A 419,114-nucleotide genomic window follows, 5' to 3' on the forward strand; every position below is an offset into this window, starting at 1 on the left:
CCTCACATTTTCATCATTTTTATATTCCTTTATAATATATTTGCTTCTGTGTTGCTTTTGGTACCTGGATATTTTGGTGAACTTAGGTATGACCCATCTTAACGTGCAATGGATGGATTTCCACATAAGTGCTGTCACATCACTAAGAGTAAAGCATGACTTTTTTTTCTTAGAAACCCCGATATTTCCAAATATGATAACACTCATCGAATTTCCTCAAATTGTTTGTTTTTATTAGCATCCTGATATGCAAAAACTGGAAAGTATAAAAGATAAAACATATTCCAGAAAATTTGTTTTTGAAAAGTTAAGTGTGGAAGAAACATGAGGAGCTGGCAAAACGTGATAAAGCAGTTCTACACTTGGTATTTTCATTCAGCAATTTTAAGTGTGTGTGCATTTTTTTAAGTTTGATATTTTAGTTATGAACTAGTCGTGGGAACATAAAAGTCTCAAAAATTCCTAAAATGTTACCCAAAAGCTTTTTATATTTTTTGGAGATGAATTGACTCAACATTTTGCAAAATGTGGTGTGTGTACCTCTACTGATTCTCAACTTGATTTTTAAGGGAAAAACATTAACTTCAGTGGCTGATGCTCAGTAGCGTCAGTCTTTAGGAGATACCCTGCCCTGCCTGGTGTAGGAGTGTGCTTTCTCTGCTACCCATCACGGTGCCCCAGCATGCCCTGCTGGGACTCCTTCCCAGCCCCTCCCATCTCTAGGTTCACACCTTGGCAGCCCCTCCCACCTTTCCCTTCATCCTCTCAGGGTCCCCTCAACCCCACCCCACACTCCCTTTCCCCTTTTACTTTTAGGTTGTTATTAAGATAAAAAGATTTCATGTATGTACAGCACTTAAAATGGTGCCTGGCACATGGTAGGCACAGTGTGGGTGCTTGATAAATAAATACATAAATTAACTGAGCACAGAGAATTCCCTGGCGGTCCAGTGGTTAGGACTGCGAGCTTCCACTGCAGGCGCCCGGGTTTGATACCTGGTTGGAGAACTAAGATCCTACAAGCTGCGAGGACTTTAAAAAAAAAAAGGAAAGCATAGGTTTCTCCCTCTGACACTGTGATCTTTCATATCTTTTATGTCTGACTTCTTTTCCTTTATATGCCTGTTTCCTTTTTTTTTAAATTGAAGTATAGTTGATTTACAATGTTGTGTTAGTTTTCTGGTATACAGCAAAGTGATTCAGTTATATATGTACTCTTTTTCAGGTTCTTTTCCACTATAGGTTATTACAAGGTGTTGAATATAGTTACCCATTTCCTTTTTTTAAAAAAAAATAAGTTTATTTTATTTACTTATTTTTGGCTGTGTTGGGTCTTCGTTGCTGTGCGCGGGCTTCTTATTATGCTGGCTTCTCTTGTTGTGGAGCACAGGCTCTAGGCATGCGGGCTTCAGTAGTTGTAGCATGCAGGCTCAGTAGGTGTGGCTCACAGGCTCTAGAGCGCAGGCTCAGTAGTTGTGGTACATGGGCTTAGCTGCTCCGTGGCATGTGGGATCTTCCCAGACCAGGGCTCGAACCCATGTCCCCTGCATTGGCAGGCAGATTCTCAACCACTGTGCCACCAGGGAAGCCCCTCCATTTCCTTTTAAAATAAATTTATCAAATTAAAAAACAGTCAACTCAAATAAAAATAATAAATAATAATGTGTCATTGGGTAGAGCAAAATCATGACGGTGGTATGCAAATGACTAAAGTTGGCATATAGTGCAGTTACTGAGAGTGATGACCCGAGGCTCCTGGATTAGATCTGCATTTAACCAGCTGTGTACATTTGAGAAAGGAATCCAGTGTGTTTGGGCTTTGGTTTCCTCATCTGTATGGTACAGGGTTGGGTTGGATGATCATCTCTGCACCCTCTAAACCAGTGGTTCTCAACTGGGGGTGATTTTGCCCCAGTTGGGCAATATTTGGAGACATTTTTGGTTTTCACATCTGGGGATGGGGGTCGCTATTGGAATCTAGTGGGTGGAGGCCAGAGATGCTGCTAAACACTCTGCAATCCATAAGACAGCACCCCCAACAAGAAGAATTATCTGCCCCTAAATGCCAGTAGCACCGAGGTTGAGAAATCCTGACCTAAAACAACAGGCTTCTACAATCTGATCATGGGATTTGTTGCCTGAGAAAAATATAAATGGGTTATACACAAGAGAGGCTGTGATGTGAGCCCAAGGGTGCCTTTGGTTGCTCTTAAGAATTTGCATCTGGAAACCAGCTCATAATAGAGCCATACCACTTAGGCAAACAAACAAATAAACAACAAACAACAAAACCCTTCTGTTTTGGGCTGAATCGCTCCCAACATTGACTAAATTTCTCCCTACATTCCCTCTCTCTTCAAGTGATTTGGCGGTCGCCACTGCTCAAACTCATCAGAAAACAACTGCTTTATGCTCAAGGGTTGGGTATTTTTGGGTCTTCCAATGCCCCAATATAGGAAGATTTGTGATTTAATTTTCTGTGTTCACATTTTCCTACTTCTTTTCAATGATCTTGGCCCTAAACACACTACTGATGTGTTTTGTATATATATCATTCATCTGAAGCTATTTTTAGACACTTCCTAGTTTTATTTCATTTCCAGAATTTGCCAAATATTTGTTATGTCTTATTCTCTCTGCATCACATTCTGATTTAATCTGTTGGCTGGCAAGTTATTTATACCTATTGATACTGCCCATAATGACACTGTTTCTTAAGTGAATTCCCCTCCCCACCATTTTCTCTTTATTTTTCTTTGTCATTTTCAGAGTAAACTGATTGTAGAAGTAGTATATCATCCAGTTGCCAGGACAACTGAAGCCTTTTGCTGGTGGATAGGCAAAATGCCTTTAATCTATTTTTCATAATTTGTGTTATCACTGCTACTACTACCCTTCTTGCTCTTAGTAAAAAGCCTAGATAGGCTTCTTGGTGCCTTTCTGTGATAAGAGGAATCATCATTATCTGAAGAGTCAAGGTTCAATGGGCTGTTCTGCAGAATGTAGTTTTGTTTGTATCTATATGTAGGCAAGTTAAGTGTTCTGGGAAGACAGTTGGAATAATACACCAGTTAATATTGGTAATTTAATTTATAGTTGACAGTCACTGGCAGAAATAAGCTTTTATTGGGGATTAATTTTTTATGGTGAATTTTGAAATTCCCAAGTCATGAAGAAGTCCACTGGATTATATAGTTATCAAGGTAGTTGGCCAGTAAGTATTTATTAAGTAACCATCAGAAGTTGGTGTGGGTTTGGTATTAACATTATAAAAGCCCTTTAGGATTTATGAAAATAGAAATCCCTATCCTCGAGAATGATTCCATCATTGCTTGTGTAAGAGAGTGTGCTCAAACTGGGCAGTCACCAGTCTCCTATGGCTTCTCTATAGCTCACACCAGAGGAAATATAATATAGTGGTTAAGAACATGGTTGCTAGGGTAAGACCCAGTTTCCAACTGAGGCTCCCCCAATTACTAGCTGAATAACCCTGGGTAAGTTAGTCAACCTCTCTGACCACCAGGCATTGTGTAAGTAAACAATTTTGTTCACTAATGTCTTCTTAAGGCCTAGCACAGTGCTTAGGATAGAGTAGGAACTTGATACATTTTTATAATGAATGATGTATGTAAAGCACTTAGCACATTGCCTAGCACAGAGTCAGTGCTCACACAATAAGACATTAAAAAAAGCCACCTTGGGAATTCCCTGGCTGTCCAGTGGTTAGGACTCCACACTTTCACAGCCAAGGGCGCGGGTTTGAGCCCTGGCAGGGGAACTAAGATCCCACAAGCCATTCAGTGCAGCCAAAAAAAGCCACCTTGATCTCAGAATGCCAGATGTGTGACATATTAACTTGGTCTGTATGGTTGGTATTAACCTCTTCATTTATCCAGAACATTTATTGCATAGAAGCTGTTATGTAGGAGAAACAAGGATGTATATGTTATGATACTTGCCCTCAAAAAGTTTACAGTTTAATAATGGATAGAAAACGTGAATAGAAATAACTATAATAATAACCAGTATTGAATTATATTAAACAGTATATCAAATACCTTATAAATGATGCTTTGCATTTTTTGGAATTCAGAGAAGGGAGATATTATTAGATACAGTAGCATAAAATTAAAAGTCTGTGTGCTTTTTATTATCACTATGAGCTGGCAATTCTAAACAATGTCAGTGGCAACACACTGTTACCTCCCCCCTTGGCATGCCACTGACAATATTTGACAAAATTGATCAAGGAACACTTCATGACTGTGGCCCTTAAAGGACATAGGGAATTCTATGGGCAAAGATGGAAGGCAAGGCAAGTAGAGAGAACAGCTTCTCCAAAGACCCCGGGGCAGGAAGTTGTGTTTGGAGAACAGCCAAGGGAGAAGAATAAAGTTGTAAAGGTAAAGATAGGTTGGCATTGGCTGCCAGAAGAAGGAAAGATGCCATTTATTGAGTGCCAACTACCGGTGGCCAAAGGATTGGCTTACATTGTCTTGCTTAAAACTTACAATAATCTTTCCACTTGGGTATTATTACCCCCATTTTATAGACGTGGAAACAGGTTCTGAGAGTGTCAAGGTCTTGCCCCAAATCCTGCAACTAGTGAAGGGCAGAGCTGGTATTAGAACAGAGATCAAATTGCTTATAAAACCTGTGGTCTTTCCACCTATGTAGCTTTGAACGCTGAGCTGAAGACAATGGGGGGCCACTGGAGATTTTAAAATCGTGAAGTGATCTGAATAAAGCTGTAGTTCAGGGAGGAGAATCATCTGGCACTGGTGTTAAGGATGAGCTCACAGTGGGAGTTGGGAATCAGGGAGGCCAGTTATGATGCTGCTGGAAGAGTCTAGATGAAAGGGATGATGGAAATGGAGAAAAGATGTCAGAGAGGCTGAAAAGAAAGAATTGCTAGGATTTGGAGACTGACTGGAGATTAGGGAGTGGAAATGAGGAAAAAGAAGGATGCAGAGATGCCTCTGAGGTTCTAACCTGGGAAACAGAATGATGGTGCTATTGCCAGAAACAAGAAAGCCAGAAAAAGGAGGGAGAATCACACAATCATGCCCTTCGATTTGGCTATGGCCGAGGACATCTGGCCTGTCCAGGGAAATAAGACAAGCATATAATCAGTATAAACATAGCAATTCTAAGAGTGAGTTGTTGATGAGATGTTGGTCAGGAATTACATCAATGGGCTTGAAAATGAAAAGAGTTTCCTCATCTGGAAGAAACCTTCTTAAAGGAAGCTACACTGGATGGAAGAGAAGGGCTAGAATACTTGACAGGAGGAGAAAGATTATTCTCTGTAGTTGGAAAAGCATTAGTCAAGGCCTGGCGAGAGGAAATAGCTCACCATGGCTCCATGCCTGTGAGAATGGAAGTGCCTCTCTTTTACTGGGCCAGGGTGACTACAGGTGGAGTGACCATTTCCCCCATCTTCCCCAGTTCCCATCTGTAAGCAAAGAGCATTGGACTTCTCTTCCTGACAGCTCACTCCACCCATCCACCCCCAATCTAATAAAGGAAAGGATTAGGAAGAGAAGCAGGCCTCCTTGATGGGTTTAGAAAATAATTGCATAGAAAAAAGCTGGATGCATGTTCTATTATACATTTGCATTTACAAAAATCAAGAATTTGCAAAGGCTTATATTCAAGAAGGCAAATGAAATCACCCAATTAAAAGAAAAGAAGATGGCAAGGACTCAAAAACTGGTTACAGAATGTAATTTAATTGAAGAAAAACCAAGTATGGCAAAGGTATAATCTGCATTTCCCCTGGGTCTCAATTGAGTGATTCAGCTTTTTTTAGTAAGTGGGTCAGAAAACTGTTAATCCTATAATGATTTTGTTCAACTGCATTCAGCTGGTACATTTGTTTCTTGCAGATTTTAAAAAGCAAGTATGTTAAGCCTGTCAAAGTTGTTGTTAACCCAATATCACATTGCTTTGTTTATCACCCATGAATAATGTATTTATTTTCTTGATTGAAGTCTGTCCTCTTAATTGGCAAGTAGTGACAATATTGTTGGCGGTTTTACTTAGAAATTTTGTGTTTTGTGTTGCGCAGCTCTATGGTATAGCTGATACAGTGATACCATATAATAGGGAGTCTCGAACAGAAATTTAACAGGACAAACCATTGCACTACATGAGGACAAATATAGGAGCTGATATCTTGGTTTTGTGGAGGCAGAGCTCAGGTTTAAAAACATAAGCCATGAGTCACCATGGAAGAGCTATATTTTTTCAGTCAGTCCCTGGATGTAGTAATCTTAATTAACATGAGTCCTATTCTAAAATGTGGACCTGCTCTTGATGTGCTGGCAAATAAAAGATTTCAAAGCCTTTTAGACAATAGACCAGGGCCAGGTCATAGATGTCTCTGAAGCTCAGTTTTCTTAGCTGAAAATGGAGTTAAAAAATAGTGCTTACCCTAGGGCTTCCCTGGTGGCACAATGGTTAAGAATCCACCTGCCAATGCAGGGGACACAGGTTCGAGCCCTGGTCCAGGAAGATCCCACATGCCACGGAGCAACTAAGCCCACATGCCACAACTACTGAGCCTGTGCTCTAGAGCCCGTGAGCCACAACTACTGAGCCTGCACACCACAACTACTGAGCCTGTGCTCTGGAGCCCACGAGCCACAGCTACCGAGCCCACGTGTCACAACTACTGAAGCCCATGCACCTAGAGCCCGTGCTCCACAACAAGAGAAGCCACCACAATGAGAAGCCCTCACACAGCAATGAAGAGTAGCCCCTACTTGCCGCAACTGGAGAAAGCCTGTGTGCAGCAATGAAGATCCAACGCAGCCAAAAATAAATAAATTAAATAAAGAAAATTTTTAAATTTCTTTATTTTTAATAAATTTTTAAATTTATTAAATTTAAAATTTAATAAAATTTTAAATTTTATTAAAATTTAATTAAAATTAAATTTTAAATTAATTTAAATTTAATTTAAATTAAATTTAAATTAAATTTTAAATTAAATTTAAAATTTATTAAATTTTAAATTTAAAAATTTTTTTTAAATTTTTTAAATTTTTTTTTTAAAAAAAAAGTGCTTACCCAATAGGCCAAGACATGGAAACAACCTAAATGTCCATCAACAGATGAATGGATAAAGAAGATGTGGTACATATATACAATGGAATACTACTCAGCGGTAAAGAAGAATGAAATAATGCCATTTGCAACAACATGGATGGACCTAGAAATTATCATAATAAGTGAAGTAAGTCACAAAGAGAAAGACATACCATATGATATCACTTATACGTAGAATCTAAAATATGGCACAAATGAACCTATCTACAAAACAGAAACAGACTCAGACATAGAGAACAGACTGGTGGATGCCAAGGGGGAGAGGCGGTGGGGGAGGATGGAGTGGGAGTTTGGGGTTAGCAGATGCAAACTAATTTATATAAAATGGGTAAACAACAAGGTTCCATCCTATAGTGGAAAAGAATATTGAAAAGAATGTATATATGTATAACTGAATCACTTTGCTGTACGGAAGAAATTAACACAACATTGTAAATCAACTATACTTCCAGGACTTCCCTGGTTTCTAGTGGTTAAGACTCTGCACTCCCAATGCAGGGGGCCCGGGTTTGATCCCTGGTCAGGGAACTAGATCCCACATGCCGCAACTAAGAACTGGTGCAGCCAAAATAAATAAATAAATAAATAGATATTTTTTAAAAAATCAACTGTACTTTCATTAAAACAATAATGCTTCTACTATATTTTAAAAAGATAACCAACATGGACCTACTGTGGAGCACAGGGAAAATTCTGCTCAATGTTATGCGGCAGCCTGGATGGGAGGGGAGTCTGGGGGAGAATGGATACATGTATATGTATGGTTGAGTCACTTTGCTGTGCACCTGAGACTATCACATTGTTAATAGTCTATACTCCAATATAAAATAAAAAGTTTAAAAAAACAGTGCTTACCTTATGGAGTTGTTGTAATGATTAAATAAATAAACACATGTAAAGCGTTGAGAACAGTGCCTCGCACATAATAAACACTATATAAATGTTGATCTTGTTATTGATGGGAAATTCTCCAAGGCATTACTACCATATGAACTTTGTTGGTAGACAAAGTCTGACCTCACGGAACACATTTACTTCTTTTCTGTTGGAATCTGCATAACTCTTATTCTCAAAGCACAAGCAAAGTTGTGAGGCATTTACCTTGCTTGTCTATTCTTACCTCTTCATTTAGTGCCCCTCCCTCAGCTTCCAGGCACCCCACACCCTCAGGATTTTGTGCTCTGGCAAGACAAAGCCAACACCCCACAGGCAGTACCCCAAGCTCTCGTCTTCACATAACCCAACTTGCAAGTTCCTAAGAACTGGTCACTGTAGCCAGTATGAGAAATTGACTGATGCCAATGAAAGTCATGACTGATAATGACAATGGATTACACACAGGTATGTTTTAACCTTCCTGGCAGTTTACTGCCAACATCCAAAGGAACACTCTCAAATTGTAGAATTTAATTGACTGAGATTGGCCAATATGGAAAAAACTCTAGGGTCATATGAGGCCCATTGGTGCCACCTCTCAAGTCTATAGTTTTCTCTACTGTCCCTTGAAAGAATTCTGGGCCATTACAGAAAGAGAACTTTTGCTCTTGTTGTGAATTCAAGGGGTTTTATGAGATTTGCAGGACTTTGGGTGAGACTAGAGAAATTCTTGGGCTAAATTAGGGGTTTCCAGGTGTGGGCAAGCTGCTGAATAGTAAGTATAAGGTAGTTGGGGGGGGGGCAGGTGCAGAAGAGTAACAATGAAATATTTGGAGCTGGTCTGAGCCTAAGACAGACATTGTTTCTTTTGGAGCAAACTAGGCTTGGTCCAGGGGACCTAAAGCAAAGAGATGGACTTTGCTACTTTCTAATTGTGAGTCAGTATATGTTGCCAAAACTAGCAGATGGTTCAGAGAATCACAAAATATGATTAAACAATTGGTAAATAGAACTTACAAAGAAAATGTGAATGTTATTTTACTGAAGATTGGTTGTATCAGTTCTCCTGGAAAACTGAACCAATAGGAGATATATCTATATCTATATCTATCTATCTATCTAGAGAGATTTATGATAGAAATTAGCTCACGTGATTATGGAGGCTGAGAAGTCCCACCATCTACCCACATGTCTTCTGGAGAAGCAGGACAGCTGGTGGTGCAATTGAGTCCAAGGCCAAAAGCTCAAGACAATAACTGGGGGGCTGCTGTTGTAAGTCTCATTCCTAGTTCAAAGGCCTGAGAACTAGAAGAGAAACTGTCCAACAGCAGAAGATGAAAGTCCCAGCTCAAGCAAAAAAAAAAGCAAATAGAGCTTTGCTCTGCTTTTTTGTTTTGTTCAGGCCCTCAACGGATTGGAGAGGGTGAACTTCTTTGTCAGTCAACCGATTCAAATGCTAATCTCTTCCAGAAACACCCTCACAGACGCACCCAGAAATAATGTTTCACCAGCTATCTGGGCATCACAGCCCAGTCAAGATGACTCATAAAATTAACCATCACAGTGGTGATCAATTGTTCGCTAATTGCACTGAGGGTTTTAATTAAACATCAAAGAAAACTTTCAGAAAATGCTGGTTGCCTGACTCTGGGATCATTTACTGAGTTTACAGTAAAGGTGGGCTAGGACGGCTTGGATGTGGCCATGGTGAACATCTAAATATGAATGAATGATACACAAATGCCTTATCTCTATTATAACTAACCATGAAAACAGAAGTTAGTGTGTGTTGACATAAGCTCACCCACTATATTGGTCACATATGTCAGCATGTAGTGACAACATTTCCAGAAAGTTCTTGCCCTTAATTTAACACTTAGGTCATTATGGTAACTAGCCTTTGCAATGCCTGCAAACAGATCAGGATGATTTGTGTCAGCTGTGGAAAGTTTTGACAATGAAAAGTGAAGGATACAATTTTATATCAAAGACAGCTGTGACTTCCATGATAAAAATTTCTTTTCATACAAATGGACTTTGTCTTTAAAGCTAAGATTAAATCTTCAGGACATAAGTTGGGTTATGGAAGCTCATTAGATTCTTGAGTAATAGATATTGTGAATTAGGTATTACCACAAACTGTTACTCTTAAGAAATGAATTCATGACCATTTCCTAGGGATGGGAAAGCTTTCTATGTCAAAGCCACCTAGAGAAGAGTGAAAAATCCATTGTTCACACAGGTTTGGGCCACTTACCTTCCATTCATTTTTTCCTTGAAGTTTTGAGTAAGTGGGACCCCCTTTGGGGCAGGTGCAAATATAGGAGAGAGAGGAAGAGGCCAGAGGAGAAAGAGTGGAAAAATTAAGCGAGGAAATTGTTTGATCAGGGTGTCAGATCAGAGCCAGCTGTCTCAGTAAGCTAGCAAGGGAAAGGGGGTTTGAAATTTGTCCATGTTTTGGTCAATTAAAGGGGGAACTATGGAGAAAGTCAGAGATGTGCTGGTGATTCTTGTTTTGTTTTTTGCCAATTTCTTTTTCTCCTTGAAATGAACACCAGGGAAGTCATTTAAGGTATAGAATCATTGTACAAAACTGAGCAAATATACAGTACCACATGCAATTGCTCTCATAAAAATGGGAATGTCCCAAGAGGATAATTTACCAATTTTAGTTATGCCGCAGCTCACTAAAAATTGAACGCTAACAATGTAACTTTTAGGGTTGATTAGTCTTTTCAGAACACATTCTTGGGAGTGTGAAGCATAGTCATCTGGTATTATTTCAAATGATGATTAAAAGTGAGTCTTTTGTGGTAAGGATTTCTGTTATTTTATTATGTATTTATTTTAAGCCTCCTTGCCAACCACTGTGGTACAGTTCTGCTTATTTTAGGAAGCATGCATACAATTTGCCATTATTGTATTCAGTATCAATTATCCACTTGCTCTGTGTGGGTGAGTTGCAGAGTTGAGAATTTCCTTAAGAAAATGAGTTCTGATTTTTAAGTTTACTTTTATCACTTTCTTATTTCAGCTGGCTACCTGGGGTGAAGAAAAGCTCAAAAGACATCTGATGCTGCTTTTAACTTTTGGCTTGAGTCATACAGATTGGATTTAACTTTAATGAAAACAGAGGAAATAAACTCTGAATGTATGTTTGTCCAAATTAATAGGTCTTGGACAAGAAGCCTGAGTCGTTTTTAAAAATTCATAAAGAATGCACTTTTCATTTTTGCTGTTTGAAATCTCAGGTATTGCTTAGCCTAAAACAATCAGGCCAACAAAATGATGTACTATGAGATTCTTGGCAAAAATATTTTAAACTCCACCCAACCTCCCCTCCCAGGGTCTACCTCTCCCTTGTCAGCCCCTGCTTTCCCCACATCCACACAAAGACACCCTCATCAGCTTCAGCATGGTAATGAGCTGGGCCCCTGCCTGCCTTATTTTCTTTCATCATAGAGACTGTTTCTCAAAGTCCTGTTTGTGATTAACTAACCTTGGTGGTTACGATAACAAAAGGTGAAACAGTTCAAGCAGCATGTGGGAAATTTCCTTTACAGATGGTTTCTTTCCCTTTGGTGGAAAAAACAGAAACTACTGGATGGCATATACTGGCTCATAATTAATCATAAGCCAGGTTTGATATCCATCAAGCTGACTCTCCCAGAGTGTTCTGATTTATAGGATTGCCTCCTTAACAAGAAGGTAGGTGGTTCATCCTCGCCTCTGTCTGGGTCTAGAAGGAGTTAAACCAATGAAAGATTAAAAACGTCTTGGACAAAAACATCTAGATCTGGCTTTTTATCCGAAAGAATTTAAAGCAGGGTCTTGAAGAGATATCTGTATATCCTGTCCACAGCAGCATTATTTCTTTTTTTTTCTTTTTCTTTTTTTTGTTTTTTTGCGGTACGTGGGCCTCTCACTGTTGTGGCCTCTCCCGTTGCGGAGCGCAGGCTCCGGACGCGCAGGCTCAGCGGCCATGGCTTACGGGTCCAGCCGCTCCGCGGCATATGGGATCTTCCCGGAGCGGGGCACGAACCAGTGTCCCCTGCATCAGCAGGCAGACTCTCAACCACTGCGCCACCAGGGAAGCCCCACAGCAGCATTATTCACAATAGCCAAAAAAGTGGAAGCAACCCAAGTATCTACTGACGGATGAATGGATAAACCAAATGTGGTATAAACACCCAATGGAGTATTATTCAGCCTTACCAAGGAAGGAAATTTTGATATGTGCTTCAACATGGTTGAATCTTGAGGACATTATGCTAAGTGAAATAGGACAGTCTCAAAAAGACACTTATATAAGGTACCTAAAATGGTCACATTTCTAGAGACAGAAAGCCAGATGGTGGTTGCCAGGGTCTGGGGAGAAGGAAGAATGAGGAGTTATTTAATGGCTGGCTATTGAGTTTGCCTTGCAAAATGAAAACGTTCCAGGGATTGGTTGCACAATGCAGTGAATGTACTTAACAATACTGAACTATGCACTTAAAAATGGTTAAGATGGTAAATTTTCTGTTACGTGTATTTTACTACCATAACAATACCTGGAAAGAGGAGTCAGTGAGAAACACTGACTGATGCCAAGTTTGAGACTGCGACAGGGAGAGGCAAGTGTTGGGTTCTGGACACAGATGGGGCTGTTGTGGTTGGCACCAGCCATCCCCCTTCGGGACTGAAGGGCACTTGTCACAGCTGACACCCCCCCGTCACCAGCCCTCAGCTGTCAGCCTTGTGTGGGAATCGCCCTCGGCAGAAGAAAGCCATCCTACCCAGTGTCACAGCTACTTCCCCAGGGCAGCTCGCATCCAATGAGAGGTCAAGGCAGGGGCAGAAAAGGCCCAGTCCTCTTGGCCCCAGATGCGGACAGCTCTGAAGGGTAAGCCCAGCTTCAGAGCTCCCTGAGGGGTCAGCTGGAATCTCGCTGTGACTATGTCACAACGTCTCTCTCTCGGTCGCATCTTGCTTCCTTCACTTGCCCCGCAGGTGTCACGCTGAGAGCCTTCTCTAATAAACTTCCTGCCTGCTAAGCTCAGCGATAAGGGTCTGATAAGGGTCTGAGTCACATCACCAGCTAAGACACCAAAGCCAGCAGTGGTGGTAGCTGAGATGGAGGTGAATCCAGACTGGGTAGTGAAGGAGGAAGAGAATGGAGACCAGCTCAAGAAGAGAGACCCACGGGGCCATGGAGGAGCCGGTCCACGGAGGAGAGTACATGGAGACGGGGTCCAAGCAGAGCAAGAGGTGGTGGACTCTGGTACACACAGAGATGTCCCATTCAGACCCCTCTTCAAGGAGGGACTTGCTGCCCAGCTGTGAGGAGTGCGGTCAGCAGGTGGCCTCCAGCTGTCAGCTCCTTCAGGGTCAGCCTCTCCTGAGATCATGCCCCTCCCAGGGCAGCCTGCCTCAGGGCTAAAAGGATGAGGACATATAAAGGAAAGGCTGTTTTGTGCTATGAGTTTCCTGCTGGGTTGACCCAATGTTTGTGTCCCCGTAAAACTTGTCTGTTGAAACCTAATCCCCAAGGTGATAGTATTTGGAGGTAGGGCGTTTGGGGGATGGTTAGTGCCCTGACAAAAGAGACCCCAGAGAACTTCCCTGTCCCTTCTGCCAGGTGAGGTTATAGCAAGAAAACAGCTGTGTGACCTAGGGCTCTCATCAGACAGAATCTGCCAGCACCTTGATCTTGGACTTTCTAGCCTCCAGAATGGTGAGAAAAATGCCTGCTGTTTATAAGCCACGCAGTCTATGGTATTGTGTTTTAGCAGCCCAAGCGGCCTAAGTCATGGGTTGACCAAGGCTCTGTCAAGCTTGCATTTGCACTTTGCCTTCTGCCTCTTCCCAACGTTTACATATCCTGCACCCCCCAAAACTCCACCTTGGTGTTTGCTTCCATATAATCCAACACAACATAAGCACCGATACTTTTAGCAGATATTTTTAACTTATTTCATTGTCTACCACATTGTAGGTCCTCACTAAATGTTTGTTGAATAAATAAATCAAATTAAACAATATTAACTACTATGTAAAAAGCATTATTATGCTGGTTATACAAAAAAGCATAAGAAATTCTGTCTTCATTGGGGCTTGTTGTCCAATGCCCTCCTAGCTTGCATAATGGGCCCATGAACAAAGTGACTGGGGTGGCAGAGGTGGAGACCGTGCCTTTCTCACAATTATACCCAATGATTCTGTGCTTCTCACCCCTGTAAACTTGGGCTCTCTAGGGTAAGCGTTTCTAATTTTTGGAGGAGCACTTAGGCTGGGGGACACAGGGAGGGTTCCACTGAATTGCACATTGTGACAACACTTAGTCACTTTGGGCTCCTCATGTCATTGAACCAACAGACAGAGAAGGGAGTTACTGCACTACCTGGGTTAATGGGTTCTGATTGCCGGGGGAATTACTAGGGCTGCTGCTATAGTTGGCCTTTGAACAACATGAGTTTGAAGTGCAAGGATCCACTCATACTTGGATATTTTTCAATAGTAAATACTACAGTACTACAAGATCTGGTCTACAGTTGGTTGAATCCATGGTTGCTGAGGAACCATGGATACAGACAGCCAACTATAAATTGTATGCGGATTCACCCCCTTGTAGTTCAAGGTTCAACTGTACTTAACGGGGGCAGGATAGAGAATGTCTGGAACCCAGAGGGTTCACTAGTGTTATCACTTGATACTTCTATGCTTGGCATGACTGTTAGCGGGGAGTTACAATGACTGCGACCCGACAAGGGCACCTAATCATTCGCACCCTTTGGGGATGAACGTCTGGGTATTCCATCAGGCAAGTCACCTTGACCAACAAAAATACTAGCCGAAGATGAGGGAAATCCAGGTGGGTAGTGGAGGAAGGAGATGATAAATGAATTATGGCCCTAGGACTTGCTATAGCAGTAGAGACTGTGTATTAGTTTCCTATTGCTGCTGTAACAAATTACCACAAACTTTGTGGCTTGGAAAAACACAAATTTATTTTCTTACAGTTGTTTAAGTCAGAAGTCTAAGATGGGTCTCATTGAGCTAAAATCAAGTGTCATCAGGGCTGTCTTCCTTTCTGAGGCTCTAGGAGAAAATCTGCTTCCTTGCCTTTTCCAATTTTGAGAGGCTGCCCACATTCCTTGGCTAGTGGCCCCCTTTCTCCACTGCAAAGCTAGTAAGGTAGCATTACTCAGATCCTTCTTATGTTGTCCTGTTTCTCTTTAACCACAGCTGGGAAAAGTTCTCTTATGTTAAGGATTCATGTGATTAGATTGGGCCCACCTGGATAATCCAGGCTACAGTCCCCTTCACCCAAGTCCTTAACTTTATCGTATATGCATTTTGCCATGTAAAATAACATATTGATAGGTTCCAGGGATTAGGAATATGGATATCTTTTGGGGATGGGGCATTATTCTTTCTACCACAGACTGTAACTTGTGTCACTAATCCTCTTGTCTCAGCCTTCCTGGAGTTTGTGACTGCCACGTTCCTGAGACAAACTCTGTAACTGACTCAACTTGTTTCTCTCCTCTTTGGGAAACAGTAAGGGCAATGTGGTTCTTACAAACACAAGGTGGCCCAATACTATCCTATGGAAGGGCATGAGTGGACCTGAGTCATGCAGGGGAATTGCACTTTATAAACCTTTCCAGATTTCTCGACTACCATCTTCTTTCTTCTTTCCTGATCAGCTTCCTACCCACACTGAGTTATGCTTCTACTTCTGGGCTTGATGCAATGCCATGCATGGGAATTTTCCAGCCTGGGTGGCTGCAAGGTGTCAGGTTACACAACCAGGAAGTGTAGGGAAGTTAGTTTCCCAAGCAATGAGTCTTGACCACTGGGAAGTGGGAAATGGGAGAGAGCTGAGCAGATACGTTCCCTCTCCTTCCTCCCCTTCACAGATCCGCTCTTAGCTGTGGTTTCTCCTGTGGCCCCTCTGGAAAAATCTGTCTGCCAAGCAAACAAGCTACAGCTTCCTGCTATCAGTGGCCAGCATGGAAATGCATCACGTTGCTTTGCATCTTTTCTCACCTCTTTTCTCTTTTTTTCCCACATCCTCACCTCCATAGGATTTTACCTCCTAAATAAAGTGTCAGCACATTAATCTTTGTCTCAGTCTCTGTTTTCTAGATGAACCAGGCTAAGTAAGTAGAACCAAGGAAAGGAAACTTTATGATTGGGGAAGGTCTATAGTGCCAGGCCTCTGGGTGTTTATGAAGAAGGTTGTAAGATTGTAGAAAAAAACGAAAAAGGAAGGCCCTAAAGGCGTGTTTCCCTGACTTAACACTTCTACTGAGGCAAGCCTCTACAATTGGAGATAAAAAAGGGAATGTGGCCTATTCAAATGTCACAGTGACACAGAGAATGTCAAGACAGAAGGAATTCAGAACTTAAGGGGAGAAATTCCATAAAGTCTTCTTTCCTATAAGCTACAGTCCAGTTTTTCATCCATCCACCCATCCATCCATCCATCCATCATCTACTGAGAACCTCCTATGTGTCGGGTACCACACTAGGTGCTAGGAAATAGTAGTGGAGAGAGATAATGATTCTGGTCCTCATGGAGCCCACATTTAGCAGGGAAGACAGAAAGGACACATATAAATGAAAAGTGCAGGATTAAAGGGGAGAATTTTTTTTAGGAGCTTTTGGTGTCAAGAACCAGATGGTCTCCTATTACTACAAGCATATGAATGGAAATGAGCAAGGCAGAAATCTCAAAAGGCTGCCAGGCCTCATGGGAATCCAGATAAAAGCATACAATTCAGCTTCCCTGCATGTGTGGAAACTGGATCTTGTTGGGTTTCTGAATGACTAGATTGTAGGCAGGAACTGTAAGGCCCTTCAGATCCAGTGAAGTGATCGCAGCTCTATTCTTTCCATGAATAAGCTACTATAACAAACAGACCCCCAAATACAGGAATTAATCAAGTTAGACATTTCCTCCTTTCTCACATTCTTGCCCATAGGTAGGAGTTGGTCCAAGGCGATGAGGCAGCTCTGCTCCAGGAAGCTGAATGGGGACCCAGGTTCCTTCTGTGTTGTTGCTCTGCCATACCGGGGTGGGTACTGTCTGTATCTACACAGTCCAAGCTGGCTCTCCAGCACTGCATCATCATTTGATCCTGTGAGAAGGGGGGGAATGGAGGAATTGAGTGGGCAAGTTGCTGAAGTGACACACTTCACTTCCACTTGTTCTATTGACAAGAACTAGTCACATGACCACTCCTACTGCCAGGGAGGCATGGAAACAGTCTCTAGTTGGGCTGAAACTCCTATTACTAAAAGGAAGAAAGGAAGAATAGGTACTGGATAAGATGGCCAGAATTAGCACATAATAATCCCAGTTAACAGTGAATTTCAGATAAACAACAATTTTTAGTATAAGTATGTCCCATTTAGACATATTCATTGTTTATCTGAAAATTATTTGTCGGGTATCCTCAATTCAAAGCTAACCGTGTGTCCTATATTTTCTGTGTCAACCCTAATAATGGGGCACAAAGAGCACTGTCACTTTTGTCACTGGTATTGTCTTTTTGCATTGGTTACAAGTGAGCCATTAAGGCACCCAGGTTCAAGGGGAGGGATCAGAACACCTCTCGATGAGGAGAGAGTGACAAGGTCACACTGCAGAAGAGTGTGTGGGATGGGAGTTATGGTTGTGGCCATCTTTGGAAAACACAATTCGCCTTACATGTTTTATCTCATTTGAACAAATCAAATGTCACCCCTCTTAAACACTAGTTTCATCTTTCTCTTGCACCAAGTCTGTTCAAGGGCACCTGACCCACCCTGGGCTCTCTCCCAGGAATTTGAAATTGGAAATAGAAAGGAAGGAAGTGGGAGGAGACCTGGAACAAAGTGGTGTGCTCTTTAATGGCAGTGCTCTGGAGAAAAAGTTCATGAGCTGCCATTGAATTCTCAAAACTCACCCTTGGTTTCTTCCTTTTATAAATTTTAATTGTTCATCTCTTCCTTTGATGCCACAAAATACCTCTAGCATCCTTTCATTAACTTCCTCTTCTCTCATTGGACACTTGTGTTAATTGCAATCAAAATTTTGCAAGCAAGACACTGCACACAGACAAATTTAACCTTGAAAGAGGTATGAAAGATGGACACTCTTTGGGGAATATTTGTCATTTCTCCTGAGGCATCTATAAAAGACATCACTTTTGTCAGCAACAGGACTGAATATGCCACCATGGTTTATATTTTACTGCTGTTGTCATTGCTGTTTAAAGAAACTACCCACCGTCTGTGTTATCAATAAATAAGAGGTATAGATTTATGGTGACAGCTATCACTCCAGGATTAGAAAGGTAGAATTTGAATACATTTCCACTATTAGACTGGCCAAGAAAAAACTGACCAGTGGAAACTTTATTTACTTTTCTCACCAATCTGATAAAGAGGGGGCAAAAAAAGGCAGTGGGGAGCAAGAAAAACAGAGAGAGGATAAACAGTCCAGGCAGCCTACAAACTGAAGAATCATATTGGGACATAGAAGCATCAAAAATGAGAAAATGCTAAGGAGATATTTCCAGGTAGAGGGTCCTGATATTCAGGCTTAGCTGGGAGGTTTAAAAGATAAACTAATAGGAGAAGTTTTGATAAGAATGTCTTAGAGGAACACTTCTTGATACCTGAGAGGTATGATTCAGTGCAATGAGAAAAACAAGAGTGGTTGCTGAGCGTCATCTCTGGGGGAGTTGTAAGAAAAGAACAAATTACTTGTATTCATTTGGGATGGGCCATGTGAGCTCATCAGATCCTTCAGAGTCCTATGAATCATCCTTGGGGTTTCTTAAGGTTTTACACCCCTAATCATTTAAGCTGCTCTTTTCATGTGTGTCATAACCAGCACAGTGCCTGCTCTCTGTGATCTTCCTTCTCTGCTCCCCTCCAGCTCCCTGGAGGGGATGGCTGCTGGAAACCATTATAATGACTTACAATGTTCTTGAATCACAGACCACAAGCTTCTGGATGCCGGGCGTCCTTCAGAAAAACTATTAAAGAATCACAACATGCTCAGAAGTGTGACGGACTTAACAATCTGTCACCCCAAACGTGCTAATCATGTGGAACAGTAGCAATCAGATTCATGGCTAACTCTTGTGAAATAGAAACGTGACACTTCAGTGGCTGCCAGGTGGTGCTTAAATAAACTGGGACACTTCACCTTGAAAGCTTTCAGTAAGTGCTGGGAAGCTGTGTCCTGTAAAAACAGAAATAAATGATTTTTAAAGCCCTGGCCTCGACATAAGAGTAGTTTGGTCCCATGTTATACAATGTCAGTCTAGTGCTGTTGAGCACTTGCATTGAGGCTAGTGTGATGGAGGAACTGAAGTTGTAATTTTAATTAAATTTTATTCGTTTCAATTTTTTAAATCAAGGTGAAATTCACCTAACATAAAATTAAACATTTAAAAATGAACAATTCCATGGCATTTGGTACATTCACAACGCTGTGCAACCACCACCTCTACTCAGTTCCAGAACATTTTTATCACCCCAGAAAAGACCCCAAACCCATTAAGCAATTACTCCTCACTCTCCCCTTCCCCCAGCCCCTGGCAACCACCAATCTATGTTCTGTCTCTATAGATTTACCTATTGTGGACATTTCATATAAACAGAATCATAAAATATGTGACCTTTTGTGTCTGGCTTCTCTTACTTAGCATAATGTCATTAATTTCCATGTTAAATTTTAAAACTGATACTTGATTCCATTATTGGAAAACCTTTTAAGTATTTTTGGAATTCCCTGGGTATGTGAATCTACTTTTTCAAGTCTAAATTTTTGAAATCTAAATACAAAGCAATAATTTCCAATCAAATTTATCATCTCGGGAGTTCCCTGGTAGTCCAGTGGTTAGGACTTGGCACTTTCACTGATGGGAAAGTTCAATCTTTGGTTGGGGAACCAAGATGCCACAAGCCGCACGGCATGGACAACAAATTTATCATCTCAATTGAGATATGCTGTAAGTATAAAATAAGAAAGAATGTAAAAGATCTAATTTATCTTTTTAAATATTTATTTATTTATTTATTTATTGGCTGCATTGGGTCTATGTTGCTGCACGTGGGCTTTCTCTAGTTGCAGCGAGTGGAGGCTACTCTTCATTGCAGTGTACGGGCTTCTCATTGCGGTGTCTTGTCTTTGTTGCGGAGCACGGGCTCTGGGTGCCTGGGCCTCAGTGGTTGTAGCATGTGGGCCCAGCAGCTATGGCTCGTGGGCTCCAGAGCACAGGCTCAGCAGCTGTGGCACACAGGCCCAGTTGCTCTGCAGCATGTGGGATCCTCCCGGACCAGGGATTGAACCCGTGTCCCCTGCATTGGCAGGCGGATTCTTAACCACTGCACCACCAGGGAAGCCCTCTTTTTAAAAAATATTGATTACACGTTGAAATGATACTATTTTGGAAAATTAAGTTTAATGAAATGTATTACTAAAAGTAATTTCAACAGTTTCTTTTTATTCTTTTCATTGTGGTTACTAGAAAATGTAAAATTATGTGTGTGGGGAAAAAAATTATGCATGTGACTCCCATTATATTTCTATTGGACAGTGTTGGTCTAGTCAAAAGATCTAACTCAAACTAGATACTAATTCAAAAAAAGTTTTGAGCACCTACTGTGAACTTTTTTTTTTTTGGCCATGCCACAAGGCATGCAGGATCCTAGTTCTCTGATCAGGGATTGAACCTATGCCCCCTGCAGTGGAAGCACAGAGTCCCAACCACTGGACCACTAGGGAATTCCCTACCATGAACTTTTTTTTTTTTTTTTTTTTTTTGCTATCATGTGAGAGAGTTGGTTAGAAATAATGTTTGCCAATTTTATTGACCTTTCCTTAGACTTTACCCCGGACCAGAAATTGATTATGGGTTAAGCTGGGGAGTTTGATGAAGCTTTCCTCCTCTCCTGCCAGTTACTGATGTTCATACAGATCAGAATCACTAGGAAATGTTTTATGATACAATCATTAAAATATTTTAAATGAGGGAAAATAAGGGATGTTTGCTGGCCTCCCTGCTTTTTAACTCATACTTAATGATATACTCTCAGTTTTGGATGAACCAAAAGTATGTACCTTTCTGCTATTGAGAACAGAAAATAAGCCCTTGTTTATGTACATTCACTCATCAACATATTGGATGGATATTGTGTGCACTATGATTGGTGTTGAGTATTTAGGAGCAAAAAACCAAACAAGGTACCTGTCCTCAGGAAGCTTACATTCCAGTGAAAGGAGACAGAAAACCAATGAATAAGATAATCACAGATTCTGACAAGTTCTATGGAAAAAAATTAATATAATGATTTGGTAAAGAGTAACTTTATCAAATGGTGGGGAGCGTGTGTGTGTGTGTGTCTCTAATTTAGGTCAGGTAACTGGGCAATCTCTTTGAGAAGATGACATTTGAGCTGACACTTGAAAAACAAGGAGTCAGCCATAGGAAGAGCCATGGGAAGGGCAGTCCAGGCAGAAGGCACAACAGACGCAAAGGCCTTGAGTTGGGGGAGAGTTTGATGTGTTTGAAGAACAGAAAGGAAGTCATAAGACTAGGATGTGGTGAGCAAAAGGGAAAGGGATAGGAGATGGGATCGGCAAGCAGGAGCCAACAGCAGCCAGTAGGTCATGTTAAGAAGGCTAAATTTTATTTTAAGGGTAATGGGGAGCCACTGAAGGTTTTAGAGCACAAGAAGCTACAGTAGTAGCGTCAACGGACAGCTGACCCCATTCTATAATTGCCAGAAAGAACTAATAAGAACTGATTGGTTTGGGTAGATGCCCTCCAATATTCAATAGTATTTTAGTTAATCATTCCATATACCAAGACACCTTGCATGTACCCTGTTTGCACCAGGGGCCCAAGACCTCCCAGGAGATAACTCATCAAAAGGAAAGACAGGTCAGTCAAATAAGTCAGACTCAAAATAAGGTTAATATTTGGCTAGAGTTTGGATGGGTGATTTCTGAGGAGTGCAGTGTACCTGTCACTCAGATTGTTCTCACGACCAGTCCTTATGGACTTTACCATGCCTGAGTATTATGTGGCTATGGCTGTAAGTAAAAACTAAGGGGGTTGTTTAATGAAAGCCTCTTCTTGGTCCCCAAAGAAATGTTGGTCTGGTATCTCATCCACACGGTGGAACACAGCGTGGCTGGGAGGCGTTCCCCTCGACTGAACATCAAACTGCTTTGGCACCTGGCACCTTGTGTTAGTTAGTACCTGATAGGAGGCAGCAGTGCCTGGTAGGAAAGGTGATACCTAGTGATACAAAGTGGAGATGACTCTTGGATAAAGTGGAAATCAGTCAAGGTGGTCATAAGCAGCAGAAATAGCAGCATGCCTGGTTGATACGGGGGTGTCCAGAATAGGAGAAAAAGAGAAACAATCCACAAACATCGTAGCTGACTAGACTTGTTTCTGAGCATATGTGACTCCCTTCTGGGCACCCCCAGAAATCCTGACAGGGAGTGAACTTTGCAGGAGCCTGGAGTTCTACAATAAATAGCAGATGAGGGTATGGTGAGGTGTTTTGGGCTGGGTTCCCCAAGAAGCTCATTCTGAGACAAGGATTCAAGGGCAGGTAGTTTATTTGGGTGACGATCCCAGGAAACAACAGGATGGGGAGAGGGAAAGGGTGACACAGAGAGGAAGACAACCAATAAAGGGCATGTGGCAAGCAAGTGACTGTTACAGGCAGGTGGAGCTCAGCATCCCCAGAGGGCACTGGGAGACTGCAGAGAACAGGCCTCACATTATCTCAGTGTTAGGAGAGGAAGCTGGGAGATTTCCTCTACCAACACCCATCCATCACTGGGTGGGGCTGTTTCTAGGACACAAACTCTTTGGAACTTGCAGGCCATCCTGCTTGCTGCCAGGTGTGCTTCCACAGCCAGAACAAAGCGCTCACTCAGAGTCACAAGTGTAGCAATGAGCATCCTTTGGTGTATAGAGAGGAGTGTTGAGGGACTCTGGGCAGGGCCCCAGCTGCATCGACTACACAAGAGACTATACCAGGCTACATGCAAAGAGGAATTTATCATATAGTCTCATTTCTGGCCCAATTTCAGTCCTCATTCCTATTTTGTTTTTCTTTTTCCCCCTTCTCTCCTACTTATAATTTATGCAATCTGGCTGTTTTATGTATCCTTGTAAGCTGCCTTAAATCTCTTTTTGGAACACAGCAGCACATAAATAAATAAACACTATCAAGGTTTAACATTTTCCCTTTATTTATTGACCATTTTTCCCTTCTCTGAACTTCTTGGACCAGAGTCTCATTTACCTGCATCTAGCTCTGTGCTGGGCACATCAGAGGCCTTTTATCATTGTTCTGGAGACCGGCACAAAGATATGCAGTCGGTTTATAAACTGACTCTGTGACCAGAAGGAGATACAGAGGCACAGGACTCTCTGGCCCCTTCTTTCTTGAACCCAGTGCTTAGAACAGTGCCTGCACATAGCAGGTGCTCAGTAAATATTTGTTAAATAAAAGAATGAGACTTGGAGGACCTATATCCGTAAAGGCTCCCATAAATCGCCATTTAGAAATCCATCAACATACTGGAATTGTGTGCTTTGTAAGGTCAAAGTTGCCCTGGAAACCACTATCATGTGGATGTACTCATTTTCATGAGCACAAGCTGGAAGGCAGGGACTAAAGATAGATCTAGAGATGGTGTTTTAAAGTGTATACCCAGCAGGCTCCGTGCATCTCAGAACACCCGTGCTAACTCAAATGCAGTCTGTTTATGAATGTAATCTTTGCTTGTAGGTGTCCTGGCAAACTGTTCTCAAATAACACCCCTATTGAGAAACTGGGTTCCTCGGGAATCTCAGATGCTAGAAATTGAGTGACTGCTTTACATCCCATGAATCAGAAAGAAATTGTTGTTTAAGTGGTGGGTCACATGCATGTAGGTATCTGGGTTTTTTGTTTTGTTTTGTTTTGTTTTTTGCTGTAATATTTTTTCCCTTAAGAGGCAAGCACAGTAGTTTCATTTAATAAAACACTAACTAGAAATTTTTTTTTTTTTGGCTGCATTGCACAGCGTATGGGATATTAATTCCATGACCAGGGACTGAACTCAGGCTCTCAGCAGTGAGAGCATGGCATCCTAACCACTGGACCACCAGAGAATTCCATAAAACACTAACTAGAAATTAAATAGTTTAGCCTTTGAAAAAGAAATTTTTCCATTTAATAAATCAGCATTACCCATAAGTAGGTTACTTCTAGGAAGCTCCATTTCAATGTAGATCTTAGCAAAGAAGGAGAGAGAAATAGTTTGGCACTTCTGTTATTTGTGTTTAAATTAAGATAAAATTTACATAATATAAAATTCATCCTTTTAAAGTGAACAATTCAGTGGTTTTTAGTATATTCACTATGTTATACAAACAACACCACTATCTAATTCCAGAACTGTTTCATCACCCCCCAAAGAACCCTATTCCCATTAGCGGTCATTTCCTATCCCCCCCTCTTCCCAGCTCCTGGCAACCACTAGTCTATGTGGATTTGCCTATTCTAGATATTTCATATAAATTGAATCATACCATGTGTGACCTTTCCTATCTGGCTTCTTTCACTTACCAGGATGATTTTAAGTTTCATCCATCCTGTAGCATGTATCAGTACTTTCTTTTTTATGGCTGAAGAATATTCCATTGGTGTATGGATACACCATACTTTGCTTATCCATTCATCCATGGACAGACACTTGGCTGTTTCTACTTTTTGGCTATTGTGAATAAGGTTGCAGTGAATGCTGGCATACAAGTATCTGTCCTTGCTTTCAATTCCTCTGGGTGTCTACCTAGGGGTGGAATTGCTAGGTCATATGAGAATCACCTGTTTTCCAAAGTGGTTACACCATTTTACGTTCACACCAGCAATGTATGAGAATTCCAATTTCTCCACATCCTCACTAACATTTGTTATTCTGTGTGCGTGTTCAAAGTATAGCCAACCTGGGACCTCCCTGGTGGTCCAGTGGGTACGACTCCATGCTCCCAATGCAGGAGACCTGGGTTTGATCCCTGGTAGGGGAACTAGATCTCGCATGCATGCTGCAACTAAGATCCCACATGCCGCAACTAAAAAAAAGATCCCACGTGCCACAACTAAGGCCTGGCACAGCCAAAAAGTAAAAATAAAAATAAAATAAAGTATAACCATCCTTATGGGTATGAAGTGGTATCTTGTGGGTTACCTCTGTTATTTTTTTGAAAATTTAAGTTTCCCCCTGTCCTGGAAAAAACATCCATTTTTCCCCCATCTTTCCTCTTTCATACACTTTTGTTTTGTTTTGCTTTTAGAACAGTTTTAGGTTTACAGAAAATTGAGCGGACAGTATAGAGAGTTGCCATATACCTCTTCTCCCTTCCTCTCACGGTTTCTCCGTAGTGACATCATACATTAGTGTGATATATTTGTTACAATTGTTGAACCAATATTGATACATTAGTATTAACTAAAGTGCCTAGTTTACATGAGGGCCCTTCTTTGTGCTGTACATTGGTATGGGTTTTGACAAACACGTAATGTTATATATCTGTTATTGTAGTATCACACAAAGTAGTTTCATTACCCTGAAGATTCTCTGTGCTCTACTTATTCATTCCTCCCTCCCTCCCCCAAAGTGCTGGCAACCATTGATCTCTCTTCCTGTCTCTTTTTACTGGAATCCTTTTTACTTTTGACTGTAGTTTTGTCTTTTCCAGAGTGTAATGTAGTTGGAATCATATAGAGTTTAGCCTTTTCAGACTGACTGCTTTCACTTGTTTGTTGACCTTTTTTTTTTTTTGCGGTACGCGGGCCTCTCACTGCTGTGGTCTCTCCCATCGCAGAGCACAGGCTCCAGACGCGCTGGCTCAGCGGCCATGGCTCACGGGCCCAGCCGCTCCGCGGCATGTGGGATCCTCCCGAACAGGGGCACGAACCCGTGTCCCCTGCATCGCAGGCGGACTCTCAACCACTGCGCCACCAGGGAAGCCCCGTTTGTTGACCTTTTGAAGGACATCTTGGTTGCTTTCAGATTTGGGCAATTATAAATAAAGGTGCTATAGGCATTCTCAGATTGAGTGATGACCTGGAGAAGCCAATGCCATTGAACGACTGTTTATTACTTACCTTCCTGAGAGAAGGGGACATGCCATGCCACTCAGGGCCACAGGGAAGGCATCAGGTTTTGATCAGGAGGCAGAAACAGGAATAAGGGAAAAGCCTAAGCCAGAGCCTTTATTGGAGTTTCTGCAGAAAAGGAGAGACAGTTAAACAGTTTAGGATGGGCTCCTTTGAATAATTCCAGTGGGCTCTAGGGCATAGGAGCTGTCTTCAGTTGTCTGGGACCTGATTCTGGGATGATTAAGACAGAGGAAATATTGGGTTGGTATGTGAGTTACATAAGCAGGTGGGTGGGGACGTGGTGCTGGGTCAGGTGGTCTGCGCATGACCAGACATATTCCAGGCAAGCAGTCCACCTCCCCTAGGACTTAGCTAGCTAGCCCTGTAAGGGCAGTCTCCTCTCAAGTCTGAAAGGTCCCCCAGGATGTCAAAACATCATAAGATACAGAAAATAAAAAACATGATGAATACACTGAGTCTCCCTCGAGGGATGGTTTGGGGATAGGTTCTCTAGAAGCAGATGCTTACATGGGGTTTGGGAAACAAAATGCTTATTAAGGATCAGCCCCTCTGAAAGGAAAGGAAAAGTCTAGTAGCAATACCAGCTTGCCAAAGGCTTGGCCAACCCAGAGGGAAGCTCTGGAGCAAGGACTGCCCATCAGACTGTCCCACATCTGGAGGAAATGGGCAGCCGTTATAGCCTGGCCCTGCTTGGTCAGCAGTGCAGGCTGCTCTGGGAAGGACGTGACCTTGAACGAGGCAGCTCTCTGCCCCTAAGGCAGACCCTGAAGGAGCAGACAGCTGGGGGCCATCTGCTGACCCCACTCCCTGCATGTGGACAGCAAGTCCTTCCTGGTGGGGGAATGTGGGCAGCACATCTGTGACCACCTCAGGGATCCTGTTCCAGTTGGCCTCAGCAGTTGCTGGCTTGAGGACACACTCTTATTGGCTACCTTTCTTTCCCTGCCTCACTTCCCCACTCTCCTTTACCTCCCTAATAAACTACTCTCACCGAAATCTTTATCTTAGAGTCTGCTTTTGGGGGAACTGAAACCAAGACACATCCACTCGCCTTTAGAGTGATATTCCTTGGGGCAGTTCTGGCAGTTTCCAGTTATATAAATGTACTTTTCTTGCATTACATATACTTAGGGTGATTCCAGTCCTGGTTTGTTCAACATAATTCTTGTTTAATATGTTGTCCTGATGTTCCATTCCATTGATGCCCCATTTTATCTTAAAACTATCCTGGTTTGGATGATACATTTTATGATCAACCTACAGCTCTTTAAAGTGAGTGATCCTTAATAAGATCCATGGACAGGAAATAGTGGTTTCTTTTGATATTGAATGCCATCAACTCATAGTTTATTTTGGGTGAATCATCCAATTTTAGAGCTGGAAGTAACTCTATGGTTGGCTTATCCATTGACTCAGCCTTTGGCTTATCCATTGACTCAACCTTTCTTTTTTTTTTTTTTTTTAACTATTGGAATACACATGGTAGGACATTCACATGTATTACACTCCCATGGGAATTCCCAATATGCCAGCTGTAACTCCACTTCTTTTCTCCTACCAGGAAAGCATACTGAATGCTGGCAAGAATTAAGTTGTTACAGGGATAATGTATTATCTTTAAAAAGATGAATCATTCTCAAGTCCTGGTACTTTAACCATTAGCATCAAATCAGTCATGACACAGTTGGTGACTGATTGAATTTGAGAACTGCTGATCTCATTCTAAATCCCTGCATTACATAAAGAAGTCATTTAGCCACATGGTGGCTCCATCTTCTCACCTGGAAATGGGGATGCTAAAATCTCCTTCCCTGTCTGGCTGAGTTACGGTGGAAGGCAAATGAGATAATGAATGTAAAAGCTTTGGGAAAGGGACTTCCCTGGTGGCGCAGTGGTTAAGAATCCGCCTGCCAATGCAGGGGACACGGCTTTGAGCCTTGGTCTGGGAGGATCCCACATGCCGTGGAGCAACTAAGCCCGTGCACCACAACTACTGAGCCTGCACTCTAGAGCCCGCGAGCCACAACTACTGAGCCCGTGTGCCACAACTACTGAAACCTGTGCACCTAGAGCCCGTGCTCCGCAACAAGAGAAGCCACAGCAATGAGAAGCCCGCGCACTGCAACGAAGAGTAGCCCCTGCTCGCCGCAGCTAAAGTCCATGTGCAGCAATGAAGACCCAACGTAGCCAAAAATAAAGTTAAATAAACTTATATTTTAAAAAAGCTTTGGGAAGTATAAATCCTTTGAACCAATGGAAGCCATTGTGGTGGTATCTGTAGACGGGAAGAAGCAGCCATATTTGCTAAGCATTTTCTAGAGCCGCACCAGAATTTACAAAATAGCTTAATTTGAACCCATCTGGTTTGCAGAGGACATTTCTGAGTGAAAATTTTACCAGTGCTCCTGGTCATTATGTGAATTCTCTTTATAACTTTGCTAAGATGTCTCAGTCAAAACCCAGTGGTTGCAAGAGACAAAACTCCAACATGAATTAGCTTGAATAAATTGGTTCACATAATGAAAACATGGGAACGTCCTGGTTGGAGGTGGCCACAGGGATGGCTGGAGCCCGAGACTGGAACATCGCAAGGATTCTTTGTGTCTCTCACCCATGCTGTTCTCTATATATTGGCTTCGTTTTCTCAGAACAGCTTCTTCAGTAGGTGCAGGCATGGCTATAGAACGCTGGGCTCCCATCTTTACCTCTTTGTGATCATAGAGGAGAGTTACCCTTTTCCCCTCCCTGCCCCCTTAGATTAGTTAGAAGAACTCTAGAGAGGTACTCTGATTGGCTCACCCTTGGACCAATCACTGCATTCCAGGAAATAACCTGTAAATTAAGCCCGTTAAGCCAGATGTCCACACCTCAGATCAATTACTCAAGGGCTTCTCATGTACACAGTTGCTTCCGGGATTTTTGGGAGCTGGCAACCATCAGATCTGTGTCTATCATTCAGTGAAAATAAAGTCTTATAGATTGTCAAACCTTTATTCCTAATGAATCTTTTATATCCTGGAGCTATAAATAGTAAATCCTTTCCCTTTCCTTCCAAATGCAAATATTTTGAATATTTTAATGATTGCTTTCCAAAGCCTACTTTCAGAATCACTCTTCAAAAGGTTTGTGCCAACGTATACTCCCACAAACAGATGGTGGTAGGCATTCTTGAATTGTAAACTGCCATTGATCTATGCTGGTGGTTCTCCATTGAGGGTGATTGTGACTTCCCGGGGTATAATGGCAATGTCTGGAGACATTTTTGATTGTCACAACTGGAGTGATGCTACTGGCTTCTAGTGGGTAGGAGGACAGGATACTGCTAGACATCCTGCAATGCACAGATAGCAGCTCCCCACAACGAAGTATTATCTGGTCCAAAATCTCAATAGTGCTGAAGTTGAGAATTTCTGATCTATGCAAACAGACATGGTCTTTATTTTTGTATATACAGAAGTCTCAACAAGAAGACTTGCCTCAACAGAAAAACTTTGGCAGCACACTCTATGGCTGGTCTTGGCATAGGGAGGTACACTTCAAGTCCTATTTCCCCAATTTGGGAGGAGGGCATTGAACATGGCAGGTGAAAGTTTTCAAAGTGCCCAGCTAAACTGCTTGGAAAACTCACTCTCCCAAGCTCTGCTGGATTCTGTTTTAAGGATAGTATTTAAAACACTTTAGCAAAAAGAGGGGTAGCTCAGTATACAATTGAATGTGAGAATTACCCAGGCTTGGTTTATCTCTACTCTGATCCTTGGAAAATAATAGTCATATACTATCATTAAGGAAATTTAATGCAGGACAAAATAGAATGTAAGAAAACCCCCACTAACAGGGTCTGGTCTCAGCAAATTATACAACAGGAAATAATTTATCTGTAACTTTCAGCTTCCTGATTTTGTATCTTTCTCCAGGTCACTCACTGCCTCTCTCTACCCATTGACCCCAACTAATGGTACCACTGGCTTCTTCTTTTCAGAAGTAGTAAAATGAAGCAGTAAAGAGTAAAGACTCTGGCATTGGCCCACCTTAATTCAAACCCTGACTCTGCTAATTACTATTGGTGCAACTTTGGGCAAATTACTTAACTAAGTTTCCTCATCTGTAAAGTAGAGATGATAATAGTGCCTCCTCATAGGGTTGTTGTGAGGGTTAAATAGTTAATATACACAAAGAACTTAGAGCAGTGCCTGGAACATAACAAGCACTATGTAAGTGTTAGTAATATTATTTTCAATTCTCTACCACTTTATCAAAACCTGATGTTAGACCAATACCCAATATGAAGGCTTAAATGAATGGGAACAACTGAGTATGGAGTGATGGTGATAGCCTTTGGGTTTAAAAACCTGAAATCTCAGGAGTTCCCTGGTGGCCCAGCGGTTAAGACTCTGCACTCCCAATGCAGGGGGCACGGGTTCCATCCTTGGTCAGGGAATTAGAGCCCACCTGCTGCAACCAGAGATCCTGCATGCTGCAACACAAAGTCTGCGTGCTGCAGCTAAGACCCAGCACAGCCAAATAAATAAATATTTTTAAAAAATTTTTAAAAAGAACCTGAAATCTCAACTGGACAGTACCCCACATACAACCCAGCCAACACATTCTCTACATACTTAAAGCTCATCCAGTAATAGAAATAACTAGAGCAGGGGTGGGCAGACGATAGTCTGAAGGCCAAATCCAGCAAGCCTTTTGTTTTTGTAAGTAAAGTTTTTCAGAACGCAGCCACACCCATTTTTTAATGTATTATCTAAGGTTGCCGTTGTGCTATAATGGCAGAACTGAGAATTCAGTTGAACTGAAATGACAGAGTTGAGTAGTCACAGCAGAGACTACAACTTGCAAATCCTCAAATATTTCATCCACCACAGAACAAGCTTGCTGGCCTCTGCTCTAGACCCTTGCGACTCAAAGTAGCAGTCTGTGTACCTACAGCATCAGCATCACCTGGGGGCTGGTTAGAAATGCAGAGTCTCAGGCCCCATCCCAGACCAAGTGCATCAGAAGCTGCATCCCCAGGGAGTTTGTGTGCACAGTGAGACTGGAGGACACTACATAGAGGACACTTGCTTTGCAAGGAAGAGTAATTTATGTGACTTTCAGGGTTCCTTCTAATGCTGAGCTTCAAGTGAAGAACTTAGTTGATTCCTTTTTACTTTTTGTTTAAAATTAGTTTACTTTATTTATTTTTGGCTGTGTTGGGTCTTTGTTGCGGCACATGGGCTTTCTCTAGCTGCGGTGAGCAGGGGCTGCTCTTCGTTGTGGTGCGCGTGCTTCTCATTGCGGTGGCTTCTGTTAGTGTAGAGCACGGGCTCTAGGGCACTTGGGCTCAGTAGTTGTGGCGCATGGGCTTAGTTGCTCCGCAGCATGTGGGATCTTCCTGGAGCAGGGATCAAACCTGTGTCCCCCTGCACTGTCAGGCAGATTCTTAACCACTGTGCCACCAGGGAAGTCCCCTTTTTATTATTTTTTAAAAATTTACTTTTAATTGAGATAAAATTGACATATAAAATTATATTACTTTTAGGTGTACAACAGAATGATTTGATATATGTATACATTGTGAAATGATTACCAGAATAAGTTTAGTTAACCTCTATCACCTCACATAAGTTTTTTTTTCTTGTGATGAGAAATCTTAGCAACTTTCAATTGTACAATACAGTATTGGTATCTTAGTTGATTCTTATTTGTCTCTCACTGATCTGAAATCTTAAAATTTGGGGTATTACTTGAAATTAATAAATTTTGAGGTAGAAAAAAACTTTAGAGATGCCATTTCTTTCTTCTCCTTCTTCTTGGTCCATTTTCCTTTTCTTTGTCACTTTTCAGGGTTTATTTGCCTTCAGTGCTGGAGAACTTAGGTTTTGTTGGTGTTTTTTTTTTTTTGCCTTCTACCCAGAATAAAACTAAAGAAGTAATATCAATTTGGTTGTAGCCAGCGAACTAGGAGTCAGATAACGTGGGTTCCAGCCTCATCTGAACTCTGCTCTTTCCCAGTGGCAAGGGCCTGTGCAGGCTGGGTCTCAGTTTCTTCACCTGCAAAATGGGAATAATTTTACATGCTCAGGGCCTCCCTTACAGGATTGCTATGAGGACAAGTTGCAATACTGTATGTGAAAATGCTCCATCATTGGTAAAGGAGCATAAAAATGTAGGGAATTATTTATAGATTGCCTGGCATAGAGCCTTGAATACAGTAGGTGCTGCATAACTGTTGGGTATAATTTTTTTTTTCTTGTGGGAACCGCTCCAATAACAGCCAGCAGATGGCAGCAAAAAGCAAGCTTCCCCTCAGAGGCTCCCTCTGGTCCGCTCCTGGGGTTTTACAGGAGTAACGCAACTGAAGGTTCTCCCTGATTTCTAACAAGTTCATAGCCCTTCACTCACTTTCTGCCCACATTTTTGAGGGCACTGGGGACTGGGCCTGCTGGGGCCGATGGAGAAGTTGGCCCTGAGTGAACTCATCCATTTCCATTTCTCCGACTATTGCCTTTGTTCCAATGACACTCAGGTCTCCATCACCAGTCCCATCATCTTTCTTTTTTTGTGTGTGTGGTACGCGGGCCTCTCACTGTTGTGGCCTCTCCCGTTGCAGAGCACAGGCTCCAGATGCACAGGCTCAGTGGCCATGGCTCACGGGCCCAGCCGCTCCACAGCATGCGGGATCCTCCCGGACTGGGGCACGAACCCGTGTCCCCTGCATCGGCAGGAGGACTCCCAACCACTGCGCCACCAGGGAAGCCCCCCCATCATATTTTCTTGATGGCAGAGCTGACCATCTAGTCACTCAACAGTATCCACATAATGCATCTGGTCCAAAACTGAACACATTGCTTTTCTCTCCAAATCTGATTTTGCTCCTATATCCTTATTTGCACCACCATCCAACAAGTCATGAATGGAGAAACCTCAGGATCATCTATGACTCTTTCCTCTCCTTCATTCTCCACATCTAATCAATCACCAAATCCTGCCAACACCACCGCTTGAAAAACACTAGGGAAAAACACAACTCCAAAGCAGATACAGACTCGTTTTTAAAACATTCACAGAAAAAACACTGAAAAACACACATCGAACTGTTTCACTGTCTGGAAGACTGGTGTTTTCTTTGTGCTTTTCTGCTTTTGTTTTCTAAAATCTCTGCACTGAGCTTATGATTCTTCTGAAATTAGAAAAATTTAAAACCTACGATAAATGTTATTTTTCTCCCGAAAGTATATGTACACACAATTGCTAGGACGTCACACATAGCTCTAGTGTACTAACATGCAAAAATAATTTGGCCGTGAGTACAATATTTTGCCAGGTATCTGTGGTGAGGCTGCACAGTGGATCAGCTGAAACAGTGACCCTGTAAGCCCTTCGTTAAAAACGGCACTTCCTCCACACATGGCTCCCAGAAGCACTTCATTTTTGGATCCGTTTATTTAATGTGGAAAAGAAATTCATTGTCATCTCAAGTTTATAGAGAAGATATTTTCTTCTCATGGAGTAGAGTGCCAATATCTCTGAAGGGAAGCAGAGCCCTGCCCGAGTCATTCTTTCAACAAACATCTATAGGGCGCTGACTTAATGCCCTGGGCATTGTTTTAGGAGTCTGGGTTCCAGGGGTTAAGGAGACATTCAAGGTCCCTGCTCTTAAGAAGATGACATCATATAGCTGGTAAACAGGTGAACAAGATGGTTACAAAGAGTAATAATGCCAGGGTGGTGAGGGAGAAAAACTAAATCAGTAGGGGTGGCTAATTTGGGGTTGTGTGATCACCCCATAGGAGGGCACATCTGAACCAAGAAAAAAACTACAAGACGGAGCTAGCCATCTGCAGAGCTGCTGATAGAGCACAGCCAGAGGGAATGGCAAGTAGAAAGGCCCTGGGGCAGGAACAAACTTGGCTTATTTGAGGAAGAAAAAGGCCAGTGTGGTTTTCGAGAGGTAAGTCAGTGAGGAGCAATGGGGCAGATGAGGGGGAGAAGGTGGACAGAGTTCAAGCAGGGTCTTGTAGTTTATTGATAGAGGCTGGATTTTATTCCAAGTTAAAAACCAACAATAGTACAATAGCTTACATGTATGTAATATGTACCTACTATGTGCAGGTACTGTTCTAAGCATTTTACAAGTATTGTTTCATTTAATCATTACAACAACCCTGTGAAGCAGGGATTGTTGTAATCCTATTTTTCCCGAGAAGAAAACAGAGTCATAGAGACTTAAATAACTTCAGGTTACACAGGTAAGAAGTAGCTGAGCTGGGCTTTGAACTCTGGATGGAGTTCTACTTCTGTACACTGTCCAGTGAGCCAGGCATATGAACTCTACATCTAATGTGACCAGAAACAAAAAGCTTGTTCCAAACCAATTCCATCTTTGCCACTGTGAGATCATCACAATGATTTGTATAAATAGTTGGAAAAGTCACTTGCTTAACAAAAACATATCAAATACCTTCAGTGTGCCAAGTATTGTGTGGATTGTGTTTTTTATACATTTCTATCATTTTGTCTCCTCAAAGCCAGCATCTTAAAAAAGTCTGATAAATGACTTCCTGCTTCAGAACTCCACACCATCTTGCCACCATTGTCAGCCATCGCTTAATAATGGTGGTAATGAGCAAAACAGCCAGGGAGCCAGCCCTTTTATTCCAAGGGTAGAAATAATAGAAATAATCTCTTAAATTGCGATAGCTTTTAACTGTTCTCCAAAGGCTTCCCTACCTGCTATTTAACTTGATCCTCTCAACAATCCCTATTCTTTTCCAGTTGGATGTGCCCGTGTGACTTGCTTTCGACAACGAATTGTGAGCAGAAATGACAGCACAGCCTGGTGGGGCTTTGAAGAGCCAGTTCGTGATTCACCACAGCTTTTCCCTTGGTCATGACCACCAATGGCTTTCAAGATGATGGCGGCTCCATCAGCCTGAATCCCAGGGTGACTATGATGAACACAGCCTCTTGTCAACAGAAGATGGGCATTTAGTGTGAGCAGGAAATAAACCTTTGCTGTATTAAGCCACTGAGATTTTGAGTTTGTTGCCTTGGTATAACCTAGGCTAGTGGTTCTCAAATTTGAGCCTGCATCAGAATCAACAAAAGACCTTGTTAAAACACAAAATGCTGGTCCCTCCCTTAGGTTTTCTGATTCAGCACATCTGGGGTGGAGCCCGATAATTTGCATTCCTAACAAGTTCCTCAGGGCTGCTGCTGCTGCTGCAGGGACCACACTTTGGGAATTATTACCTCGCCTCTCTTTACCAATTCAACATTATCCCAAGGAAATATTACTCAGCCATAAAAAAGAATGAAATAATGCCATTTGCAGCAACATGGATGGACGTAGAGATTATCATACTAAGTGAAGTAAGTCGGAAAGAGAAAGACAAATACCATATGATATTACTTATATGTGGAATCTAAAATATGATACAAATGAACTTATCTATGAAACAGAAACAGAGTCACAGATATAGGGAATGGACTTGTGGTTGCCAAGGGGGAGGTGGGGGGGAGGGAAGGATTGGGAGTTTGGGATTAGCAGGTGTAAACTATTATATATAAGATGGATCAACAACAAGGTCCTACTGTATAGCACAGGAAACTATACTCAATATCCTGTGATAAACCATAATGGAAAAGAATATGAAAAAGAATATATATATATATATATATATATATATATAACTGAATCACTTTGCTGTACAGCAGATAATACAACACTGTAAATCAACTACATTTCAATAAAATTTTAAAAATATATATTATCCTAAGGAAATCAAAGCTCAGGAAAAGCTTGTTCATTCCTTCATGTATTTACTAAGCCAGCTATGTGCCAGGCACTAACCTAAGTTCTGCATAATCAGTGACAAATAAAGCAGACACAATCCTTGCCCTCTTGTCTCATAACCTAGTGATTTGCTCAAGTGTACACAGCTAGTGGTGGAGCTAGCAGTTGAACCTGTAAGACGTCTTCTTACTCAAAATCCAGTATGTATTCCATTATGCAATAAGCAACACTGACAAACACCTCCTTGGTTGCTATTTATTACCCCCTTCAGTATCTTCTAATAAGGAGGTAACTCTTAGTTCGGGGTAATTCTCAGACCCTTTGTTTGTGGATGGGTTTGCATTTGCAAGTTTGGAGAAGGAAGCTTCAGTGGAGGTGAGGAATGTGAGGGGTCCTCAGCCCTGTGAGGAGACAGGAGAAGAAGGGAATCCTCCCTGATGGCAGCTGCAGAAAGAGAGAAGTGAGTAAGAAGTGCTGTAGGTACTGTGATGCGCTGTCCAGATTCCCCTTCAAGGATGAAGGACTTACTCTCTCAGCTGCTGGGTGTATTGCTGGCTGGCAGTCCTCAGCTCTCAGCTCACTATGAGGACTACCTTTCCTAAAGAGAGCCACTTCACCCAAGGTCACACCCCATTCCTATAACCAATAATTGATGGGGGACCAAAAAGCTCTGAAAGGCCAACCCAGATCCAGAGCTCTTCACAGGGCCAGCTTTCGGGCTGACTGCACCACAGCTCAACTTTTCACAGTCCTGCTTTCCTTCCGTCCCTTCCCAAAGGTTGGGGTCCCAAGAGCACTCTTTAATAAACACCTTTCGGGCTTCCCTGGTGGCGCAGTGGTTGAGAGTCCGCTTGCCGATGCAGGGTATACGGGTTCGTGCCCTGGTTCGGAAGGATCTCACATGCTGCGGAGCGGCTGGGCCCGTGAGCCATGGCCGCTGAGCCTGCGCGTCCGGAGCCTGTGCTCCACAATGGGGGAGGCCACAGCAGTGAGAGTCCCGCGTACCGCAAAAAAAAAAAAAAAACCCAAACACCTTTCATGCTAATCTTCATCTCAGAGTCTACTTTCCAGCAACCCAACCTGTGACAGGGGATTTCAAGGTATCTGCTTTGGGGTACCTTGAATCTAAACCTTCTCCTGGTCCCCTTCAAAAGCTTTGGTGAAATTGGCATTTCTCACTCATGCTTTTGTGAGACAGCATTATAGTGGATAAAATGGTGTCCTCCCCAACCAAAAGAATTTTTTTTCATGCCTACATGGAACCTAAGAATGTGACCTTATTTGGAAGTAGAGTCTGCAGATGTAACTAGTTAAGGATCTCAAGATGAAATCATTCTGGATTTAGTCTGGGCCCTAAATCCAAGGACTGGCATCTTTATAATATGAGGAGAGGATGCAGGGAGGCCCACATGCAGAAGAAGGCCACGTGAAGACAGAGGCTGAGATTGGGGTGATGTGGCCACAGGACAAGGAACACCTGGCACCACCAAAGGCTGGAAGAGGCAGGAAAGATTCTTCCCTGGAGTCTCCAGAGAGAACATGGCTCTTCAGACACCTTTATTTGGGACTTCTAGCCTCCAAAACTGTGACAATTAAATTCCATTGTTTTAACTCTTCAGTTTGTGGTACTCTGTTATGGCAGCCTTAGGAAACTAACACAGTATTCTATTGATGAGGAAAATGAGGTGACAGCTGACCATCGTATGAATGGAAATGAAATGTTCAGTGCTGGGCATGGAGTAGGCATTCAGTAAATGCTTGTTGAACTAAACTGAACAAAATGCTCATAAAGGAGAAGAATGTGTTTCTTAGGAAAACTTCTTGATTTATTTTCTTTAGACTCTGGGCATGTGGGCATCTGCTAATATGCAAAGTTGCTCATGGTATTTGAGTCTATCCATGGAACTGTGGAAGGGTCAGTATTCATTTTTTGGACAATTCTAATAACTCCTTAAAAGTTAGTCACTAATGAGGTCCCTGCAGGGACCTAGATTTATAATTTTAAAATGTCCCTGGCCTTTTCTTTCTTCCTTCCTTCCTTCCCTCCCTCCCTCCCTCCTTTTTTTTTTTTTTTTTTGGTCCTCCCGGACCCTCAGGAGAACTCCAGTTCTATTTTTAGGCATCTAGGCAGGTGGATAACATGCAATTTATATACAAAGGTTATTTAAGAGCTCTGCACAGCATTAAATGTGAGCACCCTTGCTAGTGCTTATCTTGTTAAGCCATAGCTGAGTCAATCACCACCACATGCCTCAGTTGGCCTTACCTGTAAAATGGAGCTCACACTTCCTTTTCATAAGTTAGCAGCAGTAAGAGAATAAAGTGAATTACCTGATCAACTCTCATAAGCTCAGCTGCTCCTCTGATCACTTTTGCAAGTCCCAAATAATTTCTGAATCCTGCAGGTTGAGTCTTTGGATCAACACCACACAGAGGAGAGTTGTGTTTATCAATGGCCAGAGATGCAAAATAAATGATTTTCTGAGCTTTATGTGGGTTGTAAGAGCCCAGAATTAGCCCCAAGACACTAGCTCTGTTTGTTCTTGCCTACTTCTTCACACTTAGGACTATAGGAACGATTTTCAAAGACTAACTAAAATCACAATGAAAATTTCCGGTCAATCATAAATTGATTTTCTTGCTTAGGTAGGACACTCTAAAAGATTCCATTGGAGGATGCAGACATAGGGTTTCTATAACTGAAGGGGCTCAAGGAGGATCTGTGAATACCCCTTAAAGTGCCAAGAGAGCCTGCAGAGATTGCTTTGGGAGGTGGATCCTCTTCAGTGACACATGGCCTGATGTTCCTCCATCTCTTACCCCCTAAGAAGTAGCAGGTTATTCTTACAAGAGATAGTTGTCAGTGAGGGTGCTTTTGATTGCAGCCTAACTCCAGATGGCTTAAAATAACAGGCAATTTATTATCTATTTGCTCACATAACTCAACGTCTATACATAGGGCTCCCTTCAGGTAAGGCTTGATCCAGTGGCTTACAGAATGTCACCAGGCATGTCTTTCTTTCTGCCTCTCCATTCTAACCCCTATAGTATTGGCATCATCTCCACAGTCTACCCAGTGGTCCTATGGCTGTTCTGGATTCTGCTACTTTTAGAACATCTCATATCTTCATGCCATACCATTTAGGAGAGGAAAAAATAGATCTTCTGGTATCTCTCTTTTTTTTTTTCTTTGTCTTTTTTTCTGGTATCTCTTACATGAGTCTTGGTGTAGGGCTAGCCAACTGGAGGATGAGAGGTCATGTGGAGGAGAACTGAGGCTCCTCAGATGACAGTCAGCCCCCACTACCAAATATTGAGTGAGACCATCTTGATCTTGTAGCCCAGCCCAGCCAAACTTCTAGCAACCCAGGAGTATTGCTTGCTGGTCCCACCAATATGCAGAAAGACAGCATCTCTGGTGCAACTTACACTTACATTAAAGAAGGTTGGCCATTGTGTTTATACTTGGAAAATAACAACTAGTAACTCATATAGAACATTTTTAATGTACCAGGCACTATGCTGCCTTTACATAGCATTTCTCCTTACAACAGTCCTGTGACATGGGTACTGTATATTAGCTCCCTTTTATACATGATGAAACTGAGGCACTGAGAGATGAACTGACTTGTTCAGAGTCATACAGCTTGTAAGAGCCCCCGTTGCACAACCCTGGGGAAATGGAAGGGAAATCATTCACGTGGACTGTGGCGCTGGAATTTTCCTTCAGGGGGCACAATTCACATTGCATTCTATGTGTACATGCTGTCCAACCTTGTGCTTTTTTACTCATTATTCTGTACTGCACTGACTCCAACTGCTCGTTCTGGATGCACAGATTAGGCCAACAGAACCTTTGAGAGATAGATGAAGGATACAAAATAGTGTGACATTAGCCATCAGTGCCGTGCTGGGGATCTGGAGTCTTGGAAGTCGTCCACAGCCAGGGAACTTAGCAAGGGGGTGGGAACCAGTTGGCCAGCATTAGATAGAACCCTGAAGCTGCAGCTGGGGACCCAGGTAAGACTATGTGTCAATCCAGGCTGGTATGCAGAGACTAGAAAGCCAGAAACTTTAGAAGGCAAAAAGAAGGGAAGTGGTCAAGACTGGGTGGCTGGTTGGAAGCTAGAAAATACGCTGATAGAGGCAGACAGCAAAAGTCCCTGTGCCTTTGCTGCAAACTCGGGCACTCTCTCTCCCAGACTGGTTTGGTGGGTGCCAGTCCCAGGAGTATCCATCATTGGGAGCAACAAAGAGGGTGAACTTGAGAGGTACCACTGACATAAAGAAAGCAAATACCCAAAGCCAGGAAATGTATACCTATAGCTAGGTATGAAAATGTGCTTCCCCCCCACCCCTTTCTCTGTCTCTCTGTCAGTTTCTTAGTCCAGGCCCTGAACCTTGGCAATAATAGGAATCCATATTTGCACCTCATTGGAGGAACATGCCAGAGACTTGAATGCCTTCCATCCAAGTTACTAGTCCACAGGACCAGCACGATCTCAGGAACTTGAACCACAGGGCAAGTCTGAACAGGGGTCTACTCTTTATAAAGCTGTTTGGGAGGCTTATCAGCATGTTTGAGGTTCTGCCAAAGGTTTGTAATAAAAACACAATGGAAGGACACAAGAAGTTTTAGGGAGATTATCATCTATAACAAAACATTCTTCTAAACAGACCCCACTGGTTTATATTCCATTCTAGGACTTGATTCCCTTTTGCGAGTGCAAAGGTCTCTACGCCATGTTCTACTGAGTCAGGTAAGAAAATAACTCCACATTCTTAGGTGCAGGTAACTTAGATTTTTTTTTTTTTTGCTGACAACTCGAATAATGCATGCTCATTATTATTATTATTATTTTTTGCGTTACGCGGGCCTCTCACGTTGCGGAGCACAGGCTCCGGACGCGCAGGCTCAGCGGCCCTGGCTCACGGGCCCAGCCGCTCCGCGGCATGTGGGATCCTCCCGGACTGGGGCACGAACCTGTGTCTCCTGCATCGGCAGGCGGACTCTCAACCACTGCGCCACCAGGGAAGCCCCACAGTAATTCCCGTTAAACATCTATGTTCCACCGGAATTTCCTAAGTATCAGCCTCCTGGTACTTCCTTGGTGGTCCGGTGAGCAAGACTCCAAGCTGTGGTGCTCCAAGGACAAAGGAAGACCCTGCCTGAAAAGGTTTCAGCGTCACATTCCCTACTGGACTCTTAATCACCCTCCCTACCATGTTGCGATGGTTACAAAATTCCTGAGCCCACCTGGGCGATGGGACCTGTCCCAAATAAGGAAAGGCATCTGTCCTGTCCCAATCCCACTCCATAGAAGGAAGGTATATGTGTCTCGACCAATCAGTAAATGAAATTTTCACTTCGGACCATTCCTTTGTTCTCTGGCTATAAAAACTGACTAATAGCACATGTTTGGAATAGGAAGTCAGCCCACTGTTCCGGCAGCGACCCTTCCCTCTAATAAATTCTATCTTTACATTCTGCTTTGTGTCTGGAAATTCTTTTCCAACCCGCATTTGGACCACGACACGTGCTCCCAATGCAGGGGGCCCGGGTTCGATCCCTGGTCAGGGAACTAGATCCCACACGTGTGCCGCAACTAAGTCCACATGCCACAACTAAGAAGCCCGCGTGCCGCAACTAAAGATGCCACATGCCGCAACTAAGACCTGGCGCAGCCAAAAAAAAAAAAAAAATCAGCCTCCTGTCCCCCATCCCCTTCTCCTTCTCTGTGTCTGTCTTTGCTCCCCATCAAAACATAAATTCCCCTCAATGGTCTGGAAGAACGCAGTTCTGGTTCTCAATTTGCCTATCCCACTCAAAAAGAGAAAAACTCGGTAGATGGCTGATTGTATTCTGACCCTTTTGAAAAAGAAAGCAACTCAATATCCAATTATCTGTCAAGAATGGCTGGGAGTGAGCACAGGAGCTAGCTTTCTCAGGCTTGAGAGACCTAATTGCGTGTTTTTCTTCTCAGTTGCACATTCAATGAAATCATGGTGGCAGCTTGAAACGGGCTGTGGTTGTAGCATTTACAGTACAGAAATTGGCAAACACTGTAAAGCACCACCTCCCCCTCCACCCCAGAAGCTAGTTTAAGCATTTACCAGCACACAGCTGGACCCACCCTACAAGATACATCTAAAAGTTTTTCCCAAACAAAATTAGGTCTTGTTCTGTGGAAGGCAGTGTCAGGGGGTGGGGTTAGGGTGGAAGATAATTTTTGACGTCAAGAAAATAAAAGATTTCTCCATATAGTGACATGTATAATATATATTGTTAAAGAGAAAAACCACTGGCCCCAAATGGCATCACTTGTGCTAGTTCCCATGGTACCAGACCTAGATTTCATACCTAATCTAATTGCAGTTGTGACCTTCACCAGAAATGCAATCTTAATTAACCAGCTTGGAATTTTCTGGTCAGCACCAATGTGGTAATCTGTCACATGGATCCTCTCCATTCTCCCCCCGCCCCCCCCCCCACTCCTGCACCAGTGGATGGGGAGGAAATCTGCATGATAATATCCTTACCTGTTACCTCTCTCCAAAAAGATATCCTGGACTGAAAATAATCCTTATTTTCTTCTGCTAAGAGCTCCCCTGCCCCATCCTTCTTCCTATAAAAACATTCCATTTTGTACAACCCCTAGGAGTGCGCTTCTAGTTGCTAGATAAAATGCTGCCTGATTCCTGAATTGTTGAAACCAGCCAACTAGATCTTCAAATTTACTAGGTTGAATTTTAGTTTTTCAACAATATAGAAAGTTTAACTGCCATTTCTTTCCCCTCTCACAGCATGCATTCTCTCCAGATAACCACTGTTAAGTTTTGTATATACTTTCCTCATTTTTTTTCCCAAGCATCCAAAATATTCTTGTAATTTGTATGGGATTATGCTATACATCCTGTTGCTGTCTTACCTTTTTTTTTTTTTTTTAATCGAACAAGGTATCTTGGACATTTTTCTTTGTGCACATACAGTCAGTTTTTAAAAGTGGATGCATAGTGTTCAGTTGTGTGGCTCTAGATATGGAAAGTAATGGGAAGGGCGTTTGAAGGGGAAATTAAGCAGCTGGTCTTGGCCCAGTTTACAGCTGAGAATTATCCACTGCATGGGCTCTCCCTGTGCGCGGCCTTTAAGGGAGGGTTTCTCAGCTTTGGCACTACTGACATTTGGGCCAGTTAATTCTCTATGATGGGGGTCCTGGCCTGTGCAACAGCAGGAGTTAGTACCACCCTCAGCTCCAAAGGTGCAAGCCCGGGCTCCAGTTATTACTACAGCACAACACACAACTCCAAAACTGCGTGCCTGTCAACAGCTACAGCAATGAATTTACTCATGAATCTGCAGTATGGGGACAGGATGGCTTGTTTGTGCCACTGAGGTGGGTCTCAGGCGGGGGGCTGGAATCACCTGAAGGCTCGCTCACACCTGCATGGGGGCAGAAGGGAGCTGAGCTCCCTGAGCCTCTCTCTGTGTCTCTGTGGTTTCCCACCTGGTCTCTCCAGTATGGCAGCTTCCGGGTAGCTGGACTTCTTACCTGGTGGCTCAGGGCTGCAAAGGTGTGTGTTCTGAGGGGAGAGGGCCAGGCGGGAGCTGATCACCTTGTCTGTCCTCTTCTCGGGACTCAGCACTGCTTCCACCTGCATTGTAATTATTATTAGAAGTGAGATGTTTCCAGGGGTGAAGGATTAGACTCTTCCTTTTGTGGCAGGAGTGTCAAAAACTTGCAGACTTGTTTTAAAACCATCTCAGGGAAGGAGTAATTACCAGAACCCAGACATGGTTGCTATGTAGAGAGGGCTACCTGACCAAAGCTGTGGCCCTCGGGAGAGGAATATCCCTCAGTCTTCTGCTGAGAGGGAGGTGGGGAATTAGTAAGCAGGCCCCCTTCCCACCACCTGCTAGTGTCCCAGTTGGCTAAGCCCGACTGAGCCAGAGGGCAAAGGAGCTGGTGGATGCAGCCCATGAAGGCTCCTGGGCACATGGGAGGGGTGGGGAGTGCTTCTGAAGGGGTCAGCAGAAGACGCCCAGCACAGAATACACCCTCGCGGTCAGTTTTCTTAGCACTGTTTTCATCCCTTCTGTAGCTCCTTCAGGCTGGACAATGTGCTATTCCATTGGGAAACGGCCGAGGTGCTTGCGGTCCTTGACTGGGAACTCGCTACCTCAGGTGACCCCCTTGCCGATGTGGCCTACAGCTGACTGGCTCACTACCGGCCATCCAGCTTTCCCATTCAGCCAGGTAGGAACTGCTGCTGGGGGAGTAAGGGATGGAGCCAGAGCTATTCTCAAAGCATAGGACAAACTCCACTAAGCCATTATTTCCCCATTTTTGTTATGGTTTTGCAATAAAAGATAACCAAGAACATTTAAGTAAACAGAATGGCTGCTAAGTCCAAATGGTGATGAAGGGGTCTGATTGCCTGTAGACCTTTTCTAGTGGGCCGCTGAGTTCTCACTGCCTTCTCCTCCAGTGCCTGGGAATAGCTGGATTGATTCTGCCATTAAGAATTATCCATGCTAGGGACTCCCCTTGTGGTCCAGCAGTAAGAATCCACCTTACAAGGCAGGGGACACAGGTTCGATCCCTGGTCAGGGGACTAAAATCCCACATGCCGTGGGGCAACTAAGCCCACCTGCCACAACTACTGAGCTCATGCGCCTCAACTAGAGAGCCTGTGTGCCGCAAATTACAGAGCTCACATGCTCTGGAAACTGCATGCCACAACTACAGAGCCCATGCGCCCTGGAGCCCGCGTGCCACAACTAGAGACGAGAAAACCCGCATGCCACAACTAGATAGAGGCCCACGTGCCGCAACGACAGATCCCACGTGCCTCAACAAAGATCCTGTGTGCTGCAACTAAGACCCGATGCAGCCAAAAATAAAAACAAACAAACAAATAAATAACAAATAAATCTTTAAAAAAAATTATCCATTCTATGGATAAAGAAGATGTGGTACATATATACAATGGAATACTACTCAGCCATAAAAAAGAATGAAATAATGCCATTTGCAGCAACATGGATGAACCTAGAGATTACCATACTAAGTGAAGTAAGTCAGAAAGAGAAAGACAAACATGATATGACATCACGTATATGTGGAATCTAAAATATGACACAAACGAACTTATTGATTAAACAGAAACACGGGCTTCCCTGGTGGCGCAGTGGTTGAGAGTCCGCCTGCCGATGCAGGGGACACGGGTTCGTGCCCCGGTCCGGGAGGATCCCACATGCCACGGAGCGGCTGGGCCCGTGAGCCATGGCCGCTGGGCCTGCGCGTCCGGAGCCTGTGCTCCGCGACGGGAGAGGCCACAACAGTGAGAGGCCCGTGTACCGCAAAAAAAAAAAAAAAAAAAAAAAAAAAAATGGTCCACAGCCAAAAAGAATCTTAAAAAAAAATCAGAATAAAGACTTACATAAGGGCTTCCCTGGTGGCGCAGTGGTTGAGAATCCGCCTGCGGATGCAGGGGACACGGGTTCGTGCCCCGGTCCGGGAAGATCCTACATGCCGCGGAGCAGCTGGGCCCGTGAGCCATGGCCGCTGAGCCTGCGCGTCCGGAGCCCGTGCTCCGCAAAGGGAGAGGCCACGACAGTGAGAGGCACTCATACCACCAAAAAAAAAAAAAAAAAAAAAAAAGACTTACATAAGAGCACGAAAACAGATTGAAAGAAAGATGGAAGAAAGAACAGAGCCAACACAGACTGTCAGGGAGAAATCTAGGTTGAGAGTTGAATTGTACTTAATGCTTTGGTCAGACTGAGCCAAATGGAGCCACAAATATATCAGGGTTTCAGTACATGAAGTTAATCGTAGGCGGCAGTGTTTGGTTGACCTTGAACTGAAAATTGTGTGAAAGCAGCTAAAGGAGGCTAGTGTGGTTACAGAAGTCTTCCCCAGAAGACGGGATTTGAGTTGAATCTTGATAGGTGGTAAGATTTCCTTAAGCAGAGAGGGTAGGATGGGCCCCCAAAACTAGGGGACCAGGGGTGAGAAAGCTGTTGGTGGGGTATGGTGAGCACCACAGACGAACAAACCAGAATAAATGAACCTGTGAACCAATGTGTGCTAACTGATACACACAACTATGCACACCAGTGGGGACCCAAGCATGTTGCCGCACGCCATCTCAGCATAAATGAATGTCTATATGTTAATGCATTTCTTCTTCCTGTCCCCACAACCAAATTTACTGTTTTTCCTGGCTTCCACTTCTCAGTGACCAGCAGAAGGTAGAAATCTCAGCACCATCTTCCACTCCTCCCTCACCCTCATCTCTACCCAGTGACTTGCCAATTCTACCTCCACACCCTCCCTCCTAACCATCCCTGTTGCTTCTAACCAGGCCCTCATCATTTCCCATGTCAGCTCTCTGCTTCCAGGCTGTCTCTTCTTTACAACTGATTTTCCATGCTGTCTCCGGAGGGATCCCTCAAAAGCGCATATGCAAACTCATCACTTCCAGGCTTAAAAATCTTGGTCAAGAGAAATGTTAGTACGAGAGATTAAGACTTACAAGAAAGCTGTAGTGGTCACAACAGCATCATACTGGCATGTGAATAGGCAGATCCATGCAACAGAATATAGTTCAGAAATACTCAACTACTCAAGGGCATTTAGTACAAAAAGATGGCTTTTCATATGGGTGGGGAAAAGATTAATTATTGAATAAATGGTTTTAGGAACTCCAAGTAACATCAAAAAAAATAAAAAAGAAAAAGAACTGGATCTCTAAATCTTTTCTTGTACCAAAATTAATTAAAAAAATCAAATTTTTGAGTGTAACACATGAACAATAAAAGTACTAGAAAATAAAGAAATACTCAATAAGTGGTGTTGGGAAAGCAGAAGAATGAATCTGGACCCCGATCTTACATCACTCACAAGAATTAACTCGAATTAACTGGAATAAAGACTTAAGCATGAAACTCCTGGAAAAAACAAAACAAAACATGAAAAAAGCTCCTTGACATTGGTCTTGGCAATAATTTTTTGGATATGACACCAAAAGCACAAGCAACAAAAGCAAAAATTAATAAGCGGGACTACATCAAACTAAAAAGCTTTTGCAGAGCAAAAGTAACAACAAAATGAAAAGGCAACCTTCAGAAGGGGAAAAATATTTGCAAATCATATATCTGATAAGGGGTTAATATACAAAATATATAAAAAACTCATACAACCCAATAGCAGAAAAACAAATAACCTGAATAAAACATGGGCAGAGAAACCAATAGACATCGCTCCAAAGAAGACATACAAATGGCCAACAGTTCCATGAAAAGAGACTTGCCTCACTAATCATCAGAGAAATGCAAGTCAAAACCACAACGAGATATCACCTCACACATGTTAGAATGGCTATCAACAAAAAGTCAATGATAGCAAGTGCTGGTGAGGATGGGGAGAAAAGGGAACCCTTACATACTACTGGTGCGAATGTAAATTGGTACAGCTACTATGGAAAACAGTATGGAGGACTACCTTATGATCTCTCCATCCTACTTCTGAGTCCAAAGATACGAAAATAACCATCCCAAAGAGATATCTGAACTCTCATGTTCATTGCAGCACTATTCACAATAGCCAAGATACAGAAATAACCACTGACAGATGAATGGATAAAGAAGATGGAATATTATTCAACCATGAGAAAAAAATCCTGCCATTTCAACAACATGGATGGACCATGAGGGCTTTATGCTAAGTGAGATAAGTCAGAGACAGAATGACAAATACTGTATGACTGTAGTTGTATTGGAATCTGCAAAAGGTAAACCCATAGAAACAGAGTAGAATGGTTATGGTGGTTATGAGGGGCTGGGGATTGGAGAAATGAGTAGATATTGGTCAACGGGTACAGACTTTCAGTTATAAGGTGAAAAAATTCTGGAGATCTAATATACAGCATGGTATTATAGTTAACTATGTTGGTAATATAGTTAACAATATTATATACACGAAAGTTGCTAAGAGAGTAGATCTTAAATGTTCTCACCACAAAAAAGAAATGATATTTAGGTGATGTGATGGGGGTACTAGTTAATATATCAAATCAACATGCTGTATATCTTAAACTTATACAATGTTTTATGTCAATTAGATCTCAACAAAGTTGAAAAAAAAGTACTTGAAAAAATATAGGAGAAATAAAAAAATAATAATCTCAGAGTGAAAAAGGCTTTCTAGACATACTATAAAAGCCAGAAGGCACAAAAGAAAGCATTGGCCAGGGCTTCCCTGGTGGTGCAGTGGTTGAGAGTCCGCCTACTGATGCAGGGGACACGGGTTCGTGCCCCAGTCTGGGAAGATCCCACACGCCACGGAGTGGCTGGGCCCGTGAGCCATGGCCGCTGAGCCTGTGCGTCCGGAGCCTGTGCTCCGCACCAGGAGAGGCCACAACAGTAAGAGGCCCGCGTACCGCCAAAAAAAATAAAAAGCAAGCATTGGCCAAAAAACCCCACCAAAACCAAACACAAAAATCTCTAAAACAAAAATAAAAACAAGTTATAGACTAAAGATAAATGAGGACTGACAGAAAGTATTTGCATTACATATGACAGAGCAAAGGTTAATTGCTTTGATATAAGTGAAGCCCCTACAAATCAATTTTAAAGAAACCAACAACCAATCCAATAGAAAAATGAGCAAGGGACATGAACAGTTAGTTTGTAGCAGATGAAGAATATGTGACTTTACACAGGCAGACACTCAAGCTCATTCCTAAGAAGAGAAATTCAAATTAATGCTATTTTTCATCTACCAGATTAGCAAAGCTAAAAAAAAATAATCTGATAAACTGTATTTGTGAGGGTGTGAGGAAACTCATACATGATGGGGGTGGGGCATAAATTGATCAAACCTGTATGGAGGATAATATAGCAATAGCTATATTTAAATTGTAAATATCCTTCAGCTTAGTAGTTCCATTTCTATGAATTTCTCAAGCAAGTCAAGGATATACATTGCAGCATTGTTTGTAATGACAAAAGATCAGAAACAACCTAAATGGCCATTCAAGAGCACTTTCCTTGGGTGCTGTTCCAGAAGATCTCCCACACACATTACTAAGTGAAAAAAGCAAGATGTTTTGGGGAAGGAGAACAGGAAGTGGGGTCTGGGTGCTGCATTCAGAGAAGAGAGGGAGACTCACTTTGCAGTTTATCTCTGCAGCTGATCTCCAAACTTATTCCCCCTTCTCCCCGGGAACATAGCCTGTTTCCTAGACTCCTCTACATGGAGGAATGACCACATGACTGAATTCTAGCCAATGAAACAGGCTCAACCCAGAAAAACCTCCTTGTGCCATCCTTAATGCTTTTTTCTCTTTCAGTTGTCTGGAATGGTGCTGAGATGTAGGGCAACTTCGGGAATCACGTTTTGACCTCAGAGTCACCTGGAGGGGAACTCCTACTGTGTGAGACTCATGTGGGCAGGGACTTTATTGTGTTTAGCCACCAGAATTTTGTGGCATATCTATTTTAGCAGCTTTGTTAACTATTACGATATACTTTTGACATCATATTAGCTCTTCAAAACAAAGCAAAACTCTCTCTGCTGGTCTCCTTCAGACGTCGGATCAGCGTCTTTGCCTGGTACTTCATACTTGGGCCTTGTTCAACCTCTTTGGCCTCAGCTCCAATGGCTGGAGTCTTAAACAGCTCCCCAGACACATGCCATCTAGATGTGCCCCTTTCCTCTCCTTCTCTGCTGCCAAAACACTTATCTCTGACCAGCTCAGCTCCTCCTGCCAGGTTTCTTCACTCCTTCCTGGACGTTTGCTGATATTTACCTAGCTGAAATGCACACATTTGACCTAGTATCCAACTGCCTTCCTATCCTATGTCCTCTCATTGCTCCCCGTGTCCCCAGTGCCCAGCTCTGGGATGTCTATGGAATAAAAGTTTGCAAGATCCTTACTTCGAGCCTTGTCCTCCTGTAGTCCATTTTCCAAAGAAGGAGAAACCAGTTAGTTTAAGATGCAAATCAAGCAAGTCATCCTGAGGTAGGAGATAGATGGGCCCCTGGGCCAGACAGCTGGTGTTTGTCAAGTGGAGTGAAACTGAAGCTCTGTCCACTCCAAGGACAAAGCTAGTGGCAGAAGCTGAGCTCTGCTGAAGTAAAGAGATAAGATAACCACTCCTGAGGTCAAGGAAAACTTCCCTGTCTGCACATCTGCAGAAAGGCTCCTTAGGGTTCAAAAAGGGAGGGGGTGCCACCCCATAATACGTGTGGACATACCCCCACAGGCCTCTGCGGTGGAATCTATTTTAGCAAAAAGATGTGCACGCATGTTGGGGATGTCCTAGGACTGGTCAGGTGTGAAAAAAGAAACAAGATAATTGGCCAAGGGACTTCCCTGGTGGCACAGTGGTTAAGAATCCGCCTTATAATGCAGAGGAAACAGGTTCGAGCCCTGGTCTGGGAAGATCCCACATGCCTTGGAGCAATTAAGCCCGTGAGCCACAACTACTGAGCCTGCATGCCACAACTACTGAAGCCCGCGCGCCTAGAGCCCATGCTCCACAACAAGAGAAGCCACCGCAATGAGAAGCCCATGCACCACAACGAAGAGTAGCCCCGGCTCACCACAACTAGAGAAAGCCCATGAGCAGCAGCGAAGACCCAATCCAGCCAAAAATAAATTAATTAAAAAAATATATAATTGGCCAAATGGAAACAAAGACCTGGAAGAACTGTCCTGTATGAGAGATTTAAATCACCTCTTTATTGCACTACTCATTAGAGAGGACGCCCATACCCTTTCTCTCTGGCTGTGTATTTCTGCCTAACTTCTGACTTACATAAATAAACTGCTTCTCTGTGTGTTCTCCCATACAGTTGTGCTGTGTCTCTAATAATAAACTTTGTACCTAATTTTACAGTTTTTGCCTGTTTGAACCATTTTTGCTTTCAAATGGGGGAAGGAGACAGGGCCACTTTGCTTCTAGCCTCTAGCCCCTGGTGGTCTAGCGGCTAGGATTTCTGGTTTTCATCTAGGCTACCCAGGTTCAATTCCTGGGCAGGGAACTAAAAATCTCTGCTCAGGAGCACTCACTGCCATCTCTCCGAGATCTATCCTTCCCTTCCAAACCCCTCACCACTGCCTCTAAAATCCTTCCACCTCTGGCCCTGCCCACCTCTCTCACCTCACCTCCCAACCCTCTCCCCCTTGTTCACTGGCCTCCAGTTTTTCCCTTTCTGCAACATAAGTCAGGTGTCCCATCTCAAGGCCTTGCCCTTGCTGTTCCTCCCCCTGCAATGCTTCCCTTAGTCACAGGACATTAACAATTCAGGTCTCACGCGTCAATTCCTGACCAAGGGATTTAAAAGCAGTGCCCTCTGCCCCAACTACCTCTTCACCCTATTCATTTCCTTCACATCCCTTATCACAATCTGAAATTACCTCGTGTTTGGTTTAAGGATGGCCTCTCCCACTAGGGTGTAAGCCCCCTGAAGTCAGGGCCAGGGTCGCTTCGGTTCTTGCCTGTACACATTAAGGGTTCAGGCACACAGTAGGGGTTCAGCCAACGTGCGGTGAACTCGCCAGATCCTGACACTCTACACCCGCGGCGCGCCATGCGCGGGTCAGTGCCGAGCCCGCAGGAGGATCAACCTTGATCCCCAACCGCCCCTCCACGGGCGCGCGCGCGTATTGGAGGCGAGCGGCCGAGGGGCAGCTCCGCCTGGGGCGTGGGGAAGGCGCGGGTACGCCCCCGGGCCCCGCCCCGCGCCTGCCCATTGGCGGCCGCGTCGGGGGCCAGGAGAGATCGCGCAAGCAGTTGCCCGGCGGCAGTCCTTCCAGTTCAAGCCGCCAGGGCTCCGCTCGGCACACCAGCGCTATCCTCGGCATGTTGCGCGCAGTTGTGCTCGCCGCCGCCCGGCCCTGCCAGGGCCGCCGGCTGCTGTCGGCTGCTGCCACCCCGGCCGTGCCGACCCCCAACCAGCAGCCCGAGGTCTTCTACAACAAGGTGAGGCCGCCCCATAGCTTTGTTCTCTGGGGACGGAGGCCGCCGGGTGGGAAGGGACTGGATCTCTTCGGGCCTCAGTTTATCCAGCTGGGACTCGAGGGGTTTGCTGCAGTTGCTGTTTCCGCACACCTTCCCTTCCCTGCCTGCGAGCAGTTTGGCCCCTTCGCCGCCCCTGACACCTCGGTTCCATTACCTAGCTGTGACTTTGACCACTTATTTGTCTTGTCTGGCCGCTGCCCGTTTTCCGGGTTTCATCCCCCGCCCCCTCCCCCACCTCCAGTCGTCCTCGGCTTTCGGGGCCTTAGTTGTCCTGTGCCTGCGCAGTCTTCACGACAACACCCACCCAGACGACATGTCCATTTAAGACCCTCTTTGCAGGAACAGTTTTCTCTTTTCATAGTCTTTTATCCCTTGACTTATGCCCTCCTCCAAGAACGTCCAAAAGGGAAAACAAAAAGGAGTCCTTTTCGGCTAAGGTTCACCGGTTCGCCAAGGGAGAGGCCAAGGCCACGGCCACGGCCCCGGCCTATCGGCTTCCTGGCACTTCCACTGCTGGAAACTGGGAAAGGGTGGAGACCTTCGCTACAACAGCGCAATCCCCCAAATGGTGTCTGTGCCTTCCAGGGCTCTTTCTTTGGTCAAAGAAAGGAGGGACTTTCCAGGATAACACTGACTCCCAGTAGCTGATTTCTTGCTCAACCAGGACTTGGGAATATTTTCTCTTTTGATCTTTGAGTTTGAGTAAAGTGCTGAAAGTCACAGAGAAGGAAATTGGTTATGAGAGTTCATTTTGTTTGTGCAAAAAGTGTAGTTGCTGCCCTTCTCTGAGCTTCAACTTCTATAAAGTGGGAAGGGGTCAGAGGGTGAGCACAGGGGTTCATACACCACGTGGGCACTTAACAGGAGTAACAGCTCATATTCTCTGTGTACCTCCTTTGCACCTGGCACCAGTCTAAGCATTTACCTGTTGTGCCGTTTAATCCTTTAACAGCCCGGTGAGGTAGGTACTGTGATTATCTCCATTTTACAGATGAAGAGACTGAGTTACAAAGAGGTTTAGTGAGTTACCCAAAGACTCAAGTGAGCGGCAGAGTAGGGGTTCACATCTAGGCTCCCAAGAGTAAGGCGATAACCAAAACCTTCCATGGTACTATTGCAACTCTGGGTGGGAAGAAAGGGGTCACTGCTGACTTAGGATGCTGTAGAGACGGCCCCTGGCTGGCTGCTTTCAACAGTGGACCTGCTTGTCTGGTCAGGAGCTCGGCTGCAAATCTGCACAGACAGTGGGTAAAGGCACATCTGTGTGATTTAAAGGGTGTTACAAATGGTCATTTGCAAGGGAATAAAAACAAAAGATAAAATAAGATGCCCTTTGCATAACACAAGCCAAAAAGGCAGCGGCTTCTGCTCCTTAGGCCGCTTAAGGAGTTCATGCTTGAAAGACTTGAACATCAAGCAGAAATATCCTCAAGGGAAAGGCAGCAGCATCCCAAGCCTTTGTGGCCACAGGATCTAATGAAGATCATCCTCCTTTGTGCTCCTGTGGAGGTGAGGAAACAGGGTCCAAACGTGCACACAGCTCTGGTCGATAGCACAAGTCCTGTTCTCTAGATTTAGTTCATAAGGTAAGTTGGAGCAGAGTGAAATCTTCCTGCAGCTGCTTTTCTTTACCAGATTTTTTTGAGATCCTAAAAGTAACCCTTGGACTTACCTGGTGGTCCAGTGGTTAAGACTCCATGCTTCCACTGCAGGGCGCCCCTGTTTCCGAACAAAGATCCCATAGGCCACGCGGTGCAAGAGAAAAAAAAAAGAATACTATTAAAAAAACAAAGGAACCCTTGCTCACTGTATACAAATGCAGAAGTAAGTAAAACTTCCTGCATACCCCATTGCACTCCCTTCAAGAGCACTGTTAGCTGGTAGGTCTGTGATATTGCAGACTTCTTCTTTGCATCTGTGTGTGTGTGAGAGAGCATGGGCAAGTGAGCGTGCACCAGGTTTTTTTGTTTTTACTTAAATGAGATCCTTGCACTTACTGTTCTGAAGCTGTCTCATTGAACAATGTATCTGGATTGTTTTGCTAAACCAATACATTCAGATCTTATTTATTCTTCCCAGGGGTTGCAAAGCAGTCCGCATGAGCAATCCACACTCTGCTGGAACAGGCCCCTTTTAAAGCTTCTTGGGCCATTTTCAGTGTTGAGTTGTTGAAATCCCTGATGGCAAGAATGCCAAGGTCTAGTCCTAACATTTTAAGTCTCTTACCAGGGGCTCTAGGTACAAACGAGATCATATGCCTGGACATTTCCCTGGGGATTATTGATTCCTTGATGTTCAGTGAACTGTTCTGGAGTCTGGAGTTTCCCCAGAAGGAGCTGTTCCAGGCTTTGAAGTTGCTTCTATAGGCGCTGGATTTTCTCACCCAAGGGTATGTGGGGGGATGTTGCGTTTCAAGCTTGTTGGGTCTCTCCTTGAAGAGGGGGTGGCACAGGCAATAGGTCTTTTCCTTCCCACCTCTATTTCATAACCAGAAGAGTCTATAGAGTGGGGTGGTTTGTTCAACCTTCCTGGAGTCCTCTTGCCTCTACTTCTCCTGGGTGGAGCTACAGGGTTGGGGGAACTTCTTTGTTGGGTTAGGGAGATTACAGGACAAGTTCCTCCCCCACTCACAGCAGGGACCTGTATGGGAAGCTGATGATGGCCAGGTTTCATGAAGATCAACATTTCTCATCCTTGGTGGGTTTCAGGGACACAGCTCTGTCAAGGAAACTGATTTTCATTTTTCAATCCTTTTTTCTTCCCTGACTTGGAGAGTAATTGAGATCTGGAAAGACAACTCAAAGGAAAACTCAAGGGAGTGTGGTTTCAGCAGAGTAATTCCTCTGGATGAGGTGTGACTAATACTTTTCATCTTCAACATCACCAGTTCATGTTGGTTGATAATAATAATGAAGATGAGAAATATCACTGGACACTATTTCACTCTTTGGACTCAGGCTGCCTATCACTCAGTAACATCAATCCGGGCAGGTTCACTCATTCAAAAGACACCTCAGCACCCCCAATTCCAACCAACAAAACAGGCTAGAATCCCTGATCATGGGAAGCTTGCATCCTGGAAGACAAGCGAAATGCATAGTATGGAGCAAACTGATCGCTTGGCGCTATGGAGAAAAATAAGGCAAGGAAAGAGGGATATGGAGGGTGGTACAGTTACTTAACTCTGTACCTTAGCTGCTACATCTGTAAAATGGGGTAAAAATCCCATGTACATCATATGGTTGCTGTCGGGATAAAAGGGAGGCATCCTTGCACAGCCCTTAGGAAGTGCCTGGCTCATGGCTTCTTGCACCTCCGTATTTACTGCAGCCTTAAATAGGAGATAACAGTGATGCTGTTGAGCTTACAATATAATGGTGATATAACTCCATTTTATGCGGGCACTGTTGTAGTTGTAATTTGTTTCCTGGAGGGCTGTGCTAGGTTGTGGTAAAGTTGACTGGGAGTTTGGGGTGAATTAAATTTGTGTCTTGGGAATTCCCTGGCAATCCAGTGGTTAGTTCTCTGCACTTTCACTGCGAGGGTTCAATCCCTGATTGGGGAACTAAGATCCTACAAGCTGTGCCTTGTGACAAGGGGGGGAAAAGTGTGTCTCTATTCTTAACCTCTTAACCACAATATTCATGAACTAAAGAGAAAACTGACAAAAAGAGAATTAAAAAAGGGTCTCCTTATATAGAATTTTCTGATTCCAATAGTAATACATCCTCAGTACAAAAAGTCAAGCAACACAGAAGTATGTGAGGTGGAAACTCACTGGACGTATACATAGGCACATATAGATGTTCATTGCTGCATATTAGCAAAAACCAAGAAATAAGCCAGCCTGCCTTCCATGGGGAAACAGATGAACAACATATGTTACAGCTATAGGAAAGAATAATTCTGTGCACGCAGTAGTTAAAGGAATTAGCTGCAGCTGTATGAATAATGGATCTCAAGAGCAGTGTTTCAAGAGGGGAAAATGTCTAGCACTCTGAGTGATCTGAAACTAATTAAAATGATCAAAACAGACTTCCTATCAAATGTGGATAAACATAGGTCCATATAAATGGCTAAAAATGTCCTGGAAGGAAAACGCTCCTTGGCGTGAGGGCAGGGCTGCATAGGGAATCTGCTTGTGGGCAGTGATTCAAGGAGACTTTAAATGTTTTATTTCTTTAAAAATAAGTGGCCTATAAGCTAATATAAAAACGAAAAAGAAAAGAAAAACAGTCCTCTGATATCCCACTGCTGCAGATAATCACGGCTAACAGGTAGTATATACAGAATAGAAGTTTGATTTATCTTGTTTTCCTTGAGGATTCTTACGGAATGAGCCAAAACCTGTGTTGGGCTAAGCAGTGGTTTGGAATGGCTGTGTGCTGAATGAGTCAAGTGACATATCTCCACACCGATCACGTTGCTTTTATTGCTTGTTTAGGAGTTTTAAGATCCTTTGTAGAAATAATAGAAAGTCCAGGAATGTGAGACCAAAGGCCCTGGGGGATGAGGAAAGAATGTTCAGGGGGACATTCTGGGGGAGCTGGCTGCCCTTGGCCTTAACCCCAAACTAACTCCGAGGTACCTAAATGATTGTGTGGATAAGTGTGAACGTGGGTGGCATTCCATGTTTATGTTTCTCTCCTTATGATCTGTTTTCTCTTAGACATAAATTACCCAACTGCCGCTGAAAAAGCAGTTGCCAGCAGGATTCACCCCAGGATAGAAAGCCACAGAATTTCCTCACTCCTTCTTAGGGAAAATAACATATTCCAGGGGTGTAGATTTCCGAGGTGACAGATCCCTAATTCTTTCATGCATCGAAGCTTGAAAATAAAGTCTTTCTAGAATGGGTCCTGCGTCTGTAAATTGGAGCTGCTGAATGGCATTTAACCTTTTTTGGCGACCTTGGGCAGATTATGACTGTCCATTGCCATGGGGTGGAGGTGGCACTAGAATATCACTCTGTCCTCGCTTTGGTTAAGACTCCTCTCCAGGGTCCTGCAGTCCTGCTCCCAGCTCTACTGTCCCTGCCCCAGCTTCTCACCCCTCCCCACAAGTTTCTGTTTGCAGTTCCTAATCCACAGGGGCCTGGAATAGAAGATATCCAAGGAAGCCAAAGATCATGTTATCCTCCAACTCAGTAATTCTAAATACGGTAACCTGCCCCAGCTTTGCAAAGATGCATGTCTAAGGATGTTTGCTGCAGCAGCACTGTTGGGAATACAGGCAGACCTCATTTTATTGTGCTGTGCTTTATTGCACTTTGTAGATACTGCGTTTTTTACAAATTGAAGGTTTGTGGCAACCCTGCATTGGGCAAGTCTATTCGCGCCATTTTCCCAACAGCATTTGCTCACTTCCTGTCTCTGTCACATTTTGGTAATTCTCACCATATTTCAAATCCTCCACCAGCAAAAAGATTATGACTTGCTGAAGGCTTGGAGGATGATTGGCACTTTTTAGCAATAAAGTTTTTTTTTTTAAATTTTATTTATTTATTTATCTATTTTTGGCTTCATTGGGTCTTCGTTGCTGCGTGCGGGCTTTCTCTAGTTGCGGCGAGCTGGGACTACTCTTTGTTGGGGTGCGCGGGCTTCTCATTGCAGGGGCTTCTCTTGTTGTGGAGCACAGGCTCTAGGTGTGTGGGCTTCAGTAGTTGTAGCACATAGGCTCAGTAGTTGTGGCTCACAGGCTCTAGGCGCAGGCTCAGTAGTTGGGGTGCACGGGCTTAGGTGCTCCGTGGCATGTGGGATCTTCCTGGACCAGGGCTTGAACCCATGTCCCCTGCATTTGCACTGTGCCACCAGGGAAGCCCCAGCAATAAAGTATTTTTAAATTAAGGTATGCACATTGATTTTTTTAGATATAATGCTATTGCACCCTTAATAGACTGTGGTATAATGTAAATATAGCTTTCATATGCACTGGGAAACCAAAAGATTCATGTGACTCCCTTTATTGCAATACTTTATTGCGATGGTCTGGACTGAACCCAAAATATCTCTGAGGTCTGCTTGCAGTGAAAACTTGTCCTAAAAGTGCATTTGTAGGACATGATTAAATAAATTGTGGTCCATTCGTTTTGAAGATTGCTATGTTGCTTAAAATAATGAGGCAGATATGCCTGTGGAATAACGTCCAAGATAAACTTACTCATAAAAGCAAGTTACAGAATAAAAGTGCATGATTGGACTTCCCTGGTGGCACAGTGGTTAAGAATCCAGTGCAGGGGACACAGGTTCAATCCCTGGTCTGGGAATATCCCACATGCGTGGAGCAACTAAGCCCGCATTCCACAACTACTGAGCCTGCGCTCTACAGCCCGTGAGCCACAACTACTGAGCCCGCGTGCTGCAACTACTGAAGCCCGAGCTCCTAGAGCCTGTGCTCTGCAACAAGAGAAGCCACCCCAGTGAGAAGCCCACGCACCGCAACGGAGAGTAGCCCTCACTCACTGCAACTAGAGAAAGCCAGTGCGCAGCAATGAAGACCCTACGCAGGCAAAAGTAAATAAAATAAAATAAATAAATTTATTTTTTTAAAAAAAGTCCATGATCCCCACTGAGAATGGACACTCTCCACATCTGTCCCGTTCCCTCCAGGACCCCAGCACCAGTGCAGGTCCTGGCACACAGCAGGTGTGGAACCCAGAGCCCCCTCTGCTCTCCCCCACCCTCACTCTGCAGCCACGGGGCCCTTTTGGTTCCTCGTGTCCCCAAGCCCCTGCCTCAGGTACCCCCTCTGGTCCTGACTGTTGCCTGTTTGTTTCTGCTTCTCTCTTCATTTGCTTGTTGATCATGTCTCTCCTCCTGGGACTTTGGTTCAATGAGCCAGGACTTGGCTGTTTCACTCAGTGCCCAGCATGGCAATGGCACTTGGTTAACACTTAACCACTGCATGGATGAGTGAATCCAACTTTTATAAAATGCAGTGAGATGTATTTATTAAAATGTAGAGAAAATAGAGCATTTTGATGGAAAAGCTCTATGAGTTTTGCTGGCAGTCCAGATTGAAAGTGTCAACTTCTGATGCCATGAGGCTGTCTGTCTCTCTGCTTCTAGAAACTATAATGGGGAAGTGTGAGCCCGGTAGGACCCCCTCCCAGGGTAAGTGAGTTAACATGTTATGTAAGTTAGGCGTTGGGTTTCTGGCCAAGAGGTTATGAAGCATTCGGCCTAGAGTCCACTCTTGTGTTTATTCAAGATAAGTCACTATGAAACTCTCACTTGAAGCAGAACTTTGGCAGAGGCTCAGTATGAGAACGGTTCTCACCCTAGGTCCCCCGCCCCCACCACCAAGGAGGGTACCACTGAAGTCTGGCTCTAGGAGAGGGCAAGTGGGAACTCTAAACAGAAGGAAGATTCCAGGTTCCTGCAAACCCCAGCTTATCCTATTAGTTAGAAGGGAGGATGGACTGTTGAAAATTCAATAGTGGAGAGTGACTCAACAAATCCAGGGCATTGAGAGGCAGACAGGGGCCAGGGAGTGCTCTTTTCAGGGTCCTAGACAAGATCAGGGGATGGTATGGGCCCCGCCCAGGGAGGAAGGGGTGAGGACCTGGGAAGTTTAACCAGACTGGCCCACTCTCCGCTTCATACTTGCTGATCTTTGCAAAATAACAACGAAAACTTTTTCAGGATAAACTAATTTAGTATGCTGCTGTGCAGGTATCTGGAGTAATGTACTGACTGTGGTGGTGAGACACACTGTGTGTGCGGTCCTGGCTTACACCCCTCGTTGAATTTAGTCCTCACATTTAAGCCCCCAGATGTGTCATCCCCAGAGACTGATGAAGCATCTGGAAATGAAGGGATTGGCCCGAAGGTCACAGCTTGTGAGGGGTAGAGCCAAGATTTGAACACATGTCTGTCTGGCCTAGAGGCTGGTGCTTTTTATAGCACCCATAATAAAAACTCAAAATCAAACTTGCAGCAGGGCAGTTAAGTAAACCATAAAGATGGAGATGAGGAAACAAGAGTTCTGACCTCCTTGAAGGCAGACATGGGCTCTGACTGGAGTATGGAGTTGGGGGGAAGAACTGGGCAAAGAGCACAGGCCTTGGAGTTCTGAAGACCTGGGTTCAAATCCAGTCTCTGCTCTCACTGCTGTGTGACTTTGAGCAGGTGGCTTGACTTCTCTGTGCCTCAATGTCCCCCAACTGTAGGGAGGATGCAGCTCACCTAGGTTTGCTATGAGGTTTAAATGGAAATGATCCAGTAATGGAAAGCTTCTGGTACAGGGGCTGCCACATAATGAGTAGCCAGGAACAGTCAATAGCCATTTCCATGACATGCAGGTGATGGGTAGAACATTCACATGGTACCAGGTGCTGACATCTTGGTCAACAGAAGGGAACAGTACAAAGCCAGCCAGGCTCACCCCCACCCACTGCGGCCTGCCTCTCTATGTAGCTGACCTCCTCCTTAAAGTGCTTCAGTGAATCGGTGGGTGTGAGGCTGTGAAACCTGAGCCTGCACTCAGGGTGGCAATGGGAACAGATGTTTGGAGCGGTCACAGGCTGTTTGCCAGGCTTTCCTCCTTCCTCCACGGGTGTTATCTCTGCTCCTCCTCATGGGCTTCGCTCTCCTCCAAGTTCACCAGGAAGCGAGGCCGATTCTCAGAGAGGGGAGGGTGTGGCCCAGTCCAGCTTGAACCCGGGTCCACCTGGCTTCCAGCCTGAACTCTTTTCTGCTACACCTGTTCCCTCCACTGGAGACTACCTGTTGCCTGCTTCCCAGTTCTCTTGCAGGAAGAAACAGAGGTGTCTTTTCCCTCCAGATTGATGATCAGCCACCTAATGTGAACCCACACACATTTCCAAAGAACCTGGCTGAGTGACTGCAGACAACTTCCCAGGTCCTAAGCCGGGGCCAGGCCATGGTGGGATGCTGGGGTCCAGGAGAGCCCTTGGGGAAGGAAGGCAGAGTGGCCTTGGACGGGTGTCCTTGCCTTCACCCCACCTGTGACCTTTGCCCCAGCCTTGGTTAAAGTGACTGAAGTGATCTCAGCCCCCTTCTGGAAAGACCAGTTTCCCCAGCCTCAGGGGACAGCTTGCAGGGAGATTTCTGCTCTGTGCTCCCCTGAGGGTTTCACAGGATCTGCACTCCTCTGTGACCCCATCTCCTAGCATTCCTTCCTGGTTCACCAGTAACTCTGGCCACCTTTGTTTTTTCTCAAACACACCAGACTTATTCCTGCCCCAGGGCCTTTGCACTTGCTGTTCCTGCTGCCTGGATTGCTCATCCTCCCATTCTTCCCATGGCTGCCTCCTTTTCATCAGTCAGGGCTCAAGTCAAATGTCTGCTCTTCAGAGAAACCCTCTCTGGCCGTCCCAGCTAGAGCTCTCTATCTTCCTCCACTTTAGTACTTTCTATGGATCCTGTTTTTCTCCTTTGCACTTTTGACTGCAGTCTGAGACTGCCTCGTATATTTGATTGCTTCTTTATTTTCTGTGCCTACCAGAACGCTAGCTCCATGAGAGAAAAGTTCCTGAGTTTGGTTCCCACAGTGTCCTCAGCCCTAGAACCATGCCTGGCCCATTGCAGGTGTTCACTAAATATTTACTGAATGGATGAAAGAATAATCTAAATTGGTTCTCATAACAACCCTACTACAGTAGTATGGTAGAGGAACAGTGGTTGCTAATTCTTCGTTACTCCTCCCAGGAAGAGGTGGAGGTTCTCCTCCCTCCCTGTGAATCTGGACTGGGCCTGTGTCTCATGCTGACCAATGGAATTTGGTGGCAGAAATAAGGCCATGTGACTTCTGAAGCTAGATCTTAAGAAGCCTTTCAGCTTCTGCCTGGTGTCTTGGAACACTCTCTAGGGAAGCCAGCTGTCATGTGAGAGGTCTGACTAGCCTGAGTCTGCCATACAGTCAGGAAGCCCAAGCAACCATGTGGTGCCAGACATGAGTGAAGAAAGCATCTCGCACCTGCAGCCCCAGGTGCCCTCACTCTGCAACCACATGCCCAAGCCCTGCCCAGCTGAGCCTAATCAATGGACACAACTGTGAGAAATAATAATAAATCATTTTAAGCTACCAAATGTTGAGGTGATGTTACACAGCAGTAGATACAGATTACTGATAAGAAAGGAACATAGTCTTCATTTTTCAGGTCAAAGAAACCAGGACATTGAAAGGTCAAATGACTTACCCACAGTACTTGGCAGAGTGGGTGCTCCAGCTTGGATTGTCTCCAAGGCCTGTGCTTTTAACTTCTAGGCCACATCTCTCTGAAGCTAATTCCTATTTGTTCTTTCTGATTTTTTTTTTTTTAAACATGGCTGGTGGTCAGTATCAGGTTGAGAGCTGGTCCTGAGGACTTTCTTCCTTCTCATTGTAGATCTTCATAAACAATGAGTGGCATGATTCTGTCAGCAAGAGAACTTTCCCCACCATCAATCCATCCACTGGGGATGTCATCTGTCATGTAGCTGAAGGGGACAAGGTGAGATATGGTTGGTAAATTAACCTCAGGGCAGGGCTGAGTGGGTTGGGGGTGCACAAGGATGGTTTCATTCTCTAACATGTTTTTTTATGGTTGAAACTTTGTGTGTATTACTTTCATAACTAAAAATGCCAGTTAAACTTTTTGAGTTAAGTGAAACCACAGAAACTCTTCCTTGCAGGTAAAAGTGCTAGATTGTACCCGGGTTCAAGAATTCATACAGTTGTGCAAAGATGTGGCACATAAATACAATGGAATATTACTCCGCCATAAAAAGAAACGAAGTTGAGTTATTTCTAGTGAGGTGGATGGACCTAGAGTCTGTCATACAGAGTGAAGTGAGAGAAGAACAAATACCATATGCTAACGCATGTATATGGAATGTAAAAAAAAAAAAAAAAGGTACTGATGAACCTAGCGGCTGGGCAGGAATAAAGACATAGACAGACATAGAGAATGGACTTGAGGACACGGTGGGGAGGGGGAAGCTGGGGCAAAGTAAGAGTAGCATCGACATATATACACTACCAAATGTAAAATAGACAGCTAGTGGAAAGCAGCAGCATAGCACAGGGAGATCAGCTCTGTGCTTTGGGAAAACCTATAGGGGTAGGATAGGGAGGGTGGGAGGGAGGCTCGAGAGGGAGGGGATATGGGGATGTATGTGTGTGTGTGGCTGATTTACTTTGTTGTGCCACAGAGGCTAGCACAGTATTGTGAAGCAGTTTTATGCCAATAAAGATATATTAAAAATAAAATATAAAAAAATTCATACAGTTGCAGAATTGTAGATTTCGAATTTAATTTGAGAACATCTAATCCAATCTCTCCATTTCAGACCTGGAAGTTGAAGGTCAGAGAAGGGAAGTACACAGCTAGATGGAAATCTTCTTCAGCAGAATTCAGGTCTCCTGAGATCTAGCTATGGTGTCTGTAGTATATTTTGATTTAATTATATATACCCATAGTAATGAAAAAACAGTAATACTAATTTTAAAGTTAAAAATTAGACTTTCAGTAAAAAACATTTCATTTATTACAATAGAAAAAGCGTTAAAAATAATTCAAGAATGCCTCCTGTACTCTTCTTTAAAACAGTCTTCTATATGCACATTTAAGACCTTTCTCCCTTTGCTAAAAGAAAGTGTGAATACTTTTCTGGCTCATAGGGTAGTCTAATGGTAAATGTATTTAATATTAATGAAAACCATGCCCCCTACCTCCTGATACACATCTCCCTATTTGGAAAATGCTAGCTGTGTTGACTTTATTGCTTTCCCAAGGAGAGGGAAGCTGGTTAAACCTGCATTAGTTGGAGACTGCCAGTTGTCTCAGAAGGAATGGTTAATTTCACGGGGCTTGTTTTGAAAGGAAGAGGGGAAAGATGGCCAATTTCTAAGTGCTGATCCCTGAGTGCCTCTCCCTATGTTAGCTCTTTGGGGGATTTTGAAATGGAAATCCAGAAATGGAAACCATCAGGATCCTCATTCCCACCATGACTGCTGGGAAGGAGAGAAGCCCAGTCACTTAATTCTGAGGCTGGTCAAACAGAGCCCTTTTGAGGCAGGGAGGAACTGTTTGGGGCAGTTTCCACACAGGCATTGACTGAAGCTCCTGTGGGCACGTTCAGCAGCGGGGCAGGAGGCATTGGGAGGTGGTTATTGCTGAGAAGGCCTGAAGTACCTCGGTTGGTGTTTTCCAGGAAGACGTGGACAGGGCAGTGAAGGCTGCCCGGGCCGCATTCCAGCTGGGCTCGCCCTGGCGCCGCATGGATGCGTCCAAAAGGGGCTGGCTGCTGAACCGCCTGGCTGATCTGATTGAGCGGGACCGGACCTACCTGGCAGTAAGTTCTCCGCCCCCTCCCCTCTCATCCCAAATGGCGAATGGATATCCCACGGATAGCCAGGAAAGGGTTGCCTTGCTGACAAGTAACTGGCCAGAATGGCGTAGGCTGGACACCTTTGAGGTACCTTCCTGTACCAACCTGGGAAGCCTCTTAGTGTTTCCTTTGATGCAGTGGGTTTGGCTAAGAAAGGAGGAGACTTGGGTGGGGAGGGGGCTATGATGGGGAAGGCTTCCTGGAGAGAGACCCCCCAGAGGGATGGACACCTCTCCCAGACCCTCTCTGTGTGGTGGGCCTCCTCCCTGTCTGCAAGAGGCAGAAGAAACCAGGAGGCAATACCCTCTCCTCCCCCAGTCCATACTGCACATAGCAGCCAGAGTGAAGCTTCTAGAAGGCAAATTATACCATGGCACTCTGCTCTTAAGCCTTCCATTGCATTCTGTGTCCTTAGGATAAAGCCCTGTTCCCTCAACATGATCTACTAGGCCTTCCCTGATCTGGCTCTATCTCCCAACTGTGGCCCACACATACACAGCTCAACTCACCAGCTTTCCCTCAGCTTCACTGCCAAGCTTTGGGCCTTTGCACATGCTGTTTCCTCTGGCCAGGCCACTCTTTCCTTTGTCGCCATTCATACCTTCCCCTTTGCCTTGTTCCTCCTACGTATCCTTCAGGTTTTAGCCTAAAGGGTGCTTCTCAGGCTGGAGTTGCTCCAACTGGGTTGGGCACTTCCTAACACTCTTAACACTTGTGACTAATTCATGTCATTATTTGCTGGCTTTTTGCTCTTTTTTTTTTTTTGAACATCTTTATTGGAGTATAATTGCTTTACAAAGGCTTTTTGTTCTATAAGCTCCATGATTGCCTCTGTATTCCTAGCACCTGGATCCGCCATAGAGTAGAAGCTTGAAAAAAATATGTTAGTGAAATGATTGAATGTGAAGTTGGTGCATCCTTCCTCCCATCCCCCTCCTCTTGCTCCCTGCCATTGAAGAGGCCCAGAAATGCCTCAAAATTTGGCACAAAGGGGCCACCATCCCTTCTCAGACCATGATGAGCCTGAGTGCTGTTCGTCACCCGATTTGCTGATTCCTTCCTGTGCCCGCCTGCCCGTGTTGATCTTGTTCTCTTTGCTCAGGCCTTGGAGACCCTGGACAACGGCAAGCCCTATGTCATTTCCTACCTGGTAGATTTGGACATGGTTCTCAGATGTCTCCGGTATGGGCTCAGGCTTCCTGTTCTTTGTTCTGGCCATGCCAGAGGGGAGGGAGTGTTGCTGGAGGGGTGGAAACAGAATAATGTAAAAGGATCACAGGAGTTGGAGAAACGTATTCTAGTTAGACTCCATCTCATGGGACTCATCCCTCAATACCCAAACTGTAATTGAGTCATACATGTTTTCTCTTTCAGTTTTGGTAATTTATATATTAGTTGGAATTTGTCCATTTCTTCTAGGTTATCTAATTTGTTGACTACAGTTGCACATAGTATTCTCTTATAATCATTTTTATCTTGTTTTTATAATTATAATGTCCCCACTTCCATTTCTGATTTTAGTTATTTGTGCTTCTCCCTTTTTTCCTTAGTCTGGCTAAAGGTTTGTCAATTTAGTGAATGTTTTCAAAGAACCAGCTTGTGGATTTGTTGATCCTCTCTGTTGTTCTTCTGTTTTTCATTTCACCTATCTCTGCTCTGATCTTCATTATTTGCTTCCTCTTGCTAGCTTTGGGCTTAGTTTAATCATAAACACTTTAGTAACCAAGAAATACAAGATGAGGAATAAGAGCTTTGTCAGAGCCCTTGGGTCATAGGTAACAGGAACTCACTCAGCCTAACTTGGGCAACTGTGGAGAGTGAGGGGTCTGAAATCCAGAAGGCCATTTAGTCTAACTGCTGCCTACTTGCTTCCGTCTTCTCTCGACTACACTGGCCTCTCCTGGGGCCAGTCTGCATGTTGGAACCCAGTTGCTCACACCTGGGCTGGCTGCTGTGTGAGTGATTCCAGCCAGACTAAGCTGCAGTCCCTTAGTCCTCGTGCCAAATTCCTGGAAGGGGGGGCCCTGATTGGCTGGCCTTGAGTCTGACGAGATGTGGTTCAGGTGGACAGATCATTGTTCAAATAATGGCCGTTCCTCCGTGACCATGTGGACAGAGGTGGAGGGGAAGAAGCAGTGCCAGAAAAGTATGGGTTGGACAACAAAACAGTAGTTACCCCCATAACAGGGTTTCTCAACCAGGGCAAGTGCGTCTCCCAGGGGACAGTGGCTAATGTCTGGAGACATTTTTGATTGTCACACCTGCGAGGGAGGGGTGCTACTGGCATCTAGTGCATAGAGGCCAGGGATGCTTTAAAAATCCTGCAGTGCACAGGACAGCCCCCCACAGCAAAGAATTTTCCAGCCCCAAATGGCAGCAGTGCCAAGATTGAGAATGCTCTGCAAGGACGCCCCAGAGGGACGTCTGCCTGGTGAACAGCAGGCAGAGCCCCAGGCCTTCCTGAGTTTTAGCAGAGTGCCTCTGCTCATTAAATACCTGTTCTGAGGCATGCAAACACACGTAATACAGAGCTGGGAAGAAGGGAGTAGCGATGCCTTAATTTGTACAGATTGGCAACTCCGTGGCTCCTTTTCTCTCCCTGGCGTCACAAACCTATGTTCACACCCAAGTCAAGTCTGGTCTCAGGCTAACCTCAGCAGACACATTCATTTCAGAAATCTCTCTTTAACACTGCATGTTGCATCTCTCCCCCATCTTTCATTCTTCCTACTTCCCTGAAAATCATCACATACTACAAACACAGGACTCTTCTTTTCCCCCCAGCTCTAATTTGCTGTGTTTTTGCCATTTGTGTCCCTGTGTATCTGGTTGGTAAGCTTTACAGGGTTAGGACCCAGTCATTGATTTGTTTCTGGTCACTGTTCACTCGGTCTTAGTACGATGCTCTGCACACAGCAAGTGCCAGCTGTTAGATGGGTTTGCGCTTTCCCACTACAGTCAATCTATGGTTCTCAGATGCTAATCTGTGGTGCTGGGCTGGTGTGACAGTCACAGTTTAATAAATCTGAATGTTTTTTAAAAATACTGATTCCTGGGCATCAGCCCCAGAGAGTCAGTTGAGTAGGTCAGAAGTGGGTACCTGGAATTTGGTGTTTTTTATGAGCACCCCAGGTGATTCTGAGGCTTAGAGGTTAGTTACTGAGAATGAATTATTGTGACCCTAGCAGTTAGTTAAGTCTTTCTGGAAATAAGCCCAGAGCCACCGCAATTATCAGAAAGACCCAGTTGGACCAGTTTGAGTCTTCTCTTTCTGCCAGAGTTTACAGGGGTCCCTGATGGTCACTGATTGAGTTTGGATTTTTTTTTTTTTTTTTTTAAGTTACTATGCCGGCTGGGCTGATAAGTACCACGGGAAAACCATTCCCATCGATGGGGACTACTTCAGCTACACCCGCCATGAACCTGTGGGAGTGTGCGGGCAGATCATCCCGGTGAGTGTTAGACTCATAATAAACAAATGAAGGTTTATCAGGAGTGCTGTGAGAGGCAGCAATCTTGGGCAGGTTCATTGCCAAGGTGGGAGGGTCTGGGGGGTGATGTTGGAAGGCGGCCTGGGAAGTGGCTGAGAACATGGTCTTTAACAAAGCCAACCAGCGCTGCCATGGGTGAACTCTGTGACCTTGGGCAAGTCACTTATCCCCCTAGGACTTGGTTTCCTTATCTGAAAAGTGGAAGTGATAGTAGCTGTCTTAGGACAGTAGGGAGGATTGAATGCGATGATGTAGCACGGTGCCTAGTACGGAAAAGCATGAATGCGAGTCACTAATATTATCATCCGCCACCTGCCTTGTTCACCTGTCTTAAATCTACAGTTGAGCTGTGAGGGGGACGCGAGAGGTTCAGAGAAGCTGGTGTTGCTTCTTCTCTCTGGCTGCCACTTTCTGCTGCCAGAGCAGCTCTCAGCTGAGATTTCGGGGTGGCTGTTTTTGATTGCAGTGGAACTTCCCGCTCTTGATGCAAGCATGGAAACTGGGCCCAGCCTTGGCGACTGGAAACGTGGTTGTGATGAAGGTGGCTGAGCAGACTCCACTCACTGCCCTCTATGTGGCCAACTTGATTAAGGAGGTGCGTGGCTTGCATCCATCTTGACCTCTATGTGCCTTTGTAGAGGCTTGCTCTATAGGAGTGCTGATGAGGGGCTCCCGTAGTGGGGGCAGGTATTTGTAGAGAAGGGACTGAACCCCCCTCATCCCTGCTCATCACACTTCAGCCGAAGTGACCCGCACCACCTCTCTTCTACATTGGGTTTCATTGCAAGACCCCTCTGAAGAATGAACACCATTCTAAGTGAGTGCCATGGGGGCAGGGGCAAAGGGCACAGGGAATCCCACAAAGCAGGATCCTTGCTGCACCATTTAGAATTCCTGAGTAGTACCGGGTAAGACTGCTCACCTGTGTGCTGGGCAGACTGCCTCAGCTTCTGGGAGGGGATGTGTATTCCTCTGTCCAGACCCTTTGGAGCAGGAGAATGACTCCCAGTGTCCCTTGTGTTTGCCTACAGGCCGGCTTTCCTCCTGGCGTGGTCAATATCATACCTGGATTTGGCCCCACGGCTGGGGCTGCCATTGCCTCCCATGAGGATGTGGACAAAGTGGCCTTCACAGGCTCCACTGAGGTAAGGCATCCTAGGATCTCAAGCTTGTGGTATGTTTGGCTCAAACGCCCCCAGTCCTCAAAGGATGATGCGTTCAAGACTAGCCTCTGGGCGACTTTCCTGGCGGTCCAGTGGTTAGGACTCGGCGCTTTCACCGCTGTGGCCCAGGTTCAGCCCCTGGTTGGGGAACTAAGATCCCGCAAGTCGTGCAGCGCAGCTAAAATAAAGTAAAATAAGATTAGCCTCTGGGTACTGCATGGGGGTCTGCCCCAGGACTGCCTTTGAGTAGCTCAAGTGAGGGGCCCCATGTGTGCCAGCAGGGACCATCAGGGTGGAGCCCCTTGTGGATTGGTTGACACTCCAGCTGCTGTAGGGGGGTGGCCTGGCATCCCATGTGGGATAAAGAGGCCAGGACTGTCTAGACTTCATAAAGCCCAGAGCTGACTGCCTGCCCAAGGTCAAAGCACCTCGGCTGTGTCAGACTCCTTGACTGGCACTGCCCTGGTGATTAAAGAAGAGTGGGCTTCAGGGAGACATGAGTTCACATCCCAGACTTGTCATTATGACATGAGGCAATTCACTGAGTGTCTTTGGGGGCTCCATTCATTGTGTTTAAAAAGAGGATGGCAGTTATCTATGCAGTACAGACAGTGGGTGTGGTGTAGTGGGGAAGATAATACGCTCTGGAGTCAAACTAACTGTTTCAGCAGCACTTACTTAGCTATGCGACCTTAGGCAAGTCAGCCTCCTGAAGCCTCCTTTTCCCCACCTGTAAAATGGGGATAATAACTGTGCCCACCTCCCGGGGTTGGCCTGAGTGAGAAAAAGCTTATGATGTATTCAGCAAAAGTCTAGCCCAGAGTAAGTGCTCAGTGAGTGCATGAATGAATGAATGAGTGAGTTCTGCTCTGTGCCAGGCCCCAGGGAGACAAAGACATATTAGATGCCTGGGGATTTCTTAAACATAATCACCTTGAAATCAGTGACAAAATTCCTTTTTCCTATCCTTGAATTCTTGGAAGGCTTCATTGCATGACTTTAGAGAAGGCATGCTGAATAGTATAATAAAGGTAATCTTTAAAATGATCCCCGAGGTAAAGATACCTTCAGACATTCAGTCTGTACGCAGAGATGGCGGTTGCGGGAGGGCAGAACTGTGGCCTAGATGATACAGTCCAGGCTCTTTCTTGGCTTAGTCACCACCTAAATTAATGCCTCAAGGGGATGTTGAGAATCTTGCAGATGGGATGGTTTCTTTCTTTTTTTTTTTTTAAATTAATTAATTAATTTATTTTTGGCTGTGTTGGGTCTTCGTTGCTGTGCGCGGGCTTTCTCTAGTTGCAGCGAGCAGGGGCTACTCTTAGTTGCAGTGCGCGGGCTTCTTATTGCGGTGGCTTCTCTTGTTGTGGAGCACGGGCTCTAGGTGTGGGCTTCAGTAGTTGTGGCACATGGGCTTAGTTGCTCTGCGGCATGTGGGATCTTCCTGGACCAGGGCTCATACCCGTGTCCCCTGCATGGGCAGACAGATTTTTTTTTTTTTTTTTTTTTTTTTTTTTTCAGTATGCTTGCCTCTCACTGTTGTGGGCTCTCCCACAACCTGTCTGGAGCACAGGCTCCGGACACGCAGGCTCAGCGGCCATGGCTCACGGGCCCAGCCGCTCCGCGGCATGTGGGATCTTCCCGGACCAGGGCACGAACCCGTGTCCCTTGCATCGGCAAGCGGACTCTCAACCACTGCGCCACCAGGGAAGCCCTGGCAGACAGATTCTTAACCACTGCGCCATGAGGGAAGTCAGACGGGATGGTTTCTTGACTGTGGTATGTGTGTTCATTCAACAGATAAGCACAGGGGTGTCTTTGTGCCAGTCTCCTGGAATATGGAGGTGAGAAGCACCCCATCCTTGCCCTGTGCTAGGAGATACCATTTAAAACACTGTGAGAATGAGGCAGGATAGCAGGTCTGAACTGGTGCTGGATGCAGTTTGCCCAAATGTGAATTCTGATTCCACATTTACTGTGTGACTTTGGGCAAGTGACTTGACCACTCTGAGCTATAGCTTCCACATTTCTATATCAAGGGAAAGAGTCGGCCTTACCTCTGAGGTTGTTGTGAGGGTTGAACTTAATGCACACAAAACAATTAGCACAGTGTCTGGTATGTAGGTGGTGCTGGCTGTGTAGAAGCCACACAGCAATGACCCTGCTCGTGTCGTTACTGTCATTGTCATCCTAGGAGCTCAGAGGATGGGGCAGTGATGGTAAGTGAATGGCCAGATTTGGTGAAATTCTCCAGGTCTCTTGTAGTACAGCTACTCCCTCAGGTTGTGGGGGCTTCTGTTCTGTGTGTCTCAGAACATTTGGTTTTGTTTTCCTCCACTGAGTTTGTCTCTGTTCCTGCTTCCCTATAGGTTGGCCACCTAATCCAGACTGCTGCAGGGAACAGTAACCTCAAGAGAGTGACCCTGGAGCTAGGAGGAAAGAGTCCCAATATCATAATGTCAGATGCTGACAGTAAGTTTTCGGGGGAGGTCTGATATCAACCTGCCACTAGCTCTGTATTCTGTGGTCCCACTCAGTTCCGCAATCCTCAGCATCCCTTCGGATTGGTTTCTGCCCCCAGGGCCTCAGGATGAAAGTAAGACCCCTCAGCATGGCTCTCTGGCCTACACCATGTGGCCTCTCCCCCAGCCTTTCTCCTCTCTGCTCCCTATAATCCAGCCAGGCTGAGCTACTCACTTGCACAAGCATGCAGCATGCTTTCAGATTAGACTGCTTTCCCTCCATCACATCCTTTTTCCTGGTCCTGCCGAGGTGCTCCCAGATTCGTCCTCCTTGAGGGAGTCTTCCCTGATGGCCATAGGCCAGCTGGTTTGGTGCTCCAGCCGCCCTTGGCTCCATTACCACAGTGGGTGATGACCACTCTCCCTCGTGTCTATCTGCCACTTGGTCTCCACACTCAGAGAAGGGAGCGATCGGCCCTGCCTTGTTCCACACAGAGTCTGGCACCCAGCAGGCACGAACGCTGTTGGTAGTGTTTACGGGTTAAGGGTAGCAGCCAGTGGGGCCAGGCTCCTCCTTATCCTCTTCTCATGGTTGCCTTCTGCCTCCGCAGTGGACTGGGCTGTGGAGCAGGCCCACTTCGCCCTGTTCTTCAACCAGGGCCAGTGCTGCTGTGCAGGCTCCCGGACCTTTGTGCAGGAGGACATTTACGCCAATTTTGTGGAGCGGAGTGTTGCCCGGGCCAGGTCTCGTGTGGTCGGGAACCCCTTTGACAGCCGGACTGAGCAGGGGCCGCAGGTAAGCCCAGTGGTTGCATGCAGGTCTCGGTGTCCGGAGCCACCATGGAGAAGTGGAAAGGGCCTTGGACTCTGCATCCGGCAGGCCTGGCTTCAAGTCTCAGCTCTGCCAGGTACCAGCTGTGTGCCCTTGGGAAGCCACATGCTCTCCCTGAGCCACCACTGTCTCATCCATAAAGCCTGCCCTTCATAACTCACAGAGTGGCCGTGAAGTGGAAATTAATAATGGAAAGCCCTTTGTAAATTACATACATATAATAAATATGAGAAATGGCTGTGAGAAAGGGAATGCATGTTTCCTGGACCTTGGCCATCCATACAAATGCATCTACCAGAAAGACACACACATACCTGTTAATCGCAGTTACGTCTGGGAGGAGGGCGGAGGGCCGTTGTAGCAGAGGGACTTCATTTCACTTTATATTCTTCTGAGCTGTTTGATTTAAAATATAAAAAATTTTTTTTTGTTTTCTTACAATGAGCATGTATTCATTTTAACTAATAAAAATATAGTCAATAACAATTATAACAAAAGGAAACAAAGTGCCTCACCCCACCACTTCCTCTCACATCCTGATCCTTTTTCCAGCATTGGCCTTAGACCCAGCCTGTCTTGGGCTCACTCTGCAAAGGGCCCTGTGCTGGCCTCCTCCAGCCTCCTCTCAGGGATGAGGAATCCACTGGGTCAGCGATGCTTTCTCCCACAAATCCTTTGCATGCGGCCCTGAGCCCACTTCTGGGGCCAACGGGGGCCTCTCTGCAGGCTTCATTGTCCTGGGGATGTCTGCATTCCTTGTGTCTACTCCCCAGGCTCCAGTGCTGGCCAAGGCAGCCTTTTTTAAAAAAAATTAATAGATTCTATTCTTTTAGAAAAATGAGCAGAAAGTACAGAGTTCACATACATCCCGTAACCTCCCCATCCCCTAGTTTCTCCTATTATTAATATCTTGCAGTGGTGTGATACATTTGTTATAATTTGATGAGCCAATATTGATATATTATTATTAAATGAAGTCCATAGTTTACATTAGAGTTCACTCCTGGTGTTGTACATTCTGTGGGTTTTGACAATGAATCAAGACATGTACCCATGATTATGGTATCACACAGAATAGTTTCAGTGCCCTAAAAATCTCCTGTGTGCCACCAGTTCGTTCCTCCCACCCCCTAACCCTTGCAACCACTGATCTTTTTACTGTCTCTATAGTTTTGTCTTTTCCAAAATGTCATGTAGTTGGAATCGTATAGTCTGTAGCCTTTTCAGATTAGGCTTCTTCCTCTTTTTCTTTTTTTTCCCCCCAGATTGCCTTCTTTTACTTAGCAATGTACATTTAAGTTTCCTCTATGTCTTTTCGTGACTTGATGGCTCATTACTTTTCATGGCTGAATAATATGCTACTGAATGGATGGGCCATATTTTCTTTATCCATTCATCTGTTGATAGACCCTGGGGTTGTTTGTACTTTTTAGCTGTTGTGAATAGTGCTGCTGTGAATCCCAACGTCTTTTTTTCTCTCATTTTTCTTTGTGGTTTGTGGCTATATAATTATTAAGGTAATACAAAATTGTATTAAAAACTTCATAAAAAAGAGTTTAAAGTAAAAAATAAGATCCCCTTGTCCCCTTCATGTCCGTTCCTCATAGGTAACCACATACACACACAGTTATATTTTGGCATGTTTGTTTTAGCAAAAGTAGGGTCATATAATACATTATCATCCTACAAGCTTCCCCCCTCTTTACAGAACATCTTAGGCTGTCGTTCTGTGTCTGTCAGTGGACAGGTCTGTTGTTAATGATGCCAATATATGGGTGTGCCATTTTAACCAGCTCCTCTACTGATGCATACTTGGGATTGTTTCCACTTTTTGCTTCTGTAAGATGTTCCCCAGTGACTATCCTTGTTCAGGTCCCTTTGTCACATGTAGAATAAATTCCTAGAAGTTAAATAGCTGGGTCAGAGGATATGAACATCTAATTTTTTGTCCGGTATTTAATAAGCCATTTGCTCGAAGAGCTGCACCAGCTTACAGTCCTTTCTCTTTTTAAAAAAATTGAGGTGTAATTGATCTATAATGTTGTATCAGTCCTTCTAATAATGTATGAATATTACAGAGTATGCAACATACCCTTGGCATCAATATGTTTTCTTACTATTTAAAATTTTTAGTAATCTCATACTTGAAAAACAAAAACAGTGGGCTTGATACTCATTTTGATATTCATTTCTTTGAGGGCTAATGAGTTTGATGGAATCTATTCTTATGTTTTTGGCCTTGCTTATTCATGATCTGGCCCATTTCCCAGTTGTCTTCTTGCCTGTGTGGTTCTAAGCCTGAAGCTGGGCGAGGTATGGCTGTAGCATCTCTGTAACTCTGCGCTCCTTCTCCCTCAGGTGGATGAAACTCAGTTTAAGAAGGTCCTTGGCTACATCAAATCTGGGAAGGAGGAGGGGGCGAAGCTGCTGTGTGGTGGAGGGGTGGCTGCTGACCGTGGCTACTTCATCCAGCCCACCGTGTTTGGAGACGTGCAGGATGGCATGACCATCGCAAAGGAGGAGGTTAGCATGGGTCCAGCGCTCGAGGGAATGTTCCTAGGAGGAGAAGCGGACAGTTCAGTCCAGCATCTTGACCCAGGACCCATCCACTGGCCTTGGGCCAAATCCTGGCTCTATGTATAAGACAAATGATTCGCAGTTCACTTCTGATCTTGTGCCTCTCCTCTTCAGCCTCTTATGGCTGCCAATGGTTGGGGAGAACGTCTGAATTCACCAGCAGAGCCTACAGGTCCTGTGTGTTCTGGTCCCTGCGAGCTGTGAGTCAAGGAATGACTCTTCCCGGCCCTTCTCATGGCCTTCATGTAAGCAGACACTGGACTAGATCAAAGGGCTGACTTCCGCACATGGCGAGTCCCTTGATCTTCTCTCCCCCTTGGCACTGATTACGAACGTAGGGCAGCAGCTCCATCTCATTCATTCGTTCATTTCACAAAATTTTTTTTTAACATCTTTATTAGAGTATAATTGCTTTTCAATGGTGTGTTAGTTTCTGCTTTATAACAAAGTGAATCAGCTATACATATACATATATCCCCATATCCCTTCCCACAAATAATTTTTGAATTCCTACTATGTGCAAGGTGCTCTACAGACACTGGAGATCCAGGGGTATCCAACATGTGTACTCTGCCCTTGTGGATTTCAGACTCACTCCACTTCCCCCAGCAGGATGAAGCCCTTTAGCGGCGCTATGCAGGGAAAACATTTATACTGCCACCCCCTTCCACGGATAATTCAAAATAAAATATTAAAATGCAAAGTCAGGGTAAGAGAGTACAACAGAGTTCTGCCTCTTTTCCCATCATGACTACTTTGATGTTTTTTTTTTTTTAATCTTGATGGAAATGGAAAATATCCATTTTCTAGAAGGGCAGGGGCTGCCTTTGCTCTGCTAGTGCCCAAAGTGCAAGATGCCCCCGTCTCGCAGTCCTTGCTCCAACCATGATGGGCTCCTGGCAGTCTTTTCACACCTCCGTCTTGACACTCTCCACCCAGTCCTAGAATCAGTCATTTCTTCAAGAAGTCCTGGTTCCTTTTAGTGGAGAATGGGATTTTGTGAGAATGGGTGCTGCATATGCTGGTGCCTGGAACTCCATTTCCCTCCTCCCTGCTCCTCACCCTCACTCTGATTTGGCCAGTTTCTGCTCGTGTGGTGTCACAGCTTGACTATCACCTCTCGAGGCCTTCCCTGATCCCCTGCCTCCCACCACTCAGGCCAGGTAGCTCCTCTGGGCTCCCACCACTTGTCACGGTCACATGCCACTCACTTGATTACATCAGGATCTGTTCCCCGGGGTCTCTCCCCTGATAGGGCTGAGAGCAGCCACACCCCAACCGCAACAAGCACACCTAGCTCCCATGTTTTGGTTTCTAAAGCCCACTAAAAGGAACCAGGATGCCTTGAAGAAATGGCTCAGAACAGGGAAAGTATAAGATAAACTCAGAACATTTTGAGATCAGAGACCCTATCTTGTTCATAGCTTTTTCTTCAGCATCTAGTGTGTGCCTTGCTGAATGACTGACTGACTGACATTCTTTGAAACTAAATCTCCATGTGACCTGTCAGTGCAAGCCCCTACCTCACAGGACTGTTTAGAAATAAGGTATGTAAGGTGGCACACAGAAGGTAACCAGTCCCCTTAGCTTCCTTCCCTTTGTATTCCAGTGAGTGTGGGAGCTGGCTTCTCCCTCTGGAACAGTTAGGGTGTGTCTGGGGGCTTGTTACCACATCTGGGATCATCTGCTTAGTGCTATGGAAAGCTGGGTAACAGGTGGTTCCGTGTCTGCCCCACCCACCCATTGTGTTCTCTAACCCCAGATCTTTGGGCCAGTGATGCAGATTCTGAAGTTCAAGACCATAGAGGAAGTCGTTGAGAGAGCCAACAATTCCAAGTACGGGCTGGCCGCAGCTGTCTTCACAAAAGACTTGGACAAGGCCAATTATCTGTCCCAAGCCCTCCAGGCTGGCACCGTTTGGTAAGTGCCTCCCAGCAGCCTCTCGCAACCCAGGTAGAGATCCCCAAGCCAGGGTCTTCTGGCATCCACTACTCACATCCCAGAATTGGGGTGCCGGGCTTAGTTCTTCCTGGGGCAGGGTGTGGTATAGCAGATAGGGATGTCCTTCCCCCTCTCCTCCAGATTAAACTTCCCTCCAGTGCATATGCCCGTGCAGCTGTTCTTGGGCAAGCAGATGGATGACTGGGGCTCCTTACCAAGCTGTAACAAGAGCAGGAGACCAGAGCTGAGGGCCCACATCTATGTAAACACTGGCCTTAAAAGCTTAGCACCTATGGCACATCCACTAGGATGGCTGTAATTTATTTATTTTTAATTTTTAAAAAAAATTTATTTTATTTTATTTTGTTTTTGGCTGTGTTGGGTCTTTGTTGCTGCAACGTGGGCTTTTCTATGGCTGCGGCGAGTGGGGGCTACTCTTTGTTGTGGTGCGTGGGCTTCTCATTGCGGTGGCTTCTCGTTGTGAAGCTTGGGCTGTAGGCATGCGGTGTTCAGTAGTTGTGGCTCGCGGGCTCTAGAGCGCAGGCTCAGTAGTTGTGGCGCACGGGCTTAGTTGCTCCGCGGCATGTGGGATCTTCCCAGATCAGGGCTTGAACCCATGTTTCCTGCACTGGCAGGCGGATTCTTAACCACTGCGACACCAGGGAAGCCCCGATGGCTGTAATTTAAAAAACAGAAAATACCAAGTGTTGGTTAGGATGTGGAGAAACTGGAACCCTTACACGTTGCTGGTGGGAATGTAAAATGTTGCAGCCACTAGAAAAGTCTGGCAGTTCTCAATAAGTTAAACATAGAATTATCATAGGACCCAGCAATTCCACTCCTGGGTACATACCCAAGAGAAAAAAAACATACATCCACACAAAAAGTGTATCTGAATGTTCACAGATTATTCACAATAGTCAAAACGTGGAAACACCTAAATGTCCATCAACTCATGAATGGATACACAAAATGTGGTTTATCTGTGCAATGGAATATTCAGCCATAAAAAGGAATGAAGTACTGATAACCTGCTACAACATGGAAAACATAATACTAAGTGAAATAAGCCAGACACAGAAGGTCACATATTATATGATTCCATTATATGACATGTCCAGAATAGGCAAATCCATAGAGAGAGAAAGTAGATTTTGGGGCTGCCAGAGGCTGGAGGAGGGGGGGGATGGGGAGTAACTGCTTATTGGGTATAGGGTTTCTTTCTGGGGTGATAAATGTTCTGGAATTATATAGAGGTAATGGTTGCACAACATTGTGAATATATTATAAAGCACTGAATATACTACAAAGCACCTTTAAAGTGGTGAGTTTTAAATTCAGTTAAAATTTAGTAATTAAAAAAAGTTGCCCCCAAAAGCTTAATACCCAATTAGCAAAAATGATTCATTAAAATGGGAAGCTAGCATGTGGTGCACCCCGTTATTGACATCCATGTGTGACCACATCATGAAGGATGAGATGACTTACGGCTTTATTTCATGTGGCCTGCTTTTGACTTCTATATAGCCAGCTATTAGTAGGGTTCTACCCATCCATTTCTCTCAGTAAAATTTTAGAACAATACAGGAGGTCCGAGGGGTATGATGCTTATCCCCCACCCCAAGAGTTACTTCTGAAATCTCATCTTAAATTATAGGGTCAACTGCTATGATGTGTTTGGGGCCCAGTCACCGTTTGGTGGCTACAAGCTGTCTGGGAGCGGCCGGGAGCTGGGAGAGTATGGGCTGCAGGCATACACTGAAGTGAAAACTGTGAGTATGGGCACCTTCTCAGCCCTCTCCCTCGTGCTGGGGTCCATCAGTATTGACTGCTAGTTTCTTGTTTTAAGCCATGGAAGCTACCAAAGAGGGTAAAGACCCAGTCTCTGCTGCTGTGTCTCATGAGGAATAAGTAGGGACTTGACCACCACTATGCCTACACAGTCCTTTTCCAGGCTTTGTTATACACTGAGTTCTGTAAAACCTGAGAGGAGGCAAAGATCACAGTGGGCTGAAGCAGCGAGGAAAAACTTCTAATAAGAATCAAGCTACGAGGCATCAGATATCAAGGGGCATATCCTTTGCTTCTGCAATCCTGAAGAACTAATCAGAAATAGAAAGAAAGCTTTATTTCCATAAATAGCCATGGATTCTCCAACAGGGAAAAATCAGATGTAACCTAAATGCCCAATAAATTATGGAATATTAAGTAGCTGTTAAAGTATTTTTGTAGAATATTTGATATGAAAAATGCTTATCCTTTAAAGTAAAAAAGCAGGATACAAAGTGATACATGCAGTATAAGCCCAACTTTAAAACTGTATATGCTTATATACAGATACTCAGATATCTTTATCAATGTGAAAAAAGACAGGAAAGAAAGATACTAAAGTAAAAGTGATTTTCTCTCTACAATAAATACTAATTATAATTTAACCAGGAAACATACTCACAAATGATATTTTAAGAAAAGAGAAATGGGCACAGGGCAAGCAAACCCGCCTGGGGCTGGGGGGCGGCGATGGGAGCAGGGTGAGAAAGGGGGAACAGAGCAAGAAAAGGTAAACAGTGGTCTTCATTCAGTACTACAGTGGAAGCCTGAGAATAACTCTGTATAGTATGAAATTCTAATAAGATACAACCTAAGTTCTCAAGAAGATCACTGGAATAAAGTAAACATGTTTACTTGTTTATTGAAATGTTTCCATTATATACAAGAGGTGAGACCCAGATTTGATATTGACATTGAGATGTCATTAGCCTGTAACTGTTCATCAAAACAACAGTTATGGAGGAGATTATTTAGGTATGGAGTGAGGGGGGAGGGAGGCCTAGGACTGAGCCCCAAGGAACTGCAGTACTTAAGAACTGACTGGAGGGCAGTGGAAGAGCCTGAAAAGGAGAGGCTTGAGTTGAGGTGATTTGGGGAGGAATCCAAGCATAAGCTGCGAATGCTGGAGCCCTCAGGAAATGAGATGTTGGGGAGAACTCGAGAAGGCTTTTGAAGAAATGGCAGGACTTGATGGCTTAGGAGGGTTAGAGGATGTGGGTGAAGGGGGCAAAGTGGATTCAGCCCAGCATCCACACTGCTTGGTGCTCATGATAAAAGAGTCCTGTAAAAAAAAAAAAAAAAAAAAAAAAAAAAAAGTCCTGTATTTTGAACTTTAGGAACTCGAATGATAACACTAACAAAAATGGGGATTTTTCAGAAGAGACGTTTGCAAGGGGGACTGATGAGGAAATTTCTTCTTTTTATTTTTACTGAAAGTTTACTTTGTGCCAGAATCTGTGCTAGACTGTCTTATGTATGTTACATCATATAACGCTCACAGCAACCCCATGCAGGAGATACTGCTGTTATCCCATTTTACAGATGCGGGAATGAGTCACACACAGGTGAAGCCCAGTAGTGGGGAAAGATGGGATTCAACCCCATATCCATCTGAATCTGGAACCTTCCCACTAACACACTGAGACACCTGTGAGCTTGAGCACATTATCTTTTCCTGGCTCTGATTCTTTTGGAGGAACACTGGATCTTGGTCAGGGTCTCTCAGCCTTGGAACTGTGGACACTTGGGGTTGGATAATTCTTTGTGGTGGGGCTGTCATGTGCAGCGTAGGATGTTGAGCAGCATCCCTGACTTTTGTCCATTAGATGCCTGTAGCAACCCTCCCCCCAACTGTGACAATCAAAAATGTCTCCAGACATTGCCCACTGTCTTCTGGGGGGCACAGTTGCCCCTGGTTGAGAATGACTAGGTCAAGGGGAGGCAGAATGTGATCTCATGCAGAACACAGCCCTAGTGGTTGCTGGGATTGGCCATTGGCCATCGAGATGTTAGAAGTCAGGAAAGCCCTTCTGTTTATAGCTCAGGCAGCACCCAGCTGAGGGGGCCTGCAGACAAAAGGTAAGCATGAAGATTTAACAACTTCTCTGCACCCCTCTTACAGGTCACAGTTAAAGTTCCTCAGAAGAACTCATAAAGAACCATGCTGGCTTTCTTACTCATCCAGTGATGGAAAGTTCAAGGAGATAAGCAACAAAACCAAGAAAAATGACCGTTGCATGCTAAAGGTCTCAAAAGAGAAATTCCGCCAGAAAAATCTCTTGGATCAAGAAAGTTCCAGAATTTGAATCAATAAATAGGGTGGGTGTGGTAAATAGGGTGGGTGTGGGGCAAAGGGTATATGGAAAGCCTTTTAAACTGCAACAATACTACTAGCTTTCAGGGTGATTTTTCAAAGATACATTCAAATATCTCATCCTGTCCATCTGAAACACTTCCGTAACTTGCCTTAATGGGGGAAGAAAAAGCCATTGTTTACCACTGTTCCATCTTTGAAGTAGCAACTAGCACCTTGCTTTGTATTCTGGACTAGAACTTATTAAAAACAGTGCTGCTCTTCACTTTTTAGGTAACTCTTCCTCCATCTCAACCCAAGGAGATGCTGTCACATAGATATGTTGTCCCCTCTGTGTGTACATCACATTGTAAACAACTGTCACCCATCCCCTACTGTGGATGAATAGCCTTTGTTTCCTGCACGTAGTTAACAGATGTCTCCGGCCTGCCCATGTGTGGTGGGCCCTGTACAACACACTGAGGATGACACCTACACAAGACTCCCAGCCCCTGCCCTCAGAGAGAGGGAGCTAAACCAGGAAACACACACTTGACACCCAAGGTTGGTTCTCAGTGTTTTAAGTTCAAAAACTTGGTCAGAACAAATGAGACAGATTCCTGCTGGACCAGTTTCATAAGATTAATTTGAAAACCAGATGTCAATTTACTCACTTTAAGTGAGGTCTGTGTTTCCAGTAGCCGGACCTTTTGAATCTTGTATCAAGAAAACTGCCTTACTATAGTCAAGGGATCTGGCAAATTAGTAATCAGTATTATTAGTAAATTAGGAATCAGAAGATTCCTCAGTGAGCAATGGAATTGGAGCAAAAAGAAATGAATCACAGTAGTAGTTTGTGAGTGATCCCATTTGGGTCACAGATTCCTTTAAGAATTTGAGGGAAAGTTTGATCCTTTCCTGAGAAAAAACACCTGTATAATATTTGCAGACAGTGTCAGGGAGTGATGGAGCTCATTGGTTGACCCCTGGCTTTATTTCACTGAGGCTAAGCCACATCTTGATAGGCGATCCCTATTCCACTAGAGACTAATTGGACTTCTTTGAATAGCACTTCACAATTTTTGTCATATATGCATATACCTGTACTATCATTTACTTTTTTCTTTAAATTGACTCTTATTTAGATAGAAATTTTGAAAAATACCTTATTGCAGTACCTAAAAAAGAATGGCATTTAACTGCCATAAACAGAAGACATTATAAAAAGATGAAACAATGTTACTAAATTTAAAATAATGAAATACAAGTAAAGCTAATCTTTTAGATTCTCTCTCTCTATATGTATACAAATTAATCATTCTATAGCTGAAATAAGTGTACCTCATTGAGGAGACGAGGATTTTATGAGCAGCCAGCAGTAATGGGATATTCCAGTTGACGTTGCTTCAAGAAATGATTCTGTATTTTAGCTTTGATGATGAGCAGCAGCAACAGTGCCGTTACACGTAAACCGGGCAGCAAAGGGCAAAGCTTTGGGCTCACCCCCGTTCTCCCATCTTCTCTGCAGCTTCTCAGGCTTAAGGTGGTGTGTGGTGGCACCAGGTCAGCTGAAACGTCTGTCCCTGTCCTCATGGCACTTGCATCTACCTGGGGAGAGAGGCATTAAACATAGGGATATAACAGGAAGAGGGTGTTCTGAGAGTACAAAAGGGGACGCCTGGCCTAAGCTGGGCCTGATGGAAGAAAAGGTCATGCCCCTCACACATGCGTCCATCATAAACACTTACTGAGAGGTTACTGAGCGCTAGGTACTGGCGATGCAAAGACGAATAAGACTTGTGAGACAATCTAGAAGCTCAGGATCTGGTGAGGGGAACAGACTCTCAAAAGTGATGATTATAATATAGATGCCAGATACAATGAGAGCGATCAGGTAATGACATCATGGAAGGATAAGAAGGGCCCCTGCTGACTGCAGGCAGGGAAGAATGCTCCCTAGACAGTACTCATGTATTTTACTTGCTTTCCAGTCTTCTTGCCAGAAGTTAAATTCTTGAAGGTTTGAGCCTGGGTTATTTGCCTATAATTTATGCCCTTTATGTAAATGGGAGTACCACTATTATGTGCTAAATATTTACCCTAAGCAATAATAAATGCATGTCAAAGTCTGATTTTCAGAAGTTAAAAACATGACTCCTATGTGAATATAAGATGAACACAGGTCAAAGATTTTACTCATTAATTAATAAGACGATGAAGCAGATAAACAACAAAGTCCTACTGTATAGCACAAAGAACTATATTCAATATCTTGTAATAAACCGTAATGGAAAATAATATGAAAAAGAATATATAACTGAATCACTTTGCTGAACACCAGAAACTAACACAACATTGTAAATCAACTATACTTCAATTAAAAAGAAAAGATGATGAAGCAAGTTCAAAAATCACTGAGGAACTGGCCATTTGTGGGCATTTTTTTTTTTTTTTTTTTTTTTTTTTTTGGTTTTTTTTTTTGTGTGTGTGTGTGGTACACGGGCCTCTCACCGTTGTGGCCTCTCCTGTTGCAGAGCACAGGCTCCGGATGCGCAGGCCCAGTGGCCATGGCTCACGGGCCCAGCCGCTCCGCGGCATGTGGGATCTTCCTGGACCGGGGCACGAACCTGTGTCCCCTGCATCGGCAGGCGGACTCTCAACCACTGCGCCACCAGGGAAGCCCTGTGGGCATTTTAATAAAGGTTTTCACAGCAACGAAGACCCAATGCAGGCAAAAATAACAATAAATTAATTTTTTTAAAAAGATTGCTAGGTTAGATACAAAACTGGTTAATGTCCTATAAAGCAAGAAACAGTAACTAACCATGAGCATTTTGTTTTTACCAGATAGAAATCAGTTGCAGCTGTACTGGTCATAAATCTATATATAAATTATAGGTCACATCACAGAGTGAGCTCTTAATTAGTTAACAGCTAATTCAAACAATGCTATACGATCTCCTAGGGCAGAGTTGACAAGCTTTTTCTGTGAAAGGCCAAGGTGATAAACATGTTAGGCTTTTCAGGCTACATAACATCTCTGTCACATATTCTTTTTTCTTTTTTGGTTTTTAGTCCTTTAAAAATGGGTAAAAAACCAACATTCTTAGCTTGAGGGCCGTACAAAAATCGGCCACGGACTGGATTTGGTTTCCTGGCCATAGCTTGCTGACCCTTGTCCTAGAGAATGAGAAAATCATTAGGTGGGCCTGTGAAATGGGGTTAGGCATGACTTTGAAAGGACATGCATTTATCTTCTTGGCCATATTCGTTAAGTTTTGGATAATTTACAAATATGTAATCATTAAGACAAAAGTTTGCCTTTGTACCACCTGAAATCATCTCAGTAACACCACTGGTGGGCAAAGCTTACTTTGGGAAACAGGATTCCTTGTACATCCCAGCGCCAAGAGTCTCCCTCCAGCAGTTCAGACTGAACAAATTCATAGCCTTCGGTTCACTGCTTCTCTGACAAGATTTGGGAACTGCCCAAGCCAACTTGGAGGAGATAAATGGGGGGACCTGAGATTACCATCCCCTTGAAGCAATGAGTTAACAAATCATTCTAGCAATTTTTTTAGATTTTAAAAATTTTACCTTTTTCCCATTCATTTATCTATTCCTTGTTTCAGGAAGTCTTAAGTAGCACTTATCATAGGCTAGGTACTGTGCTAGGTAACTGCTTCCTTAGGGAGTAATGCTGGTGACATTACTGGCTCCCAATGCTTAGTCTAGCTGTGGAGATAATGAAACAAGCAATTGCACTAAAATGAAGTGTCACAATAAAATGACTAGGCACTCTCAGATTGTGGGATTACAGTGTTGGGGGCTTTGTCACCCTCCATGCACTAAACACATTTTTTAAATGTAATATTTATTTTGTTAATCATAATAAACACACTTTTGTTTTGTTTTACTGGTTACAAGGAACAGTGAATTAGAACTGTAGAGGCAAAGCTAGCATTATATTACCTAGTTTGGTGTCTCTTTCACTGAGTTACAAGGTTCTGACTCTTCCACTCCTTGATTTTGTTCCCAGTCCACGTTTCTCAGGCAAAAGTAACAACTAAAATAAGGATAAAAGTTTATTTCTCTCTCAAGTAAAAGAAGTCCAAAGTTGGGCAGTTAAGGGCTATTAATGTGATTCCACAAAGTCTTTAAGCAACCTGGGATCCTACTATTTCAATGTTCCATTATCCCTAGAGTATGACCCACATCCTTAAGGTTTAATATGGCTGCTAACATTCCAGCCATCACATCAACATTCCAGGGAGCAGGATGGTAAAAAGGACAAAGAAAGGTGGGACACTCTTCTCTATAAGGCAGCTTCCCAGAGGTTGCCCACAAAACTTCCATTTTATGTCTTTGGACAAAATTAAGATACATGGCCACATCTAGCTGCAAAGAAGGATAAGGAATATTGTCTTTTTAGCCAGGGATCAGCATGCCTAGCTAAAACTGAAGTTCTTAATTCTAAAGAAGAAAAGGAAAATGGATTTGGGGAGGCAAATAGCAATCCCTACCATGATGTGAAACAGTACCCTCAAAATTTAGGGTGATGCCTCTCCTATGCCACCCACCAACTTAATCCAAATCTCATGATGTAGGGTGAGAGTACTGGGAAGATTTTCTAAACAGACTGTATTACTTTATTTTAGTTGCAAGTGTCAGAAAACCAAATTCAAACTAGTGTAAAAAAAATGGTTCCTATATTCCAAAATCCTGACATCTCAGCTTTGGCCATGGCTTGATTCAGAAGTTCAAAAAGTTTCCCATCTCTTGGCTCCACCTCTGCCAGGTGGGCTTCATTTTTAGACCATACCCATTTTGGTTCTGGTGGGTCTGATCCTTAGAAGAGCCAACTGACCTCAACAGCTCTCACCTCACACCCAGCCAGACTCAAGACCACTGGCGAGGAGAAAGTCCCTTTTTGCTAGCCCCAGCAAAGAGGTTCATGCTAATTGGTCCAGCTGATGTGACATCCTGCCCCTCCCTCAACCAGTCACTGTGACCAGACGGTTGAGATGTGATGATTCACTTAGGCCTGAGTCATAATGGTCCACCCTTGTGGCCAGGACTGGAGTCCCCTCTAGTCCATCTGGGCTGAAAATGAGGGAGGGATGGATCCCCCAAAGAATATTGGTGCTCTTATCTGAAGGAGAAGACATAGAGATTGGAGAGTTTCCCGAGTTACTGCCAACTTTTTAATATTTCAGTGTTGCCAAAACCCATTGGGGTGAACTGGAGAAAACAGAGGAATGTAATGTTTCTTGGCCCCAGTCCCTGTGAATTAGACTCATTGTAAGAGAATCTGTTTTTAAACTGACAAATAACAAAGGAAATGCTAGCTATTAAGAAATGTCTATAATGTTGATTCTGACATCCTAGACACATTAATCTCCTTGTGCTTTTAGTGACAGAAACCAGTTAGAACACTAGCTGTCTAAGCAAAAAGTTCTCAGGTTATAACCTAATCTCTCTGGGTATTTGGATATGGGTCAGTCACAGGAGTATTGGGTGTAAAGCTGCTGTTTCTGCCTTTAGCCTTGCCCAGTGCCCAAGAGGAAATGGCTGAATAAAGGACACAAGGAACTACGCAGCTCCGAGAACCGAGCTGATGAGGCGTTTTCTAAGTCTGGGCGCCACCTCGTGGTCAATAAGTACAACTACAGTGTTATCCTCTCCGAGAGTTGATAGGCTAGACCTACCAGGCTGGTGTCTTTCAAAGATGGTGTTACACGAATTTATTTACAAAACAGAAAAAGACTCACAAACTTATGGTTACTAAAGAGTATAGTGGGGGGCGGGGAGATAAATTAGGAGTTTGGGATTAACATATACACACTACTATATATAAAATAGATAAGCAAGGACCTACTGTATAGCACAGGGAACTATATTCAAAACCTTGTAATAACCTCTAATGGAAATGAATCTGAAAAAGAATATATATATAATATATATGTATATAACTGAATCACTTTTCTGTATACCTGGAACTAACACAACATTGTAAACTATACTTCAATTTTAAAAATGGTTAAAACAAGCAAAACAAAACAAAACATGGTGTTACATACAACACGACTGTACATGGGCAATACCTAGCAGGCAAATGTAATGAGAGAATCAAGAGGCCAGCGTCACATACCCAGAGTAACTGAAAACAGGGACTCCAACAAAAACTTGTTCACGAATGTTCACAGCAGTACTATTCACAGTAGCCAAAAGGTGGAAACAACCCAAATGTCTATCAACAGATGAACGGATAAACAAAATGTGGTCCACTCACATAATGAAATATTATTCAACCATAAAGAAGTAATGAAGCACTGATACATGCTATAATGAAACCTCAAAAACATGATGCTAAGTGAAAGAAGCTGAACATAAAATGCCACATTGTCTGATTCCATGTTTATGAAATGTTCAGAAAAGGTAAATCCATAGAGACAGAAAGTAGATTGGTAGTTGCCAGGGGCTGGGGAAAGGAGGAAAGGGGATGGATAATAGATATGGGTTTCCTTTGGCGATGATGAAAATGTTTTCAAACTAGATAGAGGTGATAGTTGCACAACACTGAATGTCACTGAATTGTTTACTTTAAAATGGTCGGGCTTCCCTGGTGGCGCAGTGGTTGAGAATCCGCCTGCCGATGCAGGGGTCACGGGTTCGTGCCCTGGTCCGGGAAGTTCCCACGTGCCGCGGAGCGACTAGGCCCGTGAGCCATGGCCGCTGGGCCTGCGCGTCCGGAGCCTGTGCTCCGCAACGGGAGAGGCCACAGCAGTGAGAGGCCCGCATACCACAAAAAAAAAAAAAAAAAAAAAAAGGTCAATTTTATGTAAGTTTTACCTTAATTAAAAAAAATTAGCCTCATTACCTCTGGACCTCCATTTCCTCACGATCCCTACAGTAACATCCAGTTCTCACTCAGCTCTTTTGTGAAGAATAAAAGGGAACTGATATTCATTTACATTGATTTTATTAAACCTTTTCTGAAAAGGAAATAAACAAACACGGTAAAAAAATGTTCAGTGAAATATACCCCTGGCTCCCGACCTGGTGGCCCCAGGAAGAAGTACTTACTGTGTATCTACTAAGTGCCAGGTGATGATGATGCCGCTGGTCTGGCGGCCACACTTTGAGAACCACCGCCTGAGGAAAAAATGTATCAAGTCGTTCTTTGACCCTTCCATACAGAAACCCTCATTTCCTTAATATGAAAGGGATCTGAACTTCCTTCAGAAAGGCTTGTTTGATCTTTTTTTTGAAATTATTTCAAGCTTAGAGTTTTGAGAAAAGAACACTCATCTCTCATATACTCTACCCAAATTCATCAATTTTTAGCATTTTCTCCCATTTGCTCTATCCCTTCTTACCCCCCTTCCCAACTCCCATTATATATTTTCTTTTTTTTCTGGACCATCTATGAGTAAGCTGCAGGCATCATGCCCATATACTTCTTAATACTTTAATGTGTTTGAATTTTTATCTTGGATACTCCCTTACGTTACCACAGTTCAGTTACCTAATATAGGGAATTTCATTTGATACACACTGACCAATACTTGTGGGAGCTTTTGAAACACTAGGAACATCTGAGGAACAGGATTATCCTGGGGGAAGCTGGTGATATTTCCTGGTCCTTCTCTGCCTCCTTGGAGACTCATATGCCAGCTATGATCCAGGAAGATGGCCCTCACCCAAACCATGTTGGCACTCTGGCCTCAAGACTTCTATCCTCCAGAACTGTGAGAAATACATTCCTGTTGCTTCTAAGCCATCCAGTTTGTGGCATTTTGTTGGAGCAGCTCGAATAGACTAAGATAGCACCTGCCCTTCACTCATTTCTGACTCCTACTCATTCCTCTCTTCAATCCCATTGCAAAGGGTGGAGATAAGGATATCAGTTCAGTATATTACCTGGCAATAACAACAATAAAAACCATCATCACCATAATCATCTGAGCATTTAATGGTTTATTTTTAAAGCTATATCAAAATGTCATGTTCCTGTGTCTCCTTTGAGGTAATCTCTGTGTCTTGTTTCTCAGCTGAAAAGTGGGAATCACAGTCGTCAAATGAGATATTGTAACTCTTTGGAAATTGTGCCTTTTCAGAATCTTACTTTCCCCTTGGGGCTTCAAAAGGCTACCAAGTGAAGTGGTTGTTTAATGGGTATAGAGTTTCACTTTTGCAAGATGAAAAAGTTCTGTGAATATACTTAAAACTACTAATTTATACACTTAGAAATAATTAAGATGGTAAATTTGATGGTTTACAGTTTTTACCAAAATAATACTTAAAAAAAAAAAAACTACCAAGTGAGACATCTGAGGAGCTGTCCCAGAAGAGGGATGATGTTTCTGTGGTTCCCAAAGGAGAGACCCGAGCCAGTCAGTGAACAGTGAGGGAAGGAAGCAGGAAATCTTTGGCAATGGGCAGAAAAAGCTGCATGTGGGAAGGTTCAAGCCAGGTCAAGGGAAGTGCTCCAGCAGGGTCTGAGGAGCCGCAGAAATGCAGAGCTGCACTGTGGGCACAGGGTTGGACTTGATGATTGCTAGGGTCCCTTCCAACTCTTGAGAGGCTGAAGGATTTGAACTGAGTCAAGTTCAGCAAATGCTAGAACTTTCCATTCACAGACTGTCAAATTTTATTATGCTATATTTGAGGAACAGAAATTTAGGTAAAAAACCAGTGCATGCTCTCACACTACAGGAGAAGAACATAACTTGGTATGACTTGTCTGGTAAGAATCGACTGCTAAAAATTTATCCAAGATAACAAATGGACAAAATATGTTTATTTCCTAAGTGCTCTTTCCAAGCACTATTTGTGACAGCAGAAAACTTCAAACAAGTTAAATGTCCATTAAGTGACCACTCGGTGACACTCAGAGGGTCGAGACGTCAATCTAAGTATCAAGCAGAAGGGAGATGTTTGGGGCAAGATGAGGGACAGTAAGTACCAAGAGAGACTGGGTGCTGCTCCTCTTTGCTTCTCTCCACAGCCTTCCTTTCTCTGCAGATTGCCTTTCACTGCTTTAATATTCGTGCAGCAGACGACGACTGCCTCAGCCTGGACAACACGACTCACGGCTGGCTTAATGTTCCAGTCTCAGTTCCCAGGAGCTTCTGATAGGTCCAGCTTGGCCCAGAAGTCCATTCCTGAGCCAGTCAGCTGTGGCTGCAGGATGGGGCCACATGGTACTCACTAGATGTTAAGCCCATCCCCTAAGCAGGGGCTGTTGGGTGATGGGCACCCTGGAGGTGTCTACACTCACTCATCAGTGTGGTCCAGGATCTATAGCACCAGGCAGCTTCTTAGCAATGCAGATTCCCAGGTCCCACCCCACACCTAATGAATCAAAATCTTCATTTTAATAAGGTCCTCAGGGGTCAACCTGTGCATTAAAGTTTGAGGGACACTGATTTATCACAAGAAAGGCTGGTTCCTTCCCATTTTCTTCCTTCCTTCCTTCTTCCCCCACCCCCTTTCCTCATTAAAATGCCTTTACTGAGGTATAATTCACATACCATACAATTCACCCATTTATTTAAAGAGTACAATTCACCCATTTATTTAAAGAGTACAATTGAATTTTTTTTAGTATGTTCACAGAATTATACATCTATCACCATAATAGATTTTACAACATTTTGACTGCTCTAAAAAGAAACCTGTACTCCTTGGCTGTCATCCCCTAATTCCCCCCACTTCCCCCACCTCAGCCCCTGGCAATCACTAATCTACTTTGTCTCTAGGGATTTGCCTACTCTGGATATTTCACGTAAGTGGTGTCATACAGTATGTGACCTTTTGTGTCTGTCTGCTTTCACTTTTGTTTTTGGCTGTGCCTTGCAGCTTGCAGGATCCTAGTTCCTGCACCAGGAATCAAACCTGGGCCCCCTCCAGTGGAAGCACAGAGTTCTAACCACTGGACTGCCAGGGAAGTCCCTGTTGGGAGTTTTAAACAATTACTGATTCAATTTCACTACTGGTAATTGGTCTCTTTATATTTTCCATTTCTTCCTGCCTCAGTCTTGGTAGATTGTACATTTCTAGCAACATATCAGTTTCTTCTAGGTTGTCCATTTTATTGACATATAATTGTTTATAGTAACCTCTTATGATCCTTTGTATTTCTGTGGTGTTGGTTGTAACTTCCCTTTCATTTTAAATTATTTATTGGAGCCATTTTTCTTTTTTTCTTGATGAGTCTAAATTTTCTCTTTTCAAAGAAACACCTCTTAGTTTCATTGACGTTTTTGTTGCCTTTTTAATCGCTATTGCACTTATTTCTGCTCTGATCTTTTATTTTTTTGTGGTACGCGGCCTCCCACTGTTGTGGCCTCTCCCGTTGTGGAGCACAGGCTCTGGAAGCACAGGCTCAGCGGCCATGGCTCACAGCGCAGGTGCTCTGCAGCATGTGGGATCTTCCCGGACCAGGGCACGAACCCATGTCCCCTGCATCAGCAGGTGGACCCGCAACCACTGCGCCACTAGGGAAGCCCCTCTGCTCTGATCTTTAGGATTTCTTAATTTTGGGTTTTGTTTGCTCTTCTTTTTCTAGTTCCTTTAGGTGTAAAGTTTGGTTGTTTGAGATTTTTTTTCTTGTTTCTGAGGTAGGCTTGTATCACTATAAACTCTCCTCTTAGAACTGCTTTTGCCACATCCCATAGATTTTGGATCACTGTGTTTCCATTTTCATTTGTCTCCAGGTATTTTTTTATTTCCTCTTTGATTTCTTTGGTGAACAATTGGTTGTTTCGTAGCATACTATTTAGTCTCCACCTATTTGTATTTTTTGCCATTTTTTTTCCTTGTAGTTGACTTCTAGTCTCCTATCACTGTGGCTAGAAAAGATGCTTGATATAATTTCAGTTCTCTTAAATTTATTGAGACTCGTGATCTTTTCCATGTGCCCTTGAAAAGAATTTTCAGTCTGCAGCTTTTGGATAAAAAGTTCTATTTACATCTATTAAGTCCATCTGGTCTAATGTGTCACTTAAGGCCAGTGTCTCCTTATTGATTTTCCATCTGGATGATCTGTCCATTGATGTAAATATGACATTAAAGTCCCCTACAATGATATGTTACTGTCAACTTCTCCCTTTATGTTTGTTAATATTTGCCTTATGTATTTAGATGCTCCTGTGTTGGGTACATATATAATTGTTGTTATCTTCTTATTGGCTAGATTCCTTTATCATTATGTAATGTCCTTCTTTGTCTCATTACGGTCTTTGTTTTAAAGTCTGTTTTGTCTGATTTTGTCTGGTTTTGTCTGATTTTGTCTGAAGTATTGCTATCTCAACCTTTTTATTTCCATTTGCATGGAATACCTTTTCCCATCCCCTCACTTTCAATCTGTTTGTCTTTAGATCTGAAGTGAATCTTTTGTAGGCACCATATATATGGGTCTTGTTTTTCTTTAACCATTCAGCCACTCTAAATCTTTTAATTGGAGCATTTAATCCATTTACATTTAAAGTAATTATTGATAGATATGTATTTGTTGCCATTGTGTTAACTGTTTTCTGGTTGTTTTTTTAATTCTCTTTTGTTCGTTTCTTCTTCTTTTGCTTTCTTCCTCTGTGATTTGATGGCTATCCTTAGTGTTATGTTTGGATTCTTTTGTCTTTCTCGTGTGTGTATCTATCATAGCTTTTTGGGTTGTGGTTACTATGAGGTTTATATATAACAATCATATATACATATGTGATTATTTTAAGTTGATCTCTTAAGTTTGAACACATTCTAACCACCCTGCATATTTACTCACCACTGCCTTTAATATTTATTGTTTTTGAAACCGTATTTTATGTCTTTTTGTTTTGCATAGCCCTTAACTACTGATTATGGATATAGATAATTTTACTACTTTTGTCTTTTAACCTTTCTACTAGCCTTATAAGTGGTTGACCTAATACCTTTACTGTATATTTGCCTTTACATTTTTCCTTTTGTAATTTTTATATTTCTAGTTGTGGTCTTTTCTCTCTTTTAAAGATTTATCATTTATTTATTTATTTATTTTGGGCTGCATCGGGTCTTAGTTGCGGCATGCAGGATCTTTCCATTGTGGTGCACAGGCTTCTCTCTAGTTGTGGTGTGTGGGTTTTCTCTTTTCTAGTTGTGGCACACAGGCTGCAGGGCATGTGGGCTCTGTAGTTGTGGTGCGTGGGCTCCACTTGAGGCACATGAGCTCAGTAGTTGTGGTACGTGGGCTTAGTTGCCCCGTGGCATGTGGGATCTTAGTTCCCTGACCAGGGATTGAACCCACGTCCCCTGCATTGTAAGGCAGATTCTTTACCACTGGACCATCAGGGAAGTCCTGTGGTCTTTTCCTTTTAACTCAGAGAAGTCCCTTTCACATTTCTTGTTAAGCTGGCTTATTGGTACTGAACTCTTTTAGCTTTTGCTTGTCTGTAAAACTCTTTGTCTTTCCTTCAAATCTGAATTATAACCTTGCTCGGTAGAATATTCTTGGTTGTAGGTTTTTTCATTTCATCACTTTAAATATATTGTGCCATTTCCTTCTGGCCTGCGAAGTTTCTCCTGAAAAGTCAGCTGACAGTCTTACAGGAGTTCCCTTGTATGTAACTAGTTTCTTTTCCCTTGCTGCTTTTAATGTTCTCTCTTTAATTTTTTTTTCTATTTTAATTACAATGTGTCTTGGTGTGGACCTCTTTGTGATGATCTTGTTTAGGACTCTCTGTGCTTCCTGGTCCTGGTTGTCTGCTTCCTTTCCTTGGATAGGGAAGTTTTCAGCTATTATGTCTTCAAGTAAGTTCTCTGCCCCTTTCTGTCTCTCTTCTCCTTCTGGGACCCTATGTGAACTTCAGTATGCTTGATGTTGTCCCAGAGGTACCTTAAACTATTCTTATTTTTCTAAATTCTTTTTCTTTTTGTGTTCAGTTTGGGTGATTTCCACTACTGTCTTCCAGTTTGCTGATCTGTTCTTCTGTATAATCTATTCTATTGTTGATTCCTTCTTGTGTATTTTTTATTTCCACTATTGTATTCTTCAGCTGTTTGGTTCTTCTTTATATTTTGTTAAGCTTCTGTGTTCATCCATTCTTCTCCTGAGTTCATTGAACATCTTTATAATCATTACCTTGAATTCTTTTTTTTTTTTTTTTGCGATACGCGGGCCTCTCACTGTTGTGGCCTCTCCCGTGGCGGAGCACAGGCTCCGGACGCGCAGGCTCAGCGGCCATGGCTCACGGGCCCAGCCGCTCCGCGGCATGTGGGATCTTCCCGGACCGGGGCACGAACCCGTGTCTCCTGCATCGGCAGGCGGACTCTCAACCACTGCGCCACCAGGGAAGCCCACCTTGAATTCTTTAATGGTTAGATTACTTATCTCCACTTTGCTTAGTCTTTTTTCTGGGGTTTTACCTTGTTTCTTTGTTGGAACATATTCCTCTATTGCTTCATTTTGCCTAATTCTGTTTTTATTTCTATGTATTAGGTAGATTGGATACAATTCTCAATCTTGGAGAAGTGGCCTTATATAAGAGATGTCCTATGGGGCTTAGCAGCACCTTCTCCTCTGGTTACCAGAGCTATACGCTCTAGGAGGTGCCCCCATGTGGGTTGCATGGGTCCTTCTGTTGTCATGGGGCTGACTACTTTGAGCACACTGGTAGGCAGGGCTGGCCTCCATCCCAGTTGGCTGCCAGGCCCTGTCTTGTGTGGAGGCTGCTGGCCCACTGGTGGTCGGGGCAGATCCCTGCATGGCTGGCTGTTCAGCTTGGGGATCCTGGGATCCCCAGCTGGCTGGTGGCGGTAAGGCCCTGGTACTAATAATAGGCTAGTAGGAGGACTCCAAAATGGCACTTGGCAGAACCAATGTCATGGTAGAATGAGCTCCTAAAAATGGCTGCTGCCAGAGTCTGTGTCCCCATGGGGAGTCCCAGTTGCCTCCTGCCTCTCCTGGAGGCTCTCCAAGGATCAGCAAGTGGGTCTGACCCAGGCTCCTTTCAAATTACTGCCTCTGTACTAGGTCTCTGAGCATGTGAGATTTTGCATATGTCCTTTAAGAGCCAAGTCTGTTTCCTATAGCCCTCTGGTTCTCCCATACAGAAGCCCCTCTCATCTTCAAAGCCAGATGTTTTGGGGCTGGACTCTTCTGGATAGCCTACCCTGAAGGTGTGGGTCTTAACTATACTATATCTCTGCCCCTCCTATCTGCCTGGTTGTGGTTCCCTTTTTTTTTTTTGGCCACACTGCACAACTTGTGGGATATTAGTTCCCTGACCTGGGATTGAACCCAGGCCCTTGGCAGTGAAAAGAGTCTTAACTATTGGATCTCCAGGGAATTCCCTGTAGTTCCTTCTTTCCATTTTTAGTTGTGGAAAATCTGCTAGTCTTCAGGTCATTCTCATCAATAGTTGCTCTGTAAATAGTTATAATTTTGGGGGCTTCCCTGGTGGCGCAGTGGTTGAGAGTCCGCCTGCCGATGCAGGGGACACGGGTTCGTGCCCCGGTCTGGGAAGATCCTACATGCCGTGGAGTGGCTGGGCCCGTGAGCCATGGCCGCTAAGCCTGCGCATCCGGAGCCTGTGCTCCGCGACGGGAGAGGCCATAGCGGTGAGAGGCCTGCGTAGTGCAAAAAAAAGAAAAAAAAAAAGTTGTAATTTTGGTGTGCCGATGGTTGGAAGTGAGCTCAGGGTCTTCCCACTCCATCATCTGGGCCACACCCATAAATGTCTAATTCAAAGACACCCAGTCCACAGTATTTCGTTATAGCAGCCCAAGCTACAACAGATTTTGGTACTGAGAAGTGGGGTGCTGCTGTAACAATTACCTAAAAATGTGGAAGCAGCTTTTGAACTGGGGAAAAGGTGGAGGTTGGAAGAATTTGCAAGTACATGCTAGAAAGATAGATGTTTCTGGTGAAGGCTCAGAAAGAAAAGAGGAGAGCTGGAGAGAAAGCTTCCATTGTCTTAGCAAACACATAAATAATCATGAATAGAGTGTTGGCAGAAATATGGATGGGAAGGTCCACTTTGTTGAGGTCTTAGAGGGAAATGAGGAACATGCTGTTGGACAATGGAGAACAGACGATCCTTGTTATAAAGTGGCAAAGAACTTGTCTGAACTGTGTCCTAGTGTTTCTGCAAGGTACAGCTGGAGAGCAATGAAAATGAATATTCAATAACTGGATTATTTTGCTGTACACTTGAAAGTAACACAATATTGTAAGTCAACTATACTCCAATAAAATTTAATAAAAAAGAAAAAATCCTGCTGCAAGTAAAAGATCAAAGTTAAATATTTAAGTCATATTTGTGAAAAAAGAAAATGAATATTCAGTGAAGAGATTTACAAATAAAGTGTTTGAAGAGTAGCTTGCTTCCTCCTGACTGCTTACAATAACATGTGAAAGGAAGGAGATGACTTGAAGAAGGAATTGTTAAGCAAAGGGAACCAGAATTAATGCTTTGGAAAATTCTCAGCCTGTCCATATCCCAAAAAATGAGCAAATGTGTTTGGAAGAGAACACTGAAGGGTGTGGCTGGACTATCAAATGATAGAGACTATTGGATTATAGGAACAGAAACACTGCCTGTTTGTACTGAAGGGGACTGAGATGGGAAGAAATGAAGGAAGGCTTTCAGATGTTGATTCTACAGGACAGGATGATAAAGCTACTTGACTATGAATGTGCACTATTCAAGAAAGGGGAAGAATGATCCCAAAAGCAATTCAGAAATCATCAGGGCCATCACCTTGGTTTCAACAGGACAGACAGGCTTCAACTGAAGTCATGGGGGCAGGACCCTTGCCTGGGCAGAGCTGCAAAGGTAGGACCATAACCCAGTGGATCCAGAGGGCAGAACATCAAACCAAAGAGGATTATTCTCAGGCTTAAGATCTAAAGGTATTTGCCTTGCTAGAATTGGACTTGCTTGGGACCCATCACTCCTTTTTTCCTTCTGATTACTCGTTTCTTTCTTCTGATTACTCCTTTTTGGAATGAGAATGTTTACACTATGCCTATCCCACCACTGTATTTTGGAAGTAGATAACTTATCTGGTTTCACAGGTTCACAGCTAGAGAGGAATTTTGTTTCAAGATGAATCATACCTAGAGTGTCACCTATATCTGATTTAGATAGTATTTAGATACTTTATTTTTTTAAGGAAAGCTTTATTCTTTTTTTGACCGTACCACACAGTATGTGGGATCTTAGTTCCCTGACCAGGGATCGAACCCATGACCCCTGCAATTGAAGCATGGTGTCTTAACCACTGGACCACCAGGGAAGTCCAATAGTATCTAGATACTTTAGACATTAGAGTTGATTCTGAAGAGTTAAGACTTTGGAGCTGTTGGAATGAAGTGACTATATTTTGCATGTGAGAAGGACATGCATCTGCAGGGCCACATATTTTGTAATAGCAGCCTGAGCTGACAAAGACAGATCATGTTTTCCTTAAAGGACCCTGAATTTGATTTTGCTTGAAAGCTACAGCTTAATTTTAGCCCTGGTTGCCATCTAGAGAGACTAAAAAATTTCAAAATCATCAAGTCCTGACTCTTTATTGTTCAATAATTTATCTCTCTTCTCCCATTTTACTACAAGAAGCAAGACGAAACCAGGCAGCACCTTCTGCTTGGTAACTGCTTTAGTTAGATCACCCAGTTCACTAGGAACATTTTCTCTTTCCACATACTTGCAGACGATACTGTTGCCAAACCTTCTGCCACTTCATAACAAGGATCCTCTTTCCTTCAGTTTCCAATAACATGTTCCTTACTTCCTTTTGAGGTCTCATTGGCAGCATCATCAAAGTTCAGATTCCTACTAAGTTTGTTCAAGATAATTTAGGCTGTCTCTAACACACTCCTCAAAATCTTTCCTGCTTCTGTCCACTGCCTGGTTCCAAACCACTCCCACATTTTAGGTAGTTGTTATGACAGCACCCCATTTCCAAGCACCAAAATCTGTATTAGTTACCTATGCTGCATGACAAATTGCCCCTAAATTTAGTGCTTTAAAAACAGTTATTATCTCACAGTTTCTGTGGGTCAGGAATTTGGACACAGCTTAGCTGGGTGCCCCTGGTACAGAAGGTTGCAATCAAGTTGTTGGCCAAGGCTGCAATCATCTCAGTGTTCAACTAGGTGAGGGTCCATTCTAAGCTCACTTATGTGACCACTGGCCAGGCCTCAGGTTCTCACTGACAGTTGGCGAGACATTAGTTCCTTGACACATGGAGCCCTCTATTGGGCAACTAAAGTGGGCTGACTAGTATCCCCTCCCCCATTCATGTTCACATGGAACCTCAGAATGTGGAAATAGGGTCTCTGCAGATGTAATTAGTTAGGTTAAGATAAGATCATACTAAATTTGGGTGGGTCCTAAATCCAATGACTGGTGTCCTCATAAGAAGAGAGAACATAGAGGCACACAGAAAAGGTCATGTGGAGATTGAGGCAGAGATTAGAATAATGTATCTATAAGCCAAGGGATGCCAAGGACTGCTGGAAGACTCTACTCTTCCCTAGAGTCTTCAGAGGGAGCATGGCCCTTATGACACCTGGATTTCAGACTTTTGGCCTCCAGAACTGTAGAGAATTTCTGTTGTTTTAAGCCACCCAGTTTGTGGTAGTTTGTTATGGCAGCCCCAGGAAACTAATAAAGCAGCTCACATTTTTGACCTGGCTTTCCTCAGAGCAAATAAGCAAGAGAACAGGAGAGAAAGAGAGGGGTACCCAAGATGAAAGCCACAGACTTTTTGCTACCTAATCTCACATGCCATCCCATCATTAGAAGCAAGTCAATAGATCAGTGCACGAGCAGGGTGAGGGGATTAAACAAGATCATGAATACCAAGAGGTGGGCATCATTGAAGGCTATCTTAGGATGGCTACTACCTCCCCAGCAAAAAAAACAGAAAAAATGGAGGAAACCTCTCCTTCCTCAGGGATCTGCCTTCTCCATTCCTTGATTCCTTCAACAAATATTTATTAAACATCTACAGTGGGCCAGGTGTTGGGGATGTGACCAATAATACAGACAAGATTCTTTCCCTTTTTGAGAGTATTTAGTCTAGTGTGGGAGAGAACACTAAAGAAAAAAAGCAAGTGGATATATAAATTAAAATTGTGATAAGTACAAGGAAGTAAATTATGAGGTAATAGGAATATCTGATTTAGATTGAACCAAGGGTCAGGCCTACTCTTTCTGATAAAATAGTATTTCAAATGTGGTTGAAGACTGTGTAGAAATTGATGTGTGTGTGTGTGTGTGTGTGTGTGTGTGTGTGTGTGTGTGTGTGTGTGTGTTGGGTGGGGAGAGTAAGTCTCTAGATAGAGGGATAGTATGTGCAGATAACAGCCAATAAGTTTAACTGCCAGACTCAGAACATTTAAGGCAGGGATTTCATCTCTGCAACTCTACTATGTAGCACAGTGCCTGGCAGAGAGGCACTTGATAAATTCTTACTGAATGAATGAATGAATCCAAGGTACCTTCTATTTCCTAACTGTTATAGGTGATGTCAATTCAAGTCATTTCAAAATTTTCTCCCAAAGTTCACTGCTGGATCACTGTTCTTATTTGTATTAGGTAGCATAAGCAAAGCTGCTATAATAAAAAGACGTAAATAGATAAAAGCTCAACACAAGAGGTTTTTGTTTTTTTCCTCATATAACAATGCTGAGTGGATGTTTAGGTCAACAGGGCAGAGCTCTCCTCCACCCAGGTATCTTCCATCTTGAAGCCTTGCCTTCTCCAGAACCTGGTCATCATCTTCCAGCTGGCAGAGTAAGCAATAGCATCTGTTGACAGATTTTCTGGGCCAGGCCTGGATATGTGCACATCTCTTCTGCTCACTTTCCATTGGGGGAGAGCATAGGCATATGGCCACTTTAAGGGGGTTGAGGAATGTACTGTAGGTATATGACCAACAAAGAGGACAACTAAATAAGTCAAATACTTGACTTATTCTCTGGTATGTTACTCAAGAACCTCAAATTAATCAGATAAAAAAGAACTCTGGATTCCCTGCCTTCACTCTCATCTGAGTCTTTCATTCACTGAATGGCACCACCATCCATGCAAGTTGCTTAAGGCAGTCTCCTGGAAGTTATTCTTGATTTGTTTTTGTTTTTTTGGCCGTGCTACGTGGGATGTGGGAAATTAGTTCCCCACCAGGGATCGAACCTGTGACCCCTGCAGTGGAAGTGCAGAGTCTTAACCACTGACCGCCAAGAAAGTCCCCTTGATTTGTTTCTTATTTTCATCTTCTACGTGGAGTCCTTCAGGAAGTCCTTTCAACTCTACCTCCAAAACATATCATAAACCCATCTATTCTATCTTTACTGCCACTTTCTTAGTTCAAGCTTCATAATAATCTGGGTTATTCCAAAAGCATTTTAATAACTCTCCATGTCTCCAATTTCACTTGCCCATATTTCATTCTCCATACAGCAGTCTTATCTTTTAAAACATAAATTTGATCATATCACTCTTTAGTTTAAAACCTTCCAGTGGCTTAGAATAAAACCCAAAGTTCTCACCATGACCCCTAAGGGTGTATATGATACAACCCCTGCCCACCTCTCCAACCTCATCCTTTATCACTCTCTGCTACTCACCCTGCTCCAGCTACAATGATCTTGCTGCTCCTTGACCACATTTACCTTACTTCCACTTTAACACTTCTGCACTTGCTGTTCCATCTGCTCAGAAATCCCCTTGGATTTCCAATAGACAGTTCCTTCTCATTAGAGGTCTCAGCTTCAAGGTTACGGCCTGGGAGGCCTTCCCTGATCATCTACTTGGAAAAAGCCCCCACACCCAGTTATTCTCTTACCTCAGCATTCTGTTTACTTTCTTTTTAGTATCCACAAACTCTGTTTTTCCCTCTATTTTCTGCTTCCCTTTCCTGAAAATAAGATCCATGAGCAGGTACCGTGTCTTTTCTCTACGGTTCCCCCAGGGTCGAGTAGACGTGGCACACAGCTGTGCTGAGTAAATAAGTGAATGAATGAAGAGGCATCAAGAGGTGATTAACCAAAAGCTCCTGCAAGGTTCTCTGACAGATTGTTGGTGTCGAGTAAGGAGCACAAACCTGGGTTCCGGTTCGGACTTGCCCACTTCTCAGCTGTGCGCAAATGAGTGTCAGTCTCTGAGAGCCTCAGTTACCGCATCCGTTAACAGGTAATAAGCACATACTTACCTGAAAAGGCCAAATGCCTACTTTATAAAGGAGAAAGGAACTAAGAGAAGAAAAGAGCTTCACGTAAAATAAACGCTCGTATATATAACTATTATTATATATAATTGTTGTTACCGCAGGACCCGCCTGTGGCCTCAGTTTCCTCTTCTCTATTACGAGTTGATATCCCCGGCTCCTTCCGCAGAGTGTTTCTGGCGCCACAAATTTCGTCCGCGGCGATGGGAGAAAAGAGAGACGCTCGCGAAGCCACTAGAGTCCGGTGGTGAGGTCCAATAGCCCCGCCCCGCGAACCTGAGCATTTTACGTCATCAACTCGGCGCCAGCGCTGCGGAGGGCCCCGGGGCCTATCCTGGGTGTGGCGCCACCTTGGGGAGACCTTGGCGGACGCCTGCAAGTCAACTCCTTGGTTCGCGGGCGGCTCCGAAACCGCAGCGGACCGTGACGAGGGGCGCGTGGAGCCGTGGGGACACGAAGTCGGGCGGCAGGAGGGGCGGCCCGGATCTCAGGCGGGGCACAGCGCCGGCAAGCGGGCGGCTGGCGGGGCTGCCCGGCGCGGGTGTCCCGGCGATGTGTGGCGCTGAAGCAGCAGCGGGAGCAGCGGCGGCGGCGGCGGTGGGCTCGGCTTCGGCTTCGCGGCGGTGCCGGCGGCGGAGGCGGAGGCGCAGGCTCCTCCTTAGGACCTGGCGACCCCGGGCCTAAGCGGCGGCCCCGCAAGGCCCCAGCATATCGCCCCGAATCGGGGCCTTCCCCGCCTCGCCCTGCCCCGGGAGCCTGCCTCCCCGGCCGGGGATGAGGCCGGGAGGTGGCCGCGCGGGGCCCAGCACAAAGGCTTGTTCCCGGGGGCCGCTGCCGCCGCCGCCCCCAGCCTAGAGCCGCCCGCCGAGGCCGAGCCGGCGCCGGGGCCCTCATCCCCGCAGGTTCCCGAGGGCGGCTGCTGCCCGTCTCCCCGAGACCCAGGGCCCCGAGCGCTGAGCCCCGTGTTCCTTCGGCTGCGGCGGGATCCGGCAGCTGCGCAGCCTCCGCTGCTCCCGGCCGTTCGGGCCCCGCGGAGTATGTGGGAGGAGAGCGACATGGAGAAAGCCATCAAGGTAAGGGGGAGATGCCCCCTTCCTCCCCGCTTTGTCTCTGTGACATTCCTCTCGGCTCCAACCTCAGAAAGCGGAGAGAACTTGGAGCAACTCCCGGGTTTCGGTTTTCACTGGGTTCCGTGGACTGCGTTTTACAGCACTGGGGCGAAGGGTTTGTTTGTGTAGGGAGGGACATCCGACTCTCTCCGACTTAACCTGCTTAAAGCGGGGATATCATTCCCCGCTTCGCTAGAATGGGAGGTGAGTGGCGTGGAGATACTTGATGTGAGTAGGACGGAGGGGGCCCCACTACTGTTTTCGATCATTCCCCAAGTGCCTTCAGAATTTGCTTTCAGATGATCTGCTGCAACACTACTTGGAGAGCTGGACCTTACCCATCGCTCCAGATTTGTTTGAAATCTGCTGTTGCAGAAGGAGGTGATCGCCTTCTTACAAGACCTGTCCTGTGGCAAATAAGTTGTTCTCACTTTTCCGTGTGGTCCCTCCCCTATTCCTGTTTCCTGTTTCCTTTTCCTTCTCCTCCTAGGTAGCACTAAGTTTATTTAGAAGGAGCTAATGGTGTCCTGTAACTTACTGCTGTTAACCAAAAGAAAAGCAAATATGTGTGTTCCAAAGTGACCCAAATAAAATGACACATTTTTTAAAACCTGCTTTTTACTCTTTTTTTTTTTAAAAAACAGGCAGACATTGAGGCATTCAGTCAAAGGAGTCAGAAAGTTATTATTTAGCTGTACTTAGGAAATTAGGTTCTTATGTGAATTGAACACTGAAGCTTAAAGTTTGATATGTATTATTTACTTATTTTACAGTATTAAGTCAACTCTGTGCATTTAAGAATTTCATTTTCCCTTGAGGGACAGGCAACTTGGGGTTATTTTCCCTATCAAGATACAATCACTACAGTCAATAACTAATTAAGAACTTACACATTTAGGGCTTCCCTGGTGGCGCAGCAGTTGAGAGTCCGCCTGCCAATGCAGGGGGCGTGGGTTCATGCCCCGGTCTGGGAAGATCCCACATGCCACGGAGTGGCTAGGCCCGTGAGCCATGGCCGCTGAGCCTGCGCGTCCGGAGCCTGTGCTCCGCAGCGGGAGAGGCCACAACAATGAGAGGCCCGCGTACCGCAAAAAATAAATAAATAAAAAAGAACTTATACGTCTAACAATTTTGGGGGTGGTAAAGTTTATAGAAGTCATCAGTCACTTCAAAGAAAATTCACCATTTAAACGAGGCATCAAAACAGAACATACACATTAAGGAAGATCAAATTTTAAATAATGGAAATAAAGGTTCTAAAAGACTACTTTGATAGATACATTTTTTTTCTTTTGGTTTGGATTTTATTGGTACAGCGTTGTGAATTGCCTAATGTTATATGATTGGGTTGTGAATCAAAATATATTTGGAAGATTTTTAAATTCAAGAAGTGGGGGCTTCCCTGGTGGCACAGTGATTTAGAATCCACCTGCCGATGCAGGGGACACGGGTTCGTGCCCCGGTCCGGGAAGATCCCACATGCCGCGGAGCGGCTGGGCCCGTGGGCCATGGCCGCTGAGCCTGCGCGTCCGGAGCTTGTGCTCCGCAACGGGAGAGGCCACAACAGTGAGAGGCCCGCGTACCACACACACACACACACACACACAAAAACCAAAACCAAATAAATTCAAGAAGTATTATCTGCTTTGTGCCAGGTGCTGTCTTAGGCGCTTGTGGTGCAAAGCCAGACTCCTAGATGTCCCTCTTTCATAGAGCTTCTATTTAGATGGTGGAGTTAGGTAATAAACATTGCCAAGTGATATAATTAAGTATTAAAAAGGGGGGAGTACTATTGTAGGAAGGGTAGGCAGGGAAGGCTTTCCTGAGGAGGTGACATTTGCATAGAGCTTTGAAGGGAATGAGGGAACAAACCTCCACTGTCTTGGGGAAGAATATTATAGGCAGTGGGAACAGCAGGTACAAAGGCCCTGAGGTAGGTGCTGGTCTTGTGTGACTCAGGAACAACAAGGTGGCTGGAATGCAGTGGGTCAGTATAGATTATGTTAGAGATAGGTGATGGGAAGCCACAGTATACATAGGACCTTGTAGGCCATTGAAGGAACTTTGGCTTTGACCCTGAGTAGGAGGGGAAATCTCAGAGAGTTTTGAGCAGAACAGAGACATAGTTCTAGTGGGCAAATGTATAAACGGGGAAGCAGTGTTACTTAGTGGTTGTTACAGTTTCTCCAGGTTGACTCATGAGTTGAAATTCGGCCTGGCCATTCATTTAACTGTGTCCTTAAATAAGTCACTTTACTTCTTTGTCACTTAGTTTCCAGAATCTCCTCAGCTTAGGGTTTTTTTTGAGAATTTAATAAGCACATGTATCTAAATGTGCTTACACTACCTAACATTTAGTAAGAACTCAATGGATATTAGCTCATAGCAACCTAAGAATGGTTTAGAAAGAGTTGGGGTTTTCTTCAGTTGGTCACTATTGTTCAACCTAATTTTCTTAAAACTTTTTAGCTTTTTTTCATGTACTTATTAACAGGTCATTGGTGAATCTTCCTACTAATTTGGGTGTGTCCAACCAATACAAATTAGTGGAGTTGAAAATATCTGATCTAACAACCAGTACTGATGAGGATATATTCCCTTGGCAGCAAGCCAGCATCACATCAAATAAAACTTTTGGTCTGTGGCATTGTGTTGTATTCATTGTTTTGCCTTTTTGAGGCTGTCCGTCATTTGGTAAGAACTGAGACCTCTGGAGTTCAGCTGGAAAAGCTATTTCCTTGGGTTCTCACCACAACATTTAAACTTCTGCTGCCTGATTACCTGAGAGTGGGCGGATTGGACTTTAAGATCTCATCCTGTTTCTCTTCAAGGTATTAGGATAAGGCCAACTGACTATAACCATAGGCTCTGTCTTCTCATTTCTGTCTCTTCTACCATAGGCCATGACTTCACTTATTCCCAAGTCACTTAGCTAAACCTGGATAATGAGCATTCTGGGATTAGAGATTGCCTTACATATTTGTTTTCTCTTGTATATGGCAGAGTTTTTAATACTTTATGAACTTAATGAAAATTCATTTCCTTAGTTTTAAAAACATTTTAAAAATTGCAGTTATAATTCACATACCATAAAATTCACCCAAGGTAAGTGTATAATTCAGTAATTTTTAGTAAATTTATAGAGCTGTGCATCTGTCCTCACAATCCAGTTTTAGAATTTTTCTATCTTGCCTTGCTCTCCCCCACCCCACCCTCATCCCTGGAAAGTTCCTTCTTCCTCATTGTAGTCAGCCTCTACTGTGACTCCCCACCCCAGACAACTACTGATCTGCTTTCTGTCACTATTCTTTTGTCTTCTCTAGAAATTCCAAATAATCAAAATTATATAATATGTAGTCTTATGTGTTTGGCTTCTTTTATTTATACTTTTGAGGTTCATCCATGTTAGTGCATGCATCAGTAGTTCACTCCTTGTTATTGTTGAGGAATCTTTTTATTGTTTATCCCCTGTTGATGGACATTTAGATTGTTTCCAGTTTTTAGCTATTGTGAATAAAATGATAAATAAAACTTGTCCATACAAGGTTTTGTGTGAACATATGTTTCATTTTCTTCTGGGTAAATACCTAGGTGAGGAATTACTGGGTAGTACAGTAAGTTTATGCTTAACTTTTTAAGAAACGGCAAAACTTTTCCAAAATGGGATTGTTCCAAGACCATTTGTTCAAAACATTGTCTTTTGCTTGTTGAATTACCTTTGTTGAAAATCAGTTGATCATAAATGTATAAGTTTATTTTTGGATTCTCTTTTTCTTTTCCTTTTTTTAATTTTCTTTTTTTGTTTTTGTTTGTTTGTTTGATTCTCTTTTCTGTTTCATTGATCCATATGACTATCCTTATGCCAGTGCCACACTGATTTGATTACTGAAGCTTTATGGTAAGTTTTCAAATTGGGTAGCATGAGAACCAACTTGGTTTTTCTTTTTCAAAATTAAGCTGGCAGGACTTCCCTGGTGGTCCAGCGGTAGAGAATCCACCTTACAATGCAGGGGACACTGGTTCCAGCCCTGGTCAGGGAACTAAGATCCCACATGCCATGGGGCAACTAAGCCCGCACGCCACAACTACTGAGCTCACATGCCTTAACTAGAGAGCCTGCGTGCCACAGACTACAGAGCCCACACACTCTGGAATCCGTGTGCCACAACTACAGAGCCCATGTGCCCTGGAGCCTATGCGCCACAACTAGAGAAGAGAAAACCTGCCCGCCGTAACTAGAGAGAAGCCCGTGAGCCGTAACAAAAGATCCCACGTGCCGCAACTAAGACCCGACGCAGCCAAAGATAAATAAAATAAATAAATAAAAAATAAATCTCAAAAAAACCCCTCAAAAACCTAGGAAATTGAAGGTTTCTATATATATTAAAAAATTAAGTTGGTTATTTCAGTTCTTTGTATTTCCAAATAAATTTTAGAATCAGCTTGTCAATTTCTACCAAGAAAAGTGTGCTGGGATTTTGACAGGAATTCCATAGAATCTGTTGGTCAGTTTGAGGACAGTTGCCATCTTAACAATATTGTCTTCTAGGCCAAGAACATAGTATAACTCCATTTTTTTCCGGGCTTTCCCCTATTTATCAGTGTGCTTGAGTCTTTAGTGTATAGATCTTATTTTGATAAATTTATTCCTAAATATTCTTTATGATGCTATTAAGAGTGGAATTGCTTTTTATAAAAATAAATTTATTTATTTATGGATGCATTGGGTCTTTGTTGCTGTGTGTGGGCTTTTCTCTAGTTGCGGCGGGGCTTTTCATTGCAGTGGCTTCTCCTGTTGCAGAGCATGGGCTCTAGGTGCATGGGCTTCAGTAGTTGTGGCGCACAGGCTCAGTAGTTGTGGCTTGCAGGCTCAGGAGTTGTGGCACACAGGCTTAGTTGCCCCCCAGCATGTGGGATCTTCCCGGACCAGGGCTCAAACCTGTGTCCCCTGCATTGGCAGGCGGGTTCTTAACCACTGTGCCATCAGGGGAGCCCCCATTTCTAATGTTAATAATTTGTGTTTTTTTCTTTCTCAGTCAGTCTAGCTAAAGGTTTGTTAATTTTGTTGACCTTTCAAAGAATCAGCTTTTGGTTTTCATTGATTTTTCTCTGTTTTCTGTTTTCTACTTTATTGATTTCTGCTCTACTTTTTAATATTTCTGCTTGCTTTGGGTATAGTTTGTTCTTTAGTTTTTCAAGGTAGAAGCTTAGATTATTGATTTGTGATCTTCCTTTGTTATAGAGGTATTGATAGCTAAAGCAGTGTTTAGTGTTTTCATCTAAATGCTACTTTAGCTGTAGCTCATACATTTTAGCTTATTGTGTTTTCATTTTCCTTCAGATCAAAACATTTTCTAATTTCCCTTATTATTTCTTCTTCATTGGTTATTTAGAAGCATGTTACTTAGTTTCTATATATTTTTAAATTGCCCAAAGTTTCTGGTTTTTTTTTAAAATTTATTTATTTTTGGCTGCGTTGGGTCTTCGTTGCTGCACGCGGGCTCTCTAGCTGCGGTGAGAGGGGGCTACTCTTCGTTGCGATGCGTGGGCTTCTCATTGTGGTGGCTTCTCTTGTTGCGGAGCACGGGCTCTAGGCACGTGGGCTTCAGTAGTTGTGGCTCGTGGGCTCAGTAGTTGTGGCTCACGGGCTCTAGAGTGCAGGCTTAGCTGTGGCGCACGGGCTTAGTTGCTCTGCGGCATGTGGGATCCTCCTGGACCAGGGCTCGAACCCATGTCCCCTGAATTGGCAGGCGGATTCTTAACCACTGCGCCACCAGGGACGTCCCTCTTCTGTTGATTTATACCTTAATTCCATTATTGTTGGAGAACTTTACATAATTTTAATTTTCAGAAGTTTATTGAGACTTATGACCTAGCATGTGGTTTATCCTTGAGGATATTCTATGTGCACTTAGGAAGAATATATATTCCCCTGTTGTCGAATGGAGTGCTTTATAGATGTCAGGTCAGGTTCATTGATAGTGTTGTTTTCTACATTCTTGCTGATTTTCTGTCTAGTTTATCTATTATTGAGAGTGGAGGTTTTGAAATCACCAACTATTATTTTTGTTTTTCTTTTCAATAATTATTTATTTATTTGGTTGCACCAGGTCTTAAGTTGCAGCAGGCAGGCTCCTTTAGTTGTGGCACTTGCGCTCCTTAGTTGTGGCATGCCTGTGGGATCTAGTTACCTGACCAGGGATTGAACCCGGGCCCACTGCATTGGGAGTGCAGAGTCTTAACCACTGCACCACCAGGGAAGTCCTTGAATTGACCTTCTTATCATTATAAAAAGTTCCTCTCTTTCTCTATTAACATCTTCTGTTTTAAAGTCTGTTTTATCTGTTGTCAGGTATAGCTACTCCAGCTTTCTTTCGGTTACTTGTGGTGTATTTTTTTCCATTCTTTTTTTTTTTTCATTTTTTTAGTAAAGTATACATAGCATGAAATTTACCATCTTAACCATTTTTACCTGTATAGTTCAGTGGTATTAAATATACTCATAATGTTGGGCAACCATTACCACCATTCAACTCCATAACTCTTTTCATCTTATAAAACTGAAACTCTACCCATTAAGCAGTAATTCCCCATTGCCTCCTTTCCCCCAGCCCCTAGCAACTGCCATTCTACTTTCTGTCTATGATTTTGACTAGTCTAAATACTTCATATAAGTAGAAGCATACAGAATTTGTCTTTTTGTGAATGGCTTATTTCACTTAGCATAATGTCCTCAAGGTTCATCTGTGTTGTGGCATATTGCAGAATTTCCTTCCTTTTCAAGGATGAATAATATTCCATTGTATGTATAGCCCACATTTTGCTTATCCATTCATCCATCAGTGGGCACTCAGGTTGCTTGCATGTATTAGCTATTGTAAATAATGCTAGTTTGAACATGGACATACAAATATCTTCTTCAGGATCCTGCTTTCAATTCTTTTGGGTTTATACGCAGAAGTAGAATTACTGGATCATATAGTCATTCTATTTTTAAGTTTCTGAGGAACCGCCATACCATATTCCACAGCAGCTGTTCTATTTTACATTCCCACCAATAGTGCACAGGGGTTCCAGTTTTCTCCACATTCTCTCCAACACTTGTTCTTTTCTGTTTTGTTTTTTTCTTTGTTGTTTTTAATAGTGGCCATCCTAATGGGTTTGAGGTAGTATCTCATTGTAGTTTTGATTTGCATTCCCCTAATGATTAGTGACATTGAGCATTTTTTCATGTGCTCTAGGCCATTCATGTATCTTCTTTGGAGAAATGTCTGTTTGAGTCCTTTGCCCATTTTTTGAATTGGGTTGTCTGGGGGGGGTTGTTGTGTTTTAGGAGTTCTCTACATATTCTGGATATTAATCCCTTATCAGATATATGATTTGCAAATATTTTCTCCAATTTTGAGGGTTGCCTTTGTTATACTGTTAATAGTGTTTTTTGATGCACAGAATTTAAAATTTTCATAACATCCATTTTGTCTATTCTTTTGTGCCTGTTCCTCTGGGTTTTTTTTTTTTTTTTGAATTTTATTTTATTTTTTTATACAGCAGGTTCTTATGAGTCATCCATTTAATACATATTGGTGTATACATGTCAATCCCAATCTCCCAATTCATTCCACCCCCACCCCCACCCCCCACTTTCCTCTCTTGGTGTCCATATGTTTGTTCTCTACATCTGGGCCTCTATTTCTGCCTTGCAAACTGGTTCATCTGTACCATTTTTCTAAATTCAACATATATGCGTTAATATACGATATTTGTTTTTCTTTCTGACTTACTTCACTCTGTATGATAGGCTCTAGGTCCATCCACCTCACTACAAATAACTCAATTTCGTTTCTTTTTATGGCTGAGTAATATTCCATTGTATATATGTGCCACATCTTCTTTATCCATTCATCTCTTGATGGACACCTAGGTTGCTTCCATGTCCTGGCTATTGTAAATAGTGCTGCAGTGAACATTGTGATACATGAGTCTTTTCGAATTATGGTATTCTCAGGGTATATGCCCAGTAGTGGGATTGCTGGGTCATATTGTAGTTCTTAACTTCTCTTTCTGATTTTTCGTTGTTGGTGTATCAGAATGCCAGAGATTTCTGTGCATTAATTTTTTTATGCTGCAACCTTACCAAATTCATTGATTAGTTCTAGTAGTTTTCTGGTGGCATCTGTAGGAATTTTCTATGTATAGTATGTCATCCGCAGACAGTAACAGTTTTACTTCTTTTCCAATTTGTATTCCTTTTATTTCTTTTTCTTCTCTGATTGCCATGGCCAGGACTTCCAAAACTATGTTGAATAAGAGTGGCAAGAGTGGACATCCTTGTCTTGTTCCTGATCTTCGTGGAAATGCTTTCAGTTTTTCACCATTGAGTAGGATGCTTGCTGTGGGTTTGTCGTGTACGGCCTTTATTATGTTGAGGTAGGTTCCCTCTGTGCCCATTTTCTGGAGAGTTTTTATCATAAATGGGTATTGAATTTTGTCAAAAGCTTTTTCTGCATCTATTGATATGATCATATGGTTTTTATTCTTTAATTTGTTAATGTGGTGTATCACATTGATTGATTTGCTTATATTGAAGAATCCTTGCATCCCTGGGATAAATCCCACTTGATCACCGTGTATGATCCTTTTAATATGTTGTTGGATTCTGTTTGCTAGTATTTTGTTCAGGATTTTTGCATCTATGTTCATCAGTGATATTGGCCCATAATTTTCTTGTTTTGTGTGATATCTTTTTCTGGTTTTGGTATCAGGGTGATGGTGGCTTCGTCAAATGAATTTGGGAGTGTTTCTCCCTCTGTAATTTTTTGGAAGAGGTTTTTTTTGTGTGTGTGTGGTACGCGGGCCTCTCACTGTTGTGGCCTCTCCCATTGCAGAGCACAGGCTCCGGACATACAGGCTCAGTGGCCATGGCTCACCGGCCCAGCCGCTCTGCAGCATGTGGGATCTTCCCAGACCGGGGCACGAACCCGTGTCCCCTGCATTGGCAGGCGGACTCTCAACCACTGCGCCACCAGGGAAGCCCGGAAGAGTTTGAGAAGGATTGGTGGTAGCTCTTCTCTAAATGTTTGATAGAATTCACCTGTGAAGCCATCTGGTCCTGGACTTCTGTTTGCTGCAAGATTTTTAATTACGGTTTCAATTTCATTACTTGTGATAAGTCTGTTTATATTTTCTAATTCTTCCTGGTTCTGTCTTGGAACATTGTACCTCTCCAAGAATTTTTCTGTTTCTTCGTGGTTATCCATTTTATTGGCATATTGTTGTTTGTAGTAGTCTCTTATAATCCTTTGTATTTCTGCTGTGTCAGTTGTGATTTCTCCTTTTTCATTTCTAATTTTATTGATTTGCATCCTCCCCCTTTTTTTCTTGATGAGTCTAAGAGTTTATCAATTTTGTTTATCTTCTCAAAGAGCCAGCTTTTAGTTTTATTGATCTTTGCTGTTATTTTCTTCGTTTCTATTTCATTTATTTCTGCTCTGATTTTTATGATTTCTTTCCTTCTACTGACTTTGGGTTTTCTTTGTTCTTCTTTCTCTAGTTGTTTTAAGTGTAGGATTAGATTGTTTATTTGAGATAGTTCTTGTTTCTTGAGGTGAGATTGAATTGCTATAAGCTTCCCTCTTAGAACCACTTTTGCTGAGTCCCATAGGTTCTGGGTCATTGTGTTTTCGTTGTCATTTGTTTCTATGTATTTTTAAATTTCTTCTTTGATTTCTTCAGTGATCTCTTAGTTATTTAGTAGTGCACTGTTTAGCTTCCGTGTATTTGTGTTTTTTATAGTTTTTTTTTCCTGTAATTGATTTCCAGTCTCATAGCGTTGTGGTCAGAAAAGATGCTTGATACGATTTCAATTTTCTTAAATTTTCTGAGGCTTGGTTTGTGACCCAAGATGTGATCTATCCTGGAGAATGTTCTGTGTGCACTTGAGAAGGAAGTGTATCTGCGACTTTTGGGTGGAATGTTCTGTAACTATCAGTTAGATCTGTCTGATCTATCATGTCATTTAAAGTTTGTGTTTCCTTATTTATTTTCTGTTTGGATGGTCTGTCCACTGCTGTAAGTGGGGTGTTAAAGTCCCCTACTATTATTGTGTTACTGTTGATTTCTCCTTTCATGGTTGTTAGCATTTGCCTTATATATTGAGGTGCTCCAATGATGGGTGCATAAACATTTATAATTGTTATAGCTTCTTCTTGGATTGATCCTTTGATCATTATGTAGTGTCCCTCCATATGTCTCATAACAGTCTTTATTAAAGTCTGTTTTATCGGATACGAGTATTGCTACTCCAGGTTTCTTTTGATTTCCATTTGCATGGAATATCTTTTTTCATCCCTTCACTTTCATTCTGTATACGTCCCTAGGTGTGAAGTGGGTCTCTTGTAGACAGCATATATATAGGTCTTGTTTTTGTATCCATTCAGCCAGTCTGTGTCTTTTGGTTGGGGCATTTAATCCATTTACATTCAAGGTTATTATCAATAAGTATGTTCCTATTACCATTTTCTTAATTGTTTTGGGTTTGTTTTTGTGGGTCTTTTTCTTCTCTCGTGTTTCCTGCCTGGAGAAATTTCTTTAGCATTTGTTGTAAAGCTGGTTTGGTGGTGCTGAATTCTCTTAGCTTTTGCTTGTCTGTAAAGCTTTTGATTTGTCTGTGGAATCTGCATAAGATCCTTGCTGGGTAGAGTAATCTTGGTTGTAGGTTTTTCTGTTTCATCACTTTAAGTATATGCTGCCACTCCCTTCTGGCCTGCAGAGTTTCTGCTGAGAAATCAGCTCATAACCTTATCAGAATTCCTTTATATGTTATTTTCTGTTTTTCCCTTGCTGCTTTTAATACTTTTTCTTTGAATTTAATTTTTGTTAGTTTGATTAATATGTGTCTTGGTGTGTTTTTCCTAGGGTTTATCCTGTATGGGACTCTCTGTGCTTCCTGGACCTGGGTGACTATTTCCTTTCCCATGTTAGGGAAGTTTTTGACTATAATCTCTTCAAATATTTTCTCAGACCCTTTGTTTTTCTCTTCTTCTTCTGGGAACCCTACAATTCGAATGTTGGTGCGTTTAGTGTTGTCCCAGAGGTCTCTGAGATTGTCTTCAATTGTTTTCATTCTTTTTTCTTTATTCTGCTCTTTGGCAGTTATTTCCACCATTTTGTCTTCCAGCTGACTTATTCGTTCTTCTGCCTCAGTTATTCTGTTATTGATTCCTTCTAGTGTATTTTTCATTTCAGTTATTGTGTTGTTCATCTTTGTTTTTTAGTTCTTCTAGATCTTTGTTAAACATTTATTTTCTCAGTCCGTGCCTCCATTCTATTTCTGAGATTCTGGATCATCTTTACTTTCATTACTCTGAATTCTTTTTCAGGTAGATTGCCCATTTCCTCTTCATTCATTTGGTCTTGTAGGTTTTTACCTTGCTTCTTCATCTGTAACATATTTTTTTGCCATCTCATTTTTTTTTTTTTTCTAATAAGTGGGTTTGTGTTCCTCTCTTACTGGTTGTTTGGCCTGAGGCTTCGAACACTGGAGTTTGTAGGCTGTTGGGTGGAGCTGGGTCTTGGTGCTGAGATGAGGACCTCCGTGAGGCCTCACTCCGATAAATATTCCCTGGGATCTGAGGTTCTCTGTTAGTCCAGTCGTTCTGACATGGAGCTCCCACTGCAGGAGCTTTGGCCTGACTCCTAGCTTGTGAACCAAGATCCCACAAGCCCCATGGGGTGGCAAAAAAGAAAGAGAACAATAACAAAGTAAAAAATAAAATTAGACTAGGAAACTAACAGATACGTTAGAAAGAATATAAAAATAAAAATATAGATGAATCAACAACCGGAAGGTACAACAGTACCACAATAGTAAAAAAGAGGAGGAGAGAAAAGAGAAAAAAAAAAAAAGGGGAAAAGGCCTTCCTGTGGAGGGAGGGGCCTCCACAAGGGTGAGATTTGAGCAGTGGGCAGGGCCTATGCTTAGGACCCACAAGGCTGGAAATGGCCATGGGCACTGTTGTGGGTGGGGCTTAGGCTCAAGGAATAGAAGGGGCCCAGGCATGCCGCCCACCCCTGGTCTCAGAGGGTGGGGTTCCTCACCTGGGAGCCCAGCAGGCTTCCTGGGCTCTAGTGGGCGAGGCAAATGCCCTCCTCTCCTCCTCTCCTCTCCTCTCCTGTTCTTCTGGCTCTTACTGTCCCAAAGAGCCCCTCCCACCTGCCTCTCTGGTTATCCTCTTGGCCTTCCTGTGCACCAGGACCAATGCGGCCAGGGGACCTTGGAGGGCAGGGGACCAGCCTGGGAGCTCAACAGTCTCCCCGGGCCAAGTGGTTGGGGCAAACGCCCTCCACTCCTCTCCTGTTCTCCCAGATGGCTCCTCCCACCTGCCTCTCTTGATCTCTCCAGTCTCCCTCCTGTGCTCCCAAGGACCCATGTGGCCTAGAGGGGGCTTTGGAGGGTAGGGGACCACCCTGGAAGCTCAACAGGCTCCCTGGCCGAGTGGGCCAGGCGGTCACCCTCTGTTCCTCTCCCGCTCCTCCCAGAGGGCCCCTCCCACCTACCTCTCCTGATCTCACCTTCCTCAGGGGCGCCGATCCTTTCTGGCTTCCACTTCTCCTCCCACCTCTGTCCCCTCATGTCCTACTGGTTCACTTGGGGGTTCCTACCATCTCCTTGGGCGTCAGGGTCCCCCACCAGCAGCCGGCAGGCACCCTAGTTGTGAGGAGATGCTAACTCAGTGTCTTCCCACACCACCGTCTTGGCTCCGTCCTCTGTTTTTATATCCAAGAAATTATTGCCACATCCAGTGTTATGAAACTGTTGCCCTATATTGTCTTCTAAGAGTTTTATTGTTTTAGATCTGACATTTAGGTCTTTGATCCATTTTGAGTTAATTTTTTGTACTTTTAAAAAATATATTTATTTTTGCCTTTGGGGTCTTAGTTGCCGCACGCGGGAACTTTTGTTGCAGTGCGCAGGCTTCTCTCCAGTTGTAGCCTGTGGGCTTCTCTTTAGCTGTGGCGCATGGGCTCCAGAGCGCATGGGCTGTGTAGTTGTGGTGCAAGGGCTCAGAAGTTACAGTGCACAGGCTTAGATACACTGCGGGGTGGGGGACTTTAGTTCCTTAACCAGGGATAGAACCCGTGTCCCCTTCATTGGAAGGCGGATTCTTAACCGGTGGACCACCAGGGAAGTCTCTAGGTGTATGGTTTTATATAAGGTTCAACCTCATTCTTTTGTGTGTGGATCTCCAGTTTTCCCAGCACCATTTGTTGAAACCTTTTTTTGTGTGTGTGTGTGTGTGGTACGCGGGCCTCTCACTGCTGTGGCCTCTCGCGTTGCGCAGCACAGGCTCCCGATGCGCAGGCTCAGCGGCCATGGCTCATGGGCCCAGCCGCTCCACGGCATGTGGGATCTTCCCGGACCCGGGCATGAACCCGTGTCTCCTGCATTGTCAGGCAGATTCTCAACCACTGCGCCACCAGGGAAGCCGAAAATCATTTTTTTTAACCTGTTTGCATCTTTGACTCCAAAGCATATCTCTTATAGACAGCATATAGTTGGATCTTTTTTTAATCCAATAAATATCATTTTTTCTGTATTATTTTTATTTTTATATTAGTTAGAAATATATTTATTATTTAACTTTATTATTACTTATTATTCTTTAAATATTAGTATTTACAAAAACTGCAATAGATAGATTTGCATGTGGGTTGTAATTTGTTGACTCTTGGTCTAGAAGAATTCTCAAGAATTATAGTTAACCCTTGAGCAATATAGATTTGAACTGTGTGGGCCCACTTATGTATGGGTTTTTTTTCAGTAAAGATGGATTACAGTACTAAGTGATCTGTGGTTTGAAACCATGGATGCAGAACTCCTGATATGAAGTCTGACTCTAAAGTTATACGTGGATTTTTGACCGTGCCAGTGCCAGCACCCCTAACCCCCTATCTTGTTCAAGGGTCAACTGTACTTCATTCCATGAGTCTGTATCCTTATTTAAGACAGTGTATAGATTTTTCTAAAAAAAATATTTATTTATTTATTTGGTTGTGCTGTGTCTTAGTTGTGCCAGGCGGGCTCCTTAATTGTGGCTTGAGGGCTCCTTAGTTGCAGCTCACCTGCTCCTTAGTTGCAGCACGTGGGCTCCTTAGTTATGGCATGTGAACTCTTAGTTGTGGCATGCATGTGGGATCTAGTTCCCTGACCAGGGATAGAACCCAGGCGCCCTGCATTGGGAGCACAGAGTCTTAACCACTGTGCCACCGGGGAAGTCCCAGTGTATAGATTTCTTTAGCAGAACCCAGTCTATGTATTTGTCATTGATACATTTGAGGTAGTCCATAATTTTCTTCAATAAAGTGTCTTAATTGATCCATGCCTTTTTACCTTCTCTTTGCCATTAAAATATGTGAGAAAATATGCCACCTACACATAGACTGGTCGGCTGATGTGAGAATTACTTCTTTAGCCCAGCTAGGCTTAGTGAAGTCTTAGAACTTGTTAGACATAAGAAAAATAGGGTTCAGAGATCAGGGCTGTAGAGAGACCTGGTAGTGCTTCTCTTACCTTCTGCAAGGCCAAGTGTCAAAACTTCAGTCAGAGCCTCTATAATTTGAATTTTCTTGACTGTCCATTAGGTAGAGTACCATCTTAATAAGCACCAGTGCAGTGAAGAATTTGGTCTAATATTATTTTTACATCTCAGGAACTGGACATATGAATAGTCCTTTGATCTGACTGTAACAAATAATTCCATAGAATGAATCTCTTTTCTATTGAGTCTCCAATGAGTGTATGTCTTCATTAGAGGCCTGGAAAATTTTACTCTACCATGAGGCATAGACTATGCTCCAGTTCTCTCTTTCCCAATTCTGTCTTCCTCTCTGTTTTCTCAAATACTTCTGAATCTGGCAGGATAGGCAGTGGAAACATGAAGGAGGTAGACAGGTTAAGTGGGTAGGTTTGAATTCTGTTTAGGAGATGGTGAGTGGAGACCTGGGACTTCCCTAATTGGGCAGGATTCATTCCTAATCCTCATGTGGGGGCCTGGGCAGTTACCCCTGACAGCTGGGGATGATGCCAAAGATGAATGATGCTGGGGAAGAGGCCAAAGCCATAGATTCTAGTCTTATCAGTACCTATAACACTGTGTGACTTTGACAGGCTCCTTAACCCTGATATACAGTTTTTCAGAAGACAGTTTGTGTAATGATTTTGCTAGTCCCTCGCAAATCAATGCCCTTCTATCACCTGGTTTTAGTCCACCTTTCTAGTCAATCATTCCATAGTTATTGAGCATTTACTGTATGATGGGAACCTTTATCAAGAACTGGCAGCAGGAAGGTGTGGAGATGAAGGCTATTCTAAGCTTGTTTTATACACTTACATATTCATTGGACAGAAGCTCTGTTTTCATCTCTGAACTTATCCTGGTGTCTGGCACTTACTAACTGCTCAATGAGTTTGTGTTACATGGACAAATATCCTGTTCCTATACCTGGGAATCAGGATTCTGTTGTTAATTATAATCTATCAGATTTTCATTGCAACAAAACAATTTGATAGTCTCATGAGTTTTGGCCTAATTTCTCTAGGTCTGTAGTTGGTTTTCTGTTCTACCCGTGGAACCCTGAAAAATGAATTTCAGCCTACCACAGTTTAAGTGTACGGCTTTCTTGCCTAAAAACATATGGCAGCAGAAGCTCAATATTTAGTGACTACACAGTAATTCCATAAAAACTTTAATTAAACTGTAGAGGCTCTATCTGGAACTATTGAAAGCTATTGGAATTTATTAAAACTGTGAAGAATATAGTTACACAATGAACGTGACAGAATATCTTTGTACTCAAAATAATGCTTGAAAACTAGATAAATGTACTACGATATTTATAACTATTTTATTTGAACTTTTAAGTTTTAATTTATTCAGTTATTCCAATTTGATCAACTTGTTCAAGGATATAGACCTCTATATCATAGCAGCATATATCAGACCAGTCTTTCTAGAATCTCAAAATATACTTGACCTTTTGGCAAATAAGTACTTAGTAGTGAAACATTTTGAAAGAATATCTTCTTCCCACACTCAAGAAAAAAAACAAAAAAACACAACGATTATTTACTCACATGGACCTTGCAGATGAGCTGAAGAATTTCTTTTTATCCTAAAGTTTGCCTTCTCTTGTTGAAAAACAATGCCTAGAATAGTCCTGTAGGCGAAATGTGTAGTTATAAAGCCCTACACAAAGCTCTACTTATCAGCTTCTTTCAGAAGCTGAGATGTTGAGCATTAAGGTTTTCTGTTGTCCCACCTCTGCTTAACTATTCAGCTTTTTAACTGGAGAGTCATTCTCTGCCTCCTCCATTTTTATTTTAATAGGAAACCTCCATTTTAGAGGAATACAATATCAATTGGACTCAGAAGCTGGGAGCTGGAATTAGTGGTCCAGTTAGGTAAGAGACCCATGTGCAAACTATGACACAATTGTTCTAAAGAGGACCTGTTCAAAATACATCTTAAGTTAGACGCATTAGGTTTAACAGATTTGTGAAACAGCCTTAATTTAACAAGCAGAGGTATTTATGATAGGCTTTTTCTCATCCATTTAGGAATATATTTAAGTGACGAAGTCACATGATCTGTAACAGAATCGTTTAAGATGTTGATAACATGGAGCCACTGTATGAGTCACTTGTAGCCAGCAGAGGCCATTTTGTCTCTCTTGGCCAGCATCAAGTTGATTTCACATGTCTAAGGCCTGTGAAGGGTGGGCGAGATGTCTTTCTGCCTTTCCATCTGCTAGACCTGGGGGCAAGTTTGTTCTGATGTGCCTGGATATATTTTTGATTAGAAGCACAGTTCTCAAAGAACAGCTTGTTAAATTAGTTTTCACTGTAACTTAGATGATTTCTGATTGAACTTTTTTCTCCAAATCTAGAGTCTGTGTGAAGAAATCTACCCAAGAACGGTTTGCACTGAAAATTCTTTTTGATCGTCCAAAAGCTAGAAATGAGGTATGGTCCTTTATTGCCTTGATTTGCCTAAATATTTGAGGTACCTAAGAATTATTCTTTTTACAAGTAAGGCAGCTTCCTGGAGAGAATACAGAGATGCACAAAGAATTTTATGTTCATACTTACTCTGTTTATATTCATACTTTTTGCTTTTCCATGTTATCATTATAAAGCAGTTCTTCATCCATCAATACCAAAAGCTGTTAGTAAAGTCTTGCTTCCTTTCAAACCACCTTTTGTTCTTTTTCAATTAATGTGATTCTTATACCCCAAAATACTCAGGTTTACTTCAGCTTTTGCTTATTAGAAAAGGTCTTTAAAGAGTGGAGATAAAATAGTATGAGGAAGGTTCTAGTGAATAGTGTATTGAAAAGTTGTTGCAGGAGAACTCTGAGAATGTATTTCTAGTTAATAGGCATTTGTTTAAAATTATTCGGATGTGGTGATGACATGTTAATAACATGCAATGAAGGACTTATTCTTTTGCTTAGAGATATATGAATAATTTCTGAAATGAGATGTATTATTTACCAAATTTTTCATTTGCTAATAGGACAGTAGAAGTAAATAAAACTGTTGGTGAGGTTTTTTTCATGGAAAGAGCATTAAGGAGGTAATCTGTGTATGAAAACACTTTTTTTACATCATTACAGGTGATAAGGTTTTTTACTGTAATAGGCTCATCCCCTGGCCTAGTGTGGTCAGTTTTGGGGAGAAAGTTTGGAGAGAAAATGTTGGCATCCCCTATGTACAGAAACATTGCCTCTGTTCTTCTTTAAGGTACGCCTGCACATGATGTGTGCCACACACCCAAATATAGTTCAAATCATTGAAGTGTTTGCTAACAGTGTACAGTTTCCTCATGAGTCCAGCCCCAGGTAAGACTACACAGGGTCATTATCACATGACCGCCTCTCCATATGTAAGCCAAGGTGTAGTGGGGTCTTTTCTTTTGTGCCTTCTTTTTCTCCCCTCCCTTCCCTCCCTCCCTGCCTGCCTCCCTCCCTGCCTGCCTCCCTCCCTTCCTCTTTCTTTTTCTTCTCTCCTTTACTTTTTAATTTGGAAATTTTCAAACATTTGTAAAAGAATCATGTAATGAATCCTTAAGTACCCATCACCCAACCTCAACAGTTATCAACTCATTGCCAGCCTTGCTTCATCTATACCCTACCCACTCTCCTGGCACCCCTGAGTAATGTGGAATTAAAACAGATTCTATTGCAAATTGGCAAAAGGAGACCAAATATTATTCTAGGCAATGTCTTAGAAGTTGATATGGCAAAAAGCCCTTATTGCTGAATCTGACATTCCTTTTAAAGGAAGAAATCAACATCATTCTTTTAGCCTCCAATTGTTTGGCGAGCTCATTGGGTGTCATTCTAAATCTTTTCCAGGGAATTCAAAGTTAAATAAGGTATGGTTTCCATTGAAGGGACTGAGATGTAAACCTATTATTCTAGCAGTGTGATAGGTACCAAGGAGAGTTATGCATAAAATATTTTGAGCTTACAAAGGAGGAGAGCTGCCCTCTGTAGGCTGGGGAGGCAAGGTGTCTCAGAGAGGCTACGTGGGGGCGAGGACTTGAAGGGGGTGAGTAGGAGTTTTCCAGATGGAAAAAGATGAATTTGTAAAGAAAAATGGGAAATCAAATGATTATTTCTTAAAATTGTGCTCTGTTGGTGAAAGCATTTGGATGGAAGCTGTAAGCATTTATATCAAAGAGTGGTAACCAAAATTCGGATTTTTTTTTTTTTTGACAACATGAGAATTTTTGCTTTTATTTAGTATCTGTGTAACCCTATCTGTCTATCTTGCTGGGCATGTTGTGGGTCATATGGAAAACTAGTGGAGTGGGGGCAGGGAGTAAAGAGGGGGAGACACACACACACACACACACACACACACACACACACACACACACACACACACACACACACACACACACACACACGAGTGAATAACCAAGACAGCCCCAACTGAATGACTTGATATTCATGTCCTATACAAAGTCTTATTCTGTTTTCGATACACTTTCAGTGTAGCTTCCCTAAAATGTATATACAAGTTAAGTACAGAATCTTCAAAAGGATCATTGTCTTCAAAACTAATTCTTCTGTTTTCTTTTAGCTTCTTAGAAACCTTTAGGTCAGGGATAGTCCTTATTCATAGTGTCCAGCTGGTAGTGACAAGGGATCCAACTCAAAGGGGCTTGCTTGGTAGGACTAGATTTAGGAAGTAGTAACACTTTGTAGATGAGGTATCTAGGTTAGCTACTTGATGTTTCAGTTTTGTTTTGTTTTGTTTTGTTTTTTAACTTAACAAAATCAAATGCTTTCAAACAGGGCTCGACTCTTAATTGTAATGGAGATGATGGAAGGGGGAGAGCTATTTCACAGAATCAGCCAGCACCGGCACTTTACAGAGAAGCAAGCCAGCCAAGTAACAAAGCAGGCAAGTTAACCCCGGGTACCAATCAAACTGCCAACAGTGTTGGTTAACAAGCACAATTTCATTGGGGGGAATAAAAGAAAGCTTGAAGAAAAGCTCTATTTGATCTCTCATTGCCTGCTTTGTTATGTAATTAGAAAACATGCCTTGACAGGAGGAATGTGACCCCCTTTCATGCTTTGGTGGGGGGGACCTGTATTCTTAAGTGCTTTTCAATTGTTTGCCTATGATAAGATTTAAATAAACTCTGGAAGGAAGGTAATCTTAACTCCTTTTTAGATTGTAGATAATCTTTAGACGTATAGCTTCCAAGCACTGTTATTGGACTTTGAGATAAAATGCTAGTGATACTACCTGAAAGACTGTATCGTGTAAAACTATGTTCTAAGGCAATTACATATAAGATACTTTTTGCTTATGAGTCACCCTTCTCTCATCAGATTTTTAATAGTAGTCTAAGGTCTTTGTAATTCTGGGTTATTCCTGGTTTTATGTTCTCTCTATTTTGACATCACATTTTATTGCTAGAGGAATGATGTACGTCACAAACAATACTAGGAATCCAACTGGAAATAACCTCATGAGGAGATGAAAAAGCTCAACCCTCAAGGTTTCTCTTCAGGCCAAGCAAGCAAAGCAGAGAGAAGCAGGACACACAGCCCAACTGGTTCTTAATGAAAAAATTCTTCCAAATTTTCTGTGAGCCTACAGCATTTTTTGACGCCTCCTTTCTGGTAGGGAGGAACCGATATTTGGAATGCCAAGGCAATTCCATACAGAGTGTTAAAGAACAGATAAAATCTGTTCTATTTGATTTTAAAAATTATAGCCTGTATTTTTCAAATATTAGGACTAAAGGATGAGCTCTGATAATCTTCTGTAAAACCAAACTCCTTTAAATCCACCTAAACAGGCAACATTTTCAACCAGTGGGACGAGCAGATTAGAACATCAGGTGGAAAAATCCGTTCAGCTGCTTTCTATTGTTCTTGAAAGCAGAACTTCAAGTTGGGCTCCCTGAAGAGTGCAGGTTTCCTTTGAGTCAGGCATTAGCGCTGCTGCCCTGCTAGGGGGAAGCCAGGCCCTCTGCAGACTGCCTGGCCCAGTGTTTGCTTTGCAGTACTTGGTCACATCTCAGATTAATGGAAGTGCAAGTATTTTATTTTTCCCATTTCATACAGGATTTAACCATCAGTTTATTATGACAAAGAACTGTTTTACTGTTGTATTTTTTCTTTTTGTTGAACAAAATACAGCTTAATTCATTTCTATTTCTTGATATCTGAAGTCTTACTTAATTTCTGCTTTAAAATTGAAAACTGACCACAGTCTTAATTGACTTAGTAAGGATGATTTTTTAACAACCTGAGTTCTCTAAACCAAGGGAATTAAAGAGCTATCTTTTCTAAGATATGGTTGCTCCATTATGTCCTTTCCAGATAGCTTTGGCTCTACAGCACTGTCACTTGTTAAACATCGCACACAGAGACCTCAAGCCTGAAAATCTGCTCTTCAAGGATAACTCTTTGGTGAGATGACTTGCTCTTCTGTATTTTAGTGCTGCTACTCTCAATATAGTTCAGGAACAGTGTGTAGGTGTGTATGTGTTTGGAGTGCTCTGAATCCATGGTGAAGGGGCTTTAGGCCTAAGTGCTTCAAGCAGCTTACTTTTCCCATTTCTGTTCCCTTGCTAGAGGCTCAGAGAAATTGTACCATACCCCTGGCATCGATCATTTTGGATGACACTGATGTGTGTTTGTCCATAAGAACTTTAGATTTTGGACATTATTTGGAAGGACTTTGGGAAGGGGCAGGAATCTATATGCTGTTATGTGTTACCTTGGAACTTAATGGTTGTGTTTAGTGTTAACCCTCATAAGGTGTGTTTTCCTCTCCAGCCCCAATCCATGCCCCGTGCACTGTGTCCCACCAGATAACTTACTCTGGCTATCATGAAGCTGATGTTGAGGGTGAAGCAGCACCCTAGATTGATGAGAGATAATGGGCCAATAGAGTCAGGAAGCATCTTGATTTTAGTGCTGCCTTTACAAGTTATAAAACAGGGATAACTGTGAGTGGGTAGAAATTCCTTACTTCTTTATTACTAAGAACAGTTTCTAAGTACGAATCATTGTCTCCAGAGCTGAGGACATGCTACTTATAGGTTTCAGGTCTCAGCTAGAAACTCCTGAGAGCTTAAGGTAACATGTCTTGCACCTGCATTCCTTTAACATTTTCCGAGAACTCTGGAGCAGTGATTCCCATTTGTTTTATTTCAGGATGCCCCAGTGAAGTTGTGTGACTTTGGATTTGCCAAAATTGACCAAGGTGACTTGATGACACCTCAGTTCACCCCATATTATGTAGCACCTCAGGTAAGCATGTACTGTTTCTTCCGTAGGATGTGTCACCAAGCTGCCTGTAGACTCACGTTTCTTCCATTCCACAGCATGAGTGGATGTATATTACAAATGGAAGAAGGAGGACTCAGCTTCATAAACCTATAGGCTGCTTAATTTGGTGCAGGCATTTTATTCTTTTAAAAGCAGCCTTATTGAGGTATGATTAATATACAATAAAATACTTCTACATTAAGTGTAGTTTGATGAGTTTGGACAAATGGATACTCCTGCGTGAACATCACCCAAGTCAAGATACAAAACATTTCCATCACTTCAAAAACTGTCTTGTGTGCCTTTGCAGTCATTCTGCTCCCAACTTAATCCCCTTAATTAAAACCACTGATCTACTTTCTGTCATTATTGGTTAGTTTTGCCTGTTGTAGAATTTCATAAAAATGGAATTCTGTACCTTTTGTGTTTCACTTCTTTGGCTCAGCATGTTTTTGAGATTCATCCATGTTGCTGTATGTATCAGTAATTAGTTCCTTTTTATTGCTAAGTAGTATTCCATCCTATGACCAAGCCACATTTGTTTATCCATTCACTGACTGATGGCCATTTGGGGTTGTTTCCTATTTTTCACCATTAGGAATAAAGCTGCTAAGAACATTCATTTACGAGTTTTGGGGGACATACTCCTCCCCTTTAGGTAAAATCTTTTTCCAAAATGGTTTTTTGCACCACTAATGTAATGTAAATGTTCCAGTGTCTTCACATTCTTATCACCAACTTATGTTTGTTAGTGTTTATAATCTTGGTCATTCTGGTAGGTATGTTCGTGTTATTTCGTTATGGATTTAATTATAGCATTTTCCTGATGGCTACTGTTGTTGAATATTTTTTCATGTGTCTACTGGCTGTTCTGTTGTGAAATATGGGTACAACATTCTGTTGTGTAGAATGGGTACAAATCTTTTGCGCTTTTTGTGTTGTTTTATAAATGAGATATAAGAATTTTTTTTATTATATTCTGGATACAAGTTCTTTGTCATATGTATTAATATTTTACTGCTGCTGTAACAAATTGCCACAAACTTAGTAACTTAAAACAGCACACATTTATTACCTTACAGTTTTGGAGGTCAGAAGTCTGAAATGGTTTGAGGATGTCAGCAGGACTGTGTTCATTTTGGAGGCTCTAGGGGCGAATCCATTGCCTTGCCTTTTCAGCTTCTGAGGCCACCTGCGTCCTTTGGCTTGTGGCCTCTTCCTCCATATTTTCAAAGACAGCAGTGTAGATAGCATCTTCCAGTTTCTCTGACTCTGACCGGGTCCAATTACATTGGACCTACCTGGGTAATCCAGGATAATCCCCCAGCTCAAGATCCTTAATTTAATCAAATCTTAGAAGTCCCTTTTGCTATGTAAGGTAACATATTCATAGGTTCCAGGGATTAGGACAGGACTTCTTTGGGAGGCCATTATTCTGCCTACAACATATGTATTATGAATATTTCTCTCAGTCTGTGGCTTGCATTTCAGTTTTCTTTTTTTTTTTTTTGGCCGTGCCACAAGGCATGTGGGATCTTAGTTCCCTGATCAGGGATCGAACCCATGCCCCCTGCATTGGAAGCACAGAGTCTTAGCCACTGGACCGCCAGGGAAGTCCCTATCAGTTTTCTTAATGATCTTTTGAATAGTAGAAGTTTTAAATATTGATCAAGTCCAATTCACCAATTTTTTTTTCAATGGTTAGTGCTTTTTGTTCCTAAGAAGTCTTTCCATATCCATGGAGATGAAGATTTTCTCATGTTTTCTTATTAAAGGTTATAGTTTTAGCTTTTACATTTTAGACTATGATCCATTTGAGGTGTGTGTGTGTGTGTGTATGTGTGTGTATGTGTATAAAGGGTCAAGCTTCTTTTTTTCCCTTATGGATGTCGTTGTTTCCATATCACTTGTTGAAAAGACTATCCTTGCCTCATTGAATTACCTTACAGTTTTGTCGAATTGAATTATTTTGCAGTTTTGTCAAAAATCAATTGACCATATATGTGTTGGTCTATTCTAGGCTCTATTCTGTTTATTTGATACATACGTCTATATATCATCTGGATCACTGTAGCTTTATATTAAGTCTTGACCTCAGATAGTGCAATAAGTCCTTCAAATGTATTCTTTTTCAAAATTGTTTTCACTATTCTGGATCCTTTGCGTTTCTCTGTAAATTTTAGAATTCAATTCTCTATGACAGAAAAGCCTCCTGGGATTTGATTTGAATTGTATTTAATCTATAGATGAGTTTGGAGAGAATTGACATCTTAACAATATAAAGTCTTCTACTCAATGAACATGGTGTATCTTTCCATTTATTTAGGTCTTTAATTTTTCTCAGAAACATTTATATTTCTTAGTGTATATGTTTTATACCTATTTTCTTATATTTTTCCCTATATTTTATGTTTTTGGAAATTATTGGAAATGATATTGTTAAAAATTTCATTTTCCAATTGTTTGTTTATAGTTTGTAGAGAAATAAATGATTTTTTTATCCCTTGAATCCTGGGATCTTGCCTAAATCGCTTATTAATTCTAGTACATTTTTTGTATAGATTTGTTAAGATTTTCTACATACAAAGTCATGTCATCTGTGAATAAAGATAGTTTTACTTTGTTCTTTCCAGTATGTTTGCCTTTTATTTCTTTTCCTTCCCTTATTGTGTTGGCTAGGACTACCAGTTGAATGTAAGTGATGAGAGCAGACGTCCTTGCCTTGTTCCTAATCTTACAGAAAAAAATGTTCAGTCTTTCACCATTAAGTATGATATTAACTGTTATGTTTTTTGTAGATGTCCTTTATCAGGTTGAGGAAGTTTCCTTCTGTTCCTAGTTTACTGAAAGGGAATGTGTTAAATTTTACCCAGTGCTTTTTCTGCATCTATTGAACTTATATTTTTTCTTCTTTATTTTATTAATATGATGAATTAATTGATTTTCAGGCATTATACCAATCTTACATTCCTAAGATAAAACTCACTTAGTCATGATGATTGATTTGTTTTGCTAATATTTTGTTAAGGATTTTGTGTTTTTTAACAAAAGGGATTTTGGTCCATAATCTTTTCTCATAATGTCTTTCCCTTGTTTCAAGGTATCAGGGTAATAATGCTGACATCATACTATTACTTGGGAAATGTGTCTTCCTCCTTTATTTTCTGAAACAGTTTGTGTAAGATTGGTATTGTGGATTTTTAATGATGTAATCAATTTTAAAATAGGTATAGATCTATTGAATTTTTATATTTCTTCTTGAGCCAGTTTTAGTAATTTGTGTCTTTCAAGAAATTTGACTATTTTTTTAAAAATTTATTTGCATAAAATTATGATAATCCCTTATTAACCTTTTAAATCTTTGTAGGATCTGTAGAGATGGAGGTGGAAGTCTGGAAGTTGGCTTGCTCCTTCTGCAGTTAGTCCTTTAGTATGGGGGAAGGGAATTGAGTCAGTCTACTTAGGAGTTGAGCTTAGTTTGAGCGCTGTTGCTATTGTTATTTTTACTGTGCCACTGGCTTGAGATTCCTCTCTTGTTACCTTGTGCTTAGGGTGGGGTTTGGGCTGCCACAGGTTTGTGGGGTTTTTTTAAGTGTTTCTTCTCCATCTTCATCTTTGGCATTGGCTGTGTGCCTCTGCCTCAGAGGGGCTTTCGCTTCACAGTCTTTTTCTGCCACTAACAATGGACTGCTGTTACTTATTACTTGGTGCTTGCTAGCCTGATGGAGGGTGATGGCAACAATGGGTGGAGAGGTATCTCTTTTCTGAACCAGCCTCAGTCTTGGTCAGGTCTTGTTTTCTTGAGTCTCAAGAGCATAAGAGCCTACGAGTGGGTGTGAATGCCCCTTGTTTCCCATGGCTCTGAAGGGGTCTGCTAGCCCCAACTTTGCCTTTAGCAATTTGTTAAAAATTTAGCCAAATTCTTTTTATGCTTATGGCATGCTATAGAGCTTTCTCCTGGGATCTGTCACAGATGAGCCAGTCTTTCTGTGTTGTCTCTTCTTGGAAGGGACAAAAATACTTTGTTGCTTTGAGACCTCTGATGAGTTCAAGAAAAGTGATGATTTTATAGTTTATGATTTTATAGTTTACCTGGTTTTTCCTTGCTGTTAGGGTGAGAGTGACACCCTTTCCAGCTCTCTACATCCTAGACAGAAACAGCAGTCCCAGCCATTTGATTATAGTATGGGTGTTTGTTTTTCCTGCTAGGGGTTTATTGAACTCCTTGGATCTGTCAGTTTATGGTGTTTACCAATTTAGGAAAATTTTCAGACATTTATTCAAATATTTTTGTGCTTGTCCTCTCTGTGCCATTTTAATGAGATTCCAGTTATATGTATGTTAGATCACACATTGAGCACTGAGGTTTTGATCTTTTTTTTTTTTTTCTATCTGTGCTCCACTTTGGCTAGATTCTATTGCTACATCTTCAATTTCATGACTCTTCTGCATTGTCTAATCTGTGAATTTCCTCACTTCAGATTTATATAATCTGTTTCTCTTCTCATTTTGTTAATGTTTCCCTTTAAGTACGTCAGTGTATTTAATAACTTATTTAAATCTTGTCTGCTGATTGCATCATCTGTCATTTCTGAGTCTGCTTCTGTTGATTGATTTTTTCCTTCCTGGCTGTAGATCCCATTTCCTGGTTCTGGATAACATTTTTCTGCTTCCTTGCATGTCTAATAAATTTTGATTGGATTCTGGATCTTATAATATTGTTGGTAAATGTCTGGATTTTGTTGTCATTGAAGAGTATTAAAGATTGTTTTGGCGAGTGGTTAAGTTACTTGTGGATTAGCTTGATCGTTTTGAAACTCATTTTTAAGTTCTGTCAGGGCAGTCTAGAACAGGATTTATTCTAGGGCTACTTCATCCCTACTCCCCAGATGAATCACTTCTGGGTGCTCTATTGATGCTCCACATGTTCAGTGAGGTCTCTTTACTCTGGCTAGTTGGAGCTCAGATACCTCCTAGACTTGTGTGACATCTGGAAATTATTTAGCTTACAGCTCCAGTAGTCATTCCAGTACCTGGTTGCTTCCCTGGCTTCATGGAGTCTTGCTCTACTATGTGCAGCTTACTATTTAGCTAGACTCAAAGGGATCCTTATGCAGATTTTTGTGTACCTTCCCCACAGTTAATACTCTGCTCCATTAATTTCAGCTACACTGCTGAACTCTGTGAAGTCTCTGTGCCTTGCTTAGATTCTCTTTCCCTGAACTGCATTCCACAGAGTGCCTTTTGGTAGGTAGTTCATTGGACTTAACCACATTTGCTTGCTCTCTCTCAGGGTTCACTGACCTGTATTGCCTATTCAGTGGCAGAAAAGGTATTTTTTATTTTGTCCAATATTCTAGTTGTGTATGGTGGAAATGCAAGTTTTACTGGTTAATCCATCATGGCCAGCATATCATTTATATATATATATATATATATATATATATATATATATATATATATACACACACATATATACGTGTGTGTGTATATATATATATACATATATATACACATATATATAGCTGGTACTTATTCTTTTTGAGATTTGTTTTATATAAGAAGCCCTCTTTAAAAAATTTTTTTATTGAGATGTAATTGATACATGATAAACTATACATATTTAAATTGCACAACTTATAAGTTTTCACACGCACACACACACACACACACACACACACACACACACTCATTAAACCATCACCACGAATAAACCTACCTAAGGAGACAAAAGACTTGTATGCAGAAAACTATAAGACACTGATGAAAGAAATTAAAGATGATACAAATAGGTGGAGAGATATACCATGTTCTTGGATTGGAAGAATCAACATTGTGAAAATGACTCTATTACCCAAAGCAATCTACAGATTCAATGCAATCCCTATCAAATTACCACTGGCATTTTTCACAGAACTAGAACAAAAAATTTCACAATTTGTATGGAAACACAAAAGACCCCGAATAGCCAAAGCAATATTGAGAACGAAAAATGGAGCTGGAGGAATCAGGCTCCCTGACTTCAGACTATACTACAAGGCCACAGTAATCAAGACAGTATGGTACTGGCACAAAAACAGAAATATAGATCAATGGAACAGGGTAGAAAGCCCAGAGATAAACCCATACACATATGGTCACCTTATCTTTGATAAAGGAGGGAAGGATATACAGTGGAGAAAAGACAGCCTCTTCAATAAGTGGTGCTGGGAAAACTGGACAGCTACCTGTAAAAGTATGAAATTAGAACAATCCCTAACACCACACACAAAAATAAACTCAAAATGGGTTAAAGACCTAAATGTAAGGCCAGACACTATCAGACTCTTAGAGGAAAACATAGGCAGAACACTCTATGACATAAATCACAGCAAGATCCTTTTTGACCCACCTCCTAGAGAAATGGAAATAAAAACAAAAATAAACAAAGGGGACCTAATGAAACTTAAAAGCTTTTGCACAGAAAAGGATACCATAAACAAGACCAAAAGACAACCCTCAGAATGGGAGAAAATATTTGCAAATGAAGCAACTGACAAAGGATTAATATCCAAAATTTATAAGCAACTCAGGCAGCTCAATAACAAAAAAACAAACAACCCAATCCAAAAATGGGCAGAAGAACTAGATAGACATTTCTCCAAAGAAGATATACAGATTGCCAACAAACACATGAAAGAATGATCAACATCATTAATCATTAGAGAAATGCAAATCAAAACTACAATGAGATATCATCTCACACCGGTCAGATTGGCCATCATCAAAAACTCTAGAAACAATAAATGCTGGAGAGGGTGTGGAGAAAAGGGAACACTCTTGCACTGCTGGTGGGAATGTAAATTGATACAGCCACTATGGAGAACAGTATGGAGGTTCCTTAAAAAACTACAAATAGAACTACCATATGACCCCACAATCCCACTACTAGGCATATACCCTGAGAAAACCATAATTCAAAAAGAGTCATGTACCAAAATGTTTATTGCAGCTCTATTTACGATAGCCAGGACATGGAAGCAACCTAAATGTCCATCAACAGATGAATGGATAAAGAAGATGTGGCACATATATACAATGGAATATTACTCAGCCATAAAAAGAAATGAAACTGAGTTATTTGTAATGAGGTGGATAGACCTGGAGTCTGTCATACAGAGTGAAGTAAGTCAGAAGGAGAAAAACAAATACCATATGCTAACACATATATATGGAATCTAAGAAAAAAAAAATCATGAAGAGATTAGTGGTAGGACAGGAATAAAACACAGACCTACTAGAGCATGGACTTGGGGATATGGGGAGGGGGAAGGGTAAGCGGTGACGATGTGAGAGAGTGGCAGGGACATATACACACTACCAAATGTAAATTAGATAGCTAGTGGGAAGCTGCCGCATAGCACAGGGAGTTCACCTCTGTGCTTTGTGACCACCTAGAGGGGTGGGATAGGGAGGGTGGGCAGGAGGGTAACGCAAGAGGGAAGAGATATGGGAACATATGTATATGTATAACTGATTCACTTTGTTGTAAAGGAGAAACTAACACACTATTGTAAAACAGTTATACTCAAATAAAGATGTTAAAAAATAATAATAAATAAATAAAAAACCCATCACCACAGTCAGGTAGTGAACATATTTGTCACCACCCCAAAATTTTATTGTGCCCCTTGATAACCCTTCCCTGCCTCTCTATTTTTCCCTTCATTGCCAGGCAGCAGTTGATCTGCTTTCTGTCATTATAGATTAGTTTGCATTTTCTGTAGATTTATATATAAAGTAGCATATCGTATGGTATTTTCTTTTGAGGCGGTTTTCTTTCACTCAGCAAAATTATGTTTAAGATTTATCCATGGGCTTCCCTGGTGGCGCAGTGGTTGAGAGTCCGCCTGCCGATGCAGGGGACATGGGTTCGTGCCCCAGTCTGGGAGGATTCCACATGCCGCGGAGCGGCTGGGCCCACGAACCATGGCCGCTGAGCCTGCGCGTCCGGAGCCTGTGCTCTGCAACGGGAGAGGCCACACAGTGAGAGGTCTGCGTACCACAAAAAAAAAAAAAAAAAAAGATTTATCCATGTTATTGCATGTATCAATAGTTCTTTCATTTTTACTGCTGGGAAGTATTCCACTATGTGGATATACCATGGTTTGTTTATCCACTCATCTATTGATGGACATCTGGGTTGTTTTCAATTTTTGGCTGTTAAAAATAAACCTGTTATAAACATTTTTGCACAAGTTTTTGGATGGACATTTATTTCCTTTTCTCTTTGGTAAATACCTAGAGTGGAATGGCTAGATCATGTGGTAGATGTATTTAACTTATTTAGAAACTGCCAAATTGTTTTCCAAAGTGGTGTTCAATTTTACATTCCTAGCAGCAGTGTATGAAAGTTTCAGGTCCTCCACATTCTTACTAGCATTTGGTGTGGACAGTCTTTTTATTTATTTATGTATTTTAATTTTTTAAAATATTTATTTATTTGGTTGCGCTGAGACTTAGTTGTGGCAGTAGGCTTCTTAGTTGTGGCTCACGGGCTCGTTAGTTGAGGCTCGCCAGCTCCTTAGTTGTGGCTCGAGGGATCCTTAGTTGCGGCTTGCTGGCTCTTTAGTTGCAGCACATGGGCTCCTTAGTTGTGGCATTCATGTGGGATCTAGTTCCCTAACCAGGGATCAAACCCAGGCCCCCTGCATTGGGAGCATGGAGGCTTAACCACTGTGCCACCAGGGAAGTCCCCTGGACAGTCTTTTTAATTTTAGCCATTTTAGTGACTATGTAGCAGTATTTCATTGTGGTTTCAATTTGCATTTCCCTAATAACTAATGATATTGAGCATCCATGGTGCTTCTTTGCTGTCTGTATATTTTCTTTGGTGAAGTATTGGATCAGATCTTTTCCCCATATTTTAAATTGGATTGTTTATTTTCTTATTGCTGAATTTTAGAGTTTTTAAACATATTTTGGATATAAGTCGTTTATCAGATATATGCTTTGGAAAGATTTTCTTCCAGTCTGTGGCTTATCTTTTCATCCTCTTAACAGTGTCTTTTTTTTTCTTTTTTAAAAAATTGAAGCATAGTTGATTTATGGTGTTTCAGGTGTACAGCAAAGTGATTCAGTTACACACACGCACACACACACACACATATATATACTTTTTCAGATTCTTTTCCATTATAGGTTATTTCAAGACATTGAATATAGTTCCCTGTGCTATACAATAGGTCCTTGTTGTTAATCTATTTTATATATAGTAGTGGGTATCTGTTAATCCCAAATTCCCAATTTATCCCTCCCCCACTTTCCCCTTTGATAACCATAAGTTTGTTTTCTAAGTCTGTGAGTCTATTTCTGTTTTGTGAATGAGTTCATTTGTATCACTTTTTTAGATTCCACATGTAAGTGATATCACATGATATTTGTCTTTGTCTGACTTACTTCACTTACTATGATAATATCTAGGTCCATCCGTGTTGCTGCAAATGGCATTATTTCATTCTTCTTTATGGCTGAGTAATATTCTGTGTGTGTGTGTGTGTGTGTGTGTGTGTGTGTGTGTGTGTGTGTGTATCACATCATCTTTATCCATTCCTCTATCAATGGACATTTAAGTTGTTTCCACGTCTTGCCTATTGTAAATAGTGCTACTGTGAACACTGGGTGGCATATATCTTTTCAAATTAGTGTTTTCATCTTTTCCGGATATACGTCCAGGAGTGGGATCACTGGATCATATGGTAACTCTATTTTTAGTTTTTTAAGGAGCCTACATACTATTTTCCATAGTGGCTGCACCAGTTTACATTCCCACCAACAGTGTAGGAGGGTTTCCCTTGCTCCGCACCCTCTCCAGCATTTATTATTTGTAGATTTTTAAGAAATATTTATTTATTTGGTTGTGTTGGGTCTTAGTTGCAGCTTGCAGGCTCCTTAGTTGCAGCACTTGGGCTTTTTAGTTGCAGCAGGTGGGCTCCTTAGTTGTGGCATACGAACTCTTAGTTGCGGCATGCAAATGGGATCTAGTTCCCTGAGCAGAGATCGAACCCGGGCCCCCTGCATTGGGAGTGTGGAAACTTAACCACAGTGCCACCAGGGAAGTCCCTATTTGTAGACTTTTTGATGATGGCCATTCTGGCTGGTGTGAGGTGGTAACAACATCTTCTGAAGAGCAAAAGATTTTAATTTTGGTGTGAAGACCAATTTTTCAATTAAAAAAAAATTTTACAGATTCTGCTTTTGGTTTTTTATCAAAGAAATCTAACTCAAGATCACAACGATTTTCTGCTACAAGTTTTATAATTTTAGGCTTTACATTTAGGTCTGTGGATCCATTTTGAGTTAATTTTTGTATAATGTGTGAGGTATGGATCCAAGTTCATTTTTTAGCATTTGGATATCTAGTTGTTCCAGTACCATTTGTTGAAAAGCTATCTTTTCTCTACTGCATTGCTCTGAGCCTTTGTCAAAAATCAGTTGAATGTATATGTGTGGGTTTATTTTTGGATTTTCCACTCTGTTCCATTGATCTCTTTGTCTGTCTTTACACTAATACCATACTGTTTTGATTATTGACACTTTTTAATAATTTTTGAGATAAGGTAGTTTTAGCCCTCCAAGTTTGTTCTTCTTTTTCATAGTTGTTTTGGCTATTCAAATTTCTTTGCATTTCCATATGAACTTTAGAATTGGCTGTTTACTTACACCATCCGGATATCACATTCGTAGCATGCGGGTACTTTCCTCCTCAGCTCTGCATTCGCAGCCAGCTTCAAGGTGTTCCTTTTGTGAATAGACTCTCGTGGAGATGCCGCTGGAGACGGCCTCTGCTTCTCTGCTCTTTGAGAAGGCTGCTTTGAGGAACCTCTTACCGTAGCCTCTGCCAAGTACAGCCTTCTGCCTCTCTCAAATACTTACTTGCCTGGGACAGCTTGTCTTTCCTTTTGAGAAACATAGAGCCCCTTTTCCTACAAAAAAGCATGCTGGGATTTTGACGGGTTTTTATTTTTTTTTCGGTATGCAGGCCTCACACTGTTGTGGCCTCTCCCGTTGCGGAGCGCAGGCTCCGGAAGCACAGGTTCAGCGGCCATGGCTCACGGGCCCAGCCGCTCCGCGGCACGTGGGATCCTCGCGGACCGGGGCACGAACCCGTGTCCCCTGCATTGGCAGGCGGATTCTCAACCACTGCGCCACCAGGGAAGCCCTGACGGGTTGTTTTAAACATATAGTTCAGTATGGGAGCAGTGACTTCATAACAATATTGAGCCCTCTGACCCATAAGCCAGCTGTATTATTCCATTTATTTATTTATTTACTTATTTATTCCATTTATTTTTGTCTTTGGTTTTGCTCAACAATATTTGTATAGTTTTCAGTGTACAGGTCTTTCACATCTCTTTTTAGATTTATTCTTAATTTTTTTATGCTCTCATAAGTGGTATTTTCTTTTTCAGGTTTAATTAATTCACCTTATTATTCTTGTGTGAAAACACGAGCCTTGTGCAACACAAGATGGTCAATGAATTGCTGATAGGGAGGCTTGGTGAGCACAGTCCCCTTTGAGAGGTCAGGCGTAAGATAGCTGTAGGTCTTAGAGGTGGCATCGAAGGTGGCCTTGGTAAAGTTGCCCAAGGAGGCAGTGCAGCTGCTAACCAAGGTGTAACAGTTTTCAGTACCTGCTGTCAGCAGCAGCTTTGTGGCCACGAAAGCCAAGACAATAGCAGTGGAGCTGGGTGCAAGGATGAAGCATACCAGCAGAGAGCTGTAGTATCCTGTCACCTTCAAGGAACTGTATGGGGTTTGCCAATCTTGTGTTCCCAGGAGTCCCATTACCCATGACAGCAGAGAGGTTGGCCAGGAGGATGGACCTGTGGATGGCAGTGGTTACCTCCTTGGAGCACTTAACACCCAGACCCATGTGACTATTACAGTCCCTCATGGCAACAAATACCTCGAACCTGAACTGCTGGCCAGCACCATTCTGCTTTCACTGCTTTCAAAGGCATAAGGGACTCCCCTAGGAAAAAGTAACCTCAGATCGAGAGGAAGAAGAGAGAAATCTCCTTCAGGGACTTAATCTTCATGTCCTTGACCGAGGCAAACACTGATAAATTGCTGATTGCAAGAGAGAAAAAGGTTTTTGAAAGTATTTATGTAGAGTTTGTTTCAGCTGTTGATTGTTGACTGCCAGGGACTACCCTCTTCAGCCTTCCAGCAGTCTGTCTCAAGCTGCAGGTCGCTGGTGTGACTTTCAGTAAACTGTCCCCTTTGGTATAACTCTGACAGGTACTGGAGGCACAGAGAAGGCATCAGAAGGAGAAATCTGGCATCATACCTACCTCGCCAACACCCTACACTTATAACAAGGTAGGAGAGGAGATACTAATCTTTACCCCTTGGGTGTAGCTCCTATGAGGTGTTTGTGGCCCTCTGGGAAGGTGGCAAATTCCATTCTTATCCCTTAATATTGCTGCCCAAGAGGCTGAAAGCAGCCACATATGCAGAAGAGTGGAATTCAAGTATTTGATGAAATAAGATTCATACCAGTTTAGGTTTTGCAGCAGGAACCAAAGGCTATAGTCACCTGGAGGTTATTTATTTGGCTAGCTGTACAGTCCACTGATCACATTTAAAAGATATGTTTGTCTTGCTTTTTTGAGGTGGAGGCCATTTCAGAGAATATTATTTGTCCATTTATGGTGCCATTCATTCTAACCCCATAAAATGCCCGACTTAGAACAGTGTCTATTACACATAGCAAGTGCTCCCAAGTGTTACCTGGTACTTCATAGTTCTTAATCAGTAGCCTACACATCAAGCTTCTCTGTCCTAAAGTATGAGAGGTTTAAGGCCTCTTGAAACAGGTCCTAGAGGTCCTGGAGTCACTGAGTAGATCAGAAAAAAATGATCCTGCTTGGGGACTCCAGGTGATATAGATGGTAGAGAGGGAGCTGAGGATGGCAGAAAGGCAGGCCAGCTCCTCCTGGTCCCACATCTTTAGAGGGCCCCACATATTCCTAATGCATGTGCGTGTACACGTGCAGGCATACATATCGAAGAACACACAGGCTTCTGTGGCACTCAGGACCCTCCACTTGCATTGGCACTGGCACAGCATGAGCAGAACTCTAAACAACTACTTTCACGATTAACACGTGTTAATCATCCCCAAGTAAGAACTGCTCCACACCATCCTGATCTACTTGCAAAACTGTAGGCAGCTGTGCCCTTATATAGTGAAGGTTGGAAGTGAGGGCTGTGCTGATTATAGTCAGTCAGAAACTGCTTCCTGCAGGCAGGAATTGAGTGGTAGAAGCACTTAGCTAACAGAGATATTAATTTACTTGATACGGTCTTCTCATCATGAATACAATGGATCCTTGTGTGATATATTATTTCCCAGTACTATTTTTTTCTCCTCTTCCTGTTCCATTATGTGAATCTAGTGGTGTTTGTGAATTAGCATGGCATTCATAAAATTTACACTCCACAGATGAGTAATATATTGAAATAAGTTCATATTACTTTTGAATGTATATATATGTTGGTCTAGTTATAATCTTTATATTGGCAACTAAGTGAACACTGACTGCTACATTTGCAAATAATTTTTTAAATAAAAATAATGTAAAAAGATGTAGTTAAATTTTCAAAAGTTAAATAAATACATCAACCTTAATTAAAAAGAAAATGAGGCAGTAGGCCAGGTGACTTGCTGTGACTCTACCACCATTCAGCTGTATGATGTTGGTTGGTGCACTTAGTTTCACTCTTGACAAATGACCTTAGAGATGACAAGATCTCTGTAGTATCAGTTTCCTCATGTGAACTATTTTTTAAGATTTCTCTTCACCTCTATAATTTTATAAGTATGTTCTACAGCATGGGTCATGTCATCTATAAATGTCTACTAGTATGATGCCAAGACGTGGCTGAGAGTACCTGAGACACCTCATTTTCCAGGCTTCACTCAGAGCAGCGCACAGCTGTGGTGTGAGGAGCATGTGGCCACAGTGGCAGGTTCCCTGGGCTGCCTTTCTCAGGTGGACACTGCTTTTGTCCTGCAATTCAGGAGGGGCTTGGGTTGAAGCCTCTGAGGACCCGGTTTCCGAGGCAGGTAGAGCTACATTTAATTAATATAGGAGTCCTTTATTAATAAGCATGCTGTGACTACAGGCCATGAAATCACCTTAATATCTACAGACATGGTAGTTGGTGGCAGTTTTGTTTCGTTCAGAATATCTTCCCCAAGAATGGTCTTGCAAATGGGCACAGTGAGTCCTTCATGGCCAAAGGATTGCTTTTAGCCTCCTGTTTTTCCCTGCAGTGCCTATCCCTAATCTTTGTCAGACTGCTTTGGGCCTTTATAAAATGACTTGTGCTGTTTTATAGAGTCAGCCCACCTGTGTCCTAGCTGCTTTGTCCCTGCACCCTCAGCCCTGCCCAGGCGGACAGAGTAAATGTTTCACAACCAGCTGGCTTATATCTATCACTTTTCTGGCTGGGGACAAAGTATCCTACATCTGTACCCAATAATCAGATAGCAGCTTGGGCCTAAGCAATGAGAATAAAAGTCACTATTTTACCCCAGACTGGCCTTGTATAAATGGTGTGCATATGTGTAGTGTTGATAGCACGTAACAAATAAGGAGAGAATGGTTAATTCTCTTAAGACTTCCTGAAGCTTTTACAGTCTCTGTGAAGTGATTCTTGGAGATATCAGCCTGTGTATATCAGGGGCTGTTTCTGGGTCAGTCCTAGGGACTTTATTTTAGAGCTGTGCCTCTGCTGTGAGTGACCATGTTCTTTTTGCTTTCAGAGCTGTGACTTGTGGTCCCTAGGGGTGATTATCTACGTGATGTTGTGCGGATACCCTCCTTTTTACTCCAGACACCACAGCCGGACTATCCCAAAGGATATGCGGAGAAAGATCATGACAGGCAGTTTTGAGTTCCCAGAGGAAGAGTGGAGCCAGATCTCAGAGATGGCCAAAGATGTTGTGAGGAAGTGAGTCCCCAGGCCACTGCGGGGGGAGGCCAGGGAGGCCTTAAAAGTGGTGGAACACAAAGGAATGTTGGGTAAAGGAAAGTCATTTGTTTCCCAGGCATGCTCCTTCTCATTTTAGCACACAGAAAATTTTCCCTGGAGCCTGAGATGAGAATTCTCAGTGTCCCCACCTTGGTGAAACTGGAGCTTTGCTCCCTCCTGCTGCACTCCTAGAATTTGTCCTTAGGGTCGAATCCAGGTCCCTTGGCGGCCATTGTATCTGTGAGCATTAATTTAGGACCTTAAATGATAACCCCCCTGGTGTACCCTTCCTGCACGGAGGCCGGTCATTTGGGACAGACATGATTCCAGGAACTGAACTGGAGTGCTAAAATGACCATGATGCTTTTGGCTTTTCATTCCTTAGCTGCTGTGGGAGCGTGTGATTGGTTGTGCAGGGCCTAGACCCCACCTCCTGCCCTTCCTACTGCTAGTTGGTTGCTCTGGTGTCTATTAAGATGGAAAGATTTAGAAGAATTAGGGCTAGTGAATGGATGATGGAGACTTGACATTCAGAGTCCTTTGGAGAAATTAGCTAGAGCACTAAGAAAGAATCAGACCTAAATATGAGGTGTCTTCACTTTTTCTACCCACCTGTGTCAGGGGCTTAGCTGACTGGGACTTGGACGCTGTTCTGGTATTCCTACTGCTTGTTCTTCACTGAGTAATTTCTCCTCTTTTGGTTTCAGTTTCTTCATCTGTAATGGGATAAAGATAAGCATTAAAGGGGCAGTACCTGGGAACTGTCTCCTAATGGTACAGCTGTTTCTCTATGGAGATTACTCTCTTTTAGAATTGAGCTTGTTCTGTTGGTTAGGTATTTATGTATTCAAAAAGGGACTAGTTTCTAAAATATACAAGTGAAAGTTTTTTAGGAGGGTGGAGGCAATGTTTAAATCATCGTTTGTCTTCCTATGCTCTTTCCCTGCTGTATTCTCAGTTACTTAACCAAAATATCAGTATCCTCTAATTGGTCCTTTGCAGTTCTGTAGAATGTATTTCCTGTCCCTAGAACAACACTGATTATCTTCTTTCAGCATTGAGATTCTTTTCTAAATAATCCTTTCTTTAGAATCTGAAGCTGTTTGTTCACAATGATCCAGAAAGTTACAGAGAACATGAAAGAGCAAGTAGGCATGTTGTCCTGACTCTGGTGTTTGGAATGGGAGGCTATGTATTTGGAAGAAGGTGCTGTAAGAGGCCCAGGGAATATGCTGGGGTGAGCTAGGAATTGCATCAGGATAAATGTACAAGATGTAAAGAACTATGGTCAAAAAGCCGATGGTACAGAACAATACATTAGGCTTAGAAGGAAATGCCATCCCCTTCTCAGAGATTAGATTTTTAGCTTTTGAATGTCTTTGGAATAAAGGGTTCATGTCCTGCCAGATGGTGACATGTAAGAGTTTTATCACAAGTAGCAACCTGGATTTTCAGAACTGTATGACCCCTCGACTAATTTTACAGTCACTGTTAGCCAAAAGAGCACTTTGAGTCCCGTTTGGGAAATTACAGCCCACTGTCCTAGAAACATTAGTCTGGGGATTCAGTGTCTCAGGAACTGTAAGCCATATGTAAGATTACTTTACTGAACCTAGAACTCAGTCTGAGGTATCACTGGACTAAGCCTTTTCCTACCATTCTTATCTCAATTTATTTAGTATAGAAAGAACTGCCTAAGGACAGAGTGCCCTCACAACTAATGGTTAGGGACGAGAGCCTCACCTCTGTCCTGCAGATAGAAAGCCTAGGCTTGTAAGAGTTGGTGGAAAGTCAGAAGCTGGAGCTGGTTAGAGCCAGACCCAGGAACTTCCCGGCCTCTGGAAGCAACTGCATGGCAGCCCTGTTGGCATTTTCTCCACAGGCTCTTGAAGGTCAAACCAGAGGAAAGACTTACCATCGAGGGAGTGTTGGATCACCCCTGGCTCAACTCAACTGAGGCCCTGGATAATGTGCTACCCTCTGCTCAACTGATGATGGATAAGGTTTGAATGATGCTTATTTATTGGCCCAAAAGGCTGTGTTGGGAAGGAATGCTGAGGCTTGACTCAATGAGGGGTTAAAGGCAAAACAATGCAGAGCACACAGTCTTTTTCCAGAGAAACATCTCTGGTCTTCCAAAGATCAGGATTGGAAAGAAAGAGATTATTTCCATAAAAGACCAGATCAAGGCCTGGTAAATACACTAAGGCAACACTCAAAGGACTATCCTCCATATTTGTGCTATGGGGTTGGGGGCACAGAGCAGTATCAGACAGCATTCTTTTGCCCAAGGAGTTTAAACAAGACTGGTTGGAAAGACCAATAAACACAAAACAAAGAGGGAACATTTTCAGACATCAGAGCTTTTGCATGCTAAATTTTCTGTGAATGCTATGGAAATTCAGAAAAAGAGAACATCTTTGAAGGGCTGTAATTAGGGAAGGGTTCCCAAAGAGAAGGCAAAAACCATCACAATTATTAACTATTGTGTGGCATTTTTTAACCCCTTTACATGTTTAACCCCTTTACATGTAATGAAGCCTGACTTCATTGATGGGAAGCTGGTAAAATGGGTGTGGCAGGCCTGGCTTTGAAAGTAGACAGAGGGGTTTAAGTCTTAGTAGGACATAATTGAGAGGCTATTGTAGATTTTTGAGAAGAGATTTGCCACAGGGAAGGTATTTAGGGATGGTTAGTCAGACCTGCAGACTTGCCAACCTAATACTTCTACAATAATCTAGAAGCTGAGAAGCTGCTCTAGGAGCAGAGAAGTAGAGGTGAATGAATAGGTTCAATATTTTTGAAGACAAATTTCTACAATTTTTGGTGACTGACTAGATATAAGGGGACAGTGGGTGGCATATCTGGTGACACCATTGACAGAGGGAAATCAGGAATGAGGCTGGTTTTGGGTGAAGGGAAGTGTCTTAGGTTTTAGATATTGTTTAATGTGGTAGATAGATGTGTGGTGTGGAATCAGAGTGTGGCTGAGAGGGAAAGGCAGTGACACAGACTTGAGTGTTACTGACTTAGAAGGGACGGAGTTGAAATGTAAGCGAATGGGAAAAAAGAATGCTAAGACCTCCTTTATTTTAGTTGGAGTATGAGAGAGAAAGGAGAGCTAGAAGGAACAGAGTTTTCTGCTATCTCTGATTTGTGTGCAGTTGTCTTCCTGGTTTAAATGTGCCCAGTAGTCAAGAAATGGTTTGTTTGGTCAGTCCAAAATACAAAAGGATTACTTATACCCTCTGCTTGTCAGCAATTGAGTGTTACAGTGTGACTTTCCTCAAGATCTTGAAATAAAGAAATAAGATTGCCTTCTGGAGTTACTTTAAGATTAGTGTATAATGAAGCCAAGTATGGCTATGCAAAATCTTCTTAATGAGGAAGAGTAGCTCCTGGGCCTATAAGATGGAACTGCAATGTGACAGTGTATTCCCATTTTTAAAGAAATGATGTGGTCAAGATGCAGGCTGGTCAACTTTGGAAGTGTAGAAAAAATGTCCACATGTGCAGAAGCTGAATAGTGTCCATCTAAGCTGTGCCGAAGAGATGGAGCCTGAGCTCACAACCTTGAGGTGTTCCCATCTTTTTGATTGGGCTATCACGGATAAGAAGGAAATAGATTCAAGGGTCTGGGGGCGTGTAGCCAGGCCAGTTAGCATAGTTCTCTTAAATGAGTTCAAACTCTTCCTGATCTAATTGCATGCTTACCAAGGAACTATTTTGTAAATTGTCAAATTTTGTTGTTGAAATTCAAACAACACAGAGGTATATGAAATAAAAAGCAAAAGTTCCCTTTCATTACCCTGCCCCAGTCTCACCCCTCAGAGGTGAGGTGACCTATGGCTTGATGTATTCTTCCTGATCTTTTTCTGGGGAGACACACACACACTCACAGAGTTTGTCTTTTTTTTTTTTTAATGCAAAAGTGGGATCGTCTCATTCTTACAAAGCTTTTTCTGATTATTTGCCTTCCCTTATTGGTCTGTCCATAGTGAGAGAACACACTGGTCATAAAGACAGACTTGAAGAGTGCTAGACCTTATGACAGTTATTTCTCATTGTAAATTAATTGACTGGCTTATAGATCAGTTTGTGAGGGTCTACTGTGCTCACCAGGTGAAATGCTTGGGGTTCTGAGCCATCAGGGCTAAGGTGACTGTCTACACCATGGGGGCAGTGAGTAAATGCCAGTCAGGGAGGCTTCTCAGGCAGCAGCCTGCTAGCTTTTCCCCTGCTGTACATGTATGACTCTCTTTACACTTGCCCTTGCCAATGACTATAAGCATGAGCCTTGTTAGTATTTCTTACTCGCATTTCTGTCCGCCCACAGGAAAGAAGGGCTAGCTGTTGGCCTGGTATTCCCTGGGCCCTGCTGATCCATGGAGAAGAGTCCCCTGCCTTATCAGAATTTGTATACTGCCAGCATAGAATGAAATTGCCTTCTTAGTTCTTTGAGATTCTCCTTCCCACTGTCTTAGACTGGCTTTTTAGGTGCCCAGAAATGAATGTGAAAAACTGATGACAGTGTTTGCATTCAGGCGGTGGTTGCAGGAATCCAACAGGCCCATGCGGAACAGTTGGCCAACATGCGAATCCAGGACTTGAAAGTCAGCCTCAAACCCCTGCACTCTGTGAACAACCCCATTCTAAGGAAGAGGAAATTACTCGGGTAACTGAGCTTATTTCTTCAATTCTCCCTCATGGCTGGTGTGGTTGAGTACAGGGTTCTGAAAGGTCAGCCAGGGGTCTGCCCCTTTTTGTCTCTTAAGAGAGTGGAAAGGATATGTTCTTTAAATAGCATCAGAAGTTGGAGATACTCTATAGTTAATTATTTATCTGAAAAATCTATTACTTATGTTTAGCGTTAACATCTGTTAAGAGTTGGGTTTGGGGGTCTCACCTTGTTATTACCTCTCTCCCAAACTTCTAAAGCACCAAGCCAAAGGATGGTGTTTATATCCACGACCGTGAGAATGGAGCCGAGGATTCAAATGTTGCCTTGGAAAAGCTCCGCGATGTGATTGCTCAGTGTATTCTCCCCCAGGCTGGTAAAGGTCACACCACTTATGAATGCTCTGTGCGTGTCTGTGTGTGTGCACGTGCACATGACTAAAGGAGTGGTTTCATTTGAAGTTGTCTGTTTCATCTTTGTGTTATAAGAAAATAAGTACATTATATAATTTGTGCCCACTGAAAAGAATGGACGGTGGGAACTCAGGAATGTGAGGCTCTGGCCCACCTTTGGTATCCTGTAAAATTTCTAGTTTCAGTTTAATTGCCAGTGTCAGACACAGCACGTAATTCTTTATTTTCCTAGTTTGTTAATGAGATTACAGGATAGAGGATGGAAAATGGAAAATGTGAACAGGGTCAGGATTAGGTTGGGAAGGTCAGGAAGGTTGGGAAACACCATATCCAGAGCCCTTAGAGTACAAGGCTGTCATTAACTTGTGAATATAAAGAGACGATCTCCCAAGTTCAGAAGTGGCCCTGGCTGCTACTTGTATCATGGGCAGGGTGGGACTTAAACAGAAGTCCTTTCAAGTGAGAGCTCTCTTTCAGTGTGTTCTCTTTCCGCCTAATGGGGTATGATGGGCTTTTCTCAGCAGATGAATGAGATGCTTCAAGTAGTAGGCCAGGAAACTGTTGAGTTGACCAGTCTTCCTAGATTCCTTGAGTTTTAAGGGAACTCACTAGTGTGCCTCGGGTAGCCTTCCAAAGTAAGAAATGAGCTTAGGAGAAAGAAGGTAGCCCACTCAGCCTTATTCTCCCTCCCTCTCATGGTCTCTTAAGTTAACCAGGTGCTTTTGCTCAGCAATAGTCTGACATCTTATGGGATGCCTATTTCCCATCCCCCAGTGCTAAGACTCTGGGGGCATCAGGGAATTTGTGTGAGGTGGTCAGAGCAGGAAGAGTTGAGAAACCAGAAGCAGTCTACATCAGTGGTCCTCAACCTTTTTGGCACCAGGGACTGGTTTCGTGGAAGACAATTTTTCCATGGACCGGGGGTGGGGGTGGGGGGGATGGTTTCAGGATGATTCAAGTGCATTACGTTTATTGTGCGCTTTATTTTTATTATTATTACATTGTAATATATAATGAAATAATTATACAACTCACCATAATGCTGACAGGAGGCAGAGCTCAGGTGGTAATGTGAGCGATGGGGAGTGGCTGTAAATACAGATGAAGCTTCCCTCACTTGCCCACCGCTCACCTCCTGCTGTGCGGCCCGGTGGTTGGGACCCCTGGTCTACATGTAATGTAGGGACTAGAAGTAATGATAGTCTGGTAAAGCTTGCACCTTTAATCATCACTTCTCAATAAGTTGGACATCATGTCCTTCCATCTCTGACACTAAAATCCCATGATGCCTCAGGAAAATGCAACTTCTTCTCCATCTTTATCAATAGGAGAGAATGAAGACGAAAAGCTGAATGAAGTAGTTCAGGAAGCTTGGAAGTATAACCGGGAATGCAAACTCCTAAGAGATACTCTGCAAAGCTTCAGCTGGAATGGTAGGAGCCTTAATTATGCCTTTCCCCAGGAATGCAGAGAAGTAATTGTGTTTAGAATATGTAGGATCTCTGGGGGCTGAGCTGGGACTGTTTTCAGGTAAAGTAGGGCTGGCGAGTGAGTGGAATACTGTGGGACAGGGGGTTAGCCCTACAGTAACTGCCCAGGCGTATCTGGACATCTGGCCCTTTCGCTTGTTTTCCAGAGTTCAAATGAATTATGTGTTGCAGATTCATTGCTGCAGAGCCCCTGTCACATACCACTTGGGCAAAAAAACAGATCTCAGAACTCCTTCCAGATACCTGAGCTGTTCACTGGGTCATTAAGGAGCAGTATACTCTCAAGGGGAGAAAGAGGGCAAAGTACCACAGAGTCCGCCCTGCTGATCTGCTTAGCTTAGAGAAGACCTGTTTCACTGAAGAGTAGAGAGTGCCAAATCTGCCGCTCTTTGAATTTTTTTCCCCACAGGCAAACAAGGTACAGGTGTGTTTTTTGAGCTGCTTTTGTATTGTCTTGCTACTTTAGCAGACTAAACTAGACTTAAGGTCTAGGATGCTCAGGGAAGGGAGCAAACTCATTGCCTAGCTTGATTCTTGGACATGAGAAATCCAAAGTGCTAGCCTGGCCATTCCCATACTTGGAGGAGATTAGCTTCCCTAGGATTTTTATTTTTATTTTTTTTAAGATTTTGAAATATCAATACAGAAAAGTGATCACATTTGAGGTATGCACATCTGATGAATTTTCACAAAGTGAACACCCTGTGTAACAAGCACCTAGAACATGTAGTGAAGCACGTGCCCTCTTTTAACTGCTACCTCCCTCCTCACAAGGGTAATTATGATCCCAGTTTCTAGCAGTATATATTAGTTTTGCCTGGTTTTATATTTTATATAAATGGAGTCAGAGAAGTCTATGTTCTTTTGTGTCTGGCTTCTTTTAGTCAAGACTGTATTTGTGAGATTTAACCATATTGTGTGTAGCAGCAACTCATTCTCATACAAATGTATGTAAATATATATATATTCTCTCCATATATATTTTTCTCCATATATATACACATATATATTTTTTGTATTTATATTTATCCATTCTACTGTTGAATGGACACATGGATTGTTTCCAGGTTTTGGTAATTAAGGAAAGCACTGCTACAAACACTCTTGTGTACATCTTTTATGAATATTTTAATGAACTCATTTCTCTTATGTATCTAGGATTGGAGTTGCTGGTTCATGGGGATATTCATCTGTTTGACTTCAGTAGGTACTGCCACCAGTTTGCCAAAGTGGTTGTACCAATTTACACTTCCACTAGCAGTGTTTGAGGGTTCTAGTTATTCTATGTCCACACCAACACTTGCTATTGTCTTTTTCATTTTAGTCATTCTGATTAATAAGTACTACTGGTATTGTGTGTCATTTTACTTTGCCCTTCCCTGATGACTATGAGCTTAAGCACGTTTTAATGTTTATTGGCCATTTAGATTTTGTTAAGTGCCTATTCATTTGCCCATTTTTCTATTGAGTTGTCTCTCTCTTATAGATGTGTAGGAGTTCTTTATATAGTCTGGATATGAGTTCTGTTGTAGACATACATATCACAAAGAACTTCTCCCTCTTTGTGGTTTCTCGCTGTGCTGTTGTACTGAACATTGGATTTTTATGGCCAGGTTAATAAGCTGCTCAGTTCTACTTGAAAAATGGGGGAGTTGAACTGCTTTTGATCAGTGTTGGTGATGGTTCCTCCACGGTGAGGGTGAATTTGACACTGGTGAGATGTACCTTATTGGGTCCCTGTCAAGAATCTTATCACCTCCCGAACAGTTTGGAGACTGACCTTTTTCTTTTTTGGGTTTCAGGTCGTGGATTCACAGATAAAGTAGATCGACTAAAACTGGCAGAAATTGTGAAGCAAGTGATAGAAGAGCAAACCACATCCCACGAATCCCAATAATGACAGCTTCAGACTTTGTTTTTTAACAAGTTGAAAATTTATTCATTAATGTATAAAGTAATTTGTATGTAAATTAATAAATCATAATTTCATTTCCACATTGCTTAAAGATGCTGTATAAATTTAGATACAGGATTTACTAATAGTATAGTTCATTTGTTTTTAAGAAAAGCTCAATTCCTAATATATTATTACTTTAGGATTGTTTAGTCATATGTGGTAAAGCTGACAGATGGTATTGTCAAGCAAAATTGTTTTATTTGTAATAAAGTATACAAAAACCATTTGCCAGTGGTAGGCAAAGGACCAACTATACTGACCTTTCTGCTTAGTAAACAGTTGAATCAAGTACTGTGGAATCTGGTTTCAATTGCCCTGTATATTTACTTTCTGCACTATCAATCAGTGGATTAGCTCTGGTTCCAAGAAATTTTTGTGGATCCATGTTGCAGACTGCCTGTTACAGGGTGCCACCTCCCATGATGGAAGAGGCAGGGAGTTGAGCCCTCATTTCTCTTATCCCTAATTCCCTAGAGAAGAGTGGTAATATCTCTTTTTTGTCATATTTTTTAAAAGGTATTGGTGCATTTCATAAATCTAATGGGATTCTCTATTGAGTTTATTCTTTTCATGTTTAACCAGAGCTTCAGCCCTCCCACCTCCTTTGAGATTCTACTTTGTCTTCTCCCTCTCCTGCAGCCCTCACCAGGCTCCATTGCTTCTTATCTCCTTTTCCCTGTTCTTCTGGGCCCTTTTATGGGATGATTTTTCTGAAAAAGTTACATATCATAAAAACTGGACTATTGGGTTAGCATCTAAAGATGGTCCAAGTTTTTTCTCTTAAAGCTACCCTTTTTCTCTAACGTTTCTGTTTGGATTTCATGGTGGCATCCCCTGGGCTGCATGTATTTTATTTAGCACCCTTCATTTTCAGGAAGCATGGTTCTGGCCCAGAGATCAGATACTTGAATAGAAAACAAGGTTGGGTGCTTTTCTGCTTTGCTGTTGTACATATGGGCTTCCATAACAAACCATTTTTATTTATTTTTTTAGCAGTTCTTGATTGGTGGTTCTTTGTTGGTAAATGGGAGAGCTAGTAGGCCAACTCCAATTCACAGAGGAGAAGAAAAGGATCAGTTGGCTCAGTTATTCAGTTTCATCCCATCAAATTCTCTTCAATCAAAATCAACCCCACAGAGCTCACTTATTTTCTAACTCTTCCACTTTGCTGAGTTATGTCTTCAGGGTGACATTTGGTTACTATGTCCCATATGTGTGTGAATGACTGTAGGAATATATGATAAAAACATTAAGTATCTCTTAGAAATTACCTTATACATTGGATCCCTTTTACTTTGGAGAGTTTTAAATTCAAGGCATTTTTTGAGGTAAGGCTCACTAATCTTCGGTGATTGATAACTGCTACAAATGGATACCCTGTAAGGAGAATTCAGTACTTTTAAACATGGCAAAATCTAACAGGCAGCAGAAAAAAACAAAATTTTTCTTATTTACTAACCAGAAAACTTAGCCGAGAGTTGAATTAAGGGTTGAATTATTCTGTTTTTCAGTGAAATGCAGTCTTACAAATCAAAATCACTTCTTACAATCAGGAAAAACTCTGCACTTGTTTCTGGAACAACTGAATACCTGTTATTTTTCTTATCTTAGGGCAGAGGTTCAGTGTTAGCTTGGGAGAGGAAGGCAGTAATTAACTTTGTTACTCTTCTTTTTCTTCAGAAGAATCTTCTAGCACACCCAGTCTACCATTAACTTCTCAAATTTGTTATCTGGGTGTCTTCTAGAGGCTCAAGATGATTTCCTTCACTGTGTGGTGAATTTTAGGCATGATCTAAAAGGGTATCCAAAAGATTCCTCCTTTCACTCTGAGCAGCAGTTGCCCATGTTTCTTTAGTCTGAATTAAACTGGCCGTGAACATGAGTGCTGTGTCCAGACAGGTCCATGCTGAACGTTTGTGAATACCATGGAGGATGCTCTAGCTGTTGTAACTCAAAAGTGGGCCCTATCCTACAGAGAGCTCCTTGACAAAACAACAGCTTCCAAAAGACTCAGCACTGTTTGGTCTTTAAAGTGGAGTTTTGTTTATGGAATTTGTTTGTAGGCCAGTAGCAAATTCTGCTTTAACTTTACCAGTCAGGTTTACTAATAAAACATTCGCATGTACTGGAAGTGAAACAAAATCATCCTTGTCTCTTTTGGCCAGTCTAATGCCTGTACCTGCAGAAAGTTCACACTGTAAGAACACTTCTCGTAGGCAGGAGGTTAGCGTCTTCAGTTTTCCTACATGATTTGCTAACCCTCTGCTTACTATAAAACCATTACTTATCACTCACCTTTAGACTTTACCATAGTTATTAATCTGCTTGATGCGAAACAACTTTTGTATTTTTCTGGCTAATGTATTGTATAAGCTATAGGAGAACACCCGTCAGAAATTTGTTGTCTGAAACCTAGATAGGAGGAACTGCTTTTTAAAAAGAGTTTTGGTTTTGTATTCATTTGAGATAGAACAAGTTGAAGGAATTATTGGTTGAAGAAGAAGTCAAATGATTTAAATCACATCTTGTGTGTGAATGCTTGCGTGCGTGTGTATTTATTGAAGAAAATGTGTCTCAATTTGAGAACTGGAAAATTGGATATTTGATTTTAATTATATTTTTATTTATTTAAAAAAGTAGAAGTGGTCTTTCATTATTGATTTTTTTGTCCCACAGAATGACTTAAATTTTCCCTGCCTGTTTGGTTAAGACACAGGGGAACATCTTAAATCTGTGATAATTGCCAAGTTACATAAGTTTAAGAGGCTTTCCTCTTACACAGAACACAAGGAGAAAAGAAATCCAGCTGGAAATCATTTCACCATTATTTTATTGCTGTAAATTTTTTAATGTGTTTGTGATACGATGGTATTGATTTTATTGCTAGATGCGGATGATTAATTTTTTCATCTGTATTAGGAATTAAATATTATTAATTGGGGATAATGAATTGATCTACTCTCATGCTTACATCTGAGATCTTGTAGCACTATTCCATTCTTTTTTGAATTATATAGGGCATTTCTCCATTTTTGTGTGATACTTATAGCCATAACCCTTATTTTGAAGGTTTTATATTGTAGATATTTGACTTAATATAAAATTATTTTTATGCAAAAGATGTAGAGTCTTTAGTTCATCTTAGGATGCATAGGAGAATAACTGGGCAAGGAATGTGGTTAAATAGGGCTTTTTTCCTTTTAAATTTATACTGCTAAATACACCAGGAGATCAACATCAAAATCAAATCCAGGGCTTCCCTGGTGGCGCAGTGGTTCAGAGTCCGCCTGCGGAGGCAGGGGATATGGGTTCGTGCCCCGGTCCGGGAAGATCCCACATGCCGCGAAGCGGCTGGGCCCGTGAGCCATGGCCGCTGAGCCCGCGCGTCCGGAGCCTGTGCTCCGCAACGGGAGAGGCCGCAACAGTGAGGGGCCCGCGTACCGCCAACAAACAAACAAACAAAAAAATCAAATCCAAGGGCTTCCATAGACATTACAGTTCAATTTTAGTTACAAAAGCAAAGAAGTCTTTAAAAAGTTCTTATACAGTCCATTTTTATTTTCTTGATGAAATGGTAACTAGATACCTGGTTAATCAGAGTTTAGTTTTATTCCAGACTTCTTTTTTATGTTGGGAGGAATTGAACTTTGATCTTAGTCACTTGTAAGTCTCCATAGTGAAACTGAACTCCTTTCATTTAACACTTAGTATGTTTGTGCATTAGGAAAACTTATTAGAGGAAAATTATGTTTATAAGCAGACACAAAGCAGCTAAACTCATCTGTTATGAACAAAAGTTAATGAGGGAGAATTTGTGTATCCACATACAAGTTTTCTTGAATTAAGGGAGAAAAACCAGACCCTGACAAAGAAGGGCTGGACTGAAAAGCAGTACCCTCAATACTACAGAAATGAGGAAAAGAGGTAATGTGCAACAGAGAACTTTGTCCTGCTCTGAGATCCCCGAAGAATCCCCATCCCCTCCCCCCTGACCTCCTGCCAGAATGTTGGGTTTCAAAGAATGTGCAGATTAACGGATATCAGGAGTAGTGTGGCCCTGGGCTGAGGATAAGGATAATTTACCTGAGTAACAGTCCTGGCTGAATCATTACAGGCCTTCTACTTGGTATATCTCTGTGTAAGCGTAAAGGGAACTTAGCCAAGGAGCATTAAAACCATTGCTGTTGGAAGGAAGTCATATAGTAACGAAACTGCTGAAGGCCAAGAGAGAAAAGCAAGAACGGAAACAGCCCCAAGGTCTGTAAGACTCAGAGTTGGGCAGTACCCACCCTTTATGAAGCCAGCATAGATCTGAAGTGAATACCTGTGACGGAGGGTCTGCGTGTCAGGGAAAGCTGCTGCTGCTGGACACAGGCCCTGCATCATCAACTGATTTACTAGGGCCATGACAGTGGCAGCGTCTGTGACACACTCTGCCTCTATACTGCCTTCTCTATGGAAAAACCAAGTGGCCTTGAAGGAGGGTAAGATAAAGTTTCAGACTTGGGCTCAGCAGAAGAGGGACATGAGGCTGGGGCCAGTGCCAGGATCTTCATGTTTCAGTTTGAGGATTGTGTTGCTGTTGGTGATTTCTCTGCCAAGCTTGTACTGTGACCTGGGATCAGTACATTACTCTTTCTATGAAACAGTCACCCCCAAGAGTCTGACAGTGGAAGGAAGGGAAGACCAAGTGGAAAAGCTCTCCTATGTGCTATTTATGCAGGGCCAGAAGCAGCTGATTCACCTAAAGGTGAAGAGAGACTATTTTGTGAATAACTTTCCAGTCTTCAGCTACCACAATGGCATCCTGGGGCGAGAAATGCCTTTCATCTCACATGACTGTCATTATGAAGGCTACATAGAAGGAGTCCCAGGTTCTTTTGTTTCTGTCAACACCTGTTCAGGCCTCAGGGGCGTCCTGATTAAGGAGGAAAAATCCTATGGCATTGAGCCCATTCACTCTTCAAAACGGTTTGAACATGTGCTGTACACCATGGCCCATGAAGCTCCAGTCTCCTGTAGTGTCACTTCCAATGACAGCCAAGTGGCATTCACCAGCCGGCAACAAGAGAGCAGCAAGCCTCGCAGTCGGCAGGTGCCATCCTACTTGTGGTCACACACCAAGTACGTGGAGATGTTTGTCGTGGTCGACAACCAGCGGTTCCAAATGTGGGGCAGTGACGTCAATGAGACAGTCCAGAGAGTAATGGACATCATTGCCCTGGCCAACAGCTTCACCAGGGGAATAAACACAGAGGTGGTGCTGGCTGGAATGGAGATTTGGACTGAGGGGGACCTCACAGAGGTCCCAGTGGACCTGCAAGCTGCGCTCAGGAATTTCAATAGCTGGAGACAAGAGAGGCTCTTCCATCGTGTGAAGCATGATGTTGCCCACATGATCGTTGGACACCATCCTAAAGAGGATACGGGGCAGGCATTTCTCAGCGGTGCCTGTTCAAGTGATTTTGCAGCAGCCGTTGAGTCCTTCCATCATGAGGATGTCCTCCTGTTTGCAGCACTCATGGTCCACGAGCTTGGGCACAACTTCGGTATTCCGCATGACCATTCGGCCTGCGTTTGTAAAGATAAACCCTTTGGCCTCATGCGTGAAAATATCACTAAAGAAAGTGGCTTCAGCGACTGCAGCTCTGACTTCTTCTACCAGTTCCTCTGGGAACACAAAGGGGCCTGCCTATTTGACAAGCCTGGGCACAAAGGCCGCTTACGGAGGGAGTCCCGCTGTGGAAATGGTGTTGTAGAAGAGGAGGAGCAGTGTGACTGTGGTTCTGACTGTGACAGTCACCCGTGCTGTGACCAAACATGTAGGCTGAAGGAGAATGCAGAGTGTAGTGATGGACTCTGCTGCGTTAAATGCCAACTGAAATATAAGGGATTCATGTGCCGTCCTGCTTTGGGGGAGTGTGACCTCCCAGAGTATTGTGATGGTTCCTCTGGAGAATGCCCCATAGACAGCTATAAGATAGATGGTACAATGTGTGACAGAATTCACTATTGCGCTGGAGGTCGCTGTAAGAACCCTGATAATCAATGCATGGATATATATGGATTCTCTGCAAGGTCTGCCCCAGAAAACTGTTACATTTCAATGAACAGAAGAGGGGACCAGTTTGGAAACTGTGGTATTACCAACTCACCTAGGTTAAGATATTTGAAGTGTGTAGATGATAATATATTTTGTGGGAAACTTGTATGTACAAATGTTAGACAGGTACCACAAATCAAACCAAATCATACACTGATCCAGGTCGCTCATGAAGATGACTGGTGCTGGAGCATGGATGCCTATAACACTACTGATATCCCTGATGATGGAGATGTGCACACTGGCACTCTTTGTGCTCCAAACAAAGTCTGTGTAAATTACTCTTGTACTGATTACGCGGTGCTCAAGTATGACTGCAAACCCGCAGAAATGTGTAATGGGAAAGGAGTTTGCAACAATTTTAGGCACTGCCATTGTGAGGCTGGCTACGCTCCCCCTGACTGCAGAGGTCCAGGAGACGGTGGTAGTGTAGACAGTGGTCCACCTGGCAAACCAATTGAAATGCAAAGTGGAGGTGTAGGTGGCAGTTCTTTTCATCGTAGCATTGAGTTTAGAAATGTTGGCAAGCTAATTTTCATACTCCCTTCATTTCTTTTAATATTGTTGTTGGTTTTAATATTTTTCATTACCTTCAGGGCTGTAACTGAGTCAGTAGAGACCCTAGGGTGGACCTCGGAGGACAGTTCAGAGGAAACCACTAGTGAGGGATTCTTAACGGAGTTTCTACCAGTGGGGCTACGGGAGGAGGAGTCAGAAGAGAAGGACCAAGAAGAGGAGGCCCCCCCACCGGAGGAGGCCCCCTTGCCGCCGCTGGAGGCTCCCCTGCCACTGGAGGCAATGCCGCTGCCGCCGGAGGCCCCACCACCAGGAGAGCCAGCACCATAAGAGCAGGTGAAGGAAAAGGATAACCAAAGGCAGAAGTGTATTGGTGGAAGAATCCAAAAATATCGAATATCTCAAGCACTGAGTGGGAAAGAGGGGCTCAGAGAAGCAACGGTGAAGTGAGAATTGATGGCTCCTGTAGCTCTGACCAGGAATATATAGTCTACAGAAACATACTAACATGGGAACAGAGACGCCCCTGCTTTCAGTACTCATTTTAGTAATTTGGTTATGTATTCATATAAACTCATGTAAAATATTCTATATTTTTGCTTTTTTCCCATTTCATGAAACAATTTTATTTAAGCTCTTCTCATGAATCATACCTATCAATATCATCTTTCATTTGGGCCAATTTCTGATCTGAAATTACTTTTCAGGGCCTACCATCTTCCATCTACATTGTTTGATACACAGTATTACCTCTACCTATGACTATCACAGGGTCATTAATCCCACTCATAACCATTATCTTAAAAATATTATCTGCTGAGTAATCTAATTTGCCCCAAAAGTTGCTATTCACGAATAAAAGGTAATTTTAAATAAATAAAAAGCTATTTTAAGATGAAGTATCACTTCAGACTCCATACAGCCGAGTCCTTGAGGATTCTTTATTTTGGGGCTCTCTTGGAAGGGGCTACATCTGATCCAGGGTGGTCCGATCCCCCTGGGTCTGGACGCATGGGGGAAGGGGAGCAGCCTAGGCAAGAGACAACCTTGTCTAGAATGGAGTTCAATTGGAAGTATTAATTGTTCCTTCTTTTCTGTTTTTCTACTTCACTTATTATATTTATTTCTCATTTCCTTTTTAAGTTAACATATTGTTGACTGACAGTCCAAAGGAACAGAGCTTTGGAGGGTAGTCAATTGTCTGTAAAGAGAGCACAAAGCACATACAATATAACATTATGCATTCTGTGCAAGACACTGTGCTACTTTACATTTGTTGTCTTAATTTAATCCTCCCATCCACCCTATGAGACCTCCATCTTGTACATAAAGAAACAGAGACCAAAGACTTTTGCTCTAGAGCTGGTAAGGGGTGGAAGCTGCATACCGCCCCAGGTATGACTGAATCTACATTCGCCACTGCCTCGTGAGCCTGTTCCTTTAGTTAAAAAAAGTGAGCAGGAAGACAACTGACATGTCCTTAATTGCCCAGAACGTGGCTTCTCCCTCAGTGACTCTAATGAAACAGAAGCCTTACAAATGGATGTTGATCTCTATCATGAACCTACCACACTGTGTAGTCATGATCGATGAAAGAGTCTTTCCCCCGATTACATCCTGACATCATGGAGTGGCAGGTTTATATCCTATTCAGCTCTGAGGGCCCAGATCACCATAGGTGCTCAGTAAATGTTGACCAAGTGAATGACTTAACCAGGGCCAACCTTAAAATAGGAGGGTAACTTGTATGGATGCCCTTGCTAGTCCCTAGGCATGGCACAACCGAAACCTTGTTCAGGTGCAGTGCTGCTACAGGTTGAGTGTTTTGAGTCTTGGGGAAATTCCTGAGCATCAGTCCCTGATGGTACATTTGCTGAATCCCTCTTCTAACTGCCCAATCCTATGTGAGCAGAAAAGAGCAAACAAAAGGAGGACAAGACCTAGCCTCTGCTTTCAAGAAGCTTATGTTAATTACTTTTGGTGGAACAAAACTGAACTTCAGAGCAAAATCTAAAATCAAGCCTTCAGTTATGTAAGTTTCCAGGCCACGAGATTTGCTGGTAATCAAATCTCAGGACATTGTATGCCAGAAGGTCAAGATTCATGGTGAAAGCACACTATTAGTTGGTAGTCACCTGAGAGCTTTGAGAACGAGAGTGAAACTGGGTAAATGAAGGCCTCCAAGGGTAAACCTGTCATTAGAGACTTCTGAAAAAGATGTGGAGGATTTCTGCTGAGAAGCACTTCAGTGGAAAACAGAAGCGGCACCCTTCCTAAGTGCACATGCTAATGATGACTATAATAAAAGCTAGTAAGCATCAGTCTTTTTAAAAAAATCCTGAAGAAATAGAAGGGAATCATGATCTAGATATGGGGTAAATATGCTTAGCTAACTCAAAGGTGTTCTTTAAAAACCAAAAGTCAGGTAGATAATTGGGAATCAATCAGTAAAACCTATTTAGGATTTCACAATATTTGACAACAAAGTTTACAAAAATTTAGCAAATATGGAAGTTGTATAGACTATTTAAAATGTTTAGTTGCTGTCTTTATGACCGACTGACAAGACCAGGTTAAAGGCAGGAAACAAAGGTAGGACAGCTATTTGAATGAACTTCCTCTGAAAGAGTGATCAAAAAATGAACATAATTATAAATTCTCAGGTGAATCTTAAAATGTGTGGAAACCCCAGAGTCTGGGGATTGAAGGCTGAAGCTCTTTAGGATAGACTATAGCAGGGAAGTGACCAGTTTTAACATGGTCAGGAAAGAGAAGGTAGGGTAACTCGGGTCTGAAATCTCCAGGTTCAAGGTTCAGTGTTCTGCAATTTGAGTGACTGCCTCTGCAAAGTGCACTCTTTCGCTTGATTCCTCTCCCCGTTATGTTTGGGGGATTCTGAGGAATGCTTGCTTACACTTTCCAATAATCTGTGTTGGTAGCCACGCATGACCCAGCCAGTTGCTGGCCCAGCAGATTCTGACAGTGACTTCTTGCCATCCTTTACCTGCCTTCCCTGGGTGGCTGTTGTCCTCTCTGTGCTCCCTGTGGCCAGCGGAGACTGAGGCCCTTCCCTTAGTTTCCCAAAGCACAGCCACGTTCAAGCTCTGGATTTTTATCCAGACTTAGGGGGTGGGGGCAGGGGAAGGGACCTTACAGTGTGGAAAAGAACACATTTGTTTGTTTGTTTGTTTTGCGGTATGCGGGCCTCTCACTGTTGTGGCCTCTCCCGTTGCGGAGCACAGGCTCCGGCACACGCAGGCTCAGCGGCCATGGCTCGCGGGCCCAGCCGCTCCGCAGCATGTGGGATCTTCCCGGACTGGGGCACGAACCCGTGTCCCCTGCATTGGCAGGCGGACTCTCAACCACTGCGCCACCAGGGAAGCCCAAGAACACATTTGGATGTAGCCAATATTAATGTTCCTGGAGTCCAGAGGTCATGCCCCTCCCTGGGAGACTTGGATAGGTCCTCTCTCTTTGGATGTCCCCAGCCTGACCTCTCTTCTTGTCCATAAGAGTGCTTTTGGGAATGCCCTCACAACTTAAAGTCGAACTCCACTCTCTTCTCTGGGTCCAGTTGAAGGAAAAAATAAGACTTACGTTAAACACAGGTGACACGATTCTGCACTAAACAAAGTTTTATATTAGTTTGCAAAATTTTTTGAAAATGTATTTAAAATTTTTTAAAAACTTCTTGTGTTTACTAACTTAACTTCAGAATACAATTCTGGTGTTTCCTTTGGGCAAATACGCTCACCAAAAAGTTTTCACGAAACGAAGAGCAGGCTTCCTTCAAGAATGATTACAAAAGGCTGACTCTTTAAAATTAATATTCCCCCTGCTTCTGGACATTAAGCTTTAAATTTTTTTGAACTAGAGAAGACTAGGAAAGAAGAATCCAATACCACTTTTGTTATTCAATAAAATTATGGAAGTCTTACATGAGGAGGTTATGCCAGAATGAAATGCACGAGGGCAATAAATGTGTTGGATCAATTTGTGAATGACAAAACCATGGTGACTCTTCTCACAGGTAGAAAATATTTTTTAAAAAAGAAAACATCAGAGGTGGAATCATGACTGACCAAGTGTTTACAACCTCATGCCTGTTTCATTGCTGTAATCTATCTCCCTGGCCAATCTAACGTCCGTCCTAAGATTCTCCAGACACTGATTTTATTGCCAGTCTGGAGTTTAGGAACTTCCATTGCCCCTCTCACACATCCAGAATGTGACCCCTTACTGCCACCCCCAACTCTCCAGTGCACTGCAAGTCACCATCAACTCCCTCCCTCCTAGACAACTGCAGAAGTTTTTAACTGGCCTCTCTGCTTCCACCCTGGCTCCCACAATAGCCTATTTCCCACCCAGCAGGCAGAGTGATTCTTTTAAAAGGTTAAGTCAGACATGCCCATTATCTTTTAAATGTTGCTGGTAGGTCCCTAGCGTGAGAGCCCAGTGTTGATCATTTGATTTGACAATGGAGGGTTATTTATCCACTGACATCCTGGAGCACAGCAGTTTGGATGATGGATGGATGAGGATGAAAGTTTATTCTAGTGGAGTCAAAATACAAAGGATGGGTCCAAAACTATTTGTGAAGGTGTTCAACCTCTTTAGTATTCAGAGTAATGCCACAGAGAGCTATCACTATACACCCACAAGACAGACTACAGAAGACTGAAGATTCTAAGCATTACTGTGGAACAGTGGAACCTCTCAAAAACTGCTTTGGAAATGTAAACTGGCATGCCACTTTGAAATAGCATATTTTAAATACCCTAGATATTTCTGCTTATTTGCATCCTCTTACTAGATAATAATGGACACAGAAGCACTCTTCACAGTATTCCAAAAGAAAAGAACCCCACGTTCACAGCTAATACAATGGATGCTAAATTGTGACAGACCCACACAGAGAAATACAAGAGTAGAGCAATGGAAAGAAATGAACCATAGTGGCACACAAAAATACTAAGTAAACTTAAATACTACCGTGGAACAAAGGAGAGCTTTATATAAACACTGCATTCATATGGCTTCATATGAAGTTAGGAGGGAAAATGGAAAGCACTTCCAAAATGTCAAAATAAGGTTCTACAGAAGCCCCCTCAGTGATAACACTGGCAAGAATAGTCAAAATCAACTTTTTTGGAAGTGTGGAAAGTAGTCTAAGTCATAGAACAACAACAACAAAAACAAAAACACAGCTGAATCTTGGTAAGAGCAGTGAGCTATGTGAAGTTTGTTTGTTTGTTTGTTTGTTTTCAGGGTTCATTCATGTTGTAGCATGTATCACTACTTCATTTTTAAAAATTTAATTTTATTTATTTTTTTATACAGCAGGTTCTTGTTAGTCATCAATTTTATACACATCAGTGTATACATGGCGGTCCCAATCGCCCAATTCATCACACCACCACCCCCAACTCCCACCACTTCCCCTCCTTGGTGTCCATACGTTTATTCTCTACATCTGTGTCTCTATTTCTGCCCTGCAAACCAGTTCATCTGTACCATTGTTCTAGGTTCCACATATATGCGTTAATATACGATATTTGTTTTTCTCTTTCTGACTTACTTCACTCTGTATGACAGTCTCTAGATCCATCCACATCTCTACAAATGACCCACTTTTGTTCTTTTTTATGGCTGAGTAATATCTCATTGTATATATGTACCACATCTTCTTTATCCATTCATCTGTCGATGGGCATTTAGGTTGCTTCCATGTCCTGGCTATTGTAAATAGTGCTGCAATGAACATTGGGATGCATGTGTCTTTCTGAATTATGGTTTTATCTGGGTATATGCCCAGTAGTGGGATTGCTGGGTCATATGGTAGTTCTATTTTTAGTTTTTTAAGGAACCTCCATACTCTTCTCCATAATGGCTGTATCAATTTACATTCCCACCAACAGTGCAAGAGGGTTCCTTTTTCTCCTCCACACCCTCTCCAGCTTTTGTTGTTTGTAGATTTTCTGATGATGCTCATTCTAACTGGTGTGAGGTGATATCTCATTGTAGTTTTGATTCGCATTTCTCTAATAATTAGTGATGTTGAGCAGCTTTTCATGTGCTTCTTGACCATCTGTATGTCTTCTTTGGAGAAATGTCTGTTTAGGTCTTCTGCCCATTTTTGGACTGGGTTGTTTGTTTTTTTGATACTGAGCTGCATGAGCTGTTTATATATTTTGGAGATTAATCCTTTGTCCACTGACTCATTTGCAAATATTTTCTCCCACTCTGAGGGTTGTCTTGTCTTCTTTGTAGTTTCCTTTGCTGTGCAAAAGCTTTTAAGTTTCATCAGGTCCCATTTGTTTATTTTTGTTTTTATTTCCATTACTCTAGGAGGTGGATCAAAAAAGATCTTGCTGTGATTTATGTCAAAGAGCGTTCTTCCTATGTTTTCCTCTCAGAGTTTTATAGTGTCCAATATTACATTTAGGTCTCTAATCCACTTTGAGTTTATTTTTGTGTATGGTGTTAGGGAGTGTTCTAATTTCATTCTTTTACATGTAGCTGTCCAGTTTTCCCAGCACCATTTATTGAAGAAACTGTCTTTTCTCCATTGTATATCTTTGCCTCCTTTGTCTATCCTTGCCTCCTTTGTCATAGATTAGTTGACCACAGGTGCATGGGTTTATCTCTGGGCTTTCTATCATGTTTCATTGATCAATATTTCTGTTTTTGTGCCAGTACCATACTGCCTTGGTTACTGTAGCTTTGTAGTATAGTCTGAAGTCAGGGAGTCTGATTCCTCCAACTCCGTTTTTTTCCCTCAAGGCCACTTTGGCTATTCAGAGCCTTTTGTGTCTCCATACAAATTTTAAGATGATTTATTCTAGTCCCATAAAAAATGCCATTGGTAATTTGATAGGGATTGCATTGAATCTGTAGATTGCTTTGGGTAGTATAGTCATTTTCACAATGTTGATTCTTCCAATCCAAGAACATGGTATATCTCTTCATCTGTTGGTATCATCTTTAATTTCTTTCATCAGTGTCTTATAGTTTTCTGCATACAGATCTTTTGTCTCCCTAGGTAGGTTTATTCCTAGGTATTTTATTCTTTTTGTTGCAATGGTAAATGGGAGTGTTTCCTTAATTTCTCTTTCAGATTTTTCATTGTTAGTATATAGGAATGCAAGAGATTTCTGTGCATTAATTTTGTATCCTTCAACTTTACCAGATTCATTGTTTACCTCTAGTAGTTTTCTGGTGGCATCTTTAGGATTCTCTATGTATAGTATCACGTCATCTGCAAACAGTGACAGTTTTACTTGTTCTTTTCCAATTTGTATTCCTTTTATTTCTTTTTCTTCTCTGATTGCCATTGCTAGGACTTCCAAAACTATGTTGAATAATAGTGGTGACAGTAGACATCCTTGTCTTGTTCTTGATCTTAGAGGAAATGCTTTCACCATTGAGAATGATGTTTGCTGTGGTTTATCTTATATGGCCTTTATTACGTTGAGGTAGGTTCCCTCTATGCCCACTTTCTAGAGAGTTTTTATCATAAATGGTTTTATCATAAATGGTTTTTATCATAAAAGCTTTTGTCAAAAGCTTTTTCTGCATCTATTGAGATGATCATATGGTTTTTCTTCTTCAATTTGTTAATATGGTGTACCACATTGATTGATTTGCATATATTGAAGAATCCTTGCATCCCTGGGATAAATCCCACTTGATCATAGTGTATGATCCTTTTAATGTGTTGTTGGATTCTGTTTGCTGGTATTTTGTTGAGGATTTTTGCATCTATATTCATGAGTGATATTGGTCTGTAATTTTCTTTTTTTGTAGTATCTTTGTCTGGTTTTGGTTATCAGGGTGATGGTGACCTCGTAAAATGAGTTTGGGAGTGCTCCTTCCTCTGAAATTTTTTGGAAGAGTTTGAGAAGGATGGGTGTTAGCTCTTCTCTAAATATTTGATAGAATTCACCTGTGAAGCCATCTGGTCCTGGACTTTTGTTTGTAGGAAGATTTTTAATCACAGTTTCAGTTTCATTATTTGTGACTGGTCTGTTCATATTTTCTGTTTCTTCCTGGTTCAGTCTTGGAAGGCTATACCTTTCTAAGAATTTGTCCATTTTTTCCAGGTTGTCCATTTTATCGGCATAGAGTTGCTTGTAGTAGTCTCTTAGGATGCTTTGTTATTTCTGCGGTGTCTGTTGTAACTTCTCCTTTTTCATTTCTAATTTTATTGATTTGAGTCCTCTCCCTCTTTTCTTGATGAGTCTGGCTAATGGTTTATCAATTTTATTTATCTTCTCAAAGAACCTGCTTTTAGTTTTATTGATATTTGCTATTGTTTTGTTTCTGTTTCATTTATTTGTGCTCTGATCTTTTTTTTTTTTTTTTTTTGCGGTATGCGGGCCTCTCACTGCTGTGGCCTCTCCCGTTGCGGAGCACAGGCTCCGGACGCACAGGCCTAGCGGCCATGGCTCACGGGCTTAGTTGCTCCGCAGCATGTGGGATCTTCCCGGACCAGGGCACGAACCCGTGTCTCCTGCATTGGCAGGCGGATTCTCAACCACTGCGCCACCAGGGAAGCCCTGTGCTCTGATCTTTATGATTTCTTTCCTTCTACTAACTTTGGGTTTTGTTTGTTTTTCTTTCTCTAGTTCATTTAGGTGTAAGGTTAGATTGTTTATTTGAGATTTTTGTTTCTTGAGGTAGGATTGTATTGCTATAAACTTACCTCTTAGAACCACTTTTGCTGCACCCCATAGGTTTTGGATCATCGTGTTTTCATTGTTATTTGTCTCTAGGTATTTTTTGATTTCCTCTTTGATTTCTTCAGTGATCTCTTGGTTATTTAGTAACATGTTGTTTAGCCTCCATGTGTTTGTGTTTTTTACGTTTTTTTCCCTGTAACTGATTTCTAATCTCATAGCACTGTGGTCAGAAAAGATGCTTGATACGATTTCAATTTTCTTAAATTTACTGAGGCTTGATTTGTGACCCAAGATGTGATCTATCCTGGAGAATGTTCCATGAGCACTTGAGAAGAAAGTGTAATCTGCTGTTTTTGGATGGAATGTCCTACAAATATTAATTAAATCTATCTGGTCTATTGTGTCATTTAAAGCTTGTGTTTCCTTATTTTTTTTTTTTTTTTTTTTTTTTTTTTTTTTTTTGCGGTACGCGGGCCTCTCACCGCTGTGGCCTCTCCCGCTGCGGAGCGCAGGCTCCGGACGCGCAGCCTCAGCGGCCACGGCTCACGGGCCCAGCCGCTCCGCGGCATGTGGGATCTTCCCGGACCGGGGCACGGAACCCGCGTCCCCTGCATCGGCAGGCGGACTCTCAACCACTGTGCCACCAGGGAAGCCCTTGTGTTTCCTTATTAATTTTCTGTTTGGATGATCTGTCCATTGGTGTAAGTGAGGTGTTAAGGTCCCCCACTATTATTGTGTTACTGTCGATTTCCTCTTTTTTTTTTTGCAGTACACGGGCCTCTCACTGTTGTGGCCTTTCCCGTTGCGGAGCACAGGCTCCAGATGCGCAGGCTCAGTGGCCATGGCTCACGGGCCCAGCCGCTCTGTGGCATGTGGGATCTTCCCGGACTGGGGCACGAACCCGTGTCCCCTGCATTGGCAGGCAGACTCTCAACCACTGCGCCACCAGGCAAGCCCCGATTTCCTCTTTTATAGCTGTTAGCAGTTGCCTTATGTATCGAGGTGCTCCTATGTTGGGTGCATATATATTTATAATATATCTTCTTCTTGGATTGATCCCTTGAGCATTATGTAGTGTGCTTCCTTGTCTCTTGTAACATTCTTTATTTTAAAGTCTATTTTGTCTGATATGAGTACTACTATTCCAGCTTTCTTTTGATTTCCATTTGCATGGAATATCTTTTTCCATTGCCTCACTTTCAGTCTGTATGTGTCCCTAGGTCTGAACTGGGTCTCTTGTAGACCGCATATATATGGGTCTTGTTTTTGTATCCATTCAGCAAGCCTGTGTCTTTTGGTTGGATCATTTAATCCATTCATGTTTAAGGTAAATATCAATATGTATGTTCCTATGACCATATTCTTAATTGTTTTGGGTTTGTTTTTGTAGGTCCTTTTCTTCTCTTCAGTTTCGCACTTAAAGAAGTTCCTTTAGCATTGGTTGTAGAGCTGGTTTGGTGGTGCTGAATCTCTTAGCTTTTGCTTATCTGTAAAGCTTTTGATTTCTCCATCGAATCTGAATGAGATCCTTGCCGGGTACAGTAATCTTGGTTGTAGGTTCTTCCCTTTCATCACTTTAAGTATGTCATGCCACTCCCTTCTGGTTTGTAGAGTTTCTGCTGAGAAATCAGCTGTTAACATTATGGGAGTTCCCTTGTATGTTATTTTTTGTTTTTCCCTTGCTGCTTTCAATAATTTTTCTTTGTCCTTAATTTTTGCCAATTTGATTAGTATGTGTCTCAGCATTTTTCTCCTTGGGTTTCTCCTGTATGGGACTCTCTGCGCTTCCTGGACTTGGGTGGCTATTTACTGTCCCATGTTAGGGAAGTTTTCGACTATAATCTCTTCAAATATTTTCTCAGGTACTTTCTCTCTCTCTTCTCCTTCTGGGACCCCTATAATGCAAATGTTGTTGCTTTTAATGTTGTCCCAGAGGTCTCTTAGGCTGCCTTCATTTCTTTTCATTCTTTTTTCTTTAGTCTGTTCCACAGCAGTGAATTCCACCATTCAGTCTTCCAGGTCACTTATCCGTTCTTCTGCCTCAGTTATTCTGCTATGGATTCCGTCTAGTATAGTTTTCATTTCAGTTATTCTATTATTCATCTCTGTTTGTTTGTTCTTTCATTCTTCTAGGTCTTTGTTAAACATTTCTTGCATCTTCTCGATCTTAGCCTCCATTCTTTTTCCGAGGTCCTGGATCATCTTCACTATCATTATTCTGAATTCTTTTTCTGGAAGGTTGCCTATCTCCACTTCATTTAGTTGTTTTTCTGGGGTTTTATCTTGTTCCTTCATCTGGTACATAGCCCTCTGTCTTTTCATCTTGTCTATCTTTCCGTGAATGTGGTTTTTGTTCCACAAGCTGCAGGAATGTATTTCTTCTTGCTTCTGCTGTCTGCCCTTTCTATGTGAAGTTTTAACTGTCCTATTCCCATAGCTGTCTCCTCAGGTCCCCACGAGTCATCTCAACTACAACTCAACTGCATCATCTCAACTACAATGGCTGTGAAAACAGGCAGCCTAGCACACAGTGGAATGGGCAGAACACTTTGGAGCTCCCTCAAAAGCCCCTTCCCCATAGCACTGTTACTCATTTGCATGTCTTTCAGGTCCCTGGAAAATCCCCATTCACAAGACTTGTCTTGCTATAAAACTCAGAAGAAAGCATAAGGCAAAAGTTTCATGGCATTGGATTTGGCAAAGGTTTCTAGGATATGACACCAAAGGCACAGGCAAGAAAAGAAAAAACAGACAAAATGGACTTTATGAAAATTTAAAAATTTTGTGCATCAAAAATTACTATTAACAGAGTGAAAAGGCAACCCACAGAATGAGAGAAAATATTTGCAACTCATATATCTGATAAGGGATTAATATCCAGAATATATAGAGAACTCCTAAAACTCAACAACAACAACAAAATGGCCTGATTCAAAACACGAGCAAAGGACTCAAATGGACATTTCTCCAGAGAAGATACATGAATGGCCTACTGCACATGAAAAGATGCTCAATGTCACTAATCCTTAGGGAAATGCAAATCTAAACTACAATGAGATACCACCTCGTATCCATTAGGATGGCCACTATAAAAACAAAAAGAAACAGAAAAGAACAAGTGTTGGAGAGGAGGTGGAGAAAACTGGAACCCCTGTGCACTGTTGGTGGGAATGTAAAATGGTACAGATGCTGTGGAATGGTATGACAGTTTCTCAAAAAATTAAAAATAGAAGACTGTATGATCCAGCAACTCCACTTCTGGTTATAATCCCAAAATAATTGAATGCAGGATCCTGAAGAGATATTTGTATGTCCATGTTCAAAGCAGCATTAATTCATAATAGCTAAAATACAGAAGCAACCCAAGTGCCCATAGAGGGGTGAATGGATAAGCAGAATGTGGGATATACACACAATGTAATATTACTCACCCATAAAAAGAAAGGAAATTCTGCAATATGTCACAACATGGATGGACCTTTAGGACATTATGCTAAGTGAAGTAAGCCAGTCACAAAAAGGCAAATACTGTATGATTCCACTTAAATGAGGTACTTGAGTAGTAAAATCAAAGAGACAGAAAATCGGATGGTGGTTGCTAGGGGCTGGGGATTTACAGTTTAATGAGTATAGAGTTTCAGTTTCACACAATGAAAAGAGTTCTGGAGATGGACAGTAGTAATGGCAACACAATCTATAACAGTACTTAATACCACTGAAGTGTATACGTAAAAATGGTTAAGATGGTAAATTTTATGTTCTGAATGTTTTAACAGAATTTTAAAAGTCAGAAGAAAAAGATGAAATACTTTTCCACTCTAAGAGACACCATAAAGAAAGTGAAAAGACAGCGCACAGCATGGGAGAAAATATTTGCAAATTACATACTTGATGGAGACTGGTACCCAAGAAATATTAATAACTCTTACAACTCAACAATAAAAATACACCCCATTTTAAAAGGGCAAAAGATGTGAATAGATGCCTCTCCATAGAGTATATAAATGAGCAAAAAGAATATGAAAAGCTGTGCAACATCACTAATTATTAGGGAAGTGCAAATCAGAACTGCACTGAGATACCCCTTACATCCACTAGGATGGCTATAATCCAAAAGACAGACAATAACACATGTCAGTGAAGATGTGGAAAAATTGGAGTCCCCATTCACTGCTGGCAGGAGCGTAAAATTGTGCAGCTGCTTTGGAAAACAGTTGGGCAGTTCCTCAAAGGCTAAACATAATTATCACATGACCAAGCAATTCTACGTATCCACCCAAGGGATATGAAAACATATTTCTTTACAAAACCTTGTATTGAAATGTCCATAGCACTATTATTTGTAATAGTCAAACAGTGGAAACAACCAGGATGTTTATTAACTGGTGAATCAAAAAATATGGTATATCCATATGAAAAGAATGTTATTTGGCCAAAGGAAATGAAGTACTGATACCTGCTACAACATGGCTAATCTTTGAACGCATTATGCTAGGTGAAATAAGCCAGTCAAAGAAGACTACAACATGTAGGATTCCACTGCTATGAATTGTCCAGAATAGACAAAACCATAGAGATAGAAAGTCGAGTACTGATAACCAGGGGCTGGAAGGAGCTGAGAATGGAGAGCAACTGCTAATGGACACGGGAGTTTTGTTTTGGAGTGAGGAAAATGTTCTAAAATTGTTTGTGGTGATGACTGTATAACTTTCTGAACATACTACAAATCACTGAATTGTACACTTTGAAGGATGAATATTCTGGCATGTGACTTTATATCTCAATAAAGCTGTTATTAAAAGACAAGTAAGGGCTTCCCTGGTGGCGCAGCGGTTGAGAGTCCGCCTGCCAATGGAGGGGACACGGGTTCATGCCCCGGTCCGGGAAGATCCCACATGCCGCGGAGCGGCTGGGCCCGTGAGCCATGGCTGCTGAGCCTGCGCGTCTGGAGCCTGTGCTCCGCAACGGGAGAGGCCACAGCAGTGACAGGCCCGCGCACCGCAAAACAAACAAACAAAAAAGACAAGTAAAATAAAATGACATAATTCTGGGATGCGTATTTAGGAAGCAAAATAATAAAGAAGGTGATTAGTAGTTACCATAAAAGACAAGATCATGATGTCTCTGAAGCAGGAGGATATGTGATTGTCAGGGGCACATAGGTGACTTCTATGAAGTTGAAACTGTTGATTACCTCATTAGGGTTGTACTTTCATAGCTTTCTCACTCTCTCTCCCTCCCTCCCTCTCTCTTTCTCGGTAAAATATACTTAACATTAAGTTAATCATCTTAACCATTTTTTAAGTGTACAGTTCATTGGCATTAAGTACATTCATATTGTTGCGCAACCATCATCAACACCAATTTCCAGAACTTTTCATCATCCCAAACTGAAAGTCTGCATGCATTAGACAAGAACTCCCCATTACTCTATTCCCCCACCCCTGGTAAACTATTCTACTTTCTGCCTCTGCAAACTTGACTATTTGTGGAACCTCATACACGTGAGATTATATGGTATTTGCCCTTTTGTGTCTGGCTTAGCTGTTCTCATTTTACTAATTTACTGAAAAATACACTTATGTTTTACGCACATTTTGTGACTGAGCTATGAGTCAAAATAAAAAATTTCAGAAAAGAAAAAAAGGAGTGATGCAAATTGGAACAGAATGTCTCTCTATACTCTTTCAAAGGATTTCATTATAAAACAGGATGAGAAACTGGACAGTGACTGGAGGGTGATGTGGGCTGAGACGGATGGTTTTCTAAAGGTGAGAAATTACAGCAAATAATAAGATTGGATCCAGTGGACAAACAGATGTTTAAGATGTAAAAGAGAGAAGGGAGAAATGGAAGAGTGAAGTCCATGAGAAACTGAAAGGGAAGGACACCCCCCCACACAAGCAAAAGGATTGGTCTTGTATTGGAGCATGGACAATTTATCCACTATAGGGGGGGGAACATTTAGATACAGGTGAACTCATCCAGTGTCTACATGTGGAGGTATTCTTTTGATTGCTTCTATTTTTTCTCAGTGAAACATGAGGCAAGAAGAAATTTGGAGAGTGAACCAAACAGCAAAATGCAGTAAGAAGTACAATATATTTTGAGATCATGACTGTGCCATTAGTCAGCATGGTTATTGTGGGTTTTTCTGAAGACATTTTCAGATGTTCAGGGCAGGCATGAAGCAAGTACAAACCCATAAGATACATCAGATGAGACACCACAGCAACCATACCTGGGAGCTATTTATTCATTCAATAAATAATTCTTGTTCATCTACTCTTGGACAAGCACTCTTCTAGACCTAGGGGAGTGTATAAGGATGAACAAACAAAGTGGGCACTGAACACATGGAGGTCATATACTAACACAGGGTAGATTTTTAGGATACGTAGTCTTCAACAGGCATAATCTTAAGATACTGCTAGCTATGTCAGGACCAGCCCAAGAATGGTAATAGGCCTGGAGATAGCAACCAATGTGCCCATGATAATTGCACAAAGGAGAGACTGCTCTGTTGGCATCTCCCATACACACTTTTGGACAGTGTTATAAACAGAACTTGAGAAACTGAATTCTGATGATGTTAAAAAAAAATAGGAATTGTCGCTTGTTCCACAGGTGACCAGCACACTCAGGTTTAACTTGGGGCATGGGGCAGCCACCCCACTGGCCTCATCTAACAGACTGGTCTGTGAGATGTGCATAGCACTATAATGCCTCACTGTGGGATAAAGAACACCACAGTTATAATGTCCATGTGGTACAGAGCAAGAGCTTTAGAAGAGGGGAAATGGGCAATGGAGTGTGTCCACCGAACACCTCCAAGCGTCCTGGTCTGGAACTTTTGGAGTCAGGTGAGCAACGGAGGATAGGACGAATGGGGGAGGGGTGTTCCGTGTGGCACAGCTGAGGAAGGCATAGAGGTTTTGTTTTCTTTCTCAAGGTACAGTCTTGCATTTTAGGGTTTGCAGTCCCTCTTCATGATTACATCACTTCCTAACAACAAAAGGACCTTCACCAAGGAGCAATGAGGTTGATGGTGTGGAAGGAAGTCACAAAGAAATGACAACCTGAAGCATAACAGATCGGAAAGATGAGAAAGGACACAGCCAGAGGCTGTACCTCTGAGAGGTAGGCAGTACCCACCCTTTATGCAGCCAGCATAGATCTGAAGTGAATACCTGTGACGGAGGGTCTGCGTGTCAGGGAAAGCTGCTGCTGCTGGACACAGGCCCTGCATCATCAACTGATTTACTAGGGCCATGTCAGTGGCAGCGTCTGTGACACACTCTGCCTCTATACTGCCTTCTCTATGGAAAAACCAAGTGGCCTTGAAGGAGGGTAAGATAAAGTTTCAGACTTGGGCTCAGCAGAAGAGGGACATGAGGCTGGGGCCAGTGCCAGGATCTTCATGTTTCAGTTTGAGGATTGTGTTGCTGTTGGTGATTTCTCTGCCAAGCTTGTACTGTGACCTGGGATCAGTATATTACTCTTTCTATGAAACAGTCACCCCCAAGAGTCTGACAGTGGAAGGAAGGGAAGACCAAGTGGAAAAGCTCTCCTATGTGCTATTTATGCAGGGCCAGAAGCAGCTGATTCACCTAAAGGTGAAGAGAGACTATTTTGTGAATAACTTTCCAGTCTTCAGCTACCACAATGGCATCCTGGGGCGAGAAATGCCTTTCATCTCACATGACTGTCATTATGAAGGCTACATAGAAGGAGTCCCAGGTTCTTTTGTTTCTGTCAACACCTGTTCAGGCCTCAGGGGCGTCCTGATTAAGGAGGAAAAATCCTATGGCATTGAGCCCATTCACTCTTCAAAACGGTTTGAACATGTGCTGTACACCATGGCCCATGAAGCTCCAGTCTCCTGTAGTGTCACTTCCAATGACAGCCAAGTGGCATTCACCAGCCGGCAACAAGAGAGCAGCAAGCCTCGCAGTCGGCAGGTGCCATCCTACTTGTGGTCACACACCAAGTACGTGGAGATGTTTGTCGTGGTCGACAACCAGCGGTTCCAAATGTGGGGCAGTGACGTCAATGAGACAGTCCAGAGAGTAATGGACATCATTGCCCTGGCCAACAGCTTCACCAGGGGAATAAACACAGAGGTGGTGCTGGCTGGAATGGAGATTTGGACTGAGGGGGACCTCACAGAGGTCCCAGTGGACCTGCAAGCTGCGCTCAGGAATTTCAATAGCTGGAGACAAGAGAGGCTCTTCCATCGTGTGAAGCATGATGTTGCCCACATGATCGTTGGACACCATCCTAAAGAGGATACGGGGCAGGCATTTCTCAGCGGTGCCTGTTCAAGTGATTTTGCAGCAGCCGTTGAGTCCTTCCATCATGAGGATGTCCTCCTGTTTGCAGCACTCATGGTCCACGAGCTTGGGCACAACTTCGGTATTCCGCATGACCATTCGGCCTGCGTTTGTAAAGATAAACCCTTTGGCCTCATGCGTGAAAATATCACTAAAGAAAGTGGCTTCAGCGACTGCAGCTCTGACTTCTTCTACCAGTTCCTCTGGGAACACAAAGGGGCCTGCCTATTTGACAAGCCTGGGCACAAAGGCCGCTTACGGAGGGAGTCCCGCTGTGGAAATGGTGTTGTAGAAGAGGAGGAGCAGTGTGACTGTGGTTCTGACTGTGACAGTCACCCGTGCTGTGACCAAACATGTAGGCTGAAGGCTCATGCATTGTGTAATCCTGGACCCAGCTGCTTGTGCTGGTTCTGAGAGACAGTAACTCCACAGCTAGAATTCATTATTTTAGCAGGGGATAAGGCTGAGGTGATTTATGGGAGCCTGCCCCTCTCCTCTAAGGCCTTGCAGAGGTAGCTTCAGAGGACATCTCTCTAAGAAAAAAAATTAACAAATTTTCCCAGACACCACATTAAGGGTTTAGGAATAGTACGTTGGGCTTTTGGGCCTTCTGCTCCTTCAATGCACTCACTAAGATGGAATCTAAACTTCTAATCCAGGCATAGCACTTCCTATACCACTGGCCAACTCTAGGGCTATTTAGAGAGGTTAGCTAAATCATTTGGGTTTTGAAGTCATAGTGATTTAGGTTTGAATCTCTACTCATCTTTCTTAGCAGTGAGTTTGGATAACTTTATTTTACCCTATGAACATCATTTTTTTTCAACCATAAAATTGGATAAATCATAAATACCCTGCAGGGTTATCGTGTGGATTACTAATATGTAAAACTTTTACACTTCTGCTCAGAACAAAATTAAGTCAATAAATATTTGTCCAGGTTACTATTGTTTTCCTTTGTTGCATATCATATTAACAAATTAGGCCTTTATAGGGTATTTCCTGCCCATCCTACATCCTCTTAATCTCCACAAGTTATAACAAGTTATAAATCCCAGAAATTTCTAACTAGGGTCTACCCTGAAATGAGGACTCAGTTTATGCTTTCCAAAAATTCCACCTACATTTAACTAGATCAAACTGTCTTCTTTTTTGTAATACTTATCTTCTTAAATGAATATTTATGGGAAAAAAACCTCTCAGGAAGTTATACAAGAAGAAGGAACTGGCAGAGTGGGCAGAAGGATCTTCAGAGAAGGAAAGTAAGGAGCTGAGTTAGCCTCAGCGTATGTGGTTTTGCCTAGAGTTTAGGGGTCAACAAGTATTGACTATTAAGTCTCTTATTGGGGCCCAGCTCCATGGTTGAGCTATTCACATTCATACCTGACCATCCATTAGATGTCCCAAACTGGTACTTTCTCATGTATTTTCTTTTTTTTTTCAATTGAAGTATAGTTTATGTACAATGTTATATGTTACAGGTAGACAGTATAGTGATTCACAATTTTAAAGGTTATACTCCATTTACTGTTATTATAAAATATTGGCTATATTCCTTGTGTTGTACAATATTGTCTTTTCTTATTAATAACACAAATGTCTTTGAGGTTAATAGAAATAGCTCAATTTTATATATGAGACTCAGAAAGGAGAACTGTTTGGCAATGTCACATAGTTAATTAGTAGTAGAGTCAGGACTGGAATTTTAGGTCATTTGATTTCACCGTCAGTTTTCTTTTTGATATTAGTGATGTGCTGGAGCAAGCTAATATAGCTGGTGAGAGCTCAGTGTAGCATATCTTACCAATTCTGTGTTCAGTGATATCATATTGGTAGCTTGAAACTGGCCATGGTGGTGGGAGTATTTACAGCACAGAAATAGTTTCATACAAATTTGAGTACCAGTTGTCAAACACTTACCAGCATATCACCACAATTATTTCTGGTAATACAAAGAAATTATAAACCACGTTCCCTGAATCCAACGAATTTATAATCTACCTGTCTTTGTAGACAAAACAATATTATATGAACCCAACTGGTTGTGATATGTATAGGACTAACTGTAAGTTCATTAATAGAATAATGTAAGTTCATAACACCAAATAATGGTCAACTGATCAAATGTAGGCGATAAATCCATGGACCTTGACTTACCCTAGAATTATGAATCAAGATTAAAATTGAGGGACTTCCCTGGTGGTGCAGTGGTTAAGAATCTGCCTGCCAATTCAGGGGACATGGATTCAATCCCTGGTCTGGGAAGATCCCACATGCCACGGAGCAACTAAGCTCGTGAGGCACAACTACTGAGCCTGCACTCTAGAGCCCACGAGCCACAACTACTGAGTCTGTGCCCCTAGAGCCTGTGCTCTGCAACAAGAGAAACCACTGCAAAGAGAAGCCCATGCACCGCAACAAAGAGTAGCCCCCGCTCGCCGCAACTAGAGAAAGCCCACGTGCAGCACTGAAGACCCAACACAGACAAAAATAAAATAAATTTAAAAATAAAAAAAGATTAAAATTGAGAAACTAATCGTCAATATCTTTATTGTGAATTGCTATTAAATATGAAATCTGACCTCAACACACTTGTTCACTTTTTCATTGATTCATTCTTTCATTCAAGCTTTCACATTCAAGAAACATTTTTATATGCCAGGAACTGCGCTAGATGCTGAAGATAAAAACACAGATTCTGGATGTGGAAAAACTGGAACTTTTCCATATCATTGGTAGGAATTTTAAAATGGTGCAAACACGTTGGAACAGTTTGGCAGTTCCACAAAATGCTAAACATAGAGTTACCATATGACCTAGCAACTCCACTTCTATAAACATATATATCCAAGAAATATGAAAACATGCACCCATACAAAAATTTGTACACAAACGTTCAGAGCAGCACTATTCATCCCCAAAGTGGAAACTATGTAAATGTCTATCAACTGAAGAATGGATAAATAAAATGTTGTACAGCTATACAACAGACCATTATTCAGCAATAAAAAGGACAGTAGTATTGATACATGCTACAGTATGGATGAATCTTGAAAACATTATGCTGAGTGAAAAAAGCTAGTCACATAAGGTCACTTATTATATGATTCTATCTATGTTAAATGTCCACAATAGGCAAATCCACAGAGACAGAAAGCTGGGGTGGAAGAAGCTGAGGGGGAGAGTGAGGAGGGACTGCTAACCAGAACAAGTTTCTTTTTGGAGTGATAAAAATGTTCTAAAATTAAACTGTAGTGATAGCTGTACAATCTGTACAATATTTATTCTAAAAACTTTTGAATTGTGAGCTTTAAAAGGGTGAATTTTGTAGTAGCTAAATTATACATCAATAAAGCTATTTTTAAAAGTAAAAAAATTAGGGAATTCCCTGGTAGTCCAGTGGTTAGTACTCCACACTTTCACTGCAAGGGGCACGGGTTCGATCCCTAGTTGGGGAACTAAGATCCCACAAGCTGCATGGTGTGTACCAAAAAAAGAATTACAAAAGTAAAAATATTAAATATAAGGCTAAAGTTCCCTCTTATCAGTAGTCCTAATCACTTCCTAATCCTCCTCATTGGGAACCATTATTATCAGTTTAGTGTATTTGTTTCTAGAGCTTCTTTTAAGGTAGAAAGTAAATATATAGCATTGTTTCATGTATGTAAGTATAACATAAATAGTACCATGCTTTTTTTTAACTCATTATGTCTTGAAGATGGGTCCATTTTATACATAAGCTCCTCAAAGAAAGTGCTCTGGTGGGATCTTGGGCATTATAAATGCTTACTGTATTTGATGTAATTCAAATAAATAGCATCAAGATATTTTAACAAAGGCATTGTCATTTCTGCAAAGGATTTCATGCCTGGCTAATTCACTGGACCTCTATGGTGGGTTAAATATTCCTGATGATATAGTAAGAACTTTGCTACAATCTTCTTCAATTAAAAAAAAAAACTTTGGGCTTCCCTGGTGGCGCAGTGGTTGAGAATCCGCCTGCCAATGCAGGAGACACGGGTTCGTGCCCTGGTCCGGGAAGATCCCACATGCCGCGGAGCAACTAAGCCCGTGAGCCATGGCCGCTGGGCCTGCGCGTCCGGAGCCTGTGCTCCGCAACGGGAGAGGCCGCAACAGTGAGAGGCCCGCATACCGCAAAAAAAAAAAAAAAAAAAAAAAAAAAAAAAAAAAAAACTTTGCTCCAGCAAAGGGTTGAGAGTACAAGCCCTGGGACTTTGTATGGAGGAGCCATACTGGAGGTAAAATAAGAAACAGGAGAGGGTCACGTCTGGAAAGCCAAATGCAAAAGTGTTTCAAGGAGTGATCAACAGTATTTATGTAGGTGATTAACCAAAAAGCTTAACTAAATGGGATTCTAAAAATTAATATGAACATACTTTAAACAACCTGAATATTCGCCTATTGGACTATTGTTTGATGTGGTAGATAAGAACCTTTATTTCTGTTTGGTTCATTAATGGAAGTAAAATGTAAATGGAGAATGATTCGTGATTTTTTTAAAAGGGGCTTTCTGCCATTTACAGTTGTGTTCACACCTAATGCTATAATATATATTTTCAAGTAGCTTTTCCAAATCATTTGACTCAATGCAAAAACGTTTTCTCTTTACAGTCATATTTTAACACTTTATGTAATATTTAATTGGGTACTATAGTCATAGGTACCATAGTCATAAGTATAACTGGCACAAATAGGTTTGGAAATAAACATAACTTGGTACTTGGTGGAAGCAGATATGTAAGGAAAGTAGACATTAAAGTATAGCCTACTAATGCTAAATGTCCAGTGAGTTGTGACTGTCACTTTGTTTTACAGAAAGAATGGAGAACATCAGTTAATGAAATGAGTAGGTATGTGAAGGGTAAGAGAACTTCCAGTACATACCAAAATATTAATGTTAAATGAGTATGTTGGGCATTATAGGATACTATAAAACAATTACAGGTAGTCATCACCCCGAACTTGTAAGCTCAATTAGGCTGCAGTTTAAAAATGTGTCCTGGGGCTTCCCTGGTGGTGCAGTGGTTGGGAGTCCGCCTGTCGATGTGGGGGACGTGGGTTCGTGCCCCGGTCCGGGGGGAATCCTGCGTGCCGCGGAGCAGCTGGACCCATGGGCCATGGCCGCTGGGCCTGCGCCGTCCAGAGCCTGTGCTCCGCAGCGGGAGGGGCCGCAGCGGTGAGGGGCCCGCATACCACACACACACACACAAAAAGTGTCCTGAAAAGACAGACTCTTCAGCAAGTGCTGTTGGGGAAGCTGGACAGCGCATGTAAATCAATGAAGTTAGAACATACCCAAAAATAAACTCAAAATGGCTTAAAGATGTAAATATCAGACATGACACCATAAAGCTCCTAGAAGAGAACATAGACAAAACATTCTCTGACATAAATCGTAGCAATGTTTTCTTAGGTCATTCTCCCAAGGCGACAGAAATAAAAGCAAAAATAAACAAATGGAACCTAATCAAACTTAAAAGCTTTTGCATAGCAAAGGAAACCATCAACAAAACGAAAAGACAACCTACGGACTGGGAGAAAATATTAGCAAACGATGCAACTGGCAAGGGCTTAATTTCCAAAACACATAAACAGCTCATACAATTCAATAACAAAAACCCAAACCACCCAATCAAAAAATGGGCAGAAAAGCTAAACAGCCATTTCTCCAAAGAAGACATACAAATGGCCAACAGGCACATGAAAAGATGCTCAACATCGCTAATTATTAGAGAAATGAAAATCAAAACTACAATGAGTTACTACCTCACAGTGGTCAGAACGGCCATCATTAAAAATTCTACAAATAATAAATGCCAGAGAGGGTGTGGAGAAAAGGGAACCCTCCTACACTGTTGGTGGGAATGTACATTGGTGCAGCCACTATGGAAAACAGTATGGTGATTCCTTAAAAAACTAAAAATAGAGTTGCCATATGATCAGCAATCCCACTCCCAGGCATATATCTGGACAAAACTCTAATTCAAAAATATACATGCACCTGAATGTTCACAGCAACAACAGCCAAGACATGGAAGAAACCTAAATGTCCAGCAACATGAACATGAATGGATGTTCATGAATGAAGAAGATGTGGTATATATATACAATGGAATACTACACCCAGTCATAAAAAAGAATAAAATAATGCCATTGGTAGCAACATGGGTGGGCCTAGAGGTTATCATACTAAGTGAAGTCAGCCAGAAAGAGAAAAACAAATACCATAGAATATCACTTATATGTGGAATCTAAAATATGACACAGGGCTTCCCTGGTGGCGCAGTGGTTGAGAATCTGCCTGCCGATGCAGGGGACACGGGTTCATGCCCTGGTTCGGGAAGATCGCACATGCCGCGGAGCGGCTGGGTCCATGAGCCATGGCCGCTGAGCCTGCGCGTCTGGAGCCTGTGCTCCGCATCAGGAGAGGCCACAACAGTGAGAGGCCCGCGTACCACAAAATAAAATAAAATAAAATATGACACAAAATGAACTTATTTATGAAACAGAAATGGACTGACACACATAGAAAATAAATTTATGGTAACCAAAGGGGAAAGTGGGTAGGAGAGGGATTAGGAGTTTGGATTAGCAGATACAAACCACTGTATACAAAATAGATAAACACAAAGTCCTAATGTATAGCACATATTGAAAGTACATTCAATATCCTGTAATAAACCATAATGGAAATGAATACGAAAAAGAATAGGTATATATATGTATAACTGAATCACTCTGCTGTACACCAGAAACTAACACATTGTAAATAAAGTATACTTCAATAAAAATAAATAAATAAGCAAATAAATAAATAAAACTGGGAAAAAATTCATGGGAAAGGGGAAATCCTAGGAAAGTTCTCAGTCAAAAGGGAATATGTGAAGGAAGTTGATAATAATATCCTGTGCTTGTGTAGCACTTTTTATTTTACAAAGCATTTTTATAAATATTATTGAATCATCAGAAAAGTCATATAGATATTATTTCCACTTTACAAACAAGAAGCTGATGCTCAAAGAGAGTAAATGACAAAAATAACAAAATTTGCAAATAAACAAACTGAGTCTTGAATTCGGGTTTTCTTTGTTAAAAAAAAAAAAAAAAAAAAAACGTTTCAGTAAGGCTCCCTATCACAGTCCATGAAAAAAATTGATTTACCATAGGATGTAGCATTCAATTTCTTAAAGGCTATGAAACAAATTTAAATATAAGGAAGGGAGATATTCAGAAGGTGGCAGCAGCAGTGCAATTTTTTAAAATCTCCTCAAATCACCCCATAAAAACAGACAAAGCACTATGATGGTAAGAAATCAAACCCTACAAACAACAACAAAAATGGTGGTAAGTCATCTTACAAACCCCAAGGTATGGTGTATAAGGACAAACTACCGATAACTCCAAGACCCAAGTGGTAAATAGTAACTGTCATGGAGAAAACAGAGAGAAGTAATGGGATGCCTATTGGACCTGAGAACAGGAAAATAACAAATATCCAACAGATACTCTCTGGAAAGCATAGTGAGCCAATTTGAAAAAAAGCACCTGAAACTGAAGTTTCTGACACTTCAATTTTGGGGAGAATGGAAGGGGTCGATTGTAAGGGGTGAAGGGGCCAGAGAAGTCTGAGGCCTACAATTTTAAAAATTAAAGGACAAAGTCTTCTAGGACAAAGTCTTATGCTGGGGAGAATCTGCTGTAAGTAGAATTCAAATTGTCCAGGACAAAAAGGCAAAGGAAAGAGATTTTAAGTGGAAACACTTTCATTGTTTCACTAATTAATATGTTATTTGCATTGCATTTTGGTAAATGGTCTTTACCATGTTTATGTAGTATCTTTGCTTTCCCATTAAAGTTTTAAAATAGGAATAGCCAGTGAATTTTAACAACTTTTTGGCATGCATTCATGTTTATATTTATTTCTCCTTTAACTTTTTTGTGTGATGAATTATGATGATACATTTCTTAATGCTAAACTCATGCTTATGTTTCTGGCATAAATTCTTTTTGAGCATGGTGTTTTCCTTGAATATACTACAAGGTTCTATTTCTAATATATCTTTTAAAATTATTTTAATCTACATTCAGAAAAAGTGAAATTTATTTCAGAGTTTTAAAAAGTATCATCTTTATCAAGTTAGGGAATTAAGATTATATTACCTCCAGGCTTCCCTGGTGGCGCAGTGGTTAAGAATCCACCTGCCAATGCAGAGAACATGGGTTTGAGCCCTGGTCTGGGAAGATCCCACATGTCGCGGAGCAACTAAGGCTGTGAGCCACAACTACTGAGCCTGCGCTCTAGAGCCCGCAAGCCACAACTACTGAAGACTGTGTGCCTAGAGCCCATGTTCTGCAACAAGAGAAGCCACCACAATGAGAAGCCCGCACACCACAGAGTAGCCCCTGCTTGCCACAACTAGAGAAAGCCTACGTGCAGAAACGAAGACCCAATGCAGCATAAAATAAATAAATACATTAAAAAATTATATTACCTCCATAAATAATTTTTCATATTTTCCTTTGGATTTTAAAATTTAGCGATGATAGAGTTGCACAAATAGTTTTGTATAATTTAAAATCCTCTGTACCCATATTATACATTTCTAACATTCATTTTGTACTGTGGTAAGAATGCAACAATTTTTAACAAAAATTTAAGTGTACAACACAGTATTTTTTTTTAATTGGGGTATAGTTGTTCTGCAATGTTGTGTTAGTTTCTACTGTACAGCGAAGTGGAGTTCCCTGTGCTATACAGCAGGTTCTCATGAGTTATCTATTTTATACATGTTAGTATATATATGTCAATTCTAATCTCCCAATTCATTCCCACCCACAACACAGTATTGTTGACTCTAGGTACAATGTTGTGCAGCAGATCCCTAGAAATTATTCATCTTGCTTAACTGAGACTTGATGTAATTGACTGGTAAATCCCCATTTCCCCATACCCCAGCCTGTGGCAACCACCATTCAACTCTTTGATTCTATGAATCTGACTAATTTAGATACCTCATATAAGTAGAATAATGAGGTATTTGTATTTCTGTGACTGGTCTATTTTACTCAGCATAATGTCCTCAAGGTTCATTCATGTCATCACATGTTGCAGGATAGATATCCTTATTTCTTAAGGCTGAATAGTATCATATGTATATCACATTTTCTGTAACTGTTGATGAACATTTAGGCTGTTTCCACATCTTGGTTATTGTGAATCTTGGCTGCAATGAACAAGGGAATGCTAATATCTCTTTGATATCATGCCACTCCTTTCAGGCCTACAAGGTTTCTGGTGGAAAAAAACACTAAGAGTCTTTTAGATGTTTCTTTGTATGTGACAAGTCGCTTTTCTCTAGCCTCTTTCAAAATTCTCTGTCTTTGACTTTTGACAATTTGATTATATGCACCTCAGTGTGGATTATCTTCAGATTCATCTTGCTTGGTGATCTCTAGGGTTTGTAGATCTGTTATGTCCAATTGCTTCTCTACATCTGGGAAGTTTTCAGTCAATTTTTTGAATATGCTTTCTGGTCTTTTTTTCTCTCTTCCGACTGGGACTCCTATAATGGCTGGCTTGATGATATCCCAAAAGTCCCTTAAGCTTTCTTCACTGTTTTTCATTCTTTCTTTCTGTTTTCTTCTCTGACTGAATTATTTCCAAAGTTCACTGATCCTTTCTTCTGCTTGATCTAGTCTAATGTTGAACCCTTCTAGTAATTGTTTTTCAGTTCAATTATTGTGTTCTTCAGCTCCATGACTTCTGTCTGGTAGTTTTTAATATCTTCTATCTCTGTGTTGAAATTCTCACTTTGTTCATGCATTGTTCTCTTAACTTCAGTGAACATTTTAAAAACAGTATTTTTGGATTCTGTATCAGGTAAATAATAAATGTTCATTTCATTAGGGTCAGTTTCTGGAGATTTATCTTGTTCCTTTATGCGGAACATCTTTGCCTGATTCTTCATATCTCTGGCTTTCTGTGTTGGAGTCTGTGTATCAGACAAACCAGGCACCTCTCTCAGTCTTCATAGACTGGCCTCATATAGGAGAAGACCTCCACCAATAACTCTGGCCAGAGATTCTAGAAGCCTCTACCAACACTTTCTCTCCCCAGGAAGCAGCAGGCATCTGTTTTTCTTTGTTTTTTGTTTTTTTGTTTTTGCGGTACGTGGGCCTCTCACTGCTGTGGCCTCTCCCATTGTGGAGCACAGGCTCCGGAAGCGCAGGCTCAGCGGCCATGGCTCATGGGCCTAGCCACTCCATGGCATGTGGGGTCCTCCCGGACCGGGGCACAAACCCGTGTCCCTTGCATTGGCAGGTGGACTGTCAACCACTGCGCCACCAGGGAAGCCCGCATCTGTGGTTTTTATATGCTTGCTTTGTGCTGAGCCAAGGGGAGGAGCTGTCTTTAATTTTTGCCAGTTTGATTACTGTGTGTCTTGGCATGTTCTTCCTTGGGTTTATCCTGCCTGGGACTCTGTGCACTTCCTGGGCTTGGGTGACTTTCCTTTCCCATGTTAGGGAAGTTTTCAGCTACTATCTCTTCCAATATTTTCTCAGGTCCTTTCTCTCTCTCTGTTTTCCTTCTGGGACACCTAGAATGTGAATGTTGGTGCATCTGACATTGTCCAAGAGGTCTCTTAGGCTTGTCTTCATTTTGTGTCATTCTTTTTTCTTTATTTTGTTCTGCGGCAATGATTTCCGCCATTCTGTCTTCCAGGTCATTTATCCGTTCTTCTGCCTCACTTATTCTGTTATTGATTCCTTCTAGTATATGTTTCATTTCAGTTATTGTATTCTTCATCTCTTTGTTCTTTAGTTCTACCAGGTCTTTATTAAACATTTCTTGTATCTTCTCAGTCTGTGCCTTCATTCTTTTTTCCAAGATCTTGGATCATCTTTACTATCATTACTCTGAATTCTATTTTGGGCAGATTGCCTATCTCCACTTCATTTAGTTCTTCTTCTGGGGCTTTATCTTGTTCCTTCATCTGATACATAATCCTCTGCTGTCTCATTTTGTCTTACTTTCTGAGATTGTCGTTTCATTCTGCAGGCTGCAGGGTTGCAGTTCTTCTTGCTTCTGCTGTCTGCTTCTTGGTGGATGAGGCTGTCTAAGAGTCTTGCACAGGCTTCCTGGTGGAAGGGACTGGTTCCTGCCCACTAATGGGTGGAGCTGGGTCTTGTCCCTCTGATGGGTAGAGCTGTGCCAAGGGGTGTGTCTAGAGGGCTATGGACTCAGGAAGACTTTAAGCAGCCTGTCTGCTGATGGGTGGGGCTGTGTTCCCACCCTGTTGGTTGTTTGGCATGAGATGTCCCATCACTGGAGTCTGCAGGCTGTGGGGGTGGGGCCAGGTCTTAAGAAAATGGCGGCCTCCAGGAGGGCTCATGCCAATGAGTACTTCCCAGATCTGCTGCCACCAGTGTCTCTCTCCCTGCAATGAGCCACAGCTCCCCACCGCCTCCACAGGAGATCCTCCAATACTAGTCCAGTCTAGTAGGCCTGGCCCAGTCTCTTATGAGGTCCCTGCTTTTTCCCTGGGTTCTGGTGCACATGAGACCTTGTGTGCACACTCCAAGAGTAGAGTTTTTGTTTCCCCCAGTCCTGTGGGATTCCAGTGATCAAGCCCTGCTGGCCTTCAAAGCCAGATTCTCTGGGACCTCCTCCTTCCTTTGCCAGACCCCCAGGCTGGGGAGCCAGACGTGGGGCTCAGTACTTTTGCTCCTGTGGGAGAACTTCTGTGGTATAATTATTTTCCAGTTTGTGGGTTGCCCACCTGACAGGTATGGGATATGATTTTATCATGATTGCACCCCTCCTACCATCTCACTGTGGCTTCTTCTTTGTCTTTGGATGTAGGGGATCTTTTTTGTTAGGTTCCAGCACTTTTTTTTTTTTTTGTCAGTAGTTGTTCAGCAGTTAGTTGTGATTTTGGTGTTTTCATAAGAAACAGTGAGCTCACATCCTTCTACTCTGCCATCTTGTCTCTGTCTCAAGCTAAGGTTCTTGACAAGAGCTTTTACTTTTTTTTTTTTTTTTTTTGTGGTACGCAAGCCTCTCACCACTGCGGCCTCCCCCGTCGCAGAGCACAGGCTCTGGATGCACAGGCTCAGCGGCCATGGCTCACGGGCCCAGCTGCTCTGCGGCACGTGGGATCTTCCCGGACCAGGGCACGAACCTGTCTCCCCTGCATCGGCAGGCGGACTCTCAACCACTGCGCCACCAGGGAAGCCCCAAGAGCTTTTACTTTTGATGAGGTCCAATTTACGGATTTTTTTAAATGGATCATGCTTTTGGTATCATGTTTAAGAATTCTTCACCAAGTCTTAGATCCTAAAGATATTGTTTTCTTCTACAGAGTTTTATATTTTACATTTATATCTATGATCCATTTGAGGTAATTTTTGTATAAAGTGTTAGGTTTAGGTTGAGGTTCCTCTTTTTTGTCTATGTATACCCAATTTTCCAGCACAATTTGTTGCAAAGATGCTCCTTTCTCCACAGAATTGCTTTTCTCCTTTTGTCAAAAATTAGATGACCATACATGTGTGGGTTCTCTATTTCTGAATTCTCTATTCTGTTTCATTGATCTATGTGTCTATCCCATCACCAATACCACACAGTCTTGAAACTCAGTAGAGTGGTCCCTCCCACGTTACTCATTCCCAAAATTATTTTACCTATTCTAGTTTTTTTGCCTTTTAGATAATATATATTCACAATAAATAAATATTTCACAATGGGTACATATATATCAAATCATCATATTGTATACTTTAAATATATAAAATTTTATTTGTGAATTATACCACAATAAAGCTAGGGGGAGAAAGTTGAGAAGAAAAAAATGCCAAGAGCTTGATAGAAAAAGGGGAAAAGACATTAACCAACAATTAGATATAAAAATGGCCTTTAAACATATTAAAACATTTCAAATTCAATCAAAATCAGAAAAATACAAATTAAATAATACCGACCTGCTACTTATCACCTATCAGTTTGGTGAAAATTAAAATGTATGGCATGGCAATATATTCTGTTGCTTAGACTTTGGGGAAATAGACACTCTGATACACTGCCAGTGGAAATGAAAACTGGCAAAAACCTTCTGAAGGGGAATTTGGCAATATCAAACAAAGCTACATATGCAATTAGCATGAACACTACCTTCTCATTTCTAGGAATTTTCCTCCACAAAAATATATATGTGCAATATTCTTTACTGATGATAGTGTATAATTTCAAAATAATATAAACAACGTAAAACCCATACATAGGAGAGTGATTGAATAAATTATGGTACATCTATAAAACTGAATACTATGTAGCTATAAAAAAGAGAATGAGGAATATTTCTATAAACTGATATGGAGTGATTTACAGGATGTATCTTTAAATTTAGAAAGGAAAGTAGAAAATATTATGCTACATTTACATAAGAAAAAAGGGGATACAAGGAAATATATATGTATCTGCTTATTTGTGCAGAAAGAAATACAGAAAAAATAAACCAAGTACTATTGAGATTGATGAATGAGAAGTGGGTAGAAAGAATAAGGACATGGGAACAGGTTAAAGGCTTTGAATACACTTTTTTGTATAGTACTGACTTTTAGAATCATGGAAACATTTCACATACTCCCTCCAAATCATCAGCAACATCCCAAATGTGGGGGCAAACCAGAATGAAATACAAACAGTAACATATGACCCTAACTGAATAAAAAATGAATAACATGACCATACTGAATAGGTCTGGATAGAAAAGTACCAATCTAAATAATTTTGGGAAACATTATTGCAACCTCATACTGTAAGGCTAAAGATAAAAAGAACTGAACATATTGGGTTGACCAAAAAGTTCCTTTGGTTTTTAAGTAAAAATAAAAGACACATTTTTCATTTTCACCAAGAAATTTATTGAACAACGTATTCACCATTTTGGTCCACTACCTTCTGCCATTTTTCAGGCAACTTCATAATTCCATCTTCCCCAAACTTTTTAATCTTTTTGAGCAAAGAACTGTTTCAGGTGCCTTTTACAGTCTTCCAGGGAATTGAAATTTTTTCCATTAAGAGAATTTTGTAAAGACCGAAATAAATGGAAATCCAAAGATGCAATGTCTGGTGAATACAGTGGATGATTCAGAACTTCCCAGCCAAGCTGCAACAGTTTTTGTCTGGTCATCAAAGAAACATGCAGTCTGCATTATCCTAATTGAAGATTATGCATTTTTCTGTTGACTAATTCCGGATGTTTTTCATCAGGTGCTGCTTTCAGGTGGTCTAATTGGGAGCAGTACCTGTTGGAATTAATCGTTTGGTTTTCTGGAAGGAGCTCATAATAGAGAACTCCCTTCCAATCCCACCATATACACATCATCACCTTCTTTGGATGAAGACTGGCCTTTGGTGTGGTTGGTGGTGGTTCATTTCACCTGCCCCACGATCTCTTCCACTCCACATTATTGTACAGTATGCACTTTTCATCACCCGTCACAATTTGTTTTAAAAAAAAGAACGTTTTCATTATGTTTAAGTAGAGAATCACATCAAAATACGGTCAAGAAGATTTTCTTCACTTAACTTCTGTGGAACCCAAACCTCAGCACGAATAACATAACCAAGCTGGTGCAGATTATTTTCAATGCTTGATTTGGATATTATGAGTATGTCGGTTATCTCCCGTGGTATAACTTTGATTGTTCTCAATTAACATCTCGATTTTTAAAACATATTTTAATTAATTAATTTATTTGGCTGTGCTGGGTCTTAGTTGCAGCACGCAGGATCTTCACTGCAGCATGTGGGATCTTTAGTTGAGGCATGAGAACTTTTAGTTGCAGCGTGTGGGATCTAGTTCCCTGACAGGGATCAGACCCAGGGCCCCAGCATTGGGAGCACAGAGTCTTAGCCACTGGACCACCAGGGAAGTCCCTAATATCTCAATTTGATCACTATCAACTTCAACCAGTCTACCCGACCATGGAGCATCGTCATGCAAAAAATCTCCAGCACGAAACTTTGCAAACCACTTCTAACACATTCAATCAGTCACAGCACCTTCTACATACACTGCACAAATCTTTTTTTGCATTTCAGTTGTGTTTTTACCTTTCTTGAAATAATAAAGCATAATATGCCGAAATTATTGGGTTTTTTTCTTACATCTTCAATATTAAAATGGCTACACAAAAATCCACCAATTTTGATAAGAGTTTTTAAAATGCATGCTGATATGACAGCTGTCACGATACAATCTACCAAAATTGTTTCAAATGAAGTTAGAGACAACTAAGCACTACTAGAGTCATCTTACAGAAAAATCTGAAAGAGCCTTTTGGCCAACCCAATAAACACTGTTCCCCAGTTCATATATTTTCTTTTCACAGAGGCATGGGTTAGTTACTCTAAAAATACTTTACATGTATTCTAGGATTGAGCAAATAAACATATTGTGAATAATTTTTTTTAAAAAAGGAAAAGGATTGGATGTTTGAAATGGGCTGTATGGTACAAAGTAGGGAATGGTGCAAAAGGCATTAAACAGCAGAGGCCTGTGACCTACCCAGAAATCCACAAACCTCTGCTCTGGAACTTAAGTTTCAATGACTCAAAAGAGTACTGGATGACAGGAGGGGAAGGCTGTTCCATGGGAACTGGGACTAAGGGAAGAGGTTATATATTTTTCTTTTCTTGGGGCCTGATCCTGGATCATTGTACTGGCTGGACCTCTGAAAGATTGCTCTCCTTGGTATACTCCTCTATGAAGACAGCAGGAGCTCAGCTAAGGAGCACTAAAACTGCTGTTCTTTGAGGGTGGTTGCAAAGTAAGGACACTCCAGAAGAGAGAGAGCTCAAGAGGAGTAGGAAGAGACATAGTCAAAAGGTAGGTGTCATCATGTAATACTCTGAGGGTGGGAGCAGCTATCCTTCTGGCAGGCAGCATAGCTTTGGTCTTTGGCCAAACAACTGTGTCACTGACAAAGATTTGGGTCCAAGGGAAGTCAACTCACAGACAGAGATCTGGGATCATTTGCTCTTTCACTTGGGTCATGACAATGACAGCCCCAGTTAATTACTTTGCCTGCCCCCTGTCTTGTCTTCTATGAAATCAAGTGGTCATGGACAAGGTTTGGAGTGATGTTTCCTCAAGGAATGCCGTTTAGGGCATTTGAGAAAGGGCCCTTCCTATATTAAGTTGCATGTCACTTTATTGGTAATTGTGACTATTCTTCCCGGGATGCACTGTAGTGGGAATCTCTTTATTATGAAATAGTCTTCCCTAGTAACCTGATGATGTTCAGAGAACTAGAAGAAAAAGCAGAAAAGGTGTCCAATTTCCTGCTCAAACAAGGAAAATGGCATACTATTAAGTTGAAGCAAAAGAATTATTTGTCAAGAAGTTCCCTGTTTATACACAACAAAATGGGAAACTAGTCTTGCTTTTATTCAGAATGACTGAGTATTCAGAGGACGACCTGGATTCTTTTGTGACAATCAGCACTTGCTCAGGGCAAAAGGGAATCCTGACCTTAGATGGCACTGTCTTTGGCATCAAGCCTATATATATTGAGCATATGGTTTACAGCATATCTTTAAAATCAGGTGAGTCTTGTGTAATCCATAGAGATAAACAAGAGGAGCTCTTAAGCACTTCACAATTTCAGAGCAAAATAGAACCTTCCTCAGTTCCTATGCCCTATATGTGGCCACTTCCCTAGTATGTACAAGTTGATTGTGGTTGACAATAAGTGATTCCAAATGTGGAATAATAATGTTACCAAGACCACAAAGATGTTAATAGATGTCCATGCTCTGGTCAACAGGTACATGAAGGATATAATGTGAAAGTGGTGCTTACTGGGTTAGGGATATGGATAGAGAAAACGCTTGTGCAAATCTTCCTGAATTTGCAGGAAACACTTCAAAATTTTAAACACTGGAAAGACTGGTATCTCTTGAGAGGGGTGAAACATGATGCTGCTCATGTGATTACTGGCCAAATTCTTACGAAGTATGAGGGCCATGCATTTCTCAGTGGTATCTGCACTGCCAAGAATGCAACCAATGCTGAATCTTTCTTTCATGAAGATACACCACATTTCACAGCTTTCATAGCTCATGAGGTTAGCCATGACTTGGGAATGAAGCATGACCATGTGGCCTGCAAGTTCCATGGCCAGCACCTCTGTACTATGCATGAATTTATTACTGTAGGTATGGGCTTCAGCAACTGCAGCTTCCACTATTTCCACCAGCTGTTGCATAAGTACAGAGAGGAATGCCTATTTAATAGAACTGAGCTCCAAAGCTCCTTTTGAAAGCCATATTGTAGGAATAAGATATTAGATAAAGGAGAAGAATTTGACTGTGGCAGTGTTCTTGACTGTCAAAAGGATCACTTTTGTCTGCCCTTATACCAGCTGAGGAAGGGTTTAAATTATGCATTTGGCTCTTGCTGCAAAAACCGCAAATCTCTAAAAGCAACCACAACTTGCCACCTCAGTGTGGATAAATGTGACCTCCCAGAATACTGTAATGGCACCCCCAAGTGCTGCCACATGGATACCTACAAGCAAGATGGCACTCCTTGCAAGGAACAAGGTTATTGTTGCCAAGGCCGGGGTTGAAGCCTCGAGAATCTGTGTGTTAAAATCTTTGAAAAGGGCACAAAGGTTGCCCAGGAAAGGTGCTAACATTAATGAATACCAAGGGAGACAGGTTTGGAAACTGTGGCAGTGAATCTAAAGGGATATTTAAAGTCTTCAGCAAGTGCAAGGCCAAAGATGTAAAAAGTGGGAGGCTGCTATGTGAAAACATCCAAAGGCTCACACGCATTGAAAAACATCAAACACCCAGTTCCCCATGTAGAACACATGGCATTGGGGTACAGAGATTTTTTGAAGCTACAGACTGGGCTGAGGAGGAGGAGGTGAAGGATGATACAACATATGGTTCAAGGAAGATCTGTATTAATCAAAGCTGCATAGATACAACTATACTCCACTATGACCGTAAACTGGACAAGTCATGGAGTCATGGGAGGGGTATTTGCAGAAATTTTAAGAACTGCCACTGTATCTATGTTTGTGCCCCTCCTACATGTGAATTCAAGGGTTACGAAGTTTGAATAGTGGCCCTCCTACTCTCAGTATGATGAAGAGTTGATAATCCCAATCTTGCCTAACATTTTATTATTTTTCATTCTCACTATCTTTTTGTTTGCCTACATCTATAGAATATCTAAGACCAGTGTCAATGCAAAAAATTCATCAGAGAAGCAAGATGAACAAACCTGACATACATTTGATAATTATCTTCTTTCTGGTAATAAAGTCAAATATGAAGTGATACCGATAGGACATTTTAAGAATTGGACTCCTCAATTCTGGTGTCCCTCAAGGTCTATGGAAATGAGAATCTCGCTTCCATCTGTCTTTCTACATGCTGAATTCTTATTAGTTTTTAAATTAAAAGAAGTTAAAGCAGCTCTCTAGGTAAGTCAATCTTTCTTGTTCTGTGCTACCCAGTAATCTGTGCTATACATCTTGAGAGGCCTCAAGATGTGTTCTTGACATAATGAAGTCAGGTTACCATCCATAGTAAGGCTGAAGCTCATGGCCTAAAACCTAAAGAGCTATTATTGAGCTCCCTAACATTTCTATTGAGAACTCCTTTGGAAAGATCTCTGGAACTTACTTTTCAGAGTATACTGTCTAATGCACCATTATAATCTACTCTGTCAATTTTCTCTAATCTTAAGGATTTTGCCTTGCACTGATGAAGGGAATTTATCAGGTGAAAAGTATCTGATTATTAGTTCCAGATGTTTTAGTTGATTGTCATTTCAGTTTTTGTCCATTTGGCTTTTCCCCTTTGTTTCAGCATCATAGTATCTGATGCTCTGGCCTCACTTTGGCCTTGTTAATGACTTAACTGGAAAAACCAAACATCACTTGTTAGGTGACTAAAGAGGAAGAAACATTAAACATCCCTACCCATGAATGAGCCTCTTCAGTGTGGGAATCTTTTCTTTTCCCAAAGGTTAAATTCTACTTGTTAGTCATTCATTCATCTGTTCATTCATTTATTCAATAAACATATATTTAGCACTTACAGCCAGATTGAACTATGTAAAATTGATGATATTAGACCATTTTCACCTACAAAAATGGCAAGTTCATATGGTTCAACCTAATTCTATGTCCAAGCACTATGAAACCTACCTTGGGTTTTTGCTTATAAATGAGAGTTGAGAAGTTTTTGATTCAGAGTTTTAGTCCTGATTTCTCTTAAATCTTATTATCTACTGTAACTTCAAAAGACTGGCCTTAATTTTCTGGAGCAGGAAGGTTCCTATTGTTAAGGCCTAGAACGGCATGGAATATGTAAGAGACTAGGATGTGGTGTGTATGAGGATCCCAATATGACTTTTTAAAAAAATTTATTTATTTATTTGGCTGCGTTGGGTCTTCATTGCTGCATGCGGGCTTTCTCTAGTTGCGGTGAGCGGGGGCTACTCTTCTTGCAGTGCACGGGCTTCTCATTGCGGTGGCTTCTCTTGTTGCAGAGCACGGGCTCTAGGTCGTGCAGGCTTCAGCAGCTGTGGTTCGCGGGCTCTAGAGAGCAGGCTGAGTAGTTGTGGCACACACATTTAGGTGCTCCGCAGCATGTGGATCTTCCCTGACCAGGGCTCGAATCCGTGTCCCCTGCATTGGCAGGCAGATTCTTAACCACTGCATCCCCCACTATCACTTCTTTTGACAGCTTCTGTCCTTGCTTCTTCTGAGTTTCCAGAACTCTTCAAAGAATGTAAACCCAGGACTTTGTACAACCAAAAGGAGAGTAATAGCAATGTGAAGATCTGAGAAAGTGTTGCATGCCACACTACTTCCCCCACAACCATGGAGTAGAGAGCCTGGAAATACTTTATATAAATAATAACTTGGAATTTATTTTTTGTAGAAGAGACTTAGACAAATCTAATATCTATTGAAATAATATGAGTCTATCTATTAGGTGGAAAGTGGCTTCATCTCCCTGAATAGTGACTTTACTTGTGAATCTGAGAATAATTATTAGATCCCACCCACTTCACCTAGAGTAGCTACTAACCATGGCACTACATTCCCTTTCACTTCGTAGTTTAAGGCATGATTAGAAAAGACTTAAGATGTTCTTCCCAAACACTCTTCCCAAACCATTAGTGTAGAATCATTCCAGTTCTGGATGTTCCAGTTTTACAGTTTCAAAGAATGGTGGAGGTGCTAGTAGCAAAAGCAATGGTAGACTCCAATGGATCTAGGCCCCTGCTATAGAATCTCTTCTGTGAGCATAATAATGGTGTCTGGGTGTCTGCATCATGCCGAGCCTCTTGCTTTAGTTGACAGAACTTGTACTGTGTCCAGCCGTATACTCCACAGTTGAGCAGACCCTGAGATGATGCTGTTAGAGCCTGGAGGAGATGAAGGGGTGATGGAGCCCATCCTTCAGGTTTTCAGAGATTTGGGGAATAGTTTCCATTCCTCTTATTTATAAATCACTATTATATTTATTCTATCTCAAAAATCAAAATTTGGTGTCAGTTTTTAAAAAATATTTTTCTAGCTCTTCCTGAACTCACTCTTCACACCGTACCTTGTTATAGATGACTGAGAATTAGTCATATTTCTTAGTATATACATAAGGATAATGAAGTCATTTCAATATCCCTCCTTATTGATCCATTTCCCAGGTTAGGCTTGAAGAAACTGCCCTATCACCATAGTCAGATAGCCCAAAAAACCCTTCTTAAATCTGATAAAGGATGAAAAGAGAGAATCATTTTTTCTTTACTTCTCTCTCTCCATTCACCTAGAATAGCTATTTTATCCCATTCATTTCACTCTGGGTGAGAGAGAATCATGTCACTATCAGAGTTTCATAAGAACATTATCTGGTAGATCTTGTCTTTTGTTACCCATCCCTTAAAAAAACACACATCAATGAAATGAAGTTGGCCTGAGATATATATGCTCTAGAATGCATGGCAGCACTTTCACAAAGGTATCTACCTCATCTGTGAGGAAATTTCCACATTCTTCAAAACTGAATATAAATAATATATTTTCTCTCTTGCAATGCAGAAAGAAATACCCTAAGGGAAAAAATTGTGCTTACTGAATAATGGCAATGTAAAAGAACAGGATAAGAGAGTATAAGAACAGAAATCCTGGATGTTGAAGTTGTTACCTGGAGAACATAGAGGGCCATGTGAAGTTTGGTGTCCTGTGGCTTAGTCATCTTTATGATCATCAGAATGACAGCTGTGAAAACACAAAGTATAAATCTTGCTGCCAGCCCTGGCTGCCTGAGCATAATTTTTTCAGTATACACACCTAAGCATTGTGAGAATTATAGGCATAATGAAGACTAGCAGTGAGATTAACCAGTTATATAAACCACTGGCCTCAGATCTCTAACTGCTATTCCTCATTGATTAAACTTTGCAGATTATTAGAGTAGCAATGGTGGCAAGACATACTATAGGAAGATCATAAGTTACAATTCTTAACTTATGTTTACCAAGCCCTTTCATAAACATTATCCTATCTGATCCTCACACTTTAACTTTATGTAGTAGAAAGGGCAGGTGTTAATATCTCTGAGTTCTGTCAGTACATTTCCTCTCATATCATCTCACATCTAATTCTCTTAATTTCTAAAACATAAGAAGATATGGATGGAATGAAGGTAAATTTTACATGCTGGACAGAAATTTGTAGTCATCCTTCTTGGTGAGACTACTTTGCTTGACCACAATCTAATGGTTACCCTTTTCATTGCCCAAATCTTTCCATTAAGATACCCACCTGGGCCCCAGCAGCAAAAGAAGGCCACTGGGTAGAAGCGTACTCGCTGCTCCACAATGTGAATCACTGCCCACTGTTCACTCCCCAGAAAGCCAGTCGATTTCAGAAACTTCTTATAAAGTGTCTGGGCTTGAATGAGTAAGACCTAAACACGGGTATAGCAGTGAGTAGTCTGCCTAAGGCTTACTAAAACTTCCCAGGTCTAGTCTATTATTTTGGAGAGATCCTTCTCTTAGGCTCTGACAGCAGGAAAGACCATCCTCCTGTCTTTACCATCTGAGACCAGGCTTTTTTTGAGAGAAAATTATCTCTAGAGTGATCTTTTGCTTGGCCAGATAAATGGACAGATATTAGTCAAACTATATATGTTCAGTACATAAACCTTACCTCAACCCTCAGGCTTTTATTTTTCTCAATGAGGTTAATCACAATATGCATGGGAAGTTAAAACTAAGATCTAACCAGATTCTCTTTTAAAACACTTTATTAAAGGTTGTGTTACAGGGAGATCAGCTCGGTGCTTTGTGACCACCTAGAGAGGTGGGATAGGGAGGGTGGGAGGGAGACACAAGAAGGAGGAGATATGGGGATATATGTATATGGTGAATTATATATACAGTAAAGCTGATTCACTTTGTTGTAAAGCAGAAACTAACACACCATTGTAAAGCAATTATACTCCAAAAAAGATGTTTAAAATAAATAAATAAATAAATAAAGGCTGTGTTAAAAAGTGTTCTGTGCTTAATACCCCTAAAATAAATACTTTAGCACTGTGACAGAGCTTAAATTCTCAACTCCCAGAAAAAAAAGTTTTAGGAAGTCTCTTCTTGCCCCTAGATGGAAAACAGATTGTTTTTCCCTTCCATTTGGGAGCAATTTGAATATGGTTTAGTTAATGAAATAAATATAAATCAGTTCAATGTCCTTTTTGTGGGGAGTAAATTAGGTAATAAAATCTGACCAAATCTGAAACTTCCTAATAATCCAGATCCACTCTGTAAGTTAATAACCCAATTACTTAAGGTTAGCCATGTAGTTTCCTTTCCCCACAGACATAGGAATCATAAAGAGGCTTGAACTTATTTGAGAATATTTACATTTAGTAGAATCAGTTCACCGTTTGCTGATTACAAAAGAATCAGAATGCCAGTCCTGAATGCCCACTGAAGTCTGGGTTATTCTGAAGGAGAAAACAGGAATCCCTAGGGTGCCAGGTTTTGGGAGACCTGTCTCTCCTGTCAATCAGTTCTAAATGAAAACCATCAAGGCCATTTTAATATAAACTAGTCATTGTGCATTCTTTACAAAGTTGCTGATTTGATCTAAGCTATCTCCATAACTTATTTTTGAATTGTCAAAGAAAATTTTCCACAATTGTATTTCATTCACAGATGTTAGCTGTGCTAGCAAAAAGAAAAAAACTGTGGGATAAAGTTGGTCTGCAACCACATAGTTTATAATCCCTGAACTAGCATAGGAAAAGGAGAAAATGATACTGAAAAGTAGATAGGACAAATAAAAAGGCATATTCACTTGCTTACTGATTTTGTACTGGGCAGTTATATATAAATAATGTATTGTCCCATGGATGATTACTTGTCCATCAGTCTGATGATGTCAAATGAGTATTTAATAACTGTCTGAGTCACTCAGCACTTTAAACCCAGTTAGACATAGCATAAATGCAAATTTATAGTCAATAAAGAACTGAGAAAATAAAACTCTTTAATTATTTGGAAAATTAAAACAGAGAAGATGTCCTGTGTTCTAGGGTATCATTCTGTATTAAGAATATACCGGACACATACTAGTTTTCTGGTCTGTTCCTCCATGAGGATCCACAGGATCACATTATTTCTAGAGTGAGCATAATTCTCACATAATGAATATAGGCTCTTTCCCCCACTCATCATTTGATCTTGGGGAGTCCAAAAGACTGAGGTAGTAATTAAATTATCAATATCTACTAGACACATTCTTAGTTCTAGGACTATAAGAAGTGCCTCTCCGCCTCATCTTTCCCAGGCCTGGGAATACTGCCCCATCCCACCCAACCGCCCCCTCTCTTTCCATAAAGGCAAGTAGGGTGGCACCATACCACAATGGTGAGGAGGCTGAGTAGAAAGCTGGCCAGGAAAATGATAAGCCCATAAAAATAAAGTGTGCTACACACTGATGTGTTGGCAGAAGGCAGGACTTTAGCCATGGCTGTTGGTGGTGAGTACATCAGGATACACCTAGGAAGAGAATCAATGGTCAGCAATGCTGCTACAGGTATAAGACCAGAGAGATACCTATTTGGTGTAACAAAAGTTAATGAGTATGTAATTTAACTTATCATTTAGCTAAGCCTTGCCCATAACACCTTGTTCCTTCTCACTGACACATTATCATCTAGTCATTTTGCGTTGATATTTCTGCTTATATATATTTGGCCTTGACTGTACAACTTGTCCAAAGCCCATTTAAAATACAAGCACCTTGGCCAGAATGTATGTACAAAGTCTTCTTCCATCTTTAGTTACAGAAAAGAATAGGTGTAGTCTATCATAAAAATGATAGGTTTGGTCCTTACTTACCTGTGGCTCTGGCTGAAGTTGCGGAAACATTCACTGGCATTGCCCAAACAGAATACAGGTATCATCAATAGTAGAGGTATCAGGCTGGGAGGAAAAAAACTTATCACCCTAATATTCAGACTTTTTTTAATGCCATTTTCCCTTTGCAAAATATTCTCCTGTCCTTCCCACTCCATCTCCCCACCCACTCTCCACAAATACATATACATTTAATTCCTTCAAGAAAAGTACCTCAAAAACTTTAAGTATACCTTCTTTTCAAGTTCCTGGGGAAGTGGAGTGGGGAATGTATTTTATACATAGGTTAATAAACCCTAACAGAGTTTCACAGAGAGTCTCTGGGAGCTGTATGATCAGATTAAAAATCCAAGTGGGTAATCGTGAAATGAATAATCTACCAAGGAGCTCTGTGATCACTCTGTTTCACTTTTTTCATGGTGACCAGTAATAACTTCATTCTCATCAGCTCCTTCCTGAGAGCTTTTCCCAAGCACAGCTTTAAGCAACCAGTTATTTATCCAGCTAAATATATCCAGATCCCTATAAGAGGAAAAGATCTAGGAGTAAAAGTTATATAAAGTCTAAAACCAATTCAATGTGACTACCACTTTAGGTGAGATCCAGATCCTTTCTGAGCTTAATAATTTTAAGAGTCTCACCCAATGTTATAAAGGTGAATAAGATCTTGAAAACCACCTATTACAACTTTTCATGATATATGAAAAGGAATTAGAAGTCAAAAGACTTAAAGGGAAATATTTATTGAAGGTCACATAGAGTTAATGGCAGAATTGGGACTAAAACCCAATCTGAAACTTCAAATTGCTTGCCTATTTTACCTGGGAAAATGGAATCAATGATCACACATTTGTTGTTTCTTACTTAGTAAAGCTCTGTGAGGACCCAGGAGTGACAGAATCAATGGAAATAGGGGCATTGTCCTCCTATTTGTTCCTACCTAGACCCAAGACTAACGAGAGTCTACACCTTGCTAGGAAGGAAACCAAAACTCTTACCTTGACAAAATGATGGCTATTTGACTAACTCGACAGGTATAACCTATAACCTATGAAAAGAATAAACGTGAGTAATGTCTTAGGATATTGCTAATCATATTACAATAAATACCAGATCATCACTTATCATTTGATAGTACAAAAATTCCCAACAGCAGGTTTGCTTCAGTTAAGCAATATTTGATATAAAATTCAATGAAATAGGGGGCTTCCCTGGTGGTGCAGTGGTTAAGAATCCGCCTGCCAATGCAGGGGACATGGGTTCGAGCCCTGGTCCAGTAAGATCCCACATGCCATGGAACAACTAAGCCCGAGTGAAACAACTGCTGAGCCTGTGCTCTAGAGCCCGCGAGCCACAACTACTGAAGCCCGTGTCCCTAGAGCCCATGCTCCGCAACAATAGAAGACACCACAATGAGAAGCCTGTGCACTGCAGCGAAGAGTAGCCTGCACGCAGCAACGAAGACCCAATGCAACCAAAAATAAATAAAGTTATTTTTAAAAATTCAATGAAATAGATAGTTCCTTAGCACTGAAGATAACAGAATTTTATCTGTACTACTATATTCTAAAAAGTACACCAAAAGCCACAAAGAGGGCCTGTAGAAAGTAGCTTAATATAACATTTGGATACCACAACAAATTCTCTTAAGAAGAAAGGCAAATATGAAATCACACCATAATCCTTCATCTTCTAATAATAGTTCAATCCTCTCCTCTTTTAGATCAAGGGAGGTGTAGACTTTTCAGACCATATGGGTGGAATAAAAGTCTATGTATAAGACGACCAGCAGAAACCATTATAGGCCAGGTTTAGTATAATAGGGCAGAGTCAAAAAAGCCCTTTGAATATGACCTATCTAGAAGAAAGAACATTTCAAAAATTCCCAGTTGTATTAGACACTGTAAAACAACTTACAGAAGAATGGCCCATATCCACTAGGAGTTTATGGAGAGAGATTTTGAACAGAACGTCTTAATATAATAGAAAACAAATTTTTTTCTATTGGGTTGGCCAAAAAGCTCTTTTGGTTTTTAAGTAAAAATAAAAGACACATTTTTCATCTTCACCAAGAACTTTATTGAACAACGTATTCACCATTTTGTTCCACTACCTTCTGCCATTTTTCAGGCAACTTCATAATTCCATCTTCCCCAAACTTTTTAATCTTTTTGAGCAAAGAACTGTTCCAGGTGCCTTTTACAGTCTTCCAGGGAATTGAAATTTTTTCCATTAAGAGAATTTTGTAAAGACCAAAACAAATGGAAATCCAAAGGTGCAATGTCTGGTGAATACGGCAGATGAATCAGAACTTCCCAGCCAAGCTGCAGCAGTTTTTGCCTTGTCATCAAAGAAACATGCAGTCTTGCACTACCATTACGGAAAATTATGCGTTTTCTGTTGACTAATTCCAGATGCTTTTCCTCAAGCGCTGCTTTCAGTTGTTCTAATTGGGAGCAGTACTTGTTGGAATTAATCGTTTGGTTTTCTGGAAGGAGCTCATAATAGAGGATTCCCTTCCAATCCCACCATATACACAACATCACCTTCTTTGGATGAAGACTGGCCTTTGGTGTGGTTGGTGGTGGTTCATTTCGCTTGCCCCACTATCTCTTCCATTCCACATTATTGTACAGTATCCTTTTTCATTGCCTGCCACAATTTGTTTTAAAAACAAAATGTTTTCGTTACATTTAAGTAGAGAATCGCATGCAGAAATACAGTCAAGAAGGGGTTTTTTTCACTTAACTTCTGTGGAACCCAAACCTTAACGCGATTAACATAACCAAGCTGGTGCAGATGATTTTCAACACTTGATTTGGATATTTTGAGTATGTTGGCTATCTCCCACATGGTATAATGTTGATTGTTCTCAGTTAATGTCTCAATTTGATCGTTATCAACTTCAACTGGTCTATCCAACCATGGAGCATTGTCCACCAAGAAATCTCCAGCACGAACTTTGCAAACCACTTTCAACACATTCGATCAGTCACAGCACCTTCTCCATACACTGCATAAATCTCTTTTTGCACTGCGTTTTTACCTTTCTTGAAATAATAAAGCATAGTATGCCAAAAATGTTGCTTTTTCTCTTCCATCTTCAATATTAAAATGGCTACACAAAAACTCACCAATTGTGATCAATTTTTTAAAAATGCATGCCAATATGACAGCTGTCACAATACGATCTAACAAAATTGTTTCAAATGAACTTAAAGACAACTAAGCACTATTAGAGCCATCTTACGGAAAAAGCCAAATAACCTTTTTGGCCAATCCAATATTTTAAGGCAGAGATCATATTATATTCTGGAATGCCATTGTTAGGGATCAATAAGGATTAAGTGAGCAATTAATCAATAATCAGAGGTGGGTAACTGATTTTCCCTAAGAACTTTGGATCAGGAATAGCAAATGATTTAAAGTAGAACAGCCAGTGTCGACTTCAGGTAAAAAGGGAAATAAGTAAAATTAGTCTTTGGTGACCTCTCCCACTCACGTTTCTTCTTCTCTTTTTATTCTTTCCTCTATCCATCATCAGGTGGCTATCCTGTGTTTAACTGCTGTTCACTGTCAATGAATCTCTGGTAAAAAGCTTACTAGTAATACTTTAGGGCCAAAGTCTTCCTGGGGTATTTAAAAGAGAACTCAAAAATGAAAAACAAATCTTCAAGGCTCCTGATATAAAGCTATAATGACAGAATAATAGGCAGTGTGGGCAAATTTGGGGATAGAGTTTGTCTTCTTGGAACTAGTGTCACAGCATGGGTTATAAAGAGAAGTATCAATACTGCATTTGTATGCATAGAAAGCAACAGAATATTATATATGAGAGTTAACCTTACATTTCTCCTTTTATTTTCCTTCAAAAATTAAATTGCTCTGTAAGCAACAAGGATATATCATATGGTACAGGGAAATATAGTCATTATCTTGTAATAACTTTAAATGGAGTATAATCTATATAAATATTGAATCAATATGTTGTACACCTGAAACTAATATTGTAAATCAACTATACTTCAATTTAAAAAAAAAGATTAATTTGTTCTACTACCAGGAGCCCAAGACTCAGGATAATATTCCCCCATGTTGTCCCCATCCTTGGCTTCTGGTCTCATGACTACTTATTTAGAGAATAACTCTGTAGCTGAAGAACTTCTCTCAAATTCCAGTTAGTCTCTTAGCTTATGAGTGAATTAATGAATGAAAACTTTAAATACTATATCTATACATTTCTTGAACTTTTTTGACATTAATCTGCTTGAAGGGAGGGAACTGAACTAATTGTTTCTTTGTAGTATCTTCTAGCTCCAGGATGGTAGGATTATGTAAACTAACATGTAAAATGGATACATACCCATGGGTCATTACTAAATTGCAGGGAGCTAAGAAACTATACAAGTTGAAAATACAAAAGAATAATTATAAGGGTTGAATCCTCAGAGGTAAACAAGAGATAAAGGGATCAGAATATAGTCCCGGGCTGTACAATACAGTAGCCACTAGCTTCATGTGGTTAAATTAAAATTAAGATTAAATAAAATAGAGATTTTACAAAAAGATTAAATGAAATAAAAATTCAGTTCCTCAATCACATCAGCCACATTTCAAGTGCTCAATAGCCACATATGACTAGTGGCTATAGAACTGAACAGTACATAAAATATTTTAATCATTGCAAAGAGTTCTATTGACAGTACTTGTACAGACTATAATATCTAGTCTGGGATGCTGATAAGGGGGGTCTCGTCATATTAATTTTTCAAGGATTTCCTTACTGCACTTTGTCCTTACAACAAAAAAGAAAAAAAAGAGAAAAGAATTTAAAAGCACTCTATACTCCTGCCCTTTTCCAGCAGTATGTACCTAGAGCAAGGCTACAAAAAGCAAGAAGAGTTTCTTCTTAAGAATTCAGTCAGGTGAGAATTTAAGAGTATTGTAGCATTTTAGAGCTGGAAGAAGACATTAAAGATCACATAGACCAGCACTTCATTTTTATGATGAAAAGTTGAGGCCCAAGTAAGGGAGATGATGTGTCCAAGGACACATAGGAGATAAATGACAGAACTAGGTTTATAAGACAGATCTCCTGATTCACTTTCAAACGCTCTTTTCACAGTGCTATAATACCATTTACTCATTCAACAAACATTTGCTGAGTTTCCCCATATACATGACAGTATACCACTTTCATTTGTTCTAGAACTGATCTGTAGGCTCTGGAAGAAGTATGTTGGGAGGATTTCCAGATTCATTTACTCCATGGTGCTCTTGAACAAAAATTCCCCTTCAAAAAGCCACAACAGGATGGATACTACAGAAATAAAAGGGCTGGAATATTTGTAAGATATGTATAGTAAGATTAAAATACATAAAGACATATAAAGAAATGACAATTGCTATCATAAATATGTCTTCTGTTAAATCACTTAGTGATTTACTGAAAGAATCAGAAATAAGAAACTAAGTGTAAAAAATAAATAAATAAATAAATTCCTAAAAAACCAGACTAAGTGTACTATACAATCAAATATTATTGAGCAATAAAAAGGAATGAATTACTTAGACACACTACAATGAATGAACTTCAAAAGCATTATGCTAAATAAAATAAACCAGACACAGAGACAATGACATTTTGTATGATATATGAAATGTCTATATGAAATATCCAGAAAAGGAAAATCTATAGAGACAGAAAGTATATTAGTGGTTGCCTAGGGCAGGGTATGGAAAATGGATTAACAGTAAATGCGCATGAACAATCTTATTGGGGCAAATAAAATATTCTGAAACTGATTTATGATGATAATTTTACAACCTGATAAGTTTACTTTTAAAACCACTGAATTGTACACATGAAATAGGTGAACTATGTAACATGTAAGATATGTATACACAAAAAAGAATCCAGATGTACCGACGATAATTTTACAACCTGATAAGTTTACTTTTAAAACCACTGAATTGTACACATGAAATAGGTGAACTATGTAACATGTAAGATATGTATACACAAAAAAGAATCCAGATGTACCGACTCACTGACTTTGTGTTCTCCTCTCTTTTTGTAATGCTAGACAGTGCCCAAAACTCTTTGTGAACCAAAGAAGGAAAGACAGTTGCTCCCTGGATCCTTGTTTTCTGATTACCACACATGAATTCCTCTGCCCTTCTGCAAACCAATACCTGTTACCCACACATACCAAAGAAATACATCAGAGCAGAACAAACACCCTCCCTTTCCAATACCTGTAGCCCAAATCCCATGTTAGCTGGCTGAGCACTTTCCCTAACTGCTCTCCAAGATCTTTTTCTTTACTCTAAAAATGATGGATTGGCATAGAGCCAAGAAGGATTTCCCTTACTGAAAGGAACCAGGCAGGAATGGCAATACTATAAATAATATCTCCTATAATCAAATCCTGTTGGTGGTGGCAGTGATGGCAAGAGAGAAGAGGAAGTCATGTCAACAGACTGGAAACTCCGCCAGTGCTGAGTGCTATTTATCAAGGATGTATAGGTTTGTCTTAGCATACTGTTCATAACTATTAGCTCTGAATAAAACTTACCAGTGGAACTGTGCTCTGTCCACTCTGGTGGGGTTTCATCCTCAGCTCTTTGTACAGGTACCAGATGTAATTGACAGTGTAGAAAAATGAGGAAATGTAGAATATCTAGGTGAAAATCAAAACAGCCCATCATAACTGTCCCACTATAGCTTCCTTCAATTTTCTACATTATTTTCTGCTGTAAGAATCCTACCTACTGTTCTATTAGTAACTTACCATCTACTATCCATACCATGCAAAACAGGGCCAAGTCTGGAAAACCTACCCAGGCCTAAAATAGGTCCCAGCTTCCTTATTTTATCCTTTTGAATGTTCAGAGGAACCACAGCATTATCCACCTCCTCTCACCCAACTGTTCTAATTTTATGAGGATCTCATAGAATCTTTTTCTGTTTTATTTTTTAATTGAAAAGGACATAAGAAGGGTACAAATGGCCTTATTTACAAAACAGAAGTAGAGTCACAGATATAGAAAACAAACTTATGGTTACCAGGGGATAAGGGGTGGGGGGAGGGATAAACTGGGAGATTGGGATTGACATATACACACTCCTATATATAAAATAGGTAACTAATAAGGACCTACTGAATAGCACAGGGAACTCTACTCAATACTCTGTAATGGCCTATATGGGAAAAGAATCTTAAAAAAGAGTGGCTATATGTATATGTATAACTGATTCACTGATAGCTACAGCAATCAGACATGAAAAAGAAATAAAAGATAAAAGGAATCCAAATTGGAAAGGAAGAAGTAAAACTGTCAGTTTGCCAACGACATGACACTATGCAGAGAAATCCTATAGAAATCCTATAGACACCACCAAAAGACTACTAGAACTCATAAATCAACTCCATAAATTTTCAGGATACATAATTAATATGCAGAAATCTGTTGCGTTTCTATACACTAACAATGAACTACTAGAAAGAGAAATTAAGAAAACAATCCCATATACAATAGCATCAAAAAGAATAAAATACCTGGTAATAAATCTAACCATGGAAGTAAAAGACCAGTACTTGGAAAACTCTAAGACACTGATGAAAGAAACTGAAGATGACACAAACAGATGGAAAGATATCCCATGTTCATGGATTGGAAGAATTAATACTGCTAAAAAGAACATAGTACCCAAGGCACTCTACAGATTCAACGCAATCCCTATCAAAATACCAATGGTGTGGGCTTCCCTGGTGGCTCAGTGGTTGAGAGTCCGCCTGCCGAAGCAGGGGACACAGGTTCGTGCCCTGGTCTGGAAAGATCCCACATGCTGCGGAGTGCCTGGGCCCATGAGCCATGGCCGCTGAGCCTGCGCGTTCGGTGCTCCGCAATGGGAGAGTCCACAACAGTGAGAGGCCCGCATACCGCAAACAAAACAAAACAAAACAAAACCAATGGTATTTTTCACAGAACTAGAATAAATAATTTAAAATTTTGTAAGGAAACACAAAAGAACTTTAATAGAACAATCTTGAGAAAGAAAAACAAAGCAGGAGGAATCATGATCCCTGACTTCATACTACACTACAAAGCTACAGTCACCAAAACAGTATAGTACTGGCATAAAAATAGATACACAGATCAATGGAACAAGACAGAAAGCCCAGAAATAAACCCATGCACTTACGGCCAATTTATCTACAACAAAGAAGGCAAGAATATACAATGGAGAAAAGACAATCTCTTTAAAAAGTGGTGCTGGGAAAACCAGACAGTTACATGTAAGTCAAATTAGAACATTCCCTAACACCATATACAAGAATAAATTCGAAATGCATTAAAGACCTAAATGTAAGACCAGATAATATAAAACTCCTAGAGGAAAACATAGGCAGAACACCCCTTGACATAAACACAGCAATATTTTTTTGGATCCTTTTCCTAAATAAAGGAAATAAAAGCAAAATAAACAACTGGAACCTAATTAAACTTAAAAGCTTTTGCACAGCAAAGGAAACCATCACTGAAACAAAACGACAACCTACAGAATGGGAGAAAACATTTGCGAATGATACGACTGATAAGGGATTAAAATCCAACATACAAAAACAGCTCATACAATTCAACATCAAAAAAACAAATAACCTGATTAAAAATGGGCAGAAGAACTGAATAGACATTTTTCCAAAGAGGAAATGCAGATGGCCAACAGAAACATGAAAAGGTGTTCAACATTGCTAATCATCAGGGAAACGCAAATCAAAACCACCATTAGAGAGGAGCTTCAAGATTGCAGAAGAGTAAGACACAGAGATCACCTTTCTCCCCACAAATACATCAGAAATACATCTACATGTGGAACAACTCCTACAGAACACCTACTGAACGCTGGCAGAAGACCTCAGACCTCCCAAATGGCAAGAAACTCCCTACCAGGGTAGGCTAAAAGAAAAAAGGAAAAACAGAGACATAAGAATAGGGACGGGACCTGCACCAGTGGGAGGGAGCTGTGAAGGAGGAAAGGTTTCCACACACTGGGAAGCCCCTTCGCAGGTGGAGACTGCGGGTGGTGGAGGGGGGAAGCTTTGGAGCCACGGAGGAGAGAGCAGCAACAGGGGTGTAGAGGGCAAAGCGGAGAGATTCCCACACAGAGGATCGGTTCTGACCAGCACTCACCAACCTGAAAGGCTTGTCTGCTCACCCACCGGGACGGGTGGGGGCTAGGAGCTGAGGCTCGGGCTTCAGTCAGATCCCAGGGAGAGGACTGGGGTTGGCTGTGTGAACACAGCCTGAAGGGGACTAGTGAGCCACAGCTAGCCAGGAGGGAGTCCGGGAAAAAGTCTGGAGCTGCTGAAGAGACAAGAGACTTTTTCTTGCCTCTTTGTTTCCTGGTGCGTGAGGAGAGGGGATTAAGAGTGCTGCTTAAAGGAGCTCCAGAGACGGGTGTGAGCCATGGCTATCAGCATGGACCCCAGAGACGGGCATGGGACGCTAAGGCTGCTGCTGCGGTCACCAAGAAGCCTGTGTACAAGCACAGGTCACTCTCCACACCTCCCCTCCCAGGAGCCTGTGCAGCCCACCACTGCCAGGGTCCCATGATCCAGGGCCAACTTCCCCGGGAGAACGCACGGTACGCCTCAGGCTGCTGCAATGTCATGCTGGCCTCTGCCACCGCAGGCTCGCCCCACGTCCATACTCCTCCCTCCCCCTGGCCTGAGTGAGCCACAGACCCCAAATCAGCTGCTCCTTTAACCCAGTCCTGTCTGAGCGAAGAACAAATGCCCTAAGGCGACCTACACGCCGAGGCAGGTACAAATCCAAAGCTGAACCCCAGGAGCTGAGTGAACAAATAAGAGAAAGGGAACTTTCTCCCAGCAGCCTCAGGAGCAGTGGATTAAATCTCCACAATCAACTGGATGTACCCTGCATCTGTGGAATACCTGAATAGACAATGAATCATCCCAAAGTAAGAAGGTGGACTTTGGGAGTAACGATATATATATATTTTTCCCTTTTTCTCTTTTTGTGAGTGTGTATGTGTATGCTTCTGTGTGTGATTTTGTCTGTATAGCTTTGCTTTTACCATTTGTCCTAGGGTTCTGTCTGTCTGGTTTTTTTTTGGTATTTTTTACTTAAAAATTTTTTTTCTTAATAATTATTTTTAAAATAACTTTATTTTATTTTATCCCTCTCTCCCTTCCTTTTTTTTCTCCCTTTTATTCTGAGCCGTGTGGAGGACAGGCTCTTGGTGCTCCAGCGAGGTGTCAGGGCTGTGCCACTGAAGTGGGAGCGCCAAGTTCAGGACACTGGTCCAAAACAGACCTCCCAGCTACACATAATATCGAATGGTGAAACTCTCCCAGAGATCTCCATCTCAACGCCAAGACCCAGCTCCACTCAATGACCAGCATGTTACACTGCTGGACACCCTATGCCAAACAACTAGCAAGACAGGAACACAATCCCATCCATTAGCACAGAGGCTGCCTAAAATCATAATAAAGCCACAGACACCCCAAAACACACCACCAGATGTGAACCTGCCCAACTAAAAGACAAGATCCAGCCTCATCCACCAGAACACAGGCACTAGTCCCCTCCATCAGGAAGCCTACACAACCCACTGAACCAACCTTAGCCACTGGGGACAGACACCAAAAACAATGAGAACTATGAACCTACAGCCTGTGAAAAGGAGACCCCAAACACAGTAAGTTAAGCAAGTGAGAAGACAGAGAAACACACAGCAGATGAAGGAGCAAGGCAAAAACCCACCAGACCTAACAAATGAAGAGGAAATAGGCAGTCTATCTGAAAAAGAATTCAGAAAAATGATAGTACAGACTATCCAAAATCTTGGAAATAGAATGGAGAAAATACAAGAAATGTTTAACAAGGACCTAGAAGAACTAAAGAGCAAACAAACAGTGATGAAGAACACAATAAATGAAATTAAAAATTCTCTAGAAGGGATCAATAGCAGAATAACTGAGGCAGAAGAACGGATAAGTGCCCTGAAAGATAAAATAGTGGAAATAACTACTGCAGAGCAGAATAAACAAAAAAGAATGAAAAGAATTGAGGACAGTCTCTGAGACCTCTGGGACAACATTAAACGCACCAACATTCAAATTATAGGGGTCCCAGAAGAAGAAGAGAAAAAGAAAGGGAATGAGAAAATATTTGAAGAGCTTATAGTTGAAAACTTCCCTAATATGGGAAAGGAAATAGTTAATCAAGTCCAGGAAGTACAGAGAGTCCCAACAGGATAAATCCAAGGAGAAAAACACCAAGACACATATTAAGCAAACTATCAAAAATTAAATACAAAGAACAAATATTAAAAGCAGCAAGGGAAAAAAACAAGTAACACATAAGGCAATCCCAATAAGGTTAACAGCTGATCTTTCAGCAGAAACTCTGCAAGCCAGAAGGGAGTGACAGGACATATTTAAAGTGATGAAGGAGAAAAATCTACAACCAAGATTACTCTACCCAGCAAGGATCTCATTCAGATTTGGCAGAGAAATTAAAAGCTTTACAGACAAGCAAAAGCTAAGAGAATTCAGCATCACCAAACCAGCTTTACAACAAATGCTAAAGGAACTTCTTTAGGCAGGAAACACAAGAGAAGGAAAAGACCTACAATAATAAACCCAAAACAATTAAGAAAATGGTAATAGGAACATACATATCAATAATTCCCTTAAATGTAAATGGATTAAATGCTCCAACCAAAAGACACAGACTGGCTGAATGGATATAAAAACAAGACCCGTATATATGCTGTCTACAAGAGACCCATTCAGACCTAGGGACACAAACAGACTGGAAGTGAGGGGATGGAAAAAGATATTCCATGCAAATGGAAATCAAAAGAAAGCTGGAGTAGCAATTCTCATATCAGACAAAATAGACTTTAAAACAAAGACTATTACAGGAGACAAAGAAGGACACTACATAATTAATGATCAAGGGATAAATCCAAGAAGAAGATATAACAATTGTAAATATTTATGCACCCAACATAGGAGCACCTCAATAAATAAGGCAAATACTGGGCTTCCCTGGTGGCGCAATGGTTGAGAGTCCGCCTGCCGATGCGGGGGATGTGGGTTCGTGCCCTGGTCCGGGAGGATCCCACGTGCTGCAGAGCGGCTGGGCCCATGAGCCATGGCCGCTGAGCCTGTGCGTCTGGAGCCTGTGCTCCATGGCAGGAGAGACCGCGGCAGTGCGAGGCCCGCATACCATAAAAAAAATAATAAGGCAAATACTAACAGCCATAAAAGTGGAAATTGACAGTTAACACAATCATAGTAGGGGACTTTAACACCTCATTTTTCACCAATGGACAGATCATCCAAAATGAAAATAAATAAGGAAACACAAGCTTTAAATGACACATTAAACAAGATGGACTTAATTGATATTTATAGGACATTCCATCCAAAAAGAACAGAGTACAATTCTTCTCAAGTGCTCATGGAACATTCTCCAGGATAGATCATATCTTGGGTCACAAATCAAGCCTTGGTAATTTTAAGAAAATTGAAGTCATATCAAGTATCCTTTCCAACCACAACTCTATGAGACTAGATATCAATTACAGGAAAAAAATCTGTAAGAAATACAAACACATGGAGGCTAAACAACACAGTACTTAATAACCAAGAGATCACTGAAGAAATCAAAGAGGAAATCAAAAAATACCTAGAAACAAATGACAATGAAAACATGATGACCCAAAACCTATGGGATGCAGCAAAAGCGGTTCTAAGAGGGAAGTTTATAGCAATACAGTCCTACCTTAAGAAATAAGAAACATCTCAAATAAACAACCTAACCTTACACATAAAGTGATTAGGGAAAGAAGAACAAAAAAACCCCAAAGTTAGCAGAAGGAAAGAAAGCATAAAGATCAGATCAGAAATAAATGAAAAAGATATGAAGGAAATGATAGCAAAGATCAATAAAACTAAAAGCTGGTTCTTTGAGAAGATAAACAAAATTGATAAACCATTAGCCAGACTCATCAAGAAAAAAAGGGAGAAGACTCAAATCAATAGAATTAGTAATGAAAAAGGAGACATAAAAACCGACACTGCAGCAATAATAAAGATTATTAGAGATTACTACAAGCAACTGTATGCCAATAAAATGGACAACCTGGAAGAAATGGACAAATTCTTAGAAATGCACAACCTTCTGAGACTGAATCAGGAATAAATAGAAAACATAAACAGACCAGTCACAAGCACTGAAATTGAAACTGTGATTAAAAGTCTTCCAAAAAACAAAAGCCCAGGACCAGATGGCTTCACAGGTGAATTCTATCAAACATTTAGAGAAGAGCTAACACCTATCCTTCTCAAACTCTTCCAAAATATAGCAGAGGGAGGAACACTCCCAAACTCATTCTATGAGGCCACCACCACGCTGATACAAAAACCAGACAAAGATGTCACAAAGAAAAAAAACTACAGGCCAATATCACTGATGAACACAGATTCAAAAACCCTCAACAAAATACTAGCAAACAGAATCCAGCAGTACATTAAAAGTGTCATACACTATGATCAAGTGGGGTTTATCCCAGGAATGCAAGGATTCCTCAATATATGCAAATCAATCAATGTGATACACCATATTAACAAACTGAAGGAGAAAAACCATATGATCATTCAATAGATGCAGAGAAAGCTTTTGACAAAATCTAACACCTATTTATGATAAAATCCCTCCAGAATGTAGGCATAGAGGGAATTTACCTCAACATAATAAAGGCCATATATGACAAACCCACAGCCAGCATCGTTCTCAATGTTGAAAAACTGAAACCGTTTCCACTAAGATCAGGAACAAGACAAGGTTGCCCAATTTCACCACTCTTATTCAATATAGTTTTGGAAGTTTTGTCACAGCAATCAGAGAAGAAAAAGAAATAAAAGGAATCCAAATTGGAAAAGAAGAAGTAAAGCTGTCACTGTTTGCAGAAGACATGATACTATATGTAGAGAACCCTAAAGATGCTACCTGAAGACTACTAGAGCTAATCAATGAATTTGGTAAAGTAGCAGGATACAAAATTAATGCACAGAAATCTCTTGCATTCCTATACACTAATGATGAAAAATCTGAAAGTGAAATTCAGAAAACACTCCCATTTACCAATGCAACAAAAAGAATAAAATACCTAAGAATAAACCTACCTAAGGAGACAAAAGACCTGTATGCAAAAAATTATAAGATACTGATGAAAGAAATTAAAGATGATACAAATAGATGGAGAGATATACCATGTTCTTGGATTGGAAGAATCAACATTGTGAAAATGACTCTACTACCCAAAGCAATCTACAGATTCAATGCAATCCCTATCAAACTACCAGTGGCATTTTTCACAGAACTAGAATAAAAATTTTCACAATTTGTATGGAAATACAAAAGACCCCGAATAGCTAAAGCAATCTTGAGAAAGAAAAATGGAGCTGGAGGAATCAGGCTCCCTGACTTCAGACTATACTACAAAGCTACAGTAATCAAGACAGTACGGTACTGGTACAGAAACAGAAATATAGATCAATGGAACAGGATAGAAAGCCCAGAGATAAACCCACACAATATGGTCACCTTATCTTTGATAAAGGAGGCAAGAATATAAAATGGAGAAAAGACAGTCTCTTCAATAAATGGTGATGGGAAAACTGGAGAGCTACATGTAAAAGAATGAAATTAGAACATTCCCTAACACCATACACAAAAATAAACTCAAAATGGATTAAAAACCTAAATGTAAGGCGAGACACCATCAAACTCTTAGAGGAAAACATAGGCAGAAGACTCTATGACATAAATCACAGCAAGATCCTTTTTGACCCACTTCCTAGAGAAATGGAAATAAAAACAAAAATAAACAAAGGGGACCTAATGAAACTTAAAAGCTTTTGCACAGCAAAGGATACCATAAACAAGACCAAAAGACAATCCTCAGAATGGGAGAAAATAGTTGCAAATGAAGCAACTGACAAAAAATTAATCTCCAAAATTTACAAGCAGCTCATGCAGCTCAATATCAAGAAAACAAACAACCCAGTCCAAAAATGGGCAGAAGACCTAAACACACATTTCTCCAAAGAAGATATACAGATTGCCAACAAACACATGAAAGAATGCTCAACATCATTAATCATTAGAGAAATGCAAATCAAAACTACAATGAGGTATCATCTCACACCAGTCAGAATGGCCATCATCAAAAAATCTACAAAGAATAAACGCTGGAGAGGGTGTGGACAAAAGGGAACCCTCTTGCACTGTTGGTTGGAATGTAAATTGATACAACCACTATGGAGGACAGTATGGAGGTTCCTTAAAAAGTAAAAATAGAACTACCATATGACCCAGCAATCCCACTACTGGGCATATACCCTGAGAAAACCATAATTCAAAAAGAGTCATGTACCACAATGTTCATTGCAGCTCTATTTACAATAGCCAGGACATGGAAGCAATCTAAGTGTCTATCAACAGATGAATGGATAAAGAAGATGAGGCACATATATACAATGGAATATTACTCAGCCATAAAAACAAAAGAAACTGATTTATTTGTAGTGAGGTGGATGGACCTAGAGACTGTCATTCAGAGTGAAGTAAGTCAGAAAGAGGAAAACAAATACCGTATGCTAATACATATATATGGGATCTTTAAAAAAAAAAGGTTATGAAGAACCAAGGGGCAGGATGGGAATAAAGATGCAGACCTATTAGAGAATGGAAGTGAAGATATGGGGAGGGGGAAGGGTAAGCTGGGACAAAGTGAGAGAGTGGTGTGGACATATATACACTACCAGATGTAAAATAGATAGCTAGTGGGAAGCAGCCGAATAGCACAGGGAGATCAGCTTGGTGCTTTGTGACCACATAGAGGGGTGGGATAGGGAGGATGGGAGTGAGGGAGATGCAAGAGGGAAGAGATATGGGGACATGTGTATATGTATAACTGATTCACTTTGTTTAGAGCAGAAACTAACACACCATTGTAAAGCAATTATAATCCAATAAAGATGTTAAAAAAAAACACCATTAGATTTCACCTCATACCTGTCAGAATGGCTATTAACAAAAAGTCAACAAATAACAAATGTTGGCGAAGATGTGGAGAAAAGGGTACCCTTGTACACTGTTGGTGGGAATGTAAATTGATGCAGCCACTATGGAGAAGAGTAGGGAGGTTTCTCAAAAAACTAAAAATGGAACTGCCATACAACCCAACAATTCCATTCCTGGGTACATATCTGAAAATAACGAAGACACTAATTTGAAAAAATATATGCAACCCAATGTTCATATCAGCATTATTTACAATTGCCAAGACACAGAAACAACCTCAATGCCCATCAGCAGATGAATGGATAAAGAAGAAATAGTAACTATATAAAATTGAATACTGCTCAGCCATAAAAAAGAATAAAATTTTGCCATTTGCAGCAACATGGATGGAATTGGACAGCATTATGCTAAGTGAAATAAGTCAGACAGCGAAAGACAAATACTGTATGATATGTGGATTCTAAAAATACAACAAACTAGTGAATATAACAAAAAGGAAGCAGACTCACAGATATAGAGAACAAACTATTGTTTACTAGTGGGTGGGGGCAATATAGGGATGAAGGAGTGGGAGGTACAACTATTGGGTATAAGATAGGCTCAAGGATGTATTGTACAACACAGGGAATATAGCCAATATTTTATAATAACTGTGAATGGAAAGTGACCTTTAAAAACTGAATAAAAAATAAAATAAGTAAGTTAATTGCAAAGAAAAAAAAAGAGAGATTCTCAACATCACTGAGATCACTCAACATCACTCAACATCATCAGAAATACAAAATCAAACCGCCATGATATATCACCTCCTACCCGTCAGAATGACTATTATCAAAATGACAACAAATAACAAGTGTTGTAGAGGATGTGGAGAAAATGAACTCTAGTGCACTGTTGATGGGAATGTAAACTGGTGTAGCCACTATGGAAAACAGTAAGAAGTTTCCTCAAAAAAACTGAAAATTGAACTACCTTATGATCCAGCAATTCCACTTCTGGGTATTTTTTGAATATAACAAAAACACTAACTCAAAACGATATATACACACATATGTTCACTGCAGCATTACTTACAATGGGCAAGATATGGAAGCAACCTACATGCCTATGGATAAAGAAAATATAGTGTCTGTGCATGTGTGTGTGTGTAAAATGGAATATTACTTGGCCACAAAAAAGAATGAAATCTTACCATTTGCTACAACATGGATGGACCTAGAGGGTATTATGGTAGGTGAAATAAGTCAGACAGACAAGGACAAGTACTGAATGACTTCACTTATATGTGGATTCTAAAAAACAAATGAACAAACATAACAAAACAGAAACAGATTCACAGATACAGAGAACAAACTGGTGGTTGACAGAGTGGAGAGATGTTGGGGGATGAGTGAAATAGGTGAGGGAGATTAAGTGGTACAAACTTCCAGTTGCAAAATAAATGAATCTCGGGGTGAAGTGTACAGCATGGAGAATATAGTCAATAACAATGTAATATCTTTGTATGGTGACAAATGGTAACTAGACTTATCATGGTGATCATTTTGTAAAGTACAGAAATGTAGAATCACTATCTTGTGCATCAGGAACTAACATAGTGTTTGTAAGTAAATAATGCTTCAAAAAACAAACAAAGTCATAGAAAAAGAGATCAGACTTGTGGTTACCAGAGGCGGGGGTGGGAGGAGGGGGAATTGATGAAGGTGGTCAAAAGGTATAAACTTCCAGTTATAAGATAAATAAGTACTAGAAATGTAAAGTACAACATGATAAATATAATTAAAACTGCTGTATGGGGCTTCCCTGGTGGCACAGTGGTTAAGAATCCACCTGCCAATGCAGGGGACATGGGTTCAAGCCCTGGTCTGGGAAGATCCCACTTGCTGTGGAGCAACTAAGCCCGTGCACCACAACTACTGAGCCTGAGCTCTAGAGCCCACAAGCCACAACTACTGAGCCTGCGCGTCACAACTACTGAAGCCCGTGCGCCTAGAGCCCGTGCTGTGCAACAAGAGAAGCAACCACAATAAGAAGCCCACAAACTGCAACGAAGAGTAATCCCCAATTGCTGCAACTAGAGAAAGCCCGTGTGCAGCAACGAAGACCCAACACAGCCAAAAATAAATTAAAACAAACAAAAACTGCTGTATGTTATATATAACAGTTGGTAAGAGTAAATCCTAAGTGTTCTCATCTCAAGGAAAACTTTTTTCTTTTTCTTTTATTTTTATCTACATGTGATGATGGATGTTCACTAAACTTATTATGGTAATCAATTCCTGATTTATTTAAGTCAAATCATTATTCTGTACACCTTAAACTTACACAGTGCTATATGTCAATTATATCTCAATAAAACCGGAAGAAAAAAGTTTATCTCCTATTGACAGCAAATAGTTGGATCTCTGCCTCTTGATTCAACTGTTTAATCCATTCACATTTAATACTATTATTATAGTTGTATTTTATCTGATATTTGCCATTTATTTTCTATTTATCTCATGTCCACGTTCTCCTTTGTTTCTCCTTTATTACCTCCTTTTTGCTTAAGTGAATATTTTCTAGTGAGCCATTTGAGTTCTTCAATTATTTTTTTAAACATCTTTATTGGAGTATAATTGCTTTACAATGGTGTGTTAGTTTCTGCTTTATGACAAAGTGAGTCAGCTATACATATACATATATCCCCATATCTCCTCCCTCTTTTTTTTTTTTTTTCAGTACGCAGGCCTCTCACCGCTGTGGCCTCCCCCACTGAGGAGCACAGGCTCCGGACGCACAGGCTCAGCAACCATGGCTCACGGGCCCAGCCGCTCCGTGGCATGCGGGATCCTCCCAGACCGGGGCATGAACCCATGTCCCCTGCATCGGCAGGCGGACTCCCAACCACTGCGCCACCAGGGAAGCCCTCTCCTCCCTCTTGAGTCTCCCTCCCACCCTCCCTATCCCACCGCTCTAGGTGATCACAAAGCAACAAGCTGATCTCCCTGTGTTATGTGGCTGCTTCCCACTTGCTATCTATTTTACATTGGGTAGTATATATTAGTCCATGCCGCTCTCTCACTTTATTTATTTTAAACTATATTTTTGGAGCTATTTTCTTAGTGGTTGCCCTAGGGCTTAAAATGTACATTTTAATTTATCAAAACTGACCTCAGATTTATACTAACTTAATTCCAATAGGATATACTCCTACATAATCTTTTGATACATATTTATACTAATTTAATTCCAGTAATATTACTCCTATATAGCTCCATCTACTCTCCTTTTTATTTCTATTTTTTATTCATATTACATCTGTATATGTTAACTATATATTGTTACAATTATTGCTTTCTATAATGTCTTTTAATGAACCTAAGAGAAGAAGGGGGAGCACAAATCTATAAAGTTATAATATTAACCTTCTTATTTATCACTTTTGGTTCCCTTTATTTATTCATATGATTTATCATCTATTAAAATGTTCTTACCGCAATATAGCCTTATTCCCACCCTAACTTTTGTGTTGTTATTGTTAAATATATTACATTTATGTACGTTATAGGCCCAACAATATAATACAATTTTATAGATACTGTTTTATGTAATTGCTTTTTAAACATAAGCTGGGACAAAGTGAGAGAGTGGGATGGACATATATACACTACCAAATGTGAAATAGATAGCTAGTGGGAAGCAGCCACAGAGCACAGGGAGATCAGCTCGATGCTTTGTGTCTACCTAGAGGGGTGGGATAGGGAGGGTGGGAGGGAGGAGGTATGGGGATATATGTATATGTATAGCTGATTCACTTTGTTATAAAGCCGAAACTAACACACCATTGTAAAGCGATTATATTCCAATAAAGATGTTAAAAAAAAGAATTGAGAAGAAAGAAAAAGAAATATGTAATCACACTGTCTTTCACCATTACCTACGTAATTATTTTTACTGGAAATCTTTATTTTTTCATGTGGATTCACATTATTGTATTGCATCACTTCCTTTCAGTCTAAGGAACTTCTTTTAATATTTCTTTTCTTTTCTTTTTTTTTTTTTGGCCACACCACACAGCTTGTGGAATCTTAGTTCCCTGACCAGGGACCAGGGATCAAACCCAGGCCATTCAGAAATTGAGACACAGATGTAGAGAACAAACATACAGACACCAAAGGGGGGAAAGTGGCAGGTGGGGGTGGGGGGATGGTGTGATGAATTGGGCGATTGGGATTGACATGTATACACTGATGTGTATACAACTGATGACTAATAAGAACCTGTTGTATAAAAAAATTAAATTAAAAATTTTTTTAAAGTATATAGGAATACAAAAATATCCAGCACCCTATTAAAAATTACCAGGCATGCAAAGAAGTAGGACATTAAGGCCCATAATGAGGAACAATATCAATCAACTGAACCTGACCCAGAAATGACACATATGATAGAATTAGCACACAAAAGTAGTTATAAAAACAAAAAACCCCAGGCCCTTGGCAGTGAGAGCATGGAGTCCTAACCACTGGACCACCAGGGAATTCTCTCTTTTAATATTTCTTGTACAAAGTCTGCTAGCAACCAATTCTCTCCATTTTTATTCATTTGGGAGTACCTTTATTTAATCTTCATTTGTAAGAAATAGTTTTGCTGGGTATAGGACTCTCTTGGTTGGCAGAATTCTTCCTTCAGCACTTTGAATAAATATTCCTCCACTTGTTATATGTCTTTAGGAAAATTCCCTGGGGCTTTAAATAGTTGTTTTTTGTTTTGCGTTGTTTATAATTTTGACAGTTAAATAGTTGCTTCACTGGGGAGAGTGTCTGCCAGGCTCTTCATAGCACCTTTCTAGAAATCCAGCCTCTGTGATATTCAGATTTTTAAAGATATCTTTTAATCACCAGGTTCCCCTTCCATTTTTTGGTCTTTTTTAAATTGAGGAAACAATATATATTTTTTCCCTATAGTTCCCCACAGTCTGGATTTTTCTGATTGCATCCCTATTGAGACAGGCCGGGACCTGGGACCCAGATCCCTTTGCTGCAGTGCTTGCACCTGGGTCTCCTCAAGCAACAAAATACAAAGAAACTACACAGGACTAAAAATAACTGTGTACATGTGCAGTTGGGGCAAATTATGAACAAGATACAAAAAGACCAAAACCCCACATAGCACCACCAAGGGGAAAGGCAGACCACCTAAGCCACCCCTCTGCCCTGACCCCTGGACCACCCTTACCCTCAACACCCTCAGGGAGCGATGAAGGGAACCTGTTACTTGTTTTTGCTCCCCCTGCTGCAGCAGGGGCCCCAATAAAGCCTTGCCTGAATTTTTTGTCTGGCTTCTTATCAATTTCTATTGATTAGGCCAAGAACCCTGGTCGATAACACTATGGTATAGTTTATCATATTTTTCTGTCTCTGTAGTTCTAATATATTAGATATATACCACCGTCCCAATAGGTCAAATTCAAATTTTATATGTTTTTGCCAGTAATACTTCATAGTTTGTGTTGTGTTCTTCCACTGGAGACACATAATATCAGATACCTCTCTTTTTGTAATATAAGCAGTTGTCAGTGTTCAGTACTTCCATCTGTTAGTTTATTGGGGGAACATTACTTTTAAAGGATGGATATTGTTCACTACTTGCATGTACCATTATTTAATCATTCCCTAAAAGGGATATCTGGGTTCCAACTTTTTGCTATTATAAAAAATTATGTATGAATATCCTTGCAATTCTTTGTCCAGTTGTGCATATATTTCCTAGACTCATAGAAGTAAAATTGCTGTAAGATATGAAAAATTATTATTTTGAGAGATGTCACCAAATTGCCTACCAAAAATTTTTTTACCAATTTCTATTTCCATCAAATATGCTTGTTTTCTCACATTCTTACCAGCTGGCATTACCAGTCTTTTAAATTTTTGCCATCTCATTATCACCTTAATTTACACTTTAATTATTAGTGGGGTTGAACATATTTTCATTTATTTGCCTTTGTACTTCTTCTGGGAACTTCTCATTTACATATTTTGTGGGTCAAATTCCTTCACCTCTTGCAAAGTCCACCAGACTCAGCCAAACAATCAAACTCACATGACTACCATTAGCAACATTTTATACTCAGAAAGATACAGGCCAGAGACACAGTGTATGAGCAGGGCAGCGTCAGGCATTTCTCTTCATTGAAGACTTTGTAGCACTCCAGGAACTAGTCACTGCCCCCACCCACACCAAGTGAAAGCTTAAGTATTAGAGGACATAATCACATTGTCATTATCAGGGTGTGAAAACCACCTTGGTTTATGTCTCAAATAGGAACCAATATCTCTTTTACTGTCCATGAACTTAGCTTCCAGGTTCTCTGTAAGGAACATGCCCAATTCCAAGCTTCACTGTATTCAGAAAAGCCTAAAGATATCACTTCCTAACAGATATTTATATTTTATTTACAAGCTTCCTGGTCTAGGTGTATTTTATCTAGCAGAGGTCATTTTTACCATAATCAATGTTGCCTTGTAATAGAACTGATGTTCCATCTTATCAGGTATCCAGGAGAAGAGAGTAGAAAATTAATTCAAGGTCACATTTGTCCACAGAGACAGAGAAAGGAGTTTTTCTTAATACTTTTCCCACACCTTTCTAAGCCTCAGTTTCAGTACAAGAATAAAAGTATCTACCTTTGTAGGGTTGCTGTAAAAATTGCATGAAATAATATATATAAAGTACTTTTTGTAGTCCATGGCACATAGTTTAAGCATTCAAAAACTAGTATGTGTCATTATTTACAGGGATTTTGCAAAGTTATATTGTGAGATTTAAATAAAACTAACAGGGAAGCTGTTATTAAAAATAACAGAGAAAATAATGGATGTCAGTTGAGTCACAAAAATATATGGGGTGTAGCAGTCTCAGTGTCAGAAAGGAAATCAGTGGCAAGAATGTGGGTGAACTACATGAGTTCATGTACAAACAGCCTGAACGAGATCACTGGGTAAAATGCCAGGTCTCCATTTTTCAGTGGCTAACCATAAAGTCATGTACTACCTAGATCTGCACTGTCCAACACGATAGTTACTGGACACATGTTGTTATTTAAAATTAAACTAATAAAGATGAAATATAACTTAAAATACAGTTCCTCACTCATTCTAGCCATATTTCAAGTACTCAACAGCCCAATGTGATTACTGGTTACCATACTGGAAAGTGCAGATAAAGAACGTTTCTATCACATCTTGAGGCCTGATGTTACATCCTTCCTTACATTGCCTGGCTTCAGACCATTTTACTGTTCAAGTTCTAAGGAAAATAATGAAAGAGAGGAACCTCAGATAAATACATTTTGTTCCTAAGATGTATAGTAAGAAGAGGCTGAAACTTTTGGTTAAGTGAAACTTTTGGTTTTGTTACCCTTTCTGTGATATTTTTCTCAATTTCTCCAGTTAGAATCAATCACTTCTTTCATATTCCTAGTTTATACTTTTATTAAATAACTGAATTTGCTTTGTACTGTAATGATTTATATAAAGTATATATGTCCATCCTCCCATTAGGTTTTAAGCTCCCTGAGGTGAGGAACCATATTTGTATCTATATTTATACCACCATACACATAGTCAATCTCACCTTCTAGAAGCTTAGCACAGAGCTTTATATACAGCAGGCACTCAACAACATGAGGAGAATTATTACTAGAACTGTAAACTCCATGAGGGTAGGAAATTAATTTATCTTTTTCATCAATGTGTGCTCCAGAGTGTAGTATAGTGACTGGCACATTGTAAACACTCAATAAATATTTATCTAATAATTTTGAGTTCCTTTATCCAAGGCCACAGGCAGGTGCAAGTTTAGCTTTCTGAGAAAATCTGTAGAGAAAGATCCCCCAAACTTAACCATCATTACTAAGGTAAACATGTGAGAGAAGTGATGGTCTATAACAGGAAATAATATCCTCTAAATTACATGGCTCTCCAACACTGGCAGTAAAATTTTAAATGTGATCTGATTCCCTTGTCTTACCCTGTCCTATTGCTTCCATGCTGAGGCAGAAGTCTTATGAAGCAGTAGGTAATTTCATTTAAGCCCAGTAGAGGGAATCAGGATGTCATTATATCTGATACATTCCTCCACCCTCACACTAGATACATAAACATTCTAAATTTGACCTTTCTTGCAATTTTCAGATTTAAAAGTTTGTTAAAGCCTGAGAGTTATTCTTGTCAATAACCTTGACCATTGTGATTAATGTTAACATTCTACAATGTCAAACAGAAGTGACTAATTGTAAATTTATCATCTTATCTACTTTGTATTCTTCTGAGAAACTTAAGACTCATCAAATCCATCATCTTTATTTTCCTAAAATCCCAGTGAGGCAAATAGTTATTGAATGGTTACCATGTACAAACAAGAATCTATAATAGGGAAGACAAACAAGAACACTCCACTCAATCTTATATTTGTATGATGCTTTATAACTGAAAAGTACTGTAACATATATGCTGACATTTATTTACCCAATTTTTGTGATGAGAAAACCAAGACTATAAGTGAATTAGTTTTTTGGTTTTTTTTTTTTTTAGTGAATTAGTTTTTTAAAGTGACTTAAGGTCTGTTAGGTGGCAGAAAGTATTCTGCTTCTATTACTAAATTAATAAAAAACTAATGTAAAAAGTTATTTGCCCAAAATCTCTCCTACACTAGTTGGAGGTGGATCCAAGAAGGTAACTCCAGAGCCCTGGTTTTCAACCAGACTTTTTTTTTTTTTTAATTGCCTGTGTCTAAATGAGACGTCAATAGCTTATTTAGTGCATTCTTTTACAAGATGAACATATCTAAAACTATCTCAAACATGTAGTTTTCTACTTCTTTGTAAAATTGTCTTGTAAAGATGGCAGCCCAACCTTATCACAGAAAATAGAGACAGAGTACAATTAAGTATAAAAATACTCTCAGATGAGGTTTTCTGAACAATTTAATTCTGCCTCTATGCAGTCAGAACCCATTTTCTGAGGAACAGAAAAAAAGATGGGAAAGTTCCACTCTAACATAGACTCTAGACATCCCAAAACACTTAGGATGACAGGTAAAGCTATTTCTATTACATGGACCCAGGGTACAAGGGATTTTTGTTGCTGTTTTTCAGAATGCTTACACCTAACAAAGGGAATTGGTCATGATACAAATCTGTTCTGCTACAGATCAGACATGGTGCCATGGCATTAATCAGATGTTGGCTAAAAGAGGTAAAAGCTAGCTCAAGGGGGCTAGGATCAGAAATATACCCATATAGAATGGCCTAGTGCCTCTCAGCATAGCATTAATCCAGGCAGGTGAGTTATGAAATAGCAAAAATTATTTGAACTCTTTTGATATTTAATCCATTAGAAGACCCTAAAAATCACAGTAATAATGTTATGTAAACCCCCAGCCACTCTAAAATTTAAGCCTTGAAGTTAGGCAGGTTAAGTCCAAGAGGTCAGAGGGGCAGTGAGAATACATTAACTAGCAAAGATCATGAAATCTAATCCTAGATGAAAGAATATTTTATTAGACCCAAAATTCTATTGCCAGACAGATTCAGAAAGTAACAGATAAGTAACTACGTGGAGGAAAAGAAAGGCCTGACAGTCAATTCTGTTCTTAAGGAGGTAAGCAGAGATCCTATTTTACCTCCAGAAATAATTATAATTTAAAAAACAACAATAGTTTACACTAAGGGCAAGCACTTTGCATTTGTTATCTAATTTAATAAAGAATCCTATCATTATTCCTATTTTACATGGGGAAACTAAGACTTAGAGAAATTAACCTGCTTAAAAATTACACAGATAATCAGAGATGGGATTTGAACAAAGGTCTGTTTGACTCCAAGTTCTTTTCCTTACTCCAGGCTACAAACTTCAAGTCATTTGCAATCCAAACTTGTATCTCTAAATTACCTGACTAGCACATTCTTTCAGGAAATGAAACGGTTCATTCAGAAAAGATGACTGTTGACACTTGAACTTGTGTCAAAATAAACAATAGAATAGCCAAGAGTAAATAAGAGAGGCTGACTAGGACAGTGTCTGGCACGGTCATTTCCCCCCCATCTTGTTTCTCCATAGCAGTTATCTTTGATAAACAAAAATATTAGCACAGTAATACTTCCAGACCCTTTTGGGAAAAGCACGGAATTTTTTCCTGACCCCAAGATTGATCTGGGGGATAATCATACACAACCAAATTAATCCTCTCACTGGAGAGCTAGTCATTTAACAGAATGTTTTAAATCTCAGTATTTTAGACTATGGATCAGATTCCATCTTTCTGAGCCTGATGCTGTAGTCTAGACAAAGTATTCTGATCTAAATACTATTCCCGTACTGTAACATCTACTTAGCTGGTTGCCTGAGCTCACAAAGAAACAGCACTTGGAAAACCCCACATCTCAACTTATTAATCAAAGACTAAAATTACTTCTGATGGTGTGGTTCTCAAACTTAGTTTGTTTCTCAGGTAAGTTCCAGAACAAAAGACTGAGATAGGCTGGAACCTGGGGCCCTTTACCAGAGTGCCTGTACTTGCACCTGGAGGAACATCTCCTCCAGCAACAGAATACAAAGAAACTATAAGGGACTAAACAGGACTAAAGGGACTAAACTATAGTTTAGGGACTAAACTATAAGGGACTAAACTAAGCAACTAAACTATAAGGGACTAAATTGTGTTTATGCCCCACATAAACAATAAAATTGCCCCAATGCATATGCAATTGGGGCAATTATGAACAATAAGATACAAAAAGGCCACAAATCAGCTGCCATTTCTGAGGTGCTGGGAGCAAAGGAAGGTACTGAGCATGATCCCTGCACACAGCATCACCAAGGGGGTGGGTAGACCACCTAAGCTGGCCTCCTGCCCAACCCACGGATCCACCCCTACACTCACCAGCTTGCCACCCATCCCACGAGCAAGGGCACCTGTTACTTGTTTTTGCTCCTCATGCTACAGCACAAGTCCCAATAAAGCCTTGACTGAATTTCTTGTCTGGCCTCTTATCAATTTCCATTGATTAAAGAGTCGAAGGATCCCAGTCAGTAACAAGAATAGCTCTTGGTAAATGGTTGATTTCTTCTGTTTCAGTTCAGTGAAGTGGCATAAGAGTGACCCAGCTATATTGAACCAGTTCTCTCCCCAGTCAGCTCTGGGTTTCCTACAAAACTCTTTTCATTATCTGAATCAGGCAGGAACCCAATAACTGTAGGCGCATAATAAAGTTATAAGAAGTGAATAAGCCTTGTTCTAATTTGCACCCCACATCCACCCCAGTAGAGGAGAAAAAGCTCAACACAGAAAAATATTCATGTGTCCTGAAGCTTTAGCATCCTAAACCTGGAAAAAACTTTGAAAGGAGATTTAGTACAATAATTTCCAAATGCTGGTTTAGAAATTAGTGTTGATCCCTGACAAAACAGTCATTAGTCTAAGAAATACTGAGAAAAATATAGGCTATGGTGTAAGTTTTTCATACGGCTAAATTTACTGATTTTTTTTTTTTTGTGGTACATGGGCCTCTCACTGTTGTGGCCTCTCTCGTTGCGGAGCACAGGCTCTGGACACGCAGGCTCAGCGGCCATGGCTCATGGGCCCAGCTGCTCCACGGCATGTGGGATCTTCCCAGACCGGGGCACGAACCCGTGTTCCCTGCATTGGCAGGCAGATTCTCAACCACTGCGCCACCAGGGAAGCCCTAAATTTACTGATTTAAAGAAACCATCCTTTATTCTGAGATTATGTTTTGCCCAGTTTTTAAGTATCAATTATTATTCCCACAACTAGGGTGCCTGCAGGCTGCTGGTGGGGGACTCTGATGGCCAAGGAGATGGAAGGAACCCCAGAGTGAACTGGTAGGACGTAGGGGGACTGAGTGGGGGAGGAGGAGTGGAGGCCAGACAGGATTGGCGACCCTGAGGTGAGAGAGATCAAGAGAGGCAGGTGGGAGGGATTCTCTGGGAGGAGTGGAGGGTAATCACCTGGCCCACTCGGGCTGGGGAGCCTGCTGAGCTCCCAGGCTGGTCCCCTGCCCTCCAAGGCACCCCCTTACCCACCTGGCCACACTGGTCCTGGGGCCATAGGAGGGAGGCCAGGAAGATCAGGAGAGTCAGGCAGGAGGGGCCCTCCCAGACCCCAGACCAGAGGAGCAGGAGAGTAGAAGAGGGCGTTTGCCCTGTCCACTCGAGCCCAGGAAAACTGCTGGGCTCCCAGGTGAGGTCTGCTGCCCTCTGAGAACAGGGGTAGGGGGCATGGCTGGGCCCCTTCTGTTCCTTGAGCCTAAGCCCCACCGCCCATAGCCCACAGGGGTTCTAAGCACTGGCCCTGCCCACCAACCAAACCTTGCCCTTTTTTTTTCTTATTTTTTCCTCCTCCTCTTTTTTACTATTGTGGTACTGATGTACCTTCCGGTTTTGATTCACCTATATCTTTATTTTTACATTCTTTCTATCATGTCTGTTAATTTCCTAGTCTAATTTTACTTTTTACTTTGTTATTGTTTTTTGGTGTTTTTTTTTTGCCACCCCACGTGGCTTGTGGGATCTTGGTTCGTGAACATGGGGTTGGGGGTAAGCTCCTGCGCTGGGAGCTCTGAGCCCAAACCACTGGACTAACAGAGAACCTCAGACCCCAGGGAATATTCATCTGAGTGAGGTCTCACAGAGGTTCTCATCGCAGCACCAAGACCCAGCTTACCAAACAGCCTACAAACTCCAGTGTCCGAAGCCTCAGGCCAAACAACCAATAAAACAGGAACACAATCACACTTGTAAAAAAAAAAATGAGATGGCAAAAAAATATGTCACAGATGAAGGAGCAAAGTTAAAACCTACAAGACCAAATAAATGAAGAGGAAATAGGCAATCTACCTGAAAAAGAATGCAGCATAATGATAGTAAAGATAATCCAGAATCTCAGAAACAGAATGGAAGCAAGGATTGAGAAAATACAAGAGAAGTTTAACAAACATCTAGAAGAACTAAAGAACAAACAAACAGACATGAACAACACAATAACTGAAATGAAAAATACACTAGAAGGAATCAATAACAGGATAACTGAGGCAGAAGAACGAATAACTGAGCTGGAAGACACAATGTTGGAAATAACTGCTGAGGGGCAGAATAAAGAAAAAAGAATGAAAAGAATTGAAGACAATCTCAGAGACCTATGGGACAACACTGAATGCACCAAAATTAGAATTATAGGGGTCCCAGAAGAAGAAGAAAAAAAGAAAGGGTCTGAGAAAATATTTGAAGAGATTATAGTTGAAAACTTCCCTAACATGGGAAAGGAAATAGTCACCCAAGTCCAGGAAGCACAGAGAGTCCCATGCAAGATAAACCCTAGGAAAAACACACCAAGACACATATTAATCAAACTAACAAAAATTAAATTCAAAGAAAAAATATTAAAAGCAGCAATGGAAAAACAGAAAATAACATACAAAGGAATCCCCATATGGTTATCAGATGGTTTATCAGTTGTAACTCTGCAGGCCAGAAGGGAGTGGCATGATATACTTAAAGTGATGAAAGATAAAAACCTACAACCAAGATCACTTTACCCAGCAAAGATTTCATTCAGATTCAATGGAGATGTCAAAACCTTTTTGACAAGCAAAAGCTAAGAGAATTCAGCACCACCAAACCAGCTTTACAACAAATGCTAAAGAAACTTCTCTAGGCGGGAACCACAGGAGAAGAAAAAGACCCACAAAACAAACCCAAAACAATTAAGAAAATGATAATAGGAACATACATATCAATAATAAACTTGAATGTAAATGGATTAAATGCTCTAACCAAAAGACACAGACTGGCTGAATGGATACAAAAACAAGACCATATATATACTGTCTACAAGAGACCCACTTCACACCTAGGGACGCATACAGAATGAAAAGTGAAGGGATGGAAAAAGATATTCCATGCAAATGGAAATCAAAAGAAACCTGGAGTAGCAATACTCGTATCCGATAAAACAGACTTTAAAATAAAGCCTGTTACAAGACATAAGGAGGGACACTACATAATGATCAAAGGATCAATCCAAGAAGAAGCTATAACAATTATAAATGTTTATGCACCCAACATTGGAGCACCTCAATACATAAGGCAAATGCTAACAACCATGAAAGGAGAAATCGACAGTAACACAATAATAGTAGGGGACTTTAATAACACCCCACTTACAGCAGTGGACAGATCATCCAAACAGAAAATAAATAAGGAAACACAAACTTTAAATGACACAATAGATCAAACATTTCTAACTGATATTTATAGAATATTCCACCCAAAAGTGGCAGATACACTTCCTTCTCAAGTGCACACAGAACATTCTCCAGGATAGATCACATCTTGGGTCACAAATCAAGCCTCGGAAAATTTAAGAAAATTGAAATTGTATCAAGCACCTTTTCTGACCACAACGCTATGAGACTGGAAATCAATTACAGGAAAAAAAACTGTAAAAAACACAAATACATGGAGGATAAACAGTGCGAAACTAAACAACCAAGAGATCACTGAAGAAATCAAAGAAAAAATTTAAAAATACATAGAAACAAATGACAACGAAAACACAAGGACCCAAAACCCATGGGATGCAGCAAAAGCAGTTCAAAGAGGGAAATTTATAGCAATTCAATCTCAACTCAAGAAACAAGAAACATCTCAAATAAACAATCCAACCTTACACTTAAAACAACTAAAGAAAGAAGAACAAAGAAAACTCAAACACAGTAGAAGGACAGAAGTCATAAAGATCAGAGCAGAAATAAATGAAATAGAAACGAAGAAAACAATAGCAAAGATCAATAAAACTAAAAGCTGGTTTTTTGAGAAGGTAAAGAAAACTGATAAAGCCTTAGCCAGACTCATCAAGAAAAAAAGGGAGAGGACACAAATCAATAAAATTAGAAATGAAAAAGGAGAAATCACAACTGACACTGCAGAAATACAAAGGATTATAAGAGACTACTACAAACAACAATATGCCAATAAAATGGACAACCACGAAGAAATGGACAAATTTTTGGAAAGGTACAATTTTCCAAGACTGAATGAGGAAGAATTAGAAAATATAAACAGACCTATCACAAGTAATGAAATTGAAACCGTAATTTAAAATCTTCCAAAAAACAAAAGTCCAGGACCAGATGGCTTCACAGGCGAATTCTATCATACATTTAGAGAACAGCTAACACCAATCCTTCTCAAACTCTTCCCAAAAACTGCAGAGGGAGAGACACTCCCAAATTAATTTGATGAAGCCACCATCACCCTGATACCAAAACCAGAAAAAGATATCACAGAAAAAGAAAATTATGGACCAATATCACTGACGAACATAGATGCAAAAATCCTGAACAAAATACTAACAAACAGAATCCAACAGTACTTTCAAAGTATCATACACCATGATCAAGTGGGATTACCCCAGGGATGCAAGGATTCTTCAATATATGCCAGTCAATCAATGTGATACACCACATTAACAAATTAAGGAATAAAACCATATGATCATATCAATAGATGCAGAAAAAAGCTTTTGACAAAATTCAGCACCCATTTATGATTAAAAAAACTCTCCAGAAAATGGGCATAGAGGGAAACTACCTCAACATAATAAAGTCCATATATGACAAACCCACAGCAAGCATCACACTCAATGGTGAAAAACTGTAAGCATTTCCACTAAGATCAGGAAGAAGACAAGGATGTCCGCTCTTGCCACTCTTATTCAACATAGTTTTGGAAGTCCTAGCCATGGCAATCAGAGAAGAAAAAGAAATAAAAGCAATACAAATTGGAAAAGAAGAAGTAAAACTGTCACTGCTTGCCAGTGACATGACATTGTACATAGGTAATCCTAAAGATGCCACAAGGAAACTACTAGAATTAATCAATGAATTTGGTAAGGTTGCAGGATACAAAATTAATGCACAGAAATCTCTGGCATTCCTATACACCGACAAATAAAAAATCAGAAAGAGAAATTAAGGAAACAATCCCATTTACCATTGCAACAAAAAGAATAAAATATCTAGGAATAAACCTGCCTAAGGAGGCGGAAGACTTGTACTCAGAAAACTATAAAACATTGATGAAAGAAATCGAAGGTGACATAAACAGATGGAGGAATATACCATGTTCTTGGATTGGAAGAATCAATATTGTGCAAATGACTATACTACCCAAAGCAATTTACAGATTCAATGCAATCCCTATCAAACTACCAATGGCATTCTTCACAGAATTAGAACAATAAATTTTACAATTCATATGGAAACACAAAAGACCCCGAGTAGCCAAAGCAATCTTGAGAAAGAAAAATGGAGTTGCAGGAACCACAAACCTACGTAATTAAGACAGTATGGTACTGGCACAAAAACAGAAATGTAGATCAACAGTACAGGACAGAATGCCCGGAGATAAACCCACGCACACATGGTCACCTAATTTATGACAAGGAGGCAAGAACATACAATGGAGAAAGGACAGCCTCTTCAATAAGTGGTGCTGGGAAAACTGGACAGGTACACGTAAAAGACTGAAATTAAAACACTACCTAACACCATACACAAAAATAAACTCCAAATGGATTAAAGACCTAACTGTAAGTCCAGACAATATAAAACTCTTACAGGAAAACATAGGAAAAACACTCTTTGACATAAACCACAGCAAGATCTTTTTTGACCCACCTCCCTGAGTAAGAGAAATAAAAACAAAAATAAACAAATGGGACTTAATTAAACTTAAAAGTTTTTTCACAGCAAAGGAGACCATAAACAAGACAAAAAGACAACCCTCAGAATGGGAGAAAATATTTGCAAATGAAACAACAAAGGATTAATCTCAAAACACACAAACAGCTCATGGAGCTCAATAACAAAAAAACAAACAATCCAGTGATGGATTGGAAGACCTAAATAGATGGGTGGAAGACCTAAATAGATATTTCACTGAGGAAGACATACAGATGGCCAACAGTCGCATGCAAAGATGCTCAACATCACTAATTATTAGAGAAATGCAAATCAAAACTACAATGAGGTATCACCTCACACCAGTCAGAATGGCCATTATCAAAAAATCTAGAAACAATAAATGCTGGAAAGGGTGTGGTGAAAAGGGAGCCCTCCTGCACTGTTGGTGAGACTGTAAACTGATAGAACCACAGTGGAAAACAGTATGGAGGTTCCTTAAACAACAAAAAATAGAAGTACCATATGACCCAGCAATCCCACTACTGGTCATATATACCCTGAGAAAACCATAATTCAAAAAGGGACATGTACCACAATGTTCATCACAGCGCTATTTACAATAGCCAGGACATGGAACTAACCTAAATGTCCATCGACACATGAATGGATAAAGAAGATGTGGCACATATATAAAATGCAATATCACTCAGCCATGAAAAGAAACGAAATTGAGTTATTTGTAGTGAGGTGGATGGACCTAGAGTCTGTCATACAGAGTGAAGTAAGTCAGAAAGAGAAAAACAAATACTGTATTCTAATGTATATATATGGAATCTAAAAAAAAAATGGTACTGATGAACCTAGTTGCAGGGCAGGAATAAAGATATAGACATAGGGGCTTCCCTGGTGGCGCAGTGGTTGAGAATCCGCCTGCCGATGCAGGAGATACGGGTTCGTGCCCTGGTCCGGGAAGATCCCACATGTCGCGGAGCAACTAAGCCCGTGAGCCATGGCCGCTAGGCCTGCGCGTCCGGAGCCTGTGCTCCGCAACGGGAGAGGCCACAACAGTGAGAGGCCCGCATACCGCAAAAAAAAAAAAAAAAAAAAGATATAGACATAGAGAATGGACTTGAGGACATGGGGTGGGAGGGAGAAACTGGGGCAAAGTGAGAGTAACATCAACATATATACCCTACTGAATGTAAAATAGTTAGCTAGTGGGAAGCAGGAGTTAGCACAGGGAGATCAGCTCAGTGCTTTGTGACCACCTAGAGGGGTATGATAGGGAGGATGGGAGGGAGGCTCAAGAAGGAGGGGATATGGGGACATGTATATCCCTATGGCTGATTCACTTTGTTGTACAACAGAAACTAACACAGTATTGTGAAGCAATTATACTCCAATAAGTATCTATTAAAAAGAAAAACCTAAATGATGAAAATATTCCATTTTTAGGGAAGTAAGTATTTCTGTCTTGATATCCAGGTTTCTAGAGTATTAAATTAGGTACCAGGATGCTCAGGTAACATGGAAAAAGAGAAAAGACTCAAGTTTGGGTTTGCTTTTGTGTCATAATAAGAAATATAAGGGTAAGCTGGGACAAAGTGAGAGGGTGGCATGGACATATATACACTACCAAATGTAAAACCGATAGCTATTGGGAAGCAGCCGCATAGCACAGGGAGATCAGCTCAGTGCTTTGTGACCACCTAGAGGGGTGGGGTAGGGAGGGTGGGAGGGAGAGAGACACAAGAGGGAAGAGATATGGGGATATATGTATATGTATAGCTGATTCACTTTGTTATAAAGCAGAAACTAACACACCATTGTAAAGCAATTATACTCCAATAAAGATGTTAAAAAAAGATTTAAAAAAAAAGAAAGAAACAAATATATATTTGGTCTCTGTCCCTGGCTGCTGACACAGAGCTCAAAAACCCTTGGAATTTCCTGGGTGACAGGAGTGTCTTTTGTTCTAATGAAGCGATTTGTGGTAGGCTCCTGGCTAGCTTCAGGATTGGGGCTAGTCACCAAACAGATCAAGCCATAATTAGAGGCTTGGAACTTTCAGCCCTATGCCCAATCCTCTGGGGAGGGGAGAGAGATTGGAAATTGAGTTAATAATTGATCATGCCCACATGATGAAGACTCCATAAAAATCTCTATAACAATGGAATTCAGAAAGCTTCTGGGTTGGTGAACACATCCATGTGCCAGGAGGGTGGCCCACCTCAACTCCATGGGGACAGAAGTTCCTGTGCTAAGGACCCTTTTGGACCTCACCCGCTCTCTCTCTTTTTTTTCCCCAATTTATTTATTTATTTATTTATTATTTTTGGCTGCATTGGGTCTTCATTGCTGCGCACAGGCTTTCTCTAGTTGCGGTGAACAGGGGTTACCCTTCGTTGCAGTGGGCAGGCTTCACATTGCAGTGGCTTCTCTTGTTGCAGAACACAGGCTCTAGGTGCACGGGCTTCAGTGGTTGTGGCAAGCGGGCTCAGTAGTTGTGGCTCATGGGCTCTAGAGCGCAGGCTCAGTAGTTGTGGCACACAGGCTTAGTTGCTCCGCAGCATGTGGGATGTTCCTGGACCAGGGCTCAAACCCATGTTTCCTGCATTGGCAGGCCGATTCTTAACCACTGTACCACCAGGGAAGTCCCCATATCTCTCTCTTCATCTGGCTATTCATCTGTGTCCTTTATTATATTCTTTACAATAAACTGGTAAATGTTAAGTATTTCCCTGAGTTCTGTGAGCCATTATAATTATATTATTAATAGCACATTACCAAACCTTAGGAGGGGGTCATGGGAACCCTGATTTGTAGCCAAGTTGGACAGAAGACAGGGTAACCTGGGCACCCATTTCTTGCAATTGGTGTCTGAAGTGGAGACCAGTCTTGTGGGACTGAGCCCTTAACCTGTGGGATCTGTGCTAGCTCCAAGTAGTTAGTGTCAGACCTGAATTGTAGGATACTCATTTGGTGTCTGGAGAATTGAGGAACTGGTTGGTTGGAAACAACACATTGGTGTCAGAAATGTTGTGAGTAGAGAAAGTTTTCCTTTAGCTTTTTAATGTAATAATAGAATAATCAATTATATCATCTAATTCCCAGCTCAAAAGTGGAGAAAATAGAAAGTATTCTTAAACAATTCTTACTAACTGAGTAGTGGTAAAGGTGAAGGTTAGGTCCTAAAGACCTACTTAAAATATTTTCATTTGAATTTGTCTAAGGAGAAATTTAGCTATGGTACCAGACTCAAGGTGATCTCTTAACTAACTAACTAGTTATGATCTCATAAGTAGTGCTAGGAAACTCTGATTCTGTAAAACTGATGCCTGGGTGTGCTCTCAAGTTAAATAGGTAAACAGTAATGGATTATCAGAAGATCCAGACTGGCTATATAAAAAAATGACTCTGAATAGAAATTTCCACTCTATAGACAGGTAAAAAGGGAAGAAACAAGGGTCTCTCAATTCACCCTTTTCCACTGGATCCCAATCAGGAGAGGGAAGAAAAAGGCAGTTCTCCTTTCAGGGGTGGCTGTGGCTCACTGTGGGGACAAGGACACAGGTGGTAGTGGGGAATATTCATTGGTACAAGCTCTCCTGAAGGCTGCCATTTTGACACCAAGACCTGGCCCCACCCAACAGCCTATAGGTTCCAGTGCTGGGATGTCTCAGGCTAAACAACCAACAGGGTGGGAATGCAGTCCCACCCATCAGCAGACAGGATGCCTATGTCTTCCTGAACCCAGAGCCACATCTAAATACACCCCTTGAAATGGCCGTGCCCGCCAAAGAGACAAGACCCAGCTCCAACCACCACTGGGCGAGCACCAGTCCATCCCACCAGGAAGCCTGCACAAGCCTCTTAGACCGGCTTCACCCACCAGAGGGCAGACACCAAAAGCAACAGGAACTACAATCTTGCAACCTGTAGAACAGAGGCAGCAAACTCAGAAAGTCAGACAAAATGAGACAGCAGAGGAATATGTTCCAGACGAAGGAACAAGATAAAACCCCAGAAGAAAAACTAAGTGAAGTGGAGATAGGAAATCTACCTGAAAAAGAATTCAGAGTAATGACAGCAAAGATGATCCATGATATCAGAAAAAGAATGGAGGCACAGATGGAGAAGATACAAGAAATGTTTAACAAAGAGCTACAAGATATACTGAACAGAGTTGAACAACACAATAACTGAAATGAAAAATACACTAGAAGGAATCAATAGCAGAATAAATGAGGCAAAAGAACAGGTAAGTGAGTTGCAAGACAGAATGGTGGAAACACTGACATGGAACAGACTAAAGAAAAAAGAATGAAAAGAAATGAGGACAGTTTGAGAGACCAACATTAAACATACCAACATCAGCAGTATAGGGGCCCCAGAAGGAGAAGAGAGAGAGAGGGCCTGAGAAAATATTGTAAGAGATAATAGCTGAAAATTTCCCTAAGGTGGGAAAAGAAACACTCACTCAAGTCCAGGAAGCGCAGAGTCCAATACAGGATAAACCCAAGGAGGAACATGCTAAGACACAGTAATCAAACTGACCAAAAATTAAAGAAAAAGAGAAAATATTAAAAGCAACAAGGGAAAAGCAACAAATAACATACAACGGAATCCCCATAAGGTTATAAGTTGATTTTTCAGCAGAAACTCTGTAGGCCAGAAGGGAGTGGCATGATATATTTAAAGTGATGAAAAGGAAAAACCTACAACCAAGAATACTCTACCCAGCAAGGCTCTCATTCAGATTCAAGGAAGAAGTCAAAAGCTTTACAGACAAGCAAAAACTAAGAGAATTCAGCACTACCAAAACAGCTTTACAACAAATGCTAAAGGAACTTCTCTAGGTGGAAAAGAAAAAGCCACAACTAGAAATAAGAAAATTACAAATGGGAAAGCTCACCAGTAAATGCAAACATACAGTAAAGTTAGGAAATCATCCATAAACAAATATGATATCAAAGACAGCAATCATGAGGAGAGTACAAATGCAGGATATTGGAAATTTATTTGAAATCAAGAGACCAGCAACTTAGAACAATCTTTTATATACATAGACTGTTATATCAAAACCTCCTAGTAAGCTCAAACCAAAAATCTACAATAGATATACACACTAAAAAGAAGAGGAATCCAAACACAACACTAAAGATAGTCATCAAGTCACAAGAGAAGAAAACAATAGAGGAAGGGAAGGAGGAAGACCTACAAAAACAAATCCAAAACAGTTAACAAAATGGCAATAAGAACATACATATTGGTAATTACCTTAAATGTAAATGGATTAAATGCTCCAACCAAAAGATATAGACTGGCTGAATGGATACAAAAAACAAGACCCATATACATGTTGTCTACAAGAGGCCCACTTCAGATCCAGGGACACACAGAGACAGAAAGCAAGGGGGTAGAAAAAGGTATTCCATGCAAATGGAAAGCAAAAGAAAGCTGGAGTAGCAATTCTCATATCAGACAAAATAGACTTTAAAATAGACTGTTACAAGAGACAAAGAAGGACACTACATAATGATCAAGGGATCAATCCAAGAATATATAACAATTATAAATATATATGCACCCACCAAATGAGCCAAAAAAGGAGAAATTGACAGTAGCACAATAATAGTGAGGGATTGCAATACTCCACTTACATCAAAGAACAGATCATCCACACAGAAAATCAATAAGCTAACACAGGCCTTTAACGACACATTAGACCAGACGGACTTAAATTATATTAATAGAGCATTCCATCCGAAAGCAGCAGAATACACATTCTTTTCAACTGCACATGGAACATTCTCCAGGAAAGATCACATGCTGGGCCATAAAGCAAGCCTCAGTAAATTTAAGAAAACTGAAATCATATCAAGTATCTTTTCCAACCACAATGTTATGAGATTAGAAATCAACTAGAAGAAAAGAAAACTGTAGAAAACACAAACATGTAGAGGCTAAAAATATGCTACTAAACAATCAGTGGATCACTGAAGAAATCAAAGAGGAATAAAAAAAATACCTAGAGATAAATGAAAATGAAAGCATGACGATCCAAAACCTGTGCAACAGAGCCAGCCCTTCTCTGGCTGGAAGCAGCATTTCTCTAGGCGCCAAGGTGACAGTGGTGTTGTGCAGGGAATGGGGGGCGAGGCACCATGGGTCAGCAGGCAAGGCATGAGGTTCACAGTGCTGGGCTGGAGGTCAAAGATGCATTCCAAGACAATTCTAAAAATATGTCACCAGCTCCAACCTTATAGTTGACCTAGCCATGGAAAACCTCATTGGAACCTCACGAGATCAGACCACACTGGCACTCTTAAAAACCCTTCCCATCAAAAAGTATCAGGAATGAAAATCAGGAATGATATATACCTACGACTTCAAGAAAGTTCCTGTATCAACTAAGAGTTTAGCAGATCAGCTAGTTTCTTTGATCATCAAGCAGACGTAGTCAACCCACTAACACAAAAGAGGAAAACGTCTCTATATCAGTGTTTTTCACATTATGCATGTGACCCATTTAGTAGGTCATGAAATCAATTTTGTGAGTCACAACGAATATTTTTAAAAACAAGATAAAATATAAAATATCAGTGCTTTGCATGAATCCTTTACCAGAATTTTACACCTTGCAAGGAATACTAAGGTCAGTTTCAATATGTGGAAAGATATTTGATGGAGGAGATATGAGGAATAGAATGTACATTGATTGCCTAAGAAATGGTTTTTCAATCATTTGTCTGCTGATGTCTTATTTGGTTTTCATAATAACAAGGTTGATGTGCAGTCTAGTTGATATATTACCATGACTTGCAACTGGATATGAAGTCTAAGATGTTCCACTGAGATTCAGCTGCAAACTGCATTTTTTGGAAAGATGTTATCTAGGCTATAAAATATATATATATACACACACACACACACACACACACACACACACACACACACACGTGAATGGCAATTATAGTTAGTGGCAAATATTATAATTGTCTCTTTTCAAAACTGCTTTTAAATGGATCATTTCTTTTTTAAAAGAAAGAGGAATATGAAGTGAAATATGCAGAAACATGTTCAAGTTCTACTGCTGGATCTCGAAGTATGAATAGTGACAATATTGAGAAAAACGTTGACTCTAATATGCAAACATCAACTTCGTTTGAGCCACATTTCAAAAAGAAAAAAGTAACTGCAAGACGTTATAATGAAGATTATTTAAAATATGGTTTTATCAAATGTGAAAAACCCTTTGAAAATGACAGACCTCAGTGTGTTATTTGTAATAATATTCTTGCAAATGAAAGCTTAAAACCTTCAAAATTAAAAAGGTACTTAGAAACACAGCACGCTGAACTTATTGATAAGCCTCTTGAATATACTTTCAAAGAAAGAAAACAGATGTAAAGTCATCAACACAATTTCTTAGTTGCTCTACTACTGTTAATGAGAAAACGTTATTGTCATCATATTTAGTTGCATATCGTGTGGCAAAAAAGAACATGGCTTACACAGCTGCTGAAAAATTTATTCTTCCAGCATGTTTGCATATGGTGCATATAATTTTTTATGATAAATCTGCTGATAAATTAAAAACTATTCCTACTGATAACACAGTATCTCTTCAAATCTGTATGGTTGCCGAACATTTAGAGGCAATGCTTATTACTCAGTTACAGCTGGCAATAGACTTTGCAATCCAGCTTGATGAAATCACAGATACTGGAAGCTGCACAGCACTTTTTGTCTATGTCAGATATGGGTGGCAAGGCGATTTTATGGAGGATTTTTTGTGTTGTTTAAACTTAACCTCACACCTAAGTGGATTAGATATTTTCACAGAATTAGAAAGGTGCATTGTTGGTCAGTATAAATTAAACTGGAAAAACTGCAAAGGAATTACAAGTGATGGAACAGCAAACATAATTGGAAAACAGAGCAGAGTAATTAAAAAATTGCTACAAGTTACTAGTGCTGCGTGGAATCATTGTTTTATACATTGTGAAGCGTTAGCATCCAGAGAGATTCCACAGAAGCTCGTGGAAGTATTGAAAAATGCAGTGAAAGTTGTTAACTTTATTAAAGGAAGCTCACTAAATAGCCAAATTCTTGAAAACATTTTATTCAGAGATTGGAGCTAATTATACCCACTTACTGTATCATACCAAAGTTCGTTGGTTGTCTCAAGGGAAAATACTAAGCAGCGTTTATGAACTCAGGAATTAGATCCACGTTTTTCGCATTGAAAAGAAATTTCATTTGGCAACGATTTCTGAGGATATTTTGGTAACAAAACTGCCATATTTAACTGATATTTTTGGAATCCTTAATGAACTACGTTTAAAGCTACAGGGGAAAAACAGTGATATATTCCAACATGCCGAAAGTATCCAAGGATTCCAGAAGGCATTATTGTTGTGGCAAGTGAGGCTTAAAAGCAACCATCCTAGCTACTACATGTTTCCAAGGTTTTTGCAGCACATTGAAGAGAATGTTGTTAATGAAAATATTTTGGAAGAAATAAAACTAGAGATATTGTTGCATCTCACGCCCCTATGTCAAACTTTTAACCATTTATTCCCAGAAGAGAAATTTGAAACATTAAGACAGAATTGTTGCATAAAAGATCCGTTTGCTTTTCGAAACCCAGAATCAATAATTGAGTTAAACTTGGTGCCTGAAGAAGAAAATGAATTATTGCAGCTCAGTTCTTCATATACATTGAAGAATGATTATGAAACACTAAGTTTATCAGCATTTTGGATTAAGATAAAGGAAGACTTTCCTTTGGTAAGTCGAAAGAGTATCCTGCTATTATTATCATTCACAACAACTAGTTTGTGTGAACTAGGATTTTCAGTCTTAATCCAGTTAAAAATAAAGGAAAGGAATGGATTAAATCGTGCAGCAGATATGCTAGTAGCATTATCCTCCTGTGTTCCAGACTGGAATGAACTTATGAACAGGCCAGCATGCCTACCATGTTAAATAAATCTTTTTTTAAAAATTGGAGTATAGTTGCTTTACAATGTTGTGTAAATAAATCTTAACCTGGGTTTTTTTCTTTTGCAAAAAAAAAACCAAACAAACCTACGTGACACATCAAAAGCAGTTCTAAGATGGAAGTTTATAGCAATACGATCTTACCTCAGTAAACAAGAAATATCTCAAATAAACAACCTAACTTACACCTAAAGCAACTAGAGAAAGAAGAACAAAGAAAACCCGAAGTTAGTAGAAGGAAAAAAATCCTAAAGAGCAGAGCAGAAATAAATGAAATAGAGATGAAGAAAACAATACAAAAGATCAATGAAACTGAAAGCTGGTTCTTTGAAAAGATAAACAAAATTGATAAACCTTTAACCAGACTCATTAAGAAAAAAAGGGAGAGGGCTCAGGTCTATAAAATTAGACATGAGAAAGGAGAAGTTACAATGGACAACACAGAAATACAAAGGATTTTAAGAGACTACTACAAGCAACTATATGCCAATAAAATAGACAACCTAGAAGAAATGAACAAATTCTTAGAAAGGTACAATCTCCCAAGACTGAACAGGAAGGTACAGAAAATATGAACAGACCAATCACAAGTACTGAAATTAAAACTGTGATTTAAATACTCCCAACAAACAAAAGTCCAGGACCAGATGGTCTCACAGGCAAATTCTATGAAACATTTAGAGAACAGTTAACTACTATCCTTCTGAAACTATTTTTTTTAATTGCAGAGGAAGGAACACTCCCAAACTCATCCTATGAGGCCACCATCACCCTGATACCAAAACCATACAAAGATACCACAAAAAAAGAAAATCGTAGACCAGTATCACTGATGAACATAGATGTAAAAATCGTCAACAAAGTACTAGCAATCCGAATCCAACAATACAATAAAAGGATCACACACCATGATCAAGTGGGATTTATCCCAAGGATGCAAGGATTTTTCAGTATTCTCTAATCAATCAATGTGATACACCATATTAACAAGTTGAAGAATAAAAAACATATGATCATCTCAACAGATGCAGGAAAAGCTTTTGACAAAATTCAACATCGATTTATGATAAAAAAAAAACTCTCCAGGGCTTCCCTGGTGGTGAAGTGGTTGAGAGTCCACCTGCCAATGCAGGAGACACGGGCTTGTGCCCCAGTCCAGGAAGATCCCACATGTCGTGGAGTGGCTGGGCCCGTGAGCCATGGCTGCTGAGCCTGCGCATCTGGAGCCTGTGCTCCGCAACGGGAGAGGCCACAACAGTGAGAGGCCCACATACCGCAAAAACAAAAACAAAAACAAACAACTCTCCAGAAAGTGGGCATAGAGGGAGTATAACTCAACATAACAAAGTCCATATGTGACAAACCCAAAGCTAACATCATACGCAACAGTGAAAAGCTGAAAGCATTTCCTCTAAGATCAGGAACAAGACAAGGATGTCCACTCTCGCCACTTTTATTCAACATAGTTTTGGAAGTCCTAGTCATGGCAATCAGAGAAGGAAAAGAAAGAAAAGGAATCCAAATTAGAAAAGAAGAAGTAAAACTGTCACTATTTGCAGATTACATGATACTATCCATAGAAAATCCTAAAGATGCTACAAGAAAACTACTAGAGCTCACCAATGAATTCAATAAAGTTGCAGGATACAAAATTAATACACAGAAATCTGTTGCATTTCTATACATTAACAGTGAAAGGTCAGAAAGATAAATTAAGGAAACAATCCCATTTACCATCGAATCAAAAAGAATAAAATACCTAGGAATAAACCTAACTAAGGAGGCAAAATACCTGTCTATGAAAAGTATAAGATGCTGATGAAAGAAATCGAAGATGACACAGATGAAAAGATATACCATGCTCCTGGACTGGAGGAATCAATATTGTGAAAATGACTATACTACCCAAAGCAATCTACATATTCAATGCAATCCCTATCAAATTACCAGTGGCATGTTTTGCAGATCTAGAACAAAAAAATCTTAAAATTTGTATGGAAACACAAAAGACCCTGAGGAGCCAAAGCAATCTTGAGAAACAAAAACGGAGCTGGAGGAATCAGGTTCCCTGACTTCAGACTATACTATAAAGCTACACTAACCAAAATAGTATGATACTGGCACAAAGACAGACTCACGGATCATTGGAACAGAATAGAAAGCCCGGAAATAAACCCACACACCTATGGTCAATTAATCTATGACAAAGGAGGCAAGAATATACAATGAAGGAAAGACAGTCTCTTCAATAAGTGGTGCTGGGAAAACTGGACAGCTACTGTAAGGGAATGAAATTAGAACATTTTCTAACACCATACACAAAAATAAACTCAAAATGGTTTAAAGACCTAAAGGTAAGACCAGATACTATAAAACTCCTAGAGGAAAACATAGGCAGAACACTCTTTGACATAAATTGCAGCAAAATCTTTTTCAATCCGTCTCCTAGAGTAATAGAAATAAAAACAAAAATAAACAAATGGGGCCTAATTAAACTTAAAATCCTTTCCACAGCAAAGGAAATCATAAAACGAAAAGAGAACACAAAGAATGGGAGAAAATATTTGCAAATGAAGTGACTGACAAGAGATTAACCTCCAAAAGATGTATGCATCCCTATGTTCACTGCAGCACTATTTACAGTAGCCAAGACATGGAAGCAACCTAAATGTCCATTGACAGAGGAAAGGATAAAGAAGATGTGGTACATTATATACAATGGAATATTACTCAGCCATAAAAAATAATGAAATATGCCATTTGCAGCAACATGGATGGACCTAGAGATTAACATACTAAGTGAAATAAGCCAGACAAAGACAATATCATATGATATCAGTTATATGTGGAATGTAAAAAAAGAATGATACAAATGAACTTATTTGCAAAACGGAAACAGACTCAGAGACTTAGAAAATGAACTTATTATAACCAAAGGGGAAAGATGGGGGGAGAGAAAAATTAGGAGGTTGGGATTAACATATACACACTACTATATATAAAGGGAACTCTACTCAATACTCCGTAATAACCTATATAGGAAAAATTTTTTAATTGGGATATAGTTATCTTACAATGTTGTCTTAGTTTCTGCTGCACAGAGAAGTGAATCAGCTATATGTATACATATATCCCTGCCCACTTGGACCTCCCTCTCACTCACCCCTATCCCACCCATCTAGGTCTCCACAAGGCACCAAGCTGAGCTCCCTGGGTTATAGAGCAGATTCCCACTAGCTATCTATTTTACACATGGTAGTGTACATATGTCAATCCCAATCTCCCAACTCATCCCACCCCCCATTCCCCCCTGCCATGTCCACACATCCACCCTCTACATCTGTCTCTATTCCTGCCCTGCAAATAGGTTCATCTGTACCATTTTTCTGGATTCCACATATATGCATTAATATATGATATTTGCTTTTCTCTTTCTGACTTACTTCACTCTGTATTACAGACAGGAAAAGAATTTGAAAAAGAATAGATATGTGTATATGTATAACTGAATCACTTTGCTGTATACCTGAAACTAACACAACATTGTAAATCACTTATACTCCAATATAAAATTAAAATTTTAAAAAAAGAAAAGAAAATGGCTCTGCCTGTTTACCTACGACTGGTGAAAAACTATACTTAAGCCAGACTTGGAAAGTTTCAGGCTTCAGTGCTATTCAGTTTAAAAAGAGACTCCAGAGACAAGAGAGGTCTCACTGGGTGGTGAGAACTTTAACTCTTAAAAGAGGTGTTGAGGGAGTTCCCTGGTGTCCTAGTGGTTAGGATTCCTGGCTTTCACTGCTGTGGCCCGGATTCAATCCCTGGTCAGGGAACTGAGATCCCGCAAGCCATGTGGCACTGCAGCTCTGGTCTGATATTCACCAAGGTTTCCTAATCTCTGATTCAGTGTACTTTCTACTATTTCTTTTCTAATGGATTGTACAGCTGGAGCATATTTTATCTTCTCATCGGCTCTCTTGGGCCTGTGAGCTTTTGGTAAATGATTGATTTCTTCTGTTGCAGTTCAGTGAAGTGGCATAAGGGTGCTGTGGCTGTATTGAGCTAATTCTCTCTGACCAGCTCTGGCTTTCCTATAACTAGCCAAAAATCTAGAACAGAACATCTAAGCAATTTCTGACCAATTTTGGGAGAAGGAGGCACTCATGCCTTGACAGATCATCACAGTCAACCTATCTTGTCAAGAGAAGTTTCTGCCTTATCAAACATATCTCTCCATAGGAAAGTATCAAAAATGAGGTTCTGAAACCTTGCCAAACGGAGAGATAAACTGAATCCACTTTCAGGACTAGGAAAAAGCAACTCTTGGTATAGGATACAAGACTAACATACAGAAATGGGTTGCATTTCTTTACACTAACAATGAAGTATCGGGAATTCCCTGGCAGTCCAGTGGTTAGGACTCTGCACTTTCACTCCTGAGGGCCTGGGTTCAATCCCTGGTTGGGGAACTAAGATGCTACAAGCAACATGTGGACATAAATAAATAAATAAAGTGTTCATCTGTTTAAAAAAAAAAAAAAAGCAATGAAGTATCAGAAAGAGAAAGTAAGAAAACAATCCCGTTTAAAGTCACATCAAAAAAATAAAATAAAATACCTAGGAATAAACCTGACCAAGGAGATGAAAGACCTATATACTGAGAATTATAAAACACTGATAAAGGAAATTGAAGATGATTCACAGAAATAGAAAGATATCCCATGTGCTTCAATTGGAAGAACTAATATTGTTAAAATGGCCATACTACCCAAAGCAATCTACAGATTTAATGCAATCCCTATCAAATTACCCATGACATTTTTTACAGAACTACAACAAATAATCCTAAAGTTTCTATAGAACCACAGGAGACCCAGAATTGCCAAAGTAATCCTGGGGAAAAAGAACAAAGCTGGAGGCATAACTCTTCCAGACTTCAGAAAATGCTACAAAGCTATAGTAAACAAACAGTGTGGTGGTACTGGCACAAAAAGAGACGTATGGATCAATGGAACATAATAGAGAGCCCAGAAATAAACCAACACACCTACAGTCAATTAATCTTCAACAAAGAAGGCAAGAATATACAATGGAATGTATAATTCAGCCAGTGGTGTTGGGAAAGCTAGACAGCCACATGTAAATCAGTGAAGTTAGAATACTCCCTTACCCCACACAAAAATAAACTCAAAATGTCTTAAAGACTGAAATATCAGATATGACACCATAAAATTCCTAGAAACGAACACAGGCAAAACATTCTCTGACATAAATCATAACAATGTTTTCTTAAGTCAGTCTCCCAAGGCCACAAAAATAAAAACAAAAAATAAACAAATGGGACCTAATCAAACTTAAAAGCTTTTGCACAGCAAAGGAAACCATAAACATAATGAAAATACAGCCCACGGAATGGTAGAAAATATTTGCAAATGATGCAACTGACAAGGGATTAATCCAAAATATACAAACAGCTCATACAACTCAATAGCAAAATACCAAACAACTCATTCAAAAAATGGGCAGAAGACCTAAATAGACATTTCCCAGAAGAAGACACACAGATGGCCAACAGGCACATGGAAATGTGCTCAACACTGCTAATTATTAGAGAAATGCAAATCAAAACTACAATGAGGTACCACCTCACACAGATCAGAATGGCCATCATTAAAAAGTCAACAAATAACAAATACTGGAGAGAGTATGGAGAAAAGTGAACCCTCCTACACTGTTGGTGGGAATATACATTGGTGCAGCCACTATGGAAAACAGTATGGTGGTTCCTTAAAAAACTAAAAACAGAGTTGCCATATCATCCAGCAATCCCACTCCTGGGCATATATCTGGACAAAACTCTAATTCAAAAATATACATGCACCCAAATGTTCACAGCAATACTATTTACAATAGTCAGGACATGGAAGCAACCTAAATGTCCATTGACAGATGAATGGATAAAGAAGATGTGGTATATATACACAATGCAATACTAGTCAGTCATAAAAAAGAATAAAATAATGCCATCGGCAGCAACATGGATAGGTGTAGAGATTATCTTACTAAATGAAGTAAGTCAGAAGGAGAAAAACAAATACCATATGATATCACATTTGTGTGGAATCTAAAATGACACAAATGAACTTATTTATGGAAGAGAAATAGACTCACACACATAGAAAACAAACTTATGGCTACCAAAGGGGAAAGGGGGTGGGGGAGGGATAAATTAGGAGTTTGGGAATAGCAGATACAAACTACTGTATACAAAATAGATAAACAACAAGGTCCTACTATATAGCACAGGGAAGTATATTCAATATACTGTAATAAACCATAATGGAAAGAATACAAAAAAGAATAGGTATATACATGTATAGCTGAATCACTTTGTTGTACAGCAGAAATTAACATAACACTGTCAAACAACTATACTTCAATTTTTAAAAAAGAGAACATTGGACAACAACAACAAAAAAGAAAAAAGCCACGTTAAATAGTATTTTTTTTCCCTCCAAACTGGCAGAATTTATCACGAGGAAATGCAACGGGGAATATTAAAAGTTTTACTTTAATCTGGAAGAATTTGGACATTTTTTTCTTTCCTAAAGAATAATTTAGACATTTACTAAGAATTATTTATATAATATATTCTCCTGAGTCTGCCAAGTTAACCCTGAATATCAAAAGGCTGAAGTTTTTTTAGCATAATCTCAGTCCCTGAGCTTTATTTATGACATCTGTGCCAAGCACCTGTGATTTAAAAAACACTTGATATTACAATAATAACAATGAATCCTGGCCTAATGATCATCACACAGGTGGTTAAAAAATACACTTTATGAACTTCACAAAAACAAACTGGGACTTCCACTTCTGGCCAAGATGGAGTGACAAGAACTGGATTTACCTTTCTGACAAACAAAAAAACCCTGATAAAACATTTAAAACAATGGTTTTCAAGACACTAGATATCAGATAACAGAGGACAGTGATCTCTGAAACATGGGAAACATAACATGAACCATACAATCTCCTCAGCTTACCTCCTAGAGAGAATTTCCATGCTGCAGTATAGGAAGAGGAAACTGAGGCAGAACATGGCAGACTCTGAGTTGAGGAGACAGACCAGAAAATTCAGGGAGACCAAGGCAGCTAGAGTTCATAGAACAGAGTGCCAGAGAGGAAAGAGGTGCTCAGAGAACCCTAGAGATTTGCAGAGGGTCCTCCTGGAGTATTCAACCAACTACTGACTGGTGCACTTGCATAAGGAAACTACCCAAAGCTGGGGAAAGAACCATCTAAAAGAAATAGAGAGAATGGTATCTAGAGATCACATAAGGCTAAGAATAGTGCCTGTTTGGCCGTGTGCTCTGCAGTCCCATGGATCTGTCTCTTGCTTCAACAGTGTTTGGACAGAACAGACCCAGGGATGTCCCTTGCACCAGACTATGACCACCCTCCAACTTTTTTCCAGTTGCAACCTTCAGAATCAGCCACTCAGCTATCCTCAGAACCAGCCAACACCATTTTTTGAGCTTAACTCTTTATTACTGATCAACGATGAGCTCCCAGATTCATCAGAATTTTTCCACTGAGGTGGAGGCCACTGTCAACCACCTGGTCAGCATGCATCTGCAGGCCTCCTATACCCTCCCCTCTCTGGGCTTCTATTTCAGCTGCGATGATGTACCTTTGGAGGGTATGGGCCATTTTTTCTGAGAATTGGCCGAGGAAAAGCAAGAGGGTGCCAAGTGTCTCTTGAAAATGCAAAACAAGTGCAGCAGCTGCACCCTCTTCCAGGAAGTATAGAAGCCATCTCAAGATGAGTGGGGTAAAACCCAGGATGCTATGGAAGCCACCATTCTCATAGAGAAGAACCTGAGCCAGGCCCTTCTGGATCTGCATGATCTGGGTTCTGCCCACACAGACCCCCACCTCTGTGACTTCCTGGAGAGCCACTTCCTAGACAAGGAGTTGAAACTCATCAAGAAGATGGGTGACCACCTAGCCAACCTCCACAGGCTGGCTGATCCCCAGCTGGGCTGGGTGAGTATCTCTTTGAAAGGTTCACCCTCAAGCATGACTAGGAGCCTCCAGGGTCCAGCTGATTTTGAGGAGCCCCTCTGGTGTCAGGGCTTCTGCCTGAAGTCCCTCTCTGCACCCACTAGGCAGCTTTTAACCACCCCGGAGCCCTCTCCCATGCCTTGGACCAAATGGAAATAATAAAGCTTTTTGCAGAAAAAAAAAAGAATAGTGCCTGTTTCCACAACCAAGATTCAAAAAATTTAACAGAGCACAGGGCAGAGTATTCAGGAAGGTCTTGCCTCAATAGTGAGAAATAATTAGGCTGAGACTAAGCATTGCTCCAGACCTATGTAAAAAAATCATAAAAGCAAGACCTGAAAGATTCAAACTATTTCAAAGTAACTCAACTGCATCAAAGAAAAAATTCAAGAATTGTTATAGAAACAGAGAAATATCTCATACCCAAAAACATAAAATTCACAATTTCTGGCATCCAATAGAAGATTGGATGCAAAGAGGGAGGAAAACATGACCCATACTAAGGAGAATAATCGATCAACTGAAACTGAAACAGATGTTAGAATTAGCAGTGAAAGATAATAAAATAATTATTATAACTGTATTGTATATTTTTAATAAGTTGAGACATGGAAAATATCTCTAGAAGAACTAAACTGAACTGTTAGATATAAAAACTAAAATGGATGAGATTTTTTAAATACACAGATTAGACACTGCAGAAGAAAAGATTAGTGAACTTGAAGGCATAGCAATAGAAAATATCCAAAATGAAAAACAGAGAAAAAAGAATCCAAAAACTGAACAAAAAAAGCATCAGTGAACTGTGGGAAAGTTTCAGGAAGCCCAAAATACAGATAATAGGAGGCCTGAAAGGAGTGGAAGTGGTGCAAAAGAGTGGAACAGAAAAACTATTTGAAGAAATAATGGACAAATAATTTCCAAATTTGATGGTGATGATAAACTCATAGATACAAAAGCTTAATTAATTCCAAAACAAAAAATATGAAGAAAATAACATCAAGGCACATCATAATCAAATTGTTCATTTTTAAGAGAAAAATCTTAAAAACAGCCAGTTTTTTTAAAAAGGTATGTACACAGGAACAAAGATATGGATAATACCAGATATGCTGAGGGAAACAATGCAAGCAAAAAGATGTGGAGCAAATTTTGTGATTTAAATTTTATCAATCTAGAATTATATACTCAGCAAATATACCCTCAAAAACAAAGGTGAAATAAAGACATTTTCAAACATCCAAAAGCAGATCCACAGTACAAGAAATGTTAAATAATGTGCTTCAGGCAGAGGAAAAATGACACCAGATGGCAATCTGGATTTACACAAAAGAATGAAAAACACCAGAAGGGTTAGTATAAAAGATTTTTTCTTATTATTTAATCTCTTAATAACAATTAACAGTTTGAGCAAAAAAAAAATAACAATGTACTGTGCGCTTTCTGATATATATAAAAGAAAAATGCATGACAACAATAGTGTAAAGTCCAGAAGGGGAGAAATGGCAGAATTCTGTTGTAAGATTCTCAACCTTCACATGTATGTGAAGAAATACGATATCACTTGAAGTCAAACTGTGATAAGTTAAAATGTATACTATGAACCATGCAACATAACCTCTAAAGTAACACAACAAAGAGTTTTAGCTAATAAACCAACAGAGGAGATAAAAGGTAATAATAAAATATAGTATATAAATGCAAATGAGGGCAGATAAAAGGAAACAGGAACAAAGAACAGACAGAACAAATAGAAAACAAATAGCAGAATGATAGATTCAAATGCCACAATACAATCAAATTAAATGTAACTGGTCTAAACACCACAATTAAAAGACAGCATTGAGAATTCCCTGGCAGTCCAGTGGATAGGACTCCATGCTTTTAATGCCAGGTTCAATTTCTGGTCAGGGAGCTAAGATGCTGCAAGCTGTGTGGCACAGCCAAAAATACAAGACAGCATTGTCAGACTGGATAAGACAGTAAGACCTAAATATATGCTACCTACAAGAAATGTACTTCATTTTATTTTAAAAGAAATTATTAATCTCTTGTTTTATTATTATTATTATTATTTTTTGGCCATGCAGTATATGGGATCTTAGTTCCCTGACGAAGGATCAAGCCATGCCCCCTGCAGTGGAAGCACAGAGTCTTAACCACTGGATCACTAGGGAAGTACCAAGAAATGCACTTTAAATATAAATACACAATTAAGTTAAAATAAAAGTAAGTACAAAGATAAAGCATGCCAACAATAATCAAAAGAAAGTTGAAATGGTTATATAAATATCAGGAAAAATAGATTTTAGAGCAAAGAATATTATCAAGGACAAACAAGGTCATTTCATAATAGTAACTGGTTCACTTAATGAAGAGGACATAAAAATCCTAAATTTTTATGCCCCTTATAATATAATTTCAAAATACATGAAGTAAAAACTAATAGAACTACAAGGAGAAATAGAAAAATCCACAATTATTGTCAGAGGTATCAATATCTCTCACTTATTAGTGAATACAATAAGTAGACAGAAAATTGGCAAGAATTTAGTAGACTTGAACAACACTATCAACGAATTTGACATGATCAACATTTAGAACACATTTTTTTCAATTGCATACAGAACACTTGTCAAGATGGATCATATTCTGGGTCATAAAATAAGTCTTAATAATTTCAAAAGCATACAAAGTATGTTTTCTGGAAATAAATCACATTATTGTTGTGTAAGTATCTGATATTAAGCTTTTTGACTGCCAAGGAAGGCATTCATTACAAAAGACTTGTAATAAATATGTTTCAAACAAAGCTACTTGTAAGCTGCATTCAGTACAGTGTTATTCTAGTAAATTGAAGTGATATCCATTCAGTGTCACTTGTAATAAAGATGTTACTACAGAGCTACTTGAAAGGTGCGTTCAGCACAGTGTTCATGCAGTGAATGTAAAGGATATACGTTCCATTAATGCATTTAGTGAGGTGGTTAAGAAGACTTGTAATAAAGATGTTTCTAACAGAGCTTACTTACTGAGTTCAGCACAATGTTACTACAATGATTAGAAGCAATACCCAATCTGTAATGCATGTAGTAAAATGTTTAAGAAAACTATAATAAACAGGTTTCTAACAGGAAAAATAAAGACATCTATCTCAAACATAATGCCAGCTGTAAGACACAGCTACTAGAAAAACAACCAGATAAGGATTTAGGCTATCCCCACTCACAAAGGTCTCTCTTTCAGAAAGTCCTGAGTAACCTAGATTAACTGAATACTGAGTGATCCACTTCTCCCTTCCCTTACCCTAATTCCTACTCTTAGGCTGTAAATTAGCCAATAAAGAGTAAACCTTCAAAACCCTAGATACTCTAACCTCAAACACTAGCAAAAGTAGAGCCCAAAGTCCATGCTTTCTCTCTACCCATAACCTCACTGTGTGGCTCTCAGGCATCTCTGCACACAGAACGTTCTCCAGGATAGATCACAGGCTAGGCCACAAAACAAGTCTAAACAAATTTAAGAGTACAGAAATTAGGACTTCCCTGGTGGTCCAGGGTTAAGAATCTGCCTTCCAATGCAGGGGATGTAGGTTCGATCCCTGGTCAGGGAACTAAGATTGAAAATGCCATGGGGCAACTAAGCCCACGTGCCACAACTACTGAGCCTGTGTGCTCTGGAGCCCATGAGCCACAACTAGAGAGAGAAGCCCATGTGCCACAACTAGAGAAGCCTGGGCACCTCAACAAAGAGCCTGTGTGCTGCAACGAAAGATCCCACATGCTGCAACAAAGATCCCATGTGCCACAATTAAGACCCGACACAGCCAAATTAAATAAATAAATATTAAAAAGAAAAAAGAAATTATATCAAGCAGTTTTTCTGAACAGAATGATACAGAACTGGAAATCAATTATAGGAATAAAAACGGGAAAAACACAAACACGTGGAGACTGAATAACATGCTACAAAAAAACAACTGGGTCAATGAAGAAATCAAGAAAGAAAGAAAATACCTCAAGACAAATGAAAATAAAAACACAAATTCCAAAATCTACAAAAGGCAAAAAAGTAGTTCTAAGAGGGAAATTTATATTGATATGGGCCTACCTCAAGAAAGAAGAAAAATCTCAAATAAATAACCTAAACTACCATCTAATGGCATTAGAAAATTAAGAACAAACAAAACCCAAAGTCAGCAGAAGGAAGGAAATAATAAAGATCAAAGAGGATATAATAAATGAGAGAGCAAAAAGAAAAAATAGAGAACATCAATGCAACCAAGAGCTGTTTTTTTTGAAAGGATAAACAAAACTGATAGGCCTATAACCAGGCTCATTAATGAAGAGAGAGAGAGGACCCCTATAAGCAAAATAAGAAATGAAAGAGGAGAAATTACAACACATATCACAGAAACCTTAAAAAAATAATTAAATACTACAAACAGTTATATGCCAACACATTGGACAATTGAGAAGAAATGGATAAATTCCTAGAAACATACAATCTTCCAAGACTGAATCAAGAAGAAATGGATTACCTAAATAGATTGATCAATAGTAGTGAAATTGAATCAGTAATCCAAAAACTCCCAGCAAAAGAAAGTCCAGGAACAAATGGATTCACAAGAGAATTCTACCAAATATATAAAGAAGACATACCTATCATTTTCAAACTATTGCAAAAAATTGAAGGGAACACTCCCAAATTAATTCTATGAGGCCACCATTACCCTGATACCAAAACTAGACAAACTACAAAAAAGGTAAATTATGGGCTAATATCTCTTATGAATATAGATTCAAAAATCCTAAACAAAATATTAGCAAACCAAATTCAACAATACAGAAAAAGGATCATATACCATGATCAAGTGGAATTTATTCCTGAATGCAAGAATGGTTTAAAATCCACAAATCAGTCAATGTGGTACACCACATTAACAAACAGAAGAATAAAAATCATATGATGATCTCAATAGATGCAGAAAAAGCGTCTGACAAAATTCAACATCTATTTATGATAAAAACTCTCCACAAATTGGGTATAGAGAGAACATACCTCAATATACTAAGTCCATATATGACAAGCCCATAGCTAACGTTATACTCAACAGTGAAAAGCTGAAAGTGTGTCCTTGAAGATCAAGAACAAGACTAGGATGCCCACTCTCACCACTTTTATTCAACATAGTATTAGAAGTCCTAGCCACAACAATCAGACAAGAAAAAGAAATAAAAGGCTTCCAAATTAGAAGGGAAGAAGTAAAACTGTCACTATTTGAAGATGACATGATACTACATATACAAAACCCTAAAGTCTCCACCAGAAAACTGTTAGAACTCATCAATGAATTCAGTAAAGTTGAAGGACACAAGATTTATATACAGAAATCTGTTGTTTTCTATACACTAATAAAGAACTATCAGAAAGAGAAAGCAAAAAAACCCAATTCCATTCAAAATAGCATCAAAAAGAATAAAATACCTAGAAATAAACTTAAATAAGAAGGTAAAAAACCTATATTCTTAAAACTATAAAACGTTGATGAAGGAAATTTTAGATGATACAAAGAAATGGAAAGACACACCATGTTCATGGATTGGAAGAGTTAATATTGTTAAAATGTCCATAGTATCCAAAGCAGTCTACAGATTCAATGCAATCCCTATCAAGATATTCATGACATTTTTCACAGAATGAGAACAAACAATCCTAAAATTTATATGGAACCACACAAGACCCTGAATAGCTGAAGCAAATTTGAGAGAAAATAACAAAGCTGGAGGTATCACATTCCCTGACCTCAGACTATACTACAAAGCTACAATCATCAAAACAGTACGGTACTGGCACAAAAACAGGCACATAGATCAATGGAACAGAATAGTGAGCCCAGAAATTAACCTACACATTTATGGTCAATTAATCTGTCAAAAGAGGCAAAAACATACAATGGGAAAAGACACTCTTCAATAAGTGGTGCTGAGAAAACTGGACAGTTATGTGTAAAAGAATGATATTAGAACATCTCATCACACCGTATACAAAAATAAACTCAAAATGGATCAAAGACCTAAGTGTAAGACAAGAAACCATAAAACTCTTAGAAGAAAACATACACAGAACACTCTTTGACACAGCAACATTTTGGGGGATCAGTCTCCTCATGCAAAGGAAACAAAGGCAAAATAAACAAATGAGACTTAATTAAACTTGAAAGCTTCTGCATAACAAAGAAAACCACTGATAAAATGAAAAGACAACGTATGGAATAGGAGAAAATATTTGCAAATGATATGTCTGATAAGGAGTTAATATCCAAAATATATAAACAGCTCAAATAACTCAATATCCAAAAACCAAACAACCAAATTTAAAAATGGGCAGAAGACCTGAATAGACATTTTTCCAAAGAAGACATACAGATGGCCAACAGGCACACACACAAAAATCAACACTGCTAATTATCAGGATAATGCAAATAAAAACCACAGTGAGATACTGCCTCACACCTATCAGAATGACTGTCACCAAAATGACTACAAATAACAAATGTTGTTATGGATGTGGAGAAAAGGGAACCCTAGTACACTGTTCTTGGGAATGTAAGCTGACTCAGTCATTCTGGAAACCAGTATGGAGGTTCCTCAAAAAACTAAAAATATAACTACCATATGATCCAGCAATTTCACTCCTGAGTATATATCCAAGAAAAAGAAAACACTAATTTGAAAAGATAGGCACCCCAATCTTCATAGCAGCATTATTTAAAATAGCCAAGATATGGAAGAAACCTAATTGTCCATCAACAGATGAATGGATACAAAATATGTGGTACATATATACAATGGAATTACTCAGCCATAAAAAAGAATGAAATTTTGCCATTTGCAACAACATGGATGGAACAGGAGAGTATTATGCTTAGTGAAATAAGTCAGAGAAAGACAAATACTGTATGTTATTACCTATATGTGGAATCTAAAAAATAAAACAAATAAATATAACAAAACAGAAACAGATTCACAGATATACCTAATAAACAAGTGGCTGCCAGCGGGAAGAAGGATGGGGGAGGGGCAATAAACAGGTAGAGGATTAGGAGGTACAAGCTACTATGTATAAAATAAATAAGATTCAAGGATATACTATAAAGCACAGAGAATATTATAAAATATGGAATATTTTATAATTTTAAACAGTATAATCTATTAAAAAATTGCATCACTATGTTGTACACCTGAAACTAATATAATATTGTAAATCAACACCTTAATAAAAAAAAAGAAATTCTGACACATGCTACAACATGGATGAACCTTGAAGACATTAAGCTCAGTGAAACAAGCTAGACACAAAAGGTCAAAAACTGTATTATTTTACTGATATGATGTACCTAGAGTAGAAATTCATAGAGACAGAAAGTAGAATGGTGGTTACCAGAGGCTGGAAGGTAGGAGAAATGGAGAGGTATTGTTTAAAGGATACAGAGTTTTTCAGTTTGGGATAATAAAAATTTCTGAAGGTGAATAGTGGTAATAATTGCACAACAATATGAATGTATGCTGCTGAACTGTACATTTAAACATGGCTAAGACATTAAATTTTATGTTATGCATTTTTACCACAACTTTAAATTTTTTAATGGTTAAAATGGTAAATTTTATGTTACATGTATTTTACCACAATTTTAAAAAATAAAATTAACTAACTAAATAAATAAGCTACTGTGTTTAAGCACTCTACAGCCCATCCCTCCTACTGATTACAAACAAAAACTTTGGAAAAAATATAAAAATCAACTACTTAAGGACTCTGAAAAGTAAAAAAAAGCAAGTGGATTACAGAAGGGAGTCAAATGTGGAGAAGTGAACTGCAAGAAATGTTTCCCAAACTTTTTCTCTTTTTCTCTCTCAAAGTTTTGCCTCAAGTGTGTACCCCAATCGTGATGCTGCTCAATGTAGGCACCTAAAACTCTAATAAAATCCCATCCTTTAGCCTATAGAAACTAGAGAAGGGCTTTCTTCAGGCAGGAAAGTGGGGGGGGAATCCCAGAAATGATGGAGCCAGAAAAGAAGATGCCCTAATTCTGTGTGTGATTCCATACAAGTCCCTAACCCCTGCACCATGCATACACATGACAGTCCCAAACCAGCATAGCCAAGGCTTAGAGAATTAGACTAAGATTTGAACCACTGCCTAAAGATGATGAGACAAAAATTACATTCTATATACAAAGGACAGAAGGATGTCACTCATTCTCATGGGAGAAGACCAATTTAGAAATGAGCCAGATATTGGAAACATCCAACCAATATTTTTAAAAACAACTATTGCAATGCATCCAGTCTATGAAGTAAAGGAAAAAATACTTGAAATAATTTTTTGGGGGGTGATAGAAATAGGAATGTTTATTAACTTGATTGTGGTGACAATTTCATACATACATAAACAATGTATACTTTAAATACATGTAGTTTATTGAATATATAGCTCAATAAAGTTCAAAAAAATAAAGTAACATTAATTACATCTGTGCCAAGCACAAGGTAAATATTATTAATGACTATTTTACAGATTTAGGAGACTGAAGTTCAGAAAGATTAAGTACTTGCATAAGGTTACCAAGTTAATCAGGTCCAAGATTCCAATGCAGATTTTTTTTTTACTTCCAAGACTATAATATTATTATTCAGATACAATATGGTTTTTTATTATTATCTGAGAAAACAATACAGCCTTAACTCTACTTAATTTATAAGGTTATTATCAGGATTGAATAAAGTATGTCTCTAAGATATTTAAATTTATATGAGGGACTTCCCTGGTGTCACAGTGGTTAAGAATCTGCCTGCCAATGCAGGGGACACAGGTTCGAGCCCTGGTCCGGGAAGATTCCACATGCCGCAGAGCAACTAAGCCCGTGTGCCACAACTACTGAGCCTGCATACCACAACTACTGAAGCCTGTGCTCCTAGAGCCTGTCTCCACAACAAGAGAAGCCATAGCAATGAGAAGCCTGCACACCACAACGAAGAGTAGCCCCCCCCTTGACACAGCTAGAGAAATCTTGTGTGCAGCAATGAAGATCCAATGCCAAAATAAATAAATAATTTTTAAAAACCCACACAAGTGTTTAAAAAAATAAATAAATTTATATAAGATAGGTAACATGTTATTAGTACATGGATTTCATACCACTAATTACATGTTAGTATTTTCCTACTAAATTGAAACAAATTTCCCCTCTAGTAACAAATCCCAGAGGAAGCATCCAGCAGTGAGTACAGACTGCATATTAACCTCTACTTTTCTCACATCCCAAGTCTCAGAAACATTATATACTGATGGTACTATGTGGGTTAATCCATTGATAAAATCTATGAAAGATATATAACTCATATAGAATCATATATAGTATTTCCAAAAGTTAATGTTTATTAATGTAATAAAAAACATGCAAAAATCTCAAAAGATGTAGAAATATATTCCATTACATGGAAATATGGTCACACTATGTTGAATAATAAAAGATTACAAAAAGTATTAATGTGTTGTTTTATTTGTTCTAAAATATATATACCTACAGAGAAGAAGACTAGAAATATATAATATACATAAAATATTAAAGAATGATTATTATCTGGGTGATTTTAATTATCTTTCTGCTTCTCTGAATTTCCCAAATTTTCTGTAATAAATAAGTAGTTTTTTAATGGGGAAAAACAATAAAAGCTATTGTTTCAAAGTGTAACTAACAATAAACAAAAGGGTCCTGCTTCCCAGGATGGATTATCTTCACTTCTTATTTAAATCAGCATGTGCCTTTCGTACAAGGTACTATTACAATCTAGTAGCACTCACCTGTCCAACTGCTTGCAAGTTATAGCAGACAATGTCCTTATTGGCTGCTGAAGTTCCAGAGAGAAGTGCCTCAGTGAGCCAGTATATACCCAGGAGGAGGTCAGAGAAGCTCAGATAAACGAGTGGCCTTATCTGTAAAGCAATAAAATTCATAATTTCAAAAATGATATAGACAGGAGAATGTAACAATTAATTACTTTTATGTTTTACCCTTCTAGTAGAAAACTGGGCATAATTTATCTGGGGCCTCTGCTATTGGTTGACTGGGGAATATAAAAGAATATTCCAGGTAGGAAGTAATCTGTAATCACAACTATCCCAACTGTTCTGGAACCAGAGTACTCATGGATGTATTAGCATTGGAACTTCTTCCTCAAGGAAAGTGAAAAGATGAGAAATTTTGTGATGGAGACATACCACAAATGGGAAATTTTAAGTGCTCTAGCTGCACAGCCAACATCTTCTAACAATAAGAAATGAGATTATCACCTGAGTGTTTTAGGATATGGTTGAGAACTCAAAGAAAATGAAAACAGGTTTTAAAAAAATCTCATAGAGTTTAATTTGCATTTTTTTAATTGAAGTATAACTGACAAATAAAACTGCAAGATAAAGTATATGTGATGATTTGATGTACATACACATTGTGAAAGGATTTCCTTCAAGTTAATGAACACATCCATCACCTCACATATTTACCTTTTTGCATATGTGTGTGAGAGCATGTACGTTCTATTCTCTGAGCAAATTTCAATTGTACAATAGTGTTATCAACTATTATCACCATGTTATATACTAGATCCTAAGACCTTATTCATTTTACAGGTTTTCATATCAATGAAAGTCAAGGTGGAGAAAAATATCAGCATGAATTGTATATGTTGTCTTTCAATTTCTATCTACATTGCTGAAGTCTGTCTTTCTCATTTTCTAGTATCCTTCTCCTTTTGTCCTCCCCACTCCCACTTTCCTGAAAATAGTTTTGGCCCCTCTGTAGAGAAAATTATAATATGTTTATTGAAAGACACCAAAGATCTAAGGTGAAGAAATATACCATGCTCATGGACTGTAAGATCCAATGTTATGAAAATGTCAGTTCTCCTTAAATTGATACACAGATTAAATGCAATCTCAATTATGTATCAACATATCTTTTTGTAGAATTTGACATAGTTGGCTCTAAATCTGATATTGAAATACAAAATATCAAGTTAACTATGACACTCGAAGAAAAAGGAGAAGGAGGACTTGTCCCACACGTACCAAAACAATATAAAGCTGGACACAATATAAAGCAGATGCAGTGGTACTAGCCCAGAGATGGACAAATAGACCAATGGAACAGCATAAAGAGCCCAAAACAAGCCTAAGCATATATATATATATATATATATATATATATAAACATTTTTAAAAATAAGTTTATTTATTTATTTTTGGCTGCATTGGGTCTTCATTGCTGCACGTGGGCTTCCTCTAGTTGCAGCAAGTAGGGGCTACTCTTCATCACAGTGCGTGTGCTTCTCATTGTGGTGGCTTTTCTTGTTGTGGAGCATGGGCTCTAGGCGGGTGGGCTTCAGTGGTTGTGGCACGTGGGCTCAGTAGTTGTGGCTCACAGGCTCTAGAGCACAGGCTCAGTAGTTGTGGCAAACAGGCTTAGTTGCTCTGTGGCATGTGGGATCTTCCTGGACCAGGGCTCGAACCCATGTCCCCTGCATTGGCAGGCAGATTCTTAACCACTGCACCACCAGGGAATCCCCTATAAACTTTTGATATATGATAGAGGTGGCTTTTTAGATGAATGGAGAAAGAACAGTCTTTTCAAAATGTGATACTAGAACAACAGGGTATCTATATGGATAAAAATTAAATTGGGCCCCTACTTTCTACCTTACATGCTGAAAAATCAGTCCCAACAAGTTTAAAGACCTAAACGTGAAAGGCAAAATTTATAAAGGTTTTTTAAGATAATATAGGATAATGTCTTTAATTACTGGTTAGGAAAAGTTTTTCCTAAGCAAAACACAAAAAGATCTAAAAGAAATAGTTGAAAAATTTGCTCACATTCAAATGAAAAATGTCTGTGTCAAAAGACACCACAAAGAAAGTGGAAAGACATGCCACAAAGTGGGAGAAGATATTTGTAACACATATGACTAACTAAGGACCAGTATCCAAGCAATACTAAAAACAAAGCACAGACTTCCCTGGTGGTCCAGTGGTTAAGAATCCGCCTGTCAACGCAGGGGACATGGGTTGGAGCCCTGTTGCGGGAAGATCCCACATGCCGCAGAGCAACTAAGCCCGTGTGCCACAACTACTGAGCCTGTGCTCTAGAGTCCATGAGCCACAACTACTGAGCCCACGTGCCACAACTACTGAAGCCCACACACCTAGAACCTACGCTCCGCAACAAGAGAAGCCACTGCAAAGAGAAGCACGTGCACCACAGTGAAGAGTAGTCCCCGCTTGCCGCAACTAGAGAAAGCCTGCGGTGGCAGCAATGAAGACCCAACACAACCAAAAATAAATAAAATTTATTTTTAAAAAACAAAGCAAACAAATACTCTTACAAAGCAATAAGAAAAACCAATAGAAAAAAAATGGACAAAAGATTTGAACAGGTACGTAAGAAAAGAAATCCAAATGGCTGTAAAAATGTGAAAATATGCCTGACTCCATTAGTAATCAAGGCAATTAAAAAATTAAAACTATAAGGAGACCAAAAGTCAATCAATCAATCAATCTACAATGAGATGAAAGTTACACACCCATGGCAAAAATTGTTTAAGTCTGACAATATCAAATATTAATGGGAACATGAAGCAATAGGACATTTCATACACTGCTGGCACAACTATTTGGAAAAGGTCTGGCATTATCTAGGGGATATGAATATCCTATATTCTGTTACTAGGTAAAATCACTAGAGAAAATTTTGCATGTGTGCATCAGAAGACATGTACAAGATTGTTTATAGCAACACAAATAGATATATTGTGGTATGTTCATAATATAGAATGCTAAGCATCAGTGAAAAAGAAATGAACCAGAGCTGTACATAACATCATGGACAAATCTCAGAAGTGATACTCAGGGAAAAAAGCAAATCACAAAGCAATACATACCAAAAAATACAGTGTTATCCCATTTATGTCAAGTTCAAAAATGTAAAACTAAATTGTTTAGGGATATATACATTACTGGTAAACTGTACATAAAAGCCAAGAAATGATTAAGCAAAAATCTGGATAGTGGTTACTGCTAGAGGTGAAGTTGTGATTGGGAAGGAGCACAGTAGGAATGTTTGGGGATATGAGCGATTCCTAGTTCTTGTCCCAGGTTTTGTTTATAGCCATCCATTATATAGCACACATGAGTTTTATGCCTTCTAAACCATGGCTGGTATATCTCACAGTAAAAAAGTAAATTAAAAAATTTTTGGTGTTCCCACCACTGGGTCTGCAGGCCAGCCCAGTCCCTGGGATGTGCCCCCCCTGCAAAAAACTTACTAAGTTATCAACAGATACTACCTAATATAAAAACTAATCTGCTCACCTGTACAAAAGGGAATTTTTCTCATACTTTTCTTCCAAATGAGAGGAAAGTTAAGATGCTAAAATACCTTGCTAATAGGGGTAAATGGTCAAGCTGCTTTGGCTAACACAAACAAAAACAAGTGAAATAATATTTTAAACTGTATTTACTAAATATCAGATATTATTATTTTAACAATATATATCCTTTGCTACAAGGAAGCCTGTTAAGGTTCCAGCCAGGTGGCATATTCATAGATTTTACTGGCCTATGACCTATCACAAGTTTATAACTGTTAATGGGTAAAAAATTAAAACTGAATACAAAATAAACTCTGAAGCAGAAAGGCAGCCAAGCAGCTTTTGTGAGCAAGAACATAATTGTGGTCATTGAGTCAATAAATAGCCTTATATATAGGGAACTGTTGGCCATTAAAACACACCTAAGGGGCTTCCCTGGTGGCGCAGTTGGTTGAGAGTCTGCCTGCCAATGCAGGGGACGCAGGTTCGGGCCCCGGTCCAGGAAGGTCCCACCTGCCGCGGAGCGGCTGGGCCCGTGAGCTATGGCTGCTGAGCCTGAGCGTCCGGAGCCTGTGCTCCACAACGGGAGAGGCCACAACAGTGAGAGGCCCGCATACCGCAAAAAAAAAAAAAAAAAAAAAAAACACCACACCTAAGGTCTTTGGCACAGAAATAAAGGATAAAAAGAGGTTTATATACTTTCACTCATGGTTGGAAAATCATGAGTTCTAGTAACAGGAGATAAAATCAATCAATTAAACAACAAAACTTAACTGAGCACCTATTATTGAAATTAAAAAAGATTTCACCCCTTCTATGTTTAACAAGATACTGTGTCAAAGGTAATACAGAGAAATGTATGATACAGGTCATGCTTTAAGAAAAATACAAAAAGCAAAAAATTTTTAAAAAGGGACTTCCCTGGCAGTCCAGTGGCTAAGACTCCGTGCTTCCACTGCAGGGGGCACAGGTTTGATCCCTGGTTGGGGAACTAAGATCCCACATGCTGTGCAGTGCAGCCCCAATTTTTTTTTTAAATAAAAAAAATTTTTTAATTAAAATAAATAAAAATACAATCAGCATAGTGCATGGTAATAAGATGGTAATAAGTGCATGATCCTAAATATGAAAGCAAAAACTTAAATATATTTGTACTTGTCTCATTTAAATCAAGAGCAAAGTAAGGTGCAGGGACAGAATGCATTGTGTGAAAGGCTTTCCCCAAGGAGGTTCTGGGTCCAGGTCTAACCTGGTAAGGTAAAACACCTAAAGCAACTCATATTTATACTCTTCCAAAACCCTGCTTCCTAATATTTCTAGTGAAATCAAGTTACAAAGAATATCAAAAGTGACCTTCACAAGGAAATGAAGTGCACTTCACACAAGTGCAGCAAAGTATATCTGCCTCGAGTTTTGTTTGTTTTTTGTTTTTTTTTTCTTAACACTGGCTGGCCTGGGTTAGTTTCTTTTCTCTTAAGGTTGCCTCTCTGAGTTACTGTCTAATCAGCTAGTCCCCTCAAAGATTTCCCATGGATTTCTCCAATTTACTATAATCATTAATTTAATAATTTTTGTCTTTTTCAGATTATGCCTTCCATGTGTTTATGCTGTTAAAAATGTTATTTGATGAAGAAATAAAGGAAAACAGCAGGGCATGGCTGACATTTTTAAGCTGGAAAAATTGGAATCTTCCCTATGCCAAAAAAGCAGAATGTGTAGGAACCACTGAATTAATGATTACTAAGGTCCTTCAGGCTCTGGTTATGTGAAAGGTATGAGAACTGAAGCCAGAGAAATTAAAGGTCACATCCCAGGCCAAACTAGACCCCACATCTTTATAAAGCTCTAACCCACTGTTATGGCAGAGGTCACCCTAGAGCAGTGGTTTCCAACCAGGAATGACTGCCTCTCTCAGAAGACATTTGGCAATATTTGAAGATATTTTTGGTTCTCAAAACTGGGTGAGGAAGGTTGCTGCTACATCTATTGGGTAAAGTCTGCTAAATATCCTAAGATGCAGGACAACCACCCACAACAAATAACCATCTAGTCCAAAACGTCAGAAGTACTGAGAATCTCTGCTTACCTCTCTCCACAACGTAACTTATACTTTATTAACTTAACCACATCTGAACTCAAATTTCAACAAACATTCAGGAAAGAAACATTAGGGAAATCCACATCACAGGAAGATGTGTGGCCTAAGATTACATTGGCAGGCAATTGACAATACAATATCAACACTTCTACCTTGTAGTTTTACTTACATAGTCACATTCTACCTCTGAAATTCAAAATTCTCTTTTCATTAGACATTATATTTCAGTGGTTTAAAAATGTATGTGAGAAGAGGCTTTGGAACAAGACAAGTCTGCCTCAACTTCTAGCTCTAACACTTACTAGCTATGAGACCTTAGCCATAGCTAAGCTAAATGTGTCATTTTCCACTTTACAAAAGCTCTCTCATACATGTCCTAAACTACATTTTGCTTAATTTTGTGCCACTTGGCCTGATTAGAAAAACAGTTTTGTTACATTTTTCTTAAAATCTTATTTTTTTGGTGGGGGGAGAGCACACCATGCAGCTTGTGGGACCAGGGATTGAACCTGGGCCACAGCAGTGAAAGCCCAGAATCCTAACCACTAGGTCAGCAGGGAACTCCCTGATTTTTTTTTTTTTTTAATACCTTAAGTATATACTATTTTTATTTGTCAATTATACCTCAATAAAAGGAAGGGTTTTGACTGACTTTTTTGTTATGAATAGTTTTACATAAGATATATATTTGTTCTATTTTCACCATTAAATTGTAATTGCCTAGAAGGCCAGACCAGCAAAATAAATACCTTTTGTATAGCAGTCTTTGAACTACTTCCAGCCCCACTAGCAATTTTACCAAGATATCAACATCCAAAAACTCACCTCTAGGCAGGACCCTACCATGCTTAGAGTGAATATAGGCTTCAAACAATACTCTGTTTTCTTTGACTTTGATAATTAATGCATACCTCCAAAAATCTACATTTATCCACTAATCCACATTTAGTCAATTCCTCAGTATTCAAAATTATAGTAAAAATAACTACCTAAAAGAAAAGGGAGATCTTTGGGGCAATGTCTAAAATATCTCAATGTATTATATCAAAATGACAAATTTACAAGCAATTCATTGGATTATTCCATCATTTATAGGGGACACCTCTTTTTTTTATTTCAAAGGCTAAGTCACTAAAAGTTCAAATCCAACACAGAAAGAGACTGCTCACCTCTGGAGATTTCTGTATGTTCTGGAATACAGCATAGGCAATAAGTGAACTTGAACCTATAACACTGGAAGAGATAAAAGACCATCATTAAACAGGACAATTGGGGCTCCTTTGTTTTTGCTACGTTTTTTACAGCTTTATTGACATATAATTGATGTAAAATAAACTGCACAAATATTTTAAAAATATGGAATGCTTCACGAATTTGTGTGTCACCCTTAAGCAGAGGCTATGCTAATCTTCTCTGTATCATTACAATTTTTAGTACATGTGCTACCAAAGTGAGCACTTCACACCTGATTTTGCAAATCAATCCTATTGACCAAATTGTCCTTTGATTTTCAGATGTTACCCTTCAATCTGTTTTTTTGTTATTATTGTTGTTGATGTTATTACATTTTATTAATCAGATAATGTCAACATGGTAAAGAACAGCATTTCTACCTAATGAGTAAAAGCAAATCTCCAGGGAAAAAATATAGAAACTTCAGAATACTCCAGTTTTGCTTGTACTAGTTCAAACAGTCACATTACATGAGGTTAAATAAACTTACCTCAGAGTAGCCATAACAAACTGTATCCACTGTATTGCAGAAAATAACTAAATAAAAAGAGAAAGTAAGAATAAAATTAAGCCTTTTAAATTTAATATTCAACCTTTCTCTAATTTCACTGTTTGTTAACTATCTGTGCAGAGCACAAACTCTTCAGTGCCTAATCAAAACACACTACAGGTCTGAGAATGAGTAAAAAGGGTGAATAGGCCCCTGGAAAGCCAGGGTGGCTCCTTTCTTCCTCCCTTATTGCTACATTGCTGGGAAACAGTAAGATAAAACGAATAGACAGATGGATAGAAAATGACTGAAGGAAAAAAAGAGAGTTGGATGAGAAAATTAATAAAGGGAAGAATAAAATGGAAAAGAGGTAGAAAAAGTTAAATTTTAAGAGAGAACAGATAGATATGTGGAAAGAATGGGTAACAGAAAAGGCAAACAAATACTAAATAAAGTTGACTGACAGAGAGCTAGACAGACAGAAAAAAACAGAATAGTAAGCAACAGGGGAAAAGGAAGAAGAAAAGTTAGTATGGAGAGAGATGCTGTGAGTGAAAAATACAGAACAGGGAGGAAGGAAGGGGGATCAAAAAACGAAGAGAAGGGCTGCTTCTAGTCTCACCAAGTTCCAATTGTCCTCCAAAATGCTAGCCTCCAGTAGGAAGGCCATACGGACTTCAGCCTCAGCTAAATTCAAGCAGCCTGATCCTTCCTGGTCAGGTTCTGAATCCCAAGCAGTAAACAGGTAGCTCCACCCTTAACCCAGCTGGGCTCCTCCCTATCCAATCCTGCCCTGTATCTTGAGGGCAAGGAGGGAAAGTAGCGACAAGTGGAGGAGAAAGCCAAGCAGAAAGAACAAAAATAGAAAGAGCAGGTGACAAGGAAACAAAGTTCTAAAAAGCATTAGGAATTGTAAAAAGGGGCAAGATGTAGGACTAATAAAAAGTACAGAGAATGAGTCACCATGAAAAGGTAAATAGAGCTGCAAGAGAGAAATAGAATAGAAAAAAGGGAGAGAAAAATAGGGAAGAAGGGAGGTCTGTTTGAAACCTGTCCCTATTTAGGGACAGAAGCCTGTGTTGGGGAAGACAGACTATATATTTACTCAATCAGTAAGTTTTTAGTAATATCTGGAAAAGGTGTGAAGAGAAAGGGTTATTAATGTCTCATAATACTAATGTTTTCTTAAATATTCTGTACCAAAATTCCCACCGTAAATATAATAAATGTAATATATATTTGTAATATTATATTTGTAGTAATATTACATTTATAAATGTAAATATAATACTACTAAATTACACAATTCATCGAATATGCTTATGTTTATATATCAACTTTGTGTAATTATGGAAAATATAAAGACAAAAAAGATCAGACCCAGACTTCCAGAAGTTTATAATATAGTAGGAAAAATAGCTTGAATACCAAATCTCAATCTGTACACAAAAATAATATACACTGATTGGCATTTGAACATTATTTGGAAGAACTGGTAAAATTTGGACAAAAATTGGGGGAAGGAGAAAGCAGAAGGAAGAACGTTGCATTTACATAACCATTTATCTTTCATCTAACCATACTCTCATACATTTTACAAATATTTACTGATAACATAAATTAGATCATTTGCATGGCTTGAGTAATTTAAATATATTATTTATTCATATGAAATTAAGAATATCATGTGCAGTGGAATACAGGCCATTGTTAAGTAGAGGTAGGCTCTAATCACTTTGCTTACATTATTAGATAAACAAATTAAAATACCAGTATTATTGCTGGATCAGAAATCCCTACCATAAAATCTTAGGGAGTCTTTTGAGGCCTCTAATCATACGTCCATCTAATAAGGGTGAGGGGACTAATGACAGTCTCACCAAGTGATAAGAGAATGCTTTTGGACAAAGGACTCTTGTCTCAGTCAAGAACAAATCTCAGATTGTTCAGAGAACAGCCATGGCAAATCAGTCTGCTGCTCTTGACAAGAGAACTTTTCTCTTTTGGCATCTATTCTAAAATGTCTTATGCCACCAACCAACATGTGGGGATTTACTTTTCTATTTTTCTCTCTAAATTAAGCCCCTCCCTTCTGTATATTTAGCACTGTTCCCCTTTAAAATGTCTTTGGAATTATAATTCTCCCATTTCCTTTTTTACAAGGGCTAACCCAAGCCCAAATGATGAACTGGGTGATATTTATTTTCAGTTTTGTCTTTTCTTTTTACTTAGCTCCTTAGCAAGCTCAAACACATCTCAGTTCTCAATGTAATGGGCTACTACTATATATTACATATCAATTTCAGTTAACAGATATTCATTAAACTTCTACCATGAGTGAGTTACTGCAGTGGATACAAAGTCAAGAAAAACACCTATGTAGTAAAGTATTTTAATTTAAGTAAAAATAGTACTTAAAGAAAATTTCTAGTAATAATAGTTACCAATTATCTAGTGCTTTCTCTTAAGCATTTTAATCCTCAACACAACCTTTGAGGTAAGAAATATTATTCTTATTTTACAGATGAAGAAACTGAGGCTTAAAGAAGTTGTGTCATTTTCCCTCTGGTTACAGAATTATCAAGTGGTAACACCAACATTCAAACTCAGTCAGTCTGATCATAGTTCTCACTCTTAACACATACAGTACTCTTAACAGGAAACTGGTTAATGGGAAAACAGGGAAAGGTAATTTTAAAAATTAATGGGACATCAAAAGAATTCTTTTATTAGGCAATTGCTTCTTAGATATGACAACAAAAGCACATGCAACAAAAGAAAAAATAGATAAATTGGTCTTCTTCAAAATTAGAAACTTTAGTGCTTCAAAGGATACCATCAAGAAAGTAAAAAAGACAACCCACAGAATAGGAGAAAGTATTTGTAAACCGTATATCTAATAAGGGACTTTTGTGTAGAATATATAGAGAATTCCTACAACTCAATAACACAATCCAATTTTAAAATGGGCAAAGGTTTGTTTTTTCATTTTTTGTTTTTTTGGCTGCACCTCACAGCTTGTGGGATCTTAGCTCCCCGACTAGGGATCGAACCCGGGCCCTGGCAGTGAAAGCACCAGGCCCTAACCACTGGACTGCAAGGGAATTCCCGGGCAAAAGGTTTTATTTAAAAATTTTTTTTTTTTTTGCGGTATGCGGGCCTCTCACTACTGTGGCCTCTCCCGTTGCGGAGCACAGGGTCCGGACGCGCAGGCTCAGCGGCGATGGCTCACGGGCCCAGCCGCTCCACGGCATGTGGGATCCTCCCGGACCGGGGCACGAACCCGTGTCCCCTGCATCGGCAGGCGGACCCTCAACCACTGCGCCACCAGGGAAGCCCGGGCAAAAGGTTTTAAATTAGATATTTCTCCCCCAAATAATACGAATAACTAATACACATGAAAAGATGATCAACATCATAAGCCACCAGGGAAATACAAATTAAAATCACGAGATGACATTTCACACCTACTAGGATGGCTATAATAAAAAGACAATAGCAAGTGAATGTTGAGAAATAGGAAACCTCATACACTGCTGTAGAAATATAACATATTGCAGCCACTTTGCCAGTTCCACAAAAGGTTAAATATATCCTATATGACAGCTCCTAGGTATAAACCCAGTTCTATTTCTAGGTATATACCCAAGAGATTAAAACATATGTCCACACAAAAACTTCGACACAAACGTTCATAACAGTGTTATGCATAACAGACAAAGAGTAGAAACAACACAAATGTCCATCAACTGGTGAACAGATAAATAAAATATGCTATATCAGTACAGTGTAATATTATTTAGCAATTGAAAGAAGTACTGATACATGCTACAACATGGATGAACCTTGAAAACATTAGGCTAGATGAAAAAGCTAGTCACAAAAGACAATGTACTGTATGACTTCATTCATACAAAATGTCCAAAACAGTTATTTCCCTGGTGGCCCAGTGGTTAAGAATCCACCTTCCAATGCAGGGGACGTGGGTTCAATCCCTGGTCAAGGAACTAAGATCCCACATACCGTGGGGCAACTAAGCCCATGCGCCACAACTACTGAGCTTGTGCACCTCAACTAGAGAGCCCGCGTGCCGCAAACTACAGAGCCCACGTGCTCTGGATCCTGCACCATAACTAGAGAAGAGAAAACCCGCACACCACAACTCAAGAGAACCTGGTGCGCCGCAACAAACAGCTCACATGCCGCAATGAGTGCCACGAGGAAAGATCCCACATGCTGCAAGGAAGATCCCGTGTACCACAACAAAGATCCAATGCAGCCAAATAAATAAATTAGTTAATTTTTTAAAAATGTCCAAAACAGGCAAATTTACAGTGACAGAAAGTAGATTAGTGTTGCCTAGAGATAGAAAGGTAGCTTGGGAGGGAATGGGGAGTGACTGCTAATGGGCACAGGCTTTCTTTTTAGGATGATAAAAATATTCTAAAATTAGATAATGGTGCTGGTTGTACAACTCTATGAATATGCCAGAAACCACTGAATTGTACACTTTAAAAGGATGAATTGTACGGTATGTAAATTATATCTTAATAAAGCTGTTATCCAAAAAAATGAAGTTTGGGACAAAAGCAAGGAAGGATATATCCCATTGTTGAAACTCATGGTATAATGATTAATGGATAACATGTTGCTGTCTCTCCTACTGAAAAGAATAATATTTAGAATAAAAAGTGTAAAACATTTTAAGAGGGAACTGAAGATAAAGATTGTAAGAGAGCACCTGACTGCTCTAAATGAATACAGCACTCCTGGCCTGAACAAATTACACTCCAGGGCTTTGGTAAAACTTTTCGGTTAACCCAATAAACCACTGAATGAAATCTGAGAGTTCATGTAAAACTGGAAAAATTGCTAGAAATTGTAGAAATTGCTAGAAGTTGTAGAAATTGTAGAAAGCTGTTGATAACTAAAAAATTTTTATAAGGAGAAAGGATAGTAGAATCTGCAAAGATCTTAGTATTTATCTCAGACAAGATTCTAGAAATGAACTATCCAAAAGATGTGTTTTTATCTATCTATTTATCTATTTACCTTTGGCTGCATTAGGTCTTTGTTGTTGGGTCTTACTTGCTGTACACGGGCTTTCTCTATTTGTGGCAAGTGGGGGCTACTCTTCAATGCAGTGTGCAGGTTTCTCATTGCAGTGGCTTGTCTTGTGGCAGAGCTTGGGCTCTAGGCATGTGGGCTTCAGAAGTTGTGGCACGTGGGCTCGGTAGCTGTGGCTCACGGGCTCTAGAGCACAGGCTCAACAGTTGTGGCACATGGGTTTAGTTGCTCCATAGCATTTTGGATCTTCCTGGACCAGGGCTCAAACCCGTGTCCCCTGCATTGGCAGGCAGATTCTCAACCACTGTGCCACCAGGGAAGTCCCAAGATGTTTTTTTCATTTGTTTGTTTTTTTGCGGTACGGGGGCCTCTCACTGTTGCGGGCTCTCCCGTTGCAGAGCACAGTCTCCGGATGCGCAGGCTCAGTGGCCATGGCTCATGGGCCCAGCTGCTCCGCAGCATGTGGGGTCCTCCCGGACGGGGGCACGAACCCGTGTCCCATGCATTGGCAGGTGGACTCTCAACCACTGCGCCACCAGGGAAGCCCCCAAGATGTGTTTTTAAAGAATTAGAAAAAAAAGTAACCATTAATTCAACATGGATTTATTTAAAAAATCATGCCAGACTAACCCCATTCTCTTTTTGGACAGAATTACTAGACACAGTGTATGTGGTATTTTGACAAAACATTTTGTAAGAAATTTCATGATACAAAAATAAGAAAATATATTGGGAATTCCCTGGTGGTCCAGTGGTTAGGACTCAGCACTTTCACCACTGGGGCCCGGATTCAATTCCTGGTCGGGGAACTAGGATCCCGTAGGCCGAGCAGTGTGGCCAAAAGAAAAAAAGAAAGAAAGAAAAGAAAAGAAAATTGGACCAAGTAGAAGCACAATTAAGGGTATTTCTAAATAAACCTAAGGTAGTGCTAACTAATTGATAAATATCAACATAAAAATGGCTTCTAAAAAAATGGCTTCTAGTGGAGTGAACCAACATTCTGACTTGACACTGTTCTGTAAAAGATTTTCATCAATAACTTGAAAGAAAATACAGTGAGCATATTCATCAAATATGTGTTACTTATCTATTGTATCGTAACAAATGTCGACAAATTCAGCGGCTTAAAACACACGTTATTATCTCACAGCATCTGTGAGTTATGAGTTCAAAAATAGCTTAGTTGGGTCTTCTGCTTCAGTGTCTCTCACAAGGTTATGACCAAGATGTTGACCAGGGCTGGGTCTCGTCTGAAGGCTCAAATGGAGAAGGAGCTGCTTCCAAGTTCATACAGTTGTTGGTCTAATTCAGTTCCTTGAGGATTGTGGGCCTGAGGGCCTCAGTTCCTAACTAACTCTTGGTGCAAGGCTACACTCAGTTCTTTGCCATGTGGACTTCTGCAAGATGCCCTCCTAGCGACATGGAAGTCTCAATCTTATGTAAGCAAATGACTGAAGTGACATCCCATCACCTTTCCTGTATTCTATTCATCACAGATCTTGTCAACACTCAAGGGGAGAGGATTACACAACAGTGTGAATACCAAGAGGCAGGCGTCATTGGGGGCTATCTTAGTGTCTGCCCACCACTGTGTGTTTATCCAACATGTCAAATACTTTTCCAATTCAGATAATTTGCAATAGCTCTTCCCTCTCTGGAATGCTCTTCCCCCAGATAATCACACAACTAGCTCCTTCTCATCCTTCAAGCATCAGGTCAAATGTCATCACCTCAGAGATGTAACATTTATTCAAATTCTAAAATATCTTGTTTGTTTGTGTGCCTATTTCTCCTTAGTAGACTGTAACTTCCTTGGGGCCAGGCAACTTATCTGTCTCATTAACCTCAATATCTCTAGTGCCTAAAAGTGACTAAAATAGGCATTCAGTATTTACTGAATGAATGTACCAAAGTTGTGAGGAATAGATCTTATACTTTAGAATAATGAGTTTTATTTAATAATATAATAATATAAAAGTGAATAGAAATAAATGCAAGTATACTGAACTTGGGTCTAAAATATCAACTGGACAGAGATTAGGATGAAATGGTAACCCAATCCCATTTACCATCACATCAAAAAGAATAAAATACCTAGGAATAAACCTATCTAAGGAGGCAAATGACTTGTACTCTGAAAAGTAAAAGACACTGATGAAAAAAATTGAAGATGACACAAACAGATGGAAAGTTGTACCATGTTCTTGGATTGGAGGAATCAATATTATTAAAATAAGCATACTACCCAAGGCAATCTACAGATTCAGTGCAATCCCTATCAAATTACCAATGGCATTTTTCACAGAACTAGAACAAAAATTTTTTAAATTTGTATGGAAATACAAAAGACCCCAAATAGCCAAAACAATCTTGAGCGAGAAAAACTAAGCTGGAGGAATCATGCTCCTTGACTTCAGACTATATTACAAAGCTACCGTCATCAAAACAATATGGAACAAAAGACACACTGATCAACGGAACAGGACACAAAGATCAGAAATAAACGCACGCACTTATGGTCAATTAATCTATGACAAAGGAGGCAAGAATATACAATGGAGAAAAGACAGTTTCTTCAATAAGTGGTGTTGGGAAAACTGGACAGCTACATGTAAATCAATGAAATTAGAACATTCTCTAACACCATATACAAAATTAAATTCAAAAGGGATTAAAGACCTAAATGTAAGACTAGATACTACAAATGCTGGAGACAGTGTGAAGAAAAAGGAATCTTCCTACACTGTTGGTGGGAATGTAAACTGGTGCAGCCACTATGGGGAACAGTATGGAGGTTCCTTAAAAAACTAAAAATAGAGTTACCATATGATCTAGGAATTCCACTCTTGGGCACATATCCAGAGAAAACTCTAATTCGAAAAATTACATGCACCACAATGTTCATAGCAGTGCTGTTGCTTCCAAGACATGGAAGCAACCTAAATGTTCATCAAGGGATGAATGGATAAAGAAGATGTGATATATGTATACAGTGGAATATTACTCAGCCATAAAAAAGAATGAAATAATGCCATTTGCAGCAACACAGATGGACCTAGAGACTATCACACTAAGTGAAGTAAGTCAGATAGAGAAAGACAAATATATGATACCACTTATATATGAAATCTCAAAAAATGATACAGGGACTTCCCTAGTGGTCCAGTGGTTAAGACTCCATGCATCCACTGCAGGGGGCATGGGTTTAATCCCTGGTTGAGGACTAAGATCCCACATGACGTGACGTGCAGCCAAAAAAAAAAAAAGACACAAATGAATTTATTTATAAAACAGAATTACAGACATAGAAAACAAATTTATGGTTACCAAAGTAGAGAGAGGGGAGAGGGATAAATTAGGAGTTTGGGGTTAACATATATACACTACTATATATAAAATAGGTAAACATAAAGGTCCTACTGTATAGCACAGGGAACTATATTCAATATCCTGTAATAATCTATAATGGGGAAGAATCTGAAAAAGAATCACTTTGCTGTACACCTGAAACTAACACAACATTGTAAATCAACTATACTTCAATAAGAAAAGAGAGCAAAATTTTTTTAGAAAAGAAAAAGTTAGCAACATTTTACTTTAAAAATCTAGAGTCGGGCTTCCCTGGTGGCGCAGTGGTTGAGAGTCCGCCTGCCGATGCAGGGGACGCGGGTTCGTGCCCCGGTCCAGGAAGATCCCACATGCCGCAGAGCGGCTGGGCCCGTGAGCCATGGCCACTGAGCCTGCGTGTCCGGAGCCTGTGCTCCGCAACTGGGAGGGGCCACAACAGTGAGAGGCCCGCCTACCGCAAAAAACCCCAAAACAAACAAACAACAACAACAAAAAATCTAGAGTCATTCTATCCAATAAATATGTAATATGAACCATATATGTAACTTAAGTTTCTAAAAAACTTTTTAAAAAGTAAAAAGAAACAGGTAAAATTAATTTTAATATATTTTATTAACCCAAATATTTAAAATTTTGTCATTTCAACATATAATCAATATAAAAATCACTGCAATATTTCACTTTCTTAATTTTGTACTTTGTAATTCAGGGTGTATTTTACACTTATGTCTCAATTCTGGTTAGCCACATTTCAAGAGCTCAGTAGCTACATTTTTTTTTTTTTTTAATTTATGGCTGCATTGGGTCTTTGTTTCTGTGCGCAGGCTTCCTCTAGTTGTGGCGAGCAGGGTCTACTCTTCGTTGCAGTGTGCAGGCTTCTCATCATGGTGGCTTCTTTTGTGGCAGAGCACAGGCTCTAGGCCCGTGGGCTTCAGTAGTTGTGGCACGTGGGCTCAGTAGTTATGGCTCGCAGGCTCTAGAGAGCAGGCTCAGTAGTTGTGGCACATGCGCTTAGCTGCTGCGCGGCATTTAAGATCCTGGGAAGATCCTGGGATTTTCCTGGACCAGGGCTTGAAACCATGTCCACTGCATCGGCAGGCAGGTTCTTAACCACTGCACCACCAGGGAAGTCCTACATGTAATATTATAAGTGGCATTTTTATTTACAACTAGATTGTAAGAGGCACTTGCATTTGAATTTTATCCTGCAGAGGTGCCATTATAAACTTCTGAGCAAATAAATGATATGACATAATTACCATATAACTAGTCCTTAGTGAGTATGTAGTATATGCCAGGCCCTATTCTAAATGCTTCCTATACATTAATTTAATCCATTCACAATCCTATGAAGTATTATTATTATCCTTTTACATGATACTATCATGAGTAACATGTTGGCAGTGTGCAGAAGAGATTAAAAAGGGAAGAGACTGGCAAGAATTAGGTTATTTTTATTTACTTATTTACATCCCATTTTGACCTAGATAATATTTCAGGTGGCTTATGACAGTGCATAACATAAGACAAAATAACATGAGTTGAACATGGGACAAAAGAAGAAAGAAAAACATCTCTGCTGAAATGATCTGATCCCTGGATGTTAAAATCTCTATGCATTTTTTTTTTTTTTTTTTTGCGGTACGCGGGCCTCTCACTGTTGTGGTCTCTAGCGTTGCGGAGCACAGGCTCCAGACACACAGGCCCAGTGGCCACCGCTCACGGGCCCAGCCGCTCCGCGGCACGTGGGATCTTCCCGGACCGGGGCACAAACCCATGTCCCCTGCATCAGCAGGCGGACTCTCAACCACTGCACCACCAGGGAAGCCCTATGCATTTTTTTAATGTTACTTTATTGAAAAAACAATATTAAAATAAGAAAAATATAAAGTAAAATGTTTGCTGCAATCTCATCTAGTCAAAATGAGTTTTACTTTTGTTACTTTAAGTCTTTGTCCTTATGCATATTCAATTTTTACATGTTTGCAGTAATTCTATAGCTAATATTTTATATTCTACATTTTTGCTCAACATTATTCCATAATAACCTTTTTTCCTTTTGTTAGAGTCTTATTTTCTTTCTCTCCACTCCCCTGAACTGAACTGTAACCAATGCAAAAAGCCTGGTATATTTCTCTACATCATTCTCTATTCTCATTAAAACATATCCAAATATATATATATATATATATATACTTCTATACACACACATATACAGAGGTTGTTACAGTGATATGGTAGGCTTTTTTAAATGGGATCATATATTTCTGTATACATTGCTGTTCTCACCTGTTACTTCATGGATATCTCTCCACTTTAATATAAATAGTTCTAATCAATTTTGATAGCTGTATAGTATTCCACATAAGATAATTTATCCAACAGTTCCTCTCGTGATGGACATGTAGGCTGTTTTCAGGTTTTGTTTTTCTTAATTTCCTTTATTTATTTTTCATTCTGCGAACAATTCTGTGGTAAACATCCCTACATCTCCGCATATATAATCTCCTTCTTTGCTGATGTTTTTATTACTAAAAGACAGATTCCAGAATGGAATTCATTTTGTTCCTCAAATATTTCAAGCTCTTTTTCATTCTGTATTATTTTATTGGTCACACCATGCAGCTTGGGGGATCTTAGTTCCCCCATTACAGATCGAATCTGGGCCCCCAGCAATGGAACCAGAGTCCTAACCAATGGACCACCAGGGAATTCCCTTTCTCATTCTAGAACCTTTGCACATACCAGTTTTTTTTCCTAAAATGCTTCCTAACACATAGTAATCTGTAATTTAAATTTATATAATTATTTAATGTTTGTTTCATCAATCAAGGGTAAGTTCCTTGAGAACTGAATCCCATTCATGCTTTAGGTCTTATATCAGCTCAAATATAATTGTTTGTAGAGGTTTTCCATGCACCTCAACACAAATTAATCCCCCCTATCATATTCTTTCATAAGCCCTCAACTTTTCTTTCTTAGAAATCATCACAATTTGTAATTATCTATTTATTTGTATACCTATTTAATGTTGGTCTCTCCTCTAGGACCGCAGGGAGCACATCTATTTTGTTCACCAGTGCAACCCTTGCCTCCAGAAGAGTGTGTGGTGCATAAAAGATGTTCAGTAAATAGTTATTAAATATTGAAAGCTTCTTGGGACTTCCCTGGTGGTCCAGTGGTTAAGAATCTGCCTTCCAATGCAGGGGACACAAGTTCAATCCGTGCTTGGGGAACTAAGATCCCACATGCCATGGGGCAACTAAGCCCGCTCACCGCAACTACTAAGCCCGTGTGCTCTACAACCCACACACCACAACCAGAGAGCCTGAGCGCTCTGAAGCCCACATGCCAGAACTAGAGAGAGGCCCACAGGCGGCGATGAAGAGCCCGCGTGCTGCAACGAAAGATCCCACGTGCTGCAACTAAGACCCAATGCAGCCAAATAAATAAATTTTAAAAATATTTTTTAAAAATTGGTATAGGGCTTCCCTGGTGGCGCAGTGGTTGAGAATCCACCTGCCGATGCAGGAGACACGGGTTCGTGCCCTGGTCCGGGAAGATCCCACATGCCGCGGAGCAACTAAGCCCGTGAGCCATGGCCGCTAGGCCTGCGTGTCTGGAGCCTGTGCTCCGCAACGGGAGAGGCCACAACAGTGAGAGGCCCGCATACCGAAAAAAAAAAAAAAAAAAAAAAAAATTGGTATGATGTGAATAATCCTGCTATTAAAAAAATATATTGAAAGATTCTTAAAGGAGGATGGGGCTTGGAGAAAATCATACTGTGGAGTAAATTTTCCTTCTATAACAATTTTTTAATGTGAAATCTGCTTTAAGTGTTCATTAAGACATCTATGTCAAAAAAATGAGTGTTAATATCACCAAAACCTTGCAGGGGAAAAGCAACTAGCTCTAAGGGATGGGATAGCTCCAAAGTACAATATGTGATCTAAGAAGGGAATGCAGAAAGGACCAATGGAATTTTGAGAGACAGCTATGGAACAGTTCCACTTTCATTGACTTGATTCATTTATTCAGTGCACAAGAATGTACTGAGCATCTACCATGTGCCAGACACTGTTCTAGGTGCTGGGGATATAACAGTGAGCCAAAAAGACAAAACAAAAATAAAAACAAAAACAAACCCATCCCTCACGGGAAACAGATACTTAGAAAAATAAGCAGGGACTTCCTTAAGTGGTCCAGTGGTTAAGAATCTGCCTTCCAATGCAGGGGACGCAGGTTCAATCCCTGGTTGGGGAACTAAGATCCCACATGCCATGCGGCAACTAAGCCCATAAGCTCTGGAGCCCGTGCACCACAACTACAGAGCCCGTGCATCAAAACTACTGAGCCCGCACGCCCTGGAGCCCACAGGCCACAACTAGAGAGAATCCCGCACACTGCAACGAAGAGCCCGCGTGCCACCACGAAAGATCCCATGTGCCACAACTAAGACCCAATGCAGCCAAATTAATTAATTAGTTAATTAATTTTTTAAAAGAAAATAAGCAAATTATACAGCATGTTAAGTTGAAGAGTGCTATGGAGAAAAAATAACAGAGAGAAGGGAGATGGAAAGCAGGGAGGTATCAGGGAGGAGCGATTTTCTTTTGAGTATGGTCAGGGTAGATCTTAGGAAGCTGACATTGGAGCAAAGACTTGAAGGAAGTGAAGGAGCCGGCCATATGAATATCTTGAAGAAAAGTGTTCTAGAGGGAGAAAGCCAGCACAAAGGCTCTGAGGCAGGAACATGCCTTGTGTATATGAGAAATAAAAGATGTCAGTGCGACTGGGGGCTCACCAGCTTGATGATGTCAGAAAAAAAGATGGGGAATTTGTATTAGTTGTCTTAGCAGACCATGCCATTTTCCTTCTTCCTTACTCCAGCTGCTACACTGAGTCATATGCACACTCAAGTAACATGCCTTGCCACCTCCTCCTTCCTACCTCATCCAGGGTTAGCCTTTTGATTTTCCACAACAGAGTCAACTGTGGGATATTTTTTTTTTTTTTTTTTTTTTTTTTTTTTGCGGTACGCGGGCCTCTCATTGTTGCGGCCTCTCCCGTTGCGGGGCACAGGCTCCGGGCACAGGCTCAGTGGCCATGGCTCATGGGCCCAGCCGCTCCGCGGCATGTGGGACCTTCCCGTACCAGGGCACGAACCCGTGTCCCCTGCATCGGCAGGCGGATTCTCAACCACTGCGCCACCAGGGAAGCCCAACTGTGGGATTTTATGACTTCCTAAATATGGAGAGTTATACTTGGCTTATTTGTGTAGATTGTTCTTGTCAAGGTCCTGAAGCCAAGAATCTAATTATACCATGAGGTAACTGACTGGGACCAGGGCACTATTAAAAGGCAGCATTAAGACAATTACTGCACTTCTGCAACTCATAACAAAAGTACCAATATTTCGGTTCCCTCTCCAACCAATCCACTTCTTGCACTTTTCTCAAAACCTACTTGTAAACTAATCATGACTAAAAAGTCACTCCAGATCAATCATAGTAACTACCGTAGACGTGCTCAAAGCATTTATACACTCAGAAGTGGGTAATAGCTCCTTACTGACTACAGGAAAAAATAGCAATTTCCTAATTTGATTTTCAAGATTCTCCCCTACCTGGGCTTAAAACTGTCTTACTATCTACCGTTTTGAGAACTCACTCCAGCAAACCGGTCATTCCCCAAAACATCATGCTCATTTCCATTTCTGCTCTTTTTTCACTTGTTCTCCACCTAAAATGTTCTGTTTCCACCTCCTACATGAAGCTGTCTTTAACCACCTTAGCTCACAGTAATCATCCCTTCTTCTAACTTCTATTCACTTGTCTATGTGGTGCATTTTCTTTAATATTTTATTAGGGCAAACTCAAAATAAATTTTTCTGAACCTTCCCAACACACACACACACACACACACACACACACAAACACACACACACTGGACTCCCTCAAAATTTCTATCTAAACTGGCTGCCCAAGATTGGCTATTATCTTTGATGACTACTTTATACATACATACATACCTACACACATTTATTGTACACATGCAATGGTTAACTTGGTGCTAAGCCCCTTATAGTGCATTATATAATTTATTCTCTTACCAGCATATCCATTTGTTCATCAAGTCTTGTGAATTCTACCCTATAAAAGTTTCTCAATTCCAACCTCATCTTTTCATCTTTCTCTTAGGTCCTATTACAGAACCTTAATCTCTCCCACCTAGACTATTGCAGTGAACCTCCCTGACCTCAGCTTTCTCCATTCTAATGCATCCCCTTTATTCCTGACTGACAGCAAATCTAACGTCACTCTCCTAGCTACAGCCTCTGGTGGCTCCAAACCCTTTAGCTTGATAAGATCCTTTACAACGTGCCCATTTACCTTCACAGATTCATCACGCTTTCCCCCTTGCTAAAAATATCCTTTGGTGTTTGCCCTGCAAACACCTCCTCTTCTTTCAAGATCCAGTTCAAAAGTCATCTCCCGTCTATAACTTTCCCTGACATTCCTGAGCAGGGTTGACTGAATCTCCATTTGTGCTTTCACGAGACTGTAATATAGTCTTATTTTCTACCGATTACACTGTAATGGTTATATTACTATTCCCACGTCTTCTTCCACCACTGAGTTTGTTCAGTACACTGCTATCTTTCCTCTCGATTCTGTATTCCCGCAGGCAAAAACCAGGATCTGGTGTAAACTATCCTAAACAAACACCTGTTGAAGAGAATTACTAGGATTAAAAATATATATATCTTCAGAGAGCCTAGGACACAGCTCGACGGGTACTCAGCTTTCAGGGAAGCCTATTTTTATAGAAGCCTGGAGCCTCCCTGGTGAGGCGCTCACCACAGAGTAGGTTTCGTATCGGACTGGGAAGCGGCAGGAGTGGCCCTGACTGCCATACTGACGAATAGCTGAGTCTCACTGACCAACTCGGGTCGTGGCTAAGGGAGGGAGAGGAGTATGACTGACTGAGAGGTAGTAGCACAGTCAAACTGACAAGACAGACTAACCGAAGGTAGCAACAGGTCCCAACCGACTGCCTGACGGACCAAAGGCAGGAAGAAATGACGGCTGGCTTCGTCATCTTTGAAAAAGAGGAGAGCCATCGAAGAACTGCAAGGACGCCAAACACGCGCTTCGCGCCGCGGCTCGCGCGGAAGACGACGGGAAAAAAGGAGGCTGGTAGCAAGCCTCGCTGACTGCGCGTGCGCGTGCGCGTGCGCGTGCGCGGCAGTCTCTCAGTCCTCATTTTCCTCCTCCCCTCCCCCAGCCGCCAAGGCACTGCAGTTCATCCCCCACACTGCCACGCGGCCAGGCCCGCTCACCCTAGGCCCGCCGGGGCTTCGCCGAGTGCGCACGCGCGGTAGCTCCATTTCCCCGCCCCTCACGTGGCTCCTCCCTCTCACCCTAGGCCGGCCTGAGCCGGCCTGGCTGTACACGTGCGCGCACCCGTGCCCGCCTTCCTAGCCACGTGACTCCCGGCTCCGCGCTTGCTCCACTACAGCCTTCCTAACTCTTACTGCCAGAATCCGGCGTTATGGCTGCCGCTGTTCCCCGCGCCGCTTCTCTCTCCCAATTGTTTCCCCGTCTCCTGTTCCTCCTGCTCCTCTCTGCTCCGCAAGGCGTCAGCGGCCTGCACACCAAGGGCGCCCTTCCCCTGGATACAATCACTTTCTACAAGGTAACGGGGCGGGGGACATCGCGCGCAGGTGCAGCCAGACTGCCCAGGGGAGCGCGCACCCGTGGGGGACACAGGGGACAGAGAGCTGGCAGGAGGTGGTCTGTAGCGACAATCCCGTTACTTCCCACCGTCCTGTAGGACTGGTGGAATCTGGGCCGAGGCCGTATCATGACCATGGAGCGTACGTGTTCCAGGGTACCCGCGCACCTTTGCAGTATTTGCACTTGATTCCTCTTTTGCGAGAGAATCGCAGAGGTGCAGCCGAAGGAGCTGGGTGCCTCTTCCCGTCGCATATGGGAAGAGGGCGGTGCCGGGCGAGATCCAATCCTCAAATCCCAAGTAGGAGACTCGGAGGGCGGTACTAGGCGGACGCCACCCGTCGGTGGTGGGGCAAGGTTGGAAACGCGGCTCGTTAGCCTGCGTTTCAGCGCCCCTTTCCCTTTGGCTTGGATTGCAGCCACTGTCCAGATATTCTGCGTCTCCTTAAAAAGTGCTAGAGTTATGAATGAGCTTCGGTTCAGCCACCCTACAGTGAGTGTTTTGGGCCTGGTGACAAATAAAATCGGGTCGAGACATGGAAGGAAGGATTCGCCTCTACCCCCGCCTTCATATTTGCAGAATTGGGGTCTTGGCCTCGGTAAATGGACGTTGGAAATATTGAAGGCTGAATGCAGTCCCAATCCCTTAATTTTACACCCACTGGCACCTTTTTAATTTCGCCTATGAGATGGGCAAGCTAAGTGTTGAGACTTATTAATTTATTTTCTTAATTTGTACCCATTACTGGGAAGTGAAACCAAGAAGTGAAACCAAGAAGTGGAGCTCTAAATCTATATCAAGTGGTTTAAATCTTCGTATTTTCAAAAGGGTTCCTTGTGGAGTTGGCACCGGTGGCTCACAGAATGCAAAGTTTCAAGAATTTAAAAGTGTAGATATGACTGGCTGGTTGTCAGGCACACACCGCACAGCACCCTTTGCTTTGAGGGGCTTTCCTGGCAGAGTGACACCCCTACCACCCAAACATGGATATGGGGTAACATCACAGACCAAATGTGACTTAGAGGGAAACTGCACGGTAACAGTATAGTATTTCCTAATCAATTGGTGTGCCTCCATCTTTATAGCTACCACCCTAGTCTAGGCTATGGTTATGTAGCCTCCTCACTAGCCTCCCTGTTATTACTCTGGAGCCTCTCAGTCCAGTAGCCTAAGTCCTACATGATCTGACCCTTGCTTCCCTCTCCTCTCATCTCCTAACCATTCTCCTCTTTGTGCCCTCTGCTCCAACCACACATGCCGTGCCCTCTGTCCTTTGGCTGTTTCTAGCTCATTACTGCCTTAGGCCCTTTGTACTGGCAGTTCTTTGTGACTAGAACATTCTTTGCCCAATCTTTGAAAGGCTGGCTGCTCCTCATCGTTCAGGCTTGGGTTAAATGTTACCTTCTCAGATTTCCCCCTCCCCCAGTCTAAAGTGCCAGTCACATTACCCTGTTTGATTTCTCTGTAGAGCACTCATCACTGATTTTTTTTTCTTGTCTAGTGTATTGTGTCCCACGCTAGGATATTATATGCTTGTGAAGAACTACCTTGTGTATCCTGTTCACTGATCATCTGCACAGCCTAGCAAGTTACCTGTTACATAGAAGATGCTCAATAATAATTTGTCGAATGAATGAACAAATGTTTTCTCCAGTCCCTTTCTAAATCTCACTCTCTTCCATCACCATTGAACAAAAGGGGAGCTTCCTAGGGTTACCATATACAGGAGACTTGTTCCGTGCTTTGCCTTTCAGTGATTTCCAGTGTCTTTTTTTGTTTCTTGCCCTTTACCATCACTAAAAATGAGAAACCCTGTCTGTTTTCTTTACTGCTGTGTTCACTTAGAACAGTGCCTGGCACATGTTAGGTCCTCACTACCTTTTTATTGAATGAATGAATGAATAATGAATTCATCTATACATTGAAGAAGCAAGTCAACTAAATGTAGGTTATGGTGGAGCTGATTCCTCAAGGATGAAGAAAAGAGAGACTTCTATTTCTTTCTTTTTTTTTTTTTTGGCCGTGCTGGGCCACATGTGGGATCTTAGTTCCCTGACCAGGGATCGAACCTGTGCCCGCTACATTGGAAGCACGGAGTCTTAACCACTGGATCACCAGGAAAGTCCCGAGAGAGATTTTTAAAGCAGTTAAGAGGTACAGGTTGAGTAAAAGAACAAGAAAAAATTAGCTGTGCAAATGTTTGCCATTCAAAACCATTCTGCTGATGGCTAAGAATGGTAAAATAAAAGATGATGGCCTCTCAATTCTATTTCAATGTTACACCACTGTATTATTATTAATATTATTCCATAATATAAATGTAGGCCCCTTGAAGTTAGGTTTTCATGTGTTCTTTTATAAAATTTTCTCCCTGGACATGTAGCATCTGCTATCAAAGCCTGCCCTGGTTTTGTTCATTTATTAGATATTTTCGGAGCATCTGCCACATGCCAGGGCACTGTTGGGCACTGGGGATAATACAGCAGAAAACAGGTCAGAGACGGTCCTTATTCTCATAAATTATATTTTAGTGTAGAGGACCGACAACAAGCAAATAAGGATTTCAGAGAAAGATTAATGCAGTGAAGAAAGTAGCAGGCAGTAGCCTGCTAGAGTATGATGGATATGAAGCAGAATTAGATGGTATGAGTGGGGGAGGCCTCTCCGTTAGGAGAGGACATTTGAACTGAGCTTTGACAACCATGGAAAGAACCACGGAAAGGGCACTCTAGCCAGCAGAGACAGCAAATGAAAAGGCCCTGAGTGGGAATGTTTGCTGTGTTAAACTGAAATAAGGCCAAATGGGCCAGAGGGATGTGATCTGATTTATATTTTTAAGTCTTCCTTGCTCTTAGACTCCAGAACTCAGACTTTTTGGGGTCAGTGACCACTTAAAAGATTACCTGTTCTGGTCCCTCCTCCCTTGTGTCCTCTGGCGCTGTTAAATATTTTTAAAAACGTAAAACGAAATGGACAGCAACCCACAGTAAGAAACAAGGACTAACAAAAACTGAACTGATGTCAGCTTGACTTAATTATGGCAGGGATTGCCTGTGATGAAAAATTAACCTGTAGTGATGACTTTGATTAGAAAAATTAAAAGTTGTAGGAGGAGGGGAGGCAGTACTGCCAACCAGAGGCAGCTTATTAGATAAAATCTATGCATTGGGTGAAACCATCAAAGTGAAGTTTTGGAATTCCTCAGTAAGTTAAATATAGAATTGCTGTATGACCAGTGCAGTTCCACTCCTAGGTATATTCCCCAAAGAGATGAAAACAGGTATTCAAACAAAAACTTGTGCACAAATCTTTATATCAGCACTATTCACAAATAACCAAAAGGTGGAAACAACCTAAATGACCATCTGTTGATGAATGGGTAAACAAAATATGATATATCCATACAATGGAATATTTATTTGGCCATAAAAAGGAATGAAATACCGATGCATGCTACAACATGAATGAATCTTGAAAACATTATGCTAAGTGAAAGAAGCTAGACACAAAAGGTCACTTATTGTATGAGTCCATCAGAGTAGACAAATCCATACAGACAGAAAGCAGATTAGTGGTTGCCGGGGGCTGGGGGAAGGAGGATTGGGGAATGACTGCTTAATGGATCCGTGTTTCCTTTTTGGGTGATGAAAATGTTCTGGAACTAGATATTAGTGATGGTTGTGCAACACAGTTAATGTAATAAATCTCTGTGATGTAAATTTTACCATAATTGAAATAGAAGTCTGGACCCTGACAGTTTAGGTCTTAGAGATCTAACTTCAAGGAAACTGTAGTTTAGGGAGGGGACATTGTCCTAAGCCTGGCCTCTCAGCAACTTCCTATGAGCCCTGAAATTGCAGAGTGCAAACTCTGGACTCCCTAGCCAGAGCATCCTCCGTGGTGCCAACTCCTTTATAGACGGTTGGTTGGTTTGGGTCAGATTTCTGGTTCACTGCCAGAGAAAGGCCCCTGGGATGATGGGCACGACAGGGGCCAACGTGGCGTGTGCTAAGGATGTGTTTCCTTAGCCTTACCAAAAGGGCCACTGGAGGAGAAGGCCTTAGTATATCTGTAGTATTGTTTGTTCCAGACAGTTTGATTAGTGTGAGCAACTACTTAATGGGGTACTCAGTAGTAGACACCGTCAAATTGTTAAGTGAATCAGTGGGTGAATGAATGCATGAAGGTTAGTATATGCGAGCTTGTCTCCCTCGTGGGCTTGTTTTCCACTCTGTTTCTTAAACAGGGGTCCCTTGGGAAAGGGAATTAGCCCCAAAGGTCCTTGGGAACCCCCACTTGCTCAGCTCTGAATGCCCTCAGGTCATTCCCAAATGCAAGTTCGTCTTGGTGAAGTTTGACACCCAGTACCCCTACGGTGAGAAGCAGGATGAGTTCAAGCGTCTGGCTGAAAACTCGGCTTCCAGCGATGATCTCTTGGTGGCAGAGGTGGGGATCTCAGGTATGGACAAGTCTGGGATGACTGAGGAGGGCAGAGGGGGAGGAAAACTAGGAATTATTTCCCTACTTGTAGGGGGAACACCCAGTACCTTTCTGTCTGAGCCACATACTAGGAGTATAAATGGGGTCATGTCCTCTCAAGGAGTCTGGTACCCATGGCAAGCTTAGGTTGAGCAGATTCTGTGACCACAGAACCTCAGCTCAACCTTGCAGGTACCTGAGGGGAGGGAATTCACCATCCTTCACCCTTCACCCACACTGACATCAAACTTACTGTGAGAGCTTGGAGCTCTCCTTGCAGGGGACGGTAGTCAGAGGGGGTGCCTTGCCTCCCGGGGGACAGCGTAGTCAGTTTTTCCATCTTCATTTCAGCTCTTTTGTACCAAAACTATTGGGTTTGGGCTTTTGCTTAAATCCACCAGAGCTGCCACTAAACCAAGGGTAGCTCTCAATGATAGGGACAACTTTAATACATAGTTGCCAACATTTCGTGGTTTTTTGGTCTGTAAAGATGTACACAGACATTGCATTTTTAATCTTCACTTGAACCTCGCCTGAGAAGCGAGATGCATTATCTCCTTTTTATACTTGAGGAAAACTGAAGCTCAGGGAGCTTAAATGATTTGTCTCAGGCTGGGGTAGCAAGGGGCTCATTCAGAGCTCCTCCTAAGTGTGTATTCTTAGGAGGAATGCAGTAGGTTCTTCCCTCTCTGCTTCCTCCCAGCTGAGATGCCACAGTTCCCTAGTGAGCTCTTGAGTCTGGTCTTGGATAGAGGTAGCTGTCACACTTCTTCAGGGCAGTCGATCAAGTCCAACTCAACTGTGTGTCTACTTCTTTGGGGCTTTAATAATATTAACAATAGCTGACATTTCTGAAATGTTTATTATGTGCCAGGCCACTGTGCTAAGTGTTTTACATGTATGTCATCCTGTGGCAACTCTGTGAAGAAAGTTTTATGACTCCCCAAATGAAGAAACAGATGCTTAGAGTAACTAGCTCAAGATTATAAAGTGCCAGAACTAGGATTGGAACCCCACACTTCTTATACTACTACCCAGTAATAGGTGGTCTTGGCCATTTCTTCTTGGCCAGGTGTAAGAAACCAGTTGTAACCCTTGGGGCTGCTGGCTGCCTTTTGGGAAAGACATAGCAAATACTAACAGCTATCACATATTAAACACTTAACTCTGCCAGGTTAAGTGCACATATCCCCTCATTGGTTCCTCCCAACAGAACTCAGTAGGGACCGAGTTCATTACCTACCACACATTCACTAAGCTCCAGCCATACTACACTTTGTAATCCTTAAATATACCCAGCTCATGCCTGCCTCAGAGCTTTTGCACTTGCAGTCCTTTCTGCCTGAGACACTTCCCACAAATTGATGTGGCTGCTATTGATGTGTCCGATATGTCTCCTACATATTCAGGTCCCTCAGCTCATGTCATCTTCACAGGGAGGCCTTCCATGACCGCCCGAAGTGGGCCTTCTCACCCAATCACTGTGTCATATCACCATTTTATTTTCGTTATAGCACTAATCACTTTGGTTCATTGGTTTATTATCTCTCTTCTCACTCTTTGAAGAGTATGAGCTCCTTGAGGTCAGAGAGCTTGATACTCTTAGTCACTCTAAATCACAACTAAGTCCCCAGCACTTAGAACAGTCCCTGGCACATAGTGGGCATATAATAAATATGCAGAATTACCCTTTTTCAGATGAGGAAAATGAAGTTCAGAGAGATTAAAGGATTTGACTAATGCCACATGGCTAGGAAGTAGCAGAGGAGGAATTCAAACAGCCGAGATTCTTCTTCCCCTCAGCTCACATAGGCCTCACAGCAACCTCTTGCCATACCTTCCTCATGTCTTATTCCTCGTTTCTGGTTTCTATTCACAGATTATGGTGACAAGCTGAATATGGAGCTGAGTGAGAAATACAAGCTGGACAAGGAGAACTACCCAGTCTTCTACCTCTTCCGGGATGGGGACTTTGAGAACCCAGTCCTATATAGTGGGGCAGTTAAGGTTGGAGCCATCCAGCGCTGGCTAAAAGGACATGGGGTTTACCTAGGTATGCCTGGTTGCCTGCCTGCGTATGACACCCTTGCTGGAGAGTTCATCAGAGCCTCTGGTATGGAGGCCCGCCAGGCCCTCTTGAAGCAGGGGCAGGACAGCCTTGCAAGTGTGAAGGAGGCTGAGAAGAAGTGGGCCGAGCAATACCTTAAGATCATGGGAAAGATCTTAGACCAAGGTGAGGACTTCCCAGCCTCAGAGATGACCCGTATCACCAAGCTGATTGAGAAGAACAAGATGAGCGATGGGAAGAAGGAAGAGCTCCAGAAGAGCCTAAACATTTTGACTGCCTTCCACAAGAAGGGGGCCGAGAAGCAGGAGCTGTGAAAGGCACTCCAGGGTTTTCAAGGGTTTGGTTGGGTGGGGAGGGGTAAGCTACCTGCTGGCTGTGAGACCCTCCTGGGATATAAGGGAGCGGTAGGAAAAGTGGCACTAAACCAGAAATCTGAGTATGCCCAGATATTGATGCTGGTGTAACTATGCTTGGAACATCTCTGTAACCAGTCCGGTAGAGCTGGAACATTTACTCAGATGGCTTGTGAAATACCCCCTCAGAAGGAATTGGTGCTATAAAGAAGAGTGTACTGCCCAGGTTTTTGACAGATATAATTCTGATTCAATTAAAGTTTCTGTGTTTTGGTTAAATGGACCTGAAGCCATTCAGTTTTCTTTTACAAATTATACTTTGGCCTATGACCTGCTTTCTCCTTTGAATTTATTTTTTAATCTAAGGTGGTGTGGACTCTGCTCTACCAGGGTAACAGACTACCCTGGTAACACTGTGGAAACTAGTCCCAGCTCAAGGCCTACCTTTATTACTTTCCACAGGTGTTCAGATTCAAGTGGACTGATTACGAGTGGTAAAAGGCATTGTCCATTTTCTGGTCCTTAAAATGGAATGGCTGGGCTTCCCTGGTGGCGCAGTGGTTGCGAGTCCGCTTGCCGGTGCGGGGGATACGGGTTCGTGCCCCTGTCCAGGGGGATCCCACATGCCGCTGAGCGGCTAGGGGCTAGGCTCATGAGCCATGGCCGCAGGGCCTGTGCTTCCGGAGCCTGTGCTCCGCAATGGGAGAGGCCACGACAGTGAGACGCCCACGTACCGCCCCCCCCCCCACACACACACCCCACACACAATTTAATGGCAGTATAGTTCCCTTTCATACTCCCACGTAACACACACACACACACACACACACACACACACACACACACAAATTGAATGGCAGTATAGTTCTTTTTCATACTCCATGAGATAAATTCAGCAAATTCTTAGTTTTACCAATATAACCTGGTAGGTTTTTTTAAGAGTTGGATTTAGGCAGCTAAATGATACAATTCAGTCCAATTTGAAAGTTTTTTTAGAAGGGGATAGTTTTCCATCTAAGTCACTTTGTCACTGTTTGTTAGTTACTCAATAAGTACCAACTTTTAAAAAGCAGAGTGGGAGAGCACTGTACTGACTTTCAGATCTCAGGAGTGATGAGCAATAATCTGCAATAGTAAGCTTCATGTTAACATCCAAACTTTCATATAAAACTATTTGAAAATATCAAACTGCAGCTCCTGAAATACATCTAATTGCACCCACATAAAGAAATTTAAGTTGAGCAGAGTTGGCAAATAAAACCTCATTGTCTATGTTCCTCCATTTCAGCCAGATTGGGTATTTAAGATCACTGGAAACAAAAGATGCAGGAAAACCCATGTGTTTAATTGGATGGAACAAAAAAAAAATGTGCAGCTTAAGCTAACAGTTCAAATCAACTAGATAAAAGATGTTCAAACCTAAACACCTGACATAGCACAGATACTCTTAACATTTGACAAAAGAATAACTAATTATATATTAGGCCCAACAATTTCAATATGTCCCCTACTCATTAATTCTAATTGAAAACTTCTAAGATCTTTTTGCATGCCTGTCACTGGTAAACTTGCTTGAGCTGTTCTAATTTTTTCTCATCTACCTAAAACAGGGTCACTTCCAACGAATTAAGTATTCATTGTCTTATGGAAATCAGAATAAGACAAATGACAGGTAGGCATAGAACTCTAAAACTAAATGCATTCAGTCCCTGAATGTGGTCTCATCTAAATTGTAAGAGAAAGAAAAGGGGCAACAGTCTACGGGTACTTCATTGGATGGGTCCATGCTGGGTATCATTATTTTATAAGCCTAGGGTCTTGAGTTGAAGAAACACAGGCTATTGGACAGGACTAGATTATCATACATCAGAGGCTCTTTGTGTGAAGTATTTTTCATTAAAGATAGGCCCTCCCTGTTTCTAGTTTAGAATCTAGTGATTTGCATATGCCACATAAAAATCTTCCCTAACACATCAAATGGATTCCTTCCCTCTACTGCTTAGCATATAATCGCTAATATGGCTCAGATGCTAATCAGACTGTTTTAAGGGAATTTCCAGATAAACTGAAGCACATGAGCCCCTGGATCCAACATGAAGAATCCTGTGCTAAGGAACCTGCAAGTTTTCTCAAATAGTGCCAAGGATAATTTTAATTTACTAATAATTCTTGGTAATTGGTGCCACACACACACAAAATATATATATGTGTGTGTGTAGGCATTTGAATCACTTCAGAAGAGATTGATTATTCAGTAGAGAGCCAAGACAATCTGAGGATTTGAACATGGCCATCAGGATGAAGAATGTGAGATGGAGTGTGTGTATGAGGCCGGGGTGGGGGGGTTGGGGGGAGGGGGGACATGGGACACCCTGGATTTTAGCTCATTTCATCATTGCTTAAGAGTTTGAATCTATCCCTTAACCCCACTGGGTGGTCTTGGTAGCCTTATCTGCAGTAACTGCTTTTCTCATATGGAAAATAGTACATTACCTGGGACCCACTTTTACTTTTATGGAAGCTGAGGTTGCAAAAAAGCTCTGTTCCTCAAGCATAAACTGCTATAGATACCCCACAAATAATTTTTATAAGCATTTGGCTCATGGTTGCTTAGCCTCCACTTGTTACTATGAAATAACATGTCTGCATCTAAGCCGTGACAGCATCTCAAAAACGGAACATGGGGCTTCCCTGGTGGCGCAGTGGTTGGGGGTCTGCCTGCCGATGCAGGGGACGTAGGTTCGTGCCCCGGTCCGGAAAGATCCCACATGCCGCGGAGCGGCTGGGCCCGTGGGCCATGGCTGCTGGGCCTGCGCGTCCGGAGCCTGTGCTCCGCAACGGGAGAGACCACAGCAGTGAGAGGCCCGCGTACCGCAAAAAAACCCAGAAAAAAACAAACAAAAAACAGGGAACATGAAAAAGTATAAACCTGAGCCCACCTTTTGGGGAAAGTCAAAAATGACAGTGAGGTATATCCAAGTGCCCACTTTTTGTTAAAGGAAAAAGAGAATGTTGGGGTGGAGTTAATTCATAACTGAAGAAGCAGGCAAAGACTTTTTCAGGGCTCAAATAAGGGCATTTAGTATCATAGGACAGAAAGGAAACTAGGAGGAAAAACAAACAGTTCCTCTTTCTACTGTGTTGTGTGTCTGAATAAATGATCTCAGCCTATGGGTTCACATACCCTTGGATAAATCATGTCATCAGCCTGCCTGAAATCCTCCAGTAACTTCCCACTAAATTTAGAAATCTCATTTCTTCCCCTGGCTACAAAATCCTGATTGCTCTAATCCTCACTCCACCTTCTATCTCAATCTGTACCCCTTTTCTGCTCCTTTCATTAAGTCCCAGGCACTTGAGCCTTTTTTTATAGTCACTGGAACATGCTCAGCAGTTTTCTACCTTGGGGCCTTTGACTTGTATTTGCTTTTCCATGGCTGACTCTTCATCATTCAGGTCAGATAGCACCACTCAAGAGGTCCTCTTGTGACCCCATGTATCACATACCCTGACATATTTTATTAATCAGGACTTAATTACAAACTAATATTTATTTTTATTGTCTCTTCCCCCACTTCAGCCACTAACTAGGATATAGAGTTCATTTACCATTATATCAGCAGAGCCTAACATGGAATCTGGCACGTAGTAAATAAGTGCTCAACACATAAATGTTGAATTAATGAATGCAAGCACGCAAGGTACTTTAAACAAAATGACTAGTGGCCTTGGAATAATTTTAAATTCACAAATATTACCATCTTTCTGAGGAATATAACAATGCAAAATTGAGATGACTTATACCATTTAAAAGGTTATGGCTTCTAGGAATCTGAACAAAAATGAACCAGGCAGAAATGCCAACTTAAGATGAAAGTGTTTAAATAAATTAACCCATCCATTTTAAATAGATTTGCTATGCTTCACTTAATTCTGAAGAAGGAAGAATATATACTTCCCATATTAATAAATCACAGCAAAAAAGTAGGAAGAGTTTCAATAACAAGGCTGTAGATACATTGAAACCCCTTTTTATATTAAAAGTTAGAATGAAAGACAAATCCAGACTGAACATAGTGATTGCAAAATATAATGCAATTTTGAACAATTAAAATTATGAAAATATACAAAATTGATGGGCAACACAGCTAGGCATTTGTACATTTTCCATTATGTGGAGAACACTAAAAAGTTCTCTACCTTTTATCCACATCAGATAAATGATTTAAACCAAATGTTTGCTTTGGAGAGTCTTAACTTAGGATCTCAGTAGTATAAAAAGCAGTAATTTTTCAGTCTGTAAACAGTAGTCGTGTTTTTTCTCCTCTCCTTTTTTTTTAAATATCAATTTTCCACACAAAAACAAAATAAAACAAAAAACCCACACAAACTAAAAACAGCAGCAGCAGCAGCAATGAGTTATTTGGGAATTCTCTTCAAATACCAATTACATACAATTGCTGGAGAGGGTGCTTTTTACTCATGTAAGAATATATGTGTATATATATATATATTTTTTTTAACTGTACACAATTTATAGTGCATGACAATTTCCAAAAGAACAGATCAATAAAAGATATTGGCCATTTCTGCAGTATTTCATTCTTTTTACAATTATCTCAAAATGTAAGAGGTTGGATCTAATTGAAATGCTACATTTAATAGAGAAATCAACATGTAACAAAGGAAGCATAACCCCAACATAACATTATCTGTCACTAAAACCAGTAGAGGACCCAGATGCCCCTAGGCAAGAGACTAGGTAGGTAGACCACTGGAGTCACACACTGTCCCTGAGGACCAAGGCCAGCCCACTGAGCACAAATATTCTAGAATGATCACGGTCAGTTAATAGACTTGTTTCAAAGAACATTTCTATTTCTATGTATAGTATTTTTGGATATTCAAAGAAATATCATTTCAAGAACACATGCCATACACACATACCCCCAACCCCATACACAAGGTTCCATCTAAATAGACCATATTTTTATGAAATTATGATGTTATTAAGTTAGATTCAGAATCAGAATTTTTAATTCATCTTGTTCAAGACAGTTCTTTTCTTATGGGATGGGGAATGACAGTTGTGGCTACCAATTAACATCAAAACTGTTTTTTTAAAATTACTGGATAGACTAGGATTTCTAACAAGTCTTTTTTTGACCAGGTAATTCAGTAATTTTCAAAAAAGTTTCCCTACAAGTTGAGACAGTTATTAATCATCCTACCAAACTGTGAATCTAAAAAAGTCAAAATGATAGGGACAAAATGCAATTGCTTTGCATACAGAGATTTTCCAAGCTCTTTTTTGGTTGCTTTTAAAAGAAAAAAGTGTCACATTTCACTGGAGAAATGAGTTGGAAAGGACCTTGAAGGTCTTCAAGACCAATCCTCCAGCAGATACTTGAATTTCCTCATCAAATTCATTTCTTTGCTTTTCAGAATTACTAACTAACGGTATTTGGGTAACAAAGACGAAAAACAGAGACACAGATTCAAACACAAAAACGTTACCAAAGCAGTTGTATAAAATGTGTAACATTTTCAAGAGCAATGTTCATCTTTTCTGTCAAACCAACCTCTGAAGCCAGTCTTGGGGAGCTCCAGATGAACAACGTAAACACCATCCTGGTAATAATTCACAAGTTTGAAAAAAGTAAACTGAACCTCAATTGATAACATTTCTTTTGCCAGCCTAAATCTTAAAACCTAGGTTAAATCCATATTAATATACATTCCTTCCTTTCTTCCTTCCCAAACCTCCCACTTAAAAAACACTAAAGTATTAAATCTTTACTTTCAAGCATATATACATGTATATACATTTACATATACATGTATATATGGTTGAAAATATACATAGATATGTAAAAGCATATACATATATATATATATAGCTCACAAAACCAATGACACTGGTGTTAGACTTGCCTGCATAAATTATGTACACCTCTCTTCTTTAAAACAGTGATTCCCATCTTTCCCAAACAGACGAAAGACAGCAAGCTAGTCCTCAGCAGGCTTATAAAGTGGTCTGCGCTACTTTCCCCTCCAAAAAGAGCTGTAAGGTAACAGAAGGCTACTTCTGATTTAACTCTGACAGGAGCTAGGATGGGGATGTCTCGGCCATTTGGGATTATTAAGCTGAAAAACGACAGCCTGTGGGCATCTGAGTGATGTCCTTCAGTGGCAGGTGCTTATGCCAAATTTCATCTGAGGTCCTTTGGGTACCTGCCTTGGGTTCTGTGAGAGCCACGCATTTGAGGAAGCCTCAAAACTAAACTGCTAATGTGGAAAGAGGGCCTGCTCCCAATCATGGTCCCCCTCTTCTTCTGCCTTCTGCTTCCTAAGGCTCAAGGACCAGACCAAAACACGCACTACTATAATGGTAGGGTCATTCAGCTGCTCTGAGGTCGATGCTTTATGCTTAATTTCTATTGCTGCTTTCCCCCCACCCCACCAGATGTTTCTGGTGATAGAAGGGAAGAAGAAGAGTGGAGTTCTCTTGTGGCTGCCATATGCATATGAACATGTATAAAAAGTGGTCAAACCCAGACGAGGGTCCTGCTTCCGGTTTATATACAATAATTTAATCAGTTGTATACATTTAATACCTAAAAAATTAATTCACGATCAAAGTCCTTCATGCATTTTATGAGGAAGTTCTGGATTAAAATGATGGTCAATCAGATGTAGCTTTTGCCTGGGAAGATGATGTCATTTTCTGTTGTAGAGTCATCAGTGCTTGTGGTTCACACTAACTTAAATTTTTAGTTTCTTTGTAGTCTCAAGTCTTTTTTTCAGCAGCTCCCCAATTTCTAGAAGTGAGTGCAGGTAACTGCTCTGCACCTTCCCTTGTACAGTCTTTGAAAATTTTCTCTCTTCCTACAAAGGAAACAAGAATTAGTGGTCTTGCTCAGAAAGCATTCCCCCAGATTAGAGACCCTCAGGTATAAGTTAAAATTACCACTACTTCTGGTCTCACTGCAAGCTCCATCAGAATAGCGTGGGTTATTTTCAATTTCATTAAATGCAAAGATGGCTAAACTCATCACAGATGTATATTTTTCCATGTGACTTTTCACTAAGACCCATTGCTTTAGCATTACCAATCTTTCAAGTAACCTTTGTTATAAATTATATCAAGTCAGAAAAGCGAGATTTCTGATTTCTAGTTTTCATCAAGAAAAAAAGTTAGGGGCTTCCCTGGTGGCGCAGTGGTTGAGAATCTGCCTGCCAATGCAGAGGACACGGGTTCAAGCCCTGGGCTGGGAAGATCCCACATGCCGTGGAGCAACTGGGCCTGTGAGCCACAACTACTGAGCCTGCGCGTCTGGAGCCTGTGCTCAGCAATGAAGAGTGCGCACCGCGATGAAGAGTGGCTCCTGCTTGCTGCAACTAGAGAAAGCCCTCGCACAGAAACAAAGACCCAACACAGCCAAAAATAAATAAATAAATAAATTTTAAAAAAAAACTTTAAAAAAAGAAAAAAGTTAGAAAATTATTACTAAGTACTTTAGCCATAAAATCACTACTATTTTGTTATGAGCTGTACAAAGTGGAAAAATTGAGATTTCTTATTATTAGTTTCATCGGAAAAAAAGTAGAAATTTATTATTAGTTTAGACTTATCACAGCCACTTTTTAAAGGCATCAAATTTACCAGTATCATCTTTTCTAGTTACAATATTGACAGGCCTCCCTCCATATTGACAAAGTCCACGATCGTGTTCCAGAGGCCAAACAACTAAAAAAGACCAGTTTTCCTAAGGCTGCTCAAATATGTGAGTTAAATATTTGCTGCACGTTTGACCTGTGGTAGAAAGCACAAAAAATAAAGGGGATGGAGTGTTCAAAAACAGAAAGAAGGTTGACTGAAAACTGGTTAGCTTTACATGAAGTTGGCAGTACTTTAAAGCCCAAAAGAAACCAGATAAGCACACTTTATGACCCAACAAGTGCATAAAAAGGTATGTACACAAATACATTTCATTCAGTACTATATGTAAAAGCAAATGTACAGAAACAACCTAAAATATGTCCAATGGCTATGGTACATTCATATTTTGAACACTATACAGTTGTTTAAAAGAACAAGATTGATCTAGATGCATTAGCCTGAACAGAACTCTTGAATATTGGCTGAGTGAAAAAAAAACATGCTTCTGAATAAAATAAAGTGTATATAATTTACTTTAAAAAAACCTAACAGATGTTAGAGTACATTATAAAGTTACATTAAGACCAGATGGTTTTTTTAAAAAAGGGTGGGGAGGGGGACACTTCCCTGGTGGTCCAGTGGATAAGACTCCATGCTCCCAATGCAGGTGGCCCAGGTTCGATCCCTAGTCGGGAACTAGATCCCACATGCATGCTACAACTAAGAGTTCGAATGCCACAACTATGAGCCCACATGCTGCAACTAAAAGATCCCACATGCTGCAACAAAGACCTGGTGCAACCAAAATAAATAAATATTTTTAAAAGGAGGGGAGGGGTGTCTTGGCATACAACCAGTTTCAGTGGATACCGCGAGGGAAGAGGAAAAGGGGACCAGGAGTAGGGATAGTACTCCTGAGGCCTTGTTCATGGTGTTTCAAGTTTAGAAAGAAAGGAAGGAAGGAAAGAAAAAAGTGAACCTAAGGTAAATGGAACTGAAGGGTTTTATTTACTTTTTTCTTTTTTTAAACCCAAAAGAAAGTACTGAGCACTACATGGATCCAATATTTGGTGGCCGGTGCTGCTCAGTATGTTATATGTATCATGACTTTAACAAAATAAGCAATACAAAGCCATTATTGTTTTGTTTAATCTTCACTATAACCCTATGAAGTAGGTATTATTGTATTCGAGCAGGACACTATGGGGCCTTCCTGGGACAGGCCTTCCCCCACATCCTCTGCTTTAGCTCTTCTCTGAAGTACCTAGATAATAGTATTTGATGCAAATTTCCTGAGTTGTTTTGCAGATGTGAAAGCAATCCCCCCATCAAATAGAAGATGTTAACTACTTGATGACCATGAGCACATAGCCCCAAGCCTCCTAGAGCCTAAGGACTGATAAAGTTAACCCCTGTGACACGACCCTGTTCCCCCATCATCAGCCAATCAGAGAACTGTGCACGATCTGATCACACACCCTGCGACCCTCCTCCCTCACCTGGCTTTTAAAAATGCTTTGCTGAAACCCTTCAGGGAGTTCTGGGCTTTTAGGGCATGAGCCACCCGTCTACTTGCACTGGCCTTGCAATAAACCTTTCTCTGCTCCAAACTCCAACGTTTCAGTTTATTTGGGCTCACTGTGCACTGGGCACACTAGCTTGCATTAACATTATTATGATTTCCATTTTACAAATAAAGAAACTGAGGCCCAAAGAGGTTAAGCAACTTTCCCAAGGTCAAAAGATGAAGACAGAACCAGGGCTTGGAAAATCTAGAAAGTAGCCCAGAGTTAAGGATAACCTCTAGAATAATCAAAATGAGAAATCTTATTCCTCATTTCAGGAGGCAGATCTTTCAACAAGAACAACCACTCAATCCTCTTGACAACTGCAGGGCTACTATGCCTGTCACCTTTGTATCCAACAGTCCCTCCCACATACCATTGAGGCAGGAGATAGATGGGCTCCAGGCTAGGCATTTACAACTGGCCTCCTGTTCACACCTCATGGGATGAGGAGAAGATGAGCTCCAGGCCGGACATTCATTACCAGTCCCTGTTTACCCTGTTTACATTTCCTGAAGCAAGAGACAAAAGGGCTCCAGGACTACATGTTTATGACTGGACTCCTGTCTATATTTCGAGATGTGCACCTCAATATAAAAACCAGCAACAGGAACAGGGTAAATAACGGGACATTGGGCATTTTTATGGCAGGGACAGAGTGGGACTAAACCCTATTAAATGATCCAGCGGTCACACACCTCCCATCCTTGGGGCAAGGGAACACTAAGCATGTGCAAAGGCCTACACAGCATCAAAAAGGCAGGAGATGCCAGACCATAGTAAGTCCTGCCATCTCCTCCCAGAGGCTTTTGCAGTGGGATCCATCTTAACTGGGTGCATGCGCACCCAGGGGAGGGTCCAGAAACAAATTAGCCCTGGGGTCAAAACAATACAACTGGCCAAAAAGAAGACAAAGACCCGGAAGACTGACACCTTATAAAGGATTTAAACTTCCCAAAGGCGCGACTCTGAGTTTGCCCGTGCATCTTTCCGCACGTACTTTGCTTTTCCAATAAACTTTTTTTACTTTTCTTTACCTTCTGCCTCCTTGCCTGAATTCTTTCCTGCCACGGCACGTAAGGACTAGGGAGCCAGGCCCTAGCTGCTGGCCCCTGTGGTCCAGTTGTTAGGACTCCCGGTCTGGGAACTAAGATCTTGCTTCCTGCTACTGCTCACTGCTGCTTGCTGCAAGCTGCCACTTACTGCTGCCTGCGTCCGAAATCACCATGGGCTCTGGCTCTGCCAAATGACTCATGGTGCGCCACACAATTCACTTTCCTGCCTCTGTGCTGTTGTCTGTGCCTCCTCCTGCTTGGGATTCCTTTCTTCCATTCCTGTCTGCCTGGTGAAAATTTATTAATCCTCAAATGTCCCCTCTTCCAGTGAGACTCTTTTTGACTCACTCAGATTTTTGTGCCTATATCGTTATCTCCAATTTAGTAATTTGTATGCATTGCTCTACAGCCAGACTCTACAGCCAGGTCTTTGATCATTATATTTCTACAAGCTTTAAGCCCAACAACAGTGAGCTCAATAAATTTATATCTACTTATTGAAAATCTCAAAGATGTCCAGCAAAGCCCAACCACAGGAAGCAATGTGACGTCTGTCCAAGTGTGCAATCCTTAAGATTTTAAAGAATAGGTACTATAGTTTCGAGTTCTTACTTTTCTATACTATTCACAAAAGGGGATGGGAGTTTAGAGCACAGAATGAGTTTGCATTTAATCTAAAAAGTCAAAAGTTAAACAGCTCCAAATCTACTACTATGAATTACCAGATCTCTTTTATAGGTAAAAGGGGTCCAAAAGGACTAGCAAGGACCTTTTGGCATGCACATGGGGGCAGAAGGCAGATTCCTGCCTGGGATGTACCTGTTTCACAAGGATTTAATTACTAGGCCTTTACTGGGTAACCAAGTACCTGGAAGTAAGTCATAAAGGCTAATGGCAGACACAAATGTGTTAAGGGGATAGAGGAGAGGGAGAGGTGGAGGTGGTTCTGGATGGTGGGACTGGGACTCATTTGGGGCTGGGAACTGGGAGGTGCTACTCTTTATTTTCTAATTATCTTGTAACAAGCATACATTTTTGTCTGTAAAGAAACAGTGAAACAGTACGGAGCAGTTAAAAGGAACAAGGTAGATAAGTTACTTATATGTAATGATCTCCTAGAGACTAAACACAAAACAAGCGACTAAACAATAGGTATAATACCCTATCATCTGTGTTTAAAGGCAAGATGTGGGGGGAGGGGCACGGTCATAACACTTGTAAATGGGTTCTCTAACTCAGGAAGATTACACAAGAAATCATTGATAACAGCAGTTCCTTCTAAAAAGGGAACTAGGGAATGGGTTAGAATGGAAAGGAGACATTTCACTGGACATTCTTTCTTTACTCTTTGAATTTCTTTTTTTACCGTGTACATATTTTACTTTCCAAAACAATGTAAGGCTTTAAAAAAGGAAGACAAAAATACTAAAGAATTAAAAAAAAAAAACTGAAGAATTAGTAATCCATCAATCAGTACCTCTAATCACCACTGAAGTCTATATTCATTCTAATGTACATAAGAAAACAGTTGAATATATAGCTTAACTGGATAAAACCAAACTTCTAGCCAACACTTGTCTGCTTTCTTTAATCAGTCTTTGGAAATGTTAAATGCTCTGAGCCCTTTCCCACAGTAAGCCCTTTTTTCAAAGCTCTAACATGTTGACATTTTACAAAAGAGGGGTTCACAACCTTTTAAAGCTGGTGTGCCAAGCAAGATTCCATTCACTCCCTTCCCTAGAAGGGCCTGGGTGGAGGTCTTAGGCTAGGATGATGCCCGCCCTCAGATTGCTGGATGAGCTTCCTCATCAGCAGAGGCTTAGGTCAGACAAACTACTCAAGGAAAGCATTTTCTCGCCATCGGAGTTTCATCCCTGGAACAACTAGCCAGAATCAGGTGGCTCCACCAATGCTCTTCTGGCTCCTATCAAAATCCTAAACCTACTCCAAGCTGGTACGTGTTAACTCACCTGACACCATTTGTTTGTTTTATTTAATTAACTTTTTAAAAAGAATCCACATTTTTTAAAGTGAGACTTTATCAGGGATTTTGCTAGTAGAATTTCAAGAAATCAGCCTAAAATAATGATCAGGAGAACACTAACCGACTAGTACCTTTGATTCCATACTTGTTTCCATTCCTTTTTGGCTGGCTTGCTCTGGCCTCATTATTACTGACATAATTAGTTCTGATGTCCAGCATCTTTTCTTTTCCATGTGATAATTGCTGGGCTGGCAAAGAAACCAGCCAATCCAACAGCAGGTAAGTTCTCAGTCAAGGAGACTGTCCCTGAATCTCAAAAGTATGCCTGGTTTCCTATGGTGCTCAAAACAGGGACAATACTAATTCTACTCCTCAACAATTCATCAGTTGTTTTCACAGTAAAAGAAAACCCCCAAAAATGTATTCAAAGGTGGAAAGCAAGAGGGGGGATGAAGGGGGAGGAGACACCATCACCACCAAGACTACAGCAAAAAACCAGTGCCAGGCACCTTCTAATCACAAGTCCCATAAGGAGAGAATAATGAATTAAAAATTAACTTGTCCCTGTGATAACAATAAGAACACTTGAATATCTATATATAACTTATTGCTGATCAACTATAGTCTCTTACCATACAGTCTCTTACCAGTGAGAGGGAAGTGTCTTCTAAAATAAGTTCTTCAAGTTTAAGTGCAATTAGATGTGTTTCAAGTCCTTTAATATGATCCACAACATTCGAAATTAAAGTCTGAAGCCCAGTAACATAGTCTTGGAAACTGGTAAAGACAGGTGGCTGGAAAAAAAAGATTTTTAAAAAGTTGAAAGATTATCAAACATATTTCTCCCATGCTATATCACATAAGATATACTAATTTCATGCTATAGCATTACTTAATTCTATTAATAGTAACAGGATGGGACTTCCCTGCAGATCCAGTGGTTAAGACTCTGCAATTCCACAGCAGGGGGCGTGGGTTCAATCCCTGATTGGGGAAATAAGATCCCACATGGTGTGTGGTGTGGCCCCCGCAAAAAAAAGTAGTAACAAGGACAGATATAGTTTTGGATATTAAAAGAGTCTCTCAAACCAAGGTAAATTTAATAGCCACCAAATGCTAACTCAGTAATGATGACTTTTTTTCAGTGTGGTTTTATTTCACTCTGGGGAAGTGGAGGTGAAAAAACAAATAAACAAATCTTAGTTGGTCATTATTCAACTTCAGGTTGGGAATCTCCTAGAACACTAAAGGAGATGAGAAGAACCAAGACTTCATTTCTTCTCTTTATGTCTTTGAGATTTCCTCTAACGTTAATAACAGAAACAGAAACTCTAAATTCTAATGGAAAAAATGATGCATGACAACAATCAAGAAAATTCTGAAAAAGAGCCATTAAGGGGAACTTGCCCTAATAGATATGAGAGTATATTATAAAGTTACATTAAATCCAGATGAGACTGGTATATAAGTAAACTGACAAAGACTGAAAGGACACAAATCCCAAGATAGAGCAAAGAATATAAAGGAATTTAAATAGTGACCTTTCAAAACAGTGGTTTTCAAGCGGATGAATGGTATTGAATAGCTAGCTAGACATATTGTGAAATATAAAATAAATAAAATGACAAAATAAATTCCAGACAGATTTAAATACTTAAATTTTTTAAAAAAATACATCGAAGCACCAGAAGAGGATTTAGGTAGTGGCTTCTGAGATCATAAATTGAAAAGGTCTTTCTTTTTTTATTTATTTTTATTTTTTTTGCAGTATGTGGGCCTCTCATTGTTGTGGCCTCTCCCGTTGCGGAGCACAGGCTCCGGACGCGCAGGCTCAGCGGCCATGGCTCACAGGCCCAGCCACTCCGCAGCATGTGGGATCTTCCCAGACCGGGGCACGAACCCATGTCCCCTGCATCGGCAGGCGGGCTCTCAACCACTACGCCACCAGGGAAGCCCTGAAAAAGTCTTTCTAAACATAATACTAACCTAAGAACAGTTAAAAAAAAAAAAAACTTGGGAAAGGGACAATAGGTGGGTGGGCGAGTGGGAGGTACAAACTACTGGGTTAAGATAGGCTCAAGGATGTATTGTACAACATGAGGCATATAGCCAATATTTTGTAATATCTGTAAATGGAAAGTAACCTTTAAAAATTGTATAAAAACTAAAAAAAATTTTTAATCACCATACATTTGGAAATTATTGAATAGCACCTAAACAAAACAATGGTCAAAGAATAAATCACAAGTATTAGAAAGAAATGTTTGCTATGTCAGATGAAGTACCAAATTTGTGGGATAAACATAAAGTGGTGATTAGCAGCAAATATGGAGTCCAAATCCCATTAGAAAAAGGATAAAACCATGAAACCAATGATCTAAGCATTAATTCAAAGGAGTTAGGCATATTTTTTAAAAATTACTATATTAGGGCTTCCCTGGTGGCGCAGTGGTTGAGAGTCCGCCTGCGGATGCAGGAGACACGGGTTCGTGCCCTGGTCCGGGAGGATCCCACATGCCGCGGAGCAACTAAGCCCGTGAGCCATGGCCGCTGAGCCTGTGCGTCCGGAGCCTGTGCTCCGCAACGGGAGAGGCCACAACAGTGAGAGGCCCGCATACCGCAAAAAAAAAAAAAAAAAAAAAAAAAAAAAAAAAAAAATTACTATATTAACCAAAAAATCACTCAAGGTAAAAGGCATGTCAAACTGAAAACAACTGCATCACATAAATGAAACAGGATTATGTTAACACTACTATGTTAAGAGTCCAATAGCTCAAAACATATCAATGGAAAAAATACTACTACCACAATAGGAAACTTGGGCAAAGACAGAAACAGAAAATATATCAAAGAAATCCCAGCAGTGATACAATTTAAAAAACAGATAAACACAAGAAACCTAACCAATCAACTAGTAAGGCCAGCTTTTCACTCAAGAAGTCTTCTTTGAAGGTGCAACATCAATAGAATGTTTTTAACGCAAATTGGAAAAAGGAGGGTACCAATGTTTGCCTATCAAATGGGTAAGGATACAGACACACCACACCACTGGGGAACGTAAAAACAGGTATCTCCAGCTTTTTGAAAGTTCGCTTTACGCCACTTAGCTTTCATGAAAGGCCTACATTAGTACCTATTTTGGCTAACCAAAAGAAATCCAGAGGATTTTCGCTTTCACAGGAAAAAGAAGGCAAAAAGCATTTGCAGCAAGCTGTTACAGAAGCAGCACACACCCTAAGCAGCAAAAGTGGCACCGGAAGTGCCACTCAATATCAAGCCGCCACAGTGGTGAACTATGTCTGTAAGCATCTGTGCTTTATCTCAATTTACTTTGTGCAACCATTAGCAAGATGTGTCCTAAGGTAATTGCTTCTTCCCTTTATGCCACCTGGGCTTAAGAAAGGTTTCAAAGGAATGCTATACTTCTGGATAGCAGGGGAAACCTGTATACATAGTAATGTCAGATCTAAGAGACAGCCTAAGGAAATCATATTACAAATTCATCTTGTGTTTGTCCATATTTTAGTAGCAGCACTATTTATAATATTACAAGAAAATCAGAACCAACTAAACATTCAACAATGGGAATAAGTTATGGTATATTAATATAACACGATAGTACATAACCATTAAAAGTAATGAGATACATCTATATTTGCTGAAATAAAGAGATGTCTAAGATACCCTATTAAGTGAAAACAAAAACAAATAGCAAAGTTGCAGAACTTTCTATAGAGCATGATTCTGGTTTGTATGCAGTGGCTATCTCTGTTTACTGGGAAAACGGGTGATCTTCACTTTATTCATATATTTAGGTTACACTGACAATCAGAAAAATAGGCAGCTATTCTCATTTTTGGAAATTAGAAAAGCAATAACTACAAAAACTCTCACAAAATCTAAATACCAAAAGCTATTTGACAAGCACTAGGAGTGTAGGTTTTCATTAGAAGAGAAAATCACACAACTCTGATCAATTCTTTCAAACTTTGCACTCATGTTCTGTTAAATTATCTTGAACAAAGTGAAGGAGAGAAATGAATGAATGGCAACACCCAGGACAAGTGTCAAATCTAAAAAATTCCTGAACTGTTACTGAATTGTGCAGGAAGTTAATATTACTAATAAAACCATCAACATTTTCAAACGACAATGGTTACTATATTCCTACAGTGAACAAAAATCTTCCATTAATAATAATAAGATAAATTCAAACATTAACAAAACAGCATGCCATTAGAGAATAAATCCTAAACATCTTTCCTTATGAAAAGGATATAAATTATGTTAATGTTTTACACATGCAAAAATTAAATCAATTAAGATGGGAGGAAACTCCAAAATTGAATACAAACAGAAGTAGATGAATCTTATTTACATCACACTAATAATAATCTAAGTTTTTAATTCCAGTGCTTTTACAGAGTACCTCAACTGTCTACATTCACTGGAACATATTCTAAGGACAAAAAAGAAATGCAAAAATTTGAACTTTATTTAGTGGCTTTGTTATTGGAACTGGTAGGGGAACCAATGTACTAATTCCAAAACTATTTAGTATTTATTGTGAAACAGCCAATGAATAAATATATTGATGCTGTTGGGAACCATGGTTCTTACTCTGAAAAAACTACAAATATGGAATGAGGGAAGGAATGGAAGAAAGAACACTGATATTGGACTAAAACTAGAGGTATCAGTAAGAATTAATTATGTAAAACGTGTGTGTGAATAAATTTCCTGTCTCTCTTCACGGACATTAACTAGAAACAGTAAAACCCTAATAGCAATTAGTATACCTAACAACTAGATCTTGGTGTTTTGAATACCATCCCCATAAGGGAACCAGGGCTCATTGAAAATAATGACTGATTTCAGTTCAGTGGGTGGGTACAAAGTGCTTGGAGCATTTTTGTTGTTTCAGACAGTAAGGGCTCAAAGACCAATGATGTTCAAGGACAGGAACCAGCTTAAAGTGGCTCCCATTAGCCAAATCTGTGCATCCCAAAGAAAATGATGATAATGGTTTACAAGGTAAATTTTAAAAAGAATGAGTCCACAGTGATATTAAAAATATACAGCTCGGGCTTTCCTGGCGGCACAGTGGTTGAGAGTCCGCCTGCCAATGCAGGGGACACGGGTTTGTGCCCCGGTCCGGGAAGATCCCACATGCCACGGAGCTGCTGGGCCCTTGAGCCATGGCCACTGAGCCTGTGCATCCAGAGCCTGTGCTCCGCAACGGGAGAGGCCACAACAGTGAGAGGCCCGCGTACCACACACACACATACACACACAAATATATATATACAGCTCTATTTTACAGAATGCCAGTTAATAAATGATAGATGATTGGTAGAATTTTTTAAAATCACCATTGTGGAACCACCAAAGAAATAAATGATTCATGCAAGTTAGACTAACAATGGATGTTAAAACCAGTGGGTAAAAGGCTGGTGGGGAACAGAATATTCAGAGCCTCAAAGCATCATCTCACAGATTAATTACATGGGGAGGAAAGACACTCTTACAATAAAGAGATCCAGCAGATACTTCCTTTATCAAATAATTAAATCTGAAATTATCAATAATGGGACATAACAGCATTAGTGCCTCCTAATTCAATTGCTAAAAAGGACACAGCATCTATGTTTAACCTAAATCTACGGAAACAATTAGCCAAATCCAGACTGTGGGACAATCTACCAAAAACCTAGCTAGACTTTTCAATAAAGACAAACAAAAGCTAAGGAAGTACGCTTGATGAAAGAAAGGTACAGAGAAATGACAACTAAAAGCTGTGTCAGATCCTTAGTAGGATTCTAGTATTTTGAAAAAGACTATACGGATGTAACTGGGATAACAGGGAAAAGGTTAATATGGACATTATAATATTATTGTATCAATATTAAATATCTTGAGTGTGAAAATATCTTGAGTATTATGGTTTTGTAGGAGACTACCCCTGTTCTACCCTGGTGTGTTAAGTATCACAGTCTGTACTTTTCTTTCAAATGGTTCAACAAATGGGGGTAGGGGAGGTAGAGAATGAGAGAGAGAGAGAGAGAGAGAGAGAGAGAAAGAGAGAGAGAAAGCAAATGTGGCAAATTGTTAACAAGTGGTGAATCTAGGTAAGGATGTCTGGGTGTCATTATACTAGTCTTTCAGCTTTTCTGCAGGTGTGTAATTTTTTTAAAAAGCTGGGGAGAGAAAATGAATGCATATTGGGTCCTATGATCTCTTACAAAATGCAGGAAAACAGTGAAAAGAAAAGGCAGCATGCAGCCAGATTGTTACTTGTGTTTTCTCTGTTATTACCATGATGATGCTGGTTTCTTTTTTCTTCTTCTTCTTTTTCTGTAAATTTAATTTGTATGGTCGCAGGACACTCTCACAGTAACTGGACACCCAAAGGATAATAGAAATAGTCTGAAAGAGGAAAAATTGCAAATTCATCAATAAGGATTACACTCAAGATATCTATCAAGAACAAAGATTATGAACTAAACAAATTCTATGCAAACAGCTCTTCTATGCAAATCTCTTCAAGTTCTCTTGTAACTCTCCACTCTCTAATTTCTACAATCACCACATTGATCCAGGTCTTCATCTCCTACTCAGAATACTGTCTTTATTCTTTCTTCTGGCTCTCCCAGCTCTAAACGCATCCTCTACTCCAGTAGTCCCCAACCTTTTTGGCACCAGGGACCGGTTTCATGGAAGACAATTTTTCCATGGACGGGGGGATGGTTTGGGGATGATTCAGGCTCATTACGTTTATTGTGCGCTTTATTTCTATTATAATTACACTGTAATATATAATGAAATAATTATACAACTCACCATAATGCAGAATCAGTGGGAGCCCTGAGCTTGTTTTCACTTGCCACTCACTGATAGCATTTTGATATGAGTCTGCAAGCAATTGATTTATTATGGTCTCTGTGCAGTCAAAACCTCTCTGCTAATGATAATCTGTATTTGCAGCCACTCCCCAGTGCTAGTATCACTGCCTCAGCTCCATCTTAGATCATCAGGCATTAGATTCTCGTGAGGAGCGCACAACCTAGATCCCTCACATGCACAGCTCACAGTAGGGGTCGCGCTCCTATGAGAATGTAATGCCGCTGCTGATCTGACAGGAGGCAGAGCTCAGGCGGTAATGCAAGTGATGGGGAGCGGTTGTAAACACAGATGAAGCTTCGCTCACCTGCTGCTCACCTCCTGCTGTATGGCCCAGTTCCTAACAGTCTGTTAACAGACTGGTTAACAGTCCTTGGCCTGGGGGTTCAGGACACATGCTCTACTCAGTCCAGTTTTCTTTCACTTCCTTTCAGAAGATGGGGATCCATTAACATCCTTTTCACTGAAGTGAAAAGTCCAAATTCCTAGGTATGGAATCCAGAGTTTCTGTAAAATATGCCTCTCCCCACACACCTCTCCATCCAGATAAGATACTGCCTCACCTGCAAACCTTAAATTGTGTATGAAGAAATCTCCCCAGTTGGTCAGCACATATTCTTCTCTGAATTAAGTTAGGTGTTTACATGTCTTCACCTATGCTACAGTGTATTAACATACATATACACATGCAATTATTTCTCATTCACTCATTAAGTATCTCTTAGGCACTTAAAATGTCACCAAAACAGAGAATATTGCCTTCAGGAAGCTTACAGACTAGTAGAAAAAGAAAGTAAATAAACATGTGACAAAATAAACAGAAAAAAGATAATGGATTATGAGTGTTTGTGATCCTCTTCTTTCTCTCTCTGGCTAAAAGAAAAAAAGTGTTTTGCTACATCAGCTCCTGGATTCTCCTTCATAATGCAGAATCCCAGCAATTAGTGAACAGCAGCAACAAAGTTAGAAAGCTGGCAGAATTAACTTAAACTACATAATAGTTGAGTCAAAAAGGAAAATGAACGGAAGACAGCAAGATTTGCAGTGAATCTGAGGAATCTTTAGAGATTTGTAAAGCAAATTTCAAGAAGTTTTACCCTAACATTATGAATGAAATTCTCCTGATATCCTTGGAAGGAATTAGTTCAGAAAATTGAAATTGCTTTTCAATTAACAAAAGGTGGGAGTGAGGGGTTAAATTACAGGCATAAGGTGCCTATTACCTGTTCATTTTTGAAAAATTAATCCTGCATACAATTAAGGAAAATTGAGTTTTTCACAAAGAGAACAAAAACATACCTCAACCAAGAAGACTAGATTTTCTAAAAGAGTAGGATGTGTTTTCAAGTTACCATCTTTAACTTCTAAGAGATCACCTTTACATTTACTGAAGACATCTGAAAACAGAAAAATATTTTATGGTTTTATTCAGCTTTTGTTTCAATGTTATTTTTAGGAACACAATGCACAATCTAATAAAGAATAAGAAAATATAAAGATTTAATCCAGAAAGCTCCCCCACCCCAATGAAACAAAACACCAAAGAATATCTATTTTAAGCTCTTTATTTTTTAAAGTTTATTTTATTATTTTATTTTATTTATTTATTGTTTTTGGCTGCACTGGGTCTTTGTTGCTGCCCGCCAGCTTTCTCTAGTTGTGGCGAGCAGGGACTACTCTTCATTGTGGTGCACAGGCTTCTCATTGCAGTGGCTTCTCTTGTCACGGAGCACAGGCTCTAGGCGTGCGGGTTTCAGTAGTTGTGGCACGTGGGCTCAGTAGTTGTGGCTCATGGGCCCTAGAGTGCAGGCTCAGCAGTTGTGGCTCACGGGCTTAGCTGCTCCACAGCATGTGGGATCTTCCCGGACCAGGGCTTGAACCCGTGTCCCCTGCATTGGCAGGCAGACTCCCAACCACTGTGCCACCAGGGAAGCCCTATTTTAAGCTCTTTAAAAAGCCACATGACTACTGCTCTACTGTCTTCAAAACATAAAAGGCAGACTTATAAATTATATATTCTAGGGTCTAAACACCAGCTACGGGGACTTCCCTGGTGGTCCAATGATTAAGACTCCATGCTTCCAGTGCAGGTGGCCTGGGTTAATCCATGGTCAGGGAACTAGATCCCACATGCATGCCGCAATTGAGAGTTCACATGCCACAACTAAGGAAGCCCATGTGCTGCAACTAAGGAGCCTGTGAGCCGCAACTAAGAAGCCTGCCTGCCACAACTAAGACCCAGCACAACCAAATAAATAAATAATTTTTTTAAAAAATAAATAAAATAAAATATGGTATAACTGTTTAAAAAATAAATAAACACCAGATATGCCTTTCCACAGATAGGCCATTGGCACAACAAAGATAAGACTTCAAGTGGATGGTTTAAAAGAACTTGCGCCATTATAGACTAAAAGACCAATGTGCATGGTAGAAATGCACCTTCATAACAAATACCAGGTTTTATTCTCATAATCTTGATCATCTTTCAATTCTGTCTTCTTTTGAGCAACAAAATAAAAGACTTTTTAGGCTCCTAAAAAGAAAGACCCTTATAGATTTAAAATGCACAATAATCTAGAATGGAAAAGAATCTGAAGCTGTATACCTGAAACTAACACAGTATTGTAAATCAACTATAGTTAAATAAAATAATAATAATTTTTTAAAGTATTTGAGAGAGTTAAAAGAAAATGCATATGTATATCCTTTACCAAATAATTTCACTGCTAGGAATTTAACCCCAAGGAAATACTCAAATAAGTACCCAAACAATTGTGTCCCAATACATTTATGTCAGCATTGTTATGCATAATATATTATATACTCAGAGCATATAAATAAATCTGGTACATTGATACAATACTGTCGAATATTATGCAGCCCTTAAAACAAATGGGGTGTGTATATAACTGACATGGTAAAATGTCCAAGATAACAAATAATTAAAGCCAGAAAAGCATGTATTATACCTTCTCATATATTTTTTTTTAAAAAATCACTACTATTTATTTCCAAACATACATGTATGACTGTTGAGGTGGTATGTAGAAATACAGACTGCAAAGTGCCAACAGCACGTACCTACTTACCTCTGCAGGAATGGGGCTGGGAAAGGGGAAAAGACCATACCCACCTGTGTACTGTTTTACAATAGGTGTCTACTACTTTTGTAATCAAAACTTTTTAAAGTTAGAAACAAAGTCTTTAAAAATACCAAAAAGTGTGCATTATTATTTTTCAAAACCTCTTGCAAGTTTCTATGAAAAAATGAGTTACTGTCAGATAATCAGATACAATATGGGAATCCACAGTAAGACCACTTACCTTTTAACTGTTCTAGTAAAGACTTAAGACTATTCTCTACTCGATCCTGGATCTCCATTGTATCCTCTAAAATTGAAACACAATGAAAAACTTTCAATTCAGTTTTTAGTAAGATAAAGAAGCAAGACCAATACCTGGAAGCATAGGCAAGGACATTTTCTTTTCTCTTAAGACCCACAGGCTCTAAATTCCATTACTGAGAGAAAGATGAAGGACAGGAAAAGGAGAAAAGGAAAGAGAAAAGGAAAGAAAAAAGGCAAAGAAAGGTATTGATTACTGTTCTGCCAAAAGCTCTACCTAAGATTCTCTAGGAGGACCGGAAATCTACGTGTTTCAAATATTCTAAATGACAGGATCCACAAACCTTATGACTTGGGAAAAACAAAACACAAACAAAAAAAACATGACCTATATGGTATTTGTGACTCTCGCTGGGTTGACAGCTTAGAAAAAAATCTTTTCTCTACAAAGTTTAGGCCTTCTTCTTTCTTTTTTAAAATATTTATTTATTTTGGCCACACCAGGTCTTTGTTGTGGCATGCAGGATCTTTAGTTGCAGCATGCAGACTTCTTAGTTGTGGCATGCAAACTCTTAGTTACGGCATGCATGCGGGATCTAGTTCCCCAACCAGGGATTGAACCCTGGCCCCCTGCATTGGGAGCACAGAGCCTTACCCACTGGACCACCAGGGTAGTCCCTAGGCCTTCATTTTTAAGGAAAGAATTTAATCTGATACAAATGAAGTTATTTATAAAACAGAAACAGACTCATACACATAGAAAACAAATTTATGGTTATCAAAGGGGAAAGGGGATGGAGGAGGGATAAATTAGGAGTTTGGGATTAGCAGATACAAACTACTATACATAAAACAGATAAACAACAAGGTTCTACTGTATAGCACAGGGAACTATATTCAATATCCTATCATAAACCAGAATGGAAAAGAATATGAAAATACCTGTATATATACACAGGTATAACTGAATCACTTTGCTGTATACCAGAAACTAACATAACATTATAAATCAACTATACTTCAATTTTAAAAAAATTTTTAAATGAATGAATGAAAAGAATTCAACTTGAAATCCAACAATATTTCAACAAATCAAGGATTTCTTCAACTTTTGGCCCTAAAAATTGATTTTAAATATGGAACAGACTTAAAACAAAAGTGGGAAAATGAGGGAAAGGGAGTGAGCGGCATTTAGAGGTGCAGGGACAGGGTGTGGGGGGCGCAGCAGGGCGGATTAAAAAAAAATACGGAACGGACTTAAACTTCTAAACATTATTTTGTAAACTGTTTAATGGACTTTCTTGTATAGCAAACTAGACATTCCAGAACAGTTTCCAGCTCCCATCTCCTCCAGATTTTTCCAAATATGTGAGGTTATAGATATTTTGTTGCATTTACTAAGTTTTCAGTGACAAAGACCCAGTAAATATACTCATGCAAGTATACACTTACCTAAACCATTGATGTCCAGCTCATAAATATCACTAACAAGATAAAAAGAGCTGGTCTGACACTGTGAACAGCCAGAATTAAAGAATCCAGCCATTCTGGTAGGTACAGGACCAAGGAAAGGATACTGGAAAGGAAAAAAAGTTCTTTAAATGTTCTTTAAATCCACTGAAATTTAAATTCATAAAATACAAAATGAGAAAACAAGGAACTGGATAAAAATCTATCTCCATGATTAAGTTACAAAGCACTGATCAGCAAGCTAATAATAACCAAATCATTATGGTGAAAACAGAAACGCTGTATTTATTTGTTGACAGGTATTAAAAAGTTTACCATCACAAAAAAGCTATTTTGCTTTTCCTCACTATCCAATTTGGATATTGAGGAAGCCTCTGCAATTCCCCAAGTTTAAAGTTTGTCTTTTTCCTGTAGATGCCATAAAGTGGGACAAAATACTGTTCTTTACTACTCATCCATCCCCAATTCCTATTTTCAAAAAGACAGTCACATATTATTGCAGCTTTGATTGTAAACACGCACTGATGATACCTGAATGTCATTCTCAATAAATCGCTTTCCCGTCTCCAGGGCCACCTCCAGCTGTTGAAGGAGCAAACGGAAAATATCAATCCGGGAGGATACTCCATTCTCAGTGGTCTTCTCTGAGTTCTCTGGCCCAACAGAATGGTTAAGACTTGGAAGTCCACTGATCAGCCTCAAAGTTAAGGAACGGATTCTTAACCATATTGTCTCCTCCTCCAAGGAAAGTTTCTTATGTTCTTCAGAAACATCCCTTAAAAAGAAACATCCGCAAACCATCCATTTTATTCATGTTAACTTTAAAGCTTTCAAAGTTCACTTTCATCAGTCAAGACGACTTTGAATGGTCCCAGCTTTCATTTAATAGCTGAATGATCTTGGACAAACCAAAACAGTCCAAGTTCCCATTTAGGTATCCATAAAATGGGAAAGATAACCTACCTAAAAAGTCATTTTCCCCTTACGTGAGATTCATTTTTCTGATGATAAAATACATAATATAAAAAATTCAAATGACAGAAAAGTAAAAAAAGTAAAAGGAAAACGGGACCTGATAACCAAGAACCCACAATATATATATTTTTTAACCACCAAAATGGTTTTATTTTTGACACTGCCAATGTGCACAACAATGCATTACTTTGGTTTCCTTAAATATTACTTAAGTACGCATTAGAAATATATATTTACATTTAAGAAATGTAACACATTAAAAAACTCCTCCATAAACATAATTCTTTCTCAATATATTTTCCTTTGTTTCACACATAAATAACATAATCTACAAAGTCATAAATAAAACTATAAACTCTTATGACCTAAAAGTATATACAAATTTTGGAACTTGACAAGAATGTCCTTTTTCTGATTTTATATAAATAACAACATGAAGTATTTGCAATGTTTTTTAATTAAACGAATGACTTACAATCAAAACTTTTATTGTCTCCCAACCAGTCCTCCCTATAATAGACCTTCAGTGCACGTGGTAAAGATGTCATGTATTTAAAAAGTCAAAGTGGTCAAAAGACTAGATTTTAAAAATAGAACAGAAGGTTGCCATTAAATATTATTAAGCCTTATTAAAATCACTTCTGTTTGGCTGAAGAACAAAAAATGCTACCAAAGAGTATATGCTTGTACCATCTTTTTTTTTTTTAAATTTTTGACTGCACCCCGCGGCATGTGGGATCTTAGTTCCCTGACCAGGGGTCAAACCCGTACCCCCTGCATTGGAAGGTGGAGTTTTAACCATCGGACCGGATTTCCGGGGAAGTCCCTATACTATCATTTAAATGGAAGCTAACAAAGTCTTAAAAAATCAGATTAAATTTGTATTAGTCTTGGGAAAAATATTCCACTGAGATTCTGTTATAGGAAGAGAATCCATGCTATCCTCAGTTTTCTAAAATTTATTTTGAACCATCACTTCGATTAGTTAAAACTTTCAGGGTAAAAATGACACATAAAAATGATCTTAGAAAGGCATATTTAGAATTCCTGATACAGAACACTTGATTATTTAGTTTTTGTTTAATGACTGGAAATCTTTATTCCTTCAGAAAATAATAACATTATTTGTTGAGTGACACTATCTATTTAGTGATTTACTAGATAACTACTCAAGGTATATTAAGCAAGCACTCAAATTATTTTTATGTAACAAAAGTAAAAAACACTGTTCATGTTGGAATTGTTTCATTATGCATTATTATTTTTAAAGCCATGATTTAGAGTATAAAAATTAGAAAGAAAAACATTCTCAATTAATATTCTCACTAAATTTAAATGATTCAAATGATAAATAGTAAGCTAAGCACTGTCACTACTTTTAAAATCTAAGTTTCTAAGTTTCATTTTTCAATCAATACAAATATGATCTGCTTCACACTGTTAACTGCCAGTCAAACTTTATGTTTAAAAAAACTAAATATTCTTTGTTAAAGAGCAGTTTACAACAAATGTTTTTCCATGCTCTTATTAAAAAAAAGATTCTGATATGCATAATGAATCTAAGTCAAAATCCACAAACGGTAGCCAAAATTGTCAACTTTCAGCCTAATAAACATAAATCCAGTTATTTTGCATAAACAGTTCAAAATTAAAGTTTATAACTGAAATATCAACAAGTCATAACTACAACATTACTACTGATGGAGAACCCACAATATAAACATGCTTGGTATAGATCCTTTCAGACTTTTGCAATACGATGTACGAAAATGAACTACAAATATTTATGTAATAAATATACTTTAAACAGATAAAATGTGTTCACAGTGTTTATACTATTTTGCAAACTTCATCTTTTTATGACAGTGTGTACAGAAAACAGTTAACATAGGGCTTGCCTGGTGGTGCAGTGGTTAAGAATCTGCCTGCCAATGCAGGGGACATGGGTTCGATCCCTGACCTGGGGAGATCCCACATGCCGCGGAGTAACTAAGCCTGTGCACCACAACTACTGAACCTGTGCTCTAGAGCCCACAAGCCACAAACACTGAGCCTACATGCCACAACTACTGAAGCCTGCATGCCTAAAGCCCGTGCTCCACAACAAGAGAAGCCACGACAGTGAGAAGGCTACTCACTGCAACAAAGTAGCCCCCACTCACCGCAACTAGAGAAAGCCCACACACAGCAACGAAGACCCAACACAGTCAAAAATAAAAACAAACAAATAAATAAATAAAAAATCCCCCCACCAAATATTCTTTAAAAAAAAAAAAAAAGTTAACATAGCAGCCCTGAGGCTATTATCTTCAGAAGGGCCTACTTGCAAGGTTGGCCCTTGCCTGATGTCTGGGAACCTAGCAGGCCAACCATTCCCTAAATGACAAGAGTGGCTCACCTGCTTAGATTGTACAAATTATGTGGTTAAGGGTAAACAGTGCTTTCCTTCTGGGAGTCTGAAATGTTGGTACATGATAGAATGAGGGTGCCTACATCACCAGCCAATGAAAACCTTGGGCACCAAATCTTTAATGGGCTTCTCTGGGCAGAAATACTGCACAGAAATACCACTTTTTTTGCTGCTGGAGAAAGGAGCACGCGCAATATATTCCTTCGTAGGAGGGAGAGAACGCTGGAAGTCTGTGCATGGAGTTTTCCAAACTCCACCTGTATGTCTTTCCCTTTGCTGATCCTGTTGTATCCTTTTGTTATAAAAAAATACTTCGTTGTGAGTCCAACTACATGCAGAATCCCATGAGTCCTGGCAGATCACTGAATGTAGTCTTGGCAGCCCCCAAATTACAGCATATTCAGAACTACCTTGTATACATGTCTCTGCATACTTGTGCACTTATTCCTTAGTTTCCACTTTCCTAGAAGTGGTTCTGCTGAATTAAATGGTACGTAGCCTTTTCAATCTTGATACATATAACTAAAATTCCCTATAGAAAGGTTATATAAAGTTTTACTGCCATGTAAACTCACAACAACCACTTTCCCATAACCTAGCTGAGAACAAGGATTAATCTTTTTTTATATCGTAGGTTAAATCTTCATCTGATAGATTAAAATACAAATCTTTATTGCTGTAAAGTACATTTCTTTAATTTCCTATTAAACCCTTTGCCCCATTTGTTTTTCATTTATCTTATTGATTTATTGAGTTCTCTGTATATGTGAAGGATATTAATATATATGAAGAAATTTACCAATTTACCAGATACCTCTAGAACTTGTTAACAAATTTACTTCTATACAGAAGACTAATATTTAGAAGTCAAATCCTTTGTTTCCAGATCTGATGTAATGCTGAGAAAGACTTTCCCAACCATTTAAAAATATTTTTTATATTTTCTTCTAAGTTTTAACATATAATCTTTAATCCATCTGGAATCCGTTTTCATGTATGCTGTAAAGGAGCAATTAACTTTTAGATTAACCAGTAATCTCAACATAGGGGTGAGGTTTTCTTTTCTTCCTTTGGCTTACCTATATTTTCTGATCCCTACAATAAAAATGTTATTATAGATACGTAATATATAATATATAAAACTCTTAAATTCATCTTGATTCTTTAAAAATAAATTGCTTAGGGTTAAATTCAAGTTACCTGTCTTTTGGATCCCAGCTAAAGAAAACATTTAAGTCTCTGTTGTCTCGCAAGGCTTCCCATGGAATGTCATCTTCTTCTGGCCGAAGATTCATTGACTTTATACTTTCTGCTAAGCTGGTTGATCTGTGATAATGAAAATTTATTTAAGTATTATTCAATAATAAAAAAGTCATGAAAACATGTTAGCCAGGACTTTGTTTTACTAGAAAGAGAGAAAAGGAAAGAATGAAGGAAGAAAGGAAGGTTTTAATATTCGGAAGTAAAAGCTCATATAATGTGAAATAGAACCAAGCACTGGTTCTGGCCTGCTACACAGCAAAAGAAAGGCATCTGGAGGCCCAACCAAAATAAAGTTCATCAGCATTAATTCCTGAAATCCCATGTTTGCAGGGTATGGAGAAGCTTGTAAACATTATATGGGCCAGGGATGATGACCTCAGAAACCTGAGTTGGTTTCTGTATGGAACCTGGGATGGTGCTGGCAGTACCGTATCACTCCCCATGACAGATACCTTCCCCTTTCTTCCCTGTTCCCTCCTACATTTTTTTCCCCCATTTTTCTTTAGCTTAAGCCCACTAATGACACCCATGAGGCCCATTAATGGCTCTCAGCATCTGATCTAATCTCTTAGTTCCTTATTAGCTCTTGTGCAATACTTACACATTTGCTTCAAGTAGAAGGTCTAACAACATCCTTTCAGTACGGACTTGTGCAAAATGAAGAGAATTATTCAGCCTGTTCCTAAAAGCGATAAACTCTGGGATCTTCTCAAATGCACCATATTTGTAAGCTTGAATAATATATTCTGAGGTCTGGGAAGGAAAGACATCACCTTGGTATAAACATTTCACATGTCAGGCAATGAAGACAAACCTTGCCAGACAAAACAAAACAACACTCAAATTAAAATTAAGATGTTGAATCTAATTCTTTAAAATTCTTATCAGCTTTTAAAAATGATATTTTTCTTCTATCCTATTCTGGAGTCAAATGTCTTCTTCACTAATATTACTACTAATAATATTTAGCTGCTGCTACCACCATGTAGACATTCTCCTAGCAGTTATGCTCATTTCAACAGGACTGAAGGTTTTGTTATACCACATCAGTCAAGGTTTTGGTTAGTGCCATTGTGGAAGGGATATTACTCCATGTTTTTCTGCATCTAAGATAAACTTTGTTTTATACAAAGGTTCCCAAAACACCAGAATAATATAACCATCCCACCACCACCACAAATAAAAATTATTGTCCTTCAGAAAAAAGACAGGCTGCTCCTTGGTTTTGTTTACTTCTGAATAGTATATCACAAACACAGGAGTATGTGCATTGCATCAAGATAGAAGACACCAAACAAAAGACCTATAAAAATTCATGTCATCATCCATTCTGAGGACAGAAAATGCAAAAACAGGTTACCTGTCCATCCAAACTACTATGCTAGAAAATCCCATAACATACACCACATGTGCTTTAATTAGATTAATACATATATACAGATGAAACATGAACAGAGGCAAGATAAAGAAACCTAAACAGAAATTCTGGCACAACAGAAGAAAACCTCAGGGAAGAACATTTCATGGGTGTGGGCCTATGCCATCAGTATCGGAAGTCAGAAGGGCACCCTTTTGGGCTAAGTACTAAACTCAAAGCTGATGTCTGCCCCCAAAGATCCTTTCTAGAAAAGACAGTCTTTTTGCACAGCCTCAGTCAGCTCTGCCCCCATCTCCATTATGACCGAATAATTTGCCCAACAGGAAAATAGGCCAATAGTCAACAACATACCCTCTGATACACAGCCTCGCAGGGTTCATTTCAGGCCGCGGGATTGCGCCACGGGCGCTAATTCAACTGCATTCGATGCGGCTTTTAAACCCCCATGGGACACCTCGGCGAGCTGTTTGCCTGCAGTATCTGGAGAAATTAAAGACGGACGGACACAAGAAAATTAAAAAGATTACTTGTGATCCTGCAGGTTTAAAGAAGGACTATCTGAAAAAGCTCAAGTGTACCTTCTAGCTTGATTAAAGGACAGTGATACGCTCAGTCAAGAAGAGGCCAGGATACCCTAAACACATATGCCTATCCAATGCCTCTTGGTTTGGAAAACATAGCAAGGTTTACCATTAGCCCTTGCAATAGGACCTTACAGTTTGAAAAAAAATGGCTGGTTAGGAACATATGATCCAGCAACTAATCAGGATAAAAATTTGACTTTGGTGATTCTAATCAAATTTATTAATTACAGTTCCAAAATAGCTATGATTAAAGGAAAGAACTCAGCCTTACCAAGTGTAGAGGAAGTTTTAACTTCTGAGTGGTCCATTGAATACCACTTTAGAAAAATGGCAAGAGAAAAATAAGGGGCCACAAAAAAGGAATGCAGTACTTTAACACACTAAGAAGGCAACTACAGTTCTCTGGCTTCTTTTTTTAAGATAGTCCTCCTTTAATACTGCAGTAAAGTATCACTTGCAAAGCTAGAAAAGGGCCTGGGCAGCTACCAATAGGACAGACTGAGGAAGCACCATGATTTGAAGAAACAACGACCTATTGGAACTGCAGGCAAAACTGGAAGCCATGGGTACTTTAAAGACTTCTGAATATCAGAGAATGTTGTCTGTACCCATTTCTACTCATTTATGCACCAATGAGGCTATTGAGATCCCATATGGATTCCTGAAATGAACCCTGGTCACTGTAAAAATTAGCGAAATACATGGACATCAAACCCTTGAATAATGATCTTCATGAATACCTAAAATGGAGACTTGTAAAGGCAATTTTTTTAAAGTATGAACATGTAAGTTACTTTTGGAGATATGTAAATCTAAACTCTAGTTTTTATATTAAAAAACTCTGTTCCAAATAAGATGACAGCAGACAACGACCTTTCCAAAAAGAAAAGCCCTACATCGACCTTCCAAATACAACTTTCAATCCCACAGCAAAAAGCCTTACAAAGCAGATTTTCCATTTAAGGAGTAGATGTTCTTTCAAAGAGCTAGTTGGTAATTGAAATACATCAGTCACTCAAGGAAAAACCATCTGGGGGTGCCAAAAACTACCAAGAATAAAAGATGCAGAGCATAGAGCTTTAGCTTTCCAGAGACATATTTCTAATACTATCAGAAGGTTTAACACATACAGTATAATACTACAATCGTGATCTTTCTTAGCTTCAAACTCCTGTAGGAAACAGTCCACACCACAGTCTCCATTTTCCTATTCTGGGACTTGGGCTGGGCATTACGGTTTAAGGTATGTTTTCCTTGCTGTATTGTGTTTTGCTTTTACCTCCAGGACCTAGCCCCCTCCATGCTCTCTCCCCAATTATCTACTTTAATGTGATTAAATAGCTGCTTTCTTAGTAGTAATAAAAATAAATTTCAAGCAGAGAGTCCTAGTCCCAGATTAATAAAATGCTTTACTTTTATCAGCTTCAGCATCATGTACATTCAGAAGAATTAGTCACTCCTGTCGCACACAACCATCAGCAAAATATCAAACAAAGATACAAAAAGCCACTGAGGACAACACGCCCTCTCATATCACTCCTGGGGATCTCCTTTCCCTATTACAATTCGGTTGTGTGTGTGTGTGTGTGTGTGTGTGTGTGTGTGTGTGTGCATGTGCACACATGTTGTTTTCAAAACACTTCTTCAGACACAGTATTTGTGGGAAGAAAAATTAAAGCTTGATTTTTATTAGTATAAAATAATGTGCCTTTATTGACCAACTCATGAACAATATAGTTCTTCTAGGATGCTGGATGATTGAAAACTGGAGTAAAACCAAACACCAGGCTTGGATTAATCCCTTATTTACCCCCCACATCCACATCAAGCTATTTGAGAAATAAAACTTTGAAAAGGATTCTTCACTATATGAAATGTTTACTTAACCTCTTCCTTAGAAACACAGTAATCAGAGCCAGAATAATGAGATTTGAAATACACTTTTCTTTTGATTTTTTCCTCAGTTAGTGAAACTTCTTGAAAACAGAGAAGGGCAAGCATGGATACTTTTTTTTTTTTTTTAATTTTTATTGGAGTATAGTTGCTTTACAATGTTGTGTTAGTTTCTACTGTACAGCTAAGTGAATCAGCTATACATATACATATATCCCCTCTCTTTGGATTTCCTTCCCATTTAGGTCACCACAGAGCACTGAGTAGAGGTCCCTGTGCTATACAGTAGGTTCTCATTAGTTATCTATTTTATACATAGTACCAATAGTGTAGATATGTCAATCCCAATCTCCCAATTCATCCCACCCTCCCCCCTTCCCCCTTGGTATCCATGTCTATGTCTCTATTTCTACTTTGGAAATAAGATCGTCTATACCAATTCTTTCAGATTCAACATACATGCATTAATATACGACATTTGTTTTTCTCAAGCACAGATACTTGAATATACAGTGAAAACTCACAGATTTATAACTCAACTGCCCACTTATGCTAAGAGATTTTAGAACCAAGGTCCTAGAGATGCCCTTCTGACAGTGAAGCCGGGCTAGCAGCTTCTGAGCAATACGTTTAAATGCTGATGCCCACTTCTGTCTCTCCCTGATCAGAAGCTAGGGCACAAAATGAGGTTTGAACAGAGATACAATCACTGTTGGGAAGTGGAGCCATGGGTAGAAAGGGATAGAGCTCAAAAGCCAACTGATGATGCAAAGATCACCACCCCGTGCTACACCAGCCCTCTAGGCCATGACCTGAAGTGTGTCAGAATATAATTATTGCAAGCTGAGAACAACAAACCTATATTCTATTGGTCAGAAATGCTTTTGCCCTGTCCCAGCTTTCTATTTAACACAAGCTTAAAGAATTAGATGGAAGATAAATTAGGTATAGCAGTCATATTTACAAAAGGGTTTTTAAAAAAATCCTCATGAGTGCTTTGCCAAGAAGAACCTCAGAAACCACCTTCCTTGCCATGTTTCTTAGTTGCTGTTAGACCATGAAAAATGGAACACTATGGGAAGATACCTGGCATGGAGAAATTCCAAGTATGAGTCTTAGAAGCACATGAGAAGCAAGCAGGTAGTGTGACCACTGTAGAGATGCACCTTATCTCCACATATGTTCCTGGGTGGTTTTACATACCTCGACTGAATAGAGACCATATGGTTTTTCCACAATAACTTCTGATTAACTGACAAGTGGAGATCACATCTGCTTGCAGTGAAAAATATGGTGCAAATCCCATCCTTTCATTATGGCACATAAAAGCTCTATCTTATTTATTGTTACTTTAAAAAGCATACTACCGGGCTTCCCTGGTGGTGCAGTGGTTGGGAGTCCGTCTGCTGATGCAGGGGACACGGGTTCGTGCCCCGGTCCGGGAGGATCCCACATGCCGCAGAGCAGCTGGGCCCGTGGGCCATGGCCGCTGGGCCTGCTCGTCCGGAGCCTGTGCTCCGCAGCAGGAGGGGCCACAGCGGTGAGAGGCCCGCGTACCACAAAAAAAAAAAAAAAAAAAAAAAAAAAAACCACATACTACTGACCTAAGTTTCTTAAAGTGTCCTGAAATTGGTCAATTTTATAATTGTAAGAAAAGGTAAGTATACTCTGTTGATAAAGAACACGGTGGTTATAAACTTCAGAAATCAATAAAAGTAAGCGAAAACAACTGCTATCGCAAAATCATATATGGCATCCCAGGCTACACATTCTGAAGGTCTATTTCTTATACCCTTAGAAAGTCTCTTAGAGATTAAAACACAGACCTAAGAGGCACTTCGTATTCTGCTAATACCCAGTTTTAAATGCACCTTCTCATGGATTCTATTTAACATACCCTTCGAACAACCACAAAAACTCCTTACCTCTACCTAACAGCCTTGGCCAGTAACCTATAGACTAAGGGCACATGTGAGTACAGCATGGTGTACCTTAATATGTGTACTTGTGACCCGAGGGAAGACGCTCTCTGAATCATGTTCTTTCAGCAGGCCAAGACCATATTAAAAAATAAATTTTTTTTCACTTACATCTTTCTGGTTGGAGTGGAAAAACCTGAGCGCGAAGTTACAGGACTGGGATGCAGCAGCATACTGACCTAGGGATTCGGCGTATCGGGTCAAAAGATAACTAGGTCGGAAGGAAAGAAAAAAATGGTTATACCTACCCACCTCTAGTATCAAATACTACACTTCAAATTACTATGGTAAAAAAACAGCTAGGCATTCAAAAAGTTAAAACATGCAGCCATAGAAATGATCTAATTCACAGAATCAAAATTTTAAAAACAGCAAAGTTAATTCAGTTTTGTGGAAGACCTAAAGCTCTATGCCATGCTTTCTTACACTCAGATGATTAATGGAACACAAGTTGTTAGAGAACAGAATATTGTCTTCCTAAAACAGCTCTACAGGACACAGAGAAAATACCCTTGATTCATCACAAAAAAATAGTCAAAATACAAATTCAAAGGATCTCTGGGGTCAACATATAACATACAAGTGTCAGCAACCTCAACTGCAAGGCAGAAGTAAAGACTTGAAAACAATGTGTGCTAAGAAAAAGAGTTCAAAGTATATAACTGTTACCTGTATCTAGGGAAAACTTTTTTTTTAACCATTTCTAAATTGTTCAAATTTGAAATTACCACAAAATGCTGAGAAAGATAAAACTCTTTCTGCTTTGCAATGCATCATAACAGGTGATTAATCTACGAAGCTTAATACCAGGAACAACTTTTCTGCTAAAATCAGAATGTTAGAGTTCCATATATGAGGACCCCACACTGCTGTAGTTGGCTGCTCATTATTCAGAGTATATACTACCAACCCAATGGTGTCATGCTGGATATGCTTAGCATCAAGGCTGGAATACAGATCCACCACCGGTTCAAATGCCCCCAGCATACAGTAGATTCGAACAAGCAGCAATTTGAATTGAGCATTGGAAGGGCTGTGAGTTAGTCCCTCTTCCAGCAAAGTCAGGGCCTGCCACACAGCAGTCTCATCACCTAGAACCAAAATATAACAGCATTATCCACAGACCTTGACAGCAAATGGGGGTTTCTCAAAACTAAAAAATAAAAACTAACTGACACCATCACCTCCCCTAACTATTCTAAGGATATGGTTGAGTGGCAGAGAACAAATTTTAGATACACACCTGTAACCAAAATAGAGAATTTCCCTGCAAAGACAGTCCCTCAATAGTTACCTCAGTTCTTAAACCTGCATCTGCAAAAATGATGCAAACTTTGAGCTGCCAGGTCTTAAAGAGAAGTCTGGAATCTTACAGGATCCTGGATTCTGAGAAGAGATGGACTTTGAAGGAGAACTAGAATCCACCAACCTTCCCAGTACAGGATTTTCTCTACAAGACCCCAGACAGATGCTTTCTCTTGACATCATTTTTCTTCCACATGTAACTCTACTAACAGATGTCAACTAATATTTGAAAAAAGAACTGTTCATTAATAACCAAACTAAAATGATAGTTTTGGCTTACTAAAATTCAAAACGTTATATGCATCAATATTCTTAAAGAAAAAGTAATTTCTCTTTTATGAAATTATCTGAAGAAAATAATATGAAATGCAGATAAAGCTTTATATACAAAAACATTCACTGCACTAATAATGCGGGGATGACTAAGTAAACTATAGTTACACCCACACAGGGAAACACCATACAGCCATTTAACGTTAACAGGGAGTTTTTAACAGCGAGGGAAAATAATTATGCAATAATGATCAGTAAAACATACAGAATTCAAACTAGTATGAAGAGTTCATCTCAAGTATATAAAACATTCACAGAGTAAGAGAGAAGGAAATATGCAAAAATGTTAGTCTTTTGGAAGTTAGAAAAGTGAGATTAAAATAAACCATTTGCCAAAGTTTTACAAGCTACTTTTACAGTTAGAAGAAACAGCTAAAATAAAAAGCTCCATGCACTGAGCTTTTAAAATTATATTCTGTATGCTTTTTTCCAAGAGAAAAGAAACAAGACATAACCAAAAATTGGGGATTTAGATAAATATCATCCATAATCCTACCCAAACTATGCAAACCACCCATGATCTACTCAAACTACCATTGTGATTAATGTACTGCTTCTGAACTATCAATTATGCATACATATCAATTATGTATACATAATCAATTATGTATCGATTACTATCAATTATGTATACATAACATTATTATGTAATGTATCAATTATAGCTCAAAAAAACTAGATGGGGCTTCCCTGGTGGCGCAGTGGTTGAGAGTCCACCTGCCGATGCAGGGGACACGGGTTCGTGCCCCGGTCCGGGAAGATCCTACGTGCTGAGGAGCGGCTGGGCCCGTGAGCCATTGCCGCTGAGCCTGCGCATCCGGAGCCTGTGCTCCGCAACGGGAGAGGCAGCGACAGTGAGAGGCCCGCGTACCGCAAAAAAAAAAAAAAAACAGCTAGAGGAGATAAAATGACATCCTTCACTCCCCATTTTATTTTTGCACTACAATTTTACACAGTAGTAATCATGGCACACACCCAATTTTGTGTTTTCCCATGTTGCTACCTGGTCTTCACAATTATAATTTTATTTAATTCAACACTCAGTGACCTAAACTCTGCAGTAACACTAGATATAACACCCAAAGATAAGAGTCATAGGTGGTTCCAGGCCTCAAGAGGTTCAGAATTGAGTAGAAGAGATAGTTGGACAATTATAGATAACTTTTTTTTTTTTTTTTTTTTTTGGCGGTACGCGGGCCTCTCACTGTTGTGGCCTCTCCTGTTGCGGAGCACAGGCTCCGGACGCACAGGCTCAGCGGCCATGGCTCACGGGCCCAGCCGCTCCGCCGCACGTGGGATCTTCCTGGACCAGGGCACGAACCCGTGTCCCCAGCATCATCGGCAGGCGGACTCTCAACCACTGCGCCACCAGGGAAGCCCAAAAGATAATTTTAAGTCCTCGTTATTCAAGGATAACCAATATCAGAATTTTTTAAAAAAACTTCTTAAAGATCTCTTTTAAAAGAAAACAAAATTTCAAAGTAAATAGTAAAAAAAAAAAAGTTTAATTTACATGTCTGAACTATTAAACCCAACATTATGATGACATTTATCATCTTATTTTATTTTGCAAAATTTAGAATATAACTACAACTATGCCAAATCAAAGAACATAAAGGGTTGATGAGGATTTGGGGGACAAAATTTTTTAAATCAAATTTTGTAATATAACAAAATGATATAATAAAAAGATAAGATAAATAAATTCTGGGGATATAATGTACAGTATGGTGACTATACTTAACCACACTGTACTGTGTATTTGAAAGTTGCTAAGAGAGTAGATGTTAACAGTTCTCATCACAAGGGAAAAAAAAGTAGCTATGTGAGGTGATGGACTTTAACTAAATTTATTGTGGTAATCATTTTACGATATATCACTATATTGTATACCTTAAACTAATACAATGTAATGTATCAATTATAGCTCGATAAAACTAGAGGAGAAAAAATAACATCCTTCACTCCCCATTTTATTTTTGCAGCACAATCATAAAGAAATGCTTTTTTGCAAAAAATATTTGAGAGCATCATCAATTTAATCTTAAAATGCTCTTCTTAATCCTATCACATTCAGATCAGTCTCTTTCAACATCCTCACCAATTTTCTATACATTTCTAATTTTTGTCAGATCCACCTTGAACAATGACTATTGTTCCAGCCTACAACTGGAACATTCAACATCACTTTCACTGACTTCAAGAAACCTTGCATCTATATATATATAATATCTAGAACTTCCCATGTATTTGCACTGTATGATTTTGGACAACCAACCTAACTTCTTTCTCTCTGCCCTGTATTTCCCACATCTGTAAAACTGTAACAATCTTAACTGTATTGTTACAAGGTTTAAAATTACCTAATTCATATAAAGCACTTTCAAGTGCCTGATGATCCACAACTGTTAACTGTTATTACTATTATATGGTCAGATATCTTGCTCCAAAACCAAGAGATTAGCAAAGCCACAGTCACTATGAGCAAGAATAGATGCTAGGAATAAGTGGGGAAGGGTATCTGAGTAGGGGCCAAATTACTAAGTAGTCAGTTCATTAATGGTTTTACATTAAGATGACTTTTACAGCCCTATGCAACCTCCTGAATGTGGGGTTCCAGATACCAAGTACTCTGATGAAAAGGATTTCATCCCCATCCCCGGTACAATAGAGCATAACAAGTACTATCATATGGGTATACACAATGTCCTACAAAAGTTCAGAAGGGGCATAAAATCTGCTATGAGGAAGGGGGTGAAATCAAGACAGGCTTGTCAGAGGCACTGTTTGAGTAAAAGTGAGATGAAGGAGGTAAGAAAGTTATTTCAAAGAGAGGTAACATGATGTTCAGTGATAGTAGCCAAAAAAAAAAAAAAAAAAAACCAAAAAGTAGATTCAGGGCTTTAAGTGCTAAGAATCTAGAGATGTAGACAGACACTAGATTATAGAGAACATTGTAAACCATCCTAATAAGGCCGACCTTTATCCTCAGGAAAATAGGGTGTATTTGAAGGATTTTAAGCATGAGGAAGATAGTATCAAAATTGAGTGCTTGGTTAAATGACCCATGAGGGCAGGGTTGTGTCTGTCTTGCACAGCACTGTCTCCCAGTCCTGTTTCTTCTGCAGTTTATTCTCATGAATAATATGCAATAAGTAGCTAAAGTTATTTTTTCTCAAAAACTGCTAATAAGAGAAAATGTCAGAAGGTGAGGCCTAAAGAAAAGGCAATCTCAGTACCATCTGCTGAATCATCCTTCTCTTGCTTAATGACTCATGATGCTTCCTTTACCATGCAGTATATGTTTGTCTTAAATGGGCTAATCTGAACTATATTCCAAAAAAAGTGTATTTTCCTATATAAACTGAAGTGAACAAAAATGGCTATTTCATTCCATGGACCCATACATCTATCTCTGAATCAGTTTCTCTGTATTTTAATTATTATAACTTTGTAATAGGTTGTTTACTCACTATTCAGAAATATTTTAAAACAGAACAGATATCCACTGATTTAAGATTATCCTGATTACAGAGAGGAGGATACTTGGAGACTTTGGTTCTTCTAGAAGCACCCTGGAGAAGGGCAAGGAAGAAAAACCTAAAAGCATAAATCAAATTCTTGGATTATATACTTAGTCTAAGGATTTATAGTCAATAAAAACAAAGAGTAAAGTTAAACTGAAATCACTGCTCTTTACCTGTTTCTCTCCATATATCAATAAGCACATGGACAGCAAGGAGACAGTAATAGTCTGAAAATTGCAATTCGGTTTTCAAACAGGATTTCCCTATAGGGAAAAAAAAAATCATATCTGTATTTTAAGATTTGTTCAATTATTACTGCCCCAAAGGAGTTTTTTTAAAGCAAGAAAGTGACAGGAGGAAGAAGAGAAAAAGAGGAAAAGAAACTAATAAGAATGGAGTAAATACCAGAAGAAAAATATAAGCCATGAATCAAAAGAGTCAAAAGGAGGTGAGACCACACTCAGCTGGAGCAGAAGGAAGGGCTCCAGAATAGCGGTGGTATTCCAAATGGTCCCAAAAGGAGAGCAGCAAGATTTGGAAGGTTTTAGGTGAAGAAAAGAACAGAATCCAAGAGCCAGGTACAACTAATGTAATATTATGCTCATTACTTCACCTAATTTTTTAGAATACAGTTAGAGAAATACTAATATCATCTAGTCAGATAGTTTATATTTTATCACATATCTAAGCAATCTGAAGATCATCTACTTCTAAACTAAATATTTATCTCACAATTTACAATTCTTTTTGTTCATTTACACAGTCTATATATTTAGAATATTAGGCCTATGAGCAGAAAATATGACAATTATCATAACCTCTGCAATTCATCTGAGCCCCACTGTGATAAAGAGTTGGCTGGCCAGATCAGGAAGAATATGGATATCTGGGAGCCAATTATAATTTTTAAAACTCCAAGCTTAAGAAAGGCTTTGCATTTTATTACCTGGATAGTGTTCCCAATTGACAAAATATTTTCCTTGCCAAAAGCATTACAACAGCATGCTATGAGAGATAAAAAACTGACTTCTAAATCTTAGCAGATCAGGGAACTACTGCACATTTGGAAAGGCTGCTCACCAAATTCTAGTCCATGCTGGTACCTTAACATCAATTCTCTGACCACACTCAATTTCTGATTTTTATCCATCATGTGGTACAAGCCAAGTAACCTCGTCAGCTGCACCACACACAAATGTTGCTGCAGAGCTCTGATGTCAGCAGGCAGTGCCAGCTTATCCTCTGTTGGTGTTGACAAAGGAACAACTCCAAGTAACTGATTAATAAACTGCAAAGTTGAAAGAAAAACAAAGAAGTACAGGTCTCAAAACAGAACTAGTCTTTAGTAGGCCACAATTAACAAATACTGAAATGGTCTAGAAAAAGGTATCAAGAAAAAATACAAATTAAAACCCCTTTAGTATACCATTTTCTATCTACCAAAATTGCCAAAACAAAAACACTTCTAACAGCACACAGTGCTGGTAAAACTCCAGTGAAACTGGCACACGCTTTCATTGCTGACCAAAAGTATTATGTTCATACCATGTAGTATATGCACTAAAAGATTAAAAGAACTGTGAAAATGTTTCCTAAATTACAACACATTGACATAATATGTAATGTAGCAATGAAAAAGTTTAATTAGGAAGACTGTAAAAAAGAACAATTACCCCAAAACAAACCTATTATATTGATATACTACAAATAAATTCTTAAAGGAAACATTATACATTGAAAGGAATGGTTGTCCTGTCAATAGTCTTAAATTGTTTTTTTGATTAAAGCTTTAATTTTGAGATAATTATAGATTTGCACACAATTGTAAGAAATAACACAGACAGATCCTGTGTACCCTTCACCCAGTTTTTCCTACTGGTAACGTTATTTTTCTTTCCTGTGGCCGTACCACATGGCATGCGGGATCTTAGTTCCCTGACCAGGTATTGAACCCATGCCCCCTGCAGTGGAAGCATGAAGCCCTAACCACTGGACTAACAGGAAATTCCACCCCAATGGTAACATCTTGCAATAAAATGTTTTTAATTCTCTAAATTCGGTATAAATTTTTAAGAACACCAGTTCCACAAGCAGTACAGCTGCAACATTGGCAAAAGTGAGAAGGGACCCTTGCGTCACGTACAGGGTGTCTGTTTAAACTTCCCACATTGTCGTATACTATACTCTGCAGCTGTTAGGATGTGAGAGAATGCTTGGGCAGCATCAGCCTGGGGTTCTAAAAGGTGTTTATGGACAGGAAGTGCAGCCAAGGGGTCACTGGCATCACCCTTGTGTCTTCCCTATATTTTGTGATCCAAAACTAATAAATTATTTTTAAAGCAAAAAAAACCAGTTTCAGTTACACATGTATTAAACACAGGCTATTTTCACTCCCTTCCAAGACCCTATTAGGATGACAGTAAAGAACAAAAAAGGAATCAACCCAAAAGGATCAAGAACATGTGAAGAGATGACAGCAAATAATAAACATTAACAAGATTTCAAAAGATAAAAAGCAGAAGGGCAGGTGGTAAGTAATAACCAATGTACAGGGCCAAGAAAGCTGAAATCCAACAGTATGAATGGGGAGACCACCAATAAGCAAGCCTCTTCCAGCCACAGAACCTTGGTAGACTCAGAAATTAAGGGCAAGAGGTACGTCTGAAAGCTAAAGTGCTGGTGGGACTGAAACAGAAGAATTTGCTAAATTCTAAGAAATTAGACCCCTCCCCCAGCTCCCTGACTGACTTCCTAAACCCAGCAGAAGCCACGGGTTTTCTTTACCCCCAGGAGATACTGAACCAGAGACACTGTAGACTCAAGGGGAGAATGGAACAGACCTATTACCTCATGTTTCAGAATACACTAAGAGGAGTTTTAAATGTTTGTGGCTCTATCAGATTGATTGGAGTGAACTGAACAAAAAAATATTAACTCCAAGAAAGAAAATTAAGAAAGGTAATCTCCATATACAAAGTGGCTCAGCTGTGAATATTTAGTCATTAAAATATAAATACTGCATAATTACTAAACTATACTGGGGGAAAAGTAGGTAAGGGGAGAAGTGAGTTCATAACAATGAACAAAATTATTGCCTTCCACAGTAAGATACCAATAGATGAAGACTATAACTGTAAAAATAAGCAAATAGCTAAATAAGCCTATAATTTAGAAATATGGAATTAAATAACAGAAGAAGCAGTTAAGGGTTGAAAGTGATTTGCCTGTACAGAGCCAGAATCAGGGCTGGAGAAGGCAAAGAGCTGCAACTGTTTTTCAATATAAGCCTTGTAGCACTATTTGACTTTTTCAATTTTATATATGTAATTTTTGGAAACAAAATTAAATTAAAATAAAAATCCTACTCAACATGCAGTTTCACATCTGTAATGACTTTATTTCAATTTTCTACAACTGTATGAATTTTAATTTTAATTATTACGATCAGATAATCACATTTGTAACAAAGAAACTGTGGCACTAGTGTTCATGTTTTTGATTAAATGCCTATATAATTTCTCTTGCCAGCTCTTCCATTCTTGTAAGACATTTAATATACTAGTTATGTTTATTATTAAGGCCTTCTTTATTGAATGCTGAAGAATCTTCCAAACAGGTTTTGTCATGAAACAATACGTTCATTTGCTATTCTAGTCTGTACAGTTTCACTGCTACACAAAAAGCTTCTTTAAAAACTGGAATTATTTTATTGTTAGCTTAAAACCCCAAGGCAAAGGAAACAAAATACAAAAACGTCTCTATGGGTGAGCCTCTTCAGGATAACTGGACTCAAGGGCCCCCTCTTAGGGGGCCAGTCCCATTTTAGAATGTGTCTCCTAATTCATTGGGACAACAGTTCTCAGTCTGAACCTTACTTGGACAGTTTGCAATCCTCTGACAAACATACTGCTGAGTGGCAGGATTTTTAGCTATTGAAGTCATCCTACATTTAAAAAGTTGTGGCAGCAAAATTACCCCTCTCAATTAAAAATTTACACAGGACTACAAAACTCACTGCAACAGCTTTAAATCCTTTGTCTGACTGAACAATGCCCACCTCATCACTGCTAGTATTTCACTATTTCTAGAGGGTTCCTCCCAGTAGATTATTAGTATATGGGGTCACAGAGGTGATCTAAGATTTTCAAACATGCCAATAAAGTAGAGCTTCTGGTACTAAAATTTATGCTAGCAAACCTATATGAATCTCAGCTAAATGCAATATAAGCATTCCTCTAACGCTTTCCCATCATTTGATGCTTTAACTTACAAGACAGTAAGCACTATAAAACATGATCAATCATTCCTTACCTTAGCACTTAGCACATGTGAGACAAACACTTAGTGCATGAATCTCTCCCACGTGGTTTTATTTTCTGCTTAAATCCCTCCAGTAACATGAAACTCACACACTGTGTTTTTTAGAAAATTGTGACTATAAAAAAGATCTTTCTCTCACTAAGCCAAATTCTTAATTTCCTGCAACAACTTCTTGCTGACCCTGCTCTCTTCCCTCTTCTACAGGAGAGCTTTTCAAATTATGAGAAATAAAGTACTCTGTCATCACCATACCAAACCTATCTCTTCCACTCAACCATTTCTCTCTCATAAGCTTTCAAGTCTTTCTATAACCCAGAACCCTCTTTTCTGGATATGTTACAATTTATCTAGAAAACTTCTAAAGTTTAGCCTGTGCCCTATAAGCACAGCAACCCAAGAAGAACTTTTTCTAAATCAAAGTGAACAGTGGTAGTCATTTCAGAACCCAGTAGAGACCACTGGCTCCTTAACAGTTTGGGAATGCACTGCTCCATCTGCCCTAGATGTGTAACCTCAAGACTGCCAAAGTATCAAGTGCTGGTGAACTAAGGATATGGTCATGAAACAAATACTCTAGTCATTGCCACTGTGCTCCCATTGAGTTTCACTCATTCCATATGGGGATGATAGAGGCTTTCTGGAAAAACAGGTTGTGGTAGTCCTGTGACAGGAAGACTTCCAACCTTCACTAATTAGTTTTTTACGAGTAAAGCTGACCAAAGTCACAGACTCTCTTGATACATATCAGTATTTCTTTACATGATGTTGATATACATATAACTGATTTACATTGATTCTATCACATCAAAAACTCCCAATAGATGACAATTAACTACTATATGGTACCCAGGCTTAGATCCCAGGAAAGAAAAAAGACATTAATGGAAGAGCTACAGAAATACAAATAAAGTCTAGAGGCCAGTTAACAGTAATGTACCAAAGTTAGTTTCTCAGTTTTGACAAATGTACCACTGTAATTTAAGATGTTAATGTTGGGGAAAGCTGGGCGAAGGGTAGAGTATAACCTTCTTTACTATCTTTACAACTTTCCTGTAAATGTAGTTATTCCAAAATTAAAGGTTTTTTTTTCTTTAATTTTATTGATGTATAGTTGAGTTACAATATTGTATTAGTTGCAGGTATACAGAAAAGTGATTTGGCTATGTATTTTTTTCAGATTCTTTTCCATTATAGGTTATTACAAGATATTGAATATAGTTCCCTGTGCTATACAGTAAATTCTTTTTATCTATTTTGCTATAGTAGTCTGTATTTGTTAATCCCATACTCCTAATTTATCCCTTCCCCCCCTCTTTCCCCTTTGGTAACGATAAGTTTGTTTTCTACATCTGTGAGTCTGTTTCTGTTTTGTAAATAAGTTCATTTATATTATTTTTTAGATTCCACATATAAGTGATATATTTGTCTTTCTCTGTCTGACTTACTTCATTTAGTATGATAATCTCTAGGTCCAACCATGGTGCTGCAAATGGCAATATTTCATTCTTTTTTATGGCTGAGTAATATTTCACTATATACATATATACACATCTTCTTTATACACTCATATGTTGATGAACACTTAGGTTGCTTCCATGTCTTCACTATTGTAAACAGTGCTGCTATGAACACTGGGGTGTGTGTATCTTTTCGAATTAGAGTTTTCATCTTTTCTGGATATATGCCCAGGAGTGGGATTGCTGGATCATATGGTAGTTCTATTTTCAATTATTTAAGGAACTTCCTACTGTTTTCCATAGTGGCTGTACCAATTTACATTCCTACCAGCAGTGTAGGAGGGTTCCCTTTTCTCCACACCCTCTCCAGCATTTATTATTTGCAGACTTTTTGATGAAGGCCATTCTGACTGGTATGAGGTGATAACCTCATTGTAGTTTTGATTTGCGTTTCTCTAATAATTAGTGATGTTGAGCATCTTTTCATGTGCCTGCTGGTCATCTGTATGTCTTCTTTGGAGAAATGTCTATTTAGGTCTTCAAGTTTATCTTTTTTTAATCCCTTAGATTTAGAGTCTCAGACTGCTTCAGCAAGAATGAATCATGATTTGACATAATCAGCAATTAACTGCTACAGTTTTGAGCAAATCAGAGACAAGATATTAAAAGGAAAGTCCACTGGACTTCATCAAACTTTAAAACTTTGCTCTGAGAATTCCCTGGAGGTCCAGTGGTTAGGACTCAGTGCTTTCACTGCTGGGGCCTGGGTTAGATCCCTGGGCGGGGAACTAAGATCCCACAAGTTGCATGGCATGGCAAAAAAACAAAACAAAACAAAAAAAACCAACAACTTTGCTCTGCAAAAGATCCTGTTAAGAGGATGAAAAGACAAGCTACAGACTCGGAGAAAATATTTGAACCCACATATTTGACAAAGGACTTGTATCTAGACTATCTAAAGAACTCTCAAAACTCAACAGTAAAAAAAACAAATCAACTAGAAAATGAGCAAAAGACAATAACAGACACTTCACTGAGGAGAAAATACAGATGGCAAATTAGCACATGAAAAAATGTTCAACAGCATTAACCATTAGGGAAATGTACATTAAAACCATAATGAAACATCACTACACACTTACTAGAATGGCTAAAATAAAAAATAGTGACAACACCTAATGTTGATGAGGATGCAGAGAAACCAGATGACTCATACATTGCTAACAGGAATTTAAAAGATATAGCCACTGTGGAAAAGTCTGGCCATTTCTTTAAAAAACTTTTAAAAAACATGCAGCTACCATAAGACCCCACAACTGAACTACTGGGCATTTTTCTCAGAGAAATGAAGACTTAGGTTCTCATAAAAAAACCTGCATACAAATGTTCACAGCAGCTGTATTTGTAATAGCCAAAAACTGGACACACCCACATGTTCTTCAACAAGATAAAGGAATCGTGGTACATCCATACCATGGAATACTATTCAGCAATAAAAAGGAATGGACATGGTACACGTAACAACATGATGAATCTCCAGGGAATAATGCTAGTAAAGAAAGTCAATCTCAAAAGGTTACAAATAATATGATTCCATTATATAACATTCTTAAAATGACAAAATTATAGAAATAGAAAATATCAGTAGTTGCTGAGGGAGAGGGATGGGGAAAGGAGGAGATACAGGGAGGTGGCTCTGGGTAAAAAACTGTAGGGAGCACATGGAAGGACCCTGGTGGTGAAACTACTATGCATCTTGTCTAGGGGATGGTCACATGAATCCATACGCACTATATACGGCACTAAATATACACACACAAACACACTACACATATACATACAAATGAATGCATGTAAAATTGATGAAATGTGAATAAGGTCAGTGGATTTTATCAATGTCAGTTTCCTAATTATGACACTATATTATAGTTATGCTAGATCTTACCATTGGGACAAAGTAAGTGAAGGGTATACAGATCTCTCTGTATTATTTCTCTTACAACTGCATGTATATCTACAATTATCTCAAAAAATATATATATATATATATATATATACATACATACATACTTACATACATACACACACAGAACAGAAGAATCCAATTATCTACCAGGGGCTTATTCTCATTGTGGCTCAACTTTACAAGAAATCATGCCTTTAATCTGACAGCACCTAGACTACTTGGCTTGATAGAGCAATATCTTGATATCTCATGTTCACCACTTTCACCCATTTCAGAAAGGAAACCCAAACACTTAACCTAGTTGCAATAAATACAGGTACCCAACAGAACTCTGCTTACTTTTGTACACTGTGTAGCAGGCAAGAGGTCAACAAACACCTTGAGGTCTGTGAAACAACAAGGTTTATCCCCAAACTTTTTAAAATACTGGAACATTAATTCTTCTGGATCACCTAAGAGAGAGGGGGGGGGAAATATCACTAAATTATTCATGGACTGAAGCAATCTCTAATTTAAGTGAGAAGTCTGACTTGAAAAACATTTATTTCAATTAAATGAAAATTTTGCTTGAATGAGAATGAGGATGACAATGAGGGCCAGAAGATAGCTTGCCAGTTTAAAAATAAATACTAAAAAGGAGTTGAATCTTGCAAATTCAGTTTACCTATTATTACAATGAGGAAATGTGAAGTTTTTCATTCAATTAAAGTTTAAATATTGTTTATATGCAAACATTAAACAAACATGCTTTTCTCCACAACAGTTCCTGAACTACTTAACCAATATTAAATATATGTTAACTAAATGAAAGGTAGTGTTTGTTAACAGGCACACCAACAGAAGAGAAAATAAATGGGAAGAGCCACGGGCCAATAACTCCAAAGTCACTCACTATGGAAAATTTAAACCTGGATATGCAGAAAGTTACCAGTTCATTTTATTTTTCCTCAAATTAAAAATAAAAATAATAAAAGTAAAATACTCTCATATTGGACTAGATTTAGGAAGCAGAGATTTTTAACAAGGTCTCTGTAAGATTTTAGGTCTTGGTTCCTGCTCACACATTTCTGGGAACAGAGATTCCATGGCTTTAATTAGATTCTCACAGGCCTCTGTGATCCAAAAGAGACTAAGAATCACTCACTGGTCTGGTTAAAAAAAAGAAAAAAAATTTTTGTGTGTGTAGAGACAAATTTGTAAGATTCACCAATTTGTAAGATTCAGACTGGTGAGAGAGAAGAGAAAGACAAGGGATGAATATAGGAAGTGTGAAAGCAGATCCAAATAGTTTTATATCCAGCTTTGGAAAGAAAGCAACTCTTTTTTATTTTTTTTGGCCACATCAGGTGGCTTGTGGGATCCTAATTCCCCGACCAAGGATCGAACCCAGGTCCCCTGCAGTGGAAGCACGGTGTCCTAACCACTGGACCATCAGGGAAATGTGAAGAAAGCAATTCTTTGCAATATACTTTAACAATATTTTGCTGAAGGTTACATAAAAATTTTCATTTGCAATTCTGAAACAAACACCAACTAAAGTGATTGAGGTAGACCCAAAGAAAGAAGTCAACATGAAATTCAAAATTGGTTGTGAATAATCTACATAGGGAATGACAGAGAGATGGCCACAGTTGATTTTAAAATGAGCTGCAAAGAACATTAATTACATGATTAAAATGGACAAAGATGTTCTAGGATAGGTTTTAGGTATTGAGAAGTGCTCATCATCTCAGGACAACTGGCCCCTAAAAAAAAACCTTCTTAAAGTTAATCAACTTTTTTTTTTTTGCGTTACACGGGCCTCTCACTGTTGTGGCCTCTCCCGTTGCGGAGCACAGGCTCTGGACGCACAGGCTCAGCAGCCATGGCTCACGGGCCCAGCCGCTCCGCGGCATGTGGGATCTTCCCGGACTGGGGCACGAACCCGTGTCCCCTGCATCGGCAGGCGGATTCTCAACCACTGCGCCACCAGGGAAGCCCCAATCAACTTTTAATGAGAACTAAATTTCTATAATGATGAGTGGGAAAAAAATGTTTTCTTTGGAGCTTTATCTTAAAAAAATGAAACTAAAATAATTTTAAAGTTTATTCTCCTAAACTTAAAAAATTTAGGGTATAATTAAAACTAAAGCTAATGTATATGTATAACTGATTCACTTTGTTGTAAAGGAGAAACTAACACACTATTGTAAAACAGTTATACTCAAATAAAGATGTTAAAAAAAAAAAAACTAAAGCTAATTCTTAGTATGAGCAAAGAATTACTGATTTTGGGGGGAGTGGTGCTTTCTTCCCCACAAAACTGTGAATTAGTTCAATATGACAACATTTACTTCTTATGCAGTAAGCTCAAAAAGAACCATTTTACAAAAACCTCTAAGGGCTTCATCAAATTTCCTGAAGGCCTCTCTTAACGCTTTACTATCCAAATCATACTTTTCTCCCATCTTGTCATTGTCCTAATAAATTTTCTCCTCAACTGTTAACTGCTCTTTAACTTCTCTAACTCTGCCAGATGTTATTTCGTCAATGGTTTTGTGAGTGCTTACAGTAGATTTTCAAGAAACCTTTCATTCACTTCTTGAAATCCTGAAACTTATAAAACTGGCTATTTACTTCGAAATTGATTTTGACATTATTGCTGGGTCAGCAAAAGAGCGCCTGACAAAAAGACTCTGATGGAATAGGGAGAGATGCTAAAGTTAAGCCGAGTTGCATGTGTGATTGAGGGCTAATTTTATAAGTGATCCATTCATTAGTTAATATTTTCAGGTTATGAAGACATTTGCTTCTCAAACACAACTTTATCACTGTAGGCTTCAGAGAATAGATACTGCACTTGGGTACTGCGGGCATCCCTGTATCTTCTCCAGGGTTCCCAAATATCATTACAGCTTCTTACCCAGTTTGTACTCATCATTAAAACCTTGACGTCGTAAACGTCTAATCAGCTCCAGTTTAGCTAGATGTGGTCCTCGGAGATGGCGAGAATTTTTAGATTCTTCTGTTATCCGATCTTCTATAAATCTCACAGCCTCTTCTGCAGAATAATGTACTTCTCCTTCTAAAGAGCTAGGTATAAACACATGAAAAAGGTATTTTGTGCCTCTATTGTCCATCCTAAAACTTAAAGTCAAGCCAAATTGATTTCAAGAAACAAATTTAAAATAACAGAAAGTACTTTGATAATTATAAAACAACACAAATTAGAATAAAAGAGAAATATGAGCATATTCTGACAGTTAACATGGCATATGATTCTTCCCAATTTTGGCATTTGATTATTGCAGTGACTAACCACCTCTACATCTTTCTTAAAAAAAGAATGAATAATTTTGCATATATAAAATATTACCTAATTAAAAACATAAGTAAATTTTATTGCTAGAAAAATGAGGCTGAGAAAAATTAGATGACTTACTTAATATTATAAAATAAGCCTCAGTTCATAATTGGTATCATAAATCCTATTTTGTTATTCACTTTTTTAAAAGAGCCCATTTAGGGGCTTCCCTGGTGGCGCAGTGGTTGGGAGTCCGCCTGCCGATACAGGGGACATGGGTTCGTGCCCCAGTCTGGGAAGATCCCACATGCCGCGGAGCGGCTGGGCCCGTGAGCCATGGCCGCTGTGCCTGCGCGTCCGGAGCCTGTGCTCCGCAACGGGAGAGGCCACAACACTGAGAGGCCCGCGTATCGAAAAAAATTAAAAAAAAAAAAAAAAATAATAATAATAATAAAAGAGCCCATTTATATTTATTGTGGTATTGTCTGTAATAGCCCGCAAAACAGGAAGCAGCAACAATACAAGTATCTATCAACAGCAGACAGATTAAATGAATTTGGTACATTTCTAAAATGGAGTTCTCTTAAGTCATTAAAAAGAATTAATCAGATCTGTATGCACCAGAAAGATGCCCAAGACACACTTTAGGGGGTGAAATACGAAGTTGTAAACCATTACATCTAACATAATTGCAGTCTTATGTTAAATAAGAATAATTATGTTAGTATATGCATAATATAAATAAATCTGAAAGAAAAGACACCAAACTGTCTTTTCCAAATAAATCTGGAAGACACCAAACTGTTATCAAGAGTTATTTCTGTGTCAATTACATCGCAATAAAACTGGAAAAAGTAAAAAAATCATCCTGGGATGATTTTCCTAGGAAAACTAGGAACTAACACTTTCCACACCATACATTTCTGTACTAATTTAAGATTTTTACAATGAATACGTATTTATTTTAAGATTTAAAAATGGAAAAAATGTCTTGCTTTGAAAGGGATACATTATTGAGACAGAAAAAGAGAATTCAATTAGGCTTACAATGAAATCATTTTGCTACACCATACTAAAAAGTGTTGTAATTCAGGAAAGAAGACAACTTACTGTTCACCTTCAGCAGGAGGAGTCCAGGCTTCTTCAATCAGTCGAAAGACAGAATCGAAATAAGTCAGATAGAACTGCCAGTCATCTGAGCTAAAATCAGATTGAATGGTGCACACAGGATTAAACCCAAGTTGTGACAAATCTGCCTGAGGAACCATGTTATTCAACTTATTTTCTAAGTTATATTTTAGTCTTTACTAGGAGAAGCCCAACCTTCCCTCTGGGTTTCTTCTACAGCCCTAAAAGGGCAACAACTCCAGAGGCATTTTCAAAGTCAAACATTTTCAAGAAAATACTCTTTCCTTCAATAAAATGACCAGGTCTAAAAAACTAATATTCTCAGGACTTCCTTGGTGGCCCAGTGGATGAGACTCTGCACTCCCAATGCAGGGGGCCCAGTTCAATCCCTAGTCGGGAAACTAGATCCCACATGCATGCCGCAACTAAGAAGTCTGCCTGCCACAACAAAGATCCTGCGTGCCACAAATAAGACCTGGCACAGCCAAAATAAAAAATTAAAAAAAAAAAAGCTCATGCAGCCGTTAATAAAAAACTAATATTCTTAACAGAAAACTCCCCACATTAGTGCTTTCTAGGGGGGCTAAGGGGAAGCTCTCTCTTTTAGACCAATATTGAGTTTGACAAATTAATGACTTTTCAGCATTCATTCCGAATACTTAGCACCCTGGTGGCATAAGTTCCATTACACCTCTTTATTGAAAGATGAAGGCTCATTAAAAACTTAAAAAAATATATCCAGAACACACAACTAAAAGATTTCACTTTATGCCCAGAAATCTCAAAAGATATAGACAAAAAAAACCAATGGTGAGATCTGAAAGCCCCACTCCAGTCTCATAGTCCAAAAAGAAGCATCTACTTACTTTTTCAGTAAGAGGCGCCGAGAAAGGGCATTGCACTCTGGCCACCTGCTCAGCTTCTTGTACATAGCCATGCATTTATTTTCCCGACTCTGAATCTCACTTGTTAACTTCTCTACAATTAAAAGTTATAAAAGTTGGTAAGCTGGTTTCATTTCTGCTCAGAAACCAGAACAAAATCCATATACAAGAAGGAAACTGTCACATTTTCTTATTCACTCTCTTAGAAAATGGGACCACTATTAGATACAAACTACTATCTCACTAAAGATTACTTTCCTGAAAGGAAAAATCATATATTTCTGATACTAAACTTTTTAATCCTTTTTTTCTGTAAAATACAAGGATCCAGAATGTCTTGAGTTGAGGATCTAGTATGTGGGATACACATAAAATCCCAACAGCATCTAAGGACTGGTATATTTAGACCTGATATATTTAGACCATAGACAGACCATCCATACACTTCCAAAACATTGAATAAGCTTGGACTGGAATGAGATGAGAAAGGGGAGATGTTATGAGGAAGATAAAAAAAGAACAGAGATGAATCAAACTCTTCCAACAGCTGGGAACAAAAAAACTAGGACTATATTTCTGACCAAATTAGATATGCCCTGTCCTTTTAGAATGGTTTAGCAGATTAAGGATGCCAACAATTACATTATGAACTTTCTATAGAGAATCTAAATTGTAACTATCCATACAACTACAACCTAACTGAATAAAAACAGAAAGTTGACTTGTACCCACCTGCAAGGAGACTGAAGTTAGAGAGTAACATTAAAAATAAAAACAAAAACTCTTCCTACATTTTATATAATTAAAGTAGTTAACTCAGTTACTATTACAGTTTTGTGATAGCACAAAGTCTAGTAAAAGATATACATACTTGTAAAAAACAAAGTCTTTCTAATGGCTGGACCTAATGAGAGTTCTGAGGCTACTCATCTACAGTGAGTTACTCCCAATAACCATAAAGGCACGATTAAAAAACCAGAGTTGTCAAAACGATAACTGCATTCCCACGAATTTTTCCTAAGGAAATCAAAGATGTGTACATATTTAGGAACCAAAATCTCATAAGTGTCCAAAAATAAGGGAATAGTTAATGCTATCTATAAAGTTAATACAAATCAGTTTTCCAACAACAAAGGAGGAAGTATTTTCACAACAATAGAAAAGAGCTAACTTCTTAACATGTAAAGTACTCTTGCAAATCAATAAGCAGATTAACCAAATTTTTAGAAATAGGAAAAGGATAAGAAAAAGCAGCTCAGAGAAAAAGAAAAAAATATTAATGGCTTTTAAACAAATGAAGAAATAATTATCCTCCCTCATAACTAAATAAAAACTGTAAGGTATGTTTTACCTATCTCATTGAAAAACATAAAAGGTTTGATATGGGACTTCCCTGGTGGGCGAGTGGCTGACTCCATGCTCCCAATGCAAGGGGCCCGGGTTCGATCCCTGGTCAGGAAACTAGATCCCACGCAACGCAACTAACAGTTCACATGCCACAACTAAAGATCCCGCATGTGGCAAGGAAGATCCAGCATATGGCAACGAAGACATTGCCAGCCAAATAAATAAATATTTTTTTAAAAGTTTGATCCAACATTTTGATAATATAGGTGGGTAAATATGCAAAGAAACAGGCCCTCTTACAATCTAATAGCAAATACAGCTGGTGGAAATGCACACTGTAGCCTCTTAGAGTGCAATTTGGTTTAGAGCAAAGATGTTCCTTGCAAATAGCCTAAATACCCCTCAAGGATGAGCTATGTAGTAAACTGTCTACGTTTACACTATGGAACATTGGGCAGCCATTAAAGAGAGTGAGTTAGTGAGGTATACCTCTAAGACACACTGTTTAGGTAAAAAAACAATGGGTCTAAGAGTATGCAGAGCAAAGGTCACAAACTCAAATGCCTTCATAGGACAGACAGAATAAACATTTAAAAATTTTAAAGAAAAAAAATATTTAATAAGAACATTGTGCTGAGTAAGATTACTCTTAGGGTCAAGGTACAGTATGTTCTCAATTGTGGTTTAAAAATGTGGGGGGCCCCTTTCTGCCTCCGCTGCCATCATGGCACCCAGGAGAAAGTTTGTGGTAAAGGGGGGCAAAAAAAAGAAGTGGGTCCTGAAGTTTACTCTTGACTGTACCCATCCTGTAGAAGATAGAATAATGGATGCTGCCAATTTTGAGCAGTTTCTTCAGGAGAGAATCAAAGTGAATGGAAAAGCTGGGAATCTTGGTGGAGGTGTTGTAACAAATGAAAGAAGCAAAAGCAAGATTACTGTAACTTCTGAGGTGGCTTTTTCCAAAAGGTATTTGAAATATCTCACCAAAAAATATTTGAAGAAGAATAACCTATGTGATTGGTTACACGTAGTTGCTAACAGCAAAGAAAGTTACAAACTGCATTACTTTCAGACTACTCAAGGTGAAGAAGAGGGGCTTTCCCTGGTGGCACAGTGATTAAGAATCCGCCTGCCAATGCAGGGGACATGGGTTTGAGCCCTGGTCCGGGAAGATCCCACATGCCGCATAGCAACGAAGCCGTGCACCACAGCTACTGAGCCTGCACTCTAGAGCCCACAAACAGCCCACAAACAACAACTACTGAAGCCCACGTGCCACAACTACTGAAGCCTACACACCTAGAGCCCATGCTCCACAACAAGAAAAGCCACCGCAATGAGAAGCCCACACACTGCAACTAGAGAAAGCCCACGTGCAGCAACGAGGACCCAAAGCAGCCAAAATTAAATAAATAAATTTTTTTTTTTTTTTAAATGATGAAGAAGAGGAGGAAGATGAGGATTAAAACTCAAGTATCTGGGGACCTCCCTGGCAGTCCAGTGGTTAAGACTTCACCTTCCAATGCAGGGAGTGCAGGTTTGATCCCAGGCCAGGGAACTAAGATCCCACATGCCTCATGGCCAAAAAACCAAAACATAAAGCAGAAGCAATGTTGTAACAAATTCAATAAAGACTTTAAAAAAAATGGTCCACATCAAAAAAAACAAAAACAAAACTCAATTATCTGGTATATTTTGTATGAGTTCTTGAATAAAACTTAGGACCCCAAAAGCAAAAAAAAGGGAAGGGGGAGGGGAAAGATACTACTTTAGAAGGATATACAGAACAGGTAACTGGAGAAGGATGTAGAGGGAAGAGGGTTGGAGATCTGGGGTAAAATCATACTCCTTGAATTTTCTGAATCCATGAATTATTTTCATTCATTCATTCAATCATTCATTCGGCTATGCCGGGTCTTAGATGCGGCACATGGGATCTTCGTTGCTGAGTGTGGGATCTTCCTTGCAGCATGCGGGATCTTTAGCTGCGGCATGCGGGATCTTAATTGTGGCATGCAGGATCTAGTTCTCTGACCAGGGATCGAACCCAGGCCCCCTGCATCATAAACGCAGTCTTAACCACTGGACCACCATGGAAGTCCCCATGAATTATTTTCAACTAAAAATTATTTTTTAAAAATAAATACAGAAAAACCTGAAAGAATCTAAAATGATCGCAAGTGATTTTTTAAAGTCTTTGTATCTTTGTTTCTGTATGTGAAAGAAATTTTCCACAATAAAATTTGTCAGGTTTAAATAGGAAAACAAACAAAAAAACTTTAAGAAAACTCTAAAAATTACCTCCTAATTTTCCTCTGATGACATCCAAGGCTTCCTGGTACTTTCCCAAACGTTCTAGGATCATATAATAAAGTTCAACCTTACAAAAAAAAAACAAGAAGTGCAACCACTGAAACTTTTCAATAATAAAAAGATAAATCATTTGTATGTTTTTAAAAAGCTATCTAACAGAAAAGAACACTATATCTTCAAATAAGATGAAATTAACAGTGAGAATCAGACCATAGTTATCTCTCCTATCTATATCTCAGCAGAGAGTACGTTCTGGAAACATGCTAGAAACAGCTCCTCCACTCATTATACCTAGGCTGGGGAGTTCCAAAGCTTCACATTTACACAAAAGGCAAGAGTGAGGACCCAGTTCTCTAAATGGAATAAAGCAACAGTTCATAATATTGTAACAACATCAAAAACATGCAAATACAAAGTGGGGCTTAAATTACTCACTTCAGCCTCTGCTTCTATCTTGTCCTCTTTTACCATTTTTTCTACCATTCTCTCAGCAAGGGGCAGAAACATCGTTTTTGAGAGGTTTTCATCCTGCGCTGATATAGACTAAAGGAGAAAAGATAAATGTTTGCACTATTTATATTATTACCATGCAGACCATTATTGTGACTCTGGCACATAATTATCAACCCATTATGTCAAACATCAGACCTAATTTGAACTTGCCAAGAGGATGCATTAGAGAGTGGTTTGCTTTATAGGAGATTTCTTTACTAAAGATTCTTATCTTATGCATTCTTGAAATACACAGTTTCCACAATATGACCTAACTTTTAAATATTAGGCCATTCATACATTTTTTTCTAGAAATATGTTAAGAAGGGATATGTTTATACTATTTAGTATATATCAAGGGTACCAGGTATTTGAAGAGTCAAAAACCTTTCAGATGTCTTCTTGAGACCTTCACATATTAGAAGGGAAAATGTCAATTCCTTCTATTTATAGTATGGCTTACTATTATCTACAGGTACCTTAGCATGATATTAATCATTTTAACATTGCCAAAGATTCTGCTTAGAGCTCATTTACCCCCTGAAAACAACCTTTCAGGGAAGCTATTATGCTTATTTTATAGCTAAACTAAGGTTAAAAGATTCCCCAACAGCTCAAGAGACATGGTAAAGCCAATGTTTGAAAGCAGACCTGTCTGAACTGAGCCTCTCTGTTCTTAACTGCTACATTTTAACTCCTTCCTCCCCATCCTCTCATACACAGTATCTTATTTTCGTACTTATAGCTGCTCTGGGAGATGAGCATCTCCATTCTGCAAAAGAGCAGATTGAGGCTCAGAAAACAGAAGTGATGAAACAAGGTCACCCAGTTCAATAATCTGTTCAACAACCAACAATAGTGCCTTAAAGACAAACCTCAAGTTAAAATATCAAACATTTTGAGGCTCATACTTGATCAAGTAACCCAGTAATAGATCTAAGATTCAGGAGAAATACACTCTGTGCTACACACAAATAAACCAATATATCAACTCAAAAAGAATACTAAAACTCATCAACTCAAAAAAAATCAACTGACAATATGTCACATCCCTATTTGACACATGCTGCAACACATTACCCAAGATGTTCAGAGGACACATTAAGGACAATTACTATATACAAAAATAAAAACAAATCTCAATCCCATTCTGAATGCCATACTCACTTGCATTATTAAGCTCATCACAGACCAAAAGTAGTAAGGGTTTTTGGGGACAATCTTATATAGAGCCATGCCAGCCTGAAAGACAGAGAACCATAAATACTTAATTTAGAAAACATCATACAGAGGGTAATTAATGACCTAGACATGTGGCAAGAAGTTTCCTAGGAAAATAGCAACATGTTTACATATGCTGGTTACTCTAAGTGCCTAGTAACTTGATGGATGTTCTCTATAGGATAACAATAGAGGTAATCCCAAAGGTGAATTTTTACAACATCAAGAATGATATTTCACCTTTTGAATCAGATTTTCTCAAACTGAAGCCCAGCGTTCCTAGAGAATACTGCAATCCAATATAGTTCTGGCAGACTACCAAGCAAAAACAAAAGTTGGGTTATGAATGTATATCAATAAACTTTACTGAAGCCATTGCACTAATCAGTTATAGTAAAACAAAGAAATCCAGACAATATATTTAAACTTCAAATTCAGACAAAATTACTGACATAATTCAAAAAATAATTCTTAAGTTAGAAAAATATACAGGTTCTTTCAATATACCATGAATTAGAACTGAACCCTCTCATTGTGAAATGTATAATATGCAAATACTTAGAAGTAAGAACATGGCACAAAGGAGCAAAATAGATCTATTCATGTAAAACTGAGAATCTGTCCATAATTGCCAACTAATAATCAATGCTAAGAACTCTGTCAGCTAATTATCACAGTTACTATTTTATTTTTTAATCTTTTGCCTATCTTCAATCCACTTGAAAAAAATACATGGAGCCCCTATTAAGTGGAAGGAAATGTCTATTCCTGCCAAGGATATAAAGATTGAGTCCCGATCCCCAAAGCACTTAAAAGCGAGGGAGGGCTTCCCTTGTAGGGCAGTGGTTGAGAGTCCGCCTGCCGATGCAGGGGACACGGGTTCGTACCCCAGTCCGGGAAGATCCCACATGCCGCGGAGCGGCTAGGCCCGTGGGCCGTGGCCGCTGAGCCTGCGCATCCAGAGCCAGTGCTCCGCAACAGGAGAGGCCACAACAGTGAGAGGCCCACGTACCGCAAAAAAAAAAAAAAGCGCGAGGGAAAGAGATAAGACAAATATTCAAACAACTAAAATATTCTTGGCAATAAAAATAAACATCCTATACAGGGAATTCCCTGGCGATCCAGTGGTTAGGACTCGGCACTTCCACTGCCAGGGGACGGGTTCGATCCCTGGTGAAGGAACTAATAATATTCCACAAGCAAAGCGGCAGGGCCAAAGAAAAAAAAAAGAAAACAAAAACAAAAACACCCTATACAAAAATACCACACTAGGGTGTTTCCAAGGAAGGCAAGGTTAGTAAGTTTGTTTATTCCTTTCTTTTTCTTTTTTTAAGGAAAAGTAGGGAAGAGCATTCGCCAAAGTAGCAGTCTTTCAGATGGACCTTGAAGGTGAAACAGAATGTCTACAGGCAAAGATGGGGGGTAAGAATACATATACAAATAATACAATTATTTGGGGTGAATGCATAAGTGAGTGAATCAATTCGAAGTAGGAGCAAAATGAGTAATTAAACAAAAACATTAAAGAAAGAAAAGACATATGATGACAAGAACAAGTAGGACATCTAGCTGAAACAAAAAATTAAGAGCAGGAGAAGGGAAAAAGGCTAAAAGGTAGACAGAGGTACCTTTGTTATAAGGCATTCCAAAAGGAGTCTATAGAGAGTAAGCGACTGATAGGTATAAATCTACACTCTTCTAGGAAGAGTATTTTAGCAGTACTGTGAAGAAAGAAAATAGGGAGAAATAAGAGGTGAGGCAATGAAGAACTAAACCAGGATGAGGTAGATCAAATAGAAAAAGAAACCTCAGGGAATTCCCTGGCAGTCCAGTGATTAGGACCCTGAGCTCCCACTGCTGAGGGCATGGGTTTGATCCCTGATCCAGGAACTAAGATCCCGAAAGCCCCGTGGCCAAAAAAAAAAAGAGAGACAGAGAGAGAGACCTCAAAGACACTGTGGAGGTAGAATCAAGATGATCTGGAGACAAAATGGACATAGAGGATGAGAAGGAGAGTCTAGAATGGCTTGAGGTCCCTGCTCTTAACACCAAACTGGATAAATGAAATGGAAAGTGTTAGAAAACCAATTTTATTTGATAACTTGGGGAAAGAAAACATTTTTATAATGACACACAGAAATAAAAAGGAATAGAATATTAAATTAACATGAACTTTTAACATAAAAATTTCATGCCCACACCCTACTATGTTATGGGTGATTGCATTCTGCTGCTACAGAAAGCTTCTGACCAGAGAGAAATTTGAAAACCATGGCTGCAAACTGGTAACTCAGAGAATAGGAATGTCACTTACAGAAAAAGGAAAGTCTAGTCACCATATGAATGACTAGCAACTCTTTATTCAAGGTGGTTTTAAATTTACCTGCCAGAGATGATCAGTGGGGCAGAAGTCCTTAAATCTTCTGATTCCCTGGCTTCCCTCCCTCCTACCTCCACCAGTTTATGCAAATCATTCACTTATTTAACAAACGTTTATCATGCAGATGCTATTATAAGAAGTGAGGATTCAGCAGTGAACAAAAGACTTTATGAAACATAACATGTAATTTATAAAATACCTATTACCCCAGACTGACATTCCCCTTTCAAAATAGCACACATATAAGCTAAGAACTGTAACTACCTTAAGCAGCAACAAAGGCAGAATAAAAATCAGACATTCCATTCTAAGACATTTAACTCTAGAGGACTCCATTCTTCCAATATATTAGACTAAAATAATGCAAAAGCAAGCTATGGTTAAAACATATTAAGAAACCATAACTACTAAGCCACATCAAAGCAATGTCTCCAAAAAGCAAGATGCAAAATTGTATATATCTCTGGCAACATGTAAAGTTAAGCCATACAAAAATATAATCTGTTCAAGTGGCAGATTATTTTTTTCACTTTTTCAAAATTTACCTTAATATTGCTATTGCATGAACTTGTACTTTTTGTTATTTTATAAGTGTGTGTATAATATATATTTCAAAAATATATTTCGTGGGATCATAAAATTAACACATGCTTAAAAAAAAAAAAGAAAGAACAGAAATTAAGATGGAAAGTATCCACAGCCCTATATCCTGGCAACAATTCGGTACATATACTTAATAAGGAAGGGTGGAGGGGAGGGGAAGGGAGTGAGAGAAGGCCATTTTACAACCTGCTCGTCTCACTTAACATATATTGGGAATATCTTTCTATGTCAACAAATAAAGACACACAGTACCATTTGGGGGGTGGGGTGTTGCATTTTGTTCTACCATATAGGTGAACTATAATTTCTTTAACTATGTCTGTATTAATGTACATTTAACATACTTTACTTAAAAAATATTCCTAGGGGCTTCCCTGGTAGCTCAGTGGTTACGAATCCGCCTGCCAATGCAGGGGACATGGGTTCGAGCCCTGGTCCGGGAAGATCCCACATGCCATGGAGCAACTAAGCCTGTGCGCCACAACTACTGAAGCCCACGTGCCTAGAGCCCATGCTCTGCAACAATAGAAGGCACCTCAGTGAGAAGCCCTTGCACTGCAACGGAGACCCAATGCAGCTAAAAATAAATAAATTTAATAAATTTTTTAAAAAAGCATATTCCTAGAAGTAAAAATGATACTAAGGATTTATATGTATATATGTTAGTGATGCCAATTTTAAAAATATATACACATTTTAAAATAAAATAAAAATTATAATCTGTGAATATTTTTCCTGGGAACATATCAATACTCCAACAATAAATAAAATAATGATAAAATTTCTTCAAAGAATTATATTTGGGCCAAAAAAACTCTTCCAGTTTAAAAACTTACATAAGCAAATACAAAAATTGATTTGAAAGACAAAGGGTTTATCTTAATATAGTATCTTCCACCCTCCCTGGTCTACCTATCTATTGTTATAGTTTGATATTTCAAGTAAACAAGACAAAATAAAAATCCAAGTAGGAAAACTCTGCCTTCCAAACATATTATACCCACAAACAAAGCATTTCTTTAAAAATTCTAGCTTGACATCATAACCCTTTATGAGCTTAAAAGTGCAAATTTCATTTCTCTGGGATGCCAGCTTTATGCACCTATTAGTCCAAATGTATCCAAATGAGACTCCTTCACATGTGTACAAGGGAACACCTAAAATGTGCTAACTGGCAGATAAGCTGCATCCAGACAAACAAAAAACAAAAAAAACAAGCATCCCAAGCAATAGGGATTTCCCCCCCATGGATTTAAAAATCTTAGCAGGCTATATAAACAGTTAAATTTACAAAATAGATGTAAACTTTTACAGTTAATCTTTCTATAGTCTGTTCATTTTTTGCTCTAGGAATTCTGCCCATTTTCTGAAAATATAACAGCAATCTGATGCAGTGAGACAATCTGAAGCCAACTTACCAGAACCAAACAAAACATACCATCAGGCCACAAAGGAACAATCACATTTCCCAAAGAAAACATTTAAAGAACTTGAATAATTGCTCATCTTTAAAACACACACACAAAATAACTGGCTGATCTCCACACACAAATACATAGATTCACTTCTACACATATATGCAAACAAACATGTGCAGACACACATAGCACTGCAGTTAAACCACATTAATAAAAAATCCTGCAGCCCAGGAGGTTTGGGCATCAAGTTACCTGTTGCATTTTCTTGTATTCGCCCACTCTGGCATAGGCCATGAAGAGGTGAGAGTGATATTCCTCACTATTGGGAACTTTCTTCACAGCTGCCTCATAAAGTTTTGTGACTAACTCCGCTAAAACAAAGAGAAATAGAATTTTAATTACCGAAGTATAACAAATCTTAACAGCATTTAATTTTTTTCCTATTTGGAAGAAATAGATGTCTCCTATCATTAAGGAAGAAGAAAGTATTTGCTTTGCCTCATCTGCTCATTACTCTTACCTTACTTAGGTGTTTTCCGATGAAGCATGAAATAGGTTAAGCCTCCCCATGACGTTTACAATGTACAAGACCCTCCAGGATCTATCTAGCCTTTCTGTCTTCTTCCAAACTCTTCCCTCCAGCACTTTATGCTCTAGCTACATCAAACTACTTGTAGTTCCACTAGATTCCCTGTGCTGTATCAGACCTCCACGACTTTAACACTGTTCCCTCTGCCTGGATTCCCCTTTTCCTCTCTTTTCTACTGAGTGAACATCATCCAAGACCCAGTTCAAAATGTAATCCTTCCCTGAACACAATCTCTGCTCCTCCATCCCAGTTTGATCACTGCTTCCTTCTGCCATCTTTAAATCTTATAAATAACGTTCTTATACAATTTATTAATATATAATGCAACATACTATCTATTGATCTATGTTTCCTCATAGACTATGAGTAACATGAAAGCAAAGAATACCTTTCATCTTTGACTCTGATACAATACTTGTCATACAAAAACATTCAACAAATACTTGCAGGATAGATAATTTTTTTTTTTTTAATGCTGGGAGAGAATCCATATCCCTAAACAACATAATCCCTAAATAATCAGATATAATACCTCAACTCTTAAGTTTTATCTTTTATACGAATGAAACACAAAATTGAACTATAAAATAACATTTTCTGCCTGCTAGGTTGGCAAAAATTTTATTTTACTTTTCCCAGTTTTACTGAGAAACAATTGACAAAAGCTGTATATTTTCAGGAGTACAACATGATGGCTTGATGGCAAAATTTTTTAAGTCTAAAAATACCAATGACGGGACTTCCTTGGTGGTGCAGTTGTTAAGACTCCAAGCTCCCAATGCAGGGGGCCTGGGTTTGATCCCTGGTCAGGGAACTAGATTGCACACACATGCTGCAACTAAGAGCTCACATGCCACAACTAAGGATCCCACGTGCCGCAACTAAGGAGCTGGTGAGCTGCAACTATGGACCCCGCCTGCTGCAACTAAGACCCAGAGCAAATAAATAAATAAATAAATATCACATAAATTTTTTTTAAAAAAGAATACTAATGATAAAGATGTGGAACTCTGGAACCCTGATACACTGCTAGAGGGAAGGTAAATTTAGAAGACAAGTTGACACCATGTTTATCTTTAAGCTGAACCTACACATACCCTATGACCTAGCACCTCCACTCTAGATTCTAGTGTAGTCACCCAGTGAAGTATTCTGTGACAGTAAACATGAATTAACTACAACCACTTGGATATTAGATGAAAAGTGCAAGTCACAGAAAACATACAGCATGAATCCATTTATATTAAGTCCAAACTAAGTGAAACTAATAATGTATTACTTAGAAAAACAAATGTGATAAAGATTTAAAGACAAGCAAGAGAATAAAAAATATTCAAGATACCAAATCCCTCTTAAGAAGTTAAAGAGGAAATGAGATTGATGAAGGACACACAGGAAGTCTTCTTAGTACAGACATACCTCATTTTATTGTACTTCCCTTTACTGTGCTTTGCAGATATTGTGTGTTTTACAGATTGAAGGTTTGTGGCTACCCTGCATCTAAGCAAGTCATTGGCACCATTTTTCCAACAGCAGTTGCTCACTTTGTGTCTGTGTTACATTTTGGTAATTCTCATGATATTTCAAACTTTTTCATTATTATTGTATTTGTTATGGTGATCTATGACCAGTGATCTTTGAAGTTACTACTGTAATTGTTTGGGGGCACCACAAATCACAACCATATAAGACCTTGAACTTAATCAACAAATATGTGTGTGTTCTGACTGCTCCACTATCTGGCCATTCCCATCTATCTTCCTCTCCTCAGGCCTCCCTATTTTTTGAGACACAACACTGAAATTAGGCCAATTAATAACCCTACAACGGCCTCAAGTGAAAGGAAGAGTGCCACATGTCTGGCACTTTAAATCAAAAGCTAGAAATGATTAAGCATAGTGAGGAAGGCATGTCGAAAGCCAAGACAGGCTGATAGCTAGGCCTCTTGTGCCAGTTAGACAAGTTGTAAATTCAAAGGAAAAGTTCTTGAAGGAAATTAAAAGTACTACTCCAGGGAATTTCCTAGAGGTCCAGTGGTTAGGACTCCCACCTTCCACTGCAGGGAACACAGGTTCAACATCTGTTCAGGGAACTACATCTCACAAGCACGGCCAAAAAAAAAAAAAAAGAAAAACAAGTACTACTCCAGTGAACACATAAATGATAAATAAGTGAAATGGAGAAAGTTTTAGTGGTCTGGATAGAAGATCAAACTAGCCACAATATTGCCTTAAGCCAAAGCCTGACTCAGAGAAAGACCCTGACTCTCTTTAATTCTATGAAGGCTGAGAGAACTGGGAAACCAAAAAATTCATAGGACTCACTTTACTGCAATATTTGCTTTAATGTGAAACCAAACACATGATACCTCCAAGGTATGCCTGTACTGATAATGCTCTATTTCTTAAATTGGGTGGTAGGTTTATGAATGTTCATTTATTCCACATCAAATGTTCTAGTGCTACATAAAACATATTCTTCTATATTATTAAAGATATGTATTTCATAATAAAATATTTAAGAAATCAACAATGAAAAACTTTATAGATGAAACTAGGCAGACTACCTAGGATATGCTTAGAAATAATCTGGCAGGCAGAGGGGTATACATAAAATTGATCATGTCTCAATAACTGCTGAAGGTGAGAAATGGACACAAAGGGATTTATTATGCTATTCTCTGTTTCTATGTTTGAAGTTTTCCATATTAAAAAGTGGAAAAAAAGGCAACTCTTTCATTTAGCAAATCAAAATGTCATAAATGAAATTCAAGTCCTCATTCCAATTCAAGGATCCTAATACATGTAAAATATTCACTCTGCCTACAGCCTTTGCAAGCCATGGTTAATGCATTTTTTACCTGTTGCCATCCATCAAATCATGAGTGATAAGTAAATCAGACAAACAGAGAACTCAGAAATACCCCAAAATTAAGCACAGTTTTAAAAACAATGAAAATAAAGAAACATACGTCGATGCATCTCCCGGTAAAGAATAGTCAGTGCCTGCAGCGAGTTGTCGTCTGTGGGTTCAAGGGCTGCCACCTCCTGCGCCAAGGTGAAGGCTTCCTCTTGCTTTCCAGTTCTCTGTAAACCAATTGCCTTTAAAACCTGATAGAAAGAAAAGACAAATCAGTTTTAAAAGGACAGAAAAGGAAATATGTACCAAAGAAAGTCAATTTTAAATCACAAAATAAGTTATAAGGTATGCCTAGGTTGTGAATCAACTAACTATTTTACTAAAAATATCAGCAAGTAAAGATTATTGCCAGGGCTTCCCTGGTGGCTCAGTGGTTAAGAGTCCACCTGCCAATGCAGGGGACACAGGTTTGAGCCCTGGTCCGGGAGGATGCCACATGCCAGGGAACAACTAAGCCCATGCGCCACAACTGCTAAGCCTGCGCTCTAGAGCTCGTGAGCCTAACTACTGAAGCCAGCGCCTAGAGCCCGTGCTCCGCAACAAGAGACACCACTGCAATGAGAAACTTGAGCACCACAACAAAGAGTGGCCCCCACTCGCCGCAACTAAAGAAAGCCCATGCAGCAACGAGGACCCAACACAACCAAAAAATAAATAAATAAATAAAAATAAAGTTTCCTTAAAAAAAAAAAAAGATTATTTCCTATTTCAATCATATTAAGAATGCACAGGGGCTTCCCTGGTGGCGCAGTGGTTGAGAGTCCGCCTGCTGATGCAGGGAACACGGGTTCGTGCCCCGGTCCGGGAAGATCCCACATGCCGCGGAGCGGCTGGGCCCGTGAGCCATGGCCGCTGAGCCTGTGCTCCGCAACAGGAGAGGCCACAACAGTGAGAGGCCCGCGTATCGCAAAAAAAAAAAAAAAAAAAAAAAAAAAAAAGAATGCACAACATTGCTTAAAAGGACTCTGTGGGGTGGGGGGAAGGACTTTGTGAAAATAAAATAAATTAGATAAGTCATGTCCAGAAAAACAAGCAGCTAGCTTTTTATTAAATACTCTTTATGGCATTTCATGTAAGTGATCAGGCAAATAAATGGCCTAAAAAATACTCTAAAAACACAGATAGTCACTAAAGAGATTAAACACCTCTTCCCTTTAAAGATTACAGTATATAACCCACCAAATATAAGTAACTCAAGGGCAAATGAACTTACCTTAGCACAATGAAGATCCTTATGCTTTTTCAACAATTTATCTGCTTGCTGAATTGCCATTTTATTATTACCATTATCAAGATAATCTATGAAAACAGAAATTATGAGTTATTATATTCTTTCAAAAACAAATATGAAAAATGCATAGGCTAGTATCAGCTGTTTCAGAAAGTATCCTAATTCGGTTTTAAAAACATCATGGAGCTGATTTTAACTCTAAATGGATAGGATGGTCCAGAACACAATCTTAAATTTCTAGTCATCTCTCAACCAAAAGCAATATAATCCAGTTATACTAATCCTAATGAAGATTCAAAACCAAATATATTTAGATAATAGATGACACTAATATTTTTACCGATGGGAAACAAATGGGTTTACTCACATAAAAATTAAAATATCTAAAAAGAAAAAACCTTTATTATATTCAAGATTCAAATCTACCAAATGGACCATGTTCCCTCAATAAAATGTTCAGTGAGTCTTACTATGCCACAGAGTTAAGGATAATTCGTTGAAGAAAAAATAAGAAGAGAATAGTGAGTGGGGGACTAAATCCAGCAATATCAGGAGTAGACAAGGATGTAGGGAAAGCAGCACTTTCATACACTCCGGTTGAAATAGAAACTAGCACTGACTTTGAAGAAAAATTGACATCTAGGTTCCCTAAGCTATGCATCCATTCCAAAATTCAAGGCATATGGAGACCTGCTATAAAATTGTGTTAAGGAAGAAAAGCAATCAATTATTATCCAAAAGTCTAACAAAAGCAAAGATTAATTTTCAGATGAGAGGATCTGAAAGAAAATGATTAGTGTTTTAGATGGGAAATGGTGGTAGCTGTCAATTCTATATAGAAAGATGACTAAACACAGGCCAGTCCACAACCTACTACTACTACCAAATCCCTCTTTGTTCATCAAGGTCCCAAATCAGCATAGGGACAGACAAAACATAAACAACTCAAATTAATCTGTGGACCAAATGCTGGTGAGGACATGGAGCAAAAGCAGCTCTCATTCACTGCTAGTGGGAATGCAAAATGGCACAGCCACCTTGGAAGACTGGCAGTTTCTTAAAAAATTAAACATACTCTAACCATATAATCCAGCTCCTTGTTATCTACCCAAATGAGCTGAAAACTTACTTTCACACAAAAATCTGCACCCAAATGTTTATAGCAGCTTTATACGTAATTGCCAAAACTTGGAAGGAACCAAGATGTTCTTCAACAGGCAAATGGATAAACAAACTGTGGTATATCCATCCATACAATGATATATTATTCAGTGATAAAAAGAAATGAGCCCATGCGCCACAACTACTGAGCCTGTGCTCTAGAGCCCATGAGCCACAACTACTGAGCCCGCGTACCCCAACTACTGAATCCCACGTGCCTAGAGCCCATGCTCCGCAACAAGAGAAGCCGCCACAATGAGAAGCCTGCACACCACAACGAAGAGTAGCTCCCGCTTGCCACAACTAGAGAAAGCCCGCGCACAGCAACAAAGACCCAACGCAGCCAAAAATAAATAAATAAATATATTTTAAAAAGAAAAAAAAATGAGCTAGCAAGCCACAAAAAAATATGGGGGACTCTTGAATACACATTGCTAAGTGAAAGAAGCCAACATGACAAAGCTACATACTATACGATTCCAAGTGTATGACATTCTGGGAAAAGCAAAATTATAGGCAGAGTAGAACAATCAGTGGTTGCCAGGAGCTGGGGGAGGGATGAATAGGTGGAGAAAAGGGGATTTTTCAGTGCAGTGAAACTATTCTGTATGATACTGTAATGAAGGATACATGTCATCATACCTTTGCAAAATGCACAGAATGAGCAACACATAGAATGAACCCTAATGTAAACTAGTAAACTATGGACTTTAGTTAGCAATAACATATCATATTGGCTCAGCAATTGTAGCAAATGCACCACACTAATGCAAGTGTTAATAACATGGGAAACTGGGGGAGAAGAGAGGTGTGTGCGGGTGAATAGGAACTCTGTACTCTCCACTCCTTTTCTGTAAACTTAAACTAAAACTGCTCTAAAAAATAAAGTCGATTAATTAAAAAAAATATCTAATAAAAGCAAAGATTCATTTCTAGAAAAGGAATGTGAGAGTGTTATAAATGGGAAATAGGGTGGTAGATGTAGATTTGAAATACAGAAAGATGACTGAACTCAGGCTAGTTCACAATCTACTACTACTATTGGTCCCTCTTTGCTCATCAAGGTCCCAAGTCAGCGACAGGGACAGAGGAGGCACAGACAACTCAAGATTATCTATGGCCCTGGTGGCCCAGGGCCAAATAACAGAAATACACTATCATTTTACCTAACGGTTTCAATTTTTCTCCTATGAATACTTTACCACAACCTTTAACAGACAGCCACATGAACACGAGTTCCATCTCTTTCGTTTTTCTTCAATGCACCTAATGTTGATGAGCACCAATAATGCTAGGTAAAAAGATTAAGAAGCCTTACTCAGGAGGGAATCACAATCTAGAAAAGATCAAAGACTTAACACTCAGGTAGAGAGATTAGAGAATCACAGAAATCACAATCTTGGCCTGAATACCCAAATATCTAATACCAGTTTTCCTAAATCCTCATCTCAGCCAATAGGCCACCATTTGTCCTTACAGAATATCTGACAGACATTTCAGCTCAATAAATGATATCTTCTCTTCCTAATAACTTGGTGCTGATCTCATGCTGAGTGAGTTCTAAGTTACGTCTGACTCAGTCTTGCAAGACTCCAGGTTCACAGAACATATCTTGAAGTCGTCTCAAAGAGCAGGTGTCTTTTGTTTGTTTGTTTGTTTGTTTTTGCGGTATGCGGGCCTCTCACTGTTGTGGCCTCTCCCGTTGCGGGGCACAGGCTCCGGACGCGCAGGCTCAGCGGCCATGGCTCACGGGCTTAGCTGCTCCGCGGCATGTGGGATCCTCCCGGACCAGGGCACGAACCCGTGTCTCCTGCATCGGCAGGCGGATTCTCAACCACTGCGCCACCAGGGAAGCCCCGAGCAGGTGTCTTTGATGAAACCCCAGCTCTGAGGATCTGCCCACAGATGGATCAGACCAGAGGTTAGGACTACAAGGATATTGAACTTTTCCCTCTGGTGTTGACAAGGCTCTGATACAAAAATACACTGCAACCATGCCCTCTTCTGTGGGCATGGTTTCCACAGACTCTGCTGAAGGGGTAGAATTGGATGAGCATGTCTAGATCATGCAACTGAAGCCCAATGGAGTGGACATTTGACCCAAACTGGGTAAATTAAGTTTCTTCCTGGTAATCTGTAACTACAACACTGAAATCTGGAGTCAGAAAGCTATGGACAGACTTCCCTGGTGGCACAGTGGATAAGGCTTCACACTCCCAATGCAGGGGGCCTGGGTTCAATTCCTGGTTGAGGAACTAGATCCCACGTGCATGCTGCAACTAAGAGTTTGCATGCCACAACTAAGAAGCCCACGTGCCTCAACTAAGGAGCTGGCAAGCCGCAACTAAGGAGCCCACGTGCTACAACTAAGAAGCCTACCTGCTGCAACTAAGACCCAATGCAACCAAATAAATAAATAAATATTAAAAAAAAGAAAAGAAAAGAAAGCTATGGAGAACCCCATTTGGAAGGCAATAATCATTTCCAGTTTGAGATTACCAGTGGCAGCTCCAGAATCTCCATTTGGAAGAAGCCTTGGGAGATGCAAGTTGGTTAATGGGGAGTGAAGAAAAGGAGTTATCTCTTGACTCTCCATTCATATAACATTTATAAAAGAATAAAGAATGTCAATTATCTTTATTAAAAAATTGGGGGAGGGGCAGTGCTGATTAAGCTTGTGGGGGGAGGCTAATGACCTCTCCCTACTCTATTCTCAGCTTGGTGTGGCCACAAAGCCAATACGTTGGGCCCCAGGTAAACTGATGAGTAAGCAGAAAAAACCAATTTGAAGAACCTAGCAGAGAAAAGAATAGACACAAACAGATAAGAGTAGAGATGAGCATCTGAGAAAGAAGCTTCAGATCCTGACAGCTTTCCAGTTTTCATCAGGCTCTAGAACACTGCATTCCTGCCCTAAGCTCCCACAAGGGTTTATAAACAACCTCCCTCTACTTGAGCTTGTGTCAAAGGGTTTCTGTTCCTTGCACCCAGAAGAGTTTTAATTTTAATTTAGACACCCCACAGCATTTAGACTGCTGTCAAGTTCCCCCTTGCTGGATGTCAAGTTCCCCCTTCCTGGAAACCTAGGTGATTGATGATTAACTGGTTGCTGAGTCTTTTGGAAAAAGTTTATTTCCATTTTACATCACTGACTTTGTAATATAAATTACGTAGCCCGGGCTTCCCTGGTGGCGCAGTGGTTAAGAATCTGCCTGCCAATGCAGGGGACACGGGTCTGGGAAGTTCCCACATGCCATGGAGCAACTAAGCCCATGTGCCACAACTGAGCCTGCGCTCTAGAGCTCACGAGCCACAACTTTTGAAGACCACGCGCCTAGAGCCCGTGCTCCGCAACAAGAGAAGCCACTGCAATGAGAAGCCTATGCACCACAACGAAGAGTAGCCGCCACTCTCAGCAACTGGAGAAAACCCGAGTGCAGCAGCAAAGACCCAATGCAGCCAAAAATTAAATAAATGAATAAATAAATTTAAAAAATAAATAAAATAAATTATGTAGCCCTTGGAGAAAACAGGCCAATAAAAATGATACCCTAAGTCTGTTTTTTTAGCCTTTTAAAAACTTACTCAAGGATAACTGTGGCTTGACCATGAGGATTGGTATTGTTCCCTTAATATGAGGAGTAAGCCAAGTCAGCCGTCCACAAATCAGGCATAGGACATAATAAGATGATGATGTATCAGTTAAAGCAGTGTTTTTCAAAGCACGGTTATCACTCCATCTAAAATGTTTTTAAGTGGACCTTGCAGGCAGCACTAGATAACACAGAGAGTGAGAAAACTGACCTTTTGTAATATTTCCCTTATATTAAGGAGATAGTCTCAGTTTGGTATCAGCCTGTCATTTCTTTAACACTTGCTGATGCCTTTTTTTTTTTTTTTTTAATGGAGAAGGAACAGGTTTCAGATTTAGCGTTTCACAACTATCAGAAACTAGTTAAGACCTTAATAACATTGTTTTGTTTTCAATGTGTGTACTTAATTTTATGGTTTTGTTTTCTCAGGGCAAATGACAGGTATTCCACTGATGGTAATGATACATATTATTTCTATTTTATTTTATTTTTAATTTTAAACATTTATTTATTTATTTTTGGCCATGCAGCATGTGGAATCTTAGTTCCCCGACCACGGACTGAACCCATGCCCCCTGCAATGGAAGCGAGAGTCCTAACCTCTGGACAGCCAGGGAATCCCTCCCACTGTCTCTAAAACAAACTTCAAAACCCTTAAAATGGCTTACAAAGTTGAATCCCTCTACCTCTGTAGCCTCATCTCACCCTTCTCTACATTCCAACCACACAAGTCTTTTCTTAGGTCATCAAGTACATAGTCTCTCTGTTCATCTTTCTTACACACTCTGTCCATCACTCCTTTCCATCTGATCACCTGACTAACCTTTGCTCTTTTTTCTTTTCCAAAGTAAAATGTCACTTCCACAGAGAACCTTTTCTTGAAATGTTCCTAACAGTCGAGATGCCATAGTGTGTGCTCTCATGGTAACCGGTACTTTTCCTTCAAAGTCCTTAACACAATTGTAATGATTATGTATACTACTGTTTAAAAAAACTCTTGAGACTACAAGCCCCCTGAAAGCAGAAATCATGTCTGTGCTGTCTGGTACTATCTCATTCCCTGAATCTACATTGTGCCTAGCACATACTAGGCTCTCAATAAATAAGCTGAATGAAGAAAGGAAATGAACAAACTGTACAGGAAAAAAAAATCTTCTAGAAATTGAGTAGTCTATCAGGGGAGTGAGAGATATATACACACAAAGTGACCACAACAGGATGTTCAAAGAACCAATTATTAGTGATGGCTTCCTGCTATTAAGTTAGATTTTTAAAAGTCTTTTCAATTAATTTCTTAGGGGACTCTCCTGGTGGCACAGTGGTTAAAACTCCGCCTGCCAATTCAGGGGACATGGGTTCAATACCTGGTCCGGGAAGATCCCACGTGCTGCGGAGCAACTAAGTCCACGTGCCACAACTACCGAACCTGCGCTCTAGAGCCCGCGAGCCACAACTACTGAGCCCGAGTGCTGCAACTACTGAAGCCCGCATGCCTAGAGCCCGTGCTCCACAACAATAGAAGCCACTGCAATAAGAAGCCCACGCACCGCAACAAAGAGTAGCCCCCACTTGCCGCAACTAGAGGAAGCCGGCGTGCAGCAATGAAGACCCAACACAACCAAAAATTCATTAATTAATTAATTGATTAAGAAAATAAAAACCCAGACATTTAAGAGTGAAGACAGAGGGAACACAAATTTATTGGGTGTCTACTCAAAACCCAGCAAGGTACCGTTAGCATCTCCATATTACAGAAGAGGCTCAGGGAGGTAGGTTAATTGACAAAATCATAGCAGAGAGCAAAACCCAGCTCAGTCTGGCTCTGAAGGTCTGCACCCTTCATTGCCTCAATTTCTCTAGACAGAACTCTTAGAGCAAGAAACTATATAAGTACAGATGGCTCATTAAGCCTAAGGAGACAAAGAACAAATTTGAAATTTATTTTTCTTTTCTTTACTACCTTGCCACAATCCAATCACTTCAGTGAACACACAGAAAACATACCCCAAATGGCCAACTGGTTTCTCCTAATTCTCAAGAAGATACTAAGTGCAGTATTTTTAATTAAAGTATAAATCAGATGCTCTGACAGAAGCAAGAGCACGAACAAAAGAATGAAAAGGAAGGAAGTATGCACCTTTAAAACCTGATTTACACCCACCATCAGGCGTGCACTGGGGTAGTTCCAGCACTGACTGCCTCAACACCACCAGGCTGGGCCTGCTGCAGTTGGTCTTGGTAAATCATCCCAAACCAAATGTGTTCCCTGGCCATCTGCCCTGCTGAGAAGGCTGTGTGCCAGTCATCACTGTTTATTAGGGGGAAAGAACGTGGACAAGAATATTCTGCCCTCAGGAAAATGTTTCAAACACTCGGTTTACATCTGAGCAATTTTTTAGTAAGAGCTGGACTTGGGCGCCAGAAAGGCAATGAGAAGCCCACGTACCGCAACGAAGAGTAGCCGCCCCACACACCCCCCACACACCCCGCGCTCAGCGCAGCAACGAAGACCCAACGTGGCCAAAAATAAATAAATAAATAATTTTTTAAAATAATAAATAAATTTATATAAAAAAGAACATTATCTGAATGAAACCACACAGTATCTGATCTTTAAAAAATTAATGTCTTAACTAATAAAAATAATACATGTCATAGTAAAAATAAAATCCAATAGTTCATACAGGTATAACATGAAAATAACTATTAATCTTGCCCTATGCTCACACTACCCTCTACTCTATGCATTCTTCCAGGAATGTTCTGTGCGTTAACACCTATCTTTTTAAGTTTAAAATGTTTTTAGAATTTAAAAGTCTAAGAGCTTTTTAAACGGTCATAATTTCAGAACAGGAGAAAACAGGTTGTGCCAAGTGACTTTTCTACAGAAAGGCAAGATAATCTTCACTCACCAAGATGCCCTGCCCCGTCCAGGCAAAGGACGAGACTCGCTGAGCTAATACGGTCTAACAGAAGGCTCAGAATACATACAACATCCGACCGAAGACCTGGTAAGTTTTAATAACGAACTATAACAGAATAATTACCTGGAGTTTGGCCACGCATGGGAAGGGAAATGTCCTAACGCACCAAAGACGTGACTATCATTCAGGAAACACAGCTGGGAAATGTTACACCTGATTCAGGCTAGAACAAGACTGCAAGTCAGGAACCATCAAGGACCTACTGTATAGCACAGAGAACTCTACTCAATATTGTGATAATTTATATGAAAAAAGAATCTAAAAAAGAGTGAATATATGTATATGTATAACTGAATCTCTTTGTTATATACCTGAAATCAACGATACTCCAATAAAATTTGAAAAATAAAATAAGTATCAAAAAAAAAAAAGGGGGCTTCCCTGGTGGCGCAGTGGTTAAGAGTCCGCCTGCTGATGCAGGGAACACGGGTTCATGCCCCAGTCCGGGAAGATCCCACATGCCGCGGAGCGGCTGGGCCCGTGAGCCATGGCCGCTGGGCCTGCGCGTCCGGAGCCTGTGCCCCGCGACGGGAGAGGCCACAGCGGTGAGAGGCTCATGTACAGCAAAAAAAAAAAAAAAAGACTGCAAGTCAGTAACACAGATTAGAACAAAGGATTTTGTGCCATAAAAGTAAATGTGTGTGCGTGTATTCTAAAGACTATGGAACTTTGAAACCTCTATTTTTATTTTGCAATTCCTGCATCCTATAAAAAATTTTTTAATAAATGAGTTTTTTATACTTTTTTTATACAGAAATTCTTATTTATTTATCTATCTATTTATTTATGGCTGTGTTGGGGCTGTGCACGGGCTTTCTCTAGTTGCGGCGAGTGGGGGCTACTCTTTGTTGCCGTGCACGGGCTTCTCATTGCGGTGGCTTCTCTTGGTGCGGAGCACGGGCTCTAGGTGCGTGGGCTTCAGTAGTTGCTCACAAGCTCTAGAGCGCAGGTTCAGTAGTTGTGGCTCGCAGGCTCTAGAGCACAGGCTCAGTAATTGTGGCGCACGGGCTTAGCTGCTCTGAAGCATGTGGGATCTTCCGGGACCAGGGATTGAACCCGTGTCCCCTGCATTGGCAGGCGGATTCTTAACCACTGCGCTACCAGGGAAGTCCCCTATAAAATTTATTAAGTGCCATACCTGACCATCTTCCAACTCTACCCATCCCCTAACCACTAAAAACATTTTAAAACAATAATGGTAGAAGAAAGCACTAGGGCTCACCAAGTCACATAAGGATACAACATCTGTTCAGAACCACATAGCACAAGAGAATAATTTTAGCAAAAGGAGAAAGATAATAAAGTAGGTGTTCTGGAAGGTCAAGGTGGTTTTCAAAAACCAAAAATGCAATACCCAAACTTACCAATTTATAAGTAAAGAGAAGCACTCTGAAGATGTTCAACTAATCAACTAGCTATTCCATACCTAGACACCAAAAACAGAATTTCAACCCACCATAATTTCACAATTAATGATCCTGTCCACCTCTATCCTCAACAGTATCAGCAAGAGCTGAGGTCATAGGCAAAATTTCTAACAGCTGTAAAATCCTAAACCTTGGCAATATAAATAATACTGCATAAAGATCGTGATGCTGCGGGATCTGAACTCAGTGAAAGGCTGAGCTCTCCAGTGAGTGCCTGTGTTCAAATCCCAGCTCTACAGTTTACTAGCTGCAATTCTGAGCAAGTTAATCTCTGGCCTTCAGTTTACTACTATGCTCACAATAATCTTATCTATCTAATAGGACAGTTAGCACACAAATAATAAGCACCCAGTCAACGCTGAGTGTTGTTGAACTTTTGGCTGGTGGGCAAGCACCACCATGAATAAGCACGTTCATCTGTCAGCTAATGAAGGTCTAAATTCAAGAATGATAGTGGTTTAGGGATACTAATATATTTAAACACAAAAGCAGAGGCTGTCCCAAAGTCTAGACGTCAAAAGTCAAAAGTGCTCAAGTCAAGGACAGTCTTTCTTTTCCTATTTCTGTCAGTTTATATTAATTGCCTTGGAATTCCTAAAGAAAGTATTTTCTAATCTTCTTCCCATGTAACTATAACAAAAGCTACATAATTCTGGCTTCAGTTTTGAGAATATGACCTATCACATCTGGTTAACATATCCTGATGTTTACCAGTGTGAAACGGACTATAGGTCTTGCTTATTGGATAGTTTCAAAACATTATTATTTCTAAGGGACTTATGGGACACCAAAGGCATTTTCTTTGGTCCTCAAGAACAATTTTAGAAACGCAATTATTCCTGAAAGTGTTCAATCTTTCTAGTTAAAAGAGAAAAAATCTGCAGGCAGCTGCTGCAGAGAGCTGTAACCAGCCACCAATTGTGAACCCTGGATTCAGTTCTTACCCTCAAGCACCCTTACATATTTCATCTCTGCCCTTTAAAATGTATACTGGAGGGTATGAAAATATATAGCCCTGGGAAATTGGAAATCCACCACTCTCCACCTATGTGACCTTTGGCAAGTCAATGTCTCCAGCTCAAAGTGAGGTGATTTCTAGCACAGTGGTTAAAAGAGTAAGCCCAGGACATTCCACACGGGTTAAGATCCTAGCTTTATGTTAGCTGAGTGACCTTAAACAAATTACACATCAATAAAGCCCCAGTTTTCTCATCTGTGGAAAGAAAAGGGAGACAGAGAGGGAAGTGGGACTGGGGAAAAGGAGCCACCTGCGAAGGATGTGTGAAGATTAAATAATTAAGACCAAGGACAGTGACTGACATAATTAGCAGTCTATACACATTAGCTATTATTATTATTTCCCACCTCACAAGGTTGTTGTTGAAATGAGATGCAAGAGCAAAGCATCATACAAATTACAAAAAGCACTACCAACTGTACCAGAAACATAGTTATTGCCCCTTCCAAACAAGTTAAATGATCTCAACTATACGAAGAAGCCTCCATTTAGTAACACCCACACTACAAACAAGAGGTCTAATTCTGCAAAAACCACTGAACTTGAAGCCTTCCTTACCATGAACTGAGCTAGACCAAGACCACATAACCATCTAAGAGGAAAGGAAATACAAAAGGGACCACTATCCAATTATAGAACAACTCGGTTATTGAAGAGGTGTTCCTCCCTGACTCAAATATGTGATTTTTCACAACCGGGATAGCAGAACGCCATCAAGGTCTTAAAGCCTGAAGGTTGAGGTCAACGTTATGGAGGGAGATCCACTTAGCACGCAGAAGGCAAGCTGCAGAGAAAAACCAGAGAAGCTGCAAATAGGAAAAGCCCTGCATGCCCCTCGACACGAGATATTACAGTCGCTTCACCGCTATTCTGGGCGCAAGCCAACCGCCCACCCCACCCCCGCCTCGCCCCACCCCGCCCCCGCCTCCCACGTGTGCCCAGAGCAGCTGTTCCTCCGCCAAAGAGCTCTGGATTGGGATCCTCAAATCCGGGCCTGCTCCCGACTCGATCTGGGTGACCTTGCGTCAGCCCCTTCCCCTCCCGGGGCCTCTTTCTCTACATGCACCGAGTACAGTTAGTCAGAAAACACGTTAGGCCCCGTTCCCATAGGTAAAAAGTCTTAAGCGGGGAATTTTCCCTCAAGACGGGTGTCCCACCCCCACGCCGGAGCCAGCTTCCACCTGCGGGCAGACCTCGGGTCTCCCGTGGCGTGGCCCCGACAACGTAGCCTGCGGGTAGCGTAGGTCTCTGCGAGAGAAAGTGTCTCACAGGGCTCGCCTGTCAGACCAGCTCTGCCGACCTGCCGCTGCCCTGACCGCGCCGCTGCCACCTCAGGGCTCAAGAAGGCCAGGCCGGCGCTTACGCGAGGCCCGTGGCTGCGGCCTAGAGGCCCGCGCGGCCCGCCCCCTGTGCCCGCCAGCCCTGCTCCCGGCCCCTCAGCGCCCCTCCCGAGCCTTTGCCCCGGGCTCCGCAGCCCTCGGCGCCTCTGGCTGGCAACCAAACTGGCCCCAGGTACTCACCGTAAATCGGCCGGAGGCGCCTGTCGTTAGGGTCCTGCACATGGCCCCGCGTCGCCATGATGACAAGCGCAGAACAGCAATGCGCACGCGCGGGGCAGGCCCCCGATAAGGGGCTGTTAAAGGGCCAGCGCCGATCTCTCTCTTCTGTCGCAATGGTCGCGGGGTTGTGACAGAACGCGCCGGCGCGGAAAGGGACGACACCCACACCGCACACCTCCCCCCGACCCCGAGTTGTCACTTCAATGGATCCTTTTCCTCCCCTTTGCTGGTGGAATCAACCTAGCTGGTAGAAGCGGCCGTAGCTATTAAAATCCCTTCCGAGTCACATACTGGAGAGTGAGGAAAGGAGGGGAGAAAGTCTTGGTCAAAGTTAGGGCTCTGCTGCTCCTGCTTATCCTGTTTCTCCTCTGTGCTGAAGGACCAGTTAGACTTGTCTTTGATTAATTGTTGAGGGCCCGGGAACTCCTCTGGGAAGGTGACCCAGGGGACAGCAGGGGAAAGAGATGCTGACCAACAGTAGAAATCTGCCAGAAAAGTTCAAGATCCCTTCACACCTATCCCGGTGCTCAGCCAACTAAGAAGCACCTTAGATCTATAGTAATCCAGTCAATTTATCTATCAATTATATCTAAATAAAACTGGAGGGAAAAAGTAATTCAGTCAGTATATGCCTAGACACTGTGCTGCAAGCTCCAAATGTATTATCTCATCAATACTCGTAACAGCCCTAATATCTCCCTAGGAGGTAGATTTTTTAAAATTTAATTTAATTTATTTATTTTTGGCTGAGTTGGGTCTTCGTTGCTGTGCGCAGGCTTTCTCTAGTTGCGGCGAGCGGGGGCTGCTCTTCCTTGCGGTGCGCGGGCTTCTCGTTGCGGTGGCTTCTCTTGTTGTGGAGCACAGGCTCTAGGCGCACGGGCTTCAGCAGTTGTGGCTTGTGGGCTCAGTGGTTGCCACGCGAAGGCTCTAGAGCGCAGGCTCAGTAGTTGTGGCGCACGGGCTTAGCTGCTCCACGGCACGTGGGATCTTCCCAGAACAGAGCTCTAACCCGTGTCCCCTGCATTGGCAGGCGGATTCTTAACCACTGCGCCACCAGGGAAGCCCCATTTTTTAAAAAAATATTTAATTTATTTGGCTGCACTGGGTCTTAGTTGAGGCACACGGGATCTTTAGTTGTGGCATGCAGGATCTAGTTCCTTGACCAGGCATGGAACCCGGCCCCCCTGCATTAGGAGCTCAGAGTCTTAACCACTAGACCACCAGGGAAGTCCAGGGAGGCAATTTTATATAGATAGTGTGGTCAAGGATAGCCTAGCTGAAAAAGCGACAATTGTCAAAGACTTAAAGAAAGTGGAATAGGGAGAGAGCCAGGCAGGTGTGCCAGGCTCGGTGGGGTCATGACCTAAGGCCACACTAGTAACTGTGATTCAAACCTAGGTCCTTCTAGGGGCTTCCCTTCCCTGGTGGTGCAGTGGTTAAGAATCCTCCTGCCAGTGCAGGAGACACGGGTTTGAGCCCTGGTCCAGGAAGATCCCCCATGCCACGGAGCAACTAAGCCTGTGCACCACAACTACTGAGCCTGCACTCTACAGCTTGCGAGCCACAACTACTGAGCCCGTGTGCCACGACTACTGAAGCCCACGCGCCTAAAGCCCACGCGCCTAGAGCCTGTGCTCCGCAGCAAGAAAAGCCACTACAATGAGAAGCCTGCTCACCGCAACGGAGAGTAGCCCCCTCTTGCCAAAACTAGAGAAAGCCTACGCGCAGCAAGGAAGACCCAACACAGCCATAGGTAAATAAATAAACAAACCTAGGCCTTCTAGTACAGAACCAGAGTTAACCCCTCCACTATGCTGTCTCAAACCCGGTAAATGTCCCCAGTGTCAGCCTTGACCAGCTGGGGTTAACCCCTTTTATTGGTGTTTCATCCCTCTCCCTTTCTGGGTCTTTTAGGGTGTAAGAAAATGTTTCTCCAACTTTAGTGGACATCAGAGTCCCTTGGGAAACTTGATAAACATGAGTTTCCTGGGTTCTACCCCCAGAGGTTCTAATTCGATCCAAGGACCCCTCTTTGAAAAGTTACTAAGTAAGGGATCTAAATGAAATGACTTTAGAATCCACCAGAAGAGCAAGTTAGAAATTGCTATTCAAATTTTAAATATACATCCCCAGGGGAAAAAAAAACTGTAATGATAATAGTAGCAATAATAATAGTGTGTGTTTATTGAGCTCTTATTATGTGCCAGAAACTGTACTAAGCTCTTTTATATACATCATCTTATTTCATTCTCACAAACTGGTGGAATAGGTACTATTGTGATCCTCATTTTAAAATGAGAATTTTGAAACATAGACATATTAGGTCATTTGCCCAAGATCACACAGTAGTCTGTGGTGAAATCTGTGGTGGTCTCACTCCAAAATCCACACTCTTAGCAGTTAACACCAAAAGTATTACAGTGGTTACCTCTTAGGAGAGCAGATGTGTTCTCCTCTTACTTCATACATAGCTGCACTGTTTGATTTGTTTATAATGAGCATTATTACATTTTTAATTTCTAAAAGGTCTTTAAATTTCTGTTTACAAAAATCGCACACACAAAAAAAGGTAAAAAATGTCAAGCCTTTTGAGCCAAAATAAAATCCTTTTATTCCAAGGAGATAATCAGCAGACCACAGAAAAATATACAATAGAGATTGTTTCCTAACAATCCTAAGGTCCTAACTATCCATCAAGAGGGACTGATGACATAAATTATGATACACCATGAAATGGAAAAAGGCAGCCATTAAAATTAATGAAATAGGGCTTCATTTATAGATATAGAGAGATGCCCATGACATGTTGAGTTTATAAAGCAGGTTGTAGAAGAGTATGGATGGCATGAAAAAAAAATTATGTGGACAGATAGCTATCTAGCTAACATAGACTAGATTTCCATGGTGGTCCAGTGGTTAAGAATCTGCCTGCCAATACAGGGGACATGGGTTCGAGCCCTGGTCTGGGAAGATCCCACATGCCATTCAGCAACTGAGCCCTGCGCCACAACTGCTGAGCCTGTGCTCTAGAGCCCACGAGCCACAACTACTGAGCCCTCCTGCTGCAACTACTGAAGCCCACGTGCCTAGAGCCCATGCTCTGCAGCAAAAGAAGCCACCACAAGGAGAAGCCTGCACACCTCAACGAAGAGTAGCCCCTGCTTGCCACAACTAGAGAAGGCCTGCACGCAGCAATGAAAACCCAGCACAGCCTAAATAAATAAATAAATAAATAAAATTTTTTTAAAATAAAATATTTACTTAAAAAAGACATGTCCTATATATCTAGAGAGAGATCTAAAAGGACATTTACAAATGTCAAGCTTCCTCCTCTCTTAATGATGGAATTTAGGGGCCTATTAACTTAAATTTTTGAAACTTTTCCTTACTGTTTGAATTGTTTATATATTTTTTTTAAATTTTAGTAGCAATGAGCACACCTAACACCAAGATTTTGGTTTCTAATACCACTCTCCAATGAAAGAAAACAGGGCTCCTTGGGGAAATGGCTGATTCAAGGGCCGGGGCAGGAATATGCCAGATAAGCTTGAAGCATCTTGTATTGACAGAAAGAAGGGAAGTGCTCAAAATATAAAAGGATGGAGGGGGGACATGTCAAAGGGATACAGGAGCCAACCTGAAGGTACTCCCAAGGGCCAAAACTAGAACTATTTGAACAAGAAAATAAATAACACAGTATTGGATTATAACCTAAAGTATAAAATATGTAAACATACTAAGCCCATGCTGAATAAATGTTATCAAATAAATAAATGGAGGAGAAGAGATTCATTGTCCTTATAGAATTCCAAGCAATGTGTGTAGATACTCCCTGCTCCAGAAAGTGAAGCTTAACGTTTTCCCTTCCCTCCTGAGTGTGGGCTCTAATTATTGACCAGTTTCCAAAGAGTTGAGTATAGGAAAGGAAAAATAATAACTTCACAGCTAAGAAACCTGATAAGCACTACCTTAACTAAGGGATCAAAGTTAACATTACCAGTGAAAATTCATGTTGATATCATGTACCCCAATTTGAGGTGATGATAAGGGAACTTCACTTTTGTAGTATTTTTTCTGGAAAACCCATAAACCCGACTATTCATAAGGAAAACACCAAAAAAATCAAATTGAGTGACATTCTGACCAGTACCCTTCAAGACTGTCAAGGTCGTGAAAAATAAACAATGAGAAACTGTTACAGACCAGGGATGCCTAAGGAGACATGACAACTAAATGTAATGTGATATCTTGGTTGGTAATCTGGGACAGAAAAAAAGGGCATCAGTGGAAAAACAGTTGAAATTCAAATAAAGTCTAGAGTTTAGTTAATAGTATTGTGCTAACGTTTGTTTCTTACTTTGATGACTGTAGTATGGTAATATAAGATATTAACATTAAGGGAAACTGGTTGAGGAGCATATGAAAACTTTCTCTACCCTCTTTTCAACTTTTCTGTAAGCCTAAAATTATTTCAAAATAAAAGATTTTTAAATGCATTTTTTAAAAACCGGGGGGGGGGGCTTTTTAAAAAAAAACCAAATGCACTGGAAATTCTCATCCCAATTCTGTCCTGAGGCTAGCTGAAAGAGAAAATCCTGGAAGCAAAGTGCACAGAGAAATTCTCATAGAGAATGGGGATAGTTGGAGGATGGTGGGGGGGGTGTCCCTCCAATGAAGATATAATCTGTGATCATCATGGAAAATCCTTCCTAAGGCTGAGGATGTTTTAAAATACCCCAGATAGAGAGCTTGGCATTGGGGGAAGCTCCTTCTCAGATCAGTGGTTCTCAAAGCACGGTCCCTGATCAGCAACATCAGCATCACCTGGGAACTTGTTAGAATCACAAATTATTAGGCACTACCCCAGACCTACTGAATCAAACACTCTGGGAGTGGGGCCCAGCAATCTGTGTCTTTACAAATCCTCTTGTGAGCTAAATTCAGACAAAAGTTTCATTCTTCTGCTTTAGGTCAGAAGTGGGCAAATTATGACCCACAGGCCAAATCTAGCTTAGTACTGTTTTTGTACAGCCTGTGAGCCAAGAATGATTTTTACATTATTAAACGGTTGGGGAAAAATAATCAAAAGAAGAATAATATTTCACAGCATGTGAAAGTTACATGAAGTTCAGAGGTCAGTGTCCGTAAGTAAAATTTTATAGAATACAACTATGCCCATTCATTTATGCATTGTGTGTGTTTGCTTTGGTGCTGCAACAGCAGAACTGAGTAGTTGCAACAGAGACCATATTGCCCAGAAGGTTAAAATATTTACTACCTGACCCCTTACAGAAAAAATTTGCCAACCCCTGCTCTAGAAAAATAGAAGCCATCTAAATACTCCCAGGGTAATTGGGATTGACACATATACACTATTGATACTATGTATAAAATAGATAAGTAATGAGAACCTACTGTATAGCACAGGAAACTCTATTCAATGCTCTGTGGTGACCTAAATGGGACGGAAATCCAGAAAAGAGGGGATATATGTATACGTACAGCTGATTCACTTTGCTGTACAGTAGAAACTAATACAACATTGTAAAGCAACAATACTCCAATAAAAATTAAATAAATAAATACTCCCAGGGTGATAAATAAATAAATACCCACAGGGTAGAGTCATCAGATAAAATATGATGCAATATTTGGGGCATACTTACACTAAAACTGTTATTCACTGATATTCACTGTTTATCTGAAATTCACATTTAACCAGGTGTCCTGTATTTTTTTAATTGAGGCATGGTTGATTTACAATATTATACTAGATTCAGGTGCGCAGGTGTTCTGTATATTTATTTGCTAAATCTGGTAACCCCATCCCAGGGAGAAGGAGAACTCCATGCTCCCAAAATCTTGCTAACCAAAAAGAATGAAGGTCAGCAAGGTAGCCAAAAAAAAAAAAAAAAAAAAGTCAACCTCCTCCCAAGGCTGTGTATACTGTCTCAAGTCTAAAGTGCCACCCCCAGTCCACCCCACCTCCCCACCCCCGTCACTGTATCCCATTATCCTGTAGTATGTTCTTCATTACACTTATTATATAAATGTATCTTACGTATCAAAAAAAAAAAAAAAAAGAATGAAGGTCAGTAGCCTCCGGTAACCTGACCGCAGGCTTGCTCTGAGGTGATGCGGCCAGGTAGGACGGGGCTGAGGTTGGGCTTGGAAAGGGGAGAGGTGGGAGGAGACATGGGGTTCATCTATGGCACAAGCGAAAGAGCCGGTGAATTACCTGAGTCTCAAGAATTTCCCAGAATGGAAAAATACAGCACCTTAAAGGGGGCACATACGAGGCTCCTGGCCAGGACTGTGGTTACTCAACTATGTTCTTAGGTTACTTTTGTTGGCCTGGCCCCAGAGGAATGCTGACACTTGTCACCCTGTTCCCTGAACTTGGCAGGGCCAGAGCCTTATGGACCTACATAACAGAGACCTCTAGATCCTTGAGTCACCATTCTGGGTGGAATATGTTTCCCTCCACTGTGAAAGCCTGTTTGGCATTCAAGCAAAATGAATAGACCTTTCTCTTTTTTTATTCTTACCCATTGTCCTCAGAAACTAAGGCTGAAGTAGTCACTTGGCTCTGGGCCTGTCCTTACCTGCTCCCTGGGAGGCAGCTTCCACACCCTTTGGCCTGAATCATTTCAGGTAACAAATGAGAGGACCCTCCAAAGAAGCCAAGAGCCTATCCTTCTTACTTTACATTAGAGCTGACATTATGGAAAAATGCTTGGTATCCAACAGATGTTCATTATATGGTGGTTTCCATTTCATTGACTTAGAACAGGGGACCAAGCCCTTCATTCTTGTTCTATTTGGTGGCAGCTTTGCTCTGGTGAGAAACTCTCTTGCTCAAGAGCAGCTTAGGCACACAGGTGCATTGTGCCAGTAGTTGGGGAGGGGGGCCACACAGGGCAGGGGATTGCATTACTTGGATATGGTGGTTGTGGGTATCTCCACTAGGTGAGTTTTCCTGTTTTTCTTTCTTTTTTTTTTTTTTTTTTGCGGTATGAGGGCCTCTCACTGTTGTGGCCTCTCCCGTTGCGGAGCACAGGCTCCGGATGCACAGGTTCAGCGGCCATGGCTCACGGGCCCAGCCGCTCCGCGGCATGTGGGATCTTCCCGGACCAGGGCACGAACCCGTGTCTCCTGCATCGGCAGGCGGATTCTCAACCACTGCGCCACCAGGGAAGCCCCCTCTTTTTTCTTTTCCACCTTGATCCAATACCTAACCCTCCACAGAATAAACAGAACAGTGACATATTTTGTAGTTTTCATGGTTGATTTCCTGCACTTTTGCGTGTGTTTGTGTGTGTGTGTGGAACTTCCCTGACCAGGGATGGAACCGTGCCCCCTGCAGTGGAAGTGCTGAGTCTTAACCACTACACCACTGGGGAAGTCCAGATTTCCTGCACTTTTGACAATAGAATAAACAGCAACTCTGGCTTTGAAATCAAACAGACTTCGGTCCAATCTGGGCTCTGACATTTATCAGCTGTGTGATCCTAAGCAAGTGACTAAACATCTCTGAGCCTCAGTTTCTGCATTTGTAAAATTATGATAATAAAAGGACCTACTTCATAGGGTTGAGGGGAAGAATAAATGTCCATGTAAAGAAACAGGCAGAAAGAAAGCATTCAACAACAGTCATGTACTATTATTATATTTAATATTAGTATTATTACTCCCTTCTGTTAAAACTGCAGAAATCACCTCCTGATACTTCAGAACACCAAGGAAGGAATTTTACCCAAGTCTGTCCACCAGGTGGCACATGAGTGCTAAATTGCCTAGGCCATTTTCGTACCAGAAGGATCTCATTTTAATTGTTTTTTTTAAAATAAAACGTAGCAAATATTTTTGTAAGCAATATTATATATATGTGTATATATATATATATATATATATATTTTTTTTTTTTTTTTTGCTGCGCGTATTGTGGGATCTTAGTTCCGTGACCAGGGATTGAACCCCCTCACCCCAGCAGTGAAGCACGGGATCCTAACCACTGGACCGCCAGGGAATTCCCTATATCTTTATAATCTTTATACTCAACTTTATTGAAGTGTTATTTACATACCATAAAATTCACTCGTTTCGAGTGCACAATTCAATGATATTTTAGTACATTTTGACCAAGTTCTGCAATCATTGTAATAGTTTAATTTTGGAACATTTACATCACCCTAATAATATCTCTCTATAAGCTATATTTCCTAACTTAAATTTTTATGACATGTTTGGGGACTTCCCTGGTGGTCCAGTGGTTAAGAATCTGCCTTCCAATGCAGGGCACGCGGATTCGATCCCTTGTTGGGAAACTAAGATCCCACGTGCCGCGGGGCAACTAAACCTGCATGCTGCAACTAGAGAAAAGACTGCGTGCCTCAACTACTGAGCCCATGCACTCTGGAGACCAAGAACCACAACTAGAGAAGCCCGCACACCACAACTAGAGAGAAGCCCACAACAAACAGCCTGCACACCGCAATGAAGACCCAGCACAGCCCCCCCCCCAAAAAAAAGTACAATAAAAAATTATGCAATGTTTCAAAATCTGTAAAAGTTAATAGAATAATAACCATGTATTCATATCACACAGGTCTAACAAATGTTACCTTTTATAAGCATAGACTTGATACTGCAGGTACATTTCTGCATCTCCTCGCCTCCCTGCCTCTCCAGAAATAACTAGTATTCTGCTATTGGCCAGTGTCCTTCCTTCTATGTTTTAATATTTTTATTGCATGTGTATGTATCCATAAACAATATATGATAGTTATGTTTCCTTTAAAATGTCCATAAATGTTATCATACTATTTATAGAAAAGTTGGGTTTTTTTAACCTAATATTGGGTAAATATTCTCTAATTTCACCTCACAAAGGTTGTATCAATTTGCATTCTCACAACCAGTGTGTGAAAACTCCAGTTTCCCTTGCCAACACAGTGTGCTCTCAAAGTTTTATCTTTTACCTTTGACAATCTCATAGTGAAAAATGACATCTCAGTATAATTCTAATTCATGTTTCTCAGGTTATGAATGATACCTAGCATATTTTAATCTATTAAAGATCAACTTGTAATTCATTTACTTTTATCAATCTGGTCATGTCCTTTGGCCTTTTTTTTTCAGTTTGTCAGACTTATTAATTTACAGTCACCCTTTATATACTAAGGAAATTAGCCTTATGCCATAAATAGGTGTTTCAAATATTTTTTTCAAGTTTATTGTTTGCCTTTTGACTTTTGGGATATGGGGACAGGGTTTGCAATGAGGAAATGTTTTATTTTTTGCAGGCTTTTCTCACCCCAATATCATTTTTAAATTACTTTACGAATTCTAGTATCTTTTAAAGTTAGTTTTTAATTTATTTATTGGCTGCGTTGGGTCTTCATTGCTGCATGCAGGCTTTCTCTAGTTGTGTCAAGCAGGGGCTACTCTACGTTGCGGTGCGCGGGATTCTCATTGCCATGGCTTCTCTTGTTGCAGAGCACAGGCTCTAGTCATGTGGGCTTCAGTAGTTGTGGCACATGGGCTCAGTAGTTGTGGCTCGTGGGCTCTAGAGCACAGGCTCAGTAGTTGTGGCGCACAGGCCTAGTTGCTCCACGGCATGTGGGATCTTCCCGGACCAGGGATCGAACCCCTGCCCCTGAATTGGCAGGCAGATTCTTAACAACTGCACCACCAGGGAAGTCCCCAAATTCTAGTATTTTTGTGGTTTCATTTTTAATATTTATATCTTTTATCTGTTTGGAATTTTATTCAGTGTGAATATGAGGTAGGGTTCCAATTTTATCTTTCCCGTTGCTTCAAACCATATTTATTGAATAATCCATCTTTTTCACAAAGCACACAATGCCATCTTTATCATATAATAAATTCCATATGCATTTCTGTCTAGTCATGGAACAATTTGCAGACTCCTTTAAAGGGCAGGTCAAAGCTGGGGGCCACAAATAAAGAATCTGCAGAGCTGGCTGGAGTCTGTGTTCTGAGTCAACTTTCTCTATACAGCTTCTGAGTTGCTGAACTCTGGGGAGAGCCTTGTTGGCTGCATTTGGCTGCTGGATGCCAAGAAGGTGGTCTTTGATTTAGAAAGATGGAACTTCTAGGAAGTAATGCTGCTTTGTGATCAGTTCTCTGGTTAAGATAAAGCATAAAAGATAAGAGATTAAAACTCACAAACTGATTAAGAAGTTCACAAACTGATTCTAAAATTTATATGCAAATGACCTATAATAGTCAAGATAAATCTCAAAAAAAGAGGAACAGAGTAGGAGGACTTACATTACCAGATTTCAAGACGTACCATAAAGCCGCAGTCATTAAGACAGTGTGGGGCTTCCCTGGTGGTGCAGTGGTTGAGAATCCACCTGCCAGTGAGGGGACATGGGTTCGAGCCCTGGTCTGGGAAGATCCCACATGCCACGGAGCAACTGGGCCCGTGAGCCACAATTACTGAGCCTGCGCGTCTGGAGCCTGTGCTCTGCAACAAGAGAGGCCGCGATAGTGAGAGGCCAGTGCACAGCGATGAAGAGCAGCCCCCGCTTGCCACAACTAGAGAAAGCCCTCACACAGAAACGAAGACCCAACACAGCCATAAATAAATAAAATTTATAAAAAAGACCAGTGTGGTATTGGCCTAAGATAGACAAGTAGATTAGTAGGACAGAGAGTCCAGATACAGCGTCCTACACATCCTTGGATTTATGACAAAGGCCCAAGTGCAATTCAATGGAAGAAAAAAATCCCCCTCCTCCCCTGCTCCCCAGTAAATGGAGCAACAGGATATCTCTTAAAAAACAAAAAACCCGGGACTTCCCTGGTGGTCCAGTGGTTGGGACTCCACATTTCCACTGCAGGGGGCATGGGTTCGATTCCTGGTCAGGGACTAAGATCTCACATGCCCAGGTGTGGCAAAAAACAGAAAAACAAAAACAAAAAACCCTTTACCCCTTCCTCAGACCATACGCAAATATTAATTCAAGATGGGTCATAGAATTAAATGTAAAAAAGTAAAACAATAAGGCTTCTAGAAGAAGACATAGAATATCTTTGTGACCATGGGGTAGGCAAGGATTTCTTAAATGGGCACAAAAAGCACAAATTATAATAGGTAATTCTTCTCTTTATTCAACATTTGTTGAGTGCCTACTGGGTGCTGTGCTATGCTAGGTACCAGACATGCCCATACAAAAAATGTCAGCCCAGACTTAGAGGAGCTGGTTCAGTTTAATGGGACAGACAGGCACCGCCTCAGGCAACAATACTGTAGCTTTCTAGGGTCTCTGATTAGGTAATCACAGGAGGCAGTGGTGGCAAGAGGAGGGGAACCTTACCCAGAGTTCTTAGAAGGCTTCTTGGAATATGTGAAATCAAAGCCAAGCCTTAAAGGATGAGGGAAATCTGACAGGTGTAGCAGAAAGAAACAGTGTTTTTGAAGTGCTGGCAGGGACGGAGCAGGTGAGTAGAACTGCAAGATATTCAGTTTGTGGGGAGCAGGTGGTTGGGACTGGATATAGTTTCAAGAATGTGTGTATGTTGTTAATTTTCCTTTAATTCATCACTTAAGCCAGAGGGTTCTCCAAGTTCATTGAGCACAAGGATCACCCACAAACTTCTAAAATGAACATTCTGGGACCCTGCCACAGAAATATTTACCCATTTATCCAGTAGGTGTGAAGTGGGCCTGAAAATCTGCATTTTAACAAGCATTTCCCCCTCCCCCAATGACGATAATTCTGCCAGCCATCAAACCACCCTTTGAAAAACAGTGATTATGCATTAAGGTTCTTCCCCCCGGGAAATGGAAAGTACTTTCTTAGGCAGCATGGGGTAAGAGAGCTGAGAGCTTTTCTGGATAATCAGACTATGATGCAAGTAAGCCTAATATGTCTCCTCCTCTGGAACCAGAAGGGCCCTGTGCAAGCATCTGAGGGATGAGGAAGCAAGGAGGCAGAGAGCAGCAGCTCCTGGGAATTCTGCCTAGTAACCAGGAGGTCTGGAAAATTTCCCAGCATGCTCTGGGGACTCAGGTCCAATCTCCATTCTCCTTATGAATATGTATGAGCCCCCAGAAGTCAGCTGGTTTCCTAGCCTCCTGCTTCAGAATTGACAAAATAATGTAAACATTACAGAGCCTGAGGACATACACATAGCATGTTTCAGGGCCTGGCACCTCGATTAGGAAACTGTTTTCTAGTAGTGGTTTCACAAGTATTTCTCCAGTAATAGATGAATAAACTTGTAACTATGTGCAAAATATCAAACAAAATGGATTTTTTAAGGACTGCCCTGAAAGTCCTACCTCCATCAACAGGGTTAGTGTGTATGATGAGTGCCTTTCCTATAGCTGACACTGGGTTGACAACCTAATAACAACCTCCTGGGAATTTCCTGGTGGTCCAATGGTTAGGACTCCAGGCTTTTACTGCCAAGGGCTGGGGGTTCAAGCCCTGGAGGGGGAACTAAGATCCCACAAGCTGTGCAGCACAGCCAAAAGAAAAAAAAACAAAGTCATTGCTAATAGCAACCTCTCCTTTACTCCCTGGCAGAGGCCTTATTTTTCCTTCTTAGCTTGGCAATTGTCTAAGCCCCTCTGGGTCATCATAAGGGGACCAGCTAATGGATCAACCCCTGGAGTCATTGAGAAATAGAAGATAGAACCCAAAACTCATAGGTGGAAATTAATAGGCTAGTGAAAAAAAAAAGCAAGGGCTAACTATTAAATACTTGAGAATCACCAGCTCATGAGAGCTGGAGATATTTATGAATAAATGGATGGCTGGAACTTTTAATAACCAAAAACTAAATAAATGCATACCCTACAGCCCTGCCCAGCAATTCCACTCTTGGGGTTATATCTAACAGAAATGAATGTCATATCTAACCAAGAACTAGAATATTCATTCTTGGGTGAAACAGAAACAAGCCAAATGTTCATCACTGTAGAATGGGTTAATAAATTGTGATATGCTCACAATTTATTTGAAATACTATACAGAAATGAAAATGAACAAACTAAGGCTATATACAAGAACATGAGTGAATATAAGCATCGAATATTGCATGAAATAAGTCAGATACAAAAGAGTATATAGTGTATTATTCTGTTTTTGTGGTTTTTTTTTTTTTTTTTTTTGGCTGTGCCATGCAGCATGTGGGATCTTAGTTCCTTGACCAGGGATGGCCAGGGATCGAACCCATGCCCCCTGCATTGGGAGCACAGAGTCTTAACCACTGGACCGCCAGGGAAGTCCCCATAATGTATTATTCTGTTTATAGGATGTTCAGGAACAGGCAAAACTTATTCTTATTTATTTATTTGTTTGTTTATTTGAGATATAATTGACATAAATTATTGAGTAAATTTAAGGTGTACAACATGTTGATTTGATATATTCATATATTGCAATATGATTACTACCTCAACATTAGCTAACACCTCTATCACCTCACACAATTATTTCCTTTTTGCCGTGAGAACACAAAACTTATTCTTAAATGATAGAAGTCAGAAGACTGGTTATGTTGTAGGAATAGGGAATAGGGTCATACAGAAAAGGAGCCTAAAGGAACTTACTGGTGCTGGAAATATTCTATTTCTTGATCTGGGTGGTGGTCACATGTATGTATACATATGTAAAAATTCATTGTGCAAACTCCCATCCTAGGTGGAATTTCTCCTAGCAAAATGAGAACATATGTCTACACAAAAACCTGCATACAAATGTTCATAGCAGCATTAATCATAGTAGCCAAAAGGTGGAAACAACACTGTATTAGTTTGCTAGGGCTGCTATGACAAAGTACCACAGACTAGGTTCCTTCAGAAATAGAAACTTATTTTCTCACAATTCTGGAGGCTAGAAGTCAGAGATACAAAAGTGTCAACAGAGTTGGTTTCTTCTGAGGCCTCTCTCACTGGCCTGTATCTTAACATATTCTCTCTGTGTGTCTGTGTACTAATTTCCTCTTGTTCTAAGGAAACCAGTCATATCGGATTAGAACCCAATATAACTCATTTTACTTAATTACCTCTTTAAAGACCCTGTCTCCAAATACATCACATTCTTAGGTACTTGGAATTAGGACTTCAACATATAAATTTTTAAAAAAATTTTATTGAAACATAGATGACTTACAATGTTGTGTTAGTATCAGGTGTACAGCACAGTGATTCAGTTATATATATATGTATTCTTTTTAAGATTCTTTTCAATTATACGTTATTACAAGATATTGAGTATAGTTTCCTGTGCTTTTGACCTATGAATTTTTGAAGGACACATTTCAGCTCATAACAAACCCAAATGTCCATCAACTGATGACTGGAAAAACAGAATGTGGTATATCCATTATAAAAGAATATCATTCGGGCTTCCCTGGTGGCACAGTGGTTGAGAGTCCGCCTGCCAATGCAGGGGACGCGGGTTCGTGCCCCGGTCTGGGAAGATCCCACATGCCGCGGAGCGACTGGGCCCGTGAGCCATGGCTGCTGAGCCTGCGCGTCCGGAGCCTGTGCTCCGCAAAGGGAGAGGCCACAACAGTGAGAGGCCCGCGTACCGCGAAAAAAAAAAAAAAAAAAGAATATCATTCGGCAGTAAAAAAGAAATGAAGTATTGATCCATGCTACAACATGAATAAACCTTAAAAACATCATGCTAAGTGAAAAAAGCCAGTCACAAAAATGTACATATTGGACTTCCCTGGTGGTCCAGTGACTTAAGACTCTGCGTTCCCAATGCAGGGGTCCAGGGTTCGAACCCTGGTCAGGGAACTAGATCCCACACGCCACAACTAAAAATCCCGCATGCCACAACTAAGACCCAATTCAGCCAAATAAGTAAGTAAATAAATATATATGTATTTTAAAAGTACATATTGTCTGACTCCATTCATATGAATGTCCATCATGGGCAAATCCATGGAGAAAGACAGTAGAATAGTGGTCGCCAGGCCTAGAGTGGAGATGAGGGGGAAATAGGGAGTGACTACTCATGAGCTCAAAGGTTCTTTTTGGGGCTTCCCTGGTGGCGCAGTGGTTGGGAGTCCGCCTGCCGATGCGGGGGACACGGGTTCGTGCCCTGGTCCGGGAGGATCCCACATGCCGCGGAGCGGCTGAGCCCGTGAGCCATGGCCGCTGGGCCTGCGCGTCCGGAGCCTGTGCTCCGCAGCGGGAGAGGCCACAACAGTGAGAGGCCCGCATACCGCAAAAAAAAAAAAAAAAAAGGTTCTTTTTGGGGTGGCAAAAATATCCTAAAATTAGACTGTTGCACAACTCTGAATATACTAAGCACCACTAAAGAGTTTAACTGGGTGAATTGTATGATATGTGAATTATATCTCAAGAAAGCTGTTATGAAAAATTCATTGCCCTATACCCTTAAGATTTCTGCACTTTATTGTGTGTCATATACCCCAATACAAACTAAAACAAATCAAAACTATATTAGTCCTGGGGCTTCCCTGGTGGCACGGTGCTTAAGAATCCCCAGCCCTGCTCTGGGAAGATCCCACATGCCGCGGAGCAACTAAGCCCATGTGCCACAAATACAGGGCCTGTGCTCTAGAGCTCACAAGCCACAACTACTGAGCTGGCGTGCCACAACTACTGAGCCTGTGTGCCACAACTACTGAAGCCCACGCTCCTAGAGCCCATGCTCCACACGAAGAGATGCCACCACTCGTCACAACTAGAGAAAGCCTGTGCACAGCAACGAAGACCCAACGCAGCTAAAAAAAAAAAACTATATCAGTCCCATAAACAACAAGGTCCTACTGAATAGCACAGGGGACGATATCCAATCTCATGGAATAGAACATAATGGAAAAGAATATTAAAAAAAGAATGTATAGGGACTTCCCTGGCAGGCCAGTGGTTGAGAATCCACACTCCCACTGCAGGGGGCATGAGTTCGATCCAGTCAGGGAACTGAGATCCTGCATGCCATGCGGTGCGGCCAAAAAAAAAAAAAAAGTATATATATGTGTATAACTGAGTCACTTTGCTGTACAGCGGAGATTGGCACAACATTATAAATCAACTAGACTCCAATTTTTTTAAAAAAGCTATATTAGTCCCTTCCTCCAGAGGTATTCAAGAAGATGGGTGGAGAGGAAGAAGGTATATGCTCACTGCCAGAGTTGCCCTTCACTGTATCTGAAAAAGTGCCAGAAAGATTAAGCATGCAGGCAAGTGGGACAAGGGACCTGAAAATGGATGGAGCTGGGGAAGAACTGAGGGAAGTAAAGTAGGATGCCTGAGAATAAAATGGAATTCAATTCAATGAAAACAAATTTGATTTTTGCCAAACGAAAACAAACCTACCTTTTAATATTTTCATATGAAGCAGCCCATAAAGAAAACCATCAACCAATACAAAACACAGGTGACTGTCAGGAACACCTTGATGTAATTCTGCAAGTATGAATTGAGTGCCTTCTATGTGTCAGAGTCTGTGCGAGGCACCAGGCCAGGAATCTGTGACTCCAGACAGCTGCTGGGAAGTACATGAGGGAGGAAGGGAAGAGAGACGGTGTTGGCTAGAGACACAAGGAAAAGCCTCATTCAGTTAGGAAAACCCCTAACCTTGAGCAGGGGCTGAGGCTGAGAGAAGCAGAGGATGGGGGTCGTGTTAGTGTGTGAACTGGGGCTTCAGGGAAGTGTTAGGGAGGAGGAAGTCCATTCTGGCTTCTCAGACTGGGTAGTGACAGCTTTAGCTAGAAGAGAGGGATCACCCTCCCCATCGGGCTGGGACTTGAGTTTGGCAGAGCAGGGAAGAGTAAGGCAACGCCTATCCTGAAGGCTTTATCAAAATTCCACTCTAGTCAATGCTGAATCTGCCTGAGCCAAGAAGGGAAAAGTTCAGGCCATGCTCCCCTAAGTTCAGATGCTGTCAATCCAGGTTGTGTTTGCAGGTATGAGAGATGAGGGGTAGTCTGGGATCAGACATTTAAATTTTTTAACAAGCCCTCAAATGATTCTGGTGCAAGTGGGTGGGAGGTAGGGGGATGTTTCTTAAACTATAGTTGGAGAAACACTGCCTAAGGGGAACTGCATCTAATCCTCTTCTACAGATTTGTCTCCTAGTAAAAAGTCTCTCCTAAATCCTTTCTGCTGCTGCTGTAATCACCACACACTGCCTGCCTCTTTTGGTCAGAAATAAAATGATGATAAACTTTTAAAAATTTCTGCTGCTGGGTACAGGCCAGTAAAAGCAAGGCAACCCAGGGAGTTAAGTGAACTTTTGAGCTTGTCATTGTTTCTAATTTATTCTTTGCTACCCTGGATGATGCCTCCCACTGTAAATTCTGAATTCAGAGGAACTTTTGGGTCACCCATGCAGGGGAAGAAAGCTAGTTGTTCCCAGGAGATAGGGGCGCTATTCTTTTGTTTATTTATTCAAAATATATTTATACCAAGTTGGCACGTATGTGGAACAACTGGAACTCTCATACACTGCTGGTGGGAATCTTAAATGGTACAATCACTTTGGGAAAACAGTTTGGTAGTTTCTTATAAAATTAAAACATAGGCTTACCATGTGGTCCAGCAGTTCCACTCCTAAGTGTTAATCCAAGAGAAATAAAAACATATGTCCTCCCAAAAGACTTGTACAGAATGTTCACAGCAGTTTTATCTGTATTGGCTAAAAACAGGAATTAATTCTATCAACACAAATTGTGGTATATCCATATGATGGAAAGCTATTAGACAATAAAATGGAATATGTTATTGATATGATCAATAGCATAGGTGAACTTCAAAAACATTATGCTGGGACTTCCCTGGTGGCCCAGTGGTTAATAATCCACCTGCCAACACAGGGGACACAGGTTCGAGCCCTGATCGGGGAAGATCCCACATGCCGCAGGGCAACTAAGCCTGTGTACCACAACTGCTGAGCTTGTGCTCTAGAGTCCGTGAGCCACAGCTACTGAGCCCGTGGGCTGCAACTACTGAAGCCAGGGCTCCTAGAGCCTGTGCTCCTCAAAATGAGAGGCCACCGCAGTGAGAAGCCCCTGCATCGCAACGAAGAGTAGCCCCCGCTCACCACAACTAGAGAAAACCCGTGTGCAGTAACGGAGCCAAAAATAAATTTCAAACAAACAAACAAACAAACAAAAACAGTTCAAAACATTATGCTGAGTGAAAGAAGCCGGACACAGAAGTGGACATACTGTATGATTCCACTTATATGAAATTTCACCCTGCAGTATATAAAGCATAATATGGGCTGCCAGGAGTTGGGTGAGGGTGTGGATTGAGAAAAGAATGATTGAAACTCTCTGTATCTTGATTGTAGTCATAATTACAGATGTCAAAATTGTACTGTGCAGGGCTTCCCTGGTGGCGCAGTGGTTGAGAATCCGCCTGCCGATGCAGGGGACATGGGTTCGTGCCCCGATCCGGGAAGATCCCACATGCCGCGGAGCGGCTGGGCCCGTGAGCCATGGCCGCTGAACCTGTGCATCCGGAGCCTGTGCTCCACAACGGGAGAGGCCACAACAGTGAGAGGTCCGTGTACCACAAAAACCAAAAAAAAAAAAAAAAAAAAATTGTACTGTGCACTTAAAAGAGCTGCTTTGTTTGTAAATTATGCTTCAATAAAATAAAATAAATAAGGTAAAAAAGAAAAAATATATCATGCTATAGATCACTCAACTAATAAGGCATACAAAGCATTCAGCAAGTATAAAAATTTGACTGTAATTCATCAGTACATTGTGCGCAGGTCAAGAGCAGAGGGAGAAATATGGATTCTTTTTTTTTTTGCTTTCTGATTACAAAAATAACCCACTTGTAAGAAGTAATTCTAAGTTCGTATAAACCCAACATTTCAGAGGCCACCACTGGAACTGGATTATTCCTCCAGTTTATTTCTAAGCCTATTCTAACGTATATTATTAGAGACTCCTATTAAATATAGTTTGCTTCTCAACTTTCTTCTTCATAAAACAAGATATTTCCCGTATCTTTTCATACTTACTTCTTTTTACTTTTTGTATAGTTCCATTGAAGTATAATTTAACTGGTCTCCTTTTTTTTTTTTTTTTTTTTTTTTTTTTTGCAGTATGCGGGCCTCTCACTGTCGTGGCCTCTCCCGTTGCGGAGCACAGGCTCCGCGGCCATGGCTCACGGGCTTAGTTGCTCCGCGGCATGTGGGATCTTCCCGGACCAGGGCACGAACCCGTGTCTGCATCGGCAGGCGGATTCTCAACCACTGCGCCACCAGGGAAGCCCAAACTGGTCTCCTTTTGAGGGACCATTTGTTGCTATTTTCATTCCTTTCTTTTTTTTTCTTTTGCTCAGCACAGCATGCGGGATCTTATTTCCCCAGCCAAGGATTGAACCCATGCCCCCTGCAGTGGAAGCGCAGAGCCTTAACCATCAGGGAAGCCCATCCTTTTTTTATTCCTGAAAACAATTATAGCTATCCTTGTAATTACACAGCATGAGGATTCCTATATGTAAGTTTGTTTCCTAGAAGTTTGTTGGTCAAATTGCTTGGTTAAAAAGAATAACAGTTTCAAGGAGGGGAAAAATGATTCCTTTTCTGTTGCTGTGGCTGCAGGACCTCTGTGGGGCGGGGCTGGGGAGGAAAGGAGATACATGTTCTCAGAATGCTTTCTTTATCAGACAAGATTATTAATTACAAGGTAAAAACCCAACTCTGGCTGATTAGTGAAAATGGATTTTTGTTGAAAGGATTCTATTTAGTTCACAGAATCAGGGGAAACTTTTGTTATAAACTGAATAACATTTTGTGGATCAGTTTGAGACTGGAACCACCACTGTAACACTGCTGCTATGGGAAAATCTGTTTCAAAGTTCAGAAACCTGTTTACAAATAACTTGAATTCACTGCAGTCGGAGACCACACCTAATTAATTGCTGTGACCCAAAAAGACTCTGTGGACTCTCACTGTGGAGGTTGGGTGGTCTTATACCTTAACTGTTCTGTTTCACCCCCAGCTGGGTGTACTTACTCAATTCTGATGCTAACATCTGTAGTTAGCACCTGACTCCAAAGGTGTATGGGCTCAGTCCCTGTGATAGGGCGATATAATAAGAAATAAATGTTTGGACTTGCCCTAGTTCCTGGCCTAAGAGCTTCTAAAACCCTTGGAAAATTCCCTGAGCGTTAGTGGTGAGAAGAGTTTTTTGTTATTCATTATAAGCTCCTTTCAACCATACTTGAGTTTATACTAATGAGGTGACTCTTGGTGGGTTCCTAGATAGCTTGAGGGTGAGGGCTGGTTACCAGATGAATCAACCAGTGATTAGAGCATTGGAATTTTTAGTCTCACCTTACGCCCACCTCCCAAAGGGAGAGGGGCTGGAGATTGAGTTAACCACAAATGGCCACAATGATTTAATCAACCATGCCTGTGTAATGGAACCTCCATAAAACCCCCTGAACTATGGCCTTCAGAGAGCTTCCATGTGTCAGGAGGGTGACGCACTTAAAGTCCACTGGGACAGACACTCCTGTGCTTGGGACCCATCCAGACTTTGCCTTATGTACCTCTTAGTCTGGCTGATCAACTGTACCCTTTATGATACACTGATAAACGTTAAGTAAAGTGTTTCCCTGAGTGCTGTAAGCCAATATAGCAAATTATCAAATACGAGGAGGGAGTTGTGGAGACCTTCAGTTTATAGCCGGTTGGTCAGAAGCATGGTGACGAACTGGGCTTGTGACTGGCCTCTGAAGTGGGGGAACGGGGAGCAGGGTTGTGGGACTGAGCCTTTAACTCGTGGGATCTGTTGCAAACTCCTCAGGTAGTTAGTGTGAGAACTGAATTAAATTGTAGGATACCCAGCTGAAGACATTTGTTGTCAGATGTTAATTGCTGTGAGTGAAAAACATCTTACTAGTCCTCAACAAGATGGCCCTTATGTCAACTGCTAGCCACATTTGGGGGTCCCCAGGCCAACCATACTTCTGACCAACTGGCTACAAATTCAGGGTTTCCCATGACTCCCTTAGGTTTAATAATTCACTAGAAGGACCCACAGAGCTTGGGAAAGCACTAAACTTACAATTACAGCTTTATTATAAAGCACTAAACTTACAATTACAGCTTTATCAGAAAGCATAGAGATCAGGAACAGCCAAATGAAGAGACACATAGGATGTAGCCTTTAGGGGCAACACAGAACTTTGGTGCCTTCTCCCTGTGGAGTCAGGGTGAGTCACACTCTGGGCACACAATAGGTTCACCAACCAGGAAGCTCCCGCCAGCCTAAGTGCCCACAGTTTTTATTGAGGTTTCGTCACCAAAGGCACGATAAATGAAATCACTGGTCACTTGACTGAACTCAGTCTCCAGACCTCTCCCCTCTTTGGAGGTGGAAGAGTCCAATCCTCTAATCATGTGATTGGTCTTTCTGGTGACCAGTCCACTATTCTGAAGCTATCTAGGGGCTCAATTTGAGTCACCTTGTTAGCATAACATAGACACTTCTGTTGCTCAGGAAATTCCAAGGTTTTTCTGTGCCAGGAACCAGGGACAAAAATCAGAGACATTATATTCTTTATAATACCACAGCAGTATCACACTCATTGTCATTACCATTGTGCCTGTCTCCATGGTAAGCTTCCGGGAAGGTAGGGAGCTTGACCTTTGTTTGCCACATATGGTGCCCTCTTTTAATTTGCTGAGCAAATCAATGAGGCTGGTGCTGATGTGGTTCTGGACTTCAGGTATTGGTTATGCTGTATTCAAAAACAGCACCTTGTAGCCAAAATGTCTATCAACAGGGAACTAGTTGAATAAATCACGGCACATCATACAATGGAATCACTACTGAAAAGGTATGAAGATGATCTAGATAGATGTGCTAATAATAAATAGATCTCTAAGGCAGAATGTGTAGTACTACAAAAAAAAGTCAAGGTGCAGAACAATATAGAATGGTATGTTCTCTTTCACATACAATGAAAAGTGTTTAAATCCTAACTGTACAGCCTAGTGACAATTTACTAATTAATACATCCGTGTTTACCACTTTGCAGATCAAATTATAGAACATTTCCAGGACTTTGAAGTCTTTCTCATATTTCCTTGCAGACCATACTCTCCAAATGGGAGCCATTATTCTAACTTCTCTCACCTTACATTAATTTTGCCTGATTTTGAACTTTATATCTTTGGAATCAGAGAATATAATGCCTATTTAAACTAAACATTCTACCCTGTTATAAATAAATAATGCTTTGTGACCTGCTTCTCCTGCTTACCACTATGTCATGAATGTCTTGCATTTATAATCTGCAAAAAGATGATGACTTTAAATTGTTGCATTGTAAATAATATGTTCTCTGCTATATTTAACTATCCTATTATTATTATTATTTTTTAAATTCATGAGGGAGGAGTTCAGAGAATCCATACAGGCAGCAAGTGGAGAAACTAGAACCCAGGACTGCGTGTCAGGCGCTCACTTTTCCACTGCAAAAAGCAAAGTGCTCAATTATGGGCAGAGTCTTGCAGATGTCTCGCGCGAGGGCATTATAGCAACAAGAATGACTAATAAGTATTAATGGCTCATGACAAGAGAACAAATGCCATTAATTATCTTAATATATAAGGCATATTAGTAATGTGTGTACAGAATTATTCATGCAAATATGATTAGCCTGTTTCAGGTGCAGTTTGCTGGGCGCAGACCTGGGCTCACAGCTCAGGTCTCTGCCCCTCCTTCCAGATGTGCATGGGTTGGGACTTCTAGGGACACGCCCCCGTGGAGCTCCGAGGAGCCAATCGGAGCGTGGAAGGCGGGGCTCTGGGAGCGACAACGGTGCTATCCAGTGGGCAGAGAGTCTGGGCCGACCCTGGCCAATGGGCGCGCTCCTCCAAGACGGTCGGAAGTGGTGAGGCGACTCCGGGGGCCGTTGTTCAGCGCGGGGGCTGACTGAAGAGGCTCAGTGTGTTGGCTGGCTGGTCGGTTCGGCGTCCTTCCTCTAGTCCCAGGTGAGAGAAGTGGTGGCCAGCGCCTGGGGAGTCTCCTGCGGCCTCCAGTTCGGGAGGAGGCCGGCATCCCGAGGGCGGGGTGTGTGGGCGACGGGCTTCCGGGCCCGGGGGTCGCGGGGGTTTCTCGTAAGGAGAAAGATGACCGCGCCGCGGCGTCTCCCCTGGCCAGTGGGGGAGGCCGTACTTTCTTCTCTGGAAACCGTAGCCTCGACAGCCCCTGGCGGCACCGCCCCTTCCAGGCGTTGGCCGCGGGGGCTGGGAGGCGGCCGTCCTTCGGAGCGCCGCCGTGGGCACCGCGCCCCGGGCGGGGCTGGGCCCGAGGCCCGAGCTGCCAGCCTCAGGGGTCGCGGATGGCCTAGTGCGGACTTTAGGCCGACGGGCCCGTGTTCGAGTCACCACTCGGAACAATTGTGCGACGGCTGTCTCCCTGGACTTCTCATTCGCGGTCTCTGAAATGGGGATGATGGCTTTCACTTCGTTGGATTGTGGTCTGGATTAAAAGATTGTCCATGTAAAGCGTTTAGCAATCAGTGAACACACAGTAAATGGCAACTGTTATTTGTGAAGCTGGTGCCCTCTCCACTTCCCATCTCGGACGCCCCCTAGGAGGGGGCAGTTGGAAACCGCCTCCTCCTGGGTGTGGACCCTGCGGTGGTGTCTCCACCCCCTTGGGCACAGGAAATCCCAGGGGTGCTGGCTGACCCCTAAGAGGGGCGCCTTCTAAGGTTTGAAGGAAACTTATTCTACCAAAGCGCGTCCATGCATTCGCTCATTTACTCCTCCCAGTGACTCTTTAAAATATTGTCAGTTGTCTGCGTGAGGAATCTGAGGCCCAGGAAGGTTAAATAACACATCTGCAGAGTGGCAGAACCAGAATTGGCCCTCAGAGGGGCCGACTCCGAGCCCTGCGCATCACCCCAACTTCCTTGCTGCTGGAAAACCGGGCACTTCCCTCATCCGAGGCTCTTACCTTGCCTTAGTGGGCTGGAATAATCTAAAGTAAATACAGGTATTAAAGTTGCAAGAGCTTTGCTTTCTGTATTGACATCTTGTTGAGAAAGAAGGAAAAATTTTCATTGGTGAAACCTGGCAGACACGATCTCAACTAAATGATAAAAGTTAGCATCATCTGTAATAAGAGCATCATGTGCTTTCTGATATAATGCACTGAGATGAGCACAAACATCACTTCTATGGTATTTCTGTCCAAAATGTATTAATCATGAGAAAACATCAAATGAACCCAAACTGAAGTATATTCTACAGAATAACTAGCCAGCTCATTTAATAAGGTTATGCAAGATGAAAGACTGAAGGAATTCCCTGGTGGTCCAGTGGTTAGGGCTCTGTGCTTCCACTACAGGGGGCACAGGTTCGATCCTTGGTCAGGGAACTAAGATCCTGCATACCTTGAGATGAAAAAAGAAAAACAACAACAAAAAAGAAAGACTGAAGAAATCTCCCAGATCAAAGAAGATTAAGGAGAAATAACAGCTAAATGCAATATGTGACTCAGGATTGCATCCTGAACCAGAGAAAGGGCATTAGTGGCGTGATTTATGAAATTAACTAATTGTAGATTAGTTATTAGTATTGTATTAGTGTTAGTTTCCTGCACTTGGTCATTTTACTATGGTTATTTATGATGTACTGGGTGAGAGGTATGTGGGAATTCTTTGTGCTGTTTTTGCAAGTCAAATTATCTTAAAATGAAAATTAAAAAATCAAAAGGTAAAACCCTAGTGTGTTGGGTATTAAATGAAATGCACTGGTTTTGGTGACATTTTCTGTGCACTGTTTTTTTTTTGTTTTGTTTTTGTGTTTTGCATGTCATTCTTAAAGCAGAAATGAAATTGAAAGATCATACTTCTTTCTTTGTTGTTTTCAGGAACAGCTAAAGATGGCTGAATTTCTGGATGGCCAGGACACTCGACTGTGTGACAACTGGTAAGGAATCTAAGAAATGTTCTTGGAATGAGGACAGTTCTTTAAAGAGTTGGTTTATTTATTGGCAGGTTAAAATTGGAGCCATATAATACGTTGTGCAAATATGTGGGACTAAAGCTTTATTAACAATTTTGGATAAAATTGCCTGTTCTAGAAACTCAACAACGTGGTTGGTTTAGGTAGCATAGAGTAGTGACTAGACTGATGGGATGAAGCTGGGATTCAGGGCTCTGGTTCCTACCATTAATTAGTTAATGACTTTTGGCAAGTCACTTGACTGCTTTGAAACCTCACTTTTCTGACCTATAGGTAAGGGAATTTATTTTTTGTCTTCCTGGAAAAATATTGTACTTTTTAAGGTTTTTTTGCTTTTTTTTTTTTTTTTTTAATTTATTTATTTGGCTACACTGGGTCTTAGTTGTTGCATGCAGGATCTTTAGTTGCAGCACGTGGGCTCTTAGTTCCAGCATGTGGGATCCAGTTCCCTGACCAGGGATCAAACCTGGGCCCCCCTGCATTGGGAGCACGGAGTCTTAGCCACTGGATCACCAGGAAAGTCCCTGCTTTTTAAAAGATGCTAAAAATATAATGAAATGTTCGGACTAGAGCAGTGTTTTATAAAGTGCGTTGCAAGGATTTCCCTGAATGGCTACAGTGGCTGTCTTGAGGTTGATTGGGAGCAAGGTTTAGTGTGAACTTGGCTCTACATATACAACCAGAGCAGCTCAGCTGTTTTTTTTTGCGGTACATGGGCCTCTCACTGTTGTGGCCTCTCCCGTTGTGGAGCACAGGCTCTGGATGCGCAGGCTCAGTAGCCATGGCTCACAGGCCTAGCCGCTCTGCGGCATGTGGGATCTTCCCAGACCGGGGCACGAACCCGTGTCCCCTGCATCAGCAGGTGGACTCGCAACCACTGCGCCACCAGTGAAGCCCTTTTTAAAAATATATATATATAAATTTATTTAATTTCCTTATCTTGGCTGTGTTGGGTCTTTGTTGCTGTGCACTGGCTTTCTCTAGTTATGGTGAGCGGGTGCTAGTCTTTGTTGTGGTGTGTGTGCTTCTCATTTCAGTGGCTTCTCTTGTTGTGGAGCACGGACTCTAGGTGCTGCAGGCTTCAGTAGTTGTGGCACTTGGGCTTAGTAGTTGTGTCTCACGGGCTCCGGAGTGCAGGCTCAGTAATTGTGGCGCATGGGCTTAGTTGCCCCACGACATGTGGGATCTTCCCGGACCAGGGCTCGAACCCGTGTCCCCTGCATTGGCGGGCGGATTCTTAACCACTGCGCCACCAGGGAAGCCCCAGCTCAACTGTTTTTATAAAGGATTTTGCTGAAGGAATGTTCACTGCTTTAAAAAAAAAAAGTCTAGTCAAAGTCTTCCAGCAGTCCAATTTAATCATTATCGTTTCATGATTCCAAAACTGTTAGTGGAAAGACTGGATGCAGACTTGAATGTCAAGCTTTCTTATTTTGTTGTTTTTAACCGACAAGAGTGACAAGAAAGAGCAACTCTTTCTTGCTGAAATGAAACTGAAGAGTTCAGCTAGTAATCAGCCGATTCCTGTTTGGGATTTCTCAAGAACCTGGTATTTCAATGATACACAAGTTCCCTTACTGAAAGCAAAAGAAAAAAGCAAAGCAGAACTATCTGTGCTCTGTTTAACTTACCAAACTGTGTTAGAAGGTGAGAGATGTTTTTTGCTTTTAAAGTCAGTCACAGACCTCATTTTTTAAAAATAAATTTATTTTAAAATTTTATTTATTTATCTTGGCTGCATTGGTTCTTTGTTGCTGTGTACGGGCTTTCTCTAGCTGTGGCGAGCAGGGGCTACTCTTTGTTGCAGTGCACCATCTCATTGCGGTGGCTTCTCTTGTTGCGGAGCATGGGCTCTAGGCACACGGGCTTTAGTAGGTGCAACACACGGGCTCAGTAGTTGTGGTACATGGGCTTAGTTGCTCCGTAGCATGTGGGATCTTCCTGGACCAGGGCTTGTACCCGTGTCCCCTGCATTGGCGGGCAGATTCTTAACCACTGTGCCATCAGGGAAGTCCAGAGAGTTTTTTCTTTTCTGTTTTGAATGGTTATTAATTATTGGTTCAATTTCATTAATAGATATAGGCCTATTCAGATCATCTATTTCTTTTTTTTTTAACTAAAAGTTTATTTTATTAAAATAAATGTTTAAAGTTACTTTCCATTTACAGTTAATACAAAATATTGCCTATATTCCCTGTGTTGTACAATACATCCTTGAGCCCATCTTACAATACTTTGTACCTCCTGCTCCCCGTCCCCTATATTGTTCCTCCCCACCCCCCACTCATAACCACTAGTTTCCTCAGTGTGTCTGTGAGTCTGCTTCTTTTTTCTTATATACACTAGTTGGTCATATTTTGTTAGATTCCACATATAAATGATATCATACATTTGCAACTATTTTCTCCCATTCAGTAGGTTGTCTTTTTAAAAATCATTTCTTTATTTTTTCCCCATGTTCAATATTAGTTATCTATTTTATACATATTGGTGTATACATGTCAATCCCAATATCCCAATTCATCCCCCCCACCCCACTTTCCCCTCTTGCTGTCCATGCATTTGTTCTCAGAGATGTTGATAAGGAAAATAGTTTGACCCAGATTGTTGAAAGGTTGAGCCAGATAAAAATTTTTCTTTTTTTATTGCCTTTTTCTTTCTGCTCAGTTTCTTGGCAGCATTAAGATATAATCAGAACAACTGCTGGTCACAATATTCTTTCCCTGCATGGAATTAAGATTTTATTTCTGTGAGGGTGTCTTGCCTTATAGGGTATTTTTTTCTACTGTGCTACTATCAATTTGCCATTTTAAAACTATTGTAGCTCTGTTTAGGTTTTATGTGTACTGTTCCTGATGCAAAGTGTAATAATCAATGATACAAATATTCACAAGGAAACATTGTGATTTTATAAGAAAACAGACAAATTGGCTTTAACATCAGTTAAGATACTCTTATTTTATTGGTCCACTCCAATTTGAAGGAATCTCAAACCTAGGACAGTATATAAATAACTATGCTAAGGGAGTTTAAACAAAGGCGGGGAGTAAGTTAATGGAAAGCTAATGAAAACAAGGTTATTCAAAGCCAAAGCAATTTATTAAAAGAAGAAAAGCAGATTAGCATGGAAAGCTGACTAAGCCAGCACAAACCTCCCGACTGGGTAGCCCTGTTTAAATTCCAGGTTTTAAAATTTTGTCTCTAGAGCCATATTCCTGTTGTTCCTTAAGAAAAGTTAAGGTACTCATCAAAATATGAGCTGTGATTAAACCTGCTGGGCCAGTAAAAAGAATAGTTTGTTGTGATTGAAGATGTTTTTTGCACGTTTTCTGTTTTCTTACTGTATTGTCCGATTGATGGGAGAGTTTGCGTCTAGGGAACAGAAACTTCAGTGTTAGAAGGCTTTGACTTTTTATTTTTGCATGGCTTGATGTGTTTAGCATTTGGAAGGCTACTGGAGATTTTTCTGAAAGCCTTGGCTTGCCTTTCATTCATTTCTATCTAAAATGAAATTTCATCTCTTACTTGGCTAGTCCTTCTTGGGGCTTTTAGCAGTTTTATCTAGAATGGAATTGTGTTCTCATTTATCTCACTTAGAATGTCTTGATTTTATCTGTAGGTAGGTAGCAAGTATATTGGTATTTTGTCTGGTTAGTACATTTGGCGGAACTACCTTGGCAGTTAAATTTAAAAAGAAAGCAAAACCATCAGGCAACTGTTTCATGTAATTGTTGCAAATAGCTTTTATCTTTTTCTTTCAACGTTTCCCAAGAGGTGAAAATGTGTAATAGTAAATGTTCTGTGACCTTACCTAACAGCTGTTTTTGATTCTTGCTTCTTTATGTTATGGTCCTTAATATTTTTTATTTCTAAAATTTTAGTGGCATTATGTATGTAGAATGCTCTATGTCAAAATAGCCCTGTAAAATAAAAACTATAGACATTTATTTTCTTGACTTTAAAAGAAAATTATTGTCAAAATTATGAAAGAAGAATGTAGAATCTCAACGCTGTAAGCAGTAGTTACTGGCTTTAATTTTTTGTGGCATTTGTGCACATAGGATTTGCAATCAGGATACAGCTTTGCTTCTTGCACTTTGTTGATGTGTACCATATTTAACTAGCTGTTCCCTTAGAGTTCAGATTTTTTTCTTTTTTAATAAATTTTTATTTATTTATTTTTGGCTGTGTTGGGTCATTGTTTCTGTGCGAGGGCTTTCTCTAGTTGTGGAGAGTGGGGACCACTCTTCATCGTGGTGCGCGGGCCTCTCACTGTCACGGCCTCTCTTGTTGCAGGGCACAAGCTCCAGACGCACAGGCTCAGTAGTTGTGGCTCATGGGCTTAGTTGCTCCGCGCCATGTGGGATCTTCCCAGACTAGGGCCCGAACGCGTGTCCCCGCATTAGCAGGCAGATTCTCAACCACTGCGCCACCAGGGAAGCCCGAGTTTAGATATTTTTAATGGTTTTTGGTTTTTTACCATTTTATGACACTAATGATAATCTTCATAATCCCAAGAGTGGAATTACTGGGTCTTTAACATGTAATTACAGGATCTTTAAATACTCTTTAAGCATATAATTTTATGGTCCTAGAGATGCATTTGTAGACAGTTTATTTTAAAAAATTATTATTATTTTTAAGTTAATTGATTAATTTATTTTCAGCTGCATTGGGTCTTTGATGCTGCGCGCGGGCTTTCTCTAGTTGCTGGGAGTGGGGGCTACTCTTCGTTGCAGTGCGCAGATGGCTTCAGTAGTTGTGGCTCATGGGCTTAGTTGCTCCACGACATGTGGGATCTTCCCAGACCAGGGCTCGAACCCATGTCCCCTGCATTACCAGGCGGATTCTTAACCACTGAGCCACCAGGGAAGTCCTGTAGACTGTTGAAAAGCAATGGTTTTATACTACCACTAGCAATATTTTAGAGTACTAGTTTCATAACATCTTTAATAGTGGGATTAATTTTAATATTTATTAGTTTAATAGAGTTAGATGATAACTTTGATTTATAGCTCCTTCCACTATATATTTTAATATTCTGCATTTAAAACCAGTGGTTTCCTTAGAAAGCTGGGAATTTTGGAGAAATAAGGGAAGTTAAATGTATTGAAACATTGGTCATTTCCCTCTTTATCCATTTGAGTTTTCTTCCCATCTCTCACACTTGATTGTTATTCTGTATCACCTTCCAGTTTTGGTATGAGAGCTGCCTTGATAGTTCTACCTTTGGATAAAAATGAATTTGCATTTTTTGGTGTCTTGGTCTTTGAGATGGGGAGTATGACTATTGCTGGAGGCACATCATTCATCCTACTTTGAAATGTTTCTTAGACTATGAAGATAAAAACTATAAAGGAGAAATAAGCTATCTACACCTTAACGTGGGAGAAGGTTTCTGTAGTATTCAGCTTCAGAGGCAAAATGGGTTATTAAAGATTTGTTGTGTAGGGCTTCCCTGGTGGCACAGTGGTTGAGAATCCGCCTGCCGATGCAGGGGACACAGGTTCGTGCCCCGGTCTGGGAAGATCCCACATGCCATGGAGCGGCTGGGCCTGTGAGCCATGGCCACTGAGCCTGCGCGTCCAGAGCCTGTGCTCCGCAACGGGAGAGGCCACAACAGTGAGAAGCCCGCGTACCGCAAAAAAAAAAAAAGATTTGTTGTGTAACTATCTGTATTTATCCTGTTCAGTATTTTATTTTCTGAAAATTTATTCTAGGTGACATACTTACAGGCACATTCTTTTAATGCATCCTTTAGTTAGACTGTGAAATTGGAGCTTTCTAATGGTCATAACCAAATGAGTGAAAGGAAGGCCTTTGAATATTATGTGCCTCTAGTTTGAGTGTGTATGTAATCTGGGAGAGGGGTTCAGTATTTCATTTTTGTACATTTCTGCAGTGAAGTTTATACCAACCCAGCCACAGAGCTTGGTCCCAATTAGTGTCCAGCCTGCTTTGAAAGACATGTTGGACATAAAGGAGGCAAGTTCCCCTTCCCCCACTGACGATCCCAAAGCTGGCATCTGCTTCTTTTGGTTTGACTTTTAGTGGAATAAAATCTACGGAGATTAAAGCTACCTGAGACTGAGAGTAAAAATAAATGGTAGGCTGTTTTTTAAATAATCCTGGAGTGGATCATTGTGCTTTGGGGCATGGATGGTTTTGGAAAAGCCTAGCTCAGCTAGCTCTTCCTGGCATCTGACTTCATGTTGTTAGTTGTGATAATCTCTGGCATCTAGAAAGTGAGGCTGAGCTTTTAGAGATAGTGCATAGCACTGATAACTCAGTGTTGCACAGAAGACTCAAAACCTTCAGGAGTTAATTCTTGAAAAGCAGGGGTAGTAACAGTCGTAAGAGCTTATACACTAGATACTCACTAAAGAGAAATAATGGAGACTAAAGATTGGACAGGACAGATTTCCGTGTGATACCTCTGGGCATAGATGTCAGTAATTCTTGCCTTTTTCTTTGATCTATTTCTATAGCAAAAAAGAAATTCCTGTGTTTAACTTTACCATCCATGAGATCCACTGTCAAAGGAACATTGGTATGTGTCCTATCTGCAAGGAACCATTTCCCAAATCTGACATGGAGACTCATATGGCTACAGAACACTGTCAGGTGAACCACCAAGTACTTAGATGTTAATAAATGGATTATACTTGATATTGTGTAATAGCAAGTGAGCATGTTGTCACAAATAACTTACTGATTCTTGCTTCTTACCCTAGGTGACCTGCAAATGTAACAAGAAGTTGGAGAAGAGGCAGTTAAAGAAGCATGAGGTTAGTTGCCCTGCACTATGAAGGCAGTGAATTACCATGGGGCCAATTCTATTGAGATTACAGAGCCACATGCAGAGCAGAAAGCCAGTGTTGTTGAGTCTTTGTTCTCCACAAGCTCCATGCACACTGCCTCTCAAAGCCTATTTGAGACTTTGTTTGCTGCCAGATTTGACTGCATGGCTGCTGTGCTTTATGCTCAAGCCTCAGAGCTTTTCCCTTTGGAACCAAGTCATTTCTCTTGGGGTTTGTTTATTGGCAGGCTCACTGGAGTGCTAAACCAAGCCTGGGATTGCTGGTGTGGTACGACCTCTAGCACACAGCCTGCCTTACATCTTGTAATTTCATTTTGACTTGTGTGTGTGTGCGTGTGTGTGTGTGTGTGTGTGTGTGTGTGTGTGTGTGTGTGTGTGTGTGGTACGCGGGCCTCTCACTGTTGTGGCCTCTCCTGTTGCGGAGCACAGGCTCTGGACGCGCAGGCTCAGCGGCCATGGCTCACGGGCCCAGCTACTCCGTGGCATGTGGGATCTTCCCGGACCGGGGCATGAACCCGTGTCCCCGGCATCGGCAGGCGGACTCTCAACCACTGCGCCACCAGGGAAGCCCCATTTTGACTTCTTGGTCACTTGGATGACATGCTGTTTATACCCAAAGAAATTCTCAGAGAGCATTTGATGAGAGAATATCATTTGGTGCCTAGTTGAGATAAAATTGGCTGTAGTTGAATGAGTATGTGTGTGTGCATATATATGCATGTATATATATATATATATATATATGTATATATATATATATATATTTTTGAATGAGCCTATTCAGTTGAAAATCCCAACAACTATTTAATTGGTGGTCATGCATGAGTGTGTGTATGTATGTAAAAATTCATCAAGGTATGCACTTATGATTTGTGCATTTCATTCTATGTATCTAAAAAAACTATTAACTTATTAATTTATAATTTTAAAAGGTGATTCATATTCAATGTAGAAAACTCGGAAAATATAAAAAGAAAGAAAGAACTACTCATGACCCCACAGCTCAGAGATAAACATCTCATAAATAATTTAGCACTCTTACTGTCATTATTTTTTCTAAGCATTTGACTTATGTTTTACTAGGCTTCACCAGCAAAAGGGGGGTTATGATTGAGGTCATATTAACAATAATAATAAGTATTTCTTTGGCTCTTAACATCTACTTGCTGCATAAAACAACTCCAATCAATTGTCCCCCTCTTCTCCTTTTTCTCCCAGCTATTTCTGGGAGTGATATGGTGATAACACCAATCATTATAAAGGTACAGGTACAAAGTATTTCCTAACATTCCTGCAAGTCAGGCTATGACAGTTGTAGACCACAGATTAAAGAGTTAAAAAAAAATTCTCCTTAAAAAAAAAATTGACACTTTATTTGCTGTTCTTGTGAGATACTAGCAATTTTTAGGGTTGTAAACAAAGTACTTTATATTATGTGGTGTGTGCCAGCAATTATTTGCTCTTTTGCTTTTGAATAACTTAAATCAGTGGCATTTATCTGATAAAACTTTTCTTTAAAAAAAATATTTCTGAATTGATATTATAGCTACATGGTATATAATTTTAAAGCCACAAAAGCATATATATATAAATTATCTCTCTTCCACCCCTATTCCTAAGCACTCTTTGTCAGTTTCTTATGTTTTCTGTAAGACATATTCCATGCATATACAAACAATGTGAAAAATGTTTGAAGTATCATTTATTTTATTTTTTTTAACATCTTTATTGGAGTATAACTGTTTTACAATGGTGCGTTAGTTTCTGCTTTACAACAAAGTGAATCAGTTATACATATACATATGTTACCATATCTCTTCCCTCTTGTGTCTCCCTCCCTCCCACCCTCCCTATCCTACCTCTCTAGGTGGTCACAAAGCACAGAGCTGATCTCCCTGTGCTATGCGGCTGCTTCCCACTAGCTATCTATTTTACATCTGGTAGTGTATATATGTCCATGCCACTCTTTCACTTCATCACAGCTTACCCTTCCCCCTCCCCATATCCTCAAGTCCATGCTCTAGTAGGTCTGTGTTTTATACCCATCCTACCACTAATTTCTTCATGACATTTTTTTTTTCTTAGATTCCATATATATGTGTTAGCATACGGTATTTGTTTTTCTCCTTCTGACTTACTTCACTCTGTATGACAGACTCCAGGTCTATTCACCTCATTACAAATAACTCAGTTTCATTTCTTTTTATGGCTGAGTGATATTCCACTGTATATATGTGCCACATCTTCTTTATCCATTCATCTGTTGATGGACACTTAGGTTGCTTCCATGTCCTGGCTATTGTAAATAGAACTGCAGTGAACATTTTGGTACATGACTCTTTTTGAATTATGGTTTTCTCAGGGTATATGCCCAGTAGTGGGTCGTATGGTAGTTCTATTTGTGGTTTTTAAGGAACCTCCATACTGTTCTCCATAGTGGCTGTATCAATTTACATTCCCACCAACAGTGCAAGCGGGTTCCCTTTTCTCCACACTCTCTCCAGCATTTATTGTTTATAGAGTTTTTGATGATGGCCATTCTGACCGGTGTGAGATGAAATCTCATTGTAGTTTTGATTTTCATTTCTCTAATGATTAATGATGTTGAGCATTCTTTCATGTGTTTGTTGGCAATCTGTATATCTTCTTTGGAGAAATGTCTATTTAGTTCTTCTGCCCATTTTTGGATTGAGTTGTTTGTTTTTTTGTTATTGAGCTGCATGAGTTGCTTATAAATTTTGGATATTAATCGTTTGTCAGTTGCAACTATTTTCTCCCATTCTGAGGGTTGTCTTTTGGTCTTGTTTATGGTATCCTTTGCTGTGCAAAAGCTTTTAAGTTTCATGAGGTCCCATTTGTTTTTATTTCCATTTCTCTAGGAGGTGGGTCAAAAAGGATCTTGTTGTGATTTATGTCATAGAGTGTTCTGCCTATGTTTTCCTCTAAGAGTTTGATAGTGTCTGGCCTTACATTTAGGTCTTTAACCCATTTTGAGTTTATTTTTGTGTATGGTGTTAGGGAGTGTTCTAATCTCATACTTTTATATGTACCTGTCCAGTTTTCCCAGCACCACTTACTGAAGAGGCTGTCTTTTCTCCCCTCTATATTCTTGCCTCCTTTATCAAAGATAAGGTGACCATATGTGCGTGGGTTTATCTCTGGGCTTTCTATCCTGTTCCATTGATCTGTATTTCTGTTTTTGTGCCAGTACCCTACTGTCTTGGTGACTGTAGCTTTGTAGTATAGTCTGAGGTCAGGGAGCCTGATTCCAACAGCTCCATTTTTCGTTCTCAAGATTGCTTTGGCTATTCGGGGTCTTTTGTGTTTCCATACAAATTGTGAAATTTTTTATTCTAGTTCTGTAAAAAATGCCACTGGTAGTTTGATAGGGATTGCATTGAATCTGTAGATTGCTTTGGGTAGTAGATTCATTTTCACAATGTTGATTCTTCCAATCCAAGAACATGGTATATTGCTACACCTATTTGTATCATCTTTAATTTCTTTCATCAGTGTCTTATAGTTTTCTGCATACAGGTCTTTTGTCTCCTTAGGTAGGTTTATTCCTAGATATTTTATTCTTTTTGTTGCAATGGTAAATGGGAGTGTTTTCTTAATATCACTGTCAGATTTTTCATCATTAGTGTATAAGAATGCCAGAGATTTCTGTGCATTAATTTTGTATCCTGCTACTTTACCAAATTCATTGATTAGCTCTAGTAGTTTTCTGGTAGCATCCTTAGGATTCTCTATGTATAGTATCATGTCATCTGCAAACAATGACAGCTTTACTTCTTCTTTTCCGATTTGGATTCCTTTTATTTCTTTTTCTTCTCTGATTGCTGTGGCTAGAACTTCCAAAACTATGTTGAATAAGAGTGGTGAGAGTGGGCAACCGTGTCTTGTTCCTGATCTTAGTGGAAATGGTTTCAGTTTTTCACCATTGAGAACGATGCTGGCTGTGGGTTTGTCATATATGGCCTTTATTATGTTGAGGAAAGTTCCCTCTATGCCTACTTTCTGCAGGGTTTTTATCATAAATGGGTGTTGAATTTTGTCAAAAGCTTTCTCTGCATCTATTGAGATGATCATATGGTTTTTCTTCTTCAGTTTGTTGATATGGTGTATCACGTTGATTGATTTGCGTATATTGAAGAATCCTTGCATTCCTGGGATAAACCCCACTTGATCATGGTGTATGATCCTTTTAATGTGCTGTTGGATTCTGTTTGCTAGTATTTTGTTGAGGATTTTTGCATCTATGTTCATCAGTGATATTGGCCTGTAGTTTTCTTTCTTTGTGACATCTTTGTCTGGTTTTGGTATCAGGGTGATGGTGGCTTCGTAGAATGAATTTGGGAGTGTTCCTCCCTCTGGTATATTTTGGAAGAGTTCGAGAAGGATAGGTGTTAGCTCTTCTCTAAATGTTTGATAGAATTCGCCTGTGAAGCCATCTGGTCCTGGGCTTTTGTTTGTTGGAAGATTTTAAATCACAGTTTCAATTTCAGTGCTTGTGATTGGTCTGTTCATATTTTCTATTTCTTCCTGGTTCAGTCTCGGCAGGTTGTGCATTTCTAAGAATTTGTCCATTTCTTCCAGGTTGTCCATTTTATTGGCACACAGTTGCTTGTAGTAATCTCTAATAATCTTTTGTATTTCTGCAGTGTCAGTTGTTACGTCTCCTTTTTCATTGCTAATTCGATTGATTTGAGTCTTCTCCCTTTTTTTCTTGATGAGTCTGGCTAATGGTTTATCAATTTTATTTTGAAGTATCATTTAGAATAAAACTTCGGCTTAATTTGTATGAAAAGAAATTTTGCTCTTTGACACAGTGGTTGTTAAGTGTCTAAACTTTAGAAGTGATGTTATATGAAAGTTCTGAGTTTAAGTTCCCAAGTTTTGGAATGTCCATATCATAGTAACATATTCTTTCATATCTTTTTAAAGAAATATTAATTATTTAGTGATTTAGTGACAATTTCAAATTAAGTATAAAAGTTTTGTCCTTCATCTGCCGAATACATTCACATTCTTGGGGTCATCTTCATTGGTGATTCTTGACTTATTTGGTCAATTTAAAGACAGCGCTGGGCTTCCCTGGTGGCACAGTGGTTAAGAATTCGCCTGTCAATGCAGGGGACACGGGTTTGGGCCCTGTTCCGGGAAGATCCCACATGCCGTGGAGCACCTAAGCCTGTGCGCCACAGCTACTGAGCCTGCGCTCTAGAGCCCGTGAGCCACAACTACTGAGCCCATGCGCTGTAACTACTGAAGCCTGAGTGCCCAGAGCCCATGCTCTGCAACAAAGGAAGCCACCACAATGAGAGGCCTGCGCACCGCAACAGGGAGTGGCCTCCGGTCGCCGCAACTAGAGAAAGCCCACGCACAGCAACAAAAACCCAACACAGCCAAAAATAAAATAAATAAAATTAAAAAAAAAAAAAAGCAGTGCTATATACAAATGTGCAGATTCGAAAAATCAATGTCTTTCTAAAGGACAATCCCTTTTCCTCATTGCCAGGTACTTAAATCGGAGTAGTAAGGGGAAATTGGTCTGGGGGAGCTTTGACAAGCATATATGAATTGCTGTGCTTTTGCTATTTGCTCTTGGGCTTCTCTGGCTGATTTTGGGTCACTTTGTAATGTGTGCACAAAATGATGGTAGGGTGCCTGAGTGAGTAGATTCCTTATAAGACTTTCTTTTCCTTTGTAGAACTTGGTGGCAGGACAAAGAGGGAAGCGGTGACTCTTAAATACATAGAAAACCATGGCAGGCAAAGCTAGGGTTGGAAGAGAATATTTTTGTAAATACTTTTTACTTTCCTTGCCCTGTACTTTATAAAATATGGCCTCTCTTAGATTCACATATTAACTGCCTCATTATTCTGTTTTGCAGGAGACTGAGTGTCCTCTACGACTTGCCCTTTGCCAGCACTGTGATTTGGAACTTTCTGTTCTCAAACTGAAAGACCATGAAGATTACTGCGGTGCCCGGACAGAGTTATGTGGCAACTGTGGGCGCAATGTCCTGGTGAAAGATCTGAAGACTCACCCTGAAGTTTGTGGGAGAGATGTGGAGGAAAAGAGAGATGAGGTTGCCATGCCACCTAATGCATATGATGATTCTTGGGGTCAAGATGGTATCTGGATTGCATCCCAACTCAGACAAATTGAGGCTCTGGACCCACCCATGAGGCTCCCTCGAAGGCCCCTGAGAGCCTTTGAATCAGACCTTTTCCAAAGTAGAACCACCAACCAAAGGAGCATGACAGCCCAGTTTCCAATTCAGAATAATCTATGTGAGTTGTGTTTGGGATTAGAAAATTGGAATGGTATCAGATCTTAGGGCAAGTGGGAACAGGGCTTTGGAGCCAAATAGATCTTAATTATAGAAACCTGATTGTAACTGGGTAACATAAGGAAGAATACTTAACTTTCCTATAGATTGGAATAACAGAACCTCTTTGCTATTGGATTTTTGTTGGATGACAGTTAGGGTTGATGGATGACAATGCTGTTAATAGCTGACATTTACTGAGTATACCCTATGTGCTTAAAGGCATTTACAAAGTGCTTTAGGTGTATTAACTCATTTAGTTCTCAGAACAGTTTTATGAGGGTGGGTGAGTGGTAGAGCTGGGATTTGAATTCAGGCAATCTGACCCCATGCTTTAAGCCATCCTGCTATAATGCAGAAAATACATATAAAATGCCTAGCACAGTGCCTATCTCATAGTTATAGCTCATTAATATTTTATTAATAAATTTATTAATTTTATTAATATTTTGTTTTAATGTTTATTAATAAAACAGAATAATAATGGAGGCTTTTATCATGGCAGCCTTAACATTTGGAGTCCCATGAGCACTGAAGGGCTGGGCCTCTTTTGTTCCTGCACAGATTCCTATAAACCTTGAATATTTTGCTAGGCATGGACTTGAACTAAGGGATGGCACCATCTTTAACATTTCTTGAATACTGGCTTTTTTTTTTTCTTCCCCAGTGGAAGAACAAGAAAGGCAGGAAAGGAATAGAAGCCGACAGACCCTCAAAGAGGGTGGTGAAGACAGTGCAAACTTGGATTTCATGTTGGCCCTAAGTCTGCAAAATGAAGGCCAGGCCCCCAACTTGGCAGAGCAGGACTTCTGGAGGGTCATATGTGAGGCAGACCGGTCCCATGAAGGTCCCGGTGCTCTGAATGACATAAGGGGTATGTTTGTTTACTCTGCACTAGCCTCTGTCTCTACAGTTTTTTAAAGTCTTACACTAAACAATTTCTATAAAATAGAAAGTTTTTCATGAGATAGAATTTGTTTTTTTATTTTGTTCATTTGCTTTTCCCAACTCTTATTCATTCATTCATTCATTTATTCATTCATTTATTCATTTACTTATTTATTCATTCATTCTTGCATGCATGCATGCATGCATGCTGCACCAGGTCTTAGTTGTGGCACGTGGGATCTTTAGTTGCAGTATGTGGGATCTAGTTCCCTGACTAGGGATCGAACCCAGGCCCCTGCATTGGGAGCGCAGAGTCTTAACCACTGGACCACCAGGGAAGTCCCTGTCATATCTTTAAACGTTAAAAATACTTGTTTTTCTGTTGTGTCTGAAAATATACCTAAAGTCTATTTTTTGCTATTTGCTGTTTCTACTGACTCTCATGGTGGCTTGCTGCTTCCCTTTGTGTGCGTGCGTGTGTTTTAACATTAAGTTTTCTGGTGTGTTCCTCTGAGGTTACTTATATATGCTTCTAGCAGGTTCCTGGGGATACTACTGACTGGAATAATTTTAAATTGAAGTTTTGGCCTGGGCTTCTTAAAACCATAAATGTGAATTTATGTAAAAACATAAATGTAGATTCTCTACTCAAACGCATGGCATGTAAAGGCCAAACTCTGGTTACTGTTCCTTAGTAGAGATTTTTCTCTCTTCTATGTAGAGCCAAAACCTAGTTAGGCAAGTTTCCTTACCTCCTCGCATCGTTCACCCTCCCTTGTTCAACAGTCTGACTGAGGCTGTTGTGTTTTGGGATGCCTGGGATTAAAATTACTCTTATTTATTGGGGTTGGCCAAAAAGTTCTTTTGGGTTTTTGTAACATCTTACGGGAAAACCTGAACGACCTTTTTGGCCAACCCAGTATTTTCTCATTTAAGTTACTTTTATTCAGTATCTTTTGTTTATATTTTGTACTGGGAGGGTTTTTCTTTTCAGGATATTTGTCTTCCAGTAATATCGAAGCCTCAGTTTCTTCATCTATAAAATGAGGGTCATGTGGATCTACTTCATAACATTTTTCCTGAGGATTGAAATAATGCACAGAAGGTTTTTAGATCAGTGACTAGGGTTATGACACATTTAAATTGCTTCCTTAATTGGAGTAGTGGATTAACTACTACTTTACTGCTTCTCAGGAAATGGTGACAAGTAAATCTCTTTCTGTAGTGCAAGTTTTTTGCTTAGGGTTTGTCTCTTAAATAGTTTCCCTGCAAGGATTTCCAGCCCCACAAATTGCTATGTCTAAGAAATTGCAAAGGAAATCAGACTTTCCTATCAAACCCCCCAGGGGGGATAAAAGGTAGAATCAGGTTTGTTTTTGTTCGAGTCTGACTGTGTGGCCTGATACCTAGGTGCAGCTGATGAGACCATGTTGCCTTGTGAATTTTGTGAGGAGCTCTACCCAGAGGAACTGCTGATTGACCATCAGGTGTGTTGTGAATTACCTGAGGGCTTTAAGCTTTAGGGAGGAATGTGTGCAGGCCCTATTGGTGTTGCAGGCCACACGAGATCTTGAGCAAACTATTTTAATACAACTCCTGTGATAGGAGTAGCAACTGTGTTTTTAACCCTGGGGTGACTGACATGTGGGCATGAGAACTCAGCCTTATTCCCTCTTGGGCAAAGTAACATTTATACAGCAGGCCCAGTTGCTGACTCCATTCTGTGGTGATAGTGTACATCTCTACTGACCATCTTGTAATCTGGTCTCATCTCATGGTACATTTGATTTATTGGAGCCATACTGAAGTCCTTGCAGTTCCCGGGAGGGTCAGGGATCTGTTTTGCACTTTACTTTTCTGCCAGCTACCCTGCTTCCTTATTAACACACCCCTCACTCATAGACTCGGTTCAGACATGACTTTCAGGAAACCATCCTGTGGAACGCTCTGAAGGCTAGGCCAGAGGTCGCACCTGCGTGCTCCCCGAAAGTCCTGTGCCCACAGCTCTCTTAGCCTGTTACCCTCACCCTGTGGTGTCGTCTTGCTGATCCCCTGTTGGTCTGCACCACTCAGCTGAGTTCCTTGAGAACAGGTTCTGGGTTTTCTTAGTTTCTGGAATCTCTTACAGCCTGGTATATGAAAGGTGTCAGGTATTTTGAATGATTGAAGGTTCTTGCGCTATTTAGGAATGATTAGAGAGTAGCCTTTGGGTTTAAAGAGTGGCTCCACTGACTGAGGGAGCCACTTTTCCCCTTAACACTTACTCTCTGATTTGGTTTGGCCTAGTCTGGCATGCCCATAGCTGTTAAGTAGTCCCTGTGCTCTGGGTGGAACATGCATTCCCCCCGTAAGTGGAACAGTACAGCATCTCAATACATCTAGTATTTGGTTTGGGAGTAGCATGAGAAAATCCATTAATAGGGATAACAAAGAATATTTGGGCCTCTCTTACTGTATGACTGTGGGAAGAATCTTGAATCTTTTCAAATTAATTTAAAAAGAATAATCACATAAACACAGTAAAAAAAAAAAATTAAAACAGTACAGAAATGTTTAAAATAAAAGCAAAGTGAGTGTTCCATCTGTGTTCTTCTGACCCTGTTTAGTCCCTCTCCCCAATATTAAGCATTATTAAAATTTTGTGACTTCTGGAAAATATTTTCAGAATTTAGTTTGTTCCTTAACCTCTGCTTTTTTTTTTTTTTTTTAACCTATGTTTTTGGAGACAGACAAGTTGTAACCCTTCATGTGCCTTACCTTCGGTCAGTGTGGGCAATGCTTCTCCCAAAGGGGTGGAGGACCCTGATGTCATCTTCCAGAAGCTGATGCAGCAGGCTGCAAGTAACCAGTTAGACTCTTTGATGGGCCTGAGCCGTTCACCTCCTGTGGAGGACAGCATCATCATCCCATGTGAATTCTGTGGGGTCCAGCTGGAAGAGGAGGTGCTGTTCCATCACCAGGTAAGAACACTTGGAGGACCTGTCCACTTCTACCATCCTGTTGATCCACTGAGTGAACCCGAGGCTTTTAGAGCCAAGAATGCCTCTTTGGCCTTTTAAGTTGTGTGCATACCTGATCTGGCTACTGGCCATGTCCTGTTTTGTGAGCTGTCTGAGGTATAAAGTACCTCAGGCCTTTGGACTTTCTCTGCCTTCTGGCAGTGGAAACCTCCCATCACTAGCTGTGGCCCAAGGAGCCAGGACTCCATTTAAGCAGGCATGGAGGACTTGCCAGAGGGTTTAGAAGAGCATTTCCCTGAGAGGTCATCGACAATTTCTACTTTTGACCAGGTGGGTTCTTCCTGTTGGGGTGGCACTTGCGTCTTGCATTCCAGGAGACTGGGATCTAATTCTAGCTTTGGCATATGGTTGGCCTAAGATAGGTCCCATTCCCTCACTAGGGACATCTGTAAAGGAAGGAGTTAAACTAGGTAATCTGAAGTCCTTTTTCAGCTTTTGCAGTCTAGGATGCCAGCATCTTAGTGGAAGATACGTTTTTTGCCCCATCTTGTTTGTTATGGGAGATAACCCTGAAGGTATTTCAGGGGCATTTCTGTAATCAATGCCACATAGCTAGCTGTTGCTAGAACACCACACATTGCATTTCTGTAATAAAGACTTTTGCCTTTGGATCAAGCAGTAGATAAGTCACTGCTTGTTGTCTCTTTGGAAGACTACAAAATAAGCAGTGGTGCAAATACTCTATGGTCAAAATGTAGACATGCTTTTCTGGGCTCCTAAGACCAGCCCTTCTTTCATCGCTGCACAAATCAGAGAGTGCTTCTGTCAGTGCTAGTTGGAGTGATTGCTCTGTCCCAGGTGTGCTTCCTCTTAGTCCCAGGCTCTTCCTCTCAGTGGTTGTCAAAGTCATCCTGTCCCATCGACAGCCCCCCCTGCCAGCCTCCCCGTAAGGTGTGTTCACCAACCTGCTGTCCCTTCCTCTCCCCACACTGCTCCCTCTCCTAAGAATGACTCAGTCCAGAGGTACTAATTCTGGTTTTTCTTGTTAGGACCAGTGTGACCAACGCCCAGCTACAGCAAACAACCACATGTCGGAGGGGATTCCTAGTCAGGATCTCCAGCCTCGACAGACCTCACCAGAGCTGCCCAAGAGGCGTGTCAGACACCAGGGTATTAGCCAGGGCTGAGCCAAGGCTGCAGGTCTGCTGCTGCCTTGGACCTGCTTCCCACTTCTCATCTGTTACTCTAAAATGGGTTTTACCTTCATCCCAAATTAGCAAGCACATTACGACCTCACTGGGGACTCCCTTGGGGCTGTGGTCCCGTGTTAGACTCAGGTGTCTCGGGTGTGTAGCCTTATAGGGTAATGGCTTTGGGGACAGCCATGAGATATGCTTATCAGTCAGTGCTTATTCAGCCACTGGTCCCTGTTGGTACACTTAGTGGATGATTGGAAGATAATTTTCAGCCTTACTGAGGCTGCCCTGGGCCCCTGCTTCTAGTTGAAATATGCTCAACTAGAGTAGGGTAATCAAACTTATTATCAGTTATTCTTATTATGTAATAGTCTCACAACTAGGCAAGTAAAACTGCTTTTGAAACCCAGTTGCTATTAGAAGCCCAAAGCCAATTAGAAATGATTCTTCAAAGTTTGCTTGTGCACCATTGTTGACTAGTTAGTGAGGACTTAGGTGGTAAGTGTACAGTGTGGATTAATGTTCCCAATCCTGTCCTGGAGACATGGGTTTCAGCATCCTTTTGGGGCGAGGCAGTCATCTTTTACCCAGTATCTTTTGTTCCTGCCCTGAATCCAACACTAATAGCAAGAGCAGCCTTTTCCTTAAAGCTGGTGCTCTTTTCTCTTCTCAGGAGACCTGTCTTCTGGTTACATGGATGATATCAAGCAGGAAATGGCTAAAGGGCCCACCTATCCTCTCCCTGCCAGCAGACCCACTAACAATATGACGGCTACTTCTAACCGCCTGTCAACATCCACATCAGGCCCCAGACCTGGGTGCCAGCCCAGCCCTCCTCGCGCTCTGAAGCTCAACAACTTAGACAGCCAGGGCACCCAGGGGCGCAATCGAAACAGCCATAATGGGGCCCTGGCTCCTGGGCACGTTCCAGTGGTTCACTCTGCTCGAAGTCTCTACCCAGAAAACCTTGTGCCCTCTTTCCCCCGTGGGACTTCAGGGAGATACGGAGCAAGGTGAGAATCAGTAGCCTGGGAGTGGAGCTTGTGGGTGGCTTAGGAGAATGTGGAAGTGTGGACTTTGCTTGTATCGTGGCCTGATTCAAAATGTTCTTTTGCTCTGTGTGGTTTTTTATTCATTAGTTTTATCTGCTACTGGAGAGCTGCTTTTGTCTGGTTCCAGCTGTTCTGAGTTTTCTGACTTTTGCTTGGGGCATCTCGGGAACTAGTTTCCAATCCTTCTCTTTCAGTGGCAGGAGTGAAGGTGGCAGGAACCCCCGGGTCACCCCCACGACCGCCAGCTACCGCAGCAGAACTGCAAAGGTGAGCGGGATCCAGCCCAGAATGCTCATTGAGGACTCAGAAGTGGGTGGGCTGGTATGGTTCTTGAAGTCAGAGAAGCAGCTGGGCATCAGGCCGGTTGTGGCTGAGGACTGTTCTTTTGCTTTTGATGAGGACATTTCCATAGAAGCCTGACAGTTCTAACGCTCTTCAGGAGGAGTGCTGCTTTCTTACTTTCTACGTAAACTTTGCTGTGTTCTATTGTTCAACAGGCAAAACCCCCCAAGCAGCAGGGAGCTGGGGATGCAGAGGAGGAAGAGGAGGAGTAACAGTGTCTGCAGGGAACTTGCGCATCGGTTCCATCTTTCCTGCACAACTTGCTGTGGTGCAGCCCCGCCTCTTGGGCTCTGTGGGTAGGGGCCATCTGACAGATTTAACTTTTTCTAGGCTATGGCCATTTTGTCTTTTGAGATTGTGCTGTGGGAGTTTGGGGGTTTGAGGGAGGGTTAGCAGGGAGGCTGTTGAGAATGTTTCAGCTTTAGCTGCTGCCTTTTGGCAGCATTAGTTACGGCCTCTCGGCCCACCAGGGCTTCATCTTTTGACATACTGTCACCACTGCTTCATGGTGCTGTGTGGTCCTGGTGGAAAGAGGGAGGGTTCTGGAAACCTGGTCCCCACCAGTGAGGTGATGCTCTTCCTGTGGTGGCCTAAATTGGGCAACTTTTGGATATCCTCTCCTGTGTGCCGCCCATCCTCACTCTAGAATTTGGGCCTCTGGTGTGCGTGGAGGAGCTTTGGTAAAGTGTTCAGGCCAGTTGCAATATGTGTTAGGAACGAGGTTTGGAGATGAGTTGAGCCACAGGTGAGTGGACTATGTATAGGCTTTGTTTTAATCTGCTTCTTTGGCATTTGGCATCACTGCCTTCTGTTTCTGATGGGGAGCATGGCTCCTTTGCCTTCACTGCCTTCTGATGGGAAAGGCCGGGGGCTCCCTGTCCCCTCCAGGGCCATGCTGGGCTCTGTGCTAATCAGGAGTGAGGCCTATGCTCATGGCTTGCTCTGAAAACCAAGTATCAGAGCCCCCTCCCCCTTTTTTTATTTTACTGTTATTATTATAATTATTAACATCCTTGTGATAGAAATAAAGTTTGTACTTGGAGTTCAGCTGAGTCTTGTGGTTCCTTCTCCTGCGTGCTCTTTGGAGACCTTAGGGAGACCAGAGTGGACTGGAGTCAGCTCTGAAGAATGGGGGAAGGTGAGCAGGGCTAGGTTTTCTCTGTGCTTCTTGGAACCCCGGCAGATCCAACATCATCCTTCTCAGAGTGCCAGACATTCAAGGTATAGTTTTCTCTTTTACTGGAGTTGGAGGAAACTGACAGGTGGCTGTAGCTCTGGGGATGATTTGGGGTGGGCTGGGGGCTGCCTCCAACTGAAGGGAGGAAGGCAGATTCCTCAGAAGCCTCAGTCCTGAGAGTTGTTGAACCTTAGCAGCATTATTCATTACCCCATAGCACCTCATACTTTGCCCTGGACCATTTAGTACCTTAGGTCATTTTGAGCTCATTTGTTTTTCTCTTAACAACCTAGTGGGGGTGGGAAAGGTAGGAAGAATTGCCCCAATTTCATATGTGGAAAGGAGTGACTTGCATAGGCTATGCAGCTAATTCATGACAGCTGGGACTTGAATCCGGGTCTGAATTATACTGAGATAAAGAAAAAGGGGGACTTCCCTGGCAGTCCAGGGATTAAGACTCCATGCTTCCACTGCAGGGGGTGTAGGTTCAAAAAAGGGGATGGAACCCAGGCTCATGGTAGTGAAATCGCCAAGTCCCAACCACTGGACCGCCAGGGAATTCCCTATTTATTTCCTCTTTTGTGAACTTTGATGGTTTGTTGTCTTTCAAGGAATTTGTCCATTTCAATAAGTTGTTTAACTTATTAACAAGGTATTCATAATATTCCCTTATTGTTTTAAAAATGCCTGTAAAGTTTGTAGTCACCTCTTTAATTTCGTTTGTTGATAATTTGTGTCTTTTCTCTTTCCCTAATGTGTTTGGCTAGAGCAGGGATCTCCAAACTTTTCTTTGATAAAAGCCAAATAGTAAATATTTAAGGTTTTGCAGGCTATACTATGTGTATTTCAACTACAGTAAGTCCCCCACATACCAACCTTCAAGTTGCGAACTTTCAAAGATGCGAACGTGAGTTTGCGTGTCCAGTCATGTAAGTTAGTTCATGTGTCTGGTGTACATCGTCACGTGTGTGCATCCTCTACAGGTGGCTGTGTTTCTGTGTACTGTACAGTGCTGTATAGAGTACAGTAGTACAGTATCTTTATTTCAAGCCCAGGATGTCCAGAAGCAAGCTTAAAAGCAGCGGTGATGTAGCTGGTACTGCTAAGAAGCGCCAGGAATTGGAGGCCCAGAGAAAGGACGAAGAAAGACAAGAGGAAGAAGAAGTAAATGAAGAACCGAAGAGATTCACGATGCAGGAAATGGCAAGGGAATTTTCTTTATCTGAGGAGGCACTGTTAGTTTTTGAGGCACAGGAACCGAATGTAGAACGGTACACGAAGGTTACAGCAGCCATTCAAAATGCAATCCAGTGCTACCATGTCACCTATGATGAGAAAAAAGGAGCTAGACATCACTGGATCGTTTTCTCAGGAGCGTAGATAGAATTGAATCCAGCAAGGAACCAGAACCTGAGCCATCAACGTCAGGCATGAGTGAAATAGCAGCTTGCCCTACATCTCCTATTGCTGGCAATCCTACAGCTCTACCGTCTCTCACCTCCTCTCCCTCCTCCAGTCAGTAACTTTTCTTGCCTGTTCCCTCGATGCCAGCCTCTGTATGCCAGCTGTTGCACTGTACTACTGTACTTTTCAAGGCACTGTACTGTAAGATTAAAAATGTTTTCTTTATTTCTTGTGGTTTTTTTAATGTATTATTTGTGTGAAAAGTATTATAAACCTATTACAGTACAGTACTATAAAGCTGATTGTGTTAGTTGGGTACCTAGGATCACTTTTGTTGCACTTATGAACTCGCTCTTGGAATGGAACTCGTTCATTTGTATGGGAGTTACTGTACCCAACAATGCTATTATAGAGTGAACACAGCCATGGACAATACACGAATGGGTGAATAAAACTTTATTTACAAAAACAGGTAGCTGGATTATGGGCCATAGCAGGGCAACTGCTGGGTTAGAGATTTATCAATTATATTGATCTCAAAAAATCAACTTTGATTCCATTGATTTCCTTTACTGTTTTTCTGCTTCCATTTCATTGATTTCCTATTCTGATTTTTATCACTTCCTTTCTTTTGCTTACTTTGAGCTTTTTTCTTTACCTAGTTTCTTAAGGTCAAAGTTGAAGTCACTGATTTGAGATCTGACTTCTTTTTTTTAATACAACTGTTAAGTGCTTTACCTGCATCTCACAAACTTCTGATGTGTCTTTTCATTTCATTCAGTTTAAATAACTTTGATTTCTTCTTTGACTTATGGGCTATTTATTAATGTGTAATCTAGTTTCCAAATACTTGGATATTTTCCAGATTTGTTTTTGTTATTGTTTTTAATTTCACTGTGGTCAGAGAACATACTCTGTATGACTTGAATCTTTTAAAATTTATCAAGACTTCTTGTGTCCATAGAATATTCTCTAGGCCATAATTGTTCTGTATGTACTTGAAAAGAATGTGCATTCTGTTTTGGTTGGATGAATGTTATCTAAATGGCAGGTAAGTCAACATTGTTTGATAGTGTTTTTCAAGCCTTTATATCCTTACTGATTTTCTGCTTACTTGTTCAATATATTATTGAGCAGGAAATCTCTTATTATAATTGAGGATTGTCTGTTTTTCCTTATAATTCTATAATTTCTGTTCCATTATTTTCAAGTCCTGTTATTACATGTGTAAATACTTATGATATTGTGCCTTTGTTTAATTGGCCCCTTTATTATTATGAAATGACCTTCTGTATTCTTTGTAATATTTGCTGTGAAGTACACTTTGATATTAATATAGCAATCTTAATAATATTAACACTCCTCAGCTTTCTTAGTGTTTGCACAGTACACCTTTTCCAACCTTTTATTTTTGTTCCTATTTGTATCTATATATTTAAAGTGGGTTTCTCAAAGACAGCATATAGTTGGGGTTTTTTTTTTCATTGTTTTTTGTCTTGGTTTTGGGTCCATTCAGACAATCTTTTAATCGAGGTGTATAGTCCATTTACATTTAGTGTGATTATTGATATGATTGGGTTTAAATATATAACTTTCTCTGTCTTTTTTTCTCTTTTTCTGCTTTCTTTTGGATACTTTTTATAATTCCACTGTACCTCTTTTGTTGACTTATTAGTTATTACTGTTTATTGTATTATTTAAGTAGTTTTAGGGTTTATGGTATATACCTTTTTTGGCCGTGCCACATGGCATGTGGGAATCTGTTCCCCAACCAGGGATCAAACCTGTGCCCCCTACAGTGGAGGCCTGGAGTCTTAACCACTGGACCAGCAGGGAAGTCCCTTAGGGTTTATAATATACAGTTTTAACTTTTCACAGTCTACCTTCAAGTGATATTATGCCATTTCATGTTTGATATTACAAAAGCATATTTCATTTCTCTCCTCCCAGGCTTTGAGCTATTGTCATAGTTATTTCTGCCTTTGTTACAAATCCCCAATATACTGTTGTTTTCTTTATAAACAGTCAATTATCTTTTAAAGAGATTTAAATAGGAAAAGTATCTTTGGGAGTTCACTGGCAGTCCAGTGGTTAGGACTCAGCTCTTTCACTGCCATGGCCCCAGGTTCAATCCCTGGTTGGGGAACTAAGATCCTGGAAGCTGTGCAGGGCGGCCAAAATAAATAAATAAATAATAATTTAGACAGACAGAAGGTTATTCCCATATAGATTTTTGGTTTGCAGTTACCTGAGGTTTTGATATAGCAGTCTACATATATATAAGATTGTTTTAAGTTGCTGGTCTTTTAATTTGAAATGTGTTTCCAACATCCTGCATTTGTACTCTCCTCTCAATTGCTGGTTTTGAAATCATATTTGTGTGTGGATGATTTTCTACCTTTACTGTATGTTTGCCTTTACTGGTGAGCTTTCCCATTCGTAATTTTCTGTCTTCTAGTTTTGTCCTTTTCTTTTCTGTCTAGATAAGCTCTTTTAGCATTTGTTATAAAGCTGGTTCTGTGGTGCTGAATTCTCTTAGCTTTTGCTTGTTTGTAAAGCTTTTGATTTCTCTATCAAATCTGAATGAGAACCTTGCTGGGTAGAGTATTCTTGGTTGTAGGTTTTTCCCTTTCATCACTTTAAATATATCATGCTACTGCCTTCTGGCCTGCAGAGTTTTTGCTGAAAAATCAGCTGATAACCTTATGGGGATTCCATTGTATGTTATTTGTTGCTTTTCTCTTGTTGCTTTTTTTAAAAAAAATTATTTATTTAATTTATTTATTTTTGGCTGTGTTGGGTCTTTGTTGCTGCATGCGGGCTTTCTTTAGTTGTGGAGAGCAGGGGCTACCCTTTGTTGCAGTGCACAGGCTTCTCATTGCAGTGGCTTCTCTCTTGCTGCGGAGCACGGGCTCTAGGCGTGTGGGCTTCAGTCGTTGCAGCACGCAGGCTCAGTAGTTGTGGCGCACGGGCTTAGTTGCTCCATGTCATGTGGGATCTTCCCGGACCAGGGCTCGAACCCGTGTCCCCTGCATTGGCAGGCGGATTCTCAACCACTGCGCCACCAGGGAAGCCCATCTCTTGTTGCCTTTAATATTTCTCTTTGTCTTTAAGTTTTTAAAAATCTTACTGGAGTATAGTTGATTTACAATGTTGTGTTAATTTCAAGTGTACAGCATAGTGATTCAGTTATACATATATTGATTCTTTTTTGATTCTTTTCCTATATATGTTATTATAGAATATTGAGTAGAGTTTCCTGTGTTATACAGTAGGTCCTTGTTTGTTATTGTACATATAGTAGTGTGTGTGTGTTAACCCAAAGCTCCTAATTTATCCCCGCCCCCTCCACGTTTCCCCTTTGGTAACCATAAGTTTGTTTTTTAATCTGTGAGTCTGTTTCTGTTTTGTAAATAAGGTCATTTATATCATTTAAAAAACATTAAATTCCACATATGAGTTTTTTGTCTTTAATTTTTGTTAATTTGAGGAACCAAAGAGGAACCTCTTTGGGTTTATCCTGTATGGGACTCTGCAATTCCGGGACTTGAGTGTTTCCTTTCTCATGTTAGGGAAGTTTTCGGCTATTATCTCTTCAAATATTTTCTTAGGCCCTTTCTCTCTTCTCCTTCTGGGAGAAGAGAGAAATGTGAATGTTGGTGCATTTAATGTTATATCAGAGGCCTCTTGGACTGTCCTCATTCTTTTCATTTTTTTTTTTTCTTTAGTCTGTTCCACAGCAGTGATTTCCACCAATCTGTCTTACTGCTCACTTATTCATTCTTCTGCCTCATTTATTCTGCTACTGATTCCTTTTAGTGTATTTTACATTTGTTATTATATTCATCTCTTTGTTTTTTAAATCTTCTAGCTCTTTTTTTTTGCAGTACGCGGGCCTCTCACTGTTGTGGCCTCTCCCATTGCGGAGCACAGGGTCTGGACACGCAGGCTCAGCGGCCATGGCTCATGGGCCTAGCCGCTCCGCGGTATGTGGGATCTTCCCGGACCAGGGCACGAACCTGTGTCCCCTGCATCGGCAGGCGGACTCACAACCACTGCGCCACCAGGGAAGCCCTAAATCTTCTAGCTCTTTGTTAAACATTTCATGTATTTCTCTATCTATGCCTGCATTCTTTTTCCAAGATCTTGGATCATCTTTACTATCACTACTCTGAATTATTTTTCAGGAAGATTGCCTATCTCCACTTCACTTGGTTTTTCTTCTGGAATTTTATCTTGTTCCTTCATCTGGAAAATATTTCTCTGCCATCTCATTTTGTCTAACTTTCTGTGTTTGTAGCCTCTGTTCCTCAGGCAACAGGATTGTAGTTCCTCTTGCTTTTGGTGTCTGCCCCCTGGTGGGTGAGGTTGGTCCAGGCTTGTGCAGGCTTCCTGGTGGGAGGGTCTGGTGCCTGCCCACTGGTGGGTGGAGCTGGGTCTTGTCCCTCTGGTGGGCAGGGCTGTATCAAGGGGTGTGTTTAGAGGTGGCTGTGGGATCAGGATGACTTCAGACAGCCTGTCTGCTGGTGGGTGGGGCTGTGTTCCCACCCTGTTGCTTGTTTGGCCTGAAGTGTCCCAGCACTGGAGCCTGCAGGCTGTTGGGTGGGGCCAGGTCTCAGTGCTAAAATGGTGACCTCTGGGAGAGGTCATGCCAATGAATATTGGCTGGGGCCTCCACCACTGTTGTCTTTGTCCCCACAGTGAGCCACAGCCGACGTCTGCGTCCCCAGGAGACCCTCCAAGATCCACAGGTAGGTCTGGCTTAGGCTCCTGTGGAGTCATTGCTTTGCCCTGGGTTCCAGTGCACATGAAACCTTGTGTGCACCTTCCAAGAGTGGAGTCTCTGTTTCTCCCAGTCCTGTGGAGCTCCTCCACTCAAGCCCAACTGGCCTTCAAAGACAAATGCTCTGGGGGCTCCTCCTGCTGATGCCAGACCCTCAGGTTGGGGAGCCTGACATGGGGCTCAGAACTCTCACTCCTGTGGGAGAACCTCTGTGATGTAATTATTTTTCAGTTTGTGGGTCACCCACCTGACGGGTATGAGATTTGATTATATCATGAAAGTGCCCCTCCTACCATCTCATTGTGGCTTCTTGTCTTTGGATGTAGAATATCTTTTTTGGTAGGTTTGAGTCTTTTTTTGTTGATGGCTATTCAGCGGTTGTGATTTTTAAGTGAGAGGAGGTAAGCTCAAGTCCTACTCTGCCATATTGTCTCCTCACTTTATCACTGATTTTAAGCAACTTGGTTATAATGTGCCTTTGTACAATTCTGTGGCATTAAGTACATTCACATTGTTCTGCAACCATCACTACTACCTATTTCTTTGCTTCTTTAAGTTCATTAAACATCTTGCATCTTTGAGTTTATAGTTTTCAACCAAATTCAGAAAAGTTTCAGCCATTATTTCTTCAGATATTTTTTTCTGTTTCTCCATTTTCCCTGTGTTTTGGGGATTAAATTTACGCATATATTAGGCCACATGAAGTTGCCCCATAGCTTATTGGTACTCTTTTCACTTTTTTGGATTCTTTTGTCTGTGTTTAGGTGGATAGTTTCTATTATGTCTCCAAGTTCACTAAATCTTCTGTAGTCTGATTTGTTGTTAATTCATCCAGTGTAGCTTTCATTTGGGACATTGTAATTTTCATCTCTGGAAGTTAAATTTGGGTTTTTATATTTCTCAGGTCGCTACTTAGTATGTAGTTATAATAACTTTTAATTCCCCTGGTCACTAATTTATCATTTGTGTACTTTCTGGGTCTTCTTGTGTTGATTTTTTGCATGTCTGGTGGTTTTGATTGGATGCCAGATATTCTGAATTCTACCTATTTTGGTGCTGGGTGTTTTTGTATTCCTATAAATATTCTTGAGCTTTGTTTCTCATACTTGGTTACTTGGAAACAGTTTGATCCTTCTAGATCAAACTTTTAAGCTTTATTCAGTGGGACCTGAGCAGTGAGTAGCCTAGGGCTAATTTTGCTCCACTACTAAAGCAAAACTGATGCCCCATAAACTGTGATGTTTTCCACACTGGCTCTTGGGAAAAGGAACTAGAACTATTTCCTGTTCTTTGACAGCTCTAATCCTTTTGGCTGGTTCTTTCCCCAGCCTCTGGCAGTTTCCTTACATGCACGGGATTATCAGTACTCAGTGAACACTTGAGTGGGATTCTCAGCAGATCTATAGAGCTCTCTCTCTATATAACTCTTTCCTTTTTGATACCCTGCACTGTAAACCAGCTGCTTTGTTCTCCTTGGATGCCTTGGCTTCTCATCTCAGGGAGACTGTTGGGTTCCACCCTCAGTTTCTCCTCCCTTTGCTGCCGACAACTCTGCCCCAGCTGTAAGCAGAGGCGGTGGTAGGGCCCCCGCATTTGTTTCTCTTCTCTCAGGTCTCTGTCCTTCATACCTGTTGTCTGATGGTACATTGTCAGGTTTCTTGTTTTGTTTTAGAAGGGAGGGTAAGGTTTGGTTTCTGTTTATCTATGTTAGCTAGAATTAGAAGTGTCTTGAAAGCATTACTTTCTAGATTGTTATAAAATCTGATGCCATTCTGATTTGCATGTAACTGGTTTTTTCCCTTGAAGCTTTTTAGGGTGTCCATCTGGTGTTTTGAAATTTCCCCATGTTGTATGTTGGTATAGATTCTTTGGAAACTCATGTCCTCTTGAGTTTTTCAGAATTTTCTTGTGTTATTATTTTGGTAATTTCTCTCCTGTGTTCGTTCTTTGCAGATTTCTAATTATAGTTGGATGTCAGCCTTCTTAGACTGACCATTTTTTATTTTCCTTCATATTCTCTTTTGATTTTTTTGCCCTGCTTTATGGGAGATTTCCTCAATTTTATCCTTTCATATTATTTCTGATATTAATTTCCAAAGCTTTGTTTTTTTATCTTCTCTCACAGCCTTTTTCCTCCCCTTACTTAATGGACACAATATTTACACTTTGTGCCTTAGTTGTTTCTTGGATATCTTGTTCTACTCTCTGTACTATTTCCTGGGAGTTGT

General features: G+C 40.6%; 8 protein-coding genes, 2 long non-coding RNA genes, 1 other non-coding gene and 1 pseudogene across 26 annotated transcripts; 6 read left to right on the forward strand and 6 right to left on the reverse strand.

The window, feature by feature from the left end:
• Positions 1-13,924: 13,924 nt before the first annotated feature.
• LOC136792695 (uncharacterized) lies at positions 13,925-52,078 on the reverse strand. Of its 2 annotated transcripts, XR_010836863.1 has the most exons (5): positions 51,386-52,078; positions 43,507-43,609; positions 26,155-26,274; positions 19,178-19,213; positions 14,862-17,117 (listed from the first exon to the last, which is right to left on the reverse strand). It is a non-coding gene; the product is annotated as an uncharacterized lncRNA (long non-coding RNA). The 2 variants fall into 2 exon arrangements; XR_010836864.1 differs by lacking the exon at positions 19,178-19,213 and having other exon boundaries at positions 13,925-17,117.
• ALDH2 (aldehyde dehydrogenase 2 family member) lies at positions 51,726-83,045 on the forward strand. Its single transcript, XM_059040553.2, has 13 exons — positions 51,726-51,950; positions 62,341-62,445; positions 64,148-64,288; positions 65,427-65,506; positions 67,665-67,776; positions 68,282-68,410; positions 68,847-68,960; positions 71,348-71,450; positions 72,052-72,236; positions 74,631-74,795; positions 76,612-76,769; positions 78,448-78,562; positions 80,743-83,045. Exons 1-13 carry the CDS (start codon positions 51,831-51,833, stop codon positions 80,773-80,775), a joined length of 1,560 nt encoding a protein of 519 aa, XP_058896536.1. The 5' UTR covers positions 51,726-51,830; the 3' UTR covers positions 80,776-83,045.
• LOC131742590 (uncharacterized) lies at positions 65,475-101,388 on the reverse strand. Of its 5 annotated transcripts, XR_010836862.1 has the most exons (6): positions 101,230-101,388; positions 84,886-84,979; positions 82,255-82,521; positions 72,587-72,668; positions 68,738-69,156; positions 65,475-65,564 (listed from the first exon to the last, which is right to left on the reverse strand). It is a non-coding gene; the product is annotated as an uncharacterized lncRNA (long non-coding RNA). The 5 variants fall into 5 exon arrangements; XR_010836860.1 differs by lacking the exons at positions 65,475-65,564; positions 68,738-69,156; positions 72,587-72,668 and adding exons at positions 72,886-73,068; positions 76,846-77,466; XR_009331484.2 differs by lacking the exons at positions 65,475-65,564; positions 68,738-69,156; positions 72,587-72,668 and adding exons at positions 75,233-75,825; positions 76,846-77,466.
• A 113-nt stretch (positions 101,389-101,501) lies between these two features.
• Positions 101,502-147,953, forward strand: MAPKAPK5 (MAPK activated protein kinase 5). 3 transcript variants are annotated; one of them, XR_010836859.1, is made up of 14 exons: positions 101,502-102,203; positions 118,625-118,698; positions 119,184-119,259; positions 120,040-120,137; positions 121,602-121,710; positions 123,147-123,236; positions 123,987-124,082; positions 136,383-136,463; positions 138,916-139,103; positions 141,007-141,127; positions 143,669-143,799; positions 144,063-144,207; positions 145,544-145,648; positions 147,508-147,953. XR_010836859.1 is itself a non-coding variant. In XM_067015007.1 (14 exons), the coding sequence occupies exons 1-14, from the start codon at positions 102,168-102,170 to the stop codon at positions 147,600-147,602; spliced, it is 1,422 nt and encodes a 473-aa protein (XP_066871108.1). In that variant the 5' UTR covers positions 101,502-102,167; the 3' UTR covers positions 147,603-147,953. The 3 variants fall into 3 exon arrangements, 2 of the variants coding, with proteins under 2 accessions (XP_066871108.1, XP_066871109.1); XM_067015007.1 differs by having other exon boundaries at positions 144,063-144,184; XM_067015008.1 differs by having other exon boundaries at positions 144,063-144,178.
• TMEM116 (transmembrane protein 116) lies at positions 135,446-279,378 on the reverse strand. 8 transcript variants are annotated; one of them, XM_067015013.1, is made up of 11 exons: positions 263,599-263,700; positions 262,977-263,023; positions 262,423-262,486; positions 255,599-255,730; positions 202,353-202,457; positions 196,773-196,822; positions 195,757-195,840; positions 195,276-195,414; positions 193,175-193,319; positions 192,555-192,628; positions 135,446-139,840 (listed from the first exon to the last, which is right to left on the reverse strand). In XM_067015013.1, exons 1-11 carry the CDS (start codon positions 263,644-263,646, stop codon positions 139,742-139,744), a joined length of 987 nt encoding a protein of 328 aa, XP_066871114.1. In that variant the 5' UTR covers positions 263,647-263,700; the 3' UTR covers positions 135,446-139,741. The 8 variants fall into 8 exon arrangements, with proteins under 8 accessions (XP_066871114.1, XP_066871111.1, XP_058896557.1 ...); XM_067015010.1 differs by lacking the exon at positions 263,599-263,700 and adding an exon at positions 278,419-278,556 and having other exon boundaries at positions 139,742-139,840; XM_059040574.2 differs by lacking the exon at positions 135,446-139,840 and adding an exon at positions 185,227-191,778 and having other exon boundaries at positions 263,599-263,681.
• Positions 135,570-136,102, reverse strand: LOC131742576 (small ribosomal subunit protein uS5 pseudogene; annotated as a pseudogene).
• On the forward strand, positions 152,068-154,763 carry LOC131742539 (disintegrin and metalloproteinase domain-containing protein 1a-like). Its single transcript, XM_059040524.2, has one exon. It carries the CDS (start codon positions 152,068-152,070, stop codon positions 154,609-154,611), a length of 2,544 nt encoding a protein of 847 aa, XP_058896507.1. The 3' UTR covers positions 154,612-154,763.
• Positions 170,234-189,453, forward strand: LOC131742186 (disintegrin and metalloproteinase domain-containing protein 1a-like). The gene is given in 3 exon segments (XM_059039667.1): positions 170,234-171,702; positions 188,659-189,014; positions 189,017-189,453. Coding segments are annotated over 3 exon segments (2,262 nt in total).
• On the reverse strand, positions 262,604-262,711 carry LOC131742984 (U6 spliceosomal RNA). The gene has a single exon (XR_009331642.1). It is a non-coding gene; the product is annotated as a U6 spliceosomal RNA (small nuclear RNA).
• On the forward strand, positions 278,689-286,311 carry ERP29 (endoplasmic reticulum protein 29). The gene is made up of 3 exons (XM_059040589.2): positions 278,689-279,089; positions 283,449-283,587; positions 285,487-286,311. The coding sequence occupies exons 1-3, from the start codon at positions 278,946-278,948 to the stop codon at positions 285,987-285,989; spliced, it is 786 nt and encodes a 261-aa protein (XP_058896572.1). The 5' UTR covers positions 278,689-278,945; the 3' UTR covers positions 285,990-286,311.
• A 3,791-nt stretch (positions 286,312-290,102) lies between these two features.
• NAA25 (N-alpha-acetyltransferase 25, NatB auxiliary subunit) lies at positions 290,103-365,016 on the reverse strand. 2 transcript variants are annotated; one of them, XM_059040518.2, is made up of 24 exons: positions 364,914-365,016; positions 353,193-353,278; positions 352,032-352,170; positions 348,724-348,842; positions 344,017-344,091; positions 342,793-342,900; positions 342,346-342,424; positions 338,680-338,791; positions 337,796-337,885; positions 336,305-336,474; positions 333,742-333,854; positions 326,740-326,947; positions 325,833-325,922; positions 321,405-321,585; positions 320,606-320,705; positions 315,262-315,413; positions 314,598-314,723; positions 310,544-310,787; positions 309,995-310,118; positions 308,523-308,588; positions 306,495-306,592; positions 304,611-304,721; positions 298,943-299,089; positions 290,103-292,916 (listed from the first exon to the last, which is right to left on the reverse strand). In XM_059040518.2, the coding sequence occupies exons 1-24, from the start codon at positions 364,969-364,971 to the stop codon at positions 292,794-292,796; spliced, it is 2,919 nt and encodes a 972-aa protein (XP_058896501.1). In that variant the 5' UTR covers positions 364,972-365,016; the 3' UTR covers positions 290,103-292,793. The 2 variants fall into 2 exon arrangements, with proteins under 2 accessions (XP_058896501.1, XP_066872241.1); XM_067016140.1 differs by lacking the exon at positions 325,833-325,922.
• Positions 365,017-387,780: 22,764 nt separating this feature from the next.
• TRAFD1 (TRAF-type zinc finger domain containing 1) lies at positions 387,781-410,569 on the forward strand. The gene is made up of 12 exons (XM_059040548.2): positions 387,781-387,944; positions 389,833-389,891; positions 396,416-396,551; positions 396,662-396,715; positions 402,644-403,046; positions 403,752-403,958; positions 405,383-405,459; positions 406,702-406,932; positions 407,982-408,102; positions 408,802-409,141; positions 409,375-409,447; positions 409,678-410,569. Exons 2-12 carry the CDS (start codon positions 389,845-389,847, stop codon positions 409,732-409,734), a joined length of 1,746 nt encoding a protein of 581 aa, XP_058896531.1. The 5' UTR covers positions 387,781-387,944; positions 389,833-389,844; the 3' UTR covers positions 409,735-410,569.
• The last annotated feature ends 8,545 nt before the right edge of the window (positions 410,570-419,114 follow it).

This window comes from Kogia breviceps, chromosome 15 (genome assembly GCF_026419965.1).
Source record: "Kogia breviceps isolate mKogBre1 chromosome 15, mKogBre1 haplotype 1, whole genome shotgun sequence".
Taxonomy (NCBI): domain Eukaryota; kingdom Metazoa; phylum Chordata; class Mammalia; order Artiodactyla; family Physeteridae; genus Kogia; species Kogia breviceps.

Coding starts and splice junctions, on each gene's coding strand:
- TMEM116 (XM_059040573.2), bottom strand. CDS start 278,514: ATGGCTCTCCTCTTTTTCAAAGATGACGAAGCCAGCCGTCATTTCTTC. Junction 263,024..278,418: donor GGGACCTGTTGCTACCTTCG/GTTAGTCTGTCT, acceptor CTTTTTATTTAG/TTATTTTCTGCAATACAGTG. Junction 192,629..193,174: donor CTTTTGCTGCTGGGGCCCAG/GTGGGTATCTTA, acceptor GTGTTTTCACAG/CTGTCATTCTGATGATCATA.
- NAA25 (XM_059040518.2), bottom strand. CDS start 364,971: ATGGCGACGCGGGGCCATGTGCAGGACCCTAACGACAGGCGCCTCCGG. Junction 310,119..310,543: donor TTATTGAGAATGACATTCAG/GTATCATCAGTG, acceptor TTTCCTTTCCAG/TATCCTTTCCTTGGTCCTGT. Junction 299,090..304,610: donor AAGAAACCAGCATCATCATG/GTAATAACAGAG, acceptor TTTTTTTTCCAG/CCACCTGTCTTTACCAGTTT.
- MAPKAPK5 (XM_067015007.1), top strand. CDS start 102,168: ATGTGGGAGGAGAGCGACATGGAGAAAGCCATCAAG. Junction 143,800..144,062: donor AGGAAGAGGAAATTACTCGG/GTAACTGAGCTT, acceptor AAACTTCTAAAG/CACCAAGCCAAAGGATGGTG. Junction 144,185..145,543: donor TCTCCCCCAGGCTGGTAAAG/GTCACACCACTT, acceptor CTTTATCAATAG/GAGAGAATGAAGACGAAAAG.
- ERP29 (XM_059040589.2), top strand. CDS start 278,946: ATGGCTGCCGCTGTTCCCCGCGCCGCTTCTCTCTCCCAATTGTTTCCC. Junction 279,090..283,448: donor ATACAATCACTTTCTACAAG/GTAACGGGGCGG, acceptor GAATGCCCTCAG/GTCATTCCCAAATGCAAGTT. Junction 283,588..285,486: donor GGCAGAGGTGGGGATCTCAG/GTATGGACAAGT, acceptor TTCTATTCACAG/ATTATGGTGACAAGCTGAAT.
- LOC131742539 (XM_059040524.2), top strand. CDS start 152,068: ATGACAGTGGCAGCGTCTGTGACACACTCTGCCTCTATACTGCCTTCT.
- TRAFD1 (XM_059040548.2), top strand. CDS start 389,845: ATGGCTGAATTTCTGGATGGCCAGGACACTCGACTGTGTGACAACTG. Junction 406,933..407,981: donor AGGTGCTGTTCCATCACCAG/GTAAGAACACTT, acceptor TTTTCTTGTTAG/GACCAGTGTGACCAACGCCC. Junction 409,448..409,677: donor ACCGCAGCAGAACTGCAAAG/GTGAGCGGGATC, acceptor ATTGTTCAACAG/GCAAAACCCCCCAAGCAGCA.
- ALDH2 (XM_059040553.2), top strand. CDS start 51,831: ATGTTGCGCGCAGTTGTGCTCGCCGCCGCCCGGCCCTGCCAGGGCCGC. Junction 51,951..62,340: donor CCGAGGTCTTCTACAACAAG/GTGAGGCCGCCC, acceptor TTCTCATTGTAG/ATCTTCATAAACAATGAGTG. Junction 71,451..72,051: donor CATAATGTCAGATGCTGACA/GTAAGTTTTCGG, acceptor CTGCCTCCGCAG/TGGACTGGGCTGTGGAGCAG.